The sequence below is a fragment of the Nothobranchius furzeri genome, chromosome 10 (genome assembly GCF_043380555.1).
Source record: "Nothobranchius furzeri strain GRZ-AD chromosome 10, NfurGRZ-RIMD1, whole genome shotgun sequence".
Taxonomy (NCBI): domain Eukaryota; kingdom Metazoa; phylum Chordata; class Actinopteri; order Cyprinodontiformes; family Nothobranchiidae; genus Nothobranchius; species Nothobranchius furzeri.
Genome location: NC_091750.1, coordinates 50,316,679 through 50,893,394, shown reverse-complemented (window position 1 = coordinate 50,893,394; position 576,716 = coordinate 50,316,679). Strand labels below are relative to the sequence as shown.

General features: G+C 40.8%; 4 protein-coding genes across 9 annotated transcripts in view; 3 read left to right on the top strand and 1 right to left on the bottom strand.

The window, feature by feature from the left end:
• pcdh1a (protocadherin 1a) overlaps nt 1-42,738 on the top strand; it is a 139,490-nt gene extending 96,752 nt beyond the window's left edge. Inside the window, exons 4-5 of one of the 2 annotated variants that reach the window (XM_015961122.3) lie at nt 7,491-7,710; nt 41,497-42,738. In XM_015961122.3, the coding sequence (XP_015816608.3) occupies nt 7,491-7,710; nt 41,497-41,867 (591 nt within the window). In that variant the 3' untranslated portion in view covers nt 41,868-42,738. Of the gene's footprint in view, nt 1-7,490; nt 7,711-11,979; nt 32,072-41,496 lie in introns of those variants that run through there. The other variant, XM_070555740.1, reaches the window with a different exon arrangement.
• Nucleotides 42,739-265,147: 222,409 nt separating this feature from the next.
• LOC107386600 (roundabout homolog 2) lies at nt 265,148-393,387 on the top strand. The gene is made up of 27 exons (XM_015961121.3): nt 265,148-265,686; nt 269,722-270,048; nt 341,111-341,268; nt 341,406-341,526; nt 341,634-341,772; nt 344,842-344,978; nt 347,154-347,278; nt 349,152-349,323; nt 354,012-354,217; nt 356,913-356,994; nt 357,107-357,272; nt 357,614-357,780; nt 357,865-357,986; nt 359,245-359,476; nt 369,614-369,738; nt 369,829-370,000; nt 374,371-374,547; nt 377,030-377,056; nt 377,156-377,195; nt 378,591-378,718; nt 379,321-379,590; nt 380,282-380,444; nt 380,603-380,845; nt 381,567-381,772; nt 389,592-389,753; nt 389,879-390,133; nt 391,990-393,387. Coding segments are annotated over exons 1-27 (4,179 nt in total). The 5' UTR covers nt 265,148-265,631; the 3' UTR covers nt 391,992-393,387.
• A 17,732-nt stretch (nt 393,388-411,119) lies between these two features.
• On the bottom strand, nt 411,120-553,696 carry LOC107386599 (roundabout homolog 1). Of its 4 annotated transcripts, none has more exons than XM_054730649.2 (30): nt 553,486-553,694; nt 544,706-544,834; nt 539,788-539,880; nt 502,434-502,760; nt 443,590-443,747; nt 436,043-436,163; nt 433,795-433,933; nt 433,567-433,694; nt 429,623-429,747; nt 429,376-429,547; nt 423,044-423,249; nt 422,878-422,959; nt 422,615-422,777; nt 422,353-422,519; nt 422,095-422,216; nt 420,518-420,752; nt 420,319-420,440; nt 420,065-420,236; nt 419,784-419,975; nt 419,163-419,189; nt 418,523-418,562; nt 418,131-418,285; nt 416,768-417,127; nt 416,573-416,689; nt 416,354-416,489; nt 415,428-415,978; nt 413,859-413,999; nt 413,564-413,776; nt 413,325-413,476; nt 411,120-413,154 (listed from the first exon to the last, which is right to left on the bottom strand). In XM_054730649.2, exons 2-30 carry the CDS (start codon nt 544,788-544,790, stop codon nt 413,140-413,142), a joined length of 4,716 nt encoding a protein of 1,571 aa, XP_054586624.2. In that variant the 5' UTR covers nt 544,791-544,834; nt 553,486-553,694; the 3' UTR covers nt 411,120-413,139. The 4 variants fall into 4 exon arrangements, with proteins under 4 accessions (XP_054586624.2, XP_015816604.3, XP_054586622.2 ...); XM_015961118.3 differs by having other exon boundaries at nt 419,778-419,975; nt 553,486-553,693; XM_054730647.2 differs by having other exon boundaries at nt 416,573-417,127; nt 419,778-419,975; nt 553,486-553,696.
• Nucleotides 553,697-563,167: 9,471 nt separating this feature from the next.
• LOC107386598 (protein phosphatase 1D) lies at nt 563,168-574,858 on the top strand. Of its 2 annotated transcripts, XM_015961116.3 has the most exons (7): nt 563,168-563,814; nt 566,556-566,784; nt 569,188-569,312; nt 569,398-569,579; nt 569,699-569,926; nt 570,173-570,263; nt 574,309-574,497. In XM_015961116.3, exons 1-6 carry the CDS (start codon nt 563,307-563,309, stop codon nt 570,257-570,259), a joined length of 1,359 nt encoding a protein of 452 aa, XP_015816602.3. In that variant the 5' UTR covers nt 563,168-563,306; the 3' UTR covers nt 570,260-570,263; nt 574,309-574,497. The 2 variants fall into 2 exon arrangements, with proteins under 2 accessions (XP_015816602.3, XP_015816601.3); XM_015961115.3 differs by lacking the exon at nt 570,173-570,263 and having other exon boundaries at nt 574,309-574,858.
• The last annotated feature ends 1,858 nt before the right edge of the window (nt 574,859-576,716 follow it).

The following is a 576,716-nucleotide window of genomic DNA, read 5'->3' as shown; positions in this document are numbered from 1 at the left end:
ATGCCTCAGGGAGAAGTTTAAGCAAGAATCCATATTTGGACAACTAAACCCTCCCATTCATACAGTTGGAGCTTAAAAGACGGTGATTTCAACAATATTCAGTCAACAACTTTTACATTTTTTAATGCACAAATGTAATTAGCCAATCACATAACTGCACCTCTATCTATTTAGAGAGCTAAATAATAATGCATCTCCTGTTCAACCCAAAATCAGCATGAGGTAGACTTTAGTTGCATTTTGAATGTTGCAATGTTGGTGCCAGATTGTGAGGATTTCAGAAATTGCTCATCTACTGAGATTTTCACCCACAACCATTCCAAAGGTTTACAGAAAACAGCCTGAAAGGTGAAAGAAAAACACAACAAAACAGAATTTCTTGTGCGGATGGAGTTTGGATGCCAGTGTTCCGAGGAGAATGGCTACACTAGTCCGCAGAACCCCCCACAAGGTGAATAACACAACTGACACTTCAAAAGATCACAAAGGGTGACTAACCTGTCAGCTAAGAACGAGAAACCAATTCATAAATACTCACAAAATCTTGATTGAAGATTAAAAAAAAAACATAATCTGGTCTCATGAGTCTCAATTTTGGCTGCAACAAAGTCAGGTCAGACATTGGTGCAAACGACACAAAAGAATGGATCCATCTTTTCTTGTATCTACTATTTGGGCTGCTAGCGTTGGTATAATGATGTGAGGAATAGTTTACTGACACACTTTGGACTACTTTGTATGAAATGAGCATTGTTCAAACACCAAAGCCGGCCTGAACATTGTTGCTGACCAATTCCCTTTATGATCACAGTATAATGTGATGGCTACCAGGAGGATCATCGAACTTGTTCACCAAACCCCTCAGTGTTGACTGAACCAGAGTTTTTTTTAGGACTAGGTGACAGAATAAATGATACATTTTATAGTTTAATCTCTTAATTTCAAAAACGTTATAGCAGTTCATTTTAACAATATATTCATAAATCTTCCGTGTGCATTATGCAGTTTTTCACCTATTGCAGAACAAACTGCTGTCTCGTGTAGACAGGAACACTCTCAGCTCCAATATCATACAAGGTAAACTGTGAATGAACCATTGTATAAAAGTTTTTCAAATGACATGCATGAGTCATATCGACATTTTTGAGATAAAAAAAATATTCAAAATGATAACAATGTGTTTAGTGACCCCACTCACAAAATCTACTTTTTTTACTATGTATTTTTAAATGATGGCTCTCTCAACGTTGTATTTCATGGCGGAATTCATAAACTTAATTATTCAAAAATAATATTTATCTACGCTTGAGCTGCTGTTTCCATGACTTGAAAAGTGGGTGAAAATGGACAGACGGAGCATCCAGTAGTGGTCAACTCTTGAAGTTATGTAACCTGTTGGCATTATTTCCTGGTGAAAAAAATGTGGAAGTGTTAAAACAAAACTCATATTACCCTGAATGGTTTCACTGAAGATAGATGTGAAACTGGAAAAAAATGCGACACCTTTTTGATGCTATTAAGTCCACATAGATAAAAATCTCCAAGAATGTTTCCATCTCCTTGTAGAACCCATGCCAAAAGGAATTAATGCATTTTTGAAGAAACACGGGTGGTCAAGTACTAAAGAGGTGTGCGCAATAAAGGGGTAACCATGACATTGAAAAAAAAAATCACATGATTTTTTTTTTCTTGGTGGGGTGGGGGTATATTTCCTGTTTATTGTTTCTAGTTTGCACCGTAGTAATAAATCATGGACCACTCTATATAATTTATGTTCCACTGAGCTAACAGGCACACATTTATCCAGCTGAACATGTTCTCTGTGCCTTTGCACCAATCAAAGAGCATGTTTAATGAAAAATGCGGAGGGGGGTGGGGGTGGGGGGCAATATTATATAGCCTCATTTCTTTATTTGTGCACCCTGAATGCAGATAATTGTGAAAAATAAAGCATAAAAGTCACTTTTCGAATGTCTAGAAGATCTGTGGTGTTTGAAAATTTAGTCCACGTTTCTCTTTTCATTTTAGTGAAATCTAAGCTTACTTTTTTACTCAATAGCACGTGCAATTTCTAGACATGGCTAAATGCTAGTATTGTGTGTGTGTGTGTGTGTGTGTGTGTGGAGGGGGGTGCTTTCAGTGCCTCAGAATAATCTTTATTTTACTGAAAATCCAAGAGATTCATCGTTGGTTTGAAAGAAAAAAAAACTTTATGGGAAGATGAACAAGTTTCTGGAAACATCACGAAACTCACTGATGATATAGGTGTGTTGATGGCTCTTACCTAAGCTTTAAAAGCATTTCTTTTCCTTGCTGTTTGCTAGAAAAGTGGTTGAACGGTAAAAAGTGCAGGCTGGTTGTATTGATCGGAGCTGACTAGTATGGCAGTGGCAGGCCTGTTCTGCTGTATCAGTGCTTTCCTGACTTTTACGAGAGGTGCTCAGGGTGGGGGGCAGGGTTGGGGTGAGGAGTGAGGCTGCTATGCGCGTCCACTGGAAGGACTCATCTTTCTGTTGTGGATCGGTGGTGAGTAGCCATTAGTAAACTGATCTTTGGATGAGGAAATTTAATGGTCTCCTAACTGTATTTACAAGCCATTTAATTTGATAAAGGGTGTGATCTTCAATGAGTTACTGCGTGCCGTTCTGCTTCTCCTCAAGCGATCAAATTCAGGAATTCATCAGTATTTTTTATTCCTTCATTTACTTTTTTATCTTTGATCAAATCAAATCAGCCTAAAACAACAGAAGCAGGGTTTAATAACACATTCAAGTACTTGCAAAATAACGCCTGTCCCGAATTGTCTTTTCTGTACTATTTTGTTCATTAGATTAGTTTTATTCTGTCTTAGGATTTTTTAAATTGTAAAAATTTTGTCTCACTTTTTTTTTCAAGCTGGATTAAACATCAAAGCCGAGGAGGAAGAAATATTGAAATATGGTGATAGGAAGGACCTCACTGGGGCTACTGATTAGTGCACCAATCATTGTCATCAGAATTCATTTGGTTGTGACAGATTTAGAAAATGAAACTGCTGTCTGACTAATGAATACAATAACAGCAATAGCAGTTTTTTTTTCTCAAATGCTTGGTTTCAGCAACACCCTATGCTGTTTGATCATGTTTGCATCTGCATTTGTGAATGTTATATTTGCATACATAGCTTATTATGCTGTATATGCTTCATTCATTTATCTTTATTTATTTTTTCTTGTCCTGTCTGGCTGTGAAGCAAACAGAAACAATGTCTGAATGCTGGTGACAAGCCTTACAGATTTTACTCTCAGGTGGAGCATGAAAGCATCTGCTTTTAATGTCATGCCAGAAACTTAAAACTTTATTGTTATTGTTTTTTGAATGCTTTGTAATTTCGAGCGGACACGGAGACAGAGGTGAAAGAGAAAGAAACAGACAAAAGGTGTGTCAAAACAAAAGGGGGTCCTCAAAAATAAAGAATCAATGATGAACAAGAGTCTGCTTCTAGACCTGCAGACACACAATACAACAAGAGCAATCTATCACTATGTCAACCTGATGAAGAAATGTAAAATCAACATTGTTTCATTGAACAATCACACGATAATTAGTCAGTGCATTTAGTGCCAACCACAGCCTTAAGACATGTGTTGAATGCGCCCAAGTCCATAACCATGAGAGCACCATGTGAACACGCGCTTGTATATGTAAGGTTTTTCTTTAGGAGTGTCCAACAGAGAGTGTGTGGGGCAACAGGTCTGCCCCCCAAAGATGTATAGGAGATGGAGGGAGCTCCAAGTCCCAGAGATCCAGGAGCTGCCCCAGAGCTCAGGGACCCCAAGGAGACTGCAACCAGAAAAGCCCCCGCCCCCCTCGAGAGGCGCAGAGGATTGCCCTGGTGGGCCACAACCAGCAGCCAGCAGAGTCCCAGGAGATATCAGCTGCAAGCCCACAGGCCCGCCCGCAGTCTCCCACCCCCGCTGGGGACCCCACAGAGCCCAGGGACCCAGATCCCACCAGAGCCATGAACACTCAGGCAGACCAAGGCACCACACTCCACACCAGGTGTGGCAGGGGGAGGGGAGGCGAAGATGTATAGTATCAAAAGAAGTCCCAGGAGAAGGGAGGAGTCAAAGGCTCCACCTGACATATACAGTCATACACAAACATAGTCACACACTCCCTCCCTCATGCTCACACACACACATACAACCTAAGACTTACAAAAATGCATGCCGAGACACCCACTCATGCTCCCCATACACACTCTATTCACTCTGGTCCCGGTACTGCTGCACATGGGGTACAACCATTACCGGTTCCCAGAGTTTGACCCTTCCTGCTGGGGTGCCGATGAGCAGGCTCCCCCGCCCAACGCTGGGCAAAGCAACCCACCACCCAGAGCCCAACCGGACGGCCAGATCTCCGCCCTAGCCTCCAGCCCCAGGAAGCCAAGCGACAACAGAGGTGTGCTAAGACCCCTAGTCTCCCTCTGCCTGCTCTAATATAGTGTTAGTGCATGTTGATGAGGTGTATTCCATGGCTGTGGTGAGCTGGCAGTGCGGCATCATCTGTCCTACGCCAGCTGATGCCACCACACCACCCCACTTGCACCCACAGCCCTCAGTGTCTAAGTGCAGTTTAAAATTGGAAATGGGCACTGGCACTCGGGATGAGGCTGAAAAATCCCCCTGCCAAATGCTGTTGTATGCGCTCACTCCCAAGGCCCTAAGTGTGTGCTTGTGTGGAATGTTGTTGGTGGAAGTGTTTAAGGTGCAAATAAAATAGGGAGGCAGGTTGCCACAGGAATGTGGAAATGGGGTCTATACCCGCACCCCCTGACTTGTCCAACCCCCAAGGCCCTATGTGCATGATTGTATGATGATGTGAGGGAGCAGGAGGAGAAAAATGTGTTGGGATGTGGAGGAATGACTGGTTGAACTTAAGCCCTCTAGGGAGCCAACTGCCCCACTGGCCCCAATAAGCACATCTGTTGCCAAAATGCCACTCGTGGCATGGAGACCCCAGCCCATCTTGCCAGGGCCCAAAGCAGCAGCATCATAGAGCCTCATGGAGTCCGAGGGCACCAACTCAGCCCCACTTCAGCAGAATATTTACTCCCATCCCTACATTTGCACAACTTCCAGAATATATAAGACATAGGGCATCCAGGTAAGGTTGGGCTCTGCCCCTCCTGGACATCCCCCTCCCCTGTGATGGAACAGTAGAGGAGCCAAGGTCTACCCGAGGCCCCTGAGCCCAGGCCAGGCACTGCCGCATGTTCCTGCCTTCTTCCCAGCAGCATACATGTCAGGACCCGACTCCCAAGGCCTCGCCCAGATCCCCACACGGGGCCTGCCAACCCCAACCCCACAACCCGAGCCCCCAGGCCCCCACCCAGACCCACTCAGGGGCAATGCAGCTGCCAGGCAGCGACCCATGGCCACCACCAAGACTCCCAAGGGGCCCCACTAACAACCGTCAGTAGTCCACCCCCCGAGGCAACGCAAGCACCTCCAGAGGGGGGCAGCAGCCCTCCAGTCCCAGACACCCCCAATGAACCCACCCCCAGGGAATGTCCGGATACCCCAAACTCAGACCCTCACCCCATCACCCACATCATCCTGCAGGACAATATCAATGATCCCCCATCATCACTTCATTATATATATGTATGTTTCATTCATAAAGTCTGGGTCTAGCCAGATGGTAAACTTTAAATAGCTAAATCAAGCACATGGTACTTATGCATTATTTCTAATTAAACAGAAAACCTTTATGTTGTTTCTTGAACATAAATACAGCAAATTAATCTCTAAGTTCAGCAACAGCTGCTTATTGTTATAGACAGAACTATGCAGAAGTCACGAGTCATCCTTCACTGTTCTATACTTGAAGGACACACATTTTCTTCAGTTCAAAGACAAAAGGAAGATACATTTTGTGTTGTTTTTTAGCTATTTCGCATACCAGCAAACACAAAAATGACTATAAACTGGTCAGTTTTGCAATTATTGATCTGCAGTTGGATGTGTTAGTAGTTCAAAGTCCTCCCAGGCACAAAGTCCAAGAGCGGCTAACTGCACACACACTTAAAGAGCAAGTTACCCCCCTTCTAAACTCTTACTCATCGCCTCGTCACGTCACCTGTCGGACCAAGAGGAGGGCAACCCCCCCCCCCCCCCCACCAACACCCACACACCCTCCAGCGCATGTTCTCTGAGTTTCTCTGTTGGAGAAACAAGCCAGTAACAAGTACACGCACCATTCAGCTGGAGAAGTGCCCTGGCAAAGAAACAACAGCACATTTCATAGTCGGAGGAATGCTCTCCACCTCCTTCACCAGAAGAAAGGAAGGTATTTTACAAAGGAGCTGAGCAGCTTTGAGCCAGCCGGAGACGTAGCTGAGTGGCTGTAGTGCAGTGCGATGCAGCCATGTAATATGGTTCCAGATACGTCACAGGGTTGCTCTTAGCCAACAGCATGGCTAATTCAAAGTCAAACTTTGTGCAGACCTTTGCCCTGAAGAGGGCGCTACACTGACAAAGTCAGGCAGAATATTTAAATTTTAATTAAGATCCACTAAATAGCCCATTTAATTACTACACATGTCTACAGCAATAATAAAAACTCATGTGTACAGTTCATCAGCAAAATAAGGTTTATTTGAGGGTGACTTGCTCTTGAAAAAAACTGTTCAAATTAGATATTTGTCTGCTGGCAAAACATGAAATACAGCATGGTTTTGAAAGGAAGCCTTTTGAGCTTCCATGTTGGTCCCTGCTACCTCAATAAACACTCCAAACATGAAAAAAAGCTATCTATCTATATTCTGTCTGTCTTTGGACTTAGCCTGAAATAATGTGTTAGAAACGGCCCTCATTGTGACATCACAATAAGGGAAATTAGCATAGATCCCTTAAAACATTACAAGAAAGTTTGCATCTTTGAAAATCTTTTCTTATTTAAAGCTGTTTAAGGATTAGCGCTGTAATGAGTATACTTGCTTTTCTGGCCTCATGTATACTCAATGTTCTGATCATTTTGTTTTTCTAGTTGTTTTGTTTAGATAAGATGGCACCAATATCCTGTTCAAATGTTGGCTCTTATTTGCTCATCTAGGTCTAATAATTGTAATATGGAACGCTTTGTACTTTAGTTGGAATTTATTCATCCCTCCTGGTGCCGTTTTGCTCATTTTTATTACTGAAATACATAACCTCATTCTCTCTACACATTTCTACCTTATGTAATATTCAGAAAAATAATAGTGCAAAAGACTGTTTAATAATTTAAAAAGTGTTTAATATTTTATATTATTTTCTAACTTGTGGATTGTGAGTTTTATAGAGACCGAGGGATTTGGGCTAATCTTAAATTTCTGCACTTCACGTTGTAACATTTACAACTGAGGACCCATCAGCAACAAAAGAACATGTAATTGGAAAATATAGTTGGGGCCAAAAAGTATTTGTTGATGTTGAAAAAGGTCTTTTGATGTCTGTTTTTTTCAGCCTCCCCATCGCCGAGTGACCTTTTCCACCGCCAACCCAGTGCAGGACCTGCAGGATGCCTCTCAGCACAGCTACTATGACAGCGGCTTGGAGGAATCTGAGACTCCCAGCAGCAAATCATCATCTGGCCCTCGTATCGGACCCCTCACCCTGCCCGAGGACCATTATGAGAGAACCACCCCGGATGGCAGCATCGGTGAAACAGAACACCCAGAGAATGGTATGCTGACAGTCTGGTCTCATTATAACATGTATGAATATGTATCTTAATGTAAATATTTCTAATTGGTTGTGTTAGTGTGTGTGTATGTGTGTGTGTGTGTGTGTGTGTGTGTGTGTGTGTGTGTGTGTGTGTGTGTGTGCGTGCGTGCGTGCATGCGTGCGTGCGCGCGCATGTGTGTGTGTGTGTGAGAGAGATTTGGTTATAGAGACATCCGTTTTCTCCTGTGGTCATTTCAGAATGGAGACATCTTGTCACCTGTGGCGTTGACTTACTGTTCTCATTGACTGTGTGAAATATTATTGGTTTTTAAGCACATTTGTGCTTGTGTGAATGTGTGTGTGTGAGTGTGTGTATGTGTGAGGGGGTGATGTTAGCTGTGCCTCTCTTCCCCTCATCAGTAGGTCCTCTGTCAGACATCCTTAATGACCCTCTCTCACAAGAACGCTAATTAAAAAAGCTCAACTAATGGAGCATTTGCCCTCTAAATAAATCTGAAGCACTAGGTCTGAGCAGACAATACTGTGTTTGCTGCAAGCATTCCTTTTGCCTCTAGGTGATCATGAGTTAAAACAACTGCTTAGATGTGCAGGTCTAAAGGAGGTCCATTTTCCAGGGCCTGCTATGAATAGTTGTCATTTAGTTACTATTTTAAAAGAACACTCTTAAAAATGCCCCCGTTGTTGTAGTCAGGCCTGCCAGACTCGTCCTCTCTCTGTTCTGCATAGAGGAGAAGTCTGAATACTTAAGAGGCAGAGAGCACCATGAGGGGTGGGACTAGCCTGTTCAAAAATAACCAATCAGAAAAAGGTGTAAATGACAACTGTACCGCACAATGCTGTAGTTTTTTAGCTGTAGTCAAATATGGCGTCTGGCGATGGCACAAACATCTTTCTTTAGAAGAAAGGCTTTAGCGCTTCTTCTTTTTGTGGTTTTAAAGATGTGCCCAGGTCATTTAGAACAGAGAAAGGAGCCTCAGCGACTTCTGCTTAAACTAATGCCGTTTATGAGAAACTGAGCGTCGCAGGGTGTGACGTATGCTGCTCAGCACTGATTGGCTCGTTAGCCAGCCCCTTTGCTTCCCATAAGGAAGCACTGGCATGGCTGGCCAGGCGACCAATCCCGTCCTTTTGACTTTATTTCATTGCTGTACAAAATATAATATAAAATCAAACACAAACTCATTTTTCAGCACAGGAAATTATTGAACAATTATATAAACAATAACTATAAAAACATAATGCAGCTGCTCCAAAATGGAATTTTTAAACAATAATCAACTTGAATGTCAGCTATTTATTTATTTAGTTATTTATTTTTCATTGCACTGCACCACCACATGAATTTTGACTCCTACGTTTCTGTACGATAAGAACGTGTAATTGACTAGGCAACGCTGTACCTCAACTTTGCAAGAATAATTTACATTTTCAGACTACTACAATTTTTTTTTGTTGCATTTAGTGTGTGTTGTATTTTTCTTGGGCCACATTAGTGACTGTTCACATAAAAATACCAACTTACATTTCTAGATGACTCTTGCTAAACATTTTTGCTATAAAACAAATTGTGACAGTTCACTACTCAATCCGATAATTATAATGTGAAATGTGTGAAACTGATAGCAATTAACAAACTGATAGCAGTTAACAAGTGTTCAAAGCTAATTAAATTTCATAATACTTAAATGAAGTCTGGCTCAGACATTTTAGGGGACTTATCAGTGGAAATATGGCGACAGCTAACATTTCACCTGTGCAGTGCCAAATTCACTTAGCACGTTTTAAGGAACGTGTTTGGAATCCAAGAGTTTGGATCCATCCTTGCATTTAAACTTGGTGAGTAAATCTGTCATAGCAGGGATGAAATGCTAGCTGACGCCATTGTGTTTCCAGTGGTCCATCCCTAAAATGTCCAGGTGACGCAAATGACAGGTAAAGAACAAACACACTCAAGGGTAACGGTATCTTATTTAAAATGTAAGTCATGAGATTAATAGTTACTGGTAAAAGTTATAGTTACCGTAAAATAATGAGCTACCCCCTACACGGTTAATGACATCAACTTTCCTAATGAGTTGTCATTGGCAAATCTAGTCATCACATATTTTTCTTTATGAATAAATGGTTTTAATTCCATTAACAACTGAAATAGCAACAGTTTTCCGTCACACCACTAATCTATGCTCTGTATTTCAGCAGCATGCTCTAGTCATGTGTCAGCTACATCCAAGCTAGTTTTAAACCTACCATGGCAAATTAAGCAGATCTTGCATTAACCGCCACCTTGAATAAGCCAAACATGTAGAGGAATGCTAGAATTTCAAACTAACAAATAGCACAATGTTGCGTCCATGCTTTTCAAGTTTCTTTAGCTTTCCACCACAATATTCTTTGAATAAAGCATATATTGAGTCACCTTTTTTTTAGCTGATATTATAAAAAGAACAAAAAAACTGCAACAGGCCAGGCATTGGTAGTAAAAAGTATGGACACTGAAGGCAACATTGTGGAGCTGCTGTTTGCATTGAAACGGTATGACTTACAAATGTAATAATAGACCTCCAGGAATGGCATCAGAAAAAGTGACTAGTTAAAGTTGAGTTGTTTCATGCATGACAGGAACTAAATTCTCACTTTTGTAGTGGGAATTTAAAAAAAAATTTGATGCTATGTCCAATCTAATTATTCATTCATCCAACCATATATCCTCTGAAACACTTACTCACCAGTAGGCTTAGTCCACCAATGGGGAGCTGGTATTTAATTCCTGCTGTCATCAGGTGAGGAGCAGGGGACACCCTGGACAGATTGCCAGTCCTTCACAGGGCCACACAGAAACAAACACGTCACACACTCGCTCTCACCATGGTACAGTTTAGTCTTCAGTACTTCACACATGTACGGTCTTTCTTTGTGGGAGGATACTGAAGTACCTGGAAAAAAACATCGAGAATAAATGCAAGCTCCCCACAGAGAGGCTTTAGCTGGGATTCAACCCTTCAACCATCTCTATACCAACTGTGGCATCATGCAGCCCCAATTTAATAATATATAATATTAACAGTTTAGTATCCAGAACACTCAAAGCAGAAATTAGCCCCTTTTTTGGATTATTTTGATTATTTCCTGATCAGTCATAACTAAGAAGCAGCACATGTGAACATAGATGACATTTGCGATGTGTGGAATACCAATGCTAATGTCGTTGCCATTGGAAATGTGCATGGCTAGTCTTACTTTAAAAAGCAACAATGTATTTTGTGATCAACAAAAAAATTCCAAAACACCTAAATCAATATTTTTAGAATAATCAACGAGTCAATTATTCTGATTATTTAGTAATTAATATAAAAAATCATGAACCTATCATATAATTGTGCGTCATAATAACAATTCTGCTCAAACGGCTAAATCGAATATCTGTTTTGTTACATTATGATAAATGATTCAGTTATGACAACGTTAAAAAAAGTCACTTTCGAGGCGTTTGTACATGCAGGTATTTCAGTGCTTCCTAGGAACATCTCACCCTTCTCATTATAACTGTATATCATTAGCTTGTTGCTTTAATGTGGCTGTACCTCTGCAGAATGCAGGGCATCGCCTTTTATGCATAAATTCTACTATTTAAAGGAGCTTCAGAGTTCCTCCTCAGCTAGGGAGCTGACAGAGTGGCAGGTCAACATTGACCCTATTGTTGTTACAGAGTGAATTGGAGGAAAAACAGCGAGTGCAAAGAGATGTCTTTTTTTAAAGGCGAAGAGCTATAAAAGCCTGTTGTAGGATCAAAGGGTAAAATGTGTCACCGTCATGCCATAACAGCACATGACAGCGTTCTATTATTAGCGTAGCTTCTTGCATCGTGATGCATAGTTTGTTGACAGCTGGGTTGGGTCTCATTAGCTAGTTCGTTCATCTCTATTGGAAGCGGTTGTGTCAATTAGTGACACAAAACTTCAGTAAAGGGAGTTTGCAGAGTATGTGGTGTCTCGCAAATATGGCCTCTCCCCTGGCCCTTTCGGGGTCAGAAACAGCCCATTAAATAGATTCATTTATTTCATATACAGGCCTGTTGGTCACCCAGGAACTGGTGGATTGCTATGTTTGTGCTTCGTTGTATTTTTCTTTTTTTTTTGTAGTTCTATGCACACAGGATGTGCAATCTATGCATTTTCTTTCCTGTTTGTTTCTGTTGTTTTGGCTGTTTATTGTGCTATTCCCATCTGTAAAACACAGTTTATTTATTTATTTTTTGTTTGTGAGACAGGGAGCTTTTTGTTGTCAGCAGCGAGAGAGCAAGATTGTGAGTGGAGATGGAGCAGTCAAAGAATGAAGATGTGGCACAAGATGGAGGAGTTTGAAGGGAGTACGAGAGCTTCTCACAAAAAACGGGGACCGAGGGCCTGCGACAAAAAAGCCCACAAGATGAGCACATAGAACAGCGAGGTGCGGAGTTAATGTGCACGACCAGGGATGAGCCTAATTAAAATGTGATTCTCACCTTAGGGAGATAACAGAGTCTGCCTAAAATAAAAAAAAGATTAGACGCGGAAATAAATCAAATGTGATGCAGGGATTCCTCCCCAGCTCCACCTGAATCGTGACATGAAGTCTTTTTTAAGCGTCTGAGTGACAGAGTGACAGCTTGTACCAGCGCAAAGCTTTATTCATTGCAGTAAAGATGACTGACAAGCAAAAAATGGGGAGGTGAGCATGATGTGTCACTCCATTAAAGTTGGATAAAATGCAATATATGAACCCTCGACTGTCAGCGTTTGCATCACTGGCTCCCAGAAACGCCGACATGGATGTGTATTTTGTCATATAAGGAGGATTTTGACACCAGGGAATCTACATTTAGAGATCGCTAGTCTGTTACAGAAAAAATACAATGTGGATTTCCTCTTTTAATAAAATGATATTGTTGCAGTCAGGCCTTTACACTATTCATATGATTAGATCAAATTATTGGTTGCAGATGTTTATTGGACATTTTATTACATGTTTATCCTTTTCTAGAAGACTAAGTGTCGGATGTTGTAGTGCATTTGCTCCCATTTGACGATTGCTGCAGACTGATGTAATACGACCTTGGTTTCCTGGACTGGATAGCTCAGAAGAAAGTGTGTGTGGTGGTCTATAACGGTCTTGCAGCTTCATTGAAGCAGACATCAACATATTCCTTATGGTTCTTGGCTCTGGAAGTAAGAGTATATTCCAACTACAGTAATAAAATCTTTTGATCTATGACATAGATGCTGCCTGATCTGCAGCAATTAATTTCTGAAGTTTCTTTTTTCGTGTGCCTAAGCAGCTGCTCCCTCCTCCCACTTTTCCTAATTCTGATCTTCGGGCTGTTCGAGTGCACTCAATTTCTGCTTCCCCGTGTTTATTTTCCACTTTTATTTCCGTGCTATTTGCATGAAAATAAGTAGATCCGACTCATGCATGCTAGTATCTATGTGTGTACCACTGCATGCGTGTGATTGCATCACAACCAAAATCCCTGAATCAATTTGATTAGAGTGCTATTTTCCTTTAATAGACTCTGATCATAATCAGTGAGCTCTGTAATTCCCTTTAAATTGATTGCTTCACACAGCACACATTGCTTTTTCTATATGTTTGTTTGTTTTGTTTGATTTGTCATGCACAGTGATCACATCAGTTAAAAACACCCACTGGTGTGTGTCTCCTGTGTTTGTCCATCTGCTGCATTTCAGGCGTTTCTAAAGACTGGTACGGATGTTAGTTTGCAGAACTGAACAATATAAGTCATCTTGAATCCTCAAGCCAACCTGATCTGATTTCTCACTTTTTCTTTGTTTTACAAAAGTACATCGAAAACAAAGATTATGTTGCATATCTGCTACTCAAAACAGGTGCAGACGAGTTTGTTTTGGTAACTAGATTTTCATAAGAGTTTCAAAAATATAATTCATACAGAAACAGAAAGTAGTCCTGAGTGCCTGACCCAAAAAAGTCAAAAATTATGCCAAACATTATTTAGCATGGGTTTGGCAAATGATAATATTGCACAAGACTCCCCTTTCGCATCATTTTGTGCAGTGATGTGGGTCTCTACAGCCTCTTTAAACACTCTAGATAAGAAAACATCCTTTCTTTTGTTTTATGTTAGCGTTTGGTTTTAGTAATCATGTGCCCAAAACAAGCCATTTCAAAAAGTCCCTGTTTATGATGTCACAAATGAGGAAAGTATAATAGAACCACCTCTCACAGGCAAAACAGAGATCTTGCTGAAGATGAAGCCCCTCAACTCAGAGGCCCTCCCAAGTATTGAAGTCTCTGAGCTTATAGCAGCCTGAGTGTGGGAGGGGTGGGCGTGGCCAGTTTTAAAGTGACAGAGCCATGAAAAGGCTCATTCTGGAAGGTACTGAAAATGTCGAGAAGAACACTGCTGAAATCACTTTATGTGAGTTATTTTGTGCAAAGAATTTCATGAACATGCTATTTTTATCTTTCACGGAACGAAAAAAAGTTATAAAATGGTCTTATGTGACAATTGTATGTGATTAGTCTGACCACTTATTTGGAATCTTTAAATTGCTTGCTTTATGGGCTAATCACTGAAGTGTTGCTAAACGTGCTGCACGTTTTTGACAGTGTCTAGTTTGTTTTGCTTCTGTCATTCATGTCATTAAAGGAACTTTTCGGACTTTGGAATTTTTATGCTCGCGATTGCCCCCTCAGGCCAAAAGCGTAACGGCAGCTTCAATAGTAGGCTCGTGCACGAGGAGCACATGCTGTACGTGCACACTCCTTAACAAAAATAACAGCTGAGACAGTCCTGTGCGTGTGTGTGGCCACACACGCACACACGGGAAGAACGCAGGTCTTCTGCATGCGAGTCAGACATCTTACAAGGTGAGCTACACACCAGTAACTTTCAATGTATCTGTAACATTTATATCCTTGATGACAGCTGAAACAACGTCAATCCAAACAACGGTTCGGAGCGAAAATGGCTATTTTGTTGCTAATTTGCAGGAAATAGCTAGAAGAAAGTTCTACAGAAAGTAGCTAAGGGTCCTCAGAAATGTAGCTAGGTTCATCACTAGGCGTTAGGAACAGCGACAAAGTGGCAGAGTTGTCACTACCTCTCTCTCTGCTGCTAAAGCTACGGATAGCAAATGCTACGGGCTATGCCTGAGCGTGAACGCGCATGAAGCAGCCTGTTCGACCCGAGCAGCTCTCTTTTTCTGTGATTTTACAGAAAAACAGGCAATCACAGTAAAAATGCCAGGGCTCATTCTACAGGACCAGGGCATTGCAGGAGAATGTATGAAGAAGAAGTGTATTATTTCTATACATGTTTTGGCTGTCAAACTTCCATAATGCCCCTTTAACAGACATATAGTTCAAAATGCCAGAAATATAATTTGAATGTCCTGTTACTTAAAGCCTCTGGCTTACCCTTTCAGAATCACGATGTATCTCCTCTTTTCTTTTCTTTTTTTTGACACAAGTCTGACCATTAATTTGATCATGTCCAGCCGAAGCTCAGCAATTATCACTCTTCCAGAGATCAGTGTTTAGTTGTATTGGCTGTGATATGAGAGCTAGCTCTCATATTGGGAAATTGAAGACAGGTACCAGCATGCACACACACTCATGTTCTCACACACAAACTCAATTGACCACAGATGGAGGAATTTTGATGTGGCCGCTTGCCCAGCATGAGGTCTTCATGTATCTTCCTCTGAGTGGACTCGCTGCCATATGGGCTATTGAGAAGGGTGAGATAAATGGAAAAAATGGCATTTGCATGATAATGAGGTTCTTTAGTAATGCTGTCTGATTTTCCTGCTTCAGATCTCACAGATGATGCTAGTAGCGTTATGTATTTTTTTCCCGTTTGAACTTTCGTCAGGGGTATTCCAGCGCTTTCAATCATTGCCATATCAGCGTCAGAGAGGGTATGACGCTTTTAACCGTTACTGATTAAACATTATGAGATTCCTGTGAACATCTTGTTTGTGTGTACGAAGCATGAGGCATTATTATGACAAATAAATACCTAAAGGAAAACATTATGGAGGCTGAAAGGCAGAATGTCAACCTAATGGGTTGTGTGTTTTTTTTTTCTGAGTGCCAGCTTGGGCCTTTGCCCAGCTGCCAGTGCTGCATGCTGATGCAGAGGTGTGGGTTTCCTCAAACAGAGGTCAGTTTGCCTTGTCAGTGAGCCTTCCTCTTAGTACTTTGGAGTGAAATACATTACGATAGCTTTAACCTGCATGGCGATCTTTGCTACCCAGGGCTGACGGTGCCACCAAGAAAAGCGGACAGGTCATGGGAATGAGTTTTGTGAATGCTTCCCTGGAGGAGGCCCTTTCAAGTAGCCCCCGTTGAATAATTGTCATGAGTAATGTCTTTAATCCCATGCTCATTTCCACCATTATGTCTTGCTCAGTAGTTAGCTGTTGCTGTTTGTCACCAGCTTTAAAAAGTAAATAGGTCAGTGGAAGAGCATAACTGGAGCAGAATTAAACTCTATAACACTGCGTTGATACTATAGGTGCTTGTAAACTACAGCCTTTTAACAAATGACTTCACGGGGAAATGCAGTTGAATCTAGTGGCACTGATGATGTGTCAACATGTCACGGCTTTGAATGTGTCTACATTTCCCTTCGCCCAATTTGAAATCAAAAATGTGCTTTCGCTTGTGTGATCGCCAACAATGAGTCCGAGGCACTCAACCCAAAACTCGGACCGTGAGCACACAGCACTGTGTTTGTGAAACGACAGTAGACAGGCCAAACCTTTGAAAGGGGGCCCAGTGACATGTTATCACATCCCAGGCCATTAGCCACAGCAAAGTATGGAGCTAGCTTATTGTCTTTCAGATTGAACTAAATTATTGTGTGCCACAGATTGCAGCTACATGTGGAATTGAAATGGAACAAGGGTAGAAGTCCCATTATCCCTATAAATCTACCTCCCTTGCTTTTCTTTTCATACAAAAGTGATTTCTCTGCAGTTTCATCACTGGGTCCAGCTGACTTACACCACGGTAACTGATAAAAGGGAGTTTTATTTTTTGTTTCTTTAAATTAATACAGACATTCATACTGACTTAATATTTGCCTTTTTTATAAATCCTGTTTTATTAATAACATATTTGGCTTTGATTCATGTTTAAGACCATTTTTCCTCTCTTTTTCAGTTTTTTTTTAAATCTCGCAAGATTCAACCTCTTTTGCCATAAAATATAAACACAACACCTTTGTTTCTGCTCTGATTTTTCATGACATGGACTTAAAGATCTAAAATTCATTCCAGATACACAATATTACAATATTATTTCTTTGATTGTTCACAAATCAGTCTAAATGTGAGATAGTGAGCACTTCTATTTTGCTGAGATAATCCATTGCACCTCACAGGTGTGCCACATCAAGATGCTGATCCGACATCATGAGTACCTTATACTGCCCACAATAAAAGGCCACCCTGGGATGTGCAGTTTTGTCTCACAGCACAATGCCACAGATGCCACAAGCATTGAGGGAGCGTGCAATTGGCATGCTGACAGCAGGAATGTCAACCAGATCTGTTGCTCGTGCATTGAATGTTCATTTCTCCACCATAAGACGTCTCCTAAGGCGTTACAGAGAATATGACAGTACATCCAACCGGCCTCACAACTGCAGAAGACATGTAACTACACCAGCCCAGGACCTCCACATCCAGCAGATCGTCTGAGAACAGCCACTCAGAAAGCTGCTGAAACAATTGGTTTGCATAAACAAACAATTTCTGCACAAACTGTCAGAAACTGTCTCAGGGAAGCTCAACTGCATGCTCGTCGTCCTCATCGGGGTCTTTACCTGACTCGAGCTCATCGCCGTAACAGACTTGAGTGGGCCAATGCTCACATTCGATGGCATCTGGCACATTGGAGAGGTGTTCTCTTCACGGATGAATCTCGGTTTACATCGTTCAGGGCAGATGGCAGACAGCGTGTGTGGCATCGTGTGGGTGAGCGCTTTGCTGATGTTGATGTTGTGGATCGAGTGGCCATGGTGGTGGTGGGGTTATGGTATGGGAAGGCAGTTGTTAAGAATGAAGAACGCATGTGCATTTTATTGATGGCATTTTGAATGCACAGAGATACAATGATGAGATCCTGAGTCTCATTGTTGTGCTGTACATCCATGAACATCACCTCATGTTTCAGCAAGATAATGCATGGCCCCATGTTGCAAGGATCTGTACACAATTCTTGGAAGCTGAAAATGTCCCAGTTTCTGCATGGCCAGCATACTCACCAGACCTACCCATTGAGCATTAGTGCAACTAATGCCACAGCAAGTCATTTTGTCCAACAATTGTACAAAAAATATCCAAAAAAGAATACACAAACACAGAGACTCAAAATCCCGGAGCAGTTTCCAAGCCAGACTGAGGCTCTACTGAGGCCTTTCCACGGAGCTAGCTCTGTGGTCACGTGGGTCTGAGGCTCATTAATTATACAGAATTTTAGGCTTTTAATACACTTAAACAGAAGAGTGAGAAAAAAATTCACCTACCTTTGAGTTGTCATGAGTGTAAACTACATCATTTTAACAAAAAACATGTTTTGGTACCAGGATGTAAACATGTTTATTTCTCCTGTGAAATTGGTATTTTTAACATGGAGTCAATGAGGATTTGCTCGCTTCTGACACCAGCCCCCAGCGGATGAGGGTGGAACTGCAATTTTTGGTACTTCCGGGTTGAGACCAATTTTAGAGCCGCATTGTGGGGGCTTGGTTCCCACTAATATCCAACAACTTCGCACAGCTATTGAACAGGAGTGGACCAACATTCCACAGGCCATAATTGACAATCTGATAAACTCTATGCGAAGATGTGTTGCACTGCATGAGGAAAATGGTGGTCACACCAGATACTGACCAGTTCTGAGTCCCCAGACCCACAATAAAGCAAAGAAATTCACATTCCAGGGTGGCCTTTTATTGTGGGCAGTATAAGGGACACCTGTGCACTACTCATGATGTCAGATCAGCATCTTGATGTGGCACACCTGTGAGGTGGGATGGATTATCTCAGAAAAGCACTGGTGCTCACTATCACACATTTAGACTGATTTGTGAACGTTTGAGAGAAATGGTAATATTGTTTATCTGGAATGAATTTTAGATCTTTAAGTCCATGTCATGAAAAATTGGAGCAGAAACAAAGGTGTTGTGTTTATATTTTTGTTGAGTGTAATTTTAGCTTAAATATTAATAATGCTCAAGCAGACATCTCAATATTGATTAAAAAAAGGTGACGAGGCAATTTTTTAAGCATGTCCTAGTGACAAATTTCCTGTTATTATCCTTTCTAGAGATTTTTACAAGCTACTTCTGTTTCACCCTAGCGTGAATAACATGGATGAAGACCCTGATAAATGTTGAGAATTATAGGCAGGAGGAAAAGTGCATGCATATAAGCTCACATTAGTTTCCATAAAAAGTGCTTTTAACACCATGCTGCCACTGAACATGTCCGGTTTTAGCACTAAGCCTGTAAAATGAATGAGAGAACCGGAGCCAGTATCCCTAAGCTTTAAATGTGCTCATGTATTACTCTAACAAAAGTGGATGGCTCTCTGTACTTAAAAAAATTGGATGGTACTCTTGTCTAGTTTTGCCATGCCAGTAAATCTTGGCAGCAGGATGCTGAGGCAGCAGGTTCGGAGGTGGTAATGTGTGTATAAATTTGGGCTGGAAAGTACAAGCTCCTTAAGACACATAGAGTAAAATTTCTTTATTAGCCTGGCGCTGCTTGTATCCATGGAAGGTGTTTTTTTTAGCTGATTGTGTAAAGGGAGGTCCAGGGGATCTCGAGTTGAAAGTTGAAGGATAATTATGGAGGCAGAAATAGAACGTAGAGGTAGTGCTTTGTTACTCTCAGAGGGTCTTACCCAGTCTCACCCCAGATGTGATTCGTAGAGCAGGTAGAGCGCTGTGCATCAGGGAAGGGATCCTGGCTGGGGGCCAGTTCCACTTCAACACCAGTTGGTGGGGCTGCTCAGGCCGGCTTCACAGGAAAGCCCTAAGGGTCATCTCTCCATCACCACACAAGTCGCTGAACCTCCCTCTAACTAGTGTTCTGCCCTTCTATGATGGATGGCACTTGAGGGACTGGAATTGTTCGGTTTGGGTCTGACATGCATTTCCTTATTTCCAGTGGGTCTCACAGGAGTAGATCTGCTCTGTCTTCAAGGCTCTCAGACATCTCAGAATTCCCTGCAGTTCAAGGATCTTAACAAATGCTGTGCAGACTAGATCCAGTGAAACTAAAAATGGACTCTGCGCAACAAAATGTAAAGTGGCAGTACGGTTTCCTTTCACTTCTCTTTTTTGTCTTTGTGAAAAAAATCCATTCTTAATTTTAAAGTTTCACGTTAATGTGGTATGCCATGCAGTCAATAGTCTGCTACCTTAAGCTAGATAACAATTACTTGAGTTAATCTTACATTTTTATGATCAAGAATATGCATTTAGGTGACATAGCAGTCATTTTTACTGCTCCATTACAGCAAATGAAAAAATGCATATATACATTTTTCACTTTTTTTCTACAGTTTTTGATCAGTGCCACTTTTAAAGATCACTTCACAAATTCTTGACATTTTTTGGAAGCCTTAAAGCTCTCTGTGAGTCACCCCAAAATAATCCTTGTTCTCAAGCCAAACGTCCCGTAACTCTGACAGAATATTGCATGACAGTGGAGAGCTGGGTTCCATACGGTTCTCTGGGATTAACACACTAATTAGGCAGCACATGTGACTTTATCGCTAAACCTTGTCTGTCTGTGTTCAGTGTAAACTGCAGTCATGCAAATCCTCATGCAATCTATTTTTTAGCAATCAGATGTTCTGTTCTCCTTTCTTTCTTCTTTTTACTTCCCCTTGGGTCCCTCTCCTTCTTATATGCCATGTCCAAAGCTGCAACATTTCTCTCTCTCTGTTTTGTGATGAGCTGTCTACTGAAACATTGTCTAGCCTAGAGATCAGGCAGCTATCATACACATAGCCAACCTCAGGCACTGCAAAAGCAGATAGTGAGAGAAGAAGCCTTTTGAATGAAAATGGCAAAACTTTAAAAAAGACTTTTTTTTCCAATTTCTATTTATTTCATTACTAGGATCCTACTGATGCCTAGCCACTATGCACCTCTGGTCTTTAGCCAATGTGATACTTATCTTGGCACACTGCCAATGACCTGATTTATTAAAGATATGGTTCAGTCCACAATCACTACACGGTACAATTCAATTACTTTTCATGCAAAACATTAAGGCTCACTATATAACAATACAAAGAAGCAAAAATATATTTGATGACATTCACTGAGACTTGTTATTTACTATATCATTCAAATTTGAATTTAGTTAACTCAAAAAACTTTTATAAAACCACATTTTCAACAAACATGCAAAGATATGAAAAAAAATACTTTTAGTAACTCATCACTAAGCTTCCAGCTAATCAGCACGAATGGCAGCAGGAGAGTTCAATTTAACTTAGTTTATGTAAATAATGCAAATTCACAGTCATCACTGGTTTGTTGTGTTAGTGACTACAGCAATCACCATACTAGGCAAGTATGTAGCGACAGTAGAGAGGAAAACCCTCTATAACAGGAAGAAACCTCCAAGGGAACCTGGCTAAGTGTGAGCAACTATCTGCTCACTGGGAGTTTGAGAAGACTGGGCGCACACACAACAGTAGCACCAAAATAAGAGTATAACCAAATGTAACTACACCTTATCATTTTTTCTCTCAACGATTGCCATGTGTACATTTTAGCAAGGAGAACCACATTCTGATGAACATATGGGTTTTAATATTTATCATATTTGTGGAACTAAAAGCTACTAAATTAACACGTTTGCTAATGTTATGCATTGTTACAGCAAGAACAGCAAAATCTGATTTTCTCAAATGAAAGATATGATTATTGCACAAAGGATAATTGCAGCGCTGCTTGCCTTTTATAAATAGATGGACCATTTCAAAAATGGAACATTAAAAGGTCTAGGCATCTAAACTGACCCATACCCAGACAACTGTATGGCACTTGACCCATTTTTCAGTTACACATTAAATATTAATTTGATTATCTCATAATGAAGCTTTTCTTCTTTCCACACATGGCATATGAGATAAAAAATTAATGCTGCCTTTTTAATGTTCCCGTTATCTGCAATATATGGTGTAGAAATGGAAAAGTGTGGACTTTACTTGGCTATGTCTTAAAGCTGCAATAGCAAATTTGGAAAACAAATTAGCTTCTAAACCTAGCCCTAACCAACCTTCTAACACTGCATAGCTATAAATATATTGTGGAGATAAAATAATAATAATAATAATAATAATAATAATAATAATAATAATAATAACAATAACAATAATAATAATCATAATAATAATGTGGTTCTCTTGCACCAATAACATGTTTGCATGAGAACCTCTACCAATAACACAAAACACCTTTAAAGCAGCTAGACAGAGTACTTCTCTTATCCGATTCCACCATCTAGTGGCTGACAAGCATATCACACAAAAAGTCTGTTGATCCATTTTATTAAGATGGCGACTTCACGTTTCTTGTTTATAAATGTACTTCTGTAGCCGACAAACAGAGCTAAAACACGTGGTTTTACAAATTTTATTCTCATGTCATGTTGTGTTTTCATATTCCGTGTTAATCAGAATATAGGACGGCCCTTATTATAAGACATACGTTATGTTATGCTGAGAACATGCAGCCTGGCGCCCTCTGCTGTTATGGAGGTGTAATGACGCCAGACAAATATTAGCATGGGTAAATGCTTAGACCCCAATTACAAGACAACCCAAAATTTTTAAGATGAAAAAAAACCTCATCTTTTATTTGAGCCAATACGGTATTTATATTTTAGAGATTTACTTGTCTGTGAAAAGTTCATCAACTCAGCATCAGCTGAGGTATTCCATAAATTTGAAGCACGTAAGCAGTAGTCTAACGCTATTGGTTAGTTCTGGTCGGCGCTCAGTTTCCTATTGCACGGAGCTCTGCGGGGCAGGGGGCGTATGTAGCAAATAAATAAATAAATAAAATAAAAAGACGCATACCTTACATTATATCACAGTGCATGATAAGACAATCACTTTCACGGATTTCTGAAAAATCATATATGTTTTCTGGAAGGGGAATGCTCCGGAAAGATACTTTAAGACAAACTACCAGAGTCCCAAACAGAAAAATAACATTTGAAGTCACGGACTACGAAAGACTTTTGGACCTAGAAAACTGTGACTGGCGGTTAGCATCATCTTGTGCGCTCTGGCATCGCAGATTCCTGCTTCTAGCAGAAGCATCTGAGGGAAGATACTTGAGGGGAGCTTGTAAAACCTAGCTTGTTCTGTAGAGTTGCTAAAGCAGCTTTAAGTACTTTTACAATTCCCCATTCTCTCTGAGAAAATATCATATGATTTGTGTTTTTGTGCCAACTGATTTTATGTAGGATAATTAGACAAACATCAAAGAACACAACTGTTGACCATACTTCTAATAATAATGACAGCTCAATGCGGCATATCAACCAGAAAATCACTGGCAGCAGGGATCGTGCTGTCCTCAAAAGCTGCCTTGATGAGCACCCCCACAGCCTTGAATGGTTTCTGGTACTTTATAATTCCATGTCAAAGGACTAAAAGTTACAGTTTGTGGTAAAGAATGGCCCACCCAACTATGTTCATGATCTCCTGTGCAGCTTCCTCCTTCTCCCTAATCAAAGCCTTGACAGAAACGCTGGCAGAAGCCAAAGCAGGCGGAGCTGCATAGGAAGAGAAAGATTGCTGCCTGTTCTGTTCCTGCAGCTTTTCAGCCACACAAAAAAAGCCAATTTTCCTATTTCATAATGCTAAAAATTTGAATTGTCCTTTTTGTATTGTTCCGAGCATTGTGGCAACAGAGCTTTCCATCTGACTGCTTGGCTGTGTTGACTTTTCCCGAGAATTGTCAGCCATGCAGCAACTCTCATATCTGCACTAAATGGGCAAACAAAGCCTTTGCCTCTCTGGGGCAGTTATTTAGCTGCAACATGGCCTGCTTACATGGCTCTAAAGATCGGATTTTGGGAGATTATGTTAATATTTGTCCATATTGGGCTTGGAAATTATCTACCTCTTGTGGAAGTATTATCTAAATCTGGAAGTGTTTTACCCCAGTCATCTCTTTTTATCACTTGTGCTGATGCATGTACTTTCTCTGCAAAACATTAAGTACGTAGTACTCCGATATACATCTCACCCTGACAATCTGGTCTCTGAAGAATATGTTACATGACTTATGATAGAAGATATGGGGAACAACCATGGTCATAGACAAGGCTATAAAAGCATAAAAAAAAACGTCACGCTACAAATATGTTCTCTGAACCTTGTGCAGGTTTAGACTAATTAAAAGCTAACATTAGCTCTCAGAAGTTAACTGTGTTTTATGTACCAGACCATGGTGATCAAAGGCAAAATTAGCAGTGAGATTGTGTTCCGATCGAAAAGGGAGGAAGAACAACAAATGAATCATGGAAGACATTCGTTTAGTGAGATCTGTCAGTGAGATATCGAGCATGAAAGTCATGCATATGCATATCCTCTTGGGGAAAATCTCAGGGATTAAATTATTTATTATTTGATTAGTGGAGATGGAAATCACGTCAAAGGAAGAGTCTTTTTTATTGATGAAAATAATATTAATAATACAGTTTAGATGTGATGGAACCGTTAATTTTTTGTATTTTTTTGGTAGCAGCTCAAAGTATATCTTGGAAGATTTGCTCGAAGGAACTAAACAAGTTGAACAGAACAAAGGTTAACAGATTTAAGATGGATGTGCATGTTTTTTTTTCAGCTTTTATAACATAAAACATCTTCTACCCTCTAGCGTGAGGCCATTGAGAGCACCTACTGTGAAAGAGCTACAAAAAGGGTCTGAAAAAGGCAAAACAAGCTTCAAAGGCAAGGACGCAGAAAAAGACATTCAGTCAAGAGGAAGAATGAATATCTGGGTGTTGTAAAAAAAAAGAGACAAGCCTCTTCAAGTGAATGTCAAACAACAATCAAAATAAGTTGGCTCAAAAAAGGCTGTGTTTAATTATGATGACAAATCAGTCTTGAAATTCATAAAGCAAGTATTTCTGGTGTTTGGCGTTTCCCCTCTTATTTATTTAAATTCAATTTAAGACCGTTTCAGCCCTAAAAGTCCTGCATAGATCAAATCAAACCAAATCATAAAAAACTGTTTGTTTTTAAAATATGTTACTAACAAATTTAATATCAGTGATTGTTCTGTTTAGTGTTTTTGAAAAGCAATGTTTATGCAAGATTGGTTTGCTGAAGACCATCTGCATTCTGACAAAAAGCAACACTTCACATCAAAACCGTAGTTTGCCTAATCTACCGAGGAGCGCTGCATGCCAATAGGCAGGTCAGGCAATTGCATTGGGACACCAAAGGGGCCAGCAAACTTCAGAGTCGCGTAGTAAGACACTGAAAAGCTGTCATTTGAAAACACTGTTGGCTGTCTCCATGTTTGTTTTCTCTGTGCCCTAGAATTCTGGCACTTTGTCTAGTTAAATTTCAGTTCTCTGCACTAGATCCCTAGTGGAATCTTCCAGTACTGCATGCAGTGCAGCAGCTACCTATATGTCAACACTACAGGGAGTGCAGAATTATTAGGCAAATGAGTATTTTGTCCACATCATCCTCTTCATGCATGTTGTCTTACTCCAAGCTGTATAGGTTCGAAAGCCTACTACCAGTTAGGTGATGTGCAGCTCTGTAATGAGAAGGGGTGTGGTCTAATGGTCTAATGACATCAACACCCTATATCAGGTGTTCATAATTATTAGGCAACTTCCTTTGCTTTGGCAAAATGGGTCAAAAGAAGGACTTGACAGGCTCAGAAAAGTCAAAAATAGTGAGATATCTTGCAGAGGGATGCAGCAGTCTTAAAACTGCAAAGCTTCTGAAGCGTGATCATCGAACAATCAAACGTTTCACTCAAAATAGTCAACAGGGTCGCAAGAAGCGTGTGGAAAAACCAAGGCGCAAAATAACTGCCCATGAACTGAGAAAAGTCAAGCGTGCAGCTGCCAAGATGCACTTGCCAGCAGTTTGGGCATATTTCAGAGCTGCAACATCACTGGAGTGCCCAAAAGCACAAGGTGTGCAATACTCAGAGACATGGCCAAGGTAAGAAAGGCTGAAAGACGACCGCCACTGAACAAGACACACAAGCTGAAACATCAAGACTGGGCCAAGAAATAGCTCAAGACTGATTTTTCTAAGGTTTTATGGACTGATGAAATGAGAGTGAGTCTTGATGGGCCAGATGGATGGGCCCGTGGCTGGATTGGTAAAGGGCAGAGAGCTCCAGTCCGACTCAGACGCCAGCAAGGTGGAGTACTGGTTTGGGCTGGTATCATCAAAGATGAGGGCCTTTTCGGGTTGAGGATGGAGTCAAGCTCAACTCCCAGTCCTACTGCCAGTTTCTGGAAGACACCTTCTTCAAGCAGTGGTACAGGAAGAAGTCTGCATCCTTCAAGAAAAACATGATTTTCATGCAGGACAATGCTCCATCACACGTGCCCAACTACTCCACAGCGTGGCAGGCAAGAAAGGGTATAAAAGAAGAAAAACTAATGACATGGCCTCCTTGTTCACCTGATCTGAACCCCATTGAGAACCTGTGGTCCATCATCAAATGTGAGATTTACAAGGAGGGAAAACAGTACACCTCTCTGAGCAGTGTCTGGGAGGCTGTGGTTGCTGCTGCACGGAATGTTGATGGTGAACAGATCAAAACACTGACAGAATCCATGGATGGCAGGCTTTTGAGTGTCCTTGCAAAGAAAGGTGGCTATATTGGTCGCTGATGTTTTTTTGTATTGTTTTTGAATGTCAGAAATGTATATTTGGGAATGTGGAGATGTTATATTGGTTTCACTGGTAAAAATAAATAAATGAAATGGGTATATATTTGTTTTGTGTTAAGTTGCCTAATAATTATGCACAGTAATAGTCACCTGCACACACGGATATCCCCCTAAAATAGCTCAAACTAAAAACAAACTAAAAACTACTTCCAAAAACATTCAGCTTTGATATTAATGAGTTGTTTGGGTTCATTAAGAACATGGTTGTTGTTCAATAATAAAATGATTCCTCAAAAATACAACTTGCCTAATAATTCTGCACTCCCTGTAGGTTTAAAAGCAAGTACCGTACTGACCAGAACATAGGACAAGCCTCCTTTCCAAAACTAATCTTCAGGAAAAGACAAATAAATGACTTTTTAAATAAACCATTTTCATTAAAAAAAATTGAGAACAAATACTGTTTTTATACAAACTATAAGAAATTGGCTAACATTTGAAATCAAACGTCAAATGAGGCTTTTATTCAGACATGCTCTGCCTCGCTGTATTCCCTCCCTCTCATGCTGCTGGTGTCCCGGTAAACCATCAGATCGCTACACCTGCCGACTCTTCCCATTGAGGGTCAACATCACTGCCATCCAGTACATCCATGCATGCAATGTTTGACGCCTCTGCTGAATTGACCACAGTCATCTTAGAATTAGCATAACTCTGCCATACTATGTTAACTTGCCCCTCTTTCGGCCCACTCTGCTCCGGACCTATCATCTCCATTTGTTTTCTCCTGTTGAGAACACAGACTGGCACCCTCTGCTGTTACGGGTGTGTAATGACCCCAGACAAATATCAGCATGTGTAAATGCTTAGACCCCGATTATAAGACGATCCCACATTTAAAAATTATTTTGAACGAATAAAACCTCGTCCTATATTCTGGTCAATACGGTATATCCCCAGCCTTAGTGGACACATAAATTGCAACTGAAACAAATGCTGATAGTTAGGGTGAAAACATTTTGGATTTTAATAACTCTTTAAATGATATGTTAAGGCACTGACCCATTCATGCAGAAGCCAGTCTTAGTAAAAATATCAGTTAGGACCTGGAAAATCCAGACTATTTAAGACTTTAAGATGTAAAATATATTCGTTGTGAACTTGTGGAAACTGCTCAGTGATGTACAAATTTACTTTCAACAGGACAAAGAGAATCAAACGAACACGCTAATATGCTGTTCTTGTCTTCCTTATCCTTTGCATTGGACTTGGATGGTAAAAGAGTAGAAAGGAAATCATTCTATATAGCATTCAATTGACTTACAACCCCTCACCAAAAGAATTCAGTCTACATTTCCTTGAGCACTTGTAATTAAATTACACAGATAACTGAATGGGAAATGTGTGGTTTCCTATTTCAGCAGTAAGAGCAATGCAGACAGCGGGTAGCAGAACAGAATTAGCCTAAATTCAATTAGTCAAGCAAGTGTAAATGTAAGATTTTAAAACATTTAGTCAAAAAAGAAGAAAAAAATACATTTGTTAAGCTTCAGTTGCCTTTGCAGTAATTCTTGACCCATTAAGTTTTGAATGTTTGGGTTTAAGTTACAATTTTTAATGACAAAAAAATAAGACACAATTTGTTTTAATTCTCTACAAAAAATTTGGAACACGCATTAAAAAAATTGAGATGCTTAATCTAAGATCACATTTCAGTTCTAACAAGGACCCCTGTTTGATATTACACCTTTACTCCAGCACGGAACAGCTCCCAGTTAAGATTTAAATGAAGCGCATTAATAAAATGCTCGCATTAGCCTGAAGAAAATATGTAAATTTGTAAATGTAGAGTGACTCACTGAGTGACTTACGCTACTGAGGCTCAACGTGTGCATTTAACTCAGTTCCCGAAGCACTTTTGTATTAAATAAAACTGGTTGGAACCTCCAAGGTGCTACAATAAAAAATAAAATATGGGAATTATTTCTTTGCAGTGTTAAACTTTTACAATGCGGTCAAGTCATAACACTCTTGAAAGTGTTACAGCAAAATGTAAATGAGTCCCATTAGTCATCACTCAATGGTGAAATTACATCTCCGCATTTGACCCAACCCCATAGGGAGCGATGAGCCGCAGCAGTGGCCGTGCTCGGGAACTATTTGGTGGTTTAACCCCCCAATCCAACCCCTTAAAGCTGAGTGCCAAGCAGGGAGGCATTGGGTCCCATTTTTAAAGCCTGACCGGGATCTGAACTCCAATCTCCAAGTCCCAGGCTGGACACTCATACAAATGACTTAATTATTTAGAGTCTGTTTCATCTACTACACAAACAAAACTGGTATTGTTTGATTTAAGGAATTGACCTGATCAGGGGACTGGACTTGACTGTGATAATCATAACACTGAATCTTTTATGTCCATAATAAGTAATTTGTTTAGCACCTTATTTGGCTTTGGCAGGTGCTTGCAATCAATATTTTGTTTTGAAGCCTCAGATTGCAATTTCCAGCCAGTAATTGGTCAGCAAGCCAAACATGTAGTCGTGGTCTGAGGCGCAAAGCTGTCCTCCACTCATGCATTTAACAAACACCTTTGCACCAGCAGAGAAACAATTCCATTACTCACAAAAAGACCTATATCATCATTTAGTACGCTGCGTTCTCAGTTCTTCACCAGTGTTTTGAATCTCCTTTTATCTAAAGATGCCTCGTGCACACATCACAGTTTGACGAAGCCTCAGTGTTGGTTGACATATCACACTGCATATCAGCTTCTCAATTGGAATAGCATGATCTGTCAGCAGGTGCTAAGGCTTTGTCAAATGCAGTGATACAAAAGGCAGTCTTCAAATAAAGGAAGTCTAATACAAAATGGTGGATAGCGAGAGATCTGACAGGAGGTGCAGCAGCACCCACCGAAGCAGCTACATTGTCTCTGTTTCCTGATGCGCCTCTCGCTGACATGTCCACTCGTCAGGATTTGTCAGCAAGAGGCGCACCTCCTCAGGAAGCGGAGGATTCAGATCGCGCCAAGTCTGTGAAGGAGACTTTGACACTTCAAACTGATTCTTATCCTGCCATCACCTTCAGCAGAAGGCTTAACGGATAATTGATTAGACAGTGTTTGCGAAAACATTTAACCTTTTGCACCTTAAAAATGCAAAAAGTCTAAGTCGGAAAAAGTGATACGTTCAGTGCTTTCCTTTTTGGGAAACAAATGACACAACACTGTTTTCCTGAAGAAGTTTTCACACAGATAATGTTTAGGAGATAAATATACACCAATTATGCAGATAATGTTGTAAGGATCAGCGGTTCTTTATCATTCTGCACAGGCAACAAACATTCCTACATGTTCTAAATTTGCTAAGGGATGCTAAAGCAGTTTCTAAGGATACAAACACCTCCACTGTTTTTCTGACTTTCCATTAAAATGAACAAGGAAAATGCACATGTCAACACTATGTTTGTGCACTTGTTGCAAGTTTTTTTTTCTGCTGAAAAATGTACCCCTCCGCAGGGGAACCAAAAAAAAAAAAAGCTGTATTTGGTAGCTTCTGCTTACTGTGCTTACTGAGAGTACTTGAATAACAAGATTTGACATGTCACTGCTAAACAAATACAAAACCCTGGTTCCTTGTTGTTTTCCCTTCACCGACAATGACAACAGAATTTAGTTATACCCTGTCAGAGCCACTTCCTGCTAATATCAAGGTAGTTCCTCTTTTTGCACACTGTTTCATGGAACTTCTCAACTCATTTGTTACTTAAAAATCTGCAGGGTGCATCAAATATACCATTTACACCTATCTCACTCTCCATGAACGTGAGTAGCTGTTTTCCTCTGTTAATCCCGCCGTAGGTCTCTCATATTTGTTCGCCATCGATCATAGCGGTGTGGCATGCATGCTGGAAAGCAGCCGGTGGGGAGAGGCAACATTTGCAATCAAACAGAGAGGAGCAGTGTGAAATCTCAGGAAGAGGCAGCTTCCCCCATGCCCGTGGGCAGGGGATCAGACGATGAGAAAGCCTGCCTCAGACACTCAACACCTCCCACTGGCACCCTGATGCAAGCAGCATGCAAACCCACCCCTCACATGTATCTGTCAGCCAGCAGGTTAAGCTCCGTGTGTACCCCGACTCTGCAACCATGGAGTGTGTGTTGTGCCGCTGCAGTCAAGGTGCGTTTAGGATCTTTCTTAAGGTCCAATGTGAGACGCTACTATTGTACTGAAGGTAGAAATAACGTTTTTTGTTGCTTAAAGGAAATCAGATGGACCTGGCCCCCACAAAAGGTGAAAGGAGGTGCAACTTGTTTTTAAGTGAACAAGAACAAGAATGGAGGAAGCATCACTGAGTTACAGGTTTTCAAAAGCAAATCACAAGCTCGCTAAGTACAGTCAGCCCATTTCAGCCACAGAATAATAGTGCTGTGATTAGTCCATCTGTTCTCCGTTTTCTGCCTTGGCTCTCCGTCAATGACATACAAGATTACACCATCTAAAGGGCTTGTTTTACAGTGTAAGCAGATTTATTTCAGGTACAGGTACAGCAAACAAACACGGTTCAGTGAGCATTGCCTTTGGCTGCTCCTTCAACCCCAGTTTGACTCGTTTGCTTCATCATGCTGACCAAAAATTCAAACGATGATCATTCCACATCGGCGTGGGCGTATGTTTTTATTTGCAGAGTGGACAGGGTTTCTTTTTTTGTTTTTTTTTTCTCACTCTAAGCGAGGTACGGATGGCTAATGGCCACAGCAGAATGCAGACACAAAAAAGTATAATTACCAGTATTGATCGATCTGCTGAAAATGGATTTGAGTGTGTCAGAAAGGTCAGTGCAAGCAAATGTAAAAACTTGTGTGCATACAATACGTCCCATCATAACACGCTGTCAGAGCAACACAATAGGGGACTCGTTATTATTAAAAGTTAGGAGAAAAAAAAAACAGCTGAGGTGACACGTGTAAATGAAAATTACATACACTAAATGTTAATGATCATATGCAGCAGTGCGGCAGGTTGCGGCTGAATACAGACTTTGCAGCTGTTAAATTGTCTGTAAAGAACAGCTTGTTTCTCAAAGCTACTTTTAAAATAAAATCAAATGAAATGTGGATAAAATCCTAACCGACAAGGTAATGGCCTACAAAATTGCTGGCACGAGTGCAACTGTGTTCTCTCTCAATGACATGTGATATGTGCTCTGGCACCAGTGAAGGGAAATGACATGACTTTGGCATGCTAGTTGTGTATTTAGCTGTCATGACTGATTTTCTGCCCTTTGATAACGATGAGCAGCATTCAGTGTGTGCACTGTGAATTCTTGTCACTGGTGCACGGCGTCATTTCTCAGAGCATATTTTCTTTTACTTGGCATTTCTTTAAAGAAGTTCATGTTAGCTCCTCTGAAAATGCACTTGACCTAAAGTCAGTTACCAAACTGGCAGGCAACTTGCAGTGATGAGTGTTTATATTAATTTAAAAAAATCTTTTAGATGTTTTATTTATGTATTCACTGCTTTTAAGCATTACATTTGCAATCACATGTGAAATGTATTCTGGTAAATATTTGTATCAGATGTCATCACTGGCATGCTTATTGGGTTTTTTTTCTTTGTAAAGACTAAAATCTCCAAAATTCAGAATTTGATGTTCAAAAAATATAGAAAAATGAACTCAGTCCATTCATTTGTGGGTGCACAGTTGCTCAATTTTTAGCTTATGACCTCACGGTGAAACCTCCTGAAAGCTGTGAAGAAGTTTTAATCAAGTGTGAAATCCAATTTGGGTAGATTCTTGCACGCTTGTGCTTAAAAGAGCACACTACTTATACTGTTCTCCAGATTGTTATGGTAAGGACTAATTCAATCGTTCATGCAGCACCCCCTGGTGGTTGTGCCGTGTGTGTGTTGGGTTGTGGCAGCTTGGCAATAAATGGAGTCGCTACGTTAAGACAGAGCTGGCCCAGTCTCGTTAATGTTGCTGCTATTATAAACCGGAGGGCTACCAAAACATGGTGTCAGAAGTACTCTGGAGGGAAGAACGTCAAGACAACGAAAGCTTTCTCACCGGAGAGAGCACACCTTGCAAGTTGGCATTAACAGCCACCGTAAGAGCTAAGCTAACAAATTAGCAAACACTAACTAGCATCTCACGATTAGCAGCATGGCAGCCGCACCGGCAGCCTTCCGGGTATCACCGCCGCCGAAGTTCGACTTTTCAAAGCCAGAAGAGTGGCCGAAATGGATCTGATGCTTTGAGAAGTCCATTATAGCATCCGGACTCGAGCTACAATCAGACGAAAACCAGGTTAACACTCTGATATATACATTGGGCGATGAAGCTGAAGACGTGATTTCTTCATTGAACCTGAACGAGGAGGAGGCGAGTGAGTACCACACTCTCAAAGATAAACTTGAGGCACACTTCGTAGTCAGAAGAAATGTTATCTTTGAATGTGCAAAGTTCAACCAAAGGCAGCAAGAAACGGTAGGGACTGCAGATGGATTTATTACATCCCTATATGCCTTGGCTGAGCATTGTGGCTACGGGGCGCTGCACAGTGAAATGATAAGGGACAGACTCGTGGTCGGAATAAGAGACAAGAGGCTCTCGGAGCAACTGCAAATGGACGCAGAGCTCACGTTAGAAAAAGCAGTGATACAGATTCGTCAAAGTGAGCTTGTTAAGAAGCAGCAGGACCTTCTTAAAAACAACTTCAAGCAGGAAAATCCTTGTAATGTGGACATCATTAAAGCAAAAGTAAAACACTTCAAACCAAGAAAGACTATGCCACAAAACACAGAGAAGAATGTGAAAAGCCAATGCAACCAATGTGGAAAGACACCCTTTCACAGCAATAACCTGTGCCCAGCCAAAGAGGTACTCTGCAATCAATGTAAAAAGAAAGGTCACTATGCATGAGTGTGCAGGTCTGGGGCAGTGGGAGAAATACGTGCAGCAGGGGTTGACAGTGTAGAAAGAGGTAGCATTTTTGGGAACAGTAGCCTCAGAGAGAACTGAGGATGCGTGAATGACTAAAATAAAAGTTAGCAATGTAGACTGCTGGCTCAAGATTGACGCAGGAGCGGATGTAATTTTCTTGCCTGAAAAGGAGTACAACGCTTTGGCACAAAGATCACAGCTGCAACCCACAGATCTGAAACTGTATGGGGCAGGAATGTCTCCACTAGCTGTTAGAGGAAAATGTACTGCTAACCTGAGCACTCCAAGCAAAACTACAGTACAGCCTGTGTATGTAGTAGCAGATCTGATGGGAGGGTTACTTAGCCGCTCAGCATGTGTAGCACTTGGGTTAGTAGCCAGAGTAGAAGCAGTGTCCCTCACTTCAGTAGAGGCAGTAAAGCAGCAGTTTCCAAAACTATTCAGCGGGTTAGGCCGAATGGAGGGGGAATACAAAATTGAGCTTAAAGCGGACGCTAAGCCATTCACCCTGTCAACCCCCAGAAGGGTCCCGCTTCTTCTGTTGCCCAAAGTCAAAAGAGAGCTCGCTCGTATGGAAGAGTTAGGAGTAATCTCCAGAGTAGAGCAGCCTACTGACTGGTGTGCAGGAATGGTTCCAGTGCCTAAACCAAACAGAGATGAAGTGTGTGTGTGTGCGTGGACTTGACCAAACTGAACAAGTCTGTGAAAAGAGAGAGACACATGTTGCCATCAGTTGAGCACACACTAGGACAGCTGGAGGGTGCAAAGGTGTTTTCAAAACTCAATGCTAACTCAGGGTTCTGGCAAATACTTTTGTCCAAGTAGTCAGCTCTTCTCACAACCTTCATCACACCATTCGGAAGGTACTGTTTCAATAGACTCTGTTTCGGCATATCCTCAGCCCCTGAACATTTTCAAAAACGAATGTCTCAGCTTTTGGAGGGGCTGGACGGAGTTGTCTGCCAGATGGATGACATTCTGGTTTATGCGGACACACAGACCCAGCACGACAAGAGACTGGTCATAGTCCTCGAACGGCTCACAAAAGCAGGGGTGACATTGAAAAGCGAGAAATGTGAGTTTGCAAAGACCTCAATCAAGTTCCTAGGACATATCCTTGACACTACAGGAGTCAAAGCAGACCCAGAAAAAGTGAAAGCGGTCAGCAACATGGAGGCACCCACCGATGTGGGTGGAGTGAGACGATTCCTAGGAATGGTTAATCATCTAGGCAAGTACCTTCCCCACTTAGCAGCCATTGAGAGAACTGCTCAGTACCAAAAACATGTGATGTTGGAGTGAGGCTCAACAAACAGCGTTTGACAACATTAAGGCAGAACTGAGTAAACCACCAAACTTGGCACTCTACAACCCCAAGGCACAAACAACAGTATCAGCTGATGCATCCTCCTATGGACTAGGAGTGGTGCTACTTCAGAAACAAGAGGATGACGCTACCAAGCCAGTGGCCTTCCCTTCAAGAGCATTAACCCCCACAGAACATAGGTATGCTCAAATAGAGAAGGAAGTGTTGGCCATAACCTGGGCATGCGAGCGATTCTCTGATTTTATTATAGGCATTGAGTTCTATGTTGAGACAGATCACAAGCCTTTAGTACCACTTTTGGGCTCCAAGAACTTAGACGAACTGTCACCATGAGTTCAAAGACTGAGAATGAGATTAATGAGATACTCTTTCACCATCTCACATGTCCCAGGCAAACACATAGCAACTGCAGACGTGCTGTCCAGAGCACCAGAAAGGATGGTTTATGACGAGACATTAGGGGCCGACATAGATCTGTATGCACATCAGGTGATTTCAGGCCTTCCTGCGACTGAGAAGAGACTACAGGAAATAAGAGAGCAGCAAGACATAGACGAAACACTAAAACAAATCAAACTCTACTGCAAGAACGGTTGGCCGGACAAACTCAAAATACCAGGTCCGTGTTTCCCATATCACCAGCATGCAGGATACCTGACTGTCGAAAATGATCTTCTCCTTAAAGGTATGCGTATAGTTATTCCAAAGAGATTACAGAAAGATGTTTTGACACGACTGCACACAGGTTACCAGGGCATTGTAAAGTCCAGGGAGCGAGCCAAGCAGTCGGTATGGTGGCCAGGACTGAGCTCTCAACTACAACAGCTGGTAGCAGATTGAGAGACGTGTGCAAAGGTAAGACAGCAACCCAGAGAATCTCTTATGCCAACTGAGGTTCCTACACGGCCGTGGGCGTTAGTTGGTGCTGATCTTTTTGAGTGGATTAACAGCCAGTATTTGGTTGCAGTGGACTATTTCTCATGGTACATAGAAATAGCTAAGCTGTCCTCTACCACATCAGCAGCAGTGATTGACCATTTAAAGTCCATATTCGCATGCCACGGCATACCAATAGAGTTAAGGTCGGATAATGGCCCACAATTCTCCTCAGAACACTTTCAAAAGTTTGCTTCAGAGTGGGGCTTTGCCCACACCACTTCCAGCCCGAGATTCCCTCAGAGCAATGGTGAGGCTGAACGAGCAGTGAGAACGGTAAAGAGCCTTCTACAGAAAGAAGGAGACCCATATCTCGCTCTTATGCCATATTGCGCCACACCACTTGCCAATGGACATAGCCCTGCAGAGCTATTGATGGGGAGGAAACTTCATACCACAGTTCCCATTATTCCATCCTGCCTCAACCCAGGCTGAACAAATATTGCTAAAATGAGAGACAGAGAAGGGAAGGAGAGAGAAAAACAGTGGATATGGTTCAACAACAGACACAGAACACAAGACCTCACTGGACTACACCCAGGAGATCAAGTTTGGATCACAGACATGAAAACAAATGGGACTATATCAGGCAGAGCAGATATGCCACAGTCTTACCTTGTTGAGACCCCAAAGGGGCTCCTACGTCGAAACAGGAGCCATCTCATCATCCTAAAAGGGATCAAGACTGAACCAACTGAACAAGTCCCTGTCCTGCCAGAGAACAGCAGCAGCCCTGTTTCAAAGCAGGTTCAGCAGTCTCTTATACCACCAAGTAACCAGACCACTGAAAGAAGATATCCTACAAGAGAAAGAGACCCACCGAGGTACCTTGAGGACTTTGATTTAGGTAGAAGGTATTTTCGAGCACCTGAGTGACCAGCCCGGGGCAGAATAATCCCCTCACTCAGTTGAAGGACGGGGTTGTCTACCCCCCCCCCCCCCCCCTTCATAGTTAGAATAAGTTCACACAGTTAGAATAGAATAGAATAGAATAGAATAGAATAATCCTTTAATAGTCCCACAAGGGGAAATTTGGTTGTGTCAGCAGCAACATCACACATATACAAACAATGCAGGACACAGAACAGAAGCACAGTTATTACATATTTACATCATGGACAATAGTTACCAGAGCAGAGTACAATACAGTTGTTTATATAAGCGCACACATAATGTGTAAGCATAGCAGGATACTGAAGATGTTAAAATAGTTTTAAAAGTTTAAGATGATTAAAAGAGTGCAGATTGTTTATTTTTTACCCGTTCATTAAAAAGTAGACATGTAGCCTTCAATAAATTATTGCATGTATAAGCTGAGAAAAAGTAATGTGTAAGTTATAATTGTAGAAGTTATTACAGCACTGATGCCGACAACTGTTTTTTTTTGGGAGCAGTTCTGATTGTACAGTCTAACAGCTGCAGGGAGGAAGGACCTTCGGAAACGCTCCTTCATGCATCTAGGATGCAGCAGTCTGTCACTAAAGGAGCTCTGCAGTTCAGCAACATTTACATGCATGGGGTGGGAGACTCTGTCCATCAGAGATGTTATTTTGGCCAGAGACCTTCTGTCTCCCACCACCTGCACTGGGTCTAGGGTGCATCCTAGAACAGAGCTGGCCTTCCTGATGAGTTTATCCAACCTCTTCCTCTCAGCTGCCAATAAACTGCTGCTCCAACATACCACGCTGTAAAAAATGACAGATGCTACCACAGAGTCATAGAAGCTCTTTAAAAGCGCTCCCTGTACCCCAAATGACCTCAGCCGCCTCAGCAGGTAGAGTCTGCTCTGACCCTTCCTATAAAGAGCATCCGTGTTGTGGCTCCAGTCCAGTTTATTATTCAGGTGAACACCCAGGTACCTATAAGAGTCCACTATCTCAATGCCCACTCCCTGGATGTTCACCGGTGTCACTGTGGTGGGTCTGCGTCTCCTGAAATAATAATAGTTATAAGTAAAAGCAACAAATGTTTGTTACAGATTTGAGTTAAGATAACAGCTCTGGAGTACCCAGCTACAAGTTAAATTGCAGTAATTTTAGTATTGACATAAAAGTGGATAATACAGAAACATCATGGTTTATAATGTACTCAGAAGGGGGGTGGGGGGGGGGGGTGGGGGGGTGGGGGTGTTATGGTAAGGACTAATTCAATCGTTCATGCAGCACCCCCTGGTGGTTGTGCCGTGTGTGTGTTGGGTTGTGGCAGCTTCGCAATAAATGGAGTCGCTACGTTAAGACAGAACTGGCACAGTCTCGTTAATGTTGCTGCTATTATAAACCAGAGGGCCACCAAAACACAGATTTCTTCCTATAAACATTCTCAGCAGTGTTGGTCCATTTTTCTGCCACGAAGCATGCAGGCAACACTTGTAGCACAGTTGGAAAAATTATGCATTAGACAGCACACACACACACACACACACACACACACACACACACACACACACACACACACACACAATGCATGGTGGCGCAGTTGTTAGCACTTTTGCCTCGCATTAAGAAGGCTGCAGGTTCGAAACTCGGTGTGGCCTTTGTGCGTGGAGTTGCATGTTCTCCCCATGCATCCGTGGGTTTCCTCTGGGTACACTCCGGTTTCCCCTACAGATCACAACATGCCCTACAAGTTAAAATTGTACGCCGCTTTGGATAAAAGTGTCTGCCAAATAAATAAACACACACACACACACACACACACACACACACACAATGCATGGTGGCGCAGTTGTTAGCACTTTTGCCTCGCATTAAGAAGGCTGCAGGTTCGAAACTCGGCGTGGCCTTTGTGCGTGGAGTTGCATGTTCTCCCCATGCATCCGTGGGTTTCCTCTGGGTACTCTCCGGTTTCCCCTACAGATCACAACATGCCCTACAAGTTAAAAATTGTACGCCACTTTGGATAAAAGTGTCTGCCAAATAAATAAACACACACACACACACACACACACACACACACACACACACACACACGTTTTTCTATCCATATTAGGACTTTGTATTGACTTCCATTCATTTTAGTAACTGCATTTATGCCTAACCCTAACCCTAACCAATGTATTCCATAACCTAGGTTTAGGAAAAACTCAATTCCCATCTTACCTCTAAATCTCACCCCTAAGCCTAAAACAGGGGGTCCAGCATATTAGGAATGGGTTTTAGTCCTAATAAGACCCATCAGTCTTCAGAAGATTAGTGAATATGCCAGTTTATTACTGTCAATCAACAATGTGCTCAGTTTATTTAAATATCTAAGGAAATGTGTCATATACTTAATCAGAAGTGCAACAAATCTTAGCAGCTTATTTCATCAGTAATGGAAATACATATCTGGCTGTTTTGGGGGTTTACAAAATTTTGTTTGCATACACCAAAGGGACATTTATGAGATTTGACTGTTTTTTTTTTGTTTGCTTATTGATTCAGTTTGAAATTAACCCCACTGACACAACAAGTCAATCACTGAAAGTTATTTTTGCCTGCCAGTATACTGTCCGCCATGACATTTCCACTTTTTTGTGTTCCTTTGTCTTTCTCGTAAAAGATCACTCTTAACCCTCTGGAGGCAGGCGTTGCAGATTTGTAACGTTAAAACCTACCTACCTGGTTAATCCACATACATATTTCATGAGCTTTTTTTAAACTCAGAAGTACTCCTGAAGGACTTAGTTGTCCGTCCTTTTATCAAAACATACTTTGAGCCTGAGAGGGTTAAAATTTTGCTGGGAAAAAGCTGGAAAAGGGTGACTAGTTCATGGGTTGAATGGCTAGGGTTTGTCACCCTTATCCTGTCTCTGGTCTTGTATTTCCTGGTGTAAAAGATGCTGTTGGGTTAGGGTTAGATTATCCACCTTTTTGTCATCCTCAAAAATACCAAGGATAAAAGTGTAGATTATTAACTCAATGACACTAGAAAATTAGCTGAATTCCTTAATGAAGCCCAAATAAAGCTGAGCATTACCCAATTGTGAAGTAAATGCAACAAAACGCCTAAACATCTAGCTGTTTAGGATTACAAGAACAATGAGATTAACTGCAACAATAGCTCAGGCTATGCATTCTTTTCCATCCAATTATTACTACTGACATAAACAATGGGACATTTGTATATGGATTACCAGCGAGGAATAAATAGGAACCGCAGAGGACAATGGAATGGAAATAAATATCCTCCATTACGTCCCATTTAATAGCAACGCAGTTCAAAGTCCTAACACAAGCACTGTTTCACTTTGTCTTTGATTGACTGAAGCCTCTGTGAACCAGATGCAATTTCTCCACCTTCAGTGATCTGACATTTTGTGGGCTAATTATCTTGTCAGTGGTCATGAGTACAATACTGATGGTATGTCTCACAGGCTTACCGTCAAGCTGGCAATCTCTCTATTAACTATGAACTCTCGTTACTGCCTCAGATACGTCATCTCTTGTGGTCGCATCATATGGCTGCTCAGACATTGTTCGGCTTAGTGTGCATGTGTGTGTGTGTGTGTGTGTGTGTGTGTGTGTGTGTGTGTGTGTGTGTTGCAAATCTCTCAGCCTCCTTTATACATTCCCTCTCATTCACACTCTGTAATGTAGCCACAAAACAAGACAGAGCATCTATAATGGACACGTTCTGGTGTGTGGACAGCTCACTGGATTTACAGTAATGCATTTATCACAGCAATCAGAACTTTACATGTCAGTAACGTCCCAGACATCTCACTCGTCTCCCTCTCTCCGAGACATCGATCTGGCTGTCCCAGCAAGGGGCTAAAAGGATAAAAAAAAAGATAAATTGAGTAGTATTTCCATTTAATCTGTGCTGTATGTTTAGCTTGTCAACAGGTGCGCAGCTTTGCAAGTCTGTTGGCTGCCAGGTGCACGTTTCTGGTGAACAAATAGATCAGCTCCCTGGTGCTGTATTTGCTTCCAGGAGCTTGTGACACTCTTGAGTGATAGCTGAAGAAAACTCGGAAGGAAACTTGTTTTGGCATTTTTCTTTTTCTCGGCTGTGCAGTAAAATGAGGTCACTGGGTTGTGGACCCATTTATTTAATTAGGCAGAGCTGAATAAAAAAAGGATGATGATCAAGGGCAGGGATCTCATTTTGGCGCTGCCAATCAATAACTCATTCAGCAATGTTTTTTTCTCTCCTCTAAAGGATCCATCTACTCTGTGTTACTCTGCGTGTTGCTGTGTATGTTTTCAATATGTTTTTCTGTTGATACATATTTGATGTACCATTCACAGCATGCAACCCACATCAAATAAGAATTTATTGCTGTTGAACATATTAACGATATGATGATACATTACAAATACACCCGACAAACTGCTGTGGAATACTTCGAAATGACAAAGACACAGCACGTCGTCTCTTGCGTCTACCACACCAGCTTGTGGACTACGCACACAGTAGCACTCATTACACAGTGCATAGCGACAGCTACATAGCAACTGCTGCTGACTGCTTAGCAACAGCTGCAAAGACCTCAAGGAGGGGGGTTTCATGGGGTGCTTCAGATGACACCATTTCTGTTCTCAAATGTCATTTTTTATAACATTCTTTTATTATTATTATTTTTTTTTACTTCTGATGACTATAGTTCTGCCTCCGTCTGAAAGTGCTGTTTTCCTCTCACCTGCCCACAGATATCCGCTCCCTCCCTGATGTGGCAATGACCGGAAACTGTACGACCGAATGCAGCGAACTGGGTCACTCAGATGCCTGCTGGATGCCCGGGCATCCCTCCCCGCTGCGCAAGACCAGGAACCCCCCGAAACTCTCCACCTTCGTGCCTTACCAGGAGAGAGGGAGTCTGGGACGCCTGGCTAATGGAACCGCCAGGCTGGGTGGCGAGGAGCATCGCTCGCGCCTTCCGCCTTCCCGCAGTGCCTACTCCAACAGTGGTCATGATGCCAATCAGGACTGTCCCCTAGAGGAGATGCCCCTGAGTGTTGCCTCAGAGTTCCCACCCACACCCCCCTCTGCCCACACTCCTAAACGAGAAATTTACCTGTGAAGAAGTTAAAAAAACAAACAAACATGATCATCAGATCGGTACACAAAGGAAGAAAAAGTACACCCAGTTCAAATGAAGAAGCAGACTGTCCATGCTCTAAAGCCAACGGCCAGGTCGTCACTAACAATCGACTGTGCCTCATCCAATCACCGGCATGAACACTTGTCATTTCCTACTTAAATAATCAATACATCATCAACCAATTTATGAATGATTCCACAAAGTTAATTGACACACTCACTTGTTTATTTATTCAAAACCTCAAAGTAACAGTCCAGACAGTATACATAAAGGAAATGCAAATGGAGATAGCTACTTCAGTAGGAACTAATTATTGTTGTAGTTAGGCAAGGCCCGTTCTGTGAAGTGATCCCTTGAATTTGAAAGTTGTGATCAGTGCTCTTGTGCCATTATTAGGTCGATTTTAATAGATGGCTAATCAGGCCATATCAGACGACATACACACGTTTGACCAACATTTAAAGGAAATGGTCGTTCTTAATGTACAGAGCTGTAAATACATTTGAATGGAGTGTTTTACATCTACTTTTTGTCTGGCATAAGCTGAGAAGAATGCCTCTGAATTTTAGCATATTTACGCTTTTTCTTTACTGCTGCTGTTCAAACTTGACTGAAACCATCTCCCAGAGAGGGGCTCAGTGTTGTGGAAGGCATTCATCTGCTTTACTCTCTCTCTCTCTCTCTCTCTCTCTCTCTCTCTCTCTCTCTCTCTCTCTCTCTCTCTCTCTCTCTCTCTCTCTCTGTCTCTCTTGCTCTCGCTGTCTCTCTCTCTCTCTCTCTCTCACACACAAACACACACACACACACACACACACACACACACACACACACACACACACACACACACACACACCTTTGACCCCTAATCATAGCAGAATGGCCTTTACCTCCGCTCCCTGTAGAGCTCTGCCACTGGTGGAGAGAGCTGTGTGGCAGCATTTAAACTGACATTATGTTCCACTGACTTGCAGCACTGTGACCTGTCGTTCATCATGAAAACGGTTGACTTGGCCACAGAACCCCAGGGTCATGATGACCAAACGCAGGGTGCTCACCAGACACATTGTTAATTGGCTTTTCACTCCCTGGTTGAGATTTTACCAGCGTAGAAAGTTCCTCTCTGCCGAGACAATCAGATGAGCTCGATGTTTAACTCACGATCCGTCCTGTTCCTTCCCCATCGCAATGCACAAGAACTGATGTAGATCCAATGACTGCCTGAGGGTCTTTTCAAATGAAAGGATACTTGAGTGTTAAGGGGCTCTGGGGAGTTTGAGTACTTATGGTACTGAATATCTTGCTGATGTAAACTGGATAGGTGCTCTAATTCAGATTTTTTCCCCCTTTGTTTTAAAAGTATCACCACTTTGTGCGGTGGTTCACAAACTTTACTGTGTCAGAGATTGTGCTGTTTTTCCACAAGCCAGTGTGGGTGGGGGTTAACTCACATATAACAAAATAATAAGGTGCACAATTTAAAAATGGGTTTCTTTATATTTAATAGTTTCACACAGTAAATTAAATAATTACAGGACATTTTCAAGAGAAAACACCCTGCAGACTAGTTTGGTATAATACAGCATGGAGGTATACCAGGTACTGTAAAGTTCACTCATGTTTTTCAGTGTAGTTGCTGTGGTCTGCAGTAAAAATTAATGCCTTGTGAGTCGATCACTCTATGGAGACAAAAAAAAAAAAGTACCGGCACTCCTGATTTAAGTCCCAGAAGTGAGCCAAGAGCTAGAAGTGAGCCACAGCTGAGTTGAGCTGATGACGGCAGGATTTGAAGTCTAATATCCTGATATTTGGATATCTCACCTCTGATTGACTCACAGCAACACAACCATACCCCTGACTTCATTTGCTCTGCAACGTTGATGTTTTATTTCTACAAATACTACAAACCTGAAAGAGTTCTGCCATATTGTGGAGTTTCTAATGCTAACTGTTAGCTTCTACTAGCTGAGACGCACTCTGCTCCCTCCTGGATGCTAAATCAACACAGTCTGACCCGTCTCAAGTCGAGATGAGTCCACGGATGTTCACTTGACATTATGATGATCTCATATCACTGGATTTCTAATCTGAGCATTTCTCCATCTATCCTCCATCGGCAGCTAATGCAAGAGACAGGAGAAGAAGACCTGCCTGTTAAACTCAGAGTTAAGGATCATATTTAAAAAATAACACGTAAAAACAGTTTCTCAGTGAACTTGGCCTTTAAATTACCCTTCTTAAACATACTTTTGTTTTTACTTTTTATTGGATTTAAGCCGTTCAAAGAACTTTGTTTCTAGTGTAGAACAATGACCGAAACTTTTAGTTCATTGCGTAAAACCTGAAACAACATGGATCAAACTTAAACGTCTCTGCTGCATAATTATTCAAAAAGTAAAAGTTAGAAATTAGAAACCCTTAATGTTGCCTTAATAAAATGCAGTAAACGACAACATCACAACATTTTTAGACACACATCAATACGGTATGCCACTGTATAATTTTAAAATGACTTTAAATAATGAGTAATGCTTTACCCTACTGCATAAAAATGACATATATATTTAAACAAAACATTTTATTCAGTTTATTTGGCCTGAAACCAACTGATCAGTAAAGAAGTACCGGTCCTTTGGCTGGTGGTTGGGGACTACTGTATTAACAAATATGCACATCTCAATTAAGATACTAAATTCACCACAAAGAGAGAGTTAAAAAATAGAACCTAACAAGATTAATTCCAAAAATTAACATTTGAATTGAAACATTTATTTCATTTAACTTATTTTTCCACAGTAAAGTGTTGATTTAAAACAGAGTTCAATGATGAGCTTGAGTCTGACTTTACTGTTAATTAAGTATATTTTCTGAGCATTGAGGACAACATGCTTAATAAGTTATTAGCCCCCTCCCTGGCTATTGAACAGAGAATAAAAATAGGGCACGCCTGGAGGATTCATTTATCTTCACAAAGATTTTCCAAGTAAATTTGAAGGATATGTCTGAAGGACACTATGTATTAGTCGGTAATTGGATGTTAATGATGACTCCACCAGCCAATGTTACAACATCTTAGTGCTAGTGAGTGTCTTTGATTTAAACATCGATTTGATTAGATTTGTAGATACCTTTCACCTCTGCAGAGTATTTCCATAGTGAGATTGTGTTTCTGAGTGAGGGTAGAGGAGCCTGGAACGGACATTTCCTAATTAGGGTGAGTAATGACTTTAGAGCTGGGGCATGTGTGAGCACAACCCTCAGGACAAGGCACCCACCAGATAATGCAAATCCACCCACAGAGGTTCAATCAGTTAAAAGGGGTGTTTTTAATCACTGCTTACCTCATCACGTTGCCATCTCAGAAACACGTTTAGAATGTTTAAAGTCAAAACGTACGGAGATGGTGGGACAAGCTTGACGAACATCTTGCCTTGAGGGGGGAGACAGCACATTATGCCATTTTCAAAGCCATTTAGAAACTGAAATTAAATTCAAACAACAAGCCATGATACACTGTGATTAACCTCCCTCCAACCTCCACCCATCTCTGAGCTGGGGACCGCCGCTTCGTCAGGCGAAAGCAGCGGGCAAGCCCGCTGACCTGGAATTAATGACAAGTGAGAAAGCGAGCTATGAGTGATAAAACAAATGTCACGCAGTCTCCATCGCAACTTTGTCTCTTTAAATGCCTTGACTTGATTCAACTTCAAGGAGTAAATGTTAACCTCAATCCAGCCTACGGGTCACATAGTTAAACCTCAACTGCATTATCTTTCTTTTTTAAGGCCAATTTATAAAAAATCACTAAAACCTTTTAGCAAACAACCCCCAGTTGTTGCATTTTGGATTTCAATGGAATGAAATGAGTTCTCAGTAAAACAGGAGCACGCCCCGGCCAATCCCACCCCCTCTTCTGTCTTGATGAGTGGAACTTTTCTTTCTTTTATTTATTTTTTGTCTCTCTCTCGTCAATATTGATCTTCTACTGCTCACTTCTGAAAAGACAGTCACACGATTTGCCCTCTGTTTTGATCTCAAGCAAAATGAACAGTTTTTTACTTCTCCGTCAAACACAGAGCTGTTCTTAATCAAAGTAAGAGGACATCACGAAGCACCTAAATCCACTCAGAAGTGTGTTGGATAATGTTTAATTTGTACTTAACATTGGTTTAATGTTGAATTCACTGGAGTATCTTTTGCCTCTCTGTGATGTGTATCGTATGGTGTTAATTTCTGTGCACAGATGGACAAATTACCGTAAAGAAATTGGCAAAGGATGTGACTTTTTGGGGGTTGTTTTTGTTTTGTTCATCCTCACTGATCAAAACCTTTCTGCGAACTGGTTGTGTGAAAAAAAGAAAAAAAAAGAATTCTGTTGGTGGTGTAGTGTACATAGATCCTTACAAACCCCCTCATGTCTGCTGTTCAGCAGGCAGTGATTTTAGCATGAATTCCAAAGATGATTGGTAGAAACTGTTTACTCGTTTTAGTTTCATTTGACGTCCCCGCTCCCAAACAGACTGGAATCGACCGAACATTTCATCATTTTTCCACGGTTTGTCTAGAACAAAGACAATTGCCTTGAAAATATGTCTTTGCAAGAGAGAATCTAGTTGTTATCCTAAATGTTGGTATATTTATATAGGATAAAAATGCTTGTGATGCCATGTTTTTGTACAGTTTTATGTACATACAAGTGACGCTTTCTATAAAGTTCTGAGAAAAGCCGATGGCATATAAAAATTGTAACATGTTTTATTGAGATGTGCACATCTTGCCTTGGTTTGATTGACCTTTGCTGAGTCAGTGTGAATGTGGCCGTTCTATGCCTGCACTGTAGTCATTCACCGGCTCCCACCTCCTGAGGACTTACTCAGTTTTTCTGTTTATTGTGAACAGTGGATTGTCTTATCTTTCCAGTTTGTTAAACTCCTGTGTTCTGCTTTGTTCTATTTCCGCATGTTGACAAATTCTCTTGTAATACTGTAAGTCCTCATGAACTTTGTAATAAAATCACTTCAGGGAAAAAAAAAAAGGAATGCTGTCAGTGTTTTCTTTGATTTCTATTATTATTCATCACTTTCAAGTGTTTGCTTGTTACATTTGTAAGAGGTTTTACAGCCTCGGAGCTATGTTGTGTAGAGTGTGTGTTGCTCCAGAGCTAATTAAGAAGAGCAGATATTCTTGTCATGTAGGGACCAGCACCTCATTTCTGATTCAGGACGCCCAAAACAATGAAGCATTTCAGGGCTTGAAGTAAGAGAGCTCCTGGACCTTTGTTCACCATGTTTTCCTTAACGATGAACACAATGTGCCTAAAGTACACAAACCCATCATGATTTTAGTTTAAAAGACAACATTTCAGCGCAGATGAGCTCCGTGCCTTGTAAGCAGGCTTTGCACTCATGAGACACTAATTCTAAGCCATCTATGTGTTTTTGCTTAAAGTCAAAGGGAATTAAATTTGTTGAATGAACAATTATTTGATTCAGAGGGAAAAGGTGGTGTGTTCAATGTGTGGGTATTTACCTTTCAGCCTGATTTACCTGATGTTGCTTGCACATACAGTACAGAATGTAATCATGTGTGAAATACATTAATGTAACATGACTAGTTTAAGGCTTTTTTCATCCAATTATTGAATGCTGAGTATTTCCTCTCCAGTGAACAAGGAACTGTGAAACATGGCATAATGGTTTTAACTCTACATTTGTCATATTTTGTGATATTTTGAGGCATTATCATCTAAAATATTTTGTGTCTCACTGTAATCTTGGCATAACAACGAAGACATGAACCTTAGTTATGTTCATAACTGATGGTCAAATAGGGTATGTTTAGCCTTGTTTTGAGCCAATAAATATGTGGGATTTGTGCTGCAGGATGCCAGCAAAGTAGCAGGGGTGTCCACAATTGTGGCCAATGTTGGCATTAAAATACAATGTCAGAAATGATCAGGAATGGTTTTTACGTGTAAAGAAGTAGAAAAGTTGCCCAGTCTAGTTGGAATTTGTCTGGGTTACCCCAGGGAGAACATGATTCAGCTGCTGTTAAAGACAATTTGATGGTACGTCGGTTGAAAGAGTAAATGAAGTAAGATTTTTAGGGGTCGTCTTGGATTATGAACTTAATTGGAAACCCCATATAAAATATATAAAACAAAAACTGTGTAAAAGTATTGGACTTTTAAATAAACTAAAGAGTATTTTGGAGTCATCAACACTTTTTTTCCACCTCTCCTCCATATCTTATCCTCAAGGCCTTTGTCTGTCTCTGTGTGCTGGGTGCACGGCTGCTTCTGCATTTTTTCTGGGAACTGGAAACTGAAATTCACTAAAACGGATCTCGTCAGTTGGTCTCTCAACGCGATTGATAACATTTTTTCAACGATGAGAACGGGAGAAGGGGCTCCCGGATGCCCCTCCGGGACAGACCCAGTTGGACACATCATGGACTCCTGGAAACAGTGGAACTTGATCTGTCTTTCTCAGCTGTCTGTGGAGGACTCTGAAGACGTTTGGATATCCGTGTTGTTGGTGTCAGGTTTCCTGCTCATTGGCCTTGGAGGCTACCTGGCTTACCGGAAAATTAATGAGCTGTCGAGGAATACTGGCCTGATCCTGGAGCTCAGAGATGGTTTGCACCACGCTGTGAATTCACAGACTCACATAATTGTCGAGATGAATTGTAAGCTTTGGACTTTGGCTGAGATTCATTCACTGGCACTAAAGATGGATGCCTTCAAGGAGAGAGTGGACAAATCAGCACGGATTGGGATAGATTAATGTCCATTATTGGGATTTTGAGAGGTTGAGGACCAACAAACTGTAAGACAGAGAGGAAATTATCTCTGGCTGGCACCAAAAAAATGTCTAATCGGAATCTGGCGTCCTTGAGCCTGCAAGGCTCCAACGAAAACTCCCCCTCAGAAGAAATGTTCCAGGGTCACTGCAACCCTACAACTCTCAATGCTCTCCCCCTTATCCACACTGAGGTGACATGCGCTGCTTATCGTGGCTGCAGGAACTGAATTGGGGATAGTCTCAACCCACCACCCCACCTAGTGGACACTTATGTTGTGTTGTCTGAAGTCTGTTGCATTTCTGTCTGAGGTGTTTTTTGCATAGCAAAACTGCCCTCCCCGTGGAGGGTAGCTCTGAAGTGCCTTTTTTTCCCTCCACGTGAACCAACCTTCATGTAACCCTTTTATCTCTATTAAGGTAGCACGACTCAGGGTTACGAATGACCACAGTCACCAATTCTTGTCATGTGTCTTGCCCATGTATGTCTGATCTCTGAATTGTGTGTACTGGAACTCTAATTTCCCCCTGGGATTAATAAAGTATCTTTGATTTGATTGACTGATATATTATATGATTCATTTATTGTTCCATATTTGACTTATTGTAGAGGTTTGGTCAACACATATAAAACAAACACTAATCCTTTGTTTTTATTACAGAAGAAAACTATGAGAATTATATATAAAGTAGATGCTAGGGAACATACTAAGATTTATTGAATAAGTATATTGATACGTTTTTTGTGATATTGTTTGCAAAGATAAGGAAGCTCCATACTTGGTTTGTATGTAAGGTCATTCTGTAAATTATATTGTATGAGGTAGAAAGGCCTAGGTCATATAAGACTCCCCCCCTTTTTTTCACTTAGGAGACTGTTGATGATTGTATTTTGCATTAATGATGAATGAAACTGCTGCGTGAGACAAATAGATTAACAGTCAACAATTAAAATTAGCTGTATGTATTTTTGTTTTACTTTTCACAATCCCTCAAAATGCTAATTGGCTAACCCCGCTATCAAAATAAAAGCAGAGTAGTTCTGTTTTGATGAAAAATAAACTTTTTTTATTCATTTAACAGCAGAAAATGCTGGTTTAATGTTTAACATTTACTTCACGGTAATGTTCAATATTTTTTACTTCACATTAAGTTAAATATCCTCCCTATGTGTCTGAGAAAGGAGTGGTGTCTGAGACTAATGCCTACTATTACACTTTTTATATATTTATTAAACTTTTTAAAACAGTGTATTTTTTTCAAATCCACAAAAATAAATAAATAAAAAATAATAACAACAACAACAAAACATCAACATATTTTAACATTTCTAAAGCATAAAACACATTCGGGGTATTTTTGGACATTTGATTAATAAGCATCCTGATGTACCTCTTTAATAAATTAATCATTTAACTTTGCCCTATCATGCATATCTGCCATTAAAGTAGGCAGCTAATGAGTGAGTTCAGATGGTATTCTTGCACTTTAACCACTTGCGTTAAGTGTACCAACCTAATATTCACTATTTGGTAGTGAAAACACATTTTTCCACCTGAGTGGATGTTTGAAACAGAACAAAAACCACAATATGCTTTCATAGTTCTCTTAATTAGGAGGTTCAAGAAGATTTTGTAGTTCACAAACAAATTATGTTTAAAAGTAGCTATCATATTTTGTTTTCTATTGAAAGTTTTGCAAATCCCATGTTTAGTATTACAGTAAAACAGTACTTTTTTCCCCCTTATAATTAGTCAGCTGCCCACAAGCTTTTATTCAGATTCACAATCTTTCCAAGATAATACAGCTTTGGCAATGTAGAAGACTGTCTGTTGGGCTGAAGATCCAAAATATAATTTTCTGAGGGGTGGGTAATCATCAATGTTGCATTTTCCAGGTGAAAGAGAGGAGCCATCAGGCTTGTTAAAAAGCACACAGCTCCACAGCCAGCATCTATGAAGGTACGGAGGCTCATTAGTGCACATGGCATCTCTCATCTGTGAAGGCAACATTAATACTGAATGATTTATTCAGGATTTGAAGCAACATGTTCTGTCATCCAGATATCTTCTTTTTCTCTGAGAAGACCTGCTTATTTAGGGTAGAAAATGTCGAACCACCTTCTGCATGTAGGCTACAGCAGCATGGCCCCCATAGTAAGTGGCTGGGTGCAATACTTGCAAGTTGCTCTCCAAACCTGTCAGCCAGTGAAAATATTTGATGCAATATAAAATGAAAAATTACAGCAAAAGCAGTCTCTGAACTCTTGAATAAAAGAAGTCCCAGATCAAACAAAAGTAGTAAGCTTTTAGACTTACAACAATTGGTGTTCTTGTATCGAAAACATTAAAGATAATTTATTTTTCACCACTGCCCTTACATTAAGATCTTTTTTATGCACAACTCTTACTTTTTGTGCAGTCTCAACATGTTCACTTCCGTGGAAACAACAGGCACATTCAGCATTGACCAATCAGTTGGGCACAGGTCCAAAAGCGGAAACTCTCTTTTTCATTTTCTGACAAATTTTCTATCTTGGGTTGTGATCTGCAAGACATTCTGTGTTTGCCTTGTTTCATGAAGGTTACATATTTTTGGGAGCATGGAGCTTCACTGCATTATTAGTTCTTCACACCTACATGCATGCAAATGCCTTGAGAAGTGAGAAACAAAGTGCTTCACACTGCTCGAGGCCAGAGAATACATCTGAGGAGTATGGAGGGGCATAAATAAGTATTGTGAATGTGTTTTTTTTTTTTTTTTTGCTTTCTCTTTGGATAATGTGATTTTTGCAAAAAAATATGTAATCCTGATGTCATTAACAGACACAGCACTGTTCGGAGGCAACAAATTTACAACTCTGATTCACTTGTTACTCTGTTGTCCACCAACCAATTTATACTCACAGTGTATGGTGTCCGGCCATTAGTTGGCTGGATGGCGGGGAAAGTTTGCTTGACTAACTAGCAAGCTGTGCATTTCTGTAACAATTTAGTTGTATCTTGAATTTAAAATATGACTAAAGACAGTGGGGCAGCAAGTCATTTTTACATGCAGCAATCGGTATATTGCAGACTACAGTAAGGCTGAACAAATATCTCTCAATTTTAAATTGCCCTTTGCTTTGTGGACAGACTTTAACCCTTTGATGCATGAATTATGAAATCTTCAACCATGATTTTTTTAACAATTTTTTTTCATACGTCTTTAGGTGTGAATAAAACAAATTTCAAGAAAATGTTTTTTTTTGTAAAATTTTATAATTTACAAAATAATTTATTACAAGTCCACTTCAGTGGGCAGCGTGCATTCTGAGCATAAAATATGTTGGCTTGGCTTACTGAAGTCCAAACGGAGGGGCTCAAATGCAATAAAGTCTTCAACAGCTGTGCTTAATAGCAAAAACAAATAAATAACAATTGTGAGTACCTGTCCACTGTAGTGACCATTATGCATCAAAGGGTTAATAAAAAGCAACATAATGAATAAGCTAATGTCCTCTCATGGTTAGCTGCAGTATATGTTTTAAGTTATCTTCTATCCATGTGAACAAACAGTTGGGGTGTTGTCAAAACAAAAACCTTTTCTGTGGCAGACCTCAGATAATTTCTTTTTCTAGTTGCTGACTACTGTTGATTTTTTTCATTCTTATAAAACTGCTCTGTGTTAAATATATATTTCCCAGAATAAGCTTAGTTGTAACAAATTAGCTTTTAAACCAAAAAATTCAAAAAAAAAATGAAAGTTTGCCAGTTGATATAATATATTTAATCTCATGAAGAGCCAGTGGTTTTGTGATATAATAGATTAATTTACAAATTATATAAGCATGGTGGTGTTTGATTATAGAGCGTGTTACAGCTACTGCCTCTTTGCCCCAGGAGTTCAGGACCATGGTCAGTACCACACAGGCGCCCCACCAAATGTGTGTATCTGCCCTTCCTCTCTCTGTAAGACTACCTGCACAGCTGAGCCCAGTTGTCAGCAGTTAAAAGGGGGAGCTGCCAGAAGGAAAGGGGGGCTCAGATATGTGCTGATGCCCTCAGTCGCACTGTTTCTGTTTTACTGGCTAATATGTTTTAAATGGGAACTAGGCAGTTTTGGCTTGCTGTTAGCACCCCATAGAGTCCATTTGTAGAAGCAAAACTAAAACCTCCTCGCTGTGCTTTTGTCTTTTTATCACAATAATCTAACACGTGAAATGTCTCCCAGTCTTTTTTAGTGTCTACAGGAGTGATTCATCACTAAATTAAACGAATCACTTGTGTTCGTGACCTAAAACATGCAGGAAACGTGCTCGAATCAGACTGCAGCACCAGGTATGTCAGCTACATTTTTCTATGTCCCAAAAGAGCACCCGCCAGGCTGAATTTGCAAGTGAAATATTCTGGCCACAGGGGGCGACAGGGGCTGGGTGGCCTTTCATTAACCCTGTAAAGGATAATTTTAGCAAATACTGACTCAAGAAAATTATTTTAAAATATGAAAAACATTGCAAAGTATCCCTTTAATGGAGGAGCTTGACAAAGCCTCTATATGGGTTATAGCTTTATTGCTTTAATTAAATGTTGAAACAGGAGAGGAACCAGATATGTGTTTGCATCCTCCTGCCACAACGTGTTTTTCCTCAGAGGACCTCGTTCAGGTTTTGGTTAGTCAGCATTCTGTTTAGAATAATAACCAAGAGTCGGCCCTTTTGATAATTTGAAACTGCATGGGCCTTCACAGTTTAACTATTAAAAATGTAGGTTTATTATAGAACAGCCACTAAGCTTACCATCTTCATTCAAATTGTGTTCTCGTGTTAAATTAAGCCTTTTATAATATACATCTTATTTGATTTGACCATCTGGCACACACTGTTTTGTTTTCCTCTTCTTCATCCTTAGATCAGCCAAAATGGTTGTGACAAGTGTATGTTCTTGTCTTGTTGATTAAAGGTAACAATGGAGTTTCTCAGGGATCTATTCTGGGACCTATTTCATTTTAATTAAAAATTTCCCACTGTTACATTTACGGAATACCAAATCTTTGCAGATGACTCCAATCTTTACCATCCAATTTTCTTTTAGCTGTCCAAAGTTATAAAAGGAGTATTTATCATTATGGCCAAATGAGTAGCTATAGGCTTCAATGAAACCAAGATGTGAATTGATGCACACAGGAAAAACACATGCTTGTTACGATTATTTAAATAGAAAAGTATTGGAGAATAATAGTCTATCCATTTGCAACACATCCAAATCTACCCCATCAATCATTCTCTCCAAGTGGCCATGGCTACAGCTTAGGTTCATTTTAAAAAAATCTATTTTAATAACTTGAAATGTTTGTTTAATCTTGAATAATGTATGCAAATCTGATGACAAAGAAAATATGTGGACCCAGAAGTAGACCAAGAAGGCAGGAAACTGCTTATAAACTAAAACTGTTCATTATTTTTCGGTAAAAATTTAATTTGATCTTTTTTTTATTGTGCTTGTGAAGTGCCTTGCATTTTTTACCTTGAAAGCTGCTATACAAAAAGAAAACTTTCTTCTAACTGTTTCATTAATGAGAACAAAAGGTTAATATAACAAAAGAAATAAAAAATAAAAACAATGTACAGCAGAAACTACAAAAGCAAAGAACACCACGGGGAGCCTATCAGTAGGGTACCACAAGGAATGACTGCGAACAAATGTAATACTGTGGAGGGTGATCACTAAGTAAAGGCAGCTGGACTGATTAACTCATGGAAACAGGTGAGTGGGTGGCTGAACAACATGAGGGAACAGAGGGAAACAATGAGGAGATAACACAGGGAATAATAATCAAACCAAAACAGAACACAGAAGACCCATCTACTCTGAAACAAAGAAAAGCATGACCAAGAGTCAAGTAAAACTACAAAACAATACCAAAACGCCACCAATATGACAATTGATGGACCAATTTAAAGAAAAGCAACAACTAGAGCTAGAGAAGCTAAGTCCAATGAGAAAGGGTTGAATCATTTAATATTAAGAAGGCTCTAGAATACACATCAGTGAATGGTTTGGAGTTATGCATTACTTTCTTTGAAGAAAAAGTGGTTGACTTGCCAATGTTTTTTTTTACCACTACCACTTGATTGTGTTTTAAGCTCAGTGCACTGTTGATTTTTTTATTATGATTGTATTTTATTTGTGTGATGTATGCTTTTAATCATTTAGTGAAATGATTATTTAATTCTTTCAAACACCCCCCCCCCCCACCCCCCACCCCACCCCCCACCCCCCGACACACACACACACACACACACACACACCAAAAATGCATTGAATATTGAAGAAGCAACCCACTCTGCATGGCTCTGGCTCTTGTGTACTGATAATATTTCATTGAAAGATTAAGCAGATACCCTTAGACTGCTCATCATCCTTGCTGGCCAACAGGACATGAGGTTTTTTGTTCTCTGGAATTAAAGCCCCCCACCCCATCTCCTTTGTGTAAGCCGCGCGCGCGCGCGCACACACACACACACACACACACACACACACACACACACACACACACACACACACACATTCACAGTTGCAAGTTAACACTGTAGCTGAGCTCGGTGTAGAGCTTTGTCTTATAAAGATTTCAGTGTAGTCAATAATTGTCTTCCTCCCTCTCTTGCATTACCTCAGCCAACACTGTCAGATCTGACACTGGATGTATAATGGTTACGCAAAAATGGCTCATCACATTTAATTGAATTTTGCAGATGTGAGGCATCACTGTTTTCCTCTTAAAATAATTAGATTCCAAACATCCTACATCACATTACAATGAGAACGATGAGTCCACCACTTTAGAAGCTTTGAATAGTTAATGGATTGTAAGAAGGAGCTTCGTTATGTCGCTGTCTTTGAATGAAATTGAACTATTCAGCATCCCCCCCCCCCCTTTTTTTTTTTACTAAAAGGAACCCCAGTTGTTGAGATTTTTTCAGTCCCAAAATGATCAAATGATCTTGTCTGCTTAAAATATGTCTTGTTCAAACCCATTGGGTATTTTCATTGTTACAAAATTCCTAAAGTTTACTGCATATTCTGAAATGTCATGGCCATTTTGATTTGACAAATGAATTCTGGATGAAAGATGAAATAAAATGGCCTGTCAAGAGCTACCCTTTCTGTTATTCTGCAGCCCTTACCGGCCAGGAACAAATATATCGATCCAATGCAACATGTTTCTGGTGCCACTTTTTGTTGTAGTTTCCAGCAGAAAGGTAGCAAAGAAAATAACACAAGCCCTCAAAGATTTTGTTTAGATAACAGAAGGACAAAAACAGCTTTGTCTCATGGCTGTGCTCATGTTTTGTTTTCTCTGATCTATTGGGTAAATTGTCAGTTAGCAGAGATAAAGAGCTTGTTAGAGGACTTTATAAAAGTAGTACCTAACAGCTACTTTTGGCAACTTATTCCATCAGACTATTGACGACATGTTCTCTTTCAAACTTGAAACAAGCAGAATTTAAATAAATGAACATTTAAACATATCAGAAATCTACTAAATGTATCAGAAATCAACCAGCAGGATCTAAAATTTAAGTCATATTAGCTTATAAACAGGAGAGCAACCTTTGCTCTATTTAGAACATGGCCTGTGTTGAGGGTCTGACCTCATGAGGAAATTACTATGCAGTGATTTTCTCCAAAATGACTGTGCTTAAATTGCTTTGAAAAGCAAATAATCATATCAGCGCCAAGAAACTTCATTTCCCATGATGCTTTGCACACAGAAGCATTGTGATGACGTCACCGCCTAATACCAGAAACACAGAGCTTTCCCGCGAACTCAGACTATAAATCATCAGGAAAGACAAAGGAACCTCGTTCTTTTGCCCAGGATACCTGGCGGTAAGGACACGCTTGTCGAACGCTCCGACTCCCTTGAACGCGGAAGCTCTAAGTGCCCAAGTTGAGCCACGCAACCGCTACAAAGCCACTCCAACTCCATCACGACCTGACTGGGAACGAGCGGAGCTCCATCCAGCTCTCAGAGACGCTGTAGGTTGTCAAACTCAGCACAAAAGAAACTTCGTTCTCTTTGTGTCCAGCCCGTGGAGAAACACTCACGGAGAACGCCAAACAACGGAGAAAGCGACAACTCCATCAAACCGACGGACGACGCCAAACTGCGGAGAAACACGGAGAACCGTCAAATCAAAAGAGGGAGGGACGCCTCGCTCTTCTGGTGATCAGAAACTCATCTCTTTCTCTCATTCTTTCCTTCTCCCGTTTCCTCTATAGTCCAGAATAAGCAATAAACCGCGTCTATTGCTTAAAAGTAGCTTCTTGTTTTCCTCTTTCGTTCCCAAACACGTCCGTCGGGTCATTTTGAAAGAATAAACTGCTTATTAATCATTGTTTGGTATCTTTAAATGTTTCCTACTATGGCCAAGTGGTGAAACTAAAAGATATAATTTGTGATTAATCTTTTGTGTTGTTTCATGATCCTTTGAAATGTTTTGAGTGATTTAAGGTTAAGTTACTACTGATTCTAAGTGCCTTGGAAGTTAAAGTGCAAGTTGCCACCCACACTTTAGCCAGACAAAGGGGTCAGCCATCTTGCATACAGACTCCATTTTAGAAACACACACACACATACATACACACAAAACACCTTGAACATTATTTTGAATATACATCCTTTTATTATATCACATGGTTATTAGTCATTTATGCCACTGTTTATTCATTTGACTAATTGTTAATTAAACGTTATAAAATTCAGATTTTCGTCTCCAGTAGCTTTGTTGTGTCGAAGAGAAGTCTCTGCTCTGAGGATTCTACGAACTTCAAGAAAGACTGATAAGAGTTTTGGATTCAATTTTTCCCCGGTTAAAGGGGAATGGTGCCCCGTATATCTAAGAATATCTTAATTAATTAATAAATCAGTAAATATTCCCATATTTACAGAATTTATTGAAGAATCCAAAAGTAAGTTAAAGCGTACGAATTGTTCGCTCCTAATAACCCCAACATTAATTGGTGCAGCCCGTGTGAGCCTTGGATACACAGAGATTTCTATCCGGCACAAACAAACAAATAAATCCAAAGAGCTTGAATTAAAAATAATCAGTTGTTCAGCCTTGAACCAGCAACAGAGTGGTGCTGATTTTGCTGAGCAGGAAGCTGCATCGAACTCTCACCAGTAACTCAGTGCTTCTTTAAAGGTGCAACGTGTAAATTAATTCTGGTTGACTTTTAGGTTAAAATTCAGTTTTTCCTTAAAGGTGCAATGTGTAATTAATTCTGGTTAACCTTTTAGGTTAAAATTCAGTTCTTCATTAAAGGTGCAGTATGTAAGTGATTCTGACTAACCCTTTTAGGCTAAAATTAACTGCTAATTTAGCGACTTTAACTCACAGTGGCTATTATAACTAACTGAAACCTTCACTCAAAGACTGATAACACCCTGTTTGCTAATATTCTGAAAGGAACAATAAGCACATTTAACACTGCAAGTGTTGTAAGACGTTGCTACGGCAACGCACCAGCTTTTGCTAAAATACTGAAAGGAATAGTATTTTAAGCGTCAGTCACGGCATTCCGTGCAATCTTAAAACGCTAAAACCTGTGCGCACAAAGGTTAATTTAGTGTTTTTCTGCTACAAAGCTAGCAGTTGCTGCCCAAAAGGTGCAGCTTTGAGCTATCTGCAGAAGCTCTACTAGGCTATTTTGGTTCGGTTGTTAAAATGGAGCATCAGAGTAGTGAACTGACCAACTCCCAGCAACCAGGTGGCGCTGCGGCCCACAAATGTGAACCTGGCCTACTTTCTGGACAATTTTTGTCCAAACTGGTCGCGGTTGCTCGAGAACCCGACTACCCTTCTAGGGATTTCACTGAAGAACAGCTTGACGCTGTAATTGATCAAATAGAAAACCCGGATGGTACAAAACCAATCCAGGTGTCCTTGGCTAAGTTAGCCTTGATCCTCTATCAGATAGACCTTCAACGTGGTCAGAAGATCATGAACCTCCAGAGTATGCTAGCTGAAAAACAGCGAAATGGAAGGCTGATCGAGGAAGACGACACCCGCACCGATTCTGGGGACGATGGGGAGGGGACCCCGCCCCCCTCTGCTGATGACAACAGACAGTGGGAAGGGGGGAAACACCATGACTCTCTGGACGGACACACGCCGCAGGGGAGAAATGAAGCTTATCTGTCCCAACCTTCGGCCCCGTTCCCTACACACACTATAGGGCATTCAGGACCACCTAGGGGTCGAGGGCAGTTTGTCCTCGAACCCCAGGTTGGACCACCACCCTCATCTTCACGACCTTCTCAATCAGTGAGAAGTCGACCAGCTGAGCGGCACCTCTATTTAGACTGCTCCCCCAGTCCACGAAGGGTGCAAGGTGCCGATTGGGGTTATGCACCCCAACCTGCACCTCAACCATCCACCCATCCTAGCTACTCCGGTATTCGGCATGCCGATAACCAGCTGCATGACAGAGCGTACTACGCAGACGTGCCCCGGGAGGAGGACCTCCCAAGACACCCACGTGACGTGCCAGCAGCCCGCCACAGCATGCCGGACCCCGATTTGGGCCCCAGGAGTCAACATTGGGAGCCCAGAGCACACCAGCGATATCCAGCTCCCTCTGAGACAGACCGTGGGTCAGAGTCAGAGGATGATGCGCCGTACCGTGAGTCAGGGCTCCGTGTAGGTCAAATTGAATCGCTAGCTAAAGACATAGAACGCTTTGATCCTAACACCAATGAATCCAATGTCGACGATTATCTCAGGGAGATAGAACGTTGTCTGCTTGATCTTCCAGCACCCTCTTCAAGGGAAAAGCTCAAGTTAATTTGGAAAACCACATCTAGAACGGTGCACGGTTTCATGGAAACTCTACCACCTGACATTCGAGATCGGTACTCCTCGCTCTGCCGAGCGTTGAGGGATGAATACGCCACGTATGCAGACTCCGCGTCAGCAACAATGGGGGCCTTCTCCATCAAACACGGGAGGAACGAACCCCGCAGAGAGTATTATCGCCGACTCAAAAGTGCTTATTTCCAAGGTCGAAACGGTCCTGGGCTCGAGGAAGACCCTGCCTTCAGATCCCTGTTCATTCACAACCTGCACGAGTGTATTCGCTCCGAAGTCTCAATGTATTGTAGGATGAAAAAACTGACAACTCAGGAGATTAGGAGGTACGCCCAACAGGCTTGGGAAGCCGGCGGAAAGCTCCAAAAGCCTGACACACATCACCGCGTCATGCACCTAGCTCCCGACGCCGAGCCGCATTTGGAGCTCGAAGGCACAGAAGCTCCACCCACTAAACCTAGACCTGCTAAGCCACGAGAGCAGTCCCAATTCCCTCAACAGGGGAAGGGGGGTGCTAATTGGCAGCCGCCTAGGTCTGGACAATCAGACAGGAAGTGGCCCAACCCAAACCAATGGCAGGCAGGGCGGACCAAAGGAAAGTTTAAGGAGCGCCGCCAACAGGTAAGTCCCGAACGTCAGTCCGCAGGTGAGTACTTGACCAAAGCCGACTTCCAGGAAATGTTTCAGCAGTTCCTAGCTAAACAGAAGGAAAAGCTGAGATCTGCAGATGAGACCCCTGCACCAAAGTCTTCTTCTAAGAAGCCAGACCCAGAGCCACCGTCTGCAGGACTAGGCGTGGCTCAACCCCCCAGAGTGGCCAGGACCTACCTGATCAGCTGGGGGAACACTACTGGTAGATCACAGGAGTCTCCTGAAATCTACCCCTCAGAGAAACCTGATACTAAATTTCTGAAGTTCCTTGGTGACTTAACAAACCATGATCATGCTCGCCGTTTGTACTGTAGCACCAACGTAGGTGGATGCATACAGGTTGATGCTCTGCTGGATACCGGCTCAGAAATCACCCTGATGTGCTCCACACTGTTCCATCGCGTGTCTGACACCATGCGGTCGCTCGGGAAACCAGTTCAGGTAGAACCCTGTGACCTGAAAATCACCAGCTACTCCCAGACCCGGGAGTGTATCACTCACCGGGCGTGGCTGGACATCACCTTCCAAGACATGACTCTGGTTCACCCGTTTTATGTCTGCCAGCTAGACACTGAACCACTTCTCATTGGTCAGGACCTGCTTGAACGTCTAGCTCCCCTCATCGACTGCCAGAAGGGTCAACTTTGGGCTCAGGTGGACACACCGAAGCCCTGGAACCCAGATAGCAGCCGACCATCCTCCATTCTTGAAGTCAGCCTAAGTGAGCCGCAAAACCCGTGTTCCAAGGTCATGCCCTTCCCTACGGCTCCCACAGACGATGTCCGCCTGCAAAGGCACAAAACCGCTCCTGGAACCCCTCTCGGCACACATTCATCTTTTCTCTGCTCGCTAAAGAACGTCAGCCTGCAGCCATATGCACCACACATAGTTGGTCGTCTTACCATCAACTGCACCCACATCTCAGATGCTCGCCTTGCTCTTTGGTCAGAAAAGTCAGCCATCAGCCAGCAGACGTTTGAACACCTGCGTCAGAAGGACCCTCTTCTGGTCAGTGTGACACGTAGCCATCGGCTCTTGTCACCTACTTGGCCGCAGAGGCTCCTGAAAGCGCCAGAGGTCTGCTCCCTGACTATCCAGCTTGGAGCAAGACAGCTCACACATACATTCAGCATCATACCACAGCTTGATCCACCTGCACTCATTGGAGCAGATCTGCTGGTTCGACTCGGTGCCCAGCTGGACACTTGCAATCAAGTCCGTTGGGCCCGAGCCACACCATCCTCGGAGCCTTGCTCAGAAGGCCCTGAACACTTGCTGTCTGGACAGACCATTCCACAGGCCTGCCGTGCAGTGGTTGAGGCCAGCACGGTTCTGCCCCCACTGGTCAAAGGAGTCTCTGTTCGTCTGACTCTGATGAAGCATCAGAAGCTGCCAGGCACACAGGCCTTCTTCCAGCCATCACCACACTTCTTGGAGCTCAACTTAGCCGTCTGTGGCACGCCACTCTTGGAGCTGAACAATCGTTCTGCGTACTTGTTGGTCGAAAATCTGACCCAGAGTCCTATCCACATGCCGGCAGGAAAGCCCTTGGGCATGCTGATAGATAGCTCATTCCATGACTTCGAACTTTCAGTCCCCGTGATCGGACAACTTCCGTTGTTCTTGAACGACAGACAGGTTGGTGCAGACACATTCAGTACTTTCCCCTCACAAATGATTACCATCAAGCGGCATGAAGCCCTTCCTGAGGAACCCATTTGCAGTGCAACCTTAGATACTGACGGCGGTCAGTGTCTAACAGTTTTTGCAATAAATACTCAGCCCTCTGAGTCACCGGTTGAAAGCCCGGAACACCAGAGACCCTCCTCCTCTGAACCTTATGCCGGCTTCGAGGCCGAAGTCAGCCAGCAGCTTGACAAAGCAGATGGGCTGGAGTCAGAGGAGCAGAGAGCAGCGCTTAGAAGCCTGTTCTATGAGTTTCAGTCCATCTTATCCAGGGACTCCTTGGACTGTGGACTCACAAACCTGCACACGGTTCGCATTCCAACAAACCCGAATGCCCCTCCTACTTTTGTACGTCAGTACAAGATTCCCCTCGCTGCTTATGAGTCGATCCAGGAGATCCTCGACCAGCTGAAGGAGAAAAACATCATCAGAGAGTGTAACTCCACTTACAACTCTCCCATCTGGCCGGTTCTGAAACCGACTGGGAAATAGCGTCTCACCATAGACTATCGTGCACTGAACAAACAAGTGCCTCTCTCCAGGTGGCCTATGATCCATTTAGATCAGGAGCTAGCCAGAGTCAGAGATGCTCGTTTCTTCTCTACGGTTGACGTAGCCAACGGCTTTTGGACCATGAAGGTTGAGCCGGCGGACCAGTATAAACTGGCTTTCTCCTTTGGAAATCGCCAATATACTTGGAACCGCTGCCCCTTTGGCTACTCTAACTCACCTGCCGAGTTCAACATCTTCCTCCACAAAGCCATGTCAGATGCTGCTTCCAGAGGGAACCTCATATATGTTGATGACATCTTGATGAGGAGTCGAACCTTCGAGGAGCACCTGGCCGAATTCCGTGACGTGCTGCAACAGCTCGCTGACGCCGGAGCTAAATTGGCGATTCTCAAGGGACAGTGGTGTCGAACCAAAGTGGAGTATGTTGGACTGCTGGTGGGCCCTAATGGAGTCGAGCCCCAAGCGGGACGCATTAGGGCCATTCAGGACATCAAAGCCCCAGCTAATCTGACTGAACTCAGGAGCTTCCTCGGAGTCTGCAACTACTCCAGGCAGTTCATTGAGGAGTACGCTGAAATAGCAAGGCCCCTCACTGAGCTGCTTCGGAAATACACACCTTTCGTGTGGGACAGACCCCAAGAACTCTCCTTCCAGTTTCTAAAACAGAAGTTGGCGTCCGCACCCTGTCTGGCTTACCCAGACAAGGATAAAGAGTTCTACATAGAGGCTACTTACTCCTCTCACTGCCTGAGCGCTGCTTTGAAGCAGAAACACAATCAGGACATGAGAGTTGTGGCATACGCCAGCAAGCCTCTGAGCAAGGTGGAACTCCAGTTCTCAGACTGCGAGAGAGCTCTCCTCTTTACAGTCTGGGCCGTCGAACACTTTCGTAGTTACATCGGTGGACAGAAAGTGATCATTGAAACGTGTCATCAGCCTGTCACCTTCCTAAACAGCCAGCGTCTGCGCGAAGGAAGAGTGTCAAACAGCCGCATTGCGACGTGGATGATGGTGCTCCAAGGATACGACATTGAGGTCAAGTATGGTCATAACACCAAGCTAGCACTAGGACAAGGGCTAGCAGGCTGCCAGCACTGTGACTCTGACTCCGTCAGGGGCCCCCTGGACACACCTGCCGCAGTCTACCCAACCGCATCCAATCATCGCTACTTTGATGAGAATGTTTGCCAAGGGCTTCCGAAAGTTTACACTGACGGATGTGCCTACCTTCACGAAGGCCAGCTCCGTGCTGGGGTTGGAGTCGTTTGGGTGGACTGTGACACCAAGCAACCAAATCACTACCGGTTGGGGCAAAAGACTAGTCAGTACGCCGAAATTGCTGCAGTGTTGATAACCCTCCAGCAGGCGGCAGCCTTGAACATCACTCAAATCGTCCTTTGCTCAGATTCAAACTACGCTAGACACAGCTTCATTTCTCACTTCCCCATGTGGAAGGAGAACCACATGAAAAATGCCAGGAACAGAGATGTGAAACACTCGGAGTTATTCCTAGCGTGTGATCTGCTCACCACTGAGAAAGGCATAATGGTCTACTGGAAAAAGGTTAAAGGTCACTCCAGGACCCTAGGTCTGGAGAAAGATGGTAATGACAAAGCGGACCGCCTTGCTAAGCTCGGTGCTGACCAGGGAACCTGTTGGGAATTCAAAGACGAGTGGCTTCCACCCAAGGCCGTTCACGAGGTCTGTGCAATTACATATCGCCATGCTAAACAGGCAGACGAACCTCGGACCGTTGGGGTACCCGTGTTTCTAGGCAGAAAACCACAGGACGTGGACCTAGTCACCATGCAGGAACAAGATCCTGACCTGAAGCTCATCCGCGAGCTTCTCCAAAAAGGCCCGATACCTGAACAACCGTCACCACCTACTGGCGCAAGCCGAGATTTGGTAACCCTGCATCGTCAACTCGCGCACCTGAAACTACAAAACAATTTGTTAGTTTACATGCGTGACGATCACAGCCCGCCGCGCTGGGTTGTTCCACTCGACCAAGGAGGAGTGATGCTTACCTACGCCCACGACACTCCGGTTGGAGGTCACCGTGGAGCAAAAGCTACCCTCGCGTCACTGACAGAAGTAGCATATTGACCGTCGATGTCCAAGGACGTACACAGCTATGTCCAAGGCTGCCTCATCTGTGCCCAGTTTCAACCCTCCCAGCCGCTTGCTAGAGCACCACTGCAACGCAGGGGAATAACCTTCCCTTGGTCCCACCTGCAGATCGACTGGGTTGGACCGGTTCCCAAATCGGCAAGAGGAAACAAATATATGCTAACTGTAACTTGCAGTTTCACAAAGTGGGTGGAGTGCCTTCCAGCGCCAAACGATACAGCCGTCACAACCGCTGTACTGCTGATTAACCACGTTTTCAGTCGATGGGGACTTCCACTCTGCATTGACTCTGACCGGGGAACTCATTTCACATCCAGTGTAATGACGTCCCTGTTTGAACTTCTGGGAGTGGAAGTGAGGTTCCACCTCCCTTATCACCCACAGTCATCTGGACAGGTCGAACGGATGAACCGCACGGTCGTCTCCATGCTCAAAAAGTACGTCTGCTCCACTGGGAAGGACTGGGACGTCAAGCTCCCTCTGGTCCTGATGGCCATACGGTCTACTCCCCAGCAATCCACGGGGGTTACGCCCTTTGAGATGATGACCGGCAGACTGACAACTCTACCACTGCACCTCCTGTATCACCCAGAGGATGTCAGTGTTGCCACTGCCTTTACCGCTCATCAGTATGTGGCAGACTTGAAAACACACCTCAGAGCTATGTTCGCGCACGCTCAGAAGAAACTGGAGACCAGCGTAGAAGGCGCTAAAGCCTACTACGACCAAAAGACCACCAGCCGCGAATACGAGGTGGGTGACAAAGTATTCTACTTTCGGTTCGCCCAACCGGCACGCAAACCTAAGAAGTTCCTGCCCTGCTGGTCAGGACCATTTGAGATCGTGGCAAAACTCTCTCCAGTTGCATACAGGTTAGGCATCACCAAAGCGAGACAGGAGCCTGTCTACAAATGGGTGCATGCAAACCAAATCAAACCCTACGTCAAACCATGCCCGCAGGTACAGAGACCAGACTCCCCGCAGGAGGTAGACGTAGTCTCTACATAGTTCTATGCATGGAAATGGAAGGGGGGGAAGTGCACGTTTAACCCACTAACATGTACTAACCGACAAAGAACCAGCCCCCCCCCCCCCCCCCCCCCCCCCGTCCCTTTCACTAACCAAGAGAAACTCCTCCTAGACCTCTAACAGGATGTACCTACTAAAACCTTACAGGGTACTCTGGTACCTACACTATGCTCTGATTAATGAATCTCTACGTGCAATCAAGACTTTGTCTGAAACCGTACATCAGGATATGGTGTACACACGAGTGGTGAGAGATTTGATGCAGGACCTGCTCAGGGAAGTAAGTTCCACGCTAGACAGCTTGGTTGAAAGTCGTATTTCCCCGTACTTGGTACCACTGGACCTGCTCAAGGTTAGCTTGAAAGCTGCTACCCCTCTACTGTGCACCTTTCACAAATCCACCTAGCTTACAGCCTAGGCAGTGCAATTCCCATTCACGTTGATGCAAAAAAAAAAAAAAAAAAAAAATTAGAACTCGGTTTCCTGTTAAACGTTCCCATAATTGTGACACCTCACATCCATAGGTTTAGGTCGATGCTGAACATTGGTATTTGAAAGGACGGTAGGCATTTCCACTTTGAACTAGAAACCTGGCACTCCATCATCTCCACCTCGAACAGCATGACTGAGATTGAGATCATGGACGCTTCCCAGGGTTATAACTTTGCCTTCGATTTAGAAATTGACCAACAATTACTGATTGAAGGAACCAAATTTGTTAAGTTCACACAAACCCTGCGTGAACTTACTTTGACGCCTATGAATAGATACCCAAGATAAGATGCACTTGCTCACCTACGGTGTGCCTCGTAACCGCATTCGGGGAGACTCCAAGCGTGAATGTACCACACCTGTCTAAAGGGGGTGAGCAACATTTTCTTTGTTATTCTGTAACCCTAAGAGTAGTTCTCATTTTAGTCTACCTCACATATTTATCTGAGTGTTGCCTGCATGTCACATTCTTTATAAGCTACACACTGAATGTATGACCTAAGAATGTATTTTATGAGACCTCTAGGTTGCTATGAATTTTCTTGGATGTTATATGTTTTTTTTTTTTGGGGGGGGGGGGGGGGGGGGGGGGGGTCTGTATTCTTGTTTCTTACTTGGTCACATATTAACTAGTGGTTATGTGCCGGCCCAGCTCAGTCTGTCAATGACTCTGTCTGACGCACCAGCACATTGTAGTACCTCTTAGTTCTATGGTCCTTGTTTTAGCCCAAAGACTGTCCTGACCCACCCTTTGGACAAAAAAGGGGGGAATCTTGGGACCACATAGGTCAATGCGCATTTGCGAACTATGGACCTCGTACATCACCGCGTGCTCCATAAACTGAACTGTATGGCCGGCGGTGAGATGCCTTTGTGTCCCCTCGTGGAATTAACCGCCCACCGACCTTCCTCCTTCTACACTACTACCTCTCACATGGACGACATCATCATTGCGTACCACCTGCGTGAGTGGCTTCTTCTCGTTAATGCGCGTTGTGGACTATCCCGTTTCCTATCCTCTTTGTGCCTGACCAGGATCAAAGACCAAAGGCGCCAGGATCCAAGACAAAGACCAAAGACAAAAGCGTCCAAGGAGACCAACGTCCTAAGGGACAAACCCACCTGTGCTTCCGACAATCAAGTCGACCTACGTTCATGAGGGACAAACCCATCTGTGCTTCCGACGATCGAGCTTTGGGCACGATCCCCGAAACCAAAAGGGGGAATGTTGAGGGTCTGACCTCAAGAGGAAATTACTATGCAGTGATTTTCTCCAAAATGACTGTGCTTAAATTGCTTTGAAAAGCAAATAATCATATCAGCGCAAAGAAACTTCATTTCCCATGATGCTTTGCACACGGAAGCATTGTGATGACGTCACCGCCTTATACCAGAAACACATTCTGTGCATGTGTGGGAGTCACAGAGCTTTCCCGCAAACTCAGACTATAAATCATCAGGAAAGACAAAGGAACCTCGTTCTTTTGCCCAGGATACCTGGCGGTAAGGACACGCTTGTCGAACGCTCCGACTCCCTTGAGCACGCGGAAGCTCTAAGTGCCCAAGTTGAGCCACGCAACCGCTACAAAGCCACTCCAACTCCATCAGGACCTGACTGGGAACGAGCGGAGCTCCATGCAGCTCTCAGAGACGCTGTAAGTTGTCAAACTCAGCACAAAAGAAACTTCGTTCTCTTTGTGTCCAGCCCGTGGAGAAACACTCACGGAGAACGCCAAACAACGGAGAAAGCGACAACTCCATCAAACCGACGGACGACGCCAAACTGCGGAGAAACACGGAGAACCATCAAATCAAAAGAGGGAGGGACGCCTCGCTCTTCTGGTGATCAGAAACTCATCTCTTTCTCTCATTCTTTCCTTCTCCCGTTTCCTCTATAGTCCAGAATAAGCAATAAACCGCGTCTATTGCTTAAAAGTAGCTTCGTGTTTTCCTCTTTCCTTCCCAAAAACGTCCGTCGGGTCATTTTGAAAGAATAAACTGCTTATTAATCATTGTTTGGTATCTTTAAATGTTTCCTACTATGGCCAAGTGGTGAAACTAAAAGATATAATTTGTGATTAATCTTGTGTGTTGTTTCATGATCCTTTGAAATGTTCTGAGTGATTTAAGGTTAAGTTACTACTGATTCTAAGTGCCTTGGAAATTAAAGTGCAAGTTGCCACCCACACTTTAGCCAGACAAAGGGGTCAGCCATCTTGCATACAGACTCCATTTTAGAAACACACACACACATACATACACACAAAACACCTTGAACATTATTTTGAATATACATCCTTTTATTATATCACATGGTTATTAGTCATTTATGCCACTGTTTATTCATTTGACTAATTGTTAATTAAACGTTATAAAATTCAGATTTTCGTCTCCAGTAGCTTTGTTGTGTCGAAGAGAAGTCTCTGCTCCGAGGATTCTACGAACTTCAAGAAAGACTGATAAGAGTTTTGGATTCAATTTTTCCCCGGTTAAAGGGGAATGGTGCCCCGTATATCTAAGAATATCTTAATTAATTAATAAATCAGTAAATATTCCCATATTTACAGAATTTATTGAAGAATCCAAAAGTAAGTTAAAGCTTACGAATTGTTCGCTCCTAATAACCCCAACACCTGATTATGGCAAATGTTAAAAAAACATCATGACTAACTACTATTCTATTCTACCACATATGCCAGGGGTATTCAGTTCCGGGCCTGGAGGGCCAGTTTCCAGCAAATTTTTGTTTTAACACCTGATTTAAATTGGCAGGTCATTAACATGGTTCTGTGCGGGTGATTCAACCACTGAATCAAGTGCGTTGGAGCCGAGAAATCACTAAAACATGCTAGTTACCTGCCCTCCAGGCCCGGAATTAAATAACCCTGACGTATGCCCAAGAGGGCACCACATTCAAAGCCTAGTCTAGGCATGACACTCTCAGGTGACATTAGGATTCCATATCATATCACATTAGCATGGTATTACAATATGGGGAAGTTATACCTAAGCATTGGAGCACTGGGGGCCATTTTTATTTCAAAATCTGGACAACCAAGTTATGGTGGTGTTCTGGGGAAGTTTCTACGCTCTCCTCAGGACTCCAATGCACTTGAACTGTTTTCATGAACCCCCTATGATTTTGCTCCAAACATTTGAGACATAACCAAAATCATTGTGAAGTTTTGATGCTCTTTCTTGAGTTTTTTGAAGCTCTACGTGGCTGAAGACCAAGCCAAGTCCCTGCAAAGACCATTCACATCCTTTTTAATTTTTCATGCCTTGACTGGGTTTTTCTCCAGTGTGCAGGGGACCTAACTACCATGAAACTGTCACCACTGCAAGTCACTGCCTTCCAATTTATTTTCTATGTTCTTGGTTTCAAATTAAACTAACAAGATTATATATATATATCATATCATATATATATATATATATATATGTATATATATATATATATATATATATATATATGTATGTGTGTGTGTGTGTGTGTGTGCACGCGCAAGTTTTTTGCTTCATTATCATACTGTCGATTAATCAATCTGGCTCTAGAAGCTGCCCAAATATTCAGTCATATACACTTTATAAGAAAAATAAAAGTTCAAACGGTCACTTGATCATTAATACAAGCCTACACATGCCCAGGTCTGACGAGGATGTGGTGTTCTTCGATGTGGTTGTTGCACACAATCTCTTGCTCCTGCCAGCCTTATTAGTGGTTCTTAGCACTGGCTGAGGCAGAGGGATGTACATCACTGACAACAATACACATAGGAAGAGTAGGGGGAAAAGGCTGGCTCAAACCACAGATCAAACAGAGCCTTAGAGAGAATTTGAAATCATAGGTGTAATGTCTGTTTTTTCACTCGCAGAGTTGGAGGATTAAAAGGATTCAAGTGAACCATCCAGGACTCAAGATAACTCCCAATGTTCCTGTGTATGAAGGATGGGTCCTGCCACAGCATGGCAGAGCTCCAATCCTCATCTGATGAGTTTGTTTCTTGGATGTCCCGAGACAGCAAAGGTCTCTCACCCTGAAACCTTGATGTCAACAGTAAGCAGTTCTTTTGCCTTAATAGAAAGTACTTTTGGAGGCATTCACCTTGAAAGAAACTTCAAACACCACAACAAATCAGTGCTGATGTAATGGTGTTGTGGATAATTGAGGTTGCTTAACAGATGTTTTTGAACACTTTAAACTGATTACAACTCACAAATCATTTAAAATGGTCCTAAAATGCAGCTTGAGGTGTCTAATGTAGCATGCCAAACAGCCAGTCCATGCTATATGAAAATTAGTAATGTTGTAACGGCCACAGAGAAATGGTTAGTTCTGAGAAAAGCCGGTTTCCCGTGCTAGGACAGGGTTAACCCTAAGCCTTACATTAGCATGTCCAAACCTATTTCAACTTGGGCAATATTGAAAGTTATTGTTTACATCCAGGTAACTGCATCCACACAAGCTGGAGGGCAAGAACCCCATCTTCAGCCATTGTCTACAGCTGTACCTCAGTGATTTAAGCTAACAAAATAAAACCTAGGATTTTAGATATTAGTACTCTGCACACATCTTTGGGCAGATGAACAAATGAAGAAATATCTCAAAGCTAATGGTGTTTAATATAAAGCTTCCAGATCCATTTGAAATGTCTAGCGAGCTGTGTGGATGACAGTCTTTCTCGGAACCAGCCATCTGTCTGTTTCACAGCTAAAGCAACAATGGTGTAACTGGATCTTTTCTACCTTTTGCAGGTTAATTAATCACCATGAAGCTCATTAAAATGTGTGTCCTAGCTGAGTGAGCATAGGGAAACCAGTCTTTACATTGAATGACTTTACTTTTGGGTTGTATTTGGCCATTTATCAGGTCTCCTGGGTCACTTTGAGCCTCAACAAAGTTTCATATGCTAGAGGCTCAAAGAACAATTTCCAGTTGTAACAAAATACCCCATTCTAGGACACATTTAGAACAGGGACACACTGGCATATTCTGGGTACAATGGAAACTTAAGTCTGGTGCATCAAACTTTTATTTAATTAGCATCTAACTCCAAGCAAAAGCAAAGTGGTGAAAGGGATCAGAGATCTTAAAAGCCCCAAACTGTCTTCTTTAGTTTTCTTTGCTAATACAACCTGCATGAGTAACTTCCTTAAGTTTATCAGTTTTGATGCTGTGATCTAACTTTATGTTAATGTTATTGTCACTTTATCTCGGGGGCTGAAAGAAAGCCAATAATATTGACGGGGGTGGGACTGATAACTTCACACTAATTGGCTCAAGAGTATATATTAAGACTTTTTCTTGGTCTCACAAACCTCACTTCAATTGCCACTTAGGCACTGCAGCATATCTGCTCTCTGGTGAATTTCCCCTCAGGGACAGGGGCTACATGTTCTCATTTATTAGTCTACTAGACTCATCCTCGATTTCACGTCATTGTTGTAGTGAAAGATCTTACAGCTGGCATCTTCAGGACCTTTATGCTGCTGGGAGCTTCTCCAGTAACAATCACTGGGCTTCAGCATTGTGGTGTACGCTGCCTTTCTCTCTATCAATTATTAATGCATCTATGTTCTGCTGGAGACAATGTATCTTGACGGATGTGCTGTCTCAGTATTATGGTTATTATCTGCTTTTTGACTCACGGAAAGGGTTTGCTATTTATGAGAGTCACTCAGAAATGGGCATGAGAGATCTGAGACCGTGTTGTAATTGACAACCCTATAAAGATGAAACCAGGGAGATTATACAAAGATGTTGAATGAAATCAATAACTCCATGCATATCTCATGAGCAGCCCAACCTATAATTTTGTTTGACAGATCAAGTTCACTTAATGCTGCATTCATTAGGCTGGCATCAACTGAAGAGCTATTAGCAAATGTTTTAACATTAAAAAATGTAATTATCAGTCTTCAGCCCCTCACTGAACCCTGTATATTAAATCCACTGAGAACCATATTGTCTTTGGAATCCTCATTTATTCATCAGTTGGGAGTTTTTAAATAATATTACCTCTTAGAACAACAATCCTCAACTGGAAATCCCTGGGCCGTATACACAAGATGAGAGCAATTCACCCCTCCTAACACAACATTAATGTATTTGACACAACTTGATACTGGAGTCGGGTTTAACCCAGCTCCAAAAAGTTAGAAGTGGCCGAGCAAATTAGTACCCAGTCAGGGAATTTGCACAAACACAGATTGAAACCATTAAAAAGGCAACTTTACTCCTATGTTTCTAGTGGTTTCTAGAAGGGACGAATGCCTTGAAAGTTATTTTCTGGGGAAAAAGGGTCTGGTGCACCTGTTTGATGATGTAGAAGTCAGCCGCAGGACAAAGTAGCTTCAGAAGATGGGATCTGGAGTCCTATATGGTGATAAAGAATAGAATAGAATAGAATAGAATAGAATAGAATAGAATAGAATTTGTTTGAATGAGCAGGGACTAAGGGAACGGGTTAGTTGGAGTGAGACAAGACAAAAGTCACCTATAAAAAGTTAGATCACAAATGTTACAACCCTGAGATTGCAACTTGGAAATGATTCCAGGTTTATTATTTTATTTTATTTTTATTAAGCTTCATCTCAGAAGAAGCACTGCTAGTTTTGACAGTAAAATCAAACTTTTATTAGAAGATGGCAAAAGCTTGAGTTTTTTTCTCTCTCTTTTTAGATAACGTTTTTAATCAAATTCAGTATAATAACAATATAAAAGCTAGGATAAAAACATATTTTCCTTTGGCCCACTACTTTTCTCTCCAAATTTGGCTTTGTCGTGGCTTGTTTGTTTGCTAATCATCTCCCTGCAGAACTTGACAATTATTTGCACAGGCAAAGTCATGGATCATGCAAGGTCAAAATGTTTCAGTTAGAAGGAAGACTTCCTTTAATCAATAAGGATTTTGAGTCATCCCATAAAGCAAAGTGTTGCTTTATTACATCCAATCAAGGCTGCCAGGCTAAGGCCACTTATTAGCTGCAGTCTGTCCCTTTTTCCTCCCTCCCTTCTGGGCGTGTTGTGTCCTACTTTGAACACATGAACACATGAATGCCTAATATGAACAAAAAGAAAGTAAAGAAACAAAAGTGTAACCAAAGTTGAACCACACCTCAGGTTATGTTCATAAAGTTACACAAACATATTACAAATTAAAACGGTAAAACTATCAAAGAAAAACACATTATCATGCTATTCACAAACACTTTTATCCATTGCACGTGTAAATAACTTTTTTTTTCCAAAAAGAGATGTACACTTGTGCAAAAAGACCTATTATCAGCAGCTGTCAGTCCTCTGCATCAGCTTCAATTGATTTTCAGAAAAACCCTCTGCTGTCGTTGCACAGCGTGATAGTCCGGTTCTTTGGAGATGGTGAAATAGGAGATTTGTACAGAGTGGAAAGGACCTTGAAGAAGGAAGGTTATCACAAGATGTTGCACGCCATGCCATACCCAGTGGAAAGCAAAGTGATTGGGACCAGTTTCATTCTACCAAAAATAATGACCCAGAACACACTTTGACAATGTGAAAGTTACATTAAAACAAAATGCTATTTGTGTTTGATCCTACATGTAGTGCTCATGAAGAGGCTCACAAAGTGTCATTTTGGAATGGAGGGTAGCTGGTTCGGCAGCCTTGGGGTGTCATGTCTGCTATTTGCAGATCATGTGGTTCTGCTGGCATCTTCAAGTCACATGCACTGACAAGGTTTGCAGCCAAGTGTGAATCAACTGGGATGAAAGTCAGCTACTCCAGTTCTGAGGCCATGGTTCTCAGCCAGAAATGGGTGGAGTGCTCCTTCCAGGTTGAGAATGAGGCTTTGCCTCAAGCGGTGGAGTTCAAGTGTTTTGTTCAAGAGAGACATTGGGATGGAGGGACAGATGGGCCGATGGAGGGAGGCTTTGTATGCCATAATGTGGGCATTTCTCTGGTGTGTCATGGTGGAGGAGGAGTAGGGCCAAAAGGCAGAGCTCTCGATTTACTGGTTTGTTTATGTTCCAATATCACTTAGGATCACGTGTTTAATTTTTATGTTTCCAAAGTGGCTAACAAGTGACCTCACTTCAATAGGAAGGAAGCTGGGGTACCTAGAAAAAATTGAACTTGCAAAATAGGCAACAGTGCTACTCATGACGTCATGAAGTCATGACCATTACAACAAGAGCCCACATACAAGCCACTGAAATTAGCTTCCTCTAAGCTAAGGTTGCCTTTCTCAGTATTAAACATCCTAAGGAAGGATTTGTTGAAGATGCAATGTCTGTCTTTGATTGAACAGCCGGAACCAAATTCCTTTTGTTTTTTCACACACTTGGCAAATAAATCTAACCCCTTCTTTCCACCGGAGCCGTCAGCAGCACGTTACTGCAGCAGCACGTCTTGCTCGCGTATGCTGCTGCTTGGCCCTCCCTACGAGACGCGAAGCAGCAGGGAGCAGCTGTCACAAACTGAGCACGAAGTCACACGAGTGACTTCGTCAGTAAACACAACAACAAGCAGGAGAAAACGACAACATGGCTCCAAAAGGTTTGTGTTTTATGTTCTGTCTGTTTTATAATCGCCAATACGGACCTGAAAAACAAAGGAGACCGCTAGCTAGGTGATAACTTCTCACGGGGCCGCACAGTTAGTAACTTTTTTTAAAAGTAAAGCAACCAGAAGGCAGTACGTTCTTTATTCCGAAAATCTCGGAAAGCTTTGCTCTGTTTCCACGTCTGATTTCCTGTCTTTCCTTCCCCAAAATGTCGAACTTGACCCGTTTCAGAGGCGTAGCACATAGAAAATAGAACCGGCGCGTAAGGGCCACGACATGCTGCTCCTGAGACGCGGCCGACTCGCGCTGCTGACAGCTCCAGTGGAAAAGGTTCTGTTGACCACACCGGTTCCTATCAGCAGCTATGACGTGCTGCTGCAGTAACGTGCTGCTGACGGCTCCGGTGGAAAGAAGGGGTAATTCTCGTTCTGAAATGGTGAGAAGCATCATCATTTGGGAGGATCCCAGAGAAGAGATGTTCCTCCTTCTCATCAGTGGGAGTCAGCTGAGTTCAAACATTTCTTCTGATGAATTTATTTTGTAGGTTTTGCAGGCAAATTGCACTTGGAGGGGTCTCTGAAGCAAATCCAAAGTTATATGACCTTGTTTCCCTGGGAAAACCTTAGGATTCCTCAAATATCTTGGGGAATGTTGCCAGGGAGCAAAGTTTCTGACATTCCCTCTGTGACTCGTCCTTGAATAAGGAGTGGAAAATGATTAGCTATAATCTTTCAAACTGCCTTAGGATCCTATTGTCATAATGATAGTTTCAACTAAATGCACATGGCTGTGATCAAGTCGATAGCTTTAAGCCTCCTGTGTTCCTAATAGGGTCCAATGGACCACATGTTTTTTTTTAAGAGTGAGCACCACCTCACCTCTGCCACATGGGTGCCTAGGGATAAACCACCAACCCTGCTCAACCATCCCCTGTCCTGGCTTATGAAGAATCAGCTGAAATGGGAGATGTCCAGCAAGTTTGGAAGTCTGTGTGCTCATTGCGTGTTAATAAATGAACCGCGTTTCAGGTCATTCGCATTAGCGAGCTATTAACGCAGATGCTTTATTGTTGCCCAGACTATTTTACTGAGGACGTTTTTGTGGTCAACAGCAGACTCCTTAAACCCAAACCAGGTCTGTACAAGCGACATTACCTCATCTTCTTTACAAGCGCGTCTCCATCAACACCCTCGAGCTCCAGCTGGAGTGTGAAAACGAGGATCCGTGCTGAGGTAACCCCCGCAATTGATCCGCGTATTTCCAGTAGTACTGACTTGAACACATTTGTCAAATGTTTTGTGTAATAACCAGATTTGTATTTCACTTCCACAAAATGCTAACTTTAGATTAGCTATTATACATAATGGAGACAGTTTGCTTAAAAATTTAAAAGCCACTTCTCATAATTTAGGATGTCATCTTTGAAGTCAGCCCATCCAAATGTCAGCAAACAATGGACAGTTCGTTGGCTAATACTATGCGTAAAGTACATTACATTTAAATTACCTCAAATAAATGTTAAGGTATGGCAAGCAGATCATTGGGCGCCATTCAAACCTTTTTAATGTTTCAATTTCATGAATATTACTTTCTCCTTATGGAGTAAAAAAAAAAAAGCTTATTATGGTACCAGCAGAACTTTTGTTTTGTACCTGCCTTTTGAAATAACATGCTTCTTTAATTTATGAACTAATCAGTGCAACAATGATGTGTGTGTGTTTTCAGAGTCTCATGCTGTTTTTCTTCTTAGAGTTTAGTTTTCTGTCAAACCGTTGAAAAGTGGGGCTGGGGCAGAGAGGGGGTGAAACATTTCAGTGAGAGTGGGGGTGTTACAACACCAACATTCTCCTCAGTTGCATTTCCCATGAGAGATATCTGTCACTACGATAACCAGGAGAAAAGAGAAAAAAGATAGCATGTGTCTTTGTCTAAACCATAAGACAGCAACACTTCAAAGTTCCGTCCCAACAGAGTTACTTTTAAGAAAGGGCACTTCTGTACATCAGAAGTGGTCGACACAAGCCTGAGCTTTTGAGGAAAATAGTTCCTCTGGTGGATTGTAGAGGTGTTGACTCAACAGGTTGGTGTACGGTTGTCATCTCTGTAACAGCTACACAAATGTACCTATTATTTTATACGTATACAGAATGGAGCTGCAGGAAGTGCTGCAGGGAAACACTGCTCTCCTGCATCCTTCTCCTTAAGATGAAACCACTGCTCGGTTACCGCTGCTGTTGCCTTGGAAACCTGGTCACTCTCACTCTTTTACCCGCACTCTTCACCACTTGCTTCATTAAGTGCATTGCTGCTGGCAATTAGAATAAAACCAGCGGCAGGGCTGGCTGTCTCGAAATGCAGTCTCCAATTAAATGCTTTCAAATAGCAATGTTTCTTCAAGCTACACATGTTCTCTACATAATGCACCATACACCTGGGACCTGTATGCTTCTAAAAAGACGGCACTGTGGTTGCTATAACAATAAATGTCCTGAGAAATTTATGCCTTTTATTATGGTGAACAGAAACGTTACAAGGATCAGTGACTATGTGGTTACTAGAAAAACAAAGTTTCAAACCTTGTCGTGTTTTTTCTGCAGGAAAAGAAAAATTAACTGCCAGAATTAACTATTTAAATCCAAATCCGTTCCATCTGAGCTCATGTTTATAAAATCTTTGGGCGATAACAGAAATCTTACTGGGATAAATCACCACTTTCAGCCTCCTCAAACTCTTCACATCATATTTTTGCACCTGATCCCCCCTTCAGCTAAGTAAATGAGCAGGTTATTTCTCCAAAGTAAGCTGAAATGGTCATCATTATGACATTTGCTCTGAATGAAAAGAGCTCTGGAGAGAGTGCACCAGTTATGTTTCATGTAAAATGTAATACATTATTTAATTTTGCCCAGCGGCTGCCCTCACATGTACATAACTAAAAATAGAGAAGAAAACACACCGTTTTCATGAGCAGACACCACAGGCAGTCATTAGCATTATGAGGATCGTTTATAACTTCCCACCTAAACTCAGCTTTTATGAAATCAGTTTTGTGTAACTATAATAAACCAAGAATTTTTTTTTCACTACAGCCACCATCTATTCTCATTTATGCTGCCTCAATGTGTGTGTGTGTTATTCAGGAGTCTTTTCTTCTTTGTACTGTATGACACAAAAGCCTGACAAATACTGGATGCACTACATGTTAAGTAAATAAACATTTGTTTTTCTTCCAATGTTGTTAAAGGACAAAAAATAACAAAAGGCAATTTATTTCTGTCGTAACAACACAAGCTCTTGGTTTCTTTAAATCGTTTAGCTTGTTTAAAATATTTACATTTATAAATTTGGGTACAGCTGCTCAACCAACTCCTATTTTGAACCATGTCCTGTCTGGCTGTAGAGCAATCAGAGATGTCTGAGTGCAGAAAACAAGCCTTACAGTTTTACTCTCACAGGTGGAGCAGTATGACTTCAGCTATAATGCCACGCCTCATACCAAACCTTTATTACATATAATTTTGGTTGTTTTATATTCCAACGGACACAGAGACAGAAATAAAAGAGAAGGGGGAAGAAGAAAGGAAGAGGTGGGGAAAAAAGTTCACAAAAATAAACAATTAAAAAATGTAAAAGAATCCACTTCTAGACCAGCAGAAACAGAGAGAAAAACAAAAAAGAGAACACACAAAATTACCACTGCGCCAACCACATGAGGATGTATAACAGTAACATTTTTTTTGCTGCAAAGCATGTGGTAATAATTCATAGTGCATTTAGTGCCAACCACAGCCTTAGTTTATGTGTCAAACACCCAAGTCCATACTTGTGAGAGCACCATGTGAGCACCTGTGTGTATACACGCACCTGTGTGTAGGGTTTCTCTATTGGAGTGTTAAATAGTGAGTATGAGGGGCCACAGACCTGCCCCCAAAGACTTGCGGTAGATGGACGAGTTCCAAGCCCCACCGTAATTTTGGTAGAAATATTAAAATATTCCTACTCCAACACTAATACTGGAAAAAATGTGAATAATGAGAATATCATGCAAAAGTTAATTTATTTCAGTAATTCTACTTAATATGTGAAACTAATACATAAAATAGACTCATTTATGAACCTTATAAAAACCTTAAATTCAAAATTGCAGACAATTAGAATATTGTGAAAAGGTTCAATATTCTAGGCTCAAAGTGTCACACTCTAATCAGCTAATTAACACAAAACACCTGCAAAGAGTTCCTGAGCCTTTAAATGGTCTTAGTCTAAGTTGAATTACTTAAAATAATGGACTTTGCACAGAGTTTCACATAAAGTCCAACGCTGCCCACTGAATGAACGTTCATTTGGAGAGTTAATAAGCTCATGTGTGTTCTGTCTGCACTGAATGACACAGAAACATGCATACGTAAAGTTCTGAAATCTGAAGATGTCAGCGTGTTTGCACGACACATTGTTTTAACAGGACTATCATTCACTTATAGCTCACTTAGGTCACTCTTACCCGTTCTTTCCACTGCAAGTGAAAGCATCGCAAAACGTCCGTGAAACCTACAACGACGCAATTAGCCACCATTTTAGTGGATGAGTTCCTTTCCACCAGCAGCAAAGTGTAATGTTTTGGACGTGCCCAAGAAGCGAGGGGTACGTCTAATTTTATGCGCTATGCTTCCAAAACACGTCAAACTTTGTGGTTCAGATCACACCAGACAGGAAGTCAAACAGTGTAAAACACATCCAGAAACTTTCAAAATATTACAGGTAAACGTACGTTCTTTCCTGTTAGAATCCTTGTAGCCGATGTAAACAGAACAGAAAACAAACCACAGCCCTTTTTGGAACCATGCAGCTGTCTTTCTCCTTGCTTGTTATTATGTGTGAACTTCTGAAATCACATGTGGTGTTGCCGTTCTCCAGGGTTTTTGTGACCTTATGTGAACAACTGTGGAACACTTTCACTCCCATATATAATTTCATACGTTGGTTGTTTAATTTAAGATGGAAAGAAAATTAAATGAATAGGAGGTAACACTTGGGGGTAGGGACAAATAAGTAAATATTTCTGGCTACTCCTTTTCAAACAAATAATGGAATTATATTTTGTAATGATACATGTGTGAAATGTTTGAAAAAAAATGAACTGAACTGAACTGAATGCAGCAACCACAGCAAAATGAATGTGCCCCAGCTCTGATGACGATCAGACCTATTGTTTGTGAATATCCTATAACTTCTCAAAAACAATTTAACACAGGACTGAATGCTGATTAAAGACGTCCGTTTTGCACTCAGAAGCCACAAGTTAGCAGGTGTGAGCGGGATTTTTTATTTATTTATTTATTTTTGTTTGGACCAGTTTGAGAACGCTTTACTGAGATTAGAGAGACCATCTCACAACTGGATATCCCAGTCGGAGTCTTTTCCCAAGTCACAACATTTTTCCAATTTTCTCTCCTTAAATTCACAACGTTCATCGTGGAGATAAAGGAGAAGTGTTTACAAAGAGATAGGAACTTTTCCTCCCTAATAACAGGATGTCAGTTAACCCCCAGAAACCCAAATTTAGAAAACAACTGCAAAATCTTTTTTTAACCTTTCACATGTTGTTCGAGGAGGCCAGATAAACGAGCCTATTTACACATTTTAACAGCCAATAGTGTTGCAGAACTGAACAATAGGACCTATTAGCAATGCAAATGTGGTTTTAAAAAGAAAAAAAAATGGGGAAGGTTTATTTTTGTAGACTTAAATCTGATGTTGTAATATTACAACCGTGGGTCTCTGGGGATTAAACCAACATAATGCAAGCTACCAGCCATCTCTCAGCGTTATTCCTCTTAGTTGTACATGAGGGCTGTCATCATTAAAGAGGGGGCTTGTGCGGGTCACTGCCAGTGGAGTGAACCTCTCATATCAGGAACCCGTAGATAGCTCCGATAAGACCTGTCGAGTCTGAGATCCCTCCAGATGAAGGCAGGAAGTTAGAATGCTTATTTGCATCCAAGGTGGATGTATGAGATTTGAAGTAGCTCTGAAAAGAGCTGTTTGGCTGTATGAGCTCGCAGCGTCCAGAGAGGCTTTTGACTGGAGGTCAAATTAGTTTGTTTAAAAAAAAAGACGTCTTTCTTGATTTGGCCGCATCGGGAGTCAGCTGGAAACTGAATTAATTGGGAAGTAATTCTTGTTTTAATAAACCACAATGTTATGAGTTTTGGCCAAGTTTGGCAAATCAGAATTTGGCATGTTTCTGAGTATTTGCCAACATCCCTCAGAAAGCCACGCCTGCTTCAGATACGAAAGGTTTTTAACACTTTCTGAATGAGAATCATCAAAATGCTTATGTAATATGAATATTAACTTTAATGAGTATCTTATTGTAATGTGTATGAGTGCAAATGATGATTAACTTGTTAAATCAAACACATACTGATCTGGTGTAGATAAGACCTGGAATGGATCACTGTAAGAGAAATATTCATTTTAAAGCCATCATGGTTAAAGCACAGGTTATTCAAACATTTGATTTATACACATTGTTCTTTCAACACATATGATTATTTGACTTATAAATTGTGAAGCCATAGAGTCTTCGAAGAGGTTTGATCTTTATTTAAGGTGAGGAATCAGCAGTCTGGCTTCAACGCAGAGAGTGCAGGACCTTGGGCGAGAATGTTTATGTCTGCGTTGAGGAACAATAAGTGAGCAATGGGTTGTTTTGGGAGTTCAGATGGTGCTGCCATGAAATGTGTAGGAAAGGTTATGTTGTGTCAACTGGATGGTGAAAAATAGACTCTTTTGTATGTTACAACGTGACAAGAAGCAAGGACGAAGATGGCAGCATGCATCCTAAAAGGTTTTGGCTACAGAGGTTTCACAAATACTGACATACCTTTTTTTACTAGTTAGACAACTGGAAATCTGCACATGCATTTTATTTTGAAAGTTTCTGGGTGGTTTTCATTGCTTTCCTATTTGACTTCCTAGATTATCAAAGCTTCTGAGCTTGACTTGTTCAGGAAGCGTAAGCAATGCACTTCTGGGACAGTTGCAAAGTGTACCACTTTGCAACATGTGGAAATGCACCCATCCACCTTAAGCAAGAGAGACGTTACGTGATGCTTGCACGCCCAGTGGAAATCTCCAGTAAAGCAATGCTGTCTAACAAAAGGGACATAAAAATCCGCTGTTGGTCAAGGCCTTCACTGACCTTGTCATTTTTAAAGCAGAGTTAAATGTTTGATAAATAACAGATCAGAAGGCAAGAAGTTCCTCTTCAAGAAAATTTGGTTAAATAAATGTATTAGTTTATTAGAAATACATAAATTTACAGTTGGCATAATGCTGATAGCTATATTATTATATCACAGTACTTTTGTATTTTTCTGGAGGTGTCTCAGGACTTTGCCCAAATTCTGAGATATTAAGTGAAATTCTCACATTTATTTGGACTAAAAAACTGCAATTTCCAGCGATCATTTGTTTTATTTTAATGGTACAATAAGAATTTGTTATCTCGATTATTGTAGAGTCCCAGCTTCTCTTTTTTTAAATTAGCTTTAAATGTGGTCATTGTAAACAAATACATGGATCTTTAGAAGGTAGTAATTCGCACAGCAGACAAGCGCCACTGCGATCTGAGATGCGCAGAGTTGCCACTGGGGAGAACCAGGTGGAAGGGTTTCCATCCCAGTGCTCCACAAGCCGGCAGCCCGCACAGCAGTCAGGAGCTGCGATCAGACAGAGATGCGCCGAGCTGCGGGGAGGGGAGAACCGTGGGGAAAACATTGGTTTCCATCCAGAGCTCCACAAGCTGGCAGCCCGCACAGCAGACAGGAGCCGCAATCAGACAGAGATGTGCCGAGCTGCGGGGAGGGGAGAACCAGGTGGAAAACATCGGTCTCCCGAGAGCTCCACAAGCCGATGGTCGGAACCCAGCTCCACCAACATGTTATATTCCAACCCATTTTCTAAAGTGCAGCATTATGTTAAATGCACTGGGTTTAACCCTATTACATTTACATTTCATGGTTAAACAGTACATGTTAAAATCTAAGCTCTTTAGTTATATATACTTTATGTATATATATATATATATATATATATATATATATATATATATATACACATAAACAATTAGCAATTCAAAATAGAAGTTTTATTGTACATTGGTACAGACAATGGCTTTGGTGCTGTTTTGTACCCATGTATAAAATAAATAGAAATGCTCACCGTTTACCACTGCACTGGGTCAAATAATGAATTTTAAATTTTTCTTAGTTTATTTTACCTGTTTACAAATCATGTTTACCTTTATTTATTCATAGTTGAAAAAATATGAATTTATGTTGTTTGTTATTTATAACACTGATGTATTTATGTTGTTTGTTATTCATAACACTGATTTATCTTCTGAATTTCATTTGTAGGTAAATCACAGGTAACAGAAAGAAAAAAGGGCTACAAGTCCAGGTATTATTTTGTGTAAAAAAGCTACATTTTAAAGGGATAATTTGCAACTTTTGCAAACGTTTAAATTCTTTTCCTGAGGCAGTATGAGCTAAAATTATCCTTCACAGGGTTTATGTAATGTCACTCAGACACTACCACCCTCTATATCCAGAATATTGCATTTTCAGCTTCAGAGTGATGGTCCAGTCTGTTGGACTATAAAAAAAAAACTGACCTTACATACCTGGTGCTGCAGTCTGCTTCCAGCATATTCCCTGTATGTTTTAAATCATTAACACAGTTGATTTGTTTAACTTGGTAGTGTATCACTCCTGTAGAAACTGAGGAAGGCTGAGATGTGTCACATAAAGGTGTTAAAATAACAAACGCATAGTGAGGAGATTGGAACAAGGAGGTGCTAAAAGCAGGGCAGCAGTAGCTCAGGTGATAGAGTGGGTTGTCCAGTAATCGGAAGGTTGCAGGCTTGAGCCTAGCTCCGGACAGAGAATACAGCTATTGTGCCCTTGGGCAAGCCACTTAACCCTCCCTACCCACAGGTGGTGGTTGGCAGGACAGGTGGTGTCTGTGCTCGTTAGCCTCACCTCTCCGTGTGCCCCAGGGCAGCTGTGACTACATTGTAACTCACCATCATCAGTGTGTGAATAAATTAATGAATGATACACTGTAGTTTCAAGCGCTTTAACTCTGAAAGGAGCTATACAAGTGCGGGTCATCTATCATTTATCATCTAACAGCAAGCCAAAACTGACTAGTGTTCAATATAGTAAGTTGTGTGCATGATGAACTGATTTGTAGTGCTTTATCTTCTCTCTTGTACGCTTAGCGGTTCCATAGTGTGAAAAGACCTAATAGTGTGGAACACTTGTTAATCAATTTGAAGTGGTCTCTAGTAGGAATTAATGTCTTTTTGTTGTACTCTTGGGGGAAAAAGCCTAGAAGCCCCTGTTTCAGCACAGAGAATTCAGCTGGAAGAGAAAGCATCTTCAGAGAGCAGGATTTGGAGTCTCATTTCCTGTTATTTTGGACATCTCGCCTCTGAATGGCTAACAGCAACGCAACTACCACTGACTTGTCAACGTTAACATTTTAACTCCACAAATAACAAAAGCCTGAAGGAGTTTTGCTGTGTGGTGAAGTTGCTAATGCGAATGGTTAGCTTTTACAAGAAGAGACGCTCGCTGCTGTTTCCTGGACGCTAAAACAACAACAGCCTATCTCATTGCGAGTCAAGGTGGGTGAGTCCATGAACAGTGTGATGTAGATCTGTCATGTTTTTCTAATCCTAGAGTTTCACCATCTATTTTCTGTCCGAAGCAAATGCAGGAGAGGTGTAGGAGACTATTTTCATGTTCAGTCTGCATGAAAAACTCAGAGTGACTGATTGTAATCAGAAATAATCACAATAAAAAAAGGTCCAGTGTTCTACATCTTTAAGTAAAAATTAATTAAAAATCAAAAGAATGTCTAAAGTAATCATTGGAAGATCCCCAGAAAATTTGAAGAACTTCTGATCAAAAACACATTAAGAACTTTGCAGTAAAAAAAGAAGAAATTATTTATTTCACATTTTAATATCTGAAGCTGTTTTTCTTAGAACAGTGACTCTGTTGGATTTTCAGTTCCTTCAGTTAACAAAACTGAAAGTTTCACCCTCTGCTTGAGTTTGGAGTGACAATGTGAGTCATGCATACACCATTTATGCTGACTCACTACAAGAGCTCATAAAATTACCTGAGAGTTCTTATCTCCTCAGGTACAGACAGAACCAAACACACCACAGAGTAGCACGTTGCTGCGCTGGTAGGGTGGACAGCAGGACATCAAGAGGCTGTAGTAATGTTTACTCCTTTCAACAGACCTTAGGGTTATTTTTGTTTTGTTTTTTTTCAAGACAAAAAATTTGAAAACTTTTAAACCATGGAGGATGCACGCTTACAAAACCATTGGGGATTCAAGAAGCTTGTCTTGAAACTGCAAACGAGGTCAGGCAGTGCAAATGAGGGCGCTGGCAGCATAACCGCAAGGCCGACAGTGAGGGCAGGTCTGATCAGTGAGAGAAAAGCCAAGGGAGCTGTAAACGAAAGGAGGAAAAAAATTCAAACACATCTGAAAGACTAACAATTGCACAAGTTTTCCTTTTGACATAATACAGCTTTACTTTAGAGAATTGTTCCCTGTGAATTGCTGATTTGTCTTTTAGGAATCTTTTAGTCCTCTGGCAGCTGTGGCTACAATGTAGTTAATCACCATCAGTGTGTGAATGTGTGTGTGAATGGATCAATGATACACTGAAGTGTAAAGTGCTTTGGAGTCCTGACTACAAGTGTGGGTCATTTATCATTGTAATTCCTAAACTGTTTTTTACTAGTGTAACCCAGACCCAGGTGACCTAGAGCAACATGAGTGGTGCTCCTCATGCTTGGACATGCCCCTTAAAAGGTGTGTGCCCCAGCTGATTAACAGCTGCTGCTCCTCAAGTGCTGAGTCAGGGTCTTCCAGCATCTGTGGCTGCTCCAGGTTTGGCGGCTGTGTATTTCCCACTAGAACATTGCTCAATGTTACTGTGAGTTGGCCCATGTTAACCTGGATTGAAGCTGCTCCACACTCCCAGGAAGCAGTGAGTTTTGGTGATAGGCACACCAATTCAACCTTTTGCAGTAATTCCCTGCTACCAGGGTGTGTGTTTGAAATACCTCTACCTCTTGGTCAGGTTCTTTTTCCACCCTCCAACACCTTTTTTTTTCCTACGTTCCAGGACCAATTTCTCCCTCTCCTCCATTTTGTAATTTACATTCTCCTTCATGGGATTTCCCTCAGTTAACCACGTGATGGCGAGCTACCCAAAATTAACCTTCTGATGTGCTGATGCAACAAGACTGTAAAGCTTGTGATAGTCAAACTCAATAGAAACCAGAACTGAGTGGAGTTGGAGAACTGTGAAACCATTATTCAGAGATACTTTCCCTTAGTTTGTTTTTTTTTTGTTTGTTTGTTTCGTGTATTTGCATTGTTGTGGTTGTTGTAAATATATCACTGTTAATTTACTTTATTAGGTAATTTTTATTGTTTAAGATTCTCAATACAATTTATTTGGAACACATTCTTTGTTGTCTATCTCTTTTTATTCACACTGCTCATTGACTCAGTAGGCGAACCTCCTTCTGATACCAATTATTCCATCGATCTATTGCCGTCAGTTGGTTCCTAGCATAATTTCCAAAAGCGTTACACATTCTGAGTTTCACATGAAGGCTGATTGTCTTCTACCTCTATGTCCTGCATTAGCTTCTGATGGAAAATAGACTGGGAAATGATTGGATTAGAAAAGCCACTCAGATCTATGTCACACTGAAAATTAGCATTCGTGGACTCACCCATCTTGGTTCACGAATGAGAAAAGCATCTAGTATTTAGCAGGATAGAGCAGAGCACGTCTTGTCTTGTAGAAGCTAACTGTTAGCATTAGCAGTTCCTCAGCATGGCAGAACTATTTTAGGCTTGTGTTATTTTTAGAGATAAAATCAACATTTCAAAGCAAACCTAGTCAGTAGTAGAGTCATGTTGCTGTTAACCAATCAGGGAGGAGATGTCCAAACATCAGGAAAAAGGACCTGAATCATGCCGTCTTCTGCTCACCTCCGCTCTGGCTAAATTCTACTTCCTGAAACAGGAATGCCAAAGCTTTTTTCCCACATATATCAACTCACACCATGTTAATTTATACTGGAGACCATTGCAAATATTTAGAAACCACTGAACTTGGTATTTTAAAAGGACATTGTGCAAACGTCCTCCTCTTTGCTTCCTTGTCTCTACTAGTGATGTGTCAGTCGCGAACGAACCAGCTCTAAGAGCTGGCTCTTTGAAGTGAACGACAGGAGACGGCTTGTCATTGGGAGCCATCCCCTCTCCTCCCCCATCCCCTCTTGCTTTGGTGAAAGCTCCAGGTGATTGGTCAACATGTGCAACTGCGTGTCCAGACTGTCCACACACAGAGTAGTAGGGGCGGGGAAGAAGGAAGATCAGACTCAGACACAGCAGAGCACATGCGGGTGGATGGAGACGAGAGGGAATGAGGAGGAGGAAAAAGGCGAGCAAGAGGGAGGAGAGTGCGACGAAGACGGTGAGAAAATGTTCTGCGTTCCCCTCATGTGTCCCCTTGTGCTCTGTGTGTCCTTATGCTTCCCCAGCCCACTCCAGGTTCCCCTCATGCGTCCCCTTGTGTTCCCCGGCTCTCTCTAGGCTTCCCTCATGTTTCCTCCTAGTCACTCCCCTGTAGTTCATATTGGTTTGTATTAGTCTCCTTTTGTGTTCATTCCACACTTTATTAGTCTTCCTCACTCCTCTAGTCATTAGTTGTTTATCTTTGCCCTTAGTCTTTAGGTTTAGTTATTTAGTGTTTTATAGATTATGGTTTATCTCCCCCTCTGCTTACTTCTTTCCCCATTTAGTTTAATAATGGCACCTGTCTCCCCTCAAGACCTCACTCCTCACACCTGTCACCTGTTCCTCTGATTGCTTCCCTCTGTGTTTAAAAACCCTGTCTTGTCCCTCAGTATTTGTCGGTCCATTGTCTTAGGTCAGCGTCGTTTTGTCCCTCCCTACTAAGGCCTAGTCCACACATAGCCGTTTTTTTTTAAACGAATATCCGCCCCTCCAAAAACTTGCATCCACACCACCTCGTTTAAAGAAAGAAACTCTGTCCACACGTACCCGGATAAATGTTAAGGACATGCCAGACCTGTAGGCGGCAGTACTTCCCCCGTTCTTAACCTCGTCCTTCGTCTGTGGTCTTCCGCAAGGAGCAGTAATTCCGCTTGCAAAAACAAACAAGCAAAAAGCGCTTGGACAATTGATAAAGCGAGCGCAGCTCTGAAGGCTTCCATGATGCCGGCTAGTGTAAACACAGGTCGCACACGTGATGTCAGCATTTTTTTGTCGCGGAAAGTGACGCTGCGGACCTTAAAACTCCGGTTTTGTCTGTCCACACGCAGACACCCAAAACGGAGAAAACGCAGATCTTCACTTTGGCCGGAGTTTTTAAAAAGATCCGTTTTCGTGTGAAAAAAAATCTGTTTTCGTGTGGATGACAGGCCAAAACGTAGAAAAATATCTACGTTTTGGCAGATCCCCGGCTACGTGTGGACAGGGCCTTGGGCTTTTGTTTTTTTTTTGTTTTTTGTCTGAGTTTAGTTATTAGGGTGTAGTCTCCTCCCCTTTTGGATTTTTGGTTATCATCCTAAATAAAAGATTTTACTTTTTACATCTGCTCCTGCCTCGTGTCGTCTGGTGTCTGCACCTTGGGTCCTAACCTCCTCCCTCTCTCAACGTGAGAGCCGGCAGTCGGAAAGTGGAGATTTCAGTGTTCAGTTATTAAATCCATAAAAATGATAAATATTTGATAGATTGCATTTTTTACATTCGGAAATCATTCTACATATAGTTTTGCATTATTTTGGTTATACATGTACATGCACATGTACATTATACATGTATAATGCAAACCAATAGGAACTACAGGGGAGTGACTAGGAGGAAACATGAGGGAAGCCTAGAGAGAGCCGGGGAACACAAGGAGACACATGTAGAACGCTGGCTCTTTTTGGTGAGCTGAGCCAAAAGAGCCAGCTCTCTAAAAAGAGTCAAAATTCCCATCACTAGTCTCTACTGCCTCTATAAATGCTCCAATTATGTATATTTGCATGTCAGAGTTTTGTTTTATGTATTTTATGCCTATTACAAGCCATTTTAAAAAATCCTTGCTTGTGACATCACAAACAGGGAAAGTAAAATAGAACCACCTCCCATGCAAGAGAGAGCTGCTACTGGAGGAGCAGAGGCTCTACTTTGAGTCCCTCTTGGATACTGGAGCTTCTCAGCTTATAGTTGCCTGAGCAGGGGGAAGGGATGAGTGTGGGCAGCTACATCTTGTTTTAAGAGTCCTGAAACAGCTCATTCTGGAAGGTACTGAAAAGGCCAAGAATAAAACTGATGTAATAGCTTTATGTTTGAGGGATTTAGTGCAAAGGACTTTAGAAACATGTTTTAAAATTGACTATAACACAATATTGATTACAACGCAAGAAAAATATGTCATAACGTGTCTCCTTTAAAGGTGGTATTTAAGCCAGCATAGTAGAAGTGCCTCATTTTCATCTTACACAATGTTCACATCAATACTAATGACTTCAAATTAAGCAGGCAACTTACCCCCATGATACTGATATTAAACTCATGCAAAGAAATGCTAAAATATATATAGGAAATATCATCCAATATTGCTTCACTAGGGATGAAATTCACCTCACCAGTAGCAGGAAATATAGATTACACAAATGTTGTTTGTATTACATCTACATTAGTATTATTATTGTGCCAGAGGCTGCAGATTCTGGTGGTTTATGGCTCTATTTCCCCCATTAAAATGTCATCAGTATTAACAGTGTACTTCACACATAAATCACTCCAAGTTGGAACCATCCTCTGTTTTTAATCTCACGCTTTTCAAGGAAGTACCTTTCACACGTTTCAAATTTGCAGAAAATTCCAACATTAATGAGTTTATTTCTGGTTTTCCCAGCAAGCTGCTCCCATCCTCTCCTTTCACATGCACCTGCTGGCTCAAAGAGTTGGGACTGACAAGTTAATGCAGTTCAGGTGTTGTAATTGAAGTTTGCCACCAGCTGGTTGCGGCGCAGGGCTGGCAGGGTGGAGAGGATAGGAGCTGGCAATTGGGCCGAATAGGTGATGGTGCTTCAGTGCTGCTGGCCTCAACTCACAACAAGGCCCTTGTTTATGGAGAGGCACTTGTGCCCTACAGGCTTCACAGGTGCAAAATGGCTCTAACATTAAAATAAAGGGAAATGAACTAGCACTTCATTGAATATTAATTTGAATCTGAATATACTCTAAAAACCAACTAACCTCTGTTGGAATACTTTACATTAGAAAGAGAACAAAGCCAAAACCTCACAGATTTTTATCGTGCTGAAGCTGTCAAGGCTGACTGGTGGTACCGAATATTCACTAATGCAAACCACCCACATGCTCAAAGGCACGTGGGCATGTAGCAATCAGTACTGGATTTCAATCAGCCACAAATATGGTTCTAAACTCCACTCTCTGCCTTACAGCCATGTATTCCTCACTAACTCTTTGTTCTTCTTAAAAGAATCAATTTAAATCTGACTTTCACATCTGTAAAACTGAAAAACATGATGTGTATGGAGCAAATTCCCAACTCAAAAGCACAGTTCTTAGTAACATCTGCATAATTTGCAATTGGATATAATATATACAGCATACACTTAATTATTGATTTTTCTTCTGAACTTCTAAGTCGATTTCTGTAAAAGTTATCTCTAAAACAACAGTTAAAATGTCAGAAAGACATGCTTCTGGTCTTCTTGGAGTTTCATATAAATAATGTATTTATTTTCTTTAATGTAAACATTTTTCCAAAACCAATGTTGAGCATATCAGTAACACGCCTTATGCAACTGGACTGATGTGGAGTGGGCAGGCATGTCACAGCACATATTATGTATTCTTGCAAACATTTATTTTTTATTATTATATTTTTATTACCCTATTTTTAGTAGCTTCCAGAAGGATACAGTATATGGAAGCAAAGAGAAAAACAAGCATAGTCCAGTAATGCTGCAGAAAAATAAGCTAGGATTTGTACATAAGAGTATGTGCAGCTATTTGGAATTTCTTTCTTTCTCTAAAAACATAAAAATAAAAAAGAATGAAATAAAATCGATCATTGCATGTACACACAGTAACACCTTGGTGCAAACAGGCGAAGGCCGGGACCTTCTCTTGCTACTCTGTAGAAATACAAGTCAATAAACAGCTTCTTGGGTCAGTCGGATGTTTGTCAAGTGCAATTACAGAAAAGACACATCTGAGACAGATGTCATCTAGTTCAAACCAGGTAGGCATTGAAAAAAAATACATAGACTTACATAAAGATGAGCAAAAAGTATGGCAAGAATAAAATGTGCTTATAGAGTGTGGTGCGTCTGTGTGCAAATGCATCCTTGAAAGAAAAGCAGACATCTCATAACCTATAAAATGTTACCCAGAAGCCATCAGTAGAACACAAAAAAGCCTAAAGGCATCACAGTCTGCTTCTGGATGAATTGGCCTATTATATCTTTGCAGGCTGCAGTTTTCAAATGATATTCAGTCTTATTAGAAGGATTTTTCTTTGTTTAAGGAATAAGGCTGTTTTAGACCAAAGGTTAATAGTGGTAATCAAAGATTTCAGGCTTGATATAAAGAGTTCGGATTCGGGCTCAAATTGATTTCTTTCTACCTATTTAAACCCAGAAAAGTCAAGAGGCCAAGACATTTCTGTCTGCTATAATGCATATTGTAGGGATTTCTTCATTTCTTTGTATTAGAGTGTACATTGTCTTAATGAGTCTCTTATAAAGCATATATGTTACTTTTATTTATTTTCTGTCTTACATTTTAAAGCATAATTGCATATGTGAAAATCCTGAGGTTGAAACATTTCATGCAAAGCTCACTTTTTGAACTTTGGGCTGCCATGTGGGTTTCTACTGCCTCTATTAACACTTCAAATGTGGAAAAAAAACTGTTGATTCATGTTATGTCAGTGTTTGGTTTTAGGGATTATGTGCATAAAACAAATCATTTCAAAAACTCCTTATTTGTGATGTCACAAATGGGGAAAGTAGAATAGAAGTACCACTCATGTGCAAGAGAGAGCTCCTGCTAGACAAGCTACTCTACTCTACTTTACTCTACTCTACTCTACTCTACTCTACTCTACTCTAAGCCCCTCCCAGATATTGGAGCTTCTCATCTTATTGCAGCCTGAGTGGGAGAGGGGTGGGCATGGTCGGCTCCAGATTGTTGTCTTAGGAGAGGAGTAAACTTGTTTTTAACCTTGCGTTGGTGCAAGCAACAAGTTGTGTCTTTGTTCACATCCTTCCTGTGGCACAGTTCTGCACTGCATGTAGTACTGGAGGATTCTGCTAGGGGGCATAGTAGAGTACGCAGGCTGGATAGAGAGTCGGGTTTATAGGTTACAACGAAAACAAACGTGGTGTCAATAGAAGAGTTCAGTAACTGGTTCATTTTGAGATAATGGCAGAACAACAAAACTGCAGCGTTTTCATAGATAGTACGAAAGACCTTTAAACCAGAGGCAGACTGACCATGGTGAGTGTGCCTCACTCGTTTTGGAAACTTCACCTACTTATTACTTCTATGTTTAAGTGTTCGGACACGTCACATTAATTTGGGGAAAGCACACAAACTAAATTTCAAATCAACACAAGTTACGCGTGGCAGCCATTTTCAACACAAGTATGCATCAATAAACAGTAAGTACATTCCAGGCCCTACAGTGACAGCCCTTAAACAGCTCATTCTGGAAGGTACTGAAAAGGTCAAGAACAAAACTGCTGAAATCCCTTCATATGGGAGGGATTTAGTGCAAAAAAACTGCATGAACACATTTTATATCGACCATAGCACTATTGTAACTTTCAACAAATTGAAATTTTTAAGAAATCTGTTTTTGTTCCATCAAAGTAAAAATATAAAGATGAACAAACGGTACATAAAGGAAAGCCAAAGGAAATGGGTGAGAGAGGTCAAAGAATTGCTAAACAAATAAAACAAACAACTTATTGTCTCCTTAAATTTGATTTAATAAACCAGTGCTTCTAGATTTCAGCTTGAAACTGCATTGAAACAGGATGTATGTATCACACACATCACATCCATCATTTGCAATAAAGTGGTTCATTTTCATACGCCTAAGGAACCGATCCTGTTTCTTTTTTTTTTCTTTTTTTTTCTTTAACAAAAGGTGTCATTCTCCTATTTTTGTAGCAGTGAAACTACTGTGGATTTTCTAGCTTCTGATTCAGTTTGTCGTCATGCCTGGTGCACCAAATGCAAGAAAAAAAAGGACTTTCCAGGTATTTGACAAAGAAAGCTGTTTCAACATTTGAAGTGTTTCATTATGTTTAACTTAAAAAAGAGAGAAAAAAGTGAGAGGACGCTTGTTAGGGAGTTTTCCCGTAGAATATTAGCTTTACTTCCATTAGTCCTTGTAATGGTTCTTTAAGTGCAGAGTTTGCAGCCCAATCATCTGACACTTAAAACTAATCAGCTGCCTCATACAATCCATCAACCTTTTCCAGAGGCCTTTAGGTGATGGAGTAATTGGCTGTGGTTCACTTTCTTCTGGGAGGGAGATGTTAGTTCCTCTTTGTTCACTGTGTCTTCTTCTATCTCTGGGTGATAACTGAATCTTGTGCAAAAAAACACAGAAACACCCAGTGACATTCCCAAGCTTGTGTGTTGACTTCTCTGCGCAAGTGAGAGCCAACTGTCACCTCGAGCAGATCCAAATAATTGATCGGCTCATTATCCTAACGGCACATTTTCTCAGTTTGAGAATTAATGTTATCTGGTTGCAGTAACGTATTATTTCACCGGGGGGTGCATTGCAGAATTAATTTGTTAGTGCATACCAATTTCATAACTAACAAACTGCTCTGCTGATTTTGTTCTTAATTCACCGACAGCTTCGTGAGTGGCAGTTAAACCACTGCTTGAGATACTATATGAAATAAACTGTAGGTATTTTAGGCTGAGCAAAATATCCTGAGGGTATGCCTGGACATTTTTACCAACATTCATACATTTATTGATGGTATTGTCTGCGCTGAGATGCTCTTTCTGTATGGATCAATGCTAGATACTAAAGAAGCCATTATTTCTCAGAGCATCTCACATAAGAAAAAAATATGTATGTTTTTGGTGTTGAATTAAAACAGGAACATTTTAGTGTGTCGCAAATCTTTAATTGGCCCATCTTCACAACCTCCCTGACTGACTAATCTTAAGGAACAGCTGACCTTCTCCCTTGAAGTGGCAGAACGGTGGAGGAACTGACCCATCTCCTCAGGAACAAAAAGTGTGGACAGGAAATTTACAGAGAACAAGTCTTTTAAGAGGCGGCAGAAAGGGCACTGGCTTGTTGAAGAGAGGGGGATGGGGACTCAGATGGGGGAGGTTAGTGCATGTGTAGCTCACGAATGTCAAACCCTTGGAGCCTTGCCTGTTCACTGCTGGATAATTGGTCATCTATCTACCCTCCTGCGATCACCAGTTTAGTTCCAGCTCCGTGGTTTGGTCATTTATTTCTGGCCTCATTGCTGCTTGTTTGTTTCCAGTTGCGCAGTCAGCTATTTACTTCTGGTTCTCTGATCGGAAATTTATTTCTGGTGCTGCAGTCAGTGGTTTATGACTGGTTTCAGGGATTTTTGCTGTGGATGAGCTCTGCTGTTTGCTGCTGGTCTTTATTAATAGGCTGTAGACTTACTTAATGCAGTGGAAAAGTTGTGTTTTCGTAATAAATGATAGCCGGACAGTGAAAGGGAAGCGAGAAATGCTTGCTGGGGTGATGCATTTGTGTGTGTAAAACCACATTTGTGTGGATCATTCTGCTTTCATGTCAGTAAACAAGTATGTCTGTGTCCTCCCTCGGCAGTGTTAGCTGCTTCCAGCGAGGCACCACTTAAGACAGTGAAGTGTAAGCATTTTTTAAATATATTTTTTCTCCATTTATCCAATTTCTTCTTTATTTATTAATTGTATTTTTGCACTTGGCATGATTTGATTGTAGCTTGAGTGCAGCTTCCTTCTTCAGAATATTGAATGGAGCCCTTAGAGCACAGTAGGATCATGGCTGGATGAGTCAACTCGGTACACACAGAGAGAAAAATAAGTAGCGGCTTACATATTGACTGAAAATTGTGTTGATCTGGAGATCTATGTGAGCAATATCTCTGGGCCCTTTGAGGAGGAATTCTGTCAGGAGCACAGTACATACTGCTGGACTAGTAATGATGCAGGTATCACATTTGCAGCAGATGCTTGTTAAATGAAGTTCCTTCTAATAGAAAAAGGATGGAACAATAAATATTGCTTTTTTGAGTGCATCTTGGTTACGGCAAAAAATCACAAGCACAATTATTTGATACAATTATTCATTCAGTTGTGAAACCCTTTGGTTGAAACACTGGTAATGCTTCAGTGCAGCTCATCAGAATAAGGGAGTTTTCAACCGTGAAATTTTTTCAGTTTCTTTTCATAGTGTGAAGAGAATTAAACCTTCATCTGACATGTTTGATCTAAATTCCACATCAAAATCAGATATGCTCTGCATTGTCTCATGCAGGTGCACAAATGTTGCGGCTTTTCAAAAAAAAAAAAAAAAAGGAATTTCATGGAAGAGCAAAACAAATGTGCTTGACTCACTTCAAGGTGTAATAATAATTAAGAATTTAAAGTGAAATCGTCACTAACAGTCTAATGCCTCCATCCTCAATCATGTTGGAAGGAAGGTTACATTAACAGATTTCCTTCTCGGTCAGCTGGGTGGTTGCCAGGTGTTCTCCTTTTAAATATTCCGCAAAGAGACACAGTCATGGTTCACAATCTGTCCCTGCCTCCTGGTTCCAGAGCCAATCACATGTGAGCCCACAAAGTTGCAAATTCTTCAAAACAATCCCTGCAACAGCATGTGTAATTTGACACCAGCCAGCAAAAAGCAGCAGTCTTGTGGAAATGATGGCTGCCAGTAAAAGGATTTTGGGTAAAGATGGCTAGAGGCTAATTTTGAGCAAACAATGCTAATAGTGAATTTCAAAAGTCAGCTCTAAAAATATTTCACACTACTTTTATCCGTTACATATAACAAAATAACACCTTGATAATACAGTAAAATGTATTTATCTTAAGTATGGACAGTATATCGGCATCACTATCAGTATCGGACGATGTTAGTCATTTTTTAACATATCGGTATTGGTTCGATAAATAAAACTGGGCCCATATTAACAACCCATATTTTTTTTCCATCTTGTCTCCCATTTGTTTGCCTGTTTCAGAGGGTGAGGGGGTGATGTGTAATTGTTTAGTCATGCAAACAGTGAATGTAATCATCTCTGAACCGTAAATGTGTGTGTTGTGTGTCCATAATAACGTAATTTAAGATTTAATAACTTTCATTCTATACAAAATCTGTGGATTGGTTATCAGCCATAACAGCGATCTTAATATTAGATATCGGTATCGGCCCAAAAACTTCATATCGGTGCATCACTATCTACTTATCAACTTACTATGTATGACTCGTCTTTGCTCGTAATTCTTCTTCTGACTCTGATCCTTAACTGGCAACTGGCATGAAACTCAAACGTGAGACTGAATTGGCTGAGAGTGAACTTTGAAGACAGGCTGAGTTATTTTTTGAATAAATCTTTTCAGATAATTATAGGTTATTTATCATTATTAATTTCAAATGGTATCCCATGGGCTCGCCACTTGTGGCTAAAGGGGTCGGGTGCAATGTGTTATGATTGGTGGGCGAAGGTGAGGACCTTGGCGGTCTGATCCTTGGCTACAGAAGCTGGCTCTTGGTACGTGGAATGTCACCTCTCTGGTAGGTAAGGAGCCTGAATTGGTGCGCGAGTTTGAGAATGTGTGACTAGTTATAGTCGGACTCACCTCCATGCATGGCTCTGGCTCCAGAACCAGTTTCCTTGAGAGGGGTTGGACACTCTACCACTCTGGAGTTGTCCCGACTGAGAGGCGCCAAGCAAGGGTAGGCATACTAGTTGCCCCCCATCTTAGTGCCTGTACGTTGGGGTTTACCCCAGTGAGTGAGAGTGTAGCCTCCCTCCGCCTACGTGTGGAGGCATGGATCCTGACTGTTGTTTGTGCTTATGTTTATGTTTATGTATTTAGCAGATGCTTTTGTCCAAAGCGACTTACAAGTGATAATCGGCATGTTGCCCTTGAGGCTAACAACAACAATAACAACAACAACAACAACCAATTTCCAGTCAGTCGTAGGTGGCAGTGAGGGAGCATGATGAATCATGGAGGAGGGAACAAGGAGTGTACAGTAGAGAGGGGGACAGGTGCAGGGAGGGTGCTATTTTAGAAGATGCTCTCTGAAGAGCAGGGTCTTCAGGAGTTTCTTGAAAGTCGAAAAGGAAGCCCCTGTTCTTGTAGTGCTTGGTAGATCATTCCACACGTGTGGAACGATGCGTGAGAAGAGTCTGGATTGTCCTGAGCATGGTGTAGGCACTGCTAGCCGACGATCCTGTGATGACTGGAGTGGCCGGGCCAACTCGTAAGCCTTTGCAAGAGGACTCAAGTAGATGGGAGCCGTACCATCTCGGACTTTGTATGCTAGTGTTAGCAATTTGAATTTGATACGTGCAGCTAGCGGTAGCCAGTGGAGCTCAATGAACGGGGGGTGACGTGTGCTCTTTTTGGCTGATTGAAGACCAGATCACCGCTGCATTCTGTACCATTTGAAGAGGTCTCACAGTACAGGCTAGAAGACCAGTTACAAGGACATTGCAGTAATTGAGGCAGGGGATGACAGTAGATTACACCAGGAGCTGGGTGGTATGTTGTGTTTGGTATGGTCTGATCTTTTGTATGTTATACACCGCAAAGCGGCATGAACGAGCAACAGAGGCAACATGATCTTTAAAGGTCAGGTGTTCATCAATCACAACACCCAGATTCCGAACTGCCTTTGAAGGAGCTAGAGATAGGAAGTCATTTTGGATTGAGATATTGTGCTGTATGGATGGCTTTGCTGGGATGATAAGTAGTTCAGTTTTAGAGAGGTTGAGTTGGAGATGGTGGGATTTCATCCATTTTGATATGTCAGAGAGACAGTTTGATATTCGTGCAGAGACAATGTGGTTGTCCAGTGGAAATGACAGATAGAGCTGGGTGTCGTCTGCATAGCAGTGGTAGGAGAAGCCATGTGATTGAATGATCTCACCCAGTGAGTTGGTGTATATGGCAAAGAGAAGAGGTCCTAGTAAAGAGCCCTGGGGGACTCCGGTGGCAAGATGGTGCACGGTAGAGGATTGTCCAAGCCAAGATTTACTGAATGATCGTCCTGTGAAGTACGACTCAAACCAGGCATGCACTTTCTCTGTGATGCCCAAGCTAGAGAATGTGGACAAAAGGAAGCCATGGTTGAAAGTGTCAAATGCAGCTGATAAGTCAAGCAGGATAAGCACTGAGGATTTGGCAGTTGCTCTAGCTTCTTTTAAGGATTCCGTCACTGCCAACAGAGCAGTTTCAGTCGAGTGGTCCTTTTTGAACCCAGATTGGTAAGGGTCAAGCAGACAGTTTTGTGAGAGGTATTCTGTGATCTGCTTGAAAGCCACCCTTTCAATGATGTTGGAAAGACAAGGGAGGACAGAGATAGGTTGGTAGTTCTCCACATGGGCTGCATGGTGGCACAGTTGTTAGCACTGTTGCCTCACAGCAAGAAGGTTGCAGGATCAAAACTCGGCTGCAGCCTTTCTGCGTGGAGTTGCATGTTCTCCCCATGCATGCGTGCGTTTCCTCCGGGTACTCCGGTTTCCCCTACATATCACAACATGCCCTACAGGTTAAAAGTTGTACTTCGCTTTGGATAAAAGCATCTGCCAAATAAATAAACATAAACATGATTTGGAGGAAGAGATGTTTATTTTATTTTTATTTTTTTAGCAGCTGTTTAACCTGAGCATGCTTGAGAGAGGTAGGAGAGGGGAAAAGAGGAAAATGAAGCCGCAGGGCTTGAGATGGTTGGGCTAGAAGGAGTTTGTGGTAGCGAATGTTCAGGAGTTGCCAGTTGAGTAAACTGTTTGCTTATAGCTGCCACTTTGTCAGTGAAGAATGAGGCAAAGGTGTCAGCTGATGGATTGTTGGTAGGTGGTGGAGAAGGAGGGTTGAGTGGAGTTTTGAATGTCGAAAATAGTTTGAGAGCCAGTAGAGCTGAGAATTTTGTCAGTGTAGAAAGCTTTCTTTGCATCAGTGATGCTGGCAGAGAATGAGGACAGTGATTCATGAATTTTCAATTGATCACCAGGATCTTTTGTTTTGCGCCATTTCCATTCTGCAGCTCTAAGATTGGTGTGCACAGACCGGAGGGTATCATTTAGCCTAGGGTGCGACTGAGAGGATCTAGCAGCTCTGGTGGCTAAAGGGCATAAGTTGTGTGGAGCAGAGTGACTCGGTGGCATCATTCACTTCATTAGCAGAGATGGAAGAGTGGAGGCAACAAGAGAGGAGACGTGGTTGGGTGCCAGATTGCTGAGGTTTCGGCGGAATGAGACCATTGGGGAGGAAGCAGTGGACCTCCCTTGTAGAGTCGTGCTGAAATGGATGAAGTAATGATCGGAAAGATGCAGCGGTGTGACAGAGATTGTGTCTATGGCACAGTTCCTGGTGAAAATGAGGTCAAGAGCTTTTCCAGCTTTGTGAGTTGGAGGACTTTGTACTAGTTTTAGATCAAATGATGACATTGGTGACAGGAAGCCTGATGAGCTGGGATTGTCCAGGTGAATATTCATGTCTCCAAGGACCATTGTGGGACAGTCGTGCTCAGCAATGGAGGAGAGCAGGGTGTCTATTTCATCAAGAAAGTCTCCGAGTTGACCTGGTTGGCAATACATGACAACCAAAAAGAATTATTTCGGTACAGTTACCTGGATGACATGGTATTCAAAGGAGTTGTATTTAGTGATGGGTAGCAACTGACTGTATTTCCATGTGTTGGAAATTAACATGCCCGTTCCACCCCCTCGACCAGATGCACGAGAATTGTGGGAGAAAGTGTGGTTAATTGAGAGAGCAGATGGGGTTAGCATTATCACATGGTTTGATGCAGGTCTCAGTGAGCGCCAGTGCATCGAGTGACAGGTGGTTTGCATATGCGGCAATGAAGTTTGCTTTGTTTACAGCACATTGGCAGTTCCAAAGTCCAATAGACAGGTGGGTATCTTCGGGGGGAGATGGTTTTAGCGAGCGGAGGTTTTGAAGGTTGCAAAAGCTGTTTGCTGTGTGTGACCTTCCTCTGAAGGCAGTGATCACAGGTATAGGATAATGGCACATTTTGCAAGGTGTCGATGGAGCAACGCTTTTGCACCAAACTACAGTTCAGACTACCAACACTTTTTTGGGACCTTGGAGGGGGTGCTGGAGAGCGCTCCAGTGACTCCCTCGTTCTGCTAGAAGACTTTAACACTCACAGGGGCAATGACCGTGAGACTTGGAGAGGTGTGGTGGGGAGGAACAGCCGCCCTGATCTGAATTTGAGCAGTGTGTTGTTACTGGACTTCTGTGCTGGTCTGCTGGGACCTCTGGATCTCTGGGGCTTGGATATCCTCCATTATACCACATGTCTTGGGGGGCAGGTATGTGGCCTCTCATATTCACTATTGGACACTCCTGTAGAGAAACTTTACATACACATGTGATCATATGGTCCTCTCACATGTATGGACTCTGAAGTTTCTGACACATCACCTTGGGCTGTGGTTGGCAATAAATGCACCATGACTTACTTAATACTGTGTGCTTTTCAGCAAACATTGTTACTGTTATTTATCCTAATGTCGTTGTGATATCTTGGTTCTGATGCATTTTTGTGTGTCCCTTCTTTTCTTTCTCTATCTGCACGTGTCAAAGTCGATTCTTGTACATCGTTTATTGTTTATTTTAGTGAACTTCCCCCCACTTCTTCCTTTTCTCTCCCCTCTTTCTCATTAATTTACAGTTTTTGTGTCTGGTTTGGATTGAAACAACCAAAGCACTTCTAAAAAAGTTGTGATATTAGACAGGGCATTCTAGTTGAATCTATAATTCTCCACTTGTGCGAGTAAAACTGTAAGGGTTGTTTTCAGCACCCAGAAATCAATTTTGATTGCTTTACAGTAGAAGAGGACAAAAAAGTGTGTTTTTTTTTACAAAACCATTTGGAAAACAAATTACTTGGCATCACACAAAGCATTTAGGAATCATAATTAAAAATAATGGAGGTGTAATTTTCACAATGCATTATTGGCTCGCTGTGTCACGGTCTGCCTCTATCAGCAGGTGAGGTAACCTGGCAGTCAGCTGTTTGTGTTGCAGGTGGGCGTGGCATGAGCTCTAGCTGATCCTGATTCCGCTAATCAAAGGGCCAGGGGATTTAAGGAGCGGTGTGATACAACTCCAGCGCCGGTTGATACTCTCACCAGGGTAGCTTCTAGCCCAGTACATTACCTGATCTTCCAACAAATTTGTTCTATGAAATCCTGTATGCTCTTCTTTCTAGTATCGCACCTCTCATCCTCTAACCACACCTAGAGTTGTTTAGCTTGTCCCGTCGCTCAGGATCCTCTGGCCTCCACTCTCCATCGCTCTGCCTGCCTGCCTGCCAACCTACACCCTGGACTCACACAACTTTCTCCTGTCCACCTTCTCTACAACCATTGGACCTGCCGCCTCTCCTCCACTGAACTTCACCCAGTCCACCACCACTAAGAACTGGTTTAAGACCGTAAGAACAATAACTTATTATTGACTCGGTCCTCTGGTTCCACCTCGTATTCACGATTGTTTATTCTTTCATTTTAGAGTTCCGTTCCGTTCCAGTTCCTGCGTTTCTGGAGCAGCGCCCTTAGTTTTTCCTTAGCTTCATTTAATAAAATATTTTAGTCTTTTTACTTACCTGGTTTTCACGTGTGGTTCTTCATGTCCTGGGTTAAGCACCTTGCCCACAACATGACACGCTGTAGTCCATCCATTTTTTTCACATGCAATTATTGTCAGAATTTTCAAATGCACATTGGTTTAAGTTAAGCAACAAGTGAACTTTGATAGTAAACATTTGTAACAAACTCCATTATAGCTCTTCAGAGAGATCATCCCAAGTGAGGCAGCCACACTTGGGTCCAGATAATGAAGAGTTTTAAAGTGAATGCTGCAATGTCCCTTTGTCTCTTGGTTGGTAGACTAACCCTTATTTTGACACAGGTCATACAGTATTGTTGCTACAGTCAGATGGACACAGTTTAAAGGTCCTATAATTAACATGTAAAGAGAATAATTAGAAAAGAGCTATCTTTCAATTCTAAAGTCCAGCGAGAGAGAAGAGCCCAAGGGGAAACGCTGGTTTGTTAAGGAGTTGTTTATTCGCCCCAAAATAATGTTTTTTTTTTTCCGGTCCACTACTTTGCTGTTTTACTTTGTTTCACACAAGTAATCAGAACATAATGACTGTTTAGTATTTAAAGACATTTAGACACTTCCCTAGACAAACACTTTTACAAAGTAATGAAGGGAATACATTAAATGTAAAAATGATGTAAAATTAGATATGCTACTAAAAAAAGGATGTATATAAAAATGTTTAACTGTGTATTACTAGCTTAAGTTTATTTATTGATTTAATCCATTTTGTGTCTGACATACTGATTAAGCTTCAGTTAACAGCACTTCTGTTGTCAAGAAACATTTTATTAGTTGTATTTAGAGCTTGTGTTGAGGTATGTGAAATAATATTTTTCTAAATAACAACTTAACAAAATGAACTGCTTCTGAAAAAAAAATGGTTTGCCTGGCAACTGATTCAGGCAGAAAATGTCCTGGAATATGAATTTTTCATCAACATATTACTGATTCAATGACAGTGATTCTGAATGAAACTGAATGCAGCACAAGAACTCCATATCTGTTACAATATTTTAAAAATGCACAGCTGTTTTCCATGTATCTGTCAGCCCACATAATTATATAGTAAATATGTATTTATAAGGTTCATACATAAATATCTTAATTTAATTCTTTGCTATTATTTTTGTATCAACACATACCAATGGAACCTAGAAGTCTTAACAGGAAAACATTTTATTGGATCCAGGATGTATATTTTAGGTATGGTTTATGATTGGTTTTATAAATGTCTCTTATTCATAAATGACAATAATAAAACCAGATTAAAAAAAAGGCTAACGGGCACAACACTTCTTTTTTTTATTTCACCCGTGTGTAATTTAGATTGCTCTGTTAATTTTCCTTGGTCCATTTGTTTTCTTTGGTGTTTTGCCTTGTTTCTCACCTGATGTGTGCTATAATCACCACCACCTGCATTTCATTAGACACACTTTCTGGGTTTCTTTAACTTCTTCATTATCCTGTTCCTGGTTTGTGGTGTGGTGTTGGCAGGTCGAGTGTTTATTGTTTCAGGATCAGTTTAGATTTTACTGAAAGCTGAAAAGTTTTTTCAACACCCTGCATTCAATTATGGAGTGTTTAAAGCATCAAAACTCTAATTTAGGTTTATATGAATTTATCATAAAAACAAAATGTCAACAAGCAGCAGCATGTCAAGACTTGCGTATATAAACAGAAATCAGCAATGAGAAAAAAAAACACTTGAGTGTATTTTGTTAAACTTGGGATAAATGGTAAATGCATTCACACCAAAGGACTGGACTATAGTCTGGCCACGACCCATAGACAGAGCTAAGTCTACGGTTGTCTTTCAAAATGTCTCCACACGCTATTGGACAACAATGTCAAATACTCACTGCTACGAATGTTGGTCAATGTCTGCCATACTCTGTTGAAGTAAACACAAACACACCCTTTTTGTAAATAAAGGATTTAAGTACATCTGCCTGCTCGTGACTGAAAGAAAAGCTCAAATCTATATTGTCCAAACTTGATGCCAAGTTGTTTAAAACCAGCCCATGCCATGTTAATTCTTCCACTCTGTCGCATCATCCCACCAACCAAAACGGTGTGACTGGCAAGGCACAAGATTGTTGGGCCTGCTGAGGCTCCTACAGAGCGTGGCATGCCGACATGCAAAGCAAAATCTTTTTGCTTCAGCTACTGTCTGGAATCCTAGTCTTAACCAAACTTATCGATAGATCGTAAAATATTAAAAACTTGACTACTCAGTTTGTCACTTGCACCAAAGCTTCTGACCACATCACCCCGATTCTCAGCAAACTTCACTGGTTCTAGGTACTACACCAAACCCACTATAAAAAATCTCCTCCTCATATACAAAGCCCATCACCACTAAAACCCTGCTTATATCTATAACCTCTATAACCTTCTCCAGGAATATATAAATCCCCTCCGCACACTTCATTAAACATCTGCTAGACTTCTAACCATCCCCTTATCATGCATCCGTTCCATGGGTGCTCTGGTCATTTTAGTGTGAAACGGATGCGGTTTAAAATCCATGCGGCTTCTGTAAAGACGGAAAATTATTCAGCCCAATCAGAGCACTGATACAAGCTGCGGTGATGAACTGGATGCTGGAAAGGCTGGGAAAACTTTCTGCAAGGTTTCTAAATTTTCCAGATGCTGTATGGGGATTCTTATCAAGTTGAGGAAATTACATGGACCAGACAGGAAGTGAGACATGTGTCAGTGAGGTGCATCCGGTTTACTTCAAAATAAAATCCATTTAGCATCATTCTGGGTTCTTTGTTTTTATGAATGACAGGAAAATCAGTTCAAGGGGCAGCAGTAGCTCAGGAGGTAGAGCAGTGTGTCCAGTAGTTGGAATTTTAAAGTATCAAATAGTAGGATAGATCCCAGCTTCCAGAAAGAGAATGCTGCTGTTGTGTCTTAGGACAAGACACTTTGGATTGCCTTCTGGTAGTGGTCAGAGAGGCCGGTGGCGCCAGTGCTTGGTAGCCTTGCCTCTGTCAGTGGCTACATTGCAGTTTATCACCACCAGGATTTGAATGTTTGTGTGAATGACTGATTGTGTTGTAGTGTCATGTGGATTGGGGTTCTATGACTTTAAAAGGTCATTTACCACTTACTTACCACTTATAGCACGAAGAAATTAGTGTGGGTTTGGTTGTTTTGTTTTGTGTGTTTTGTTGAATAACATGTATTATTTATTTATTTATTTATTTATTTATTTATTTCTTCATGTATTTATTTATTAATATACTACAAAATAATAACAATAAACAAGTGAGTATTTAAACTTGTACTACAGCCGGCCACTGGAGGGCGTTTTGTTTTTGACATGCATGCTACATTCATCTGTCTCTTTAATATACATACAGAAGGATTTGACACTCTACATTAAATAATTCTATAGACTAAGCCTGTAACTTGAATGGTATAATCTTTTTTTTCCCCATAATGAGGTTAAAAAAAGAATGGGCATCACCATATTTGAAGCCAAATTGCCTACTTTATGTTGACATATCTCCTTAGTGTCCTCCCTCTCCCATCTGCTTGCCTCTGCTGATGTCATTGTGAAAATTACCAAAAGGTAAAACGGGTGAGGAAATATTAGCTTGAGTCAAATGAGACCGTTACTCTACAAGGTCATTGAAATTGGCTTTGTCTGGTTTGAAATTAGGTCCCATTGAATCACGAAAATAAATAGGCAGAAAATTCCCTTGCTAATGAAACAGACAAAAGAGCTAATCACTTGTTATCCCTACCGTCAGCTTCAGTGATTTAAGGAAAATATGCCGTCCATCTCCCCCTTCCTGGTTTCTTCTAGTTATAATGAAGTCTCTCATTCTGTCAAGTGATCTCGCTTTCAAAACCGCCTTTTTTTTTGTTTCAAACGTACCTAATTAGACTTCACACCCTCTCACTGTCGATCTAGTCTAATTAAAGGTTTCTCATTCATCCTGTCACAATGTGGGTCTAGTACTCATCAAATAAAGGTCTCACTCACTTTTCCCCCTTTTTGTCTCCATTCCAACTAAATAAACCGCTCCCCTTCATCATCGCAATGCTCACATCTGTTGTGAATTAGAAAACCAGAAATTAGATATTTTCATCTCCATTTCGTTGTCTTTCCTGCTTCTTCAAGATACACTTTAGAACCAGTGAAGTTTTTCTAGCTTGTTTACTTCCTTGCTCAACTTTTTTTTGTAGCTTCTTTCCTTTAGATGTTTAAGATCTCAAAATCTTGTCTGTTTCCTGCATCACCGCTGAATGTTCTGGTTTCCTCTCAGGAGGTCCCTCTTTTGTTGCCCCAGACATATGGGACACAAATCTGTTCAACAAAGAAAGCAGAGGCGCCACATCTTCTTCAAAGTTTCCCCAGATGAAACCTCACCACTACGGAAACAAGGTGAATATGAATATATTTTCTTCCAATAGTGTACACATACATACATACATACATAAACAGACACACACAGACATATATACATACATTTTTGCTCATGTGTTTTCTCATGTTTTTTGTATACTAACAAAAAACTTAGTCAAAAAAGTAATAGTATAGAATAGACTTTATTGATCCCACTACTACTTAACTTGTTACAGTGACACATATACTTGAAAAGGAAGAAGATAACATTGTAACTATCATCCATCCATTCATTTTTGTCCACATGTCAAGTGTTTCTTGACCTTGGATTGCAGGGGCAGTAGCAGAGTAAGCAGTAAGCAGAGAGGCCCAGACTTCCCTCAGCCCAGCCACTTGGCCTGCTCCTCTGGGGCAGCCGAGAAACACAGTCCTGGGTCTTCCTTTAGGCCTCCTGCCGGTTGAACGTTCTTGGAAAACCTCACCAGGGAGGCGTCCAGGAGGCATCCTAACCAGCTGCCTGAGCCACCTCAACTGGCCCCTCTTGATGTGGAGAAGCAGCGGATCTACTCTGAGCCCTTCACGAATGACTGAGCTTCTCACCCTATCTCTAAGGGAGTGTCATGAGCTCCTCCTCTTAACCTCCTCTGCGGGCCTGGCTGGCATTGCACTCCAGTTCCCAGCATCCCTGTCACCGACGCTTCCCGGTGACGTCATCCCGCTGAGCCTATTTAAGGACCGGTCACAGCTGAGCCGGCACTCAGTCATCATCTCACGATAGACGCCAACCTATTCTCAAAACGACTAAGCCTAACCTGCCAACTCTACAGACCATCCGGGAAGAGAACTTCCCACGCTGTAATCAGTCACGACCAAATACCAGTCTCTCCGCGCCTGGGACTCCAAGCCACACTCCAGCTCAGCCGATGGTACCTGACAGGGAGAGCCCAGCCACCCTGCAGAGATATCTCATTTTGACTGCTTGTCAAAGCAGATCTCATTCTTTTGGTCACAACCCAAAGCTCATGACCATTGATGAGGGTAGGTACGTAGATCGACCGGTAAATCAAGAGCTTTGGCTTCCAGTTCAGCTCTTTTCACCACGACAGACCAGTACAATGCCTGCTCACTGCAGACCAGCACCAATCCGCCTGTCGGTCTCCAGCTCCATCTTTTCCTCACTTGTGAACAAGACCCTGAGATACTTAAACTCCTCTACTTGGGGCAGGAACTCCTCCCTGACCCGTAGAAGGCATTCTACCCTTTTCCGACTCAATACCATGGTCTCGGACATAGAAGAGCTGATTCTCATCCTAGCTGCTGAGAATCGCTCCAACAAAAACTGGAGATCAGTCTGTCACATTCTGAAGAAATTAAGCAAATTTTGTGAAAGTTTCAATTCCATTACATTTGACATTCAGACATGAGTTATGTCAGTTATTAATGTTGGGTTTTTCTTTCTTTTATTGTAATTGCATTTAGATTTATACATGTCTAACTCTATAATGTATTCCTATGATGTATGACGTATAGCTAACATTTGTGCATTTGGTTAACATTTGGGAAAATTACAGCACAATACACTATAGGAATGCTGTTATATAGGTGTTTTTAAATCACTGTTGTGTTTTGTTCTCATGTGCCTTTGCAATTGTAAACCTGCCATTTTGCACTCTTTGCGAAAGCACATGTTATGAAATTCAGATGTTTCAAAAAGCCTAAGAAAGCCTTTAAAAGGGCAAAAGTTGTCATAAACAAGACATATTTTAAAGAATAGAGAGAGATTGTGTGAGTCATGCTCTTGTTTTGACACAGCTGATGGAATAATGCATTGTTTTGCTGTTTAGCCTATATAAGCTCACCTATAAGAGTCAGGAGCAGTTGTTATATATAGTGGAAAATAGATGATTTATGTGGGTGTCCTTTATTCCAAGGAAAAGTAAATTGTATCAATTGTAAAAAGATGTTTTTTTTTTCTTTTTTTGTTTTTTTCCATATAATTTGGTGGTTTTTTTGGTGACTTGTACCATTTTGTTTGTTTTAATGTAGGTTTTGTGTTAGATTTAAGTAAACAAGTAAAAATGACTTGTATAAAGGGGTAGGGATATATAAGTTTCCACTTCAGCCTACTCCTTTTCAAACACAGATGGGATGATATGTATTTTTTCTGTTTGTGGTACTTTTTTAAAAATTATGTATGTTTTCTTTGTTTGAAATAAACTAAACTAAACTAAAAAAAATTATACAGTACATTCCACAGAGAACATCACAAGAAGCAGCATCTATGCAATGGACCCACAGCATGCCTGCAAAATGAATCAGCATCAAAAAAGGCAAGAGGGATTCAATAAAACAAGCAGAGGTGGACACAGTAGGTCACCCGTAGCTAGAAAAATTCATGAAGACCATAGTGGTACTGCTACAATGCAACATTTAGACCAAGGATGCAGTATGTAAGCAATGGCAACCACATAGCATCATGAAAATTGTTGGATTTAAGTGGCACTTATGCAACAGCAAAGAAATACAACATGGATTTGCAAATCTAATGAGATGGCAATGAAAGACAAGCCATGGCAGCACCTATTAAACTTAAGTGCAGACAGAACATTGGCACAGCGCAGCATGAGACTGCACGGCATTATGGTTGGGTCAAGACATACGTAAAAGTTGTTCCTGCAGCATAAGTGTGAAGTACATGTGATGGTTTAGAGATGCAGCATTTATGCCACAGAAATAAGGGACATGGACAGTAAATCCATTGAAAGCTGGTATTTTGGGAGATCACATGATTTCTAGAGAATGGGTCTGCAGCCTTTGCAAGTGAAAGTATCTTGTCCAACATCTCTCCTACTAAATGGAAATTTTGAGCTTCAAATTCTTACTGTCAAAATGTTGTTACTTGTAGATCTATTTTTTTTTTTTTGGGGGGGGGGGTATGTGTGTTTTTATTACCTTTTATTATTGTCTTTATTAGGTTTTTAGCATAAACCAATGGTGTTGCTACTCACAATTTTCCTCTTAGGCCTTTTTTTTATGTTGACAAGCATATACTTGTGTAATTACTTATTGACCTTTAAAATTATATTAGCATTTCATCATTTGCTTTCTTTCTATATACAAAAGTTTGTTGCATTGTGACTTGTCATTTAAATTTTAGTTGTTAAAAACTAAGCACGTGTGTCGTGTCTAGAGGATTCAGGTTGCTAAAGATGCTCTGTTTCCAAACCGACAAGCTATTGTCGCTCAGCAAAGAGCAGTTTAACGCATCTGTGAGTTGAAATTTGATGACTTAAAAATGTTAAAGAGCAAGTCACCCCCAAATCAACTTTTATTTGCTGCGAAACTATATAAATGAGTGCTGTAGACACTTGTAGTCAATAATTTGGCACTTTAGTGCATCTTAGTTAAAATTTAAATATGAGATTATGTGATGATGCCATATGTGATGTGCCGATGTCTGGTTTGTAGTCATGCTAATTACAAACTTTTACAAGCTGATAAATCTCTAAGTATGTAACAGGCATGGCCAAAACACCCATCATTACGTTTCATTTAAATTGAAGTACATCATATGTATGATCCGGGGCATAAGGCAAAGCGGGTAAGAAAATAACTCTTTTATTCCCGTTGACTTGTAATAATTTTTTTTGTTCTTCAATTCAGTTCAAAGATACGCTATTAATCCCAAAAGGAAATTAGAGTTTCAGTACACACAATTCTGAGATCAGATTTACATACATATATACATAGACACATGACAAGAATTGGTGACTGTGGTCATTCGCAACCCGAGTCGCACTACCTTAATAGAGATCAGAGGGTTTATATGGGGATTGAGTCGAGTGGAGGAAAAAAATGGCACTTCAGAGTTACCCTCCACAGGGAGGGCAGCTTATGCTATGCAAAAAACACCTCAGACAGAAATGCAACAGACTTCAGACATTACACAACATAAGTGTCCACTAGGTGGGGAGGTAGGGTTGGGGATTCTCCTCACATCAGTGCATGCAGCCACGATGAGCAGCGCCCGTCACCTCCGTCTGGACGGGGGGAGGTCGTTGGGTTTACCGAGCACAGTGACTCCTGGAACGATTCAGCGGCCTTCACCAGTCGCAGTCCCATCCAGGCTGGGATAGGGAGACAGAGTTACCACTGGGATAGGGAGACAAAGTTGTCATGGCGATGGCAGCATTCCACATTTCTTCTGAGGGGGAGTTATTGCTTCAGCCTTACAGGCTCAAGGGCACCAGATTCAGATAAGAACGTTTTGGGGCCAGACAGAGATAATTTCCTCTCTGTCTTAAAGTTCCGTTAGTCCTCAACCCCTCTCAATCCAATAATGGCGTACTTAATCAATCCCAATCCATCCTGATCAGTCAACTCTATCCTTAATCAAATCCACCTTCTGTGCCAGAGTCTGAATCTCAGCCAAAGTTCTAAGCTTATGACTCATCTCGACAATTATATGAGTCTGTGCATTCACAGTGCGGTGTAATCCATCCCTGAGCTCCGGAATTGAGCCAATATTCCTCGACAGCTCATTAATTTTCCGGTAAGCCAGATAACCACCCAGGCCAAAAAGCAGTAAACCTGACACCAACACCACGAATATCCAGACGTCTTCAGAATCCTCTACAGACAGTGGGGAGAGGCAGGTCATGTTTCACTGTTTCCAGGAGTCCATGATATGCCCAACTGGATCTGTCCCCCTTCTCTCGTTCTCATCGTTGAAAAGATTTTGTCAATTGTGTTGAGAGATCAACTGACCAGGTCCATTTTTAATCATTTCCAGTTTCCAGAAAAAATGCAAAAGCGCCGCACACCCAAAGACAGACAAAGAGCCTTGGGATAAGATATGGAAGAGAGGAGGGAAAAAGTGTCTAAACTCTCCAAGAGCTGGAAGAAGAAGGGGACCCATAAGCCGACCGGAAAGGGAGGAGACTTAGGCTCCGTATCGTTATTGGCTAAGAGGTATACTATGATGTTAGCTGGTAACATATGCCACAATGCCGTTTTGTGTGTGTGTGTGTGTGTGTGTGTGAGTGTGTGTGTGTGTGTGTGTGTGTGTGTTTGTGTGTGTGTGTGTGTGTGTGTGTGTGTGTGTGTGCGCGCGTGTGCGTGTGTGTGTGTGTGTGTGTGTGTGTGTGTGTTTATTTGTTAGCTGCTCTGCCCTCTCAGTCTGCCAGGCAACGCCTCCTTGTGGCACATTTTTAAAACAGGAAATGGGAGTGGAGTAAGCCTCTGGTAGGGGGCGACTTCCTCTTTAATGTTTACTGTGCAGTGTGTCACGCAAAGTGCAGTGCTGTTCTTATGTGACTGGTCCAGTACAAATAAATGGGTTCTAGGGTGCAGTGTCAGACCTGCTGTTCTTGAAGTTCACACCCCTATATGCAAGAAAAGAAAAAGATTAAAATATTCAGAGCAATACAAGGAAATTACAGTTCTTGTTCAGAATTCTGTAAATTTTTGGAGTTGCAAGCAAAGAGAAAGCTAACAAACTGTTAGCCAGCTACTGGCTCGCATGTGACTCCTAAAATGTTTTTGTTACATAATATAGCATAAAATTAGAGTGCAAAATCAATGACTATTGTTCAAAATGTGTGTTCAAATGGTGTCTTGAAAAGTGCTATATAAGTTCAATGCATTATTATTATTATTAAAACATGCATTGCCATGTTTATTGATTGCATGGCTTTTAGGATTCAACATGAAACTGCAAAAGGCAACAAAATAAGAGATTTTACATTACAAAACCAAAGACCCATCTCAGTTAACATGAGTTGGTGTCTCATATCCACCGTTTTCTGTCTCTGTTAATGTGTTGCATCTGTAAACCGTGCCTCTCCCCCTCTCACTCCGCGCAGAAAAACAGACACAACCGCACATCATGAACAAAGTAAAAAGAAAACTAATGCATGCTTTAACTTATTACCAAATCAATGTAGCTTCAACAAAAAAAAAAAAAAAAAAAAAAAAAAAAAAAGGGGAGCCTCTGATTCCCAAACAAAAGCTGGATTAGAACGTGTTAGGGCGTTACCTTCTTACAGCCTCATATTTCACTATGCTACTGTAACAAGCTGGTGTGTAAAAGTGAGTTTTTTCCCATAACTACACCACCATTTCTTCAAATCTGAACAACATCAGGCCTATTTGAATGTCTGAAAAATGTTTCCAATTGACAGTTTCTTTCTTATTTCATCCACAAAGTTCATGAATTTGTGGTGAACAAAGTAAAAAAATAAATAAATAATGCATACTTTAACTTACTTTGAAAGGAGAATTCACTTGAGTTTTCCTCATGCTGTGCAGGTGTAAGGGTCATAAGAGGGGAGGTGGGGGGTGTTTTATAGTTACAGGATGTAATGTTAGGCTGAGGCACCTGCTCACACACACCTTACAGCATGGCTGTTTATCTCCTACTGAGCAGCAAGTATTTCAGTAAAGTCATGCAGTCTGTCTGGCTGCCAAGTGACAAATTGAACTTTACATTCTTTCCTGGTGGATTTATTCAGGACTGAAGACTTCCTGCTCACAAATAAGTCTGATTGAGGTTCCCGCTCGTGCGTGTGTATAGGCCATTTCAAAGATAACTTGAAGCGATAGAACTTTCTTAAAACGCTTGTTCTATGGCATGACTGAAGACCAACTGAAGAAATAAAAGAAAGAATGTCAGCTACTGCATTGAAAGTTGAACAGTTTGGTGCACTACTTGCCAAAAACAAAGTGGCAAAAGCTAATCAGTTTTGACAAATCTGAATTTTGTTGATTAAATGTTTTTATTTCTGGAAAAGGCAGACCAGAACCGTGGAGTGTGCTTGGCATAAGTGCAAGCCAGTAATGACTACTCATTATATAGAATTTTAAGCAATCTTAAATTACAAAGTCTGCAGCACTCCACGGATAACACTGATTACTGCAGATTGCTTGGATTTGCAATTTTTGTAGTTTTTGTGTTACACACACACACACACACACGCACACACACACACACACACACACACACACACACACACACACACACACACACACACACACACACACACACACACACACACATTATATATATGCATATCGTAAATCCTCTAATACAGGCCCGGGCCTGTATTTGACTCAAGCTCATCAAGTTCCAGGCCTTTATTGGAAGAAGGGCCAGAATTAGAGGCAGGTCTCAATTTCTATTTGAGCAAAATGAACTAATGGTTCGCTGGATTTTTTGACAATTAAAATTGCGCCCACATTTTCAAAGTTAAACACATTTCTTTTAACAAAGGTAGTTTCTGCTTCAGCCCTCTCCCCCCTCCCCTGCACAGTGGCCGCAAACTCACTGATGCGCCTGCAGCCTCTCGGAGTTCCTGCTGCTCTAAACATTAAAATAATTATTTCATTTTCTGTTCCTCACTTCTGTTTACCTTCAATGGTGTCTGTTTGTTGCAACCACCAGGTACAAAAACTAACTTGTTTTTATTTGACTATTTTTCTGTCCTGCCTGTTTATTATCTTCCTGCATGTCCTCTCAATCCTAAAGAAAAACTGCTACCCTGGTTCATATAAATATTCACCTTATGAGTTACCTTTGAACTGCAGTTCTAAAAGATCTACCGACTGCAAACACAGCAGAGTGCTCGCCGGCCTCATCAGTTAGGTGCGTCACTGAGGACAAAACAGGTGAGGCGCCCTGATCCACAGCAGCGAAACGCATCAGGTACAATTTGTGCCGCACAAATAAAAGAATAAAAGACAGAAAACATAAAAGGAAATGAGCCAACATGAACGATTGCGAGTTAAATCAGTTTGTGAGGTGGTGACACCTGATTTGTTAATGTTACTGTGGCCGTGCTCAGGACGCAGATGTCTGGAGCGCGTCAACAATCAGAGATTTGCATGCGCAAGCTGGTTAATATGAGGTTAGGATGGGGATGAGGGGAAGGTTAAATTGCAAGAGGGTACACGTCAGAATTTGGTTAAATGTCCGTTTTATGGCGGGTGTCAGTACCGACGCTCTGGCACAGCGCATTGCCTCCCGACGCACAGGAGCTTGTCACCTGCTGACAGCAGGCTGTTGTCTTTTCCGAGGACTGTATCTAGCTGGTCATTATCACGTGACAGTGACTAGTCGATGACAGGCATAAAAAGTCACTATAGAGCGGTGAAGTCGACTAGTGACTAGTTCATACAACCCCTATTGCTCCCCAGAGTGTTCTGCAGCATAATCAGCACGTTCTCTTTGAACTTGATATCAAATTGTCGCCTCCTCCGTCTCCACACGGTTAGTTACCCTTGCAGTCTATCACTGGCAAATCAAAAGTGAGACGGATGACACAACCGCCCCCCGAACTTGCTTGTTACCACATTCCACCCGGCCACAATAAAAAGCCGGCCATTGTTCACCTCCGCCGACTCCGACACCGTCCAAAATATGATACCCGGCAGTTAATTAAATAAAGGCTACTGTTAGAGGATTTACGGTATATATGTATATGTTCGCCTGGCCAAGAAAAAAGTCGCCACCTGGATTTAACTAAACAGATAGGTACAAGACTCATATTGGATAATTACTGCATGGTCAATTATCTTTAGCTGCAACATGTTATTTAACCCCAACTGGTGCACTGTGTTGCTTCTCATTTCTTAAACAACCATGTGGAAAGATGTTAGTCTATTTGAGAAGGGTCAGATCATTGGCATGCATCAAGCAGAGAAAACATCTAAGGAGAGGCAGAAACCACTAAAACTAGGTTAAGAACTGTCCAACGCATTATTAAAAACTGGTCTGATGAGTCCAGATGGACCCTGTTCCAGAGTGATGGTCCATTAGAGTAAGAGGAGAGGCAGATGATGTGATGTACCCATCACGCCTAGTGCCTACTGTACAAGCATGTGAGGGCAGTGTTAGGATCTGGGGTTGCTACAGTTGGTCAGGTCTAGGTTCAGCAACAAGATGTGCTCAAGAATGAGGTCAGCTGGTTATCTGAATATATTGAACAACCACGTTATTCTATCTTCCTTGATGGTACGGGCATGTTCCAAAATGACAATGCCAGGATTTCTTGGGTTCAAATAGTGAAAGAGTGGTTCAGGGAGCACGAGGCATCATTTTCACACATGGATTGGCCACCACAGAGTCCAGACCTTAACCCTATTGAGAATATTTGGAATGTGCTGGAGAAGGCTTTGTGTGGCGGTCAGACGCTACTATCATCAGTGCAAGATCTTGGTGAAACATTAATGCAACACTGGATGGAAATAAATATTGTGACATTACAGATGCTTATCGAAACAGTGTCACAGAGAATGCATGCTGTAATGAAAGCTAAATGTGGCCCAACAAAATATTAAAGTGTGTGATTTTTTTTGGTGTTAACTTTTTTTTTTGGCCAGTATCATATTTTACAAATTTATATAGGTATTTAAACAGGCCTGGCAAATCCAGCAGCTTCACTGGTAGGGTCCCCTGGCATTCGCTGGTTGATGTTGAGATAAAATATCTCATACAAATCCTTGGCTGACCCAGAGTCTCCCGCCGGTATATCATGTCTGAAACACATCAACTGGGAGGTGTGCAGATGTCAATCTCACCAAATGCCCAAACAACCTTAGCTAGCTCTTCTCGACATGAAAGAGCAGTGACTCTACTCTGACTCTCTCGCAAATGTGTGATCTGTAAGAGTGAGTCTGACCACGTATCAGAGACAACTTGCAAGCAGTGCAAACAACATTCCCTGATGGAGTATGTCCTACAATACACCGGACCATTTATGTTCTTCCTGCAGGTGGCTGGTCTACAGGTGAGGTCAGGGCTCACAGAAGGCCACATTAGAATAGTCCACTGTTTTCCTCTTAGCCATTTTTGGGTGTTTTTAGCTGTGTTTTGAGTCATTGTCCTGTTGCAAGATCTATGAACTGCAACTGAGACCAAGCTTTCTGACAGTGGCTAGCACATTTCTCTCTAGAATCCCTAAACACCCTAAAAAGTCTTGAGATTTTATTGTACCTTGCACATGTTCAAAACACCCTGTGCCAGATGCAGCAAAGCAGCCCTGTAACGGCATGAAGGTTCTCTGATTTGTGCCAAAGGTCACATTTGCTCAGCTGGGTCAAACAGTACTTTGAATCCACAGATTAAACCTAAGGAGCCACGATGTCTGCTCAAGATCATAACACCAGTATCTGCTGTTCTGTCCCAAGAAGGACACTTCAAGCCACAATGATAATAATTAGATACCGATTAATAAATTCATTGTTTTTTACTGTTTAATATAATCATTACAACATGATCACTTGGTTCATTATAACGGTATCTTAATTACATGAAATGGATTATCATGCTTTGGGTATAACAATGATTAATTATAATGATTATAAAGATGTGTTCAGCAAAGAAGACCTTCACCCTATCCTGCTAACACAGAGGTCAGATAAACAATAACTGCATCACATGTTTTTTGACGCATGAGCAAGCTTTCTTCCAGAGAGAGGGGGAGAGTTTGGTAAAACTAACCATCACAGATTTCACATCCAGTTCTGAACAAGACATCATCCTGAGGAGCCAAGGACGGCCCCTCTGCCTGCTGTTCTGTCACGCCGACAAGAATGGCTAAAGAACAAACGAAACTAATGAACTAACGAAGACTCTACCAGAGTCATTTGATTTCTGAAGTTAAGTTAAATATGAGAACGTTCATCTGCCAAACGCTTCATACAGCCGTGTACCCAGGACATCTCTAGACCGGACCATCGGACACTTGCGTCTACTCTACCAGCCGAAGTGTCCCCTTGAATGAAACCCATCCTCCTGATGTCCGGATCCACAAAGGGCGCCCTGTTTGGGTGAGGTAGAACACGATAGATGACGTTTGATACTGTTTCTCTCAAAATAACTCAGTTATCCCAAAACATCATTTTCACCCAGAACCTTTCATTCCCTCTGAAAGAAACCTTCTGAGAACTTCATTCACACATCCAAAACTCATCATTCTCAAATTAGTTTTCCATCCAACACAGGTTTGCTTTTAAACAAAGTTTAATATCAAAGCTGTTAAAGATTGTCATTAAAATTGCCATCCATGAATTGTCATTTTATAATTGTCGTTTCAAATCCTTAGTTTAAAATTGTTAGTAATAAAATTTCTTCATTTTTAAACTTGTCTCATTATTGAAACGAAACACAGAAAAGGGTTGCATTTCCATTTATCGAATGAAAAGAATCTTACTGAATCTTCTGTTTAATAAATAAACTTTTGCTATTAATTTAAGTATCTTAAATTAATTTTCACCCCATTACAGCCCAGAACATAACAGAGCCTCCTCCATGCTTCACAGTTGTTGTTTTTTTAATTGTATGTATGCTTCATTTTTCTATTTGTCAACATAGAGCTGATGTGCCTTGGTAATAGGTCCATTTTTATTTCACCTGTCCATAGAACATTTTCCCAGAAGCTTTGTGGCTTGTCAACATGTAGTTTGACATACTCTAGTCTGGCTTTTTTATGATTTGTTTTCCTCCTTGGTCATCTCCAATGTGGTCCACTTTGGCTCCAACAACAACAGATGGTGCGATCTGAAACTAATGTTCCTTGAGCTTGAAGTTCACCTTGGATCTCTCTTCTACCTTCTACCTTTCTGGACTCTTTTGTTACTATTGAAATTATCCGTCTCTTTGATTTGTCCAGAGAGGTTGGCTACAGACCTATGTCGATGCTAAAGACCCATGGATCTGAAATTTCTGAATAAAAAAATGTAATTGACGACTTTCGTTGTCAATGGCAGTGAAGGAGTTAATTACTTTTTTTTTTATTATTATTATTACTTATGTCAAATTCAAGTTTTTTCTGTGACCATTGTGGGTTTTCCTGTCTTTGATGGAAGGATACTAAAAAACATATTCACGGCTGTAACTCAGAATCATCAGGGCAGTTAAATTCCTTCTTGTGTCACAATCTCTAATACAGACATTCAGTTATTCATAAACACACGAAACTACAATTTTTCAGCTTTTAAAAAAATAGATGTGTGAAAATGGGCTGCGCAGTGGCACAGTGGTTAGAGCTGTTGTCTTGCAGCAAGAAGGTCCTGGGTTCGCTTCCTGGCCTGGGATCTTTCTGCATGGAGTTTGCATGTTCTCCCTGTGCATGTGTGGGTTCTCTCCGGGTACTCCGGCTTCCTCCCACAGTCCAAAAACATGACTGTTAGGTTGATTGGTCTGTCTAAATTGTTCTTAGGTGTGAGTGTGTGTGATTGTTTGTCCTGTGTGTCTCTGTGTTACCCTGCGATGGACTGGCTCTCTGTCCAGGGTGTACCCCGCGCGATTGCCCATTGACCGCTGGAGATAGACACCAGCCCCCTGCGACCCTACATGGACAAGCAGGTTCAGACAATGGATAGATGGATGGATGTGTAAAATTGCAAAGAATTAAAACTATGTGCTGCCCCACTGATCCAATTGTACACACTAGATCAATAGAGTAACCATGTTTACCCCCAGTTCTGTGGACTTAGTGGTTTACTTTTATCCTTAAATATGATAGATGAAAAAGGTCTATTAGACTTGAGTCTCTTATCTCAAGTCCAAATCATCTCGTGTTTGGATTGTGTCCAAGTCAGCTCATGCATCTTTAGAGAGTCCATGTCAAGTCACAATTTTTAAATGTAAAAGTCCATAGCAAGTCATGAATCAAGCTGGGAGACTTTGGACAAAACATCCAAGTCCGAGGGTAAGTCCCAGTCAAGTCACAGGTCTTCACAGAGTGAGTCCATATTGAGTCATATGTCATCAGACGGCAAATCCAAGTCACGTCAGAGCTTTTTGTTGGAACCTAGGCCCATATTTACCCTGAATGTGTGTTTTATTAGTTGACAATTCAAAATGTATATGTTAATTTAAACTGATCACAGAAGCATAGATTTCCCTGGAAGATTTTTCCTCCATATTTATGACTTTATGGAATGTTGTAACAATCTAATGTTTACATAATCTGACAGGATGACTATATATTTTTCTGGAACGTGGGTTCTGTATTTTATGAATATATATATAAAAAAAACCAAACAAAAAAACATTAAATATTTATGTTTTTTCATGAGGAAAAAAAAATCAAGCCCTGGTTATTGCATTTATTTGTGATCTTGTTTCGAGCCAGTGCTTACACAGATGTTGCATTCGTCTGACCATAAATCAGATTTTGTCACATACATACCACATAACACTCTGCCAGAGGGAACATTTTTCATCAAATGCAAATTATGTCACCTTTCTGTTATTCAAAACATCCCTGTTTATGCCATAGGAAATTATTTCCTATACGCGGTGGGTTAGTGCCATTACTTAAGAAGTTTACAGTTTAGGAGTTTTGAGAGAGAGAAAAAAAAATGTTCGATATAGGTGCCAGGATCACGCTTTACCTCACAATGAGACATTTTTTTCACACTCAAGTAAACCTGTATTTCCCTCTGTACTCATACAGATGGAGGCCATTTTTTTCTTTCTGGCCATCACACTAACAGACACGGAGATTTGACAAGCATGGCAGGTTTCTGCCTCTCAGCCTTGAAATGGAAGGCAAGAAAGCTGCAACTTCTGAAGCCAATTACTTAAGTTTTGCCTGTTTTTTTCTTTTTTTTTTTTGCTATCTTTTCTTGCAAGAAAAGATTGAATGAAAACGTCCCACAACCCTCTTATCATATGGTAATTATGCACCACGGTCTGCATGTTTTTACATGCCAAGTCATCTCCACATCTTTTATTTTCTTCATTTTGCAGCGCATTCTAATCTGCCTTCGTTTTCAGAGGATCCCTCTGAAGAACAGCTCCTTTCTGTGCTGCTCAAATGTGCCAACAGGGAACATTTACTCAGAGATTCTTTTGCAGTGTTTGGGTAAGACTATGGATGCTGGTGACAAATCAAATGCATGTCTGTGGGAGTGTGAGAGGACAGCAATACAGCCAATCATGCAAAGCTGTGCTACCTCTCAGCCAAAATGAGATTCATCTCAGAGGTGAAATGCACTTTTTTCTGTCCAGAAAAAGCAAAAAAACATCTTTCAAAGATGTTAAAACAGACATATAAATTATTGCCAAATATTGTGATGACGATAAAACTCAGGAAAAGGAATATGAAAAAGAGCAGCAAGAGAGGAGACACAAACATAGAACAGACGTCTGACTTGTATTTTCAGTCTTTATTTATAGATTACAGATTTTTACACACAGAGAAAATCATTTGCAGAGTTAGAAAGACTGGAAATGTTTCAGAGCGCAAACTTTCTCCAGAGGACAAATCCTACAACCTACGGCTTTTTGACTTTTGAGGTAAAATGAAACAATTATAATTGCAATAAAATGCAGCATACTAAAAAGTACAACATCATGTGTGTTTTGTGCAAGGATAAAAAATGCACATACTGCACATGATTTAAAAAGCATTCTGATGTTTTCTAGCTTCACAACGACATGTTCTACCTTCAGGTCTGTGGATCTGTCAGAGGGCTGAAGTTAAAATGACCCCTTTCTTGTTTCAGTGTGTTGGCGTGTTGTTGGTGAAGCCAAGAGGGATGCAGTGAAACATTGAAGGAGAAAAGAATATCCATCTGTTTCCTCGTGTTGCAGCAAAAAAATAAATAAATATGTTCACATGTTTTGTTGCATCGGTAGAAATCTAATGTCAGTTTGATCACAGCTGATTTCAAGAAAATTTTAAAGTATAGAATAAAGCATTTTAATTTGCTGAAAATTTAACTATCATCATTAGCTGTATTTCATTAAATTCAAATTTATTTGTGTATGCTCCCTCCTTTAGAAAAAAGTTTAAATAATCTAAACACTGATTTAAATATCATGCAAGGATAAAAACTAATTACAGGTGAAACTCAAAAATAATATGGTGCAAAATGCCGTTTATTTCAGTAATTCAGACTGAGAGAACATTTAAAGACTCTGGAACCCTTTGCAGGTGTTTTGGATTATTTAGCTGAAAATTTGAGACTAATACGGAACTTTTTCACAATATTCTAATTGTCTGAGATTTAGAAATTGGGGGTTTTATAAGCTGTAAGTCATAAACATCACAATTGTAACAAATAAAGGCTTAAAATATATCTGGCTTTGCATATAAATTATAAATGACCCACAGTTGTTAAGCACCTTTCAGAGCTAATGTACTTCAAAGCTCTTTACATCACGGCTGTGAGCTACAATATAGCCACAGCTGGCCTGGGGTTACACTGACAGAAGTGAGGCTCTTTCGATATTCAACAGTATGATAACTACACTGTAAAAAAAGAGTAGTTTTACAGGAAATTGTTGGCAGCTGTGCTTACTAGCGTTTTCCTGTAAAATGTACAGCTGCACAGTAAAAACCTTTACTGCAAAATTGTGTAAAATGATTTACAGTGACTGAAATCACCAAAAAATCTGCTAAGTCTACAAAAAAGTTTCTGTTAATTTTGCATAGCAATGTTGCTTATAAATAGATTCATTCCTGTATTCATTGCATGCATTAGATGATTATTGTGCATCAAATACTGGCAAAATTCAGACTAATATGACAAAAATAATCTATTTAAGTAAGTAAAGCCTAGATGGTGAAACACCATCATACCTGTCAGAACTGCTTACACCTTATGTTCCCACGTGCTTGTTGAGGTCAGCTGATCACCTCTTGCTCTGTATTCCACGGTTGTGCAATAAATGGAAGGGTGAGCGAGCATTTGTCCATGCTGCCCCCCAGCTGTGAAATGCATTGCCCATTACTGTAAGGCAGGCTCCCTCTTTAACAGTTTTTAAATATCACTTGAAAACCAACTTTTATGGATTAGCTTTTAATTTCTGACTCATGGGGTAGTTTCTCAATTTTATTGTCTAAACTGTGCTTTTAGTGTTTTAATCTCTTATTGTGTTTTAAATTGTGATCTTATCTGGGCATTTTTTTAATCCCTATTTTAGTGTTTTTAGTTGCTGTACTTGCCTGTGAAGCACTCTGGTCAGCTCTCATGCTATACATAAAATCGTGCTATACAAGTAATTGTAGCCACTCTCCCCATGAGTGATATTGGTAAGAATTTCCATCTTGCAAGATCATCTTCCACTTTACTTAAAAGTGGGATGTAGTTTAGTTTGGTTAGATCCGCTAACTTGGGAGAGATAATAATTCCCAGGTATGTGATATTCCCTGACTCCAATTGTGTATTAAGCAAATTGACAAATGAGAAATTAATTGGTAGAACTGTGGATTTTAACCTGTTTATAGAGTAATCTGAAACTGGAAAAAGAGTTTATCAGTTCTATTGCTTGGGAGAGAGAGGATTGAGAATTCTGGAGAAAGAGTAAAACATCATCTGCATGAAGACTGATCTTATGTTCTATTTTCTTACACTTTATCCCTTTAATATCTGTTGTTTGCCTAATTGCTGCTGCTAGTGGTTCAATAAAGATAGCAAATAGTGAGGGGGAGAGTGGGCATCCCTGCCTGGTCCCCCTCTGAAGACAGAAGCTAGCTGATATTTGGTCATTCGTCCTGACACGTGCTGTTGGTGAACTGTATAATGTTTGTAGCCAGTTTATGAAGAAGTTCCCAAAAACAAATTTATGTAAAGTTGCAAATAAGAACTTCCAGTTAACTATATAAAAAGCCTTTTCTGCATCTAGAGATAATATACTAGTTTCTATGTTTCTACTGTAAGGGAAATCTATCAAATTAAGTAATCTACGTGAGTTTGTGGATGACTGTCTACCCTTAATGAAACCAGTTTGGTCAGGGTGTATTATGAAGGGGGTTACCTTCTCTAATCTTTTGGCCAGGGCTTTACAAATTATTTTGAGATCAACATTAATAAGAGAAATTGGGCGATAGCTGGTTGGAAATGCTGGGTCTTTGCCTGGTTTTAACAAGAGACTAATATTGGCTGAATTCATGTTTGGCTATAATCTGCCGCTCTCTTCGATTTCCCTCACCATTCTGAAAAATGTTGGAGCCAGAATGATCCAGAATTCTTTGTAGAATTCTACTGGGAACCCGTCTGGACCTGGAGCTTTCCTATTACTCATGGATTTAAGGGCTTCCTGGAGCTCCGCTGATGTTAGTGGCAAGTCCACGACTGTAACTTGGCTGTCTGATAATTTAGGAAGTGTTATCCTGTCAAGGAACTCATTGATCTCATTATCTGATGGGTTTATCTGTGGTGAGTACAACGTTTGGTAAAAGTCTCTGAAGGTGTTGTTTATTCTTTCAGGGTCATTAACTATATTCCCGGTTGAGTCTTTAACAGCAGATATGGTAGTTTTCTCTTTATTTATTTTTATTTGGCTAGCTAAGAATTTACCTGATTTATTACTATGTTCGAAGTTTTCTATTCGTAGTCTTTGTGCTAAAAATTGTGTCTTTTTGTCAATAATTCCATGAAGTTCTAATTTAGCTTTACGTAATTTGCTCATTGACTCTTCTTCTGTGGATGCCTCTAAAGACTTGATGATTTCTTCTAATTCCTGAATACGTTTGTTTTCTGTTTTTTTCCTATGTGATGAGAAAGAGAATATTTTACCTCTCATCACTGCCTTTCCTGCCTCCCAGAGAATAGATGCTGATGTTCCAGGCAGGTCATTATGTTCTAAATATAAAGCCCACTCCTTTTTAAAAAAATTCTATAAAACCTTCGTCTTTAAGCAGTGATGTATTAAACCTCCAGTTTTTGCTTGGTGGGATTGTCTTCTTATTTACCAGAGTTAAAGAAACTGGAGCATGGTCGCTGACAACTATAGGGTATATCTCAGTGTCTGAAATGTCAGCCAACAATGAGCTGCTGACTGGAAAATAATCCAAACCTGAGTGAGAGTGATGGACGTGCGAAAAAAAAGTATACTCTCTACGGTTAGGATGAAGAGATCGCCATGCATCACAAAGCCCATAATCACTCAGGTACTGTTTAACTATATTAGTGGATTGCCAATTGCGCTGAGTCCCAGCAGTACTGAGCCTGTCTGTTAAGGAATTCATCCAAAAATTAAAATCACCTCCAAGTATAAGTGGACAGTCCAAGTGTTCGGAGAGTACAGAGAAAAAATTATGATTGAATGGAGGGTCATCAATATTTGGACAGTATATGCTGACAATACATAAGTGTTGGTTCTGTACATATATTTTTAACATTATAAATCTACCCTCTGGATCAAAGACTGTGTCCAGTACTGTGAAATTGATGTTTTTCTGTATTAAGAACTTTTTTTGTGTCGTTCCTATTCTTTAATAGTTGTACAAAAACTGTCAGACATGAAAACTATTTATTTATTTATTTTTTGCAGAAATATAAAGTCTAGAAGCTATACAAAGTTTAGCACGTGTGTTCTTAAATTAATCCTCAGTAAATATACAGATTGTGGATAAAAGAAGAAGTGTCAGGCCCACAAAGTTTCCACCAGCACATGAGGAGTCTTGCACGATGCCTGGTAGGATTCAGGTGTGAAATTAATTCGAGGTTGTAAAAATGTGTTTGGTAAACAGTGCACACAAATTCAGGCTGCAGGCTTGTTCAAGTCTGACTAATATGCACAGATTGGTACAAGACAAAATCCCAAGTTTTATTATAAGTTCCTGCTGCACATTTATCATAAAATGCTAAATATTTGAAACATCTTTTTATTTTCTTACAGTCTTGCCTTTTAACTAAGTTTAGTTATTTTTTCACAATGCTGCCACATTAAAATCCATGCAAATCTCTTGCCTTCTGGTGGTCGATCTAAGTATATTATGTGGAAAGTGCCATTTTAAAAAAACTCCTGTTGTAATAATACACACTTAGGACATAGCATGTTGTTATATATAGGGACAGCGCATAAATGTTACATTTAAAATAATAATTTTCTAAAAATCACACATTTTCTAAAGTTTGCCACAAAGTTTATTTTTTTACATTACAAAATGTGACATGTTTTGAATTGAATTAATGTAGGTTAATGCTTAATTATTTACAAATGTCTTGATCAGCTCTCAAGTATCAAATTGGTATTTCAGTAAATCATTTTTTATTGGTCGGTATTACCGTCGTTGGCCACAATCCTCTAATTTACATTTTCCATGTTGTAGTAAGTCACTTACTGTATTACTTTCATTACATAATATTCTTTCGCAAGTAGCTGGATTTAATCAACTTCTAATGTGCTTAATTTAAAACAAAATCTCCACCAGATAAGCTGTGGAATTACATCAGTTACGCTTATCTTATCTTCATGCAGGTGGGTGGATAAGTGTGTGTTTATGCCAATCATGTGGTAAAAACAAGGAAGAACACCCAACAGAGCTGCCTTCACAGTTACTGTTTTTATAAACACATTTTAAAATTCTGTGTATAAACATTGTCAGCTCTTTGAATATGCCTTTTAACATCACCAGCTTGTATTTATGGACCCTTGTGTGTAAATTACGCTCTGCAACACAAGTTTAACAAAAAAGAAAGAGTAAAAACACAATTGGAGAAAAGTAGAAAGTATTCACAAGCAGATTTCTGAAATTAACTGGTGATTTTGAGGCATTGGTTGGCAAGAATCAGAGACAAACCCTGGATCTGTTCAGATAAACTGCCTTCCTGCACAGTGATCCTGTACAGAAAGTCACATGCATTGACTATGAAATTATTGTAATTATGGTGTGCAGTTTGTAAGTTGCTGCTGCAAACTAAACCTCAAATATTAATAATAATACAATTACTGGGTTGAGATGCAGCATTAACATATACTCACTCCTAAATAAGCAGTGAGTACATTTACAATTTGGTTACTGAGGGAATAGACTTCCAGTGTCTTATCTGAACTTAATTTTCTTTAGAGAATTGAAAATCTAAGCAAAGACTTTTGTAGCAGTGACAAATGGATTATTTATTTGTACTTATGACCAGGAAGATGTGATATTCTATATAAATATAAAATATTACCTTGCTGGATCTTTGTTGTAAATATCTGAAGATTATAGGGCTTAATCAGAAGATTCTAGGATTTTTGCTTTATTAAGCAATTATACACTTCGTTTTGATTCAGAAAAGAGTCAGGTTTATAAAAGTAAGTGTTATGGAAAAATGTATGTTTATTAATTCTTGATCATGGACTCAACCAACTGGATGTAATATGTACTGCTCTATGCCTCTCTGCACCCTCTCATAGACACACACACACACACACACACACACACACACACACACACACACACACACACACACACACACACACACACACACACACACACACACACACATTCTTGTATTCATACACACACTGACTCTCCCTCTCACACAATGACCTCACTCCTCCTTTCTTATCTTCCTCTCTATAAATAAAGTCTGTGAACAGATGTTCGGGGCATTTGCTTCGGCATCTTGCCACAGTTAAAACTATTTGACTTGTCTGCTCATTGTCTCCTTCTCTCTGCACTATAGAAAATGGGTTATTGATAAGCATATTGATAAAATCCATGACATTATTTGGTCCTTCGAGAGCCGGGGTCCCATCATCTCGCGACGTCAAGAGCCGACGCCGGAGGACTGTCGACAACCAATCTCCTCCAGCGCTGAATTTGCTGGGGGGTCGGTGAGGCCTGGACGTCGTTAGGAGGAATGCAGACCCACAAACTACTCAAGCCCTGAGCGGAGAGAGATTCGGTGAGAGAAGTTTGTTGTTGTTTTTTGTCGCTTTGTCTTGTGGTACTGAGAGAAAATCCTAGGCGACCAGAGATTGAAGTAGTGTCATCCGCCGTGAATAGGATGATTTTGAGATTCCTGCTAATCGCCAGATGCCATTTTTGACCACAGCTAAAAAAAACTACAGCGTCACGGACGTCACCAACAGCGATCCTCGGTTTCTCATAAACAACGAAGACAGCGGCGTAGTTTGCTGCGGCTCTTTCTTCTGTTCTAATTGACTTGCATGTATTTAAAACCACAACAAGTAGAAGTGCTAAAAGCATTTATTCTAAAAGAAAAAATAAAAGATGTTTGCGCTGTTGCCAGACCACTTTTGTTTACTAAAGCTAAAAAAACTACAGCGTTGTGCGGTACAGTCGGCATATCCGTCTTTTTTGTGATTGGTTATTTTTGAGCTGCTTAGTCCCGCTTCTCTGTGCCACTCTGTCTGTGAGTTACCAGACACTTTCCCTGTGCGGAGTTAAACAGAGGAGGGTTCTGGCAAGCCAGGCTAGAAGCAGACAGGGAGGGATTGGTTAGCAGACCTGCCAAAAAGAAGAGGGTCCATGTGTCTCAAGTTTTTGTCCAAATATCAAGAACAGCGGCCATGCTTGCGACCCTCTAAACAACCTCACCAAGCATTTTGCACAATCTTCAATTATGATGTGGACATAAGCCACCTGGGAGCTGCATTTAATTAGTAAATTAGCCCTGGTGATGTGTGCAAATGGGCTTTAAGCCAATTTAATATTACATTCTTGAGAACAGAAACACCTATTGCAATTTACAAAATTAATAATTACCATTAATATAATTGTTTTTTTTTATTAATTTGTATTGAATTAATTTAATGCAAGTAACTTGTATAAGCACACATATTATATGAGGAAACTTTAGAGTTTTACTGTTTAATGTTAAAATACATGATACTTTGGAGTCAGGTAAACTGTAAAAAGGTCTATAAACTTACTAGTCAAAATAAGAATTATGAACAAGTGTGTGTGTGTGTGTGTGTGTGTGTGTGTGTGTGTGTGTGTGTGTGTGTGTGTGTGTGTGTGTGTGTGTGTGTGTGTATAATTTCCCATCCAGTGAATGGGGAGATTACAGCGTGAAAACCAATCGAGTTGCAAAAGTCCACGAAAAAATGCTGCACAAGTGGTACTCAAAACATTTTGACAAGGTTGGCAGGTCTGGATTAACAGTTGAAGAGATAAACAGAAGATGGTCCCTGAATCTATGTTTTAACTGTTTTGTTACAAACCCTGAAGTTGTTTAGGCGTTGTGGTAGAGGGGTAACATAAAAACTGGTGTGGAGAAAAAGGGGAGTGTAAATAAAATGTATTTTTATTAACAAGGGCAAACACAATCACTCAGTCCTTGACTGGAAAATACAAAACGCAAAATATACTCGGATATAACTAACGAAGGCAACGGAGAAAACTCAAAACACCTGAGACAAATGGTCTCAGGGAAGAAAACACAAGAATATCAGTACTAACAAACTAAAGAAAAATGCCAGAACTAACTAAAACAAATCTCGATGGCTATCTCTATTCTAAATATTATTACCACTAACAAAACTTAAAGCGAGCTCTAAAGCAGAAAAACAAACTGAAATTCAAGCACTAGGGCAGACAAAACGGGATCACTACACAAAAATGACTAATAATTACTCGATGGTTACACAAAATGAACGATCTATCTTAACTATCACGCTCATCCAAGTTCTTTACCGAATTTCACCAAATCTAAACCGTATGTCGCAAAGATCAAAACTGAGGAGAGAAAGACAGGGTGTTAAGCTGTGAATCTCTCTACGAGAACTGAAGCTGCAGTCTTTTAAACCATCTGTCCTCATTAGTTAATGGTATGCAGCCGGGACAGCGAAGGTGGGCAGAGGTGGAGGCCAGCCTGATGAAGGACCTGTCCAAGGTCCTGAACAGCATGGAGGGAGCAGGACAGGGCCATTCAAGATGTGGGAGCCCAGGATCCATAACATGTGGTAATCCAGATCATTGTGTATGCACCTGCCCGTTAAAAGGCCAGACTCAATAGATAACAGGAGGGTTCTATTGGGTTGCACCATTCCTAGGCCTCCCTTGCGACCATTTACATCTGTGGTGCTCTCCCATGCAGACAAAGAACATATTTGTCCCGTGTTCATTGATTCTGGAGCCGATACGAACTTCATGGATATAGACTTTGCCAAGTCCATAGGGTTACTTCTATACCCAATTAACCAGTCTCACAAAATACAAGCCATTGAAGGTCATGTTATTCATCATGCCACCCAGCAGACCAAGTGGGGATTTTTCTTTGTGGGGAAAAAGGATGGTTCTTTACGGCCATGCATCGATTATTGGGAACTGAACCACATTGCGGTAAAGAACCAATATCCCCTCCCACTCATCTATTCTGCTCACGAAACTCGACCAATGCAACGCTTATCACATGTTCCGCATCAGAGAAGGAGACAAGTGGACAACAGCTTTCGATACCCCTACAGGCCATTATTAATACCGTGTCATGCCGTTTGGACTCACCACTGCCCCAGCCATGTTCTAGGCCTTGGTTAACGATGTGCTACGAGACATGGTGGAGAGATTTGTGTTTGTCTACCTGGACGATGTCCTTGTGTTTTCCCTCAACCTTGAAACCCACAAGAAACATGTCAGATCTGTCATTCTCCGACTACTACAAAATAACCTATACATCAAAGTTGAGAAATGTGACTTCCACTGTCTTTTCTTGGATTCATTCTGTCCCCCAACCAGATCGCCATGGACCCCGCAAAGGTGGCGGCAGTGATGGACTGGCCTACCCCTGTGGACAAGAAGCAGCTCCAGTGCTTCCTGGGATTCGCAAACTTTTACAGGCGATTCATCCCGGGGCACAGTAGGATTGCGGCCCCTTTCCATGCACTCACATCCTCTAATGTTGGTTTTCTCTGGACTGATCATGCTAATCAATCCTTTCTCAAGCTCAAGCTTCTCTTTATGTCCGCACCCGTCCTCCACTCACCTGACCCTTCTTGCCAGTTCATTGTGGAGGTGGAAGCCTTGGCTGTGGGCGTGGGGGCGGTGCTCCGTCAACCCAGTGATGACGGCAAGGTCCACCTCTGCGCCTTCTTTTCCAAAGTGACTGGGAACTTCTGACAATCAAACTCGCCTGGAGGAGTGGCGGCATTAGCTGGAGGGGTCTGCCACCCCATTACTGGGGCGGACGGACCAAAAGAACCTGGAATACCTCAAAACTGCAAAACGCCTGAACCCTCGCCAAGCCAGGTGGGCCCTATTCTTTAGCCGTTTCTCTTTCATGCTGTCTTACAGGCCCGGCTCAAAGAATACCAAGCCTGATGCCTTATCCAGGAAAATGGAACCCCTTGTCCCTGAATTCCATACATCCCCAGAGACCCCCATCTTGTCTGAGGGGGTCCTATTGGGTGTCTCATGTCTCACCCTGGAGAACAGACTCAGGGAGGCAGGTATCCTCCATCCAGCACCTGTCATGAGCACCTGTGCTGAGCGAACACCTGTTTTGTGTTGAGTTTCTCTGTGTGCAGATGGGTGTGTCCGGAGAGCAGCTGCTGTTGATCTTGTCATCAGTGGTCAGGGGATTTAAGGAGTGTCGGGACAACACATCAGCGCCGGGTGATTACTCAGTATTGGGTAGTTCTCGCCAGAACCTTGCCTGTCTTGTGTTATCTCCTGTTTCCCTCGCTTCAATCGTGTTAATCTGCACTGTTACCTCCGACCTCGTCAGGTACCTTCCATTCATCTGCCAACTTCCACTATCAAGCAAAAGACTCACCGGATCAATCCTGCTCACCAACCCATCACTCGCCCCTGACCGCCTGCTCTCCGTTCCACACCTGCCATCAGTACACCCTGGACTCTGGTGCTCAGCTCCCAGCCATTTCCTCTGCCTCTCACCCGACCAACTCAGCCAGCCTTGACGTGCCCTCCTCTCAAACTCTCCCTAACTACCAGGAAACCATAAGAAAAACTCTCAATACCTTTTTTGCCCATTGTCCTGCAACTACTCACTCTGGTTTTCTACTTCAGAACTTCATCAGAACCTCCCAAATCCCGATCTACATCTGCATCACTCATCAAACTTAAATAAATAATTTTTACTTACCTTCTGCCTGTTGTGTGATTCTGCATGTCGTGGGTCAAAAAAACTTCAACCCAACATGACAGCACCTGCCCAATGTCCTTCCGACCGTCTCTACGTACCGGACAACCTATGTACTGAAGTTCTTGTTTTCTGCCATGACTCATGCCTTTTCTGTTACCCAGGCATTACCAAGACTCTCCAGGTCCTTCGAAACAGGTTTTAGTGGCCCACCATGGTCAAAGATACCAAGGAGTATGTACTGTCCTGCACCAGCTGTGCTCAGGCCAAAGCCTCCCACAGACCTCCGGCAGGCCTGCTCAGACCATTGCCCATCCCCAAGCATCCTTGGTCCCACACCAGCATGGACTTCATCACCGGTCTCTCGCCATCCAACTCATACAAGGTCATAATCACCATTGTTGACAGATTTTCTAAGATGGTCCATCTTGTCCCCCTGAAGAAACTCCTGACCTCCTCCACTATGGCTGACATGCTGGCGTGTGAGGTTTTCCAGCTCCATGGGCTCCCCAGGATATTGTCTCTGACAGGGGGGCCTCAGTTCGTGTACCGATTGTGGAGGTCCTTCTGCACCCATCTGGGCATTCAGGTCAGCCTGTCTTCTGGTTTCCGTCCACAGACCGGACGCCAAACAGAGAGGCTCAATCAGGAGGTGGAAACTAAGCTCTGCTTGTTATGCCAAGACAATGCCACGACCTGGTCAAGAAACCTGCCTTGGGTGGAGCATGTGATTAACTCCCTGCCCTCGACGGCCACACGTGTGTCCCCTTCTTTCGCCATGTTTTCATATCAGCCACCTGTCTTTTCTGTCCAGGAGGTGATTGCCAGCACTCCGTCTGCCCATGCCTCCGCCCTTTGGCGCCACCGTGCCTGGTGGGCTGCAACATGGTGTCTTCTTCAGGCCTCGACCATCTATGCCCGCGCTGCCAACAGACGTTGCAACCCTGCTCCTCCTTATAGGGTGGGTCAGAGGGTTTGGCTTTCCACGGTGGACGTTCCCCTTAGGGTGGACTGCTGGAAGATGGCTCCATGCTTCATTAGCCCCTTCCCCATCGCCAAAGTCTTCAACCCCTGTGGCTGTCCGCCTCCGTCTGCCCCGTGTTCTGCAGATCCACCCGTCCTTCCATGTCTCCAGGATCAAGCCTGTACTGCCCTCTGCCCTTGGGCCCACCTCCAGGCCCCCTCCCCCCACCCGGCTTGTGGCTGGACACCAAGCCTGGTCTGTGGGGCGGGTCCTGCGCTCCCGTCGTCCGGGCAGTGGGCTCCAGTACCTTGTCGAGTGGGAGGGATATGGCCCTGACGAAAGTTCCTGGGTTCCCGCCAGGGCCTTCCTCCGTGGTTCGCTCCTTCCAGGGGTCTCCTCTTGTTGGTCCAGCTGGAGCCGGTCCTTCTGAGGGGTGTACTGTCATGACTCCCAGCTCACAGCACTCCAGCTCCACTCCCTCAGACAAGCCATTAGCACCCTAATCTCCTTCACCTGCTGGACGCAATCACCTCATTCTGCTCACCTGGTTCCACAGCTATATGTTCACCAGCCAGCCACCAGTTCCCTGCCAGATTATTGAGCACTTTTTGCCAGTAGATTCTCCAGCACTCTAAACCCTGCCTGAACCAAAGATCCTGACCTCGCTTCTGAACCTAGACCTATCCACGTGCCTGCTCCCTGACTGGATTATTTCATAGCTTATGATCTTCTTAACTCCTGACCTCAGATCTGCTTCACGGACTCTGCCTCTGGATTAACCCTCCTGCTTTCATCTCGGATTTCCCCAGCGCTTACCCTTGCCTTGTCCCGACCAAGCTTCTGCCTGTCTGGGTAATAACAGTTAAGCCCTGACTCCTGCAAAGATAAATTTGTTAAAATTGCCTTACTGTGTTTGGTGTTTTCATGGGTCTCCAAGTCTGTTCAGCTCTTAACAGAAATATGAAAAATATCAATTAAAATTGTTCTGGGCTAACTTTGTATTTATGTGTGTGAAAGAAAGTGATTCATCACTTATGTTTTGGAGAATTTCCTTTTTCTATGATTCATTTTTATGTGTCTTCATGGGGAAAAAATATGTTTTGAGCAAATTTAAAATAAGAAATCTGAAAAATGTCAAATTACATGAACTGGAGTGGAAATGAGTGAGAAAAAAACAGGCCCCAGAAAGATCATTAAAATAAATAAATTCCAAATCACACAATGGAAGAGATGCCCAGAAGCAACACTAAGCACATATATAATTATTCATATTGGAGTATATGTGGCTGAAATATATATTGCCAAGAACTTACAATGAGTATATGTAAAAAAACGACCAACCTGGACCTGTGGGTGGCTAGAAGTAAATGATAGGAAGATCTAATAGATCTGGAGGACACATAATGTTGCAAGAGGTCAGACAAATATTTAGTAGTTTGCCTTTTCCAAGTCTACTATCGAATTATTTATGAAACAAAAAGCCAGCAATAATTATTTAGTTAAAAGACGAGCTTCTCCTCTCTGAACCAACTCCCATCAAAAAGTGCAGACCTGGCTGACACCTACAATAATTCATTAAGGTAGAACTGAAAATGTGAATCATCTATTTAAGGACTTAGATTTTAATTTAGATAAAAGTTTTAGTTTTAAAATGTATTCCTTTTCTACCAAGCTTTTACCTTTAAAGTTTAAGTGGTTTTAGTGAAAGAAAATGGTTAAAATTTCACTTAAGGTAAGTGTCACTTGTGTAGGAATAAAGTTAGATGCAGCATTGTGTAATAGAGTAACCTAAGGGGAGTGTGAAGATGGCAAACAAAGTGTCCCAAGTGAAGATCCTTGGGGAATTCCACTTATGTGAGGGCTAACAAAGTAGTGATGGGCTTTCGATACAGCAAATGGATCAGGATACCGAGGTCAATTGTTTAAAAAGTTGCTGTAAGCAAAATACCTGAAAATGCTGAGACTCAAGGTAATCACTGGATCCTGAAAGACAGAATTGGTAGAAACAACAACATGAAAAGAAGCTAGTGAGGATAGAGCATGAGAGGTGAACATGAGCATGCGCTGATGGCCGATCACCGGATACACGGCAGCGTTTGAAGCTGATGGCAGCTCGTTAACAAACATCCACAAACAATTAAGACACATTTTCGCCTAATTTATTTACTGACAACGCAAAAAATAATCTGGTAAGTATAACTCACTCAATCTGGAGGTAAGTGAAGAAAATTCAGAAAGTTTGTTAAATTATATTGACGAAGTTTTTGAGTTATTCGTCATGGGTCCGAAGAAATCAGCAGCTGAGGCTGAAGCACCTGCTGGGACCAAGAGGAGCCGTCCTCAGGATTCGCCTGAGGCCTCATCTCCCCATAAGGACATATTAGAATTATTAGATTCTATAGATAAACGGCTTCTGGGATTTGAGGGGCGACTTCATCTGCTCGAGGTTCTTCACCAGGAGTTTCAGAACCTCCGAACATCTCTGGAGTTCAGCCAGGAGCAGGTTGAGCGGCTCGCTGCTGAGAACGCGTCTCTGCGGGAGTCTGTTTCTTCCCTGGAAGAGGGAATGACGCGGATCACCCAGGACAACAAAACTCTAAAGGAGACGGTTTTGGACCTTCAGGCCCGCAGCATGAGGGATAATTTGGTGTTCGCAGGTCTGCCGGAGCAGGCGGGAGGGGCGGAGAACTGCGAGCAAACAATAAAGAACTTTCTCCAGACAGAAATGAAGATTCCAGAAGAAACGATAAAAAACATCACATTTCACCGGGTACATCGCCTTGGAGCTAGACGAGTGGACAGCAGAAGACCTCGTCCCATCGTGGCTAAATTTGAACATTTTAAGCAGAAAGATCTTGTTAAAAGTCACGGAAGAGAGCTCAAAGGAAAAGATTTCAGCGTGAATGATCAGTTCCCGAAGGAAATTCTGGATCGACGCCGGGTCCTCTTTCCGCTGCGTAAAAAGTTTATCCAGGATGGGAAGAGAGCTGTCATCTCGGTGGATAAGCTTTATGTGGACAATAAACTTTACAAGGAGTGAGGAGTGACTGACTGGCTGTATTAGCCCAACATCAGGTCAGACATTTACTATTCTCATCAGGATTCACTGGGTTTGATCACGTCAGGATTAAACAGCTGCTAAATCCGTTTTGTAGATGATAAGATCACCTGTCCATCACCACCTTACACCCATCACCTCTTCTTTTTAGTTCTTTCTTCTTTTTTTAACCTATATCTGTATTTTCCCTTCCTTTTTACCTGCTTCTGTACCTTTACACCTGTATGGCACAACCACACAACTTTCCAACACTGCGTCAGACTCCACACACACACACACACACACGCACACACACGCACACACACACACACGCATACATACACACGCGCGCACACACACACACACACGCACACACACACACATATATATATATAGATATATATTAAATTCACAGCACAATATCATAATTTATGCGTCAAATAATACAACCACAAACACTGTTGGATCTTTATTATTATTATTATTATTATTATTATTATTATTATTATTATTTACTTTTCTGTTATTTATTAACATACTATTTATACATTTATATACTTATTCCATCTTATTCACATGAAGGCGTCATATTTTAGCTACTCACACACACATCTATGGGTGCACTAAGGTTTGTCTCATGGAACGTACATGGGGCTGGCGCTAGAGAGAAGAGATTAAAAATTTTGATCAGTTAAAGAGAGTGCAAGCAGACGTAATATTGTTACAAGAGACTCATAGATCTGCCACATCCGCAGATGAACTTAAAACACCTGAGTTTCCCAGCATGTTCTCTGCCTGCTATAACTCTAGGCAAAGAGGTTTAGCTATTTTAATACACAAAAACAAACATCAATTTCACAGTATTGGACACAGTTTCTGATCCAGAGGGTAGATTTATAATGTTAAAAATATCTGTACAATAACCAATGCTTATGTATCGTCAGCATATACTGTCCAAATATTGATGACCCTCCATTCTTTCATAATTTTTTCTCTGTACTCTCCGAACACTTGGACTGTCCACTTATACTAGGAGGTGATTTTAATTTTTGGATGAATTCCTTAACAGACAGGCTCAGTACAGCTGGGACTCAGCGCAATTGGCAAATCCACTAATATAGTTAAACAGTACATGAGTGATTATGGGCTTTGTGATGCATGGTGATCTCTTCATCCTAACCGTAGAGAGTATACTTTTTTTTCGCACGTCCATCACTCTCACTCACGTTTGGATTATTTTCTAGTCAGCAGCTCATTGTTGGCTGAAATTTCAGACACTGAGATACACCCCATAGTTGTCAGCGACCATGCTCCGGTTTCTTTAACTCTGGTAAATAAAAAGACAATCCCACCAAGCAAAAACTGGAGGTTTAATACATCACTGCTTAAAGACGAAGGTTTTATTGATTTTTTAAAAAAGGAGTGGGCTTTATATTTAGAACATAATGACCTGCCTGGAACATCAGCACCTATTCTTTGGGAGGCAGGAAAGGCAGTGATGAGAGGTAAAATAATCTCTTTCTCATCACATAGGAAAAAAACAGAAAACAAACGTATTCAGGAGTTAGAGGAAATCATCAAGTCTTTAGAGGCATCCACAGAAGAAGATTCAATGAGCAAATTACGTAAAGCTAAATTAGAACTTCATGGAATTATTGACAAAAAGACACAATTTTTAGCACAAAGACTACGAATAGAAAACTTCGAACATAGTAATAAATCAGGTAAATTCTTAGCTAGCCAAATAAAAATAAATAAAGAGAAAACTACCATATCTGCTGTTAAAGACTCAACCGGGAATATAGTTAATGACCCTGAAAGAATAAACAACAATTTCAGAGACTTTTACCAAACGTTGTACTCACCACAGATAAACCCATCAGATCATGAGATCAATGAGTTCCTTGACAGGATAACACTTCCTAAATTATCAGACAGCCAAGTTACAGTCCTGGACTCGCCACTAACATCAGCGGAGCTCCAGGAAGCCCTTAAATCCATGACTAATAGGAAAGCTCCAGGTCCAGACGGGTTCCCAGTAGAATTCTACAAAGAATTCTGGATCATTCTGGCTCCAACATTTTTCAGAATGGTGAGGGAAATCGAAGAGAGCGGCAGATTACAGCCGAACATGAATTCAGCCAATATTAGTCTCTTGTTAAAACCAGACAAAGACCCAGCATTTCCAACCAGCTATCGCCCAATTTCTCTTATTAATGTTGATCTCAAAATAATTTGTAAAGCCCTTGCCAAAAGATTAGAGAAGGTAACCCCCTTCATAATACACCCTGACCAAACTGGTTTCATTAAAGGTAGACAGTCATCCACAAACTCACGTAGATTACTTAATTTGATAGATTTCTCTTACAGTAGAAACATAGAAACTAGTATATTATCTCTAGATGCAGAAAAAGCTTTTGATAGAGTTGACTGGAAGTTCTTATTTGCAACTTTACATAAGTTTGGCTTTGGGAACTTCTTCATAAACTGGCTACAAACATTATACAGTTCACCAACAGCACATGTCAGGACGAACGACCAAATATCAGCTAGCTTCTGTCTTCAGAGGGGGACCAGGCAGGGATGCCCACTCTCCCCCTCACTATTTGATATCTTTATCGATCCACTAGCAGCAGCAATTAGGCAAACAACAGACATTAAAGGGATAAAGTGTAAGAAAATAGAACATAAGATCAGTCTTTATGCAGATGATGTTTTACTCTTTCTCCAGAATTCTCAATCCCCTCTCTCCCAAGCAATAGAACTGATAAACTCTTTTTCAAGTGTTTCAGATTACTCTATAAACAGGTTAAAATCCGCAGTTCTACCAATTAATTTCTCATTTGTCAATTTGCTTAATATACAAATGGAGTCAGGGAATATCACATACCTGGGAATTAATATCTCTCCCAAGTTAGCAGATCTAACCAAACTAAACTACATCCCACTTTTAAGGAAAGTGGAAGATGATCTTGCAAGATGGAAATCCATACCAATATCAATCATGGGGAGAGTTGCTACAATTAAAATGATGGTCTTACCCAGAATAAATTACTTATTCTCGATGATCCCAAACAAGCCACCAGCTGACTGGTTTAAATCTCTGGACTCCTCAATTACTAAATTCCTTTGGCAGGATAAACCTCCATGAATTAGCTTAAAAATGCTTCAGAAGACCATAGACAGAGGAGGACTGGATTTACCCAACTTTTATTATTATTTCTTAGCCAACAGGCTGCAATATATACCAAGATGGTTGCAAGATAACCCATTAGATGAGTCCTGGTTAGATATAGAACAGACACTTTGCAATACGATAGAGCTTTCAGACTTACCATTTATTAGCTCAAGCATAAGAAAACATGAAAGCTTTAAAAGTATTAGTATCAGCACTTCTCTGACAGCATGGTGGGAGCATCTTAAAATGACAGAGTCTTCACTAGTACCATGCAGACGCACACCTATCTGGAACAATCCTGACATTTTGCAAAACAACAAAATGATGAACCTTCCAGACTGGAAAAATAAAGGAATCCTATACCTGGAACACATATATGAAGGATTGGACTTCATCCCATTTAATCAAATAGTCTTCCAATTTGGAATGAATAAGAATAGCTTTTTAGAATATCACCAAATTAAATCTGTAGTCAAACAAAAATTTAAGCTCAATAAAATAGAATTACAAACACCACCAAGGGTATTAGACTATTATGATCTCAAACCCCCCAAACTACTGTCTAAAGTATAAAAGTCACTGTCCAAAATAGACGATAAAATTGCAATCCCTATTGAAAAATGGGAGGTGGATCTATCAGTTAGCTTTGACCAGGGTTTCTGGTCCCAAACTTGTTTAAAAACTTTTAAAATGATCAGACACCCCAATTTACAATTAATTCAGTACAAAATTCTACACAGAGTACACTATACAGGCCATCGGATGTTCAAGATGGGGTTTGTGTCGTCTGACACCTGTACACACTGCACAAACAACATTCCTGACAATTACATTCATGCACTGTGGTCCTGCCCACCTGTCCAGGAATTTTGGGGTAGAGTATGTGAGGATCTGTCAAAATGTCTGAAATGTCATATCCCAACTTCCCCCTCTCTTTGTTTACTGGGACAGCTGCACGATGTCCCGATTGCAACATCTTTGGTTCACGTGGTTCTGACTGCCATGTGCATCGCTAAGAAAACTATCCTCTTGAATTGGAAAAATAGAGAAACTCTCTGCATCAACCAGTATAGAAATCTTTTGTTAGATCAAATTGCACTTGATATAGCCTCTGCTTCCACTTCAGATGAATCTCTCTGGGCTCCTTTGATCGGTTCCATCACATAGCGAGGGTGGGGGGCCATTGATGTTGTCCTGCGGGATGGTGTGGGTGGGGGGGTGTGGGGTCTGAGTTTGGAGTATCCGGATGTTCCCTGGAGGTGGGTTCACTGGGGGTGTCTGGGACTGGGGGGCTGTTGCCCCCCTCTGGAGGTGCTTGGGTTGCCTCGGGGGGTGGACTACTGGCGGTTGTGAGTGGGGTCCCTTGGGAATCTTGGCGGCGGCCATGGGTCACTGCCTGGCGGCTGCAATACCCCTGGGCGGGTCTGGGTGGGGGCCTGGGGGCTCGGGGTTTCGGGGTGGCCGGCCCCGTGTGGGGATCTGGGCGGAGCCTTGGGGGTCGGGTCCTGACATGTATGCTGCAGGGAAGAAGGCAGGAACACTTAGCAGTGCCTGGCCCGGGTTCGGGGGCATCAGGTAGACCTTGGCTCCTCTGCCGTTCCATCACAGGGGAGGGGAAGGTCCAGGACGGGGAGGACCAAACCTTACCTGGATGTCCCATGTCTTAAATATTCTGGAAGTTTTGCAAATGCAGGGGTGGGCATAGATATTCTGCTGGGATGGGGCTGGGGTGGTGCCCTCGGACTCCGTGAGGCTCTGTAATGCTGCTGCTTTGGGCCCTGGCAGGATGGGCTGGGGTCTCCATGCCCTGGGTGGCAGTTTGACAACAGATGTGCCTATTGGGGCCAGTAGGGGAGCTGGCTCCCTGGAGGGCTAAGCCCAACCAGCCATTCCTCCCCATCCCTGCACATTTCTCTCCTCCTGCTCCCTCACATCATCACACAAACATACACATAGGACCTTGGGGGGTGGGCAAGTCAGGGAGTGCGGGTATGGACCCCATTTCCGCATTCCTGTGGCAACCTGCCCCCCAATTTTATTTGCACCTTATACACTTCCACTGACGACATTCCACACAAACACACACTTAGGGCCTTGGGAGTGAGCACATTCAACGGCATTTGGCAGGGGGATATTTCAGCCTCCTCCCGAGTGCCGGTGCCCACTTCCAATTTTAAACCGCACTTAGACACTGATGGCTGAAGGTGTAAGTGGGGTGGTGCAGTGGCATCAGCTGGCATATGCCGGATGATGCCCGCACTGCCCACTCACCACAGCCATGGAATACACCTCATGATCACACAACACTATATTGGAGCAGGTGGAGGGAGACTAGGGGTCTTAGCCACCTCTGTTGTTGCTAGGCTTCCTGGGGCTGAAAGCTAGGAGGGAGATCTGGCCATCTGGTTGGGGTCTGGGGTGGTGGGTTGCTGTGCTCAGCGTTGGGCGGGGGAGCCTGCTCATCAGCACCCCAGCAGAAAGGGTCAAACTCTGGTTACCGGTGATGGTTGTACCCCATGTGCAGCAGTACCGGGACCAGAGTTAATAGGGTGTGTATGGGGAGCATGATTGAGTGTCCGGCGTGCATTTTTGTAAGTCTTGGGTTGTATGTGCCTGTGTGAGCATGAGGGAGGGAGTGTATGACTGTGTTTGTGTATGACTGTATATGTCAGGTGGGGCCTTTGGGTCCTCCCCTCTCCTGGAATTTCTCTTGATGATATAGATCTTTGTCCCCCTTCCCCCTGCCACATCTGGTGTGGGGGCTTGTGCCATGGTCTGCCTGAGTGTTCGTGGCAACCGGGTCTGGGGGTTTAAGATTTTGGCATCTGCCTGATAGATCCCGGTGGCTGCCTGGTGGGGTCTGGGTCCCTGGGCTCTGCTGGGGCCCCGGCGGGGGTGGTCACCCCTGGGTCCCGGGTCGCTGGGTCCCGGGCTCGGCTGGCTAGGGGGTGGGAGGCTGCGGGCGGGCCTGTGGGCTTGCCGCTGATATCTCCAGGAACTCTGCCGGCTGCTGGTTGTGGCCCCCCGGGGCGATCCTCTGTGCCTCTCGAGGGGGGCGGGGGCCTTTCTGGTTGCAGTCTCCTTGGGGTTCCTGCATTCTGGGGCAACGCCTGGATCTCTGGGACTTGGAGCTCCCCCCGTCTCCTGCGCATCTTTGGGGGCGGATCTGTGGTCCCTCACACTCTCTGTTGGACGCTCCTATAGAGAAACCTTAAATAAACAAGCGCGTGTACACACACAGGTGCCCACATGGTGCTATCAAAAGTATGGGCTCGGGCACGTTCAACACATGTCTTAAGACAATGGGGGGCACTTAATGCATTGTGATTTATTATCGTGATTCTTCAGTTAAGCAATGTTGAATTTATATATATATATATATATATATATATATATATATATATATAGTTTTTTTGGTTTTTTTTTTCATCAAGTTGACGCAGTGATAGGTAGATCTTGTTGTATTGTTGTTGTGTCCCTTTTTTGTGTCCTTTTTTTTTGTCTTTTTCTGCAGGTCTAGAAGCAGACTCTTGTTCATTGTTTATTTTTGTGGAACCCCCCCCCCCTCCTCTCTCTCCACCTTTTCTCTTCCTTTCTCTTTCACCTCTGTCTCCGTGTCTGCTCGGAATTACAAAGCATTCAACAACAATAACAATAAAGTTTTAAGTATCAGGCGTGACATTAAAAGCAAACGTTTTGATGCTCCACCTGAGAATAAATCTGCAAGGCTTGTCACCAGCATTCAGACATCAATTCTGCTTGCTTCACAGCCAGACAGGACACGGTAAAAAAAAAAAAAAAAAAAAAAAAAAAAAAAAAAAAGCTAGTGAGGATAAACAGGAGGTCACACCAAATCCAGCCTGAACAGATAAGTTTTGAGCTGGTTTTTAAATGAGACCACTGAGTTCACTGATCTCTGGCTTAGTGGGAGAGTTCCAGAGTCTGGGGCCACAGCAGCAGACCTTTGATCTTTAGCCTGGTGTGATGCACAACCAATAGGCTTTGATCACTGGACATCAGGGGCCTGCTGGGGGTGTAGGGACTGAGACAATTACAAGTGTAAGAACAGTTGGTGTCCTGGTGCAGCCACAACAACCTGGTGCTAAACACCCAGAAGACAGCAGAGGTTGTAGTGGATTTGAGGAAGCACACAGCTCCCCTCCCCCATAACCCTGTCTGACACTCCCATCATGGTGGTGGACTCATAGGTGGTGGACTCATATCACTTACTGTGCACCACCATCACCAAAGACCACAAGTGGCAGCCCACCATCACCTTTGTCATAAAATGGCCCAGCAGAGGATGTACTTCCTGAGGCAGCTGAAGAAATTCAACTTACCAGCACAGTCGAGGAGGCAGTTCTACACTGCTATCATTGAGTTCATCCTCACCTCCTCAATCACAGTGTGGTACGCTGGAGCCACCTTCGGGGACAAGAAGAGGCTACAGTGTGCTATACGCTTTGCTCAGAAAGTCATTAGCTGCAAACTCCCCTCCATACAGGACCTGTACACCTCCAGGCCATTGAGGCGTGCAGGTTGAATAACAGCTGACTCAAGTCACCCTGGACACAGTCTTTTTGACTCGCTCCCATCTGGCAGGAGGCTTAGATCCATTTGGACCAGAACCTCTTGCCACACGAATCGTTTCTTCCCCTCTGCTGTTGGACTCATGAACAACAATCCTAGGGCTTTCCACTCCAGTCACATGACCCGGTGTTGTGTTTGTACTTGAAGTGATCCACTCTTCTTAGTACCTTCATTGTGTATATAATAGCCACTTCTCTAATTATTGCTAATTTATATAAATTATTTTTATCATGAGTATATTGCTTCCTGTATTTGCTTATATCGTACCACAGCAATTTCATAATGTTGTGATTTCTCTGGACAATGCAAAGCAAAAAAAAAAAAATCTTTTCAAGCAGGCTCTACAAATGTTACCGTTATGAGCCCTGTGAGTTGCGGTCCCCATATGAGATCTCCAGTGGCCCACTGGTCCATTTCAGCATGGTTTCCTGCTGCTGAAGATTCAGCACCATGGAGAGCGGCCCTCTAGCAAGAAGCTTCCTCCCCGAATCCCAGCTGGAACCTATTAGGCAGTGATGATCCAGTCTTAAAAACTGGCATTTGCCATCTGTTGGGGAGGACTCAGATTTAGTCTGTTGTCCGCCACTGTTGCTGGATAGCTTTGCCTTAAAAGACTTGATGATACTTTTGGGACTGGGATACTTTTAGCCTTATTTGGGATAAACTGTGAGAGCTTATGGCTTGCTGTTGGTTTTAGTTATGCATGTTTGTGTTAGTACAGCTTGCTGATCTTCACTTTATTGTAGTGATCATTCGTTGAGCATTGCACTGGTTGCCTTTCTCACTGGCTCTAGATATGCTGTGTTTTACAACAACCTCCTTCAGTTATATTCCTTAAATCTTCTGCTATGTTGCTTTATAGTGTTTTATGCACCAACCTCCTTTGTTGGGGGACTCTTTCTGTTAAATACTTTAGTTAAGAAGTGGCCAAGCCCTCCTCCATTAATTCTGGTAGTCCTATCTTATCTGTGGTCCTCCTACCTGGCAGTGGCGTGGCCAGATCTTTTAAAATGGGGTGGCCCAGGTAGTGCACTTATTTGTGCATGGGTGGCACCAGTGGTTATGCTTTTTCTTTTTTACCCCAAGCTTTTGTGGAAAAGTCTATTTAAAGGAAATTCAGTGGGGTGGCCAATAAGATTCCAAGGGTGGCATGTGCTACCGAGGCCACCCCTGGACACGCCCCTGCTTCCTGGACCTCCTAGCTGGGCTGGGGTTGTAACAGTTACTGTGTGATTATCTTAGCTTTTCTAAGTTGTTTACCTGTAAATAGTTACTTCCAGAGACTTCAGCATACTTGATATTTTAGCACAAAAGTGGCACGACATGGACAAAAATCTGCAATGAAGGGCCTTGAGTGTCTATTATTGCTTGTTGCTTTGCATGTTCTTCCATCGGGAAAGAGAAGGAAACTCATCTGTGAGTAATCATGTTGTCTAGTAGCTCCGGTTTGGGCCAACTGAAAACAATAAGTGCAATCAGGGGCTGTGAACAAGCTGCTTCTCCCCTCCCTGAAAACACTCATCAGGTGATGTAGGTGGGCTGTCCTCTCATCTGAAGCAAAGCTTAAAAAGCAACTGCAACTGAAGCTACCCATCACTAAATACAACTCCTTTGAATACCATGCCATCCAGGTAACTGTACCAAAAAAGTATTTTTGGTTGCTATATATCGCCAACCAGGTCAACTCGGAGACTTGTATAACATACAAAAGATCAGCCCATATCTAACACAACATGCCATCCAGCTCCTGGTGCAATCTATTGCCATCTCCCACCTCGATTACTGCAATGCCCTTCTAACTGGTCTTCCAGCCTGTACTGTGAGACCTCTTCAAATGGTCCAGAACGCAGCGGCACATCTGGTCTTCAATCAGCCAAAAAGAGCACACGTCACCCCTCTGTTCATTGAGCTCCACTGGCTACCGCCAGCTGCATGCATCAAATTCTAATTGCTAACACTAGCATACAAAATTTGAGATGGTACGGCTCCCATCTACCTGAATCCCCTTGCAAAGGCTTACATCTCAGCCCGGCCGCTCCGGTCATCACAGGATCGTCGGCTAGCAGTGCCTACACCACGCTCAGGACAATCCAGACTCTTCTCATGCATCGTTCCACAAATGTGGAATGACCTACCAAGCACTACAAGAACAGGGGCTTCCTTTTCGACTTTCAAGAAACTCCTGAAGACCCTGCTCTTCAGAGAGCATCTTCTAAACTAGCACCCTCCCTGCACCCGTCCCCCCTTTCTACTGTCCACTCCTTGTTCCCTCCTCTCTGTGATTCATCATGCTGCCTCACTGCCACCTATGACTGACTGGAAATTATTTGTTGTTGTTGTTGTTATCGCTGTTGTTAGCCTCAAGCGCAACATGCTGATTTTTACTTGTAAGTCACTTTGGACAAAAGGGTCTGCTAAATACATAAACATAAACATAAAAATCAAAAATCATTCTAGGTTTGATCTTGTACTGCTAAACACAGCAGCACTTTGTTTATAATCATTTTCAGTTGCACTTTCTGCTTGTTTGAGTAAATAAATGAAGCTTTAAGAAGCTTTATTTTTGGAATTGATTTATTGTCATTGTCATTAAATTGAAGTTTGAAAGATGACTTGATTATGACTTGAAAATTCAAAGTTAAGGACTTGTACTTAACTTGGACTTCCACATCATTGACTTTGGACTCAACTTGGACTTGGTTATCTTTGACTTGGACTTGACTCGAGACTTGACTGGAAAGACTTGTGACTTACTTGTGACTTGCAAAGCAGTGACTTGGTCACATCTCTTCCATTTACCATTAATTCCTGACTGCCTGTTACCTTTTGTTTTTCTTACAACAGATGTATGAGATGAATCGATTGGAGAAAATTGAGGCTGAACACTCCTCACTATATATAAAGTAAATATGAAGTAAAAAAAAAGTAAAATAAACAAAAATCCATTTGGTAGCACTATCAACATGAAGAAATAACAAACCACAGACACTCAAATAGTCAAACTGATGTAATAAACTTTAACAGTTAGAAGTCCTTTCAAAATACGGTGAACCTCAGAAACTTTGATTCACCTTGTCTACACAGTAAAATTCAATTAGTTATTCAATTGCACTTAAAATAGCAAGTACATGGGAGTAGGTAATTATGTGCTGGAGCTACTAATACTTACATAGTTAAATGCAAGTTACTTTAACTAAACCAAATGGGTACATACTACTTGGAAATCTGCTTACTGAACTTATTTCTTCATTGTATAAGCCGTAGTAAACTGTACCTGCAGGTTTGTACTTGTTTTGTCTTAGTTATAGGAACCTGCATTTAAATGCATTTTATTTTGTACATATTAGTAGGTCCAACACATATTTATCTGTTCCTGTGTATTATTTAAGTGTTCATATAAAGTGATTGGGTAACTGTAAGTTAGAACAAAAAAAAATGATGAATTCAAAGCTCCATTGCAGAGCATGACTAAGGTTTGGCGCTTTAGAAATTTGGAACGTTTACTGAAAATAAGAACACAGATTTTGCCGCAACCTGGGATGACATGATTGATTCAACAAAATAGAAGAAATTCAAACTATTTTCACCACATATTTTAGTTGAAATTGCAGTCAATTCAAACTTAATACTTGCCAACAAATTTCATGTAATACTGATGATTGTAGGGGGGTTGAATATTTTTCCTTGTGGATCAGAGATGATGCGTTTTGAAAAATACTGTAAGTTCTGTGTGTTGATTAATTTAGTTGGCATTTGGTTTAAAATAAATGTATTTTAACCCACACTTTTAAATGCTTTTCTGAATTTAAATGCTCACGTACAAAGTAACATGTCAAGTCAAATAGAATTTCTTTTGTCTTCTTACCACCTCACATGTTTTATGGGTGACTCATGAGCTGTGCTCACCTGCTGTTTGACATCCACTGAACTCACTCTTTTTGATTTTATTCAAGTGACAGAGCTTATTTCTTTCTGTCTGTTTTAGTGCTGACAGATACTGTTACTGTGAATATTCTGAATAATCTTGTCAGACCTGACTCCTACTGGCACAGCAAAAAAAGCATCTTGCTATCTTAGTGTCGCGGCACACGAAGTGCTCTGTCAACTTGATGTTGAGTAAAAAAGAATTTCCGAAGAAAGTGCATGTTTTCAGGCTCGGTGTTTAATAAACCCTGTTTGTGACATTTTCAAACAGACCGGGTATTTGATTACCGACTGACAGCTGGTAACTACTCTGACACTGTCACTAACCTTTTGTCGAACACGCAGACCGAAATCATGCTTTTGACCTTTCCGTCGTTTCACACTTCCTGACAGAGAGGCCTCTACTGTCAATATCGGGTTTGAAATGAATAAATTTGGATCCCTCTTTGCAAAAATCACCTTCTCTCCATCCATTTTTTTTTCTTTACTATCTTCATCACTTCAATGGAACTGCCTGTCTTCCTGTTTTATATTATTCATTTTGCATCTGCTGCCCTTCTGGTTTTGATTCTGCAGAGTTGACTGTGATCACGCGCTCCAAAACAAAAGCAATGAAAATGTAAAAAATAAATAAATAATAAAAAGCGGTGACAGATATAATACATTGTAGTCTGACTACAGACATTTTTTGAAAACGCAAGACACCTGGTCTTGTCTCCCTGTGAGAAGATTGTTGAGCCTCATCACGGAGAACATTTGTCTACATAAATAGAAGCTTCCACACGCACCCGGCGTGCCGGCAGCCTAAAGGCGGAGCTGTGGCATTGTGTCGAAGATGAAAGTGGCAAAGTCTTTTGCCTCAGGAGATTCAAACTTGGCCCGTGCTGGGAAGTTCCACAGTAATTAATTAAACTCTATGTGTCACTACTTTGGAAAACTCTTCTTCAGCTGGCAGATGGATTTGTAAAGCTTTCAAAAGTCTGTTTCCGTACATCAACTTTTGTAAATAACTTCCTAAGTTTGTTTTCTCTCCTGTTGCATTTCTACACTGAAAGAAAAAGTCTGCTGGATTTACATAACTGAATCATGTACATCAGTTGCACAAAATTACATTATGTTTTAGTTCATATATGATCCCAACATGTTAAATACATGTTATTAGAACATGACAGTTTTGTGTTCTTACAAACAAATCAGGTAGACCAGTTCGGTTTGACTTTCTTTTTTTAAAGCTGCATCCACATTCATGGCTGTTATGCTTTTTTGTCCTTCCAGTTCCATATGCGTGGGACACTGAAAAACTTGCATAGAAGGAAAAAAAAAGTATATCAGTGTTCATCTTTAACCTCCATCAGAACAATTTTTTGTTCTGTTGGCCCTGAAGCTGGTAATTTCTGCACACATATTGCAGAATCCAAGCTTCTTGCAGCAAATACACCTTTGTCTTGCTCTGCTTTGTCGCATACTGGCTTCCAATTATAAATCTACCTGTTCAGTTTCTCTGTGTCTTCTATGCTCTGCTCAGGTGACATATATATGGAAGCTGAATCCATATTTAATGGCTTCCCATCGATGCACAGCAAGGCTCAGAGGTTCTGGCACTGGAGGCAAAGAGAGAGGAGAAAGAAAAAAAAATCTTTTTGCTACCAATGCAGACTACTAGGTTCAGTTTTCTGTTGTGGCGTCCAAGAAACACTGTTAGCCATGTTCGCTAATGGGAAACCAATGAGGTTTGGTTGTTTTTGTAGATTTGCTGGACTGTGGGTGTGATGTTTGGGCAGCAGGTCAAACTCCCTCTGGTGCATTTCACGGTTGCTTACCAGCAGCTGCCAAAAGAAAAAGCAAATCTGTGTGCAGCTGCGTCTCCTGGTCAGCAGCGGAGAAACCTGCACTTAGAATTTATGACTGACTGGAGACTGGAGGGTTTGGAAATCGTTATAATTAAAATCCCAATTTAACCGACTATAAAAACAGATTTTAGTGTCACTGGAATAACACTCAACGACACTCAGTACAGTATTTGCAGTAAATTTGTGTGTTAAACTTTATAAAGTGAAACGCTAAATCATATCGAGCCGTCCTTTAAGGATAAAGCTGTCACTCGTGTTCATGTCCTCATTTTGATGTGAGGGAGATACTCAGGAGTGAGTGTGTGTGTGTGTGTGTATGGGGAGTGTTGGCAGAGGACGCTAACGTAGCTAAGCATCCACATCTAATAGTCCTGCAGTGTTGTCTTTGGCTCAGCAGCACTGCAAACATGTTGCTGCAGAAGGGGCTACTTCCACTGTAATGTATTTACTTTCTAATTTGTGCCTCAGTGAGAGACCATATATCCTGTTTAGGGAGTGACACCTCTCCTCCTCCACTTTATGGAGCAGTGCAGGCGTTTGATGGGAGCTGGGGCATGCTGTGCTGATGGATGAGCTTGTCAAAGGAGCCCCACGACACTCTCCTCCCCACAGAACACACAGGACCGGAGAATCTCAATCATATAGAAAGGCATCACTTGAAACACGGTTAATAGCTCACTCATAACACCTGAGAATAATCTTCTTAAGAGTAAATTTCACGTGAGAGGTCTGGTTTATGGTTTGCAGTCAGTTAAGTGTCAGCTTTAATAGAATACATGACTTTTGGGGAGAAAAAAAATAAAATTTATTCTGGCTGACAACTTACTTTTTCAACTGATAAAACAAGGTTTAGATTCATAAACAAGCTGTCATTTTCTTCTTCTCATAAACACTGTTCTGCACCTTCAATAGTTTGCCGATGTACAATTTTGAACACTGGGCCTTTAATGTCAGAGATTCAGCTCGAGACTGAGAGTTTGATTCCCCGAGGCAGAAGTTGGGAATCGCTGACAGGTGTTTCAAAGTGTTGAATTTGTGGTTGTTCAAAAACAAATTCTTGAAACACCTCGGCTTAATACGCCTCTTTGAGTGACATTTGCTGCTATTTTTGTGCCTCTATTTTTTGCTGTCTCTTGCTTCCTTTCTTTAATATAATCTGTGAAATTCCAATCAACAGCATTACTGAGTGCAAAGGGGCCAGACGAAGCAACAGCTAGTAGCATTTCAACCCCTGACCATATTACCTGTTATATTGTGTAACCACTGGTACTGTAAATAGTCAAATACACTCATAATATCAAGCTCCAGTACCTTTGAGAACTGATGCAAGAGTTACTTGCATGACTGCATGTCATCCTGAGGCAACAAAGGTAGAGCGCGATGGTCTGTGCTCCCAGCTGACTGCAGGAGCAAAGGCAATAAGAAATTTTATTACAAAGGCTTTGGCTCATATAGAGTTGTTGAAAATGTGGAATGCAGATGGATCACATACAGTCCAGGCCTGGAAGTGAAGTAAACAATGTATCTTGCTGTGTGTGGGATGGACAAAATGTTTCCTAGTACTATGTGTTTTCAAGTGTTAACGGACAGCAGGGTATTTCCAAGCATAGAGTTTTTTTTTTCTGTTAAGGAAATAAAGCAAATATTTACTTTCAGAAAATGCTATGAGCATAACTATTGACAAATTGCAAACTGAATCCAAACAGAATGAAATCTTGGATTGTAATAAATACACATTGTGGATCATGCAATGTATGTTTTATCCTTTTAATTATTGTTGACATGCAATGAGTCACATTAAATAAACAGAATAGTCATCCTTTTTCTCTTTACTTTGTCTTGTGCTTCAATGGTTTTCTTATTGAGGAATATGATAATGCATATCACCATTTCAAGGCTAAATACTGTGTGTGTGTGTGTGTGTGTGTGCGTGCGTGCGTGCGTGTGTGTGTGTGTGTGTGTGTGTGTGTGTGTGTGTGTGTGTGTGTGTGTGTGTGCACGCACATGAGTTTGTGTGCGCATTTGTGCACATGTGCAAAAGAACTAAACAGACATGTGCTGCATTCTAATGCAGCAGGTTTAACATACAGTAGCACCCTCCTCACAAACCCACAAGGTCTGGACTGTGTGTAGTAATGAGTGTGCTCTTTAGTTCAAAAACTTTTTGAGTGAGCTTCTGTTGTTGGGTTATGAACAATTAATAGCCCACCTGTCATAGATAGCACTTTGAACAACCTTTGAAACTACAAAGATGAACTCCAGCCTGATGAGCTAACAGCTGGTCCAAGAGAGGGCAAGACCAAAGTGGATTGCTGCCATCTTACAACAGCTCTAAAGACAATTTATCAGCCATTATACTTCAGCGAATAGCACAGTGGCGTGGTCGGCAGCACTGTTAGCAAGGCCACTGCCAGAATTCAAACCTGCAACCTGCTTTCTGCTGAGCATGGTTACCATGTTCTCCTGCATGTGGTGTTTTCTTCAGGTACTCCAGCTTCCTCCCACAGACCAAGGCCATGTACAGAAGTAGCCAGGTTTTTTCAAAACCAAATAACCTCCCCCGCCCATCTAGGAAAAAAATGTGGGTCTGCACCACATTGTTTAGACCAAAAAGAAAACCCAGTGCAGTCAAGCATATTCAAAGAAATGCCTAGCTTGTAGGCAGCAGTAGTTCAACAAATTGGCAGCGTCTTCACCGAAAAACATCCCTCTGACATGGAATAGGTGGAGGGTGATAACCTTCCTTAATGACGTTCTTTGTCTGTGGTCTTCTACACACAGTTGTTCTTGTAAAAACAAGTGAGTGTAAATGCAGGTCACACACATGATGTCATGTTGATGTCAGGAGCCCCGCACTGCAGCCTCTTCTGAGCCCCGTGCTGCAGCTTCTTCAGAGTCTCGCGCTGCAGCCTCTTCAGAGTCTCGCGCTGCAGCCTCTTCAGAGTCTCATGCTGCAGCCTCTTCAGAGTCTCGCACTGCAGCCTCTTCGGAGTCTCATGCTGCAGCCTCTTCAGAGTCTCGCGCCTGCTGCAGCAGAGTTCCAGTTTCTTCGTTCCCGAGTTCCAGTGTCCAAGTTCCCGAGCTCCAGAGTCCAAGTTCCCGAGCTCCAGAGTCCAAGTTCCCGAGTTACAGAGTCCAAGTTCCTGAGTTCTAGTGTCCGAGTTCCCAAGTTGTCCAAGTTCCCGAGTTCGAGTTCCAGAGTCCAAGTTCCCGAGTTCCAGAGTCCAAGTTCCCGAGTTCCAGTGTCCATGTTCCCGAGTTCCAGTGTCCAAGTTCCAGAGTTCCAGTGTCCAAGTTCCCGAGTTCCAGTGTCCAAGTTTCTCCCAAGTCTCCAGTGTTTCCCTAGTCTCCAGTGTCTACGTCACGTGTCTCCTGAGTCCCCTGTGTCTTCCGAGTTATGTGGATCTTGTGGGCGTCTGGTATCCGCCCTTAAGGGGGGGGGTGGGGGGGTGGGGGTGGGGGTGGGGGGGGCTACTGTCACAATCTGCTCCTACCTCCCTCTGACTCTTACTTTCTCCTGCCCGTGATTACTTTTTATTAGTCTCACCTGCCCCTTGTTAACCTGCCCATGTGTTCCTGATTGTTTCCCTGTGTATTTATACCTCCCGTCTTGTATGTGTCAGTGTCGGATCATTGTTGTGTTGTGTCTTGCTGTTTCCTGCCGTACCCTGCCATTACATCCATTTTTATGTTATCCGTGCCTACATTCCTGCCTCCTGGTCAGCTCCACCACACATGGTCCGCTGTCACCCACACCACAGCATGACAATCAGAATTGTACTTATTTCTGAAAACCTCTTTTCAATGTTTCTCAGCACATGAAAAGTTCAAAACTCTTGGTATAGTAGTCTGATTTGAAACACTACATTAAATAGAATTTCCTTAAGTTGTTTTAATATATTCCGAGTAGAACACTGGAGAAGAAAAAAATAATTCAGTAAATAAAATAATGCATGTAAAAAGAGGTTTCACATTCAGATTTGTTCTAGTTGGATCCAGACAGGCTAAAATAGAAAGCTTCTGAGGGAAATGTCACTTTCTTTTCATGGGAAGTGGTGCAGCCCTTTATGTCAACTAAAACTCTTGACAGCTGACACTTAAACTGTGAAATATTACATGGTTCTGTCAAACAGCTTATACAAACCTCTTTGTTCCCCAAGTGAACACATGTGTTTGTTCCTCTGCAAATACAAAAAAGGGGCTTTTAGAAAGAGAATAACCATCAATATATTTGTTTTTTTTATCAAAAACTCAGATAAACTCTGAGGACATGATCACAATGCAAATAAAGTGTAATTTAATTATTTGTGAGCTACTCGTACACCTAATCCAATCATTTTATCCGAGTCCTGCTTCTGGTGATGTGCATGAAATCCCACACTTCTGCCAAACAACCCTGCCGTGACTGAAAAACATCTTGTTTCCTCACACACACACACACGTTTACCACCAGTATAGATCAGGTTGCTCTTTGATTCTCGCTTCTATTTTGTGCGTCGAATTTGAACTAAAAATAATTCCAAGATTCAAACAAATAAATACAAACAAAAATAAAATAAAATTTTCAAGTGAACACCATGACACCATCAATGGGCCTGTCAATTTTCGCTGTTTGGAACAACCTGTGATTCTTGATGAGAACCAGATTCGCTGAAAACTGCAGTTTCCAAAGTCGGAATGATTGAGTGGTTTGAAAACTAAAATCAAGGCTTGTCATTCAACAGAATGCTTTGTCATTCCTCTATGATCTAAAAAAAAACATCTAAGGTTAACCAATCTTAGTTCTCTTTTAGCATTCTTGATTGTTGCAGTTTTTGACTTTTGATTTCATTGTTCAAAAAAGTTTAGTGTTTACTCTGTTTTCTAACTCTGTTCAAACAGATGTATTGGTCAGGGATAATTGCAGGATTAGCAACCATATATCTCTGATTTGACTAAACAACCATGCTTAAAAAGCTGAGTAACTGAGTGCATAAAGAAAAGCACCTCAGCTCATGTTCACTTATATCCATTAATGACGAGTTGGTAGAGTCACAGTTATGTTTCAGTTATTTATCCATTTATATTTTGATTTCTGAAAATCATCTCTAGATACCCTGTGTAGGTCAGAGGTGGGAAACCCTGGTTCTTGAGGGCTGATATTCAGCATGTTTTAGTTGTTTCCCTGCTCCAACACTCCTGATTCAGTGGTTGAATAACCTGTTCAGCAGCTCATTAAGCTCTGCATAAGCCGGTAATTACCTGCTGATTAAAATGAAGTGAGTCGAAGCAGTGAAACACCTAAAACCAAGCATATTCTAGGTGACACACACTGGGTTCCTGACCCCAACTTTGGGAACCCCTTCATCCCTTCACACACATGGATGGTGATGAGCTACAATGTAGCTGCAGTTGCCCAAGGGTACCACCGTTCCCTCCTACCACCACCAGCAGGAAAATTGGATTAAGTGTCTTGCCCAAGGACACAATAACAGCATTCTCTCCCGGGAGCCGGGATCGATCCTACAACCCTCCGATTACTGGACAACCTGCTCTACCTCCTGAGCAACCGCTGCCCCAGATTTGCTGCCCCTTATGAAAATCTGTTCATCTAAGTTGGATGTATTTAACCTTAAATCTCATTTAATATAAAAATATGGTTTAATAATTTAATTTGACCAACTGTAAAGTTAAAGCTAGCCCCTTGAATGTGGACAGCAGGTCTAAATAACACTACAGAGCAGGAAGCAAATGCCCTCGAATGAGGATGTGGTAGTTATGTTGGAATATGTAAAGAACATTTATTTATCTGATGATCTAGCCCTAAAATCTGCTCATTGGCACATATTTTGAAGTTAAATATGCTATAATGAGGGTTAGAATTACCTACATTGGAAAAATCCATTATTTGGCTGCATATGCAGGATGGTACAGACAGGACCTTTGGTTTGGACCTTGTTAGGCCAACTGCACCGTCTGGTTGTGCCCGGGACACGGCTCAAGACCATGGGCAATGGGGCATTCTTAGTGGCTGCTCCCTGTCTGTGGAATGCCCCCCCCCAGACCAGCTCAGGGCCCCACAGATGGTAGATACTTTTAAAAAAGTGTTAAAGACCTACCTTTTTACACTACTTTATACCTTACTCTGGCCTATAGCTAAATATGTTATTGGTTTTTTTTTTTGTTTTGTTTTGTTTTGTTTTAACATAAAAATTACAATTTCAGTCTTGTTTTGTTTTGGGTTTTATTTATTTAATTATTTTCATTGGAACAATTTGAGATTTGGTGTCAAATGTATATTGCATTATGAATCAAATTAATTATTAATATTATTATTATTTTGGGCAAGAGGATCCTGAGTTGGCGTGTTTTCCCTGAGCATATGTGTGATTTCTTTAGATGCCTTGGTGTTCTCTTACAAACAAACATGCATGTTTGTTTAACTGGCAAATGAAAGTGGGCCTCTTTGTGAGTGTGAGGATGAATAGTTGTTTGCCTTAATCTGAACCTGTGATTGACTGGTGACTAATCCAGGATTTACCCCACATCTCACTCAGTGACCACTGGAGAACACCACCAACCCTCCGAAGGAATTACTAATCAGCTTCCATTCTTATTATTGTCCAAATGAGGTTTTCAGTTTTCTCCTCACACTCCAGTTTAAGAAGGATTTTGGCCAAAGACATTATGACATTCTAACGCAATCCCATAAATCACCTTATTAAAGTAAATGCATGTTCCAAAATCAGTGAAAGTGATAAAGAGAAATACCTTTTTTGAAAAATAGTCTCAGAGCTTTGATAACATCACAATAACTTAACATCCATTATGAACTGCAGCAGGTTCTACAAGAATTACATCCATTTATCTTTCTCATTTACCAGCAAGTAAAATAAATGGGAGAATAAAATGTGCCCGACAGGCCACCGTAAAATGAAAGTAGCCTAAAACCGAATGAACAAAGGGTTTAAGACATCTGAAGGGTCAGAGTTCATGAATCTCACATTATTAGGGCAGTACATGTTGTTTGGTCTGCTTGAACAGGTTTTGAGGGTGCTCATTATTCTGTTTGAAAGAAAGAAGAGGAATGGTTCACAGCCTGGATGGGATACACATCATTGTGGTATTTGCTCCGGTTCTCCTCTGATCTCTAGAAAAGGAAGGTAATGTTTCGGGTGGATCTACCCGCTGCTTATAGTCCTGGAGATTATTTTTTTAGGATACTTCTCGGAAGACAAGTGTTTGCCAAACAAAACATCAATTTTCATTTTTTTTTTTTTTGTGGTGCTTTGTATGAATGTAATTAATTCAATCTCAAACTTTCAACTCTGAATTGTTTAGTTACAATTAACATCAGCAGTACCTGCTTGTTGTTCCTCCTGATTTTCATATGAAAACATGACAATTCCCAAATCACAACATTTTGAGGAACCAGAGCTTGTTTGTAATTTTCAAGACATCATTTTAAATCCTCAGAAAAAAAACCAAAACTATGCATTCAGCTGTCAGTCTGTTCTTTCTAACGTGATTGATGTTTGCTGCTATTTATTTGCAAAACATGTATGTTGTTATTATGTTGTTTGAACTGATTTAGCATTTTGCTGTATTTCCTATAAAAGGGAAGATGAAACATTTTAAAACTGACATATTTAATAAATCACTCCATAGTCCTTGCTGATGTGTTTATTAATACTACTAAACAATGAAGACCAAGTTTTCTCCTCAGAGGTAGTTTTGCCTTTAATATAACAGCAATTTCACAACATTATAATTACTTCAAATATTCATAAACCTAATGGATTTCAAAACGAAAAAGAAGACGTCAGGAAGACATCTTCAAATTTAAACAGCAGAAATGTGGGGCATTCATTATTGCAGTGCACTGCTGGAATATGACTTTGATGTGCATATGGTGTTCAGCTAGAAAGGGAAAGAAGAAGTGACACAAGGAATGATAAGTACTCTGACAACAGAGCTGAAATCATGTCGAGAGAGCCATCACTTTCCATATTCTCCAATTACACAACTTTCCTACGTGGCCATCATGAATCATAGAACAGATCATGATCCTTTAATGGACACATTGGATCTCAGACATGTTGTGTTTGGTTGCTTCCTGATGCTGTGCTCAGTGGCTCGTGAAAGGATCCAAAAAGATGTTTCACTTTCTGCAAATGTGCTAAAGTGAAGAGAAGCAGATGGAATTATCTCTTGATTGAGGTCACGATTGCAAGAAGAACAATGGTGATGGAAAACTGTCACTGCTAATAAAGCAGAAATATACTGAAGGGTAAGTCATTATTAATAAAGGGTCAGCCGTTAGGGATGTCATTTTATTTATTTCAATTATGCTTTTTGCATAAATTAGTGCATTTATTAGAAACTGCTCCCGCGCCCAATCATGTGCATTCTCAAAGGATGCATCTGCTTATTCTCTGTGCTTGTCATTGGGCCCTTAGCTCTTGAATCAGCTACAAACTGTGCACATGTTCACAGGAATATGATTTTATCTAAATCTATGTATCATCCCTAAAAATTACTTAAAGAGACAATGTGTAGATTTTACTTTTAATCTCTGGAAATGTCCTTTGAAGTGTTGTTGAAAAATAATTAAACTGTCTGCTATTTAGCAACAACTAGCTGACATCTATTAAAATAACATTTAAGATTGTTTTGTAAAATTAAGTAAGATGTTTTGGTTTTAACATTTTACTATTTTTCCTTTTCAAACAGGTCACCTGACCGTTACTTTTATTCCAAATGTACATTTTTACATATTTGTATCATCCTGGCTGTGCCTCCTTCAGGTTATTTGTGCTGTGAACATAGCTGGTGTGGTCTGCCATTTCACTAAACATACAGCATTGTGACAGATGAGACATTGGGCCACCTTGATGCACTGCATTTTTTGATCCTGACACAGTTTGCCTCAAATGAAATATATAAAATAAAAAGGGAAGTCAGAGCCAGTGATTGTTCACAGAAACTTGATTTAAAGTGTGTTTGCACAAATGTTTAAAGAGTGGTGCCCTTCTGCTGTTCCTTTCATCAAGCATTTAAATAGTTAAAGTCAGTTTTCTATGGAAAGGTTATGAGCTAATAATATCTTAGACATCCTTGAACGACCTGTTTACACTATATTTATGAGCTAACATCTAGCCACTGCAGGATCTCTGCTAATAAAAATAAAGTTTGATTGTCCAAAATGTCATGCTAAGAACCTTTACACTGCTATTAATTAACTGTGGATATTTACTTAGGTATCTATAGGGGTTTTGCTGCAGGAATCAGTGTCTAGCATACCTAAATCTTGAATCTATAAGTTACACACAGCTCAGCGATCACCTGAGAGGGTCTGTACGGAATTCCTCAACAAGGAAAAGTATTGTCTGTTGGGAAAGTCGCAAAATATTGAGGTGAACTTCAAATGAACTTTTAACTGCCAGTATTTGTTTTTATAAGGTCACAATTCCAACCCTCCTCCCTTGTCTGGGCTTGGGGCCAACAAAGTGACCCATAGACTCTCTGGCTGAATTTCTTGTATTATTTCCCTTTCTTTTTATTATCAGTGATTTGTTTTAGATGAAGAAAACTTTACAACTTAACATTCACATTCCACCCAGACTGTAAGCCTAGCCAGAATCAGCCAGTGGCTGTCACAATCAATGAGCAAGTCATTTGCATTCTGGGCGTAAAAGGGTCTCTTACTCAAGCTGCAACTGAGACAAAAGAAACTGCTTAGTAAGGACACGGATTAACTGTTAGTCTTTTAGGACTGGAGAGGGGCTTCTGCTTCTTGTCGTGAAAAATAAAAACTAAAAATATTCTCATCAGCTAGAGTCTGGAATATTTTTGATAACAATAAAAAAACTTATTAATATTCAGTAAAAAGAGCAAAAATTGCTAAGTTCGAAACAGCAGAATCCATATAAACATCAGTAAAATAAACTAACAAGTAGTACAGGATGCAGGTAACATTTTGAAAATGATTAATTTTACCTTTGCTTGTATTTTAAAGCACCTTGTGTGACTGTGAGTGACATGGGGGCAATGTGTAAAATGACTCTTCAATACCAACTGCGACAATATAATCAATCCTTATAATCAAGTACTAAAGATATTTACTTCATGTGTAACGACATTTTTTTACTTTTTTTTTCATTTAAAAAATCTTAAACATTAAGTTGAAGTATCTCTTTAAAGGTGCAGCATGAAAGAATATAGTGAGAAAATCCAAACCTACTGTATTCCTAACCCTAACCCAAAAGAGTCTAATGTTTCAGTCATTTTGGAAGGAAGGTTACGCCGGGGACACACCGGCCGCCAAAGCGCCGCATGCCGGCGCTCCAGCCCACGCCGTGTAGCGATCGTTTCGGCGTCAATTCTGGCGGGAAGTCAAACTTAGACATAAGACGCAGGCCGGTAAATTTAACAAAATAAAGCATTTCGAAATACTATTCCGCAATAGTCAAATGTGTTCGTAAACAGACACTGCATAAAAACCACACGAACACACACACACGAACACACACACACACACACATTCACTGTGTGTGTGTGTGTGTGTGTGTGTGTGTGTGTGTGTGTGTGTGTGTGTGTGTGTGTGTGTGTGTGTGTGTGTGTGTGTGTGTGTGTGACCACATGGAGGGGGTGTGGTTTTGGGTGTCTTTCAACCGGAGCAAACAGGACAGAGAGGCAGAAAGTCGTAGGCCAGCTATTAACAACTGGTTCACACCATTGGTTCACACACACACACACACACATGGACAAACACACACACAAACAGCAAGGGGGAGGGGGGTGTCGAGGAAAAGAGCAGAGGAAATGCAGAGAGGAAATGGAGGACACCGAGTGGTTAAAAGAAAAACTACGAGGTGCGCCTCGACCGGAGCGGAGAAACAAGCATCTGGTCTGAACTGAGGAGCAGCGGCCGAATTTCGTGAGAGCTTCGCCTCCCGGCGCTTCGGCGGCCGGTGTGTCCCTGCAGCAGGCTGCAGGGATTGTCAGTTTTTCTCCTTTGAAAACAAAGGAAAGAGGGATGTCACTACTGTTTACAATGAGTGAGTTTAGGGTTGCCATGCCTCCTACGAGCTAATACTGCAGCGCTGACAATTGTGATTTTAAGACAGGGGCAAAAAGCTCCAGAGTTATTTAAAGTGGTTGCAGTAACCAAAATTTACCACAGGATGTCACATTTGCTTCAGCTCTACATAATGCACCTTTAATCAGATACATCTAAAAATCATTGTTGTATTTTTTGACTTATAAAATGTAATTCTAGAGGTTTTGTTGATCTGAATAGTTTCCACCTCTACAATCTTTTTTGCCTTTTTCAATGATGAGAGTTGGTAGAAAAGCACAATTGAGGGAAAGAGCAACAGTATTGTTATTACTATTGGTGACCAGTAGGGCGCTTCCTGCACACAATGTGTAACCCACTTCATTTTACACTTCACTATTTCTGTTATGTAGGATTGGCACAATACCACATGTAATTTGTACCAAGGTTTCTAACCTGTAACTTTTTTGTTTTGTATCATGTAATTCTTGTTTTGGAACACGTAACTTCCATTTTGTAACTTGTAATTTTTGTTTTGTATCACATAACTTTCGTTTTGTAACATAACATTTGATATGTAACATGAAACTGTCATTTTGTCACTTGCAGAAAACAATCAATGTACAAGTTTCAAATCACAACTCTCATAACACACATCTCAGTCTACAGTTACAAAACTCAAGTCTACAAGTACAAAACATTGTATCCTAATTCTAGCTTCCTTCCCAAAGAACCAATGACAGGCTAAGTCTGACCAGCCAATCATGAGTGTTGGATTCCTGTTAAGGACAATTCTTGTTGGAAGCAAGCTAGAATTGGGATAAAATGTTTTGTACTTGTAGACTTGAGTTTTGTAACTGTAAAGTGAGATGTGTGTTTTGAGTTGTGATTTGAAACTTTTACATTGATTTTTTTCCCACAAGTTACGAAAGAAAAGTTTCATGTTACGTACCAAAGTTACATTTTACAAAATGTGAATTACATGCAAAAAAAAAAAAAAAAGTTATGTTACAAAACAAAAGTCACAGTTAAAAACATGTCATAAGTTACTAAATTTGGTACAAGTTAAATGTAATATTGTCCCAATCCTAGTTCCATAGATATGACTTAGCTATGGCCAAACTGCAATATTATTGTCTCTTAAAGAGAAAAAGCAATGTTGTTTTAGATAAACACTGGACTTTCAGAAGACGAAATCACCCATTGCATATTGGAGTTGTACCATACAGCTTTGACTGATATAATAATAATAATAATAATAATAATAATAATAATAATAATAATAATAATAATAATAATAATAATAATAATAATAATAATAATAAACCAATCAGACAAATACCGAATTTGTAGAATTCAGTTATTTGGTTTGAATTTACACCAGTGATGTCCAAGCCTGGTCTCTAGGTTCCCATTCGGCATGTTTTAGAGGTTTGTCAGTTTCAACACATCTGCCTAAGAGGTAAATCAACATTTGGAGCAGGGAAACAACTAAAACAGGCTTGATGGGGCTATCAATGGCCAGGATTGGACACAACCCCTACAATTATTTTTAAGACAACAAAGGGAAACTGTTTTAAAGAAAGATCTCTAAAATAAGTGTAACTGATGAAGAGATATACAAGAACACAACTTAGGTTTCCCTCTTGATTTAGTCTGTTATTGCTTTGGTCTCACACACATATAGCAGCTCCCCCCTGCTGCTAGCCTCTTTTCTTTCAAGAAGACAGATTCAGTTTTTGTTTGTTCACATGAAAGAAATATAGGCCAAGGTTTTCTTTTTTATAAAATTTCCCAAAAAAGTACAGATTCAGAATCAGAAAGGTGTTATTGCCATATGAGTGAGAAATCACAGCATCAGGAAAATTCTGCGGTACTTGGTTTGAGAAAAAGTAAATCATAATGAACAAATAGAATCAAGAAATTAACACAATGAAATGATAATAATATAGGGAGGCAATAACTAGAGAAGCAGCTACTACATACAAATCAGTGTAGGTACTGGTCAGATCAGGTCAATTCAGGTGCAAACACAACACAGGGTCATGTGACTGAAACAAAGCAACTGGAGTGGGCAGTTCTACGATTGACATTCATGAGTATGACCTCAGAGGGGAAGAAACTGTTTTTTGTGGTGAGAGGTTCTGGTCCGAATGCATCTGAGCCTCCTGTCAGATGGGAGCGAGTCAAAGAGACTGTGTCCAGGGTGAGACGGCTCAACTATGATCTGAACTGCACACCTCAATGTCCTGGAGGTATACAGGTCCTGTATAGAGGTGCGTTTGTAGCCAATGACCTTCTCAGCAGAACGCACGACACGCTGCAGCTTCTTCTTGTCTCTCGTGGTAGCTCCAGCATACCACACAGTGATTGAGGAGGTGAGGATGGACTCAATGATTGCGGTGCAGAACTGTCTCATTGACAGTATTGGCACTGTACAACATCTTGTTTCTAATTGATATATCTGTATGAGCCAGGTAGTGCTTTACTTCTCTTTAAAACAATTTAACAAATGTAGCGTTTTTCCAAGCCACATCCTCAACAATAACAAGAATGAAGCTAAGTTTTATTTTCATACAGTCACACTCCACGAGAAAGGCAGTAGATACCACAGGAAGATGAGTCATTGGATAAGATCAAAGGTGAGATTATCCAGTGATCAATGATTTGCTTTGGTGGCCATGCTTCATCCTGCAGCAGCCTGATTGCCACTTAAATGTGAAGGGCCTTTGGTTCCCCTGCCCATCTCATCTAAAACCACCACTGATTCCACTGCTCAGGAATTCATGTCCTAGTTTGTGTGGATTTGCACAACTTGCTCTTGTTCATGTATTCCTGTGTAGAAGCTTTAGTGGAGCCTAGATGCTGGAATCATATTGCTCAGTGCAATGCAGGTTGTTTATCACACTTTGCAGACTGTCTTGCTTGATGCACTGCATTGAACTTACCTTTTATCAAAGTAGGAAAACATAAAATAAGTTGATGCCCTTGCACATTCTTCCTATTTTGCAGTGGAAGACGGGTAATAAAGGCGGTCAGAACGGTTATCAAGTTCCTTCTTTATTTAAGGGATCCTCAAAGCAACATCTTTCATGCAGAGGTGGGTGCAAGTCTTAAAGCATCATGCAGGGCTCAGGGCTCCTCTCAGGGCTAAAAGAGTTCCATGTATTTTCGGATGTATTTATTATTTCCATTTACCATATGACTCCTAAAATTATATTGTAATAAATTTCAGAGGACAGCTTTCATGAGCCAAGCAGCCTTGGGGAAGATGTTCCTCATCACTGTTTTCTGAAACTTTGAGAAACATTTTGCCAGAATGCACAAAATCACTTTGGGGTGGGCTAACACATGTCTATGTAAATGCCACTTAAATGGCTGATCCTAATTCTTTACATGGTTATGAGTTACTGCTACGTGTAATGATGGCATCTACAGAAACATTTGATTGATAGAGACAGAAATGATACCTAAGCTGCATTTTTCAGCATTTCTACGTTACAAACAGTATATGCTTAAACAGCTGACACAAACATATTTTGTACTTTGCAAAAGCAAACCGGTTGATATGTGCTGTAGATCATGAGTGTGAGAACTTGGTATATCTCTAAACCTGAGAGAGTTTTCTTGGTAAACACAATCTTCTTGTCCTGCTCTGATTTTAATCTAGGCTCCCAATTAGTCCATACCTGTGAAAGGAAGTTTAACGATTTTTCCTTTGGAACAAGATAGGTTCTTTAACAGTCTTTACATTTCAGTAGTGCAGATGTTACTGCGGTCTGCTGTACATTTACCAACTATGTTGTTCAGGAGAGTATTGCAGGAGTTGGAGCAAGCCATTTTAAACAATGTGAAGTGAAATTCCAGGGTGTTGTATTGTGCTAATGGGAAATGCTCCAAATCCATGCAATCCCATGGCTCTTACAAGTAATCATGAAACTTTTCAAAAGCTGTAAATGTTACTTTAGGTAAACAACAAATGTTAAAAGAGTGAGGTCCGGGGGGGGGGGGGGGGGGGGGGGGGGGATAAGACTAAAATGAAAAGTAAAAGAAACTTGATATAAATTTCAAGAACAGATTGGGAAATTTTGAAAACATAAAGGAATGCTGTACCATTTTTATAGTCATACAAACAATTGTTCTTCACAAGAGAAGAATACACGAGAAGCTATACCAATTAGAGCTTAATTTAAAAACAATGTCTCGTTATTCAAGAAAGAACAACTCTATTATAATCCAACTTTATCCATCATTATATCATTCATGACCATATGTTAGATTTCTGTATGAATAACTGTAAGCCTATTTTTATAACTGTATGTGAATGTCTGTAAGAACTTATTTTTCCACTTAGTAATTAGAAAGTTTTTTTTCTGAAAGGTTAAGTAACATTTATGTTAAAACTTAAACATTTTGCTGCTCACTTCTGAATTACTGATGATGAACTAATTTGCTGTATTTTTTTTTTCAACCTTTATTTTACCGGGCAAAATGTTTGACAATATGTTTTCATTTACAAACATGACCTGGACAAGAGGTCTTGGAAGGACGTGCAAAAAATAAATAAATAAATAAATAAACAAAAAATAATAATAACAATACATCACCCAAAAACAGAAAAACACATAACAGATCAGATATAATAGGTTTAATTGGCTGTCAGACATTTGTTTGTACAATTTGATATTGAATCTAGTTTTCTTTTAGTTTTATAATAACCTAAGTTGTGTTTTAATTGTATTGGTTTTATGATTTGTTAGTTGTGAGTTTTCATTTTTCTTTGTCAGAAAAAATGCATCTCATTTGGAATGTTTCTTTGCTTTCATTACTTGGCTTTTCCAGTTTCCAGTCAGGTCTTCATAGAGCTCATTCTACTGAAACAGCTCTTCTTAGGGTCTCTAATGACCTTCTGAATCATAGATTCGCTGACACAGGGGACTGTTCTGTTTTGCTGGACCTGACTGCAGCCTTTGACACTCTTGTAGCTACAAACAGGTAAACAAAACTGTTTCTGTGTTTAAAAAAGAACGAAAGCATGGAAGGCTTTGACACTGTTGACCATCACCTGCTACTGGAGAGGCTGAGAGACAGGGCAGGCCTGAACGGCTCTGGAGTGGTTTTCCTCTTATCTGTCTGTGTTCCTTCTCTGTGACCATCTCCAGGTTTTGGTCCTCCACCACCTCCCTCACTGATGGTGTCCACAAGGTTTACTGCTGGGGCCTATACTTTCCTCCTTTATCTGCCCCTTCTCCAGCACATCCTGAGCTCTTTTAAAGGGATCTCACACCATCTTTATGCAAACATACAACTCTACATCTCCTTTAAAGTGCTTTATAATTTAAAGATTTACACATGAAGATAATGCGATAGAAGATTTAATGCAATATACTTTTATTCGGATTCTCATTTTAATTCTCAGTTCAGAAACTGGGTGGGAACTGACCAACACAAGTCTGAAAATGAGGCTTAAATTCATAATTTGCCATCTCATCTGCTGTGCTGCCAGTTTTCCAGCCTCCAAAATGTGAACGTGCAAGGGTCAAGGTGTGAGTAAATTTGCACACATTTTCCTGCGCGTTTTTCTTTAAATCACAAAGTTTGTGTAGAAAGTGACTTAGGCAACTGTCAGACCGTGTTCTGGGCATAGGTAAGCTTAATAAATAAGGCTCCAGATTGTTAGCAGTGTTTTGAAATGCCAATAGTATCAGTCCATGCTGGCAGAATTAAATACAATCACATTTTTTTTCTTATTAAACCAACGTTTAATTGACTGATGATGATAAAACCAAAGAATCCACATGCTAATTTGTTTTGAGCCTACTTTATACATCAGTTTTATTTAGAAAATCTACTTGTTTCTTGTGCAGGAAACCACTCCTCCTGATTTGTACTTGCCATTAAGAGACTGTCAATGCACACATTCTGTTCTGGTTATGAAGAAGAGCACACTGCATTCTGTCCAGTTCTTACTCAAGAGTTACCAGGCCATAACTCATCTCTCCTAAACCCCTCATGCTCGGCATGGTCTGCCAGAAGCCACCAATCTCTTTTTCTCTCTATCATGCAGCAACATAAAGCCAGTATAAAATGCTCTCCATTCTGCATTGCAGTGAGTGTTCAACTGAGTTTGGGCTGTAATTTCTACAAGGAGAGAAAGTACATGGCTAATACCACATTCTGGTGTCCTCTGTTTAAACAGCATAATGTTCGAGGAGCAGAAACTGGACTTTCACTGGACACACAAGCCATGACTGCTCTTTGTACCAAAAGTAACAACACAGGAAAAGGACATGTGAGCATTATAATTAGAAGTGAGCTATACAAAACCAAATGCAGGCTTGTTAAACATCACTACTGAGTGTTCCTGACCTTTAATCTTAATAAACCTGGAAATTATTGTTATTCATTGTTCATGTCAAAGAATAAAAATACCTTCAGGTTTCTCTTTTAGCACTTTTCAGCACAGGCCAAACATAGGCCAAAAAATAAGTTAAAATATTTTCGGAGGAAAAGAACTGCACTTGGCTGGCCTCAGACAAATACATTTTTACAGTGTGAATGTGTGTGCGAATCGGTGGATGCCAGTTTGGTGAAGCACATGGGGGGGTGTAGTTCCCTAAGCCTGCACTACAGGCCCTTTATCATTTATAGACTATTCTATAATAATGTGAATAGTTAATTCTACTTAAGTGCTATAGGTAGTTCTACAAGGTCCTTTGCTTGTACCACACATCTTGGGTAATTTTTCTGTAAGGAAATATTGCTCAAAAGCACAAAATATATTTTTGTAATTTAGTTTTTAAATTAGTTTGCCATATTTAATCCCTGCCATATAAATCCATGTATTGAGTTTGATGTTGACACATATGCCCCAGGAGTATCAATGTAAATAAAAAATGATAAAGTTTGCGGTTTTGACCCGTAAATAACATATACGATTTTTATGACTTCTTTATTTAACCTACGTATCATAAATAAAGCAATGCTTTGTCATAAGTTAATGCCAAATAAGAATGGCACCTGGGATATCTAACAGTCATGCAGTCAGTTTGACATGATTTGGCCTAAATGCAACCTCTCAACTTTCACAGTTGATTAATTTGTTCATTCTAGACTTTACAACTGTGATTCCTTATTATGGACATGTCCTGGGATGACTGCAGCTCTTTGAAAATGATGCTGTGAGAGTGTTGATGAGAATTAGCAGTATACAACATGTTTGTTTTAATTCCAGTTCCTCTTCCTTGGGTTTGGGGTTTAACTTTACTCTCATCTCCTTACTAATGAAGTCCCTAACGACTGAACTCCATGTTATGTCAAATATATCATAATTCTATAACATATCAAGAGAGGCAGTTATCAGACTCTTCACTTGTGGAATGTGTTAACCAGTTTAGGTCAAGGAGACTGGCGCCCTCTGAACTGATATTTTCATTTTGGAATATGTTTAAAGTCAAAACTGATTGAAACTAGATTGTTGATTTGTACATCCTCATGTACATGCTGGTTTTTGGTCAACTCCTTGGTCTCCAGTTTTACTCCCCACTTTATTAGGTAGTTGTAATGAAAGAAGAGCAATTTCTCACTAGGCACTTGTTGCAATTTTCTATGTAAACTTTCAAAATAAAAGTCTTGTGCAGATTTCCAGTTGCTTAACTAGTAAAAAAGTATGTCATTACCTGTGAAACCTCCAAAGCTGAAGTAAACAGAAAATATCTTTTAGAGGTGTTTGTGAGCTGTAAGGTTTGCTAGTTGAGACACTCCGTGCTCTCATTTAAACCTTCAGTCTAATAGCTGTTTAATATCTCTTTTAGATTGACATGTACAGACCAGCAGACACAGGGGATTTTCACAAGTGTTTAATTATTAACTTGTGTTTATCCAGACATCATGACATTAATTAATAACTTTTATAAATGGTTTTATCGTCTGTGGTTGAATTTAATGGTAAACCACTTTTCAATGTTTATTTTGCCCTGTTGCTCATTTTAAATATATTTTTAAACATTTTCAAAATGTTTTTTTTTTCTATTTTTACAATTTGTATATTTTTTGTTTTGGTTTTTGTGAAGCGCCTCGTGATTTTTATCTTGAGAGGAACTATAGAAATTATATTTTCTTCTTCTTCTGTTTTATTTTTCTAACCATTAGTAACTTTTCCTGTTTTCTTAACTTTTCTTTAGTTATTTATGGAACCCAATGGATCCAGTTTATAGAGAGCTTCACAATAATGTCAGGTATCAAGATGTGTTCATCTCCAATGTCATTAGCATAAAATTTAAATACCGTTATAAAGCCCAAATCCACCCCTATCACTGTGAATTGAAACGCATTCACTGATTGACTTTCACTACTCAACATCAGCCTTTTGAATATCTCTTCCTATTAAATTGTAAAGATCTGATAAAAAATGCTCATGGCGTGTTTTAGTCACTTAGACCTCATAAAAAATTTCCCAGAGTGCAATGAAGCGACCAAATGAGGCGAGTGGATGACTTCTTCCCAGCTTGGCCACAGCTTTCACGTTTGACAGCCCATCAACAGGCACATTTACTCAAGGGGGAAACACTAATGGTGTGATTAGGCTGGAGGTGAATCTCAAGGCCTCAGTTCGCAGTTTATGTTTTGGCATCAAAGGGCTATGAAAGCATCGAAGTATCCAACGCGGTGTAATGCTGAGCTTATATATATATATTATGGTCTCTACCTTATTGCGATGACCTGCACTCAATCGAGTCAGCATCAATTAGAGGAGTAATGTCACTGTCACTGTTGTAGTGATCTTCAGTGTTGCCAACTGTTTTTGACTGAAAGTAGCTGAAGTTCCCCCCAAAAGTTGCTAGATGTCGCCAGATGGCGTCACGTGCTAATTTGAATATGACGCAATGACATCATCTGGTTTGCGTGATAATGCCACCATGTTTGCATCATGATGTCACCGGTCTTGTAGAGTAAATCAAATAAAATCTGCGTGATTTTATTTTAAAAATTATTTATTTTTTAATATTTTATTAAAATAAAACCCCATAGAATACAAAACAGCAGCCTTTAAAACACCAAGGAAAGATGGCACAAAAAAAGAAAGGAATATTTCTATTTTGTCGGAAGAGAATGGAACTCTTACACACAAAAATATTAAATTGATAGGAATGTATGTATGATTGAATTAAAATGGATTTTCTCTTGTAGTTTTCAAGTGCCTTGAGATGTATTCTTCTGTTGTGATTCAGTGCTATATATTGACCTAACAGATAATATATATGTTTTTTTATATGTGTTTGGTTTTGTTGTTTTTAGTACTTTTGTGTAAAAAGAAGCAGGCCGTATTTAGTATTCAGAAACGTTACATAAAAACGGCCAATGACCTGAGGTGTTTGTCTTACAGTATTATTCTGTTTTTTTTATAAAAGTTTTAAATGTACTACGTTATTGAACTCATCATAGAGTCCCAATTTTCCTTGAATGCACCACAAGTGGTGTGAGAAGCCATGTGTGAGTGCGACGCTGGTGCCAGCCGAGCTCAGCTGCTGAAATGCGGCAGGATGGCAGAAGGAGTGGTTGCCCTTTATGTAGCTCCGGTAGATATCTCAAATAATGGACTTGTGAAAACCCACAAAAGATTTGATTGGTCAATGGGGTAGCGTGATCATGCTGCACGCACATGCGCAGATCATTTTCTTTCTGATCCTCTGGAAGGAATGACGGTCCTGTCGCTTCAGATGCATCGCTAATCTGCAGGTAAAGTTGGCTACAAAGTTGTAGTCAAAGTAGCTGAGGGGGGTCAGAATTGTCGCCAGATTTGTCGCTAGGTGCTTTTTTAAAAAAAAGTCGTTAAGCGGGTCTGAAAAGTCGTAAGAAATGGCGACAAAGTTGCTAAGTTGGCAACACCGGTGATCTTATGAACAGTGGCCCTAACTTTGAAAAACATGATGCTGCTTTTAAACGTTTTTATGGCTCTGAAATCGGCCACTTAAATTGAAAATAAAGAAACTTCAGCTGCCAAAAATCAAGCTGATATTCGTTCCCAAATAAACCGATATTCATTCTATTAACTCATTCACTGCCATTGACGACAAAAGTCGTCATTTTAAATCCAACTGTTCACTGCAAATGACAAATGACGTCATTTGCATTTTTTGACTGTGTGGGCGTCGGAAGAAGCCCCCGTACCGTGAGAACAAACATCCCTGCTCTGAAGCAGATCTTCATCCACATACATCACACGTCATGTGATCAGGAAGCAGAAAATCCATGTTAGGAGATTGCTTTGGGCCGCTGCTGTAAAAAACTGAGGCGCAAACCGGAAAAGCTTCTGCCGATCACCATTCGAAAACGGATTATGAAAGAACGGATAACACTCCATAACCATTCCAAACTTGAGAAAAAAGATCCATCTGTTTTCTGTTAGTGTTTTTTAAGGTATTAAAATATGCCGTTTTAAAAATGCCCCTTTTGAAGAGTAAACTAGAGTAAACTAAAGAGTAAACTAGCATTGAACCGCCTCTCACCTGAGCAGCTGTGGGTGGAGGAACAGTAGCTCTTCTCTGAGCCTCTCCTATGTATCGGAACTTCTCAGCCACTAGCAACAAGACCAGTGGGCGTGGCCAGCTCCAGCTAGTGTTTTTGAAGTGACAGAGCCCTTAAACAACTCATTCTGGAAGGTACTAAAATTGTGAAGAACAAAACTGCAAAAAGTGCTTAATGGGGTATTTTGTGCAGAGAACCTAAAAAAATGTTTTGAATCAACCATGGAGCTATTTAACACATAACTTAAAAAAAACACATGTCTTATTTAACAATCTAACTAGATAGCTGATGACAGTGGTGTGCAACATGGGGTTCTAGAGCCACACATGACCTCTTTGAAGTGGCTCTTTTTTACACGTTTTATACATTTAAGTGACATGAACCTAGTGTTTTGCAAAAAGTGTGTGGGACTTCCATCACTGATACAAATTAAGATTCTGTGAGTTGTGAGTCTTTGTGGTCTTTTATCCGTTTCGAGGACTGTGCTCTTCTAGGCAAATTTTGTTCCTGTGATCTTTTTGAAGTTCGCATCCCAGAGTGCTCAGATGATCAGTGGCACAACTGAGGCTTAGACTTTCCACAACGTCTCTGTTTCTTCTTTCAGCCCTTAGTATTTCTCAAGCTTCATGTGTTTCATTATCTCAATCTTGTTGTGCTTGGGATTATTAAGTCTGAAACAAACATTTTAAAATAAGAATACCTTTTTTAATGAATACATTTTAAGTGTTTTCAGTAAGCCAAAATAAGTGTTGCTTCAAACCAGTTTGAAGGATCACAAGAATCTCATTGGAAATCAAAAAAATGAAGTCATAAGAGGCGAAATGAGACTTGTACAAAGTGCTGTATGTTCTTTGAAGTCACAATTATGTTAAGTTATCGAGCATTCATTAGTTCTAACCTTAATTTGTCATCAGTTGTAGTACTTCTTTCCAATTAAAATTGTTTCTGGCTCACCCACAAATCCCTCAAATTGGAAGTGCCTCAGGTCGTATCACTGTAAGTTCTGAACATAATTCACAGTCTCAGTGTTCTCCACTGTTGAGTGACAAAAGTGAGTTTTTGGAAGATCTAATGGAGTCTTTCATTCCTTTCCCTTGCTAAGGTAAATCTTTCCTAATATTTTTTAGACATCACTGGTTCCGTGTGGAAAAGGCAGGTAAGTTTCCCACTGTTTGAGAATTCATGATGCAGAGCAAAAGCTGTCGACAGCACTTTCATACAATAACAGCTGTGGAGAAGAGAAGAAATGGATGTAAGGTGCCACACATGCTTTTGTCCATTGTACTTACTTTTCACTCCCCCACAGGGCCTCCACAGTCGCTGGCACCGGCACACAAAATCCTGGCTGGAGACGGAGACTAACTGGAGGAAAGCACTTTGATGGCAATCCAAGTATCCCTTGAGAAGAATCACGTCTTGAATATTGTTTTCTAAAGATCTCTTTTCCAATTGAAGTGTAATACGTGATACCGAGTATAGAAAATAGACTGTGTAAAGACAACATGTCCAACTTAGAGGAAAGCTATCTTGCAGCCATGGTTTGGGTTGAAATCTGCACCGGTGCAAAAAAAAAAAAGCTTTAGTGGCAGAAAAAAAAACTATACATTGGGGAGGCTCACTGACCACAGCATGTTACTACTGGTTGTATATCTGCGCTGAGGTCGACAACACTAGATTGCACTGTTTGCACACTGTAGCACCCAGCTGTTAGCGTAGATACACAACGCCTGTAACCTCTCCCCACAGCTTCTGCTGTAAATAGTAAAGTATTTTTAGTAAACATACCTTGTTAAATCAAAACTACGGATCCTAGTTTATGGAACACTGCCTCAGCAGCGACAGTGGAGTTCCACAGTATTTTAAAGGTGGATGCCTCTCTGCTCTCCAGGCGGTATATTTCTTTGTGAATGCGAGCCATAAAATACAAGTTTAGTCAGCGGTCTTGTAAATTTTGCATAATTGTGTGTGTCACCATTCCAACATCTTGTGCTCAGCAGGGAGTAACTTGGCTCTCTGGCTCTGGTCTTGTTTAGTTTCCATGCTGGTATGCACGATAATGAATGATGTGCTTATATCTATCTATCTATCTATCTATCTATCTATCTATCTATCTATCTATCTATCTATCTATCCATCTATCCATCTATCCATCTATCTATCTATCTATCTATCTATATATATATATATCCTTATGATGTAGTCTAACGGCAGGCACATATTTGTGCAATGAATTACTTCAACTGACTGTGGGAGGAAGAGACAGATAGGAAGTGAGGAAGGGGATAATTGTTTGAGAGCTTGTTATACCATCACTGAGTAATAATTGCTGTAATTAGTGAGAATGTACATCCATCTCCTTCAGATCTTCTCATAGAAAAGAGGGGATACATGTGACAGCAGGGCAAACATTGTTTTGTTTCAAAGATTATTTAGAGTTTCCAATCATATCGGATGTGGGGCAAATCTCGGTATTCAAGCTGTCAGTGATAAGAGTCTCTGGCGATCTATAATGTTTGTCTGCAGTAATTAACTTGAGGTGAAGATTATGAGAGATTTCTTCTCTGGTGTGCACACATTAGACAGAATTCATATCCAGACTTAAGCTCAAACCAGTGAGCTTCGCTTAAATCCTCTGTTTCGGCTGATAAGTCAGCAATCAAAACACCATTAATCCACCCATCTGGCATTTCTTGTTGATACATAGTTTTGTGAGCACTTGTTCTTTTAATGCATTTTAAACCAAACAAATTAATGTCCTATATCTCAGCTTTTAATATTCAAGTGATCATGCAAATGTTTCAAAACATAAATAAAAAAATCGTTAAGAATATTAAAAACATATCCTCACATATGCATGTTAAAGACAGCATTGTCACTTAAAAAAAGTATAAAAGTGGCTGCTAGGAATGACGTTAGGGACGACGGTGATAGAGGAGGTAAAAGTCCATCTCATGAACTGAAGGTTGCATGATCGAGTCTCACTCGGTCTGTTACAATCGTGACAAGTCGCTTAACCCACGTTGCCGGCTTGTGGTGGCCAGAGGGATCAGTGGTGCCAGTGTTCGGCAGCCTCGCTTCTGTCAGTGCCTCCTTCGGGCAGCTGTTGCTAAAATGTAGCTCATCATTACCAGCAAGGTACTGTGTAACTCGATGCAATCTGCTAAGCTTCCTTATAGGAAAATTTTACTAATTGGCATAATTAACTGAACTCAGTTGGAATGTTTACTTTGTGGAGTGCCTTGAGATGACTCGTGATTTGGTGTGTGTGTGTGTGTGTGTGTGTGTGTGTGCGCGCGCGCGCGTGCGTGTGTGTGTGCGCGCGTGTGTGTGTGTGTGTGTGTGACCTTCAGTCACAGAGTGAATGATGGATGTGCTGTGAAGCACTTTGGGGGGTTTTAGAATGCTAGAATAATAATTTAAAAAAAGATTGCTAGAAGGCACTTTGCAAATACTTGCTGGCGCTCAGTTGAACCAGCCTCAAGGTATTGAGTGCCAATTGTGAAAACAAAATACAGCTTCAAAAACATGGTCTCAGTCAGTTGATGTTATGTGTCACGTTTTCAAAAACAGCAGGTTTTTTTTTTTTTTTTTTTTTTTGGTTCTTGTCCCACCTCATTAATAAAAGCCATCTATGTCGAACGGGAAAGACCTACATTAAACAGAAGAAGAAGAAACAATTTTTTGTATAGCTTCTTGCAAGATAAATCTCACAAGGCGCTTCAGTAGAGAAGGTTTCGGGATTCCAAAACAGTGTCATGGTCTGAGGTGAGCTCATCCTCTAATCAGCTTCAGCATTCATTCCAGGTGAGCAGTGTCTGAATGGGACCAGTTGCTGCAGATCCATCATCAGCCACTGCTGGCTTAAAAGGAGGAGGAAGACCACTGACCAACGCCAGTTGATTACTACACACAGATCCTGCGTAACTTCACACCTTCAGCCATACTCCTGGACCTCACTTCAGCCTGCATCTTCCTCCCCTCAGTCCTTTTAGTTGAGCACCATTTAATAAAACCTTTGTTTAATTTTACCTTTGTCTCTTGTGTTGATTCTGCATGTCTTGGGTCAAGCACCTAAACCCCAAAATGACAAACAGTTTCAGTCTAGTTCACATTTTCCTACTTGTAATCAAAAGAACCAGTCCAACACAATAGGGCCTAATGACATAGATGACTCCTTAGGAGGTGGGGAGGAGGGGTATTCAAAGGTAGTTTCAGCATGTTAAGCAACAACAGACAGCTGCACATTATGAGCTTGACTCTCCCCTTTTCCAGTCAGAATTGACAAAGCTCCTCAGATGAGAAACAAAACATTCAGTTTGCTTCATATGAACCCCTTCAGATGTCCCCTCACCCCTGACATACCACAGCAAAGAAAATGGCATTGGCCACCACAGTCTAGTAAAGGAAGAGTGTGCACATCTTTTAAGATTGCAACCTTATTTTAAAATGCAGTCTGTTCTCTTTTTTTCAACATGTATCTGTTCAGACCAGTCCTGCTTGTTGCCCATTCGTACCCTGGGTTGTGTGATGCTGATGACCACATCACATCACATCACTGTTCCCTGGATAGTCATTGGATTTAGAACTGGCTTTATCTTTCCAAAACCCACAACCATTTCTTTGGATGTTGAGCTATTAAGTGGTAAGCAGGGCTTAATTTGAGCTGGATCTTGCCGGAACAAGATCCGGGAACTATCTTATTTTGAAAGGACCATTCGGGCAACTGTGTGCTAGGATCCGACAACTCACATGACAAACATGTGCTGCACGCAGGATTCGAATAACGAGTGAGCTAGGGAGCTCCTGGAAGCCCTCAATACACCCAGGGGGAGCCCAAAACGATCCTGGTTCTACTTATATTACATCATCTATGTGGACTCTCCAGGGATTATTTTGAGCGGAGTGGCGCAGACCTCTGATTTTTGACACGCTCTAGACAGATGCGTTCTGAGCACGGTCACAGTACCATTATCAAAGTGTCTCCACCTCAAAAACAAATTTAGCACGCAATCGTTTCAGTCGGCTCACATCCTTTCATGCTTTCTGTCTTTTATTTGTGCCTGATGCATTTTACTGCTGCGTTGCAGAGCCCATCACCTGTTTCGTCCTCCGGTGAATTCACCTTGGTGCGGTCAGCGCGCACTCCGCTATTTTTGCGGTCGGTAGATCTTTTTGAACTGCAATTCATAGTTAATTGATAAGGTGAAAAAAAATGAAGGCAGGTAGCAGTTGTTCTTTAGGATTGAGAGGGGATGCAGGAAGATAATAAACAGAGACAGGACAGAAAAATAGTCACATAAAAACAAGTTAGTTTTTGTACCTGGTGGTTGCAACAAACAGACACCATTGAAGGTAATCAGAAGTGTTTAACCACTGGTTGGTCAGCTGATGCTGCTGTCAGTCATTGCAGGAATTTGTACGGTGTGGGTAAACAGTTTAAATTTCTCTCCTCTGCCTGAGCTGATGGTGATGTGCGCCGCGCCTCGTGGCAGTGATGCGCCTTTTGCGCAAGATGCGGCCCTTCATGGAGCTTGTGCCAGACTGTGGATGACTGATGTTTGAGGACACACAGGTATCTTTTCAAAAATCTCTGAGATTTCGACAAATGAATACCTGGAAAATTTACCGGTAGGCATTGTACCCAAGGAAAAATTCCGGTATGCTGAAAGGTTATATTTAGAAGTGATGGTGGTACTGGCACTGGTCCAATCCACTGCTCTCAGTCCCTAAAGGATGAGTATGATCATCAGAACCTGATCATCATGATCTGTTCCTGACAGCCGCTGTTTCTCCCTCCCCAACCCACCCCAAGTGTCCAGCATTGCGCTCTGCACGATTACCAGTCCGCCACGGCGCAATTTTAATTACTTGTCCCCCCCATGCGTGTTCCTGCATCTGTTTTGCCTTTAGTGAAATTTGGTTTGACGTCAGTATTTGCGTTCCGGGAATGTTTGATTTACAAATTAAGCACTGGTTGTAAGTAGTTGTTGCAACATCCTTGCATTACCGCTCAAATTTGTCACGTACATAGAAGAACTGTTCCATCAGAATTTCTGAAAGAAGCACATGTTGGACCTGTATTGGAAATAAGATGAATACAGAGTGAACAAAAAAGGAGGAAGAGGCAGTTCCTTGTGTTATGTTGGAACATAAGCTCATTTATCAAGTTGCTGTCACAATGTCTCTTAATTCTTTACAGTTTTCCAAAGCCGTTTTAAAATTGAAAGAAGTTCCCAGTATAATGTAAAAAAGGTCAAGCGGACTAACTTTGGTTTTTGCGGTACCTTGAAATGGTCCTTGGGCAAATTCTAAATAAGCTGTGGACTTGTCATGTCTCATGATAGGTTGATGATAGTTTCACACATACAGAAAACCTCCATAATGTCTTATTGATGCAGTGATTGCGGTGTATCCATGGTGTGTGACTCAAACACACTGGTATTGCTTGATCGCAGAGAATTTGAAGCAGAAACCCTGCCCAGGCGACGACCTCATCATGATGTCACCATTAACTTAGAATGGCGTGATCTTGTTGCCTGTTTTTTCACCCTGACATTATCTGAGAAAGTCATGCCAGGATGAGGCCTAAGGCTAAATGTGATTGTGGGTGTATACATTGGATCATCATGAGAACTTGCAGCTGAAATTTCAAGCACAGTGAGGGTGTGAAAGAGCATCTCAAGGACATTGAAAATAGCAAGAAAAAACAGCAAAGGAATAAAAGCAGAATAAAATTTGACATATTTCAAATAGTATGAAACATCTGGACCCACTTTTACTAATGACCGTAAAATGTCAAGCAACTCTAAATTCTCACTACGACCTAGTACAAGTTGAAGTAATTCAATGCAACATGAAGTTTAATGCAAATCTTAAAACACCACAGAAGCAAGAAAACTAACTGCAAGGACAAAAAAGGCCAGTCCAAAAATGAACATCTTAGAAACAAGCAGCAATACATGACCAATCATTTGTAGCTTAGCAAAGAAAAATGAGCTGAATAGAAACTAAAGACAAATGATCTGAGGTTGAGTCACGCTGTTACACTCCCACTAACTTCCTTAATTTTTTGTACAAGGTTGCCTAAATCTGCTGTTTCATGTTAATTAATCCAAGTTCTGACTTTTCTTCCTGAATGCTGCAGCAGATGTGGTGACTCATCAGGTAATGCAATTTTTCTGTTCTGTTTCAGTGGGATTTTTGTAGGCTGGTATGAGCAGCATTTTAATGGGTCATCTGTTGTCGATCGTTTAATTGGTTTAATCTCCTGTGTGTTCACCAATCCCCTTCTGCGTAACTTGGTTGTAATAAGAGGATGTTTGTGTAATGTTGTTACTGTTTGATCCACCTAAATCAATGTTGCCTTTTGCATCTGCAGCTTAGAGGGCCAGTCACAATGTTGCTCAAAGATGGCAATAGCAATATTTTTTCATTTTAGTTGAAAATTAGATTTTTAATCAGAGGCAGAAATAGATATTGATTTCTACATTATTGAGGAAAAAATAATTAGCTTTAAAGTAACAGCAAATTATTTTTTTAAACGTTAAGCTAGAGCTTTAACATTGATCTCAGTGATTGTTGGGTTTTAAACTTAACCAGTATCATTTGTGACACCACTCTGCAGTCCTCTGCGGGCGAGATACTTTACATATTTGTTTTGTGGAGTGGGTTGGTGTCCTCTTATACCTGCAGTATGGGTGTGTAAGGTTATGAAGTTCATGGTTTTCAACTCCATACAGCTGCCCCCTGTGCACAATAACACCGTGTAGAAAAACCAAGGTCGGGTGTTCCTCAGACTGTTTACATTCCAGGAGAAGAGTCCGAAGGAGAAGAAGAAACTTTACTTAATCAAAGTACTTTATTTGTGATTAAAATTATTAAGCAAAACAGATGTTGATCAACAATAATCAAGCGAATGATCTGTGAAATAAATATGTCATGAATTATGTTTAATGAAAACAGGACTACGGCACAGACATACTGATCCTCATCTCCATAGAAACGCATGAAACATTGTTCCAACCAATCAGAGCTTTCGGCTGCCGCAGGAGAATCTGGTGTTGACTTCAAGTGTCCAATCCACTTTACTACAACTTATCAACAATTCAGAGATATAAAACAAGGCAACGCCATTTTAAGTCAGTTCCATTTTGACTTCAGTTCTATTCACCGTCATCCTAAAGAAAAGCGCAGCCTGGCCAGATGTGTTTTCTTCTTTAAACTAAGAACTGTGAAACGGGATATTTTCGTCGTTTAACAACCAGATGACGTCCTTTCAAAATAAGAGCACCTGCTGACGCCGACGAACGGTACCGGGGTCGACCCTCCAGACGGGCTTTGAAACGTTGTGATCGCTGCACCGACAGCTCCAGCGTACATCCGAGGTCTCCAGACCTGGCATTTCCTGATCTACATGGGAGACCCCCACTGGGTACGTACACGGCAAAATAGCAGCTATTGTCATCACTTTATAAGCCTCGTGATATCTAGTCATAACAAAGACGACCAGATTCAGTGACGTCAGCCTAGAGAATCTGAACCAGACACACACACACACACACGCACCAACTCAACATCCGAATCCATTTTCATTCATCACAGAGTTAGTCCTGGTAGATTGTTTAGAATTTATAATTCAGAAATTAAAGATTCTCAAACGATCCCATCTCTCTCTCTTTTCTTGTCTCAAAGTCAATACAGAGTGTTTAATTAAACTCCCTGATGATAAAAACAGCCTATTCGTCTGTTTATAAAAAGTGAACTACTAACAGTGTATTAAAATACAACTTTAGATAGTTACATCACTTAAATTCCGTTATATATGGCGAGCCTAGCTTGATATCTGCACAGTTTATTACACTTTGTGCCAACTCTGAGACATTTTGGGATTTTTGGTTCAGTGTCTGTGTGTTAGAGAAAAGAAAAAAGCGAGCGCTTCCTCATTCAGCTCTCAGAAAGGGGGGTGCACATTCATCACCCTCCAACAGGAGGCGCTGTTTCATCAAAACACCTTAAGAGCTGACGTGTGCGTACGGCCATTTTGAGGCCTACATCTAAGGGTAAACATTTCTCCTGTTTTATTGCATTGGAACCGTCTGTTTATTGTTTGTCGCGGTGTTTGTGACACTGTGTGCATCCATTTGTGTAATCGGGGACAGAAGACTCCGTCGGAAATTTATTTCCATTCGATGAGCGCAGGATCTGTGCTATTCTTAGTCGGAATTCTCGTTAGCACCTGCCGTAGCTTGACTTGCTCGGTAAACGCTGTCAGCCGAGAACAACCGCAGAGCGATACTGCATCCAGACTGCGTACGCTATTGAGACCCTTTCAATCACGGCGCGAGATGCCCGTTGGTTGATCGAGGCAATTTTGAGACCCTGGTCGCAACAGGGCGTTCGCTAGCATTAGCCGACGAGCTAACTAGCCACTCTCGGTGAGGAGGCTTGGGAACGCGTCCCGCGAAGCTTTATAGCCGTTCCGATGCAGCGGAACTGCGTCCTTTAATCCGCTAAACCTTCCGGTACGGAGTACTTTAAGGTAACGTTAGCGGCGGTTCTGAAACACGCTGCGGTGTTTAGAATCGTGAGATTGCTACGGGGATCAAAGCCGGATGTCGGACGACGCATGCGCGGCGGTCCGCCATCTTAGGTGCCCGACACGTAGCTCGACCCGCCATCTTGGGCAGGTCAAATGACAATGATATTTTTGGCATTATTGAACAATTTTGCCCAAAATATTCATTCACCAGCCAAGCTTCCCTGTAACTAATTCTTTAAAAAACTCTACAGGTAAGGTTGTTTCTAAATAAACATCTAATTAGAAGGCAAAGTCGAAGAGTAAATTAGTAAATAAAACAGGAAAAGACTATTTACTATTTTGGAAAATGGACTCAGAGGTAACGATGCAATTATCATCTCAACTTCAGGCGATGCAAAACACTTTCCTTCCAATGATGACTAACATGATGAACATGATCTGCAATCTTCAGAAAGACATCGAGGGCATCAAACAATTTGTGCGTGATTCTCAGGAGACCCGGTCAGCGACTCTGTGTTTGCCTGAGAAGCCGCAAAATGAGACTGAAATGCTGCAGGTTGATGTTTTCACAGGTTCTGATTCACAGGAAAACAACAACACCTCAAAGGAAAGCGACAACACCTCTCCGGTCGTTCCATCCGTGGCGATGTTAGGCGATGAACCCGCAGATGACGACCGCAGTACCACTACTACCACCGCCATAACTGAGAAAATTTTGCTTGCACCTCTGGTCGTGAGAAAGGGATCTAATAGGCCCGCAGTGGAGGTCACTGTAAATCAGAGACATCGCTGTGTCGCATTATTAGACACAGGAGCAGACATCTCGCTCATCAGCGGAGCTCTTTACAGCAGCATGTGCGAACAAAGGGGGGAGGACATCTCGCCCCCACACTCATTTCGGGCCCAAAGGATTTTGACGAGTTCTATGGCGCTCCCTCGCCCGCGGCTGCGACGACTGAGGTCAACATCTCGATAGGAGGCATGTCCTTTAAACACCTCGTGTACATCAGCGAGGAGATGCCAATGCCCATGCTCTTAGGGTTGGACTGTCTCCAACGCCTTGACGCTAGAATCAGCGGTGCGTCCGGACAACTGTTTGCACGTGTGCGGAAGCCAAAGCCGTACAAACCGAAATAATTTTGGGGGAATGAAACTGTTTTTTTAGCATAACTTCAAAAGATTTGGACATTTTTCAAAGCTATTCATAACCACCATACCTAAGGTCAATTCAAGTGGATATCTTGATTTTCAGCTTGATTCAACAATAGAGGGCACTATAAATAGGAAGAAATTATACTGCTGAACTGGCTAAATGGATCTGCACGAAACTTAGTGGTTGTCATTATTATAGAGTCGTAAGACTACTTTATCAATATGGTAATGATTGATCAAAGTGGGCGTGGTTTATGATCATTTAAAATTTCAAATTTGAAAAATTTCCTAAAAATCATTACTTGCATGTAAGAGGCTAAGATTTTCAGGTTGTTTTAACTGGGTAGGCTGGAGCTTATGTCACGTTCTGGTCAGAGTTGGGATCGATCGTTCAACCTTTTAGAGCCATTCCCATCTGTACCTGGTCGACCCTGCCCAGATAGCTCCAGATGGCCCTAGCTTGGCCCGGGTGATTCCACACATCCTTGCTTAGGTATGCAAGGAATGCAGTCAGAGACATTTTTAGGTTCTAGGTAATCAGCATGATAATGAATGAGAATGAATTGAGCATGCCATAAGCCCATGTGGGTGGATCCTACCCACCAATCAGAAGCTTGCTCTAGTGGAAGGTGTGAATATGCTGTCAGCAGGGGGAGTGTTGGCCCTGGTCAGCCTGAAGCAGACCACCTCAGAAAAAGGGCTGAAAAACAGTCTCGTTGCACCCTAAAAATAGGACGGGACGCCGGCGGGAGAATGTGTCTTTGGGGCGGGGCTGCGTGAGGAGTGGGGAAGTTGAGGGCGGGGGCGGGTGGGCGACTGGCGCTGGTGGCTTAGAACCCGTTCATAACTGCTTGCAGTTCTATTTTTAATCTAATTATTCATGTTATATGTAGCACATTAGTACTGAAGCAAGTTCCTAGTTTGTGAATTGTTTGTTCACTGACAATGGCAATAAACCTATTCTGATTCTGATTCTCTGATTCTAAAAGTTCCTGTGTGACATTTGTGACATGTAGCTGATAGATAAAGTGAAGAAGTTCAGGAGAGTTGGATGTTAAATTTTCCTCACGAGAAAGAAAATTTGTATTAAACAAAGGTCAGTTCCCTCTGTAAAGTCAGAGGTACGGAAGAGGATTAGGGCCAGTCAAAAGAAAAAAAGAAAAGAAACAGAATTCTGACTTTTTCCCCAGAATTCCCTGTCAGAATTCCGAGATTAAAAGTCAGAATTCCGAGACAAAAACTCATAATTTAGAGAAAAAAGTAATACTTGTCATGATTCTCTAGGAGACTCTGGAGCGAACACACCCGGACACAGGAGAAAGTTTAACAGTTTTATTGAAAGTTCAGCGGGTTCTCAGAATGGAGGAGGAACTCTGGACGGGTTCGCCGAGGTGGTTTGGTCTGCGTAGCGAGGAGTGTTTGGAGGGGAGGTGAGGTCCAGTGTGGGAGATTGGCAGGCTGGGGTTGAGATTTTGCTGGAGGCTCGAGGGTGGACAGGCAGGTGGAGAAGAGAAGAATCCAACAGGGCAGGGATGAAAAGGCTGAAGCACCGCAGCCAGGAGGAGCACTGGGTGAAGCAGACACCACGGTTCAGGGAAGACGCTGGGAGATCCTGGGAACTCAGAAGGTCGGGACGGCAAGCTGTGTGGCTTAATCATCTGGCATCTGCTTTCCTCCTCCGGCCAGCTTTAAGTGCTCCACCTTAATTGCCTCTGATCGATGGCACCTGGTGCAGCCTGCCTGTCACACCTGAGGAGAAGAGGTGAGGAACCACACACACACACACACACACACACACACACACAGAACCTCACAGTACACCCCCCTCAACGGACGCCACCTGGCGGCCGACCCCGAGAGGTCGAGGCAACAGACCGCTCAAAATCACGGATGAGGGACGGATCCAGGATAGCAGAACGAGGAACCCAGGAGCGTTCCTCAGGACCATAACCCAGCCAGTCGACCAAGTATTGGCGACCACGTCCCCGAGGTCGGACGTCCAGGATCCGGGACACAGAGAAGGCGGGATGGCCATCAACAACCCGGGCGGGCGGAGGGGGACCGGCAGGAGGGAACAGGGGGCTAGAGGATACTGGTCTGATCTGGGAAACATGAAAAACTGGGTGAACACGAAGGTGGCTAGGGAGTCTCAGACGGACAGCTGAAGGACTGATGATAGCAGCAATAGGGAAAGGGCCAGGAAACCGGGGAGACAATTTCCTGGGAGCGCCCTTGAGCGGGAAATGCTGGGATGACAGCCAGACCTCCTGACCAACGGAGTATGCAGGGGCTGAAATGCGACGCCGGTCAGCATACCTCTTGTTTTGGGCTGAGGTTCGCTGCAGGGCGGACCGAGTATGGTTCCAAACTCGTTTGCAGGCCATCATGTGAGAACGGACTGAGGGAGTGATGGAATCGGGGAAGGTGCCAGGAAGGAGAGGTGGTTGATACCCGAGTGAGGCCTCAAATGGAGATAGACCTGAGGCGGCAGAGACGTGAGTATTGTGAGAGTACTCAACCCAAGGAAGGTGGAGGCTCCATGATGTAGGGTTATCGGCACAGAGGCAACGGAGGGTGTCCTCAACTTCCTGGTTGAGCCTCTCACATTGGCCGTTCGTCTGGGGATGAAAGCCAGAAGACAAACAGGGTTCAGCCCCAATGGAGCGACAGAAATCCTTCCACACTTTGGCGATGAATTGGGGTCCGCGGTCTGAAAGGATCTCAGATGGGATGCCATGTAGTCTGACCACGTGGAGAAACAAAAGTCGAGCGGTAGCAGCAGCTGAGGGTAGTTTGGACAGCGGGACCAGGTGACATGCCTTAGAAAAACGATCCACTATAGTGAGGACGACTGACTTGCCTTTGGAGATGGGGAGACCTGTTACAAAATCCAACGTGATGTGGGACCAGGGTCGGGCTGGAACTGGAAGAGACTGCAGGAGCCCAGCAGGTGGACGGTGAGAGTTCTTATTGCGAATGCAAGTAGTGCAGGCAGTAACATAGCTCATGACATCCTTATTCAGGCCAGGCCACCAGAAGTAACGGCGAACTAAGGCTATGGTACGACTCACCCCTGGGTGGCAGGAGAACCTGGAGCAGTGCGACCACCGGATGACCTGGGACTGGACACTTGTGGGGACATAGAGTCGGTTAGGGGGACCCCCACCCGGGTCTGGTTCCGTCTCCTGAGCCTTGTGGATCTGCCTCTCAATGTCCCAGGTGAGGCTGCCCACCAAACATGTGGCCGGTAAGATGGGTTCTGGGGCTTCAGAGGGATCGTCGGGCGAGAACTGGCGTGAAAGAGCGTCTGGCTTGACATTTCGTGTGCCTGGCCTGTAGGTGATAACAAAATTAAAACGAGAAAAGAACAGTGACCAACGAAACTGCCTGGGATTTAGACGCTTGGCCGATTGTAGATACGACAAGTTTTTATGGTCCGTCCAAACAATAACTGGTAACTCGGTACCCTCGAGCCAATGTCTCCACTCCTCAAAGGAAAGCTTAATGGCCAGCAGCTCTCGATCCCCTATGTCGTATCGGCCTTCAGTGGGGGTGAAACGCCTTGAGTAGAAGGCACAGGGGTGGAGTTTCTGATCAGCAGATGATCTTTGAGAAAGGACCGCCCCCACACCAGTGTTTGAGGCATCCACCTCCAGAATGAACTGGGCCTTGCTGTCGGGGGTAACTAGAATGGGAGCCTCAACAAATCTCTGCTTAAGGGATAGAAAAGCCTGGTCTGCATCTTTGGTCCAACGGAAAATCTGCTTAGTGGAGGTGAGAGCAGTTAATGGGGCTGCCAGAATGCTGAAATTACGAATGAACCGCCTATAAAAATTAGCAAACCCCAAAAATCGCTGCAGTTGTTTTCTTGACTCTGGAATGGGCCAATCCTTGACTGCCTTGATCTTTTCCGGATCTGTCTTCACCTGCCCACCCCCGAGGACGTAACCAAGGAAAGTTATGGAACGGGTGTGAAACTCACATTTCTCAGCTTTAACAAAGAGGTTGTTTTCCAGGAGGCGTTGTAGGACTCGGCGGACGTGGACCTGGTGGTCTGAGAATGATTTAGAGAAGATTAGAATGTCGTCCAGATAGACAAAAAAAAAGACATTCAAAAAATCCCGGAGTACATCATTTATCAGATTTTGGAATATTGCTGGGGCGTTGCAAAGGCCGAAGGGCATGACCAGATACTCAAAATGTCCAATGTGTGTTTTAAATGCTGTTTTCCACTCATCTCCTTCCTTGATCCGGAGCAAATGATAAGCGTTCCTGAGATCAAGCTTGGTGAAAAATAGAGCTTCCTGGACAGGCTCAAACGCAGAAGCAATTAAAGGGAGGGAGTACCTGTTCTTTATGGTGATGTTGTTCAGGGCACGATAGTCAATGCAGGGCCTCAGGGTTCCATCTTTTTTCCCCACGAAGAAAAAGCCTGCTCCCATGGGGGAAGTGGAGTGTCGGATGATGCCTGCTTTTAATGAATCGTTAATGTATTCCTCCATAGTCTCACGTTCTTGTTTTGAGAGGCTGAACAGACGACCGGAGGGAAGAGGGGCCCCTGGGAGAAGGTCTATGGAACAGTCATAGGGTCGATGAGACGGAAGGGAGAGGGCACGCTCCTTACTAAAAACCCTGTGAAGATCATGGTATTCTGTGGGGACGTTAGTGAGATCAGTGGGCTCCGAATGTTCTGGGACGGAGGAAACCTGACTGGGAACGGCAGAATGGAGGCATTCGCGAATGCAGGTAGGGCTCCAAGATTCCACACGGGCCTGGGACCAATTGATGGAGGGGTTGTGCTGGGACAACCAGGGGTAACCTAAAACTATAGGTGAATCATTGACTGGGAAAACTAAAAATGTAATTTTTTCACAGTGATTACCAGAAACCACTAGGTTAACCGTTTCAGTCTGATGGGTGATGGTAGTAAGAGAACAACCATCTAATGCAGAAACCTGCACCGGATGATCGAGCTCTAGGATGGGAATGCAATGTTGTAGAACAAAACCAGCACTAATTAAATTTTGCTCTGACCCAGAATCTATGAGGGCGCTAGTTTGGACCTGAAGACTATTAATTTGGATGGTGGCGGAAAGCGTGAGGCGAAGATTTCTTTTGTTGAGGTCACCCGTCAGTACCCCCACTTTTACTGACGAGTGAACCCTTTTGGGCGGAGCTGGCAGGCTGCAATAAAATGATCAGGGGAACCGCAATATAGGCAACAACGAGCTTCCATACGGCGCTGCCTCTCCGCCGGAGAAAGCCGAGCACGGCCGATCTGCATGGGCTCAGGGGAAGGCAAATTTGGCTGTGCGCTGGAGACAGGGGGCGGAGCCGAAAACCCGAGAGGAGACGGCGGTGTAGTTAGTTCAACCCGACGCGGAGCAGGGAATCGGGGACCCGGACCCCTAAGTTTTGCTCGCTCTCTAAGACGGTTGTCGATCCTTATAGCGAGATTGATTAATTCATCCAAGGTGTCGGGCTCGTCTCTGCTGGCCAACTCGTCTTTCAGATTCTCATTAAGCGCATGTTGAAACGCCCCTTTCAGCGCGGGACTGTTCCAACCTGATTCCGCAGCCAAAATGCGGAAATCGACTGTCATCTCAGCTACTGATCTATTACCCTGTCTTAGATTCCATAATCTCTTGGTGGCTTGTTCCTCGCTAACTTTTGGGCAGAAAGTCTGCTTAAACTGTTCGAGAAAATAGTCAAATGAGTGATCTGAAAGACTGTCGGAGCCAAGGGTAGCCTGGGCCCAAAGCAGAGCTTTGTCATTAAGGAGGGAGATGACATATGAAATTTTACTCTCATCTGTCTGAAAAGAGTGGGGACTGCGGTCAAAAGCTAAGTAACATTGCAACAGAAAGCCTTTTGCCTTACCTAACTTGCCAGAGAACGGATTAGGAGTCGGAGAAACCGCATCACGGAAACCGGACGATGCTGAAGGATCACGGCGGACCGGGACTGGTGCCGACAATTGTGGATCAGGTGAGGGGAGCCTAGAACTCAGATCATGAAAGAGTTTAGTGAGATGATTGATTCCTTGGAGTAAAGTATCCTGTTGCTGAGACATATTCTGGAGAGCCGTTTCGTGTCGGCCCAACAGGATGCCTTGTTCGGACAGAGCAGTGCGCAGGTGTGCCGCAGAGTCTGAATGGCCAGATGATTCTGTCATGATTCTCTAGGAGACTCTGGAGCGAACACACTCGGACACAGGAGAAAGTTTAACAGTTTTATTGAAAGTTCAGCGGGTTCTCAGAATGGAGGAGGAACTCTGGACGGGTTCGCCGAGGTGGTTTGGTCTGCGTAGCGAGGAGTGTTTGGAGGGGAGGTGAGGTCCAGTGTGGGAGTGTGGCAGGCTGGGGTTGAGATTTTGCTGGAGGCTCGAGGGTGGACAGGCAGGTGGAGAAGAGAAGAATCCAACAGGGCAGGGATGAAAAGGCTGAAGCACCGCAGCCAGGAGGATCACTGGGTGAAGCAGACACCACGGTTCAGGGAAGACGCTGGGAGATCCTGGGAACTCAGAAGGTCGGGACGGCAAGCTGTGTGGCTTAATCATCTGGCATCTGCTTTCCTCCTCCGGCCAGCTTTAAGTGCTCCACCTTAATTGCCTCTGATCGATGGCACCTGGTGCAGCCTGCCTGTCACACCTGAGGAGAAGAGGTGAGGAACCACACACACACACACACACACACACACACACACACACACACACACACACACACACACACACACACAGAACCTCACAATACTTCTTTTTCTTTTCTTTTCTTTTCTTTTCTTTTCTTTTCTTTTCTTGTCAGTGGCTCTAATCCTCTTTGGTACAGAGTAATTTTGTTTAATTTGTTTTCTTCGCCCTATTCAAACTTTGCACATAACTTGTTTAACATCCATTTTGCTTTGGTTTCATATCTTATTAATTATATCTGAAGACATTGTCGAGTACAGTAGAACCAGCTGTTATGAATCTATAAAAAGCAATCAGACGGGTGATTAGATTTATGAGAATAATGGTGTTTTTAATTAGCAGCTTAAAAGGTTTCCTCTATAGGAGCATGTGTAATTGTTTGTTGAAGTGGCCTGTAAACCCCAAAGAGACATTGTATGCTATATTGTGATATAAATAACTTGGATGTGTCAAAAAGCCCTGGCCATTACAATAACTGGACTGGCTTTAGAAACATGCACTCATTGCGGGAATACCGTAATGATGCCGGCCTTGCTTGAAAAAGACAACAAAAAAGTGTTTGGATTTAAGTATGGAAAGCCAAGTCCTTCATGATTAGACATTAGCAGCTTTTGAGAACAATTGTAAGTTCTGTGCACCACTTTCCAGTTAATCCATTATACATCCATCAACCACCTTACAGAGACTGCCTCTTGTGTTGGCTGAGCACTGTCCAAGCCAGCGGAAGGGTTTGACTGTAGAAGCTCGTGTTATTAACAGAATTAACTCCAGCCAGGAGCACAGCTCTGGGAGAACACACCAATTCCATTATCTCAGCTGGACGGAGGCCATTCTCTCTCTGCCACGCTGCAGCCTGAGTACTCCAAGCATGGAGCCCACCAAACCAATCGCACAGAGACACAACATGCACTGACTCTAAAATGCACTCTATTAAAGCCTTTCTGCTTGAAATATTCATCTAGGTAGGAAGCAAATTTAAATAAAAAAAAAGAAAAGAAATAAAAAATATGCATTTTATCCCTTTTTTCCCCACAACTAGAGAACTAAATTGAACCCCGAAATGTTTGATGCATGTTAGTTTACATCAAAACTCTGTCAGTTTTTATTATTATTATTATTATTATTATTATTATTATTATTATTATTGTGCTGAACAAATAAGAAAAAAAAAGGCAACAGCTTTTAAATCATCAAATCTCATAAAACGTGAAACTTTTGTGATAAAAATGTGATGGAATTAAGATATAATGCTGTAGGCCATCTTTGGAATGTCTAATCTGGTAATTCAAAATAAATGTAATGAGGATTTATGTTGGCAATTTTCAGAGGGTATCACTCGAGAGAAAAAAAAGAGGGAAATAACAGTGAAAACCAAAAACCACGACCATAACAATGGGAAGTGGTACTGTAGTATGGTAATAATGATGTCAAACAGAAGTTATGTCTTTAAAATATTCATAAGAAAGCATAATATCTTCAGAATACATGTTTGCAATATGTGTGGCAAATTCAAAAGAAAAAAAAATGCTTCACTATTTCCTGTTTAATGCACAAGCAATCCCATAATATTGGTCAGTGAGCTGCTATCTAATTCAACAGAACTGTATTTTACTCCAGAATATGTAAAGAAAGACGTACTCTGGATATATCAATCAATCAATCAATCAAAGCTTTATTTATAAAGCGCCTTCTGCAACCCTGTCAGGAAGCCCAAAGCGCTGAACATGGTACAGTTGTAAGTAATTATACTGAATAAATCAACAATAAAAGAAATTCAAATTACAAAATACAAATTACAAAATACAAAATGGAAATTACAAGATAGATGAAACATTCCGGTAAAATACAAATGTGTGAAACACAATTGGATTGAGTGGATGGATTGAGTGTACCAATGAAAACTGTGGAATGGATTCAACATAATAGAGGGCCATAATCAAGCATGTTCTGGAAACGCCAAGCGGAGGAGGTGTGTTTTTAGGTGATTCTTAAAGACTGGCAGAGAAGGGGACAGCCTAACTGAGGGTGGCAACTGGTTCCAGAGTAACGGTGCTAGGACTGAGAAAGCCCGGTCCCCACGGGTACGACACCTAGACCGAGGGACAGCGAGCAGGCCTTGGTCAGAGGAGCGCAGAGCGCGTGATGGGGAATGTTTGTTCAGGAGTGTGGCCAGATAGGGGGGAGCACCACCCTGGAAGAAATGATAAACAAAGACGAGTATTTTGAATTGTGAGCGATAGGAAATCGGAAGCCAGTGCAGGGAGGCCAGAACTGGACTGATGTGGTCCCATTTCCTGGTCCCAGTCAGGAACCTGGCAGCGCTGTTCTGCACAACCTGTAGGCGACGCAGTGTTGACTGACACAACCCTGCATATAGAGAGTTGCAGTAGTCAAGCCGAGAAATTACAAAGGCATGCAGTACCCGCTCCAGGTGGGCTCTCGACAGCATATGCTTGATTTTAGCAAGGTGTCTCAGGTGAAAGAAACTGGACCGGATCACAGAATTGATGTGTGCATCAAATTTAAGTCCTACATCAAGTTTCACCCCCAAACTGGTAACAACCTGTTTTGAGTATGGAGAAAGAGGGCCAAGATCAGCATAACGTCATATGGGCTGCACGATGGCGTAGTTGTTAGCACTGTTGCCTCGCAGCACGAAGGTTACAGGTTTGAAACTCGGCTGCGGCCTTTCTGCATGGAGTTGCATGTTCTTCCCATGCATGCGTGGGTTTCCTCCGGGTACTCCGGTTTAACCCACAGATCACAACATGCCCTATAGGTTATAATGGTAAGTCGCTTTGGATGAAAGCGTCTGCCAAATAAATAACTATAAACATAAAAATAGTCATAATAGCTAAAATACTAACGTTCTGGTGGTTGTTCCATTTTCAAAATGTTGTCACAATAGCCATCAGAAATGGCCCATTTGTTTATAAATGAGTGGTTGAAGAACATCCTTTTTTAATGTTTGTATGTTTAAATTTTGAGGATCATATTGTGAAAAATTGTGTTTGTTAGAATTTGCAACATTTTGTAATTCACAGTGAAAAGACATTTGATTATTCTGGATACTGCTTCAAACTGATTGCAGTATTATAGCACAAGGTAATTCCTGATATTATAATTGAATGCTGTGATTTTTAAAAGTTGTGTTGTTTAAGTAGACTGAATAAAAAATAAATGTTTAAAAACTAAGCAAAGTACTTTTTGAGTTGCATGTTTCTGTAAATTGTAGTAAATAAAAACCTAACTGAAGCAGTGAATGCATTCGTTTTATTAATAGATACCAAATATCTTGCTGGCACCAGCTCCTTCATTAAAAAACACACAAACTCATGCTTCCGCTCTGTATGTGTTCTTACAAAACTGAGACATTCTACCCCAAATTACCCCTAATGATTGTAAAAGAGGCTGTGAGATCCTGTGAACTGTTATGTGAGGAAAAAGTTACAATAACAGCAGATGTACATGCAACCATGATGTATGTTAACTTATGTGTTTTATTTTTAGAGTTGATATTATAAACTGCAGACACATTTAACTTGTGCTTCTGATTCTGATGCCAAATTGTTAGTTCCTTCTTATGTCATTTACTAATTTCAACAACTCCTGTTTCACCCATGTATGTTTTATCGCAGCGTTTGCATGGCATTCCATTTCTGACTTCACATTTTTTGCTCTGAATATATCTTGTTAGAAATTGAATAGAAATGGATCAAATAATTGATTGAGATAAGGAGAATTGGACAAAGGACCATTCATGGGACATGATCATCAAGGGGGAAGGCACAGGCAGTAGAAGGCGGTACTGTCCTCTGCTGCCCGGAGATAAACTGAAGTGACGCCAACAACATCGGTGTTTGCTCTGACGAAGGCAGCAGTGGACGCCAAAACACGTCAGTAAAAACAAGCTCGGAGTACATATAGTCCACTGGTCTTGAAACGTGCTTTAGGAACAGTGACCCCTACTTCATTGGAAGTATCAACAAAGCAAAACAGTTTACTTGCGACTTTTGCTGCAGTCCAGTACACACCGGGAAAATCTCAGCCACGGAGCAGCTTTTCTGTTGTGCCTCTCTCTGGACTCTCAAGATCACAAAATTCCCTGAGTCTAGCCATCCGCCAAAAGGAAACCACGTTTGATATCGCTCTTTGATGCCATTTATGATGTTGTTCCTCTCCACTGCCAGGAATAAAGCGTTGAAAACCACACCGCTGCGCTTCTGGAATGATGCAGGTAGTAAATACTGACGTAATCTACATTGATATGAACGTGCAATGCAGCAATAGTCTTTTATTTTGAAAATTACCAGAAATTTTACACTACAACCGTGTGTGATTTCCTGTCTAGCCCAATGTTAACCGTGGAAATTATCGTGTCTCAGAAGTGGCTTGCGGCAAAAAAAAAAAAAAAGCCCCGATCCTATCTTTAGCGGTGTACACGCCTGAAAATCCCATCTTTCAGTTATTTTTAAAACACAGAAAAGGTTTATTTACCTGCAACGTTTCGTTTGCGGCTGCAAACATCATCAGGCTGACGCCGATGGTGGTGTCACTTCCTTCATTTATCCGCGGGCAGCAGAGGACGTTGTCGCCCTCTGCTGCCACTTCTCCCCTCTCCTATGATGCAGTCCCATGTGCGATCCAACGAGTAAACTCCATCGTCCCTGTTCATGGTCCCACGTCCACGTCTCCTTATCTCTATGGCTTCTTTTATCCATCTTTTTTATTTCTGTTGTTCGGTGTTTATGATCCTTGTGTTGTCCCAGTCCATTTTATGGTTTTCTCTTATGCAATGATCGGTTACGGCTGACTTCTTTATTGTGCTTTCTGCTTCTTGTTTTGCTGCTCTTGTGTGTTTTCGACTTGCCTCTTTCTCGCACTCCTTTCTATGTTCTATTGTTCGTGTGTTGAGTTGGCGTCCAGTTTCTCCTATGTATGTTTTATTGCAGAGTTTGTTTAACTTCTTCATGTGTCTTTCTTTTACTTTTATGAACTTGTTTTCCTGTTTTTCTGGACCAAGACAGCACAGAACATAATGGAAAGAGCACAGAGAACACTACTCAAAGAAAGGAAATGAAACGTCACAATCAAACAGAAGCAAGTGGAAAACGAACTGGAAAGACACCTGGACTTAAAAAAGAAATTATAAACTCGATGAGTAAACAGAGGAACTAATGAAAGGACACATGATGCAACAACAGGAAAAAGAGTTCATAAAAGTAAAAGAAAGACACATTAATAAGTTAAACAACTCATCAACAAGAAAAAGAGAAAAGAAATACAAGACAACTCCACACAAAGCTCATGGGTATGTAACCTTTCACAATACGAACTAACAGAAGCAGAAGAAAGCATATTAAAAAAAGGTTTAAACTTTGCAGTAACAGCAAAGAAAACACCATATAATGAATTTATCATAGCAACAGAACTAGCACGTCAACAGATCACAGATGAGGGAAAGAAAGCAGAACTTAGAAATAACGTTGTTGGGATATTTTAAAAAAAACAGCCAAATTCAACACAGCAATATTACAAAAGAAGGACAATCAGCCACAAAAGCATTATCCAAAAATGAACATAATTATTCTACCGACAGACAAAGGAAGAACCACAGTAGTAATGGACAAAGAAAAATATAAGCAGCAGATGAAACAGATGTTAGAGGACCAAAATACATACAACATATTTAAAAAAGACCCAACAGAAAGCATTAAGAAAACTATGAAAAAAATACTGAAGCCACTACAAGAAAATGGCAAAATAACAGAAAACAATGTGCAAACACTGGATCCCTACAGCAAACATAACACCATGAGTCTATGGAACACCAAAAATACACAAACAAAACACTCCACTTAGACCAACAGTAGACAGCATAGGTACACCAACACACAGCATGGCAAGAGAAATCAGCGACATCATCAGCCCGTTATTAGGTAACACAGATCAACATTGCAAACATAGCATAGAACTGGCAAAAGAACTAAAAATATTACAATAGAAGATAACGACATACTCATCTCACATGATGTCACTTCCCTGTTCACAAAAGCACCAACCCAATAAACCATAGACATAGTAGTTATCAGAATCAGACAGGACAAGACTTTACACAAAAGAACAAACCTCACAGCAGATGACATAGCACAACTGATAGGACTGGTAGCAAACTCCACTTACTTCACATATGACAACACAATATACAAACAACTGGAAGGCTTCACCATGGGTAACCCATTATCAGCCACCTTGTGCGAGTTTTTCATGGAAGACCTAGAACAAAAAGCCATAGCCACTGCCCTCCCAAACTGCTAAATAAAACTATGGAAACACTACGTAGATGACATACTGGAAATCATACCAAAAGGACAAACAGAAACACTAACACAACACTTAAATAACATTGACGACACAGGCAGCATAAAATTCACTTATGAGTCAGAAACAGAAGGCAGCATAGCATTTATGGACATGAAAATCACCAGGCAGACCGACGGGACCCTAAACATAAACACATACAGGAAACCAACACACACAGACCAATATTTATTAGGGACATCAGAACACCCTATGTCAGTAATCAGAACATTATATCACAGAGCAAACATAATAACAGAAGAAAGAGACCATAAACAAGAGGACAAACATATACAACATGCTTTAAAGACCTGCGGATACCCGACATGGGCAATAAACAAAGGAAAACAACAAACAACAACAGAAAGAAAAAAATAACCAAAGCAAAGAACCAGAAACCCAGAACCTACCATACATCAGAGGCATAAAAGAAAAAATAAGAGCAACAATGAAAAACCACAACATAAACACACCAACAAAACCATACACAACTGTTAGAAACAGACTAGTACACCCAAAAGACAAGATACCAGCTGGACTTAAATGTGATGGTGTTTACAAAATCCCATGCAAACTCTGCAATAAAACATACATAGGAGAAACCGGACGCCAACTCAACACACGACCAACAGACCATTGAAAGGAGTGCGAGAAAGAGGCAAGTCGAAAACACACAAGAGCAGCAAAAGAAGATGTACAAAGCACAATAAAGAAGTCAGCCGTAAAAGATCATTGCATAAGAGAACACCATGTAATGGACTGGGACAACACAAGGATCTTAAACACCGAACAACAAAAATACAAAAGATGGATAAAAGAAGATATCGAGATAAGGAGATGTGGATGTGAGACCATGAACAGGGACGATGGAGTTTACTCGTTGGATCGCACATGGGACTGCATCATCGGAGAGGGGAGAGCGAGCAGCAGAGGACGTTCGGGCAGCAGAGAACGACAACGTCCTCTGATGCCCGCGGATAAACGAAGGAAGTGACGCCACCATCGGCATCAGCCTGATGATATTTGCAGCTGCAAACGAAACGTTGAAGGTAAATAAACCTTTTCCGTGTTTTAAAAAGAACTGAAAGATGGAGTTTGAAACTAAACACAGCAAGAACACACCAAAGACGTCTGAAAATGTTCGCATTGCGTCTGGTTTACATCACCTCAATAGACTATAATGGATTCTAATTTGAAGCTGTGATGTTTCGCTGCCGTTTCATGCCGCCGTTGAGGTGAGGAGGAGCTGAGAGCACGAGGAGGGTGGTAGCGGTGCAGCAACACACTCAGATAGGAGGGGGCTTGGCCATTTAAAGACTTGAAAGCCAAAAGGAGAATTTATAAAGGAATCCTAAAATCTAAAAGTGTTCAGATGAAGGCAACTGAACTTTGGTTTCTTGAATTCAAGAAAGTCCAGTAGCTTTCATGTGAACCCATTTGGAAAACCATGACTGGATGGCTAGGAACCTTCAACAGCGTGTTAATGAGCAACCACTTAAAAGATTTGAGAATCGGTATGTGGTGTCTTCTATTGGCTCCAGTCAAGAACCATGCCACTGCCTTCTGAACCAGCTGACGTCAGGACAAAGCAGCTTTGCTAATGCCATAAAGGCAGGAGCTGGAGTAGTCAAGTCGAGATGTAATGAAGGCATGGACCACAGATTCTAGATGAGTTACTCAGGATAGGCTTTGGTTTGGAAATCTGCCTAAGGTGGTAAAAACAGGATTTAACTGTGAGCATCCATCTTTAAGTGTTCATTTAGACTCCGAGGTTGAGGTCACATGAGGAGAGAGGAGGTGGGTGGTGGGCTGCTCTAACATTTTCAAGACTGAAAAGAATCGTTCAGAAGGAAAGTTTTCAGCCAGCCACTCTGATCTTACCAAGGCAATCGAGCAGAGGTTTACAGGAAGTTTATCTAAACTTTGGTCATTGAAGAGGTACCTAAATGATGATAATTGTTCCCAACCTTTTACAGAAACTCGTTATTATGTAGCTTGAGTATAAGATCAAAATGTTTGCTCTAAAGAAAACTGGGATGAACAAAGTCTAATGGGTTAAATGGTACCCAAGAGACTCCATGTTGCTAAAAGTTATACGTCTGAGTAGGTAATTATCAGCAAGGAACAAATAATTATACTGCTGCTGTTTTCATACTTTATATGTTAAACTGGCAGTACAAGAATCCTGTTTTCTGCAAAAACTCTCAGATGACTCTTCTGCTTTGGGATGTGTCAGCAGTGGACACGAAGAAAGAGGAATTGTTGTTTTGTAGAAAAATGTGGGAACAAAAAGAAGATGATGTGACTTTTAGAAGAACTAGAAATAAGCCAGCCACCATTTCCATCCTATGAGGAAACATAAAGCCAAAGGGATGCCTTTTTTCTTCTCATATTTTTATTTTTTTATAAACAGATTGGACACATAATGCTACAGAGAAGTGGTTTTCACTGCATACGGAAGTCTAGTTTTTTTGTGCAGCAAGATGTTAAAATAGCTTCACTTAGTGTTTGAGGAGTGCAATTTTCTTTGCCGCCATTTTTGGGGCTGCAACATCAGAGCCGGTGACTCAAAGAAGCTCCAGAAACTCCTCAAAAAGAAGAAAAAAGGCTGCGAGGCTTGTGCTGGGAACTGCTCTGGAGAAGGGGAAAGAGAATTACTTACAGGGTTTTCCAGTGTGTCTTATACTAAAATAAGCATACAAAGGAACGCGCTTTAGCATTTTTGACATATCTTCTACCTAAAAAAAAGAATAATGAATAATATAGATTATTAAAAAGAAATACAGTAAAATTAGTCAAATCATTTTTTTTCTATTTTCACTCAAATTTCCACGTACCACTGCCCCGACTGCCAAGTATTCCTTAGATTCTTATACACTAGTTCACATAATTAGGTTTTTAAGTTCAAACTTGAATAAACAGCAACATTTTCAGTTTATTTTCAAACAGTTTATTAGTCACAACTCCCACACTAGCTGATATGAGTAAACACAAGAAGCCTAAACCACGTGATTGCCATTTAACAAAGGCTCTATTTTTATTTGCATATTTGTATTTTCTGCCATCTGATCAGAAAAGTTCATGTCACAAAGCAACATTTGACAACGTTGTCAAAGCATGAATATTTCTGTGACATTGCCCCTGGCGGTGTCTGTTGAGGATGCTTTATAGTTTGTTATTCTGTAATGTATGATTATGAGGGAATGAAAATATCACATTTACAAGTACATGACTCTGGTAAAACAAGAAAGTTTATGGACTAAGTTTGAGTGTTTCACCTACAGAAAGGTACCAGATTAAAAAAGAAGAAACTGTGAATGACTATGTGTGAGTAAAAATGTTCCACCTTAACGTACTGCATGGTACAGTTATGGTCCAGTCATCTTCTGCAGCCTGTAGGAGTCAGAAAACAGGTGAGTCAGCTGTACTAGAACAGGGGTGGGCAATCCTGGACCTAAAAGGCCGCTATCCAGCAGGTTTTAATAGTTTACTTACCTGAAACTTGGATGAATTACATGTTCAGCAGCTCATCAGGCTCTGCAGCGGCCTGTTAATCACCAGCAGATTCAAACCAGGTGTGTTTACGCAGAACACAACAAAAACCTGCTGGATAATGGCCCTCCAGGACAAGGATTGTAGCCTTGTGAACTAGACCAAATTCTTGCTTTACAATATATAGTCTGGCTTGCCAGGCTACCAGGATTGCCCACTCCTGTCAACAATCAGTTGACAAGTGAGATTTTATGCAGGGTTCATTTGGGGGTCAACAAGGGGGAGAGCACAAGTCCAAAAGTCCAAATTTAAATCTTTAAAGCACACATTTTTTAGGACCTTGGGAGTGAGCACATTCAACGGCATTTGGCAAGGGGGTCTTTCAGGACCAGAGTGAATTGGGTGTGTATGGGGAGCATGAGTGGGTGTCTAGCGTTCATTTTTGTAAGTTTTAGGTTGTATGTGTGTATGTGAGCATGAGGGAGGGAGTGTGTGACTGTGTTTGTGCATGACTGTATATGACAGGTGGGGCATTTGACTCCTCCCCTCTCCTGGGACTTCTTTTGTTGCTATACATCTTTGCCTCCCCTCCCCCCGCCACACTAGGTGTGGAGTGTGGTGCCTTGGTCTGCCTGAGTGTTCACAGCTCCCGGGTCAGGGGGTTTAAGATTTTTGGCGTCGGCCTGATTAATCCCCTGGTGGCTGCCTGGTGGGATCTGGGTCCCTGAGCTCTGTTGGGTCCCCTTTGGGGCTGGTCGCCTCTGAGTCCTGGGTCGCTGGGTTCCGGGCTCGGCCGGCTTGGGGGTGGGAGGCTGCGGGCGGGCCTGTGGGCTTGCCGCTGATATCCCCCGGGACTCTGCCGGCTGCTGGTTGTGGCCCCCTGGGGCGATCCTCTGTGCCTCTCGAGGAAGGGGCAGGGGCTTTTCTGGTTGCAGTCTCCCTGGGGTCCCTGTGCTCTGGGGCAGCTCCTGGATCTCTGAGACTTGGAGCTCCTTCCATCTCTAAAGCTGGGCGGACACTGTGCAACTTTTTCACTCGTAGCACTCAGCTTCAGCTCAAACTGTACGACTTCCTCGCAGGGCAGATCTCACGAGTCGTGTGCTCACACTGTATGACCCAATTCCTGAATGCGACCTGACTGCTCACACTGTACGTCTGGTAGCAACACGTCGGACCTAAAAATATGCTAAAAATAACAGTTGTTACACAACACGTCAGACTTTTTTGTCTTGCCTCTTGTCCTTCCGGAGTGCTGCAGGGGGACACACAGGGATTTATGGGGGTTGGATGAGGAAAACAAAATAAAGAAAGTAAATCTGTGTTTTGTGATCAGTTTAATTTGACATGAACACGACAAACACGCTTTCTTGACAATCTTTGTGGGTAAAAAAATACGTGTAGAAATAAAAACAAACAACATGTGTTATTAGGGAAATGGCGGGCGAGCGGTGTTGATGCATGATTGCGCATGCGCCGTGAGCGGTTCTGATACTTTTTGGGTCACAGCTGCTCGCAGCGCCGCTTCAACAGTGCGATACCCTCACGAGGGACGAGCAAAATATCAAACATGCCAGAAGTCCGTGCGAGCTCACGATTGCTGATCGGTAGCTAGTCACGTGGTGTTAATCGCCTGTCGTAACCCCCTGTATACTACACGACGCTCAGCGCAAAACTCGCGCAGATCTTGTAGATTCTCGCACGAGTGGAAAATCGGCTCAAAAAAGTGAAAAAGTCGCACAGTGTACGCCCGGCTTTAGGCATCTTTGGGGGGCAGATCTGTGGCCCCTCACACTCTCTATTGGACGCTCCTATAGAGAAACCTTACATATAGAAGCGCGTGTACGCACACAGGTGCTCACATGGTGCTCTCATATGTATGGACTTGGGCACGTTCAACTCATGTCTTAAGGCTGTGGTTGGCACTTAATACACTGTGATTTATTATCGTGATTGTTGTTGATTTTATATTTTCTCATCAGGTTGACACAGTGATAGTTTTTTCCTGTTGTATTGTTGTGTGTTGTTTTTCTTTTTTCTCCTTCTGCAGGTCTAGAAGCAGACTCTTGTTCATCATTGATTGTTTATTTTTGTGGAAGCCCTCCACCCCCTTCCATTTGTCTCGTCCTTTCTCTTTCACCTCTGTCTCCGTGTCTGGTCGGAATTACAAGCATTCAAAAAAACAATAACAATAAAGTTTTAAGTTTCAGGCGTGAGTGACATTAAAAGCAGAAGCTTTGATGCTCCACCTGAGAGTAAATCTGTAAGGCTTCTCACCAGCATTCAGACATTAATTCTGTTTTCTTCACAACCAGACAGGGCATGGTAATAAATAAATAAATAAATAAATAAATAAATAAATAAATAAGGCTGCTGTCTATGACAGGAGTGAATGATTTGTGAGTTGACTTCTAAAGGAAGACAAAGCTCTGGCCCTCCTGTTTTTGGGGTAGAAGTTTGTTGATGGGAGGCACAACAGAATCAGAATCAGAAGGGTTTTATTGCTGTATCTGTGAGAAATCACAACATTAGGTCATTGCTGCAGTACTTGGTGCAAAAGGAAAGATAAAAATAAGAGATAAGTAAATATTGGAAATAATAAAACAATCAGGACTAAATAATAATATAAAGTGGCAATTTTATAATGATTACATTCTTACTTCCTATATTTGCTTATTTGCTCTCTTATTTTTATGTTTATTTGTGCACCAATAAAACCCATCTGATTATGAGTGAGTCTTACCCAGTAATATGTATATATATATATATATATATATATATATATATATAAATTTTTTATTATTATTATATTAAAAATAAAAAAGCTACTTTAAAATAGAATAAAGCCAACAAACATAAAATTCCATGCAAAATCTATTAATGAAAAGGAGAAGACAGAAGAATACATTTTATGAAGATCTACCTCTCTTTACAAAATTGAAAACATCATCAGATTTATTCAAGTAAATACAACATGCAGACATCTCACCTCTAATTGGCTAACAGAAACCCGAGTCTTCCACTGCCTTCATTTGCTTTTCTTTCTTAGGTAAAAAATGCAACAAAAATGCTTTTAATCATTCACCACCAGCTGTTTCCTGATCAGAAAAGCCCTTGGCTGCCAGCGTTTTTACAGTTTCATAAGAGTCACAGAATGTTGTGCGCTTGGATGATGTCAGTGCCAAAACTACCAAAACAAAGATTAGGATCACCTCTTACATCAGGAAGAATCTCCGCGTTTTGTGCGTTATCCGTTCTTTTATAATCCGTTGTCGAATTGTGATCGGCAGAAGCTTTTCTGGTTTGCTCCTCACTTTTTCTTACAGCAGCGGCCCAAAACAATCTCCTAACACATGGATTTTCTGCTTCCTGGTTGCGTGACGTGTGATGTACACGGATGAAGATCGGCTTAAAGCTTGGTTTATGCTTGACGCATTCACTTTCCGCTTGGTGATGTGGCTCGCGGATGGAACGCGCTTCACAACTTGCAGCGTTTATGGTCCATGCGGCTTGTCTCTGCGGTGAGACAATATTCTCCCAAACTGTAGGGGGCAGCATGGAGCTCTAGGCATGCATCCAACACAAAACCGTAGTAGAAGTAAAAATTACTGTTGTTTACAAAATGGCATTCCAGCATTTTTTAACAGCATCCTCATCTTTTCCGACAGTGCGAGCTATTTCTCTCCAAGAATTAACATGTTGATCACGGTGATCTTTGACAGCTGAATCATACAAATGTCTGTATTTACGAACCTCTGCCATACTAGTTCTTGCCAGTCCGCCATGTTTTTCCACGTCCGACTGTCCGCGTGGTTTGGAAATTTCCTAGGTGAGCGGTGCGGAAAGTTTGGGCCATGCGGAGGCGCAGTGGAGGGGCGTGGTTGTTAAAGTGATGCAACTTTTCCGCGCGGAGCCGTGCGGACCTCGCGGACGCGTCAAACATAAACCAACCTTTAGAGCTGGGCTGTTTGTTCTCATGGTGCGGGGGCTCGTTCCTACGCCCACGCAGTAAAAAAATGCCAATGACTTGAGTCGTCAATGGCAGTGAACTGTTGGATTTAAAATGACGACTTTTGTCATCAATGGCAGTGAATGAGTTAATGATGAACTAAAAAATTAACTAGTTAGTTTTAAAATGATTGAACTGAACTTTGAACTAGTTCATTTTTAAAAGGAACTTCCCCAACACTGCTGACAACACTGGCAGGGGCATTTTGGGACCAAAGGGCAGACCGGTAAGGACTGTGTAAGCTCACCAGGAGCTGAGTCATGCTTGCTCTGTAGGAAATAATTATTCATGTGTCAGACAGGTTTTTCAAGGTTCCATATATTGCAGTTGATCGATAAAAGAATTTGGCAGTGAAAGCTGGTTAACTGATGCCACTACTGTAGTAATTTCTCTAAATACACAGTCACATGATGAACATGTTAATAATGTTAACGGAAAACGTTCCCATTCAATATGTAAAAAAACGATGCTCAACTGAAATGACTTGACATTGTAGCAAAATTGTCCTGTTTTAATAAATGACAATAATTCTAATAAACACACTTGTTCTTTTTTATGCTGGTTAAACTACAATTTCAGAGCTTTCTTCTAATCTCTGGAGTCTATCTGATTGTTCAGTGTCAATAAACACAGGCCAAATACCTCAACCCCACCCTTTGTGTCCTTGGTTTGGGCAAGACACTTAACCCACCATGCCTGCTGGTGGTCAGAGGAACCGGTGGCGTCAAAGTTCGGCAGGCCTCGCCTCTGTCAGTGCAGCTGTGGCTTCATCGTAGCTCATCCCCACCATCGTGTAAATGTGTGTGAATGGGTGAATGACTGATTTTGTTGTGAAGCACCTCGGGGGGCTGTAGAACCCTAAGAAAGTGCTCTATAAATTCAGGCCATTTACCTTTCCTGTCCACATTCATTAGAGTCTCCATAAGTGCTGTACTATAAACAGATGAGTTGAATGACATATATGTGAATACTTTTGGAGTCTATGGTATTCTGTTTGGAGCTGCTGTGAATCAGTTCTCTGCTTCTCTTGTATTCTTTTTCACTTGAACTTGTGCAGGTGTTCCTCTGATCCCAAAGTGTTGACTCTGCACTCAAACTCAATCTATGCTTTGCGCTGATGCCAGAAGACAGCAGGCCAAACACATTTTTTACACACCTCTGCCTCATTTAGGAGAAACTCCAACTCAAAGTCCTTCAAGATCCACCTCATTCCTATGTAGAGACATAATTTGATTGTACAGAGACAGGACACATTTGCATATATTTACATATTTAAATGGAAGTGTCGGGGGGGGGGGGGTCGGTATTTTCCCATGTGGAGTCAGTTATACATTGATTGACATGCATGAAGTAAATGTGCTTTGATTCATCTGGATCACACCCTGATTTGTTTGTACACATGCCACTTTCTTACTTTGACCTCATATTTTAGTAGGAAAGCCATGCCAGTCTTTGCACATGATTTCCTCGTGATTTCAACTTAACAAACGTGCATGCTTGTAAGCTGCACTCACCCTTGTATCAAGAAAACAAGTAAAATAAAAATGTTTTTGGAGGAAATTGTGTTTTATTTCTGGAATGAGAAATATTTGCAGAATTAATGCAATTTTAGCACTCGTGGTGCTAAAAAAGATACATTATTTTTTGTTTGATCAAAACCATTTTATTGATGTAGATGGTAAATGTTGTGCTTTTAAGCTTAATATATTACCTTTACTTATGACCAATAAGCTGTGATACTCTATATAAATATAGAATATCAACCTGCTTGGTCTTTGGATGTTTCATCAGAAGATTCTAGGATTCTTGGCTTTTTCAGGGATCAAACACACTTTGTCTCAATTCAGACAAAGTCAGGTTTATAAAAGATAAGAAATTAAAAACAAGACAAGTTTACCAAGGCTACTGTGATGGATTAATCTAAGAGGATGTGATGTTATGTATGATGATTTAATGGTGTGTTTATCAGAACCTTGTATGTAGAAAAAAAGAGTTCTGGGTGTGAAAAGGAATTTGGTTTGCATAAAACCATGAAGTTGGTTCTTATCAAAACGGCATCAGACACAATCTGGCTGTGTTTTACGTACTCCTGAGGAGACTCCCTTTCGGATCCGAGATGTCGGGGGGGTCGGGTGACCCCAAGGTCCCGAGGTTCGTAGAAAAGACCGCAGTGCGACCAGGTTGGTCCAGGGTCGTCTCCCGGATCACAACAGATAGTTGAAATCGTTTGCGTCTAGGGCAGCTGTTTCTGAATAGCTGAAGGAACCGTTTTGCTGTGTCAGCTGTAGGCAGCTTTTAGCAGGGTTTTTGACAGGTTGTCAAAAATGCTCTGGGTTAAAGAGGGTTCGCTCCGGATGGCCTGTCCGTAGCTTTCTCTAGAACTGACTCACCGTTTAGTGAGCTCTGTTTTAATATTCTTATATTATGATTTCTTGGCCAACCAGGATGTGCCATGTTAAGGGGTGTTAACAAGCAAACCTCAGAATGTCACACCTCTTTCAAATACAGGATGTTCTGATTTGTGGTTGAGAAAATATCTATTTGGCATGACGTTTAACTTAACTTTATTTTTTCTCTAATGAACCTTGTCTCTGAGTGTAGATAATAATTCACTTGTTAAATCTAAAATTACTGATCATAATATCAAAATGTTTCATTTCAACCACAGTAATTTAAGCACAGATTAATCAAAATATTTTATTAGTATCCATAAAACATTAGTTCTTCCATTTCACGATTGATTAACTCATATGATCTGAAAATAGTCACTTTATTCACTTTATTCAGAGAGTGAGCAATCCTGCGGTGTTATCAAAAGAAGGCTTTGTTTGGGAACGCAGGCTGACATCATGTTCCTCCTGAAATGTCAACAAGGTTTGATTCAGCCCTAAATTTGAAGTGCAAATTAACACAGTTGTGTGGTCCTGCTTTTGCCATTTGCAACGCCTAGCAAGTATCAAACCCCTGTTGTCTAGAGCACCTAAAGTCTGCTAGATTATGTCTTTGTCCTGTCCAGACTTGACTACTGTAATGCCTTGTATGTGGGTCTGAGTTTGGGTGCGGTTGCACGCATCAAGATTGTTCAGAACTCAGCTGTTAGGTTGTTAACAGGCACTAGACGCCAGGAACATATCACTCCGGTGTGTCAGACTGGCCGGCTGGATACAGGGATTTGAGCTGAAGCGAGAGTGTCTTTACAGACTCTTAAGTCTGGCTCGCGGTTTGATCTAGGAATCCCGAGCGTCCGAGCATCAATGAAGTGACATGGAGATGCTGGGTTTTCCAGAGGAAAGTAAAAACGCTTACTGTGAGTAGACAGTTCGTCGGATGGATAGGTTGATTGGATCTGAAGAAACGATGACTGAGTGGTGAGCTGGAGAGGTGACTTCCGTATATAGTCGCGGTTAGTGACGTGGGTGTGACGTGGAGGGAATGCCCGTGAGGAGCATGCTGGGAGTTGCGGTCCAGAGTGGAGACCTGCTAGCTGGAAGAGGCTGGTTTGAGGACTTGAGCTCTGACACGGTGCTGGAGGAACTGTATTAGCTTCCAGTGCATTATCGAGCAACATTTAAAATCCTCTTACTTGTAAATAGGGCTTGTCAAGGCACTGCTCCATCATATCTTTCATCGCCACTGCATAGGCATGTCCCGTCTAGCTGTCTCCGCTCGGCTGAGCAGGAGTTGTTGGTGGAGACTTGCTCTATGTGCAGATCAAAGGAGGACTGTGCATTTGCAGTCCTGGCTTGAAAGCTCTGTAATGATTTGCCTTTGACTGTTAGGCATGCACCATCTCTTCTGGTTTTTAAGTTCTGCCTGAAGATCCATTATTATGTTCAGACATTTACAATTTTAAGGATTGCAGCACTGCACTGACTTGAATTGTTTTTCTTGTTCTATGCTTTTTTATTGGATTTTCAATTTTTATTGTTTTTTCATTGTTACCTATTGTTATGTTCAGCACCTTGTGCTTCTGCTAAAGTTGTGAAAGGTGCTTTATAAATAAAGAAATGTAATAGCGGAATGAATAGGCGGTGCCATATCACTCCTGTCCTGGATGATTTACACTGGCTTCCTGTAGCTCTACATGTACAGTTCAAAGTTCTTATTTTTGCATACAAAGCTGTCAATAACACGCTCCCCTCTACCTGTCTGAACTGCTCACCCACTGTTGATTTCATTAAATGTTTTTTATTAGTCTGTTTTAGTCTGTGTTCTTTGATTGTGAGGGCTCTTTTCAGCATTAGATTTACTGTTTTGTGTCTGCTTTTACATTGCTCTCTTTTGTGTTTAACCCTCCCACTGTCTTTATGGGTGACCCCGCAAGGAAAGTTGACCATTGAGCAGGATTGATGGTTTATCCCTTGAGGTCCACATGGCAGGAGTGAGCACCACCTCACCCCTGCCATGTGGACCTCAAGGGATAAACCATCAATCCTGCTCAATGGTCAACTTTCCTCGCGGGGTCACACCCATTAGGACAGTAAGCACATTGGTCAGCCGACATGCTGTTTTAAAAAGTACTTTGCAAATAAATATTGTGTGGTATGCTATGGTAAAATGATTAGAATAGGTTAGAATATTATATATTCAACAATCTCCCTCAGTGTCATCTTCTTCCTCTTCATCATCAACTGTGATGGTGAGATTGGCTGGCACAACAACTGTCCCGTTATCTTAGTTTAAAACTGCAAAATCTATTTAATATTGTAACTGTTATTATTACTGTTACCATGAATATGTTTAAAAACAATAGATTTTACCTAAAAATATGCATAATTTATTTTACTCGTTCATGGCGCATGATTAAATACGGCAGCTTTGATTTTCATGCTATGATTTCACCTTCATTGAATTTAACATTTACAACACAGATATTCTTAATTAGCAATAGTAGTCAACCTCGTAATGTGAGAGTTTCATAAACCTAGCATTGTTAGTTTAAGAAATCTGAACATGAACTTGAGAGGAGATGGAGCAGTTCTCTGATTCTGCAGACATACCGGCATTTGGCACGTCATAGCCCCGCCCTGATTGGTGGAACAGTGCCTGTGACTTGCTTGATCCCTGATGATTGCTTGGCTGAAATACCTTTATTCCAAGAGTCCATGAAAAGGCACACTGACATAATTTATTATGTGAGTGGAGGTGTCTAAATATAGACATTGTCTCTTTAAAGGGTTAAGATAGTGATTAGGTTCTGGGTTGAGTTCATCAATTTGAGTCCCAGGTTTAAATTTTTATTAATAATAACAATAATAATATTAACAACAACAACAACAATGATAGTAAACCTTTCACATGAAAAATTAAGACAAAATAAGCCAAAAATGTCTAAACAAAAATATGAAAATGATAAAAAACACTATAGTTGCATAACAGAAAATTAAAACATTACAAAAATAACAATTAAAGTTATAAAAATATATTGTAAATAAATAATTAAAAGAGAACTCTTTAGGAATCCTTTTAAGGTAAATGAGCTCAAATGTTTCTAAATGTACTTCAAAATCAAAAAGCAAACATTGTGTCTTTGTTCTCGTGTAAACTACTAGCTTTCTTTTGTAAATACTATTCATGTCCAGGTGCATTTTTCTAATTCATAACCTAATCTGACTTATTACTTTTGCTCCGGGCTGTTGTTAAAACATGATCAGATAGAATCTGAAGGAATGATAGAGCCTGCAGGCGAGGCAGGAAGAAAGGAGAAATGTAAGAAAATCAGGTGAGAAATCTGAAACTGCAGCATAATAAAGCAACATCATGTGCAGCATGCCATTAGCATTTTAGGACTGTTTTACACAAATGTGCCTCCTGGCCAGGGGCTCAATGAAGGAAATTTGTGTTGTCTCCCCCAATATTTATAATTTACACAAAACCAGCTATCCCCTTTGGTTTACAGAAACACAGGATAAAGCTCAGTGTAATGATAATAGAGGGTAAATTGCGTTAAGTAAATTGCTTGAAAAGCTAATTATATTATTACCACTACTTGTGACCAATAGCTGTGATACTCTATATAAATAGAATGTCACCTTGCCTGGTCTTTATTTGTTTTAGTCAGAAGATTCTAAAATTATTTTAATTATTAAGGGATCGTACACACCACTTTGATTCAAGAAACTGTCAGGTTTATAAACAAAGTACGAATTTGTTTTACAAACACTTAAGACTTGACAAATGGTTTACACTATTATTTACTGTGAGTGGATGCTAACTAAGATGGTGTCTGGAACCTATGTGTGAATATTGTATTCAGAATCTCTGTTCTCAGAGCTGAGTTCTGGATGGAAATAACTTGGTTTGCAAATAAACTATAAAGATGTTATTATCAGAACCACATTCAGGCGCTATCTCGCTGTGTCTACTTTACCCAGATTAAGAGACCCTCTTGGTGGATCTGAAAGTGAGAGGTCAGATGACCGCTGGCACAGGAGGGCTGTAGACGACCGAGGTGCCAGTTCTTTCAGTCCGGAGATGTCTCTCGGGTCACGACAGATGGATGAAACCGAGCGTCTTAAAAATAACTGAAGGAGTTTGGAATCAGCTTTGTTCTGCAGGAAAACTATCTTGTTGTTCAGCTTCGCAGGTGCGATAAAGGTTTTGATGATGTGTCAAAATCCTTCTGGTTAGAGAGGTGCTAAAGATGGCCGGTCTGAAGCTCGCTCTAGAACTGACTACCCAAAGCCATCTGGTTTTAAACAATTGGTATTATGGTTTGGCCAGCCAATCAGGAGATGACAAGTTTGAGAGATGTTACCAAGCATCGCAGAGACACACCCTCTGTGATGGAGACTCCGAATGCTGGCAAAAGGTTAACTTATGTGTCATGCGTTAACTTAACTTTACTTGTGAGTGCAAATGTTCTGACCTCGTCAAGTAAACATACTAAAACAATCATTGACCACAGATTAATGAAACATTTCATTATTCATAATTAGCAATAATAAAGTTCATTCAATGATTATTTTTAATTATAAAATCTTCTTTTCTTCTTCATCTGGGAGTAAAGGAGTTTACTTTAAATAATTCCTCTGTGATGGACCTTGGAGGAGAAAATGTTTATTGTTTATCATTTTGTATCTCTTCAGTCCAGCTGGTGTGAGGAATTAGGCTTTGATTAAAGGGACTACATGCAGACTTCGAGTCTCCTGTGAGGGGAACAGATTGTAGGATGTGTCATAGCCAGGGTAAGTTGACCTGGCTGTGCATTTGACCTGTGGGATCTCAAAATCAGGCAATTTCATGACGTTACATCAGCTTCACTGTGGCTCTGTGGTTTGCTCACAATATCAAGTAATAGGACACAAATGTATTGCCATTTGCTTGACACATAACAATTGTTTTTTTGTTTTTTTTTTCGAGTCTGAGAGGAAAATAGGCACGCTGGAGCATTCTGTGGAAAAAAAGAAAAAGTATAGGTTTCAAGGCACAAAAACAACGAAATTACATCTTTTTTTTTCTTTTTGCAAACATCAAAGGGAGAAGCAGGCATGCGAGCTAGTCAACAAGACAAGAGAACAGCTAAGACTGCACACTGTGAACTGCATTGCTATTTAATGCTGCACACTACTTTGTCATTTTCTGAAGCGTACATGGGTAATTCAGCAAGTCTAAGATCAAAACATTACAATAAATTGGCAGAGAATAATATTGAGCTTGTTATAGATATTCTTGGAGAAGCAGAGAGAAAAAAAGGAAGGGAGGAAGGACACGACGAAGAAAATACACTCTGTGACCATGCGGCTCACATTGCTAAACAAAGCATGCTGTTCGTGTTGAAACAATGATTTGTGTAATGCTCTTGGAACTTTTTTTTTTCTAAATGGCAGAAAATGTTGTTACTGATGGCAAAAAAGTGAACTATTTTACCATGGTCTAATTTAACTAAGCAAACAGGTATGAGCCTCCTGTTGGGTAATTACTGCATGGGTGATTATCTTTCAGCTGCAACAAGTTATTTAAACCCAACTGGTGCAATGAGTTCTTCTCGTTTCTTAAACCATGTGGAAAGACACATCTGGTGTTTGTGGAAAAAATGTTAGTCTGTTTGAGAAGGGTCAGATCATTGGCATGCATCAAGCAGAGAAAACATCTGAGGAGATGCAGAAACAACTAAAATTGGGTTGTCCAACATATTATTAAAAACTGGTCTGATGAGTCCAGATGGACCCTGTTCCAGAGTGATGATGCATCAGGGTAAGAAGAGAGGCAGATGAAGTGATGCACCCATCATGCAGAGGACCATTTGTTGCAGTGTGAGTATTGGGACAGAGACATTGTGTCTTCATTTCACCCTCAATGCCTGCTGGTGGTGATTGAAGAGACTAGCGGTGCCAGCCTTCAGCAGCTTAGTTTCTGTCAACTGCGGCTACATTGTAGTTCATCACCACCAGTGTGCGAATGAGTGTAAAACACTTTGGAGCCCTCTGGCTTAGGAGAGCTCTACACGAATGTGAAAGTTTTATATTATATACTGTAACTTCCATTGCATTAGAAGGCATACCTCTTCTTGTACACAGTTATAAAGAGGGAAAAAGCTCTCAACACTATGCTAGTTCTTTCATGAATGACACACCAACAAAAGCACAAAGTTCCTAGGGATTCATCTAAAATTTCAGGGCATTGTTTCAAATAGATTTTTCAGGTATGTGGTCTCTCATTTTTAGGGTCCAAATCAATAGTCTCATTAAAATACCCCTTCCAATTTGTCTCCATTGACTCTAAGAACTGCAGCTCATAATAAACTCCAACAAACCGGCACTACTCTGTCATCTAACAAAAACTACCTTTTTGTTTTAATTCAGTTTTTAAGTTATTCCTTCTGTAAGGACACACTTCCATGCTCTCATATGTTTCACCTTAAGAATGGAGGCTTGCTTTGCACAGTTTGTAGTCTGTATCTTTGAGCTATACACGCTTTATAAATGAGCCCATGGAGATCCATGTCTATGATCTGTGATGTCACATTGATGTACAGCCTGAAGCTGTTCTTCTATTTCAATGGATGTAAAACTGAGTGGATTTCCTTATCGTTATTTATCCGGTGAAAATCGGATGAGCACACATGATAGCTACTATTCTTTGGTGACTGTACATGATTCCCATGGATATCTGTTCCCAGTGTAGCATGGTTCTATCGATCAGCCAACCTCTGCACTTGCACAGCTGCTTTATTTTGAAGGCTAAATTTGTAATTCTGATGCTGGAAAAACTATTGACCCAAAGCAAACCCTAGAAATGTAAATGTATGTCCTATTGATTAACAAGCCTTTAATGCAGGAGTAGAACTGTGTCTAAATCATTGTTGCCTGATGGTGGATATGGATAGTCGGTAACAATAATATGAAAAAAAAAAAAGCTGTTTTCATTTAGAATACCATAGCTCAACACTGACCTTCCAAGCCTGTGCTTGGTATTATCTTTCTGATTTCTGTCTTAGCCAGTGAACTTACTTCTAAACACAAAAACAGTGCTTTTTGTGTCACTGTTTCCTTTTTTTGTCCATTTCCAAATAAATAATACATCAGCATGTCATTGCATATTGGGGCCAAAAGAAATGCTTTTTTTAATCATATTTGGCTTTGCAAGAAAGAAAAATACTGAGCCTTCACTAATGCTGAAGACATGCAGCAAAAAGTATTCAGCTTTAAACTAACATAACCTCCTGGATAAAGCATAATCAAATTACTGACATGGCACTATAGTGAGGATATTTTTCTTACACATTGAAAATCCAATGATTATTACCTGATTTACACTACCTAATAAAAGCTTTGGACAAAAAAAATCCATGGAAGAAAAGAAAAATATGCAAGCTAAATGTCAAAGAATGATTTCTGCTCTCATCTAAACCAAAAGGTTAAAGGCTTTTCATCCATGGGTAAAAAAGCTCTCCCCATGCATTTATTTATACTCTGGCTGTTATGGCTTTTTCAAGTGTCCCTACAGGGCTGTCTGCACTTGCAGCACCTCTCGACTCTGACGCACTTCCCCTGGTGGGGCTTGACTGCACTGTTGAGCATGTAACGCTCGTCTCAGAGCACTCTTTCTTCTGCCTGGGGAATGACACCCTCAGAAAACACCTACATGGAAATGCAATTAAAAGCTTCTTTCTCTGAATAGCATGGCCCGTTTTAAGGGACAGTGGCAGGAAATGTAGTGCAGGAGCAACATGGTCTGGGATGGACGGAGAATAAGCAGCGGAGGGTGGGGGGGTGGGGGTGGGCAATGGTGGGGAGGGGCAAGCCATCTGCATTCTCCAACTAAAACACTCATCTTACAGCCATCATTTCAGCACTCAACCTTAATTTAAATGTTTATATTTCATGAAATGCACTGACAAGCACAGAAGCACTTTCTAAAATCTGAACCAAACTCAGCCAATATGAGAGGATGCCCCATCTGCTCATCTGACTATAGGATGTTTTATTCCATTAAACACACTTTAAATAAAATCAATGGCTACTTTTAAGAGTGGAAGGCATGGTGGTATGTTTAAATTTAACACATTTTGAAAATGTATTGAACTCTGCAATGGCCAATTTGGAACACACACTAAACTTTTTTCCATGCCTCTTAACAACGTTCTAACATAGTATCACTATACGTATGTTGTGGAGAAACAAAAACAAAGTGGTTCTCTCGCATTTGTCTAAAAACATTCACCAATAACACTTTTTGGATAAAAAAGCAACCATTGGACCATTCGGTTGTCGGTTTCACCGAAATACCCCACTTCCCTGGGTCCTCCATTTTATTACGCATTTGCATATTTCATAGCTCAATAATATCAGAGAAGGAGAAACAGCTGGCTGCTACCACTTCAAGTTTAGGACAAACTACCAGAGTTCCAAAAAGAAAAACACCATTTGAAGTCACAGAAAACAAAAGAAGTTTGGACCTAGAAATTGGGTCTGGCGTTTAGCGCTATCTCGTTTCTCTGGCAGTGTGGGTTTCCAGTTTCGGCAGGACTGTCTCGGGGAAGATACCCGAGGGGACGGGTGAGATGTTCTATGACTGTGCATTCATATTGGAGCTTGTTCTGTTGATTTACTATAGCAGCTTTAAATCTGCTAATTACAAATGAGCTTTTTTTAAACGGTTTTACTTTTCAGAGAAGGCCTTTGGAAAGAAGAATATTAGTGCTAAATATATAATTATATGATTTCTGCTAAGGATTAGTCTTTTAGGAATTCTTGGAACAGTGTGCAGTGTATGCTACAGATACAGTGGGATGCCTGTTAATCATCATTATTTTCCTGTATAAATCGTTAGTTGTTAAGATAAAAAATTCAGTTAACTATATAAAAGACATGCACAGTGATATTTGAAGAGTGACAACAATTTTATAGGATTCACAGAAAATTTGCAATAACTGTTAAAACAAAAAATAGACAGGTGCACCACAAAAAGAAAATAACTCAATATTTAGTAGATCCTCCTTTTGCAGAAATAACAGCCTCTAAACTCTTTCTATGGCTTATATTGATAATCTGGATTCTGGTTGAAGGTATTTTGGACCATTCTTCTTTACAAAACATCTCTAGTTCATTCAGGTTTGATGGTTTCTGAGCTTGGACAGCTCTCTTTAACTCACACCAAAGATTTTCAATAATATTCAGGTCTGGGGACTGAGCTGGCCATTCCAGAACATTCAACTTGTTCCTCTGCGTGGATGCCTTAGTAGATTGTGAGCATTGTTTAGGGTCGTTGTCTTGATGAAAGATCCAGCCCTGGTGCAGCTTCAGCTTTGTCACTGATTCCTGGACATTGATATCCAGAATTGGTTGACATTGAGTGAAATCCATGCATCTTTCAACTTTAACAAGATTCCTAGTCCGTGCACTGGCCACACAGCCCCACAGCATGATGGAACCCCCACCATGTTTTACTGTAGGTAGCAGGTGTTTTTCTTGGAATGCTGTCTTGTTTTTCCTCCATTCATAGCACCCCTTGTTACGCCCAAATAACCCAACTTTAGTTTTATCAGTCCACTTTGTTCCACAATGAAGCTGGTTTGTCCAAATGTGCTTTAGGATAACTGAAGCAGCTCTGATTGGGCTGTGGGTGGAGAAAAGACTTCCTCTGCATCACTCTCACACACAGCATCTCCTTGTGTAAAGTGCACCCAATAGTTAAATGATGCACAAGGACTCCATCTGCAGCAAGATGATGTTGTAGGTCTTTGGAGCTGGTCTGTGGGTTGACTCTGTTCTCACCATTCTTCACTTCTGTTTATCCGAGAGTATTCTTGTTCTGCCACTTTAAGCCTTAAGTTGAACTGTGCCTGTGGCCTTTCACTTCCTCAACATGTTCCTAACTGTGAAAGCAGACAGCTGAAATCTCTGAGACAGCTTTCATCTGAAATTGTTTTGAGACCCCCATGAGGAGGGAAATGTACAATTGGCCCCCTTAAATATTCTTTCTCATAATTGGATTCACCTGTGAATGGAGGTCAAGGGTCACTGAGCTTACCAAACCAATTCTGAGTTCCAATAATTAGCTCTAAAGGTTTTGGAATCAATAAAATGAGTATCCAAATGTATGCAACAGCCTCATTTTATTTAAACAATTATTGCACACTTTCTGTAAAGCCAATGAAATTTGTTTTACTTATCACTATATCACTTTGTGTGTCTCCTACATGATATTTTTAACTGATTTTTTTATCTTAACATCCAACGATTTATAAAGGAAATGAAGCTTAACAAGGCGGACAAAACTTTCACTTGCCACTGTATCAAAGAGCGTTCATTGTTCCATCAAAAAAGTAGAACCTGACAGTCTGCATAACATTACTCTTAACTTTTCAGAACCTGAGCAATCAAAAAACTTAATGCATGTTGCTCTGTTACTGTTCTGAGCAAAAACAATGGTTTGCTTGGTTCCCATCATTTTACGTGCCTCTCATGTAGCACTCCCACATTTGTCACGCACTGGCACAAAGAATGCAACAAAGAAACATCTCAAAGAGTGAGTATATAGAAAGTACAGCAAACACAAATTAAGATTGCTGTGTGGGAATCAGTATCATCGATCCAGACACTGGAAGGGTGCAAGAGCGATCTCAAGTGCATGGTTTTATAACTAGGGAGGCTCAGAAAAACAAGATCGAAGAATGGCACCTCTGATCCCAGACAGTTTTGTTAAGAATAAAGAATGAACCCTTGATTCTTTCTTTTTTAGATGCAAAAAAAAAAAAAGAAAGAAAAAATGGAAAAAAGAAAACAACGGCTGTGAATAGAAGATTGACCAGGTCAACTTACCCTGGCGATGACACATCTTACTGTATTTTCCCCTGACAGGAGTCGGAGAGTCTGCACGTAGCCCTTTAATCAGAGCCTACTTCCTCACACCAGCTGGAATGCAGCCCTGACAGAGATAACAATAAAATAAACAATAACAGCCTGTCCTCCAAGGTCCATCACAGAGGAACTTTTTAAAATAAACTCCTTTATTCCCAGAAGAAAAGAAGATTTTATAATTAAAAACTATCATTGAATGAACTTTATTATTGCTAATTATAAATAATGAAATGTTTCATTAATCTGTGCTCAATGATTGTCTTAGTATGTTTACTTGATGAGGTCATAACATTTGCACTCACAAGTAAAGTTAAGTTAAATATGCATGACACATACATTAACCTTTTGCCTAGATTCTGAGTCTCCATCTCAGAGGGTGTGTCTCTGCGATACTAGGTAACATCCAAACGTGCCAACTTCTGGTTGCGTCGGCTCTGAAGGTGTTTGCAGCCGCAAACAAAACCGTCAGCAAGGTAAAGAAAATTCTTATCTGTGTTTAAAAAAGAACCAAAAATGTAATATATGTAAAAGCCCAAATTTGTAATGGTTTGTGTTTTTTTTTTGTTTGTTTGTTATGTGGTTTGATTGTGTTTCGTTTTTCTGTGACATTACTTAGGCTTGCTGCAAATAACCATCATAGTTTTGTGCATATGTTTTTAGAAATAGAAATTTAAACACTTCAGCTGTAAACAAAAGTATCTTACCAAACCTCTAGTGTGCCCTATGAATGAGTGCAATTTGGATCCAGTCGGTTTATCGTCTTGTGTAAAACTGAGTCTCAACAGCACAAGATCTAAACAATGTCAGGTTCCAAAAAGGTCTAAAGTTTGGAAGCAGAGCTAGCTGAAAATGTTGGTCTGAAAGCTTTATTGGATCTTTTTGATACCACAAACAAGCAGGAAATCTCTGAAAAGGATGCACATAAGATGCTAAAGCTGTTAAATATCAGATAAATTGTCTGTGTGCATTGATAACTGAATAAATGTCTAAAGAAACATTTAGAGAAAACTCTGAGCCATCATTGTTCGCTGTGCCGGTTTGTGTTCTGCGCTTGCTTTATGGATCCATCTGCATAGATTTTCTTCCTTTTGAAGCACACTTAATTTTGCAGATCAATTGAATAAATAAATAAAAACATTTAAATTAAAATGAAAATCATGCATGAAACACTTGCGTATGGCATAAGCGTTTTATATAATACTTTTTCTCTTTCAAATAAAAGTCTCAAGTCTTTTCACTCATATTTATTGCTAACAAACGTTTCTAATACTTTTAATAAGTCAGAATAATTGACTGTAGAGAAATTAGTTGACAGACAAACCAATGGAAAATTGGTTTTTAACTCATTGGGTGTTTCTCAATGTCAAGGTGCCTTCTTGCGAGGCCAGGCACCTTACTTACAAGGACACTGTCCTTCCTTGGTCAAAGAAAATAGTTAAATGGAACATAGTTGCATCACGTGACCGTGGCTTCCACAGCGGTCACGTAACGTCACGGGACACAGGAGATAATGTTATATTTTATACGTATTAGTTTCAATATGAATGTATAATGAGGCTTTTACCTTTTAAATTGTGTATATGTTTATTAAATAAAAAAATATAAGTGAGTTACTACCAGCTAGCCATCGAAGCTGCAACTAATAAGCAACTAAACAACCATAGATAACTTCTTTGGATCTAAAAAACTTTAAAATTAGTTTTACTTTTTAATTTGAAAATTGTCCCCGAAGTAGCTGCCGGCTTCTGATCCGCCGTCCTTATGAAAATACCGCAGTGTATTCTGAGTAATTTTTGACCAAGGCTAGGCTACAAGACACCTCCTGTGTATCCTTGCTCAGCTAGCTAAATGGCTAACAAACGGAGGACACACGCCTCGGCAGGACATGAACATTGGAACACGTCTTGGCAACTCCTGATGACATATTTCCTAGGCAACCGGGGCGGGGCCAATACATCAAGTCAAGGTTCCTTGACATCGACAAACACCCATTAACTGCCAGCCGTTTCCTGATCAGAAAAGCCCTATGCTGTCAGCTTTTTTCAGCATTTTCACAGTGTTTTTTTTTAAGAGTCACAGAACGTTGCATGCTAGGATGATGTCAACGCCAAAACTGCCAAAACAAAGAGTAAACTCACCTTACATCAGGAAGAATCCGCGTGTTTCGAGCATTATTCATTCTTCCATAATCCGTTGTTGAATTGTGATCGGCAGAAGCTTTTCCGGTTCGCGCTTAACCTTTTTTTACAGCAGCGGCCCAAAACGATCTCCTAACACATGGATTTTCTGCTTCCTGTTCACGTGATGTATGCGGATGAAGATCAGCTTTAGAGCTGGGATGTTTGCTGTCATGGTGCGGGGGCTCGTTCCGACACCCACACAGAAAAAAATAGCCAGGGGACTCATTTATCAAGCTTGTTTACACACAAAACAGGGTCGGAAAACTGCGTAAGAAACTTTCCACGCAAACTCTGGGATTTATTAAAGAAAACTTAGCGGAAAAATGTGTGCAACTTTTAGTTGACTAAGGACCTTATACTCACATTTTGGACATGGAGAGCACCTGCGGTGCTGCTGCTGAGAAGGTTAAAATTTTGAAATCCTGCAGCATTATCACTTGTACTGCTTCGTTTTCACACAGAACAAGACCCCCCCCCCCCCCCCCCCCCCACACACACACACACACACACGTGCGCGCGCACACACACACACACACACAAAGCCTGAAGCACAGAATACAGAATGCAGAAAATCAGCAGGGGGACAGACTGAGACAGAATGTCATGCGCCTGTGAAAGTGTGTCCTGTCACTGTGACCCGATTGATCATGCACCCTGGCTACTTGGACAAGGGAGGTCTCTGTTTGGCTGACTGGTTAGCGCCCGTGACTTTCACCTGGGAGTCCATCACAGATCTCTCTGAAGAACTCAGCATTGATGTATTCAGCAACGCTGTGCCACTCCGTGGATTTTCTCTTATTTGTTTTGCAAAAGCACTTCCTTTCATTTCTCCACCTCACCCACAGGTATCTCAACTTCTTCTTGTTAAATAGTGCTTCCTTGATCTGTGGTCATGATTGAAATGCTGCAACAAGTCGGCTTATGTATAGGCATGAGATCCACAAGGCACTTTACATTGACTATTTATGGCAGTAAGTGGGCGTGGTGAGGGCAGGTTGTGACTAAAATGCACCTGAGAAACATTCTCGTTAATCTCCGATTTATGAAGCGGAGATTGCGTGCACCTGTACGTACTCCATGTTTGATAGATCACAAACCTACTTGGCGTAAGTACTTTTTTTGTTTTGTTGAGCTTTACGGTTTTAGTAAGGATTCTACGCAATGTTTGAAAAATAAGACCCCAGGTCCTTAGTCAACTTAAATTTGCACACATTTTTCCGCTACATTTTCTTTTATGAATCTCAAAGTTTGCGTGGAAAGTTGCTTACGCAGTTTTCTGACCCATTTTTGTTCGTAAGCAAGCTTGATGAATGAGGCCCCAGTTCACTATCTTCTAATCAGCTCACCTGTTTACTTTCCAACAATCACCCCTCCCTGCACACATACTCCCTAGGTTGTTCAGTGCATTGTAAGATTTTACTGGTGTCTAACTGCATCATGCTGTCCCAACCCATTGTTCATCTTTTTGGTTTTTATCAGGTTCTGCCTATCAGTCTACATCTTTTAAAACAACCCAGGATGCAGTATTGTTTTCTGAGCAGAACTTTGTAAAAACCATGTGCATTGTTAATCCCATTCTGTGTGGATGGTCATAATGTTGTGGCTGATATGTGCAAAAAGCCGATTTGTACTACGTGAGATTTGGATGCAGCATTGTAAAAATAAAATCTGTGATTTCGACAGCTGTTAATTTTTTGAGGGAAATTACTTTTGGATCAGGACCCAACATGATGTGCCGTACCGGCATTTTAACGAGGTTAAGAAATTGTTGCTGTAGCAACAGCTGGGTCATTTATTAAGTGTTACCTACTTCGATAAACAAAAGAGCTGGAATGTGCATGTAGCCATCTGTGTTTTTATGAAATCATGTTTTGCTTGTTGAATAAAAGAGCAGGAAAGGAAAACTGATTTTCCACGGACGGTGTGAGTGCTCCTAATGAAAAGGGTAATTATCAAGAAATGACATTAAATTTGCTTTTAGATGGGAGCCTGAGAAGCCAAGAAGAAAGCTTTGATTGTTTAGATTTTATTATGGTTCTGTCACTGCATTAACAACTCCATAAAAAAACATAAGAGTGAAAGTCTATGTATATTTTTTTTCTTATTTACCAAATACCTCATAGTCCCTTCAGCATGGTGTGTTAATCCACCCATATGTTGTCTTTATCTCATGGAAAGTATAAATAAATGTGACCATATTTGCATTTTGTAGCTTGAAGCCTTTAAAAACTTAATGATGACTTTAAAAAGATGACAAATATGCTTAAGTGAGGAACACTGAAAAAACATTAAAAAATCTTATTTCTTAATGCAATTACTCACTCTGAGTTTTCATGCGGGCTAAACATGAAAATAGTCTCCTACATCATTGTCTCCTACACCTATATCTCCTGCATTAATTTCTGACAGATAATAGACAGTGAAGCTCTAGGATTTGAACAGATTTCCGTCACACTGTAACTTATCATTAATGGACTCAACCATCTTGACTCACGACGGGGAAGGCTGTTGTTTTAGTGACCTGGAAACAGCAGAGAATGTCCTGCTAGCAGAAGCTAACTGTTAGCATCAGCTTCTTCACCTCATGGCATATGTCCTTCAGGCTTGTGTTATTTGTGGAGATAAAACATCAATGCTGGAGTCAGTGGTAGAGTTGTGTTGCTGTTATCCAATCATGTGTGAGGTGTCCAAATAACATGAAATAAGACTCCAAAACCTGCTGTCTGAAGCTCAGCTGTGATGTGGCTCAATTCTTGTTCCTGGAAATGTTGCGTCTGTGTTTTTTTTCCTGTCTAAGTATGACTTACAAGACATTCATTCCTACCAGAGACCACTGCAAATGCTTGATTAAATGAGTCTGCCAAGCCTCTAAAGAGCAGGATAACTGAGAAACCATGTTTACTTGAGGTTGATCAGCCATTCTGAGTTTTACATGCAGCCTGAACTTGAAAACATCTACCCCTATTTTTTGCATGATCCCAAATAGAAAATAGACGGGGAAACACTTAGATTGAAAAAAAAAAAACCCTCAAAGTTACCATTCATGAACCCACCCATTCTGGTTCATGAAGGGAAAGCTGTTGTTCAGAGTCCGGTTCCAGGAGAGTGAGGAGAACGTCTCAGCTAGTAGAAGCTAACCATTAGCATTACCCACTCCAGCACACGGCAGAACGGCTTGTGTTAGCTGTGAAGATAAATCATCAACATTGAAGAGCGAATGAGAGCAGTGGAAGAATTGTATCGCCGTTTGCCTTTCATACAGGAAATGTCTGAATATCATGAATATTGATGAGTAAGACTTCAAATCCTGCTCCCCTTTCCTCCGCCTAATCTCTATTTCCTGAAACAGGTGCAGCAGAGCTTTTATTATACAGATAACTCACAAGGCATTCATTTATTCAAGGAAAAAGAACCATATTTAAAAAAAAGGGAGTGAATGAGAGCTTTGAAGAGCTACACATTCAGAAATTGTGAGGGATTTTTACCTTAAAAGATTGGTGACTTGTCTCGTATTTGGCTGCAAGTGTATACAATTTGCATAAATCCTATTTTTTCTCCATCAAAAATAGTGATTCCTTTAATTTTGATTGTATTTACCCTCTTGTTGCAAGTATTCCTCTGTACAATATGCTTTAAAGCTGAGTTCAAATACCCTCAAATGGAAATTACCATGAGCCTCTCTAATTGCTTAACATGGTAATTGGACTGAGGAAAAGGCCCCCAGAGTTTCATTTAAGAATCTCAGATCCTGAATTCAAAAGTAAGAGAGAGAAAAGCGATAGAGAGAAAAGAGAGGGAGAGTGAAAAAATGGGTTTTCTGTCGCCAAAAGACATCTGGATGGCCTTGCCCTGAAAGCATATTCATAATTAATGTGTAGAGTCTGGTGGAAGGTGGCTTTTTTGATTGAAAGGTCTTTCTGCATTACCTAAACTAAATATGAAAAGAGACTGTAAATTTAGCATGCAGAGATATGGCATTTAAATTAGAGCACGCGGCATGCCTCATTAAAATTAAAATACAGAGTGTAGATATAATTTGACTGTGCAGGCCTTGTCACTAAATGTAAGGGACTAAAAGCCCATAGTACACGATCATAAAACTTCATTACAAAAATCAGGATTCTCAAGTACAACCATCCATCTCACACCGTGGCATGAAGGCGGTTCGAGCTCAATGGACAATAAATAAACGAAGTTGGCCAGTGAAATTGTGCGTTTAAGAACTGGGAACACATTTAGTTGTTGAACTTCTGCCCTTATGGGTTCACTACAGCCTTACTGTGATTGTTTAGCTCAGCTGGATGTTTTAAAGTTAGGAAACTTTCTTGCCAATTTTCGTTGAATGCCGATCTTTATCTGCCATTTAAAACTGAGTTTCAACCTTTAGAAAAACGTTCACTTTTGGGCCAATTTTAGCTTGATTCTGGCCAAGATGCTTTTCCTATCCAACACAAGCTCACTGGGGGCTCACACAGCTGCCTCTGCTCCCGGCTGATGTAAAGGCAGCATGAAAAGATTTCAGGTCCAGTTTTTTTATGAACTTGAGGATAACTTATGCTCCTGAATAGTGTGGTATCATGCAACAGTTTTCCTCTATTCTGTTTGATTCACAGTCAGAAAGAGATGCTGTGCAGATTTAACTCTTTGCAGAACAGAGTTCTGCTTTCTTCATATCTCATCGCTGCGGCTGAATGATGGCTGACGAGCGAGCTGTAGAGGGAATACGTGCATATTTCGGAGCCCAACGTCCAGCCTGTCCACCCACCCCGATACTGAATGCAGAACATTTTAACACTTCTCTTTATTTCATTGTTGGTAACTGAGATATTTGGAAAAACTGGCAGTCCATCTGTCCCATTGACTCAAACAGTTTCCTGATGATGGAATCAACTGGACCAACACAGTAATTATGAGGTTTTCAGGAAGTTAGATTAAATGCATACGTTTATGTTATAAATTAAAAAGGAGAAATAATGACATTGAAAAGGAGACTGAGTTTTTATTTTTATTTTTTTTTCGTCAAGACTGATATTACAATTTGGTATAGTGAAGGAGCTAAACAAAAAAAATGCAATCTCCCTGGGAAAAACAAAAAAACAAAACAAAAACCAACAAACAAACTGGGACACAGTTGTTTTCATTGATCAAGCATCTATGACCAAACACATTGAGCTCGAACATTTGTATCTATTGAAGTTAAAGTTTTAACATCAATACATGAGGTTAAACCACAATGAAAACAAAAGTTAGGCTACTTATGATACTTTTTTTCCACATTTAGCTGCATCTTACAAATGGAGAATAAGTCTTCCTACTTCTTTCGTCTCAACCACATGTTGTGACAGAAAAACGAGAAAAAGAAGCATATGTCGTCTTGAAGACAATGTCGTTTTCAACCCATCATTGCTGCACACCTTCTAGATGTGTTTGCAAGAACGGAACAAAACACCTAAAAGGGAGAAGATAAAAAGACACATCCAGAAAAAGCAGAATCGTCTTGTATTTATATTGTTGCTAGAAAGAACAGCAACATTTATATTTATTCATTTAGCACACACTTTCATCCCAAGCAACTAAACTAGAGTGCTTGTTTTTGACCTGTGGGGAAAAAAGCATGCACGCATAGGAAGAACATGCCATCTGCATGCAAACAGACCACAACTGGTGTTTGAACCTGCAACTTCTTTGTGATTCAGTAACATCGCTACAACCAGCTTCACCATGCTGCCCACTCAAAAAGTAGTAAAACTCCCTGCCTGTTTCTAAAAGGTGTTAGACTGAAATGTCGAAATTAGTATATGAATGAAAGTTGAAATGATCCATGATTTCTGAATATAAATTTCACTTATTCAAAATGCAAAATTAAGATTTAGTTGCAAAATCTTAAGGACTAAACGTCAAACATCAGCTCAAATCGCTAGTCTTTGATTCATTAATTTAATTCACTTTTCTTTGCTTTAAAGTGAGAGGAAGGATTGAAGGAACGGATCAGTGTGTTTTATCTGAATAAGGAAATTCTCACAGCTTCCCTCATAAAGGTCATATAGTGGCTGGCTGCCATCATTATATTTCTGAAGCGTGATGAATGTCCTGAATGACTATGTTACAGGAAGGCATGGCAACTAATGGAGACAAGCTCTTTCCATTACGATGCCATCTGTTCTACAGAGCGGCTCCGCTCGCAGCTGCACCCATGAACATCTAGAAAAGCAGATTATTCTTGCAGATATTGCAACATAAATAAACATTAATGGGTTATTCTGCAACAAAATACCATAAATATCTTAGAGCTTTTAATCAGGGATTCTGTCTTTTGTATCCTTTCCTGTAAAATAAATGAAAGCAATAAACGGAGGCTGTTGATTTTGGTCAGAGGGATCCACCGTGAAGCCATCCTTCTACATGAAACATTTATTTCTCCTAATTCTCCTTGCAAAACCTTTGAGTGGTAATAACACGTTTCTTTCCGCTTGGTCGTGCCAGACGAGCGACAGGAAGACTGTAGGCCATAATTATCCTGTTTGTTCAGAGGCCCACTGCTTTTTATTATTTAAATCTCCTAGGGCTGTGAAAGTGCTGGGAGGCGATTCTTTCTCCAATTTTTTTCGCCATGCTGTGTTAGTCAGTGTTAATGCCGCTCTGTAATTTTTTGATGCTCTGTTTGCACAGTGTTCATCAGGAATGTGAAAGACGCCTCAAACAAGAAAGAGAGGGAAAAAGCAGAAGTGGCATGTTAAAGTAAACAAATAGCTTGAACAAATTGCTTTTCACAGACATAAGAACTCATGATAAAAGACATCAAATACCTCTATTATTATGGGTAATCAAGTTTTTACACTGGTTGCACAAGGAATTGATTGCTTTCAACAGTGCGAGAACTAACCTTACAAAAGTTGCTGTAATTTCCTTCTGTCCTTCAGGCAGGCTGAGAAATTGTCCTTCAGCAACATTTATTTATTTATTTTATATTTTACCAATCTTCCAATATGACAGTTCATAAGTTGGCCGCGTATCATGTAACAACCTGTATATTTGAAGAATTCCTTTCCAAAAACAAAAAGCTCATTTAAAAAACATTTATTTATTTATTCATTCATTTTATTTTTATTTATTTCATTTTACCTCAAGTAAATAATCAATAAAGTACACATTGGTAATTGTGACAGAAAATTGCTTTAATCTGCTTTTGCAAATTAACTTTTCATTTTTTTTCTATTCAGTTCTGCAGGAGACCGTCTCTTTTGCGTTTTGTTCACATCAACAAAGTACAAGGCATTGCTTATTCCTTAATAGTTATGGTGGTTAATATTAAAGGTCCGATTCCCACAAAAATAATACAATGTTCAAAAAGAATTTATGAGAAAAATTAGATCTAAATTTTGACACAAATATTTGTGTGATTAAAGACCACTTAAATCAAAGCTAAAATGTAAATTTCTTTGTTCAGACTAATGGGGAAAAAATTAGATCTGCACACAATTCTATCACCAATTGCCAATTTCAGTTTGTGTGAGAGTTTGAGCAGTTTCCACAGTCTAAAAACCTGAGGAATTACTACCTCTGCATAAATAATCAACATTGTTCAGCTAAAAGAAAATCGTCACAGTTTGTATATTTAATTTCCAAAAAGACAATTGTCTAAAAGGATACTGAGAAAGAGGACTCAAATATTCTCCCCTTGTTGGAAGGGTAATTGTTGGAGGGAAATTGATTGCTGTAGTAGCTTAGAATAATAATAATGATCAAGTCGTCAAAGAGTTATTGTATATTACAATGGCTGTTGGCAAGAAGGATCTCCAGTAGCGGTCAGTGTTGCAGCGAAACTGAAGAAGCCTCTGACCGAAGACACTCTTCCGTTGTTGGACAGTTTTATGAAGAGAATGGTCAGGGTTGTCCATAATTTTGATTCTCTGGAGAATCCGTCTTTGCATTATCTCCTCCACTGGTTCCACAGTCATCCCAAGAACAGAACCAGCCGTTTTTATTGGGCTGTTGTGTCTTTTCAGGGCCCTGCTTCTGATGTTACTACCCCAACAGACGATGGCTGAAGAGATTACACTCTCAACAACAGACATGTAGAAGATGTGCAGCATCTTGCTACAGACTTTGAACGACCTAAGCACCCTCAAGAAGGGCAGTCTGCTGTGTCCCTTCTTATAAACGGCTTCGCTGTTCTTTCTCCAGTCCAGTCTGTTGCCCAGGTGAACTCCAATGTATTTGTATTCCATAACCACCTCCACTTCTTCTCCCATGATGGAATCAGTGTTTGACTCCACCCTGTTTCTTCTAAAGTCTAAAACCATCTCCTTTATTCACGTTCAAGGTCAGATGATTGTTTCCACACCATGCCACAAAGCGCTCCACCAGCTCTCTGTACTCAGCTTCCCATCCATCTCTGATATACCCAACAACTGCAGAGTCATCTGAGTATTTCTGTAGATGACAGGTCTCTGATTTGTACTGGAAGTCTGAGGTGTACAGGGTGAAAAGGAATGGTGAGAGTACAGTCCCCTGTGGTGCTCCAATGTTACTGATCACCTGGTTTAATGTGCAGTTCTTCAGCCTCACAAACTGTGGTCTGTTTGTCAGGTAGTCTGTAATCCAGGCGATAGTTGAGGCCCCCACCTGTGTCTTCTGGAGTTCCTGGCAAAGAACATCAGGCTGAATTGTGTTAAATGCACTGGAGAAATCAAAGAACATGACCCTCACAGTGCTGCTTGCTTTGTCCAGATGACAGTGAGTTGGTTGAAGCAGCTTGATGATGGCATCTTCAACTCCAACTCCATGGCGATAAGCACACTGCAGCAGGTCCTGATATGTTCTCCAGCGTCTTCCTGTATGCCTACTTGCTGTCTCTGATCTTGATCTTCAGTTGCTTCTGTATACTCAATAATTCCCTGTCTCCCTCCTTGAAGGCTATTTTTTCTCATTTAGCAGATTCTTCAGTTCACTTGTGATCCAGGGTTTGTTATTGGCGAAGCATCTCACTGTTCTTGTGGGTATGATGTTGTCCACACAGAAGTGTATATAGTCAGTGACACATCCAGTCATGGTATTGGTGTCCTCTTCATATCCTTGGCAGAGAGTCATCCAATCTGTGGTGTCAAAACAACCCTGCAGGGCTTCTTCAGTGTCCTGTGACCATTTTCTCACAGTTCTCCTTGTCACAGGTTGCCTCTGATTAAGTGGTTTGTCTTCTGAGTTTTCTCTGGTGGAGCAGCTGACAAACTGATGAAATGTTTGAAGTGTAGCAGAGAGCGAGGCATGATTAAAATCACCAGATATAGCCACAAATGCATTGGGTTGCTGCATCACATGCACTTTCAGCAATGGCTGAAGGTGGAATATAAACAGTTGCCAAGAGAACACAGGTGAACTCTCTTGGCAAATAATATAGGCGACAACTTACTGCCAAGAGTTCAACATCTGGGCTGCAGAGATGACATTTCACTGAAACATGACCTGGGTGGCACCATCTGTTGTTGACAAGCACTGCCACTCCACCTCCTTTTCTTTTCCCGCTCCTCTTCAGATCTCTGTCTGCTTGTACAGTCAGGAATCCTGGCAGAGAGACGCTGGAAGTATTATTGAAATGAATTGAATTGAATTGAATTGAATTGAATTGAATTGAACTGAATTGAATTTAATTGGACTGAAATCATTCACTCAAATTGATTTTAAAACCCGGACATCACAAGATCTCTCATATACTTTATAAGGTTTTGCCACATAAACATCCAGCTTACATTCCATCATTTCATTCATAGTCTGTTATCTTGTACAACCATCATTTCATTCATAATTTGTCACGTGTAATCATTAGTTTAGAAAGATAGAAATAACTTCATTTTTATAAGCTATATCCTTGACTCTGTCCGAATTAATATAAAGTGTGTTCCCCGAATAGTCCAAAGAACTACCCTAACCCTAAACCTAACTCATATCCTCACCATCCCAAATGCCGACCTGTTCCTAACCCTAACCTGAACAAAAAAGTAATTTACACCATACCCCTAAACGTAACTAATAAGGTTTAAAAAATAAGTGAGAACCACAAAATTGTCCTCACTCTGTTGGTTAAAACCTCATGATGGTCCTCAGTAGGTAGTAAGTTCAAGAACACACACACACACACACACACACACACACACACACACACACACACACACACACACACACACACACACACACACACACACACACACTTTTTTCATCACTAGAAAAACTGGAGCACCTGGAAGAAACCCTAAGCATGACTGCGGAGAACATGCTAGCTCTAAGCAAAAAGTCTGCAACTGGGATTCAAACCTGAGACCTCACTTCTGTGTAACAGTGTTATTAATTTTGCCACAGTAAAGAGTGACACAACTCTTAACAGTTGGTTTTGATTAAGAAACCTTCTTTGACAGATTATGTCTAAAAAATGACATAATACACACTCATTATTTGCATTCTCTTTATTTCTATCAAATGCTGAATTTTAAGGGAATTTAAAGTATTTTTCTTGTGTCCTCTTGGGAGGACGTTTAGAATAAATGTGCATTTTTTCCCCAAAAATATAATGAAATTATAATTAAAATAACAACTTATTTTAATAAAAATAATGATAACTTGTTGCTATTAAATTAACAAACTGTGAGTAACTTGTAATGACTGACTCTTTTGGCTTGTAATATTCTTTGTAGAAAATGTCTTTTCTGAATTTCCTCTTTATCTCATTCCTCCAAATTCCACAAAATGTATTTAGATATGAAAGTATGCACAGGCAACCAAGCCAGCTGCACTAATACAAAACAAAGAAGCTTGGATTGTTGCACAAACAGAGAAAGAGTGACTTTGTTTTTAGGAAAGATACAAGTATTAACCAAAAATCATTACAAAGACTCTGCTTGGCTGGAGAACAAACACATTTGAATTTTAAAAGTTAATAGGCAAAAGCATCTAGCTGCTTGATATTGTGGTGATGAACGTGCTTGGCTCATGCTATTTTCTGCCTCTTTATAGTTCTAATATTTCCACTTTTCCATAGTTTGGTAATTAGCAAGTGAAAGGGGTGTCCTAATAAGCTCACACCATTTTTGCTGACAAGTCATGCTTATGTTATTTTGACTACAATAATCCATTACGCCACACACAACAGAATATTAGCAATAATTGGATTTTTAATACATAAAAACATTTGTGAATACAAACTTTGAGACTATTTTAAACCAAAATGCCTTGAACATCTAATACTTCCCAATTTTGAGTTCCATTTTGCTGGCATCTTTCACAGTTGAGTCAAGACGATCTCCTGGCAGTTGTTTTACTTTTCAAGGAGAAGAGTGGAATAATTTGGGGGGGGGGGGGGGGGGGGGGGGGGGGCTTGCCAACTCCTGCAGCTGAGTATGAAACATATTCAGACTGTAATATCCCCAAATGGGAAGTGCTCCCTGAAAAATACTTCTCCAAAAAGTGGTTGCAGGTATTCATGCAGTTTTTGAACATCATTTAATAACTTTTGCCCAAATATTAAATATGAATTTGCTTAAATAGTTGTTTTCTTTTAAAATTTGTCTAAAATTTTGAAACAAATGTGTTGCACATACTCTACTGCATTTGTTTATAACAGTATTACAGGCATAACATTCAAATCGAGGGCTTGTGTTGTGTTTACTTATAATTACATATACTTTTTCTTTTCAAAAGCAATAATGAAAAAAACATTTCAAGTTTTCCTACAGCGAAACCTTGTTCTACTCAGTTCAAGGGAGAAGGTCCGGAAGCTTCATTTGACAGGACCTTGCAGGAGAAGAACCATGTTTGTCTTTCATGATAACCATGCAAACTTCTATAACTTGGTTGTTTTACACTTGGATGGTAGAATATGAAAGTTCCTAAAGTTCTAGCTGGCTCCTCCATCTCACAGCTTCTGTCAGTCATAAGACTGACTCAAAAGAATATGTCTGTCTGATACGTTCTTGCTGTGTCTGATTTCTAATTCCATTGTTGGTTCTTTTTTAAAACGCAGAAAAGGTTTCTTTTTCCCTTGCTTGCTGACAGTTTCGTTTGCGGTTGCAATCTTCCTCAGAGCTGACGCTGATGGTGGCGTCACTTCCTACTCCGTTTATCCGCAGGCAGCAGAGGACATTGTCGCTCTCTGCTGCCCGCTCTCCCCTCTCCGATGATGCAATCCCATTGTTACAACCCCTCAGGTGGAAGAAAATGAGGGGAGATGCAACACGACAACCACAATGAAGTGACAAGACACAATCAACCTTTCAAGGTATAAATCAGATTTTATTACAAAAACATTGCTGGGTGGGGGGTGGGGGGGTGGGGGGAGGGGGGGGGGGGGGTTTGAGAGGGACAGCTAGGTAGTGCCAAATCAAAGAAACCAGCAAAACAAAACCAGGCCTAGCTTTCTAGCAATCTTCAGCAACCAAAACTTAACCCTTTAAGCGCCAAAGTCGCAGAATTGGGAGAAGCAGCAATGTTGGATTTAATAAGCCACAGCAGCAGAAATATGCCCTCATGCAGTTAATACATTACACTGCGGGGTGGCAGACACCTGTAACTTCAATCCAAGCAGCATTTCTGGGTGTGTTACTATTCAAACTTTTGGAGTATTTAGAGCTTGAACCCCGCCCACCAGTTGCAGAGTCGCGGAGGTTGTCAGAGCCAGTGAGAGCGAGCGGGTGGTTGAGGAAAAAAACAATGCCGAGAGGAATGTTCAGTGCTGATGAAGCTCGTCGTCTAGTACTGGCAGATTTGGATTCGGAGGAAGAATATTTCCTTTCCGAGGATGATCTGCAGTCTTCTAGCGAGACGGAAAGCATGGATTCAGCGCGCAGCAACAGGGAGTCTGTCAGCGATCATACAGTTACACAAGCACCCCATCCAGCCCTTACCTTGTGCGATGTTCCGTATCTCCGTGTCCGTGGTCGGGGAAAGAGACGTGGTGGGGGGGGGGGGGGGGGGGGGGGTCATGCAGCTCGTACCGGGTCTGATCCTTCACTCCACCGTGCCGGGGGGGTGGGGGGTGGGGAGGGGTGGCGATGATCGGGCCAGTGAAAACTCCGCTGGTGATTGATTCAGCCCCGGGGGTGTAATCCACGCGAATTGCAGTAGGAGGGGGAGGAACCACGGGAAAAAAATCACGGCTAGCAGGGGGGTGGCCCAACACAGCCTCAGTGGCAATAATAATGATGATGGCTGGGTTAGTTTGGGGGAAGAGGAACAGTATTCCAACTGGATCAGGCATTTTGATGAGCCAGTTGGATACTGTGGAGACAGGGATCTGTCAAATTCAGAACACATTGATTTTCTGTCAGTTTTTTTGGATGAGGAATTCTGGACCCTCATCACAACTGAAACTAACTGATATGCTCACCAGTATTTAGAGAGGGGGGAACTGAAATCGAGCTCCAGATATATTGACTGGTACGATGTAACTGTCCCAGAAATGAAAGTGTTCATTGCCATTCAGTTCTGCATGGGGCTTGTGGAAAAGCCTGAGATATATTATAAACAAAATAAACCAAAGAAGGGATGAGTGAAATGTTTTCATGACGCTGAAGCACCAAAAACAGTGTTCTTGATTGATATGCGGCAAACATAACAAAATGCCAAGAAAGTAATAAATATAAATATACATACATAGTTATATGTGTCTACATAGGAATATATATATATATATATATATATATATATATATATATATATATATATATATATATATATATATATATCATAAACAATAACAACACTAAGAAACTAAGACAAAAATATAAAAATGAAAAAATCTGCAAATGTGATGCAATCCAATATGGCTGCCATCAGAAGACGTCACAATATGCAAAATATGTGAGTGAATTTGTTCCTATCACAAAATGGGGCTCATACTGAAGATTTTTCTAACTTACAATATTCCTCTATCTCTAACCAGATTGAAGCTACAAGCTCTTTAAATAGTGATATAAAAAAATTTTATTTTGCTGAAAAAACTATGGCGCCTTAAGGGTTAACTAAAACTCTAGCTGTCTTGTCTAACAAAAATGGGGGTTAAAACCATACAAGGGTGGCACCACCCTGTCTTCCTAGTGTTTATAACAGAAACTACTAAGTGTTGAAACTGTACAGGGTACCCCAAATTTACCTGGTCCACCAACAATCCTCACCACAAACCTTCAAACCAAAGACAGGCTCCAGCTGCAACACAGGTGAGTCAATCAGCAACAGGTACCAGGGAGAGAGAGCCACAGTGCTTGCAGCCAGCCTTTAAACTGACTCATCGGCTTCTGATTGGTCCAGCAGAGACCTTCGGGGATCAGCTCCCACCCCTTGTGCACTGGCTTCAATGTCCAGTTTAAACTGGCGGTGAAAATCAGGTGCAGCCAGAACTGGAAAACAAGAATGCAAACCTTTGAGGTTTTTGAAGGCATGTTGGCAGTCCTCGGACCAAACAAATGGGCGAGCGGGGCTGGTCAAGAAAATTAGGGGAGCTGCCACCGTCGAGAAGTTTTTAAAGAATCGACGACAAAATCTAGCTATTCCCAGGAAACAGCGGGGCTCTCTCCTGCTGGAAGGAACTGGGAAGTGAGTGATGCATCGGACCTTTGCATCCAAAGGACACACCTTCCCTCCGCCAACTTGTTGACCAAGATAGAGAATGGTGCCTTTTCCAAACTCACATTTGGACAGGTTAAGTGACAATGATGCAGTTGAGAGGCACTGAAAAACCTCCTGTAGGGACACAATATGGGCAGCCCAATCATCAGAATACACCACAATATCATCGAGATAGGCCCTACAGTTTGGTACGTTACCCAGTACTTTGCTTACCAATCTTTGAAATGTATCTGGTGCATTACAAAGACCAAAAGGCATCACCGTGTACTGGAGAAAACTATCAGGTGTTACAAATGCAGAACTCTCAGACACCCTCTTGGTTAAGGGAACCTGCCAGTAACCTTTTAGCATATCAAGTTTTGTAACGTGCCTTGCTGGACCTACTTTATCAATGCAGTCATCTATGAGGGGCAAAGGATGATCAGTCACGGTCACAGCATTCACTTTACGGTAGTCTGTACAAAACCGGTGGCTTTCATCTGGTTTCAGTTCCAGCAAACACGATGAGCTCCATGGGCTACAGCTAGAAAAAGCATAGCCATGTTCTACAAGATACTCTACTTCACTCCTCAATGTTACTCTTTTTGTTGGGTTTACACGGTAGGCATTTTGTTTTATGGGTGTTGGACTTTTAAGAATGATGCCGTGAGATAGAACCGTTGTTTGAGTAGGACCATCTCCATACAGACACTGGAAATCCAAAAGGAGCTTCTGAACATCCTGCACCTGTGTACAAAACAAATGAGAAAGGTAATGGGACAGGTAAGACAATATTTCACTATTGCTAAGTCTTGCAATCCGAGCTAGGGGCTTCCTTGCACCAGACAGACTCTTCATGGCTCTTATCAGCAGAGATTTTCGCCATACAGGCCACAGGGGATCTTGTTATGGTTTGACTACCCCCCTCAGTTCTTGAGTGATAGGGATTCACATTTATAAGACAGAGCCGGGTTTTGCGGCGGTGGTCGGGGGTCTGGATAACATAGTTTGTTTCGTGCATGGGCTGCATCATGGGAGAGGAGAGAGCGGGCAGCAGAAAGTGACGATGTCCTCTGCTGCCCGCGGATAAACGGAGAAGGAAGCGACGCCACCATCAGCGTCAGCTCTGAGGAAGTTTGCAGCCACGAACGAAACTGTAAGCAAGCGAGGTAAAAAGAAACCTTTTCTGTGTTTTAAAAAAGAACTAAAAATGGAATGTCTCTCTGATTTTGTTACAATGTTAAAAATCTACTCCTCTTCTCTCCAGTTTTTTTCTGTCTTTTTATCTTTTTATCTACTGCTTCCTCAGCTTTTATGTGCAAATTGACCCATTTCACCCCTATTTCATCCATCTATTTTGCTTTTTTATATCAATCCTTTTTCCACTCCACCTAAACTTTTCCTAATTGACCCATTTTTTTTACTATTCTACCCATATTTTTTTGCAGTTCCACCCATCAAATAACCATTTCACAAATCTTTTATTTTCTTCCTTTCCCACCAAATATTTTATCTATTCCTATTTGAAATTTAAATGTTCAACATATCCTGTTAATACTTACCAATATATGAAAAAACTTGAAAAATGGCAGAAATTCTGCTAATTTCTCAATTATTTAAAATTGGTAAACCTTATTTATTTCCATTGGTTCGGGATATTTCAACAGGTTTTATTCAACAATCAAAATAGTTCAATTCAGAGCTTTAGTCGCTCTGCTTGACAGGATTTATTTTGCTTACTAAGCTACTATTTTCATCTGTCACTGCTTTAAATGTTTTCTGTGGCTCAAATTTCAAATCTTCCATACAAATCTGATCATTTTGACAGTTTAGCTCAGTTTTAGCTTCACTTCAGGGGCAGGTTTAGCTATTTCTTTGAGCAATCAGCATTCAGACTTCCTTCCTGCAGGAATTGCATTTTTCAGGCAACAATTTAAAGTCTATTCTGCTAATTTTCCCAAGAGAGTTTTAACAGGTTTCAAAAACAGTCACTATACACTTACTTTGAAATTTCTTTAAGGTAACATTTGAATTATTTTCAGTTTTAAAGAACTTTTAGGAACCTTTTGGAGAAACACAAACAAATCAGAACCATGTAAATCGTGTGTTTCTAATTTCACCATTTAAATATTTCCAACAAAAATCCACTCAAACACTATAAGAAACATTTGAACATGTTCTATAATTATTTTACAATAATCACAGGAAAACATATATTTTTTTCCTTTCTGATGACTTTTATTTCAAATCTGATATTGGATAGATGAGTAAAAGCTTATTCAAGAGAATTATATGCAATAATGCAATAATTAAAAGAGGACAGGTGATATTTATACATGCCTGAATAACACAGTTGCATGACTTATGGCGCTTGGAACTAGACTCCAGCAGAGCTGTACTGCACCCTCTGTTAACTCAGCTGTGGGCTAGTAAGGGGCTGCAACATAAAACGAGCTGGTGTTAAGCACTTCCTGTCATTTCAAATCATGTGTGTCCTCCTTAGGCATGGAGAGCAGTTTTAGCCCTCTCTGGACAACACTTTGTTTAAGATTTTAAACAAACTGATTTCAGCATTCATTCATCCACTTAAAATAATTAATCCTTTGTTGACCCTCACTATTCTGTTATCTTTTTTTCCCATCAGCTTCTCATAAAGTTTAGATTTATTATTGAGTCAGCTTCCTCAAGGTTCTATTTTCAACACAAGTTTTAAAATATTTTTTCAATTATGGTCTTTTTTTAAATGGAATGTCCTAACAATATATTTTGTTACTTTAATATTATTGTATACGTTTAGGTTTTGGGTAGTGCTGCAGCTGCACTGTTATGAAGTCACAAATAAACAAAATAATAGCAAAATGACACCCAACATACACTGTAAAAAACTGAATCAAGAAAATCAACCAGACAAAAAAAATTTAAATAAAAAAAAAAAAGAATAAACTTCAAAGAAATCTGTCCTCCTGTCTTTTGGACTGTTTTCTTCAGCTCTATGAAACTGCCCCCCAAAACACAACTGCAGTAAAATTTATAAACCTTAAAAGCCATTTGACAGCCTGCCATGAACAAGTGTTTCCTGTTTGCCTGCATTATATGGCAACACCTAGAAATATTAAACAAGTTATTTTCAACAACTATGATAATGGTTATTATGTACATACATTTAAGCATTGAGCATTCAGATTTATCATCCTCAGCAGCACCTTTAACCCATCTTGATCAGGATGGTGCTCGAAGTGCACAAATCCTTAAAATGCTATTTTTTTCAGTGACATTCTCATTTTACCTTTCAGAGACAAAGTTCAAGGTGATAAATTGTATTTTTCATACTTTTCATATTTTCATGACAGTTTTTTTAACTACCTATGATGATAGAATTAGAAATTAATTATTTCGATGCAGATGAGCTAATAGATGATGCAACATGGACTGATGGCAAAGTGTATTTCTAACTCTAATCAACAATTAAATAATTAAGAACACTTCACTACCAATAATTTTAACAAAGCATTGTAACTCTGAAAGGAATATTTCACCCCATATCTATTGTACTAATACAAATTTTTCCTGTAAAACAAAGTATTGCTCTCTATGATTCATAAACTAATGTCTACATATACCAGAATAGTCTCCCATTTGTTTAAAATGAAACTGCAACTGACTAATTGATCTCCGGATGTATAGTTTGTAAGTTGTTCATAACTTTTGCTGAGAAAACCACTCATACATAGGTACAATGCAGTTTTGCTTGCTTTTAGCACCACCTAGTGTCTGTTATTAATAATCGGTGGTCAAAACAAAAATGAAACTTATCTCCTCACTGTGCGTTCATCTTTTTTACACCTTAATCCACTGCTGAAATGTCTCCTCATCATTCGTTAGTTTCTAGAGGAGTGGTTTATCTCTAAATCAAACAAATCAGCTATGTTCCTGATCTAAAACATGCAGGAAACGTGTTGGAAGGACACTGCAGTGCCAGGTATGTAGGCTCATGAGTCCACAGGTGGCAGCTGGTTTTCTAAAGTTGCAAATGCGTTATTCTGGCCACCGAGGGTGGTAGGGGCCTGAGTGACATTTCATTAACCCTGTGAACCAGGGGTATTCAATTCTGGTCCTGGAGGGCTAGTGACCAGCACGTTTTAGTGGGTTCTCTGTTCACCCCCAACACACGTGATTCAGTGGTTGAATCACCAGTGCAGCAGCTCATCAGCTCCAGAAGCTCTTATCCTAAGTGCATTTTTTGGCACAGACAGGTGTATTTTTGTGAATAATTTTGGCGATGTTACTGCAATTTATCTTTTTTTGGGGGGGGGGGGGATAAATGTGCATTTTTGGAGGAAATACCAAAAATAATTAAAAAAAGGTTCCCCTACTCTATTTAATGTAACTCTGAAATAATTTTGTTGCGTTACCGCTCTTAGTGCATTTTTTTTTTGCGCAATTTAAATATTTTTTTTTCTAGTAAGCCTAAATATTAGCATATATGTAATTCTGTCTGTGTTCCCAGAGCAGTTGCAGACTCAATTTTGAGTTTTTTTTTATGTTTTCCACTACATTGCTCATTTCCCTATGTATACCGGGAAATAACTAGCCCTGCATTGAAAAAAAAATATATTTAAATAGTTTATGACCATTTATGACACTCCATTGTGTTGAAAATTTGCCCAAAAACTAATCATCTGGACATAACACTCAAAAATGTTTTTTTTTTTAATTGTTTACAATGCTGGTTATGATCATGCGCCTGACAATAAAGGGAGAAATTACAGGTTACATCTCAGGAACACAGAAATGTTTTACTATATTTTGTGAGGACGAAAGCCAAGGACAAAATTCATATTTAAAAAAATTGGGAGTTATGAAACATTATACAAGGAAGTATTGTGTCTGCATTTATTTCCGCACCAAAGTTAAAATTGTGACTTATTTTAGAAAACATGAAATACACAAAGACTATAAAGGGAGCAAGAAAATATTTTTATGCCTATTTGTGACACTCCAACGCTGTGGAGTTATCTGAACATAAAACACAAAAAATTAATAGGTTTAATTTTTAAATTTTATTTTATTTTTTTTTACTTTTTTTCACAATTCTGGTATTGATCATAAACCAGGCAATAAAGGGGTTAAATCTCAGGAACACACACATGTTTTATTATATTTTGTTAGGGCTGTAGCCAAGGATGAAACTCAAGAACTTGGGACATATGACATATTATATAATATTTCTATAGGAAGTTTTGTATGTGCATTTTTTTTGTGCTCAAACACCAGAAACGTTAGAAAATTAAAAGGTAATACCTGCCAATTGAAATTGAGGGCGTTAAAACGGAGTTGAAGCAATCTTCTTCTACAGCAAAATTAGTGCAAACAGAGTGTGTAATAGGCACCACTTTTTCCTGCACTGCAGTAGGCTATGAGGCCAAATCCCCTGGGTGGAAAACACCAAAAAAATTCAAGAAGCGTAATCCAAAAGCCAGCTTGATCCTGGGAGAGGAGCTGGACAATCTACATGCAATAGAGGAAGAGGAGTATATTACAAAAAGGGGGGAGAGTGAAAATCCCCTATCATGGAGTTCTCTCAATCATTGCTTGGGGTTAGCTGGAGGATGATGTACATCCTATAGTGACTCAGAGGTTCCTACCCTCCTGTGGCTGACTTGTCTTTCCATATTTAAGTTGTAATTTTTATAATTTCTACAATCTATATGTTTTGTTTCTAACTCTAATAAAGGTATCAAAATGTCTTTCAGTTTCCATGGAGACCACTTTATAAATCAAACTCAATATTACCTTTAAACAGTTGTTAAACATCAATATAAAAAAACGTGTAAAAATGGCATCTGATACAACAGCAAGAGCCTGATTTTAAGCAAGACACTAACTTACAGTCTGACATTAAAATATAAGACCTAAGGAGAACACTGTCCTTTGGTAAATGCTGAGAAGGCACAATGGCATCTTTTTCCTTCCAACTCTGGGTATTTACAGCAGGCTGAGTAACCGAGTTTGGGATTTATTGGCAGTTGTGATATGAGCAAACACAAAGGCATGAAAATGTCACAGTTTGTCAAATGGCGTGTGACTTAGAAACAAAGCAGTGTTTACAAAGCTGGTTTAGGCTTGACAGTATGCACGTTGCATGACCACTGCTAATTTCTGCTCATGAATTTATTAAAACTAAACTATGTTAGTTTCTTCTTCTCTTTTAGATTACAAAGGCTTTGGACACTTAGTGCTTCAGTAGGTAAAAAGTGTCAGCAACAGCATCCCTTCACTAAAGCAGTGGTTCTCAAACTTTTCAGGGAAAGCTACACATAAAAATTATTGACTTATGGCCCCAATTATTGCTGCTAAAAATAAACATGATAAATAATGTTGATTGTGATTTTTAAATATTTTGTGACAATACTTTTATTTTATTTATTTTTTTATTGGAAACTGTACCCACTATAACCTTGGGGCTTCCAGTCCATACTCTGCGCAGATGCTCCTGCACACTATGCCAGACACTTGGCTGTGGTGTCCCATGTATCCTGCCAGCATCTTACATCCTGCAGTTATGTGGTGGATTGTCTCAGGGGTGTCTTTGTATAGCCTACACCTTGGGTCTTGCTTGGTGTTCCTGTGCCCTGATGAGTGCCTCTGTGTTGTCCTTCAGACCAGCTCTTTCTAGTCATTGCTATTTCTTGATATCAGCCACTTCAGTAGTCTGTTGGTGGTACATCCCATGTAGGGGTTTCCAGCACCTCCTCCCCTGTTCGCCATTGTCTGAGACAGTCACTGAGCTTTTTGGGACCTTATCCTTGATGTTCTGATGGATCTTGGATGTTTCATCCAGGACAGTGGCTCTCGCACTAACTAGTCCTCAGCGACCTTTACTATGGCTAGTGGTAACTCTCCATGCATGGCTAGGATCCTCTATGTCTTAACATCTGTGGTCTGACAGCTACATCCTGCCAGTAATCATATACTGCATATATATATATATATATGGAGCTATTTACCGGGTCACCGGAACCCCCACGGAGGTTCATCCTCCACCGGAGTCGATCCCACATCAACACAAGTTCGCGGGAAAACAGCTGAGGCTCCCCGAACCCAAAACATCTCTCCGCGTTGACCCCTGGGCCATTCAAACAGGCACGAGCGCGACTAAAATGGAGCATGTTTATATTTTAATGAACCAACTTTTGTTTCTGCTTTGCACCTTATTTGCAAACATTAACATCATCCACACGGCAAACAGAAATTAAAAACAATCTAATCATGACTACAAAAGGAAGAGGTCATGACTTACTTTCCAACAAACTGCTTAAAAACTTTCATTTAACAAATAGTCTCGCATTGCTGTTCTAAATGTGCTGGCACATTTCTTAATGTGCTTGTTGTGATCCAATATAGTTAATGACTCTCGCTGAGTGGGTTGAGTTGAGGGACCAGCTGTGCAAATCTTCACTTTTAATAGCCGATTCTCCAAGATTACTGTTTGCTTACTTTAGACTATATCATTGCTTTTTCCGTGTGAAGTAAATATTCAACACAGGGAACAGGTTCATATCGGATCTTGGATGGAACACAGAGCTGGCGTGTCAAATTAACAACTGAAGGGCGATGTCTCCTTCTGCGATGTGACAGCTACCAACACTGAAAATGCAGCAATGGTGGATCTTATTAGGTTGGACGCCAATTGGCAACATTTGGCTCCCGCTATAAAAGGACTGCCAAACAGCATCTTTCAAAGAGCAGTGAGTCAACAGATAAAGAAGCCCAAATCATCTGACACCAAGCAGAGGGAGAACGGGACCACCTGTGGTGCTTTCATGAAAGGTTTATGTTTTTATATAATCCACCTCTATGCATGGCAAATGCTTTTATTTTTTTCAGGAGGAGAAATACTTATAGAAAATACTGATAATATCAAAACATCTTAAAGTCAGTTTTGCAGGAATTATCTCATCCTTGCCTAAATCAGAGCTGAATTATTCCACATTTTTAATATTTAAAATGGCCATATTCTTATTATAGTGGCTTGCTTCTTCCTTCCTATTGAAAATCAACATACTTTTCATGTTTCTTGGTAAAGGAAAGCTTGTATTATAATGAATAAAGAATATCTAAGGTGATGCATTAAACAGTGTAAACCAGCAGATGGCAGCATAACTCATTCATTGAACACATCTGAATTCACCCTTCCTGTAGCTGGTTTTGATGGGGATTATCATCAGGATTAGTTATAATTTTAACAGCTATTACGTTATCTTAATCCAGTGGGCTAATATTCTCAATAAGGGATGTTATTTATTTTCTTCTAGCTTTCTTGTCAAAGCATGTTCCCTTGAATGTTTGCATTTTAGTTTATTTAAAACATTTGATCTTGTGTTTCATTTACTATACTACAGCTAAAACTGTGTACATAAAAAATACTTTTCCCCTGAAAACATCCCTATAGTGCTTCAACTTAAAGGACTGGAATCAGCTGGTTTTAATTAGTTTATGCAGGTGGTAATGGGCAGAATCAGGGCTGCAAAAACAATGGGTTCTGATGTGTGGTCACACCTTAACATAAATATTTGTCTGTTCACCACTTGATGGCAGTGTAGCTGTGGTCATCTGAACTTGATTAGCTCGGAAACGCAAACAGTGTGTGTTTTCAAACATGCAGGGCTGCTTACATGTGAAGCTATCAGTAAAAACAGAAGACACAATTTATTATACGGCTTTCAAAAATATTATAATCCCACAATCATCCTTGTGTAGAAGTAATGCACCGCAGTAGGAGGGCAAAAAGAGTCTGATGGCATCACTGAAGGTATCTGCTGTCTATGATTCATTAACGTGAACATTTATTTATTTTTTAAATGGTAAAATCATCAACAAAAGGAGATTATCTCAGTAATAGTTATATCACATTGCTGTGGAAAAGAAAAGCCCATAAGTAAGCTATTAATGTGAATGTTGTAATGGTCTAATTCCATTGCAAAAGCATCATTATCACTTTAGAAGAGCCTCCACGTACATTAGTATACCCTTATATAAACTGGGATTATTTCTGAGGGGCAGGAAGTCCAACTGACAGCTCTGTTTAAAATGACAAACAGCATCCTGTGATGAAGCCACCATCCACGTTATTAAACACAGGGAAGCCTGCTGGCCAAGTTTTAATGTTAAACACAGCACTGCTTCACTGTGCACTGGGCTAAGATGAATATTCTATTATGGATGTTAACCTCAGCGCTGCATAAAATGACCAGCTTCCTGCCTTTATTTGTACATTGCTTTGGCAAGGATAATTAGATGAATGTATGCCCTGATTTTGTTGTTCTGGGCCAACATGGCCTCCAGTCTGCTGTAAGATGACAGTAATAATGTAATATATTTGTATGTAACCAAAATAACTTTGACATCCCTGAGAGGCAGGTCTTTAACGCCTAATGACCCACATTGTCCAAACACATCATAAACATGGATGTGTATGTAACCCACTTCAGAGTATATACACGTATAGACCTAGGTTCATAGGAGCTGTGAGTATGCAATAAGCCAGAGACACATGTATAGTTTGTAGTACAACTTTAGTAGTAACCTGTAACAACAATTTTAAAGTACAAAACCTAAGGGCCCAAAAACTATTGATACAAAAGTAAGAATTTCCTCTTCAGTTTCAGTTCAAGGTTCGATCCAGTTTGGTTCAATGAGAGTTCGATCAGGGAGATGAATCCAGAGTTGGCTGTGTGTGAGTGTCTCAGTAAAAGACACAACCCTACCACTGAATCTGTTGAATGACTTTGGTGACTTTCAGTGTTCATTGAACTCGAAGTTCAGCTGGGAGGCTCGCCATGGACTGGGATCACTGGTATCACTGGTCTGCCTCGTGGGTAACCAGGAGCAAAGGTTCATTCCCCCGTGCATCCAGAAGGAAGGCACAACAAAAAACTTGACCTGTATAAAGAGCAGGTTGATCGCAAAAATTATCCTGCTGAATATCTAATTAGATTAAATCTGAGTGTCGTACAACATTAAATATATCCTTTCAAATAAACTGTACAGTTACAGGTTGTAACCATAAACATTTGTAAAAAAGGTACAGGATCATATCAAAATATACCATTTTAACTTGCATCGATTACAAAGAATTGAAAAAGTAATTTCAGATTTACTCACATATTCATATTAGATATATGAATTTTATGTAACATGAGTAGCATATTTCCCACATGAATTATGTATTTACATAGGATTTAGATATTTTTAATTAAATAAAATTAACATAAATCACTGCTCACTGCTTTTTACCTATTTGACCTTTTACTTCCCTTATGAAATAAAGATTTACCCTTTCATCAAATACTTAGATAATAAGGCCTTTCACTGTGCAAACCTTCCACGATGAGCTTATTTTTGCCATAAAATATAATTGAGAGGTAGTTTCTTCCTCAAATAATCAGAATAAATGCATTTTAGAATGTTACAATCATGAAAGTAAACATAAAAGGTCCTAAATACTATTTATTGGAGCTAGCGTGGTCACCACATGGCTCTTCCCACATACACACACACACGTGGAACATGCGAGAACTAGCTTACCAAGACAAAGTTTTCTACAGAAGAAACCAGGACAGAAAGCGCTTCTTCGACCGCTTTCCAACTCTAAAAAGGATTTTTAATCATTTACATCACTACTAGGCTGTGTGTTAACTTCTAGCACCAGATATTCACATGTTCATACCTTTTCCTCATGAACACTGGAGTTACTCTCCCTCCTAGTGATGTGTCGGTCGTGAACGAACCGGCTCTAAGAGCCGGCTCTTTGAAGTGAACGGCGGGAGCTGGCTCGTCATTGGGAGCCGTCCCCTCCCCCTCCCCTCTTGCTTTGGTGAATGCTACAGACTGTCCACACACAGAGCAGTAGGGGCGGGGAAGAGGGAGGATAAGACTCAGACACACAGCAGAGCACATGTGGGTGGAAGGAGACGAGAGGGAATGAGGAGGAGGAAAAAAGGCGAGCGAGAGAGAGAAGAGTACGACGAAGACGGTGAGAAAAGGAGCTCCAGCAGTCGGAAAGTGGAGATTTCTTAAAGTGTTCAGTTATTAAATCCATAGAAATGATAAATATTTGATATATTGCATTTTTTTACATTAGTAAATCATTTTAAATGATAACTGACCTGCACTTGAATAGCACCTCTCAGAGTAAGGACTCCAAAGCGCTTTACACGTGTATCATTCATCCATTCACACACACATTCACACACATTTTACATATAGTTTTGCATTATTTTGGTTATAAATGTACTCTACACAACAGAAAATCTGACGAGCCACTTGGGAGCCGAAAGAGCCGGCTCTTTTTGGTGAGCTGAGCCAAAAGAACTGGCTCTCTAAAAAGAGCCGTAATTCCCATCACTACTCCCTCCGTCTCACACGGTGCTTTTAAAGATGTTAAGCTATCTTGCTAAACCAGCAGATACAACTTCCAGTCTGGTTCTTTTCAAAATAAAGTTCCAGTTTTTAAAAATAAAAACATAACTTATACTTCCAAATTGAAAAGAAATAATAATCATACTATGAAAATAAATAAATATTAACCATTTTTTTTCCAGGCAGGTTACATGTAGAAAGATAGTTTCTTTTTTATATCTTCATTACATGCTAACCCAGATATTTCAGGCCTCTTTTGTTATAACTGTGATGATTATGGCTTGCAGCTTAAAAAACTGCTAATTCAAAATATATTGTGAAAAAGTTAAATATTCTAGACTCAAAGTGTCTCTGGTGCTTTTGTGAAAGTTGTCTGCAAATAAACTTCTATCTAACTCTGTGTGTCATTTTGGGTTAGAGCACCACAGCCGTCATTCAGCTGGGAATGAGGTGAGGCTGTGCAAGGTGTGTCAGAGAGATACAGCCCAGTGAAAAGCCCAGAGCGTAGTGTGTATTAAGGTTAATTTGAACTGATTAGATTAAGCAGTGGGACGGTGGCTGTGGGGAGCGAGAGTGTTATGTTTGTGTCCTGCTGCGAGGGTGGTGGTGGTGGGGGGTTGTGTGCTTCATATTTTGCTCCTGTAAATGGGAGAGTTCCAGCTGAGGGACATGACTGTGTTAGCACACATCCACCAGCTTGTCACGCTTGATGAGGGAGTCAAATTGGCAGCGTCTGTGCTGAAAGCAATAAATAGGAACACACACATTTTAGTTTTTAAATTTAGGTATACTCATGTTGACTTCTCTTTAACGCTCAATGTTTGTTCACTGTTGCTCTAATAAATTATAATAAAATATATATTATTTTGTTATAACAATTTCTTTAGAAATCTTGTGTTTAGATTTTTTTATTGGAAGTCCAATTAAGCTCAAATATATTATCAACAAAAAAAAATGTGAATCTTGCATCAAAACAAGTTCACACCACGATATCACTGCCATCATGCCTTTAGATAAGGTTATCTAGCTTGAAATCATTTCAATACCTTTCTCTGTTAAATATTTGCTTGTATTTTTTGTGATCTCATTTGCTACTGTAGAGTAACCCCACTGGTTAGCATCACATACTGGAAGCATCAGCACGGCAGCTAAACGGCAGCCTGGCCTGCCAGACCAACACATTCTCACACCCAAAGAGTCAAATAATGACGCGTATGACCAAGCGCCAAAGTATGACGATTAGGGTGCCCCATCGCGTCGGGGAATGGACGCGCAGGGACACGCAGGGACACACAGGGACACGTGTCACCGGGGGCGTCAGTATCTGATGCCTGCGGTGGCATGGACATTATTCCTTGAACCTCTAGCAATTTAACCTTCCCCTTACCCCCATCCTAACCTTAACTCAGTCATTTCCAATTAAGCTTTGCATGTGCAACCTAGTTAAGGTTAGAATGGGGGTGAGGGGAAGGTTAAGTAGTTCACAAGACGGTCAAATGTCCGTCTCACCGTGGGCGTCGGATACTGACACTCTGGCACAGCTCGTCCCTGCGCGCCCTCTCCTGATGCGCTGGGGCGCCCTAATCGTCATATTTTGATGCTCTGGGTGTGAGAATGTGTTGGTCAAACTCTTCCTCTGTTTAATTCTGGACAGACAAAGAGTCTGATAACTCTCCCATGCAAATAACCCCACCCCCTGAGAATTCTGACTGAGCCAATCAGCACTGAGGAGAGTACGTCAAAGGCAGAGAGGCACATGAGAGGCGGGAATAACCAGCTAAAAAATATGCAGTCAGAAAAATGCGAAAATGCAGACTGTATCGCGCAACGCGGCCGTCTTTTAGCTATAGTCAAAAATGGCACCTGGCGATGGCGTAAGCATCTTTCTTTAAAAGAAAGGCTTTTAGCAGTTATTTTTGTGGTGGTTTTAAAGATGTGTCCAAGAGTAAAGTGCTGCGGCAAACTCCACCTCAAACACCTTCTTCATTGTTTATGAGAAACTGAGCATTGCGATGTGTGACATATGGCTAGTTTTTTTTGTTGTAGTCATTTCTAATTCTGTAAACTTAAGCTTTTCAAAGAACTATCTACAGCTGGGAAGTTATTAACTAGCAAGATCACCAGAGAACCTTACCTGAAAAAAAAATTTAGTCCTTTGATAGAGAATATTACTCCTGATGCACATCTCTACGTCAGTGGACACAACTCTTTAGATTCTCTATTGTTGAGGGTCTGACCTCATGAGGAAATTACTATGCAGTGATTTTCTCCAAAATGACTGTGCTTAAATTGCTCTGAAAAGCAAATAATCACATCAGCACCAAGAAACTTCATTTCCCATGATGCTTTGCACACGGAAGCATTGTGATGACGTCACCGCCTAATACCAGAAACACATTCTGTGCATGTGCGGGAGTCACTGAGCTTTCCCGCGAACTCAGACTATAAATCATCAGGAAAGACAAAGGAACCTCGTTCCTTTGCCCAGGATACCTGGCGGTAAGGACACGCTTGTCCAACGCTCCGACTCCCTTGAGCACGCGGAAGCTCTAAGTGCCCAAGTTGAGCCACGGGACCGCTGGAAGGCTAAGCTGCAAGCCCATCAGGTCTGTCTAACCGCTCGCTGCCTAGCTGCTGAAGGGAAGACCACAGAACCGGGTTGGGGAAATCCGCAACTCCGTCAAACTCACGGAGAACGCCAAAACAGCGGAGAAAGCCATCAAACCGACGGACGACGCCAAACTGCGGAGAAACACGGAGAACCGTCAAATCAAAAGAGGGAGGGACGCCTCGCTCTTCTGGTGATCAGAAACTCATCTCTTTCTCTCATTCTTTCCTTCTCCCGTTTCCTCTATAGTCCAGAATAAGCAATAAAACCGCGTCTATTGCTTAAAAGTAGCTTCGTGTTTTCCTCTTTCGTTCCCAAACATGTCTGTCGGGTCATTTTGAAAGAATAAACTGCTTATTAATCATTGTTTGGTATCTTAATGTTTCCTACTATGGCCAAGTGGTTAAACTAAAAGATATTAATTCGTGATTAATCTTTGGTGAAGCTTCATGATCATTTTGAAGTTTTTTGAGTGATTTTAAGGTTAAGTTACTACTGATTCTAAGTGCTTTGGAAGTTAAAGTGCAAGTTGCCACCCACACTTTAGCCAGACAAAGGGGTCAGCCATCTTGTATTCAAGACTCCATTTTGAATCCATACACACGCACACACACACTACTCCTTTGTGAGAACTATGGACCCCATTCATACATCCTCCATCACACGCAAACACATCCATCTTCAATTATATCACATGGTTATTATTCATTTATGCCACTGTTTATTCATTTGACAAATTGTTAATTAAACGTTATAAAATTCAGATTTTTGCCTCCCGTAGCTTTGTTGTGTCGAAGAGAAGTCTCTGCTCCAAGGATTATACGAACTTCAAGAAAGACTGATAAGGTTTTGGGTTCATTTCCCTTTCTAATTAAAGGGTGGTGCCCCGAAGATATCTAAGAATATCTTAATTAATTAATAACTCAGTAAATATTCCCATATTTACAGAATTTATTGAAGAATCCAAAAGTAAGTTGAAGCTTACTAATTATTCGCTCCTAATAACCCCAACACTATGAATCTGAACCGACTCAAAGAACAAAAGTTGGCTTTGTTTAAGGATGCATGCACACAAATCATGGCCAAATGTGAAAGATCTCAACAATGGGTCTGTTGTTGGTTTTCATGCATGAGCATCACCAACCCTCCCAGTAATTGAATTAAGGGTAAAAGTTATTCATGAAAAATTTTTTATCAGAAAATGGGAATAATAGAAAATCTTGTTCTATATCCAACAAGAGGTAGGATATTTACCACTTTCTATTTAAAACCCTTATTTTAATGAAACTTGGGAAATCGGGCTGCAGTAATATATGGAAATAGGTTTAGGAGTGCATGAAGCTAAACGAAAGCATTACACGGAATATGCATTGGATAGTTTTAATATTCTATATAGGATTCACATCCTGGAAATGACATAATGAGCCACCGACTAAACCCACTTAAAACAGAGTATAGAATATTAGCTCACCACTTCATGTCACACGCCTTCACGCCCTCAGTTCAACATGGTTCCCGTTGCTATGATGGACTTTTTCCCTCCAAGTAGACATCTTATCTGCAAGTACGTTTCAAAATGTGTGTTAGTCTGAGCTTTTCACATACATATCACCTTGGGAAAATTAAATCTCATGAAAACGTGTCTCGCTGTGGATGGTACACTTTCATTACATCAGCCAGAAATGAAAGCATCTGTGTCTCCTTTCCAATTAAGCTTCCTTTTACTACATATTAGAAGCTCATCTTAAGCTGCAGGCAGCCAAGGATGCATTTCAGCGGAGTAGGATTTCCTTTCATTCTCGCTGGCGTGCTGCATATGTTAAGAAATCACTAAGCCTCTGAAGATTTTAGTTTTTGGAGTAAAAATAAAAAATCTCCAGCCAAATTTATGCGCTCAATCTGTAAGCTCCTTTGCGCCTCTTACAGCTTAGCTTTCTTTTATGAGTATTGGCTGTAGTGTACATTCAGTACCTCTCTTTGTGTCAGCCATTTATTTACCTTTGATGCAGCTCTGTGCAGGAAATGCAAGCTGCAGCTTCGCGTCAGTGAGTTGCATGTTAAGTCGGGACTATAAACACTATGAATACGATTAATTAGATACGACTGATCGCTTGTGCAACATTCTTCAAATTCAGCTTTCAGTCTCAAAGTTCAAGACTTAGGATAATTTCTTTTTATTATGTGCAATAACCGAAGAGTTTTCTTTCCATTAGAATATGTCACCTTTGGAGGGGATGTTGCAGTGATGAAGAATGTCTGCATCTCTAGGGTCATGGAATATTTTATGGAAGTGAAAGTGCATCTTCCTTTTCCCTGAAAAATCTAAGAATAGGCTGATATTCATGATAGATGTTCAGTGAGCAGCACCTCTTCTGGGAATAACTGCAAATAAGTTGGATATATTTCTTTTGAATCTGTCCATGCTTGAGCCCATCTATTGTCTTTCTCCTGTCTGGCACCAGAAACAACAACAGTATGTAGCTGGTTTGCTCTAACACTGATGATTTCTGTCATTTATCTAATTATTTATATATTTTTTAGAAAACTGAATAAAATACAAAATAACTGTGCCTAAACATTTTCACCAGATGTATTAACAACACATTCTACAGACTACTTTGTAATAAAACAGACTGATTAAAAGAGATGCCCATGTTATTTTACCTGCAATGCATTCCTAACTAGGCTTATTGATTATTCCTGTAAAAGGTGTTTATCACAATCTATAAGTAAAGGGCTGTCAGTTGTAGTCCTGAAAAACATAATAATCAAAGCAGCAAGAAAAAGGTTCGCAGAGGTTGAACAGAGTGTGCTTTGAATTTGACGGTTTAGCTGCAAATCTGAGCTCCTCACACTCTTCAGCAGCAAACAGTCTTTGGTTACACTCCATAAAAGAAAGAAAACAAACAAACAAGTAAACACAGTCACATGCTGGAGGAAAATTTGATTGTGTTTGAATGCAGAGAGAAAAAAATGTCGATATTGCCCACAAATCTTCAAAATGAGTACAGCTGTGCTGCAATTTCTTTGATTACCTTCAGTAATCCTCTGAGATGCACAATCCTGGCACGGTGGCGGCAGAAATGTTTCTCAAATTCCCTCCGACAACAGCTATGAGGAAATAATTTCATTTCATTGTAAAATGTTGAATGTTTCACTGTAAAAATAATAATTAAACTTCTTTAAAACTGAAACCTAACAGTGTTTTATTGGGTACTGCTGAAACAAAGGTCTTGTCTATTGTACTGGCTGTAGCTCATCAGGACTGTTGAATATTTTAGACACAGTAGGTTGAACAAATCGAGGCATCGTCTAGTCTGGTGTTAGTGATAAGTGAAAAACTTTCTGTATGCTAATAGTTTTTTTGGAAATAACTAACCTCTACAACCCTGCAACCATAGTCAATAGTAGCTGCTTTACACAGTTCAGTTTTAAACCAACATTTCCAATCACATCATATGTCTACCTCAATAGTGCATAAAAGTATAAATGTCAACATTATTCTATACTGATTATTGGATCCCTAAAAACCTTCCTCTTATTATTTGTCACCAACGAAGTTTGGGCTGCATAAAAATAAGCAATACTGATAAAATTCAAGACTTGTCCTGATTAGCATAGAGATCTAGACGGACAGTAGCAGAAGCAAAATTATTTTTCTCTGCATGTTGGTCTAGCCACACTCCATTGGAACCTACACAGCCCTGACCAGCCCGGTGTTGTCCCAATTACTGTCATGCCACCACTCCAGCCAGGCCCGGTTTCCCCAGCAACCACAACCAGCTCATCATCTACCTGATTCAAACCACCTGTCTCACATTAACTCATCAGCTCCACCTGCAACCACCTCTATATAACATCAGGAGAAACACCAAGCCAGTGCCAGATTTTTGAAAGCATTTGTTAGTAGATTATCCAGCATTCTAAAACCCTGCCTAAACCTCAAGTTCCTGACCTTGTTTCTGAACCTCGACCTTGCCACCTGCCTGCTCCCTGACTGGATTATCTCACAGTTTCTGATCTTCTGGACTCCTGACCTTGGATTTGTTACATGGACTCTGCCTCTGGATTTCCCCTCCTGACCAAGCCTTCTGCTACTGCCCTTCCTACAGACTGGTAACACTCCCCTGTGTGTTCTCAAATAAAAACTTTAAAGCGTCTTACTGTGTCTGGTGCTTTCACGGGTCCTCCAGCCCTGGTTGTTACAGAAAAATCTGGCCACCATGGACCCAGCACCGACACAGGAATGGCAGCTCGGTGTGGAACGCTCCATTTCTGGTCTGGAAGACAAAGTAAACGAACTCCTGGATCTGCTCCGAACCGGTGACTCATCTCGTCATGTGACCGACGTCCCGATGGCTTCCGCATCCCCGGTCCAGTTCCGGGTCTCCCCTGTCCACGAACCTCGTCTTGTTCCACCGGAAGTTTTTAAAGGTGAGCCCAAACAATGCCGCCCCTTCCTCACCCAATGCGAGATTCACTTTGAACTACAGCCTTCATCATTTCCAACCGAACGCTCTCGCGTGGCTTATGTGATCTCGTTATTGTCGGACCAAGCCAAGGTTTGGGGCACCGCTGAATGGGCTAAGGACTCTCCTATCTGTTTTAATTACCGTGCTTTCTCGAATGAACTCATTCGGATTTTTAACCCTGTTTTACCAAGTAGGGAGGCCACCCGAGGATTATTGATTTTGGAACAAGGAACCCGGAGGGTTAACGACTATATCATCGACTTCCATGCTGTGGCTGCAGGGAGCGACTGGAATGAGGCAGCCCTCATGGACATGTTCTATCAGGGTCTCTCGGACCGGATCAAGGATGAATTGGCAACTCGAGAGTTTCCTAGAAGCCTGGAGGACCTCGAGAATCTCGCCACCCGCATCGACCTCCGACTGTTGGAGAGGCGGAGAGACAGGTCCAGGAGACCCATGCCACCTGTCAGTCCCCGCTCTGCGCCCATAGGTCCGGCAACTTCACCTGGAAACGCAACTGTGAGTAACTACAACACACCACAGTCCTCCCATGATGAACCCATGCAAATCGGGAAGACCAAGCTCACAGAAAAAGAGAGATCTAGACGTCGGTTACTCAACCTGTGTTTTTATTGTGGGGGCTCAGATCACAGCGTACGTAACTGCACGTTAAAAGGGCATGCTCAATAGAGAAGGGGAGGGCTCTATTGGGTCGTTTGGTTCCAAAACCCCCCGTACGACCTTTTGCCTCTGCTACGTTTTTTTATGCCAAACAGGAGCACAGCTGTCCTGTGTTTATTGACTCTGGAGCTGACACAAACTTTATGGACATTTCTTTTGCTGAGTCTATTGGCCTGCCCCTGCACCCCATCGCCCGGACTCAAGAAGTGCAGGCTATTGATGGACACATCATTTACCAAGCCACCCATGAAACTGACCCAATCACCATGAGGCTTGGGGGGAACCATGTCGAAACCCTAAATTTCCTGGCCATCCCCTCTCCTAACATCTCTGTCATCTTGGGAATCACCTGGTTGCGCACTCACAATCCACAGCTGGATTGGCGTAAGGGGGAGATTTTGGGATGGTCTGACCAGTGTATGTCCCAATGTTTGACTAATGCCTCTCCTAGTCTCCTACGTACACCTGACTCATCGGAAACCTACCCGGACCTCTCAAAAGTCCCTATTGAGTACCATAACCTCAAGGAGGCTTTTAACAAGCATCGTGCTACCAGGTTACCTCCTCATCGCCTCTATGATTGTGCCATTGATTTATTGCCTGGAACTTCACCCCCTAGAGGGCGTCTGTTTTCCCTTTCTCTTACAGAGCAAGAAGCCATGAGGAAATACATCCACGAGTCCCTACAATCAGGAATCATCCGCCCCTCCTCTTCTCCGGCTGGTGCTGGATTTTTCTTCGTGGGGAAGAAGGATGGTTCTTTACGACCCTGTATCGACTACAGAGGACTTAACAACATTACGGTAAAGAACCGCTATCCTCTCCCTCTTATCAACTCTGCTTTCGACTCCCTTCGAGGTTCCCAGGTTTTTACCAAGCTTGATTTGCGCAACGCTTACCATCTGGTGCGCATTCGAGAAGGGGATGAGTGGAAGACTGCTTTTAACACCCCAAATGGACATTATGAATACCTGGTCATGCCCTTTGGCCTCACCAACGCCCCTGCTGTTTTCCAGGCCCTCGTCAATGATGTTTTACGTGATATGGTGGGGAGGTTTGTGTTTGTTTACCTAGATGATGTCCTTGTGTTCTCTCCCGATCTGGACACCCACAGAAGACACGTCAGAGCAGTCATTCTCAGGTTGCTGCAAAACAACCTCTTTATAAAAGCAGAAAAATGTGAGTTTCACAAGGCCTCCATGTCATTCCTGGGATTCATACTCTCCCCCAATCAGATCTCCATGGACCCCACCAAGGTGACCGCTGTGGTTGACTGGCCCCCTCCGACAGACAGAAAGCAGCTCCAACGCTTCCTGGGGTTTGCTAATTTCTACCGGCGGTTCATCAAAGGTTACAGCAGGATCGCTGCACCTCTCCATGCCCTCACCTCTAACAAGGTCAGTTATGTGTGGACTGATTATGCTAACCGGGCATTTCTCAAACTCAAAGAACTGTTTACAACCGCTCCAGTTCTCCACTCCCCGGATCCTGCACGCCAGTTCATTGTAGAGGTGGATGCCTCAGCTGTTGGTGTAGGTGCCGTTTTGAGCCAGCGCAGCTCTGATAACAAGGTTCACCCATGTGCTTTCTTTTCTAAGACCCTATCTCCAGCTGAACGAAACTACGACGTGGGTGACCGGGAACTGTTGGCGGTTAAGCTCGCCCTGGAGGAGTGGAGGCATTGGCTTGAGGGGGCTATCACACCTTTTCTGGTCTGGACTGACCATAAAAACCTGGAGTATCTACAGACAGCCAAGCGTCTCAACCCCCGTCAAGCCAGGTGGGCCTTGTTTTTTAGCCGTTTCAACTTCCACTTGTCTTACAGACCTGGCACCAAGAATACCAAGCCAGATGCTCTATCTCGGATCATGGAACACCAGGTACCTGAACCCAACGCCTCCACGGACTCTACAGTCCTCCCCAAGGGGGTCCTGCTGGGCATCTCCCGCCTAGCTCTGGAGAACAAACTCAAGGAGACAGAACATCTCTACCCAGCACCTCCTCAGTGCCCGCCTGGTCGGATCTACGTTCCTGACCACCTACGGACAGAGGTATTGTTATTCTGTCACAGTTCTCGCCTTTTTTGTCACCCAGGCATTACCAGGACTATAAACGTGGTCAGAAGCAGATTCTGGTGGCCGGCGTTGGCCAAGGACTCCCGGGAGTTTGTCAGGGCCTGCCCCGACTGTGCCAAAGCAAAGGCCTCTCGTAGACCCCCTGCCGGTCTTCTACGACCTTTGCCCGTCCCACACCGGCCCTGGTCTCATCTGAGCATGGATTTCGTCACAGGCTTACCTCCATCTAACTCCTTTAGAGTTATCCTCACAGTCGTGGACCGTTTTTCCAAGATGGTCCATCTGGTCCCCCTCAAGAAACTCCCCACCGCATCTGACATGGCTGATATCTTGGCACGTGAGGTCTTCCGCCTCCATGGTCTTCCACAAGACATCGTCTCGGACAGAGGACCCCAGTTCGTGTCCAGGTTCTGGAAAGCTTTTTGTGCCCGGTTGGGGATTCAGGTGAGCCTCTCCTCTGGGTTTCATCCACAGACCGACGGACAGACGGAGAGACACAACCAAGAAATGGAAACCAAGCTACGCCTCTTGTGCCAGGACGACGCCACAACCTGGTCCCAGAACCTGCCTTGGGTGGAACACGCTATGAACTCTCTACCCACTACTGCGACAGGTGTGTCTCCCTTTTTCACTGTTTTTGGTTATCAACCCCCTGTGTTTTCCATTCAAGAGACCCTGGCCCACGTCCCCTCTGCCTATGCCGCCGCCCTCAGATGTCGCCGTGCCTGGTGGTCCGCTAGGCGCCGTCTCCTCCAAGCCTCTGCAGTATATGCCCGCTCGGCCAACAGGCGGCGCATTCCGGCTCCCGCATATAGGGTGGGTCAGAAGGTCTGGCTGTCGACGGCCGATATCCCGCTCAGGGTGGACTGCAGGAAGTTGGCTCCCCGTTTCATTGGTCCCTTCCCCATTTCCAAGGTCATCAACCCTGCTGCTGTTCGCCTCCGCCTTCCCAGGGCCCTTAGGGTCCACCCCTCTTTCCATGTGTCAAAGGTGAAACCTGTGGTGTACTCGTCTCTCGTGCCCTCCTCCGGGCCCCCTCCGCCCGCCCGGCTCCTTCCTGGTGGTCCGGTCTGGGCTGTGCGGCGGGTCCTCCGTTCCCGGCGCCGGGGCCGTGGGCTTCAATACCTGGTGGACTGGGCTGGTTTTGGTCCTGAGGAGCGGTCCTGGGTTCCCGCTCGCCGCTTCGTCGACCTCTCTCTCCTCCGGGACTCCCGCCGCTCCCGTCCTGGCCGGCCGGGTGGGCCGTCCGGTGCCGGCCCTTGTGGGGGGGATTCTGTCATGCCACCACTCCAGCCAGGCCCGGTTTCCCCAGCAACCACAACCAGCTCATCATCTACCTGATTCAAACCACCTGTCTCACATTAACTCATCAGCTCCACCTGCAACCACCTCTATATAACATCAGGAGAAACACCAAGCCAGTGCCAGATTTTTGAAAGCATTTGTTAGTAGATTATCCAGCATTCTAAAACCCTGCCTAAACCTCAAGTTCCTGACCTTGTTTCTGAACCTCGACCTTGCCACCTGCCTGCTCCCTGACTGGATTATCTCACAGTTTCTGATCTTCTGGACTCCTGACCTTGGATTTGTTACATGGACTCTGCCTCTGGATTTCCCCTCCTGACCAAGCCTTCTGCTACTGCCCTTCCTACAGACTGGTAACACTCCCCTGTGTGTTCTCAAATAAAAACTTTAAAGCGTCTTACTGTGTCTGGTGCTTTCACGGGTCCTCCAGCCCTGGTTGTTACAATTACTGTGCTTTTGTCAGTTTGGTGGGCAGGACATTACTGCAACTCAGCAAAACTAAGATGGGAACAGCTTGTTTGAAATGGCTTTTGGCATCAACTTTAGACTATTTAGACTTGGGCTTTTGTTTCAGTCAAGAGTAGATAGAGTTACTAGAGTCCATTAATTATAAAAAAGGACGTCTTTGCATCTTCTTCAGCAGAGTGTGGTGGACTGCCCCATTGACGGACATCCATGGGAATAAGTAGGTCATGTTGTTCTTTGTCCAATAGCAAGCAGAGACAGTGTGAAAGACAAGCGCAAATGAGCTTTGTCTACAGATCGTGGACAGACTAAATATCCACATGGCTTGCCAGGCTATGTCTTGATCCCAGCTAGAGCAAATCTTGAACCCATCCATCCATTTTCTTTCGCTTATCCGGAGTCGGGTCATGGGGGCAGCAGCTTAAGTCGAGAGGCCCAGCCACTTGGGCCAGCTTTTCCAGGGGAAAGGTGTTCCCTGACCAGGTGAGATTTCTTGGACCATTCATTTAAATTTAGTGTTGGTCTTTATTTAAACTTTCATATGATGGTCCATTTAACATTTGCACTAATGCTAAATATTTTACATGTAAGTGACACAGCCAACATTAGTAAGGTGCAACATTCTAGTGAAATAGAATTTTAGAAATGCTATGGGACAATGCATTTATTGTTCATACATTGCTACAGAAGACATCAACAGAGCTAAAATGTGTTTTCACTTGAGCTGTGTTGATAAATGACATCACAACATGATTGTAGTGATGATGGTAGTTTTTAAGATTAAAATAGGCAAACACCGTAGAATCTAAAACATACATTTCTGACACAGTTTGTGTCCGAGGTTTTGCCTTTAAAGTCCAACAACTTCAGGACAACATTTATATCCACTGAATAATCAATGTGTCAAAACATTTATCTATTAAAATATGCACTAATTTTGGTTTTTCGTTTATTTTTTAACAGGAATGGAAATGATTGCATAGATAATCTCATGCCTAAAGCATGTAATGAAACTGAAGATGGTAAATCTCAGATTTTACAAGCAAAATAAATGAAGCATTTAGGAAAGATTGCAGATACGGTTATGCATGACTGCTAAGCTGGGAAAGTGTTTTTTTTTCTTAGTCATTAATACCTGATTGTTGATGTTAGGATTAAAAATGTCATTAGTGAGAAATAATATGAAACACCTTTTGGTTATTCAAATGAAAACAACGTGGTTCACAATAAATTGGACTGAAAACTCAACAAAGTTGGCTTCTCACTGGCACTAAGTGGAACTTCATTCCAGTCTTCAGACATGGTTTGTGACTTTGGGAAGGTTGAAATTCCATTCAAATTTCCAACAAGGTGTCGATTTGTTTTCATATTTCAAGATATAGTTACCTGTAAGGCAAGGATCACTCCCAGGAAAGTGTACCGAGTTAGAAAACAATTATTTATGTCACCTAGAACATTCAGAATGAAGCAACTTTCACTCACAATTTACTGATACTAAGACTCTAAACCAGAAATTCTAATGAGGACATTAACTCATTCACTGCCAGCCATTTCCTGATCAGTAAAGCCCTTCGCTGCCAGCGTTTCTCAGCATGTTTACTGTTTGGGATAGATTAATTATGCCATTATTGGATCTAGAGGGGTTGAAGACCAACAGAACTCTAAGGCAGAGAGGAAATTATATCTGTCTGTAGCCAAAACAGTTTATATCTGAATCTGGTGCCCTTGAAGCCTGTGAGGCTGTGAAAATTCCCCCCTCAGAAAAAATGTGGAATTCTGCCGTCACTATGGAAATCCTATCTCCCTATCCCAGCCTGGGCAGGACTGTGACCGGTGAGGGCCGTGGAACCATAACTAGGAGTCAATGTGCCCTCTAACCCATTATCTCCCTCCCCTGTCCAAACAGAGGTGATGAGCGCTGCTCCATGCGGCTGCATGCACTGAAGTGAGGAGAGTCTGAACCCTACCTCCCCACCTAGTGGACAGTTATATTGTGTAATGTCTGAAGTCTGTGTGCATTTCTGTCTGAGGTGTTTTTTTGCATAGCAAAGCTACCCTCTCTGTCGAGGGTAACTCTGAAGTGCCTTTTTTCCCTCCCCCTGACTCTATCCCCATATAAACCCTCTTGATATATTAGGTAGCGCGACTTGGGTTGCGAATGGCCACAGTCACCAATTCTTGTCATGTGTCTATGTATGTATGTATGTATGTATGTATGTATGTATGTCTGATCTCAGAATTGTGTGTACTGAAACTCTAATTTCCCTCTGGTATGAATAAAGTATTTTTGAATTTGAATTGAATTAAATTTGAATTTTGAATTCCTGCTAGACACCACTGCAAATGTATTGTTTGAACAGCTGAACCACACATTTAACATTATGACTTTATAAACTATTCTGAATGGGTAAAATAATATAATTTCTGTCATACTTTGGAAGTCATTGTTACACTAAAAAATGTCATGCATTTTATTTCTGTATCATTTAAAAAGTTGGATAACACAGGAAGTAGCTGAGAATAAAAGGCTAGGGACTGCTGTCATTTATCACCACTTTGTAGTGTGAAAGGGAAAGAGTGCTTAGTGATAACACACCTGCTGGCTTGACCTGGTAGTGAAACTACATGGTCACAAAATGAACTTCATGCTAGCAAATCCATGAAGTGCAAACCAGTGTTGCTTTACTCTGCATTTTTGTGTTGGAAAATTTTTCATGATTTTTCAGGCAGCAACTGAAACTGGCCGTAGGAGACTAAACAAATTTTCACTTGATTATTTTTTTTTCCAAATCCTTTGCAATGGCTCAGATCTCTGTGTGTAGTGTTTTAGTCTTAAGAGTACCAGCTGTCTTCATAAATATGAAGAGCCTATTGCTAGCACACACAACTGTTGTTCAAAACATCAAAATTTAGCCCAGCATGCCAGAACCTGGAAATTAGTTTGATTGCAGGGTGCACATTTTGTCCCCTGCTTTCACTCTGACAAGAGTAATCACTAGTGCATCATTGTAAGATGTTTGTATTGAAGGACAGAAGAAGGGATATGTTCACGCCTCAGGGTAAAAGTAAATGTCTTCACTTTAAAAAACTTTACAAAAACAGCGAAAAAGTGATAAGTGATTTATATTATGCAGTACTTGGTAGGTATGCTTATACTGAACACTTGCTGACAGTCTTCGGACAAAATTAACTAAATAAGCTGCATGTTATCATGAGCTGAGACCAATTTGTTTCCAAGTTTATTCTCACTCACCATCTTTGCCAGCAGCAACAGGCTCTTTTTCTGCATTCACCGTTTGGTGACAACCCCAGTCTTATGTTTATAAAACTATTTTGCCATTACTGGAAATTGACAGAATGTTGTGTTGAAACAGATTTCCTTCTTAGCTGGCTGGGTGTTTTCCAGTTTTTCACCTTTTAAAAAAGCCAAAGAGGGACATAGTTAGTGTTTACAATATGTGAGCCAGCAGGGTTGACAAACACTGCTTTACCAGCATTTGTAATTCCACACTGGCTAGAAAAACGCACCAGAGCTGTCTGAAGAACTGAAGCCCGTTATGGGAGTGACCCAGAAGTTATTTCTTATTAAACTTCTTATAAAATTCATAGTTAGCATTTAGCAATGCTAACTATGAATTAGAAAAAAAATGTCAGCTCTAAAATATCTCAAGATGCTTTTAGATTACCCAACAAGTTGATATCATAGCAAAATGTATTTATCTACTTGTAAGAGGCTAACTTGAATATACCAGAGGAGGGTGCGGTTCCCTCACGCACCCACTAGTTTTATAGCTAAGATGTTTGTCCTAGCAAGACACCATAGCTAAGAGGGGTTCTGTGGCCGCACAAGCCGCCATATTCCTCAGTTTGTGTATTCTGCCTGTAAGGTAAGCAGCTTGCTGTATGGTCAGGACGCCGCTGTCGTCTACAGTGCCACCATTGCGCCTCAAAAACATAAAGAGAGCCGAGGATGACTAGGGGCAGACACAGAGAAGCTTGAAGAATACCTCGTGAAAAAAACTCTAAAAATATGAACGTTTAATTCCCCCGTGACTGGAGGAGTGAAAAGCTGCGCAGCAAGCATTTTATTTGTGGACGGAAATGACAGGAAACGTGGGTTTAGAGGTCGCGTGTGCATGAAGAGGTGGAGGAGAATGGGAGACAAATTTGTCTGTGTTAAAATGTCTCTTATGTACAAAAAAACACAATATAAACACGCTATCTTGAACCGGATACATGACAGGATACCACAGAACAGCGCTACGCCCTCTACTGTCCTGGCGGGGAATTGCTTTGCAACGCTCCCCAGGAGATGGAGAAGTATGAGATTAAAACATTTCCATCCATGCATGCGTGTCTCTCCCTTTTGAGGCTGACGGAGAACTGTAAATCCAGCTTGATACTCGCAGAGATCAAGCCTTTCCCCCAAAATTGTGGAATGACCTTCCACTGGAAATTAGATGTGCAACTTCACTTGGGGCTTTTAAAGCCAAACTGAAAGTGCATTACAATCTCACAACACCCCATTGGGCTGTTCTCACATGTTTTCACTGATTGTGTCAACTGGCCTTCCTTTGTTTATGTGCCTGGTTCTAGTTCTATCTGAATGCAGTGTTTCGCTGTATTAAGATTTTATCTAGGATTGTATTGTACTGGGACTCAACATAAACATGTCATACTTTTAAATTTTTATTATGATGTACCACTTTCTATTTTGATGCTTGTTGTTTTACATTGTTGTGTTCAGTGCTTTGGGCTGCCTTGACTGGCAGCGGGAAGGTGCTCTCCAAATAAATGATTGAATAAAATCCAGAACCAGGATTGGGAAACAAACCCTAAAGTTAACCAGCAGCAAGTGAAGCTGAAGGAGAAGCAGAGTGGCTTGGGTGTATGATGAGTTGGTTAGAACGTCACAATATTGCAACATTCTGGAAGGACTGGGTGATTCTTAGTGAACTCCCAAGTCATTATAATTCATGAACAAAAAAACTGTGTTTAAACAAAAGCCATAATTCAAACATGTCCGTTGCAGTCTACGGCTTCAACAGAGAGGAATCCTCCAGTTTCCTGTTTCTGCTTCATCCTTCTGGAAAGAAAACACGTTTGTTCAACCAATCGATATCTAAATTATTCTATAGTTTCCCACTGTTACATACAAATTTGAAATCACCACTACTGACACAATTTTCTTTCACATCCTGTTTGACCTGGAGAACTGATGCAGTTTTAGAAATATCTAACTAGATTAAGAGGTGAGTGCCACGTAGCTCTCTCATCCATGACAACCCGTCTGAAACACAGAAAGAGGCCATTTCTATGGAAATGCAATGTTTACACGCATGGTAGCAGTCTATTATCTGCAATTTTGAAAACGTTATGTGCACATTGCTTCCTGGGGTTTCTACCTCGTATTGCTCTTAGCATTTTTTCCCCATGCTTTCCTGTTTTTCTTGTCCGTGTACTCGTGCAGAGGAAAGACAAATGGTGTTAATGCTTTTGTGCCTGATTAAGCACAAACCCTTCCTCTCCTCTTCCACGTATGCAGTAGAGATGTCTCACTGGTGCTCCCCAAAAATCACTTCTTCTTTCCGAGGCTGAGTTGGGCCCTTTTCACCTTGAAAGCATTTCAATGGACTTGGAAGGATTGGGCTCTTTTCTCTCCACTCTTGCAAGGTATGTCAGGAGTTCAATAGTGTTTTTTGGAGCGTGAAGCTACAGAGAAAGTGATGTTTACATCGCAAAAGACTGAGGTGATATTAAAGCGTTGACAGCACTCATCTCCAAGAAAAATAAATGAAAAAAGTTTGTCACAATGAGAAAAATAAAAGCTTGAGATGTTCAGGTCTGATGTGTACACTCATTTAAACATGCCCCAGGAGGTTTGGTTCACATTTAAAGAACAGCTTTCATCCACACAAATACTCAGGAGAACCCAATTGGTTGAGATAATTTTTCCCATGAGACTTTTTTTGTGTGTGTGTGTCCACAACCAACCCTGTACAACATTTAAATAAAATAGAAAAACACAGAAAAGAAATGTTCATTTTAATGAGCTATCAAAAGTTGAAAATATCAATAAAGAATTGGACAGTTTATATATTTTGTGTATGATTGGTTTCCTCCTGAATATAAGTTGTCATGCTGTATAGACTTCTGCCTGAAGGAAATAGGGTGAACGGGAGTCTTGAGATACGAGGCTGCCGAGGGTCAATTTTGTTGCAAATCTAACCACTCAGTGTCTTCTTCTCATCCTCTGGACATGTTACATTTTAGCAATTGTGCAAACTGTCAGAGTCCAGTGTTCTCTACCATCCACCAGTAACTATTTTGTTGTTTAAGAATAAGTACTTTTATGTACAGTTACATGCATCTTATGGGAAAACTCAGAACTACAATGATTGATCACTATTATTACAATGTTATGAACCAAAACCAAATATTTGTGAGTACTTGCATTATGATAAACTAATTCAAGCAACTAAAGCCTGAATACTCCATACTCTCATATATATCGTATACTATATAACGTGTATATAAATCCACACTGTTTTCACTAAGCTGCTAGCGATTTGATAACATAGACATCCAGTCCGTACCAAAGCGACACAATTTTTAATTCATTTAATGATCCAATTAAAACCAGTGTGTATATGTTCCATTTGTGCTAATTAAATGCTCTATAAACTACACACTGGTGTGTAAACCAAACATGTAAATCTGACTCCCGTGGAGACCAGCTATAACAAAGGCCTTTGCCTTTTTTGATTTTTCTTATGATCCAAAAATAAACCTGAAAAAGTGAAAGAAGTTTAACACAAACCAGAAAAAAAATTGTTTTTATTGTAAACATTAAACAATCAGAAAATCAACCTTGTTTAAAAAGAGAAATAAATGTAAAAATAGATTACACCAGCTGCTACTGATTTGTGATTTTCCTTTATTTAGGAAGAGCAGTGGTTTGCACAGCTATGACCTCATCACGTCCACAAAATCCACATGTCCACGTGCAGACAAATCCCATCTAAAAGACTAAACACACAAAAAGAGACTCACAAGGTGAGTAAATGGACACCTTGTCACAGCTTATGAATTCTAAGATGCTTGGCCCCTTAATTCAAGGCTCTGCCACTGGGTTGAGCATCCCAAGATTTTGGACAGCGGTTTGGCACTTGCATACGCAGTTGGACTCAGTGGTCAGGACACATGTCTACTCTCCTCTCAGTTAAGCCAGCCATGCCTGGTGTTGAACACACTGTCACACACACACACACACCATCTGTTACCGCCAGCTCTCCTGGCTTGAACAAACATGGCTACGCGTAGGTAATGGTGCAGACAAAAATGGTGACCTTGACACTGTCTCCTGTGTGTGACCATGGCGAGATTGATGAGAGGCAGTAATCCTTTGATTTTGTTTGGTGTGACACGGACACCGCAATCCCTCGGAGCCTGGAAACCTGTCTATGAGTCGGTTGTTCTTAGCCTTTCTTGTCTTATTGAACTTTCAAGCTAAAAACATAATTACCAAAATTGGCTGTTTCAACAGTAAAACTTGGCAAAAAGTGACAAAAAAATTAGCATGAATGAAAATCGCTTTAGAATGCTGGACTTAATCATATCGTCCTCTTTTCCCTGCAGATGTATTTATTTATTTGTGACTTTCAAAGAATTTTCAAAAACATTTCTAATGACCATTTGTAATTCTAGCATTATTCAGTCATAAGAATAATAACAGTGACATATTCAGAATGTGCTGGTGACTGCCCCCCAAGACCCTTACTGAAAGAAGTTGTTTATTTCTAGTTTTGGTACCTAAACATGGATTAGCTGTATTGTGTTATTTTTTTTCTTCCAAAACATATTTCAGAAAAATTCTGAACATTTCTTCTGTTGTGAAACCTGTACCATATAACCTCTGCTACGTCTGTATGAAGCCATCTACTGCCTTAATGGGTCCAGTCGGTTATTATTATTCTGAGAAATCCATTTATTACCTTTTTCTTGCACATTTGACAGGATTTGAAATTGAATGATGTCAAATTCAGTGCAATACTAGAATAAAGTAATTGGCATTAAAATTATGCTGCAATTCCTAAGGGAAGGAATTTTTTTGTCCAGATCTCCTTTAAAGAAGTCTTCGTAGCTACATTATTTATTTCTAAAAGATGATTTATTTTAAAGGTTTTGGACAACGAATATACTTTGATGTTGGATAGTCTCACAGAACATTGGAAGGAACAAAGTTTAATTATGAACCTGACAGATGAGACAATAGGTGATCTGTCATTTTCCACATTTTTGCTGACAACTATTTTGTATATATATATATATATATACGATGATCATGGAAGGAAAACGCATACATGCCGAGAACACCGTCTGTGCAGAGTATGGACTGGAAGCTCCAGGGTCAAAGTGGGAAACACCTAGCCTAGTGAACTAGACCAAGTTCTTGCTTTGCAAAGTTTGGTCTAGGAACGCTCCACTGGAACCTCTGCAGCCCCTAACAGCATTCTGGCTGGCCAATCACAGCTCTCGAGAGGGGTTTCAAACACATAAAGAGCTATGATTGGTCCATAATGGTGGGCCAATCATAGTGCACTATCTGCTTAGTGAACAAATCACAGAGCTTTATCCGCTTTGTGGGCCAATCAGGGCACTCTATATGCCTGGTGGGTGGGATGATGCAACAGAGTGAAACAAGATGGTGACAGATGGCGTTTGAAACGGCTTTTACATAACTTTTGGACTATTAGAACTTGGGCTACATTAGAATCAGGAGCAGATAGATGTATTTAAGTGCTTTTTTATAGAAAAAATGATGTGTTTTCTCCTTCTTCAACTGTGGACCACCTCATTTACCGATGGCTGTTGCGGTGTGTATGTCACATTCATTGTCCAGTAGCATGCGGAGATCATTTGAAAGACTATGGTAGAACCCGCCCCACAACCGAGAGCCGTCAATGGAGCGTTGCCAGATTTATTTAGTCTGGCTTGCCAGGCTAGGAAACACCCCCTAAGCTAATTGAAATTGAGAGAGCCAAGATCCTGTGGGACTTCTAGATTCAGACCAACAAAATGGTGATGGTGAACCAACCAGACATTGTAATGGTGGACAAACAACAGAGGATAGCTGTTGTAGTTGATGCGGCAAAACCAAGTGATGGCAATATCAGGAAAAAGGAACATGAGAAATTAGAGTACCGGGCTTCAAAGAAGAACTTGAGAAAAGCCTGGAGAGTGAAGACAAGGTGCCCATGGTTATTGGGACACTCGGAGCAGTAACCCCCCAAATTGGAGGAGTGGCTAAAGCAGATCCCATATAACATCAAACATTTCAGTCCAGATAAGTGCAGATCTAGGAACAGCTAAGATACTGCAGAACCCGTAACCCTCTGGAGGCAGGCGTTGCAAATTTGCAACGTTAAAACCTACCTACCTGGTTACTCAACCTACATATTTCATGAGCATTTTTTAACTCAGAAGAACCCCTGAAGGACTAGTTGTTCGTCCCATTATCAAAACTTATTTTGAGACTGAGAGGGTTAAGGTCCCAGGCCTCTGGTAGAGGACCTGAGCTTGGGATGATGAGATCACCCGCAAAGGGAGAGATGGGAATAATCTCCCATGATATGTTTAGCTCTTAAATAAATAAATAAAATAATTAAATAAATAAATAAAATATTAGTGTGTAAAAATATAAAGCGGCAGTTTTTTAAATGAAAAATAGTGGTATACATTTCAGAAATCAAAGTTTGTGAAAGTGAATTTCATGCATCCCTCCCCCATAAAGAAATTTTAGGTGTTTCAGGAGAGTTTTAGGGCACTGTCAAGCTGGCCATGCCCACCCATCCCCCAGTTCAGGCTGCTATAAGTTGAAAGAGTCTGATATCCGGGAGGGACTTTGATTAGAGCTACTGCTCCTCCAGCTGCAGCTCTCTCATGTTTGTGAAAGGTGGTTCTTTTCTACTTTCCCCATTTGTGACATCACAAAAGGTTTGAAAACGGTTAATTTTACGCACATGATATTTTAAACCAAACACCGAAAGAAAGGGATTGACTTTTTTCACATTTGGATTGTTTCTAGAGGTGGCAGAGACCCTCATGCAGCATACATTGAGCAAAAGTTTAATTTTATTTAATATAAGGTAACACACCTCAACATATCTGTAGGCCAGCATCCATTTAAAGCTTTTCCTATTCAGACGAAACTTATGGGGCCAGAAAAGGTCAATAAAATGTTTCCATCAACCAGTCTTGAAATCTTGAATTTACTCTGTCAGATACACAAGATTCATCCAAATCACGTGCCTGCTCACTTTGCTCATTTAGTCATTTTACTCATTATCTGCAATTATTATTCGATCTGCTGCTGTCAGTGCAGCGCCAAAAATGGTTTAATTGAACCCGTTGGATCAATAGCACCTGCTATCTGGCTCTCATCTCAGTGTGGGGCTCTGTATTTATAATGCCATTGACTATTGAGCAGAATTGGCTCTGAAGCAGGATACGCACCTGAGACAGGGGGAGGAGTGAAGAGTCATTTCTTTACAGCTTTCTGTTTTTATTTGCGTTTTCAGCCATAAGCATAAAACATATGGTAGCAAAAACAAAGGGGTTTAAGTAAATTGCTTTAGTCTATGCCTTGATGATGTCTAGGGAAATTAGATGTTTCAGCCCTTTGAGGAACACATGGAGGACCATTTGTGTTGGTTTTCTAAATGTGTAAAATCAGATTAACGTAAAGGAAAACAAAGCTGATTAAAATAAGAAAATAAAAACAGCAGCCAAATGATTCCACCCCATTTCCCATTATTCAGACTGCCACTCGGATTTAGTGCGGAGATCTGGTGTGTGTGTGTGTGTGTGTGTGTGTGTGTGTGTGTGTGTGTGTGTGTGTGTGTGTGTGTGTGTGTGTGTGTGTGTCATAAACCGGTGGGGTTAGTTTCTCCCAGGGCAGCGGAGTGGATAGGAGGGGCTGCGCTGCGCTGCACCGTGCAGCCACTCACCTCTGACTGAATCCCATTTCCACCTTTCATCCTCCAGCTTGTCCCGCGCCAGGATGGATCCGAGTGGGTGCGCTCGGACCCGGTGAGGTGTCAAGAGGAATGCGGTGGGACGGCGTAGCGCGGTCTGGGCGTCGGTGATGTTTGATGTGGTGACTGTGGAAACTGCCAACTCGTCGGAGAGTCGACAGCTCACTGGTGCGCTCTTGGAGAGGAGGAACGAACGTGTGGATGGGAGCGATTCCCCTGCAAAAACCGCTCCTTTGGCTGTTTTGGTCCAACGCGTTGAGGCGATAATTGTTTACGAGGGAATCGGGACTGATTGATCAACTGATTGCTTCATTCTGACTGTGGACGATTCATGCGCTGATAGCACATACGAGGCCAATATGCCACAATGGGTCCTCTACTCTTTTTATCTCTCTGTGGACTTCTGCACACCCGCACCGACGGTAAGTTCATAACTGCATTATATTCTCTATTACATTTGTCAAACGGCTCGCCCAATAGATGAACCAATAGATTGCGACGGGCATGCTTCCCATTTCCTCAGAAATATTTGATTCTAATGGTTTAGTTCTCTGAGTTGTTGTGATGTAGATTGCTGTAGGCCAACTCTATAATGGCTCCTTTAGACATAAGTTGCTCATTTATTAATGAGGGTTGCTCCAACATGTCTGGTGAAAATTAAATCATATGACATTTGAACAAATTAAAGGTGTTCTCGGCAGCAACATCACTAAAATGCAACTTTTAAAACGTGTTTCTTTACTATTGTGTGGAAGAAAAATACTTTAGTCCATATAAATGCATGGCTGTGATTCTGTTGATGCTCATTGATGTGCACCTCATACATATGATCCTGACTCATCATTTTGAAACTTTTCTCTCTATCGGGATCTAGTAAAGATATAGTCGAATTTTAACATTTCTAAGCACACTGGTTTTTTTTTACACACATTTTGTTTTATTTCAACTCCACAACAAATGTTCAGCTCACATTGTTGCTAGTTGTTACTTTTATTTTTAAAATAAAGTAAAAAACCAAGTTATTTTTTGTTTTGTTTTTCTGATGTAATGGAGTGCTGACTGATTTGGAAGGTTGATGCATCTTGGTTTGGATTGTTGTTTAGCTTTGTTTCTTGTGTTTTTATCCCAAGGTTGTTCATTTAAGGGTTAAAACAATGGCAATTACTCACGGTTATAGCATGTGTATCTTTATAATCCATAACCAGTCAGATTTTTTATGAAGCATTTGCTAGAAGTAAGTTATCCTCCTCTGATTGACTGCATTGGCCAAAGGGAACATAAACTCTGATGTGTTAGAAGGAATAATGAGGGGAGCAGTGAGCACATTCATGTTTCTGAAACTGTGCACTCCTTTACTGTGTGTACTTGCTATCAGTCTCAAGTTATAATTTGTCTTTGGAAAATGGTTTTGTACTTTGACATTTCAGCCTTGCAGTGCACAGACAATGCTTGAATGGCAAGTGCCCTTTGCTTGACAGCCGAATTAATCTTTCAGTTAGAAACTCAAACTGAGTTCTGAGGTTCAATGCTAGGACGATGACACCTTAAATTGATTTTATCTGTGCAAACCTCACTTATAAGGCCTAAACAGTCCACTTTCTCCTGTAAGGTCTTGGTTTTCTGCTTCAGCACCACGGATAGTTCCCCACAAACAAGCTTGCAACAGAGGTCTTCTGCATGCATACTTCTTTATTTGATGAGTATTTTGCCAAATCACCATTGTACGTGGATTCACAAAACACCAGCAAATTAAAGCATTATTCAGCCACATATATTTTAAGGAGTTAAATGTCTGGTCTGTGTTCATTTGCATTCAGGGTCACTAGGGCACAAAGAATATGAATTGTACAGAAAGCAGACAAATTCCCTAAACGGTTTGCCAGTCCATCACTGGGCTAAAAGAGTGACAGGACCTCACAGAACTCCAACAACCGCTGCCCCGATGTGCCACCCACATCCTGAACGAGCTCATTTAAATTCTGTCGTCTGACTGCTCCGTTCCGAGAAGCCCCCAGTGCAGACAACCAATTAGACGGAGTTAGCATTCTGTAAACTCTGTGTTTGTTTGTGTTTTTTTTATGGATTCACACAAATGAGCAAGATACACAGATTTAAAAGCCTCTTTGAAACACAATGTATCACCACGATTCAGTTAATGGAACACTTTTTGTCAACAAACCTCTTAACATTACAGACGTCACATCAATTTCCATCCACATTTGTGTGTTTATTTCTGTTCCTCTGCAGCTGTGTGTTTATTAGCCGTCCGCCAAGCTTGAGCCACCATGCAACAGTACTTCTGTATTCCTAGTTCATTTTTATTGTATTTAATAAAATGCAACTTGAGCAGCTCAGACATCACACTCTCGGTTGTGTGCATGCACACAACACAAGACAATGACCTTTTAACACAGATTTTCTAATGTGCTTCTGCACCATGAAGCAGAAGAGTTGGGATGCAGACATCAGTAACAAAAATGGTCTCTACATTCTTGTCTAATTTGGAAAGAAGCATTTAGGATTCTTTTTGCTTAGCAATAAAAATAACTAAACGTGCATGATGTTACAAGACACGAGTAAACTTTGGTTATCACAGATGTCACAGCGAGAAACTTGATACAGCCTCTGAGACAACATGTTAGATGATATCAGCGCCTGATGGAACGTGCTAATGAAAAAAAGCTAATGAGACGTAATAACTTTCCAGCTCCTGCCTTTGAAAGCAAATACCTGAGTGGAGTAATGCAGCCACTTTCAAGCAGGGACTCCAAAACAAATCACGTTTCCTTTCAGTGGCTGTAATGAAGTCATCTTCAGTTTTATTCTAACAATCAAATTCACAAATTTGGATAGAATTAACTTTTTGTCTAATAGATGGCTTCGACAGATGAGAGTAATTAACTGTATTTGCTTCATGTGCATAAAGGTACACCTTCAAGTGGAAAAGTTGTGGTTATGAAATATATTTTGTAGTTTTTTTCTGTTCAGCTCATCACTTTCTAAACGAATATAAATTTAGTTTTCAGCATTTGTTTTATTTTCACTTTATGCCCTTTATAAAATTGAGGCTCGGGCAATAAAAACTTGGTTAGGTAAAAGCAATGTTAAGTAAAAAACGAATGTTAAGGGAGACGAACCCCCTCACTGCAAATACACTTAACACACAAATAAATAAATTGTATCCTCTTCACAATTCTTAATTTAGATTTTTACTAAGACAATGCTAATTATTACAGATCAAAGGTATCAGCATTCTTAATTTGAAGGAAAAAAATGCAAACATCTGCATTATGATAGTATTTAAATGTAATGTGTCTTGTCCATCTCAACAAGCAGAAAGCACCCTTATATGAAGCAGAACTATGGTTTATACAGATAAAGTTGTAATTTCTAATTGTGCAGCCACGTCAAGTAAAATTATGGTGACAAAAATGTTGGCTTACCTCCAGTCCACACCAGGAGCATCTACAGCGCATTACGACAGTCTTGGCTTCAACTGGAAGCCATCACAGTGTGTGGTGTGGTTCACACCGACTACAGAGCGGAACAGTTCAGACGTGTCCAAGAAGTGTCGCGTCTTGTTGCTAAAGTTAGGACTGGGTTCTATTTTTCCTGCAACATGCTTCAAACATGTGCCGAGCTCTGTAGTTAACATTGGGCTGGACAGGAGATCACACACAGCATTGGTGTATAGTTTCAAAACAAAATAAATTGCAGAGTTACGATTCCTTAACTGAATAAACATTGCATATTTACTCGTGATCGAATGGCTTATTATCTCCATGAATTTGTTGAGGAAAGCAAAAATGTGTTTTTCAGGATGATCGAGGCTTTTATTCTGGCAGTAAAGAATTACAACGTTATACATAACACCACACTTCTGCTTTACAAAGACAACACCAACAGCGAGAAGATATTGACCAAAAAAATCAACGAATGCTGAGTTTAGTATAGTCATAACATAAAAATAAGTTATTTTAAAGCACACAGCATCATTTTCCCATGATTTTGTGAGTCCAACTACACGTACTGTGGTGAGGCACTGCATCCGTGTTGCAAGCAAACCGGGCCGCTGCTGCAACACGCCTCAGTTTGGATTCGGGGTTATTCAGGTTTCCTTATTTTGACAACTGTCATGCTGAAAGATGCATCCAGTCTGAAAAAAAAAAGCATTGTGGTAGTTCAGTAACTACTTTGCACATAAACGCCATCTAGTGATGATGTCATCTGCAAGTTACAACCAGGTCCTGGTGGAAAAAACAAACAAAAACAACCACCCAAAACCACTTGTTAGATAATTACAACAAAGCCTTTCAGCTGGTTAAACATCAATTCTTGCTTTATATTAGACTGTTTCATTTCTCCAGTGTCTATCATCATAAATAGAATGACACTCACTTTGTCAGGATTTACAGTAAAAATGGGTTAGACATTTTTTTTTCCTTTTTTTCCTTTAGGGTCCCGTCTTCGCCAGGAAGATTTCCCCCCTCGCATTCTTGAGCACCCTTCTGACCTTGTTGTGTCCAAAGGAGAACCAGCCACGCTCAACTGCAAAGCCGAAGGCCGTCCAACACCCACAGTGGAATGGTACAAAGACGGGGAGCGTGTTGAGACGGATCGGGAGAACCCTCGCTCCCACCGAATGCTTCTCCCCAGCGGGTCCCTCTTCTTCCTGCGTATTGTGCACGGGCGTCGCAGCAGGCCAGATGATGGCATCTATGTGTGCATCGCACGAAACTATCTGGGAGAGGCAGTAAGTCGGAATGCATCTCTGGAAGTTGCACGTAAGTCTGACTTTGAATCCTGTTCTTTGTGTCACAATGGTCATGGTCAATAAAATCTCAGTGCTGCATGATGGAAAAACGGCTCCACATGATGTGTCAAGGTCAGTCACCTTTCTTAGGGTGTACGAAAATGTGCAAATGCTGAATTTGAAAAAATGGTATGGTTCATGTTTAATCAGGTGTAACATTTTGGGGCATTTGTGCTACAGCATCCATAAACAATGTCATCTGTCATGATATGCACGGCTTCACCTTTCAGCTGAACCCAAAAGAGTGCATACGGGTGTGTTGTATGCTCAGCACGTTTGCGCATATGTGTGCGAATATGTTTTGCAGACTGCTGGTGAGACCTGTTTGGATGACCTGCTTGAGTAATGTATGGACAGAGCCGTGAACTGCTCCGGGGAGGATTAAGGAAGGGGGCAGGATTTTAACCCAGCTAACTCCTTTTCACACTGTTTTGGTTTGGAAAGATGCAGCCAGCTCCCAGCCAGATCTCTCCCTGTGTGGGAGAGAGGCGCTCTGGGCTATTCACATTTCCATTATGTGCTAAACTGAGCTGATTTCTTGCCATGAACAAGATGCACACACGCTCGGACGCACACACTGATATACATGCATGCACACACGCTTAAAACACACACTTTTGTTTTCTGCTTTCACAGACAGGGAATTCAATGCAAACTGCCTTTTGTGGATTGCTTTTGAGTTTAAAGAATATCAGCGTATTTGTGCTTATTACAAAGATATTAAAAAGCAAAAAGGTTTGATCGATTGTGGTTTATTATAAAATTACTTTTGCGTAAAAGCGAGTTCTCAGGTTCAGAATTATGGTCTAAATGTTGCTGTTTTGGTGTATTTTTGATCCACTCTGGATCCGTGGTTCACTTTATGGGGAAATCGTGAGCTCAGAAGAAAAACAAAGCATAGATAAAAACTGAGAACTTAATAGAAGATTAATCTGCAAAATTATCAAAGATCTCAGTTTTTTTTAGTCCTTTATTTCAGCTACAGAAATGATTAGTTACCTTGGAAATACCAATCTTCATGCAGATCCCTGAAACAGGAGTGTGTGTCAGAGCCCAGGCTTGCACAAGAAGCTTTTTGGTGTATGAAGCAGAACCAGATTACCATTTTGTAGAGAAGTTACCATAAGAGAAGTATCCCTTTCTCACTGTAATCTAAATCTATGCTCCGCTGCATGTCACATTTACATTGCACATCTTGAGCTGCAGAGTTGTTTGAAACTTGTGAATAATTCTCTCGTAAAGAAACCAGAGACCCAAAACTGTCGTTATGGTGTCAGGAGAGTAATGCTATGGCTGCTTCACTGATTCCCTTCATTGAAAGGAGACCGACTTTATGAACACAATGACTGTGCCAGAGTAATTTCGTGGGGATTTTCTGGCTTTTTTTAAGTACCATAAAGCTCATTTGCAGCTTTTAGTTCACTTTTTCCACAAGAAAATATTTCTCGTTAGTGCAAAAGTTTGATTATCATCTATAAATACAGTTTTCTGTTATTTAAACATGTGTATGGACTCTGTATCTTTACTACACATGAAGAAAATGATCCAACTTGCTGATTTAATAGTGAAAAATCAAACGTGCATTAGTTAAATCTAGACATGAAGCTTTGATGTTTGCCCCATAGGCAGCTCTAATGTTTTTTGTAATGGTGAAATGATGTGAGTCTTAGATGATTTATGATGCAGCATTCAGAATCCCTGCAGGCGTCTTCACGAACCAATGGCATGCATTTGGCTAAATGTGTATAGAACCGTCGTGGTGAGTGAGGAAATTGTGAAGGATCAATGATGGCTCAGGGAAATCACATCACACTAGGTCTGTGTTCTTTATCTGCTTTACGAACCATGCAGTACCTTATAAGTGCTCCTATTTCAAGGCGGTGATTGTCACATAATAAAGCCAAAAACTGAGACCTTTTCCTGTTTTAAAAATCTGAAGTCTTAGCTACCACTAAAACATTTATTTATGTCCTCAAAAAATTTTAATAGGTTGATTTTTCTGCAGCTTTTCCAATTCCAAAGCTGGATGACCCATTCAGCTGCTAGACTTCTCTGTCTGCAGAATATTATGTTTACAGGGAAGGAAAGTCATATGAGTCCTCCAGGGGCTGCAGGTTCTTGCCAGTATTCCTGCAGCCAAAGTTGTCATGCAAAGCTCCGGGTGAGAGCAAGTGGGTAGATAAAAGTGCTTGTGGGGATGATTCTGACAATGAGCATGGATTGAAATGGTCATTTTTTGTCAGGAGTCCGCACACAACGACACATTTCCTAATGGGTTGTAGCAATGGATCTTAACCAGTGGTTCAGAAAATGTAGCTAACCAGAGGGGCGCTGCTCCCTCGGGTACATTTCTGCTATGCAAGACCAATTTTAGTGGCTTGTCAAGCGTTTTATTTATTTATTTTTTTATTTTTTGCCAGCTTCAGACTGACTGAAATTTGATGCGGCATTATTCATTCCATCTGATAGAAAACACTTCAGCTGTTTAAGATGGCAACAGAGCTTAAAATATGCTAATTATTCAGACGTGCCAGGCAATTCTACAGCTGGCAGGTTGGCAAAACAAATAACAAACCTCACAACATTTGTTTGTTTTTAATGAAGTACAGAAACACTTAGTTCTGCTCATTTGCTAGTGAGGCCTAAACGACAACAGCCGTCGACAACAACAGTAACAGCAACAACTGCATTAATAATAATAATAATAATAATAATAATAATAATAATAATAATAATAATAATAATAATGGTATTAAGATATTACATGCTAGTTTGATGTATCGCACCATATGTTTACACTCATTAGCCTCTATTACAATAAGTCCATGTTACAAGGTCCTGGGTTGGACTCCTCTCTGCCTTCAAAAATTCCTGTTAGTTTTAGAATGAGCAAAGGTGCTGTTAACATTGCTCGGGTATTTTGGTCAGTATTGACAGGAGAGCATCACATATCTGCTGTAAATGTGTTGACTGCACATCTGATGCACATCTCCGCTTCTGCTACACTCTAAAGGTACTGGATTTGGACTGACACTTCTGACACCAACAAGGCAGTTTTGTCCAAATATTTACTACATTTTGGGTTATTTCCCCTTTTTTCAGATTATATTAGAGATTAGAGAGATTTATTTTCATTGTCACAAAAACAATGAAATTATGTTTGGAGCAACAACACTGCACAGTATAATATAATCATTTAGCACGTTATGACATCAGTGCACCTAAGTAACAGTGGCAGAGAGTGACACAGTGCAACAATGCAACAACCAGTTCAGAGCTATTGTTACAGTGGAAAAGGTTTTTGTCCATGGGAGGGGGCCAGAGAGGGGTAGTGGGGTGTAGCGGCCAACAGTCCAACTATTCAAACCAAACCATCCTCTGTAGACTTATTTTCAAGAAGAGGGCCAAAGTAGTAGTTTAAATGTATTGCAGGCCCCAAATTTTGATTTTATTTGTTTAAAAAAATGCAAAGATAATTTATGTTCATTTTATTCATTTGTACACATCAGCATTAGCCTGGCAAAGCCATCCTATGTATAAGAATATATAGTGTGCCAAAGGTCCATTGACGGCTCTTCTTCATGGGAAGGGATCCACAGCTGTCTTTTAAACTGCCTCCGTATGCTCCTGGACAACAAACAATGTGACATACTTACCTCCAAGGATGTCAGTCAGCAGGGCAGTCTGCCATACTCCATCAAAGAAGATGCAAATGCATGCTTTTTTCTAAATAAACTTAAGTACTTCTATCTGCTCTTGACTCAAAGAAAAGTCCAAGTCAAAATTGTGAAAAGTGGACGCCAAAGCCGTTTCAAACAGTATTGTCATCGTTGTATCAGTAACATCCCGCCCACCAAAAGAGCGTTGTGACTGGCCCACAAAACCAAAAGAGTGCTGTGACTGGACCGCTACGGAGCAGTCACCATTTTTGTTTTGCTCGGTTACACTGACATCCCGTCCAGCTGGCTGATAATGTGACATGATTGGCCCACCAAACCAATAGAATGCTGTGATTGAACCATCACGGATGTCAGTCAATGGAGCAGTCCATTACATCATAGAGGAACTACATAAAAAAAAACAGTTCATAGTTTTTATTATTATTATTTTTTTATTAAACGCGCTGTGATTAGCCAGCCACAACACTGACCGGCGCTGCAGAGGTTCCAATGGAACGTTGCTAGATTGCTAAATTCAAGGCTATCTCGACATAGGCTCAAAACAAAATATATGAGCTTAAAGATGTTCAAAAGTGTCAGTTTGTGTCAACAGCTTATAGGAGAGACAAAATTAATCATTTTTTAAATTCAAGTGGGGGCACAACACCAACAACACCCAGATCCTCTGTCTTCGTCATACCGATGCTCAGGTTGAACATAGACATGTTGTCTTCCCACATCTAGAAGCCTAAATGCACTGAGTTGCTGCCATGCTGTTTGTACTAAACAATTGATTGGCATACCTAATAATGTGACTAGTGAGTGTAAATCCACACCTCTTTCCCGTATTACCAACCAAAGATTAGTTAGTCCTTTTTGCTTCACTTTACTTTTTGTGCCTAATCACCTTCCCTCAGGTTTACCTCATGGGTACAACGTCCACAGGGACATCGCATAAACATACCTTTATCCCATCTCTATGGTTATTTAATCTGTATTAAATCTTTCAGTGCACAGGTTTTTTCCCCTCTAGAATTGTGGATTTGCAAGCCAAGTGAATTACATTGAACCCAGAGCTTGCATTAGCTGAAAAATTATTGTATTAACCCTTTTATAACCTTGTTTTTTCTGGCTGGAATTAAATAAGAAAAAGGACACAGAAAAGAACAAGATTTGATCCTCAGGCCAACAGGTGTGTGTGTGTGTGTGTGTGTGTGTTTGGGTGGGGGGGGGGGGGGTGTATAATATTGGTTTGATCGACATCATAAGGCTTAGATCTGAAGTATTTTCACCCCTGTTGAAATTGGATTTCCTGAGCAGTCTTGTGTGCATATTTGACACAACATGATAACATCAGCCATTTCACAAAAAGACAAGGTCATGTCTGTTTATTATTCCAAGGTCTTGTATTGTACCTTGATAAACAGAACTCATTGTGTTTGTGGTTGTGTTGCAGCATGTCATTTTCACTCTCATCCTAGCATCTAATTTTGATAATCAGCAGTCACATGCTGTCAGCGTGCATGCAGCCTTGTGGCAGTTGATCATGTCTTCACGTCAGCGAAGTTAGATGCCACTCCTTCGGAGCATCCTCCCCATTCAATCCCTCCAGGCCACCGACTGACTGGCACGAATCCTCAGAGTGAGTGGATGGCGATGGAGTTTGCACGGCTTCCTTAAAGTATCAGGAGCAGCATAAAAGAAATAAACTGATGTGATGAAAGGAGTTGTGGGCGGAGAGGCCTATTCAATGGTGTTCATTAATACAAAACTCAACAAGATCAGCCCCCATCTAGTTGACTGTGCCAAAAGAATTAGAATTATAGTCACTCAGCCAGAATATCAGCAATCAGTGTCCCGCTGGGGCGTGTTAGTGCACTATGGGACTGATTAAACACAATGAACAAATGTAGAAGTTGATGAGTAGAGCTAATTTTTGTTTTTTAACTATTGCTTTTATTTTACATGTGTAAATCAAATGAGTTGACAGTTATTTCTAACTCTACGTAAGTGTGACATTCTCATCCATTAGTGTGACACTAAAAAGGAAGGCTGGCTGCAAACATGAAACACTGTTGTTAAATCAGCAACAATAGACGTGCATGGGCCTAGTACTGATGTCATACCTTGTGGGTATTTAGCTGTAAAATTAGCATATGTGAGAAGGGAGGTGTCTGAATTGTTTTTCATAGTGAAATGTTTAAGCTCTTATCTCTCAGGGATTTTGTATTGGTGGAGACACAATATTGCTAAAAAATAGAATAAAACTTGAGTTTATTCATAACTTGGTTCCTACTGTACCTTTTAAACACACTCCTTGTGTGGTGGAGTCCAAAGGGCAGTGATGAAACAGCAAATTCCAACATTTTTGTTAATGTTCTTGTTGAAATTTAAAATTTTATTGTGTTACTGTGTTTGGCTGTTGAGACATGCCGATTTTTTCTTTAGTCATTGCTCTTTGCACATTTTTATTTCTCCTTGTCCATGTGTCTGTGTCCGTGGAGGCATCAAAGATTCCTTTAAGCCCGGTTCACACAGCAGGATAATCATAGAGATTTTTGACCCTCTCCTCCTCTTCTGGCAATCTTAAAGATGCGCCAGGTCAGCTCCAAAGATAATCTTATCAGATAGTCTTAACTTGTGTGGTGTGTTAGAAGTGCTCTGGTCTATTTGGGGGACGTCGGGAGGGGTCTGATCATAAATCCGGACTTTAAAACATGTTGGATTGGCTTGGATGGATTATTTGAGACAAGCAAATGTGCTTTCTGTTTAATGTGACTTTTAGCCAATCGGAAAGTGAGGTGATGGCAGTGTGCTGCTGGCTCTTCTTCTGCCATGTTAGTTTACTTTAAAGTCATGTTTTGTTTTGTGAGAATTCCTGTCTGAGGAGGAGGTGTCCATGAGTGAAAGTGGTTTGTGTGTGGTATGTCGTTTTTGCCAAGCTGGTGCATACCACACCTGGTGAGACCAAAACTGGTACATATGTGATTTTTTTTTCTCCCCACATGTGTGGTCTCACATGTTTTGAATCTTTTGGTATAGATAGAATTACTAGTCTATCCATGAATTTCATTTTGATTGAAATTCAACAGTTAGACACTACAATTTTAAAGTATTCCTACTAAATTCCTAGTGGGTCTATTGTTTTTCCACATTTAACAAAGTTTCATAAGCTGTAACTGTACTTTTTGGATTTTATGTGAAAGAAATTAATAAATAAAACTTAGCCTAGCCAGAAAAACTAAAACATCCCCGTTGAATCCTCTGCCATGGGGGCACTAATGGAATAGTGCTCTAAAGTGGACAATGATTGGTTTCCTTTTGGATTAATAATTAAAGTCCACTACCTTTTACTTTTAAGGTTTTACATTTCAAAGTATAAAAAGCAATCTGATCGTTACCTGTTTAAAACACGAGTTAGACTCAGTCTCAGTTGGACAGCAACAAATGGTATATTTCAGTTGTTGCTGATTTAGTTTTAACTGAAAATGCAGACGCTGCATGGAGAAAGTCATTATTCAGTAGATTGTAGAACCAGCTAAAAGCATGTGGCTTTTCAATTCTGTCTTGTATGCACTTTGCAGTCAAATTGAAGTCTAGACCTTTTCTTTGATATTTTGGTCCATTTTTCCCCCTCAATGTGTGAGTTTGTTGGGTATCAATAGTTAGGTCGAAACTCCAGTTATCAAATTGTCTCATATTTGACAAAATAATAATTTGCTATTAAAAAAAAATCATAGTTCACTTTGTGACTTTTGGCTGTAAAAGCAAGCCCAGTTCATCATCCCTCCACCACCGTGGCGTCAGCTGGTGTGAGATATTTGAGCTTATTTGCTGATTTTAGTTCCTTTTTTAGGACATTTAGTGCCTTTTGTTTGGTAGGAGGCTGAATATGTATCAATGTAGCTATGCCATGAGAATGGATTATTCATTTACCTTTTATTTATTTTATATCATTAGTAAAATATATCCTTTCCTTTAATCCTTATATATGATAAACATGTTTTTCTGATTAGCCAAAGTTGATGACCATATCTTCTAAAATTGCTAAGCTTGCTTGAATGTTTTTTTAGGCCGTAAACACATAAATAAAAAGATAGTGCAGAGGCATGAGTAACCTATGTTGTGTTTGATTGCACTAGTTCAATAAGTTTAAATATGCAAGATTTGAAAATACTTTCTTAAATCAATAAAACACTACAACTTATGGATTAATTGTGTTACATGTATGTAATAATCCAAATACATTTGAGCTAAATGTATTTTATTCAATTACGGCTCATAAAGAATGTAATCTGTATTTGACCTCTACTTGTGAGAACACTTTGCTCTGAGCCGTCGGGCAGTAAGAAATATGCAGTGAAACAAAATGAGCAGAATTTCTGTCTCCAGGCATGAAATGATCTTGTTTCACAAAATACATTACAAGACTTCCAGATCAGCGGAGTTCAGTTTCACCATGTTGGACAAATGTTAGAAATTTTAAAGGGAAAGGAAGAAAAATAACCTATATTTTCACCTTGTGTTGCTCAGTTTGAACAAAAATGGCTAACTGTTTTTTCTAATCAAGTTATTGAGTACAAAAGGAAACTAGTTTCCCAACTCACCTCTGTTTTCAACATCTCGTTGCAACATGGCAGTATGTAATGAGCCATCATGTGCAAACATGCAAAACAAAACTATTTACAGCAGCCATTAAAAGGAAGGAAATAAGCAACCAGCTAAACAGAAACAGCCCACAAGATGAGCCAGAAGGGTTCACTAATGTGTCCCTGAGCTCGACATGTTTCTAGCTTTAGGTGCTTAAACACAACCGGCACCATTCTCAGTTTCTGTGGTTGGCGGTGCAGTTAGGAGGGCTAGCCGCTGAACTTATGCAATTAGACAGCTGAGAAAAATAACCGAAACACCCCACAGCTTTTATCTGCACAAAGTTGAACTTTTTCCAACTCAAGTAGCTTTTAGCTGTTTTTCAGATTTGCACAAAGTACATCAAATATGAATGAAGCAAAAAGCTTCATACTTATTGAATTAAGTAATGGGAATGTATGTAAAATGCATTCTGGAAACTTAGTATTTCCTGTTTAGGGTCAAGAGAGGCCATGATGCTTTTTAATGCGACTTGTAGTCATTTTTCACGTGTTCGCTTGTAATAGCCAAACTAACTGGACTCAAAGTCACTGTTTTCTTGTGATACAGCTTTAGAAGTTTATTGAAGCACATTTGATTATCATTTTCCAACCCATGTCATCATTTGAAGCTATTTCCCTAATTAAAATGGGAATGTTGATGAAATAATGGATTCCCTCCATTTAAGGCAGTCACATTTTGTAGGAGTCCACAGAGAGGTGGCCAGGGCAGGCAAGCAGAACTAATTTCTAATTCCTTTTTGCTGAAGACAGTAAGATAAGGGGCTAGCATCTGGTGCTAACTGGACCATGCTTGCTCCTTGGAGGTCTGTACATCATGAGGTTGGGTATATTAGCTAAGGGCTAGCATCTGGTGTTAATTGGACCATGCAAACACCTTTAAGAGCGTTTGTGCACTTTCTTACAGTTGGTTGGAAGAAACATATGTCTGGCGTGAAGAAGCTCCTCTACTCCATTTGCTGTCTAAATCTTGTTGTTAGAGTTGTTTTTTAAAAGCAGCTGTTTGCTTTTTGAACATGCTCTTGGTTTGTTTTAAAAAATAAAGTGTAAAAATAGATTTAGTTAAATGGTCGTTTGGTAGTGTTTATGGCTCTTGTTTCATTATTACATACTTCAATGCTCCCTAATACATGTATTTAAAGGATCAGGCATAAAAGAATAAGGACATAAACACAGTGCCCAAAACTTTGGTTCAATTTGAAATTATTAGACTATGAACGGATGAAATTTGCATTCAAATATTGACAGAAACACACAGGAAGTCTTGACCCAAACATCCTCTATCCATTAAACGTCAGCTGTATGTTGACTAGGAATTACCATAACAATAACAGTTTCCCCAGAGGAGGAGGGGGAAACATCATTAGATGAAAGATTTCCAGGAGTGGTGGTTGACCATAAAGGATTCCAATAACCAATGACCATTATTTTGAAATGAATGCAGCTGACATATAAAGCTCTAGCCATGATCTATAGTAAGAGCAACCTAAAAAGAAGGTTCCTTTGTGAAAAAATGTAATGATTTTAAAGCATTTGACCAATCAAAATCAATCAGGCAGGAGTTCATATTAAATTTGCCTTGCATCGTAATATTATGTCAATTTAAATGTGGTCTAAAGGTAAAGTAAATTGTTTTGTCTTGTTTGATTAATGTTACAGAGGAGTTGGTGATTTATTTAATGTTTCCAAGTCTGCTTTCTTGGCCAGTTACACATAAATCTGATGTTGGGCAGATCTAGAATCAGCTTTTCAGTAACTTGTGAAACAAACTGAAAAGTTTGAAGACAACAACATGCCAGCTAAAATAAGGCTATAAATTATAAAAATGTTGGTGGCAAAGTAGGTATTTTATTTGCAGATGACAAGCTAGCTTGTTTAAATGCACCTTTAAATTAGCACTGCATGCTACTAATGCAAATGATTACGCACTGCAGAAAAATCAAATAATGAGTCAAGAAAAACATTTTCTTAGTTTAAGAATGATTTTGCTTTTGCATTAAACTGCTTGTTTTAACTGTTGTACTGGATTGGAGTTAGAATTAGGGTTAGGGTTAGCAATATTTAAATACCACATTTGGTGTGGATGTGTTGCCTTGGTCTGAGTGTTCACGGCTCCCGGGTCCGGGGGTTTAAGATTTTGGCATCCTTCTGGTTGACCCCGGTGGCTGCCTGGAAGGATCTGAGTCCCTGGGCTCTGTTGGGTCCCCGGCGGGGCTGGTCGCCCCTGGGTCCTGGGTTGCTGGGTTCCGGGCTAGGTCGGCTTGGGGGTGGGAGGCTGCGGGCGGGCCTGTGGGCTTGCTGCTGATGTCTTCCGGGACGGGCTGGTTGTGGCCCCCCGGGGCAATCCTCTGCGCCTCTCGAGAGGGGGCTGGGGCCTTTCTGGTTATAGTTTCTCTGGGGTCCCTGCGCTCTGGGACAGCTCCTGGATCTCTGGGGCTTTGGGCTCCCTTCATCTCCTACACATCTTTGGGGAGCAGATCTGTGGCCCCTCACACTCTCCATTGGACTCTCCTATAGAGAAACCTTATATATACAAGCACATGTACACACACAGGTGCTCACATGGTGCTTTCATAAGTAAGGACTTGGGCATGTTCAACACATGTCTTAAGGTTGTGGTTGGCACTTAATGCACTGTGATTTATTATCATGTGACTGTTCAGCAAAACAATGTCGATGTTATATTTCCTCATTAGGTTGAAGCAGTGATAGCTTGGTCTTGTGGTATTGTATTTTTTTTGTATGTTTGTTTGTTTCTCCCTTTCGTCAGGTCTAGAAGCATATGCTTGTCCATCATTATTGTTTATTTTGGTGGAACACCCCCCACCCCAAAAAAATTATTAAATAAACACATTTAAATACAGGGTGTTTAGGTTTGTTGGTCTGTCACATTATTAAATGTGCATTAAAAGAGAATTATTTAGTCGATTTTGGTGGGCTTCATTGAACAGCGATGGTATGATGGTCATAAATAAACTTGTGCCTTGGCATGATTTAAAAGTGAGCTGTGATTAAATAACAAAAATGAAACACTAATTTGTATTCTCCCTGATTAGAGTAATGGGTTATTTGGTCATTGTTGTGTATGAAACAAATTATCATCTGGTAGATTTCCCCTGGTTTACAATATGTGCATGTAATTGAAACTTGGTTAATGAGTTTCATTGCCCAGGGTCCCTCAAGGGTCCTAATCCTGCTTAAGTGATGTTGACAATATAGTGTTATTCTTGTTTTCCAATCTAACAGAACTGAATAATCTTATGCAAATTGGAATTGATTAGTTTTCAAATTTCTAAAAAAAACAAATTATGCTCTAAAGAAAAAGATTAAGTTCCAAAAGTCCATGTATTTGTTATTCAACTAAAAAGGTGAAATTAAAATATAGATTCATTACATGCAAAGCCAACTTTTTCAAGCCTTGATTGGTTATACTTGTGATGATCAGGGCTTACAGTTCATGAAAACCCCACATTTAAAATCTCAGACAATCAGAATTGTGGAAAAGGTTCAAATTTCTAGACTCAGTGTCACTATCTAATCGGCCAATGAATCCAAAACGCCTGCAAAGGGTTCCTGAGCCTTTAGATGGTCTCTCAGTCTAAGTTGAATTATTGAAAAAAACGGACTTTTTCACAGTGATTAGTGTTTTACTTGTTTTTGTTTACATAGCTATTTCCTAATATTCTTGCACTACTTTAACCCAAAGTTTGACAACTTGGATGACATACATGGCTACATTTACTTTTCCTCTTAGTATTGTTCAAGATTCAGTCAACAGAAGTGACAGCAACAGTCAGTTTAGGAAAGTGTGCAGAAAAGTTTCAGAAAAAAAGGTCACATTGGTTCAGGCTGTTCCCCTTCACCCATCACATCATATGGCTGAGGAGAAGTTTTGGAAAAACAACAACAAAAAATACTCTTATCTAGCAAAGATGTTCTGCTCACAGATAGAAAAATGTTCAAAGACATTGTAAAGAAAGTTGTAGCTGCCAGGTAAAGATTTACCATCCAGAAAGGAAAATACCTCGACTGTCAAAGTTGATTTAAACGTTCAAGCTGCTCTTGCCAAAGAGAAATAACACCATGTGCTGCCTTTGCATTCAGCTAATTCTACTGAACAATATGCACTTGTCATTTTGGATTCATTTTCATACATTCATAAAATGATGTTTTGAATTGAATTTGGTGAGAACTGTGTCACTAAATCCATTTGCAGCATGACTAATTGATTCTTCACAAGCACCGTCTACTTTTCAGGGTAGTTTATTGGATGCCATGCAGAGTACAATATTGTGTATAATTTAAAGCAGTCATGTTCCAACATTTTAATTTGAAATATGGTTTTACATCTAGTTTTAGATGAGTTGGCACTGGCATAATCTACTCCATTAGTAAACGTGGAATGAAGCCCTCACACTTCCTCACAGATAGAGCTGTATCTCATTGCTGCAGTCTAAGCTGGTGTTGGGTGTTGCGGTGTGTTTTTGCAAGACTACATTTAGCTATAATTCTTTTCTGTGTTAAGCATTATCGTGATAATGGACTAAAGGAATAATGTTAGAAAAGAAGATCAATTTCACAACATTTAAACTCACCCCTTCTCATTGGTTCACCACAATGTAGGCATGAATGTCTTGACTCATGCTTGATTGCATGTGTATTTTTACGTGACAAAACCATCCATCCATCCATTTTCATTCGCTTATCCGGGGTCTGGTTGTGGGGGCAGCAGAGAGGCCCAGACTTCCCTCTCCCCTGCTACTTGGGTCAGCTTCCTAATCCTAAGGTGTTCCCTGGCCAGCTGAGAAACATAGTCCCTCCAGCATGTCCAGGGTCTTCCTTAAGACTGCTCCCAGTTGTACATGCACGGAAGGCATCCTAACCAGAGTCACCTCAACTGGCTTCTCTCAATGTAGAGGAGCAGCGGATCTACTCCAAGCCCCTCCTAGATGATGGAGTGTCTCACCCTATCTCCAAAGGAGAGCCCAGACACCCTGCAAAGTAAACTAATGTCAGCCACTCATATCTACATTCTTTTGGTCACTACCCAAAGTTAATGACCATTGATGAGGGCTGGAACGTAGATAGACAAGTAAATCGAGAGCTTCGCCTTTCAGCTCAGCTCTCTCTTCACCACGACCGACCAGTGCAATGCCCGCATTTCTGTAGACACAGCACCAATCTGCCTATCAATATCACGCTCCATCGTTCCTTCACTTGTGAAAAGACCCCGAGATACCTAAAGTCCTCCACTTGAAAAAAATGATGGTAAGTGTTCATGAGACAAAAAAGAAGAACACCTGAGACTATAACTCAAGTTATTAAGATTTTAACATCTGTATGGTGAGTATTCTCTCTTTTGTTTGTTCTTTGTCTACATGGAGGGAAGTGACTGGGGAAGATCCTCCACCTGCAAGAGCGGCTTTGTAGTTAGTTTATTATTCATGTGGTCTACTCCACAAACCACCCAATCTAGGCCAAATCGCTGCTGTAACCCCCAAGTGTCTCATCCAATACATTCGTATATTCATTCACTCCACTCCATCCCATCTCAGGAATCATTGACCACTCCATCCCACCTATCTCCTGATTCATAAGAACTGAAAAGCATCAGACCCAGAGCAGAATACGAGTCATCAGACTTCACTGGTGCACACCTGAGTGAGTAAAAGGACAGAGAGCGTCCAAAAGCCTGATTAATTCATGAAATCCCTTGAACTTCCAAACCTGTGCACTCAAGCATCTTTTTCTCTGAATCCGTTTTACCTGGGATAGGTTATTTAATAAATAACTACTCAACACAAGACAGAGCAGTGCGATGGGTCCGGTCACTGCCTGTTACAACAGTGTGTTCATTCATTTTACACAGTTGTAAAGGGTGTAATTGTAGCATGGCTGTAGACAACATTCATTTCTCTCTGACAGAGCAGTGTTTTTGTCAAGCAGCAATCTCTACTGTTGCATAGGCCACTGGATACATCAGAAGGTTGATTCAGGGGCAGGAAGCAGGAGATCTAGCAGGAGTCTAGATAGCAGTAGTGCATTGTCCTTTTCACTTTCTGGCAATTTTCCATTTGTTTAGAATTAATACTGTGATTCTGCCTTTTTTACTTTTATTCACTGTCTCCATGGAAAGAGTCTTGGATGTGAATGGGTGACAACGGAAGAGGAGTTAACTGCCAGCCCCATAACCGAAGGGCTGCAAATTCGAGCCCAACTCAGTCCATGTCAGCCATTGTGTCCTTGGGCTAGACACTTCACTGACCGTGCCTGCTGGTGCTGGTCGGAGGGGCTGGTGGTACCTGTGTTCGGCAGCCATGCCCCTGTCAGTGTGCCCCAAGGCATTGTGACTCATCACCACCAGCATCACTACAACATGTGCCTGAGTGAATGACTGTGTTGTGTAGCACATTTCAAACACAGAGGCAATTCAGTGCGCTTCCCAGGACCAAGAAAAGCAAAATCAACATGACAGCAAAAATAAAATACACAAATGTATTATTTATTTCAGACTAAAGAATCAGATAAAAGGCAAAGTTAAATTGTGAGCAGTTACAGTGCAGACGGTGCAACATAAGAAACGCTCAATTCAGAAGCTAACGCATTCATGAAAGATTAAAAATGTATTCTCAATGTTTAGATTTAAATGACCTTGGGGGTTTTAGGAGTCTAGAAGGTCTCTGTGTACAATTGATTACAATTTAGAGTCTATCATAGATTGTCACAGCTCATCAACCATCGCAATAGGAGATATTGCTAGACCTCATTTATTTAATAGATATTGAAATACATTTATATGTGTTATTAGTTGAGTCGTTCCACAGAAAGTCTGATATCACAGGTGATTTTGCAAGATTATCAAAGTTTGGAACTCTGATGTGAAAGGCAGTAGGATTTATGAATTTCACTCTCATTTTTAATGTGTAATTTTGAATTTAGTTTCATGTCAGTAGAATTAATCCAGCAGTTTATATCTTATGGATTACCTTGCTTAAAGCATTTTCAAACATCCATGTCAGCTATAATATCCTACTTCTAAAAAAACAAAGAAGGGACTGGGAATACATCATTTGAGCCACAGAAACCACCAGGGATTTGCATCCCTCTTTTGGAAACTTTACCAACATAAGGTTATTTAGCGACTTGTGATTTTTATTTTGAGAGGCGCTATATAAAAGATTTTTTTTCTTTTTCTTCTTCTTCTATGCTGTGTAATTGCACTATTTTCAACACAAAACCATAATTACAGATCCGATCAGCAGTTATTTTCCTCTTGGCGTAGAATAAATCTGGATATTCCACCAGGAATTGGGTTTACATTCAGGAATTGAGTTAAATTTGCATCAATGATCAAAAGTAATCAATAAAAAAAATATTCCAAGCTGGTGTCAACATCCAAGCCACAGGACTGTCTGTTAGAACGGGAGGGAAACCGTGAAGAAACAAGTTGTTAAAAAGCAAATTTGTTTTTGTGAAAAAATGTTGCTGCCTTGGTTCATGGGGTAGCTTGGCCTCATGCTCCAGTGATTATTGTGCATTAGCCCATTGCTGCAGATGTTGTCCACATGGGATGGAGACTGAGGAGTGACCAAAAGGGCTCGGCTTCGAGAGAACGGACTGGATGTTCCAGAACAGATGTTTCCAGCCTTTGTGCATTTGTCATTTGAGCTTTAAGCTGGTCATTGAAGGGCATTCGAGTATACTGAGGGCAAAGAGAGGTGGAACGGGGACCCCAGCTGTCAGCAGTCTTGGGAAGACCCCGCCACAACCTACTCCCCCTACGGCAAATTCTACTCCCACTTTCAAGGGCCTTACAGTCAAATCCATATAAGTCCTCAAATCAAAATCCAGAGAATTTGTAATTGACTGAGAATTAGGGCACATGGTGTATTGTTGAACCTGCAGAGATTATGCATTATGCTTAAATCTTTGGAGATTGTGCAACGCTGGGATATTAGGCCTCCATTTTCCCTGATTGCCTCTTGGTATTATTTCCATGCCTGTGCTATGGCAGCTTTTCCATTCATTCCATACCTTTTTCTCCTTCCTTAATATTTTAGCTCATTCTCTTCTTAGTTTACTGTCAGTCCCCTCCTGCTTCCACTCTTCTCTCCATTTACTCCCCCCCATCCCCAGCCCTACCCGTCCTTCTCCCTCTCCGTCTCCTCCTCAGAGCCTCTAGCTGTCTCCCCACAAGTGATGTTCTCCTGGCCAGATGATGCATGCATATCTCTTGTGTCTTCCTGATGCTAACTCTCGTCGACATTTGCACGGCATTGTGGGATTCTGCTCTAGGTCATATTTCATGTAATGATGAAAATGATGATGGTGATGAGGATTCAGAGAGTGATGAGTGTGTATGTGTGTGTGTGTGTGTGTGTGTGTGTGTGTGTGTGTGTCCGTGCAACTCTATTTTCAGCTGTTGCCTTATCTTCAATATCAATCAGCACAATTTGATGAGATGGTAGATAATGGGGTTGTCACAGAAAGTTTCCCTGGGTTTACAAGTTTTGGTTGACTTTTCATCTCCTTTTAATAGATGTTCATCATATCTTGTGAACACCAGCCCATCTCCCATTTGAAGAACTGGATTTTATTGTATTATTTGGTTCTAATTAAATACTGCAACACTTTCTACACTGCTTCCTGCTCGTATTAGAGGGTAGATGTTTGTGCTATTTGTTTGTATTTTGCACTGTGTTTACCTGAACTCCTTGTTCCATTGAAGAGACGCAATATGAAAATTGTCCCTAATAGGACAGCATTTTCCTGGCAAGTGCAATAACAAGGGGAAATGTGTTCTAAGCAAAAAAACAGAGCGAGAAGTGAACCAGCAGCATAAACACATTCAGGGAATAGAGGAAAGGTGGGGAAGGGAGGTATCGTTATCGGATGAGCGAGGGCCATGGCAGAGTTTTGGCCCTCCTGGAGCGTCTTGTGTGTGCATGCGTGTGTGTGCTCATTATATGTGTGTGTATGTGTCTCTCAGTGCTGGTTGTGTGCACATTTTAGGGACTTACCACTGTCCAAAGCTGTGTCAGTGGATATAGCATCTATGGAAGAGAGATTTCTCCCCAGTCTCTGCTACACACTAATTAATCTTCTTAAACCTGCTGGGCCTGTCTCCAGGAATCTTACACATCAGAGAAGGCAGCTCTGAATCCAGCCAGGATTTTCTCCATGAAAGCTGTTGGAAAATCACTTCAGCCTTGCAGCTGACAGCTTTCTGTCAGGATCTGCCGAAAAGCACCGCAGAATGGAGACAAATACAGTCTTCTCCTGTGACGGAGGCTGGGTGGGGGAAGGTTAAAACAAGAGTCATGAAATCCCTAAAAGAGTTGCATTGTGGGTCTAAATTGTTAAACACTAACCATGAGTGTTTGTCGTCATCAGAGTTCTTTATCCTACAGATGACAACAATATCACACACAATACATGTCTAAAACCGCTGTGGCAAATGTCTCTTGGGTTCAGCTTACTCGCCTAACATCAACTTATTTTGTCAAATAATGAGATTTTATAGACGTAGCACTTTTTGCTTCCCAGTGCAGAACCCGTCCTCTGAATATCAAGTAAGAGCTGAAGATGAGGTTTCAAGGTTTTGGTTGCACTTAAGAAGATTACAGTGTAATGATTGGAGAAGGGGGACCCAGCGCTGCAGGAAAAATGAAATGTCTTACAGGTTTATTGCAACATGCTACAACATCTACTGTATAACAATTGGGCTGATACTGTGGCATGTGGGTACTCATGAGATTTCATAAATTAAACTAATATTATGCAGATTTTGTGGATTAAAACGATAACAGAGCACCGCAAAATGTTCAAGTCTGTGAGAAAAATCCTGTAATACTTCACAAACAGTTGTTCTTTTACGATGTGTTATTCATCTTGAGGAAACTAGAAAACATTGAATTCACTTTTAGTCAACAACCCACTAGGAATGCTCCGATCCAATCACGTAACTGGAAATCGGGCAAGATCACGTGTTTTTGAAAGGATCGGAATTGGGAGAAATAAATCAGATTTAACATTTTAAAACAACAAACATTACTTTTAAAATGAATCCTGAGATAGAGATTTTCTAATTGAAATAAAATGGCTTAGTTTTAATTTCAATAAGTCCCTCTACATTATAAATATTTATTTCTTGAACGTAAACAAAGCAGTGATGTCACACACTTTGCGGCAGGCAAAGACTCAGATACCAAGTGCCGTTGTTAGCAAGCCTGCTAACACAGAGCTAACGTGTATCCTCAGGAGAGCTAAAATATCTGCGTATTGGTGGTATTTTAAACCGGACATCAAAGGCAGAGCTGTGTGTGCATAATGAGCATTCAACATGCTGGAAAGGAAACCACTCCATGATTCGCTGCCTTCAAACAAGCTACTTTCACTGTTGGCTTTTCCCTTCAGGCATCAACAAAGCAAATCACTGGTCTCATTAATCCCCAGTTTACCTCTAACAGTCACAGTTCACAGTGGTCAGACAAAAACGTGGAGAAAGTTACACTAATAAACAAAGAGATATTGCCAACAGACTGCAAAACATCAGGGTTTCTAGTGTCGGAGCCGCGCGCTGGAGCTACAGGTGTTATGCAGAGAAAAGTTACCCTGCCTGCCGAAGGCTCCGCCTGCCTGCTCCGTCCGTGAACACATGTTGTTTACAACTGCATATTGAGGGAGTAAATAACCTGAAATAAGCGCAACACTGCAACTTGAATTATATTCACAATATAAACAAGTTTTTAATTGGTTAATTTGTAAATAAATGAAAGTGAAACTTAAATGACAATTTGGATGTGTTTTCTTCGTATTTTAATGCTTTCCTGATTTTTACCCCCTTTTTTCTTATTTTAATGTTTTGCTAAAAAAATTCTTCTAATTTTAATGCTTTTCTGATAAGTATCGGATCGGAACTCGGTGTCGGTAGATACTCAAAATCAAATGACTTGGAATTGGGTCAGGAGCAAAAAAACGTGATCGGAACATCCCTACAATTCACAAATACTGATATTATTAATTACACGTTGCTAGTAATGGCCTGGACCTTTTGTTTTCAGAGCTGTTCCTGGTCTGTGATCCAGTCCCACAGCTGACTGTGTCCTGGTTCTTTTCTTTCCTGGGGAGGGTCGTCGGTCACATTTCAATGTACAGTAATCTTATAACTCAACACAGTACTTTAATAAAGTATGAGACATTGGTTCATTTTAACTCAAATTATATAGAAAATGCAAATAAACTACAAAAACAGGCCAGGATTCTCTGGATCATCTCCAGAAAGTAACTCGAGCTTCTACTAACATATCCACTTGGATGAAAACCAGGAATCCATGTATGTTAACATATGGCTGTGCCATGCCCCATTCCATTTAAAATATATGAAATCATCGGACCATCCCACCTGAAAAATGATGGGGCACAAGACTTGGTTCAAAATGAGAAGGAGCTGGGAACGGGAGTCTGACATAGTGATTGTGTGGTGAACGAAAAAGTCTCATGTGAACAGCGTTGGTTTCATTCTGCTAGCCGGTAACCCAATTAACACTTGTGCCAAATTAGTTTTCAACATCTCTTATGATGTGATGCAGTAAAAAGTAGGATAATAAAAAGACAGCAGATGCATCTGCCACACTGATTAAAGTTTGAAACAGCATGCTTCAGCTTGAATAACCAGTATCAAAGCCAGACATTTAAGTGCTTCTTCTTTTGGTGCTTGTGAAATGAAGATTGTTCCCCATGTTTGGCAACAAGCTAATGATGGGCAGCAACAATGAAGGCAACAGACACTGGCCTTTCTGGAGTCTTAATTAAATTGTTAAAAGCTGCAAAATAATAATAAAATAAATAATAATAATAAAAAGATTATCAAGGTAAAACATTTTTTGTTTTTTGGCTGAGTGACAATATTATGTTGGACTAGAAGAAAACTAAATGGTAACAATGCAGACTACAGTTGGAAGTGAGCCATTAGACATGTTATGTAAAATACGGAGGGGGAAATTGACAATATTTTAGGTAAACATTATAACATGACATTTTTTTCTCCATGATATGGATTTCATGTCATCATAATCACTGCCATAGTGTACATGCTCATGATGAGTAAATAATGTTGCAAGCTGGACTCGCTGTTGAGTTTCTTGAATCAACTTCATATTTCCTTACTTAATCCTTATTTAATTTTAAGAGTATTTTTTGTTTAACACAGAATAAACATGCAAACATATTATTACTGAATAAACTCTCCGCTTCATATCTTCGTTTTCAACGCTATGAAGAGTTCTGGTTGAATATCTTTGGAATATTTGTCTATGTTACTAATTGTGTTTACTTGACCGCACTGGTCACGAATATACTTTCAATTAATTTATTTCTTTTTACTGAAAGTGACTTTTTATTGTTTTTATTTTTGTTTCTCCACATGTTCCTCTCAGTCTTTTTCACTAATGCAGTGATTGTCTTTATAGCATGTCTGTGATGGGGTTTGGGATGGGTGGGGTGGGTCTGAGCATTGTGAGCCAGTGTGTGTGTGTGTGTGTGTGTGTGTGTGTGTGTGTGTGTGTGTGTGTGTGTGTGTGTGTGTGTGTTGTAATGCTGTCTATTATTATTTGATATGCTGTCTTATACATTGCTGTATTGATGTAGTAGAGGACCCCCTTAAAAACGAGATGTTACATCTCAAAGGGTTAATCCTCCCTATAAATATATGTTAATAAATAAATAAATAATCCATCCATCCATCCATTTTCATCCGCTTATCCGGAGTCGGTTCACGGGGCAGTAGCCTAAGTCGAGAGGCCCAGACTTCCCTCTCCCCAGCCACTTGGGCCAGCTCCTCCGGTGGAATCCCAAGGCGTTCCCTGGCCAGGTGAGAGATATATTCCCTCCAATGTGTCTTGGGTCTACCTTTAGGCCTCCTCCTAGTTATACATGCCCAGAAAACCTCACCAGGGAGGCATCTGGGAGGCATCCTGACCAGATGCCTGAGCCACCTCAACTGGCTCTTCTCGATGTGGAGGAGCAGCGAATCTACTCCTAGCCCCTCCCGGATGACCGAGCTTATCACCGTATCTCCAAGGTAGCCCAGATACCCTGCGGAGAAAACTCATTTCGGCTGCTTGTATCCGCAATCTCGTTCTTTCGGTCACTGCCCAAAGCTCATGACCATAGGTGAGGGTAGAAACATAGATCGACTGGTAAATCGAGAGCTTCGCCTTCTGACACAGTTCTCTCTTCACCACAACAGACCGGTACAACGCCCGCATCACTGCAGATGCAGCACCGATCCACCTATCGATCTCCCACTCCAGTTTTCCCTCACTCGTGAACAAGACCCTGTGATACTTAAACTCCTCCACAATAAATAAATAATATAATATGAAAATGTGAACTCTAAGAATGGAAATGTTTCAATAGTCAAACTAGCACTAGAGCTACATAAATGTTAATTGCATACTTCTGACATTAACCAACAAAGCATTCATGGAAAAATAAACTACTTATGATCCATTCAAATGAGAGCTTTAAAGTTCTGTCTTTTACAGCCAAGGATTTTTCTTTTCTTTCTTCCTGCTCTCTTTAAAATGAAAGAGCAATTAACACCGTAACTGCTCCTCCATTAACATCTTCAGTTAAGTGCGACTGTCGACTCTCATTATTCCTGCAGCCTGTCTAACTGCAAGCATTGGATAGTAATGCTTATTCTCTAAATCTGTGTTTTCCCCATGAAAAAAATCAACAAGTTCCCAAAAAAGTTGCATGGAACTTTTGAAAACTGTGAATAGATGTTATAAATTAGACTCATTAAACCCAAAAAGCTAAATAAGTGTGCATTTTAACATAAGTGAGATTCTATAGCACTATGGCACAAAAATAAAAATCATTATTTTAAGGAGATAGTGGCCTCTGTCACATAATTTTCTGAAGTGTTAGCGAAGAAGAAAAGTCCAAGCGAGGATTTTAGGAGTCACCCCGAAGGTGCTAACAACCCATTAAGTAGTGTATTAGCTTTATAGCTTTTTATACCGGTACACCATTTCCAGGAACTAGCAGTGAACAACATCACAGCTGAGCTTCCTTCAGCACTATTTCAGGTCTCATTTCCTGATATTTGGACACCTCCCTCACATTGGATCACATCAACTCAACTCTACCACTCTACTTTACAACGTTGATGTTTGATCTTCACAAATAACATAAGCCCGGAAGAGTTCCGCCATGTGGTGAAGTTGCTAATGCTAAGGGTTAGCTTAAACTAGTCGGGACGATCTCTGCTGTTCCCTGGATGTTAAAAAAAACAGCCTTCCCTGTTGTGAGTCAAGATTGTTGAGTCAATGAACGTTCAGTGACAGTGTGCTGTAGATCTGTCAGGCTTTTTAAATCCTAGAGTTTACAGGGCTGCCAACTTTTGAACATGTCAAAGAGTGAGACGCGGTCACGGGGTTGGGAGCGGACGATTTGTCAACCGTGCAGAGCGGCGGGGGGGGGGGGGGGGGGGGAATTAATATTGACTTTATTTATTTATTTCTACTCTGTACGGAAGAGGATTAGAGCCACTGACAAGGACAAAAAACAAAAAAAGAAAAGAAAGAGAGAGAATTCTGACTTTTAACCTCAGAATTCTGACAGGGAATTCTGGGGAAAAAAGTCCGAATTCACTTTCTTTTCTTCTTGTTTATCTTTTCAGTGGCCCTAATCCTCTTCTGTACCTCTGACTTTACAGAGGGAACTGACCTTTGTTTAATACAAATTTTCTTTTCATGAGGAAAATTTAACATTCAACTCTCCTGAACATCTTCACATTATCTATCTATCTATCTATCTATCTATCTATCTATCTATCTATCTATCTATCTATCTATCTATCTATCTATCTATCTATCTATCTATCTATCTATCTATCTATCTATCTATCTATCTATCTATCTATCTATCTATCTATCTATCTATCTATCTATCATCTATCTATCTATCATCTATCTATTTATTTATCTATCTATCTATCTATCTATCTATCTATCTATCTATCTATCTATCTATCTATCTATCTATCTATCTATCTATCTATCTATCTATCTATCTATCTATCTATCTATCATCTATCTATCTATCTATCTATCTATCTATCTATCTATCTATCTATCTATCTATCTATCTATCTATCTATCTATCTATCTATCTATCATCTATCTATCTATCTATCTATCTATCTATCTATCTATCTATCTGTCTGTCTGTCTGTCTGTCTGTCTGTCTGTCTGTCTGTCTGTCTGTCTGTCTGTCTGTCTGTCTGTCTGTCTGTCTGTCTGTCTGTCTGTCTGTCTGTAGTAAAGAGTTACAGTAACTTCTAATTATAATGAATCTAAATGATTTCAATTCCACCTAGGGGTGGGCAATATCACGTCATTCATAATATTACGTTATTATTTCCTGCTAAGAAAAACAATCTATCATGTTAAGCTAACTTAATGATGTAGTTAAATCCACTAAACATGATTATGTGCATGTGGGTCATCAGCATGAAGTTATTGAAGTTATCAAAGCAAACATGGCTGGAATCAGTTTTACTGTAATCTGTGTCTCTAAGTGTGTGTGCTGCTGTAATGAGTGAATGTCCCCACTGTGGGACTAATAAAATGTACTCTATTCTATTCTATGATTTTATATCAGCCAGTAGGAAAAAAAAGTTTGAGGAATTTTGGCCTTTCCAAACTTCCGTACCAGTAACCTGGTCATCAACCTGTGGCTGATGAGTGAAAACAAAAGAGAAACATTCGAGACTGAAACTCCGTCAACACGGCTGCATTTCTAAATAAAGCATGTCATTATGGCAGCGCGCGCAGCCGCAGCTCCCAGTTCTGGAAAACCGGGCATGCCCGTCCCATCAACAGCAGGTGGAGCTCATCGCTCCGCCCATCTCACAACCAGAGCAGAAAAACGCACACCTGTTTGGATTATACAGATGGGATTATGTGTGAAATAACACCAGTTAAATTATTACTTACGTGTTGTTTGTGTGTATGTTGTTCAGTAGCTAATGCTATCATTAATATCATCTGTTTTTTTTCATAAGCCCTACACACTGTGTATGATGCGCGTTTGGGGAGTGCAGGCGCTGGTTTAGCGTGAGATATTGGAGGTGTGGCATGAGAGCGTGTGGAGAGGGTCAAATGCGAGTGTCTCACGCTCAGTGCGTGAGAGTTGGCAGCTAGGAATTTCACCATCTATTTTCTATCAGAAGCTAATGCAGGAGATAGCATGATGGCATGAAAAACCCAGTGACCGATTATAAACAGAAATAATAATTAAAAATAGGTTTTCAGTGTCCCACCTTTTAAGTGAGTTGTTATTTGTAGCTGAAATTCTTATTTTTAACTGTGATTGAGTTTCCTCAGAAATAGGAGGGGTGATGGTGCCACAAGAGTTAAATGATCGCCCCGTCATCAGAAGGTTGCAGGTTCAAGCCTCGCTCGGTCTGTCATTGTCATTGTGTCCTTGAGCAAGAAGCTTAACCCCCCTTGCCTGCTGGTGGTGGTGGGAGGGACCAGTGGCACCTGTGTGCGGCAGACTCGCCTTTGTCAGTGTGTCCCAGAGCAGCTGTGGCTACCGTGTTGCTCATCACCACCAGGGTGTGAATGTGTTCGTGAATGGGTGAATCACTGATTGAGTTGTAAAGTGCCTTGGGGTTTCCAGGTCTCTAGAAGGTGCTATATCAAATACAGGCTATTTACCATTAATTTGTTTGCTAGATGTTTCATGGAACGGTTTATAGCTAAATGGTTATATGAGCATTCTGGAGGTTTATGAGAGCTGGGCTAGATCTTAAGGACATCCAATAATCATTGTTGTCTGGTCCTATCGCTATACAGGCATGTAGTTGCAACCAGTTACTGCCCAGATGACTTTAGATACCTAAACAGAGTTTCTCCTTTAGGGACACTAGGCAATGCCTCACGGGAGTGGAAAGCTATGTCATTCCCGGGGAACTCGATGTACAACCACTGATGCTCCCCCATCACATGGAGTCAGCTGAGGTGGTTCCGGCATCTGATTAGGATGACTCCTCAGTCACCTCCCAGTGGAGGTTTTCCTAGCACATCCCATTGGGAGGAGACCCCTGGAGCAGACTCCAGAACTTGCTGGAGGGATTAAATATCCTCTTTGGCCTGGGAACACATCAGGATCCCACAGGAGCAAGCACAGGATGTCATTGGGGAGAGGGTTATCTGGACTTCCCTACCAGACCTGTTGCCCCATGACCCCATGACCTGACCACAGATAAACTGATTCCACATTGATAAATGGATGACTCATCCAGCTGCTTCACAGAGGGGAGCAGTCATGCCCAGAAAGCTGCGCGAAATGTGGAAAAGAAGACAGTCAAAGCAAAAATAAGGACTATAAATGTCCACTAGTGATGGAATCTGGACACAAAATACAAAATGATACAGCTGAATAAAATAACTTGTTATAAATTGTTAAAGATTAACTTTATAATCAAGCAAAACATGTTAATTGTTTAGGGGAATGTTTAAAGGCACCTTTATTACCCCTAATATAATATAAAGTTGTTGCTTGTGACTCACGTTCTGCCCCGAGCAACAGTTTTTCAATCGGATTGTGAAACACAATGAACCGTTTTCTGATTAAATACACTCCGAAGCACTGAACATACACTGTAAAACAAAAAGCCACTGCATGGTTTTTAAAAAGCAAAGGTGTTTTTCTAAATCTGGGTTCAAGTTGTTGTTAGTGCACCAGCTTTTTACCAAACTACCCATTTTCCCAGTCAGATTTGTTCATTTTACTTCCCAACATCTGTCATGACCCAGCACTGGAACACGTCTGTGTCTGTGCACTCATCCACACCAAATGTTTCACACTATCAAACAGGAGCAGATTTTTCTAGTCTGTTTTGCATTTTTTATTGAATCATTTCACATTTTCTTTAAACATTTAACAATGAAATTTCATATTTTGTGATTAATTATAGTTGAGCCCCATCTAATGGGGCCAAACTGTGTAAATATTTAGTTCTCTTCTTATAATAGATTTATTTCCAATCTTGCAAAAACTCATGCTGACATAGAAAAGCTATAAAAAACCAGGATGACTCATTAAAGCAGATTTTTTGTGTCAGAAGTGATGCAGTTTATGCTTTTGCACATTCAACTTGGCCTGCAATGTTAGAAATGTCTAGGTGGACTTCATACGAGGATTCATCACTGCAACCTTTAAATTAATAATTTGCCAATTTTGTTGTGTTTCTGTGTTAAAGTTATTAAAGGAAAATACTCATTATTAATGAATATAGCTTTTTAATGTAGCTCTTTCTAGGGGAAAAGTCTTTAACATCCAGCAGGATTGAAAAGACTGGCAGGAGCGCCGGCGCTCCCATTTGCATGTGTTCGAATGCTTGCAGAACTGAAACCATATAAGATAGAACAAAAATGTGTTTTGCATATTAAACCGGAGGCGTTACACCTAAATCTCACACACTGAACACGTTCCAGAGCGCTGCGTATTTCCGCTAATGAGTTTCCAAAAATCAACAAAAATGTGCAAATCAGAAAAGCGTTTTCAGTCAGACACAGACGCTGTGTCATTCTGATCTGCAGCTCACAGGGCTTCACACGCTGGAATAAACGTCAACACGTTGTCAACGTGAACTGTCACATGATTATCACTCACCCAATCACCTGCTTTGATGTCATTTTCCCGCAAATTGTAGTTCTTTGCAGTCCCAGTCTTTGGGCTTTTTCTTGTGCTTTATCGCAATAATACATTTAGACAAACACATCCTACACACATCACACACCCACTACAAACATTTTGATTACTCATGGACTCGCCAAATGGTACATGCTTCCTCCTCGAAGCGGTTGACGCCATTTCAACGCTGGATGATGTTTAGGTTTCAGTTTCTGTTTCCTCACGAATATATTCCTGAAATAGTCTTTATTATTGTTATTATTATTAGTGAGAGAAAAGGAAAACTAAATACTACTGAAAAATTTGCTCCACTTATTCAGCATTATTATATAACACTCCTGATGATTATTATTATTTATGTTTTTGTCACAGTTTATATAAATGAGTGTATCTCAGAAACTAATTTATGGAAGCACTTCAAATAAATGTGTTGTTGTTTGAAATGATTGTGTGCAACTTTTTTTCATTGACAATTTTGAGGGATACAAGTGTGGCATTAAAAAAAAAACAATTGTCTATTTTAAAATGGATAATTGCATTTTTTAGTAAAATAGTTAGTTGCTGTGAATATTTTACATTTATATTATTGAAATTTAGAATGTAAGAGTTGTATTGACGTACAGAAAGTTGAAGTACTCCAAAAAATGGCAGCACAGCATGTAAAAATGTAAATATAAGTTCTGGCGAACTTGTTCTATGGCAGGTCTTAAAGGTTTAAAATGGCTCCAACCACCAAAAGTTAGAGTGGTTTTATTTTATTGTAAAAACATTCATCCTGCCGTCAATTTTGCATTGCAGCAAAAGCTAAAGGAAGCACTTCCTGTTCATCGAGGAGTCAAATGTCCTAAATTTTTTATAACATTAATCATTTTATGTGAAACTGATAAATTGTGATAAAAACTGTGGTACCTTTTATGAGTTTGAACATGGGCGTAGTCGGCTTTGGTTTGGCATTCACACTAGCCGTTAGCTTGTCAATCTGTTCAGCCTGAAAGAGATCATCCAGATCTATTTTATATATGTTTCAGTGGGAAAAGAGAAAGGAAATTAAATGTCTTATTAGTTTTAAATAGCTTTTTGAACAACTTGAGTTTGGAAGAAGAGAGATGTGTTCCAACCTGGTTCCTGGGATAATAATTGTTGTTATTGGAGCTTGTTGCAAAAGTCTCTCTCTGTTTTAAATCATCTCTATCTGCACATTTCATACAACCTTTGTTTCATAAACAGTAACATAATGATATATACATCACATTGCAGGGTTATTTACAGCAGAAATTGCAGCACTTCCACCCGGAACCCAATAATCCTGCCAGAATAATAAGGAAATGTGACATTTCTGATAACGTAAAGGTTATAAATTACCATCTCCATAAACTGCTCTAAGGTTTTTGAGACTGGAATAGTTTTAAGACACTTTATTCGGCCCCATTACAACTTTTGTTACCTTATCTGTCAGAACTAATCTCCATTTCCCCACACAAGGTTGTTCAAAAAGCTATCGACAATGCATAAGAAATCCGTTTTTCATGACACGTCTCAAGAATCTAACTTCAAAAGAAATAATGCCTAACTTTAAACTCTTTTCCTAAAGCTATGTTGCTGTTCTTCATCAATAACCTGATGTTTCTCTGCACACACCACATGCATTCACACAAACACACTAACAGCTAGTAAACTGACAGGCATTCATTTAAATGATGTGTTAATTGGGCTTTGGGTAAATACTTAAGTAGAACAATTCCAAAACCACACTTCTCCTTCTGTGTTAGCTCAATTAATCCCTGATTGGATCTAATTACTTGTGCATTTTTTTTCTCAAATAATTGTGGATATAAAGTAATCTGAGCGTGCTTAGCTGCATCTCTTTCACTCTTTCATGCAGCTCTCCTGCCAAACAAACCAAATATTTGATGACAGTGAGTCTAATTGCTTCTCTTCCATCTCCCTCAAACCCTGCCTTGATTAAGGAGCACAGACAGGTGCAAACCCTGCTGAAGAGCGTGGAGGTTAGATTTACAACACATCATGGATTATACATTGATAAAGTCGTTCTGAGTCACTAAATCACCATGCACGAGTCCGATAGCCACACTTCCTGTTCTGCAGCCATTAGGACACTCTGGTCCGACTTCACCAAAGGCTGTTAGAAGCTGTTGAGCAGGCTGCAAAAAGCTGTGAGCTAATGAAGAGAATGCATCTTTTAAACTCCACAGCACCACATTTAGCAGCACTTAATTAATCTTAATGCATTCTGAAACAAGCCAGCCAAACAAATATCGTAGCCATAAATTATGTTTCTGTGTTGAGCGCCACGTTTTACCACTAAGCGCTCTCCAGGGGAAGCTTTAACTCTCGACAAATGAACCCATATATGTGTGGCATGCAAATAGCCCCATCTTGAATTTTGAATTTTGTTCATCACCAATTAATTTTTATTTTTCAAACAGTTTTTTTTTAACTCTTTGATCCATTTATGCTGATAATACAGAAACCTGGTGAACATGCCACCATGTTTTTTGTTATTTGAAGGAATGTCATTTTAAACTTAGTTCTGAACAGTTAGTGCTACTTTCATGGGGTATGCATATTGTGTGTGTGTGTGTGTGTGTGTGTGTGTGTGTGTGTGTGTGTGTGTGTGTGTGTGTGTGTGTGTGGGTGTGTGTGTGTGTGTGTGTGTGTGTGTGTGTGTGTGTGTGTTGTTCTTATCACCTCCCCACACACCTGCTTCCCAAGCTTCCCTTCTCTCCTTATGCCTCCTCTTCAAAGCCACATCCAGTTGCTTCTTACCCGCTCGCATGCCTCCCCCCTCCCCCACATAGCTGGTTTTGGCTTGCCACCGCTACCTCTGTGCGTCTGTTGTCCAGGCAGTCAGACCTGTCTGATATTTACTTCCAGATGCTGCAAGGTTTCAAAAGCCTATTAAGGATTAGGAGTTATGACAACAGCTAAACACACTAAATGTTGAGTTGCTGAAACAGAAATGAGAAACAGGATTTTTTTAAACTGTGTGAATTAGATACTTACCATTTAGTATTTGGCCATCTTTTGCTGTCGTTGTATATTTGAGCATTTGTTTTCCTTTTGTCTTCATGTTAGGTTTCCCCAAGACAACACTTCATAGCAGTCATAATTGGGCTAATTCTTAATTAACTCTGCTAGAAGAGGGTACGTCTTTGGATTTCTAATTAACTGATGCCAGGGTTTGAGTTTATTAGAAAAAAAAAAAAAAATAAATAAAATAAAACATTCTCAATTGCTTTTTGTCCCTTGAGGCTGGAATTTTAGGAGCAATCTTTGTTGTCTCATCAAGCATCTTGAGCTCAGTTGTTGTATCTAGGTCCCACCACTTCCCTGATTGGTTTTGATAATAGTGTGTGCTTTAAATGTTCTCCTCTTCTTCTTTGATGTGCATCTAACATTTAGTTGGACAAAAGTTGCAATTTTCCAGTGACCTCAACAATGCAAACCTCATTTGTGCATGAAATGTTGACTGTTCTACCTGCAGCCAGAGATGTTTTTTTGCCCACATCTGCCACACACACACACACACTAATATATACACACATACGCATACATATACACACACATGCTCATTCAGTGTACTGTCTGCCCTAGAGAGCTGCAGCATTAATAACTGTAAGTGGATAATGCTCCAGCTCGAATTCCGATCAGGGTTTAATAAGAGCACAATTCAGTCAGCCACTGGCAGCAGGAGGCTCTTTGTAAGTGTGTGTGTGTGTGTGTGTGTGTGTGTGTGTGTGTGTGTGTGTGTGTGTGTGTGTGTGTGTGTGTGTGTGTGTGTGTGTGTGTGTGTGTGTGTGTGTGCGCCCTCGCATCAGGTATAAATGTACTACAGCTGGTGCATCCAAATGTTTCAGCGGTCATTTTCTGACCTTTAGCCTCACTGTAATACAAATGTAAGTAACTAAACAGCTAAATATCACGTGGCTTCATTGCTACAATGGTCAGATGGTGGTCAATAAAAATTTACAAGCAATTTCATGAAATAGATGCCATGAGTTAATAATGCAATCAAATTTGTGTGTACGCACCTGCACTCTTTATAATTACAGTCTGGACGTTCAGTCTGTTTCCCAGGCTTGTTCTGATGTGCAACAGTGGATTACAGCCACTCAAGAGGAATACTTGAGATTAACATTACAACACTGAGAAATAAGTAAAACTGCTATTTCTGGAATACAGTCGAAAAGTCGAGATTAAATGTAAAATGTTGAAGAAAAACATGAGGGAAGATTATAATAACGAAAATGAACCCCGTTGTGGTCCTGACTCCAATTGTATTCATTGATTTAATTATTTATTTTTTCCATTTTAGCCAAAGGCTAAAGTACAACTACAATCAGTTTTCTTAGCTAGGTTTGAGGCATGGTGGGGCTTTTTCAGTCTTTCTCATTAAAAGTCGCATACATGCATGTAATCCAAAGTAGTCAGCAAACACGTGTCCTTCTATATTAAGTATATTTGAAGTTATGTTGATTTACACACTTTGTTGAAGTATCCTTTGTGTTTGCACTGATGCTGGTTTTAAGTTCTCTTTAAACAGATTCTTATCATTTCTGCCGTTAACCCCTTTTCTAAAATTCTAACATTTTTTTCTTGAAATAGTTCAACTTCATCCACTTTTCCAAGAGTGGATCGAGGAGGTAACAGATCCAGAAGGAAAATTCCTTTCCATGCCACACTCTCTTGTCATGTTCTGTGTCCCTTTGTTCCCCAGCCCCTCCAGTTCCCACTCCAGGTTCTTCTTTTGTGTTTCATAGCGCCCTCATGTGTCCTTTGTCTGCGTCTCATTTATGTGTCTCTTTCTGTTCCTCATTTGTCCCCTGGTCTTCAGCCTTCCAAATATATCTCTCAGGTCCTGTGTTCCTTTAGTCTTCTCCAGTCACCCCTCTGCAGCCAGTCATCCCTCTGCAGTGTTTATAGTTTCAGTTTTTCATTTTATTAGTCTCTTTTATATGTTTTGTCCCACCAGTCTTTGTAGTTCTCCTTCCCTTTAGAATATTAGTTATGTGGTTGCTTTTCTTGTTTTTAGGTTTTTTCTTAGGTCATGTGAGTTCCCTCCCTGATTAAGTATTGCTTTCACCTGGTCCTCTCCCCACACACCTGCAGCTCATCTGCCTCCCATCATGTCCCAGTTTATTTAAGCCCTGTCTTGTCTCAGTGTCTTGTCGGCCCATTGTTGTTTGTTTAGTGTTGTTTTGGTGCTCTGTGTGAGCTTCCTGTCCCGTCCCCAGTGTGTGCTCTAAGTGGGCTTTGGTTCTCATGTTCTGGATTTTTGGATTTTGGCTCCCTGCCTTTTTTTATTTATTATTTATTAATTCTGTTTATCCTACAATAAAATGATTTTTTCTTCATATCCACTCCTGCCTCATGTCATCCTGGGTTCTGCATTTTGGGTTCTAACATCCCTCCAAAACGTGACTTCTCTAGCTTATTCTGGATCATTCCAAGATCGTCTAGCAAATCCTGGGAGTTAAACTGTCTTCATGAATAAAGAGAAGTCCAATTGCCAAGAGTGACTATATATAGTAATATTATATATATACATATATATATATATATATATATATATATATATATATATATATATATATATATAATAAAGTATATTTAATTTGTGACAGTGGCAGAGGAGTGCCTGCCCTGTAGCTGGAGGGTTGTAGGTTTGAGTTCCATCTGTTACAGGGGTTATGTCCTTGGGCAAGAAACTTAACCCACCTTGCCTGCTGGTGATGGTTGAAGGGATTGGAGTTGCCACTGTTTGGTATTCCACTGATCCCCCAGGGCAGCTGTGGCTAAACTATAGCTCATCCCCACCAGCGTGTGAATGTGTGTGCATTGATTGATCATGTTATAAAGTGCCTTGGGGGGTTGTAGAACTCTAGAAAGTGCTATATCAAATACAGTCTATTTACCAGTTGCCTTTTACCTCACTGGGTCTAACTCAGAGTGTTGCTACTGGTAGCTAACGATGATGCGCCAAAACCGGGGTCATACAGCTACGTTTGTCTGCGCTTGTCAAAAATCGTACTGCAGCGTTCTGCACTATCTGCAGACGATTTAGGACTGAAGCTGGAGTCCTGATCCATAGTGTGTTAGTATAGTCCAGTCGTGAGGTAATAAAAGCATCCATCACAGTCTCCAAATGTGACCTTTGCAAAATTGGCTTAAGATGAGCTAGGCGCCGAAGTTGAAAGAACCACTTCCTCACAACAGCATTGATCTGAGGGACCATTATTAACCCAGCATCCAGTTTCACACCGAGGCTTGAGACAAACCCTTTTAGGTCCATACCTGGAATGGCTGGAATCACAGAGGTGCTAGACAGATTTTTAGGGTCAAAAAGAATGGCCTCAGTAAGTTGACTGCTAGCCACCTCTTTACATCAGAGAGACAGTCTATATCTGACAGTCTTTAGCGTAGAAATGGTGGCCTATGCCATACCTATTGAAAATCTGTCCCAAAGGAAGAAGATAGATGGTGAACAGAAGGGGCCCCAGGACAGAACCCTGTGGCACCCCCCAGGTCAACGGAAGGCAGAGAGAAGAGCAGTCACCAATCTGCAAACAAATGGAAGCTAATGCCATTTAATCAGGGTTGGTTTTTATATGCTGAAAAGTTTTCACTGAAGAGTAAGTTCAGTTTGGATAAAAGTAGGACATCATTCTCTATGTAGAGTTTTCCACAGTCAGTTATCAAAATACTAATAGACACTAAAAACATTTACTGTATAACATTGTTACACAGAACCAGAAAAGTAAAGAAACATCACTTAGAAACACTTAAGAAATATTTTTTCTTTATATTCTGTAATATCCAAAAAGCTAAAGAACATTACGACAGTATTATTCATGGAGAGAAGCTGAGTTTTACTGCGAGTCAGACCCATTAAATGTAGTATCTGTTTGTTGCCATTAGCTCCAAATGCTCAGAGAGAAAATCTGACTTTGACATCTAATCCTCTTACTCGGAGTAGACTAATGCACTCAGAGTATATGTTGCTTTACATCTGATGGGCAAATCCATTTTTTAAATGCGTATACATCGAACAGTATCAATAGGAGGCCCTATCAATGAGAATGTCCTTTAACTTCTTCTTGTATGCTCCCTCCCGCCGCTCGACCAGATGGCCTCCCTCTAACCGAGCATCGACACCAGATGTGCAGTTCTCGTGTCGGCTCGGGGACCAGCTGGGCTGAGTGTGCCAGTGGTTCTGTTAATGAAAATGGCTCTGCTGAGTGTGTGTGTGTGTGCCTGTTGTTTACTGTGGTTCAGTGGTATGTGACAGTTTGGGAACCCTCAGTGGGTGAGGATGGGGGTGGGTTCAAAGGAAACCACAGCCAGTTGTGCTGCAGCGTAACTCAGCCATGCAGTGATCAGCAGCACGCCCACCAAGTTTAGGAAAAAATAAATAAAAAAAAAACATTGCTCATCTTCGATAAAATCACTCTGCACATCCTGCTGTTGTCTTAGTCCATGGAGGATTTCCCCTCACGCATGATTTAATGTTCTTTGCTCATTTTTTAGAAGAAACAAAGCCAGTAGTTTAAACCATCTATGTCCAAGCTAGGTAAGCGCTAACTGCTTGCAGTGCAATATATTCATTTGCATGAATTATTGCTCTAATTTTGATCCTTCACAGATATGATTGTGGGTGCAAAGTAACACCGTAATAAAGGTTTTATTCCGATAAAACCTCCAGCCTCGGCTAATGAAGTTGTTATAACACGCCATTCTCTGTCATTTCTGAGTTTGCTCAGAAGCTGTTCATTACTACACAACACTCAGCTGATCAATTAAATGATAAAGACACAACAAAATACTGTTTGCTTCGCTATAATTCTGACGACTCCCATCGTCCGAGGACAAATCAGCTAATTGAAATTGTTGCAGTGAAAAAAGTCTCTTTTTTTCTAAAAGGTAACTCAGACACCAACGTCTACCTTACTGTGATGGCCTTGTTATCTGTGCTTATTATGGTGAGCTCCTATCTCAGGATAACAGTAGTTGGAGGAGAATTGTTTAGTAATATCACCAAATGGCTTAAAAGGTAGGCAAAAATCATTGAGATGATCCTTGCGTTTAAAAGTGAGTTTTAGGCTGCTGAAGTTCTTTAAGAGAAAGCAGTTTACTCACTGTATATGCTGTTGTAATTTTAGCTGTAGCTGAACCAGAGATGCTGCAGGAATATGAGAAATGTTACATTACAATAGGGCCCAGGATAGGACTCCAGATATTCTGCTGTACCTTATTAAGCTGCAGCCTAGCGTAAATAAAATGCTCAGAGGACTTTTACTGATGAATTCCTGCAGCTTCCCAAAAGCACACACACACACACACACACACACACACACACACACACACACACACACACACACACATATATATATATATATATATATATATATATATATATATATATATATATATATATTGTAACGTGAGGAAATATGGGTTTTCTGTCACAATGGTGGTGCTGGGTCAAAGCTGGGTCGCTGAGAACTTTCACCCACAGATTAAGACCTGAACGCCAGCGAGTCTGGGAGGAAACCATAACATCAGCCACCTGCAGTCTACCAGAAGATGTGTTTCCATGAGTTGTACCGAGACCAAGTCAAAACATAAAGTTTAAACTTCTGTTTCTTGATTTTAATGTTAAAGTAACCATTATCATTTTGCTCATTATAAATGTGTTTAATCAAATGAATGGTTCTTATGCTTTGGGGTAATTATAATGGCTTAATGAATCCATAATTAGATAGTGTTGAGGATGTTTGTTGCTGACCTTCACACACAAACATTCACACACACCCACACACATCTTCCCACAGTAAACTCCAGACACATTTGACGACGCACACGTTTGCTTTGAGAAGAGAAAGGTTTTTGGTAAGTTTCAGTCTTATGATTCCAGTTCGTACTTGACAACGAAAGAGAGAGGACCTGAAGGGGGGACAGAGCCTGTTGGCTCGTCCCCCCTCCCCCCCCTTTTCTCACGCTGTTCCTGCCAAGCCAGGCAGAATAGCCGAATCGCAACTCCTAACGCAGACTCATTACCGAGTCTTTTGATTTCTGAGTGAATTAACTTAAGAAAGCGCGTCGACAAAACGCTTTACCATCAACGTGTACCGAGGGCAACTCTGGACCGGTTCAGTTCGACACCTACGTCTTCCCTGTCAGCCGTTGAGTGTCATCTGGATGAACCACAACATCCTCCACGGCCTGGATCCGAAAGAGGGTCCACAAGAGTTCGGTGAGACAGAACACGGTTTTTAGCGTTTGGATGCACCTTTTCCAACTAAACCTAAGTTTATTCAAACCATCACTTTTCACTCAGACACCTGTTTCTTCCTGAAGCAAAATCAGATGCACACACGCATCCATCTCACCTCATCTCACCACACTTTGCACCCACACGCATCCATAATCACATCATATCACTATCACAACTCACAACATTCTCAATCTTCATAAATTCACCAGAAGGTCTATTTGAGCAAGAACAGCATATCAACTGTTAAAGATTGTCCCACGAGTTGCCAATGTTGATTGTTATTTCCTGTTTGTCAATTTCAAAATCATTAGTTTAATTTGAAGAATTAAAACTTTTAATTGTCAAACTGGTTTTCTCATTGAACTGAAACACAGACACTCAGATATTATCGTCAGTTTATCGATGAAAACAACCTTTGAGTCTTCTTAATTAATACGTAGCATGGTTCCTCTTTCATAAAGAGCATAAAACCAAAACGCTACAATATATATATATATATATATATATATATATATATATATATATATATATATATATATATATATATATATATATATTGTTTTCATCACACAAACGTAAATCCTTTGTGATGACAGTTGGTGAAAACATTTTGATAAAACGAAATTATTTTTAATAGTGTCAAGTAGGGGTAGACCAATTTATTCGGTCAGCAGATACAGTAGGCTGATATGCCTCCTTAGTAAAGCCAATTTAAAGTAAGTAAGTAAATTTTATTTATATAGCACTTATCACAGACATGGAATCACAAAGTGATTCACATAGATAGAAACAAAATAAAACAGTCATAAAATCGAAATGCTCTCAAAACAGAATTAGAGTAACAAAGTCAGGCACATCACCGGGCAGCCCGGAGCTGTTGTAGAATTTAAATGTATATTTACTTTCCTCAATAACATCTGCATATTAAATGTTCTAAAAAAATATTTTCAACTTCAGTTGGTTAAATCCAGTTTTCAGAAACAGATCCAGCTTCAAAAATTGGTGTATCAACTGATGTGATTAATGACATTTTAGCATCCAAATAAGGTAGATATCGGCCGTTAAAATCTGCCCAAAATATAGGCAGCGCAAATTGGCCATCGACTGGCCATATCCTTTACATATCGGTATCAGTGTCTGTAATAGAAAAAGACAGTACTGATCAACCTCTAGTGTAATTTACTTTATAATTATGGAAGACATACAGTCTCACCAGAATGACTTTTTTAGAAACTGAATTTATGACAGTGAATTTTTATTCAGTGAAATTTTGTATTTTAACTTTTTCAACCTAAAACAGAATAGCAAAAAAAAAATTAATCTGTAAAAATTCAATAGGAGAATTTTATGTTAAAAAACTCTACAGAACTGCAACGTAAAAATGTCAACATTTGAAAATCAACAGCAAAAATGCAACAACTGAGGTGACCTCCTAGTGAGCCAAGCCAAAGCAATTGTCACTCGATCGAGTCGACGCCTCATTGGTGTTATGTGATCAAAGAAGCATGGTTTGATTGGCTAAAAGCTACTTGGCTCAATCGAGTGATGATTACTTTGAACTGGTAACTAAGTTTTAAGGATGGAAATTTTGCTGGCATAATTTTAAAATTTTAAATTCTAAATTTTCACTGAATAAACATTTTACATCACTAATGTCATTTCTAAAAAAAAAAAGTCACATTCAGGTAAGACTGTTTTTCTACCATACATAATCTTTAAATCCTAAAAATTTAACTGCTTTCTTTGTCAGACATGGAGCTCTATAGGTAGTAATATTAAGTCACTTACAAGCACCACTTTAAGCGCCAGCTCCAAAAGCTTGTTTTCCCAAAAACAGAAGCCCAGAAGCAGTGACATTGTATCTTTTCAAACAGACCACCTATTACAAAAGCTGATGCAAACAGTTATTAACATCAGGAATTATTAAAGCTTAACACTTCTATGTTTAGGTCATTGTCTAATATATGAAGAAGGTGCTATACTGGCAAAAACCATTTCAGGCTGATAAAATTTGATTCAGAGACATAATTTTTTTAATAACAGTATAAGTGTAGGTTTGATAAAATAATGACTGTGAGTACTAATGATGAACTTACATAGATGCAAAGTTCACATTTGTTTCACACTTTTCAAGATTTTACACCCTAAATCTCAAATATAAAGAACGTCTGATTAAGGGAGGATTACAGTTTTGTTGTTTTTTTTTTTTTGATTAGTCAGATGAAATGTCAGCAATCTGATCTGTTCTAGCCTCATCATAAAACAATTTATTTTGACCTGCAGATTCACCCCTCCCTCCCAATTTTAAATAAATCCTTTGCTTAAGAGGATCGCAGAGCTCTGAAATGTGATGTTGGGACTCAGGATAATATATGTTTGGTTCAGCTTATTCTTTCTCTTTTGGCTTTTCTCTTCAGGGGTCACCACAGCAAATCATCTGTCTCCATTTAGTTCTATCGTCTGCATCCTCTACCCTCCCACTAACTAATTCCATGTCCTCTTTCACCATATCCATAAATCCTTTTGATCTTCCTCTCAGCCTCCTACCTGGTGGCACCAACCTCAGCAACTTTCTACCTATGTATTATTGTCTCTCCTCTGGACTTGTTCAAACCATCAACATCTTGAGCTCTGCAACCTCCAGTTCTGCCTCCTGTCATTTCCTCGTAGACACCATCTCTAAACCATACAGTATGGTTGGTCTCACCATCGCCTTCTACACCTTTACTTTCATTCTATAACACATCACACCTGACACTTGTATTTATGCATACGACTGTTTAAAATGTTTAAAGTAAACTTGCTTTGATTTGATGTTGTTTGTTCACTAAAATTTACATGATGAGTTCGGTCACTGCAATATACGACTAACCAGAAGTCACACTTAACTTGGTCACTCCGTTCCTGGTTTAGAGTTCTTTAGAGCGGTGAACAGGTGAGCGGACCTTCGGGACGTCCCTCTGTCAAACCAAGAAGGGCAGGACTGCAGATTCACGTCTGTAGCAGCAAATCTGCGGGTCTGCAGCCGTAGACTATTCATCACGTCTTCCTCGTTCTTCATGGGCTGTGATGTGCTTGGTTGAAAATCTCCACCTCTTTTGCTGTCAATCAGCTTTAAGGTACTTGAATTCATCTACCTTCTTTACTTCTACTCCCTGTAACATCACCAGTCAACTTGTGCTCCTGTCATTTTCACACATGGATTATGTGTTACTGCAGCTAATCTTCATTCCTCTCTTTCCCAGTGTCCATCTTCACCTCTCTAGCTTTTCCTCTACCTGCACCCTGCACTCACGCAAATCACAAAATCATCTGCAAACGTCATGATCTTTGGAGACTGCTGTCTAACATAGTTTTAGGTCATGTCATTTCAATTATTTGATTGAGCACCAGAATGTTTTACAGTGAATGGGGAATATATTACTCAGTATATATGTCCATGTATCTTTGCAACCCATTGTGTTAATGATTGCACTTGCAACTTCAGAGTGCCGGTCCAGTCTGCTTGTCTAAGCGTAGTAGAGTTGAAATGTCTGGTGCTGCAGTCTGCTTCCGGCGTGATTCCTGCATGTTTTAGATCATCAAAACAGCTGATTTGTTTTTTTTAGTGATGAACAGCTCCTGTAGAATCAACACATTCTCACACCCTAAGCGTCGGAAACAAACGCTTGGTCAGCCACCCTCCACGTTAGACCCCAGACGCCAAAAGTGCCCTTTTTCGTTACTTATGTGCGAAAAGGGGTTTTTCCCTTTTGTAACTGCAGATCCCAATGCAGCGTAAAACTGACGTGATTAGATATCCGCTGATGCGGCACAGAACCAGCTCATTTAACCGCACCTAAACCTTAACGTTTCACTATTTATAACCTTCCCCTCTCCCTCATCCTAACCTTAACCCTCATTTAACTGATGCGGCACCGAACCAGCTCGTTTAACCGCACCTAAACCTTAAATGCGGCACCGAACCAGCTCATTTAACCGATGCGGCACCGAACCACCTCGTTTAACCGCACCTAAACCTTAACGTTTCGCTATTTATAACCTTCCCCTCTCCCTCATCCTAACCTTAACCCTCTTGCTACCTAAAACGTTACTCTCACTGTGGTCAAGCGTTTGTTTCCCGTGCATTCTGACTCTGACAGTCAGAGTCTGACTGTGATTTTTCGTATTTGCCGCCCAAGGGGAACGTTAGAACATACCATCTGGCGAGGGGGAGGTTACACATACCCCCTACTTTTAACCTCCACCTTGGTAGTTGAAACCTCCCCCTCGCGTTGGCTCGGTCCAAACTCAACCAATCACGAGGTGGCTCCCGCTGTTCACTTCACAGAGCCGGCTTTTAGAGCGATCGACACATCACCAACGTGTTCGCTGGCAAGATGGTTAAGGTTAGGATAGGGGTGAGGGGAAGGTTAAATAAGAGGATAAGGTTAAATAAGAGGACAAGGTTAAGGTGAGGTACAATGAGCTTGTTTGGTGCCCTGGCTGCGGACATCCCATCACGTCAGTGTAACGCTGTATTGGGATGCAACGGTAGCGGACATCCCATCGCTTCAGTTTTACGCTGCATTGGGATCTGCAGTCAAATAAGGGAAAAACCCCTTTTCGCACATAAGTAACGAAAAAGGGCACTTTTGGCGTCAGGGGTCTGATGTGGAGGGTGGCTGACCAAGCGTTTGTTTTTGATGCGCTGGGAGTGAGAACGTGTTGGTAGAATTTAATGAAAGCTGGGGAGAAATTTCATCAGTTAGATTAAGGTGGTAAAAAGTCAAACGTACAGCAAGGAGATAAGTTCCACATTTGGTTTCACTAACTGACATTAGCAAGACAAAACTGCAGAGTATCCCTTTAAAAGTGTATTTTATTTAGAGTGTCAGTCCTTTAAAGGTTGATAGTCCTATGGGCCGATTGAACACATTCACACCAATAGCCAGCTGTGGGTTTCTGAGTCTTCTAACCTGCGTGGTTTTGGACTGAAGGGGAAACAAGGTAAACCCAGAGGAGTCAGAAACAGTGAAAACATGCTAACACACTTCATCACTCATCTTCTTGCTGCTTGGTAATGATGTACACGACCTCTGCTTGTGCTGCTGCAAAGAATGTTAGCATTTTCTCCTAATACTCATAAAACTTTCCATCGAATGTGACTTAATTAACAAAAGAAGTGGAAACAAATAACTGTAGAGCCTTATATTCAAAACATTGACAGCAAAAGAATGGTGATTTAACTCTGTTCCCACTGAGCTGCAGCCATGAGGATTAAACTGTGCTTGCTCACATTACTGCCTCCAGGAAGGGTGAAGTGCTATAATGCAAACGTCATTACCTTAACACTAAAGTTGCTTAGATTACAATGAAAAGGGTTTTGTTTATGTTTGATTCAATACAAACAAATGACTTCATTTTAACTTGAACCCCACTTTATTTAAGTAGTTTCCATGTTATGTAAACTCTGACTTTTACTGTTTTCTAGCATTCAAAATGAAGCAGAACCCAGGAAGGCTTCATAATGTAAGCCAAGTCATAATTTGCTGGCTGCTCCAGTGGGTGTGTTGCTCCACTGTGTCTCATCAATTACATTCCCTGAGAGAAAACACCCGGCTGTATTTTTATTTTTTTTTTCGGATGCCGGGTTAATGGGGCTGCTCTGAAACGTCTCTGCCACCGAGTAATTGAAGCAACTTAACAATCATAAGTGCAGCTTTTGCAGTGCCAGGAACTTAAGCAGAAAACAACTTTATTAGAAAAAGGCAAATGTTTTCCCTTCCTTCCTCCCTTCCTTCCTTCCTTCCTTCCTTCCTTCCTTCCTTCCTTCCTTCCTTCCTTCCTTCCTTCCTTCCTTCCTTCTTTCCTTCCTTCCTTCCTTCCTTCCTTCCTTCCTTCCTTCCTCAACTGACTTGAGTTTTATAGATTAAAGTGCAGAAATAAACAAGCCTCGCCCCCCTGCTGACCATGATAGCAGGACATTGTGAATAAAAAAACAGCTTTATTCCATTCTTGTCCTTTTTGACATGCCCATCAAAGCATGTGGAATCTTACCATAGATAGGAAAACAAATCTGTTAAAGACATGAGATTCAGTGAAAGTGTTTCTTCTTTTTAAAATAAATGATTTGAAGTCATGCAACTATCCAGTTTGTTCTTTCAGTTTTGATTTTGGTTTCAAAAGGTTAGAAAATGATGTTATCACCTTCCAGTTTGCAAACATGCTCCTTCACTTTAATCGTTATCATTTGCTTTTTTTCTGTTGTTGAGGGTCTGCCCTCATGAGGAAATTACTATGCAGTAATTTCTCCAAAAGACTGTGTCATCTGCAATCTGAAAAGCAGATATTAAAAGTCAGCGCCAGCTACAACTTCATTTCCCATGAATCCTTGAGCCGGAAGCAATGTGATGACATCACCGCCGAACCCCGGAACACGTTCTGCGCATGTGCGGGAGCCACACACAGTTTCCCCGCTGGACGCTGAAAGCTATAAATCTCCGCGAAAAACGAAACGTATCATTTTTTTGTCCAGTTTAACTGGCGGTGAAGGACGCTTGTTGCTACGGCTCTGGACTCAGGCACAAGGCCTGGCTGGAAAGCAGCGGAAAACCTTGAAATCAACGGAGAACGCCGATTGAAACAGTGGGGGATGCCTCCTGTTCGGGTTCGATCAGAGAAGAGTTTTTTTTTTCCTTTTGTTTTCCTCTATTAAACGTCTTCTTCCGTTTGTCCTATAGTAAGAATAAGCAGTCACACCGCGCAAATTGCTTCAAAATATCAACGGCTTTCCTATCTTCCGTACCAAAAACGCCATCGGAACAACTGAAGTAAGGTCTGTTTGTTTTAACTGTTTTATACCTGGATTGTTGTCTGTCAACTGTGGCCAGGCTGGACAGGCTTTTTAGATATTAAATTTGATTGATTTGTTGTTTTCCTGGAACTGGGAAACAATTCAAAGTGTTGTGGTTAAGTTTCACTGTGATTTCAAAGTGTTTGGCAAAGTTTAAGGTGAAAGCTCCTGCACATTGGTTCTCAGTGTGGTGGGGAGAGAGAGAGGAAAAAAAAGTCACAGCTCACACATACCTTCAGCATTACATCACTGCTGAAAGCACACACACACACACACACACACACACACACACACACACACACACACACACACACACACACACACACACACACATTGGGTCAGAATATTTTACGGTATCATTTCATTGTTTCATTGTTTATTTGTTTGATAAAATAAGTTGGTTGATATTGATTGGCTAAACGCTTCAGAAGGAGCTGAAGTGATTATTAGTTAATAAATGTTATTCAATTAAGTTTTGTCTTCAAGTGGATTTGTTTGTGATATAAAATTCAACTGCAGCTCGTTAAGATTCACGGAACGTTCAGACAGAATTGATAAGAGGTTTGGATTCATTTCCCCTGTTAGAAGGGGTGGTGCCCCGTGGATATCTCCGGATATCCTAATTAATTAATAAATCGGTAAATATTTCCATATTTCCGAATTTATTGAAGAATCCAAAAAGTAAGTAAAAGCTTACAAATTATTTGTTGACCTATAACCCCAACACCGTTATGTCCAGAAGATGTGTTTTTTGGGTTTGGAAAAGGCATTCCTCCGGGGGTCCTGTGGGGGGTACTTTGGTTGTATGGGGTACCAGGCCCTCTGATACGGGCTGTTAGGTCCCTATAGGATGCATTAGCAGCAGTAAGTCGGGCTTGTTTCCATTGAGAGTTGGACTCTACCAAGGCTGCCCTTTGTGACAGACTCTGTTCATAACTTTTATGGACAGGATTTTTAGGCGTTAGACTCCAAAGGGTTTTACAGTACAGTGCATCATTCACCCATTAACACACATTCACACACTGGTGGTGATGAGCTACAATGAAGCCACAGCTGCTTTAGGACACACTGACAGAGGCAAGGCTTCCAACCACAGATGCCACCGGTCCATCCGACCACCACCAGCAGGCAAGGAGGGTCAAGTTTCTTGCCCAAAGATACAAAAGCAGCATTGTCTGTCCAGAGGCAGAATTTAACCTTCAATTTTCCAATTACTGGACAACCCACTCTACCTCCTGAGTTACTGCTGTCCATGTTGAAAGGGTCTGTTTTGGTGACCTAAGGATCAGGTTTGCAGATGGTGTGGTCCTGTTGGCTCCATCAGAACATGATCTCTGGATTCTGCTAGAGCGGTTCAAAGCCGAGTGTGAAAAGGCTGGAATGAGAATCAGCTCTACGTTGCGTGTACATGCTGCAGCTCAGCACTCTGCAAGGCAGATCTTTGTAACTTGTATTCTTTTTGTTAATTTGCTAGTGACTGCAACATAGATCAACAGATGATGCCATCTCTACCACCCTCCACACTGTTCTGACACACCTGGAGCAACCAGGTACATATGCAAGACTACAGCTCTGCATCAACAACATCCCCCAGCAGACTATTCCACAAGATGTCTGACCTTGACTTCGAGCACAGCATCTGGCTCTGGATACAAAACTGTCTAACACAACAAGTTAGGGCCCCACCATTCCTCCTCTCTGTCCCTCAGCACAGGAGCCCCACAAGGCTGCGTGCTAAGTCCTTTCCTGCACTCCCTGTACACACTTGACTGTAAGCCCACTCACAACACCAACACTATCATTAGGTTTGCTGATGACACTACCATGATGGGCCTAATCAGACAGGGAAATGTGTCATGGTACAGGGAAGAAGTGCAGCAGTTTTGTGGACTGGTGAACAGTTAACAACCTCACCCTGAACACCTACAAATCCAAAGAAAGCACTAGTCACTCACAGTAAATGGAGAGCAGGTGGAGAAGGTGTCACAGTTCAAGTTCCTGGGCACAAACAGATCAGAGGAACTCACATGGACATACAACAGCCAATGTCTTATAAAGAAGGCACAACAATGGCTGTACTTCCTGAAGGCTCTTAAGAAGATCAGCCTGCCACAAAAACTGCTGGTGTGGTTTTATCACTGCTCCGTAGAAAGTGTCCTGACCAACAGCATCCTGGTGTGGTACAGCAGCAGCTCTGCAGCTGACAGGAAGGTCTTGCAGAGAGGGATCATAACTGCAGAGAAAATAACACGCACACGCAGGTGTGTGTGTGTGAGAGAGAGAGAGAGAGAGAGAGAGAGAGAGAGAGAGAGAGAGAGAGAGAGAGAGAGAGAGAGAGAGAGAGAGAGAGAGAGAGAGAGAGAGAGAGAGAGAGAGAGAGAGAGAGAGAGAGAGAGATCTAGTTTAGCCTTGTTACTTTATTTTACTCATATATTACTACATCCTTACATACGCTGTCTTTATGGAGTGCAAAGACAATTTTGGTGAACACATATGCAATGACAATGTATTATCTTGAATCTTGAATTTCTAAATCTAAGACCATGACCTTGAATCACCAAAGAGTTAGCCTTTTCCAGGTCACGGACGAGGTCCTGCCTCAAGTGAAGGAGTTTAAATATTGTGGGGTCTTGTTCACAAGTGAGGGAAAGATGAAACGACAGATTGATATGTGAACTGGTGTTGTGTCTGCAGTCTATGATATTAATAGAAGTATTTAATGAAGGGATACATTTGGACAGAATAAAAGAAGTCCATTCAATGAAATGTCAGAATAAAGACTTGTAGAACATAATTCTTAGACAATTAAAAATGGAAGGAAACCTATGAACACATATCATAATACTCAGTGTGAAGGGGTGATTGATATTTTAGTTGTGTTTCTGGTTCACTTTAATCTAAAAAACCACTCAGCTGAAGAAGAGAAGTGCGTTTAATGTGCTTCCCCAGCTAGATGAATAATCAGCATTTCAGTATTGACCAGAAAAATCCTGATTATCATTTTTTCTCCATAATCAAGCAGCCCTAAAATGATTTGAACAAATTAATTTTCATGATATTTTTAATTGAATTTTAGCTTCAGGTTAATCAGTGGTTCACAGTTACATGCTAGCGCTGGTTCAATCCCAGCATGATTAGTCTACGTTGGACAAACGCAAGTCTTGAATAAATACTTCAGTGTCACAAACAATGATTTGAATTTCAGCAGCAACATGAAAAAGAAAAGGCTGACAACAGGCTCTGCTTTGTTTGAACAGTCTGTTTATATGCTGTGGGGGCACTGTTTGATTTTTTTTGTCCAGAGGAGACAGGATTGTCAGTTTCCTTCCGCCTTCTACCTAGAGATTATGGCCTGGCATCTATGTGCATGCTTCCATCTGTCAGTCATTCATTGCATGTCTTACACTTATGACCTTTCTACTTACTGATACGTGACACAGATGCCGTCTCGTCTATCCCTTCCTCTTTTTTTTTCCTCATCCAGCCACACAAAACTGGGTTTGGCACACGGCGGCGTACGCAGATCAGACGGAGAAGTCGACTGGCTCCAGTCTGTCGGCAGCAGAGAAGTGCGGCGCTTCCTACCACAGCATCGGCCTCTCACAGCAGTCATTTTCACTGTGATTTAAGGGGTTATTACTATGCCTGAAGGAAGAGTTCCTTCACTGAGTTGTGTGCTGTGTAGCATCAGAGGGAGCACTCAGGGATGAATGATAGATTGTCCGTTAGAAGTCTGATCGACAGATTTCGAAGGCATCCACAAATGTGAGTTGATAAAACCAGATCAAACATGGGACTATAAAATCAAATGGGTGAGAACATCTGAGCTAACTCATATGTAGCCATATGTTTACTCGCTATATCCATCAGGCCTAAAGGGACTTTCTCACAAGTTACACTACAGCAGTATAGTTGTTTAGTTGTATTTAAATTGATCTTTGATCATTTTGCAAAAGGCATGAGAACTATGCATGGTGACTTTTTTTTTAACTAGAGTGATTTCAAAGTTAATGATACATCCTTCATCACAGGAATTTACACAATTTTTTACCATCTAGTTATTTTTTAATCACTATTACACCTTTAAATGTGACTAAAAGAGGAAGGATTGCAGACTTTTCAGTGTTTTGATGTGACGTTGCAGTAGGACCACCAATATTTACTCCAAATGCTGCTGATGCGCCACAAAAGCTGCTCTGTTAGGAGCTCCAGGACGCAGACTCACAGCTTATCACGTCTAAAAGTGAGCGTCTGTCTCCTGCCTTTAGCCCAGTTGGCAGTCTGGTGGCTGTTGCTCATCTGTCCCCGAGCCAAAGTGAGCACATCACCGATCTGGACCAGGATTAAAGGACCTAATACTAACAGCTGTGCTGAGATTAGCCATGTCAGTATTTACAGTTATTTTGTCATGCAGCACGCCACACACTCTGCTCAAATAATCAACAGCCTTCATTTTTTTTATTTCCCAGTTTGAGCTCAGACCTCAAAGTGGGGCCGCTTCTAAAAAGAACTGTGTGCAGTTTTTGAGTTGATAAAGAGATAGATAAAGAAATGGAGGGGGCGTAGCTTAATAGGCTGACTTGAAGGAGAAGGATGGATGGGACTTGCACAGAGGTATGCAGATGAGCAGAGCTGGCTGAAGATTTGGAAGCAGCCATCTCCTTTGTTTCCCCAAATGTGAATTATGAATGTGAGAGGGGAAACATAACAAAGGAAGACTGGGGAAAGATGAAGAGAAATGTGGTTAACTTGACATAAATGTATGCAGCATACAGATGTGTTGATTTATTGAGAAGTTTTATTTTATCTTTGTGTGTTTATGAGAAGGATTTGCACACATTCTGTGTCTAGTTGTGTTGGTAGGTACACCCTGTGTAAGATGTGTTTTTTCTCAAGGGTACCAACTCCTCTCCCCATCATTATTAGCCACTAATAATGATGGGTAGCTGTAGCTTCAGAAGTTGGGGTGTGATTGTAAGCACAAGTCACAGTTCAATATGAACACTGATTTTGGTTTAGAAATTTGATAAAATTGGAGAAAGAAGGAAATGTTAAATGCTTCTTTTATTGTTGTATTTTCTTTTCTAAGAAAAAAAGCTTTTAAAAAATCCCCTGTTCTATGTTCAATAATGTTTAGTCTTGGACCCAAGTTTTGGTTTGGTGTGCCTTTTCAACTAGATTTCTGGACAAGTAGAACATCATGAATATATTTTGAAACAATTTCTGATTTTAAAAGTAAAACCATTTAAATTAATCATTGAAAATGCAATATAAAAAGAATAAATCAATGCCAGATATCAGTGAATAATAACATGTCTAATTAAAAAGAGTAACATTTTACAGTGGAGGAAGCTCACATCCTTATATGAGGGTAATGGGTCTCAGGAAGTGAACACTATTCTTATGACCCTTTTTGCTTTCCGTATAACCACCTCTCATAGTGGTCACTGCCACAAATTACTGGAACTGTTAAACATCTCAATTGTAATTTGAAAGTAAAAGGTAGGTTTCCACTCTCCTGTGTGCCATCTGAAGTATCCTTTTTTAGTTTTGCTTTGGCATAAAAAGCTTCAGATCCGTGATTCTCAAAGTTGGGGTCACAACTCCACTGTGGGCCATGAGGAACTGCACAGGGGTTCTGGAGAAAATTTACAGAAATCAAAATAAATTAGAAAAAAATATTTGTTGTAGATATTTCTTGAATAATTGCTACACAAACTAAACTAAACTGTCATAAATAGAGGTGGTTTTCTTTTTATCCTGAATCATTTTGCTTTTTAAAGGCATGGTTCACTCATTTAATCAAAACATTTGCAGTCTCCAGTAGGAATTAATGCCTTGCAGGTTGTTCTCGAGCAGGAAAAATGTGCCAGTGCACCATTTCCTGGAACTAGCAGTGAGCCACTTCACAGTTGAGCTTCAGACGGCATGATTTGGAGTCTTATTTCCTGATATTTGGACGTCTCGCCTCCTATTGGATTACAGTAATGTGACTCTGCCACTGTCTTCCAACGTAGATGTTGTGTCTTTACAAAAAAAACCAAGCCTGGAGAAACTTCTGCCGTGAAGTGAAGTTGCTAATGCTATCAGTGAGCTTTTAATAGTCAGGATGTTCGCTGCTGTTTCCTGGACGCTAAAACAACAACAACCTTCCCCATCGTGAGTCAAGATGGATGAGTCCATGAATGTGAAGTGACAGTGTGAAGTAGATCTGTCAGGCTTTACAAATCCTAGTTTCACCATCTATTTTCTATCAGAAGCTAAAGCAGGAGATAGGTGTAGGAGACTATTTTCATGTTTAGTCTGCATGAAAAACTCTGAGTGACCATTTATAATCAGAAATAATCATTAAAATGGGTTTTCAGTGAAGAACACCTTTAACATGTTTGGTCTCGATAATTTATTACTATTTTGTGGGTCTGAAGCTGCAAAGTTTTAGAACCACTGCTGTAGATAATTATTTAGAAAACGGGCATTTATTAAAATATGCACCACTTTCTACCTTATTAACCTGGCAAACAGGATCATTATCTGGTTACCTGTACCTGTCCTCACTTTCACCGTTACACTCCTACTACAATATATGGTGACGAAGGACTAAGCCAGACCCTGATAAGGTATTGGTTGTAGCTGGTCAGCCAGAAGCCTGTGCTCTTTTCCAGTGTGTGATTAACAGGTTTTGGGTGAATAATCGCCTTAAGTGCTTACTGGAGCATCAACGTTGGTTGCAATGGAAGTGGGAGGAGCTTCAACTTGGCATTTATTAAACCTGGACCATTTGTTGTTAAATGTGACACTTACATTTATTTATGCTTATTTATTTGGCAGACACTTTCATCCAAAGTGACATACAATTATTAGCCTGTAGGGCATGTTGTGATCTGTAGGGGGAAACCGGAGTACCTGGAGGAAACCCACACCTGCATGGTGAGAACATGCAACTCCACGCAGAGAGACCACAGCCGAGTTTCGAACCGGCAACATTCTTGCTGCGAGGCAACAGTGCTAACAACTGTGCCACCATGCAGCCCTTTTGCATTTGACTTTTAAACATTTGACTCCTTGCAATTGGCCTATCTACCAGGTGACATTCTGACTTAAAACAACAGAAAAAGGAGAGGCTACAAACCTCTAAAAATAAAAACAAATTTTTACTCGTATATTAAATATTTCTATTTGTGTTCAAAATGTGTTTCTGACACCATAGATTAATTTTTAATGGGTGCTTCAAAGAAAATTGAAAAATGGGCTGATATTGTGGTTTCATATGAATACACAGCACATTCTCACACCCAAGGCGTCAAAATATGACGCGTGTGACCAAGCCTCAATATATGACGATTCGGGACGCCCCAGCGCGTCAGGAGACGACCATCAGGAACACGCTGGATCACGTGGCTCCGCTGACGTCACTGTTTGATGTGCGCGGTCACACGGATATTATTCGACTATTTAACCTTCCCCTCAAACCAATCCAAACCTTAAGGTCCATAAACTGTGACCTTAAGGTTAGGATTGGGGTGAGGGGAAGGTTAAGTAGTTCACAAGTAGTTCTGATGTCCGTCTCACTACCGGCGTCGGATACTGACACTCTGGGACGCTGCGTCAGCTGTTTGTCCCTGATCGTCATCTCACTGCTCACTTAAATGATGCCATTGGACCACTTTTTATTATCACTGGACCACTTTCCGAATGTCAGAGAACCCCAAAGTGACAAATGCCTCGGGTCTGCAGTGACCAGAATCTCATACAGTATTTGTGTCTTATTGATGGGTTTTTTATAATTTCCTTGTCAACGAACTCTTTGTTAACGTCACTGGACTTTTATGTGATAACCATCTCAGGACTACAGATGGAAATTAGCCATAGACTATAATCTGACGTGTTTACATTCATGCTATACCTACATGTATGTTCATTAACATGCACTGTCCCAAATAAAATATTCATTCATTCATTCAAGGCTTTTATTTAGAGCCACAGTGAATGTATTGAAAAAGGAACTTGGTCTTTAACACAAAGCAGAAGATTTACTGTGGAACAACATCAAAATATTGATTTGCTATAACAAAATATTAGTACTTTTTTTGCATGTTTTTAACTGGATTTATAAAAAATACCTGCACAAAAATAAATAGTATGGTCTCAGCTAGCATTAGCTTTATGCTCAGTTTACACTTCCTCCTGAAAAATGAGGAGAGAAGAAGAAGAGGAAGAAAGTGTAATTTCTATAGCACCTCAAGATAAAAATTACAAGGCGCTTCAAGGTTTATTACAGGCTTTGCAGCTGTTTATTTAAAACTAAATTAAAACAGTGATGCCTGTCTAGGTGATGCCCTAAGTAAAAGGACAAAAACAATCCCATACTGTTGTTATATATATATATATATATATATATATATATATATATATATATATATATATATATATATATATATATATATATATATGAGAGAGAGAGAAAGAGAGAGAGAGAGAGAGAGACAGAGAGAGAGAGAGAGAGAGAGAGAGAGAGAGAGAGAGAGAGAGAGAGAGATAGATTATAGATAGATAGATAGATAGATAGATAGATAGATAGATAGATAGATAGATAGATAGATAGATAGATAGATAGATAGATAGATAAAAACTTTATTAATCCCTCGGGTGAGTTCCTTCGGGAAATTCAGTTTCCAAAAAAAGCAGCGCAACACCGACAGAGGTTACAGAACGTCAGAAAATATTATATAATAATAAAAATATAAATAAATATAAAAATACAATTGAATTGCACCTTCCAGATATCAACGTCCTTAGCACCGTTGACCATTAAACCAATTTAACTGTTTAACAAAGGTACTTGCATTGAGGTATTGCACAGTGAAGTGAAGAGTCACTACAGCTTCGGTGTCCCCCCCTCCTTTGTCCTCCTGTTTCTCCTCCCTCTCCCCTCCAGAGAGGAGTTATACAGTCTGATGGCGTGTGGGACAAAGGAGTTTTTAAGTCTGTTAGTTCTCATCTTGGGGAGAAGCAGCCTTTCACTGATAGATAGATAGATAGATAGATAGATAGATAGATAGATAGATAGATAGATAGATAGATGGATAGATGGATAGATAGATAGATAGATAGATAGATAGATAGATAGATAGATAGATAGATAGATAGATAGATAGATAGATAGATAGATAGATAGATAGATGGATAGATATAGGGGCAGCAGTAGCTCAGGAGGTAGAGCGGGTTGCCCCATCATGGGTCATGGACCTGATTCCAGCTCCTGCCAGGGGTATTCTGCTGTTGTGTCCTTGGGTGAGACACTTCACCCAACTTGCCTGTGTTGGTGGTGGTCAGAGGGGTCGACCGCGCCAAATGGCAGCCTCACCTCTGTCAGACTGTCCCAGGGCGACTGTGGCTACAAAGTAGCTTACCATCACTAGCAGTGTGTGAATGTGAGAGTGCATGAAAGCGTCTTTGAGTGTCCTAAAAAGCGCTATATAAGTTTGATGTGTTGTTGTTATGTGTGTGTGTGTGTGTGTGTGTGTGTGTGTAAGACTATCAGACATCTTGATCGAATCTCACAGCTTGATTTGTACATTTAAATTGGTATAGAGATAAGGCACACCTTTACTAAAAAACAGTTAACACAAAAACATTTCATGCATGAATTGTTTGTAGGTTTGTGGTGGTCAGAGGCAGACATGTGAGGTGACACATAGCTTCAATTCCAGGTCACGTGAACCTAACCTGTTACCTCAATATTTGATCTTTGAGTACAGTTTCCCATTCAAAGATCAAAGGTCACAATGCTGGAATCAAAGCATAAAATGCCCGTCATGTGTTAGCAGTAAATGTGTTATCATAACATTACCATAGTAATTAGTTTTCCTTTGTGCTGAATGCCAGCGGTGGGGGGTGGGGAGTGTGGGGGGGTCCTGCTTCATGGCTTGAGGCATTTATTCAGATCTATGCACACGTATCTATACGGTATCCAAACATGCACATATTGTGGCCCGTCTGCGTGGGCCCACATGAGGATAGAACCAGGGAAACACTGCTGAGCAACTGTCTCTGTTAGCTACCATGAGATGTTTGATGGTACAGATGTATGAATGATCACATCACTTTATTAGCTTAATTTACAGTGAATCAAAGAAATTGAATTTGGCAAAGAAAAACCCAACAAGTATTTTTCAAGAAAAAAAAAGTGGTGCAAGGGAAAAAAATAGCATTAATCTTTAAAGAAAACCAGCGACGTGATGATTACAGCACTCGCAACTGTAAAACACAGCTGCATGCACGATTTCTGTCAGGAAAGAGGAGAGCCTGTAAGAAATCTCTGTCCCTCGGTGACTGCTGCTTCTGTGAAGCAAGGCGGATAAAATGCAAGATTCTGATCCCTGACTCATTTTCCAGCTCATGTTGTGTATCTCCACAATATTGCTGTAAGGGTCTACGATATCCACGGGCTTGGAGAGAAACAGAATGTTATCGACCTTTTCTATATTTCGCTTTCATCTGTTTTTTTCCACCCCCTGCTCTGCTTACGCCTCATATTCCTCCAATAACTGCAGACGCAGTTTCAAGGTTTATGAACATGGGGCATGTGTGCCTCGCAGCCACATTGTTTTCAATGTTTTCTTTAGTACTCAAATTCATGAACTCTAAATACAAATTCATGAACTAAATCTGGATTGTGCACTGAAAAAGACACTTGGACAAAGAGTCTGGCGAGGAGTACATGGATGAATGTGAGAGATACAGGAATGTGTTCTAGAGAATAAACGGATGGAGACGGGGGTTATTAATTATAGATGTGGAGATGTGGTCTGGGGGAGCGCCGTTACAGTAACTAGAGGCAAAGCAAAGAAAGGGATGAACGACGTGTGTTAAAAGAGGGGGGGAGGGTTCCTCCATCTTCAATTTACATCACGACAAGAGAATGGTGGTTAATTAAACATGACTACGGTGGAGTGTTTAACTCTTGGTGGTGGTTGACTGGCTTCTAACTCAAAGGCCAAAGCATGCATAACTAATTTGGTGCGGTTATACGGGGAAGTGTAAATTCACATTCAGACATACAATAAAAGGAGAGGTTTGGTATGAGCTTGTGGTGGAAATTTTTACACATTTAAAGTGAAAATGTGTATTTTACCAATGATCTCAGGAAACACCTATTGTGTATTTTACCAATGATCTCTGGAAACTTCTATTGTGTATTTTACCAATGATCTCTGGAAACATCTATTGAAATGTTGAAAATGAATAAATGCTGTCTAGTTCTTGAAAAATATGGGCGGCTCTGTAAAGTATAACCATAAAAAGAATCTAAATTACATAGGGCGCGGGTCTAGGATCTTTGGGGGACGCCATATTAGACATGTTTCCTTCTGGTTGGCTCGGGGTCCTTTACCTGCCAATGACGTCACACTAGATGGTTGGCTGGACGTACGACTTATGGAAGTTACAGTGGTGTGAAAAACTATTTGCCCCCTTCCTGAGTTCTTATTCTTTTGCATGTTTGTCACACAAAAGGTTTCTGATCGTCAAACACATTTAACAATCAGTCAAATATAACACAAGTAAACACAAAATGCAGTTTTGAAATTATGTTTTTTATTATTCAGGGAGAGAACAAAATCCAAACCTACATTGCCCCGTGTGAAAAAGTAATTGCCCCCTGAACCCAATAACTGGTTGGGCCTCCCTTAGCGGCAATAACTGCAATCAAGCATTTGCGATAACTTGCTACGCGTCATTTACAGCGCTCTGGAGGATTTTTGGCCCTCTCATCTTTGCAGAATTGTTGTAATTCAGCTTTATTTGAAGGTTTTCTAGCATGAACCACCTTTTTAAGGTCATGCCATAGCATCTCGATAGGATTCAGGTCAGGACTTTGACTAGGCCATTCCAAAGTCTTCATTTAGTTGTTCTTCAGCCATTCAGAGGTGGATTTGCTGGTGTGTTTTGGGTCATTGTCCTGCTGCAGCACCCAAGATCGCGTCAGCTTTAGTTGATGAACAGATGGCCGGACATTCTCCTTCAGGATGTTTTGGTAGACAGTAGAATTCATGGTTCCATTTATCACAGCAAGCCTTCCAGTTCCTGAAGCAGCAAAACAACCCCAGACCATCACTCTACCACCACCATATTTTACTGGTGGTATGATGTTCTTTGTCTGAAATGCTGTGTTACTTCTACGTCAGATGTAACGGGACATTTGCCTTCCAAAAAGTTCAACTTTTGTATCATCAGTCCACAAGGTATTTTCCCAAAAGTATTGGCAATCATTGAGATGTTTCTTAGCAAAATTGAGACAAGACCTAATGTTCTTTGTGCTTAACAGTGGTTTACATCTTGGACATCTGCCATGCAGGCCATTTTTGCCCAGTCTCTTCCTTATGATGGAGTCGTGAACACTGACCTTAATTGTGGCAAATGAGGCCTGCAGTTCTTTAGAAATTGTCCTGGGGTCTTTTGTGACCTCTCGGATGAGTTGCCTCTGCGCTCTTGGGGTAATTTTGGTCGGTCGCCCACTTATGGGAAGGTTCATCATTGTTCCATGTTGTTGCCATTTGTGGATAATGGCTCTCACTGTGGTTCACTGGAGTCCCAAAGCGTTAGAAACGGCTTTATAACCTTTACCAGACTAATTCATCTCAATTACTTTTGTTCTCATTTGTTCTTGAATTTCTTTGGATCTTGGCATGATGTCTAGCTTTTTTGGTGCTTTTGGTCTACTTCTTTGTGTCAGGCAGCTCATATGTAAGTGATTTCTTGATTGAAACAGGTGTGGCAGTAATCAGGCTTGGGGTGGCTACAGAAATTGAAGTCAGGTGTGAAACACCACAGTTGGTTTACTTTTTTAACAAGGGGGGCACACTTTCCCTCTACAGGTAACATTTGCCGTAATGCTTTTTTAAACTAGCAACAGTCACAGTGATAAAACTACCCTGAAATGTATCTAAGTACAACCATGTCACCCGGAAACTACACACTGCCACTTTAAGTTGAGTTGCAATAAAAAGAATGTAGAAAAATAACATTTGCCTGTGCAAGCAGAAGAACACTAGTAGAACTCAAACTCAGCTTAATTTTTGCATTGCCGACGGCGTGCTAACATTTGGACGAGCGTCTATTTCCAGCCTCAATACTAACTGTAATTGGTTTTGACATTAATGATGCCAAAAAGCAAAGCAGAATTAGGTTTAGTTGCTGTCTGTTGATAATTTTTGAGAGATTTTTGTTGTTTTACAGCTTCTAACCTGACGGATCTCCAGATTAAGATGAACGTTCATCATAATAGGTGTTAATTATGTCCGATGCATTGGTAAATAGATAAAAAAAAGGGGGGTAGGCTTTACTCAGATTCATGCCTGTGATCAGAAATGCGAACTGGAGCTGACAACATTATTCGTTTCAACCACAACTGTGAGATTTCAGTTCATTTTGATCCAACATTCTCTCATACCCAGAAACCATCTACCACACAGATGAATGCCAAACGTAATGTCTCTATTTCTACATGCAGGGTAGCATATTATTTATATAAAAGCGTTGCTTGATTTACTCATGTTGAGTCCTGCTGTTGAGGAGGCAGAAATATAAAAGGTAATGCACGTCTGTGCTGGGCTCCTAGCCTCGGGGGACATTGTGTAAACGCTCCTCATTTCCCTGCTGATCGTAGTCCTCACTGATTGCTGATGACTTTTTTAGGGCACAGACATGTTAAGTTGTTTATTCCTGCAAAAATAAAAAAAGAAAGAAATAATCCCCAGCGTAAATAGCCCTCTTCAATGTGGATTTCACCCCCCTTTCCTTCCACCTCGTGCATGATTGTGTGTCGGCATTTCTGTCTCTGTTTCTGTCTTCTGAACAGCGTTGATGTGTTTGCGGTCATCAGCAAACTTCGCCATATAGGAACCAGGCAGCTGTTTTATGTTTGTTTGCCTCTGAGTGTGTGTGTGTGTGTGTGTGTGTTTTCTGCTTGTGACAGATATGGGACATCCTTGACAGCTGTTGAGAAAGTGACACACCCCTACAGGCGATGTTTTTCAAAAAGAATCTTGCACAAACTCCAAACAGCAACTTAGCAGACCACTGTCAGGAGGAATCTGACCCAGGAGCACTGACTATACATTACTAAAGTAGCTGTCTCTGCTCATAACATCTGACATAACGCTCAAACGCAGCACATGCACAGAGATGAAGTTTATATTCATCACAGGTTCTCATGGTTTAAGTGCAAGCTTTATCTGCATGCAGCGCCTCGCGTTGTCATTGAATCTGTGACTCCCAAATGGAACTGCAGCCATCTGTTAGTCACAAAAACCCACAAGGTGCTTGCTTCTTCATCTTCCCTCTGTACTCATTAACAATTTCCTTTTGCCTCTCGCTTCTACCACAACAGTTTACTTTGAGTTTGTTCAGCTTGGATTTATAAATCCCCTTAGAGGATTGGTAGCTGTCTTCCTCACACAGATCAGAAGGCACAATTCAGTGTGTGCACTACTGAATAAGCAGAATGTTGTCTGAGATGATTTTATTTTTTTGTCACTCATCAACATCTGTTCGTCACACCTTGTTCATTTACAGCCTTCCATAACAAGCAAACGAGTGTCTCTCTTTTTGGAGTAATTGGTGTCCTAAACAGAATTAATTACAGTAACAAACAGGTCAAATGTTACTTAGAAAACACATTATTTCTCTCAAATTTGTGAAACAAGCTAATTGCTCACATGTTAATGACTACAGATCATGAATTGCTGTTAATGTAATGTATTAAATCACCCTTTTAAAGCTGCAATGGCAACTTAGAAAAAAAATTAGCTTCAAACGTTTTTTTCATGCCTTTTAACATTCTAATATGACTATAAATATATTGTGGAGTTAAAAAAATTAAAAGGGTTCTTGCGTTTGTCTATAAACTTCCGCTAGTAACACGTTTCTGACCCAAAGCAACTACTGGACCATCAGATAATCGGTCAAAATTAACTGTTGCACTTCCCTGGATCCTCCATTTATTACACACTTGTGTATTTAGCTACAGAACACCACTGGTGTGAGAGGTTCTCCGCTCAATAATATCAGAGGAGGAGAAACAGCCGGCTGCTACCACTTCATCTTAAGAACCAGAGCCCCAAAAAGAAAAACACCATTTGAAGACACAGATAACAAAAGACGTTTGGACCTAGAAAATGACGACAGGTGTTTGGCGCTCTTTAGTTCCCTCTGGCAATGTGGGATTTTTTAAATTGTTTTTACCATTTTCAGTTTGTACATACATTTGTTTTCTGACTTGTGATGTTTAAATGTAAATACAAGCATCATAGAGACAGTTAAACACTCATGCATGAACAATCAATGTTATGTTTGATAAATATGTTGGGGACAAACAAATATTCAAACTGATGATGCCTATAATTAACCCTTTGATGCATAATGGTCACTACAGTGGACAGGTACTCAAAATTGTTATTTATTTGTTTTTGCTATTAAGCACAGCTGTTGAAGACTTTATTGCATTTGAGCTCCTCCATTTTGACTTCAATAAGCCAAGCCAACCTATTCATGCTCAGAATGCAAGAATGCATGCTGTCCACCAAGGTGGACATGTTATAAATTATTTGTAAATTATAAAATTTAACAAAAAAAAATTGTTGAAATTTGTTTCATTCACACCTAAGATGAATGGAAAAAATTGTTAAAAAAAATCAGGGTTGAAGATTTCATAATTCATGCATCAAAGGGTTAAGATATTTGAGTGTGCAAAAACTGGAAGTTGCTTTTGGATTAAAATAAGAGTGGTATTTTGGGATTGCTTTATTTATTTTATTCCCTTAAATCAACTTTAATCCATAGATATTTCTACCTATTAATATTTTGCAATGCAACAGAATAATCATGTTCAGGTGAACTCTGGCAATGACCACATTTACCACTTCGGGTGTCTGACAACATGATCTAATTACAGAAGCCCATTGTAACAACAGTCCCTTGCACATGTAAACGTCTAGTGCATATTCAAACAAGCAACTGGTTGCATTTACAATTTCTGTCACAAGCCTTTAAGGTAGGTATGCAGGTAGGTAGGTAGGTAGCATGTTCACTTTCAGCAAATAATCAAACCAGACATATGTTTGCTAACATTATTTGGAGCACTGTCTCTGTAATTTTGAGCACAATCTGATGAAAAAAGAAATCCTGATTGAACTCTGCACATATTTGGGTTATGCATGTTCTTTCTTGCAGACAGAGTTGACACCAGGGATGAAAAATATAACAAAGACCACTGTGTTGTATCCGTGCGCCATGCAGTAGCGATGCTTTGTCATGATGTAGTCCCAAGTCTGAATCGGCTCCTAGAAATACTTCATGTTACTTACTTTTCGTTTGCAGTCGACACGATTATTGAGCTCACAAGGAATAATTGGTACCATTATTGAGTAATTTTAATTACTTTTGCACACTCCTGCTATTCACTTCCATTGTTTATGCTAAACTAAAGCAGATGGACTGATGCCACACCAGGAGAATTACTGCGCTGGTTACAAAATGCTTTTTTCCTCACTCATCCAACTCTGGGGAATGCAGAAACAGACTAAACGTTGAATCAACATTGAAAACTTTCCTGTATTCATCAGCCTTTGAATGACTGTTCTTACGCTGCACCTCCTGCACTGTCACTGCTCACCCTTTAACTTTGTCTTTTTTAAACTCTTAAATGGGAGGTTAATTTGTGTGTATCTTAATTGTGTTGTCACATTGATTATAATGTTCTTGCTATACTTGCTAATGAAAAGCTAATTAAATTGCCTCTGTGAATGAAATGTGCTACATAAATAAAGCTACCTTGATTTAATCTGGTTTAACTGCAAATATCTCCAACATTGTTGGTGTATTGTCTCACTGAATCATTAGGATTTACTGAAATCATTTTCTAAATAAGAAATCTGGTTTATTGAGCTAATTCTCGAGTGATTTGTGACTAAACCAACAGAATCTGCAACAAGGACTCCAGAGAAAATGTTAAGATATTCACATGCTAATAAAACGCATGGTGAAACTGCAGGGGAACGTCACAACAGTGTCACTTTGTGTGTGTGTGTACGTTTTAGGCAAAATTAAAATTTTGACCTGAATATGTTAACAACAGAGTGGGGAATCTGAGAAATCTATGTTAATGTTTATCCTGTAGCTGTTTGTAGCAAATGTCAGGGAGTCTATCCAACTGCTTACACTTTCCTAAACTAAAATATCAACATCAAGAAGAAGAGAAGAGACGCTGTGGTGAAGTTTATCTAAATGTGTGATGATCTACAGAATAAATGTCCAAAAAGGCCACTAAAACAGCCAAAAGGCTTGATTTGTTTCAGTCACTAGCAGGCCAGGAGATTAATGTATAGGACATAAAAGTTAGAAATGAATCACCAGGGCAGGCTGCTGCTGGGGGAGCGGGAGAGTGTGTTTAAACATAATTGCTTTTAAAGGAGGTGAAAACATAAAAGTTTCGCAGAAAAGTAAAGAAAATGTACTGATGTAAAATATACATAAAATCTATTTAGTTTAATTCAAAGAAGAATTACAGTAGGTTCATCACTAAGTCTTAGTTTTACTTGTGGAGTCAATCGATCTTGATTAAGAATTTTTTAAAACTAAGTTTTTAATTTTTATTTATATGAATATTTGTCTGTGGTGTAAATGACAGATAGCCATCAACACTACTGGAATACTTCAGAGTTAGCAGCCTTTTACTAACATGTAGTTTCAGTTTGAGGATCATGTTATTTGATTATGTTCATATTTAGCGTTTTGATGCAGTACTTGTCCCCTATAAGTTATTTTAGATGCTTATATCTTTGTCTTGCAGCGTTTATGTGGAGAACATGCCTTTATTTCATCAGCACTGTAGACTATATCAGATCTCCTGAGATGGGTTTCTGTAGAAATTTTATAAACCAGTAATATTTAACCATAACGAAGAAACAAAGATTGGTTCTTCTGATCAAACTGATGACATTATAGCTAAGCCGGTATCCGGCACAAGTAGTTTCTCTGCAAAAACACTAGAATGTCAGTGGTTAAATCACCAGTGCAGCAGCTCATCAGGCTCTGCAGAAGCCTGCTAATCACCTGCTGATTGAAATCAGGTGTGTTGAGGTTAAAACTAAAACCTGCTCCAAGACCAGGATTGAGAACCACTGAGCTAAGCTTGCTATTTATCCTTACGTTGCAAAATGACATTTATTAGACATTTACAGATAATGTTAGGTTATTTGTTGGTTCTGGAAGTAGCTATCAAAGAGGTGAACCCTGAACATTTAGAGTATGGTGCAAATATGGTTCAAAGTGTATTCATTTATTTTGGTGATTTAACTCAAAAGGTGAAACTAATATATGAGATAGACTTATTGCATGCAAAGCCAGACATTTCAAATTTTTATTTGTTATAATTGTGATGATTGTGGCTTATAGCTTATGAAAAGTCCCAAATTCAAAACCTCAATTAGAATGACATGAAACCAATAAAACAAGAATTCAGAAAAAAGTTTACTAATATATAGCATTGTTTTAAGATGTAAAACATCTAGTTTTGGACTGTTAATAGGTAAAGGTTAATTAACAAATCAGGTAAATATTAATCCTTTAAACCATTACAACTCTGAGCTACTCATAAAATAGTACTTACTGCCATTTGATTGCAGCATGCAGTAAATGTGTGTAATCTTAATGGACATATGAAAGATTAAAGAAGGTGAAATGATGCATTTCCTGGTAAATACCTTTTGTCTGCAGAGCTAAAATACATTTTAAAGCATCATCTGCTGCACAGTGACAAATCGGCAGCTTCACATCCTTGTATTTTCTACCAACTGGAGATGATTTTCTGCTTTTCAGTCACCCAGGGAGGTAGGCAAGATGAACAACATGTTTCTCCATCTCAAGTGGGATCTGTATGCGTTTGATGTGATGGCGAAGAGATGAAAAGAAATTCAGCTGCAGAGAGCTGTTGAAGAGAGTCTCAGGAAATCAGAAGGGCAAGATGGAAGTATGAAAAATTCCTCACAATCATCCCTCGCCTGTTAATCGTAGAATGACTTTCTGTATAGTTATTTGTATTTGCATACTTCCACCTTGTCACATATTTTTACCACCTATTGTTCCATGAAATGAAGCCCATTTAAGAATCACTCTGCTTCTGATTTGATAAATGGAACCAGCAAATGGGTGAGAGCGCCGAATGCCTTGTTTGAATAATTGAGCAGTACTCAATCAAACGGCATTAGGCAGTGGTGGCAGCCACGCCGTCTAAAATAATTACCACCAGACAACAGAATCCACATTAATGCTGCCTCCGCGGGGGTTCCTCATTTGAGAACAACAGATTAGAACACCAGCACTTCCACCCTGTGTCACACATGCCATCCTTTATACCACCCACAGATGACTGTGTGGACGTCTCAGAAAACGGAGGAAAAGGGAAAGGGGGAACACCCACCGCAGTGTTGAGGGTGTAGCATCACTTGCATTAATGCATACTGTCAGGGCTGAATAAATCACAGGCACAGCAGCAAGAGTGCCAATGTGTTTGACCGCACTTCCTCAGCCTTTCAGCCTGACAGCAGTTCATTAAGAAGACACTGTGTGTAATAAGTTATTCACTTCCAATTTATAAAGACATAATGTAGTGTGCAGTCTGTTACAGCCAAAATTATTGATAAAGAAATGCGCTCACTGCCCACTTCGTTAGGGGCGTTTTGCTGGTGCCAGGTTTACTCCCTCAGTTCTCATCTATGAAGAGAGTCATGTTCCACCGCACACTGAACCCACCTGAGCCGGGCATACGCTGTGCGAATTTTGGACCATTTTGAGCCGATTTCCCTCTTTTGTGAGAATCTTTTAAATGGGGCAGAATTTTGTGTACATTGTGGAGTATAGGGGATTACAAGAGGCGATTAATACCTCTCAACCAGCTCCTGATCAGCAGTCGAGCAGTTGTACGAACATCAAACACGTTTGATATATTGCCCATCCTCTACTGTGACTCAAATGTACCAGAACCACTATGTGTCAATATAGCTGCCCAGGTATTTTTGTATCGACACACGTCGTTTATTTTTATTTTTATACTTTGCTCCACTCACATTTACAAGGGTTGTCAACAAAGTGTGTTTGATATGTTTATGTCAAACAAAACAGATCCCAAAACTTCTTATATCTCCCTTCCCTAACCCCTATAAACCCCTGCATGTCCTACTACAGCAAGCCCAAAGGACAACAGGCATCGATAACAATGTTTGTATTTGTTCATTTTTGCAACAAACATTCAAAATTAAAAAAAGTTGAAAAGAAGAGACATCAATAACAATACAAGTCTGGGGTTTCAGACTCCGAAGTCCTACGTGTTGTGTTAAAACTACTATTTTTAGCGTAGTTTAGCACAGATGTGTTGAAACTACTATTTTAGCGTAGTTGAGCACTGACGTGTTACAACTACTATTTTTAGCGTAGTTTAGCACTGATGTGTTAAAACTACTATTGTAGCGTAGTTGAGTACTGACGTGTTACAACTACTATTTTTAGCATAGTTTAGCACAGATGTGTTAAAACTACTATTTTAGCGTGGTTGAGCACTGATGTGTTAAAACTACAATTTTTGCGTAGTTTAGCACTGACATGTTAAAACTACTATTTTTAGCGTAGTTGAGCAATGACGTGTAAAAACTACTATTTTAGTGTAATTGAGCACTGACAAGTTAAAACTACTATTTTCACCGGAGTTTAGCACTGACATATTAAAACTACAATTTTTAACGTAGTTTAGCACTGACTTATTAAAACTACAATTTTTAATGTAGTTTAGCACTGATGTGTTAAAACTACAATTTTTAACGTAGTTTAGCACTGACGTATTAAAACTACAATTTTTAATGTAGTTTAGCACTGATGCGTTAAAACTAGAATTTGTAACAGAGTTTAGCACTGATGTGTTAAAACTTCTATTTTTAGCGTAGTTTAGCACTGACGTGTTGCTACCACAGTTACAGTGTGAGAACATGACTTGTGAGCTCTCTTCTGCAAACAAGTTGTACAGTTTGAGGTGGAGCTGAATGCTATGAGGGACTGAGAAGGCCGCACATTGTACGCCGGTGAAGTACTGAGCTGGGCTGAGTTCTGGTGGCTTTTGAGGCCTTTAAAGTCCAGTGAATTTGTCGTCTTGTTCTAGAAACTGGTTAGAGATTAACTGAGTTTTGTGAGGAGGAGCATTATCTATCTGGAAGTAGCATCAGTAGATGGGTTCACTGTGGTCATAAAGGGATGGACATGGTCAGCAACAATAATGTGTTAGGCTGTGGTGTTTAAGCCAAGCTAAGTTGGTACTAAAGTCGCATTTACACTATGGTCAGCCCGGTGTGTGGTGGGTGGGTCGTTGGCATTGTCCATGTGGAGCTGACTGCGTTTTTACTTCCCTACTGTTTGTTTCATGTTGGGCTGGCCATACACACCCATCTATGGATTGATTGGCTGGCTGAATATATGTCACTCTACACCTTCTTACTAGTAGGAGCCTCTGATTGGCGTGGGTAGAGTCAGCCAGCTGCAGCCTTACGGATGTGTAATTCATTAACAATCTGAATGCAGTGGAGTAAACACCCACCTGGGCAGAGCTTCAGCAGCAGCAAGAGGACTGACTGCTATGAGCGCTCTTGGATAGTAGTGGAGCCCATGGCAGCACCGCTGCTTAGTGAGAAGTGTAGGAAGCTGTGTGATTCAAGTTAGAGCCACCAACAGCAACACTACTCACATTCATTTCTCCGCTCCACCTTAGCAGAGCCCACCCATGAACTCGCCCACATCCTGAGAAGGCTGTGTAAACACGACCCATCTGTGCGGGGTGAACTGTCCCCATCTGACCGGGGCCGAGCTGACCAACGTGTAAATGAGCCATGAGAGATCTAAAGTGAGCCAAGAATATCTCCTCCACACCATTAACATCACCAGCAGTAGCTTGAACCTTTGATACAAGGCAGGATGGATCCATGCTTTCATGTTGTTGACACCAAATTCTGATCCTTGTAATGTCCACAAATGGTCAGTTTTCACCTACAGATTGACCTATAGGTCATCGGTCATCTTTAGAACTAATTCCATCCTATGAGGTGGATTTTATATTCTATCTGCCAACAAGCCACAAGATCCTGCACTGCTTGTTGACATCTCCGAATCATAACATTAACATCATGTTCCTTCCGAGGTCCCTCACAGAGCACCCTTTTATCCAAGACTCCTTGCTTCACAGAAGAAAGAAGATTTAAAATTAAATTTGAACTTCTAAAACTTATAAGCTAGATAATCATTAAATAAACGTTTGTTTGTTGCTACTTACAATAATTATAATATAATGAAATTCTTGGTAATATTCCTCAAACTTGTCAACCTCTGGTTGGCTACACAATCATAACATGAGAAAATTAAAACCAGATTACTCGGGTTTTCCCTCAGTTCTAGAGAAAGCTTCAGACCGGCCACCTGAAGCAGCACCTCTTTAACCACCAAAGCTTTTGACACGTCATCAAAACCTTTTTGCACCTGCGAAGCTGATGAAGCAAACAGTTCCTGCAGAACAAGCTGATATTGTTTAGACTCCTTAAGAGTCCACCAGAACGCGCAGGTCCATCCATCTGTCGTGACCCGAAACATCTCTGGACTGAAGGGTCGGTGCCACGGTATTCTACAGCCCTCCGGTGCCAGAGGTCATCCGACCTCTCTGACCTTCGAATCCACCAAGGGGTCTCGGAAAACGGGAGAAGTAGACATGACAGATTGCTTTTGATAATAATCAACTTCATAGCTTAATGCAAACCAAATTATTTTACATCCAGAACTCAGCTTTCCTAGATACGGAAGTTCTGACTAACATCACATTCACACATAGGTTCATACATCACATTTAGTTCCATCCATCACAGTAAATGCTTAGTTAACTTATCATGTTTTAATTGTTGGTAAAATAAATTCTTACTTTTATAAACCTGACTGTTTTCTGAATCAAAGCGAAGTGTGTACAATCCCCTAATTAATAAAGAATCCTAGAATCTTCTGATAAACACAGTAAGACCAAGCAGGGTTGATATTCTATATTTAGATAGAGTATCACACCTTATTGGTCATAAGTAGAGGAATATATATATTGAGCTCTTAAAGCACTCAATTTACCAAACCCTACACCCTGTCATTGGAATGTTGCTTTTGAAATTGTATTCTTTGGAGTAGTAAATGTTTTCCAACCACCAATAGTCCAGTGTTAATGAGCTTGTGTGATTTGTAGCCTCAGTTTCCCATTTTTAGCTGAGAAGAGTGACACCCAGCGGAATAATTTGCTACTGGAGTCCATCTGCTTCATTGTTCAAAATGCAGTGGTTCAGACTAGAGAATGTATTCTGCAGTGGTTACTTCTGTTGCTTTTCTATTATTGTCAGACTATTCTTCTCTGATCTCTGACCTCAACAAGACATTTTTTGTCTACATGGTACTAACAACCATGCAAATACAGACTCACCCAAATCCCCTTTTTTCCATTCTAAATGTCTAAAAGCACTGGATTGCTGCCACGTGATTGGCTATTTTTGTCAAAAAGTATGTACTGGCATGCCTTATGTCATGTAAATAACTAATTTAGATAAACACATCAAAATGAAGGCTTTAAGTTACAAATATTGATGTAAATGCAGCTGGACACGTTACATTTTACACAATAAAACCTTTTCAACTATCAATTTTGTTTGAGGCACGATTGGTTTTCTCTTTTTCTAACTTTTCTGTCGTTTGGTTTGCAGTTTTCAAGCTTCTCCTGTTTACGCCTGAGTTTTTACATTCCCCTGAGACAAGAAGCATTGTCAACACAGGGACAGGATTTCAGCTGTGTGCCTGGATGAGTGTAGTGGTGCCTGCATGGAATGGGTCACTAAGCGTATAGTACAACATGACAGCCAAGCAGGCATATGTCGGTGCCAAAGTGTAGTGTCTGCAACTAAGACTCATTTACTGCAGAAAGTGATTGACAGCTGGGCCAAAGGGCCACTGGCTGCATCCTGATTTCTCTTTTTTTTCCACCAGAGGTGTCCTCTGGGACTTTGGAATCCACGCTACAGTATATCAACAGAACATCTTATGGCGCTAATGAGGATGGTTCTCATGCTGCTCTGAGTTTAACAAACTATCATTTGCAGTGGGGTGTAATTATCCTCACTAGATTTATTTATTTATTTATTTTTGTTATTTTGCCCCACGTGGAATCAGAAGTGACAGTTTGTGGGTAGTTTTTTGCTCACCAGAGATAGCTGTTGAAAAGGGAAAAAGAAAACTTTTTTTATGTTGCCATGATTGCTGTCATACACTGCACTTTATTATTTAAATTGGGCCTGAAGCAAGACGTTTCACAAAGACAACATGTCACAAGCTATTAATGCAAAGAGGTTACATCTCATTGCAGGCTCCAAATTACAATCTCTATTTTTAAACGTAAACCCAGTGATGGCTTAAGGTGCAGTCAGTCCTGCAGCCATTTAAAGCAGCAGCTTTTGAACTGATATTTGTTTAACAGTTGTGACAGAATTAGGAAGCTTTGAAGTGTTTAGCTTTTATTTCCGCAGTGATACATCCACTGAAAGTGCATTCTTATGGCTTTTGTTTGACAGCATTTGATTCTTGGTTTCTTTGAACGCTGAAGATGAAGCATAGATACGGTGGATGTAGAAAATGTTGACAAGAGAATGGGAAATGGAATTTTAATGAACTTGAGAGTGGTTAGATGTAAGGTAAAGAAAGGAACTTTGTCATTTTTTATCCAATATTTTTCACATAGAAGGCTTGGCTTTAGGATATTTTCCGGGATTATGAAGCTGGCATATTTCCAGCTGCAACATTGGCTCTCTAATAAAGACTCGTGAAGGTCTCTTTTTTCCAATCAGACACTGCATCTGTGCAGGAACATGGCTCTGAATGTCGTTGCTGTCCGTGAGATATTTTGAAATGTTTTTGCTCCAAAACGAGACCTTGCACCAGTCCTCTTGCCATTTCATAAGGCTTGATAATAAAGGCATGTTTGATCCGGTAAATCTCCCAGGTCTCTGGTACTCTGTCTTCAGAATGGCAAGCACTGTGATATGACTTATTTTCGTGGTCATGGCTGATGCCTTTGCTGCTGCTAAGCACAAGCACATTTTCTGTTTTCTTCACTCAAGGTTTAGAAATAACATTGTTGTCTCAATAATTTTTATCCTATTAAAAAATAATCAGATCATTGAGAAATTCACCATACATTCACTCTCTCCTCACTGCAGGTTTTATTTTCCAAATGTTGTATTAAATCCCACCGAGCAGCCTCTCATACCGCAGGGATAGTACTGACATATTGTAAGATATTAAAACGTCGACTTAGTGTGTGGCTCAGCTCATAAATGTTTCCACTGACCACAAGCCGCTTACGTTTACCAAAGCAGAGATTACATGCAAGACTCTTTACTTGTGCTTGTCACATGAACATCCAACCTTATTCTTAACCATAACTTATTTTTATGAGCCTCAGTGGTAGTGGCAGACATGTTATAGGTGTTGACATTGTATTGCTCGGTTTTCTACTTATTCTAATAGGGTAGGAATCTAAATGTCTCAATGGAAATTCTTTAAATTTGACTCTGATAGTAGGTTTTTGTCAAAGGTAAACATACTGAAGAAAATGTCTAAGACCAACAAGTATATGACTTAGGACAGCATTATTTTGGAAGACATATGGAAATCCTTGCCAAAAAATAAGAAACTACCCAGTTGTTTTAATCAGTTCAATTCAGACATTCCTAACATCTTCTCAGGCTGCACAGTGGAACAGTGGTTGGTGCTGTTGCCTTACAACAAGAAGGTCCTGGGTTTGAATCCCAGCTTGGGGTCTCTCTGCAAGAAGCTTGCATGTTCTCCCTGTGTATGTGTGGGTCCACTTCAGCATCCTCCCTCACTCCAAAAACATGCCTGTCAAGTTTATTCGGCTCTCTACATTGTCTGTGTGTGTGTGTGCGTGTGTGTGTGTGTGTGTGTGTGGTTGTATATCCTGTGTGCCCCTGTGTTTCCCTGCGATGGACTGGCAACCTGTCCAGGGAGTACCCCGCCTGTTTGCCTGTTGACTGCTGGTGATAGGCACCAGCCCCCCCAGCGACCCTGCGTGGACAAGTGGGTTCAGATAGTGGATGCATGGATGAATAATATCTTCTCAAAGATGTGTTATCTTTCTTTCCATTATTAAGTCCTACCTAATTTCCCTTTAGTAAGTGGCTGATTGGCCTGCATTTATGTGGATTGCGCCCAGAATATCTTCATTTATCCTAATGATGACTTCACACTCCAAGAAATCGCAAAACATCACATGCAAGCTAGGGAACATAACAACACAACAGCAGATGAGTTTGATGCAACCACCAAAACTGATGAGTGGCCACTACCAAGTCTGAACTGCAACCTAGTGGACTATTGTGCATGGAAGGCCCTAAAAAAAGGTCTATTGTGGTCAAACAGGAAAGTTCACACAGGAGAAACGGATGTATAAGAAAATCAAGGTGAACTGGTAAAACAATTCTCCCAGTGATAAGTTGAACTGGGTCATAGAGTAAACATTAATAATCTGTTAGGAAAATGAAACTTAAATGATTGAATCACAGAGCAGGATGACATGGGTGTGTTTGGAGGACTTGAGCAGAAGCTGAGCACAGGTATTCTGAACCACCTGTAAATGGTTCAGGGAGGTTTTGCTAAGACAAATGGAAAACAGTAGTCCCAGCATGAAGAGACAAAGGTGTGGATAACAATCTCAGGTTCAGAATGAGACTCAGCTTAGCAATGTTCCTGAGATGGAAGAAGGAAGAGCGAACAAGCAAACTGACATGAGAATCCAGAGTGAGAGCTGGGTCAAAGGTCACACCTAGATTCCTGACAGAGGGTTTAGTGAGAGAAGCAAGCTGACCAGAATAATCTCCGACTTTGGGAACTGGCTTGTCTTGTGTACAGATGAGGAGTCTTCTCAGTCTAGGCAGATGTGCAACATCTGAAGCTTAGACATCCCAAAGGAATTGAAGGAGATGCACAGTTGGATCTGAATATGTAGATGGCGGTAGACTTCTTTAAATCAGCTCAGGTTTCATGAGGGAAAATGCAGATAGAGGAAAGAAACCCACAACAGGACTGTAGTTTAGACTTAACTATAATTTATAATTACGAAGGTCATCTTCCAGTTGGAGGTTTGGGGTTTTATTGCCAATTCCTGCAGAATGTCAGTGTCCTTGACCAAGCCCTGGTACCCCCACTCCTAAGTTTATTTGTGTATCAGTGAGGATATAAATACTAGAGTGTAGAGGCGAAAACATAAAATGGAAAGCATTGCACATGTGAAAAGGCTGAATGACAAGCACTATACAAGTCTTTGCAGAAAGACTATATCAGATGATCTTACTAGTTTCTGAAGTCTGTGTTGCTTTCAAAGCTTCACTTTAGTCCAATGCTCATCGGAAAGGTTTTGAAAGCTGAACTCTTAGCCCTGCACAGGTTTGCATTTTGCTACTGCTATCTTCTTGGATTAAAGAGCTCGTACAAACGCCCTCAGAGGGGCAATCATATTACTAAAGAGGAGAAAAATGCTGAGCGATTTGTGAAGCAATCTACTTGACAAAATTATCTCTTGACTCCTAAATTAGAAAAGGCTGACATACGGGAGATAGCAGTGACAGCTCAGTCTAAAAGTGACTTTCTGACTCCCGCAAAATAACAGCTGAACGGCAATGAAAATTGTAATTAATCATCTGAATGAGCCAACTTTACCGTTATGGTAACAGCTCCCGCTGTCTGTTTTTGTCTCCTAGTGTTACGGGATGACTTCCGACAGAACCCACAGGATGTGGTGGTGGCAGTCGGAGAGACTGCCAACTTCGAGTGTCAGCCTCCACGTGGGCATCCTGAACCCACCACCTTCTGGAGGAAAGATAAAACTCGTCTTGACCTCAAGGATGACAGGATCACGGTGGGTTAATCCGCACGAGGGATGTCAGCTTTTTTTTTTTCACTCTGAATCACATCTCCAACTTTCCATTTAACTCAATCTGCCAGTGTGTAACAGACACTTGGTTGGGGTTGTTGTATTTGTGATTTCTTCTTCAGGTACGTGGCGGAAAACTCACCATCTCGAATACAAAAAAGGGTGATTCAGGGATTTATGTGTGTGTGGCTTCCAACATGGTCGGAGAGAGAGAAAGCGATAAAGCTCAGCTCTCAGTATTCGGTAAGGGTTTTTTTCATACATTCCATACCTGCTTCAAAATCTGGTACTTTTGATTTTATGCCACAAATATTTACAGTTTCACATACTTGTACTTTGTGCACATTTAGAAAGACCAACATTTGTGCAGCGTCCTGTGAACCAGGTGGCTCTAGTTGATGAGAGTGTTGAGTTCAGGTGTCAGGTTCAGGGTGACCCACCACCTGCGCTTCGTTGGAAAAAGGAGGATGCAGATATTCCTCGTGGCAGGTGAATACTGGGAATACATGTTTGACGGCTTTGTTGATGCATTCTGGTTTGTTTGTGTGCCTTTGCAGATAAAACACACAAACACACATATATACAGTATATATAAGTATACATGTATGTTTATATATATATATATATATATATATATATATATATATATACATCCATCCATCCATCCATTTTCCGAACCCGCTTGTCCACGAAGGGTTGCGGGGGGACTATCTCCAGGGCAACACAGAGACACACAGGACAAACAATCACACACACACACTCATACCTACAGACAATTTGGACAGACCGATCAACCTAACATTCATGTTTTTGGACTGTGGGAGGAAGCCGGAGTACCCGGAGAGAACCCACGCATGCACAGGGAGAACATGCAAACTCCACGCAGAAAGATCCCGGGCTGGGAAGCGAACCCAGGACCTTCTCGCTGCAAGGCAACAGCTCTAACCACTGCGCCACTGTGCAGCATTTATATATACATATATAAACATATATACACACGCTGGAGAAGACCAGTCTGCATATGCCTGGAATGAGCTGTGCATGAGTATACTTGTATAATGAAAACCTACATGTTACACCCACCCCCCACATCATGATGCAACCCAATGCAAGAGTCCAATTAAGTGACAGAAGAAAATACCTCTGAATTCAATTAAAGTCCTGGCATCTACTCTGGACATTATTAGATTCAGGTCTTCAGTGAACATATTCCATTGGATTGCTTTAGATTAAATGCACTGATCATCAATAACATTATGACCTCACACCTTTAGTAGCTGTAAGCCTTTTTGACTATGAGAACTGGATAAGGGCTGGACTGGGCTGTATTGGCCTTCCATAAGAGGTCCCTTTCACTGGGGGAGGTGTGGATATTAGATCAAGCACTGGCCATGGTCAAAAGCATTACTTCCACCATAGAAGTATTGGGAAATTTCTTGGAGGAGGGAAGGTGACAGGAAAATCACGATGGCTCAGTCCTGCAAGCTATTGTGTCTCCATACAAAATCGACCCTATCAGGACTTTGCTAGGAAGTCAGCAAATCGTAACGGTTTCAGAAGTGAGTGATGCCACTTAGCACTAAAAGGCAACCATGGACATTGATAACATTAAAAGTTTTGTTCTATCAATATGCCATTAAGAGGACGGGGATGGCGGCTGCATGATGTAAAAAGTAGCATTCGATGACTAGAACTATTGTTTTACGGCACTCTGTAGGAGACCATAAAACGTCTGAAATTGCGAGCGTTATGGATGAATTTCAGCAACATTTTCTGGCTTTGGGTGTTTAGAAACAGCATATTTGAATCAGCTTAAATGCTGCTTATTTTATTTTTCTTCTATTATGCTTCACCAGCAACAACCTCCAATTTTACGAATACCAGCTGTTTCGCGACCTCTACTTATATCATTTCCTACTGAGTTACAACCAATCAGCATGAGCTAACCACAAGTCCTGATTGGTTGTTAGTTTTAGGTAGATGGAAAAATGTTGTTTATTAGACCAGGCACCTTCTGGTTCTAATTGGGATGTGTGTGCCTATTGGACACTCACCAGCCTGTAAGACCATGCTACCAATAAATAAAAACTACAAACGTGTGCATTTTGACACTGTTACAACAGATGTAGCACTAATATAAGTAGCTGAAACTAAACAAGATGTTGCATGCCAAAGTTGAAATACAACATGTTCTTGTTTCAGTGTAAAGGTTTCTGATCACTTATAATACCTGGTCATGTGTCTGCTTGAGGTCTGATTCCTGATGGCAAATTCTGGCCTAGATTTAGCAAATATGTTGTCATCTAAAGTTGCTAAAATTCTAATTTTAACCCAGATTTGTTTCCATGCTACCAACACATTAACTTAAAGTTTCCACAAGAAGTAAAAAAAAAAAAGTTCTACTGTTAGATGATCACTGTTCACTTCTCTTGTCAGTGGTCATAATGTTCTGTCTGATTGGTGTATAGTAACTCCCCACCTCATTGTCTGGCACCCAGCCTACCTTTTGTAGTGCCCTATACTTCAGTACCCCCATGACCCTAGAAATATGTCCTACTTTTAGACCTACCTTGCCTCACTTCCCTCCTTTCGTCTCTTTCATTCTTTTCCAAAACCCACCGGCCTCTTGGGATGCCTGTATCTGGGTCAGAGATGTGCTGTGAATGAAGCCCTCACCAGACTCTGGACAGAGCCCCCTTCCCATCGATATTCTGCCCCCACCCTCTGGAGCATCTCTTTTGAATGTGACTTTTTCTCACCCCTCGTGCCATTTCTCTGCCTCACTTGTCTTCCATCTTTGAATCAGTATGGCTGGCTAGACAATTTCACAAGATCTTTCATGCCAAAGGGACCCTGGAGAGGGAGACCCAACTACTAGCTTCTCAAATCTCTCCCTCTGTAGACCCTCTGAGGCGCTTATCTAAACACTGCTAGCTGAGATGCTTCTCTCGCTCTAACTGCCGTGCTGTTGCCTTACAACTGCATGGAACATCTCTATGAATTAGTCATGTCTTTCTGCTTGGCTCATTCATCAAATGGAGTTTGTCAGACTGTGCCACTCCCTGACTCAAGACTGTTCATCTATCTCTCCCTCAAACTCCCTCTTTTTTTCTTGTTCTTCTCCTCCACACACACACACACACACACACACACACACACACACACACACACACACACACACACACACACACACACACACACACACACACACAAACACACACACACAGCTTCCCCTACAGTGTGGGCTGTGCATCTTTATGAATATTGAAAAAGTGGAACAATCAGGACTTTAGCTGAAAGCACCTTTCATATTTCCATGCCTTCATCTCAGTTTAATTGCTCCTTTTCAAACCACTGCAGCGAATGTCTCTGAATGTCTGCTGTCATTTTATCAAAAATGGTGGGTGCTTCTTTCAAGCTTCTATCTGAAACATCAAAATTTACTCACAAGTCATGCGATTTCTGTGTTTTGTGTGCTTAATTTGCATCAATAAGCATATTACTAAGCATTAAATGATACTTGCATTTTTTTAAATCAGCCCACATATCTATTGACAGGTATGACATCAGATATGATAGAGAGGACTTCTTGCTAAGGATAAAGAAAGCCTCGGTCAGTGATCAGGGAACCTTTTTGTGCGTGGCAGAAAACCGAGTGGGCAAAGCCGAAGCCTCTGCCTACCTGACTATCAGAGGTAGGTAACTGTGTGTAGTCTCATGTGTGGTGAAGCTCATAACCTGTTCCTGATATATTTATCTTTTTTTTTTGTTACTCCCAAAGCGGGCCACAAGACAATCAGCCTTTATTGTCTACTGTATAAATGTTATTGTCCCCTGTTGAAATACTGGCTTCATTCGTTCTGTCATATAGAAGGCTGATGTAGCTGATTGCTTCCAAATTCCCACCAAGACTCCAGATATGAGCAATTTAGCTAGCTTTAAGTAAACATCAGGGCTTGTGCTAAGGTTGGGCTCAATCTCTTTTCAACCCACTGACTCATTTACACATTATTAATGTAAAGTTCCTATTACAATAAAAATGGTGATATGTGGAATTAAAATGTAGATATTGTGTTATCTGTATGTAAGCAACATATGGATGGTTTTAATTAATGTTTCAGAAATGTTTTTTTCTAACATGTGGAACTGATTAATTCACCAATTCAAAATGACCACCATACAACTGACATGAGTAAACATAAAAATAGCTATAACTCACAATGAAGTAGATTTGTTGAACATTACCTAAAGTGTCCTTTGTGCTAAAATGGTGTTTTATATTTACTATTAAATGTTGGTGTCTACTATGATAAGTCATCCTATACATGTAAATAAATATTCTGGCCGTGACCCATAGACAGAGCGTGGGGTGGAATCTAAGCTAGTCTTTCAAACTGTCTTTACATGCAGTTGGCCAGTGCTAGTACCAATCAGATTTGACATATGAAAAACAACAGTCCAACATACACTGTTGAAGAAGTAGAATATGAAGAAGTACCAGCTCCACTATCCTGCTCTGGCGTAGCTCTGCTGTAATGGCGCTAAGCCCACCCACTGTCTCTGTACAAACAAACAGTTGTGATTGGCCCAGCCTAAACGTAGACAAGCCAATGGTAGACCTGCTGATGCTACAATGTAGTGAGGCTAGACCAGCCTGCAGATCTTATGTTACTGCTACGTTTTACTTCCTTTAAGCTAATACCTCAACATCCACTATACAAATTGTATTAAAACTTTAAGCTAACAGATCATGAGTGATCTTGCTTTTTCATTTTAGATTTCCTGTAACATTTTCACAAGTTAATCCAAATATGTGATTTTTCAACATATAAGGACTTTAGTTTAAAACGTTAGCATGTAAGGCTGTGGGTGATTTGGACTCCTTCATTGAAAGCAAGACCTTTAATTAACCATATCAAACATAACGAAGCTAACTTACAAGTGTCAAGTTGCAGACCAGTTATGTTGAAAAGTTTTGAGCAAACGTGTATTGCATCATCCTACATGGTATACATCACAGATCGCATGCACTGACATTTCATGCTGTTTTATACTAGTTATGTTTTTATGAGCTGATGTTGATTTGCTTTTTAAGTATTTAGAAACCATTCTTGCTTATGAATTATTTATCTGTTTGACTGACAAACAGATCTACCAACCATGTAATGTGGTATTTTTTTTCAGAATAAGTAACATTTTTTAAATTCCCATCCAATAATGAGATGAGGATTTAGGGGCCCATGCCTTCACCCTCTTTGGTGACTGAGCATTACCCTCCTTGTCCCTGAACTTCATGGATGGAAACCCAACTCCATTTCATTCATTTCTGATTTCCATTTCTTTTTTTTTCTTCCGTCCTTCTGTTCTGCTCCTCTGCTTTCCTTTTCTCTGTGTGTTGTGTGTCAATGTCACCCTCCACCATTGTTGTCACAGCTCGCCCTGTTGGTAAGTAAGAGGTGATCCCATTGTGCATGCCTTCTTCTTTTACTTTTTTCCTATCACACACATGTTAAGTATGCATGCGCTGTTGTGGCATTCCACCAGCACAGCCACCTTACTTAGGACATGCACATCCAGATTGTTTCTACCAATAGCTGACAAACCATAGGTTTAAACTCCAATCCTCTCATGGGGTTCTTCTTATGATTGATGTGTCAGTATAATTTATTCTGATTTGACAACAGTTGGATTAAATGGCAAGAAGAAATGGAAAGTAATACATCAAAAAGAAAACACCCAGAGCATGAATCCCCTAAACTTGCTGCTTGACATTCAGAACAAGCATTTGTATCTAGTTTAACAGAAACTCTCAGAATCCTCTTCAACTGTGTTACGACCATCTAATGATTTGTTTCCTCTTTGTAACTCAGAGGCACCTCAGTTTGTGGTGCAACCTCGGGACCAGATTGTGGCTCAAGGACGAACAGCAACCTTTCCCTGTGAGACAAAAGGCAAACCTCAGCCCACGGTATTCTGGCAACGAGAGGGTAGCAAGGTGAGGGTACCTGTTTTGACAAAACCATGCTTGTGCACATCGGTTGAGATAAACAGTTTCTCCTATTGGTCCAGTCTTAATTTTGTTGAATGAGTTTCTGCACAGAGCTAGACTAGAACTGAGTGTTCAAAGAAATGCAGAAAAAGATCAAACTAGTTCACATCAGAGTGTGGTTCTGTTCCACATAAAGTGGTAATTTATTATCAATCTGCACCCATCTGACAAGCCAATTCACTTAGTAAGAGACAATGTCATGTGCTGCATTAGCATCATTAGACTTAATGAAAGCAGGCTAATGTCCTTTCCTGTCCGTCAGAGTGTCTGCCTGGGGTGCAAGAGAGCGCCGTGCTGATGCCTAAATTTTTATGACTTTAAGTGCAGGTTATCACAGCAGATTTAACTTACTGGTGGTAAAGAGCCATGCAGGCTGAGCAGCACAGAGACACCGGCCCACATTTCAGAATGAAATGCACATAACTGTGAAGTGAAGAAATAACTACTAAAATCATGCCTTTCACAATCTCACAAGAATTCCATCTGTCAGTGACAACATTTTAAAAATTTAGACAATCTGAAATGTAGCTGTTCATTCCCACATATTTATGTAAGCAAACATTAGAGAGGTGAATGAGAATGGTTTGTTTAGCCTTTTTCAAAAAACCACTTTGTCACAAAGGGGAGGCAGCATCAGGGTGTGGGGGTGGTCCACTCTCTCGATGCGCTGTCACAGACATCCTTTTAGCCTAGATGTACCTTGTTTTTTATCCCAACTGAAGCCATTCTATTTTTTTTGCAAGCCGCAAAGGTGGCCGTCCTTCACAGTCTCCATGAACCCTCTTACAATCTGTTCTTCAGCTCTAAAGACCCGAAACTCTGAGATCTCTGCATTGCTCCAGTTTGCCACCTCAGCTGATACTGTTTAAAAATAAATAATGGACTCCCCTTGTTTACTTGAATTTTGAATATTTTTGCCAGCTGGGGATTGGCAGACATTCCACACATCATCATGAGATCGCCCTCTGTTGCTCACAGGTGTGATCTTCATTCAAACGTCCGGCGTTGCAGTAATACTGCTAATAATCCTTGGCAGCATGAATAGCGTAACATTCTCGCCTTGCCATGCCACCACAGTGCTTTCAAAAGACACACTCTGGCAGCAGTATTACCCTGATGTGCCGCCATAGTGTATTTTTTAAAACCAGCTTTTGTTAGCTTGACAGATTCCCTGAGGGAAGTGCTCACTAATTTTAGCACAAAATATCTAGATTAAAACAACTTAAGAGCATACAGATGAAATGAACAGCTTTTTTTCAAAAGACGTCTATGATTCTCACAATTAAAATGAAAGCAAATAAAAATTATTAAATGAAATAAGAACAAAAGAGTAAGATGATAGACTAAGCTGGTCCAGGAACACAATGTGGAGGTTGAAGTTAAAACAACATGACTGTCTCCCCCTGGTGGCTGGCTGCAGAACGGGTTTTAAGCTCCATACAAAGGTGCAAACCCTTGTTGTTTACCTTTCTCTTGTATTTTCAAATATTCATTTTTTTTTTACGTTTTTAGTTGTAATTATTTAAAAGTTACAAATATAAAGATTCTGAGCAGGGTAGTGTGTGTGTGACGTTCAGCCCAACAGACTGGATGCTCAAACCCTGGTTCAAAAGTATAACATAGCAGCACATTTCAATGGCATTACTTAAAAAAGGGCAAGGCACATGGCCTTGAATACTTAAATTCTCGAATTTGGAAGTACTTAACAACTGAATATTTATTTAAAAATTATAATAATAAATGAAACATAATAAAGTACAAGAATAAAACTAGCATATATCTCCTGTCTTACATTTCTCCTCAATGTAACTTCCTGTAGGATCTCCTGTTTCCCAACCAGCCAGCACAGGGTGATGATCGAGTGTCAGTGTCTGTGAATGGGGAGCTGACCATTTTATCTGCACAACGCTCAGACGCTGGCTATTACATCTGCCAGGCCCTGACTGTGGCAGGAAGCATCATGGCCAAGGCCCAGCTGGAGGTAGCAGACGGTGAGGCAACATGCAAAAATAACAAATACACACCATTCTCATTTATAGGGATACAAAAGGTCTACTCAGGGAATATAATGAGACAAATCCTGCTTTCTGTGAAGTAAAATCAAGAGAGTATCATTTTTAGGTTAAAATATTCTAGTAATCTCAATTTAACTGTGGATTTTTCATCAATGCTGTATGCATTTCATGGGATTTTTTTCATGATGCCTCCACCACAACAGACAGTAAATGGCAGTAGCTGCCCACACTTACAGTTTTCCAACTGAGATCTGAACATTCTAAAAGCCCGTCACCCACAGTCATTTTTTAGTTTTACCACCCTGTGACAGGATATGTAAAAGACAGGAGCTGTCTAAAATAAAACTGTCTACTTTATGGAGATACATTTTGCACTGTTCTTTTTTAAAGAAAAGCTTAAATGTCTGCATTAAGTGCTCAGTGGATACTGTTTATGTCCCTCTTTCCATTTGTTTCTTGGCTTTTTCTCCCGCACATTATTAAATTAACATCTGTTGACGTGTTTTTAGGAGAGGAAATGACTCCTGTTCTGTCACTTGAAGGAGATCGATCAATAACAAAATGTTAGGTGGAGAATGAATGGAGAAGGGAGAAATGCCTCTGACAGATGGGTGTAAACAAAGATGGATGGAGAGTTGGCTTGATGCCCAGAGGGAGTTTTTGAAGCTTGTACAGAGTATTTTCTAGTATTATTTGAGATTGCATGATTGGCACATATAGTGGCGCACAAGAGAGGGTTTTCCCAGTGGATGAAAAGTTTTCAGAGTTTTTGGAAATGATTCACTTTCTAGAGTGTGGTCTATGTGTGTTAGGGTAGGGTGGGCTAGGTTACGGTAGGTTATTCAAAATGCATTGAAATCTGCTTAGGAAAACCACCTGACTGAAAACTGTTGTAATTTTTTTACTGTCATTTGAAGACCCTGTGCTCAGGGTTGTCTATTCTGTACATTTTATGAAGCACCCTCTATTTTACAGCCAGCTCTAGAGGCTCCGGAGCAGTGCCTAGAACAGAGCCAGCCATCTTTATCAGCTTGTTCAACTTAGCTTGCAATCACTGGCACTGATGCTGTGATACCAACAGACAACTTAAGACTCACAGAAGCTATGTAACACTTACTTTAAGACTTTGACAATGTCTGATGTTGGGACAACCGGTCTATAGTTGTAAGAAACTGATCCATGAGGTTTCTTGTGCACTGGAATGTGGCAGGACATCCTCCACAAGACTGGAACATTCTCGCGGGTCAGGTTGGAGACGTGCTGTGTTATTGCACATGGATGATACACTCAGACATCAAGGACTCTGGGATTGACATCATCTGAACTTGCAATCTTGTTCTGGATTAGTGTCTCAAACCGCCTCTACATTTGAGACAGACGAGAAAGAAGGGAGGTGAAAAGAGCACCAGAATATCCAAAGGAAACATTTGGGGATTCTTGTTGAAGGTGGAAGACAAAACTGTTGAAATCTGTAGTCTGACTAGAATTTTATGGTTCAAGTAAAAGTGGGTGGTTCTGTATGCAGTGTTGAGAAAGTTCCGTTCATACATTTTAAAATGAACTAGTTCAGTTCATAGTTTTAATTAAATAGTTTTGCACATATTCACAGCTCCAAAATGAACTACTTCTTGGTTCTTTATGATTATTTTTTTAGTACGCTGCAGCGAGCTATTTTTCTCAGAATACTGGCATTTTCCAATTGTTGCCACCCATTTTGTCCACTCTCGTACCCAGCTGCAGCTTTTACCCCTACAGCCGGACTGAATTTGTAACCACAGCTAATCAGGCCCGGTTAGGATTTTAGCTTTAGATAACATCGGATTTAGAGCTTTTCTCTATTCCATTACTTTTCTCAATGGCATGAGGAAAAACTTGCGGTTTCAATGGCTTTTCAATCAGTCTGAGGGAGGAACCAAGCTGATGTAGGAAAACAAATATGTGCCTCAAAGTGCAAAACATTAAAACATTAATTATTTTTTTAAAAGAAACTTAATAGAATTTAGATCATGAAGTAGAACAAACTTAAATTACTATGTTTAAAAAACTAAATAAATACATGGCTGGTGTGACTCTATGACTAGTGTTTCCAGATTTGATGCTTCCCCCATATTAATGGTATGTTCCATTTGTGGTCAATACTTGGAAATTCCACTAGAACACACCCCAAAGTCAAAGAAAGTTTTTTTTTTCTAACTCTACATTAAGGTTTAAGATAGCAGTTCTTCAAAACAACAACAGCTGCCTTGGTGGAAGTGGGTTTATTTTACAAAACAAACTTGTACGAGTACATCCAAAACCAAGTATTTGTTTTTCTTCAGAATTAAATGGAACACACCATGATGTGTGTTCCCTGAAAACAGTCCATGTTGCATGTATGTGCAGAATCATGGGCACCTCCAGAAAATTTTGATAAGGGTGACCAGACGGGCCCAAAACATTTTTGGGGTAGCACACCAAATTGGTCCTTGTGGTAACTCTGGGAGAGTTTAGCCTGTGATGATGTATTGTATTGCTCCTTTATTCGTTTTGATTTTAAAAACAGCATGTATCCAAAACATGTAACTGACATTTTACAAACACAAACTTTTCAGAAAAATACATTTCAAATTTTATTTTAATTTATTTTAAAACAAAAGTGACTTGTTACAAAATGAGAATTAGATGCTACAAAATGAAAGTTACAGTTACAAAACATGTTACAAGTTACAAAGCTTGGTACAAGTTACATATAATATTATCCCAATCCTAGTTCCATAAGTAAGCATGTAGCAACAGAGAGGAAAACTCCCTTAAACAGGAAGAAACCTCCACCTGAACTGGGCTCTGGATGAACAGCTATCTGCCATGAGCAACTGGGGGTTTGAGAAGACACCCTTTATTCAGGCATCAGGTTGAGCAGCTTCAAAATCCAGGCAATAATGCTGAAAATCAGCTTTTTCACTGACACCATAGAGACACTGTGCAAAGACCTAGTTTGGAAGTCCTACAGACGTGGTCTGGACGGACAGACTCAACATAGACATGATCTGTGCGTCCATGCGACGCTGACTGTTTGCAGGGTCATGAGCTGCCCTTTTCACACTGTTGCTACATTGTAATAGTAGACACTTAATTAATGACTTTAGGTCACAATTTTAGTTTCCAATGTCTTTAACATGCTGCTGATCGAAAAACAAACTGGTTTGAATCCAAAGATGCACCTATTCCTCTGAGCTATCCTCCATTTTTCAGTATACTCCACAGGGCTCCCGGTACTTCAACGAGATGTTTGCAATTCATGCTGTTTTCAAATTGTGATCTGCAATGCATGCTTAAAAAAACTTGCATTAGATTTGTTCTGATGGGTTTTTTTTCTACATGAAACTGTGTCACCGTTAGATTTTGTTGCATCTGCAGTGAACCAAGCCGGCCACTGTGGCTACCCACTTTTTTGATGTAAGCTGAAAATCTTTCAAAGCCACATTTGAAGCCTGTGGGGGGAAAGTACTTGATACTTTTTAAACTTCAAACCATCTGACTGATTTGTGCAGTCTCCACTGATGCTCTGACGTAACAGTGGAGCCACTACTGGACTAAAAAAGTAGCTTTGCATCATTGGGAACATTTTATTAATGGTATGGTTTATAAAGCTGGAACAAAATCTATTTCTTGCAGAGGTTTTTCAATATTAAGACCTAGAATCCTATGTTTTTGTTTACTCCACATTCACCTGGGATAGCTTGCAGTAGATGTGATGCATTTCCAAGCTTTTTCCCAAAGAAAAGCTGGATGGAAACTCAGTAATTGAATGTAGAACACTTTCACATAACTCAACACAGAGAAGACCTTAATATTTCTCCCAAGATGCAAATGATTAATCTATGTGGTTTTGCTTACATTGCACTCTGCCACATCCATACCTGTGGTTGAGATGCTTCTTTTTTCTTATTGTGCAGAGGGAGGTGTAATGGAGGATAAGATGGGAGGAGGCATCTGCTGCACACACTTGTGTGAATGGAGACACACCTGATAACAGTGGGGAGCAGCAGTGAAGGAAATTGGAAGCGAGGAGTAGTTACAGGGCATAGAGCGGTTCAACACTAGAAATTACTGTTTCTGAGTGCAGAGGCTGTTTCCTGGATGACAAAACAAGCCCCCCCCCCCCCCCCCACCCACCCAATAGAACTGTTTTGTTGTGCAGCTTCACATTCTAATTCAGAGTGTAGCTGGGTCTTGTTTGTTGGTAGGAAGGAGAGTGCTCTTGCTAGCGTCGTAGGTGCAGCAGTAAGTCACATGAGAATGAGGGAAGACAGGCATATGTGTGAGAGGTGTTGTACAGAAGCTAGGGTTATTAGCACCGCGGGTAAAGCATTGTTAATCCTCACCTAGTAATTAAAGCTCAAAGGTGTGATGCAGTGCCACAAGTTCACCGCCTCAGTGTGGAAATGGGTTCACAAAACAGTCACTTCCTCTCACAACAGATCCATCAGACGTGCAACAGCTAATGTAATTATTGCTGCTGCAAATTAACACCTTGTGATAAGGTCGGCTACCTCTCTGCCAACTCTGAAAACTAGTTGGGAAACAGAGAGTTGTTGTTCCATCCCGTTTCCTTGAAATCAAAATGATAGTGTTTCTGGAGAGTGTTCAGATAATCACACCTAATTCTTTTGGTTTATTCTCAGCCTCGAAGGATCGCCCGCCGCCCATCATCCGACAGGGCCCGTCTAATCAAACCCAGGCACTTGGAGGTGTGTCTGTGCTCCGGTGTCAGGCGTCAGGAGATCCAGAACCCACAGTCACTTGGAGAAAGAATGGAGCAAATCTGCTGGGAAAAGATGCACGTTTTTCATTGCTGGAGCATGGCAGCCTTCAGATCCAGAATACCAGGGTAGCAAAGCACGCGCGCACACACACACACACACACACACACACACACACACACACACACACACTGAAGTTCCAGTTTTTGTATCAAACTGAGTCAATCACTGTAGTCAACCACTTTCACAGACATCCATCAGGCATTTTATTAACAGTTCTAAATTGTCATAACATTCCCTGGTGTTACGGACGTCAGTGGTGACAAATGACCAAAAAGTATCACAATCTTTCTGACTCTGGGTAAAACTGTCTCCTAACAAGGACCTGGCTGAGGAATAAGGTGTTTAAACCAGCCTCCATCCAGTTGGTCAAGCCTGAAGTGGCAGGCATAATTAGAGAAAACAAGTTTCTCTCAAAATGTGTTCTGTCGGGCCTGTAACATGATGCACCAGATGGTTTGGTACACACAGAGCGATCTCTGGAGTCCTCTGTAGAAACCATCTGGAAAAAGACACTTTCAAAAAATGCTTAACATGTGATTAGATGAAGCATCTGGTGATCACTGTCTATCATAAGTGAACTTCTGCCTGTCAGTGCAACAGCAATGCTACAAAGCCAGTACTGTTGATGGTTGCAGTGGAAAAAAAAACTGTAAACGCAGCAATTTGTGCCAATCTTTGTGTTTTTGCTCCAACTTGACGTCTTAGAGGAAAAGCCAAAGAGTGTCTCATATGTCCAATCCAATTGCAAACAGGCCTTGAATAATATCTATTTAAAGAGCAAGTTCACTGAGAAAATATATTTTTGTTATTTTAGAAAATGATCAGTCATTCTGAAGTTTATCATGCAGGCTTAAACTGAAACTATGCTTCTACACCTATTTCCTGCCATTAGCTTTTGATAGAATATAGATATAAAACTCCCTGTAAAGCCTGACGTCACACTGTCACTTAAAGAGCAAGTCACCCCCAAATAAACTTTTTTTTGCTGATAAACTAAATAAACGAGTGTCTAATCGTGCTGCAGACACGTGTTGTCAATAATTTGGCACTTCAGTGCATCTTAGTTAAAATTTAAATATTCAGCCTAAAACTGTCAGTGTTGTGCCGTTGTCAGGTAAAAACTCTGCACTGTATTTTAATTTAAATCTGCCACCACTATTGGCTAAGAAGTATGCTATGATGTAAACTGGTACATTATGATGTCACAATGCTGTCGTGAGCCTGAATGTGTGTGTATTTGTTAGCGGCTCCGCCCCCTTGGTCTGCCAGGCAACAGCATGTGTTGCATTTTTCAAACATGAAGTGGGAGTGGAGTTAGACTCTGATAGGGGTTGACTTGCTCTTTAACATTCACGTACTCAACCATCTTGACTCATGACTTTATTTAAGTGCCCAGGAACCAGCAAAGAACATCTGGGCTAGTTAAAGCTATCCGTTAGCATTAGCAACTCCACAACATGGCAGATCTCGTTATGCGTGTGCGTGTGTCATTTGTGGAGATAAAACATCAACATTACAGAGAAAGCAGAGTCAGTAGTAGTCGTGTTGTTTTTAGCCAATCCAATGTCTAAACATTAGGAAACTACTTTCTCCTCTAGCCGACTTCTACATCCTCAAACAGGCACACCAGAGGATTGTTTTTTTTCCTTCAGAGAATAACTTACAAGGTATTCATTCTCATAGAGACTACTTCAAATGTATTTAAAATACGAGTAAAGCTGACATTTGAAACACATCTTCATGCTGTTTTCATTTAAACTCATTTCACTTTTTCTTTTTTGGTAAAAATTCTAAATTCCAACTCTGATACACGAAAGCAAAAATCCTGATTTTTTTCTCCTTTACTTGTGCATCAGATCTTGTTTTGCACACTAAAGAATAAAGGCGGATTTGTTCTTGTGTCGGGTGATGTCAGCCGAGTGTAATTCAAAAGGACAAGAGCAGTCAGTTTGCTTTTAAAAGATGAATAGCAGGTATTGATTTTTATAAGTCGTTAAACGTTGCTTTTTGGGCTGAATCTCTGAGGCGGCAGATAGACTCAAGGACTCGAGAACAGGAACCAGTGAGAGGGGCCTGAAGCAGAGGTGGTTTTTGTATAATGGAGCATCTGTGATACACAGTGTCTTGTCACAGTGTCAAAGTGCCCTTCTTATGTCACTCCTTTGCGTTCTCCTGAGAGATAACTTAGCTGTCGGTGGCTCTTAAAGCATCGCTAGCATAAAACACGTTGTCATATCTTCTATTTCCTGCATCAGCACTGGTGATGGTAATGCTGATGGCTCTGGGAATGGCGTATGACTGTTATTGGAGAAAATCAATTAAGAAAATTAATGTAAGCTTTTAATGGGATCTCTCTCTCTTCTTTTCGTTTCATTGCCTGACGTTAAAGCTTCCTCTCATCCACTCTGCAGCTTTCTTTGTGCCAAATGCCGGCCAGTGGAGGTTAATGCATTTTCACTGTAGTACTAGCTGTGAACCACCTTCAAACGCCGAGAATGACGCAAGAGCTTGTAGAAACCATCAGGGATTACGGATACAAAGACTGTCGCACTTAGACGAACACGGCAACGGAGCGCAACCTGAAAGCAGTGTTATGTGTGATACGGATCTTCAGGAAATATTTATATGGGAGCTTAATAGGCACAACATCGTTTAACTCTGGTTTTTATCGCTGATTTTATCTTTGCATTTTGGAATTAGTCTGTCACGTAGCATGTTAAACACAAGCTTAATGACAACACCGTGTTCTCCCTTCTTCAGCTGTCTGATTCGGGGTTGTACACCTGTGTAGCCACCAGCTCCAGTGGAGAAACATCTTGGAGTGCCTACCTGGATGTCAGAGGTGGAAATAATTCAAATAAACCACCAACAGTTAAACAGAATAATAAAAGCATAGCATTGCCTGATTTAGTTTGCTTGTGAGAGTTTAAATGTGTTTTCTCTTGGTTCCTCAGACTCTACTGACCTTGTGGACTTCATGTCTCACAACTCAAGCACCCTCCCGGGGCCACCCGCCAAGCCAGAGGTCACCGACGTTACCAAGAGCAGCATCTCGTTGTCATGGGAACAGGGGCCAGAGGGGGGCTCCCCAGTGTCCTCATATGTCATCGAAGCTTTTGGGTATGTCTGTGACCTATGGCCACAAGCAGCATTTAGTGACCCAAACTTTCCTGGCAGTAATAGACGTGCACGTCTCTGTGGAGAATTCAAGCAAGCCTGCGTGGTCTCAAGCAAAAAACTCACTGGAATTTATTTTGAAAAAGTAAAAAATGCTTGGCATTAGCATTTTAAAAGTGTTAATATTTAGAATTTCATTGACAGAAGTTTTTATTATTTGACCTTTTTTTTTAGATTTTGTAGCTCTGAAAGCTTTTCTTTTCTGATTTCTGAAAACAGAGGTTAATCAGTTATGAAAGTGTGTTTTTTTATGTCTGATCAGATTTTTTTATGTATTTTTGTAGTCAGTCAGTGAGTAACAGCTGGCAGACAGTTGCTGACCATGTGAAGACCACCGAGTATACGGTCAAGGATCTGCGACCCAACACGGTTTACTTGTTCATCCTAAGAGCAGTCAATGCTCAGGGCCTGGGTGATCCAAGCATGATGTCTGAGCCAGTTCGCACACAAGGTGTTGTAATTCATTCAAAATGCAAAAGATCAGTAGTGGAAATGATCTCTAATGTAAGCTTAATGGCAACTTCTTCTCCCTCAGACATTAGTCCCACAGTCCAAGGAGTAGATCATCGACGTGTGCAGAAGGAGCTGGGGGATGTTGTGGTCAACATGCACAACCCTGTGGTCCTTAGCTCCACCTCAGTGCAGGTCACATGGACGGTGAGTGCTCACAATGTTTATTTTCCTATAAACTAATCCCAAAAAAAATTGTATATATATACTAAATGGTTTCATTCTTGGCATAATGCAATGTTTTGGATTAGCTGACACAAACACACACACACACACACACACACACACACACACACACACACACACACACACACACACACACACACACACACACACACACACACACGCACACACACACACACACGATTAGCATAACAAGATGGAGTCATGGTTTGAACACCTGCTGTTGCATTTATTTAGATTGGTTTGAGTTTATGCAGGAATCAACACTGATGTTTTCTGTTCTGGACACATAAATCATCATTAGGTGTGTGTGCTACTAAAGGACACTTTTTTGCAGTCAGAGCTTTTTCCAGGAATTCTGTTTTATTGTTTTGGCTAGGTACCTCTAGCATCTGCTGCTCTGGATCAGTAGTATAGCTAGGATTGGGTTGGATTTTTCCTCTTTCTTATAAAGCTTGAATCTGCAATAATTTAGCATTTAGTCCAACATGGGAAAACATGTTTGCAATAAATCTGAACTAATAAATTCACATTTCGTCTTTGTCTATTAGTAAATGACTTACTACCTGCTTGTGTCTTTGTTTAAACGGCATTTTGCTTTAAGATGTTGTCTTAAAAAGACAGAGAAACAGAATCTACTGATATAAAAGTGGGGTAAAAAAGCAAAATGACTAAATATATCCAACCTAACATGCGTGGACTGGTCCAGGAAGGAATGAAGGAAGGAAGGAAGGAAGGAAGGAAGGAAGGAAGGAAGGAAGGAAGGAAGAAAGAAAGAAAGAAAGAAAGAAAGAAAGAAAGAAAGAAAGAAAGAAAGAAAGAAAGACAGAAAGAAAGAAAGAAAGAAGCCACTGCGGATAATTTCTAAAAGCTTTTTTCCTGTTTCTGCTCCTGTGAACAATTAATTTCTATAACTGAGTTTCCACAATCTTCCCATCAAAAGCCACAAATAAAAACTAAAGGAAGAAATGAGCATTTAGATTTGATATTTAGAGGCCAAACCAAACTGTGGTACTTAGGAACAGCACATGATGACAACAAAACACCTCACCTTCTCTCTTACATGATGTTTTCTCTCCAGCTAATTTAATTGTGAGTCTAACTAAGCATGCTTTTTTGCTAATCAGGAACACAATGTTGATCCAAAGCAGTTTACTCACACAGATGTTCATCACCTCCCTCTTCGTCATCCTCATCCTCGTGCCTTCTCTCCTCCTTGCAGGTGGAGAACCCATCTCAGTTCATTCAAGGCTACCGTGTTCTGTACCGGCAGACTTCGGGGCTGCCGTCCCCGGGGCCCTGGCAGCTCCAGGATGTGAGGATTGCCTTGGAGAGAGACGTGACTCTCTCCGGTCTGAAAAAAGGCATCGTCTATGAGATTAAAGTACGGCCATATTTTAACGAGTTTCAGGGTGCAGACAGTGAATCCATGACAGCTCGCACCATGGAGGAAGGTAAGCACTATTTGGTCTTTGTAATAATAATCCCTTTTTTGTATTTATTTATGAAAATAATGTGGAGGAAAGTCATTAGTGCATTAGCAGATGTCCCTGTGTTGTATTTCCTCCTACTTTTATATTTAGTTGATACTAGAAAGGATTTCATGGTGTGATATAATGGATAATGGCATTTCAAGTACTCCCACCCCCCTCCACACACACACACGCACACACACACACTTGCTGCGGCACTGCAATATCCCCTGTGTGTGACTGAAAACAGGTCTCCTAGATGGCACAGTGGGGTTCTATGACAACTCCAGGCCTCTGAGGGATGGGAGGTAGAGACGGAGGGCAGAAATTGTCTCATGTGACTTCAGTTTGTTTCTCGTTCTCCACTGAGCTTTGCACCCCGTTGTCATTTTCTCGATCAGACCTGCATTATCTGACGCCCCACCATGCTAACGTTTTAACCAATGAGCTTTATGTGTGGGAACACGGCTCAGTGTCCTCATGGTCTTCCTGTTGTGTGTGTGTCATTGATGCCAGCTACCAAGTCTTCTTGTTTGAGGATCTAATGTAATCTTTCATTAACAGCAAAAAGCAGTTACCATCATTATTGGACAAGGCAAGGCAGCTTTATGTATATAGCGCATTTAAGGCATTTCAGTGTGCTATCCAGGAGCAAGAACAGCAAAATTGTGACAGCATAACTAAAGTACACACATAAATTAGGATCAAATTAAATACACAAATCAAATTCAGATTTAGGAATTACATGAAAGACTAAATTAAAGGATGAGCAGCTACAGTGCATAAGGTGCAGCATAAGAAACATTTGTTCATAGGCTGATGAATACATGAACATTTTCAATTTTGATTGAAAAGTTGCCAGAGTTTGGGCACATTTGAGGTCAAAAGGAAGTCCGTTCCATCTGTGGGCAGCAGCTAAAAGCAGCTTCACCCTGTTTGGCTCTGACCCGAGGTCCTACCAGCGGACTGTTTCCTAAGGACCTCAGAGCCCTGCTGGGCGTATATACCTGATGGAGATCTGACATGTATTCTAGCCCCATGCCATTAAGTGATTTTTAAACTAGCAGAAGCACTTTGAAATTGTTTCTGTAGTTTACTGGTAAACAGTGTAGAGATTTAAGAAAAGGAGCGATGTGCTCGGTTATCTTGGTTCTTGTTAAGACTCTAGCAGTGACATTCAGAACAAGCTGCAGTTGCTTCACAGCTATTTTAGGAAGACCTGTCAAAAGACCGTTGCAATAGTCCAGCCTGCAGGAGACGAACGCATGAATGAGTTTCTCCAGATCTTGTTTGGTAATGAGACCTCTAAGTCTTGTTATCTGATGATAAAATGCTGATCTAGTTATAGCCTTAATGTGACCAGTGAAGCTCAGGTCTGAATCAATTATGACACCAAGAATCCTAACCTGGGTGTTTTTCTTTATGCCTCTGGAGCCAAGTTGAGCAATAACCTCCATCCTATCTTTCTTATTTCCAAAGAGAGTAATTTCAGTCTTGTCTTTGTTTAACTAAAGGAAGTTTGATTGCGTCTAGTCATTAACTTGTTTCAAGCACTTTCAGAGTGAGTCTAGGGGACCACAGTGACTAGTTCAATTCAATTCAATTTCATTTCAAGTTTATTTATATAGCGCCAAATCACAACAAGAGTCGTCTCAAGGCACTTCACTTTGTAAACATTCTAATACAGGTCAGTTCATTAAGCCAATCAGTAAAAAGTTTCCTATATAAGGAACCCAGCAAATTGCATCTAGTCACTGACAAATGTCAGTGTCTTTACAGCAATCCTCATGCCAAGCAAGCATTTAGCGACAGTGGAGAAGAAAACTCCCTTTTAACAGGAACAAACCTCCAGAGGATCCTGGCTCAGTATAAGCAGCCATCCACCACGACCCACTGGGGATCGAGAAGACAGAGTAGACACACGCACACACTAACACCAACCCACCCGCACACAAACACACACACATCCACACACACAACATACCAATTAATGTTTCTATGGTTACATTGTGATTTCTTAGTAAATATTCTAATTGGTGAGAGATAATCTTTATTGTATTTATCCTAGTGAATCACTAATTAAATGGGTAAACTAGTAGTAGCACATTCAATTTCAGAGAAAGTAATTTGTTATTATCAGGAGAGGAAGAATGTTTAAGTGGTTAGCAGCAGTGTTCAAGCCGAGTTGTTAGTTTTACTTTGGTTGTATTGTACAGGGACAGCACAAAGATAATGTTACATGTAAGCGCAATGCAGCCGTTGTTTTGGACAGAAGTTTGCTAGCCTGAGGCTAATTTACAAACCAAGTCCTTGGTTGGACTTTTGGACTCAATCAAATAATAGCATTTATAATAATTATCACCACACGCGCGCACACACACACACACCCAATCAATGTAAATAAATTAGTTTAGCTGATAAGAAAAATCAGTGTTCACAAGTTTGTTTTTATTTCAGCCATTTATTTCACTTGGGAGTTAAAGTTGTAAAATGTGTTAACAGCTTTATTGCTGATGGTAGATTGTTCCAGATCTGAGGCCCTCTAAATGAGAATGACAATTGACCAAAAGATGTTTTGTATTTCTGAGGTTTGCAGTCTCCATTGGCTACTCCTCTGGGTGTAGCTCCTGTGCTGCTGGCTTTTACAATCAGTCGGCTCACCAGCTCGGAGACAAGGCCGTTTAGATATTTGAAAGTCAGTTTTATAACAGAGAAGTTTATAAAGTTATTGAAACTTAAGAGATTTTACTTCTCCTGTATTTTGCAGTGGTGCCACTCATTGGTTTTTGGTCCAGGACTTGGGCTTGTTTGTACAGACATATGACAGGTTTTAAAGCAGACTGGGTAGCTTGGCTCCAAACATTTACACAGTAGAAGAAGTGGGAGGGAAAGATGGCATGAAAGTATAGCTGGGCAGCTTTTGCAGGTAAATATGGCCTTATTAGATGGAAGCAGTTGAGGTTGGTCCTAATGGTTCTGGACACTTTTCTGATGTGGGACTCAAATTTAAAATGCAAATCCAAAACAACACCCAGATATTTTAACTCATCCACTTGTTGAATTTCTTTCTGGTCAATGAACACAGTGAAGTTATCAGAAATCTTGCGTTTGATCATTAAGCACATGGAGACAATGCTGCTATAGTACAGGGACAAAATGTTATCCTAGAACCAGCGAGACACTCACACCATCTGTTCATTCAGTAACTTTGCAGCCTTTTGGGGAATCTTTGCGGTTACATAGATTATGGGATCATCAGCATACATTTGACACTGGACACTTTTACACTGTTACACTAGAGTTAAGCCGATCTGGGTGTCATCTGTATAACTTCAATTGGCAATGCTGAAATTGTATATGACCTCACCCAGTGGGAGCATGTAGAGATTAAAGAGCAGTGATTCAAGAATCGAACCTTGGGGGACCCCACAAGTCATGGTGATCTGCTTTGATTTGTGATCCCCAACTTAAACAAGATAACTCCTGTCTGTGAGGTATGATTCAAACCAACTATGGACTGTGCCTGACAGTCCCACCCAGTTTATGAGCCGATCATAAAGGATGCTGTGGTCCACAGTATCAAAAGCTGCACTGAGATCGAGCAACATCAGGACATATGTGTTGCCGTGAGGGAGCCGTGTTTATTCTGGCAGAAAGTCCAACCAAAAGAGTGGCAGGCTGGTAAATTGAACAAAACCAAGAAACTTTTCTAAATAAAACACCTCGATTGATAAATGTGATTTTTGTGTTTCTAAACAGATTAGAGAGATGAAAATGAACACACACACACACACACACACACCTGCAGAGAACCATAGCATTTCCATATTTTAAATGCAGTTTTCTGCCTCACGAGTCACTGAGGTGAATATCTAACCGATTTGATATTTTTCCCCTCACTGGGGGTAAAAATTCATCATGTGCGCACTATGAGAGCTGCTGGCTAAGCTGAAATATTCTAATGGCCAAGTGTGTTAGTATTAGTCTGGTATTTTAAAGTCACCAGCATTGATCTCTTCTCGTGCTGGCTAAGTATCAGTTCTAGTCGGACTCACGGCATTCGTAACACCCAAATCTAGGAAGAAGTTTTTACACAAACTACTATTTAAGTACCCCCCCCAAAAAAAAAAAAGTTTATCACTGTTCCTTTGTGTGAGCATTGTTTCTTTTGAGGGGCTGACATAGGGTTCACTGTATTCACCCGACTAAAACTGTCTAGAAAATGACTATATGGGACAAAGTTGTGAGACAATCACTGATGTGGATAAAAAAGCATTTGCCCAGGTTATCTGTGTATGATGATGAAAGCATCACAGTTTGGTTTTCCTCCCAGTAAAAGAACAATGAGCTCAGGTAAGACAGAGGAATATCCACTGGTGAAGAAAGGGAAGCTAGCATCACTGGAGCCCAATTAAAATGACCACACTGGTGGTTTTCATCATCTTGGATGCATGCTGTATATACTCCTAAGAATGTGGCTTCATGGTGCTGAAACCATTGGCTTGATGTACCTGGATGCAAATATGTACAACACTGCAGAAGTAATAATATGAATAATAAGAGAATCTGTTACTCTTCAAAGATGTATTAAAAACAGGTTCTCCTTTTATGAAACCCAAATGAAGTGTGTCTCAGGCTAACAGATAAAAATGATCTCTCTCCTACTGTGCAAAAGGGAAAAATACATCAGGACTAATGATCTTTGCAGCTCTTCAGTGGTGAGAGGGAGAATCAGGAGGGTTTTCTCACTGTCAAGTTTGTTTGTAGAAAATGATTCCTAATTTACAACAACTTTCTTTTTTGTACCTCAAATTATATGTTTCCCACTCCAGGATCATTATAGCAGGATATTAGACAACATGCATGCATTTTCTTTAATTACACAGCTGTGAGTGAATCTGAAATGTTCCCTGTAGCAGAGTAGCACATCAGTCTGAAGAACAAAACCGACTCTTTTGGCATTTGCTACTTTTATGACCATTTCAAGTTATGTTGTTGTCATACCTTAGTATTGTAGCCATATTGTTGTCCGGAGGCATTTTCCCATACATACAGAGAACAGCACTTAATGCTTCCTGTCTTCTAACGCAGATCTGTGAGCGATGGTAAACCTCCATCTGTGTGCTTGAAGCATAATCACAGAAATGACATCCAGAAGGAAAAAACGGGAGTTTATAAAATGACGGCTCATTCTCAAATTACAATATTTTAACCTCAAATTCATTTTTGTTTGTAAAGACAGTTTGTAAAGTGTGATGATTAAGAACATGTGTGTTGTCATAATTTATATTTTTTGTATTTTTAGTTGTTTGAACAATTCCACAGAGAACCATCACAATACAGCACAGATAAATCTAATTTGATTTAAATGAAAACAGGTTATCAGTAAAAGTGTTTTTTTTTACATGTTTGCATGTCAGTATTCCAACAAAGCACCCATTAGGGAGTTTCCAGCTGGTCTGAGGCTTTTTGTGTGTGTGTGTGTGTGTGTGTGTGTGTGTGTGTGTGTGTGTGTGTGTGTGTGTGTGTGTGTGTGTGTGTGTGTGTGTTTTTTTACATGTATTTGAATAGTTTTCCCCAAAAATTTTTTACCTCTTACTGTTTAGAGAAAATCAAGATAATGTTTTTATAGATTTATAATACTTTATTTATTTTTTATTTACCTTTTCCTTAGTTTTTTTTAATTATTATTATTTACACGCACTTGAATTCACACAGACTAATACTACTAATAAACTTATTTACCAAGTAATGTTTATGTGGCTACTTTGTGATTTCTTAGTAAATGTTCTATTTAATAAGAGATAAACTTTATTGTCTTTATCTTAGTGAATCTATAATAATTCTTCAGGTGAACTAGTGGTTGCACCTTCCATGTCAAAGAGAGTAAAATGTTATCAGGAGAGGGAGAATGTTATGTGGTTAGCAGCAGTGTGCCAGCTGTTGGCCCCCTCCATGAGGCTACTACAGCTCAGCAGAACACCATCGTAGCTTCTCCTGAGGAGAAAAACACTTAGAGTAAAAATAAAGTTAACAGCTGAAATAGCAGAAAATAATGCAATTAAGAAATTAATTGTTGAAGAATGTAGAAGAGTGTGGAAGGTGGTCAGTGTATCCTCCAGTAGTCTAAGCCTATAGCAGCATAACTACAGAGATAACTCTGGATAACCTAGCCTTTTAGATGGAGGCATGCTGGAGGCAGGGCAAGGAAGAGCCGTCTTTACTGACTGTACGCTCCACCTCCCTCTACTCCCCCACTCACCCAGATCTGGGCTAACATCAGATTTTAACCATAGGCTCTATCAAATAAAATGTTTTAAGCCTAGTCTTAAAAGTAGACAAGGTGTCTGCCTCACGGACTAAAGCTGGGAGCTGGTTCCACAAGAGAGGAGCCTGATGGTTAAAAGATCTGTCTCCCATCCTGTGTTGAGGTATTCTAGGAACCACCAGTAAACCTGCAGTCTGAGAGCGTGCTCTGTTAGGAACATACGGTACATCAAATCACTGATGTATGATGGACCTTGATTATTAAGAGCTTTATATGTGTGAGCAGTTTAACATTATTTTCTCCCGCTTATGTTTATTTTATTTTTTTCAAATATTGCCATTCCCTTTTGTTTTCCTCACCCTGCACTGCTTTTATATTATCTGTCTTTTGTCTTTCTGCCTCTCCCCTCTTTAACTTGCTGTCTGAGGTATTTTGCACTATAATTTCGATACATTTGACTACACAACAGGGGGAGATTCTCAGACTCCTGTTACATAGTTAATCTGCTCTGATGCATGCCACTCAAATCTACTGTATCTGCCTAAACTGGCAGAACGAAGACCTCATTTATAAAGAGATTTTATGCACACAACAGGGTCTATAAATTGTGTAAGTCATTTCCTTTGCAAACTTTGTGATATTTAAAGACAAATCTGACTGGAAATGTGAGCACCTTTAAGCAAACAGATACTGACATAAGCATGTTTTGAAGATGGCAACTGAATTTAGACCGCATTTTCAGAATTAAAGACCACCCGGGTGCATACAACACCATCAGCCCCCACCCCCATCTCTTCATAGAGAAACAAAATGAGAAACTGAATAAAACTTTGTTGTGTCCCAGAGTGATATCACACTACATTTATGTGTATGTCTTCAAATTACTTATTGGTGCATCTGACAGGTGACAGTTCATGCAAATTAAACTATAACCTAAAACACGGCACAGCGGTGAACCGATGCACCTACAGCTCTCTCAAGTAAGACAATAAAACACCTTTACGTGCTTCTATGTCACTCATAAGCATCTTCATTTTAGTGCCAGTGAAACTGCATTTCTTAGACTTTTCCATTGCCATGGTTACCTGACAAACATGTATTGTAGAGGATTGGCTATATATCTATTAAATGACCAATTTGATGTGATATTCCATATTAATATGAAATATCAATCTGATTGGTCTTTGAATATTTAATCAGAAGACTTTAGTTTCTTTGACTTATTCAGGGAACATGCACACTTCACATTAATTCAGACAGAGTCAAGAACATAGTTATAAAAATGATTTTAATTATATTTTCCTAAACTAAATGATTGTACATGACAAAGTTTGAATGCGATGATGGTTGTACGGATAACAGATGATGAAATGAATTATGGAATGTGAGCTAGATGTTTTAGCAAAACCTGCCTTAAGTATCTGAGAAAGCTTGTGGTGTCTGGGTTGTAAAATCAATGAGGCTGGATGGTTTGATAAGATAGAGATTTGTTTATAAAGCCATCCAACACAATTTTTGCTGGTCTAGCACCCTTATGTAAAGATCCCCAAGTGATCCAGGGGGTCAGGAGGTTGAAATGGACACTGTTGATAGCGTGGACCTCTGGTACTGGAGCTCGTACGCAGCTCAGATTATGACCCATCTAGTCTGGATTATCTTCAGGTGACGGCAGGAATGTTGTGTCTGAAATCACTTGCAAACGCTGCAGAGAGGCTTTGACCTTGAGGTCAAAAGATAGAATGGTTCCAGGTGCTTACTCACCAGGCGGCCAAACCAGGATGCAAAGGGAGAAGTACTAGGAACAAACACTTTGGGATTTAACAAGAGGTGATTAAATCAACATATAAAGTTGTGAAGTCATTTATGATTCAAGGAAGATGAACTTTATTCAGAGTGAGGAAGTCTCGTCTTCTGCATGAGACCTTGAGCAAAGATATGATGGCGTCCTTGTTCTGTAACAAGGTCTTGTGCAGTGCTTTCTTGTTTGGAGGCCAGACAGATGGGGTGTGTGTTTCTTCAAATTAAAAAGTTAATTTCTGGTCATTTTGATGAAAACTTGGCCTTTGGTTATGTTACAAATGCCACCAATTATACAGCGTATTTATATGCAGAGTGCTCATAAGGTGCTTAGCATCGACCATCTATAGCAGAAAGTGGGTGTGTATGAGATGGGATGTGATCCAAAAACACCTGACCACATGTCTAGTATGTGTGTGTAGAAAGCAGGAATTGCATGCAAATATATGGACACAGTGTTTTATAGGTCAAAAAAAATACTTTGCATACGTTTTTTTAATTAATGTAGTTATTTTCTGAGCTTAAGTAGAGTTTTAGTAAAGAGTCTATGCAAAGTTTTATAAATGAGGCCCTGTTGGAATTTACTTGTGCAATGAAGAAACATTCTTTCATATATGGCCACCAGTTTTTTGTTATACAAGAAGAAGATGCAGTCTAACACTATTTTGTTGGTATAGTTTTCAAAATAAAAGGTCACAATATATGACTTTCACAATCTTCATTCTAATCAAAGTTCTTCTTCTATTCCTTTTCCCATTGGAAACATCCTGATACACTTTTTGTTCGCTGTCTAAATGAATATTTTTTTCTTATAAATGTTAACGTTCATGTTTAATTTGTCACCCAACTGTAATTTATAGAAGGAATGTAAAAGCTAATGTTGTTTTCTTCCTGTGATAGAACATTTCATTTTGCCTTGCTTACCGTAGAACTGTCCCAATGAATGGAAAAGGAGATTTGTGAGGGCCCGTCTGACAGTAATGGTCTCAGAAAGTCAATATTGTCCAAATGGTTGAATGTATAAGTGATGATTTGGGGATTGCTGTAGAAAATAGATGACACCTAGAATGGCTGATTTAATTATAGTGTATTACAAGGCTGTCACATATTCTGCAGGCATGCTTCACAGATTTTGGAGCCTCTCTTTTAAGCACTAGTTAAAGGATTCAGGAAGATTTTTGTTTCTCAATCCCAACAAAAAATGATCTGTTGTTTCACTAGACTTTACCAAGCCAGATGCTAAGGTATTCCAAGCATTTGTACTTTAATAATAAAACAAGACATATTTACATGCCTTGCCATTGCCTTTGTGTGACGCTCCAGCCCATTTGCAGAACCAAGTCCACCTGTTTATTTTAACCCAAACTGTACCTGCTTTGAGTTTCCTGCCTTGCATGCTACATAGGATATACTGCAGTAAGCATTATTATTTTATGGCCTCTTGATCAGGGTCAGAGTAGCTCTGTCATCCACTCAGTCAGAACACAATGTTAGTGTTAATGGGAGTTATGTGAAACTACTCTACATGGCAGATGTGATTAGTTTAGCTGACGTTTATCCATTCCTGCCTGCATTCTCTTTAATGTTACCCAGCTAACTTATTAACAAGAGTCTGATTTTGGCACCCTAAGGCCTCATATTTGTGGCAACAAACCATCTCAATTTTACTTTTGGCACAGGAAGTTGCACTCATATCTAAACTTGCTGATCTGCTTGGAATGGTTGTGATTTTTGCTTATATAAAAGCACAGTTTGGATCTCAGATGTTTGGCCTGTGTAACTCAAGATGCCATTAAGTTATTGGAATCTTTTCTGCAGTGAGATGAAGTTCTTTAAATTCCGTCTGTGGTGGTAGAATGTGTTGATAATACCTTGTTTCAAGGCTCTGTTGTATGAATACAAAATGAAGTTGTGTAAGAGACAAATCCCATTTTATAGAGACGGGAAAATGCTCCTTCCTTGTTTGTTTTAATGAAATGCTAAGTCATTTAAATCTTTTTTTCTGTGTATGCCCTGTTTAAAATCTCCTTTGCCCTCTCTATCCTCCCCATTAGCGCCCAGTGCACCTCCGCAGCAAGTGACAGTGTTGACAGTGGGAAGTCAAAACAGCACATCCATCAGCGTGTCGTGGGACCCCCCTCCCTCCGACCAACAGAACGGCATCATCCAGGAGTACAAGGTAGGCTCAGCCTCCTCCCCTTCCAGACTAGATTTCACTCATGTATAAAACAACACTCTGAATGGTCTCTGCTGCGTTTGTCTTTGTCAGATCTGGTGTTTGGCCAACGACACCCGCTTTCACGTCAACAAGTCGGTGGACGCAACCATCCGTTCAGTTGTCGTCCGGGGTCTGCAGACCGGAGTGCAGTACCACGTGGAGGTGGCTGCCAGCACCAGTGTAGGCGTGGGGGTGAAGAGTAAACCCCAGCTCATCATCCTGGGTAATCCTACTGCACTCCAAACCTTAGAGGGGTCAAATGGAATGACCCTGTAATGGGGTACCAAGGTCTCTATAGCAAGTCAGGGGTCTGGAAAAATGATTTAGCAATTTATCGCACCAGAAGAAAGAAGATTGCGCTTTACAACGCAGACGGCTGTCGAGAACTCAATAGTGATTCATTAAGTGTAGTGTCTGGCAACACTGTGCCAAGTACTGTTAGCCGTATCAATAATCCCCTTCACTATGTGGCAGCTGGTGCTAACGTACAAGGCAATGTTTTTGTAGGAGCTTATCAACCCATCGCATCTTATAAAAAAGCCAAAAGATTCTCTGTATATAAGCCCAGAATCAATATGGCAGCCCGGCCCAGATGCTCTTCATCTGTGACTTTTGACTGATATATAATAACACCCTTAACACACAGAAAAGGGGAAAGGAGGCCTGCGGACAGAAGCTTAATGATGGGGGGCGGTGGTGGTGTTGACAGAGAATAAAAGGGGGCATGGGGGTGGGGCCGTTCCTGCTGGAGACTGTGAATCTAATTTCACAGCACAGTAGCCGCAACAGAAAATCAAACTCTGTCGGAGCTGCTCTGTCAATCTCATGTCTTGCAGCTCAAGTTGATAAGTGCACTGCTGAATTGATTAAGTCTATATTGGATGCACTGATGCTGTTTATTTATTTTTTATTTTCACTTTCTGTTTTTTTCTCTCTCTCTTGTTGGCTTCTCCTGCTGTCAGTGTGTTTTGATGTTTAAAGAGCTGTGAGCTAGGGCTGTGTGTCATATCAGATGGACCACGAAAACTCAGAAATTATAACATTATGTAAAGAAAAATGTGTCATATTAGGAAATAATTGAAGTGACACCACAAAATATTAAAAAACAACAATACATCCATTAAGTGACCATGCATGGCCTGTAGCAATAGATCATGGTAAATAAAAGCTGCATAGTAATTGTTTTCACTAAAACAGAACTGTGTGGTCTTGAGGTTTTACATTGGCCCCTCGTTTATCGCAGGGGTTACATTGTAAAAATAACCAGCAAAAGGCGAAATCCGCAAAGTAGCCAGCTTTATTTTTTACATTTATTATAGATGTTTTAGGCTGTAAAACCATTCACTTCACACTTCATACACTTTCCTCAGAAAGGCATTCACATTTTCACTTTTTTTCTCTCTTCTTTAAATACTCTTAATGCTCTAATCATGATGCAGAACACACACACACACACACACACACACACACACAAACACACACACACACACAAACACACACACACACACACACACACACACACACACACACACACACACACACACACACACACAGGTTTAAAACTGCCTGAATGTTAGTCCTCACAAAAACACAGCTAGAAAACCAAACGCTGATTATCTTACGGCCGCAGCAGCACCACAAAAATAATTAAACAACCACATGCACCACTCTGTGCAATCGGACCAGGTCCAGCATCCACCCCTCTCCTGCCTCTGCTTGCTGTTACTACTGCAACTTAAAACCAGGAGAGACCCAGAATGTGTACTCACCAAGCAGACTTTTCAGATGGTCACATTTAAGGCTTTTACTGCTACCCACGGACATTTTGTCATTTTAGACATAAATTGTTCAACTATTACCGGCATTATCAGGGCAGCAGTAGCTCAGGAAGAGGCAGAGTGAGTTGTCCAGTAATCAGAAGGTTGTAGGTTCAATCCTGGCTCCCACCAGAGAATGTTGTTGTTGTGTCCTTGGACAAGACACTTAACCCGACTTGCCTACTAGTGGTGGTCGGAGAGACTGGTGGTGCCTGTGTTCGGCAGCCTCACTTCCGTCAGTGCGACACAAGGCAGCTGTAGCTACATTGTAACCCATCATCATCAGTGTCTGAATGTGTGAGTGAATGGGTGGATGACTGATTGTGTTGTGAAGCACCTTGGGGGTTGTAGAACCCTGTGAAGGTGCTTTACAAATAAAGGCCATTTACCACATATGGTTAAAGCTAGCTTGTTTAAACTGATTGATTTTCTGATAGGATTTTTGTTCATTTCAATTTGCGTCATCGCCTTTCATTTATCAAAGAAAAAAATCTGTGAAGCCGCGAAGGGTAAACCACGTTATAGCGAGCGACTACGGTATAGCTGTATTGTAACATAATAATAGAATTATGAGGCTTTATCGTCCACCCTAAGATTCATGTTGTTTTGATTTTTTTCATAAGTATAAAGACCACCTTAGCTTTTATAAAGTTGTGGAGCAAATCTGGGAAATAAAACATGGCTGCAGCAGAAATGTCTCTCCTCAGGCAGTGAGTCATGAAAGTTCACCAGCACAGAACATCTCAGTCTTTTCAGAACCGTAAATATTTTCTGGCCCCGGCCCAAAGAAAGAGCTCGGTCGTGGGGCAAGATCTACGGTTGTCTTTCAAACTATCTCTGCTTGTTATTGGACAGTGCTAAGACCATTCAGAGGGAGAAACACTGTGACATATTCATTGCTACAGATGTCAGTCAATGGGGTAGTCCACCGTACACCATTGAAGAAGTACCCCTATCTGCTCATGTCTCAAAGAAGAGGCCAGGTCTAAATAGCCCAAAGTTGATGCCAAAGCCATTTTTAAATCAGTGTTGTTCTCTGTGCAGACACCATCCTTGTAGTTTTGTATATATATATTTTTTTGTGGCAAATCTGGTGCTAAGCCCGCCCAAGTGTAACAGTCACTGGAGTGCTCGGTTCATATTAGATAGCACCACTAGAGGGCAGATTTTCCATTTTTATGATTTAACACGCACAGTCGCTCAGTCTCTACTCACACTGCGGACTGCAGGAAAGTGCACTTGGAGAAAGTGTGCTGTAAGGCTTTGATTGCGTAGTACACAAGTGTGCAAATAATTGCGGAATTGAGACAGGGAACATTGTAGAATTGATCGCAATGCATGCCGGGATGCTGGTTGCTGTGATACTTTTTTTCAAAAACCTTTATTAACAACTTTTAAACAAACAGCCAGCTACTTGAAATGAATTTATATTTATTGCTGCTTTGTCTAAAAGTTTTAGAGCATCAACTAATCATCCTAAAATGAACTAATTTCATTAGAAAATACATATTTTCAGAAAAGGAACTTGAGCCTTTTCTCCTGCAGCAATGACTTGTGGGTAATACCCTGAACCGAGGCCCGCATTGCTGCGGACTAGGGTGAAGTGCAGATTAAGGGTGCAATGTAGGCGTGGTCAACATCCTCACTTGAGAATCGGGGCAACCTACACACTCGCACTCCTGGCTGGGAATGCGCAATTGCAGGGCACAAGGGTGCAAGTGCGAGTATTGTGATGGGGCCAGTGAATACACTTGTGCTGTTGCTGCTAGCTGACTGACTCCTGATGCCATGGCGTAGACCTATATATTTCTATTTATTTTCATGAGTAAAATGACAATACACGGTTACTTCCTAGGAGACTCTGTCTTAGAAAGGCTGCTGTGACTTTTCTACTAATAAAAGAAAATGTAGAATCTTCCTGCGGAGTGTTTTTGCTGACTCGAGCATGCAAGCTAATTACCCCCAGCTAGCTTTCGTACATGACATAACATCTCTAAAAATATAGAGTGCTGTGATTGGACAGACCGTAAGTTCTTTGGGCCAGTGGAAGATCTGCTGAGGCTCCAATGGAGTGTGGCTAGACCGACCTGCAAGACAAAATCTTTTGCTAGTGCTGCGGTTTGTCTATATATTTCTAAGCTATGTAATCTGCTCAATTTGGTGAAAATGTGTCCCTAAATCTCATTTTCATATTTTCAGATGTCCCTTTTACCAAAGTGTACATTTATCCATTAGATGTACCACTTGACCTTTAGTAGGGTCACAAGGAGCTGGTACCTAACTTTAGCTGTCACTAGGCAAGAGGCGGAGGACAGGTTGTCTGTCCATCACAGGGACACACACCCAGCCACACACTCACACACACCAAGAGATAATTTGGAGTCTCCAGTCAACCAAGCATGCATGCTATTGGTCTGTGGGAGGAAAAGGGAGTCCCTGGAGAAAACTAACATATGCATGGGGAGTTTATGGAAGCGCAGCACAAAGGGTGCAGCCGTGATTCAAACCTGCAACCGTCTTGCTGCAAGGCAGCTGTGCAACCAAGCAGTCTACAATATTTTAAATATTCCTAATTAGAATTCTTGTCTAGATCAATCTAGATTTCTTTACAAGACTTTTATAGTTTCATCAGATGCATGTTTATGATGACAAATCTCTTGTGTTTTTCTATTTGCACAACTGAATTCCAGTCTTTTCATTCATATATGTATTTTCACGTACATTTTCACATACATTTTGATATATCTGACTTTTGATATATCTGTGGTCCCTCCAGGTGGAGAGCTGAAGGATGTGATGACAGGATCGGATGGAAACAGCAGCATCTCAGATGTGGTGAAGCAGCCAGCTTTTATTGCTGGTTTGGGAGGAGCCTGTTGGATTGTCCTCATGGGCTTTAGTACTTGGCTCTACTGGAGGAGAAAAAAAAGGAAGGGACTCAGCAATTATGCAGGTAAAATGATTAGAAGAAAGATCCATATGGTTCTAAACCAGCAGATCTCTTGCACCCCCAGCCAAAGCTGTCGTCGTCACATATGTGACTCCATTCATGGTGCCTAAAATGCAGAACAAAGGTAAAATGTATTCAGCACAGATGGAAATAGGCTCTATTTACTTTAATTCACTGTGCAGCGATGTGCGTCAGCTGTGCTGAGTTCCATCAGCAGCACACCTCAACACTCTAATACATTCATACGAGATAAGTAATTTAACATCGCCTTCCATTATCAGACCATGGCTGGTGATGTTTGCCCATTAACATGAGCTTCATCTAGGTTTTGATATAGAATATTCACCGGCATGCCGCGAGTCAACCCTGTAGCTGTTTGCATTTATTGTGGCGGCAACAGACATCCTAGTAATTTGATGAGAGTGAGAGCTCAACCTCCTTCTTTAAATGGGATTTATAAGCTCTTTTTTAATAACAAGGGAACATCCAGAACATATGTTGGATTCCTTCATTTCAACTTGTTTTATACTTTAACATTACTTTGAAACATTGAGTTCATCAAATATAATATTCTATTTCTAAGTCTTATTCTAAGCTTGATTTTGCTTGTGAATAGAAGCGTTAAGAATTTTGGAGGAACTAATAAAACTTCCTTTGGACTTTACCATTCAGAAATATTTGATGAAAGTTTCTGTACACATGTAGTTGGGTATCCCACAAATCGAACGTATAAAAGTTAAGACAAAGTTAAGATATGCAGCACCAAAAGCGATTCTTTAATAAACTATTACCAGGTGTGGAATGGCCTCTTTTGAATTGTCAGCATTTGCTTGGGTTAGGGTTAAATATAAATAAATAAGGACGTAAACAACCAGGGTTTTAGGTTTTATAACATCACTGCCCAGAACACAAATATGTTGACCTGTGTTTACACTCGCTTGTATGTTTTTACGAGCTCAATTACTAATACACCACCTAGTTATTCCACGTCCAAGGAATGTTTTCTGGCTAAGACGGCAATAATTTGGTGGATATACTGCCACCTACAGGCTTGGGATACCTATAAGCATGCTTCACAAGCACTGGATTTATGATTTTTTTTTTACTGAAACCAAGGCTGTGTGGTCCGGGGGGGAGGGGGGGGGGGATTCAGTTTCACAGCAATCCTCGGATATGTGTGTACATGGCGTCAGTCAGTGAGGGCTGGTAGATGAACATGTAGGGGGTTGGAACTGCCTGGTCAACCAATTGGTGGAGCATTGTCTTTATTTTTTTGATCTGTCCTGACCTGGAAGTAGAAGCAGACAGAATGGTTGATCTGGGTGCCATAACATACTAGAGCAGTTTATTCTACAGCAAAAGGGATGCGGGATATTCCTCTTGTTGCGCCATAGTCTTTATTATGTTTCTGGCATGTTAGACCGCTTATGTACCGGAGTGGACAGGCAAGGGGAAAAGAGAAGTACAACACAAACAGGGAAAGAGAGGGGAGATAGGAGGGACAACAGTAAACAGCAAATAGACAACAGACAACAAATACACAGGCAGGACAAAACAGAGGGGTCATCATAAAAATAATCTACAAGAATAAATAGAAACTGTTAAATGTTTTTATATATATTTGTAGTAATATGTACTTTTGTGTATGTGTGTGCATGCATGCGTTCGAGTGCCTATATCTTATAGAATATGTTCATGTGTGTGTGTGTGTGTGTGTGTGTGTGTGTGTGTGTGTGTGTGTGTGTGTGTGTGTGTGTGTGTGTGTGAGTGTGTGTGTGTGTGTGTGTGTGTGTGTTTGTATGGTTACCTATGTGTGCTGGTCTAAGCTGTATTTGTGTAAATCACTTTGTGTTTGTGGGTGTCTGTGCATAGATTTGTCACCAAGGGTGTTGTTTTTGTTTTTTCATTTTAATGTTGTTAATTTTAATGTGTATGTGATGAGGAAGGGGCTGCCCCACAACAGCCCAGGTATCGTGGAGCATATCCCTAGTCTCTACATCTCATTGAAGCATTAAATGAACTTAACAAGAAAAAAAAAACATTAAACCAAAATTTTCAAAAGAATGTGGGAGATGTTTGAAGAAAAGGTATAGATTTATTACACCGGCTATAATTACCTTATTATTATTAAAATACTTGTATTCCTATTATTCATTTACACTATACTGAAGCCCTTATTACCCCAAATCAAAAAATGCAAAAGGGGATTTTTTTTCATAGTTTTTTTTTTCTTAGTGAGGAAGTAAAAGGGTTAAATGTCTACTGCAGCCAACCTCTAGGGGCTGCTCTTGTTGTTCAGCTTCACCTTCCTTCATGTAACTCTGAGTGTAGTTACACTTATTATCAACAGATCAGACAAACGTCCCAAGGAAAATGAACACCTAATGGAAAAAGCACTAGAGCACAACTTCTGTTTTAAATGCAAACATCTGATTCATGACTTAATATCATTGCTTTCTTTTGTTGTTTTTTTTTTCAAACACAGTTCAGTCATTCACCTTCACTCGAGCAGGTATGTTTCCATAATCTAACTTAATGGCATTTCATACCAATTAATGATCATTATCAGACTGTAGATGAATTATTTCTCACTCCTCTTTTTCTCTTATAGTCACATTCCAAAGGGACAGAGGCCTGATCCGAAACGGAAGGTGAGAATTTAACTTAAAAAACAAAAAAACAAAAAAACAAGAGGCCTTGCAGCCAAAGCGTTCCCGCTAACATTTCAGCCTCACTTTGGCACCAGCCCCATTGTCAAACCCCTAAATGAAGAGTTCTCTCACGGTGAATGGAATTTGCATATCCGTTTTTCCCTGCTTATTCACACCGTATCAGTGTATGATTTTGCAACGGTGTTCATTTGATGAAACCATTAATCACTCCTTTGAAGTGAGTGCTAGCAATTAATCCAGGTGGGCAGCTGTTTTATTCACGGGCTCGCCCTCTCAGTTCGTCAGAGGTTGCTGGCAGAGTGAGAGGTTGCAGGAGAAGAGGAGAGGTGATGAATGTGCCGGTGTAAAGAAGCTCTGAGCACCGAGAGCGAACAGCCTTGGGTCGGACCTTCACACTCCACTCTTCTCCCGTGGGAATGTTTTTCCTTCTAAAAACGCCCTAAATGAAACCCTCCTTTGTATTCACTAAAAGCATTTTCTCTGTGTTTTCTTTTAATTGTATCACACAAAGAATTCCAATAAGTAAAACCTTTAGCACAACCATTTCTCCACGTTCCTTCAGTGTTGGTGAAACATCTGCTGATGCTGTTTCCATCTGCGCCTAACGGCATTGCTCAAAACAAAAGTAATATAAAGATAATAGTCATTTGAACACCCTGTAACCATTGCTTTATCGTTGGCTTTTAGCTAATGAAATTCTCACGACAGCTGTGCATTAAACATGTGAACAGAGCTTTTTTACTGGACGTGTACGCAGTAAAAGGCCCCACCGTTTTTACAGCAGACAATCTCAAAAGGCTGATAATTGTCATCCTCCTCTCGCTGAATTGCTGCCCACAACTTCCCTAACTTTGAGTCAAAGCATGCATTCATGACTGTTCATGTAATTCATAAAGAGAGAGAGAGAGAGGAAAAAATGACATGCTTGCTTTTCTAAACCGCCTAATGGGCTTTTGCTGGCTCTGTTGCCATGGTGACAGCACTCCAGTGTAGTTGATCTGCTACAGGCTGTCCATGATTCTCAATTTAAAATGTAAATTTCTGTTGTGCTAAGGCTCTAAAGTGGATTTAGTGTGTGTTTAGACCAGCCTTGTTTCTTGGGGTGGGGTGGTAGGTTTGGAGGAGGAGGAGGGGAGAAGGATGGTGGTGGTGGAGGTGGGGCTCTGATTTATAGACTTGCCATTTTATGTCTCTCCGTTGTTTATTGTTGCCCGTGTGCCGGGCTGCTCCACAGGCGAGAATATGCTGAATGAGATTTCGCATCAATTTGTTGTTGATGCAGCAGGAAGAAAATGAGCAGTATCGTTACGGGGGGAGGCTGAGTATTTAACAATGTCACTTCTTCCCCGTCTCCCGCCCTCTCACCCTCCCCAGCCGTCCAGGACTGTTGAAGGCGGGTGATCCGGGCCTACCCTGGTTGGCTGATTCCTGGCCTTCCACGAGCCTCCCAGCTAATGGAGGCTTGGGGAGTCCAAATGACGACAACAGCTTTGGCCGAGGAGGTATGAAACACCACCAGAAAGGGGTAAACAGAAACACGGGTTTAGCAGTGCCTTGCTGGACGGTTTTGACATTCACCCCTTGGGGAACATGGTGACAGCACACATCACAGAAGCACAAGCACCCAAATTAAAAACAGCCTCCTGACGGTTATATTGGACTAATTGCATTGGACAAGCTTGATATTTAGCTTAAATTTGTGCTATTTCAATTTATTTGTCTCCATATTTTGCCGCCATTGTGCATTTTACAAGGTTGTATGAGAATAACAGTCCACACTTATGAGCTTAGTTTGTCTTTAATGTTATGTTTGAGGATAAGCTGCAGGCTTTTAATGTGACAGACAGTAGAGCCGAAGGTTAGTGCTGTGAATATCCCCTCTCTTGAACACTCCACCAGGCTCCCACAGAGTGCTGCATGCTAATTACAGTTGTTGATAATCACTTTCGTTTATATCAACTTCATTTTGGACCCGTAGTTAACTAATGTAGAGTGCCAGAGCAGCGGGGAATGTTAATGACCTTAAAGATCGTTAACTTCACCTCAACTTATCTCCCCATGATGCCTTTACTCACTTTTTTTCTCCAACCTACTTTTGTCTCAGATGTTTTGCCGTCTGCAGCGGTGGAGAAAACGGGCACCATGCTGTCTGATGGGGCCATCTACAGCAGTATTGACTTCATGGGGAAAGGAGGCTACAGTAGCCCAGCTCGGGGTCAGCCCACCCCCTACGCCACAACTCAGATCCTCCAGTCCAACAGCTTCCACGAGCTGGCTGTGGACAGACCAGACCCTCGTTGGAAGGCTTCACTACAGGCCCAACAGGAAATGGCAAACATGGGCTACTCCCTAACAGATAGACGTCCTGGTGGTGGTATGTTTTATTCTGTTTGCACGGTCAATTCTGCATCTTTAAAGTACCTTACAGTTTGTTTTTGAACCACTTTTTTCCCACTTAGTGAAACAACCTAAAGCTAAACTTGTGGAAAATGAAAAAGAAAGGAGTTTATTTACATATTCACCAGCATGGACCCTTAGGACAATGTTCTTAATTACTCTTTTATCTTCACAGTTCTACCCTGAGAGCTTATCTAGCCCAGAAATGTCATGCAATTGTGACACATTCCTTTGGCTTAATTTGATTATTAATGGCAGAAAATCCCTCAGTGTTTTGAGTTTTTTTATGTAGCACATATACATTTTGCAAAGTCTAGGAGGCAGATCAGCCTGCACTTCTGTAGTCACGCACAATAAGCTGCGTGCTCAGCTAAATGTCAGGCTTACCAGAAGATAAGAGAAGGAGGCTGTACAGAGGCATCTTAAAATGCTTTGCCTGAGGTTTTAATGCTTCTTTAAGAAATGTCAACATTTAGAAAATGTTGTGGTATGCTGTTGGCACACAAAATCAAGGAAGTGATGAACTTTGTTTGGTAGACTTGGTTGAAAATTAAAGGTAGCTTCAAATAGTGAATGGATAGCTTTCAAAGCGAGCTGTGAGTGATTTTTTATGGTGTACAACTGTGTTGGTAACTGTACTATAAATATTTGTCTGTATCCACCCTTAGGAGCAAAAGTTGCTAAGAAAAAAAAGATCAAGGGTGGAACAAAGAGCTCTAAATCAAATGGGACTTGTTGGGCCAACGTGCCCCTGCCTCCACCACCCATGAACCCTCTCCCTGGAACTGAGGTTGACCTTGACTGTTATCCTCAGGAAAACCATAAAGGAAGGTACGATACACTCAAGTTCCATCAATCTTTGTTCTCGGAAGCACAAACACTCACAAAACCAAAGTATTACTAGCTTCTAGAATATCCTCACTTGTGTTATGATGTGCCTTTTCTTCAAGTTTTAAAAATGTCCTTTTTCTACCTGCACGTGGAAACAGTTGGGCCCCGTCCATGTCCGTCCAGACCTACTGCCACCAGAACTTGGACAGTGAGGTAGAAGAGGAGAGAGGTCCCACTCCACCCCTGAGAGGAAGATCCTCCTCACCAGCAGCTGCTCCCTTCAACCAGCCTGCATCCTCCTCCCTCAGCTCTGCCCACCATGAAGAAATGCAATCCATTTTGCAGGCCCACTTAGACGAACTCACCAGAGCTTACCAATATGAAGTGGCCAAGCAGGCGTGGTGAGGATCTTTAATAGCTCCATTTTGCTCTATTTTAAGTGCATCTTCTGTATCTTCTTCTGGTTATTAAAAACATCTTTAAACTCTTAGGAGGCACTGCAATTTCCTTAAAATGTGTTTGCTCTGCACAGTTGCATAGATACCAGTAATTTTATTCATTTTATTCCTCTGATATTTTGGGTTTTGAATGGCAGACCAAACCTGCAGTCCATACATTCCACAAGCGATAAAACCATCTCTCCATTGATTGCACCTCCGATGGGGCACTGGAGAACTTGATAAGTCCAGTGCCGACACAAGTCGGAGGGTAATGACTGGGTTTAGTCTTACACGCTGTTCTGACAACAGTAAATAGAGTTGGTAATTATGCATGCATCTTCTCTATGGTGGGATGCCAGCCATCGTCGAGGACAGCTGTGCGGGAGATAACAGGCATGTTGCTGACAGCCCCTGCCCATCCAGATATCCTTTATCCAGTCCAATTACAACTCCATTGTGTTAGCACAACATACACCAGCACCGAGAAAGCAATCAGCGAAAATCACTGCAGGCATTCACTCGCTTCGCACATTGCATCTTTGAGCTTGTGAATATCCACTGATTCAGCATTCTAATGTTTATTTTTGTAGGTAATTTTTTCCTGCTCATTATTTGACTTTTATGGATGGTTAAAAATGTTACTTTGTTCATTAATACATACTGTTTACCCACATTTAATTAGGCACATGAAGAGCAGTCCAAATGTGTCCAGCACGCCGATGGACTTTATGTCTAGTACGTTGGGCTCTGATTTGGGAGCCAGTCTCCTTTCTGAAGAAGAGGAGGATGAGGACGATGAGGAAGATGGAAGATATGCTGTGGTGTCAAAGAACTTGTGTGGCTTTGAATACACTCCTAGTCACAGTGTGGACAGCCTTGACAACTCAGGTGTGTTTTCTGGTTAATTCAAATAATGACTGACTGAATGATTGAAAGAATAAAGTTAAAGTATAAAGTTTGCATCGTTGCTATTTGGGTCAAAATGTGAAAATAAGTTAATCACTTAATAGCCATGTTTGTATATTCAAGTATCCCCGGTTTTCCACTGAATGTGAAAGCAGCCAGTCGTAGCTGCATTTTACTCAAAAGCTCCATTTTAACTGAGCGAGATTCAGAAATGGGTGAAACGTGTGAGAGAGCGTTCCACACCGCAGATCGCGCAAAGTCACAAAATCAAAGAGGAATTGCGACATTGTTTGATTTCGGAAGTTACATGCAAGAAGAAAGATGGCCGCATATTCTAACAAAATGTGTGACTTATTTTATGTTTTGTTTACCTTGGCTATGAGGGTTTAAAGAGGAAATGACTGCAAGTGACTTTTATTTTGAAAGATGTCTTACATGGCTTTCTTGTTTGACTTCTTATGTGCCCCTATCTAACCTGCAAAATTTGATGTATTTTGCACATAAAAATAAACTAGAAACATAATTATAGTGTCCTTTTGCTTCTGGGATGCGTCCACTGCAACAGCGGCTAATTGAAGTGTAGTATATTTAGTGGCTGTTTTGCTGCACTTTCACTTCCGGTGGAGGGAAGGGGTTAGTCAATCAGTTGTGATCACCTACTAGAATTCAATTCAATTCAGTTCAAAAATTCTTTATTAATCCCAGAGCGAAATTGATTGCTGTAGTAGCTCAGAATAATAATAATAACAATCAAGTCGTCAAAGAGTTACTGTATATATCAATGGCTGTTGGCAGGAAGGATCTCCAGTAGTGGTCAGTGTTGCAGCGAAACTGAAGAAGCCTCTGACTGAAGACACTCTTCTGTTGTCGGACAGCCTTGTGAAGAGAATGCTCAGGGTTGTCCATAATTTTCTTGATTCTCTGGAGAATCCTCCTTTGCCTTATCTCCTCCAGTGGTTCCACAGTCGTCCCCAGAACAGAACCAGCCTTTTTAATTAGGCTGTTGAGCCTTTCAGGTCCCTGCTTCTGAAGCTACTACCCCAACAGACGATAGCTGAAGAGATTACACTCTCAACAACAGACTTGTATAAAATCTGCAGCATCTTGCTACAGACAATGAAGGACCTAAGCGTCCTCAAGTGCAGTCTGCTGTGTCCCTTCTTGTAAACGGCTTCACTGTTCTTTCTCCAGTCCAGTCTGTTGTCCAGGTGAACGCCAAGGTATTTGTTTTCCTCAACCACCCCCACTTCTTCTCCCATGACGCGAACAGTGTTTGACTCCACCCTATTTCTTCTGAAGTCTAAAATCATCTCATTTGTTTTGTTCACATTCAAGGTCAAATGATTGTTCCCACACCATGCCACAAAGCGCTCCACCAGCTCTCCGTACTCAGCTTCCTGTCCATCTCTGATACACCCAACAACTGCAGAGTCATCTGAGTATTTCTGTAGATGACAGGTCTCTGATTTGTACTGGAAGTCTGAAGTGCACAGGGTGAAAAGAAATGGTGAGAGTACAGTCCCCGTGGTGCTCCAATATTACTGATCGCCTGGTTTGATGTGCAGTTCTTCAGCCTCACAAACTGTGGTCTGTTTGTCAGGTAGTATTTAATCCAGGCGATCGTTGAGTCACCCACCTGTGTCTTCTGGAGTTTCTTGCAAAGTACATCAGGCTGAATTGTGTTAAATGCACTGGATAAATCAAAGAACATGACCCTCACGATGCTGCCTGCTTTGTCCAGATGACAGTGGGTGGGTTGAAGCAGCTGGATGATGGCAACTTCAACTCCAACTCCATGGTGATAAGCAAACTGCAGCGGGTCCTGATATGTTCTAGTGTGCTTATTCAGGTGGACCAGCAGGAGTCTCTCCAGGACCTTCATGATGTGGGATGTCAGGGCAACCATTCTGTAGTCGTCATTGACTGATGGGCGAGTTTTCTTTGGAACTGGAATAAGGCAGGATGTCTTCCACAGGACTGAAACCTTCTCTTGGCCAGGCTGAGGTTGAAGAGGTGCTGCAGAATCCCACAGAGCTGGTCTGCACAGGCCTTCAGTACTCTGGGGCACACACCATCTGGGCCTGCAGCCTTGTTCCTGTTCAGTCTCTCCAGCTGCCTCTTCACCTGACTTCTAGAGACAAATAGGTGGGAGGGGGAGGTAAATGGGGCAGCAGCATCTCCTGACTTGGTTGAAGACATATTTATAGAACCAGAAGAGTCCATGACTGCGTTAGAGGACAACAGAGCTGGCATGTGACAGGAAAATGTTGGATCAGAGGAGGATGGGATGTCTGATTGGCTGGGGACATGCGAGGAGGATCCTGGGTTTGTTCCTGAACTGAACCTATTGAAGAACTTGTTCAGTTCAATGGCTGTGTCCAGGCTGCCATCTGTACAATCCTTCCTCTGCTTGAAACATGTGCTCTTCTTCATCCCTGACCAGACACCTCTGATATTGTTCCTCTGTAGTTTGTTCTCCAGCTTCTTCTTATATGCCTACTTGCTGTCTCTGATCTTGATCTTCAGTTGCTTCTGTATACTCCTCAATAATTCCCTGTCTCCCTCATTGAAGGCACTTTTCTTCTCATTTAGCAGATTCTTCAGTTCACTTGTGATCCAGGGTTTGTTATTAGCGAAGCATCTCACTGTTCTGGTGGGTATGATGTTGTCCACACAGAAGTTTATATAGTCAGTGACACATCCAGTCATGGCATTGATGTCCTCTTCATATCCTTGGCAGAGAGTCATCCAATTGGTGGTCTCAAAACAACCCTGCAGGGCTTCTTCAGTGTCCTGTGACCATTTTCTCACAGTTCTTCTTGTCACAGGTTGCCTCTGAACAAGTGGTTTGTATTCTGAGCAGAGAAAAACAAGATTGTGATCTGATTGTCCCAGAGATGGTCTTGTTTTGGACATGTATACATTCTTAACATTTGCATAACACAAATCCAATGTCTTGTTTTCTCTGGTGGAGCAGCTGACAAACTGTTGAAATGTTGGAAGTGTAGCAGAGAACCAGGCATGATTAAAATCACCAGATATAGCCACACATGCATTGGGGTGCTGGGTTTGTAGCTTAGTGACAATGGAACTGATGACATCACATGCATTTTCAGCAATGGCTGAAGGTGAAATATAAACTGTTGCCAAGACAATACTGGTGAACTCTCTTGGCAAATAATATGGAGGACAACTTACTGCCAAGAGTTCAACATCTGGGCAGCAGAGATGACATTTCACTGAAACATGACATGGATGGCACCATCTTTTGTTGACAAGCACTGCCACTCCACTTCCTTCTCTTTTCCCGCTCTTCTTCAGATCTCTGTCAGCTTGTACAGTCAGGAATCCTGACAGAGAGACGTTGGAATCGGGATATGGTCCTGCAGCCACGTCTCAGTGAAACACATAACACTGCACTGCTGATACGCTGGGTGAGTCCTTGAAAGGGCTTGGAGTTCATCCATCTTGTTGGCCAATGATCTCACATTGCCCACTATGATCGATGGAAGAGATGGTTTGAATTTTCTCTTTCTCTGTCTCCGTTTTGCTCCCGCTTTGCATCCATGCTTCTTGTGTTTTAGCTCATTTGGGATTTCTGGCTTCAGTTGGGGTATTATTTCAGCCTTTCCCATGTCAATCAGCTGCTCCCAATTTTAAACCAGCTTGTTGCCATGGTTACACATCAGAACAAATGCTCAAAATGTGAAAAAGAGAAAAACTAGCTGTAAAAATCCTCTAAGCTTCACAGCACCAGAAACAGAAAAGTAAAAGGTCAAAAAAAAATACAGTTTTTCTTAGGACGCAAGGCATGATATTGCACTTCCATAGCGTTTCCAGTAAACAGACCACTTCTGTTTCCCTCCCGCCATGTTTTTGACTTGTCTTGAGCGTCTTCACAGGCGGAAAGATGTCACGGGAAAGTTGTACACATGCGCAGTGGGCATTATTTTACCCCAACAATCCAATTGGTTGTGTACATGGATGTAAATCGGAATGTTGATCAGACAAAACCGCTTCTCTCAATTGGAAGGAAATTTAATTCCGATAGAGCTGCATTGGATCAGAACATTCCAACTGACATGTTTACTTGAAGAATTTTTGATCCGATAAGGCGTTCATTCTGATTATTTATGCCCATGTAAACATAGTTAGTAAGGGTTCAAATCCATCTGATGGTTCATGATTTTGTTCTAACAGACAGAGTTGACACCAACAGTTTACAGGTACAGTTCAAGCAAAGATCTTGTCCGATGTGTTGGCAACAACTCTCAGCTCCAGTGACACCAAATGTTAGCTCAACATCCAAAACTGATGATGGACAATTAGTTGGGGGTACCTTCTTAAATTAGATTTACTCCAAAAGTTAGATATGGATGCTCATAGAGTGGGAACTTTATGTGAGTCTCTTTAAAATACTTCCAGCATTTTAATTTTTTTTTTTTTACCAACAATCTAAGTTGACTCCAACAGTTAACGGCATTTTTTTTAAACAAGAACCATTCACAGATAGGTGTTGGGGATGCTTTTCAACTAAGTCACCAAATGTTAGCTTAGTATATTTGAAAATTGACAGTTTTTACCATTTCTTTAATTGCAATTATCAGTTAGTTGTGGTGGCCATCTTGAATTGGGTTTAATTCATAGTTGAAGTACTTTCATTGAATATACAGTGAAAACTAACCTGAAATTCTTTCGTCTCGTCTTCTTCCGCCTGTCCGGGTCGCGGGGGATTTTCATTAAAATCCATGGGATTTGATGACAGGTAGGATCCTATGGTAAACTGTGAAACAAGGACCATACTAAATAATGTAATTCATGGAGTATTTGTTGGGAATGACTCTTTGCTGTTATCATATCTACTTTTAGCTCACTGTATGTAAAATAACTAAGCTGTAGACAGGGTTGTGTTTGCTAATGTTGACTAGCTGTTGCAGCTATCTTGAATAGGGCTCACTTCAAAAGTTGATTAGTTCATCCAATTAACACACACACACACACACACACACACACACACACACACACACACACACACACACACACACACACACACACACACACACACAAAATGTTCCCACAATGTGAAAATGTCTACACAGTGGTTAAAGTTAAATTTTGTCCACTTAGACCTATAAAATGCATATTAAAACATATGCGTATACACAGACAAGCACACACACACACAAACACAAACACACACACACACACAAGGAAACTCCTAGGCAGAAGAGACAAGTAGCATTTCCTCTGAAACCATACTTGATGGTGTTTTTATAAATTCATGAACATTCCGATATACTTATTTGAACTTTCCTGCTTTAGACACAAAGTGTTCCTTTCCAAAATAATTTTTGGCCATCTAATTAAATTTAGATGCATTCACTCTTTGACACAAGCCATATCATTATATTTTAAGATTTGACACATTTATAAATAGATTTCTGTCTAAAAGCTGTTCTAAAGAGCTAAGGAACGGGAAGGCTTCTCCCACCGGGACCACACTGTACCATTTTTAAACCCCAGTGTTTGATAAGTTACACTTGACAGGTGCATTGAGAATATGTGGTTGTTAGTACATTTAATAAGCCACGGCATAGCAAACCTATAAATATTTACAAGCATTAGCAATGCAAACATGATATTAGTACATATTTAACTGTCACACTGCTGGAAGTGAAAACAGAAGTATGTTGAGGCAAACTGAAAAAACGTTTTCAGTCCTTAGGGGTGGCATGGTGCAGAAATATTATTATAATCTCATCCATTCATCAGGCAAGTTTTTAAAAACAGGATTTCATATCACACTTGTACACTTCTGCAACGGCAAAAGATTTATTTTATTTTTTTTAATCAAAGTAACCAGTAAAACTCTTTATGCAGTGCCGTGTGATGGAGTTTAATCCTGAGGGATTAAATGTGTGAAAAGGTTGTCGTCGTCATCGTCGTCTTCCTCTGCTTATCCGGGTCCGGGTCGCTGGGGCAGCATCCCAACTAGGGAGCTCCAGACCGTCCTCTCCCCGGCCACCACCACCAGCTCCTCCGGCAGGACTCCAAGGCGTTCCCGGACCAGATTGGAGATGTGACCTCTCCAACGGGTCCTTGGTCGACCCGGCGACCTCCTGCCAGCAGGACATGACCGAAACACCTCCCCAGGGAGGCATCCAGGAGGCAGCCTGACCAGATGCCCAAACCACCTCAACTGACTCCTTTCGATCCGGAGGAGCAGCGGTGCTACTCCGAGTCCCTCCCGAGCTCCTCACCCTATCTCTAAGGCTGAGCCCGGCCACCCTACGGAGGAAACTCATTTCAGCTGCTTGTATCCGCAATCTTGTTCTTTCGGTCATTACCCAAAGCTCATGACCATAGGTGAGAATTGGGACGTAGATCGCCGGTAAATCGAGAGCCTGGCTTTCTGGCTCAACTCCCTCTTCATCACGACAGATCGGCTCAGCGTCCGCATCACTGCAGATGCTGAACCAATCTGCCTGTCGATCTCCCGATCCCTCCTACCCTCACTCGTGAACAAGACCCCAAGATACTTAAACTCCACCACTTGAGGTAGGACCTCTCTCCCGACCCGGAGTTGGCAAGCCACCCTTTTTCGGTCGAGAATCATAGTCTCAGATTTGGAGGTGCTGATCCTCATCCCAGCCACTTCACACTTGGCCGCGAACCTACCCAGCAAAAGCTGAAGGTCAGAGCTGGATGAAGCTAGAAGGACCACATCATCTGCAAAAAGCAGAGATGAGATTCTCCTGCCACCAAACTCGACACATTCCACACCACGGCTGCACCTAGAAATTCTGTCCATAAAGGTAATGAACAGAACTGGTGACAAAGGGCAGCCCTGGCGGAGTCCAACCTTCACCGGGAACAGGTCCGACTTACTACCGGCTATGCGGACCAAATTCACGCTCCTCTGGTAAAGGGACTGAATGGCCCTTAACAGAAAGCCACCCACCCCATACTCCTGGAGCGTCCCCCACAGGGTGCCCCTCGGGGCACGGTCATAAGCCTTCTCCAAATCCACAAAACACACGTGGATTGGTTGGGCAAACTCCCATGTGAAAAGGTCTTTATAATATATATATATATATATATATATATATATATATATACATATATATATATATATATATATATATATATATATATATATATATATATAATACATTATTGTATTTTTATATTCTTAGCATTGAATCATTTCATAACTGGCACAACTTGTTTCTTAGATTGTTTTGGTGTAGATTTTGGCTAAAAATAAAAAAAGGTGAAGGACTTTGGTTAACCTTTCATTTTAAAGGGACACTAGGCAGTTTTTACTTGCTGTTAGCACCCCCTAGTGTTACGCTAGTGAAAGCAAAACGGAAACTCATGTCCTCACTGTGCGTTCATTTTTTTAACACCTTGATCTAATTGCTGAAATGTCTCCTCAGCCTTCATTAGTGTCTACAGGAGTGATTCATCACTAACCCTAACCCTAAACAAATCAGCTGTGTTCATTAGCTAAAAGAAGCATGAGACATGAAAGCAGACTGCAGGGCCAGGCATGTCAGCTCCACTTTTATTATGTCGAACTGTGACCAGACCGGCACTGTGAAGTTGCAAGAGCAGTATTGTGGCCACGGAAAGGGATGGTGGGCTGAGTGACATCTCATTAACCCTGTAAAGGGTCATATTAGCACAAAGAAAATGATTTAAAATATGAAAATGTTACATAGTGTGACTTTAAAGGAGTTTTAACTTTGGCCTTTGCTGTTTATGAGCAAAGGGATCATTAATAACAATTTTTTTTAAGGCAAAGACTTCCACCCCGGTCTCTCAGACAGCTTTGGTACAGCAGACCAAGGCCCACGTGGTACACACAGCCTTGGACACAAGAGGGCACCTCTCACTGGCCACAGCTCTCAGACAGAGAAGGTTGGAACTCTTCCCAGACGAAGAGATACCAAAACAGAGTGTAAGTGGATGCTATCAGACACCATTTATCAAATGTTGTTTAGCCTTAAAAGCAAATTCAGGTTAGCAGGGCCAGCTTGGTTGTATGATGTGCTATCTCTTTACAAATTCTCATCCACACAACAGCCCAGACACCAGTCACGAAGACTCTCCATGGCATGGGTTCGCACGTCAACAGCTCATGGGCAGCTGCAGCCTCAAACACCTCAGAGGAGTGCATGGTAACCGTGTCAACACTAGAGAGACAACATATGGCTTCCTGGAGTGGCACGGCATCATCGGGCAGGGCCACCCTCAGTAGGGGCTCCCACAAGAGACCTGGCACAGATCTCTCCCACAACGGCCATCTTTCCACTAATGGCACAGACAACAGAGAGTACTGTAAGTAGGAAAACCTATGAATATGTGCACAAAACACAGGAAAGCAGCAGGTGCATCATAGGAAGTTGTAGCTAAATTATGTTTAAAGTTTTTTTTATTGTTTATTTTTTTATGACAAGAAAATATAGAAAAGCTTGATATTCTCACAGCATAGAATTGCTAATGTTTGCATGAATTTACTTTTGGGTTAATGCATACCCATGCATGCCGCAAGTATGATAACGTCTTCATTTAGTCTGTAATTCATTTAGTAATTTTGTACCTTTTCCATCAGAGCATTGACAGATGAGAGGTGAGGGGTGCTTTTTGTATACAAAAACAAGTAGACAAAGCTCTTGATTTACCCATCAATCTACGTTCCAACCCTCACTTATGGTCATGAGCTTTGGGTAGTGACAAAAAGAATGAAATCACAGATACAAGTGGCCCTTCTAGAGTGACTGGGCTCTTCTTTAGAGATAGGGTGAGAACCTCAGACATGTGTGAGGGGCTTGGAGTAGACCCGCTGCACCTCCACATCTGGTTATTATGCCTCCTGGACGCCTTCCTGGTGAGGTGCACGTCCAACCGGGAGGAGACCCAAAAGAAGACCCAGGACAGAATGGAGGGACTTGTCTCTCATCTGCCCAGGGAATGCCTTAGGATTCCCCCAGAGGAGCTGGCCCAAGTGGCCGGGGAGAGGGAAGTCTGGGCCTCCCTGTTCAGGCAACTGCCCCTGTGACCCAACTCCAGATAAGTGGAAGAAGATGGATGGATGGTTATTGATGATTTAGTGGTGACTTAAACGGGAGAGTGAGGTTTGATGGGTGAGGTCCAAGTTTGACCTTAACTTTTTCTAAGCTAAAATAACTTATTCACAAAGGCCAATAAGGAAGGCCAGGAGCTGCTGAGAGATGGTATGGTTTCCATTATTATGGGCTCGACACATGGGAGGCGACATCGCCTCTCCTCCATTCATTTTCAATGAGACATGTGCGACAAAGCGATAATCGCGGGTCTCCCTCATACCAAGCGAAACGTGAAAAACGTGCATGTGTGTAATTTTGCACTCGTGCACGTGTCGTGCACAGGCGACCCAGTGACGCAATCCCAGAAAGTTGAAACATTTTCAACTTTTCATCGCTGTCGCTCGGACGAGGACCAATCAATGAAGGTTTCATTCACTGACCAATGAGCGGACAGGATGCTCCGTACATCTCCGAGCAAACATGGAGGAGAAGTTGATAATTATTATGTTTTATATAGTAAAATCAGAAGTAAGATTTCACATAACTCTAGCAGCACCTTGTGAAACATCATATCTACCACTTTATTAACTCTGAACCACTTAAATAACCTTAATTCCCTCCAACCTGACACAGCCAGGCAAAACAACGGAAGTTTAGATTTCGCCATGGAACAGAACGTGTAGACGGCTTTGCCGCTGGCCGCTACCGCGGATCGCCTCCCGTGTGTCAGGTAATAAAAGCGACGGCGACAAATTTCACTGATCGCGGTCGTTTGTCGCCTCCCGTGTGTCGAGTCCATTACACCGCTAGGAGAAAGTCATTCATCCTGTAAAAGAATACTGTTTCCAAAAAGTTTTTTTCCTTGCATATTTTAACCCAAAAAGAAGTTTTTTGGGTTTATGGTGTGCATGGAGAAAAATAAATAAATAAATAAATATATATATATTGTGAGTGATGGAACGTTCAGTATTTTAATTGTATCAGATATTTTAAAAGAGAAATAACATTGTGTATATGTGGAATGGTCTTTTAATAAGACAATTCTAACGTTTGAAGAAAAGAGACATTTCTTGTATTTACTGAGTATCTAATCGTGTTTTTATTCTTCCTTCTTGCCTTCTTTTCCAGAGTCTACATGAAACTTCAGTCACTGCAGTGGCGGTCTCTCCCTGGACACCTTTGCTATGAAAGCGCTCACAGATTTTCTCTTTGCACGAAGGATGTTTGGAAGATGGAAAGGACTGAGACAGGAGGAAGAGGCGAAAGCGTGCGAAATGAAAAGCTGAGCTGTAAATGTCATGTACAGACAGACACCTCCCTCACAGTGTTATTTTCATCCCCTTCTCTGAAAAGAGTAAACAATATGTTATATGTCCGCTTCTGTTTTCTGTCACATGGTGTACAGTGGTTCACACAGTGGAGACGTGAAGAAAAACACAAAACGAAAATGACTTGTTGAAAAAGGACTTGCATAATTTGTAAATATATTTTTTATTGTCCTTCTTTTGCTTTGCTATGCAAGCCAAACCCAACGTTGTCTTTTTTGTGATTTATTACTGTGAATCTTCTTTTTATTTTGCATTAATGCTCAAACTGTTGGCTTATTTTAATGAAGCTACTGTATCGTTGTATTTTGCACAGAGCGTTTTCATGAAAATAAGCACAAACTCATTGCCAGCTAAGCTGAGGAGTGAAATCATAAAGGCAAGGAGGGGGCACCTGCATTAAGGCGAACAGAATCAGAGAATATATCGTTGTCTGTGCTGTAATTGCTTTTGGGAAATGCTGAGTGTTACAAGGAGGGAACAAATGCTAATAGACAGTTGGAACTAATATGCCAAAAATAACTGATGGTGTGTTATATTTATTGCAGAGGGTCCTGTTATACATTACAGTAACAACGGCTGGAAATGCATTAGCGTTGATATCCAATGCAACACTTCAAAACAATAGCTTCTTCTCTGCCGTTACAACACAGAAACTCCTAATAAATAATATATCTTCTTTCTTTTCCTGTTAGATCACGTGAAATGAGGATGTGCAATATTCAGAAGACAATATGACAGTAAAGGGATATGAGGAAGTAAAAGTGACTTGGTGGTCCGTGCATTATGCTGTTGGGGCGGAGACAGGTGCAATAAAGTGACCTATATTCACCTGCAGACAAAAACAATGCAATATTTAACACGGCCACATGTGATGTTGAACATATATGCTTTTCTAATTCCCTCCAAGACTGACAGATGGCTGTGATTTTACACTCTCTTCAAAACTATTTAAAAGGCTTTATTGGCATAGAAAGTTCAAAGATCTTTTGTAAAGTTTTAAAAATGCAGCTGATCAGCAGTGAGATTCAGAATGAAATGCCTTCATACCTGTTTGAATGCTTCTGTTCTGATTGTTTTTCTTGATCATGATCTGTACATGACAGATTGGTTTTTGCCCTCAGGAATACACAGCCACATACAGTAGGTGCATTTTTTTCAATACATTGATGCAAAATAAAATGTGTATGTGAAAATGAAACTGGTTTCTCCAAATGATGTCTGAAATCTGAGTCCATGTAGGACTGATGAATCATTCTGATTTTCAATTGTGCTTTAGTTTACAAATTGAAAATGATCCACATAAACTGAAGGATTTACTATCAGTCCTGTTAGTTTTATTTGTTTATAGGAAATATTTCATTCTGGAACATTCTAGAGATGTCCGATATTATAGGTCTACAGATATTATTGGCGGATGTTGGCTTTAGATTTAATATCGGTATCATTTTTTACTCCTTTAGTGGCCCAACTTTTACATACCATACACATATTTTACTTCAAATGGTCAAAGAGTTTAGTGTTTTAGATATTTTAGTTTTACATTGACCTAACTTATGAGTTATTAGGAATTTGCCCTGTATAGAGGATCTGCTTTCATTATAGCAGCTATGTGTTGCTAGCAGCTTGCAAACAACTAAAACAAGCACAAAAATCTTCACCCAAGGCTTGCTTTTCTTAAATAAAAATCTTTACAAATGTTTTATCTCCATAACTACAATTTACAGAAACAGAAAATTATATTACTGGCTAATACACACATCTTATCGTCGTGCTTAGCAATTAGCCTTGCAAAGCATGTTACGCTCACGCTGCTTAAATTTTATCAACTAATTAACTTCAAGACACACCCAAACATTAATTTTTAAAGCTTGAACTTGCTTGGTAGGATATGTTAGGAACCTTTTCTTTTTCTTTTTTTTTCTTTTTTTTTTTTTCTTTTTTTTTGTTTTATTAGGGGGAACCCTGCATAAATCTGTATTAGTTTATATCGGTATCAGAGTTAGACAAAATCAGATATTGGATATTGGTCAAAAAAATAAGACAATATCAAGCATCCCTAGAATATTCCTTTTTTTTTTTTTTTTGGTTTTAGCCTGATTTAATTCATCTTGGACTTCGATAAACTCTGATATTTCAGCTGCATTTCCAAGATGTCTGACATTAGGAAAGGGCAAGCATTAGGTTTGATTCAGCACATGCAGGCATAACTGCAAATTTGAAACTTGGTGCAAGATAGAAAAAAAGAAAATCTGCAGAGTTTCAGATTCAACCGTATTCCATCATCATTATCGCTGCAACACACTGCTCCATGTTGCATAAAGATAGTTTTAATAATGCTTGCAGCTCTGGGCTGGACTGCCTCAGGTTGATGGAGGTGGCTTTAGGTGCATTGTGGGACAGACTTGTACGCTGCTATGGATGTACAGGGATTTCAGGACAGTCAGCAGATAATGTACATCTGGGCTCAAAGTGCAATTTAGCATTTAAACTTTCTATCCAGCTTCTTGGCTTTCCAGAAGTCCCTAAACGACAACGCAACATCATAGAGTTGGTGCTATAGAGTTTAAGTTGAGTTTCTCCAATTACAGAGGCCGACCTCTCCGTAGTTTGGTCACCAAATGTTACATCAACCCCTAATTTGTGCTGCTTGTAGAACACGTGTGAATTTAACGGAAGAACATAAACAAACAGTCAAGCCCACAGAGCCCAATTACAGCAGCCTGCATGCATTTATATTGGTGCACGTGTTTTATACTGGTCTGCAAATGATGTGTTTACTCTCAGGGTTGCTGTGGTTGTGGACCAGTTTACTGGAGAAAAAAATGATTGCTGAGATACTTTTTAATTCTTTAGGGAGAGATTGGGCCTTTGACTGTTCAACTTTATTAGATGTTGCTGCAAACCTTTTAAAATACTCTTAATGAAAGTGCTTTCCCTTGTTTTTTTCTCTACAAAAGGCACATGTGAATGTCAATAAAGCATTCCACTTTATTTTGGGAAGCAAATAATGGATTGAAAACATTAATTTGTGAATAGATATGGAATTACCTCCACTAAACTATATAAATGGGACATTTATATTGTTCAATTTTATATAGCATTTCTATTAGTTTAGTTTATTTCAAACAAAGAAAACATACATAATTTAAAAAAAAAATACCACAAACAGAAAAAATACATATCATCCCTTCTTCTGTGTTTGAAAAGGAGTAGGCTGAAGTGGAAACTTATATATCCCTACCCCTTTATACAAGTTATTTTTACTTGTTTACTAAATCTAACACAAAACCTACATTAAAACAAACAAAATGGTACAAGTCACCAAAAACCCCCAAATTATATTTAAAAAAAAAAACAAAAAAGAAAAAAAAAACATATTTTTACAATTGATACAATTTACTTTTCCTTGGAATAAAGGACACCCACATAAATCATCTATTTTCCACTATACTGTATACTTGTTCAGAATATGTTTTTTATAATTCATTTTAAACACATTTATATTTGTACTTACTTTGATTTCTTCTTCTAAATTGTTCCATAATTTAACCCCTATTATTGTGATACACATCTATTTCAAAAATAGAAAACAAAAAAACATAACAAGCTATTTTCCTAAAACTTTCCATTTACGATTCAGTGATTGTGTTTCTAATGAATCTTGTTTTTGTCTGTTATACATAAACAAAACAACTGCTAATATTAAAATGAGGTCAAAAATCACCAGTTAGATAATAAAACCTTCAAGTATTGGGAAAAAACACAATATATTTGCATTTATATTCAATTACAGTAAAACCTGTTTTTTTCCTAAGTAATCATGTGGTTAAAAATATTCTGTATCATATTAGATAGCGTTTAACAAATTGGTAGAATTATTTGTAAAACAAAAGCTAAATTATGATGCCTAACATGTAAAACATGAGCATTCTAACCAGTCTGTTACAAAAACAACTCAAAGGGCCTTGGATGTAATAAACAAATTTTTATTTTTTTCATTTATTTTTTTTTATCATCAAGGCTATTTTGTTCTTCCTTGATTGAAATATTACAAATAGACAAAATCAGGATTCATCTGACTCAAACAGTGAAGCAGCAGCTCAGGGAGTTTGAAACAAGACTTGGTTTTCACTTGTGGATTAGAAACCACAGAGACCAGATCTGTGCTGGTGATTATTTCTCCCAGTGACTCAACTCTCTAGTGGTTTAGAAAAGATCTAGATGGAAATAAATGATGTAACAAGGTTGTCATAACAATGAATCATGAATTAGGTTGTATATACGTGTGACAATCAGAGAGTTGGTGCAAATTAAATATTAGTTGGGTCGAGTTTAATTTCCAGCAGCAAAACTGGATGGAAATAAAGTTGTTAATGTGGTTTGGAGGCTTGGAATCCCAGTCTTAATGTAAAATTCATGCTGCATTTTTAAAGCAGGAACACCTGGGAGCAGATGGGCTGAGAGCAAGAGTGCTGCTCTGTTGCTAACCCTGACCTTTAACCTATGCTTGAATTATAAAAAAAGACAGTTTCACCTTTGAGAATTAAGGTCTGCTTGTATTTAATACATATTCACAATAAATTATAAAATATATGTATTCAAGTGGGTCAAAGAAATACTTACAAATATTAATGAGAAACCGCTTATTAGCTACAGTGGTGTGAAAGACCATTTGCCCCCATCCTGATTTTTTATTCTTTTGCATGTTTGTCACACAAAATGTTTCTGATCAAACACATTTAACCATTAGTCAAAGATAACACAAGTAAACACAAAATGCAGTTTTGAAATGATGTTTTTTATTATTCAGGGAGAGAACAAAATCAAAACCTACATTGCCCTGTGTGAAAAAGTAATTGCCCCCTGAACCTAATAACTGGTTGCACCTCCCTTAGCAGCAATGACTGCAATCAAGCATTTGCGATAACTTGCTACGAGTCTTTTACAGCACTCTGGAGGAATTTTGGCTCACTCATATTTGCAGAATTGTTGTAATTCAGCTTTATTTAAGGGGTCTCTAAGAACCGCCTTTTTAAGGTCATGCCATAGCTTCTCGATAGGATTCAGGTCAGGACTTTGACTAGAACATTCCAAAGTCTTCATTTTGTTGTTCTTCAGCCATTCAGAGGTGGATTTGCTGGTGTGTTTTGGGTCATTGTCCTGCTGCAGCACCCAAGATCGCTTCAGCTTTAGTTGACGAACAGATGGCCGACATTCTCCTTCAGGATGTTTTGGTAGACAGTAGAATTCATGGTTCCATTTATCACAGCAAGCCTTCCAGTTCCTGAAGCAGCAAAACAACCCCAGACCATCACACTACCACCACCATATTTTACTGTTGGTATGATGCTCTTTGTCTGAAATGCTGTGTTACTTCTACGTCAGATGTAACGGGACATTTGCCTTCCAAAAAGGTTGACTTTTGTATCATCAGTCCACAAGGTATTTTCCCAAAAGTCTTGGCAATCATTGAGATGTTTTTTTAGCAAAATTGAGATAAGACCTAATGTTCTTTGTGCTTAACAGTGGTTTACATCTTGGACATCTGCCATGCAGGCCATTTTTGCCCAGTCTCTTTCTTATGGTGGAGTCGTGAACACTGACCTTAATTGTGGCGAATGAGGCCTGCAGTTCTTTAGAAGTTGTCCTGGGGTCTTTTGTGACCTCTCTGATGAGTTGTCTCTGCGCTCTTGGGGTAATTTTGGTCGGCCGCCAAATCATGTGAAGGTTCACCACTGTTCCATGTTGTTGCCATTTGTGGATAATGCCTCTCACTGTGGTTCACTGGAGTCCCAAAGCGTTAGAAATGGCTTTATAACCTTTACCAGACTGATAGATCTCAATTACTTTTGTTCTCATTTGTTCTTGAATTTCTTTAGATCTTGGCATGATGTCTAGCTTTTGTGGTGCTTTTGGTCTACTTCTCTGTGTCAGGCAGCTCATATTTAAGTGATTTCTTGATTGAAACAGGTGTGGCAGTAATCAGGCTTGGGGGCGGCTACAGAAATTGAACTTAGGTGTGAAACACCATAGTTGGGTTATTTCTTAACAAGGGGGGCAATTACTTTTTCACACAGGGCAATTTAGGTTTGGATTTTGTTCTCTCCCTAAATAATAAAAACCGTCATTTCAAAACTGCATTTTGTGTTTACTTGTGTTTTCTTTGACTAATGGTTAAATGTGTTTGATGATCAGAAACATTTTGTGTGACAAACATGCAAAATAATAAGAAATCAGGAAGGGTGCAAATAGATTTTCACACCACTGTAATTTATTGAAGAAAAAAAGGAGAAAAGGCCTCTTGGACCTAACAAGTTGTTAACACTTTAAGTTATTCCTTTAAAAGTGGGTTTCAGTGATTCTGTAGGTAGAAACTCTACCAAGTTCACCATGGACAGCACTCTTCGGCCCTCTGCTGACCAGAAACTACACGTAATGGTTTTGCGGGATGAGTTTGTGCACAAGGGGGAGCTCCTACCTGCTTTACAGCTATTAGCTGTTCTGCTAATAGCTGATTTAAAGGCTAGCACTTAGCTTTTTCAGTTCACTGACCGGCAATTAAAAACACAATAAGAAGTGTGGAGAAGAATGTTGTTTCTTTTGTTGGCATCATGACGGAGCCTGGAAGTAAAAGTTAAAAAGTAATGTTTTTGGAGGTGAAGCAAAGAGCTAAAACCAGGGAGAACATAGGCTCTTTCTACACTAGTTTGAGGGAGCTAAGAGAGGCTACAACATCATGGACTGCTGGTGACCTGGCGTTGTGGCTACTGGACTTGTAAGTAATAATATATGTTGTCCAACAGGCTGACTTTTTTTAGCATCAGTTGGCTCGTGTTAGTGTTAGCTTGTTTTTAGCATTAGCTACGGCAGGCTGTGGCAGAGTTGTTTACAACAGCTGTAATTCCACTTTCAACCAATAGGACGGAGAAGCTGAAAACTGTCTTACTTTAAACATTAACTAAATAAATATAATAAAAACATATCACTAAATAAGCTTTAAAGAGCAAGTCACCCACAAATCAACTTTTTTTGCTGATACACTATATAAATGAGTGTCTAATTGTGCTGCAGTCAATAATTTTGCACTTAACTTTGCATTTTAGTTAAAATTGAAATATGCTGCCTAAAACTTTCAGTATTGTGTCCTCTTCAGGTAAATCCTCTGAATTACATTTTAATTTAAATTTGCCATCGCAGAGGAACCCTATGATGTCAGCGTGTACCATATGATGTCACAATGACGCTGTGAGCCTGTATGTGTATGTATTTGTTAGCAGCTCCGCCCTCTCGGTCTGCAAGCAACACCTCCTTGTGGTGCATTTTTTCAGACTGGAAATGGGAGTGGAGTTAAACTCTGGTAGAGGGTGGCTTGATCTTTAAGTGTCGTGCAGAAAATGAAATATACATTATGTATAAAAAATAAACTTTAGCATTTTACAATGGACCTAACCAAATAATTTTCAGTATTCCACACATAAAACGTACAATATTATAGTAAAATAAGTAAATTTATTTTGTGGTGTCACCCGAGTGCTTTGTATTGGCAAGAACTGTCAGAATAATAGACATCAACATAAATGAATATATTGCAAACATCCACTATATATTTTGAAATAGGATTATCATTAAAACCACCAAACAACAATATTAAATAATACATACATACATTAGGGTGAATTTTCAGAAACAATGTATGCAGCAGCCAGACTTTCCACTGATTACCCACTGGGCTAGATTACTACATTAACATAATAAAGGGAGCTATTCATTCCCTTCTTTCTTTATTCACTCCCTTCTTTTAGATCCCTGTTTAGCATGAGCAGCCACATTAGCTGAAATTTTCCCAACATGTGGTGGACAACCTTTTCACTATGATTATGTGCAACCCTGATTCAAAGGGCTGATGTGTGACTCCTGACATTTGGCTAATTACAACATGCAAACAGCGTGGTGGTCTACATGTACCCCACCTGAAAGCACGTGCAATGCTTTGTTGGCGCTAATACCCTGAGGCTAAACTAAAAGGCCAGAGGGGGCTTGTGGCCTTTAGCTCCCTCAGTGACCAATTTGTTTTCATCATGTCGACCCTTGATGGTTAATCTGGTTGTTTTTACGTTATCATTTTGCAACAGAGAGGATAAAGCCTCACCTGAAGGTATCTGATAGAGGGATTTTTGAGTACAGATTTAGGTTTAAGCCTAAATTCTCATATTGAGTCATCCCTAAAGAGTAATCTATTTTCTTTTGCAGTTTGGGATGTTTCAATTGAAAAGCTTCACTAAAGCCTTCAGAAAATAAACGCAGGACTATAAAATAAAAGAAAAAACAGTCAATTTGGGTTTATTTAGAAATTTTAAGGATAATTTATGTCTTATCTTCAGTAAATAGTTCTTTAGTTGATCTCAGTTTGCAGAGACAGATTTGCTCTGACTTAATCTGAGATAACTCGAGCTTTCCACTGGTTCCATAAGTGGTATGTAACACAATAAAGACTTTATTCCCACAAGCTTAGCAGTCTCTTCCAACCAAAAGCATTTCAAACAAGAATGAGTAGCGAAAGCATCCCACGCAACTGGTCCTGCGAGGTCACAAAATCACATGAGAATTACAAGATCACACGTGATTTTGGCAGTTCACACAATAAGAAGCAAGGTTTATTTTCTATTGTTTTTACCTCACTCATGGAGGTGTCACTGGTAATGACATGTACGTTTTGTTTTACTAGTAAAGCAACCGGAAATCTTCCTGTGTCTTTTATTTTGAAAGTCCCTAGATGTGTCACACTGCCTCTTTGTTTGACTTCCTGTCTGGATCTGAACTGCTGAGCTTGATGTGCTCTGGAAACATACACAAAGTGTATATTTAGATTGGTGACGCAGATCTTCTTCTGCGATGCATCCACAACGTAGCAGTTTGTGATAGATGGAAACATACCAGTTGACTATAAAAGCATTTAGCAGCTGCGGGTTCCGCTCTGTAGACATTTTAATGCTTATGCACCAAGAGGTAAGCACGGGTAATATTCTGATCTAAAAACGTTCACAGTGCTGTAAAATTGGCATTACAATGTTATCCATCAGTTATGCTTTTCTGCTAATGTGGTACTTGGTTGCAAGAACAGCAGCTTGTACAGAAAACTTCGGACCTGCCTCTTCCCAGCTACTTCCTCCAGCTCACCCAGAAGGATTCAGTTGGGACACATGGTTTCTTCAGTAACACCTTGGCATGCCCTGAGGTCTCCTTCCATTTGGACATGTCTGAAACCCCTCCCACAAAGGACATTCAGACCTCTCAAAGTAGAGTAGCAGCAAGTCTCCCCGGAGCTCCTTCCAAATACCTAAACCCCTTGTGCTATCCCAAATGGGGAGTTTTTCCATTCTGCTGAAAAAAGCACTTAGCTCATTGTATCAGTCTTTTCCTACAGCTGATGAGCAAATGTGAGGATTGGAGCATAGTTGCCCTTTGGCTGAGATATCTTCACTTAGCTGGATAAGACAGCTTCCACATCACAGCAGATGCTTCCCTCCTCCAACTCCCTAATTGTGAACAAGACCTTGGGATACTTGCACAGTGGCTTGTTCCCAACCTGGAGCTGGAAATCTAATCTTGAGCAATTGAGGACCAAGACTTGGCATCAACCTCCCATAGTGGTTGAGGAGTTTGATCCATGTTATTCACATATAATTCAATGTTTTTTTAAAGCAGGAAATCAACAGCAGCCCTTCAGTTTTGGACTTTGAAATATTCTGTTGGAATTTCACAAATGTAACTGATGGAATCACTGGGAAATAGAAATCTGTAAAGGTTAATCAAATAATGTTCACATAAACCACTTCAAAACTTTTAGGGCTTAATTTAGACTAGCTGTTAGCTCGTCAATCCAATCACAACTAATCCCTATTTGTTTTTGTTTTTTCAAACCGGCATTGTGTGATCTGCAACAGGTAGGGTATTTGTTAAACCCTCTTAAAAAATTTAAGAATGAAAAAATAAATAAAACTATTCAGTTTTTCCTGGCAAGCCTCTCAGAGAAACATCTGAGAGCATGTGGTTTTATTTCCTGCTTATAATGGTTCTATCATCCCTAAAAATACAAATAGGTGCAGCTACCCACTTTCTGCAAAACTTTTTTCTTTCTCTGTTACTTTTTTTTGGCAAAATATTCTAGTAGAGGATTTGAAATTAAATCATTTCCCCTCCATCTACTTTGTGACAGCCCCTTTATTCGCACTGTATTCGAAAAATGTCCTTCTTTATAATGTTTTTAAGTCAGTCTCAGTGTGACAGAGTTCCCCGATGCCAGATGAAGCCACTCTGTATTTGCCTTTAGTACAACTCACTTTTCTCGTCTCATCTGCTACAGCGAGCCTTCTCTTGGCATCGTGGAGTTTTATGCCCCGATCAGTTCACAGTCAACATTGATGGTGACAGACAGTGATACAGCTCCACAAACAAACTTAAATTTACCACTGCTGCTGAAAGCTTCATTATCTCTGACACCTCCTAATTCCACCAACTGCCTGTTGAAAGAGAAAGTAATCTTTCTCAAACACAACTGTAATAAATCTGAAATCATAAACTTGCTCACTCCTCACATGCATCCCCATCCACTCATGACTCCTCTCTCAGTCCTGTGGTCCTCAACCCAGGCAGCTTTTATCACTAAGGATGCCTCTGAGAGCTGAGACACACTTGCTATCTCAGACACCACCTGCTTATTGTTTCACTCTGCAAGGCTAATCAATCTTTTCATTGCCTCAAGACTTCTTCGATGCAACACTGCTTTCATCGTTTCCCAAGTCAACCCCTTTACGTTGAAGCTGTTGTGGAAAGGATTGCTTGTTCCTGTTTATCTGCAAAACCTGAGTTGTTTATGGCCTCCATTTGGACCTTGTCTCCAGACGTGTGGCTAAACTGAGTACAATGTCAAACTGAAAGCAGTATTAACATTTTTTAATGATCTTTGTGTTTTGATATGAAGAGGGACTTGGTCAGAGGAGCCACTTTTATTCACAACACAACACTCAGACACGCCGCCCTTTTAGATGCGTCCGCTCATAAAGACTTGTTCAGAGTTAACAGCCATCAATTTCTCTTTCTCTGTCAGACTCTGTGCAATTTTTCCACATTTGCCCTCGCTGTCGAGGCAGCCTCTTTGTCAACAGATTGCAGAGAATCTGCTGGATAAACACGGCAAAATTGGAAATAAAACTTGGCAGCTCACGCACACACACAGCATCTCAGAAACTAAGGCAAACACTTAAATAACCCACTGTAGACATTTGTCCTTGAAAAGAGGGGGAAAAAAAGAAGAAATCTAAAAACGACAGGGGGGAAGGAGCCATTCAAGCTTCTGAGAAAACGTTTCCCTGGGTAGAAAATTATCCCACACACAAAAGAAATCTTACCCCGAGTTCAGATTGGTTGCACAAATGACTTAAATGTGTCACGTTGTTAAACTTCATTTTGTACGTTCTAGTTGTTATTATTTAAGACAATTAGAAAAAAATACTTTGTGGAGTCAAAACATGAGCACGGGATTGGACAAACTGGTCAAATCTTTCAAGCTTGAAATGATAAATGGACAAACTGTCAGAACTATCGACAGGTGTACAAGAGAGCGAGTATTTGTGCACTAATAGAATCCACACAATAATATCTGGTTTTATTGAAACATTTATGTCTCTCTTCTGTTAAACCTCAAACATTCTAAATGCATTTATAGGAGCAATATGAAGCAATAATGATGTCCTGTGGTCAAATTTGGTCACTGCAGCCCATTTCTATACACACAAGGTGACTTTTGACTGAGTTTCTGAGAGTTTCATGGCTGTTGCTAGTTATGGCACCAGAAGATTCTAGAAGACAAGTGAAGACTAGGCATACACAGTAAGTTGATAACTAGACAATTACATTGTCAGATCTGGTGTTAGCACTCTTGGGTGTTTTGCGGTTGGGAGCTCTTACTACATTTCTAATGGTAGTATTCCTCCGGCATTAAAAGTGTGGTTGTTTTCTGTCTTACTATTAGCTTGGTTGCTGTTCTGAACGACTCATTAAAGGAAGTTAAACACCACCACTGACTCGTTATTCGCTTCACACGTACATTTCACAGTATTTTCAAGTTGCTGGTAACTGAAAAAGTAACAAGATTTTTTTGAGTCAACTGTTTGTTTCTAATTTACTGTTAGCATTGTTAGCTCAGCGTTAGCCTCTAGCCTGCTCCACCTGATATTAGAGTAAAACAAAAAGAAGCCGTGGAGCTCTTAAGGGTACAAGTAATAACTTCTGGGTCACTCCTGTTTAATGGCTAGGGTTATTTAAACAGCTCAAGGCACTTACAAATGCAGCATTGACTAGTCTGCGCAGACTCTGCAACCTACTGGGCTCACAGATTGTAAAAGGTAACTATCTCCATCTTTAGTTGTTGTTTTTTTTGAAAGAAGAAAAACTGATAACCCCCCAAGCCAGCTGAGAGTGAAATTTGTTTCAATATAAACTTCCTTCCATCATTATTAAGACATTGGGCTGTTTTGTGATTATTTCGCTGTATAATTTTTACATATTGCTCCTTTAAGCATTACCACTACCAGCATCCACATTTGAGAAGTTATTTTATCAGAACATTTTTTTTTCCATTCCAACTTATAGCCCAGGTTTCTAAAAAGCAATTATGTTGAAGGATATATCCAATGTTTTGGCCTTTGAACTTACTAACTTGAAGCACTAGTTATTTGTTCAGGTTTTTCACTACATGTTTTTTTTCCCTTCAGCCTCCAATTTGAGCGAAATAACCTGTATGATTTCAATGTCATAACAAACAGTTTCTTCAGTTTCTGTAAATGCCAAAATTGGGCAGTTCACCAATTGTTCTCACAGAAAATTTCAAAAAAGAAGTCTGAAACCGATTCTGGATGATTCTTCATAGAAAAAGGCTTCAGCCTAAATAGTATCTTCTCACTACAAGCTCCTTTCACAAAAGAAAAGCAAGGATTTCATGCTCTAACCTGATTGGCTCAGAGGAATAGAAAGAAAATTTTGATGTGGATTGATTTTGGCTAACTCAGAGCAAATGGAAAACGGAAAACAAAAGTTAAAGAAAGAGAAATGAAGCAAAAAGTAAACATACAAATATGAAACATCAATCCATTTTCTACTTGCCTTTTCATGCAGAGTTGCAGGGGGCTGGTGCCTATCTACAGCAGTCTTCTGGCAAACGGGTGGGGTACACCCTGGACAGGTTGCCACTTACTAGTCCATCCAACACAAAGACACACAGGACAAACATCAATGCACGCACACACTCACACTTAAGGACAGTTTCAGAGAGACCAATCAACTTTACAGCCATGTTTTTGGACTATGGAAGGAAGCGGATTAAACCCACACATGCTCATGGAGAACATGCAAGCTCCTTGCAGAAAGACTACAGGTAGGGATGCTGTTATGGAAAAATTTATGTTTATTAAGTCTTGATCATTGACTCAATCAACTGAATGTAAATGTATTGCTCTATGCCTCTTTGATCATGCTCACTCATTCAGACACATCCACACAAGCCACTCACACACACACAAACACACATCCTTCACTTCCTACACACACCCACACAATCTCTCTCTCTACTTCTCAGTCCCCCTCTCTATAAATTATTTCTGCGACCGGATGTTCTGGGCATTTGCCTCAGGTATCTTGCCACAGTTATAACAGTTTGACTTGTTGTCCATTGTCTCCTTCTCTCTTCACTACAGGAAATGGGTTATTGATTAACATATTGATGAAATCCATGACATTATTTGGTCCTTCGAAAGCTGGGGCCCCAACATCTCGCGGCGCCCGGAGCTGTCGCCGGAAAACTGTCGACAACCTAGATCTCCTCTAGCGCTGTGCTTTAGCTGGGGGTCGGTGTGAGGGTCTTGATGTCATTGGGAGGGATGTGGATCCATGAACTACTCACGTCTGAGTGGAGAGGTTCGGTGAGACAAGTTTGTTGTTTGTTGTTGTTGTTGTTTTGTGGTACCAAGAGAAACCCAAGGTGACTAGGGGTTGAATTGGTTTTTGAATTGAAAATATAAACGCAAAGCAGATTCCTGGAATGCTGTTTTGGTGAGAGCAGAGAGAAAGATAAACAGATTCTGGAGATGCTGTATTGGCTCGGGTTTTTGAGCATTTTTGCCTAAATATAAACGCAACCCTGGTGTGAGGAAGTTATAAACATGAAATGAACGTTAATTGAATGGACCGGTGCGATAGCTGAGAGGTTAAATTGGTTTTTGGGCGTTTGACCTGAAATATAAACGCAACTTTGATTTGGCCTGGCCTTTGGGTGGTTTTGCCTTGAATAAAATGCAACTCTAGTTATCTTGTTGTTGTTTGTTGTCTTAGATGTTGTCTGCTTGAATTGTTGTTTGGATAAATGAGAGAGTGTATGGAAAGCTTTGCACGTGTGGTATTTATGTATGGGGGAAATAAGAACACACAAAATACCTTTTTTATTTTTGAGTAAATATGGATGACAATGTAGATCCAGGAAATGTGGAACTGGTCTGAAAATTATCAGAGGGTTGATGCAAAATGTGATTTTGATAACCGCTGATGTGTCACAAATGTATTATGCTCACGAGGATGCACAGAGCGGTGAAGAGAAAAAGGGTTGAAAATGTGAAACAGAAAGGAGGCAAGGCCTGCCTAAAAAAACAATCAAAACAGACACAGCTGTGCTCTGTTGAGCCACCAAGGTCAATTGAGGCCTGAGGCCACTTAACTAAGGCTACTTAACTAGAACATAATGATAAAAAGTTAACTCCTTGTTGCAAAATGGTCACTACAGTGGACAGTTTCTAAAAACTGTAATTTACTTTTTTTTTTTTGCAATTAAGCACAGCTGTTGTGTACTTTATTGCATTTGAGACCCTCTGTGTGGACTTCAGTAAGTCCAGTCAACATATTTCATGTTCAGAATGCACGCTGTCCACTGAGGTGAACATGTAATAAATTATTTACATATTATTAGATGTTAGAAATAATATTTGTTGAAATTTGTTTCATTCACGCCCAAAGATGAATGATAATAAAAGTTAAGAAATCATGGTTGAAGATTTCATGATTTGTGCATCAAAAGGTTAGACACGACCCAAATATTTATTTTCTGGTATCTGGTGGTTAAAATTATTTGAACTATAAACTGTGTCACTTTTAGTGGCTGAAAGGCAAAGGGTTTTAGTGGAATCCCTCAGTTTGAGACATTGACTGTTTATCAGTACTAGGTAGTAGAAAGGGAGCCCAAATAATAGCTAAGTATGTAGGTTTTTAGTTGCAACCCTTGGGCTGGGAAATTGACAGTGTGATTTAACACTAATTCCAGACCAACAAAACTATGACATTACAAAACTAGTGGCTATTGTCGAATTGCATTTTATCTCCTTAATTTGTTGTTTCTTTTCTTTCTTTTTTTAAATCTTTGTTTCTGATGCTTAAAACCAAGACAAGGGAGTTCAGCAGATGACAATCGCACCCGGATGAACATAAACTGGTGGGCAGTACCTGTTGAATCCAAAAACTGCATTTTGATCACTCTAAAATATCGTTTGTCATCAATTGAATCTTTCTGGCGCCTGTCCAATGTAGGAACTTGTTCAGATCTCCGATTAGCGGGCTTTGTGATCAGAACAAGGGGAGAAATTGTCTGGAAGTAAAATTAAATGAGACAGCAGATTAAAGCTGCTGTAGAGAATTTACATTTAAAAAGTTTAAATTGGGTTAATTCTTCATGTATTCACAGCCTGGGAACTTTTAAATGTGTTGACACAGAATTTCACGTTCCTCTGTGTCTGGATTAAACGGTAAGGTTGTATCAGAAAAACGTACATATTATAACAGACCTTAGTCTCAAGTAAGACAATATTCTATCGGCCAAGAGGCTGAAGCGGAAATCAGAAAGGTTTTGGGAAATAACTGAATGAAAATATAAAACAAAAAAAGTTAATGCTTTAAATTAAAAACCGAGTTTGCACACTTGAGATTAAGTGTGAAGCAGTTGGACAGTTGATTTGAGGTTTTCTGTCGTCTTTGGAATGTAAACTTCAACATCGGCTCATGCTTTCAGAGCCAATAGAGATAAGAGTAGAGATAAATCGGCTCGGCCAACCTTGCTCAATTTAGAATTGGGAGGACTGATTCTTCAATACTATCACTAACCCAATATCATTAAAGATTACACAATATCTTCACTATCAATTGTAGATGGATGGATTTTTAAGTTACTATAGGGTGTTCTTCTTTTACTTATGTTATGACATTAGACATCTTGAAGGCCAAGACGACCACTTGAGCCATGGGTCAAGCCCATTTATAACCTTGAAACTTTCCTGAAAATATGAGTCTCCTAAACAAATGTCCCTGTTTATGACTGAAGTTACCTAGAACTTTATTTAGTGTCCATGACATCAGTAGCAATAATTTATGATCAGAATCTAGTTCTTTACTAATTATGAACAGTACAGAAGTTATGTACATACCTCTACCTTGTGTTAGCCAATCTATATCGTTTATTAATGAACTGTTTCTGTACTTAAATATTGAACTTCGTCTGTGTAGGTTAGTGAATATGTTCTGTTATTTTTGGTAAATCTTTACCTTGTCCCTTCTTTGGACCTAATCAGATCCACTTTCTTATCACCTTCTTAATTCAACAAGGACAGAGCAGCAACTCATTAGACCTTGACTTCATCATTGTTTTGTTATTGCTAGACAAGTATTATAAGATGACACTTGCCCTAAATGACCCTTAGATTTGATCATGGCCCATGTCCCCTGTGTGTGTGGTTTCCCCATCTCCCACTGTTTATTCCTGTGTGTTTCTCTGTCTTCAGTGTTTTCCTCAGTTTAAATTGTGTTTCTGTTTATTATTAACTCATTCACTGCCATTGACAACTAAAGTCGTCATTTTAGATCCAACCGTTCACTGCCAATGACGACTAAAGTCGTCATTTGCATTTTTTTACTGTTTGAGCATTGGAACCAGCCCCCTGCGCTGAGAGAACAAGCATCTCAGCCCTGACGCCGATCTTCATCCTCATACGTCACAGATCACATGATCAGGAAGCAACACATCCATGTGTTAGGAGATCGTTTTGGGCCGTTCCTGTAAACAAAAGTGAGGCGCGAACCGGAAAAGCATCTGCCGATCACAATTCAACAACGGATTATGAAAGAACGGATAACGCTCGAAACACGCGGCTTCTTCCTGATGTAAGAGGTGAGTCTGCGCTTTGTTTTGGTTGTTTTGGCATCGACATCATGCTAGCGCGCAACGTTCTGTGACTCTTAAAAAACAGTAAAAACAGTGAGAAACGCTGGCAGCGAAGGCCGTTAGTGATCAGGAAACGGCTGGCAGTGAATCAGTTAAATGTATTTATCTTCCAGCCCCTGTAGTTGTTTTAGTTGTCAGCAATATTTACGAGTTTTCCTTTAAGCTCCTCCCCTTGTCTCAGAGTCTCAGGTAGAAGTCTCACCTGTCAGCAATCAGTAATCAGCTATCAGTGTCTTGCCTTTCCCTTCACATCCCAGTTGAACCTGGTTTAGGTCACATCGCTTTTCATGTCAGACAGTTATTTACTGTTTGTGCATTTCTGTACCTTTGCTCTGACGTTTCTTATTAAAACTTTTAAGTTTAACTTGCTCCTTCTGGGGTTATCCCATTTGGGTCCTTGTATTTTCACGTTTGGTCATTTCCTTCTTCATATGTCTTCCATGTGATACATGAATCATCTCTTTTCTGATGTTCTTATCATATTTATATGTGATCCTGTGACCTACCAGAAAGGTCAGTGACTCGCCTAAGGTGTTTAAATCTCTAACTTCTCAAACTGAAGTGAGTTATTTCACATTTTTATTATCAAATGAACATGTTGACTGCTGTTCTCCTTTTAGTTATCAGCACATTTCTGAAAAAAGTGGATCATTCAATAAGATGCTTCTCTGCAACTGCAGCTTTCTCTGCAACTGCAGCTTTCTCATTTGGCTCCCGAACCACCGTATGAAGTAAATGGAAAGGATGGCTCCTGGATCTCTAGTGATCTTCAAAATGGCTTACAGCAGCATGTCTTCTGGAGGATAATCATATGTTTATCCAGCACAGATGGAACATAAAAATTGCATGCAGAAGGCTTTTTGTTGTAGGTTGCAAATTAAGGCACCTGAGGTGCAATACGGAAATGCTGGCTTTGCACGGTTTTCTGATCACCATGTGAGGTCAATAGAATGTAAAGGTGCTCTTCCTCTTCCTTTCATCCCAGTGCAACACATTTTTATTGTTATGGAGGAATAAAAAAAAAGATAACAATTCTAATTGATGCAGTTTTTTTGAGAAATTAGTGCAGAATGCTCAACTTTAGGTGTGGAAACTCCATCCAGGGCTTATGAAACAGCAGGTGATGAGCAGCGTTTTGATTTATGGTTTGAAGGGGTCAGAACGGGACACATTCAGGTTCTGATCATTCCTGAGTTTGGGTCTTCTGGGGAAACAGTTTAAAATGTCACAGCACCAACTGTGCACGGTGCACTGCAGTGTGGAGCAGGTAAAGGTGAAACTTGCCAATACATCAAAACATCTTCTGTGATATAAAACATATATACACTCTAAATACTTTAAGACTAAGAATCACTTCCTGTGTGAAGATATAGATGTTGATTTTTAGTTATACACACTAAAATGTTTACTTTATCATTAGTTTGATCTCCAGAGCTTGAGGCTCCTTTTATTGGGCTTTAACAAGTGAAGCGCATTAACATCATATTTTATCAACTGGAATCTGATAAGATTTGACATAACATCCTCTCATTTGTCAGTTCTTCTGTTTGTGTCACAGTTGCACAAAGGGTAAGGTTTACTGGACCAACAGACCTTTATAGAAGCAAAGGGAAGCATCCTTAAAAATCTAAGGGTTTTATTATAAATACAAGAAAACTCAATTCAAGTCAAGTTTGTTTATGCCAGTTCTCAACAAGTCATGTCAAAGAGATTTTCAAAAAGCAACAATGCAACTCAAGTTGGGGCTACATTCAGATTTTCTAGACTTTCCAGTCCATCACATTAAACTGGAAGCCCATTACATGTCACATTCACACCCCCAAACTGCTAAATTAAACTTGCTCGCAGCAGCTTTTTCAAAATAATTCCTCCATAGCTGTTTGACTAAATTTGAAATTCTATGAAACAAATTATTTAAATAATTTAAATAATGTTCAAAATGTCTTTCTGAAATGTTTGTGTTTCTCAAATTGGAAGTAAATATATTAGTTTGCATATTGTCTACAGGTGGTTCAGAATGCCTGTGCTCGGCTTCGGACCAAGTCCTCCAAACACACCCACATCACCCCGCTTCTCCTCCAGCTTCACTGGCTGCCAGTCAACTTTAGGGTTCATTTCAAGATTCTGGTTCTGGTCTATAGGGCCTTACATGGACAAGCACCATCATATATTGGTGATCTTCTCAGTCCCTACACCCCCAGCAGGTCCCTGAGTTCCAGTGATCAAGTCTACTGGTTGTGCAGCACTGGGCTAAAGACCAAAGGTGACAGATCATTTGCTGCTGTGACCCCAGACTCTGGAACTCGTTCCCCCTGAGCCTGAGATCAGTGGACTCAGTGGTCTCCTTCAAAAAGCAGCTGAAAACTCGCCTGTTCAAGTTGGCTTTGGTGTGACCTTCATCACCCTCTCCTTGTTCTGCTCTCCCTACCTATTCCTCTTTCCTATTCACTCTCTCTCTTTCTTTACATTTTTGATCATAATTGTCTAATTTTTTTGCTCATTTTAAATATATTTTTAATCCTTTTCTAAATTATTTTTTATCATTTTACATTTTTTGTTTTTGTGAAGTGCCTCACGATTTTTATCTTGAGAGGAAGTGTGGGTGAAGTAAGACTCCACCCATGGTATGCCTTAACCTTTAATTTAGTAATGACAGCATTTTTAAATAATAGCTTTATTGAAGAATACAGTGGTTTTTGCGGGCATCCTCAGTTTAAATAAAGGCATTTTTGGATTGTAATGTGAGCAAATTTCCATGTAATTTCTTAATTTATTGTGTAGCCCTACTCCACAAGATGTGGCCAAAGTCAAGGTAACACAGGAGTAGATAAAACATATCCAGCAAAGAGAAACAATAAAATGGAACCAGTCCATGTTCAAACTTTTCTTCATCCTAAACGGAAGGCAAAGCAGTGAAGATGTTGAGGCAAACCTCCTTTGTTCAATTCTGCATGCAATTCTCTCAGTACACACACAACAGATAGTTCAAATATGTATAAAAGCAGCTCAAAAGTTCACAACTGAATACACAATCACAATGAATTATCCTTTTCTCATCCTGACATAAAGTGATAAAATGAACAACGACTGATTTCCCTCCAGACTAAAAATCATTTAACACTGACTTAGAATAAAATTAAGTGATTGTGCTTTTATAACCCAAGTAGAACAAATAATACAGAGACAAGATGTACATCACTTAGAAAACATTGACACTGCAATATATAAAATCTGAAGCACTTCTGTGGCAGTAAACAATTTACAGGATGGCTGGTAATGACTGTAGACCAGTTACGGGACAACAGACAAATATACAAACCGCATCAAGCAGTCACCTTGTGTAGACACTCATCAGCCATCAACTGTGCATTCTTTGTACATTTTTCATATTTTTTTTGATTACCCAGCAGTTCAGAGACCTGGAGACTGGTCATCAACAAAAGCTAACAATAAACATGTCCACAGACTTTAGAAATGAGAGCATATTTTTCTCTTTTTTTTTGTCATTTTGTTTGTTTTTTTTCCAACATCAAATGATAAATTCAAAGTAGAAAAGTTTGTGCATGTGCAGTATTTCTCCATGTTGTAAAAGTCCTTTGAGACAACTGCAGGATCTTCTTTTAGTGCTCATGATGCTTCTTAGCTCTTCAGCATCTGTGAAGATAAAACAGTATATGAACATAACTGATAATAGACTGTGATAACATGAATATTTTAAACACTTTCTTATATTTACTTTCCATGTGACACTAATACAATAATCTATCACATGAAATAAAAAGATGACAAACTAATTGAAGGTTCTAAACCTATTTTTAGTTTACCTGGTCCTCCTGTCCTGTAGGGGGCACCTGTTCACACTGTTTAGTTCTGGAGCTTCCACATGACTGAAAACCAGATGAATTTGAAGCTGACTCCCTCTGATTATGACCCGATTGGAATGAGGGACGACTGTACAAAAGTATGTCCCTGAAATCTGAAGGAGTTAAACATTACGGCACGAGCAACAAGCTGACGGAACGTGAAATCACTCACTTATTGCAGAAATAATCTCCCGAGTTACCTGAGTGCTGTCGATGTTTGTTGCTTCCTTTCCCTCCTTGTGGCACTTTGTGCATCTCTTGATTCTCTCTTTGCTCTTCTCTGACCTTGTGAGGCCCAGCACTGCCTCGTCTGCCCCGGGCCTGCCCGGAGCCCATCCGAGGCAGAGTAGCCCCCCTCACTTTGTAATCGCAGTGGGACAACTGACTGGAAAAACTTAGAGGCATACACGAGTCTGTGGACAAAGCAAAGCAAACATCGTTTTCTGTTCATCCCGTTAAAGCACATGGATCAGCCTTCTTCGTGTGTACCGTTACCATCACTGAAGAGATCTTTGGATTGGCAGTCCTGTTGACCAGACTGGTTGGGTTTATGTCTCCTGGGCCTTTTATGTGTTATAGCAGGACTCATGTTGCTGTCTGTTGACATGGGGCTGCTGGCTCGCTGCTGCTGCCGGCCTGAAGTCATCACACACAAAAAACATTTAGAATACTTATCCGATGACCTGACAACTCGGTACAAACACGTAAACAGAGGGGTTAAAGTTTTGCTGGGTTGCTGAGAAGTCTGTTCAGAAAAATGGCATTTACATCCTTCAGAACTTTTAAAACTGCCCTATTGCCAAACTTTATAGTGTTCCATGCAAATATTGTGCTTCAAAGCATTGATTTAGCATTAAACAGGGTTAGTTTTAGAATGGCAAACATTCTTTTTCTTCCTGATTGATTTGACCCTGGATCCAGCTGAGGTACAGTACAGCTGTTTATGCATTTAAATAACAATGTAGCACAAACCTGATTGTGATTTGAAGATTGACAACATAATAGTTGCATAAATTAGTAAGAAAATGTGGATACTGTAGCTATATTGTCTTGCGTTAGGGTCAGTGTCCTACCTGTTTTGGGGTTTTAAGCAAATTAAAATCCCACAAATGTTTGTTTATAGCATCACAACTTTGTGACTTCGTCAGGAGCTTCTATTTATTTGAAATAAAACAAACAAACAAAAAAAAAACGCTGTTTACTATATTATAAAATGCTTGCTGAATTTGTGGTGTTGGAGCTTTTAGGTCAGTTATGCCTAAACCCCCCCCCCCCCCCCAAACCATTCAGTCGGACCATCCAGTTAGAACGTTACAGGAGGACCACTACATAACTGTTATTTTACTGTTTCACTCATCTCTCTGAACTTTTTCAAACGGCACCACCACCACAGACTGGCCCTCCAACTAATTGGAATTTTTTTATGTGGCCCTCGGCCAGGTGAATTTGAGTAGCCCTGTTCTAAGTGACCCTCACTTTGCCGTTCTTTCTCCTAACCTGCACAAAGACAAGCATCAGTGGGTGTGTGAGGCCAAAAACGTGCTGACTTGGTGACTTGCAGAGTGCACATTTAGCAGCATGAATAAAAGCAGATGAAGTTTTGTGAAACAAGTTATCAGAAGAGGGTCAATATGTGTTTTACAACCTTGTCAATGTGTCTGCATACAAAGCATTCAAGTTGTGGACCAACACCCGCTAGGGAGGAACGTGACATACGATGCTAACATGAAGGATAAGATGGCAGCTATATGAACATTTTTGTGGTTAGCCATTGGCTCATGGATGTATATGATTTCTCCAAGCTGATGCGTTTCTAGAAAAACACTGATACAGAAACACACTTAACAATCTCACTTTAATGATAGCCATTTAGGTTATATTGAAAAAAGTGTAAATGTCAAATAGGAAAACAGGTTATTTTTCACATTTTCAATTCCTACCTAAACATTTACCAAAAGGTTTCTAAAAAATAACTGTCCAACAAGCAGGGAGAAACTCCAAGAGAATCAAGTCAATTAATTAGACAATGTATTAAAGTAATTATGACATAAACTTCCATCTCACCTGCCTCCTCTGGGTACCTGCACATGCGCAGCCCCACAATATCCCGTGAAGATGCAGCTGCCTGACTAAAATCACCATCTGTGAAGAAAGAACCCTCGGAGGTGCTGACGATGCTGGACCTGCCTGACGAGATGTTGTCCTCTGATGCAGAGCCCCAGCTGTTAACCATGGACCCAGTGACTGATCTGTCCAGGTCCCCGGTGCTTGAGGCTGGGGTTTGCTCAAGCTCCCGGAGGAGCTGTTTGTGCGAAGAGGCGTGATGTGATGGCTGGAGTTTTTTGTGCTTCTGCGATTGGCTGTAGACGTTTTCCACCTGCTCTGCATCTGTTTCCTCCTCCTCCTCATTGTCTTCTTGCCCATCCATGTCCAGGCAGAGGGGTATGGAGCTGTAGGTGTGATTGAGGTGCTCGACTCCATCGTCCAGACCGTTGCTTAGGTCTTCCTGTGGCGATGTGGTAAGGAGGTAACTACGGGATATTTTAGCTGGAGACAATGCTGCTCCTCTAACTGGTGGGGTGGGGCCGCCTCCTGTTCTCTCCTCTAAATCAAAGCTGATGAAAAAAATGGTGTTGAAAATGGAAGGAAAAGAGTTCCCCAAAAAATGACACTTTTTATGTTCTCCATTGATTACTAACTAGCTTCTTAGCGACACGTTTAAAGATTTTTGGTTGTGACACTAAGACCTTGTTTTGACAGGAAGTAGTTTGAAACCGTAGAAATCCAATAAGCCACACATGCCTAAAATACTCCATGTCCTCATTCTCAGCAAGTAAGCTGCAAAACATCCATATATGTTACAGCTGAGGCTAAACATGACACATTTATTTAAAGGACTGGAGATCAGTTTGACCCAATTAGCATTTCTAAGCATTTTTATTAGTGTTTTTATTTGAATGTCTGCTGCATGTTTCTTCATGCGTCTTTACCTTCCATCCATAGGTAGACTATACTCATCACAGTCCAGGGCATTAGCATGAGGCACAGACACAGCTTCCCCCCAGGTCACAGCATTATGTTTAGGGATCTTTAGGCCCCGGACTCCTTTCTTCTGATTTTGACTGCCTGAGAAATGAAAAGCAAACATCGAGGTGAGCACAGACTGACTGCTCGCCTCATTAATATTAAGAAGCAGCTGAAGGTCTCACCTGAGGTGCTGTTGCTGCCTCTGTCTGAGCTGTGGTGCGAGCCTCCGGTGCTGTGGTCGCGGTTCTGGTTGTACATTACGTTTTTCAGGTGGGACATTCCCTCGCATCCTTGCAGATCTGAAAAACAAAAGCTAGGCTGAAGCATCTGTCTTGATATGGAAACCCGGTAAAGCACATGAGATGTTTGCTGCATACCTTTACTGTTATGCTCAGCTGCGCTGTGCTGCATCTGCGCTGCCATCTCTTTGGGTATTGGAGGCAGATTTGGCAGCTGTTTCCAGCAGGGTATATCCAGAGGCTCTGCTATGGAGCCACCAGCGACTGCCTTGTTTTTAATGTTGGCCTGGATGAGCTGCGTAGTGGCGTATGGAATGGGCTCGTATGTGGCTGATGAATCCCCTCCAGGACCGGTGTAGCAAAAGTTGGAGTTGTTAAAGGTTTTAATCTCACCAATCTGGTTGGAGAGGTTCACATCGCTGTATATGGGTGTTTCAGAACCAAGCTGCCCCCCTTGCTTGCTGTCTGGGTGGCTTCCATAGTTGGCTATGCAGTCAGCTGAGCAGATGAAAGGAAGCAACAACACAGGAAGTCATTCATCGTCATCATTTCTACTTGTTGTTTGACGATTACTAGTGGCACTGTTATATGTCCTCCTTTAAACACACACACACACACACACACACACACACACACACACACACACACACACACACACACACACACACACACACACACACACACACACACACACACACACACACACACACACACACAAATTGTCAGGATCATAATTAAAACCAACTAGGTTGAAAAGCTGACCCCCCACTAAAATTATCAGCCTTGGTAGCAACTACTGAATTTATGCATTTGTGATGACTAATAATGACTTTTCTAACCACTGTGGAAGAATTTGGCCCATTCTCCTTCACAGGATTGATTTTATTCAGCCACGCTGGACATTTTGAGGTCAAAGGTCAGAAGTTCTCCTTCAGGATTTTCCTGAAGGGTGAAACCATTAATTAAAGCAAGTCACCATCCAGGTCCTGTAGCAGCAAAGAAGCCCCAGACCATCACACTGCCACCATCATGTCTGACTGTTGGTTTTTCTCCAGATGCAACAAGAACACACCTCTCACAAATGGTCTCATCAGTCTCAAGAATATTTGTTAGAATTCTTACATTTATGTTCTTGTTAGTCTGCAGAAGTTCTAGCCTTGGAACTCTATGAAGCCATTACCCGCCCCTGTCTCTTTCTTAATGTTGAGGCCTTTGACCTTAACGTGAACCAAGTGTGGCCTGCACCACTTTAGATGCAATTCTTCCTTCATTCCTAAACTACAGGACAAGGCATGGTGGTTTTGAGATATTTTAGCCTACTTCATGCAGCAATGTTTTATTGAAGTGTTGCTGCTTATTCTACAGGTCTGGTAGTAATCACTCCTGTGTGTAGGTAGTGAAACTGAGCCCAGCTTTCCAAATAAAGCGGTTACTTTAATTTAAGAAAGATTTCGTTCACAGGGCTATCAGAAGTTAACCTAAGGGAGTATTACGCACTAACCCGGTCGGCTGTATGTTGTCATGTTGCTGTCACTGGTGCCGTTGCCATTGTTGCAGCAGTTGATGCTGCAGTCTTTATGATTGGTGCATGCATTCGGCCAATTATCCGGCAACCACAGCTGGTTTAGTGGTTCACTCATGCCGAGAGGGACAGGCCTGCAACAAGGAGCAACACAATGGTGTCAATCATCAATCAATCAATCAATCAATCAATCAATCAATCAGTTAGTCAATCATCCCTGTCATCTTCATCCACCAGTAATAAGTGAACATGCAGCAGATGCACACAGGACTTCAACAACAGAGAGACATCTCCCCCTAGTGTTCTCATACCATAACTGGAATATTCCTGTTAGTCTTTATTTAACAAAAAGGGACAAAAATATCAGTCACCTGCCAGCGCTGCACACAGATTCTCCTCTTTGATATGCCACTGAAAAGACAAAGATAAAAAAAGGTGCAACCTTGATGAGCTGATAGAAAAAGAGTGCCAATGGAGGAGGAAGTTATCAAAGGCACGTAAGAAGTTTGAATAGACGTCTTAAAAAGAAAAATACTTCAATGCATGCTTCCTTCCACATAGCATCACGTCTGCCTGCTTTCATTTGCATGAAGAACACAGGTAATTACTTTCATATTCAGAAAAATAAAAAAATTGGCAGTGCCATCCACCAGTGAATGTATATATTTTCCTTATTAAATAAAATATTTTAATGTGCTGATCACATGGTTTTGATATACAATACATCTGTTTATCTACATGCATTTTTTAATAGAAATTCTGGATGAATGTAACTTTTCTGACAAATCCTTCATTTCTTGTCCCATCATGTGTACAAATCCCATCAAATTCGATTCATTGGATGTTTTCTGATTTTCGGATGGTTTGAAAACCAGTACCGGTACATTTACAGCACATGTTTAAAAACTTACTTCACCATGCTCTCATTTTCATAACAAAACATTCATTTTAACATGTATTTTCTGCACAATATTCAGCATAAATATTACTGAAAAGCCACAATATACATACCTGTGGGCGTGAAAGTGAACGATGGGACTTAAGAGATTAAAGGAGAGAGAAAAAACACAAACACTAGTAAAAATGTGATCAACTGTTAAAAAACCAAGTTTTAATCATTGATCCTCTGCTGAATGATAATCCTGATATATAATTTGTTGTGTAGATGCATTTTAAAAAGGATTCCTTATGTACAGCTTTGATTTAAGTGTCAAGCTGAAGGTTAATGAAGGCGACAGGTGACCTGACAGACTGGGGTAAAAATATTGTGGATGTGGCAGGTTGACAGGTCTGTGCCTCCATGTGAGGAAATGACACTCTACAAATAAGTGATTAAAGGTCAGCCTTTGAACGTCTACATGGCCTCAAATGCAAATGTGTTGCTGAAGTCTTGTGTCAGAGGATGATTGGAGCAGCGAATTTTTCACCCTTTGATGTGATCTGCTTATCAGCCTCTGAAAATAGACTTTAATATAACAGGAATGGTGTCTGCTTCAGTGGGGTGGCAGCATGTCATGGTTTGATTCATCCTAAAATCCCACCTGAGTTTGTGTTCACTCTATAGGTAGAGGCTGTTTAGTTTACATGTCTGCATGTATAGGTCCTAAACAGTGATGAGAGACACACCCTTACGGATGCCGGTGTATGTGCTGCTGAGACCACCCCTCTTCTTGCGGTGACGGTAGAGCCACACACTGAAAATCATGAGAATCAGCCAGCAGGTGGAGCCAATGCCAGCGATAAAAGCAGGCTGCTTCACCACATCTGAGATGTGTGTTAAAGTGTCTCTGCTGTCTCTGATGTCCACCATCTGCCCCGTGGAGTCTGATCAGCGAGGACAGAAAAGACGCAGGCTGATCAAACTTTGCTCTGAAACTTTAAATAATAATAAGGATTCAGGACTGAGCTAGTACCTAACTGAAAGAAAGCAACATCACTCTTGACTCCTGGTCCAGCACCATTGCTGGCTGCGACTTCTACACTGTAGCGAATTCCTGGAGCCAGACTGGGAATGAGCACAGAAAAGGTGGAACCATCTACTGACTGGTTTACGTGGTAGCGGCTCTCGTTGCCCAGACACCAGACCTGTCAGAACACAGAAAAACAGATTCAGCAAAAAAGTCTGATCAAATTATAAATCCCAAATAAAGCTGAGCTCTTTTTGCACCTTGTACTCCTGAATGATCCCGTCTTCCTGCTCTTCCGGAGGTGGTTTCCAGGACACGAGAATAGCCGTCCCATTAGCATCACTCTTTGTAATCGTGACGGCCTGAGGGGCTCTTCTAGGGGCTGAGATGGTGAGGGAGAAAGTTACAAACATGTGGGGGGAAAGTCACTGTGTTGTTCCAAAAAATAAGATATGTCACCTTCTTCCAACGTCCTGACCACCTTCACCTCGCTATCAGCTCCCTGGAACTCATCGAAGAAAGGCCGGACTTTGAACTCATAGATGGATCCTCTCTTCAGCTGACTGATTATCACCCCATCCTCCGGAGGAGCACGTACCTCCAGGGCACCCCACTGCACCTCTGGCTGGCCATGCTCTGCAGACACCCTGTAAAGCACCTTGTAGCCTTGGATATAGGGTGACTGCTGCTCAACCTATGGAGATGCAACAAATGATACATCATCACCTGCCACAGGTCACAGGGTCAGAGATTTTACATGATTTCCTCACATGAAATTGCACTTTCCTCAGAAGAAATTCCTCCATGTCAACCACAATTGGAGGTCATTAATAGTTTCCACTCAGCATGGTTTGGTTTAAAAAGCCAAGCCAGAATAAGACTAAGCACTTTCCATTTAAACCACACTAATCTGGCAAAAGCAAATTTCTGTGGAGACACTAGCATAGAAAAATGCTGCTTGCAGAATGGTATGTGTTTGTAACAAACTGAATTATATTAGTCCAATAAATCCAGTTGCTGCTACTAAAGATAAATTCTCTGACAACTTACAAGCAGAGAGAGAACATGCAAAAGTAGTTTCAGCCAAAATACAGTTTTAACTATTTCGATCACTGACATTCTGAAACTTAGCTGAAGTCAACGGTCATATTTTTTTATAAATTTGCAGTGGTCTCCAGTAGGAATGTGTAACGTAAATACAATCATCTGATTAAACATTCAAAGATCATTCAGATCAATATTTCACATTTATATGAAATTATCACATCTTATTGATCATTTTAATAAATTTGTAGTCAATCATCGTCAGTACATATGAAAGCTTTGTAAATCCTGCCCTGGGGGGAAAAAAAGACTGGATTTGGAGTCTTATTTCCTGATACTTGGATATCTTGCCTCTGATTGGATAACATCAATAAGACTCTGCCACTAACTGTGTTTGCTTTGAAATGTTCATGTTTTATCTCCACAAATAACACAAGCCTGAAGGAGTTCTGCCATGTGGTGGAGTTGCTAATGCTAACGGTTAGCTTCTACTAGTCGAGACGTTCTCTGCTGTTTCCTGGATGTTAAACCAACTACAGCCTTCCCTGTCGTGAGTCAAGATGGGTGAGTCCATCAATGTTGACAGTGCTACGTAGATCATTCAGGCTTTTCACATCCTAGAGTTTCACCATCTATTTTCTATCAGAAGCTAATGCAAGAGACAGGCGTAGAAACTATTTTTAATGTTCAGCCTGCATGAAGAACGCAGAGTGACTGATTATAATCAGAAATAAGCATTTAAAATTATTTTTTAAATGTTTTTCAACAGAAGTTGTCAAAATCAGACTTTGCTTGGATGTTAGGAGAAAAACTGTGTGATTAATGTTAAACGTATAAATGTGTTTCAAGGCCTAATGGTTGACTTTTAATTGCTTTATTTAGGTAAAGATGCAAGTACCGTCAACTCTGAAAATTTACCATATTTGTCCTGACTTTGGTCACCCTAAATATGGCACAGCAGTAAACGAGTACAGAATATTCTGTCCCCTTACCTTCCACTTTAGCCTTACAGCTGAGGACGACAGGACAGTTGGTGTGTACAGGTGGATCAGGACATCCCCCAGCTCTCTCTGGATGTGACGATGGTCGACACCCTGCATGGTGGAGGTGCTGTCTATGTACATAAATGAAAGGAAAGTATTAGAGTTATCCTCAGCTATCTGTCTCAATAAAACCAGTATGCAGCTTCTTTGCAGTTTATTTTAAAGATGTCAGAGTAGTGAAGTAGAAAAAGATTAATTGACACTGACCCTGCGTTCTGACTGAGTCAGAGATTGGACTGGGATCGCTGAGGCCGTGAGCGTTCACGGCCCTGACCATGAAGAGGTAGACAGCTCCAGGCTTCAGGTTTGTCAGAACAAAGGTCTCCGCTTTCACATGCTCTGCTACTGTCACCCATCTGTTTCCTAAAGTGTAACTACAGAAGTAGACGAGAGAACGACAACACATGACCACAGGGAATTATTTACAAAAATGAAATGATTCTGGATTCTACGTGAACATGTAACTAACCTGAAGGCCTCAATTAAGAAAGCCACTGCTGGTGCATTGGTGCTGGATTTCCATGACAGCACGACGGATGTCCGGCTGATGTTGGAAACTTCTGGTTTAGATGGAGCACCAGGAATCAGGGCGGCGTCTTTAGGATGACTTGGTTGTACAGCAACCCCAAATTCTACAAATGAGAAACCCACAATTTGAATAAAAAATAAAACCTTCTGGATTTATTAGTAGGTGCTGGTTACTCTTGCTGTGCTTCTAGACGAGTAACCCACCTTCTACTTGCAAATATGCAGTCCAGGAAGCTTCTCCACTTGGACTGGAAGCCACACATGTGTAGAAACCTGAATCACCAAGCTGAGGAGAGAAGATGAAGCGGCACACATTGGTGGGATGGTTTGGTTCTGTTTAAACCAACTGATGAGCTACTTCTGTCCTTACTTTAGCATAGTGGATCTTTAGGGATCCAGTTTCTGTTAGAGACACTCGTGAATCCACAGGAGACACCATCATACCGTCCTTCTTCCAGTGGACTGTAGGAGGTGGAGTACCAGCCGTTTGGCAGCCCAGATTTACTGTGCTGTCTACAGAAACCGTCTGATTAACTGGGCCCTGTCTAACAACAGGAGGGAGGTGGTCGGACCCAGCTATAAGAAAAACAAAAGTTTAGAGTTTGACCTTAGTTTATTTTCATTTCGTACACATCACAAAACACTTTTTTTCTATTGTGATCATAACTGACATTAAAGTATGATACGACTTTAAAAGGTGATGTCAACTGGTCATTATGAGCATGATTCACTAAAAAAGCTGCAGGCCAATAACTCTGAGGACCAAAGATTACACACATATACGCATCAATGATCTGATTTTTCCATATGTTCCTAACAGCACACCTCAATTTCAGACTTCAGGTTTTCTGGTGGTTTCTAGAATATCCCCAAATATGTTGGGAGGCAGATCTTTTAGTCATCAGGCTCCTCTCCTGTGGTACCAACCCTCAGCTTTAGTCTGTGAGGTAGACACTTTGCCAACTTTTAAGACTAGGCTTAAACCTCATTTTTATTTCAAGGGCTTTTGGTTCAATTCTGTGGTGTTAGCCCAGCTGTGAAGGTATGGCAGTAGAGGGAGGTGGAGTGTACACCAAGGAATACAGTTGGTAAAGATGGTTTTCCTGGCCCTGCCTCCTACATGCCTCCTCCTAAAAGGCTAGGTTGACCTGAGTTATTTCTGTAGTTGTGCTGCTATAGGCTTAGAATGCTTGAGGACAGATTAACCACTTTCCGCATTCTTTACTTCATTCTACAAATACTCTCTAACTGTATTATTTCATGTTATTTAAACTGTTTATTTTTTCTCTAAGTGTTTTTTGTTTGCAGAGAAGCTACACCAGGTCTGGCGGTCTGCTGAGCTGTGACATCTTCCTAGAGGGGGCCATCGGCAGGCACACTTCTGTCAACCGCTGAACATTACTTTCTTCATCATTAAAAGTATTACTACTAGTTCTGTGTGTGTGTGTGTGTGTGTGTGTGTGTGTGTGTGTGTGTGTGTGTGTGTGTGTGTGTGTGTGTGTGTGTGTGTGTGTGTGTGTGTGTGTGTGTGTGTGTGTGTGTGTGTGTGTGTGTGTGTGTGTGTGTGTGTGTGTGCGTGTGTTTGTGTGTGCGTGTGATCTGTCTTCTCAAACTCCCAGTGAGTTGTGGTGGATGTCTGCTCATACTGAGCCATGTTCTGCTGGAGGTTACTTTCTGTTAAAGAGGAATTTTCCTCCACTGTAACTTCATGCTTCCTTATTACGGGGATTGCTGTAAAGTCACTGAAACAACAAATCAGTGACTTAATGCAGTCTGCTGGGTTTGGTTTGAAAACTTTTAACTTTAGTCTTTTCAAATGACGACCTGAACTCATTGCACTGATAATTAGGTTAAATTAGAATGTTTGTTTTGTAAAGTGCATTAGGATGACTTGTTGAGAATCAATGCTATATATAAATAAACTGAATTGTTTTGAAATTAATTGAATAACAGAGAATATGTAGTTATTGAACAAATTAACAAAGAAGAAATTGTTACAGTCCAAGGCTGAGTTGCAATGGGTGTTGGAAAAGTCTCATTAAGAAATCTGTGTCTACTACATATTATCTACAGCGACTAAATTAATTTTAACTGTGATGAAGACACATAACTTGTCAAAATGTTAGTTTTTGTTATTTGCACCATTAATATAGTTATACTCATTTGAGTGCTCCAGTTCTCATGCTTCTCAAAATTAATTTTAAGTTTTTGACATTCTGGTCAACCGTTTGACTTCTATGAAAAATGAAAAAGTGGCATGTTTACAAAAAAGGTTGAATAATTTTTTCTCTTATTACCCATAAGAGGGGAAAACGTTAGGGGGAAAATGTTTTTATTGCAGGATTTTGGATTAGTCATCATGATAAAATTGTTTCACGGAGGTAAAAAGGAAATAAAAGACTTTTGGGTGATTGAAATGTCCATCTCTCAGCTTCTTACAAGTGTTTATTATTACACCGTGGAAATGTATATATGACATGTTAACATCATTGAGTATTGATGATTAATAATGACAACAACAACAATAACAACAACAACAACAACAATAATAATAATAATAATAACAATAATAATAATAACAACAACAACAACAACAACAATAATAATAATAATAATAATAATAATAATAATAATAATAATAATAATAGAAGTATTGCTAGTTACCTATTTTTATTTGACAAATGGTGGTAAAATTGCATGCAAAGAGTAAAGATGGTGCTACTTTTAATCATTAAAATTGACTTATTCTGTTTCCTTTCTCTGTGCTTCTTTGCCTCTAATTTTGTACAAAACCCAAAGATAATCATGACAGTCAAAACGATAGCAACACATTACGAATATAAAGTGGATGCTTCAAAAGAAGTTAAAGTTAAACCCAAAAAAGGGATAAAAGTAAAAGATGAAAAATGAGAAAATAAAAATAAAGTGGCAAAAAGCGATGAGATGTGGAAGATATTGAGAGGAAAATGGGTAAAGCAGGAGAACAATGGGCTTAGGTGGGAGCGCAGACAGTGGTGAGAAAAAAATAGAAATCAACTTTTCCCCTCCAGCGGAGGGCAACTAATCATTCATTGGGTAGAAAGTACTGCTGGAGACGGATCCAATCATGACGGCAAAGCCCAACTAATAACAGTTCCACTTAGATAACAGAGCTCTCTCTCTTTTCCTCTCTCTCTCTCACACACACACGCACATTTTAAAACCCAATGGGTAGGGGTGATGTTTTAGACAGATAAATAAATAAGAAATGCCCCTAAAAAGTGATGGAGACATGCTTTGAAAAGTGCCAGAGGTAATGTGAACCAGCCATTACCATAAAAATGCACCACTCCAACTGGGGATGAAAGGAGTGTGGTGGGATGGAGAGAGTTTGGGCGAGAGAGGAGAGAAACAAGAGTTGAAGCACAGATCTGTGCAGACCACTAGAAAAATAGAAATCCCAAGTGAAGGCTCAGTGTGTGTGTGTGAACGGCTGCCAGTCTTGGACTCAGTAGTGTGCAGATGCTTTACTATCTATTAAAACCTGAAGCCAATTATCTCCATTAAAATAATGTATGTACATTCCCCGTGTAACATGTATTCATGTTCACACAGGTGTGTAATTACTGGAGAGAGCCTCCGAGCGCAGTTAGATTGCTTTTCTGAAACCATTAACACAGATATTTCATCATGTCGGATTTGGATTAGAACCCCCCTCAGAGCCCTTTCCAGAGAACCAGAGAGTGACATTAAACAGTCTTCATCCAAAAACATCTGTACTACAACAGGACAAAGACTGCTGTGTTCATGCTGACTCCATTAAATTAATATCATGTATTGTGTTCATGAAACGTTGCAACATTAAAACACGACCGATTGTCTCAGTGGGTTGAAGCTTCTCCTGCAAAGCCCTTTCCAGGTGCAGTCTGCTTGATTTTGTCTGACAAAATTAGCATTAAATCATTTGTGTGGGAGCATTTTTGGGTTGAAACAAAATCAATTTGAGTCATTTTAGTTTGTCCATCCTCACTTTTGTGATCTTCATCTTGAGAGGCTCAATATAAAAGATTTCTTTCTTTCTTTCTTTCTTTCTTTCTTTCTTTCTTTCTTTCTTTCTTTGTGAATTCAATGCGACGTATCAACTGTTGAGATTAAAGTTTTCTAACATTCTCTGGACAGGAATCGCCTAGGATGCGCTGCATCTGTCACGTTTTGTAGGAGGTTTGGACCAAAGATGCAGAAACCCAGGAAGGCACAGAGAGTGAGATGTTGCAAAAATCAATAATCCTTTATTTGAAGGGGAGTTGAGGCAAAATCCAAAAGACTCAAAATCCAAGGGAGCCAACTCAGGATCACAAAAACTCTTAATAAAAAAGACTTGTAATGTTCTCTAGTCTAGTTTAACTGAATGCCTTTTGAGTCGATCTCTGTGGGATGAATGCTATGTTGCTAGCGAGAGAGGTGGGGGGCTGAACATGACAGAATTTGGAGTTTTATTTCCTGATATTCGGACATCTCACCTCTGATTGGCTAACAGCAATGCGACTCTTCCACTGGCTCCATTTTCTCTGCAACGTTGATGTTTTATTTTCACAAATAGCACAAGCCTGAAGGAGCTCTGCCATCTGGTGCAGTTGCTAATGCAGTTAGCTTTTACAAGCTGAGATGTGCTGTTCTCTGTCCTGGATGCTAAACAACAGCCTTCCCAGTCACAATGGGTGAGTCCATGACAACTTATTTTCTGTGTGACTTAGATTTGATTGGCTTTTATAGACTGAATGGTTCCTGTTCATTTTTGAATGGTGACTAATGCAACAAATAGGAGAAGGCCGCTTTCATGTTTAGTCTACATGTTAAACTCAGAGTGATTGATCATATGTTTAAAAAAATAATAAACTAAATTCAAGTGGTTTCTAAGTGAACTTGTTTTTTTTTTATCCTAAAGGTTTTTCTTCAGTGAATGCCTGCACATTTTTGACATTCTTTTGTAGATGCAACTAAATTGTCTGATACTCAAGATAAATTGTTTCCTGACACGCCTGCCCTCTTTTTGTGAAAGACAAAAATGACGTCTGGCAACGGCACAAACATCTTTCTTTAGAAGAAAGGCTTTTAGCGCATCTACTTGTTGTTTTCAAGACATTCAAGTCATTTAAACAGAGCAAAGAGCTGCAGCGAACTCCGCTTCAGTCGCCATGTTTATGGCAATCTCACCGTTATGGTGTGTGACGTACGCTACTCAGTGCTGATTGGCTTGGTTAGAATTCTCAGGGGGTGGGGTTATTTGAATAGGAGAGTTCCCAGACCTGTTTCTTGTCTTTATCTGTTTCGTAAAACTTTTGCTCAACAGCAGGTTGCATGGACATATTTTTAATGTGTGCTTTAAATGGAAGGGAAGTAGCCTGGCCTGCCAGACTCCTCCTCTGTTTAATTCTGCAGAGAGAAAGGGTCTGGGAACTCTTCTATTCAAATAACCCCACCCCATGAGATTTCTAACTGAGTCAATCAACACTGAGTAGCGTACGTCACACACCATAATGGCGAGTTTGTCATAAACATGGCGAATGAAGTGGAGTTCGCTGCGGCTCTTTACTCTGTTATAAATGACTTGAATGTCGTTAAAACAACAAGTAGAAGCGCTAAAAGCCTTTTTTCTAAAGAAAGATGTTTGCGCCGTTGCCAGACGTCATTTCTGTCTACAGCTAAAAAACTACAGCGTCGCGCGGTACAGTCGGCATTTCAGTCGTTTCTCTGATTGGTTATTTTTGAGCTGCCAAGTCCTGCCCCTCATGTGCCTCTGCCTGTGAGTTACCAGACTCTTTCTTTGAGTAGGATTAAACAGAGGACGAGTCTGACAGGCCCGATGGGCAGGCCAGGCTGGAAGGAAATTGCATCACTTGAGCTTTTCAATAGAATCACAAAATGAAGCTCAAAAGCACTTTTGGAATAAGTTTATGTTTATTTATTTGGCAGACGATTTTATCCAAAGCAACGTACAATTTTTAACCTATAGGACATTTTGGGATCTGTGGGGGAAACCAGAGTACCCAGAGGAAACCCACGCACGCATGGGGTAAACATGCAACTCCACGCAGAAAGGCCGCAGCCGAGTTTCAAACCTGCAACCTTCTTGCTGTGAAACAACAGTGCTAACAACTGTGCCACCATTTAGCCAGCTTTGTGACTATGAAAATGTGCAAAACCCTGATTTGCACGTGTACAGTATGAGCAATTCCTTTGTGAGTTTAGGTTCTTGAATCTAAAAGGTTTTGTTAAAAGTTTTATACAGAAAACATTCAAATTTTATGTGTTTTTAGTGTTTGGGCACTTTTTAGACAATCGTGTTCATGAACCAAGCATCAGACACATATCTATTGACACGAACTGCTCTACCCAGACTTCAGATTAACCCTCTCAGGCTCAAAATAAGTTTAGATAAAAGGACGAACAACTAAGTCCTTCAGGGGTACTTCTGAGTTAAAAAATGCTCATGAAACACGTATGTTGGGTAACCAGGTAGGTAGGTTTTAACTGTTGTAAATCTGCAACGCCTGCCTCCAGAGGGTTACGGTGGTAAAAGTGCCTCATAATTTCAAAATATCCATAATTAACAAGAAAATATGCAGAAAACATGTCTGTTCAATCAAAAGACAAAACAAAACTAGAAATGTGATGAACAAATATCACCTCATCTGCCATGCATTGTTTATTCCCTTTACTCACCATCTGTAACTTCCAGCAGGGCTTTGGTAATCACACTGCCAGCTATGTTGAGAGCCTGGCAGATGTAGAAGCCAGCATCAGAACGCTGGACATCAGTAATGGTCAAACTGCCCATCTGAGAGACAGACAGACGACTGAAGGGCTGAGGTGGCTGGTAGGAGAACAGGAGACTCTGGAAACAATGCACATTTCCAGTTAGAAACCTGCTAATTATATTTATTTAAACCAAGCACTTATTTTCTCTCACCTCACTGCCTTCCCTCTGCCAGAAAATAGCAGGCTGTGGGTTGCCAGTGGCTTCACACTGGAAGGTGACTGTCCTGCCCACTGACACCACCTGGTTCCTGGGGCGCACGATAAAAGCAGGGGGCACTGCAGAAGAAGAGAAGCTCACATTAATTAGCAGTCAGACACGTTTGTCGGTCTCAACTATAGAACATCCCAGAAAGAGATCAAAGCAGTCCAGGTTTTTACCTTTGTAAATAAAAAATCAGCTCACAGTCATTTATCAATACATAACATGCATTACATACTACAGCGGTGGATGGGATTAGACAGGACAGACAGAGGACTTCCTGTTGCTGCACGATGATGGATGAGACAAGGATGACAACTTACCAGTATGGACTACAAGAGAAAGAACACACAGAGAGAAGTGGGATGAGTAAAATAAACTGATATGAAACTTCAAAAAAAAAATTATTAAAAAAAACACAGGAACATGCTTTAATAAGTAAACACAAAGAAACTAGTTTTAAAGGACGGACACTACGGTCCTTCTTCTATTGATTTACATTTTTTGAGCTGCATGTGTTCTTTGTTCTTGATTTTTTTCCACATGTGCAGCTGTTTAACGGCTTATTTGTCCAGTTGTTTTCATTCTTTGAGCAGCCTTTACACATCCGTTTCGTTTTGGGGTTTTGCTGTCATGCAGCCATTTGCTTCTGCTGGTGGCTTTTGAGTTTTGCATTTGTTTACCTGACTGATGTTTATGGGAAGACAATCTCAGACTGTATATTTCTCTTTCTGCTTATTTCAACAACCATTTCGTTAATTGCAAATTACACCCCCGATGAAGAAAGAAGGTGAATTTCTTAGTCAATAGCTTAAGCAAGGTTCTTAACCTGCAATTCAAAGTATTTCTGTATAATTCAGACTGGACAGTAAACATAAAATATTTATTTTCTCCAAAGCTGTGGACCTCAAAGAAGATTGTGGCCTTCAGTAAAAGATTTAACAACAAGAAAGGTTTGTTAACCTTGATGGGTGCAAAAGGACACAATGATTAAAGTCACAGAGTCCTTAGACTTGTTTCCACTATCGGAACTTTCGGGCCATTTTTCTGGAATGTCACGGTATATGCGTGTTTCTGTTTCACCGGGTCGGCCGAAAGGGAACATTTTCTAGACCATTCCAGGGATCATCTGTGTTCCTTAACTGGAGTATGTACTTGGAAATGGCCAAGTAGAGTCACTGGGTGGGATTTAGTGGGAAGTGATATTTGCAGATGTTGCCAAAATAACCAGCATTTGTTAAAGAATAAAACCTTTAATGTTAATAATGTTCGTGGACGCCTAGTGGCGCTGATTAGTAATGTCACCCACTGACCAGTGATGGCGATTTGCTGACATCTTTATAAAGTCCTGAAAGGACCAAATTTCAATGGAGACCAAGAAGCAAACTACGCCTGGTAAAAGTGACGCCAACGTGGAAGTGACAATAACTGCAGTCTCCCCCCTCATCCACTAGGGGCTAGCTTGATGCCCACGTTAAAAATACCAACTTCACATCTGAAATAAACATGTTTACAGTCTCAAAAACCATTTTAGGTATAACAGGTCAGGTTTACCATCATGACAACATTTTTTTTTGGGGGGGGGATTTTTTTTTCTATCTCATCCATTTAGATGTAAATAAAACTTGAAAGTATGAATGACTAGGGTAGTGTACTTTTGATTGACAGGTACCCAATGAGGCATTGGCACTAGCACTACCGGCTTTCTCCAAGGAAGGCCTCAGCTTCACATTAAAAGTGTTACAGCCTAGAAGGAGGAGGAAAGAAGAGTCACTCAACTGTAGCTTTCTGGCTAAAAGCAACAGCCAACCTCAGTTAGCTTGTAGCTACTTTGGCTCAGAGTTTGAGAGGTGTCAATCATCTACCCCCACCCTCACAGCTCCACTCTCAGCTCCATTTTTGTGTATTCTGGGAGTGATGACACACGGCCAAGGTGGCGGTGGTGGGAGCTGCCCACTGGGCTTCAATTCAGCTTTTCAGGTGATACGGAAGAGGGTTGTCCATCTTATATACCAACACATTCTCACACCCAAAGCATCTAAAACTGATGAAGGGTGACCAAGCATTTTTTTTTCCGACACGTTGGGGCTCCCATCGTGTCGGGAGGCAACGCACTGTGCCAGAGTGTCTCTTTCCGATGCTCGCGGTAAAATGTAGATTTTAGCAAATTGTGACCTTTATCATCTTGCAATTTAACCTTCTCCTCACCTCCATCCTAACTTTAACCCACTTGCGCATGCAAAAACTTTTTTCTTCCTTTCTTTTGTTCCTCTCAAACATGGTTAATGGGAAATTTAGAACAAGAAACTGGGTTAAGGTTAGGATGGGGGTGAGGCGAAGGTTACTTTGCCAGAGATTAGAGGTTAAATGTCAGTGAAATCTCCGTTTTACAGCGGGCGTTGGAAAGAGACGCTCTGGCACAGCGTGTCGCCTCCCAACGCATTGGGGCTCCCAGTGCGTCAGAAAGAAATGCTCGGTCACCCTTCATCAGTTTTAGACGCTTTGGGTGTGAGAATGTGTTGTATCATTGATGGAGACACCATGGTTGGCAGGACCAAACCAACGTATCTCCTGGTCACTTTTCTCCCTCTCAGGAACTTCCTGGATAGTGGAAACACGGCTATTGTTGCTTAATGATGACTGTGATAAGAAAAAGGGGAAAAGAAGGAACATTTTATCCAAAGGAGATCAAATAAACTGCTGGTTCTTTAAATAAAATAAGCTGCATATATCAATCAAATGAAGAAAAAAACTCCACCTATTTGAATTAGCACATGATTGGTTTTGAGTGAGTTTATTTTATTTGTTGGAAATCACGTGCATTGTTCTGAGTTATAGCTTAAAAAATGACTAATCTAGCACCCCACCCCCCACCCCCGACTTCCAGTGGCACACATGCCCGATGATTTACGATTGTGTTTATAATCAATCTGAAAGCTTCTAATGAATATTTAACATATTATAATCAAGATCATGTTTACAATAGAATGTTGAGTGGAGCAATAAGCTGTTTGCTGGAACAAATAAGAAAATTGAAAACTAATGTGGATTCGGAGGAACTGCTCAACTAATTTACAACAAGCAAACTTTATGAAAAATATCGTCCTACAGGCATCAGAATCAGATGGATATTAAAATCCTACATAAAGGTCTAGGAGTAGTTTTCACTCTATTGATTTTAATTTGATTTAAAACAGCAAGCCCATTTATTTTCATTTAATTGCGAGTTGGTCATATATTTTTGTACCTCTATTCCTGACTACAATACTGTCCCCACTCTACTGGAATATGGTTGCTCCTCTCCATTTCTCTGCTAAAAAATTAGCTGCGGTTTCCCTTGAAGCCCTTTTTTCTTTAGTCTGCGGAGGCAAAGGAAGACAATGTAATTGGAACCATGCACCTTCCCAGCAAGCCACCACAGCTACCTTATCTTTAATTAAGTCCTACTGGCCTCAGTATATTTCTCCCACTGCGTCGCAGCAATGAGTTTAATTGAACCGGTCTGTATGTGCAACTTTGAGCTGCCTTGCCTCTTATTTTTACCTTCACACATCTTAGGATGTCACAGAGATGGGAAAACTTTTCTTCATTTATTTATTTATTTGCAGATCCATATTAACATTTTCTAGTTGGGAAAGCAACATAAACTCCTGCAATAGTACACTGCTCATTATTAAGATAGACTATTTGAGGTGGATGTTGTATTTTTGTAATTGGAGATGGCATAAAAACAAGAGATGACTGTTTTTTTCTCTTCTGTCTTAAAAAGCAGCAACCAGAGTCACAGCAGCATTAAAAAGCATAATTGTGCCTGTTGTCATTTAGGAACTGTCATATACTGTCCCTAAAAACTTAAATCTGTGCTGTACCAGTGAAGGAGCGTGAGCTATACTGACCGTGCACAGTGAGCGTGGCAGATGCTTCGGACTTCCCAACCATGTTCTCCACCACACACGTGTACGAGCCCTCATCTGATGAGGAAACCTGGCGAACAATCAAAGTGTGGTCCTCAAGGATTTCAAATCTGAGGGGCAAGATGCACAAAAGAACTCGGGAGATAAAAATAAATAAATCTGAAACACCTTGTTTGCATTGTTTCACTGCAGAGGGCCTGTGTCAACTACCTGCCCTTTGGTAGGTCAGAATCATCTTTCCTCCAGCGGACAGTGGGGACAGGGTCTCCTTGAACCACGCAGTGAAACTCCACACTCTCGTCTGCCAGCAACACCACACTGCTGGGACGCTTCACGAAGGTTGGTCGTTCTGGAGGGCAGCGCAACAGGAGAGACAAAAATATATGTAGAGTCACCAGACTCATCATCAACCCAGCAGTGGGAACTGAAAGTGTGAGAAAGCATCCAAATCTGTTTTAGGCAAGTGTGAAGCAACTTGGAGTGAAGGAAAATGTGGTTTAGGTTAAGATAATAAAGCACCATGAATAATACTGAACTTTGTGTAGATATTAGGCTTTGTTCTGAAACCAGTGGTAATTTTTTAGTGTTCTTTTAAACAACATTTGCATTTTCTTCCCATGAAAACATGGAATCTCCCCCCCCCCCCCCCCATCATACAGATTTAAAATGGCAGCACCACATGTTGGTCTTGGTTGTGCTTGGACTGCTCATCTGTGTTTGAACTCCTCCTCTTCCACTTGTCCTGGTCTGGGTTGGAAGGGCAGCAATCCTAGTTAGGAAGTCCAGACTTTCCTCTCTCCAGGTGCTTCCGCCTGCTCCTCTGGTGTGTATTTGACAAAAGCATTGCCACCAAGAGCGCAAGGTCCCCAGTTCACCACGAGATTGCCTCAGACAAGAAAGCACCTATAAGGCCCCTCAAACTACTCTTCCATGAAAAGATGGCGGTTCATGGAGGAGTTTGTCAGTTCTATTGATCATAAACTAGTTTTATGTGAACAGAAAAGCTATGAAGTGACACTTTTGGAATGGTTAAGTAATAAATTATAACTTTTACACAGAAACACACTTCAAAATAGCTAATATATTCTTCAATGTTTTGATCAAATGAAGATAGAAAACAAAATCCATCAAAAGCAGAGTAACAACTCTAAATCTAATATTAGGTGGAGACAAAGTTCAATAATTAACCGCCAAATTAATACTTAACTTCCTGAGACCCAAAATTGTTTTTGGGTGTGATGTAAAATAACATTTTATGAAAATATTGACTAATTTCCTAAAAACAAAAAAGCAATAAAAAGTCAAATGTTTGAACTTGAATTCAAGATCAAGTTTCTCTAAATAATAAAACAAAGGTCTAAGTTGAACAGAATAAAATATTATAGTGCAAGAAGCCCATGTCCTCGTATGTGGATGCAGGGACTCAGGAGGATCCATTACTGTTGATCCAAGCTAGAGTTCAGTCCATTTGTGAATTTGAATTGGAATAAAGAGATTGTTTCTGCTGTGCCTTAAACCAGCAGTGAGACATGTAGAAAATACTCAAACTGAAAGGAAAAATACTCACTAAATTTACCAATGCTAGGTGGCTCCCTATGATTCAGAATTCTGATTTGCATTCTTATTTGGAGATTAATTCCTCCAGCACCAGGATAATGAAGCCCAAATTATCCCAAAGGCTCTGCAGACCTCGAAGGCCAGAGAACAAGGACTGCTGACTATCGCAGGCCTTCATCCTCAGAGACATGAGCTCTGATCATAGAGGTGAGATTTTACCAAAAAAATAAATAAATAAAATAAATAACTACTTTTTGTCATTAATGTACAATTTGACCAGACCCAGCAACACAAAAATAATAAAAAAAAAAATATTTTTCATTTCACAGGAGTTACCTCTTACTTTTGCTGAAATGATTTATTGAGTTTTGTCTTTCACCAACTGCTTACCAGAACCTTGACAGCCTCCAAAGTGAATGTGCTTACTGGGTTTAAACAAAGGAGATTAAAAGCCATTTCAGAGAAAACGATGCACATTTGCAATCCAAACCGGGGTCATCGATCTAACCATGCGGTGTTGATAAGAGCCCCATTATGATGGAAAGTGTTAATAAAACAAGTGGTGGATAGGACCGAGAGTGGAGGGTGCATTTAGGCATTAGAGCGTGTAGAGTGTCAGAAGCTCCGCTCCATGGGGAGCTCTTGTACTGAAAGGCTGTGACACTAGATACGGCAGCAGTCCACGTTTGGTGCTTGTTTTGTGGGAAACCTCTTCAGAGCTACCAGACTGAACAGGAAGTGCTGCATGGCCTACATAATTAACAGGGTTTCATTATATGCCAAGGACAACTGTTTAATACAGACCAAAAAAAAATAAAATAAAATAAAAAATATGAGCTGAGAAAGAAATTAGACCAAGCAGAGCAGTTACTCACAATGTAATGCAATTACAAAGTATTACCTAGCACGGTGAGCTCAGCCGTCTCGCTCTCCCTCTCTCCCACCATGTTTGTGGCCACACAGATGTATTTTCCTGCATCATTCTTCCTGGCGTTGGTGATCATAAGCTTGCCGCTACGGATCTAAAGAGAGAAAAAAAAAGAATGTGTGCACAGTTGTATTTGCACAGGGTCCTGATGTTTGCAGAGTGTGTGAGCTACTGATTGATTACAGCATATTCACAATGGGCATATTAATCCCACTGCAAATTCAATTTGCCACAAATTAAAATTCTCACAGCTATTTACTCTCAGGTGTGATGGCACCTGCATATAAACTAATCCTCCTTTTGAAATTTAGCATATTTTCATGCACTTGATGGCGATGCTGCATATGAAGCTACATCTAAAATTTTGTGCTGCTTTTCAAGCTGCACAGAAGGTCACATATTATAAAATTACATAATTCATATCTAGTGCTGCACAAAAACCCTGGGAACAAAGGTGCAGCCTCTTTGTAGAGATGTTCCTCAGATGTTCTGTCAGCCTGCTTTGCCTTTCCCAAACTTTTCACCTTCTCCACATACACACCAACACAAGGCATACCCACGCACATAACAAAGAGGCTGAAGGCGTGCACTCCTGCATGCTGTCTTCTCGGTCCTCCACACTCCCACAGACTGTAAATGTTTTTATGGTGCTTTGAACTAGATCTTCTGCACTGATAGTCGGTGACTACTCAGTGTTAGAGGTGATCCCGGTATAACACTGAGTAGATGCGCTTCTGCAGATGGGATAGCTCGCTGATCCAAAGACCTAACCAAACCTCTCTTTGCATTCACAGATCCAAAACCTTCTCCCGGGCTTTGGCTTCAATTAAACTTTCGGGCCAGTTATTATGCTTCAGGATTTCTTCTTTCCCCACCCACACTCAGCTTTAGAATCAGAGTGTTCGCGTGCGCCTGCTAGAAACACACACAGCACAAAGCAGCGCGGCCATTTCTGTGCAGAAGTCACAGGGTCAAGGTTGCCTGCAGTGCTATGTTCATAAAGCAGGCACTGTGCAAGATGGCACCTGGCTCGCTGGGTACTCTAAAACCACCACCCAGTAGATGGAATAACCATTAAATTGCTGCTGCAGGGATGAAACCAGCAGCCTCTCCTTTATTAGTCAGACTCCTTCAGGCTAACCTTTCACCACAAAAAGCTCAGGCTGTCCAGCAAATAAATAACTTTGAAGAGAGGAGCTAAATGCAGTTGACGTTCCCAATCTGCTGCAAACGATGTGGTTTTAAGAGGAAAATTGAACGAATCATTGTGTGACTGGTCCTTACGTGTGATTTATAAAGCAAAATGCCTGTTTCTAGTAATCACAAGGAGGAGCATATTTTCTGTAGAGTCAGCAGCAACTACTCTAAAATACATGTCTGATCTCATTCCTGTAAAGACACCCAATAGGGCTCTGAGATCTCTTGGAAAAAATCAGCTGGTAGAACCACGGGTCAAATCAAAACATGGTGAAGATGCATTTAGTTACTATGCTGCTCACATAAGGAATCAGCTTCCCCATGACCTCAGATCTGCCCCAACCGTAGTGTTGTTTAAAACAAAACTAAAAACCCTAATGTACTCATCAGCCTTTAACCTTCTCAGGCTCAAAATAAGTTTTGATAAAAGGACGAACAACTAAGTACTTCAGGGGTACTTCTGAGCTAAAAAATGCTCATGAAATACAAATGTGGAGTAACCAGGTAGGTAGGGTTTAACATTGCAAATCTGCAACACCTGCCTCCAGAGGGTTAAATGAATTGTTTCTTATCATGTGTCGTCTCCACTGTAATCTGCGCTGTAACTTGTCTTCTACTTTAGCTCTAAACTGTAATTCCATTTGTATGTATTTTAATTTATGTTTTTATGTTGTTTTCATATCACGTCCTGATAATTGTAAAGCACATTGAATTGCCTCTGTGTTTGAAATGTGCTCTATAAAAAAAGCTGCCTTGCCTTGCCTCTAACCATTTACTGAACTAGAGTTAGATGTTTAGACTCTGATTAAAACCAATATATACATCTATATATATATATATATATATATATATATATATATATATATATATATATATATATATATATATATATATATTCACACACACACACACACACACACACACACACACACATATATATATATATATATATATATATATATATATATATATATATATATATATATATATATATATATACATATATTCCACTTTTATTTCATTCAAAAAACTAAACAAAGCAATAAGAAAACAAGTATACCTATGCACCATACTATTTTAGAATGACAATTTTACATACATACATATACATATTTACATAAATATGATTACTTGCATGCCTAATGGGCCACTTTTATTCATTAATGTGTTTTGAATTACATACAGAGAATTCTTATTATTAATAATTACTTTTATACAATGTGTTTTTTAATTATAATTTTTATTATATATATATATATATATATATATATATATATATATATATATATATATATTGTTACGGCTACCAGTCTGGCCAGTAGGATCCAGGAGCCAGGATCACCCAGCCCCGGTGATTAGCCGGACACCGCCCCTCCTCCTCCTCTCTCAGGGCTACTGAGGAGCACAGCTGAGCCGAATCTTGCTGATTACCAACACCTGTATAAAAAGGCTGTGCCTTCAGCAGTGTGGGAGCTAGCAGTGCAGGGGTTCTGCTGTCCTCCCAGTCTCGTTTTGTTTAACCCCTCTCGTTGTGATGAGTTTTCAACTTTGGTAGTTTTAACTCTTAGTGATGAGTTTTAGGATGATCCAGTGGGATCTTGTGATGGTTGTGTTAAAGGTTAACTTTGTTTGTTGAAATTTTATTGACTTCGGTTTTTTAACACCTTCATTTCGGTAAAACTTTTACAGTAAGTTTTAACCAGGTGTTTTAATGTTGATAATTAGTCTTGTAATGTTAACCTTTTTGAGAGTTTTGTTCGTTTTTTGCAATATCTTCATAATGCGTGCCATCTGTTTGCTCATTTTTAGAACCTTTTATTACAAATAAAACCATTTTAAACTCCACTGTTATATTTCTTATGTTACCCCCTCCTTTGCATTTTAACATCTCCTGTTGGGGACGTAACATATATATATATATATATATATATATATATATATATATATATATATATATATATATATCGTCTGGCCACAACCCATAGACAGAGTCCAGTCATGGGGTGTAATATAGTTTTCTTTCAAACTTCCTCCACAGGTAATTGGACATTGCTAGGACCAATCAGACCAACTAATAATGTGACTAATTCATTGCTAAAGAAATCAGTCAACGGTGCAGTTCACCATCCACTGTGAAAGGATGAGAAGCAAAGACATCCTTTTTCCCAAAAGAAGACTTAAAGCTGTAATAGCAAATCTGCAAAAAAAAAATGATGGCTCACACAAACATGCTCAGGAAACTCTCACCCCTCCCGTTGGCTCCCATCCGTTAGCCACGTCCACCTGATTCCAAAACCCACGTTGCCTCAGTAAAAGAGAGAGCACTAAACACCGGTCACCATTTTCCAGGTCCAAACATCTTTGAAGTCTTCAAATTGTGTTTTCCTTTTTGGGACTCTGGTAGTTTGTTCTAAAGTTGAAGTGGTAGCAGCTGGCTGTTTCTCCATCTCTGATATCCTTGAGCAAAGAATCTCTCACACCAGTGGTGTCCTGTTGCTAAATGCTCAAGTGCGCTATGATGGAGGACCCAGGGAAAACCGGAAGTGCATTGGTTCAATGAGACCGACAACCGGATGGTTGGCTTGGGACCAAGCCCAGTTATTAGCTGAAGTTTTTAGACGAATTCCAGAGAACCACTTCATTTTTTTTTTCTTTTTATAAATCTCTGTACATTCATATCTATACTATGCTAGAATCATTTTAAGAGGCATGAAAAAACTTGTTTTGAAGATTAAGTCATTCAAAGTTGATACCAAAGTTGTTTCAAACGAACATAAGATGTTATTGGAAACATGTTGTAAGCTTCTCGTGAGATTATTCTTGAGGCAAATTAGTGTATAAATAATGTCCCAATAATTTCACAATTTTACCTCAGTTTATTCACAGCTCTGTCGCTAACCTCTTTCAAGATGGATTTATGTTTCTTGTGTTTTCTGACTCACAGAAACAAAATTGAGAAGCTATGGAAAAGCATTAAAGACCGTTTCTAGAAGCCTGCAACGACTCTGGAACATGTTTACATGGAAGCAACAACATGAGAACTCTGTGGACCCTTTAGAAACTCTCTCACAGAGACCATCTGTAGTTTGTCAACAAAAGACGTAGCCCTCTGAGACTGACCGTAAACAACAGATACAATAATTATGCTTCTGGAGTTAAATTTCACAGATAAATTAAACAGTTTCATTAAAATCTGTAGCTCACACTTCATAATTAATAGTTAATAACCATAATTACTATAAGGAAAGCACAAAAACCAATGGAAGTAGCAGTGAAATGGCTTGCTGTGCTCTCCTTTGGTTTTTGCACAGTTAGGAAAGTCTTTAAGAGAACGCTGCCGACAAAGGCCCATTTCCAAACAGCAAAGATGATTAGGGAGGACAGGGACAGGCACATGGAAAGTACAAAGCAAAAGGCAGCCTTTGTATTCCCCTCAGTGGAGTCCCCCCAGCCCCCCATAGCTCTGATCTGTTCCTCTCTTTAAATCAGAGCGAGCTGCTCTGTCCATCACAGTCCCCTAGAGAGCCTCTACCTGTCACTCCACACTAACGTGAGCTTTGAATCCTGTCCTGTTTGTCCCCACGAGCACACACACGTTCATATAAACAAATCACACACTCAGACACTAAAGGGGAAAGCTAAGTTGCTCATACTTGCTGTTGTTCTTCAGGTAAATGAAAGAGAGGCCCGCTCCTGCTTGCCTATGCTTTTCAGACACGTAATTGATTTCATGTAAAGAAAAACTGCTGTTCTGTGTGCATCTTGACAGCTTCATATTAGGATTAATGCCCCTCTGCAGCTCATATGATCAAAGTGGGTTTATTATTAAGTATATTAAAGCAAAATCAAATTGAATCGCTTTCGGAAGCACAATTTATTAGAATTAGGCTGAAAAAGAGAGGATTTTTAAAGTTTTCTCTAGAATAAAATGGCAAGCATGTCTCTGTACCATTATCCTGTAGACCAAGCTAGTTAAATCATCGTCTTACTCTGCTTGTGTGTTAAAGCAGGCCAGCTTGATTTTGTATGTTTTGGCCTCATGCTTTATGAAGAAGGCTGTGCAGTGTGCAGTGGTTAGAGCTGTTGCCTTGCAGCAAGAAGGTCCTGGGTTCGCTTCACAGCCTGGGATCTTTCTGCATGGAGTTTGCATGTTCTCCCTGTGCATGCGTGGGTTCTCTCCGGGTACTCCGGCTTCCTCCCACAGTCCAAAAACATGTGTTAGATAAATTTGTCTGTCTAAATTGTCCGCAGGTGGGTGTGTGTGTGATTGTTTGTCCTGTGTGTCTCGGTGTTTCCCTGCGATGGACTGGCTCTCTGTCCAGGGTGTACCCCGCCTGATTGCCCATTGACCGCTGGAGATAGGCACCATCCGCTAACTCTCGCCACCAATTTGTGTTTAAGGAAGTTAAGTGTTGCCAGTGAATAACAGAAAATGAAAATATGTTTTGCAACCTTTTTAATGTTTGCTGCAGGGAAATAAATCAGAACTATGAGAACACTGGGTCTGCACAGGGAGAGAAGGGGGGTGCATTATGAAGCAAGGTAACAACGTAAAATAGTGAGACAAAAGCTACCAGGTTTTTACTTTTTGGTGAAATTTGCATTGGACTCGCAAGATCAAAGGATCCCATGAGACTTAAAAGGTCATGGTTTGTTTATGCCATCCGCCATTAAACCAAAAAGAAGTTTATCACGTTTGATATTTGATGTCATTTATGAAATTGTTCCTCTCCCCCGCCATGAGTAAAGTAATGAAAAACACACTGTGGCACTTCTCGAGCGATGCTGGGAGTAAAACCGCCTTTAGCTCACTTGTATTGACATAATCTACATAGATACAAAATGACATCACTGCAATCGTCTTTTATTTTGAAAATTACCAGAGGTTTGACACTGAAACCATTTGTGATTTCCTGTCTAGCCCTATGTTAACTGTGAAAATGGTTGTGTCCCATAAGCGGCTCATGGCAAAAATAGAACCCAATCCTATCTTTAGCAGTGTACCGCTTCTAGAATGTGCTGCATCACAGCTGGTTCAAATCACCCCATAGACCATAATGGATTTTATTTGAAGCAATGACGTGCCACTACCGTTCTGCACCACTGATGCTATCATTGTGCAGTGGTGATAAAATGCTTGGTGTTGGTGAAACATCCTGGTGTTCAAGTAGCAGGGTGCAGATTCCTCTGGAAAGTGAAATCTTTACTTGATTTAGAGTCAAATAAATTCTGGAATTTCTACTCTTGTGCAAGGGTAAATTCTTAGAAACAGTGTTAAGTTTAATTCTGCTAGCATTGACTTAATACAGCCATATTTGCTGTGTACACGCTGAGAAGTTACGGTATCTGGGAGGGACTCAAAGTAGAGGCGCTGCTTCTCAAACTGCAGCCGTCTAATGTACGTGAAAGATAGTTGTATAGGGAGCCTAAGCCTCCTCCCTTTCCGGTTGGCTCAATGGTCCCCAGAAGAACAAAAACATGAATGCGAGTCAACGGGGCCAAAAGAGCTATTTTCTAATCCGCATTGCCTCAGGCCCTGGATCACACACATGTTGTAAAGCAATTTAAATGAAAAGTGATGATGTGTGTTTTGACCATGCCAGTCACGTACTTTGAGATTTATCAGCTTGTAAAAGTTTGTGATTAGCATGACTACACACCAGACACTGATATGTTGCATATGTGACATCACCACATAATCTCATCTCCCCTAGCATAGCTGCTACTTACTAAATGGCCTGATTTATGGTGTTTCTTTCCTCCTGAAGGAAGGTTTTAAAGTTTGCTGAACTTACTGCTCTTTTCCCTCAGTTTTCCTCTGTGTCTTGTTTGATTACTTCCCTTTGGGTGATGCACATTTGTAGTCCTGGACACATGTGAAATCCATGGCACATAGCAAATGGATTAGAAAATAGCTCTTTTAACCCCATTAACTTGCATTACATGTTTTCATTCTTCCGGAGACGCGTGGTCCAGAAGTTGATGAGCGTGATTTAGGCTCCCTATAATAAGTTTCTGAATTGTGACATCACAAACAGGGAGTTTTGGAAACGGCATGTTTTAGGCACATAATTCCTAAAACCAAACACCGACAGAAAACAGATGGACACCATCCATCAATCCTTCTAGGATTAGGAATGGACTTATTAATCAACAAATATATGTATATATTAATAAACTAGTGGGAAGTTTACTCTAAATCCTTAAAATATGAAGTTTCACACATAATGTCTTGCTTTTGTTTTTAAAAAGTGTGAAAAAAATCATTGTCAGAGTTCTTTAGAGTGATGTGTGATCTTTCAAGGTAAAATGAATGTTTTTACCGTTATGCGTTCATCTCTATCATCCAGGTTGGATCCATCTCTCCTCCAGGAGATGGAGGGTTCAGGGTGTCCACGGGGGGGTTGGCACTCCAGCACTGCGGGTTCCCCAACTGCAACCATAACATCGATGGGATTCTGCCTGAAGTCATCGCGTAAAACTGGAAAATACACAAACAGGAAGCACCATTAACAAGATAGAGTTTAATGATGTTGGAAGAGGAATCTATAAAAGTAAAAATTGCAACTTGTTGTATTTATGCAAGAGAATACGTTTGTAAGGTGGGATTAATATGCTGGGGTTTCTTGTGGAATTATCCTCAAATAAAAACAGGGACCACTGACTTGATGCTGAAGACTCATGGCTCTCAAAAGGACACAAAGACGAAAGAGTCCACAGCAGCAAAGCCCATCAGAATTGTAGGATCAGATAAATCTAACAGCAGGAGGTAAAATAAATCTGCCACAGCATCTTTCCTCCATAAGTAGCCCGTTTGCTGATGAAGCAGCCAGAAGCTGAACTGGAGACCAAAGAAATTCACATCCAATCCAAAAGGGTGTTATTTCCGGTGGTTAAACTAAAGCCTGAACTGTGATGCGTCAAACTCCAAACCTCTCAAGCAGCACAAGGTCACAGCTTCAAAATTTATCACTCTGGCCATCATTTGCATAATTACAACGGGAAATAGAACGAAGCTGAGACGCACAAAGACAGATGGGGATCAACGTAAAGTTAACAACTTTCCATTCAATGTGTGAGAAGATTCCTGCCTGCGGTGAGGTGAGCAACTTGTGCGAAAGCAGACGCTCGTGCATGAGTGACTGCTGTTGAGCATTTCCCAGTGTTAAATTACAGGGGTGGGCTTAGAACCCAAACAGGCAGAGGGAGTCGCGCCAATACATAACAGCAGAACTTGGTGGACTCAAGTTGGGGTGAAAAGACAGGAAACAATGAAGGGAAAAACATAATGACTCCCAGATGGTGGTGACCCTTCCACCTCTGGCAACAGATTTCTATATACCACCAAGCTGGGAGGCCCGGGACGGCTGATGAACGGTGTGTAAGAACAAATTGGAATGACCTTCTAATTGGAACTGTTTCTGCTCTTGCAAGTCACTTAGCTGTACTCTGATGCTCTGAACACATTTGCGACTGGCTGTCTGCGTTTGACTGAAAAGCTGATGAGAAACAGCTGTCTGACGACACCCCCCCCCCCCCTCCTTTCACCACTGCCAACACCGCCGTGTCACATGATAAAAGGCCTTCCTCGTGGGACATAAAAACATGGTTGAGGTTACCTCCGACAGGAAAAAACCAAGGCCATCACATTGTGTACTGTGTGTGTGTGTGTGTGTGTGTGTGTGTGTGTGTGTGTGTGTGTGTGTGTGTGTGTGTGTGTGTGTGTGTGTGTGTGTGTGTGTGTGTGTGTGTGTGTGTGTGTGTGTGTGTGTGCGCGTGTGTGTGTGTTCACTGATTGACTGATATCATCTTATAATTCCAAAAGCAATCAGGTTACACATCTGCTTTTACTATTGTGTGAGGTCCAAATGTTTCTCTGGGATTTGAAAGCCAGGATTATTTTCTCAAACACGTTTGGCAGAAACTTAAATTTAAGACAAGGTAAGATGATGTCAGATTAAAAGCAGTGGAACCTAGGGAATATTAAAAGGGAATGTTATTTTGGAAGTCAAACTGAATAGCAAACATGCAAATCTCACGTTAACACAGATAAACTAAACATGTTTGGAAAACTGATTTTAAAGAGACAGCATGTCGTTTTTAGCATAAATCTCTAGAAATATCCATCAGAATGTTGTTGAAAATGAATTAAATGATACCCAGTTGTTGAAAAATATTGGTTGCTTTGTGACATAACCATAAAAATTGGGTTAAGAATACATGGGAGCTGGTCTCTAGGCGATGCCGTATTAGATGCTATGTTTCCTTCTACAGGAGGACAAAACGTGTTTACTGATTTGTAACAAACAGTTACAAAACTTTCACAAAAATAAACAATCAAGTATGAACAAGAGTCTGCTTCTATACCTGCAGAAGGAGAAAAAAGAAGACACACAGCAATACAACAGGAGCAAACAATTACTGTGTCAATCTGATGAGGAAATATAAAATCAACATTGTTTTGCTGAACAATCACGATAATAAATCACAGTGCATTAAGTGCCAACCACAGCCTTAAGACATGTGTTGAACGTGCCCAAGTCCATAGTTATGAGAGCACCATGTGAGCACCTGTGTGCGTGCCCACGCTTGCATATGTAAGGTTTCTCTATAGGAGTGTCCAATAGAGAGTGTGAGGGGCCACAGATCTGCCCCCCATAGATGTGTAGGAGATGGAAGGAGCTGCCCCAGAGTGCAGGGACCCCAGGGAGACTGCGACCGGAAATGCTCCTGCCCCCCTCGAGAGGCGCAGAGGATTGCCCCGGAGGGCCACAACCAGCAGCCGGCAGAGTCCCCGGGAGATATCAGCTGCAAGCCCACAGGCCCGCCCGCAGCCTCCCACCCCCTAGCTGGCTGAGCCCGGAACCCAACGACCCGTGACCCAGGGGTGACCAGCCCTGCCGGGGCCCCAACAGAGCCCAGGGACTTGGATCCCACCAGGCAGCCACCGGGATTTATCAGGCAGACTGCAAAAATCTTAAACCCCCCTGACCCGGGAGCCGCAAACACTCAGGCAGACCAAAGGCACCAAAAATACTGATTGCTTGCAATGATTTAGGCATGTACTGTGCCAGGAAAAATAAATTCAGTCACATAATGGTAATACGATGGAGTAAATATTGGAATTATTTTGTTTCAACCAATTTAAAATGAGTCTGTATAGAAGACTTATTCATGTTTATGTTTAACCTGATGCAGACCTCAGTTTGGGAAAATCTAGTTTTACCTATCAGGACTAATGAACTAGGGGGTACTATTGAGACAAGTGGACTGTTGCCATATTAAAGCAATTCCAAACTTTTAAATTATCCTTAAAAATATACACTGACTTCAATGTCAACATTAATGTCAAGATCTGAGCACAGTGAACACCTAAACACATTGGATTTCTTAAATAGCAGCAATGCACTTTGGTTTTGGTTGTGGTCAATCTAGCTGTTAGCTCATCAATCCTGTAGGGTGTAAATTCTTTGTTCTAACAGAGATAAGTAGTAAACATCTATAATATTTGCATAAATTTTTTCTGATATTTCCTTCCTGGAAGAGAAGATTCTGACATCATGACTTTACCGTTTACCAGTTTAGCCAAGAAACCATGCTAAAGCTGACTACAGTAACACAGAGACTGTGCAGCTGGCGGTAAGACGTTTCCTGTTTCCTGTTTTCAGTGTTGCACTACGTGTAGCTGTTTGGTGTTTGGGGCTCGCTAAAACTGATTTAATTTCTCTGTACTAGGATATCTCTGAGTTATTGTAGCACATGGGCATGCTAAAACACACATTTTCTGTTGTTCCACCTAGCTTTTAGGGAACCATTTGAGTTTGCACGCAGTTTATTTGGTGTTGAACAGTTTGCTCGTCCAGTTAGCTTAGCCTCAGCACGGCTATGGCTACTTCTGTCTCTGCTTCTCCATCTCCTATCTCTTGCTCTCTGTGTCAGATGTTTAGTTACTCCTCTGCCTCCTTTAGCGATAATGGTACGTGTAATAAATGTATCACTTTTGTAGCTTTGAAGGCGAGGGTGTCGGAATTGAAGTCCCGGCTCCGCGCTGTTGAAAAACCCGTAAACAGCCGTAGCTACTTAGCTAGTGCGGGGCTAACTAGCTCAGAACCACCCCGTAGCGATCCTCCAGCAGAACCCGAGCAGCCGGGACCTCAGGCCGGCTGGGTGACGGTACGCAGGAAGCATAGAACCCAGCCTGTGGGCCACCACCAACCCGTCCACGTTTCTAATAGATTTTCCCGCTCAGTGGCGCACCCACTGACAAGCCGACTCTGATCATTGGCAGCTCCATAGTCCGAAACGTGGCATTAGGGGCTCCAGCAACCATAGTTAAATGTTTACCTGGGGCCAGAGCGGGCGACATTAAATCTTATCTGAAACTGCTGGCTAAGGATAAGCATAAATACAGTAAGATTGTTATTCACGCTGGCGGTAACGACACCCGGTTACGCCAATCAGAGGTCACTAAAATTAATGTTGCTTCGGTGAGCAAGTTTGCCAAAACAATGTCGGACTCCGTAATTTTCTCTGGCCCCTTACCCGATCGGACCAGTGACAACATGTTTAGCCGCATGCTGTCCTTCAACCGCTGGTTGTCTAGGTGGTGTCCTGAAAACAACGTGGGCTACATTGACAATTGGAAAACTTTTTGGGGAAAACCTAGTCTGATGCGGAGAGACGGCATCCATCCCTCTTTAGATGAAGCAGCTCTTCTTTCTAGGAACATGGTCAGTTTTATTAATGGCATTTTATTTAGTCCTCCATGACAACCCAGGGTCCAGACCAGGAAGCAGAGTCGTAGTCTAACCCACCCCTCTGCAGCCACTACCCCATAGAGACAGTGTCCTGCCCACAGCCAAAATCACACAGATTAAATATCAGGCTTAATAAAGCAAATCATGGAAATCTCATAAATATTAGAACAAATTCAACTGAGCAGAAAACTAGAAAAATTTAATGTGGGTTGTTGATCCATTTTTTCTAAGACTTTGTTAGTTAATGACTTGATTTGTGGTAATCAGATCTCTTTGCTCTCTCTCACAGAATCCTGGCTGCAGCAAGAGGACTATGTTAGCTTAAATGAGTCGACTCCTTCAAATTATTTAAATCATCATATTGCTCGAAGTACAGGGTGAGGAGGAGGAGTAGCAACCATTTTTCATTTGGATTTATTAATCCATCCCTTACCAATTAATAGCTACAGTTCGTTCGAAAATCTTATTCTTAGTTTTCCTAATCCAGATTGCAAAACTGTAAAACCACTCTTGTTTGTAGTTTTGTATCGTCCACCAGGCCCTTACTCTGAGTTTTTGAATCAGATATCTGATTTTTTATCTGATTTGGTGCTAAATACTGATAAGGTCACTGTAGTGGGGGATTTTAATATTGTGTGGACATTGAAAATGATAGCCTCAATGTAGCCTTTTAGTAATATCTTAGACTCAATTGGTTTTACTCAAAGAATACATAGCTCCACCCACTCCTGCCATCATACATTAGATCTTGTGCTGACTTATGACTTATGGTGTGAGGAAATAATGATCTTTCCACATAATCCAGTCCTCTCTGACCACTTTCTGATAACCTTGGAGTTTTTTATAACTGAGTTCTCGAGACATGAAAGTAAATTTCACTGTAGTCGGTCTCTACCTGACAACGCAGTTGCGTCTTTTAAATCAACTGTTCCATCTTTACTGTCCTCAGCGTCTCAGAGGCATGTAGCAGAGGGCAATATTTTCAGGTCTAGCCTCTCACAAATTGATGCCTTAGTTCATCTTAATTCCTCTTTACGTGTGGCATTAGATGATGTTACCCCTTTAAAAAAGAAGGTAATTAGGGACAGGAAGTTGGCTCCCTGGTTTAATTCTCATTTACGAGCCTTAAAACAAAACTCTAGGAAGTTGGAGAGAGCATGGCGCTCTGCGCACCATGAGGAGGCCTACCTATCCTGGAAAAATAGTCTTGTGCTTTATACAAACAAGCTTCAACAAACTAGAACTGCTTATTTTTCAGCATTAATTGAGGAGAATAAGCATAATCCTAAATTTCTTTTCAGTACAGTTGCTAAACTTGCACAGAATCATAGCTCTGAGCCATCTATTCCCTTAGCCCTCAGCAGCAATGACTTAATGGGATTTTTTACAAGTAAAATTAATTATATTAGAAACAAAATCTTTAGCATCCTCCCTAATGCGATTTCTTCTTCCTCAGTAAGTGAGGCAGCATCAGAGGTGACTGTAGAACCTCATCTGTGCTTGAACCGTTTTGATCCAGTTGAGCTTTCAGATTTATCAAAAACATTAACTTCATCTAAACCTTCAACTTGCATTTTGGATCCAATCCCAACCAAATTATTTAAAGAAGCATTTCTTTTGGTTACTGCCCCCATTCTAGATATAATCAATCTATCCTTAGTAAATGGATATGTGCCACAGGATTTTAAGGTTGCTTTAATCAAACCTTCACTTAAGAAGCCTTCTCTGGATCCAGATGACCCAATGAATTATAGACCAATATCTAACCTTCCATTTTTATCCAATGTCCTGGAGAAAATAGTGGCCATCCAAGTATGTGAGCATTTAAACACTAATGCTCTGTTTGAGGAGTTTCAGTCTGGTTTTAGAGAGTATCACAGCACTGAAACTGCATTAGTGAGAGTTACAAATGACATTCTCATGGCTTCAGATAAGAATCTTGTGTCTGTTCTAGTCTTGTTAGATCTCAGTGCTGTCTTTGACACAGTTCATCACAATGTTCTTTTAGAAAGACTTGAACATGTTGTAGGGATCAAAGGATCAGCGCTAGGCTGGTTTAAATCCTACCTGTCTGACAGATTTCATTTTGTAAATGTACTTGACAAATCGTCTTCATACTCCAGGGTTACTTGTGGAGTACCACAGGGTTCAGTGCTTGGACCAATTCTTTTTACTATGTATATGCTCCCAATTGGTAAAATCACTAGACAGCATGGGATAAACTTCCACTGTTATGCTGACGATACTCAGTTATATTTATCCATTAACCCTGATGAACCTAATCGGTTGGGTAGATTACAGGCTTGTCTTGAGGACGTAAAAAATTGGATGACTCTAAACTTTTTGCTTTTAAATCAAGACAAGACGGAAGTTCTAATCTTTGGACCAGAAATCCAGAAAAGGAAATTGCTTAGTCAATCACCTGACCTGAATGGCATTACATTAATCTCCGAGAACAAAGTAAGGAACCTTGGTGTTATCTTTGACTAGGACATGTCATTCAAATCCCAGGTTAAACAGGTTTACAGGATTTCCTTTTTCCACCTTCGGAATATTGCTAAGATTAGAAGCATCCTTTCCAGGAGTGATGCTGAAAAACTAGTTCATGCATTTATTACATCAAGACTGGATTACTGTAATTCATTACTCTCAGGAAGTCCTCAGAATGTAGTTAAAAGTCTTCAGCTTGTCCAAAATGCTGCAGCTAGAGTTCTGATGAGAATTAAAAAGAGAGATCATATCTCTCCTGTCTTAGCTTCCCTACAATGGCTACCTGTTAAATTCAGAATAGATTTTAAGATCCTTCTTCTCACATATAAAGCTCTTAATAATCAAGCTCCATCATACATCAGTGATCTAATTGTTCCATACGTTCCTAACCGAGCACTTCACTCTCAGACTGCAGGTTTACTTGTGGTTCCCAGAATATCTAAAATTAGGATGGGAGGCAGATCTTTTAGTTATCAGGCTCCTCTCCTGTGGAACCAGCTCCCAGCTTTAGTCCGTGAGGCAGACACCTTGTCTACTTTTAAGACTAGGCTTAAAACATTTTTATTTGATAGGGCCTATGGTTAAAATCTAATGTTAGCCTAAATCTGGACAAGTGGGGGAGTAGAGGGAGGTGGAGTGTACAGTCGGTAAAGACGGCTCTCCCTTGCCCTGCCTCCAACATGCCTCCATCGAAATAGGATAGATTATCCAGAGTTATCTCTGTAGTTATACTGCTATAGGCTTAGACTGCTGGAGGATAAACTGACCACTTTTCACACTCTATTACTTTCTTCTACAATCTGTTCTTTAACTGTATTATTTTCTGCAATTTCAGCTGTTAACTTTATTTTCTCTCTAAGTGTTTTTCTCCCCAGAAGAAGCTACAATGATGTTCTGCTGAGCTGTGGTGGCCTCATGGAGGGGGCTATTGTCTAGCACACTGCTGCTAACCACTTAAGCCGGGCGTACACTGTGCGACTTTTTCACTCGCAGCACTCAGCTTCAGCTCAAACTGTACGACTTCCTCGCAGAGCAGATCTCACGAGTCATGTGCTCAAAATGCACGACCCAGTTCTCGCATGCGACCTGACTGCTCACACTGCACGTCTGGTAGCAACACGTCGGCCCTAAAAATAAGCTAAAAATAGCAGTTTTTACTCAATACGTCAGACTTTTTTGTCTTGCATGTTGTCCTTCGGGAGTGCTGCAGGAGGACACACAGGGTTTTATGGGGGCTGGATGAGTAAAACGAAATAAAGAAAGTAAATCTGTGTTTTGTGATCAGTTTAATTTGACATGAACACGACAAACACGCTTTCTTGACAATCTTTGTGAGTAAAAAACGTGTAGAAACAAAAACGAACAATGTGTGTTATTAGGGAAATAGCGAGCGGCGTTGATGCAGGATTGCGCATGTGCCGTGAGCGGTTCTGATACTTTTTAGGTCGCAGCTGCTCGCAGCGCCGCATCAACAGTGCGATACCCTCACGAGGGACGAGCGAAATTTTAAACACTCCAGAAGTCCGTGCGGCCTCACGACTGCTGATCGGCAGCTGGTCACGTGGTGTTAATCACCTCTCGTAACCCCCTGTACACTACACGACCCCTCGGCGCAAAACTCGCCCCAATGTCGTGGATTCTCGCACGACTGGCGGCTCAAAAAAGTGAAAAAGTCGCACAGTGTACGCCCGGCTTTAAACATTCTCCCTCTCCTGATAATAACTTTTTGCTTTTCTTGACGTTGGATGTGCTACTGCTAATTTATCAGTATAATTATAGATCCACTAGGATAAATACAATAAAGTTTATCTCTCACCAAATAGAATATTTACTAAGAAATCACAATATAACTACAAACACATTACTTTGCCTTGTGTGTGTGTGTGTGTGCGCGCGCGCGTGCGTGTGTGTGTGTGTGTGTGTGTGTGTGCGTGTGTGCGCCTGCTCTGTCTTCTCGATCCCCAGTGAGTCGTGGAGGATGGCTGCTTATACTGAGCCAGGATTCTCTGGAGGTTTCTTCCTGTTAAAAGGGAGTTTTCCTCTCCACTGTCGCTTTATGCTTGCTTAGTATGAGGATTGCTGTAAAGTCACTGACACTAGTCAGTGACTTGATGCAATTTGTTGGGTTCCTTATATAGGAAACATTATTTCTGATTGGCTTAATGAACTGACCTGAATTGGAATGTTTATTATGTGAAGTGCCTTGAGACGACTCTTGTCGTGATTTGGCACCATATAAATAAAATTGAATTGAATTGAATTGACATAGTCATGGAATAAATGCGAGCGCATCATAGCTTCAAAACTAATAGTAAAAATGAAAGGAAATCAGGTAAATGGACATGAAAATGTAAATATGATCACAAAACTGTAATTTTAGTTGTCCTTCTACCACTGTATTTTTTATTAAAACATTTTAAGACTTTTTAATGGCCATACATGTTAACTATTAAAGCAAGGATTCACTTATTAATATAAAATCTGTAACAAATCCCACCTACCCAATGTGTCCTTATTGAGCAAATAAAAACTAAATTAAAGCATGAACTTTATTTCCTTTAATCTAATTTAGAAAGAAAGGAAATAATCTTCTATATAGCACCTCTCAGATAAAAATCAAGAGGCGCTTCACAAACAAACTACAAAAAATACAATTAAAGTGTAAAAAAGATTTAAAAAAAGGATTAAATATGTACCCTTTTCTTATCTCCTGCATGCTTTAATGATTCGCACATAACTTCTATATTGTGATTCTCCAATCTTGCTTGTTTATTTCCAACTTGAACACATGAATTGCACATATTTCTAAAGGCTGGCTCTGGTTTGCTTCACATCCACCTCTACAGCTTTCCAAAGCTGATCCAACTTGCCTGTTTAGGTGATGCTTTGCACCTCTCGCTGTCTCCTTCTCTCCCTCCAGACGAAAATCTTACAAACCACTTCAAAGCATCCGCCCCTGGCTTCACCAGTCTGGACCTGACAGTGTCTGACTTGCTGTCAGTCCTCTGGAGCTTGAGCCACAGCTTGAAAGGTCTGCAGCAGCCAAGCTCCAATAATCCTCTTTGCAGTGTCCAACTGGACCCAAAAGGAGTACAATCATACCCCACAGATAGGACTATGGTGGAGCAAACGCAGATTCCCTATCATATCACATCACTGTAAAACACTGGTGGAGAATAATCTCCCTCTTTGTTCATAAAAGTGGAAAATGGTTTTAAGCTTTTGACTTAACATCAAACCTCCCACTTTAGTTACTTCAATTAGATTCAAAGTCAGAACCTTAAGCCTCATTCACACCAAATGATGAACGGATGCATCCATATGGATTCTACTGTACATACAACAAAATTCTCGAGTCTACTCTGAAAATCGGTTTGGTGAAGACATACATTGCATCACCCAGACCAGAAGTGACACTTGTGTCAGCAATGTGCATTTGATATATTTCAAAATAAAACCTGTGTCGCAATATTTTTTCCGGCAGCAATAACAGTTCACAATGTTTTTACAGGTATGTATTAAAACGTTTCATCGAATTTCTAATCATTTAGTGCTCTTGTAGGAACGGATTTCTGGAGACGTTGAGCTCACGAACCGCAGACCATATGAATGGCAGTCCAGTCAGAAGCTACGTGCGAGTGGGTCAGTGACTGGTGTGTTGTAAAACACCTTGCGGGGTTGTAGGACTGTAGAAGGTGCTATATAAATACAAGTCATTCTCTATTTTGCATACTTTGACCAAATAGGGAGTCTAAGTCACACCCTTCTACTTCCGGATCATGGGTTCCCAAGAATAAGAGAAAATGAACGCAAGTCAATGGGGATAGAAAAGTCATTTTCTACTCCTGTTTGTTATGTGTCATGGATATGATGTCCGTGAATTTTAAAGACACATTTTGATGCCAAGAAAGAGATTATTTTCAAACAAGGCCAAAATATTTTTTTAGGTTTTGTGTTAAAAGATGTAAAGAACTACAAAAGTGTCTCACCATATTTACGTCATTGCAAGCTTCGAATCTGCCTCCCAGGTAAACAGGAGCATTAAACATGGAGAAAACCTAAGCAAACAATCTAGCCATGTGATAGCTAGCTGAGGGGAAAGAGATTCTACTGTGACATCATATATGTATTTATTTATTTATTTATTTAACTTATGTTTTTCAGGAGGATAAACTGCTTGAGATGTAACATCTCGTTTTCGAGCAGGTCCTCCTACAACACAACCAATAACAAATAAAGTGGCAGAGTTAGAAAGTTATAACAGACTTTAACAAAAAAAAAGAAGGAAAGTAAATAATAGTAAAATTAACGATATGTATAAATATATATATATGCACACGTAAATATAAACACATAAGCATGGATACATAGATACCCACACATGTACATACGTACATACATACCTATATACAAAATTAAATTAAATAAAAACTGCTGTGAGGCACTCAAAGAGAAATAAGGGCAAGAAATTACATTGTAAATAAACCTAAAGTGAAGTAATATCCCAATTGAATACAAAGTTTGGCAACGAAATACAGCAAGTTAGCCAGTGAATGCACAAAATCATTATAGTAAAGATTAAACAAAGCAACTACAGCTTGGCTTTACATAAGCATAAACAGTGCGGGAAAATTGACGAATTGTTGAGATGGATCTTAATTCAGTGGGTAATTTATTCCAGTCCTGAGGAGCTTTAACACAAAAGGCGAGTCTTCCCACCTCCTTTTTAAAACGAGGAACAACAAATGATGGAAGAGTAGTTAAGCGGGTGGAATACAAGGAATCAATGGGAACCAAAAGTGTTTTTAGATAAAGTGGGAAATCAAAATAAATGCACTTAAACATAAATATCAACCAATGAAATTGTCGTCTAGCTTTTAAAGGAAGCCAACCAAGAAGATCATACATATAACAATGATGAGTGTTAAATGAACACCGCAAAATGAAACGACACAAACTGTTATAGACGACATCAAGGGACTGCAGGCTAGAAACTGTTGAGTTTTGGTATAAAATATCAGAATAATCAATGATCGGCAGCAGAAGCTGAGTGACGATGCGCTTTCGTACAATAGGTTCAAAGCAATTTATTGAGATATAAAGGATACGTAAACACCGTGTGACCTTAAGACATGTTGTGTGAATGTGAAATTTAAAAGACAGCTCTGGCTCCAGCCAAACTCCTAAATATTTCATTTTAACAGACAGTTGAACCGGGGAGGAATCCAAAAAATAAAGATTAAGAGTCCTGTCACTGTCAGATAGATTACTACATCTATGAAACAGCATGGAGTAAGTCTTAGATTTATTTAAAAGAAGTTTGTTCTGAGCTAGCCAGAGCTGCACTTCATCAAAATTAGGCTGAATAGCTTCTTGTAATTCGGATTTACTCGACTTAGAACAGTATAAGACTGTGTCATCTGCATATAACTGAACAGAACAGGATCTGCAGCACCGTGGCAAATCATTAATAAAAATTGAAAATAATAATGGCCCAAGTGAAGAGCCTTGGGGAACACCTCTAATGACTCCTCGCGTGTTTGATTCAGAACCATTAAAGGAAACAAATTGAGAGCGATGATGAAGAAAAGAATTAAACCACAGTAGAGACGGCCTTGACAGACCAAAAGCATATCATTTATCTAAAAGTAGATAGTGATTGACGAGGTCAAAGGCTTTTGTTAAATCAAGAAAAATCGCACCACCAAAGAAATTATTGTCAAAACCAGAATAGATTTCATTAGAAAATTTGAGCAGCGCAGTAGTTGTCGAAAAGTTTTTTCTGAACCCCGATTGGTACTGTGATAGTAGGTTGTTGTCCTCTAAGTAGTTAGATAGTTGGATAAAAACCAGTTTTTCAAATACTTTAACAACTGTATTAATTATAGCAATGGGTCTATAGTTATTAGGTTCAGATGTATCATTTCCTTTATGCAGTGGTATTATTTTAGTACATTTCCAAGCTTTTGGAACAGAACATGAGTTAATTGAGTGATTAAAAAGAATAGATAATGGTAAGGCTAGAACATCAGCAGCTATCCTAACAAAGCGACTCTCTATGCCATCTGGACCTGCAGTATTCCCACTAGAGAGAGACAGTATAACTTTACGCACTTCCTCCGAACGAATTTCAGAAAAAGAAAATCCACTGGAGCAACAGTGAGGCAGGGTGTAAGACCCATGATGTTCTGCAGAGGCAGGGAGAAATATATGAAACGTCTTTTCACTGCTGAAACAGTCTCGATATGCTGATGTCTCGGCAAAGTCCTAAAAGGGCCAATTTTGTATGAAGACGCTAAGGCTGAGAAGACCAAGCCATCGTATTTTCCAGTCATCGACCACCATGCCAGAAGTTTTCTGGAACTTCTACAGAAGAAACATGGCTAATGTTGATATTCATGTCATACTGAGAGGAAAAAAATCTGAAAGCTTGTCTTTTCTTGTCAATTTTATTTATTTATTTTTTTTTTTTTTGCTGTAAAATGTTTCTAAAGCAGCATTCTGAACACAAAGCAGGACTTCTATTTAAAAATTTTACAGACACGATCAAACCTCTTCAAATAGAAACCAGAATTGAAATGAAAACCTGAACAGAGAAACAATTGTATCTTTGTATTCCAGGGTCAAAAGAGAGACAAACCATGCACAGACAATCTGTCCATAAGGGAAACTTTTAACTGTGAGACAAACTGCAAAAGCTCATGCATGAGAACATACAAACTCCACATAGCAAAATCTTTCTGGGATTCAAACCGAAGACCATTTTGCAGAGAATTGACATTTTTAACCACTACACCACTGTGCTTCTATTTTAGAAACACCTGCTGTGATTATAAAATACTAACTTTTGTCGCCACACACAAGTTAAAGCTGCTTTCCGGAGTTCTCCACTTTCAGAAATGATGTATGATTTTTCAGAAATCCGTAAAAGTGATTGTCTCATCAAGTACGTGATTAAATGTAAGCAATACATCCTTTTTTTTTTTTTTTTGCTTAGCACGCCCACTGCCCGGCAGAGCTCCATGCAACAGGAAACTGAGCACCGACCAGACCTAACCAACAGCGTTAGACTATCGCTTATTTTCTTCAAATTTAAGGAATACCTCGGTTGATGCAGAGTTGATGAACTTTTCACAGACAGGTAAGTCTCTAAAATATAAATAATAATAATAATGCATTGAACTTATATAGCGCTTTTCTACACACCCAAAGACGCTTTCATACACTCTCACAGTCACACACTGCTAGTGATGGTAAGCTACTTGTAGCCACAGCCGCCCTGGGGAGGTCTGACAGAGGCGAGGCTGCCATTTGGCGCCGTCGGCCGCTCTGACCACCACTAACACAGGCAAGTTGGGTGAAGTGTCTTGCCCAAGGCCAAAACCGCAGGATACTCCTGGCGGGAGCTGGAATCGATCCCATGACCCTCCGATCATGAGGCAACCCACTCTACCACCTGAGCTACTGCTGCCCCAATAAATATACAAAAACACAACATGACATGAGAATAATACTCGTAAAACAGCGTATTTTAGCTCCGTTTGTTGGCTAAGAAGCACATTTATAAACAGAAACATGAAGTTGTGTTCTTAAACAAACAGAAGAACTGAGTTTTTGTGTGATATGCTTGTCAGCCACTAGATGGTGCCATCATATAAGAGAAATTCTCTGGAAAGAAGCTTTAATGTGTCAAAGCTACATTTAATCTATAAATTCTGCACATATCTGTCCCCAAATGAACGTTTTATTCAGTCTGGCAGTCAAGCCTCAACAATAACCGTTGAACGCCAACCTCACCATGGATGAAGGGTGGGGTCTGGGCTCCAAAAAGCTGTAGGAGATGTCAAAGCAGTCTAGCCCAGTAGCCACTCCTCCCTCACATGTGCACACAGGAAAGGAAAGCTGTTTTTGGATATCCTATTCAGAATATTTTTGTAGCTAGAAAAAATAAAATAACTGATTTCCACCTATTAGGTATGATGCTTGCAAAACAATTTACTAAAACATTAACACACTAGTGTACAATTTAAGTTCACTCATTTTTTCTCAGTACATTTGCAGTGGTCTCTGGTATAAATGAACGCCTTGAAGAGACAAACTCTTAGGGGGAAACGCTCTGGCGCTCCTGTTTCAGGTAATCAAAATTAGCCAGATGAATGAGGAGCTTCAGACAGCAGTTTGATTTCCTGATATTGGGACATCTGACCTCTGACTGGCTAACAGTAATGCAACTCATGACTTCTGACTGTTTCCTTTCCAGTTTTATCTCCACAGATAACACAAGTCTGAAGATGGTATGCCATGTTATGAAGTATGCTGACAGTTAGCTTTTACAAGTGATGACATACTCTGCTCTCCCCTAGAAGCAAAACAGCCTTCCCTATCGTGAGCCAAGATGGGTGAGTCCATAAATGCTAATTTACAGTGTGACGTATATCTGCCAGACTTTTTCTGATCCGAATGTTTCCCCGTCTTCTATTGGTGGCTAATGCAGGAAGTTGGGACTGAAGACTATTTTCACATTCTCACACCCGAAGTGGCTAAAACTGACAATGGGTGACCAAGTGGTTGTTTCCAACGTGTCGGGAGGCGTCGCACATTGCCAGAGCGTCGGTTTCCAAAGCCTGCAGGAAAACGCACATTTCACCAACATTTAACCCCTAACCTCTTGCTATTTAACCTTCCCCTCTCCCCCCATTCTAACCTTAACCCAGTTTCTCATTCTAAACTTCTCGTTAACCGTGTTTGAGACGGACAATTTACCGTATTGACTCGAATATAAGACAATGATTTTTCCATTGAAAATAATTTTAAAATGTGGGGTTATCTAATAATAGCGGTCTAACCTTTACACACTCGTAACAGCAGAGGGCGCCAGGCTGTATGTTCTCAACAAGAGAAAAGAAAATGGAGACGAGAGGTCCGGAGCAGAGTGGACCGAAAGTGGGGCAAGTTAAAAAGCTATAAGGCAGAGTTATACAAGTTTTAAGATGACGGTGGTCAATTCAACAGAGGCTTCAAACATTACATGCATGGATGCATTGGATGGCAGTGAGGATGGAGTTCTGGGAAGAGTCGGCAGGTGTAGTGATCTGATGGTACACCCCGCAGCAGCGTGAGTGAGAATGAGAGTGAGTGAGTATGGCAGAGGGCGTCTGAATTAAAGCCTCATTTAACTTTTGAGTTCACATGTCACCAAAGTTATACTTTTCATTAAAATTGTATTTTTGCTCAGTATTTGTTCTCAAATTATCAATAAAAATAGTTTATTTAAAACGTTTTTTTGTTGTTGTTGTAACGTGAGGAAATATGGGTTTTCTGTCACAATGGTGGTGTTGGACTCAGCTGGGTCAAAGCTGGGTCATTGAGAACTTTCACCCACAGATTAAGACCTGAACGCCAGCGAGTCTGGGAGGAAACCATAACATCTGCCACCTGCGGTACCAGAAGAAGGAGTTCTCATGGACAAGTAGTCATAACAAGTCAAAACATAAAGTTTAAACTTCCTTTTCTTGTTTTGAATGTTAAAAGTTTAATCATCAATTTGCTCATTATAAATGTGTTTTAATCAAATGAATGACTATTATGCTTTTGGGTAATTATAAGAGATTTAATGAATCCATAATTAGATAATGTTGAGAGTGTTTGTTGCTGACCTTCACACACACTCAAGCACACACACCCACACACATCTGCTCACAGTAAACTCCAAAACACATTTGCTGACGCACACGTTTGCTTTGAGAGGAGAAAGGTTTTTGGTAAGTTTCAGTCTTATGATGGCAGTTCGTGCTAGACAACGAAAGAGAGAGGACGTGTGAACAACCGCTGGAAGGGGGGAGCCGGCTGGCTCGTTTCGTCCCCCCCCCCCCCCCCTCTCTCTCTCACGCTGTTCCTGCCAAGCCAGGCAGAATAGCTGAATCGCGACTTCTAACGCAGACTCATTACCGAGTCTTTTGATTTCTGAGTGAATTAACTTAAGAAAGCGCATTGACAAAACGCTTTACCATCAACGTGTACCGAGGGCAACTCTGGACCGGTTCGCGGCGCATCTTTGTCTTCTTTGCCAGCCAAGGTGCCCTGGATGAAACATCATCCTAAGGTGACGTCCCGGGTCCAACAGAGGGTCCGATTTTCGGTGAGGCAAAACACGACAGATAGCGTTTTGATGCATCTTTTCCAACTAAACCTAAGTTTATTCAAACCATCACTTTTCACTCAGACACCTGTTTCTTCCTGAAGCAAAATCAGATGCACACACGCATCCATCTCACCTCATATCACTCTCAATCTTCATTCACCGACAGAAGGTCTATTTGAGCAAGAACAGCATATCAACTGTTAAAGATTGTCCTACAAGTTGCCAATGTTGATTGTTATTTCCTGTTTGTCAGTTTCAAAATCATTAGTTTAATTTGAAGAATTAAAACTTTTAATTGTCAAACTGGTTTCCTCATTGAACTGAAACACAGACACTCAGATATTATCGTCAGTTTATCGATGAAAACAACCTTTGAGTCTTCTTAACAATATAACTGAGTAAAGACAGTTTCTCCTTACAATATAACTGAGCCAGTCAATATTTTCTTTACAAATATGGCTGAGCCAGCCAAATTTCTTTACAATATGGCGAGCCAGCCAGTTTCTCTCGCCAATATGGCGAGCGTATCCAGACTTCTATATCTGCGATATATCTGATTTCAATCATCTAAAAGCTGATTTTTCACAATTTTAGCCCGAACGGGCCCGCATTAGTCGGGTGCCGCCGGTCGGGCACGGTGGGGACTAGTGGCAGCGGTTCGGTGCCAGCTACTCGGGGTTGGAAGTGGTTCTGGTCTGCACTTCATGACGTGAATTCATGCAACATGCTGTTTACAGTCATAGCGCTTTTTCTTTGCCTTTATTTCTTCCAGGGGGTCAAAAACCCACCATCAATATCAAGGTTTGAAATAAACAACACTTTCTCTGCTACTTTTAAGCTGAATAATTCACTTGAGCCTATGGTTAACCTCTCTGACAAACAGGTTGTGCTTAACCCTTTGGTTCCTGATGCTTCTTCTCTGTCATCCATGTTAAAGGCAGACAATCTCTCCAGCATGGGTGTGAAATCTTCAGGCTGTGATCCACCGCTTCAGTCAGGGGTCTGCTTTACTCGTCAGTCCGCCTCATGCACAAACCGGCTTGTTTATCGGGGCGTGATGGAAACGTCAGCCGCCGTGAAACACTTGTGGTCTCCGGACGGAGCTACCTTCCCATTTGCAGGGTTTGTGCCCGGACATCTTGACCTTTATGTGAATGACCTTGTCACTTTTCAGTTTGTGACCTCTGCTAATATGGTGGCCAATTCTTTTCTCCTTTCACAGGGGTGTGACTCTGTCTCTGGCCTCTGTGTTCTGTTTCCTGTGATTTCTCTTTCAGGTGACCACGACGGTGCAGTAAAACCTGCGGTTTCCAGCAGTCCTGTGGTCAGTGGCGATGTTGAAGGAGGCTCGGTGGTTGCTGCGATCACCTCTCTCACGGGCACGGGATGGCCACCCAGCCCGCGAGCAGTAGGTGCGTGCAGTGATGCTCTGCTCGGGGCCCCGCCTGACAAAGGGGGGGTGCTGAGTGGCACTGAGTTTTCCGTTGCGGACTTCAACCGGTTCGGGGGAACGCCTCCTCCGAGCGGGCGGGTCATTGCAGGAATCGACACTGACCTTCCACCAATTCAGCTGACAACATTGACCTCCGACCCGGGGTTAGGTGCTGCACCTTCTACGGGGCGGAGTTCTAGTCAGTCTGTAACTACTCTGGTTAAACCGGGTTTTTCTGATTCTGTGTGGGAACCTCCATCATTCTTGGGAATAAAGTATTCTTGGCTTCAGTTTTCAGGGCAGAACATGTTCCTTTCGGTAGTGTCATGTCTGTATCTGTTTCTAAACATGGCTAGGTTTGCTTTGACACCCGTGACACAACCATCCTTGGATCACTCCTTTTCAGAACCTCAAAGTCCAACACCTCCAGGTCTTTGGACATCTGAACACCTACTCTTTCAGCACGATTCAGGTGACAATGTGCATCTTCTTGGTAATAGGGCTTTTAAGAGCTTAAGAACTGTTCTTTGTTATGCTTCTCCTGTCTCACAGACACGACATAAGTTTGAGAAACAAAAGGGGGGTGGGGAGCCTCCTCCTGCTTTGCGAGCATCATTTTCGCATTTCCAGTTCATTACTATTTCTGATCACAACCAAGTCGCCTCCGTAAAGCTGCAACCCAACTTTGAGCAGGTAAAATCAGGTTCTGATCTAACAGCTAAACCATCAGCTTCGCTCCAGTTCCGGACGGAACCCTCAGGTAAATTCAAACAAGTTTCCCTGTGGGTTCGTAACACAAGATACAAACTGCTTGATAACCAAATCGCTTATGAGCCTGCTCCCACAGATACATCCAAACTCGTGTCTCTGTGGGTCCGCAACACCAGATTCAAAACGCTTACTGATCAACTCTATTCTGACCGGATTATTTTCCACTAATTGGGGGACAGTTACAAATTCTCTCATTTGTGGGATGAATTTTTAACAAATGTGATATCCTTTGCATTTTTTATTTCAGGTTGCCTGCCTCCAGCCAGGGTCCTGTTACTAACTCACATTTTTAGGGATTACTAACCTACTGATTTACATTTTTAGAATTGATTTACATCTCTATCTTTTTATTAGTGCTTTGTGTAGCATGATTATATTTGATTACAAATTTAATTTTATTTTGTTACTATTTCCCTTAAAGGGCCACAAGCCAATTTGCCCTTCATTTTCATGATTATTTCTTTTATATATATGCCTTTATCAATGCAGCCTGCTGAGTTTCACATATCAGTTAGGATTTACTTTCTTTTATTTGTGTTTTCTCTGCATCACATTTTTACATGACATGTAGAACAGGGTGCAGAACATTTCTTCTTTAGATAATTCACAAAAGGCATCCACATTTTCCCAGAGGCACCCATAGATAGGTTTTGATTGATTTCTTTGATTTGCATCAAATGCTATCTATCGTGTGGGCTGTCTCACTTTGTCTCCTTCTCCGAGCTCTTATGGACTACATCCCATCAGAGGGGTCGTCTTCACCATCCTTCAGCTGGTTTCCTGTCGCATGGGGCTTCGGTCGTGGTTCGAGATGGGTCGAGGTCTGCGCTGGACTTCGCCTGGACTACGCCCGAGGAATACATCACCTGCCCAGCTCCGTGTGACACACGAGCTGCTTATCCTTTGAATACCTTTACATTATTGCTGATGAAATTAACTACTATTGGCATAGCTCTGCTTTAAAGATTTCCTAAGTGGATTCCTTTACAATGATTGCAACAGTTTTGGCCTTAATCATCTGATCAGGATATACTCCCTTCTACACGAGACCTGTGGAGGCGCTTCATCGTTCCTGACTTCATCTGGGATGTCTACCTTCACGAGTACATCACGTTATTGAGGTTGTGACGTCAGGTGGCCTCTGCTTGACCACCATGTCGTCACAAAAGGGGGGATCTGTAACGTGAGGAAATATGGGTTTTCTGTCACAATGGTGGTGTTGGACTCAGCTGGGTCAAAGCTGGGTCATTGAGAACTTTCACCCACAGATTAAGACCTGAACGCCAGCAAGTCTGGGAGGAAACCATAACATCTACCACCTGCGGTACCAGAAGAAGGAGTTCTCATGGACAAGTAGTCATAACAAGTCAAAACATAAAGTTTAAACTTCCTTTTCTTGTTTTGAATGTTAAAAGTTTAATCATCAATTTGCTCATTATAAATGTGTTTTAATCAAATGAATGACTATTATGCTTTTGGGTAATTATAAGAGATTTAATGAATCCATAATTAGATAATGTTGAGAGTGTTTGATGCTGACCTTCACACACACTCAAGCACACACACCCACACACATCTGCTCACAGTAAACTCCAAAACACATTTGCTGACGCACACGTTTGCTTTGAGAGGAGAAAGGTTTTTGGTAAGTTTCAGTCTTATGATGGCAGTTCATGCTAGACAACGAAAGAGAGAGGACGTGTGAACAACCGCTGGAAGGGGGGAGCCGGCTGGCTCGTTTCGTCCCCCCCCCCCCCCCCTCTCTCTCTCTCACGCTGTTCCTGCCAAGCCATGCAGAATAGCTGAATCGCGACTTCTAACGCAGACTCATTACCGAGTCTTTTGATTTCTGAGTGAATTAACTTAAGAAAGTGCATCGACAAAACACTTTACCATCAACGTGTACCGAGGGCAACTCTGGACCGGTTCGCGGTGCATCTTTGTCTTCTTTGCCAGCCAAGGTGCCCTGGATGAAACATCATCCTAAGGTGACGTCCCGGGTCCAACAGAGGGTCTGATTTTCGGTGAGGCAAAACACGACAGATAGCGTTTTGATGCATCTTTTCCAACTAAACCTAAGTTTATTCAAACCATCACTTTTCACTCAGACACCTGTTTCTTCCTGAAGCAAAATCAGATGCACACACGCATCCATCTCACCTCATATCACTCTCAATCTTCATTCACAGACAGAAGGTCTATATGAGCAAGAACAGCATATCAACTGTTAAAGATTGTCCTACAAGTTGCCAATGTTGATTGTTATTTCCTGTTTGTCAATTTCAAAATCATTAGTTTAATTTGAAGAATTAAAACTTTTAATTGTCAAACTGGTTTCCTCATTGAACTGAAACACAGACACTCAAATATTATCGTCAGTTTATCGATGAAAACAACCTTTGAGTCTTCTTAACAATATAACTGAGTAAAGACAGTTTCTCCTTACAATATAACTGAGCCAGTCAATATTTTCTTTACAAATATGGCTGAGCCCGCCAAATTTCTTTACATTGTTTTTTTGTCCTTTCCTACAGATTAGTCTTGGAAAGAGGGGTCGTCTTATAATCAGGATCGTCCTCTATTCGGGTCAATACGGTAACTAGAAACAAAGTTTTGCATGCGTAAGAGGGTTAAGGTTAGGATGGGGGTGAGGGGAAGATTAAATAGCAAGAGGGTAAAGGTCACAATTTGGTGAAACCTCCATTTTACAGCAGGCGTCGCAAAGCGACACTGGCACAACGAGTCACCTCCCGATCCGTTGGGGCTCCCAACGTGTCGGAAAAAAAAACGCTTCATCACTCATCTTCAGTTTTAGCCGCTTCGGGTGTGAGAATATGTTGCCAGCCCACGTTAAACAGACTCTCAGTGAACTTACTCTTTAAAGTTGTTGGTCTTTTTAATTTTTTTCCCTCCCTTCAACTTTGTCAAAAACAACTTAATCTTCACATGTTGCTAATGTTGTTATCTGTAACATGAGTAAAGTATGTTATTTCTATATGCAATGCACCTTTTACATGCACACAGTTATAAATAATTAAACATAACTGCAAGAAAAAATGACCTACCATGAGTCTGAAATCTTTCCTGTTTTGTGTTTTTATATCTTGGGTGGATAACCCACAAAAACATCGCACAAGTTAAGAATAAAGACTAGAAACACACTAGCTTCTATTGCAGTCCAGACCAGTTATTGCTTTTCAAGTAAAAAGCAGTCTTAATTGACTAAAATATCAAAGGGCGCTATCTGTCAATCCCAGCAGATATGAAAACCTTGACTTTTCTCACAATCCATCTCCTGACCTCTCCCTACCCCCAAACACTGTGCATCTATCCACCGCAACCCCCCCCCCCTCCTCCTCCTCCTGCTGCTTCAACAGAATGGTATTCTGCAGAGACAGAAAGCTGCAGGAGAAACAACGGCCTCACAGAAAAGCCAATATGTGCAGCTCATATATAATAGGTGGTCAGACACAGAGAAGAAAGAAGCAGATACAAACAAAACCCAGCAAACCCAGGAGGTCCGGTGGGCTCTCTGCTTCCTTGTAACCACCTACCAAAGCCGACAACAGACTATAAGCTGCAACCAAGCAAATCCAATGAAAAAAAAGAAAAGTGAAGGCCCTGCATACACAAATTAGAACACACAAATGAGCTCAAGCTCATAACCATGCCATGTGAGATTTATAAAATCCACACCGCGTTCAGAAGACAGTGCACTCAGCTTATAAACGAAACAAAAATCCCCCTCCTGTCCTCCCTGAGCTACCCTATTTGAATTTCATTTTCCTCAAATAAATCATTACTCAAAGAAGTCCCAGGGCAAACAGACTTTTCTGCATGCAGGGCCATAAATCTATCTTATGCTTGGTGAGCCAATTAACTCAACACAGCGGCTCACTTAAAGCTTCTAGTTAGAATATTTGTTGTGTCTTTTAACTCTTAACTTCTTTCTTGTCAAATAAAAATAACTCTAGTCTAGATTGACCTGAAGCTTTCAGAAGGATTTGATGTTGTTCTGGATTTATTTCACTTATGCACATGTTGCCACTTTTTATAGACGGTCTTTGTCAGTTTGAATGAGGACTTAGTGGACATGTGGACTGGAGATCCACTGCAATTTGACAGGGAGTTTAATGTTCCCTGTGAGCGTACGGATGGATGCACTGGTTCAGCAGTTTACTGGAAGTTGTGACATCCTAATCCTGTTGATGTGCGTTGCAGAACGTATCACTTGTGAGAGGCAGACACAAAAACCAGCTAAAAGGATTGTATAACCTTTGTTTTAATCCCCCTCTCCTCTCTCATCATATCCATTTGGAAGAGGGAAACTGTTGCTGGGAAAAGGAGAGTCGATACAAGAAGACGGGCGGTCAAGAACCAGATTAGGAGAATTAGTGAGGTGGCAAAGGGGGTCGGGTTAAACAGAGGCTAAACAGCTCTTATAGCATAAGGAAAATAGCCAGTTAGAGTAGAATGCACTTCCATTACTTCTAAACATATTTAGCCCATTATGCAGAAATATAATAAAAAAACTGAGTGTTTGTACTGAAATCCTTACAATATATTTGTTTTCCTCTTGAACTCTAGAGCAGGAAACAGCAGTCAACCTTGATTGGTAGTTGGAGCCAACTATGATGAGATAAAACTGAGTGCTGGGGAATCGTATAACTCAGTAGGATTGGGTGTAATACAGTAATAACATATACCATATTACCGATTTGATCCCCTCCAGGTACAAATCAAGTGGAAGTTCTGTTACATTTCTGCATGACGAATACACTTCCTGTTAGGGGTGGGAACTGAACCGGTTCCCACTGTTTCAATTCCTAGGAATCGTTTGCCGTTTTTGCAACTGATTCCCACAAATTGCACTGACTGGACAAATGATCAAGTCCAGTCGGCGTAAATGGTGTCATCACGTATGTTGCATAGATTATGCAAGCTTCATTGTGTAGCTTATGCATTTATTCAGCAGGAAACATGGCGCCTAAGTGACACGAACACTCTAAATTTTGGTTAAACTTTACAAGAGAGGATGACAACAGGACAACTTGAAATACTCGCAAAGTAGATATTTCATCAAGGAGAGAAAACAATACAAATATGTAAAAGCATTTGCGCACAAAATGTTTGATAACTTAAAGTGAATGTCGTGTTTTTGACGAGCTCTGGACTAGTGAATTTCAACGCAGCATTTTGCACATCCTCTCCTGTTAACACTACAGGTAACTAATCAGTTAGTGTCGTTTATACACTTATATACACACCTCCACACTAGCACACTCCAACGACTAAAGTCTGATCTGTGGTGAGATTTCGCCCATTTTGCAAAAGCTACAGCAACAATGTACCGCAGAAGATGATTCTACCTTCACAAGCAGCATACAAGAGAATGTCTGGGAAGACCTTTCCAAATGATACCAGGTACAATTAATTTTTTATCATTAATAAACTGAAAGTTATACTGAAGGAGACCATGTGCAAATAATTTTTGCAACCTTCGGAATTGATGAGGGAATTGGATGGACAAACAGAATCGACAATAAGATTGATATTGATACAAACGTATGAATTGCCACCCCTACTTCCTCCAAACTCTTTTGCTGCAGCTACTGACTTTCTCCATAGTGACACCCACTGTCTAGGATGGACACTACATGAAGCAAATTGCATTAAAGTGAAGACTGAAACTATATCACTTTGATTGCAGTGCATGTTGCTTAAGCTTGGTTTACACTTCTTTGTCAATTCAGTGGCAGAGACACACAATGTCATGATGTATCGACGTAAGGGCATGCAGGAGTCTTGTGGACCAGAGACATGACTCCAATGGTGGCCCGCTATGCCCTCTATTGTCATGGTGGGGAATGGCAGAATCACAGCTGACTGTATAATAATAATAATTTACTTTATTTGAGGTATTGCTGGATTATATGCCATTGAGCACATGGGAATCATGACTAAAAACAACGGAGGTGTATTTTTTTACATGCACCACCAGTGTGTTTTACCATCAATCTGCCATAACCACCAGAAAACACACGTGAATTTTCACCATCAGAAGGTGTTTGAGTCTATGTTTTTTAGTAGGCAAAACAAAATGACAAAATGCTTGAAAAGTAGAAAATTTTTTTATTTATTTATTTTACAAAGTTGAGATTATTTGGAGAAAAAAAATCTATATTGGAATACTATTTCAAAAAATTGCAGAACATTACATTTAAAAAAAAATAACCATTAGGTGACAAATTGATTCTTAGTTACTGTACCATAAATACTTTTGTTCAGTCAGTTTTTTATCTTCTGTTTAAATTACTTTGTTTCATATTTGACAAATTACTTCTTGTCACTTTCACCTTAAATGAAAGAAACAAGGTGCAAAATACAACAAGTACAATTGCATGCAGTAATAACACAGCATCACCAGCCTTTCAAGGTGACGTCATGTTCCCTGGAACAATTTCACAAAGGCTTTACGAGCATTTGAAGTTAAATATTGCTCACCTCTAAGATCTGATGCAAAAAACACAATTAATGAGAGTTTTAAGTTTAAGACTTAACCTGTTTCTCTACAGATCTGAGAGACTACAAACTTCAATATTCACTTAATAAAACTCAAACATAACCAAACAATTCAAAAATATTTTGTAAATCATCACTACTACTTTTGATTTTTTTTCAGCACTGCTTCACAATCCTGCAATGATCACTTCCTAAATGGGTTATTATGGTCAAAGTTGACCTGAAGAAGGTTGGAGGAAATCAAAAGAAAATAATGATGTGTACTTGTTAAACACGGTGCCCTATTTCAGATTATTTTCCAGTGACAACCAAATTATTTATTTCCTAGGAAAGGTTGTTCCAACTTCATAATAATTATGTTACACTATGTCCTGAAGCGGTCACTGAATACACACAATCAATTCAATTATCCAACAAGCAAATCACTTTTAAGTATATTTTAAAACAAATTCACCCAAGGTTATTATTATTTTTTAATTAAGTCCAGCTTTTATTAAGCAAAGTAAATGAAGAGAGAGTAAAGCAGACCCAAAATGCTGGCTTGGTTTATCTAATAAGTGCAAATGCATTCAGGGAAGTGCTTCCTTCCTCAAGGCATGCAATAATTGTGGAAAGCATATTCTCTGAGACGTGTTATAGAACTAAAATCCCTGAAAGGTATCCAGTGCCTTTAAATTGTCTACACAGTCTTTAATTTCCAACAACAGATTGCTTCTTTAAGTTTAGGACAAATTGCTGCCTTGTGGGACTGAATCTAAATGAAGAAAGTATTTGTGTGGGTGGGTGGTGTCTGCTTCCTCCAACTGTTCATTTCTAGAAGCTTTTAGTCTGATCTTATGAATCAATGTTTATTATTTTGGTGTATATCTTAACATAAATGTAAAATACTTTAAAAAAATCTCTTTTAATGACCAGAATCACCATTGCAAACCACTTTTTCCCCCATTCTAATAATCTTATCTTTGGTTGGATGATAAAAGGAGCCAGAAGAGCAGGTAAATGGCTGACACTAATGAGCTATAGGCACAGGGAGATGTACGATGGGGTGTTGATGGCAGCATGTTGGAAATGCAGTGGTACAACCACTGCAGCGTTGAACTCAAAGCACTATGACCTATATAGAGAGATCTATCCTAACAACACCTCTCCCCTGGGATGTGACCTTCTGCCAGGAGATTGCCTTCAATCTGGTCCCCTGGCACATGAGCATTGCTTTATTACCTCTATAGCTTGTTCCAGCTGTAAAGCAATTACAACCAGTGTGTATGCTGAATCAACAATAAGGATATAGGCTGGTTTATTATTTAAATCAGATAAAATCTTTGAGAAATTCATTAAAACACCAAAATTCTTCAGATTTCAGTAACAGTTTCCCACTTGACTTGGATGCGTTTACACGTGCATCTAATTCAATCTAGGTTGATCTAAAGAACTCAACTGGGAGGCTTAATTCTTTCATCTACAGCTCTTCTTAGGTGCTGCTGGACCTGACTGCAGCCTTTGACACCGTTGACCATATCCTGCTAGGCTGAGAGACGGGGTAGGCTTTCAGCAACTGCTCTGGAGAGGTTCTCCTCTATTCTGTCTGAAGTTTCGGCCCTCCATCACTTCCCTCACCCATGGTGTCCCGCAAGGTTCTGTGCTGGACCCTTTACTTTTCCTCCTCTCTTTGCTTCCTCTTCAGCACATCCTGAGCTCTTTTAACCCTCAGACTTCATTAGGGACATTTTTGTCTATTTTGGCAGTTTTTTGCTTTTCTTTTGGATGTAATTTCACCTTTTTTTGCATGCATATGGTACAAAATTTTGTTGCATAACCACTTTCTGGACAAATTTTGAAATTCAATTTGGAATTTTGAAGATAGACAACATTATGAAACAAAAAAATAAAATACTATACACTTGAGTCTTTAGCGGCTGGAGCTACAGACACGAGCAACATCAGACTATGAAGGGCAATAGTTTGGTTTTCTGATGCACATGTAAACACACTGAGCGTGAATGGGAAACCAGTAGAAAACCAAAACAAGTCATTTTCTTCTGAATAATTAAGAGAACCGGAGGCAGTAAACACACGATCCTTTAACTTGGGGGGGGGGGGGGGGGGGGCAAAAGTCCTTCCCATGAAAGCAGAAAAACCACACACTCTGCCCTTTAACCCTCTCATTAGTGTAATCCTGCATGAGAAGAGTAAATCGTCATGAATAAATCCACTCAGAAGCCGGTGAATGAAAAAGACTTTCACTTTCAGAGGCTCACATTACCATTTCAATAAGTGCGCCGCAAAATGTTGCCAGTGTTTGACAGAGTAATAGGGAACATTAACAAGTAGATAAAACATGGTTAGTTGAGGGAGGTGTAAGCCACTGCTTGTCATTTTTCTTTTTCCAGATGGACATTTGTAGATTTTTCCACTAATCAGGCTAATGAATCCCTCTGAAGGAGAGAGCTTCTGAGAAAGGCTTTGTCTGACGAAACAAAAGAACTGGAAAGCAGACGGTAGTCGGACCTTGAGACAAATGTATTGCGATTTTGGCCCAGGGAAACCATTGTATGAGACGGATGACCTCGGCAGTTGTGTTTGGAAAGATTTCCTTGGGCTAGACTGAGTTTTAAATAAGCACCTTTGATGAACTGTACACAAGGCGGAAAGAGGGGTAAACTTCAGGGTACGCGCAATTACACGCTGCAGACAGAGCATAAATCTGGCACTTAGTGGGTCGAGTGAGGACCCGCCCTAATTCATACCTGGAAAAATACAAGCAAACATGTACATGAGATATAATAAAGTGCAAAACCCAAGAGGGATGCTACAAGCAAAGAATGCAACTAGAGAGGAGGAGACGGATGAGGAAGAGTTGGTTGTGGGGAGGGCAACAGTGTAACAAAGGGAAAAGTGAGCAAGACAAAGACGTACATACTGTAGAGGAGCATGGGAGCGGAGATGCAGACACAAAGAAACAAAGAGCTCCAGTGAACGCAACGCTGCATCAGAATCGCTTTAAGGTGAGGCCAGCGCAGAAATCAGCAGAAAGCAGAGTTACGAGCTTAAAAGAAGAAAACACTTATAGTTCTGCATCTTAATGTACCCCGAGGTGCCAGAGTGTTTCCCTTGTCATCAATCTGAGAGACAACTCTGGGCCCAGGAGAGGAGGAGTTGCAGTAAATGTTCTCTGGTTTGGGATAGAGGAAAAGAAAAAACCAGGAAAGACACCAGAGTCGAGGGCTGCTGCCTTCCACACACATGCATGAGAAAATGGCATTGTACTCTTAGACATATTGTGATGGTTTCTATAGATTTAGCTGCGAGATACACAACACAACAATCACTTTCATTCAAGCAGAGAACATTACTTTTTGTGATGGGAAATGTGCTGACAGTGCAGGAGCAGATAGCTGAATCTCTCGCCAGTAAAAAAAAGGATATGTGAAGAGATAAATGCAAAATGTTCTCAAGGCGTTTAGAGCAATATGTCAGATTTTCAAAGCAGATAAAAAGGTGTTCGCTGCATCAGTGCATCCGTAATGGCTCAAAAGCGATTTCATCACCTTTATTTTTCTCAAAGAAGGCATTAATGAGCCTTCTTACATTTGTTCAATTTGCGCTCATAAAGTCAAAAAGAGATTTTTTTTAATTTATAAAGTGATCAAACGAAATGTCGAATTAATCCACAACAGTGGCGCTGATAATTCACATTATGAGAAAGCCTTGGAGCAGCACTTCCAACCTCTTGAACTTATGCAGAAGCAAAGAAACACTGATTTAAGGAAGCAACGAGAACAGAACTCTGCTGGAGTGAAGAGCTTGTTTAGTTTGGACCAAGTCTCACCAGAAAGAAGAGAATGGGGAAAGGAACAAATGAGGGGTGAAAGAGCGAACTTTAATGATCCCTCTGGGGAACTGAAGCCATCCCTGCAGCCCAGGGACCAGCACGACGAGGAAAGTATTAATGCACGTTTTTGGATGATATAAGAAGTCAATGCAAGATAAACATACCAGTTAAGTGCATTAGTCAACACGTCTAATTGGATGAAAATGTAAGACAGGCAAGGAGGCAAAAGAATAAAAGGTATGGAGAACACGTCCGCGGTGAGATAAAAATATCCAAAATTGCAGATGACACATCGTGAAGGCTGAAGAGGAAGAAGAGAGGAGAAACAGATTGAGTCAAGGAGGAGGGAGACCTTGAAGGTTGGGGTGAAACAGCCTCCAGCCCCCTTAATTGGTAAGAAACAGACTCTCTTAGTAAAAACTTGTCACCAGATAGAGTGTGGCTCATTTTTATTCTTCTACATTACACTCCAGTTATCTAGGAGTTGTACGTCTCTTGGAGCTCTTCCCTCTCCTTCCTCTTCACTTGTCACCAGCCCCAGCTGCCTGCCCTCCATCCTCTCTTGTGTCTGTCTGTTGCCGGGACAACAAACTAAACACCATCTCGTCATTTCCAAACATAACAACTCTTCTCTAAGTAGCTGCAACCCCTCTATTTGAGGACCTACTCCCTTCCATCCTGCTATTTGGATTTTTTTTTCTTTCATTGCTGGCCTGCATTCCTCCCCTTACTCCTGCTATTTGGATGTCTCCCTAATTATCTCTAACGGAGGACAAGGTAGCCCGTCCCATCCCCCCACACCTCTACTGCTCTGCTACCGAGAGACCCTGATGAATAATTTCACATTTCTAGCTTTCTCTGTCTCTCATCCTTAAATTGATTATTGCATTGAAAACACAGCTATAAGAGCAACTCGCTGGGCAATTTGTCTTCCTGGTGATCATAGTTCATGCACCGGTATGGGGGTAGGCAGAAGCAGAGCTTAAAATGATATGCAAAGGATGAAAAAAATACGATTGTAGGAAAAAATGGATATTGGACGGATGCCTTGCACATCTTGCCTCTGATAGCTCATTCCGTTTGATGTTTCGGTCAGGGGCACAATCGGGGGGAAAAAGTGAACATTTGCATGTGATAATGTTCACAGAAATGTGAGAGAAGCACATCCCTGAGAAGCATCTATAATTACATAAAGCACTTTTGGAAAACGCAGTCCCTGGTTCCATCCCACCCCCCTGCTTTTTCCTGTGAATTCCTAACATAAATACCACTGCAGCGCGAGCCATAAACATTCATCTGTTGGTGTTTGAGTCCATGTAAATAGGACTGACTGCTGCGCGATGCTGTAGCCCCCAGGTGTTTCCAGTCTGGGACTCTCCTGTTGGCTGGCATGCACGACTCAAATGATGACAGGGAAGGAGAGCATTGCCGTGACTGTGTAGACACCTTGGCTTTTCATTAGTTTTAGGTTCTCTGTGAATAAGCTCTGATGAAATACACACACCCAGTCTGACTCGGTCATGGCTGTTGACTCAACTGTCTTGATAGGAGCTAATTATCTGGCTACATCAACAACGCGTGTCATTGCACAATTCTTGCAGAAGCAAGTACATGCAACAGAATGTTCAAGACCTCAAACCTTTCCTATTTTCTCCCAAGTTCCACCGTGCAAGTTAGATTCTGCACGGCTGCAAAAGGAAGTTGAATCAGCCCCCAACCCTTTCTCCTCTCATCTCTGTCTTCTCCTGCACAAGCCCTACACCCTCATCACTTTTCATAACCCCTTGTGTGTTCCTGTCTTCCAACTTCAATCTCTGCTTACTCTCATCTCCTTTGTTTCCTTCAAGCCATGTGCCATCTCTCAGGGCTTTGCTCCTCCCCATCTTCTTCTCCTCTCCTTTTTCAAACCTGCTATAAAGTCTTACACCAAGGCTAGATTTATTTTCACTGCCTTCTTTTTTCCTGTTTTAGGTCTGAGTGTTTCTCTTTTACTCCACCAGTAATGCTGTGCATTCTCCACCCCCATATCCAAACCCCAAACTCCTTTGCCCCCTCCCCTCCCCCAAGCCCTCCTAATGGATCCCATGTCAGCAGAATACCAGAGTAAACCACACAACTGCACTGCAGCTTTATGCCTGCCTCTACCTTAACGTGTCCCTGTTCCATGTATAAAAAGAGGCAAAAATATACTCAAAGGATTATTTATTGGCTAAGGAGGGAACGTGAAATCACCGTGATCCACCATATGATACAACCATTCACCATTAAGAGAGGTAAAATGTATTGGGTTTCTTTTTCTTAGTGTTTTATAAAATGCTGAAGTGTTACTTTCTTTTGTCTGAGATTATTAAACATGATAATTACCCAGGTTCTATGTGTTACGGGGAAACTGCTGCTGCTACTTTTGGTAGACTCAGCACTTACTAAGTGAATGAGATGGGTTTTTTTTCTTTATTTTGTGCAATGACTTTTATCCTTAAGGAAATCACAAGAAAAATGTGCTTCGTGAACAGTCTTGTCTCCTATAGGAGGAATGGACTAATGTGTTTAGTTAGATGCAGAATACCATACACACCACCACAACACCCACAAATACACACATTAATGGTTCATTTCGGCATCCTTCCGTATACGTGCATACCAGGGACTGGTATACAGCTTCCATGGCTCTGCATATTTAGAACAGGCACCAGACGGCATGATTAAAACCAGTTAGTGTGTGAAGTCACCCACACATTTTGTGAAGATTCTGACCACCCAACAATTAGCATAGTGTGTGACTTGGTAGTATTTCAGGACATCTGATCCCAGGTACTGGACATTGGACCACGCTCCATTGTAGCCTCAGCAGACCTATCATTGGCCTGAGCAGTGTCACGTGCTGCTCCCCAGCCCTGGTTGTTGCTCTTTTCTCACCTTGTTAGTGTTTAATTAATCACACCTGCCTCATGTTAACCTCATCACCTGTTCCCAGTGCATTTAAACCCTGTCAGTCCTGAGTTTGGTGTTGGTTTATTTGTTATCCTTGTCTGCTGTCATACCCTGTCAATTTTTCTCTGTTCCTGTTGTTCCTGCACTCCCAAGTCCTGACAATAAATGGATTCATGCATTTTGCTGCCTCCCAGAGTTTCACCCACCTGCATATGGGTCCACTACCAAGACTCACCATGACAAGCAATTTTGTGTCTTGCCAATCACAGAGTTTCATTAGTTTGGTGGGTGGGGAGGGGTGGCAGCTGTGGCTACATCGTAGCTCATCCCCACCAGTGTGTGAATGTGTGTGTGAATGGGTGAATGACCGATTGTGTTGTAAAGAGCCTTGGGGGGGTTCCAGGACTCTAGAAGGCGCTATATCAAATACAGGCCATTTATTACTGCAGCTGGGCAAAAAACAAAGATGGCCGCAACTCATTTTGAGTGGCTTTGGCTTCAAATTTAGGGTGTTTCTCAATGTCAAGGCGCCTGGCCTCGCAAGGCGATGTTTTGCAAGGCCAGGCACCTTGTTTACGAGGACACTGCCCTTCCTTGGTCAAAGAAAATGGTTAAATGGAACAGACTTGTATCACGTGACCATGGCTTCCGCGGCGGTCATGTAACGTCACATGACACTGGAGATAATGTTATATTTTATACGTATAAGTTTCAATATAAATGTATAATGAGACTTTTACTTTTTAAATTGTGTATATATTTGTTAAATTAAATATGTAAGTGAGTTACTACCTGCTAGCCACCGAAGCTGCAACCACTAGCATCTAACAACCATAGATAACTTCTTTGGATCTAAAAAAACATTTCAGATATCAGTTTGATGGCTACAATTAGTTCGCTTACATTTAAACTTGAAATTTGCTCCCCAAGTAGCTGCCGACTCCTGATCCGCCGTCCTTTTGAAAATACTGCGGTGTATTCTGGGAAATTTTTGACCAAGGCCAGGCTACAAGACACCTCCCATGTATCCTTGCTCAGCTAGCTAAACGGCTAACAAATGGAGAACACACGCCTCGGTGGAACATGAACATTGGAACATGCCTTGGTGGCTCCTGATGACGTATCTCCTAGGCAACCAGGGCTTGGCCAAGACATCAAGGCGAGGTTCCTTGGCATTGAGAAACACCCACAGACTATTTAGACTTGGGCTTTTTTTTTTTAGTCAAGAGCAGATAGAGGTACTGAAGTTCTTTATTTAGAAAAATTATGTGTTTGGGTCTTCTTTAGTGCTGCCACAATAAGTCAATTCGTCACAATGATGTCGACAAACAAAATAGCCGACTGTAAACTTAATAGTCGATGTTGTTTATTCTAATCTTGCCTTCAGCCGTTGCCTTCAGCTCGAGGAACATGCACAGTAGTGGCCATCCAGATCCACATTCGAATCAGGATCACCAGAGAGAGATGACATCATGGCAAGTCAGCAACGTAGCTCAAACGTTTGGGAGCATTTTACAAAGACAAAAGAGAAGCAAGTAGAGTGCAAAATCTACAAAGTGAAACTCTCCTTTCACAGGAGCACATCAGCGATGCACAAGCCCTTAAAAGGAAGCATTTCATGGCGGAGAACAAAGAGCCTCCTCTGTGAGCTGATTACCTCTTGTTAGCTGCTAACATCAACAGAGTTACTTTTATTCACAGGTGTAGCAACAACAGTCTTGACTGATCCATGGTGGTGTTTTTCCAATGCTGTGGAGGAACACATGAACCACATCTCTGGCATCAAGCTGTGGAGGAATCACATGGTATGACTTTAGGTCACCTATCATAGTGATCTGGGACACAGTGATGACACAGCGTTGTCTCCCATCAAAAAGCCTCCCGAAGACAATATTCTAGATTAGCCTTCAAAAAAACAAAATGTCCATCCACATTGGGCATGTGTCAACAGACTGCCTATGTCATATTTAGGTCCACACAGAGCTAGCTTGGTTCACTTTGTATCTAATGAACACACATGAGATTAGCTAGGACATCAACTCAGACTCAGCATTAATCTGTAAGGTGTTGGGCCACATCTTTCTGTCATGGAACAAAGCACCCATACCGCCAACTCCGTTATCTATTTGATCTGATTTAGTTTTTTCTGACCTAATCTTTATAATAACCTTTCAATATGTGCAGTTTCATCTCATTCCCATTACTCAACAGGTGCTAGATTTATTTAGCCATTTTGCTAAATGTTGTTGGTGAATGCATCTATAAAATATTAAGATTTGATCACAGATTAAGGCAAAAAAAAAGGTTGGTGCATGTTCAATAATAAATAGAACTACTCCCCTACAAGTTAGAAACAAAGCCAATTGAAAGAAACAGAATAAAAAAAATATTTATGCATTTGTACAATATTTCCATGTGAGTAAACCTAATTCTTTAGAGACAATTACAAGACAGAAACTTTTCACACTCTGCCACTTCATTATTAATTTATCAATGTAACATGCTGTAGCTTTCACAAAACCTTTGATAAAATGAAAGAATACGTGTTGAGAGGTATGGAGAGATAAAAAGGTGCAAACAATTTCTACTTGAACATCAAACATCTCTTTTGATCCTGCGAATGCTTCTTCTTCACAGTGGGACATCCAACCCTTAAATTCTTTATTACGGAAGCAACATCAGCCAGAGATGGGTCTTCTGAGAAGGTGTGAGTGCAAACAGCAAGGATTCAGACGGTGCTATGATTCTTTGCTTTGCTCTCTCCTTTGGCGGAGAACAGACACAGTAGTAGTTCTAGCAGCACATGCAGAGAGCGCTCACGGGGACATGTGTGATAGACGACTCGATAAGGAACTGACAGGGACAAACTGTCACATCTCTGCTGGGCTCGGCACTCCACAGGTACACAACCACACAGCCAAGTCTGGACAGTGACAAATGGACCCAATTTCCATTTATTTATCTGTGTGCTGTGTGAACTACAGAACACATGCTGACCTGCCCCCTATAAATCTTTATCCTGTTAACACAACACCAATAAACCAACACATTAGCCCCCCCACGGAGCGGGGACTAATCAAGTGTACCATCGCACAATGAGCAAACAGCATAAACATATTTGCTGTGAAATTACTGGCAGAATACACATCAGAGGAATGGTTTTAAAAACCCATGTGGACAAGCACCCGTACTTGTGAACATTTGCATACATGCTGAGTGCAAAGCAACATTTCCAATCAAACAAGTCTGGGGAGCAAAATGGGAAGGGGTGCACTCAGGGGATAAATCCGGGGACAAAACCCCCTCAATCGTAACACAGTAATGGCTTTCCACTGTGCCGATGGTGTGGGGATGGAAAAAGCTTTTGGGAGCGATGGGGTCACGTGGAGGGAAGGCACACATTTGACTGTTAAGATTCGATAAGGCCTGGAAATTGCTGAGTGAGGCACCCACTTCTACAGAGAGACGACAAGCTTGCCAGTCTGCCCCAGTGACTCCAGCTCAACAAAGAGGCTTCACATGACACGATGACCCGTCTGCTATTAACTGTGCTGATAAAGCTAGCATCCAACACATACATTCACAATAAAAGCAGCCGATCTGTCTAGCTCTCCCCTAGAATAAACTTGTTTTTTGTTTTCTCTATGAATTCTTAAAACTCACTTTGTAAAACCAAAACGACAGCTTTTTTTTCTATATATACCCCAAGGAAAACCTCTCCCTGCTGGTTTTGTCACATTACCAGACAAAACACCAACAGATTTCTTTGCTCGGTGCCAAGCAGTCAGTGGTGTGAATGGTTGAGCTGCTGGATTTAATTAGTGCTGCGCCCATATGGATTAGCAGACAGACAGGCTCACACGCAAGCAGCAAGGATGTCGCATTCCCACCTGATCAACTCTCAACATTGCCCTCGGTGGCATCCAAACACAGAGGCACACATGAATGCACACCAGAGGGAAACAAAGATGAGAGGTGTGGAGGGGGTGGGTGGCTAAGCAGATTTTAAATCTTGGCATTTCTTTACTGTAAATTTAATTGGTTTTAGCAATAGTGCAAAGAAAACGTCAGGGTTGGCTTGCTGCAACGCGTGCAGCAGAGACAGCTGCTCTGATGGGAGCGGGGGGGTGCGAGGGGGCAAAATGAACATACTGCTAAATAGATTATTTTTAAAAACCCAGCCAGGTTGATAAACAGCATCCTGTCATCCTGGCAACTCCAGGATGCAGATGGATGGAGGAGCTTGCAAACACTTGTTCCACTTGGTCAAACTCACTTCCACTGAAACGTTCACGTGCAAAAAGTGTTTGCCTGGTAGCTACAGGGTGTTATCAGAAATGTCTTCATGCATTTCACAGATTTATACTTTTATCAAATACTTTTTTTTTTGTTTTCGGTGTGATTCTGAAAGCCCCATTTAGAAACGTACACAGTCAGTCCACAAATGTCTCTCACTAGTTATCACACACTGTCAAAAGGTAATACCAGATGGAAGTAGCACACATTAGCAACATTGGCTTTAATGCAGGGGTCTTTTAACTGTGATAGCAGCGGAGGGTCGTTCGTGATGTCTACTAAAAATGCACAAAATCTTGCAACAATATAATGAGCATTATTTCTTTTTCAAAGTTTAAGCAAAATAGAAATAATGCCATTACTTCTCAGCATATGAAGGTTTTTATTAAACTCTAGCATGAAATGGCATTCCTTCACAGCCTGGCAAGCATCCTATCTATGTGAATATATAGTCTGGCCATGAGCCATAGAGAAAGCTCAGTCGTGGGGTGGAATCTACAAATGTCGTTCAAAATGTCTCCGCATGCCATCGGACAGTGAACAACATGGCAAACTCACCACTACGGATGTCAGTCAATGGCAGTCTGCCTTACACCGTCAGAGAAGATACAAATACATCCTTTTTCTAAATACAGAACTTAAGTACCTCTATCTGCTCTTGACTCAAAGAGAAGTCCAAGTTTACATATGTCAAAGTTGTCATTACAAACAGGCCAACACCATCTTCATTATTCTGCTCGGCTACATCATCCCGCCCACCAGATTGATAGAGCGCTGTGACTGGCGAGGCCTGAGACTGCCTGGCCTGCAGAGGCTCCTATGGAGCGTGGCTAGACCAACCATACCGAGCAAAAACATTTTACTTCAGCTACTGTCTCTCAAGATTTCTAGGCTAATTCCTCGCCCTCTGTTCAAATACGACCACTTCACAGCATAAAGTTCATCTGTAGCTGAAACTTGTTTAACACATCTTTTGAAAAGACTAAGACTATGTTCGTTTAGGTAAACATCAGGGCAGATTTCAGCTACAAATAAAAACTCCATTATTATTATTACAAGAACAAAGCAGTTAAAAGTCTTGACAGGTATAATAGATCACTCAAACAAATGAGGCTCTAGTGGCATTTTCCAAATGCTTTCCCCTACCAAGAAGTCAATCTGTCATTCCACACCAACAGGAATCATGCACTGCTCCTGGAATTAGTTTCCCTGATAGATCTGTTGCCTCAATAGGCCAATGCCATTTCCTGATTTCAGTCCAACAATGCCCTTAATGCATAATGGAGTCTTCAATGATGCATTGCAGACTTGAGATTGGAGCTGCAGCTGGGTAAAAGAGGTTGCTTTTTCTTCACTTTTACCATGACCCTTTAAATTGGAATGTACTATTTAGTTCCAGCTGTGCAAATAGTGAACAGTTTAAAGTTATGTGTCTTATGTCATGTGATCTTACTTATGTCTACAGTATATTGGCTAAGAATAATCAGCAAATAGAGAGGTGTAATAATAACTTAAATGTAACAGCGGTTTACATCTTAGTCTCGCATCACAAAGACGAATAAGAAAGTGAGCAGTTAGGTAAAGAGGGACAGCCTTCTCTATGAAGGCATGTTTTGGATTGTGGAAGCAAATTGTCGGATGTCCTTCACAGTTTAAGGAGACAAAGATTCTTTTAAGCCACCGTCGGCTGTTGAGGGAACAAAACGACGGCTAGAAGAAAGAGTCTAGGTTGAGTCGAGGTCACATCGATGATGCGTTGGTACCACACACAAACACAAAAAAACTGCAGAGTGTCACATCCTAACAAGGTTTTTAATAGCTGGCTTCCATTTTCCCAATCGCCAGTTAGTTTCACATGGCGGCATGTGTTCATAATAATTGGTTTGTAGGTGGACGCACAGTTATCTGCTCGCTGCTTGATATAAATATGCAACTGCTTGGGGGTTTGAATGAGATTTGGGAGGGGCGTGGGACATACCATGTAGTTATTTACAATGTAAGGAACAGTGAGCTTTACAGGGACTAAAGCCCTTCATTTGACCCAGCAAGGATCTGTTCTCAACATAAGCCATGTTTAATAATGAAACGGCTAACATGCTAAGGTTGGTACTGTTGGTGAGTTTTTCTCACAAATCAAACGGGGGATGGAGGATGCGTTTAAACATGGCAAGACCGTCTATACCCTAAACAATGTGCAGCACATGCCCACTGCGTGTTCATGAGAGTGTGAAGCTTCCTCCACTTCTGCCTCCTAAAACCAATTTAAAACCCACTTTTTGGAGTGCTGTGTTGTTTGTCTTCACTATACATTCTCAGGAAGGAGATATTGATTATCTTTTATAGCAACAGTGCTTGCTTGGATTCTCAATTCCTGCAGCTATAATCTAGTATTAGTCTAAAGCAGAAAAAGATACCCCCACTAATCAGCTTTAATTAGCAATGATCAAAACGTAACACACATGTGTGGACGTGTTAACTTTTAATAAGTCTGCTGCAACATGAGCAGCCAGAATGAATGCTGCCTAAAAGCAATTTTTAAACCACAGTTTATGAAGCGAAGCATCTCACAAGGAGTCTGTTGAACCGCCTAGACCACCAGCCTAATCATATCTGGATCCATTTCACCTTCGTCTCCATCTGCTTTGTAGCTGTTCTTTCGTTGTCCATCCAGCTGTGTGGGGTTTTGTATTTGTTTGTTTGTTTGTTCTTCAGAAATTCATGACCATCAAAGATTGCTGCATATGGTTTATCCATGAGAGGAAATAATCAATGCACCTCCCATGTTTCATGATTACACGAGTACCTCAAGAACTGGAATAATTACAGCTATTTAATAGAAATAATAGTCAAATGCTTTCCATTCCTGAGTTTAAACATGCTTATAAAATCCTAAATAATCAGTCGTTTGGCAGTAAATGATGCCAAGTATCAATGATTTACATTGGACTGGAGGAGCCTAGAATTTTGTTTTTGTAACTCCACTAGAAAACTTTGGAATTTGGATTTCTGAGTAAGCATGACAGAATCTAAGGTTCCGTTGTTTTGATCAGTCTTAACTGGCTTTAAATACAGGTTGCCGATGTGAGGCATTTAGATTTAAAAGGAATTAACTCTAACCCTAACAGGTGGGGGGTTAGGGTTTGCTCTTTTCACATGGCTTTACTTTGAACAGGTCATTTTAACCATAATTTTGTTTAGCCACATGCTATGCTGCTTTGCTAGTTCCTGCTAGGAACTATTTGTGAATCCATTTCACAAATTGATTAAAATATTTTCAGAAATGATAAAAACAAAACAAAAAAAAACTTCAGCTAAACCAGTTTAACTCAAGTCCAGTATGACAAACCCACACCTCCTGAAGGGATACAATTCAGTTAGCTCAAAGTAGTAAAGTGTGTGATCTGTGGAGTCAAAGGGCAAATAAAAGAGATGAGGTTTTTATAAATATATGCAAGTTACCCGTGGATATCGTCTTTCTTTCCCTCTTCCCATATTTCCCCCACTGCATACTGCCTCCATCCCCCACGGCAGTGGGAGGTGGGCAACAGTATCCGCTCTATTACAGAACCTCTAGAGATATCTGCCTTCTCAGCATGCAGCAGAGCTACATACGCTAACACATACACACTCATAGTGCACAAAAACACAGGATACCTCCAATCAATGCCAGCAGAGCAGCAGCAGTTCAGCAGATACTGAGGGTGCAGGCTGGTTGATTTGTGTTGAACAACAAAATTCAAAGAAAAGAAAACCTAGAAACGTGCAAACAAAAATGCTGCTTTTTAGAAATACCAAGGCTGCAACAAGAACACGCAGCAATGCTTATTTATAAGTGGAACGTTGTGTGAGAGAGAAAAAAAGAATATGACAGCAAGAATATAAGACATCAGACTGACAGCACTCCTACATCACACCCGCTGTCTCGGCACACTCTCTTAAAAATACCTCAAGGAAAAACTGACAAGATGTGCAGATGTCCAATGGCTATTAGTGCAAAAACTTCCTCATCTGTCAGTGAAAAGGAACCAGTTAGTGAGCCAGCTGTCAATTAAACAACCCCTCATCCTGGGAAGCTTTTTACTCTCAAAGTATAAAAAAAAAAAGTGCACGTGTGTGCCTGGTTGTACTCCATTTATTTTCTCTTGACATTTTGATGGGAGACCTTTAGCGAGACATTTCTCGTGACATATACGATGAGCATGTACAATATTTGGGAAAAGCCCGTGAGGAAAAGGCAGCTCTTCTCAAATGGAAGTGTGTGAATATTGTTGGAGGAACTCTTCTTGTTTCAAATGAAAACATGAGCAAGGATTTGGAAGATTTCAGTGATTAAGCCTGTGTTTTTATACTAGAAATAACAAAAATAGGTCATCTTTGTTGAGCTTTCAGGTGAAAAACAGCAATACGTAGTACCACCTAGATCCTCATAAAATGATGAGCCAAGCCTGTTCTTAACCAAATCATCTTGAAGGCTACTGGGATAAAATATGAGATCAGAGCCTGGAAAAGATCTGCATCTGAGTGTGTTTGTATCAGTCTGTGGGAAAAACAAGCTGACAACTAAGTCAATAAGCTACCAAATTAAAATCAGACTGAGTTGAACACATCTAGAGAATAAACAGCTCATAAAATATTAAATACCGTGGATAAAAGCAAGTACTACCAAGCCCAGTCAATTATTAGACTCAGACATGAAACTATACAATAAATGCATGAGCTAAGTTAAATCAAATTGTATAAATGTCCTCATTTTAGAAACTTTTCGTTGGGTTTTTGGTTATATTCAGAAGAAAATCATAGTGGTGAGGTTTTGTATGCATTAGTATAAAGCACACATCTCATTCCTCTTCAAAGACATAGCTCTAGGACATAGAGGTGCCATCAAGCTTCCAGCCTATAAAGGCACGTGTTACTCATGTCAGGTTTTTGTAAAAATGCTATGACCTCCTGCTGTTATTTTATGTTGTAAGAACAGAACATCTTTCACTAAATGTGCATTTTGCTTCCATTCAGCCACGAAGACAAAGATCTTCAACTATTAACGTTTTCCCATAGATGTGGTTGTTTTGGCTTCCTTTAACACTGACAGTACCTGTGAATCAAAACACTATGGAGGAATGAGCTGTAGGTGTTTGATAGGTAATTTTAATCTATGTTCTCTAAGTTAATTTAGCATTATTCACTATTATGTTGCGTATTTTTAATTTATACTATTGTTCTTATAATACCTTAAACTTATATTACCTTAAAGGAAGTCAGAACACCCACACAGAGGGATTAGATTCTTAATTTAGTAAATTGTAACAAACCTTAAACAGACAACAAGCTCTGCAAAGTGTAAACTCTGCAGAGGGTGAGAGAATCAGACCATACAACAAGGAAGCCATTTTCCTCTCACAAAGGAGCCCGAGCTCATGGAGGGGGTTTTATTGAATCCAAAATGTTCACACCCACAAATTCCACAATCACAAGAGAAGTTTCTAGATTTGAGCTAATTTTCCTACCTGACCAGTTTGCTTTTAACTAATGGAAAACACTCTGGCCTTAGAATGCACAGGACAAAGGAAAACTTCAGATACTGGATCAAAATGCCTAAAGCAGAAAGGAGTTTCCTAAAACACCCAAACGTAAAAACAAGTAAGGTCAGGTTTTTCCCCAACACATTTAACAAAAGATTTCACAACAAAGATGAATAAATAAAAATACCTAACAGTGTTCATTTACTCTGTACATGTGTGGGTTTGTAGTACAAATGAACAAGGAAAGAAGAAATATTTCATTAGGATCATGCACATCTTTCATTTTGACATAAAGACCAAGAAGTGTGCATTGCCGTTGTTCCTAGAAAACACAAGACATCATATTAAACACAAAACACAGTTTCGATGGCCTAATACAAATTTTTCAGGATTGATTGTTAAGAATTGCCGGTAGATTGCTGGAATGCAAATGAACTGGATCTCCTCGTGCTTTGCATAACTAATATTACATATCTGGGTGTTGAGGAGATGGAGATTTATGTCCCTAATAGTAGCAGGTATATTATCTGGTTTTAATGTGTGTGTGTGTGTGTGTGTGTGTGTGTGTGTGTGTGTGTGTGTGTGTGTGTGTGTGTGTGTGTGTGTGTGTGTGTGTGTGTGTGTGTGTGTGTGTGTGTGTGTGAACATTTATAAGTGTGTAAATGAATAAGGAGTCCCAGTGCTAAGGGCGATATCACTCTGAAGATCCTTTTAATTATCTCTAGTCCCTCTTCAGCATCTCTCTCTGTTTTCCTCTGCGTCTCAGGTTTATCCTCCTCCTTAGCTCCTTGTGTCTCGTCTTCTGTTGTCTCGATGTCTCAAACAATGTTTTTGCAATAACTCAAAGTAAAACAGTAAAAGATAATTTTCTGAGTAAATGCAAGACGTTTTCAAAAGATCGATATTTTTGTGTCAGACATTAAAGACTTAAATATTTTTAAATTAATGAAAATACGCTGCTGAGCCAAAAATAATAAGTTGCTACCTGGATTTTATGTGACAAATAGGTAGGAGCCTTCTATTGGATAATTACTGCAGCTGTCAACAAGGTATTTACCCCCAACTGGTGCAATGAGTTGCTACTTATTTCTTAAACAAACGTGGAAAGATGTTAGTCTGTTTGAGAAGGGTCAGATTATTGGCATGCATCAAGCAAAGAAAACATCTGATTGCAGAAATGACTAAAACTGGGTTAAGAACTGTCCAACGCATTGTTAAAAACTGGTCTGATGAGTCCAGATGGACCCTGTTCCAGAGTTATGGGTGCGTCAGGGTAAGAAGAGAGCCATCAGTGCAAGATCTTGGTGAAAAATTAATGCAACACTGGAAGAAAACAAATCTTAGGACATTGCAGAAGCTTATCGAAACAATGTCACAGCAAATGCATGTCGTAGTCCAAGCTAAAGGCGGGCTAACACAATATTAGAGTGTGTGACTTTTTCTTTAGGTGGCAAATTTTTTCTTGGCCAAGCAGTGTAATTTAAACACGTTTTAATTTTCTGTAGGTTTGTTCAGCTGTCTTCTAGAACAACCTCAGCTGACACTATTTGACAAGGAGGAACAGCCGCTCTTCTTTGAGCCCATTTCTCAGCCACCCTTTCAGGACCAGTTTACCAGATCTCCACCTTTGTGGGGTTGTAAGGCAGGTTTATAGAACCAAGTCAAATCCATCTGTGCCAACACCACAGAAAACATGTTTTTAAAGGTCTCACTATTTTTTTTTCAATTATCAGCTGCAGATTCTTGTATTAATAAATGTGTTGTGGGTCATTTTCTGTGGATAAAAAGCTCTTATGCTCCTTTTTCAGAGGATAGAGGTTTGTCAGAGTAATAGAGGGCAGGGAGGGGGCTAGATTATGGGTCTTTCTCATTAATGTTAATAATGTATGCAAATGTATAACCTCAGATTGGCAAACTAAACTCTAACTCTAATTGCAAAGTTGATGTGTTGTCTTTACAAACAACACAAGCATGAAGGTGTTCTGCCATTTAATTAAGTTGTTATTGCTAATGGTTAGCGTCTACTAGCCAAGATGGGCTCTGCTCTCTCCTGGACACCGGATCTACAACAGCCTTCCACAGTCGCCAAGGTGGGCGTTACCATGAAGGCTAACTTTCTCTGTGGCCTAGCTGACTTTTTCTGATCCGGTTGTTTTACCTTTGTGCAGTCAGTGTAGGGGATAGGGGTTCAAGAAAACGTTGATGTTTAGCAGACCTTTGCAACTCTATTCAATCGTAATTGAAAAAGAAACAAGTGTTACACGAGACCTTTCAGATAAATGCTAGAAGAAATTGAGTAGTGGTTATTTGGTGTATAGAGAATGAATATGCAGTTACTGCAAACATATTGCCTGTCTGTTTAATTGATGTTTGTTTTTAATTATAAGCGGATAAGTAACATTTGTCTGATGCTCAACAGTTTGTGCAATCTACAAAAAAGTAATTCAGTCTAAACTAAACTGTAAAAATAAAGACACCATGGTTGTCCCACTTAAGTGTCTCTGTGTTGGTCCTGTGATGGTCTGTTTAACTATGATTAACCAGGATGTACCATGCTTCATAGCCATGAATACTGAGATAGGTACCATTACCTTTAAAATAAATATATTTTTATTAAATCAAAAGTAACAATTCAATATGATGCATGCAAGAATAACTGTGCAATCCTCTGCTCATGCATGTTTAGATGCACCTATAATAATGTAGGACTGAGTTCGCGGAAGTGGAAACTTGCAGGATTTTTGTTTGCATGCAGCTGAGTTTGACAATTTTATAACAGGAAGCACATCATCGGTCATTAAAGCTTCTCGTTAGGAACTTCAACAATGGTAGCTCCTTCGTAAGCCTGTCTGCACGTTCAAAAGTATTCCCATGGGAGAGGGAGGGAGTGGTGCTCCAGTAGGAAGGAGAGGACAGAAGTGGAGGAATAAGGGATGCAGAACTGACAGCCAAGTAGGAACAGGAACGCTTGTAGTGTCTTGGAATTGTTTGTCTCATTATTCTGCTTTCTGCTGAGAAACGACCCTCTTTTTTGTCCTTTATTTTGCTGAATGTTATAAATTACCACATCTGCAGTCTATTAAAAATATCCTAGAATCTTTGGCTGTGGTGGGAGAACAGCACAAACTCTCCACCCGATGAATATTCCACATCTCTGCTGCTGCACCACCAATTATTCTCAACTATCTTCTTTTGTTTAGCGTAATTTCAGTTAAACACTGTTTTTACAGGACTACAGTATTCCAAATCTTAAATTAGCTGCCTCATTTACATATGTTGTTTTAAATGCAAAAAGTCCTAAAATATTCATGCTGATTTAAACGTTTGCTTTACTGTTTGTCGTCGATGCAAAAGAGAAAAACAGTCATTACTTTGATATAGTAGTTTACTTGAGCAAATGTGAAACAATGTGAAAAAGTAGTTTGTGTGAAGTCAATTCCCTCAAACCTGTTTGAAAAGTAATAAACGGTCAATCCTAAAGTTGTCCAGTGCTTGGAGTAAATGATGCATGCTTGGTAGCAAAAAAATAAATTAATTTAAAAAAATGCAGCCAAATCCAGTAGATTGCATAAGAATTCTGATTAGTTTAATGATAGTCTAAAAAGTTGGCATTTTAATCACAAACAATCATCGAACCACAATTACACAGCGCACCATCTGGAAGAGCGTTCATTTTTCATTTCCATGCCTAGAAGCAACTGTCAGACTTTGTACTCTGATTTTTTCTCTTCTTTCTTTAACTTCTGCTGTGTGATTTGATGCAGCAAAGATAAAAGCGTGGCAAAAAGTGCTGGAAAATGAAAACCGGCAAATGGACGAGAAGGAAAAAAAAACGACACAACCTTTGACCCTGGAGGAGGTTAGCTTTAACCCGGAGCACGGATGAGGCTGGCGGCTGCTATTCACTGTGACATTATGGAGTGACAGATAGAGGATGGATAGCTTCAATATCACAGCAAATGTAAAACCATTCCTCGTATCTCAGTGACAGCAGGATTACTGAGCTGCTATAAGCTCTTAATTCATCCACACTGACAAAGTCAAAAACAAGATTGATCTTCTTTTCTCTGGTTTATTGCAAGTTGATAAGCTTCTCCTTATTAATAGATGTGAGTTATTAGAAAAAGCTCTGAGCTCTGAGCATCAGAGTTGTGTCATGGTCTGCGTCTTTTCCCATGTGTCTCCTAATGTTTCTCCAACCCTCTCTAGATTCCCTTTTGTATTCTCTTAGCGCCCTCATGTGTCCTTTGTCTGCATCTCTGTTATGTGTCTTAAGTTGTAGCCCTTTAAAATCATTCCTCCCAGGTCCTGTGTCATCCAGTCATCCTCAGCCCCTCTAGCTGTAGCTCCAGCCTCATGTTCCCCAGCTCAGTATATGTGTGTGTGAGTTTATGTGTGTGTCAGTATGTGTGTGTGTGTTTGTTTGTCCTGCCCAGTCAGGTCTGGTGTTCTGCTCTGCTCCTCTCCTCATTAGTGCTTTCACCTGTGCCAGTTCCCCACACACCTGCTCCTCGTCTCCTATCACTCCAGCCCCAGTGTATAAAGCCTCTCCTTGTCTCATTGTTCTTGTCGGACCATTGTGTATTTGTCAGTGTTTGTTTGTGCTCTGTTTGAGCTTTTGGTCTCCAGGTTTTTGGTGCTCTAAGAGAGCTATGGGTGTCCTGTTCTCCAGGACTTTTGGACTTTTGGTCCGCTGCCATTTTGGATTTATTTTTTTGTTCTTCCTAAAATAAAGAATTTTTACTTTTACTAACTTCTGCCTCGAGTCATCCTGGGTAATCTGCATATTTGGGTCCTAAACATCCCCAACGTGACAAGTTGATCACTTTTATCCTCTGGGAAGTTTCGTCTTGCTGCGTTAGGAATCAGCAAAAGAGTGCAGGAAAAGAGTGTGGCATCACGATAAACTGATGCAACAAGCATCGGGGTTATGTTGGAAAAAGATTCACATTCAGATTTGTCACTAGTCAAAGGATGCGAGGAGCTGCAAGCAGCACAAAAAGTTGAAAAGGAAATGGAATGGGGGATATGTGACAGTTGCAATGGGATGATTCAAAGAATATCTCCTTGGCAACAATCAGAGCTGAATACATTTCAACAAAATGGTACCTGGTGTGATTTGGAAGGGGGGAGGAGAAGATTTGGAGACACACCTCAGCATATGAGAAGAGACCCACAGCATATGCTTAATGTCACTCAGATGGTAGCAGCTGGAGGCACACTGCCTAAATTATTCTTATTTAACAGAGTTTTGTTGATTTAGGTTCCTCCTGTGATTCAGTTTGTGGTTCAGTTTTGTCCTGGTTCACACCGATATTTTTATATGAAACCAGCGACTGCATGGTGAAAGTAATGAGTCCACACTCTGATTTGGTAGCTTACAGCTAAAACAACTGCATTTCTTACATTTCTGAACACTTGTCATCTGATAAGGTTTATTTAAAATAGAAAGTATTAAAATCTAAAATGAGCTTCCTCAAATACTGAAGCCTGAAAAACCTGAAACACTTCATTTAAAGTTCTTTGGTTTATTGAACTTTTACAGTGCTAAAATCTTTAACCGTTTGTAGCACTGTGAACTTTTTTAAATAACTTTTTTGGAGCTCGACTGCTGTCTGTTTTTACCTGCCGTCTACTTCCACCTGCATCATGCCTCTCACCCGCAGCCCTGGGTGTGTCAGGCTGTGTGAGGCTGAGCCTGAAAGTTCTAGAGCTGGAGAAGAGGATGTCCACGCTCCACCAAATCCAGGACCATGAGCACACACACACACACACACACACACACACACACACACACACACACACACACACACACACACACACACACACACACACACTTTTCTTAATTTCTTTAGAACCAACCAATGATGAATGCATTTTCACTTACATGACCCTGATATAAATGCTTAAATGTTTATCATCTAATCTATTTGGACCTTTTCTAACCTCAACCCCATCCTTACACCTCATTTCCCCACCAAACAGGTTCCTGAAGAGTAAAGCACAAGCACATTGATAACTCATTACCTGCTAGCTCATTATCAGTCATGCAGTTAGATTCAGCAGATTTTATGAATATGCTTACTACTGCACATCTTACAAGGAAACCATATTTGTTATGGTAAATAATATACGTGAGATTTTGATGTTTGTTACAGAATAGCACATAAAACTGTCTGTAAAGGTACATTCATCCTAAATAAACCAACAGATGTCTTGGCTCAGTAGCAAATATTTGACAGAAAACACGGCAGATCTGCAATAAGGACAAACTTTTATTTCCTGATCATTTTGCTGCACATCCCAGATCCATGTGTTTTGTGTCAGGATCTCCGGAGTACATGCCCTCGCCTCTTCCCTCACTGCGCTGCTGCAAGCCAAACAAACTCTTCTCCTCCGTTCTGACACTCTGCCACAAATCAACCTCTTAGAAATACCGAGCCAAGGGGAATATGGTGACTAAAATTGTTTAGACAATGCTTGCAGTGCACTCGCCTCAGTCTCCAGACTGTAAACACAAACCAGCTGTCCCCGAAGTGTGATACTGATTCGTTGACTGATCTAACCATGGGCCAAGTGGGGGAGGATGAGGCGCAGAAAGCAGGATGAGGAACAAGAGGTTGCACAGCCTTCATGGACTGTCACAGCCAACTGGAAATAACTACTTCTACTGATTTAGATCCTGGTGGCTGTAAATGAAGAGCATTTAAAATGTGTCAGTGCTTTTCTATCAATCCTTGTCCGCATGGAGAGAAATGACAGCTGTCTTAGATATACTACACCTCTTACCAAAGCTCTTTGTGTTTATCCTAGGCAACTGCAGATATGGTGCTGTCAGCTGACAGCCATTTCAAGTAAGGAGCCATTATTTAATGGTTAAGGGAAGGCAGAGAAGGTATCTGACCTCTGAGGATCCACATCTGTCTAAGCTGCTTCGTACGTCGCCTGTACTCACAGGTTTTCAGCATTATTATTATAATAAAAGGAAATTGGATGGGGAAACTGACCAGAGGTCTCACTCCGTGCTGCCAATCTCTGAGGCTGGTGCAGCTACACACATCTCACAGTCGACTTCACAGATTGTGGAGTCGCAATGCAGACGTTTATCATGCTAATGCATTCATGTAATTAACCACCGCAAGTACACACCGCAACACAGAGTTTCTCTTTTAGACAATATGTATACACTTCACACACTAAAACAAGTCCTACAACAAGAATATTAATAATATATTTAAACTATCCAAAGAACAAAAAATCAAAGTGGTGTGAAAAAATATATGATGCACAAAGATAAATGTGTTGGGGAAAAATGTGAAAACTGAAACTAATTTCAAGAGACTTTGCAACAACATGAGTGAAATATGGCATCTGAAGCAAAAACAGCACTAAAAAGCATCCTGCTGGAATTGCAGCATCCATTGGTTTCAGTCAAAAATGGAACATATGTCAATGGTTAAAAGCATATTTGTTGTTGTAATTTTTGCAATTAAAGGTAAATGAGCACATTTACTGCACATCAGATTCTACATTTAGTTTTTACTTCGCTAATAAATATATGTTATTAGCAGACATTTTGTTCAGATTTTTCTGTATATATTAATTAGGTTAGGCCCAGTTCACAAAGCAGAATCAACATGCAGATTTTTGGCCTACATCTCCCATTTTGACAAAGTTAAGGCTGTGACATCATAAAAGCCCTAAAGATAATCTTATCAGATTATCCTAACGTGTGTGGTATGTTTTTGGCACTCTTGTTTGCTCAAAAGGATGTCAAGGCCACTCTAACCATAAATCTGTTTTCAAATGTGTTGGATTACCTTGGTCCGATTTTTAAAAATAAACGAACGTGCTCCCTGTTGAATGTGATGTGTAGCCAAACAGAAAGCAAGGCAATGGAAGTGCAAGCAAGTGCTGCTCCTTTTCCACCATGTTTGTTTACTTCATAATTAAGTTTGATCTTGTGAGTTTTACTGTCTGACGGGTAATATGTGTGTGTTTAATCAGTTGTGTAGGTTTTGTGGCTTTTTATTTTTTTTGACATTGTACTAGTTTCACTGCCTTAGTTTTGGTCAAATTACACTTTTAGTTCAATCAATGTTTTCAACAATTTAGTAATTCCTGGTTAGCTTTCTTTACTAATCATTGTACTGCCATTAGTCACCAGCCATTCTTAGTTTACTAAGTCTTATTGAAATTCTGTTAATTTCTAATATCAGTACTGCTTTTGTTTTGATCACGTAAATACCGCATAGCCTTTCTACCTACTCAAGGTTACAGTGCAGTAGATTTGTTTTTACCTTTTTTTGCTGACAACTTTTGGCTAACGCTGTAGCCTCAGAGCACTGCGATGCAGGTGATGTTAATTTCTTCTCTGTTTATCTGCGGGTAGTAGAGGATGATGTCGCCTTCTACCGCCCGCGGCCTCCTTGCCGATGACATGATCCCATGAGTGATCCAATGTGCAGATAAGCGGAGAAGGAAGTAACGCCCCCTACATCGGCAGCGCTCTGAGGAAAGCCACAGCATCACTAGACTACATCGTGTGACAATGTGTGACTAGTATTTATGGTGCATTCCTTTTATATTTGGTATCAAATCAAATCAGAAAATTTAAATTCACTTTATTTGTCCATTAGGAACTTTGTATGCAGGTACAATGTCAGCACAGCCCAAAAAATCAATATCAAAACGCACACACACACACACACACACACGCACACCACCGTTCTCAGACACATTCAACTCCTTGGCCATAGTTAGAAATATCTGCTTGGTTATTACAGTAACAGGATGCTTCACACATATAACAGTTGGCAGCTTTTAAAACAGGTTAGAGTGCTGCCAACACTCCCATCTTATACCGTAGCAGACTGAAGGAAAGAAAAGGACTTTTCATCAAATAGAGTGCTATTTTAAGAATAATAATTTCATTTAACACTTGTTCTTTGATTATTTCAGTCTCACCCAAACTTTTCAAGCCTATATGGTGTAGGCTACACATAGTTAAAATGACTGAATGTTAGCTGGTCATTCACAGCACATGCTGCAATAAGATCAGCTATTTCACAATTTCCTTTCACAAATGGAATTCCTCAGGGATTACCTTTGGGGCATTTTTCCTTTCATCAACACATTTTTAGCAGTAAACGTTCTCAAGGTTTCACTGTTTTCTGATTAGAATCAGCTGCATTTATCATTTCGAGCTAACTGCGACATGATGAGTTCACCACATAGGTGTCTTTAGTATAAAACAGGACTCTAACCCTAACCCCTCTAATGCTTACCCTAGTACAGATTTAACTTTGTTCAACCTAAACTGTTCTGTCAATAATGTAACTTGTTTTAACCAATTAACCTGCATTACTGTCATGTTCTGTGTCCCTATTTTTTGTCTTCACCACTGATCCCTGGTAACCACATTTGTCATTAATCACCATTCATTTCACCTGTTCCACCTCCTGGATTTAATTCCCTCCCTGTTTGACCTTCTCTCTAACTTTAGTTTGCGCTCCCTGTGTCACCTTAGTTATTTCCAGCGATCCTTGTGTTCAGCTTTTTTACCTTTTACAGTTTATTTATTTATTTATTTATTTTTCACCTGTCTACTTCTGGAAGTTTGGTTACCTGCACTTGGGTCCTCCACCTCCCTGCTCCCTGACAGTTATAAACCCTTCGCTAGAGTTGGTTTTGTTGTATTGAAGCATGCACTGACCTCTAAAAAAGTTTTCTGACACATTTAATAATGTTTTAAAAAGCCGCTGCTCTACACAGTCTTTATCAGGTTATTCATTTAAAAGCTGTGCCTTATCTTGCATTTTAACCTACATTTTCCCACATGCAAAGAACAAAATAGTCACTGCTTTGTCTATCATAAGTCAATTTATAGAAAAAATACATGAAAACAAAACATTAAAATTATTGCCACCCTCCATTTAGTTTTCTTTTCCTTTTAGCTAAAATGAATTTATCTGAAATCATTTTCAAGCTTTGCTCTTAGATTCTTTACTGACCTTCACCAAACAACAACTTGTGGAGAACTCAGGTGTTTTTAAACATAGACCATAAGAAGCAAACACGTCCCACCTTTATAACCTCTCAGCACTGGCTGCCAGTATCTTTTAGATTTGCTTTTGAAGTTTCATTATTGATTTTGTGGCTCTCCGTGGTCTCCAACCTTCTTATTTATCTAATCTTGGCAGTACGTGAACCAACTAATCAACTGCCATCACTGAGAGGAGAGGGAGTTTAGTTTATTGTGAAGAAAGACACTCGACCTCTTTCAGAAGTTTATAAACATATCGGGAAGTTTTTCCTGGGATTTATTGACTTGATCTAAAATTTTGCTGATTTTTTAGAAAAATATTCAACTACTTTAGAAGACTGGAAGAAAATGTTTTATCTGAGTCTGTTTTGATAGAAGCACTGATGATGTTGGTGAAAAACGTCTCTAAACACCAATGATACAATGGATTGCATTCCCTTGAAGGATCTACAAGCAGAAAGATGTGAGGGACTATTTTTTGTCCTTGTTTAATTCAGTTGTGTGATGAACAGTGTGACCATATGGTTGTCTGCCCCATGGCTCATTACTTCATCACTGCTGTGTTGTGGCTCAACCTTCAACCTCACCATGAGCCTCTCCTTCCTCCAGCAAATGGCAATGTCCAATTAGTTTAAGAGTAACATTTATTCCTTTCTCTTACTGGACCTAAAAACTGTGCTGCTATCCAATAACCTTTAGAGTACACAGGCTGTGACTTTGCCTTCACCTCAATAAAGCTCCCCGTGATTGAATCAAGTGGCTGAGGTCAATAGGACATGTGTTCATTTCCCAGGGTCCTCCACTGTCCCTGCAGGTGGAAAAAATATGCTGAGTGTCTTCAGTGACATTTATTGGATGAGAACTAAATTATATCTCTCTTTTCCTGTTTTCTCATTTCATCTCTTTCACTCTTCGCAATGGCTTCGCCACTGAGTGTGTGTGTGTGTGTGTGTGTGTGTGTGTGTGTGTGTGTGTGTGTGTGTGTGTGTGTGTGTGTGTATGCGCACGCTGTGTATGCTTACACAGTATCTCCACCCCGTGGTCACGCTTTGGGAACCAACACATACTACATCTGTCACTGTCTCCACAGTGTCACCTCGATTCTCTGCCAACAAGTTTTCCTTCAGCGCCCTGATGGACAGACGCTTCATCCTCTCTGTCTCCTGTCCCCGTCCGTCTCTGTCGTGATTTTCCTGCTCACTTTGCTTTATATCTGTCAGCTTTTAGCTCCGTCTTTTGTCGGTCGCCGACTCGCTTTTCATCATCTCACCTTTGCCTCCATTATATCAAAGAAAAAGTCACAAAGAAGAATTATTCTGGAATTGCATCGATGCTTCTTCTTTAAGCACTACATTTTCCACTCTGATTTCCACATTTATTTTTCTCCACAGGTGATCAAATGACTAATTCTCTGAGGGATTACTGTCAGTGTGCCGTGTCTCTCCTCTCCTGGATAACTGACACAATCAGCTCATCATGGCATTTAAAGTGACAAGTAATTTGGGACTGGCAATCAAGTAAATTCATTGGGACGTGTCAGTGACTATTTTTGGAAACACGATTAATATTTTGAAAATGTATTTAAAACCTAAGGTCAATAGGTCTAAACAAGTAATTAGGTTATTTGAATATTCTGACTTACCAAGCTATTATCATATAACACTGTTTTAATAAGAAAATATGTGAGAAATATTATTAAGTACAAAGTTAATTAATCTGTTGTTATTAAACATTTTAAACAATCTGTTATTTTGTGTTCAATGCAGTGTTTCCTAGCTAGTGGGGTGCACCATGGGGTGCACCACCCCATGGGGTTGCAAAGGGTTGTCATGGGGTGCACCATAAGCAGGGGATCCAATCATTTATAGTATATTTTTTTCATGCTGGAATGCTAAACCACACCCAGTCACTAGGCAGCAGCAGTGCTCATATGAATCCAAATGCTACCTGTATAAAGAGCAAGTCACCCCCTACCAGAGTCGAACTCCACTCCCACTTTCCATTTTTTAAATGCAACAAATGCCTTTACCTGGCAGACCAAGAGGGTAGAGCTGACATCATGTGGCACCAGCTAACGTCATAGGGTACCTCTTAGCCAATATTGATGGAAGATTTAAAGAAAAATGCAGTGCAGAGTTTTTACCTGAAGATGGCGCAACACTGACCATTTTAGGCAGAATCCAAAGGGGTTAAATGAAGGATTACCATGACCTGGATGACTGAGAACCTTCAGCAGGGTTTTAGGCTGAATGTTTGAATGTTAACTAAGATGCATTAAAATGCCAAATTATTGAAAAGGCATTTGGGCACAAAATATGCGATAACTTAAAGTTAATGACGTGTTTCGACCTGCTCCAGACTAGTGAATTTCAACGCAGCAGCAGTGGTGACGTTCTCACGTCCTCTCCTGTTTATCCTGCAGGAATCTAAACAACTAACACTTCCTATCATGTTAGCTTCATTTACCTTATCTTTACACCTCCACACTAGCAGACTCCAGCAGCTAAAGTCTGACCTGTGGTGAGATTTTTCCCGCTCTACAAAAGCTACAGAAACACTGCACCGACCAGGAAGATGACTCTGCCTTCACAGGGAGCACAAAGGAGAACATTTGGAAAGATCTTTCCAACCGATACAGGTACAACTGATTATTCATCACAAATAAACAAACAGTTATAATGCAGGAAGCCGTGTGCAATTAGTTTTTTGTCACCTATTGAACTACTCTGGAATTGATAAGGAATTGGATCGATAGACTGAACCGACAATGCCCTTGAGATTGATAAAAACTTATCAATTCCCACCCCTAATTAAAACGTTTGCATAACTGCTCAGTTAATCTTGTTTTACCTAATGATTGTTTCAATTCTCTGTTTGAGCGTCATTGCACAGAATATCTAATAGTTTTGAGTTGAGACCAACATCATTGCACCCTGACTGACTCCACATGCATGGGCCACATGTCAAGGAGGATGGTTTAAAATCCAGAGGTGTGACATTGTGGCGCAACACATTCTCACTCCCAACTCGTTAAAAACAAACGCTTGGTCAGCCACCCTCCGCGTCAGACCCCTGACGCCAAAAGTTCCCTTTAACGTCACTTTTGTGCGAAAAGTTTTTTTTTCCCCTTTTCTGACTGCAGATCCCAGTGCAGCGTAAAACTGACGCGATAGGATGCCAGCTAATGTAGCACCGAACCTGCTCATTTAACCGCACCTAAACCTTAACATTTTACTATTTATAACCTTCCCCTCATCCTCATCCTAACCTTAACCCTCTTGCTACCTAAAACGTTACTCTCACTGTGATCAAGCGTTTGTTTCCCATGCTTTCTGACTGCAAATTTTTGCATTTGCCGCCCAAGGGGAACGTTAGAACATACCACCTGGCAAGGGGGAGGTTACAAATACCCTCTACTTTTAACCTCCACCGTGGTAGTTGAAACCTCCCCCTCGCGTTGCCTCGGTCCAAACCCGACCAATGGCAAGGTGGCTCCCGCCGTTCACTTCATAGAGCCGGCTTTTAGAGTGACCGACATATCACTAATGTGTTCGCTAGCAAGATGGTTAAGGTTAGGATGGGGGTGAGGGGAAGGTTAAATAACAAGAGGATAAGGTTAGGGTGAGGTACAATGAGCTTGTTTGGTCCCCTGGTTGCAGACATCCCATTGCGTCAGTTTTACACTGCATTGGGATCTGCAGTCAGAAAAGGGAAAGACCCCTTTTTGCCCATACTGTAAGTGATGAAAAAGGGCACTTTTGGTGTCAGGGGTCTGACGCGGAGGGTGGCTGACCAAGCGTTTGTTTTTGACGCGCTTGGAGTAAGAATGTGTTGTTTGGCATCATCAAGTCATCTCCATGCCATGTTTTTGTTCTGCTCAGCAATTAAACCAGGTGATTTCAATTAGCACATCGAATTAACCTGGTTCAGTTGTTGAGCAGAAGAAAAACATGACACGGAGATGACTTGTTGATGCCACAATGTCACACCTCTGTTAAAACCATACCCTAATAAATCAAGTTAGTAAATTTGGTATGTCAGTTCTCCGTAAGTCAAATAACCTGAAAAAATCCACAGAAATGTTCACACAATAGACAAAAGAGTTGATCCATCCAGCACATTTTTATGTCTCCCCAGCTTCTCAGTTCCATTCACCTGAGCAGCTCTTGCCAAAGGCGGTTCTGTTTTACCATCTAGCCCCAGGGTGACCCATGAATCTGTGTGACCTCTGAAGGATGAAGTAAGGAAGCATAATTCATCCAGGCAGCTTCAACAAGTCTCCGTGTCCCACCCTCGACCTTAAAACCTGCCAGTTAATTTTGTGAACTACAAGTAATAAACTCTTCCCCGAGAGGCTTTAGTTGCAATGAAAAATTTAGAAAACAAATTAGCTTAAAACATTTATCGAAAGCCTCTTAAAAATGCTCTAACATTGTATAGCTATAAATATATTGTGGAGTTAAAAATTGAATAAAATGGTTCTTTTGCATTTGTCTAAAAACCACCACCAATAAGACGTTTTTGACCGAAACAACTATTGGACTATCCAAATGTCGGTCTCACCGAACCGCCACACTTCTCTGGGTCCTCCATTCAGTACACACTGTCGTATTTTCCAGAGGTGTGACCAAGTCATTGCTTTGCAAGTCACAAGTGTCACAAGTCTTTCCAGTCAAGTCTCGAGTCAAGTCCAAGTCAAAGACAACCAAGTCCAAGTCGAGTCCTAAGTCAATGATGTGAAAGTCCAAGTCCTTAACTTTGAATTTTCAAGTCATAATCAAGTCATCTGTCCAACTTCAATTTAATGACAATGATAATAAATAATTATCGGCATGTAGTCGGCATGATTATTGAGCTCACTAGGAATACTTGGTGTCATCATTGAGTAATTTTAATCACTTTTGCACACAAATGCTAGTTCCTGCTACTCACTTCCATACTTTTTGCTAAGCTAAAGCAGGCGGACTGCTGCCAGACCAGGAGAATTACTGCGCTGTTACAAAATGCTTTTTACTCACTTATCTAACTCTGGGAAATACAGAAAAGGACTAAATGTAACTTAAGAGCGGAACATCCCCTTAATCCTGGTCAGTCAGTCAGTGCCTTCTTTATGTGTGGTATTGTGCAGACTCAGCTCATTGCGTTTGGTTTTTTAAAACAATGACTCCACCTGCAATTACACACCATCTGCGCTTATTTTTAATGACTTTATTTTTAGTTGCATTTACTGACATGTAGTGCCTTTCCCATCTGTTATGTCTCCTTCTATCACCAGTGGCTTACAGACATGCACGTGTGTTAAGGCAGCATGCAAACTGACTGATTTGTATGCTAGACAAAGGCTATTAAACTGCCAACACCTTCCCCTGTACAAGATAACAAATCTGCAAGACGGTCAGCACAGTAAGCTTTTGAGTAAACCTCAGGAATGACGTGTGCATGCCAGGTGGCAGAGAGGAGGAAGTTGGTTTGGTCACAACAGGATTCAAATAGGCAGTCCCACTCAGAATCTGGGTTATATGTGTTCAAAGCTTTCTACTATTTCTGTCTTCTTACTCTTCAGCAATTCCCTCAACCATGACTACTATGAACTCTCCTTTTCCTTCTCTTCTCCCTTGTTCAACAACCAAGCCCTCTTCCATTGACCATGGAGTTTTATGAATGTTGCTAGGTCAGTAAGAGGCTTAGACACCAGGTAACGTTTGCATGAGATGAGGACAAGAACAGAACCAAAGCAACGTTGTAATATGTGGGATTGGCCGACAGTACTTTAGACAATACACTCATGCACTTTAGCAATGTGCTAGCGCAAAAACAGGGATTCCCAAAAGAATCAAGCAAGGTGTGACTCATTGGGGGGGTGGGGGGGTGGGGTGGGGGGGGGGCACTATGTCTGCTCATAATCTTATATTCACTGCAGCTCTCAAAACCTGCGGCCCGGTGACTTCACCTCTCTGTTATGACCGTGCAGTGTGCACACCACTATTTTTGAGGCCCGTGGATCTGTTTGTTCTGCTTAGATCAACAGTAACTCATGAGGTAAAAAAAGTATGAAAGCCAGGAAGCAGTTTTTCTGGAGGACTGAAACGAGATGCAGGAAGATAAGGACAGACAGGATGGGAAAATAGTCAAATAAAAACAAGAAATCCAAACAAAATGCATCAAGAGGAAAGGGTAGGTAGATTTATCCCATTATGCTTATTTATAAGCATGTAATATTTAGAAATTTGATACAATTCAGATCAGCTTCAGACCTAAACCCCACACTCAGGGCCGTTTCAAGGCATTTGGGGGCCCAAGGCAAAGTAGACTTGGAGGCAAAGGGGTCCTCAAGGAAAAAAGTTCAGAACCACTGCCTTTGGTGTACTGTGTGCAGGGTAGTATTAGACAGTTACCAACAAGAAAACACCATCAAAAATAACAGCACTTACTAGCTACTTCCAGGGATGCGTTGTGACTGATCGCCTGGCCCAAATAATTTCGGGCCACGCAGACATAGCTGCCATCATCCGGCTTGCTCCGTCGTCCATGGATGATGCGCAGGAAGAAGAGGGATCCACTGGGGAGCAGCATACGATGAGAGCGGGGGTTGTCGCGGTCTGTTTCAACTCGTTCTCCATCTTTGTACCATTCCACCGTCGGCACTGGACGGCCCTCAGCCTTACAGTTGAGAGTGGCCGGCTCCCCTTTGGAGACGATGAGGTCTGAAGGATGCTCCACAATGCGGGGAGGGAAGTCTTCCTGACGGAGACGGGACCCTGGAAGGGAATATAGTGCACAGATGAAGCATCTGCTTTCAAATTGACTAAATAAGCAGTGCGCCTACTGCACTTGTCAAGGGTATACAAAACATGTCACAACACACAGCCACACTGACATTTATCAGATTTTCTTTCTTGATAACAAAACGATAATTATTAGGGGGACACTCGATGTTGTTAATGTGCATGTACCCTGAATTTCCAACAAATCCTTTTGATAATCTCACACAGTCCTGCTTTTAAATAAAAAATCTTTTTGGGCTCTGTCAACTGCTAAATGAATCAGCACTGATGTGTGAAATCCTCAAAAGTCAATAAATATCTAACATTTTGGGGTAAAAAAATCGAGACAGGAATGAATTTAGGTTTCATCTTATAGCTACGCCAACAGAACGATGTTTGTATTTCAAATTTAGCAGAACTGAAACAGCATATTTAAAGTTCTGCTCACTGTAGATAACCAAAGAACTAAAAATAAAATGCTTTCCATACTGTTAGATTTTTTTATACCACCAAATGTTCTGTAGATGTCCATCTTTGTGGTGATCAAGAGCAACTCTCTTTTGTAAGATGACATCATTTATAATACAGCATCACTAGAAGAAACCACAGCAGAAAGACAGAAATGACTCAATACTGCCAACCACACAAACACTAACAACCACAAAAGCACCTCTAATCCCTGATCCACTGCTGTGATGTCAATCAATCTGTTTTTCTCAAAAACAGCAGAAGAAAGAGGCCTGCTGAGGCTGGAGACGAGAAAAAAATGTCCCTAATGGGTTCCAGGTACACAACTCCAATGCCCCTTTACATCTCACATCCCATTCATCTTTCTAACCCACTACCAAAAGCATACAACTGCACACGTAACACACCATGCCACTTCCATTCCTGTCCACACACATAAAACATGACTTGATTTATGTGTTATTCTCTTCTATTTTCTGAATCTAAGAAGAAATCTGAGAAACAGCCTCGTGTTTCAAAGTCAGAGGACTCCAAAGAATAAATCAGCCTTTTAGAGCATATTTTAAGAGATTTTAAACTTAGTGATGGTGACAGAAAAAGGTTGTGTCTGCAAGTGATAGACGAGTAATGCCAAAAGGGGGGTTGTAAGATAATTATACATGTTTAAATATGTAGGAAGAACCAATACTTTTATGTTTGAAACACAGTTTGTGCTGCCCTGTCCCTGAATTACAAATGGAGCTGCTTTAGATTTTAAAGTCTTGCATGTTGAATTGAGAACATTTTTTGCATGATGCACATTTTGCCTAATTTTAAACACAAAAACACATGACTATGCAAAAAGTGACGTGAGCTAGTTAAATTCCTAACTTGTTATTAAAGAAGATTAATGCCTGTGTGGTTTTTAGGAGGGATGGAAAGAAAATAACACCACTTAAAGCGGAGGTTCACTGAGAAACGTTTGTTACTTGTTCATCCTGAAGTATGATTGGTCACTCAGAGTTTCACATGCATGCTGAACAAAGGGATATTCTTCAAGTTTCACTGCCTGTTTTAGCTGCCAAAAGAAAATTGATGAGGAAAGGCTTGAGTCAGGAAAAGCTCCACAGTTCTGCGTCACACTGTAAAATTACACTTGTGGACTCATCCACCTTGGCTCGAAACTGCGAAAGAGCTCCAGAACAAGTGGAACATTTTCAGGCTCGTGTAATTTGTGGCAATAACACATCAATGTGGCATTTTTTCCCCAAGAAAGAAAGGTTAATGAAGGCAGTGAAAAAGTTGCTGTTAGCCAATCAGAGGCAAGATGTCCGCATGTCATGAATATAAATGAGAAAGACTCCAAATCTCCTACTCCTCAGACAAGTTTCTACTTTTGGAAACAGGAGCACCAGAGCTTTTTTTTCACAGACAACGACTCACAGTGCATTTATTCACACTAGACCACAGTAGATGTATTAGAAAAACAAGTGTGTGATTCCTTTAACTCTTTGTTGTCCTCACTGTCATGTTTCTTTATGAGAACAGTTCAGATCTTTTGAAGTGAGTTTCTAAAAGAATAAAATATTGTTTTGTCAGTTTAACATTACATGGTTATTGGAGAAGAAGTATTACAAAGATTCAACCAGTGATGTGCTAAAGATAGCTAGTACCATGCTAATTTCTCCAAAAGCAAAAAATGTCAATACAAATAATTGTGTAATGCTGCATAAATATTCATAAATATCATGTCTATGGACCTAAAACGTATTGAGGTGTCACAGATCCACTTTAATCTCAGCACCATTCTGATTAACCAATGGCTTGTCAACCCAGTCAGGCCTCATCTGTTTCTTCAAACTGAGGCTGTTCAGAATCTATCCATTGACTTTTCCGTGAAACCAACTTTAAAAGATGTGAATTATCGCTGTAAGTGGCATGCAAAAGAATGCCAACCTAAAGGTATAACGGAGGATCTTTTTATTTTGGCTGAATCATCTGAACTGTTGGTTCGCATAACCGTCAGTCACTCAGGAGAACCATTCACGCAAGGCCGTCGTCATACGTGCTCGTTGCTGGGTAGCTTTCACTTCCTGCACATGCGCAAAGTGAAGGTTGGGCTCCCAACTGACGCCTCTGTCGCCAGTTTTCTGCTGGACAGGTAAGCTAAAGTTCGGTATGCTATTTGGAGAAATTCATTTCAGATTACTACTAAGTGCTTCGTCGCCGGCCGCTACTTGTAAACAGAGCGTGCATGAGGATAACTGGGCACCCTCTCACAGGCGCAGTTTTTTTTTTTTTCAAAATGTGGAGAGGGCGGTTCTTTCCTGAAAATCAGAAACATCCTCTGCCATACCTTTAATAAAAGAGAAAAACAAGTCCTTGTTGGTCACGCTGCATGTGTTTATCTGTTTTACTACTGTGAGAACACATTTGTGTTCTTATGGGGGTGCTGCACACAGGAGCTTACACAGCTTTCAGCAGGCCTGGCTCTAATGCGCCAACGGTCTTGTAAAGCAGATAACCACGGCCGTGCAGGAGGGTGATGGGGTCCTACATTCCCTTTGCAACCAATAAATCCCACACAGACAAGTGTTTACCCACCCTGATAATTCAATTCAATTCAAATATACGTTATTAATCCCAGAGGGAAATTAGAGTTTCAGTACACACAATTCTGAGATTAGACATACATACATAGGCATTGACACATGACAAGAATTGGTGACTGTGGTCATTCACAACCCGAGTCGCGCTACCTTAATAGAGATCAGAGGGTTTACATGAGGATTGGGTCAGGTGGAGGAAAAAAAGGCACTTCAGAGTTACCCTCCACAGGGAGGGCAGCTTTGCTATGCAAAAAACACCCCAGACAGAAATGCAACAGACTTCAGACATCACACAACATTAGTGTCCACTAGGTGGGGAGGTAGAGAGCAGAGTTTGTCACCTCCGTTTGGACAGGGGAGGGAGGTAATTGGGTTAGAAAGCACAGTGACTCCTGGAAACAGTTCCACGACCTTCACTGGTCGCAGTCCCGCCCAGGCTGGGATACGGAGACAGAGTTGCCATGGCGACGGCAGCATTCCACATTTCTTCTGAGGGGGAGTAATCACTTCAGCCTCACAGGCTCAAGGGCACCAGATTCAGATAAGAACTTGTTTTGGGGTCAGACAGAGATAATTTCCTCTCTGCCTTAAATTTCTGTTGATCTCCAACCCCTCTCGATCCAATAATGGCATAAATTAATCTGTTCCCAACCGTGCTGTCCCGTCAACTCTCTTTGATCAAATCCACCTTCTGTGCCAGAGTCTGAATCTCAGCCAAAGTTCAAAGCTTATGACTCATCTCGACAATTATATGAGTTTGTGCGTTCACAGCGTGGTGTAATCCATCCCTGAGCTCCGGGATTGAGCCAATATTCCTCGAAAGCTTATTAATTTTCCGGTAACCCAGGTAACCACTCAGGCCAAACAGCAATAAACCTGACACCAACACCACGAATATCCAGACGTCTTCAAAATCCTCTACAGACAGTTGAGAGGGGCAGATCAAGTTCCACTGTTTCCAGGAGTCCATGATATGCCCAACTGGATCTGTCCCAGAGGGGCACCCGGGAGCCCCTTATCCCGTTGTCATCGTTGAAAAAATTTTGTCAATCGCGTTGAGAGACCAACTGACTAGGTCCATTTTTAATAATTTCCAGTTCCCAGAAAAAATGCAGAAGCGCCGTCCACCCAAAGACAGACAAAGAGCCTTGGGATAAGATTGGGAGTAGAGAAGGAAAAAAGCGTCTGTACTCTCCAAGAGCCGGAAGAAGCCGGGCTCACACCTTACACATAGTGAAAAGGGTTTGTAGTGTGGTGCGTTTTATGTCCTTTCATGTATCTGTTTTCTCTATGACTTCTGGAAGCTCATAAAAGAAAATGTGATACAGATTACAACTTTCTACCTTAGATTATCAAGTAAGAACACACATGGTCTATGCAGAGACTTATCATGAAAACAGGAAAATATGCTATTTTAAATCCAACAGTTACATTTTAAATGAACAGATGTTTGTGTAGTTGATGAAGTCTCCCCTTCAATCTCTTTGCAACAGCATAAATATGATCTCATTTTTAAAAATCAATTACTACATTTTCCTTTTCTATTGATTGCTGGTGATTAAGTTAGAATTGGTCTGTCAGAGTTAGAGGTTCTTCACGGAGAAACCAGTTTTTACTTATTATTTATGAAAATGATCCGTCATTGTGAGTTTTATATGCAGGCTGAACTTAAAAAAAGTCTGTCTCCTGCATTAGCTTCTGATAGAAAATAGAAGGTGAAACTCCAGGATTTGAAAACCCTGACAGATCTACATCACACTGTCACTTAACATATTTGGACCAACCCATCTTGACTCACGACGGGGAAAGCTGTTGTTGTTTTAGTATCCAGGAAATAGCAAAGAATGTCTTGGCTAGTAGAAGTTATTTATTAGCATTAGCAAGTCCGCAACAAGACAGAACTCCTTCAGGCTTGCTTTATTTGTGGAGATAAACCAAACAGAGTCAGTGGTAGAGTCACGTTGCTGTTATCCAATCCAAAGCGAGATGTCCAAATATCAGGAAATAAGACTCCAAATCCTGCTGTCTGAATCTAGTTTCTCCTCTGGCTGATTTCTCTGTGCTGAAACAGGTGCACCGGAGCCCCCCCCCCCCCCCCCCCCCCCCCCCCCCCCCCCGGCTAACATACAAGGGATTCATTAGACCACCATTGACCGCTGCAAATGTATTTCAATTATCAGTGAAGGACCTCTTTAAGAAAATCTGTGGATCATTAATACGCCTATCAAATTTCAGATAAATACAGTGAAATATGCTAGTCAAAGATTAATTTAGCTTCTTTGGGAAACTTTTAGTTGTTTTTTTTACCTTCAAATGTCCTCATTTTACTAAAGAATGTGGGTGGAAAATATAAGAAAAAGGAAACCTTTCGTTTGGACTGGATGCATTTGGACTTCCATTACACTGCAGCCACAGCCAATGTGAGCATCACACTTTTAGTCCAAAATATACAAAACAAGTGTAGCTAGATGGAATTTGTGTGAAATATTCAAACTTGGGTGCCATGAATACCTGCCAAAATGTTTAAAACTGACAACCAGAAAGAAAAACACATCTTACTGCAGCTCTGTTCCCTATGTATTTTTCATTGTGAGAAAAAGGGTTTGTTGAAACATCTCCCTTGAAGATTTTCTGAGATTTTTGTGTTTGTTCATTTGGTTGGTTGGAGTTTTTTTAAATGTTATTTTTTTAATCACCTTTATTTTGCTCTTATGAAGCACCTCCCGATTTTTATATTGAGAGACGCTATATAAAATATGTTTTTTCTTCTTCTAAAATGGTGAAGGTAAAGTAAAAAGGTCTCTTTTTGACCATAACGCCTTTAATTTAGAACCTCCACATGGACAAACTGTTATTGCTAACACCAATTAATAATTAACTAAAGTGTATTCATAGAGGGAAGAAAATGGTTGCACTTTGCATTCATGGACCCTAAAAAGGAGTTTTAGGTTTCAGATGAACTGGTCATGTTCAACATTAGCCAAAACGATTATGCATCTGATTTGAATGGATACATCTAGTTTCCTGCACAAAATAAATACAAATATGATTCAGTATCACATCCTAGAATAGAGCTACTTGCTATGATCAAATAATTAAACCTGTGTACCCTGGAGATGTAAACACTAATTTAGAACAGAATGCAGGTAAATTAGAAATATAAAACACATTGGTCTACACCAGATTAAATAAAGAACAATCAATACCACCCTTGAAGCTGCGGGCAAGAAATGGTTAATAATTAATATAAATACTGTTTTACACGCAGTCTAGCCCACTAAATTGGTGTGAGAACAATACAAGCAAGGCAGTCAGTGTGGCCTTTGGTCCCTGCGTGCAGCACACATGCTGCTTTCCTTGTTCTTAATTGTGTTGGGCTGATGCCTAAGGGTCGGCGCAACTCCCAAAGCAGCCTGGCATTACTGAGAGGCAATATCAGTCCGCCACAAGTGCCCCCCCAAAAGACCAGGCCTTATCTGCAAAGAGCCAGCAGCCAGCAGAAAATCAGCATGCAAAAACATGCACACAGGTGCACAATGAGGTAGATGCATCTAAACCTACGGTCATTTACTGCACCTTTACATGTGTTTGCCCTTTTTTCCAGTCAGTCATTACTGAAGTAGTTCTGTATTGTTGCCCAAACTATGCAGTCTTTCTGATAACGCTGTTTATTAGTCTGTTTAGTTTACCCATAATGGGTTTCTCTTTGGAAAATCAAATAAAACGTGCAGGAGAAAAGAGTCCAAAGCCATGGAAGGTTAGAATAATGAGCTTTAATGTAAATAAGGAAAAAACTGTTAGTGGGAACAAACACATTCACTATAATTAATTAAATGCCAAATGATTTTATTTAGATGTACAGCTTACACTGATTTTCCTCTATCAAGTCTTCCAAAGATTTATGGTTTACTGAAGAAGACAGAAGTGCTTCATTTAAATTGTAATAAAAAATAAATAAATTGAACAAAAAAGGTGGAAAAATCTGCAACATTTTAGCACAGAATTCACTATGGACCTCACCTTTTAGTGAGCCAAAAGCAGGTTAGATAATGTTTGCATCAGAAAATACAGCAATAAGAAAATCACTGAAAAATCACATATGAAATCAAAAATGTGACGTTTTCAGTAAAAGTGCAGAACTGTGATATAAAGAGTGTCATTAATCATAACCGGAGGCAGGTCAAACTGTCCTTTGCTCGGATAAATCTTAGATATGTTGAAGGCAGGTGACTCAGTGTTCCTAATAGGAATAACACTGTTTTAAAATATGTCTCAATTTTGACATTTTTAGGTGTATGTGTAAAATTTTGAAATAATTATAATGTCTTGGTAGAATAACCTCGGTTTGGATGAATACATCATACATCCTACAGGACTGATAAGCTAATGGCTAGTCCAGGGACAGCATCATGTAGTTTTATGTCATGTCATGTTGACTTTAAATGTACGGGTATTTTCAAGATAGATTTTCACATGAGATTTTCTGGGTATTCTAACACATTCTCACTCCCAGCATGTCAAAAACAAACTCTTGGTCAGCCACCCTCCGCGTCAAACCCAGCAAGTGTGGGTGGACTGCAGTAGAAAAGAAGATGATAGTGAAGGTGTAGGAGAAAGTTTTAACTCAACAATTCATGATCCAGCATAATAAAACACTGCAAGTGCCATTTATCTCCTTGTTGACGGTGATGTACCAGACCACTTCTGTGTCATTTATTCTACATCATTATGTCCTTTGAGTGTATATAAAAATGGTACGTTATCCGTGTTCTAATTCGAGATCGCCTTAATCCAGTTAGCTTGATTTCTGGATGACACACAGCTGACAGAGTTTAAAACATCCCAGATTCGTTGATGCAACTCTTCAAGAATGTGCATAATAGTCTCTGTGGTTTGTGCAAACAACTAACAAAAAAGATGTTTGGGACATTTGTTGCAGACATAATGGCACCCTTTGATGCTGTCACAATTAGCTTGCTTGGTGACTCAGAATACCAAAGTTGCAGCGGTGAATCTCCACCTGCTGTACTCATTGAAAATGTGTCAGTGCCATTTCTGAGGAGCAAGAGCCAGAAACAGCCAAGAAAGGTATACAAATTTGGAAACGGGCTCAAGCGTGTGCAATAAATGGAACCACTCAGTCTTATTAAGGCAAACCCTTAAAGTTAAAACACTGAAAGTCATTTAGCTTTGGCTTTTTCGTAACCCATGGGCTAGAGATCGTTGATCAAAGTCCAAACTTTAGTCCAAACTTTTAATGGTAAGAAAGAGATTTCCAGTAGCTCTGAAGTTCATGGCTTTGCTCTGGTGAGTCAGATTACACCACATCGGAACAGACAGCTATCCGTGGTCGACAGCGAGAGAAGAAAATAAAACGAAGGATTTGGAGGCTGGAATGGCATTAAAGAGACAGCAGGAAAAAGTTACACAGAGACGCTAATGACCACTGCTACATCAAAAAGCATTGCTGGAGGGGGGGAGGGTTAATCATTGGAAATAAAATGGCCATTTTTAATTAGAACTTTCAATTAAAAAGGGATTAGAAAATAAACAATTTCTGTATCTTCAATGTCCACCTCAGTTTCACAAACAATGCTTAATTTACCTGCACCTCCTGTTGGAAATAAAACTATATCCTGCCAGCAACTCCGTCCAACAGCCGTCCACCTAAAAGCTGCTCCACAGAGCCAGACGAGGCAGCTCTTATGCTATACGACAGTTCTATCACAGCATTTTATGCAGTAGCATATTCTGCAGTTGGCATCACAGCTGCATGGTTTATTTTGTGTACTATGTTCCATATCAATACTCCTTGATTTTATTATACATAACATGATGTGACATTTAAATATGTGATTGTTTTAACTATGTGAAGCACATTGGGCTACCGTTTTGTGTATGAAATGGGCTTTATAATAAACTTGACTTGACTTAAACCAAGAAAAATGTCCCAATTGACAGTTAACTATACATTATTATATCTCTCTTGTCTTTATTTGATCCTTCATTAGTTTTTCTGATCTTTAAGCAGCAGCATCCTGGTAATGGGTTAATACTCTAAATATATACACGTATTCTTTTCTAAAGTAAAACATAAAAATAAAGAATAAATACCAGACATTCTTTCTCAAGCTGTATACGCTGCAATTAAGTGTTGAACACAGTCATTCACCCAAGAACATGTAGGAAGGAATGTGTGTGTGTGTGTGTGTGTGTGTGTGTGTGTGTGTGTGTGTGTGTGTGTGTGTGTGTGTGTGTGTGTGTGTGTGTGTGTTCCAAAACAAGGTGTCTAAAACCACACACTTTGCTTTATATTCTTTGACTTTAAACTGATTTTGTACATGTGGTTTCACTCCTGAGTTCTGAATAACTCAGGAGTGGAAGTGGTGTTTCTTTTCCCTGACGCCCTTCCAACAACACAATGCAGCACAGTGAGGCAGTCTTCAGGGAGGCGAGTCAAGGTCATGGACATGATAACACCTCCCTGCTGCAGCACCCAGATGTTCAGGGCTAGATATGAGCTGAGTGAAAAATGTAAGCACACCACCACAGATCACCAATTGATTTTACGTAATGCTAAATTTACTCACGGGGATTTTCCATAATAATATTTTGATTATAATTATTGTAAATAATGTTTAGTGATTAAATGTCAGATTTAAAATTTTAAGTGAATTTATTCCTTATCTATTGATCTATTGTTCAAATGGAATTACTTTAAATATCCTGTATGTGTGGTTTTGGCAATACTTAACTGTATTTATTTTATTGTTTAGTTGGAGGTGTGTGATGGGTGTTGGGAGGGGGGGTTGCATTTTGTGTTGCCATCTGTTAAATGGTCACTGGAAAGCTAACAAGCAATTAAATCTCCAGGGTATACTCGAACCAGAACATTGCTGGTGCTCGATAAACATCTGAGCCAAGTAGGTCACAGTGACACTTTAACAGGAGAGCAAATCCATCAGGCTGTCTGCTACACACAGGGAGGGCCAAACATATTGGACCTTTCACCAAATACTCCTGGAGAATGAAGGAATCTATGCATATGATTCAGAGTCAGTTCTCTGACGTTTTATTCAATTGTAGAGACAAAAAAACAGCTTGAACCGCTTTTTCCCAATCAACTTTTTCCTTATGAATCCACAGTCACCCTTCTCCTGAGATGGGCGTCCTCTGTATCCGTTTTCCGACTTTACAACTATTCCTCGAGTAAAGGGACTGAATGTGATGAGAGACACCTGAGAGCAGCGCTGCCCTGTAAAAGGCCAGTAGCCAATTTCACAAGCTTATTTTCACTCCATTAAATGTTCAGTGAAAAGTAAAGTGGCTGTATAGGCCATTGATTATCACTCAGGCAGAGCTGGAGAGAGAGAAACTTCTCATGGAATAACTGAAATTTGCACAGAGGTGCTTTGTTATTTTTAAAAGAAAATAAATGCAAAGGGTTACTCCAGTGTGTATTGATCTGTAACTGGTAAAGTTAGGAGTTAGACATTTTATTCACAGTTTTAAAAGCATTATTACATGAGACTTTTTATATAGCCAAAGAAAACAGGATTAAACAGAACTAAGAGTACTTGGAGATTTAACCTTCAGTACACAATGTCCCCTTTGAGGCTAATAAACTGTAGCTATGTTACTTTAGACATTTGTTTTTGATAAAGTAAGTAAATGGATAATTTTTTATTATGTTAAAGCTTTATGCTGTTTCATGATTTGTCTGCATGACCTACATTTACTACATTTGTGCCACTGCAGCTACAGTCCAGATGTGAGCTAAATCAAACTACTAGGAAAGAGAATTTGCCCTGAGCACCAGCTGATGACCCAAAAAAATCAAAGCCCACTAAAGAGAAATATTCCCCATGTCCTGTAAAGATGTTTTTTGCCCATTTGAAGTGTGTTAATCTGTAAAAGTTTTAAATAAAGGCAAGGCAGATTTATTTGCACATTGCACATTTCGTATACAGATGAAATTCAATGTGCGAGGATAGCATCAACATTAAAATTACGTGACAGCACAATTAAAATACTCAAATATATTTAGATTGAAAATAAATACACAAATTAATTTCAGATTTAAGAATCAGAAAAAAGACGACGTTAAAGCGTGAGCAGTTACAGTGCAGAAGGTGCTGTATAAGAAACATAGGCTGATGAATACAAGAAAGTTTCATTTTAATTTAAAAGTTTGAGTTGGGGGACATTTGAGGTCATAAGGAAGCTGATTCCAGCTGTGTGCCGCATAGTAGCTAAAAGCAGCTTCCCTCTGGTTCTCTTTCTTAACATTCGTTTCGATGTCTCACTATGGGATACGCCCCTCCGCGGATTCCTCAGAAGCACTTATCTCAATACGCCAATCCTGATTGGCCAGTGACCGTGACGTACGCGTCCCCCTGCTACTATAAGTAGCAAGCGTCCCAACGTACGCACTATTCAATCACCTCTTCTCGCTTCGGTGGTCGCTTATCTCTGAGGTAAGTTAGCTCAACTGTTCACAGACGGAGCCTTCTAATATTCTCTCCGTCGCCGAACGTTAACTTACCGTCCTTCTGTCCTGACCTTCACCATAGGCTCGGGGCATAACGAGCAGCTTCACACTCCAGTGCATCTGTTCGTTCTATGCTAACACACCAGTTAGCCAACATGGAAGCCGCTCCTCCCACCAGAGGAGTCGACGGTGCAGGAGCTCGCCTCTGTACCTGTGGGAACAAAATCTCAAGCAAAGACCCGCACAGGGTCTGCTCGAGCTGCCTCGGGCTGGAACACGCCCAGCTGGCATTGGAAGTCCCCGGGTCATGTGAGAGCTGCGCTTGCTTCACCCTGAAGAGCCTTCGCCGGCGGCTAGCGCGCCAAGCTAGCCTGTCGGGGAAGGACCCTTGCCTGCCGGCCCCTGGGCCACCGCCTGGGGACGCCAGCGAACATGTCCTCCCGGAGCCGGAACCGTGTGCCGAACTCAGCTGGGGCTCACAGCTCGAACTGGCCGGTCCGAGCCACCCCGCCGAGGATGTGTTGGAGTTGGACTACGGAGACGACGAGGACACCTCGGAACTCCTCATTTCAGAGGAGGACGAGGAGGACGACGTCTTTCTCCCCATCGCTCAGGCCTCCATGCCTAGCTTTCCGTCCTCTCCCAGGGATGGAGCGGTTTCTCCGGCCGCCCACCTGGACATGCAGTCAGTCTGCCGACGCGCTGTGACCAGGCTCAACATCCCTTGGCCCACCGTGGTCACTGAGGCTGTCAGATCCCGCTACGAGGGAAAGAAGCTGCCTCAGGCCACGAGGGCGGCAAAGCCCCTCCTCCCCGCCTTCCCGGAGCTACTCCAAGAAGTGGGGTCCTCCTGGGACAAACACCCGTTCAGCTCCAGGTCTCCTGTCCAAGGAGCCTCCTCGCTGGACTTCGAAGGGATGGAGACGGCTGGCATGCTTCGCATGCCGCCGATGGAACCGCTGGTTGCAGCCCACCTGCACCCACGGCTCTCGGCGACTTCCTCCAGGCCTCCCGCTCTCCCTGCGAAGGCGGACCGCTTCCAGTCGGCGCTGAACGAGAGAGCGTACAAGGCTGCCGCCATCTCGGTCCGAGCTTTGAATGTCTCCTCCATGCTCTCGGCGTACCAAGCTGAGCTCTGTGAGGACATGAATACGAAGCCGGACCCGGAGGTGCGGGAGGAAATCACCGTACTGACCGACATCTGCCTGCGTGTGCAGCGCTGCGCGGTCCATGCTACGGCTAAAGCTATGGGCATGATGGTGCTTCAAGAACGTGCACGATGGCTGAACCTCACCAACCTCTCTGAGAGAGAGAAGGAGGACATTTTGGACATGCCAATCGTGCCTGAAGGCATTTTCGGCTCTGCCCTGGCATCAATGCAGCAACGGTGTGCGGCTAAAAAGAAAGAGGATGAAGCCCTTCATCTCTGCCTTCCCCGTAAACCCTCACCGGCGCTGCCGGCTCGGCCGAACCTGCCTCAGGCAGCTGCCCGAGCCCAGCCTCAGTTCCGGATCCCAAAGCGCCCGAAGCCTCAAGCTGTCCAACCAGCTCCTTCGGGCTCAGAGCCTCGACCAGTTTGGCCTCAGGGATCCGGCAACCAAGCTGCTCCGCCACCGGGACAATCCACCAGACACGGCGGTCAGCAGGTGAGGAGGAAGAAGTGGGCAGCCTGTCGGAGTTCTTCCCTCCCGACGCTGCAGCTGGCGGTTCCCCGTTCGCCAGCTCCTCCTGTTGGATGTTGCCATGGTGCTTTCTCCCCCCCCTCACGGAACCCCTCCGGCAGAGTTCCCGAGCGGTCCAGGGTGGGGCCAGGACGTGCAGCCGGCGGTGCCGGCTCAAAGCACACGTCACAAGCACTCACATTGTTTTTCACAAACATGTCACGCTCAAGGAGCATTAAAAGGTTCGCTGTCGCATCCAGACAAGATGTCAAGGGCGCAGCAAAAATCAATATAAATGTCACCCATGAGCGGTTCCAGGCGGGGGCGGCGCCACGGGTCGTCCCCGTAAGCCTGGGCCGTCAAAGCACAAAGCCCCCGCGCATGCGCAGTGGCTGCCACGAGCACCGCTGCCCCACAACCTCTGGAGGGAGCTGGTGCTCCGTGTGTCACGGCTGTGTCACCGCTCTCCACTCACAGGGAGGAATGGACAGCGGTTTCTGCTTCACGTTGGGTGCTGAGAACAATTTCGAGGGGTTACAGGCTCCAATTCGCTTCTGTTCCTCCTCGATTCTCCGGCGTAGTGTTCTCCCACGCCCAGGGGTCGTCAGCTCACATCCTTCAGGGAGAAATCTCCTCCCTGCTGGAGAAGGGAGCGATATGCATTGTGCCTCCCGATCGGTCTCAGAGCGGTTTCTACTCCAGGTACTTCCTGGTCCCGAAGCGGGGAGGGACCGGGATTCGCCCGATCCTGGATCTGAGGGCCCTGAACCGATGCCTCAGAAAGTACAGATTCAAAATGCTCACGCTCTCATCCCTTTTGCGTCTGATTCACCAGAGCAACTGGCTCACCTCAATCGACCTGAGGGACGCATACTTTCATGTTCCCGTGTACCCTCCACACAGGACATTTCTGAGGTTTGCCTTTCAGGGAGTGTGTTACGAATACACCGTGCTCCCATTCGGCCTCTCGCTGAGCCCGAGGGTGTTTGTCAGGTGTACGGAGGCGGCGATCGCCCCTCTGAGAGGGAGGGGCATTCGGCTGGCCACGTATTTAGACGACTGGCTCCTGCTGGCACGGTCCAGAGAGGAGACAGCGTCAAACACGCTGGTTGTGATCCCTCCCTTGTGTGGTCTGGGTTTCAGAATAAACTGGCAGAAAAGCGCTTTGCTCCCCTCCCAGAAAATAACCTTTCTAGGTCTGAATCTGGACTCAGGGGCGTTCACGGCCCGTCTCTCGGCACCGCGCGTGAACGCGCTCTCGTTCTGCCTGGCGCGCTTCCGCCTACACAGTTCGGTGCGGTTTGCGTTATGCCTCAGGCTTTTGGGTCTCATGGCGTCGGCTATTTCAGTGGTACCACTCGGCCGTCTACACATGAGAGATTCTCAACGCTGGGTGGCTTCTCTGGGTCTCTCTCCAGTACGCCACAGAGCGCGCAGGGTGACGGTCTCTGCAGCGTGCGTCACGGCGCTCCGCTGTTGGCGTCACCCCTCCCTCTTGGCACAGGGGGTGCCTTTGGGGTTTGTTCTCGTGAGGAGAGTGGTCACGACAGATGCGAGCCTGTCAGGTTGGGGGGGGCTCCTGGAGGGTCGCTCTGTCAGGGGTGTGTGGAGCAGAGAGCTCTGGGGGACACACATAAATTATCTGGAACTCCTCACGGTCTTTCTAGCCCTGAGGCGCTTCCTGCCTTTTCTCTCCGGCCATCATGTCCTAGTGAGAACAGACAACACCTTGGCTGTGGCTTATATAAACCACCAGGGGGGGCTGCGCTCCGTGCGGTTACACACGCTGGCACGCAGACTGATCCTATGGTGCAGCAGGCATCTCCTCTCAATCAGAGCCACCCATGTCCCGGGTGTTCTGAATCGGGGGGCGTATCTGTTGTCCAGAGGGACACCCCTGTACGGGGATTGGAGCCTGCATCTAGCAGTGTTGGAACAGATTTGGATCCGGTTCGGCACAGCCGTAGTGGATCTTTTTGCCTCCAAGGAGAATGCTCACTGTCCTCTGCGCGACCGAGACGCTCCACTCGGCGTGGACGCGCTGGCGCACGACTGGCCACGGGGACTGCTTTACGCTTTTCCCCCAGTGGCCCTGATACCACCCACCTTGCTGAGGGTACGAACCCAGCTCCACACTCTCATTCTGGTGGCCCCATACTGGCCAGCTATGCATTGGGTGGCGGACATTTTCCAGCTCCTGGAGGGCCAACCTTGGAAACTTCCGCTTCGCAGGGACCTGGTGTCCCAAGCGGGAGGCTCGATCTTCCACCTTCATCCAGAACGGCTGGCCCTGTGGGCCTGGCCCCTGAGGGGTGCGGGCTAGTGTCAGCAGAGCTGCCCCAGGCGGTCATTCGAACCATTCAGAATGCTAGGGCCCCCTCCACTAGGTCCCTATATGACTGTAAATGGAGGGTGTTTGAAGCCTGGTGTCAGGGCAGGGAGGTCTCACCCTTCCAATGCCCGGTGAACGTCATTCTGTCTTTCCTGCAAGACTTGTTGGATGGGAAGAAGGCTTTCTCCACCATTAAAGTGTACCTAGCAGCCATTTCCTCCCGACACTTGGGTTTTGGGAAGAAACTGGCAGGTCAACACCCCCTGGTGTGTAGCTTCATGAGGGGCGCGCGCAGGCTTCTCCCTGTGTCTCGACCCCTGGTGCCCTCATGGGATCTGTCCTTGGTGCTGTCGGCCCTCTCCGGGCCTCCATTTGAACCTATGGACGGCCTGGACCTTAAAATCCTGTCTCTTAAGGTGGTGCTACTCCTGGCTTTGGTATCTGCAAAGCGAGTTAGTGACTTACAGGCTCTCTCTGTGCACCCATCCTGCACCCAGTTTGCACCCGGTGACATGAAGGTGTCCCTGAAGCCCAACCCTGCCTTTGTGCCTAAGGTGGTGGGCTCCTTTTCTCCTATTATCCTCACAGCTTTCTACCCGCCACCCTTCTCCTCTCCTGAGGAGGAGCGGTGGCACAAGCTGTGTCCGATTCGCGCGCTCAAGGAGTATGTGAATCGGACGGAGAACCTTCGCAGGGGGGACCAGCTTTTTGTGTCATGGGGTGGGCCTCGTAAGGGGAAACCCGTCACAAAGCAGAGGCTTTCCCACTGGATTGTGGAGGCTATTTCTATGGCTTACTCCTGTCAGGGCATTCAGGCTCCTGTTGGGCTCAGGGCCCATTCTACTAGGGGCCTGTCTGCTTCTTGGGCCCTTTTTCGGGGGCTGTCAATCCAGGAGATTTGTGCTGCAGCAAGTTGGGCTTCTCCACTTGCATTTGCACGCTTCTATAAGCTTGATGTTTCGGTCCCTGCAATGACTCACACGATTCTGAGTGTGGGGTCTTTGGCGGGCCAAGACGTATCCCTGTAGGTTGGTGATCGCTGGATAAGCTGTCTGGCAATACGGGAGTCTCCATATCCCATAGTGAGACATCGAAACGAATGTTAAGAAAGAGAACTTTAGGTTACTGTCGTAACCCCGGTTCTCTGAGTAACATGAGTGAGATGTCTCACCAGACAACCCTTCTTGCTGGGCGAAGCGAGAAGAGGTGTTTATCTTGAATAGTGCGTACGTTGGGACGCTTGCTACTTATAGTAGCAGGGGGACGCGTACGTCACGGTCACTGGCCAATCAGGATTGGCGTATTGAGATAAGTGCTTCTGAGGAATCCGCGGAGGGGCGTATCCCATAGTGAGACATCTCACTCATGTTACTCAGAGAACCGGGGTTACGACAGTAACCTAAAGTTTTGACCCAGAGTTCTACCAGCTGACCGTTTCATGAGGATCTCAGAGCCCTGCTGGGCATTAATACCGGAAGGAGATCCAACATGTATTCTGGCCCCATGCCATTGAGTGATTTATAAACTAGTAGAAGCACTTTGAAATCTATTCTGTAGTTTACTGGTAACCAGTAACCATTTTAGACAGCTTCCCGAAGGTCCTCTGTTTAGAGAAATATATTTTACAGTCTTCGGATCTGATAAGCTAATGGCAAATATGAGGACAGCCAAAGCTAAACGTGTCCTATTTACACAAACTCTAATCTGTGAAATTACAGCTCAGATTATATGGTCACTTACACAGAATTTTGCGTTAATTTAAAATCACCAACAACAAAATTTAGTCTTTTCGGGTCATTTAGGGGTCAAGTCTGGCAGGAACTTCATTTTTTCTTGAAATAAACTTGTAATGGAAAATTGATAGGATTATTAGGTTTTAAAATTAAAGTAATCCGTGCTAGATTTCGACCAGTTGGTAAAAATAATTTTCTTAGCTTGTCAATATGTACAAAGCAGACTGCTGCCATCTTAATCTCGAGAAGTTCCATGCACAAAACAAATTTACTTTTATTTTTAAAATTTGGGAAATTGTTCATTTTTAATTATTTAAATTAAATACAAAGTATGATATAAAGATTTATTTCTATTTCAAACCTTTTTGAAAAGCGAGGTTCACAGAGAAATATGGAATACTTGCTTTGGTCACTCTGAGTTTAACCTGCAAGTTGAATGTGAAAATAAACAATCTGAAATCAAATAGACAGTGAATAAATAGGGGCCTCATTTCTAAAGTTTACTTATGCACCAAACGGGGTGCAAACACTGCATAAGTGACTTTCCACGCAAACTTTATGATTCATAAAGAAAAACTTAATGGAAAAAACACGCAACTTTAACCCTCTCAGGCTCAAAATAGGTTCTGATAAAAGGATGAACATCCAAGTCCTTCAGGGGTACTTCTGAGTTAAAAATGCTCATGAAATACGTATGTGTAACCAGGTAGGTAGGTCTTAACGTTGGAAATCTGCAACGCCTGCCTCCAGAGGGTTAAGCAAGCATTAATTGTGTGACATGCAACAGCACGTCCTGTGATAATCAAACTATAAATTAATATAACAGCCGCAGTTTGTGATCAAAAGCTAAAAATGTTTTTAATAATTTGTTTTTATGTGTAATTAAAATTAATAACACTCACCGAAGTTGCTGATTATTTATAGACAAATGATGATCAGCTTCTCTGAAAAAGTCTGCATTTGTAGCTGTAAATTTGAAGGTCCTAAAGCTACATGTGAGAGTAAAAAAACATATCTACATCACTAAAGTAAGTTGGTCTTGTGACGTTTTTAGAAACCATGGCTCAATCCTGACTGGGGCAAACTATAAACCCTAAATAAATGTGTGTGAGTAATTTTTTTCAGAATGGAACTCATTCTCAGTTGAACACAAGTTATGGAAGTGCTTGTCTTTTCCAGTAATCTTGGTTTGTGTCAGAGGCACCGTACCCTCTCATCTGCCTCATTGCAAGGACCAGCCTCTCCCAGGGGCGGCCTCCGCCCAAGCTCAGGCCAGGGATCCTTTGCCCCCCCAACCCCCCCCCCCCCCCCCACCCCACCCACCCCCAAAGCCCCGCCCCTGCAGTAGAGTACTCAGACCGGGTACAACCAAAACAAACATGGAAACAATAGGAGAGCTCAGTGACTGGTTAATTTTGAGATCACAGCATAAAAAAAGACTGCAGCGGTATCGTAGATGGTATAAAAGACCTTTAAACCAGAGGTGGGGTGACCATGATGAGTGTGTCACGCTTGTTTTGTCAACTCCACCAACTGGTTACTCGTATATTGCAGCGTTTGAATGTGTTGTGTTAATTTTGGGGGTCGTGCACAAACAACGCTTCAAATCAACGTAAGTTATGTGAGGTAGCCATTTTAAACATACGTACGCATCATTATATTCTGGTCCTTAGAGCTTGGATCTAGTTATCAGCTGCTTAACACAGCCTGGTTGGTCTTTGGTTCAGAATATGAACTACCAATCATTTGTCTATTTGGAGGTTTAGCTGTGACATTTTTTAGAAAATGTTTTGCCAAAATTGTGGAGGTAATTTTTTTTTATATTGTCTTTTGTGTGTGTGTGTGTGTGTGTGTGTGTGTGTGTGTGTGTGTGTGTGTGTGTGTGTGTGCGTGTGTGTGTGTGTGTGTGTGTGTGTGTGTGTGTGTGTGTGTGTGTGTGTGTGTTTCTAGTCTTTAAGTATATATACTGTATATGCTCCATCTTTAGACTCTAAACATTGTTTAATTATTATGATTCTGTTTTGTGAGGAAATGATTTTTGCCAAAGAATTATCTACAAAATGGCTTCATAAATACAAAAAAAAAAGAAAACAAATGCTTGCATTTTCCAAATGTTTTTCTTTGTTCACACAAGGCAGATGACAAAAAGCGTCCACGTCTTTTGCAGAAGACATTATCACCATGGTGAGTTCTGCACAGAGCACTCATCTTCCACATGCTCTCTGGCCAGCTAATGAGCCTTACTGTCAAAACGCTAAAGATGCTTTGAGAGCTTGCATTCCAATGTCAAACTCTGCCTAATGAAGGTAATGTTATATGACCCACTCTCTGTAATCACAAGGTCAGAGTCCTCAGGGCATGGTGCTTCTCACCGGCCTTTGTTCAACCTGTTCACATCACTGACTGAAGGTCTGCAGGGGTGTGACAAGCCAAGAGAAAAAGAAAAAAGAAGCCTGTTGGAGTTCATTTCAATACTGAATTTCAAGTAAATGACATAAAACAACATAAATATGCAAACACAAGCATGGCACCTTATACTCACACAATCAGGTACCATGCACAAGTCACCTAATACTAGGCTAACCTGACAGGAGGCATGTTCTAACTCATTCTGCAAAGCATGTTTGTCAGATTTATTTTCTGGCCTTTTAGAGTGTGAAAAACATTTTTGAAGGACTGTCTAAAACCATGTCACACTCAAGCTTTTAGCTACCAGAAGCATCAATATTACTGCACAAGCACTCTGTCCTTATTGCAGATTCATCCTTTATTTCTACTCCACTCCACGGCATTTCAACCATCTATTGTTAGATGTGCTAATTAAAGCAATTTATGCATGTTTTGCCTCTTCTGTGGGAGATGCTCTGGTGGGAAACAGTTCTTTATGCAGCCTTCAAATAAAGTGCTTTGAACCTCGTCAGTGATGACAGGAGACAAATGAAGGAGAAAGATGAGACGGATCGAGGAAATGGCAAAGGGATAATGTGCACTAGTGATGTGTGCTCTCGCAACTCTCAGGCATTCTTTGTTGTTATTTTAGCTAATCTCAGGTTTAACGGTCAGAGCAAACCTAATTGATATGTGTGAGGGTGCATCTATTTTCCAGAGTCGCCTGAGCATGAACACAAAAAGACTGATTGAGATCTATCAGGAGGTATATTGATTCAATTGATCATTAACCGCCTGAGTGGAAAGGAGATTATTCACTGTGGCGAGCTCAAGATGCATCCCTCAGGTCACATGACTGCCACCTTTACTAACATCTTTTCAAAATAGTAATTCACTTATACTCTCAGACGTAAATCTGTCAAGAGCAACTTAAAAAGGATTCTGACACTTCAGTTACTGAAGGTTTTGCAGCCGGTGGAAAGCAACTGCAGCGCCTTGCTCCAAAGCATCGACATTAAAGTCTGCAGCCGCCTTGATCTCACGAGATTATCGTTGCCTACGTATGCATGACGTCAGAGCAAGTCGGCGTCAAGTCGGACACAAATCTAACCGGCAAGCACTGCGCGCCAATCACCGGTGATCGAATCTGCGCAGAACTGGCTCATCTCGAACACGGCTTATGAATGAGTCCACTTCCATGGCTGAAAAGAAAACTCCTCAAAGGAATCATCACAGGATGCTTTGTTAGCATGACACAGGACTGATGATTGGGCTCACTTTTTCTTTTCACGTTTTTATTAATTCCTTTTCCAAAGGCCCTAAATGATCAGAAAGGAGATGCATCAACGTAAAAGTCTTTATGCCAGTTCCTAACAGTCCAAACCCTGGACCTAGGGCTGCTCATTTAATCGATATTTAATCCCAATTACAATCTGAGTTTTGAACAATTATAAAATTATAATTATATAATTAACAATTATAAAAACAAAACAAGCTGATTATTTGCTTCTCCCTCTTGCGCTGTTCCGAGTTGCAAATCTAGAGCTCCTCCCACAGTGTTGCCAACTTGGCGACTTTGTCGCTACTTCCAACGGTTCAGACCCCCTTCTTGACTTTTTACATCTTCAAAGTACTTAGCGAACACCCCAGAAACATTTCTGGTAACCCTTAGCTACTTTTTGGATAACTGTCGTCGACATTTCCTGCAGGTTAGCAAAACACTCCGCCTGCGCTCCGGACCGCCCTACAGGACATTACAAAAGGGAATGATGTAGTGATGTCGGCCACAAAAGAAATGGCTCTCAGAACCGGCTCCCTCTTGGATTAACTGGAGTGAGTGACACACACTACCTGCAGGCTGCTGAGCCGCTAAAAATGGCTAAATGTACGCGTGCAGCTTGCCCCTGATTGCTGTGAGACTGGGTTGGGGGTGGGGGGTTGCAGTGCACCTCTGATCACTGCGGTTGGGACAGTTATTACATTAACTGATGAGACCTGTAAATAAATAGTTTATAAATAAGGTAGAAATAGAAAAAAACAAGTTCTGCACACTGATAAATAATAATTAAGCTCTCTGAGACTGAGGACATGTTGATAGTGCACTCTCCTACAGCACCTTGACAGGACTAAATAAATGTTCTGCAAAATTTTGTGAACATCACTAAACATATATGTGTATATGTTTTTTTATTTCTGTTATAAATGCTACTGTATAATTCTTGCTGTCAGTATTTGCTAGATATTGGTATTCAGGTCTGTACTGGTTAGGCTTAAATCAGTTAAGGTCTATAGCCTTCGGGTCATAAACTATGAGCAAGTATATTGGTCTTTTTATACTAGGAATCAGGAGTTATTTTTGTGATTATGTTGTTTCTTTCTTTTTATTTATTTTTGTCCTGATTCTGCCCTGAGCAATTTTATGACCGAATAAATAAACAAATAAAATCAACAGTAATTGAAAATTTGTCTTAAATAATTGAAATAAGTCACAATAATTACGATTATAATTTTTGCCATAATCGAGCAGCCCTAGCTGGACCTTCTGTTAAAATACCAGTCTGTACCTAATGTTATTTGTTTTCTTTTATTGGGAAAAGGTGGCTGCTTTGCTGCCCTTCTTCATATCAAGGCACCCCTGAGCTTTGTTCTGATGGTGCCCCAGTTCAAAAGGGGCATCAACAGGAGACGGTCTTGTTGGACTTTCTTGGATGACCTAAAGCCTACTACACAAATGAGGTAGTGTTTATATTAGCAAAGTACTTTAGGATTTGTGTGAAGAAGCTGATCACTTTCTGCAACATATGACCAAACTGTTATCATAGAAACTGAAGCAGTGAACTTTCTGACAATTCAAAACTGTGTGACTCTCAAAAGCTTTGGCCACAGCTGTTTAAAACCTCAAGACTGTGGAGAGCAGCTTTATTTACATAAGCACTTATGCCAAGTGCCTTAGCAAACAGACTTATGGCTGGACACTGACCTCAGAGCAGGAAACAAAGGTGAAAGGTGTACTAACTACCAAGAGTAAACCACAAACCCATTAGAATGTCTGTAAAAACTCCTCTGTCCAGATGAGTTATCACTTTACTGTTTGGATAAGATTGTTCCATGGATGAAATGAAAGCCATACCTGAACTAGTTTAAATAACTTAAATTTGAACAAAGAAGCTCAACTGCGATGAGTTTAAATGAAATAGTAGAAATAAAAGGAGTGTCCTCCAGGCAAAGAAACAGGCAAGCAGACAGAAATTGATCCCCCTGCAAATAAAGACTTGGGTGTGCAAATGTAGCAAAGACTTTGTATGTGCGTGCGTGTGTGTGCATACGAGTGGGTGTGTGTGTGTGTGTGTGTGTGTGTGTCTTTGTGAGGATGTGATGACCTGTGAACTCCAGGCCCACAGGCACTTGTCAAAGCTCCCAGTAACTTAATTCTCCCTAGGTTAGCAACCACACTCGCAGCTCCAGAGGAAACCAGTGAGTAAACAAGGGAAGCAATCATGAATCAAGGCTTTCAGCAGCCGAACCGAAAAACACTCATTAAAAAAACAGGCTTACACTAACACCATTACATATGCATTCATGCACATTCAGGCAGAACCAAACAATCCCTGCAACATCTGCAGGGGTTTGTGAGGACGGGATGCTTTCTTTGTTATTCTGCTCCAACTGTTCCTGGTGGGTGATATTCTCATAAGCAAAGATGTGTGCCATACAATGTTCATCTGGCGTGACCTAATTTTTACTGACTTTACTGATGCTTGGAATTGCAATTAAAAGACTGTTTAGGTTGGAAATGTTTGTTTGATATAAGTTTCGAAATGTAAGATACTGAGTTCATGTCTGAAAAGCAATGAAACACCTAAAGTTTTTGGACAATTCGAAGCTGGAGGATCAGCACCTTGCACGTTATATTCGACGCCCGATTAAAGTATCCACAATACGAAAAATGTGTGGAGATGCTTCAGAGACAAGCAGGTGGCCAGAAGCTTATTATCGGCACTATTTCCACAGGGAAACAAAAAAGAATTTTGACAAATTTGTCAAACAACAAAAGAAACTGGTGTGCAAAGATGTTCTGTCAGCCAAGTCCTCATTTGTGGTGGGATCCGGCTCATCACTATCACCGTCACCCAGACCACAGGGAGCCTTGTTAGCTTAGAGCTGTGGCACAACAGCCCAGCCTCTCCCAATCAAGTCATTGTAAGGTCCGGCACTCTGCAGCGTTTTCAGTCCCAACCATTGGTCACCAAACCAACATGAGTGAGTACACGGGAGCCCTGACCTGTGCACACCCGACGTGCCAGATGTCTCAGTTAAAACGTTTCCTGTGGGATCGCTGCGTACGCCAGTGATGGAATTAAGCTGAGTTGTTCCGCTGGGCTCTCAGCTGCTTCTCCACTGATAACGCACGGATGAAACGGGGAAATAAGCCTCAGAGGAGCTCGGCTACTTAATGCTAATGTAATGAGATTAAGTGTTAGCTTCACTAGAGCAATAAGTACAATGTTATTTGATACGGGATGCAGATTTATTAGAGGACATACATACGTATAATGTTCCGCTCGTGTAGCTAGTTTGGAGGCTTTTCACAGACTAAACAAATAAAATATACTGATTTATTTTCATTAATTCACAGAAAGATGAAAATTCTGAATGTTAAGCAAACCTTCTGCCAAAGAATAAAATTTTCTTGGATCTTGTGAATCAATTTTAGCTTTGGTGATGTAATAAACTCTACTACTGTGGTATTAGGGCTGCACATCATTTTGCAATAACATCATGCAACAACTCAGGCAGTTAAATTTAAAGTCTTGTGAATTTAAGCTCTACAGCTCAATAGTTCTTGGCACATCTGGCAGGCTTCCACGGCCCTAGATGCCCACACCCAGTTTCTGATAGTGATGCTAAAGCAGAATGAGTGTTTTGAGAACATTGTGATGACAAAGATATGTGTGGATAACTAATATTATCATTTTAATATTAATACTGTAATCGTGTTTTTCTAATATTGGCCACACAGACACTTTAATAAATGTAATTTTGACACTAGCTGTTACTTTAAATAGTGATATTTTAGAATGCAAAATTGTTTCCTGATGCAACGTTTTTTAAATTTAGTTTCAACAGAATAAAGTTTCAGGTTTTCTTTTAAAGAAGAGATGTTACAGCATACACTATACAAAATGAATGTTGAATTTACTTAACCAAGTTATATTATGGAAGGAAAACAGTCTTACTAGAATATGACTTTTTTAGACTTTGAATTTATGGCATTGAATCTTTATTCTGTGAAATTATATTTTTGACTTTTGTTTACTAAATTATGACAGCCACATTTTCATCCATAATAATTTCACTTCAGAAATTCATCTTTGCTAAGGGCAATTCACTCCATGTACCAGAACAGCGTGAGTTTGGTCCGCAAAACCGGCAGTAAGTCAGACCTGTTCCCAGTGAGGGTTGGACTCCTGCCCGGTCCTGTTCATAATCTTTATGGACAGGATTTCCAGGTGCAGTCGTCGTGTGGAGGGTGTTGAGTTATGTGGCAACAGAATCTCGTCTCTCTTTTAAGCAGATGAAGTGGTCCTCCTAGCTTCATCGAGCTCGGACCTTCAGCTCTTGCTGCGGAGGTTCGCAGCCGATTGTGAAGCGGCTGGGATGAAGATCAGCACAAATCTAAGACCATGGTTCTCGACCGGAAAAGGGTGGTTTGCCAACCCTGGGTCTGGAGAGAGATCATGCCTCAAGTGGAGGAGTTTAAGTAAGTTCACGAGTGAGGGAAGGTGGGAATGGGAGATTGACGAGCGGATTGGGGCAGCGTCTGCAGTGATGCAGACGCTGAACCGATCTATCGTGGTGAAGAGGGAGCTGAGCCTGAAAGCAAGGTCTACTTCCCAATCCTCACCTATGTCATGAGCTTTGGGTGATGACTGAAAGAATGAGATCAAGGATACAAGCTGCCGAAATGAGTTTCCTACACATGGTGGCCGGGCTCAGCCTTAGGACTAGGGTAAGGAACCCGACATCCAGGAGGGGCTCGGAGTTGAGCCAGTTGAGGTGTCAGAGGAATCTGGTCAGGATGCCTCCTGGACACCTCCCTCGGGAGGTGTTTTGGGCATTTCCTGCTGGCAGGATAGCCCCGGGTCAACCCAGGACTACCTGGAGAAAATACATCTCTAGGTTGGCCAGGAAACCCCTGAGTGTCCCAGCTGAAGAGCTGGCGGACTTGGGTGGGGAAAGGATTGCCTGGAAGGCCCTACTTGGGATGCTGCCTCCGCGACCCAGACCCCGGAGAAGCGGAGGAAGGTGAGGTGAGGAAATTCATCTTCAAAAATTCCACAACACATTTTCCACAAAATTCATCAGCAAAAATTTGTCGTCATCGTAGTCGTCTTCCTCCGCTTATTCGGGTTCAGGTCGCGGGGGCAGCATCCCAACTAGGGAGCTCCAGACTGTCCTCTCCCCGGCCACCTCCACCAGCTCCTCCGGCAGGACCCCAAGGCAATTCCGGACCAGATTGGAGATGTAACCTCTCCAACGTGTCCTGGGTCAACCTGAGGGTCTCCTGCCGGCAGGACATTCCTGAAACACCTCCCCAGGGAGGCGTCCAGAAGGCATCCTGACCAGATGCCCAAACCACCTCAACTGACTCCTTTCGATCTGGAGGAGCAGCAGTTCTACTCCGAGTCCCTCCTGAATGTCCGAGCTCCTCACCCTATGTCTGAGGCTGAGCCCGGCCACCCTACAGAGGAAACTCATTTCGCCCGCTTGTATCCGCGATCTTGTTCTTTCGGTTATTACCCAAAGCTCATGACCATAGGTGAGGACTACGGCTGCGCCTAGAAATTCTGTCCATAAAGGTAATGAACAGAACCGGTGACAAAGGGCAGCCCTGGTGGAGTCCAACCCTCGCTGGGAACAGTTCTGACTTACTATCGGCTATGCGGACCAAACTCACGCTCCTCTGGTAAAGGGACTGAATGGCACTTGACAGAAAGCCACCCACCCCATACACCCACCCTGGAGCATCCCCCACAGGGTGTCCCTGGGGACACGGTCATAAGCCTTCTCCAAATCCACAAAACACATGTGGATTGGTTGGGCAAACTCCCATGCACCCTCCATCACCCTTGCAAGGCTATAGAGCTGGTCCACAGTTCCTCGGCCAAGACGAAAACCACATTGCTCCTCCTCAATCTGAGATTCAACTATCGATCAGACCCTCCTCTCCAGTACCTTGGAGTAGACCTTTCCAGGGAGGCTGAGGAGTGTGATCCCCCTATAGTTGGAACACACCCTCAGGTCACCCTTCTTAAAGATGGGGACCACCACCCCGGTCTGCCACTCCACAGGAACTGCCCCGATGACCACGCAATGTTGCAGACGTGTCAACCACGACAGCCCTACAACATCCATAGCCTTGAGATGCCTAGGATGACTCTCATCCGCACCCGGGGCTCCGCTGCTGTGTAGTTGTTTGACTACCTGAGCAACTTCTGCCCCCGAGATTGGACAGTCCATCCCCAGGTCTCCCGGCTCTAGTTCCTCCTCGGAATGCGCGTAGGTGGGATTAGGGAGCTCCTCAAAGTATCCCTTCCACCGTCCGACTATAGCCCCAGTTGACGTCAGCAGCTCCCCATCCCCACTGTAAACAGTGTGAGCGAGTTGCTGCCTTCATCTCCTGAGGCGCCAGATAGTTTGCCAGAACCTCTTTGGAGCCGATCGATAGTCTTTCTCTATGGCCTCACCAAACTGCTCCCACTCGGCAACTGCCACTGCTGCACCCCCACTTGGCTATCTGGTACCTGTCTGCTGCCTCCGGAGACCCACAGACCAGCCACGCCCCGTAGGCCTCCTTCTTCAGCCTGACGGCTCACCGAACCTCTGGTGTCCACCAGCGGGAACGGGGGTTGCCACCACGACTAGCACCGGCCACCTTGCGACCACAGCTTGCAACATCCGCCTCAACAATCGCAGAGTGGAACAAGGCCCACTCGGAGTCAATGTCCCCCACTGATCTCAGGACGTGGTCAAAGTTCTGCCAGAGGTGGGAGTTGAAGACCGTCTTGACAGGTTCTTCTGCCAGGCGTTCCCAGCAGACCCTCACTATGCGTTTTGGTCTGCCAGGTCTATGCGGCATCTTCCCTGCCATCTGATCCAATTCTTGTCCAGGGACTGGACCGCCAAGGCTCCCGCCTCGGTCTACCACCCAATCCACACTGCACCAGACCCTTCATATTCCTCCTGCGGGTGGTGGGTCCACAGATGGGTGAGCCCATGTATCCGGTTTGGGCTGGGCCCAGCCGTGCCCCATGGGCGAAAGCCCGGCCACAGGCTCCAACCCCAGGCCTGGCTCCAGGGTGGGACCCTGGTAACCCTCTGGGCCGGGTACTCCGACTCCTTATGGTTTTTGTCCATGTCGGGGCACTTTTATGCTAAAATACCAAAATATGCTCAAGTCATCATCAAGTCAGCAGATGCAAGTCGATTCAAGTCGCAAGTCATTGGCATTCAACTCCGAGTCAAGTCGTAAGTCTTTATAGATTTTATCAAGTCAAGTCAGAAGTCATTAAAATAATGACTCAAATCTGACTCGAGTCCGAGTCATGTGACTCGAATCCACACCTCTGCATATAGCGCATACAGGCTAAAGAAAATGATTTAAAATTATGACAAAGTTGCATAGTATCATTAATTTGTAGTGATTTCATTTTTAAATAAAGGTCTACAAGCAGCTATTTCCAGAAATCAACTAAAATATCAAATTGCGAAGTTTGCGTGCGGTACACGTTTTCTCTGGTGCAATTCCTACATTGTTTTCTCTGTAGAGACACCTACTGTACATGAGGAGAAGTGCAGCCGTACAAACAGCAACAAAGGTTTTCTTCATTATTTGTGATTATGAATATGAATATTCCACAAAAATTAAAATTTCCATTTAAAAATTATTTAATTAATTCAGTTTATTCCTGAGTTACTGACAACTAATTAAATATCCTTTGTGCAAAAGGAGATGCACATGGTTGTGTTCATAAGTAAACTTTTTATCATGTTGCAATTAAGACCACTGCTGTACAACATCATCTTTCTGCTGAGGATCTTCAGTGCATAAAACTTGCAATTTTCCTTTTCTCAGCCTGTTTCCCACTGCTGTAATTTTCCCAGCTGTCTTTGCGTAGCTGAACAGGAATGGTGCCAGAAGGAAATGTGAAGTACTATTAAAACATCCAAAAAGAGATTTCCTGTACTTGGCATATACGAGATAAAATCATCCAGTCCTGTTCTGAAGTTTAGTTGCATATATTTATTCTGAACGAATGAATGAATGAATGAATGAATGAATGAATGAATGAATGAATGAATGAATGACCGGCTTCCTAGAGCAGAAACTGCCAATCCAAACACCTGAAGTTCGTGTTGAATCAGTCCGGGAGTGAGATGTAACATAGCCTGCTTTGTTCCACGTGTTTTAAGTTTCAACAACTCCTCAAGACTGACAGGCGGTCAGATTTTAAAAGGATGACTCAGTTTCAGCAGCCATGGGTCAGGGGTCACATGTAAAATCTCAGACAAAAGAAGCAGCTCATACCTGAACAAATCCACAGCAGAGTCAGCAGAAGGTAAATTCCTGTGAAACAGAAAGGCATCTCTCCTTTTTGTTAAAAAAGTAAAAGCTCCAGTCTGGAGGCGCTGAGTGTGTTTCATTCAAGAGTCTGGAATTCTGGAGATCCGGATAGAGAAGAGTTCTCCTGAACTCTGAAAGTCACACTAATACAACTGTCTGGAAGTGCTCCTCGGAGGGTGAATAAATATCTGAAGCAAAGTTAAGATCAGTCGCGGGCATCGTTGCGGGTAACGCCACAAGTAAAATCCACTCATGGGGTTCCTCCTCTCTCCAGTCCATGCGCTGCGCTCTGTCTCTCTCTCTCCCTCTCCTCGATTACATGCAGACTTCTTCTTTTCTTTTTTTAAATATTGTGATATATTTTAATCTCCCGGTGAAAGGAACGGGAGCGTACAGCTGCGCTCACTTAGGAGGTTTAAATGATCCGTGTCAGCCCCGGTTTGGTTGGGCTGGATGCTGGTTGGATAAGGCGCCGTGCGTCTGTGCGCGCGGAGGGTTCGGGTTTTTCTCCCGACTCAGAGGCTTTTCTGTTGTCCTGAGGAGATTCCTGTGGGCCAGGCACCATTTAACCACACCAGGATACTCTGACACCGCGCGGCTTTGCTTTAAAGCTCGTCGCCTATTTGAAATGCAGTCGAAATGTGGAAGGAAAACGTTAAAATATCTATTTTCATTTCACCAGTCTGTTATGGCAAAGTTCCACGAGCTTCCTCAGCCACGAGGCAAGGGTTCAAGATTGTATTATTAGCATTCATCATTTTCTTAAAGGCTGTTTAAAAAGTAAGCCTTTAAAACGCATAGTTATTAAATATTTCAAAACACGCCTTTCTGCTGAATGTGAGTGTAATATGACCTTGATAAATGATTCATTCTGTTCGTCTCCCTGTCAAAGGTACGTGCGCTGGATAGGAAAAAGGCTCTGGTACCACATCAAAAAATGCCGAATCCTTAATGAGCCAGAAAAATGATCCACACCAGAGACCTCTGGTTCCTCGCCCTGAGAGAAAAACACAACAACTTTCACCCTTAAAAGAAATAAAAATGCACAGATGTTCAGTTACAACTACAATCAGATTTATTCTAATTATTCTCTAGAATTAAACGAAACATAAGCTGGCACACGTTCCATCTACAAACTCAGCAGAGTCCTCCAGACTGGTGAACCTCAAAAATGTCTGTTGTCTGGGCAGGTTAGCGCGCTCTCTGCTGGCTGTAAGGTGTAAGCGCAGCAAACAGAAGAGGATCGTGATTTATTTTACTTTTTCAGCAGAAAAACTCCTTTAATGAAAAGTATTGCATCTTTGAATTTAATTCCAGAATTTACAAAAACAATATATTGTTAATGTTAAATGTTTTTTTTGCCCCAATTCTGCCAAAATCGTCCTCATTAGAACATATAAATATGCCAGCTGTCATTATAAGCTTCATTTTTTCAATAAAATGAAATTTATTTAAAAGTATTGGACAAGTTTAAATAAAATCTAAGAAGCTCCTGGATTTTGCTTTTTTTTGGGGGGGGGGGGGGATCAGACAAACATCCATCCATATACCCGCTTATCCACGCAGGGTCGTGGAGGTTGCCTATTTCCAACACTCTCTGGGTCAACAGGGGAATTGCCAGTCCATCACAGAGCAACACAGAGAAACAACCAAGCACACACTCACACCTGAGGACATTTTAGAGAGGCCAATCGACCTGATGGTCATGTTTTTGGACTGTTGGAGGAAGCCAGAGTACCCAGGGAGAACCCACAGGTGCACAGGGAGAACATGTAGAAGGGCCAGAGGCAGAGATTCAAACCCAGGACCGTATTGCTGTAAGTGAACAGTGCTAACCACTGTGCAGCCCACCAGACAAACACAACCTTCACATTCTACAGCAAAATTACCTGGAACATCATCTAAATCGCTGAAGGGCTCAGGTTTACGTTGGGAAGTAAGACTCAAACCGAGTTACCACAAAAAGTTATTAGGCATTGGGATTAAAAATCGACCGATGTGGGTTTTCCTATTGCCGATATCAATGTTGATACGTAGAGGTCATGGATAGCCAATGGCTGATGCACTGCCGATTTTTTTAAAGAGCAAGTCACCCCCTACCAGAGTCCAACTCCACTCCCATTTCCTGTTTGAAAAATGCACCACAAGGAGGGGTTGCCTGTCAGACTAAAAGGGTGGAGCCGCTAACAAATACACACACACACACACACACACACACACACACACACACACACAGGCTCACAGCGGCATTGTTACATTATATGGTACCAGTTACTGTCACAGTGTACCTCTTAGCCAACAGGGATGGGAGTTTTAAACTCAAGTATAGTGCAGAGTTTTTACCTGAAGATGGTGCAACACTGACCGTTTTAGGCAGAATATTAAAATTTTAACTAAGATGGACTAAAGTGTCAAAGTATTTACATGAGTCTACAGCAGGATTAGAAGCTCATTTATATAGTTTATCAACAAAACAGTTTATTTGGTGGTGACTTGCTCTTTAATTAAACCAATTTGAGTCCAAATTTAGTTTACTGCACCGTAATAAAATCAAACATTTAACCAAGGTCAATCAAAAAAATCAAGAAACCAGCCAAGTATTAAATATAAATAAAAATAAATGTCAGTAGACAATACTGTTTTAGAGTATTTATTAATTAGATTATTTTCAGGAATGTAAAGCTCCACTAAAGACGTATATTGGCTGGTGCGATTACAACAAAGAAGACAAATATCGGCCGAACATATTCATTTGTCTCTATAGGGATCAATTATTTTTCCACATAGGGCTAGGTTTGTTTGGACAGTATTTTTTATCTAAATCTTAATTTAAAACAAAATACATGTAGCCTATAAAGAGACAAATAAACTGGTTTCGCCATTCCTTTAAAGGTGTGGTTGACTGAAAAACCATTTTTTTAATGATTATCATAATCAGTCGCTCTAACTTTTTTATGCGGGCTGAACATCAAAAAAGTCTGTTTCCTGCATTAGCTTCTGATAGAAAATAGAAGGTGAAACTCTAGGATTTGAAAAGCCTGACAGATCTACATCACGCTGTCTCTTAATATATTTGGACTCACCCATCTTGACTTACGACGGCGAAAGCTGTTGTTGCTTTAGCGTCCAGGAAACAGCAAAGAATGTTTCGACTAGTAGAAGTTAACTATTAGCAGTACCGGGACCGGAGTGGGTGTCTAGTGTTCATTTTTGTAAGTCTTAGGTTGTATGTGTATGTGTGAGCATGAGGGAGGGAGTGTGTGGCTGTGTCTGTATATGGCTGTATATGTCAGTTGGGGTCTTGGACTCCTCCCCTCTCCTGGGACTTCTTGTGCTACTACACATCTTCGCCTACCCTCCCACTGCCACATTTGGTGTGGAGTGTGGTGCCTTGGTGTGCCTGAGTGTTCGTGGCTCCTGGGTCAGGGGGTTTAAGATTTTTGGCGTCTGGTTGATCCCGGTGGCTGCCTGGTGGGATCTGAGTCCCTGGGCTTTGTTGGGTCCCTGAGTCCTGGGTCGCTGGGTTCCGGGCTCAGTTGGCTTGGGGGTGAGAGGCTGTGGGCTTGCCACTGATATCTCCCAGGACTGGTTGTGGCCTCCTGGGGAAATCCTCTGTGCCTCTCAAGGGGGGCAGATCTGTGGCCCCTCACACTCTCTATTGGATGCTCCTATAGAGAAACCTTACATAAACAAGTGCGTGTACACACACAGGTGCTCACATGGTGCTCTCATAAGCATGGACTTGGGCACGTTCAACCCATGTCTTAAGGCTGTGGTTGGCACTAAATGCACTGTGATTTATTATCGTGATTGTTCAGTAAAACAATGTTGATTTTATATTTCCTCATCAGATTGACGCAGTGATAGCTTGCTCTAGTTGTATTGCTGTGTGTTTTCTTTTTTCTCCTTCTGCAGGTATAGAAGCAGACTCTTGTTCATAATTGATTGTTTATTTTTGTGGATTCTGTCTCTTTAAAATCAGTTTTCCAAACTTGTTTAGTTTATCTGTGTTAACGTGAGATTTGCATGTTTGCTATTCAGTTTGACTTCCAAAATAACATTCCCTTTTAATATTCCCAAGGTTCCACTGCTTTTAATCTGACATCATCTTACCTTGTCTTAAATTTAAGTTTCTGCCAAACGTGTTTGAGAAAATAATCCTGGCTTTCAAATCCCAGAGAAACATTTGGACCTCACCATGAGCCTTTATAAAACACGCACTCCCCATTTCACTCAAAAGCACCTCTGCATCTTTCCTTTTATCCCGTTTCCCTCCAGCTTCTGTTCATCACATTTCAAGCAGCACAAAAGCAGAGGACTCTCTGAGCTGCTGTGCCATATTAGTTGCTGTTTGCTCCATTTTGATTCTTTGCTATAGCTCTTCCATGCCTACAGGGCCATTACTTGTTCCTTTTTTTGTCATTTTTTCCAACCAAATATTATCCACACTGTGGCTCACTGGCATCCCAGTTGGTTGCAAGAATGACATTGTATTGTAGTGCCGTAGAGGACAATTAAGTCTTGCTTTTTGCAACAGCATAATTGGTCCCATTTATGGGAATAAGCTGCTTTCTGTCACAGTAGGGTCTGCACACAAACAAAAGGACATGGGTCCATGTGTGGAGCCCCATTTTTTGGTGTTTTTGTTTTACTTTGGTTCATAACAGGAGAATTATAAACAATCGAATGTATAATTTATGAATCTGTATGTATTTTCCACAGTCCAAAACATCTTTAACATTAGATTATCCAAGAACAGATGGTGTTTAAAAAAAGATGTACACAAAGATATGCACATCTTCATGGCAACAAAGCAAATAAGATGGCAAGGATTGTAAGGAGCCCATGCCAAGGACTGGGAGCTAATATTGTTTTATTTGTTTATTTCATTCCAGATAAGCTTTCCAGCTGGGTACCATCCAGGAAATATATCCAAATAAAAAAAATAAAAAAAAAAACAAAGCCAAACATTTACAACAACAAAAAAAAAGAAAAATGGATGATTTGGAATTTCGTCAGAGCAACAAACTTGGCCTCAGTTAGTCTTTTATTAGTCAGTCATTGCTTACTGTTCTGCCCATAAAAATACAAACCGATTTAAACAAAATGCTGAAATAATCCCTTTATACCTGGCAGGATGTTAGGAGGGAATATTGTTTGAACTGTGTATATAATAGATGAAATTCTCCATGTCATGATTCTATAGACAGCTTCCTGGCTGCCACTTTTCTTATTTGTGTACTTGTCGCATTCTCTTGCATATGTTTGCAGGATCAGCCAGAGCACTGCAGAAAAATGCAAGACAATGGCTGCTTCCACAGAGACGCTGATGAGATACTGAAGGTTTCTGCTTTTCTCAGTTTCCACACCAGCATCAATCTGATTGTCCAACCAGCCTGTAAGACCTGGAAATGTTTTCAAAGTGCACAAATCCACTGTCATCTTGTTCCATTGTAGGAAACAGAGCAATAAGTCTGGTTAAGTAAGGAAACAATAGCTCAAATAGGGACAACATGTAGAGCCTTGACACAGCATCAGAAGACCAACCAGCCAGCATGCAAAGGTGGGGCCCATATGGACTGTGGGGCAACAGTATGGATTCCCACAGGTTTTGTCCACGGTTTCCATGGTGACCCCACAGGGGGTTGCACATATAGATCTTAATAGGCCTTAAATGGGTTTTCAGAGGGACACAGATGGTTTGAAGATCTGATTTACTAATCTTGGTTTTAAATGTGGGCAAACATCTGTGGAAAATGCAGATGAAACCAGTTAAGACCCATACTCAGAGTATGATGGGGAGGACATGACAATCCAAGTCTATTTTGCCTTGGCCCCCAAAATGCCTTGAAATGGCCCTGAGTGTATAGGGCCGAGTCGTGAAGGTGATCTGAAGTTAATACAGTTAACAGGTGTAGTGGGGTAATTCTACCTTCCTTTTCCTTCTCAAGCACCTTGTTTTGTTTTCTGGATTTTCCTTGAACCATTTTCCTGTCCTGTCTGTCTCATCTTTCTGTATCTCCTCTCCATCATCCAGAAAAAAAATGCTTCCTTGCTTTCTTGCTTTTTACCTCATGAGCTACTTTTGAACTAAGCGGATCAAAGGGATCTACTAAATGCAAAAAAGGTGGAGTGCGTACTGCGCGCCTGCACCAGTGAGGTGACGTCACCGGAGCATATGAGCTCCGCTGACGCAGAGCACGTCGGGCATGAATTAAAGACAGAAAGTACCAGAGAATATGAGCAGAAATGAACGATCTTGTGTTAATAATTTACTTTTGGTGGTGCCACTTTGAGAATGTTACTGTGGCCATGCGCTCGATGCAGCTGCGTGGAGCCCGAGAACAATCAGCGCTTGAAAAAGTCCCGCTATGCTGAAAGTTCATGTAAATAACATAATATAGGTTGAAACTGGATCTCATTTTTGGCTCTCCCTAAGTTGAGGGCTTCTAGGGTTCGTTTCTACCCTTTCAGTGGAGCCGGGCTCCCCTTAGCTCCCCCGTAATTTGAACCATATACTCCATAAGGGGCCCACCTATGCATGTTGCCTGGAAGTGTCACAGGATCATCAGAACTGGACCACAATAGATGTCCATCCCTTCATCACCACAGTAGACCCATCTTCTGATGTTTACCTCCAGCAGGATAAAGCACCATGTCACACAGCTCAGATCATCTCAAACTGGTTTCTTGAACATAAACATGAGTTGACTGGACTCCAACGGCCTCCACAGTTTTCAGATGTGAATCCAGTCTAGAACCTTTGGGATGTGGTGGAACTAAAGATTCTTATCATGAATGTAACTGTGTGATGCTGAGGATTTCTAACACATTGTTCAATCTAAACTTCAAACAAAAATGCAGTTATGAAGTCCAAAGGAAGTTGTTCCAAATAAGGTGACAAAAGAGTGTATAGATATTTCATTTTTCTGGTGGGTTTAGCACAAAAAGTTCACTAAATTGACAGGAGAGCAGTTCCACGTCTGTTCCACCTCAGTACATCCCATGTCAGAGTCCTTAGTGTACCATGTCAGAGTAAAAAGGTGGAAAAAGGGATTGAATGGTGTGGCTTTGGACACAGCACTTTCAGTCAGCAGCAGCTGAACTGGCATTATGTAGTGTTAGAGGCTTTGTCAGCAAAATGAAACAAAGGACTCATCTAGGGTTCAACACTGTATCCTTCAGAAGACAAACACAGAGTCAGCACAGCCTGCAGCACATTCATGCAGACAGCCGGCTTTGTCCAGGTTTAATTCAAACCTCCCTTTAAGACAACAGTGAGGATTGTAGAATGAATGTTAGGTTCAACAAAACAGAGAAAATCAACAGCAGACAGGAAACTGCAAACACTCAATGGCTGCTTTTTGACAATTTGTCTCTTTGAAGCTGAATCTTTAAGCAGATGGACCAAAGCTGAAATCACACACCGCTGTCCAATAAAGACTGTTTAATACACACAGCTGTAGTGGAGCATCTACGGTCTGGTCTGATGATGTTGGGTTTGTTTTGCATCATCAGGATGAAACATGAATCTTATTTTCCCTTGCATCGTTATTACAAGCTGCAGATTGAAATGTAATAAGTCGTTTTCTAATTTTGAATTTGTGTAACTGTGATCTTCTCAGATCATATTAGAGGGATATATTCAGCACATTAGCAAAGCTGTTCAAACAGCTAACACTGAGTCCTAAAACAGCTGATTAACCAGACAATTTACTAGAAATGTTCACGTTACCTTTGTACCCAACGTTGTTGCTTTGATCAAGTCCTGTTTCTGAAGCAGGTGTTTGAGTGATGACCTCACGAGTTCCTCTGTGCTTCCCTGCATCTGTTTGTAGGAAAACAACAGAAGTCTGGTTAAAATAGAGAAAGTTTTCTAGCTGGTCTGCATCTGATGTAACTTAGGAAAACATCAAAATGTCTGCTATTTCATTTACATAATAAACACACAAACCTGTGTGCAATTCTTCAGCTTTCATAATTTTCTACACATTACTACATTTATTCATTTGATGACTTGTGAGGTTCAAGGAAAGAAACGTTTCTGCTGATCCCTCCATACTACTTTGGAAAATAATGTATAGAATCATATAAAAAAGGACAGAACGTGTGTCAATATATTAATAACATTTAAAAAAATAAATTATTCAGACAGGTTGGTCATGAATTAACAACCACTGATATCTGTTTAGTGGCATGATTTTTTATTTTAAAATGTCACCACTAGATGGTGCCATCGCTTTACCATGACATATTTATTAAAAAGATCATAAAACATGTTATTTACTTATTTATTTAATTGTTATAGTTATAAAAACTATAGTTATAGTTACAAATTCACTGTTCCTGGTTGACTAATCTCAAACATAAAAAACAACTTCAAAAAATAACATTAATTCAAATTTTAAAAATGCAAATATTACAAAATCCCTTTTGTAATATTATGTTGAAAAATAATGATGAAAGCAATTTTTGCCTCATCTTTATTACTTACATTGTTAATTCACTTACATTGTTTATGCTAAGCTAAAGTAAACAGAATACTGCCAATCTCTTAATCCCTTTGACTGCCTGCTCAACCATTTGGTGTAGCATATTTTGAGAAACCATATTTAATGGGCAGGAGTATTGAGCCATCTCTACCACTTGGTTGAGTTATGTTGTACTAAAAAAATCAGCTAGATGGCACAGTGTCAGGAAATTGCAGGTGTCATCCACCATGCTCCCACCAGGAAATCAGAAACAAAAACAAACAAAACAAAAAAAAAAACACTCTGGGCACATGGACTGTTTTTGAAAAAAATTGTAAAGGTAAGTACATTTTTCCACAGTAAAATCATGTCATAGTCTTTGCAGAACGTAATTATGTCATTTGATACCAGAAAATAACTGTAATAAATTCAGAATACATTTTCTAAAACATGCTCAACCAAACGGTTATCAGTTAATGGTAAGGTTAGCAACACTAAGCTAATGTTTAGAAATTTTGTTGTGACATGTTAAATTGACTATTTTCCATGAAATAAAATGATTTAATGATCCATACATTTAAGTATTGTGTTTTAATTTTTTTTACAGGACTAAGTAAAAAAAAGATTTACTTTGTCAGTGTTTTCAAAATATTGTTTTAAACGATAGGTAAAAAAATAAAACCATTGCAGTTATTTGAATTTTACAAAACCATCTATAACACCTACAATTTCCTTTTCTTTTACATTTAATAGATGCAAATCCTTTTATGGAACAAGGCAACACACTTCTCTGGCCCTTGTGCCTGAAAAATCTCAGGACTCTGATAGTGAACTGAGTGATGATGACCCTATAGAGGATCCAGATGTTCAACCCAATTTTGCAGATAATAGTGATGAAAGCTATTTTGATGTTTCCATGGAAGAAGATGCTCCTTCAACAAGCAGATCAACACAGTTGTCTCGTAAAAAGAGCAAAAAAAGGAAACGCATCCTAAAAACTGTTCCCTTGGAAGAAGCAGATCCATTATACCCATCTTCCTTCTCAGTCCCCAAAAAAGATGCAAGAAGAATCTGGAAGCATGAAGACACTGAAGAATTGCAAGTTCTAGAAGCAAGTTTTGAGCCCCCTAAGGCTTTACAATCCCCATTCCAGTACTTCAAAATGCTCTTCACTGATGAAATGATTGATCATATTGCTTATCATACCAATCTGTATTCTGCTCAAGAGTTGGGAGACACAATCAAGACTAGCCCTAAGGAAATTGAAGATTTTCTGTCAATCCTCCTATTTATGAGTGTTTTCAACTTTCCACCGCTAGAAGATTACTGGCACCATGAGTTAAGTTTCAGCGTGATAGCCGATATTATGTCAAAGAAGAGATTCCAGCTGTTGCGCCAGTTCATTCATTTCAACGATAATCAGCAGTGTAATGACAGTGGAGACCGATTTAACAAAATCAGACCTCTCTTTTATATGCTTCGTGATCAATGCCTCCAGATACCATCAACATATAAGCACAGCGTGGATGAGGTCATGGTAGCCTATAAAGGCACAAGGGCTGGCAATCTCCGTCAGTATATTGGCAACAAGCCACACAAGTGGGGCTTTAAATTGTTTTGCCGAGCCAGTTCATCTGTCATCATTCATGACCTGCTGCTTTATCAGGGAGCTTCCACATTCTTCAACACTACCCTCAGTGAAGAGGAGCAGATGTTACCTTTGGGAGCCAAAGTGGTGACAACACTTTGTAAAACCGTAACACAGCCAAGGCTTTCTGTTGTGTTTTGTAACAACTATTTTACCAGTTTTAAACTGGTGGAGTACCTGGACACCTCGTTGGGTGTCAAATGCATTGGCACTGTTCGACCAAATCGCACAGGCGGAGCCACTTTGATGACAGACAAAGAGCTGACAAAGAAAGGGCGTGGAGCTTTTGACTATAAAGCTGCTGAAGGGGTGATCGCAGTAAAATGGTTTGACAACAAATGTGTGAATCTGCTGAGTAACGCCGTTGGGGTCATGCCATTATCAACTGTCAAACGCTGGAGCAAAGAGTCCAAGGCAAAGATTTCCATCCCATGCCCATCTCTTATCCATGCCTACAACGAGCATATGGGAGGGATTGATCTCTCTGACATGCTGGTACACCTGTACAAGACCCCAGCCAAGTCTACAAGATGGTACCTACCACTCTTTGGGTACGTGCTTCATCTGTGCATTACAAATTCCTGGCTGGTCTACAAATGGGAGTGTGGACAACTGAATCAGAAACCAATCTCCTTGAAAAGATTCCGCCTTGCAGTTGCCCAATCCAGCATTCAAAGTTATCCGACCATCATACAGCTCTCCACTATGGCAAGCCAAATGAGCATTTATTCTGATATCAGGATATCAGCCAGCATTGTCATGAACATGTAAGCCATTTCTGTCCACTAGTTAACTAGTTAGACATGTTTGTGTCAACTAGTTAAATAGTGACAGCCTAAATGTCAACTAGTTAACTAGTAAGGCCTAAATTCTCTCTAGTTAACTAGTTAAAATGTGTCATATCTTACTAGTTAACTAGTATTGCTCAGTGTGTTCACTAGTTAACTAGTGGACAGATCAATGTCCACTAGTTAACTAGTTAAAACACATTTAGTTTTTACTAGTCAACTAGTAAGGTACAAAAACTTGTACTAGCTGACTACTGAATGTAAAAATCCCACTTGTTAACTTTGCCCAATTTGGCCAGCCGCTTGAGCATTAATTCTGATATCTTGTCAACAGGTCAACTAGTTAACTAGTGAAGCCAAAATATGTTCACTAGTTAACTAGTGCACATTTATGTCTACCACAAGTTAACTAGTGTGCACATTTTGACCCTCACTAGTTAACTAGTGAGACAAATACCTTCAACTAGCTGACTGGTATGCATTTCTGCTTTTACTAGTTAACTAGTGAGCAGTTTTTGTGTCAACTAGTTAACTACTGAAGCCTAAATGTGTTCACTAGTTAACTAGTGCGCATTTCTGCTGCCACTAGTTAACTAGTGGGCACATTTTCACCCTCGATATTTAACTAGTTGACACAAACATGCCTAACTAGTTAACTAGTGGACAGAAATGGCTTACATGTTCATGACAATTCTGGCTGATATCCTGATATCAGAATAAATGCTCATTTGGCTTGCCATACTCCACCCCCATCAAAGAAACGCCACATCACAAGACCCTCACAACCACAACCAGATGTGCGATACGACAGCTGTGGGCATTGGCCACTTCACTGTGACAAGCGAGGCCGATGCAGTTATTGTCCAAAGGGTGTGTCAATATGGAAATGCCAGAAATGCAATGTTTTTCTGTGCTTGGATGCAAATCAGGAATGCTTTGCAGTATACCACCAGAGGTTCTAATGATCAGGAGGTATTGGTGCAGTTGCATCATATAAGAGCAATGAAAAGAACCAGAAAAAATTCAGTGTGTTCTCTAATTTCCAGTGCAAAGTGGAAATGGTGAATAGGATACTTCCAGAATTTTATGGAAAATAAAAAATGTTTATGCTGTTTCAACACTACAATGAAAGGTCAGAAGTAAACTTGTATGTTCTGAGCATCTTTTACAGTATTTGTATAAAATGTTTCTGATCATTAGTTGTGTATTTATTTTATTTTTATTTTTTTACACTTTGTTAAAATAACATCCAAAGTTGAAATGGAATCTAACTGTTTGGTGTCTTACTACCAAAATAAAGTGGGTAAAAATTTTGAGTAGTTATTTTTATTTCAAAAAGAGTATAATGCTGACTTTTTTCCCTAGTTGTTATGTCTATTTTACTTTATTTACTTTTACCGTAGAGACACATCTCAACCAATTGGTAGAGGGTAGTAATTTAAAAACTATGAAGTGTGTATAAAAAAATATTGATTGTGATCATTATTCACTAGAAGGAATAGAAAATACAAACAAATAATTTTTTCATTAGGTTTTTCTTGGTGGGGCAGTCTTAATGATAGTTGGATGTGGTGGCCATCTGAAAGTTTCACTAACATCTTCACAGTGGTTCATGGACTCACACACACACACACACACACACACACACACACACACACACACACACACACACACACACACACAATGATTTAATTAAGTAAAAAGGGATTTTTGTTTTCTGACCCTTTCTTTCTTTTTCACTCTCACCTGATGGGAAGTCCATCCCTTCACTCAGCTCCAGCTGGATGGTGAAAAGCAGGCTGGTGAGAGAGAACAGTTGAACTGCCAGCATAATCTTAAAAGACCCAATTAGTCTCCAGGAAACCCCTCATAAACCTGAAAAAGAGTCAAAATTCATATTGTTGTCATTGTCAATGCTTTAATCCTCAAATACCCCATGAAAATGAATTGAATAATATGAATATCAAGGATTATTGTTGATTTTTCTTAGTTGAGGAACTTTTTTCACCTTCTAAAATTAAATATTGAAAAAAAGGAGGAAAAGAACCACCAGAAAGAGCTTTGTTCATGTACCCATGCTGGCAAACATCTACACGCCTGTTTTAGTGTGAAATTCATCTTTAGAGGAAAGAAGCGGACAGATGGACATTCCTCTGAAAGCCACCCAACAGCCAAGCTCTGTGTTTGTTTGATTTGTGATCCACTCAAGACTTTGTGAGGAATTTTGGGATTCTTTCTTCTGTCAATTCCATTTAAAGTGCTTACGTGAATAAAACCGGTTCTTTATTTAGACAAACGGTCCACGAGTGCTTCATCAATATTCCATGCGCTCACAGACTCAAACATGCTCACGTTTACCTGCTACAGCCCCCATCATAATCTCCTGCTTGTACAAAAAGGCAACACATCTCGCAAACACAACATGAAACACACCCTCGCTCTCAAGTGGCGATGGTGATGAGACACAATGACAGTTCCAGGCAGGAAAAAAAACAGGAAGTCACTTCTAGTGATCAGCCATCTGTGGTAGAAACAGCTTTGCAGCTCATCCAATCTGTCTGATGGGGATCCAGATTCATGGCACTCTTGGCACCCTGTGGTTGCCGCCTCCATGCAACACTTTAAATGCTCAGAGAAAATCACAGCTTCAGTCAGCTCTTTAAAAATGCCAAAGCTCAAAAAAAAAAAAAGCCATACAACGGACAAAGTGATGAAACAACATATTTATTTCCTATAAGTGTTTGAAAGGGTCCAGTTTTAGTCATTTAGCACTTTTACATTCAAATTGATTGTTCTAATTAATGCCTTCCTTTTGATTCTGAAACTGTTAGTAAATATTCACATAGCATTAACGCTGTTGCTATGCAAACAAGAATGCCACTTTTCCAGAAGAGACTGTTTTCCACTCCGGTTCGCGTTTGTGCTGGAGATGGAATTTTGCACCAAAAACTAGTAAAGGAAACATAATAGTTGATGGTTGTTTAATTTTGGGGTTTAAATTCTTAATGCTAAATACACTATTTAATCATCAAAGATGTAAGAGCACATTAAAAACAGCAGTTCGTATTTAGAATGATTACAAACAAAAATTATGCTTTTTCTGGCACCAGATGTCATGAAATTAACAGCTTGCTAAATCAACTCCAGATAATTAAAAATAATCAGACCATTAATGGATCCATTACAACCTAAGGCACACTAATATGTCATTTAAAGTGTTTTAAAGGTGGTGCAGCAAAGGGTTAGCAAAGTGTTAGCCAGTTAATTGCCTTGTTTACTTTTGATCTTTTAGATTCTACGTTGCTTGCCTCATCTTAGTACTTTGAATGACATTTTTTTTAAATGTTAAAATTAAAATTAAAAATGTTGTCACAGCTCCAGTTATGGGATCTTTTTCTTTGTTGAAAGCATCGAGGATCTTGTTAGATTTTGCTTTCCTACGCTGGCAAAAATCTCCCAAAACAAATGAACTTTTGTCGAGGCAAAAATTTACCAATACAAAGAAGTGGAATTAAACGTTTATGTTTACCTTTGTGAGCAACGACAACAACTAAATAACACTGCATAACTAACAGAATCATAAACAATTCCACAAGTCTTTGCCTTACTTTTGAAGTAATGTCTAATGGAAGATTTTAACTGCTACTAGCTGCTAACAATCAAGAAAATAATAAGGATGTTGAGGCCAGAAATAACCAAACTGCCCTCTAATGGTGGATTGCAATATTGGTTTTAAGCTCCGCCCCCTCCATGTAAAACTAAAAACAGTTTGGCTGATTAATCTAATTAGGGAGCCTTTCTTCTTTCCACTGGATATGAAAACACTGCAAAATGGCTGCAAAACATACAACTCTGTAATTAGTCGCAGTTTTTGTGGACGACTTTCTTCCCACCACCAGCAAAGTGAAACGTTTTGGAGACGTCCCAGAAGCTAAAGGACACTATTATGTATATAATGACATATTATATATGTGTTAAGTTGATTTTTAGGTGCTACGCTTCCAAAACACATGAAACTTTGCAGTTTAGACCTGGCCAGGAAAGAAAGAAACTTTCAAAATAAGTCACGTGCAGTTTGTCATTTCCTGTGAAATCTCTGAAGCCAATGTAAACAAATCAGAAAATAAACCACTGATCTTTTAGAATACATGCATCTGTCTTTCGTTTTGCTTGTTATTGTGTGGACTTCTGAAATTCTCCTGTGATTTTGTAACCTCACAGGATCAGCTGGGTGAAATGCTTTCCCTCCCGTTTGGAAGGATGAAACGTCTCTATTACGTTACACACCGCTCCCACATGCAGTGGAAAGCCAGGTTAAGTCTTGTTCCCTTCCGGTCAGCTCATGGGTCCATGAAAAGAAAACATATATATATAAAGTGAACAGGGCTATAAAAGTTATTTTCTGGTATGCCTTACACCCTAAATCACACGTATGTTTTACTTCAAAATAAAAGATAAATAATCATGTGTTTTTGACTATGTCTGTCAAGTAGTTTAAGATTTATTTGTTTTTGAAAATAAGTAATCAAAAGCACCGCAGAGTCTCTGATAAAATAAAATGTGGTGTGCTGCAAGGCTCGATTCTAGGACCAAAATTATTCACGCTTTATCTGAATGACATATTTTCCGTATCAACTTGGTAAAACTTTATCATATTTGCAGATGATACAAACGTTCTTTGTACAGGGAAAGACATGAATGAATAATTGCAAGTGGTAGAAAAAAATGGGTTTAATTAAAAAGTGGTTTGATTATAATAAGTTATCATTAAATGAAAACAAAACAAAATGTGTGATATTTTCAGGAAACAGTTAATGATGATGCTAAATTACACTTTCAAGTTTCTAAATCTATTGCATTACTCTACAAAACTAGGGAAGTACTAAACAAAAAGCCTTTGTTTTTGATTTACTCTTATTTAGTTTTTCTTTATTTGTCATACTATGCTGAGATTTGGGGAAACGAGGAGAAAATGTGCATGATCTCTATTTAAACTACAAAAAAGGCCATTAAAATTATTAACAAAGTGGAATACCTTATAACCAACAGCATTTTTTTTACAAAATAAAAGTTTAATATTAAGTAACATTGTAAAAGATAAAATCTCAAATAATATAAAAGATTTTTTTCAACCTTAGAGACAACTGATATAATCTTAGACATGTATTTACTTTTGAATGTGCAAGAACTAATGCTAACTAAAGAAGTGTTTCTGTTATTGGTGTGAAATTGTGGAATGAGTTAAATGATGATTTGAAGAAATGTACTTCTTTACCAAAATTTAAAGCATATGTGTTTGGTGTCAAGTACTTTTATGAAAAGGATGTGTAATATATTAAAGATTTATTTATTTTTTAAGCACAAACATACCTATTGTAGATGGAAAATGGGGTAGGCTGAAATAAGCATTGCTTCTGCCTATTACTTTTTTAGTTGTAATTCATGATGTTGTCATGATGTATCTGTGTTGCTTGTAACTCTTTTCTGTTAACGTTTCAACCAAAATATCAATTAATCAATCAATCAATTCAAGATACATTATGTAAAAATGAAGTAAGAATGTCATCCTGTGGTCAAATTTGGTTACTGCAGGGCATTTTTATCTAAGCCAAAAGTCACTTTCTCACTACCATTCAACGTGTTTCATGGCCAGTTATGAATCAGTGCCAGAAGATTCTAGATGACAAAGACGAGTCATACACAGTAAGTTCATATGTAGATTAATTCATTGTCAAATCTGGTGTTACTACTCTTGGGTGTTTTACGGTAGGAAGCACTTACTACAATTATTAGGAAAATAATTACGTGAAATTAGAGGAAGTGGTTGTTTATCTTGCTGTTATAGTTCTGAACGACTCATGAAAGGAAGTACATAAAACACCACATATGACTCATCATTCACTTCACAGTTGGATCGCTGAGAAGCCTCAAGACACACGGGTACCCTACTCTGCACTGACGTTGGATGCTATATTATTAATTTGATAACTTGTTGAACCTCATTCTGCCTGATTTACTTTATAAACCCAGACATCACATTTTTCTAAGACACTTAATTAGGCTTTTAATAACATCTATGATCATGTTTCATCAGAGTTTATTTATTGTCTCAGCTGATATTACCTTAAATCACCATTTATAATCATTTGTCCTGCCTCATCATTAGTAGCAGAAATATAGTAATAAATAGATTTTTATAAACTACATTTATTCCTCCATCCATCCATCCATCCATCCATCCATTTTCATCCGCTAATCCGGAGTCGGGTCGCGGGGGCAGTAGCCTATGTCGAGAGGCCCAGACTTCCCTCTGCCCAGCCACTTGGGCCAGCTCTTCCGGGGAAATCCTAAGGCGTTGCCTGGCCAGGTGAGAGACTCCACCGTGTCCTGGGTCTACCTTTAGGTCTCCTCCTATTTGGACATGCCCGGAAAACCTCACCAGGGAGGAGTCCAGGAGGCATCCTGACCAGATGCCCAAGCCACCTCAACTGGCTCCTCTTGATGTGGAGGAGCAGTGAATCTACTCTGAGCCCCTCCCGGATGGCCGAGCTTCTCACCCTATCTCTAAGGGAGAGCCCAGCCACTCTGCAGAGAAAACTCATTTTGGCCGCTTGTATCCGCGATCTCGTTCTTTTGGTCACTACCCAAAGCTCATGACCATAAGTGAGGGTAGGAACGTAGATCGACTGGTAAATCGAGAGCTTCGCCTTCTGACTCAGCTCTCTCTTCACCACGACAGACCGGTACAACGCCTGCATCACTGCAGTTGCAGCACCAATCCGCCTATCGATCTCACGCTCCAGTTTTCCCTCACTCGTGAACAAGACCCCGAGATACTTAAACTCCTCCACTTGGGGCAGGACCTCATCCCTGACCCGGAGAAGGCATTCTACCTTTTTCCGAATCAAGACCATGGTCTCAGATTTAGAGGAGCTGATTCTCATCCTAGCTGCTTCCCTCTCGGCCGCAAACCGCTCCAGCGAAAGCTGAAGATCACATTCTGTAGAAGCCAACAGGACCACATCATCTGCAAAAAGCAGAGACCTGATCCTCAGGCCACCAAAACTGATGCCCTCAACACCTTGTCTGCATCTAGAAATCCTGTCCGTAAAGGTTATGAACAGAATCGGTGACAAAGGGCAGCCTTGGCGGAGTCCAACTCTCACTGGGAACAAGCCCGACTTACTGCCGGCAATGCGGACAAAGCTCTGACGCCGGTTATTCCTCTGTCAAATTATTATAAAGTGTTGGTTCTCTGGCACCTATTTGTATCATCAATCGAATATTAAAGGTTCAATAACCATGATAATCCATATTTTATGCAGTATTTCATTTTATTGAACACTTTTATATTTTATTGACAATTTAATTAAAGTAACCACTTGCAAAACGTTACATGTGTATATTTCACTGTAATATTGAGTTGCTAATAATTGAAAAAGTAGGAGGAGTTTTCTTTAAAGCTGACCATTTGCTCCTAATTCATTGTTAGCGTTGTTAGCTCTGCATTAGCTACTAGCCTTCTTTACTTGATATTAGAATAAAGCCAAAAGATGCCGTGGCTTCATAGGGGTTAAAGAAATTACTTCTGGGTCGCTCCTGTTTACTGGCCTTGCTTCTTTAAACAACTTGATTTATTTAAAGGAGAAAAACTGACAATGATTGCCACATTAGATTGTTTTGTGATCATTAGAACGTGTAGAATTCATACACATTGCTCTTTTAAACAGCTAAAATGTTAAACTGTGAGGGCTAAATATAAAAAGAGGAAACAAGTTTTTTTAAGTGCAAAAACACTACTGGATTTTAATTTAACAGAGTCCAAAGTTTGTCATAGTTAAAAGCTTGAATAACCTGCAACCAGAAGAGTTCAGAGTACAATTGTCCTTGATGAACAAGCTTGGTAATCTTGTTCTCTTAGTGAGCTAAAACAACTACATACATAGCATCATGCAGTTTAGTGCCAACAAACACATAAAGTGTTGTCCATTGGAGCATGAGCTGTCATTGCATCCTTAAAGTCAGCGTGGGCTTGACATATTTGTATTAAATACAAACTATCATGTTGTGATTCATACACAAGTTCAGAAAACCCAGTAAATATGCTGATGTTTCAAAAGCTATGAGCCGGAAACAATATATTCCACATTAATATTACACTCAATATGAAAATCTTTCATTTCATTGAGATTTGCTTATATAAAAGCATCACTGACACGTGGAGCCTGAATGATTGCATTCTTCACAACACTGAATATTTAAATGTGGGTGGTAATCGTGAAATTGAATTGTTCAGTTTTATCTGGCATGTCTCTTTGAGAGGACAGAATGGTACAAACTGGGAGCAGAAAGAAATGAAATCTAATCATAACTTAATTTTAAGCACAGCTAGAGGAAAATAACAGTATTTGTCATTCAGAAAACGTGCAGAAGGACATACGTGATATGCTAAAATCTGCAGCAGCAAAAGGCTCTTGAAAATGATTTCACTGCTGAAAATGTAGTTTAGATCTAGCATAAACAGACAGTGAATTATACATTTTGTCTTGGTTTAGAAAGACTGTTATAAAAAATATGTTTGTACTGAGTATTTATTTGTAACAAACTGCACCTAATCACAGCATAGCTGACCTAAAAAGCCCAAATATCTAAAATTATCAGTTTAATCTCTCTCCTGCAAGCAGTGAGATGAAGCAGCTGATGTCCTCCTGGAAACTCTGACCGCTGGGGAATAATCGCAGCTTACCATCGAACACATTGTCAATAAGACACAGCAGACAGATCGCATACTGTAGAGAGCACTGGACCGTGAACAAAATCAGCCTCCGCCAGCCTCCCCCCACTTAACACACTCCCAGCTTTCCACCTTCCTAAATGTAATCCCACACACTTATAGACAGACGTGTGCAATATGCCACAAAGTAGCGCACATCAAAACGGCATCAGAGACATTACACGTGTCTGTTTATGCACCACTTCTTGCAGAAAGGGATAGATTTCTGATTGCACCTGCAGCATTTACAGAGATATAAAATTTAAGTGTACTTTTTAATTTACTGAAAAGAGATGCAAACGTATTTTTATTCATGCTGAACTCTTGAGCCTAACTTTAGTGGTTCTGAGTATATCTGTGCACGTCTGTGATTATTTATGAGCAGGTCTGTGGTACGACAGCGCCAGGGGTTGCTATGAGTTAGCAGGGGGGCACAGCCAGGAAGCATGATTCACTGACACTTCTGGAGTTTAAATCAAGCCCACAGTGGGAGGCATGTGAAGGAATAGACCCATGCTATCAAGACAGACAGGCGCACATTTTTGATGTACACAAACCCCGCAAACCCCATCTGCATATATTACTGTCAGCCAGGTAAAGTCATACATCACATGCTTGTACATTATAACTACACTCGTCTTCTTCTCATGGAGCGACTGAGGAGATCTGAGGGGTTTTTATCAACATCTGACAGATACCACTGACATATGGCTGTGTCTTTTGAGGAAATGGATGAGGAGACAAACACAGATTTTCATCAGCACCACTGTAATGCATTAAGGGAGCTATCGGAGCAGGACAAAGGATATTAAAAGTGTGAGAGGAAATGTCAGTAGCTCTGTCAGAGGTTCGTTGTGACAAGATATAGTCTGCTGACGAGGCAGATAAACGACGAGACGGTCACATGTATCGGATGGGAAGGCTGTAGTGACCTGTGACCCCAGAGGAATAAAAACAGCTGCATAGGCTGAAAATAGTCTGAATAAAAGCAGTTATGACTACTGAGTCCCAAATCTATGTGGTATGGTGAGAAAAGTAATCAAAAGTATAGAAAATGCTGAAACAATTTAAATGAATGAAAATGAAATTATTTAAAAAGTTATTGTTTTTATTGTTTATCTTTAAACCTGAATGACAGTTTTGTTTTATTCAGTTAAAGCCTCTAAAATTAGACCAATAGTTTTTTTTCCACTACATAAAATTAGACATTTAAACCCTTTGATAACAATACAAACAAATGTTGTTCAAAGTTACACATCTCCAGTTATAGAACTGAATTTTAAATGATCATAATTTCATGGCTGTTGAAATGTACAGGGTAATATGCTGGTTTAATTTTTTGATATACTCAGTAATGTATAGAAAACACTATTCAAACACATTTATGTGGTTTTGAAACAGTTTGATATAAAAACATTGGAAAAAAGTGAAAAGCTGTGATTTATACTTTTTTATTTAAAAAATAGATGATCACTTCTGCAATCTGACAGAGGACCAAGTGTTTCTCCAGTTAAAGTAAATGCATAAAAATAAGAAATCTCTTAGCAAGATGTGCAAAATCTTTAGTTGAAATAATAACTTTTGACCTCACAAAACCCCTAACCCTCACTATGGGTGGTTTCTGGACCTGTTCCGATAAAACCAGTGGAAAGGTTGTTACTCTTACTGCAGCCAGTTTGCCAAAACTGTATGTTCCTAATGAAAATTGCAAATCACGTTTGACTATCTGAAGGTGCACAACTTTAAAACTTACCCCTGCGGGCTACTCCTCCAGCATCAACGTTCCATTATCACTGAAGGAAGAAACACAATCCCCGAAAAATCTGCCACAGTGTGATTTTTTGAAGCATCCAAGTATCCAACAATGACAGCAGGAAGAGAGAAGGGAAAAAAGAATAATAGACCTGTAGCAAGAAGGGCGGTAACGGGGTGGGGAGGGAGGGGTGTGGGGGGGTCAAAAGAAAGAGACAATGCTGGAGGAAGAGCCTAAATAATCCATCTGTGATCCAGGAGGCGCTATCAGATAGGGGAGCATACAAATCACAAACCTTCCTCTGCAGCAAGAGAGGTCCAATATCCTCAGGGTCCTAAGGCTACACTCAGACAATGCTCTCCTAAACTCGTCACACACTCATTAGGATCAGAAACTAAAGTGAAATGCAACTGATTTTCTTAGACTTCAAGATTTTTTTGTTTATTGCAAAAAATACAAATGTGCATATCCCCCCCCCCCACCCCCCACCCCCCACCCCCCAGCCATTTTGAACATTACAGAGTGTTGACTCAAAATGTAACCACAATGATGAAATACAATAAATCCGGAACAGCGTTTGTTGAAATTCGGCACACATGGCGTCTCTCGTATATTTTGGAAGGTTCTTTTAATAAACCATCAGAGCCAGAGCTACCTGCAGCCATGCACAGAGACCTGCACCGTGTTGTTGCAATATGAAGAAACATTCTTTCATTGTGGTTTGCAATCAGAAAAGTATCCCACAGGGACCGCATTCACCTGCAGCAGAGCCCCTCTCTTTCTCTCACTCTGAAATTAAACCGGAATGGTTTTCATCCGTTTATGTTTTCATGTTCAGCCATTTCCTGCACAGCAGTGAGGCTTGAACAGTTGTTTTTGTGGCAAGTCTTTGGTTAGAATTATTTATGTACATTTGTGCACACATCATATTGATACTTTACCCAATAATTGATTTTTGTTATTCTTAATTGAAAATGGTGTCTTCAGTGATTGATGAACGCATCATCTTCCAGCTAATGATGTGTGTAACAATCAGAGAATTGATCCAGAATGATGCTCAGCTGCTATTCATTCGGCTTGGTGAGTTATTAGCTGTTCAATATGATGGGATCAGTGTGTTACACCATACAGGATAGAGCGATTCAATTGACTTCAAACAAAAAAGTACAAGAAATGAAGCATTTTTTAAAAATGTATGCTTGGATATATCCATCTCTGAGTTTCAAATGTTTCTTTTAATAAGACTTAAGGTGGACCCGGGGGTTTAATTGGTTTGGCTTTTGCACATTCTTACCTGAAACAAAAGTCAAGAGTGTGTGAAGAAGAGTGTTGCAGTGCGTGACACAAAAGCATTTTTCCTTTCAGCAGCATCCTTATTGACGGCACTCTTATCGAGGTTCTTCATCTAACTCAGCAGTCCAGTTTTGAATTAACCTCAAGTCAATATCATGGTCATCGATCATGCTGGCAGGAGCAGACTTGTGAGTGTGACATTGGACAGATAATCATCTGAAGAGGAAGCTCTGGCAACAGTGTTGCTTCACTGATTACGACTGATCCACTTGTGGTTTAAATCTAAGGTGAGACAAACAAAATACAGAGTGTGTGACGACCAACAATCAGAACAAAAATATGTGATGAACTGGATTTGGAAGATGCTGGTACATTTTAACTGTCCGCTGAAGCTTATTCTGCTTTTCACTATTGATGTGTAATAAACAGTTTATTAAATCTCCTATATTTGTAACGATAACTACCATGAGAACAAGTGCATGATAACAATGAAAGTTTTTTTGCTTGTTTCTTATCAAAATATCTTGTAAAACACTGGATAAATTTGAATAAATCTCTCAAAAAGTAATCATTGGATTTACATGAACAACCACTTTACTTAAGGAGTCAGTCCAGTTCAACATAGCCATGGCTAATCTTAACCAATCTGGCAATGCTAAAACGTTTCTAACTCGATCAAGTCCACACCTATTGAGCTAAACCTTGGTGAGCAGGTAGCTGAAAGACATCTTCAACACATATTTTGAGCACAAACAGTTGGCTTTAGATATTTGTGTCAAACATTGCCATCAAGTGTTGGCACCAACTCTGTCTTTTAGCAAAAACACTAAGAAGGTAGAAGAATTCCCTCAGTCTAGGTGGTCTGTTTCTAAATGACCTCCTAAAGCACTTCAAGGCATTTCACTAAACCTATCTGAAGGTAATCAGATAGGTTAAAGGATAAAGCTTTGATTGATTGATTGATTGATTGATTGATTGATTGATTGATTGATTGATTGATTGATTGATTGATTGATTGATTAATCATTGAAGATACATCAACAACTGATTACCTTCTGAAGTCAAACCAATTCAATATGGCGGCCCTCAGCTACTCATAAACAGTCTTAGCCAACACAATAAAATAGATATTTCTAATTTAGTTTAACAGCTATTTAGTAAATGTTTGTGTGGTGGTGTTTGGGCTGGGACACATTTTTAATGTTGTTTTATGTTCTTTGTTTGCCATGCTGGGCAAATATATTAACCTGGCAAGCCATATGAAAATACACGGTCTGGCCATGACCCATTGAAGGACCCCAGTCATGGGGCAGAGTCTAGTGCTAGGACTGATGAAAGCAATGAAGAATGTGACGTATTCATCACTTTGACAATCAGTCAGTGGGGCAGTTTACCATACTCCATCAAAGAAGAAAAAGAAAAAGAAAATATGTCAGTTTTAGGTGGGAAAAAATGACTCTATCTGCTCATGGCTCAAAGAAAATCCCAAGTATAAGTCATCCATAGTTGATACCAAGGCCGTTTTGAATGAGCGCCGTTCCTGAGCCAAGACCATCTTTGTAGATGTAAAGCCCACCCAACAAACGTAGAGCACTGTGACTGCCAAGACACAAAGCTTGGCAGGCCAGTGGTAGGCCTGCTGAGTCTACAACGGAGAGTGGCTCAACCAACCTGCAGAGCAAGAATATTTTTGGTCCTGCTACGGTTTGTCTACATTTCTAGGTTGCAAATACATGGGTGTGCCTCATAAACGTGTTTCTTTTTTTGTTCTTGTTTGTTGTATTATTTTCACTTTAGCAAACACAATTATGGCCATATTCCAGTAAATTCTACAAGGAAATGGTTTGTTAGTATCTGAGAGTCATCCGTAACACGTATCCAACTCCAAGCGCTGAAAGATTGTGCAAAACTATATTGCATGAAAATGTCCATTCTGATATTTTGAAGAATTAATGAAAAAATAAATAAAAAAAGACACAATGTAACAAGTGGGTTTCTTCAAGGATTGTGGCCTCTAACTTGTACTTGTAACCTTTGTCACACAACAGTAATCCTTCCCCTCAACAATGTGAAAACAAATTTCCTGACACAGATTTCTCTCTCACCCACAAACACAATCAAATGGAAAATAACTGTAATTAGCTTATATATAAATAGACATAAAAGTACCTGTGTTTATATTGGACTCCATTCATATGGTAATTCTTCCAGGCTTTTTCCTTTCTCTTGGTTTGGGCTGACTGACACTATTGCAGTTGTGCCGTCTGGAAGCTAAACAAAGCTATTTTTTGGACGGACCATTATACACGAGCTGCGTGGGGGGATTCTGTGAGAATGCAATCCAGGTGTCACTGCCCCCTGATAATCTCTCTCGTCTTCAGGAATTCATTTTCTCTGCAGCTTCACTTGAAAATGACATTCTGACACCATTTACATGGAAATCACTTTGGGTTTCTCCTCTGCACTAGTGGTCCGTGTGCAGACAGGACCTTTCTAAGGGCAGAATTATAAATAGACATAAAGAAATTGGAAAGAAAGAAAGACAGAAAGAGGAGTGAGTGGATACTAAAACAGGCTAAAGTCAAGGGCAGCGTTTTGGGTATTAAGGGATAAAGTAGCAACGGAGACGCTGAATGAAAGCATAATGTGGGAAATTCCTTTTTTCTCCTTTTTAATGTGAGTGCCCTCTCCCCTTCTCTAAGTCACATTGTCTTCATCACACATACACACAAACGCAATCACCAAAGAAAAAAGAGATGTAAAGATTTTCCCTCAAAGAAGAAGAGAAATCCCCCAGCTAAGCTCAGAGCTGAGTGGGAGTTAAAGGGAATGCATATGATGTATAATGTATGGTTCCAGGATTTACTTAGCTTGCAACGAAAAATCTATGAATACCGAAGTGGCTCGTTCTCGTTAAGATCAATCGTTTCTCTGTGGTGGTCATGAAACTTCTGATGTGAAAACGTGTGTGAACTTTCACAAAGATTCGTTTCATGAGAAAAAAAATACACAAAAAAAGTTTATTTTGGTGAAAATAAGAAAGAAAACAGAAAAATGCTATTGAATATTTAGCTCTGCCTGTGCTCAAAAAACACTGAAAGCATGCAAACGGTCACCTGAGACCGCAAACACACTGGGTTTACACACATGCAATCAAAATGTGATCAATGCAATATGATATCTTTTTTCATCCCAGAAGAAACTACAATGATATTCTGCTGACCTGTGGTCGCCTCATGGAGGGGGCCATCGGCTTGAACACTGTTGCTCACCATTTAAACATTCTCCCTCCCCTGATAATGACATTTTACCTTCTTTGACATTGAATGTGCTACTACTGGTTTACCCGTTTAATTATAGATTCACTAGGATAAATACAATAAAGGTTATATTTCACCAAATAGAATATTTACTAAGAAATCACAATGTAACCATAGACACACTACTTGGTGTATATGTTTTGTGTGTGTGTGTGTGTGTGTGTGTGTGTGTGTGTGTGTGTGTGTGTGTGTGTGTGTGTGTGTGTGTGTGTGTGTGTGTGTGTGTGTGTGTGTGTGTGTGCTCTGTCTTCTCGATCTCCAGTGAGTCGTGGAGGATGGCTGCTTATACTGAGCCAGGATCCTCTGGAGGTTTCTTCCTGTTAAAAGGGAGTTTTCCTCTCCACTGTCGCTTTATGCTTGCTTAGTATGAGGATTGCTGTAAAGTCACTGACACTAGTCAGTGACTCTATGCAATTTGCTGGGTTCCTTATATAGAAAACTTTCACTGACTGGCTTAATGAACTGACCTGTATTGGAATGTTTACTGTGTGAAGCGCCTTGAGACGACTTGTCCTAATTTGGCGCTATATAAATAAACTTGAATTGAATTGAATTGAATATAAAATGAATGTCATGCTCCTTTTTTAATGAATGTTGCATGTTATGTTTTTGGTTAATTTTTGTCTAAATGGAAGTAAAAACGGGAGGAATGCCTCCAAGTCCAGTTTGTGTGACTGGATTAACACTGCCTCCACCTGGCTTTATTGTTGCACTACTTGATCATGAGCTGAGGAGACACACAGGTTTCTCTACTTCAGATATTGTGTTTTCATTCTAATGGAAAGGGAAATTCCATCTGCACAATCAAACACTGTTAAGTAAAGTAAAAGCATGAGTTTGTTGTTTAGTGAGTGAATCCAGACTTGGTTCTAAATTATTGTGTTGTAAATAATATTGAGCAAATGTGCAAAAAATGTATTAAGCACAAAAAAATACAATGAGAAGTTGTATGGCAAATATTTCATAACACAAGCACATGTTTCATTGAGAAATAAGTTGATTAAATGAGCAAGAGCATGTTGGAACAGGCAGACTGGTGATGTCCTAATCTTGGATTGGATGGGCCTTTCAGACAGAATTTTGACTCAACTTGCTAAACTGGTTGGTATAATCCATTTTACACTGCACACTTGACACCTGATTCAACTTTTCATTTGTATAAAAAAATCACTTGATAGCTTATGCCAATTTAATGTTGCAATGCAATGCCATCAGATGAAGTGTTGCAATGCTACAAACTCAGTCTGAGACCGCTTCAGGAGATTTTGAGCATGCCTCTATGATTTCTGTGCGTCTATGTTTTCATTCAACCATTTGTATACCTTTACTTTGAGCACTGATGAAGAGTTATTTGATTTGGTATATAGCTGCTGCCAGTTATTCATTCCATGTGTCATTATATGGTAAAAATCAGGCAACATAAAAGAAACAACCTAATAGAAACCAGTATTGGTTCTGCATTCCTCTTAAGAGGACCTGGAGACGGAAGCCTTGTCTGCACTGCACAAAATTTTCCTCTTCGTTTCTTTTTTTATTCATTCATGAAAATATCTACATTCACACTATGCTGAAAAAAACAAATGAAATACCCCGACCACACTACTAAATGGTAATATGTGATTTGGGCAAAAATACTGATGAAAATATGAAAAATTAAAAAGCTAATTTCTAAAACAAACAAACAAATTGTTCAGACAACATAGATGTGTTTCTTGTTATAAAGGCTGATGTGAAAGCCACAGGTTGAAACAGAACAGATGCTTTTATTTGGATGTCAAAGTAAAAGAGTGGCTGCAGTGAGTGCAGTGTTTTATGAGGAGCTGAGGGAGGTGTTTGTTTCTTTATTTACACATGATTGTGTTCAGAATCCTCGGCTATAAAAACAAGATGTACCATGATTATTATATAGCTTATAGTATATGAATATATATAGTCTGCCATGACCTATAGACAGAACTCAGTCATGATTCTTTGCACCCTTTCAACGAGTCAAATTTTTGGTAATGTGAGACTCACTTACTTTGCAATAAAACATGATTCTGATTTTGAAGCACATCTTTTTTCTAAATAAAGAACTCAAGTACCTCTCCAGGGGTGGACTGGCCATCTGTCATTGCCCAAGTTGGGCTGGTCCAGTATACACCCCTGACACACACACACACACACACACACACACACACACACAAATGGCTGGCATCATGGAGAGTTGTCCTGGAGTCCCGCTCAATATCAAAATCATTTTTCTTCTGCTATGATCTGTAGATTTCTAGGCTAGGATCATTAAAACTGCTATAGAAAAATTGGGGAGAAAGATAGCTTAAAACAAATTGTTCATGCCTCTTAACAATATTCTTACATCTGTAAATATATTTTGGAGATTAAAAAAATGAAAATAATGAAGGGGTTCTCTCGCATTTGTCTAAAAACCTCCACCAATAACACATTTCGGACTCAAAGCAACCATTGGACCATCCGATTGTTGGTCTCACCAAAGCCACCGCACCTACACACGTTAAAAATTTTTATTTTAAGACAGGAGAAACTAAGGGCTCACTTAAGTCCAGCGGTAGAGAATCAGGAAGCGGCATCTAAAGGGAAAACAGAGGTGAGTTCGGGAGTTGTAGTTCTTGGGGAATTGTTTGTAGTCGGGACTTACGATGCGGAAACGGAGCAGGAAAATGGAGGGGGAGTGAGCCGGGGTGATATCCAAGTGCGGTTGCGGTCCAAGTGGATGGATGTATGGAGGATTTGGTTGAGGAGGCGGATAACCTTCCAGAGAATGCGGAATTCCAAGGATGCAGAAACCTGAGGTAAGTACCAAAATTCACATGAGGGAGTCATCAAAATTTCCGAGCACAAAAAAATCTTAATCAAAGTCTTAGCGAATTTCGAAGGGCAAGTGACTACCAGTTAGTAGCAATCATCCGGCGTTGTAGTATGGTCACCCTCCTCCTTATAAAGCCGGCCCGCAGATGAGGAACAGCTGTTGTCCCCTCTCCTGCAGTCAGAGCTCAGAGGTTGTGAATGAAGTGACGAGTACTCACCCCGGCTCATGACAACCCATATTTTAATCAGGTGATAGAAAAACAGTCATCCAACTACAGGCCAATCTCTCTATTGTCTCAGTTCTCCAAAATAACAGAGAAAATATTTGTAAGCAGATTGGATGATTTCATTGAAAAAAATAATCTACTAAGTGAGAACCAGTATGGATTCAGAGCAAAAAGATCAATGGCAATGGCAACAATTAGCATGATAGAGGAAATAGCTAAAGCGACTGATAAATTCAATCAATTTTGCTCAATATATTTCATTTCTTATTATCATGATTATTATTTTCATTTCACTCTCATAATACTATAGGAATTTATTTAGATCGTAAGAAAGCGTTTGATACAATAGATCACAATATCCTGCTAACCAAATTAAATAAATATGGCGTAAGAGGAACAGCACATAACTGGTTAAAAAGCTACTTAACAGGAAGACAACAATTCACAGAAATCCAAAATGTAAAATCACCAACAAAACAAGTGTACTGTGGTGTACCTCAAGGTTCAGTGTTAGGAACCAAGTTATTCACACTTTACATAAATGACATCAATAAAGTAACCAATAAATTGAACTACATTCTCCTTGCAGATGATACCAATATGTATGTCACAGTTAAAGACATAGAACAACTATTGAATATGATTGGAAGTGAACTAAAATACTAAAGACCTGGTTTGACAGTAACAAATTATCATTAAATCTAAATAAAACTAAATACATTATATTTGGAAAACAAAAACAAAACAATCTTCCTAAATTAATAATAAATGGGGTAGAAATAGAAAGAGTAAGTGAAATTAAATTCTTGGGTGTCACATTACAGCAAAGGCTGAGCTGGAAGCCGCACATAGAAAATGTTAAAACTAAGATGTCTAAAATTATTGAGTGTTAAATAAATCAAAACACATTCTAAATGGAAAATCATGATTACTCTTATACCAATCATTAGTACTTCCTCATATGATGTACTGTCTGGAGGTCTGGGTTATAAACCTCACATATAACCCATAGTTTTATTACAGAAAAGAGCAATAAGAGTAAGTACCAACTCTGATTACCATGCACCAACACACCCCCTGTTTATAAAACTAAAAATACTTAAATTTACAGATCTGGTCAAACTACAAACAGCACAAATACTCTATAAAGTACAAAATAAAACGTTTCCGGATTTTATTCAGAAGCTATTCCAGGTCAAAGAAACTCAGTATGAACTAAGGAGGAAGGACAATTTGTCAGAGAGAAAGTAAGAACAAATGTTAGAAGTCAGAGTTGCACAACAGTAGGAGTCAAATTATGGAATAACTTGGACACTGGAATCAGGGCATGTAAAACTCTTAAATCTTTTTAAAAAAAATGTACGTCAAGAAGATGATGTCATACTACCATAATGACCATATGTGAGCTAGTGTATCTGATAGATGTGAATGAAAATGTAATGTTCTTGCACAAGTTATAGTATTTAAATCACTGTTTTGATCATTATCATGCATTGACTTAAGTTTACTGGTAGTTTTGTATAGTTCTGTCTTTAGTTCTGGGTATTTTGCCTCTGGCTGAATTATGGTTGTTGTTGCTCAATATATTTCAATTATTATTATCATAATTATTATTTTTAGCTCACTGTCATTTTTATTATTACATTACTTTTATCTTATTATTGTCATTTCTTTTTTGTTTTTGAGAAGTAATGTGATTGAGTAAACGGGGTAGGCATAAAAAGCTAGGCTTCAGCCTACACCTTTTTGGTTACTATAATTGAGATTCTGTATTACTGTGTTCTTTCTTTTTCCTTTTAAATTACCAAAATAAATAAATAAATACATACATACATAAAATAAAATATATTAGGGGAAAAGCTTAGAAACTGATCAAAAAATATTTTTTATAATATTTAAGTATAAAAAATTACAGATAAAATCCACATTCCAAGTTATCGTGGGTGGAAGCAGCAGCGTCTATTGATAGGTGGGCAGATGTGACGTAATCACGTACAGTGGGACGTCTCGGATCAGGATAAACAAAAAGGAAGGAAGCCTTCGGCGACACTATCGCGGCAAAATTGGATTTAAATTTTTAGCTTCCAATCTATAGTTAGCAGCTTTGAGCACTTTTATTTGTTACCTAGATAGTCACAGGCAGGCGTTAACAATCATGGACGACGCGTTACTGTTTCGTATGAGCGCCTTTTCCGACCAAGGAGGGAGAAAATACATGGAGGATGTTATCGAGATAAGAATCGAATACGAGCCGACGGCGTCAACAGACGAAGATTATCTAAAGTCTCAGGGACAAGTAGGGCACGGGAAGGCGGAAACCAGTCCCACCAAACGAACAATAACAGAGCAACATATCAAATCCGCTCCAGCCACCGCAGCGTGGGTCGAGACTTTATCAGATGGAGACATTTGCAGCATCAGTACCCCAGAAGAGGAGTCGAGCTCCGCAGACGCAGAGGACGGTGTTGACACTCGGAAATCGGTGGCGTTTTTCGCTGTGTTTGATGGTCACGGCGGTCGTGAGGCGGCACATTTCGCTAGTGAGCATCTGTGGGATCTGCTGAAGAGACAGCGGGGCTTCTGGTCTAAGGATCACAGCGAGGTGTGTGCTGCTCTACGAAAAGGCTTCATCGCTTGTCACCACGCAATGTGGAAGGAGCTACGTAAGTCATCAAAACAGGCTATTTACGTCTCCTCCTCCTCCTCCTCCAGAGCATCTGCACAGATGTCACATCTAGCTGCTGGTTGTGGTTTAACAACAGCACACGTTTGGTTTTCCAGAAACTAAAGAACTCCTACATGAGTCACAGCTGTTTATTCCTCAACCCCTGGATTATTATCTCTTGGAAATTATTCACATTTTTGCTTTGATCTTTTATTTTGCATAATCTGTAGGACATTTAAATGTTATGAACTTCTGCAGATATTAGAAGCAGGATTTTTAATGTCGTTTGCCTGAGATTTGGTTGCAGGCCAATGTGTTGTGTGTAGGGCTCTAAAGATGTGTCAAAGACGATATGTAAAGCCTGATGGAAGGGCTTGCGTTGTCTTGTGCATTACGTTTATTATTGTGCAACAGTTTAATGTTTTTATTCTAAAGAAAGTAAAATCTTCACATAACAACCACATAGCAACTATGAAGGGAGTGTTTGATAATGAAAAAGCAATATGGTCGTACTCTTGATTATTTTGCTCCATTTGGTAATTAGGATTAGGAATAACAAGCTCCAGTTGAGATACGCTACCCAGAGTTCACATTTTAAGAAAGACTCTGGATAACCATTTACCTGAGAAAATGGCATGGTTAATGGGGCTGAAAGATAACTTTTTTTCATGCAGAAGTTGCAAACTTTAATCCGATTAACACTTTTCTTGAAATCAAGGTTCAGCATGGAGCGTGGTAAAGTTAAAGTCCCATTAGGTATCATCACACGCTGGTAAAATTACTTCCCTGTGGGGGAGCAGCTGTGGCAGCGCTCAGGAACTATTTGGTGGTTTAACCCTCTAATTCAACCCCTTCAAGCGGGGAGGCACTGGGTCCTGTTTTTTTTTTTTATCTTTGGTGCCACCAGATCAGGATTTGAACCCTAATCTCTCAGTCCATTACCATTAGGCCACTGAGAAGGTAAAGATGGCAGCTTTGATGATTGTGTTGTCTGAAATTACAGTTTCAATCAAAAAACGATTGATTGTACAGCATTACTGGATCATTTTTAGGGAACAGAACTCTATGGAAACAAATTTGCTGGACTTCATACTACAGAGAATCAGAATCAACTTGACTGTCAATGCCCCAGTGTCCTGAAGTGTCGAAATTTGTCTCTGCAGTACAGCCTGACCACGAGATCAGCCGTCAAGGGCCAGAGAATCAGAGTCAGAAGGCTTTTATTACCATACTAGTGAGAATCACAACATTAGGATATTGCTGTGGTACTTGGTGAGAGAAAAGATAAATGAGGAGCAAAAGTTAGAATTACGAAATAGACCCAATGAAGTGATGATAATATAGGGAGGGAGGCAATAATTAGAGGATGTGGGGTCAAAATTAAAAAATAAGATGGCCAAAATATGAGGGCAGTGTGTTGTGCCCTCATTCTGTCACCTTTATACTTGCTGTGTTGTTTATGACTAGGGCAGCAGCTATCAAATATTTTTGTAATCGAGTACTCTATCGAATCTTTTTTCGATTAATCGAGTACTCTAATAAATGACCCTTTTGTGTTTGTAAACCATTATATCAAATAGCATGTTATAAAATATGAAAGACCTCTTAAAATGAGCAAGCAATTGTCAGTTATTCTTCAAGTTTTATTCAAAATTAGTTTTCAAAACTTCAGCACTTCAACTTTACTTCACAGTAAACAAACACCTGTGCAAAAAATAAGTGTACAACCTGAGCCGATTTTCCCCTCGTGTGAGAATCTACTAGCCCGGCAAGCCGGTAGCGCTGCGAGCGGCTGCGGCCCAAACAGCACCAGAACCGCTCACGGCTCTTCCGCAAACATGGCTCGCCCACTATTTGCCTATTAACACACGTTCATTTTAATTTCTACACTTTTTTTCTCACGCTAACAAGGATTGTCGAGAAAGCATGTTTGCCGTGGTTATGTCAAATTATACTGATCACAAAACATTTATTTACTTTTTTTCGTTTTCCTCATAAATACCCGTGTCCTCCTGCAGCAATCCCGAGGGACAATGGACATCAATAACAACACAATAAAAAGTCTGATGTGTTGTGTAAAAACTGCTATTTTTAGCACATTTTAAGACCGACGTGTTGCTACCAGACGTATGGTGTGAGCTGAAACTGAGTGCTACAAACGAAAAAGTTGCACAGTGTCTGCAGAATATATAGAAATACAGGCAAAAATGCATTATTTTGTAGAGGCTCTGAGTCCGCTTGCAGAAGTGACATCTACAGGTGCTGCAGCATGGAGGATGTGGTGTTGTAGTAGGCTAAATCCATTTTACAGTATTTACACTGGACTACGTTTTCTGCCTCACGACATGAAAAATGGTCCCACACCTTTGACATTTTCTGTCTTTTTCGCACTCCACTGGGGTCTACGTTGTCCGCCATGGCTTAAGAGAAAGTTAAGTTGCATTCGCTACTCTCGTGTGCAATGTGTCGAATCCTCGAGGCAGACAGTTTGACTCTAGGCTTTTTTGTACTCGAATTATTCGAGTTACTCGAGGAATCGTTTCAGCCCTATTTATGACACCACCACCTGATGCATCTGAGTTTGCTTTAATTCTGATTGTTTGGAGCTGAAACAGAAAAATACAATATTGACTTATTTCTTAGCCCTACTAAACGACCCTTTTAAAAACGTCTACGTGAAATCTGAAATGGGCGATCTATGACTGCAGCCATCTGCTTTTGTTTGCTTCTCTTTTACAGCGGAGTGGCCAAAGACCATCACTGGCCTTCCCAGTACATCCGGCACCACAGCCAGTGTTGTAGTAATCCGTGGAGTTCACATGTATGTTGCACATGTTGGGGATTCAGCGGTAGTGGTTGGAGTGAAGGAAAATGAATCTGATATCACGCTGCAGGCGCTTGAAATCACGCAGGACCATAAACCTGAGCTTCCCCAAGAGAAAGAGCGGATTGAGCGACTAGGAGGCAGGTGAGTGGTTAACACAACTTCAGAGGTTTTTTTTTTTTTTTGTGAAGTGTTTATTTAAGGTCAAAATATTTGTCAAATTACTGAAACGTGTTCCCGTCAGTGCAAGGACAAAAATAATGGGGCGATATCTCATAATAATGAGAAAGTTTCTTGTTATTATGTGATTTAATCTTGCTTTAACACAAATGTTTTCGTAATAACGTGTTCAGTGCGAAACGCCATAACAGCAAAGTGGCGATATGTTGTGGCATTCTACTCCAAATGATTAAGGCGGTTATTCCAGTTCTTGTCCTGATGAAAAGAGGGAAAACCACTGAAACAACAGGTGCAAAACTAGACAAATTACACTCAGTAGCTCAATACACCGGTTCAACACACACCCAATTGCCAAGGCAACAGACTGACAGCTTTTTATGCTGAGTGAACATGTGTAATGTAATATTGGGTAATACTGTTTATATAAATCATTTTATTAAATGCCTGTATCAAAGGGCCTGGTACCCCATACTCCCAGAGTACCCCCCACAGGCCCCCCCTGAGGGACATGGTTGGACGCCTTCTTCAAATCCACAAAACACATGTAGATTGGTTGGGCGGACTCCCTCGCACCCTCCATGACCCTCTTAAGGGTATAGAACTGGTCCAGTGTTCCACAGCCAGAACGAAAACCACATTGTTCCTCCTGAATCTGAGTTTTGACAATCCACCTGACCCTCCTCTCCAGAACCCCTGAATAGACCTTACCAGGGAGGCTCAGGAGTGTGATCCCCTTGTAGTTGAAACACACTCTGTGGTTTGATACTTGCTGTTGGTTCCTGTATGACCGGTGTCAGAGCTTGGTCTGGCAGTAATGGAGAAACAGCCGGCTGTTACCACTTCAACTTTAGGACAAACTACCAGAGTTCCAAAAAGAAAAACACCATCTGAAGTCTTGGATAACAAAAAATGTTTGGACCTAGACAAACGACAACTGGTGTTTTGTGCCATCTCGTTTCCTTTGGCAGCATGGGTTTGTTTTATTTCACCTTTTTGTTTATTGTACATTAAAGGTCGACTAGGAGACATTTTTCTTGCTCTTTAAGCAAGCTAGTATTTAAATAAACGCACGTCTCGGCCCGGCCGCTCCGGTCATCACAGGATCGTCGGCTAGCAGTGTCTACATCACACTCAGGACAATCCAGACTCTTCTCATGCATCGTTCCACAAATGTGGAATGACCTTCCAAGCACTACCAGAACTGCGGCTTCCTTTTCAATTTTCAAGAAACTCCTGAAGACCCTGTTCTTCAGAGAACATCTTCTTAACTAGCACCTTGCCTGCACCTGTCCCCCCTCTCTACTGTCCACTCATTGTTCCCTACTCTCCATGACTGATGTCAATGTTGTTGTTACCCTCAAGGGCAACATGCCGATTATCACTTGTAAGTCGCTTTGGACAAAAGCGTCTGCTAAATACATAAACATAAACACAATCCAAATTTACCGGTCGACATTCCAACGCTCACCTATGGTCATGAGCTTTGGGTAGTGACCGAAAGAACGAGATCACGGATACAAGCATCTGAAATGAGTTTTCTCTGCAGGGTGGCTGGGCTCATCCTTAGAGATAGGGTGGGAAGCTCGGTCATCCGGGAGGGGCTCTGAGTAGACCCGCTGCTCGTCCACGTCAAGAGGAGCCAGTTGAGGTGGCTTGGGCATCTGGTCAGGATGCCTCCAGGACGCCTCCCTGGTGAGGTTTTCTGGGCACGTCCAACCGGGAGAAGACCTAAAGGTAGACCCAGGACACGGTGGAGGGACTATATCTCTCGGCTGGCCAGGGAACGCCTTGGGATTCCCCCAAAGGAGCTGGCCCATATGGGGAGAGGGAAGTCTGAGCCTCTCGGCTTAGGCTACTGCCCCCGCGACCCAACTCCAGATAAGTGGCACTAGCCACTGCAAGATTATGAAGCCTAAGAGGTTTCAAAGTGTTTAAATATGAAAAAGCACAAATTGGAAGTCAAATTTTACTTTGAAAGCTACACTTCTGCAAGAAGGTGGACGTACCGCAAATTTGCGTGGGCAGGAAATCAACGCAGAAGCTGGTTTCTCTGTTGTTTTCAAAGTGGAGGACAGCTCAACTTAAGTTTGGAGAAATATGCTTTTCGGACAAATTACAGGTTATTCTAAAGGCATAAAGGGGCTCCATCTGAATCCATCTTTTAAATATATTAAGTTTTTATTGGAAATGTACTCGTGAGGATGAGTTTTTGTGCCTTGGAATAATGAGAAAGTATTGCAAGATGCTGCTCCTTTATGTTTTTCCTTGCTTTGACAGCAATGCATTTCTTTAGCCAAATAAGATAAATTCTGTTCTATAGTTTTCCAGTTCGTCCTCCCAGCATTGCTTGGTATTTTATTGTTGTAGTGTCATGAAGAAATCCGGAGTGAACCGCGTTGTATGGAAAAGGCCCAGATTGACACACAACGGCCCCGTGAGGAGGAGCACAGTCATAGACCAGATCCCGTTCCTGGCGGTAGCTCGATCACTTGGTAAAGGCTACATCCGGTTATTTTCCAAACCATGGATCCATATCAGATGCAAAATGATGACTCCTCATTTCTTCTCTCTGGACAGGCGATCTGTGGAGCTATGATTTCTACAGTGGGGAGTTTGTGGTCTCACCAGAACCTGACACCACAGTGATTACCCTTGACCCCAAACGGCATCGTTATATCATTCTCGGGAGCGATGGATTGTGGAATATGATGCCACCCAAAAATGCTGTTAATATGTGTCACAGCCACGATAAAATGGTGGTAAGTAATAGAGAAACTAATGTCGTGCTTATTAAAAAAGCAGCATTGGATAGGAAGGAATTTATAGCTAAAGAGATTATTTTAAACAGATTATTTTTCTTCTTTTTGAATTTCCAAAGGGACCAAAGGGAATGTCTTGTGCCCGGAGGCTGGGGTGCACAGCTCTCCTGTTTTGGAAAGAACGCATGCTCCGGGCAGACAATACGACAGTCATCGTCTTGGCCCTGCAGGAACGCGGAGGCCCACCCATCCCGATGCATCGAGATGAGATTGTTGTTGACATGGCTACGGGAATTGATCAAATTCCATACCCAGGAACTCCTTATAACACATGTGAAATCCAAAAGGTCAGGGTCATCGCTGTTATCTTTCATCCCATTGGACTGCTAATTATTTTATGTTTGTTTGTCCTTTACTGTTTCTTTTTATTGTCTTTTGTACATTTCAGTCCATTTTTATTATTTAAATTAACTCCACCATGTAAAGTACGATCGTTTATTGACGCCACAAGCTGTTGATCAAAGGTCACAGCAGCCATTCAGATGAGGGGATAACTGGTTCACCAAATCACTCTTTGTTTTCGGGGCCAACAGGCGGAGCATGAGGATGGCATGTTTTATGAAGAGGATGAGATGGTATATGGAGAAGAACATGAGGAATGGACATACCTGGAGTGGTAGCGAGGTGAATGAAAATGTGTCAAATGATCCGTAAAACCAGCAGTCTTTGGCTGTTGGCTCAAAGCTGGTTTTTGTTGGATTTAATTTCAAAAGCTCTTTAGTTTTGCCCATTAATAACAATAATATTAATAACAAAATTAAACACTTTAATGGTTCTCTGCATTTGGTCAGTCTGATCTCATTGGAACCATTGGTGTTACCTTTCAATATCTAAAATCTAATTCTGCTAAAATATTCTAAAATAACCCCAAAAAGAAATTGTACATTAATTAACAAAACATTTAAACTGACATATTTATGTTTTTGTTTATATCTAATATTTTAATTTGGATGGTAATGGCATTTAAAACAATAATATTTTCTATTTTAAATAACACTTATAGTTTAGGAACAAAATAAACGTGATGCTGTAGTTTTCCTAAGTGCTGTCACAGTAAATGAGTCTGATCATTATTAATATAGATTTTCTGCTACAGTAAACATTCTTAATCAGTTTTATCACCTTCTTGGTAAATTAAGAAATTTCTCTTGAAAAATATGTTTTCTTGAATTCTTTGAATTCAGTTTTTTTTTCTGTTTTCTTTCCAAATTTTTTTAAACCTGCAAAACCTAAATAATATCTAAACCCCATTTTTTAAAACCCAACAATATATTGTTTGATTAATATGGCTTTATAATAATCAGTTTTTATTTTAAAGTGTAACAATATAACTATATAAATAAAATTGGCCCTTACTCCCGTCCTTCAGACATGGATAGGAGTGGATTTGGCTGGTTTTTGATGAAAGTATTGATCCTGATGCTTTAAGGCCACAAGGAGTTAAACACATTCTTATCAATTAAACATTCTAGTTTTATTTGGTGGATTGATAAAGTAGTTCAATAAAATAGTATCCAAAAATGTAATGACATTTATACTGTACTTTAAATTTCTAACAAAAATATTGTGTGAAACTGTTGTTAAATTATCTTTGTTTGTTTAAATTATTTAAATGTGTTCTATTTGATTCATAAAAAAGTTCTTTGTTGTTTTCGTGACTTAGTCATTTGTTGGGAGTTCAGCTGGACAGCTGTCAGCTCTAATATGCAGTTAACTGGCTGAAGTTTGACAGGCGAGATCACTTTGTGGTGATTCTTTCCTGAACTGGTTTCACTTTATTTAATTTTAAGCAGAGCATCTTGTCCTTCTCATGCATCTCTTTACTAGGGTTGGGCATCGAGCATCGCCTGGAACCGGGACTAATCCCCTTCCTTCATGCTCCCAGCTAGAGTTACAGAATCTGATGGTCTCAAAAAATGGTATAACACGGGACACAACGTATACCGTCAAACATAAAAACCTAACTTTAACATTAATTTTTGATTCGCTGTTGGCACAACCCCCCCCCCCCCCCCCCCCCCCCCCCCCCAATAATTCCTAATGTAACACACCTACTTATTTGTATAACTAAGTAAGGGAGAGTAGTAGCTTAGTAGAGCACGATTGTCCAGTAATCTGAAGGTTGCAGGTTCAATTTCTTGGGCAAGACACTTAACCTGCCTTGCCTTCTGGTGGTAGTCAGAGGGACAGGGGCGCCAGTGTTCGGCAGGCCTCGCCCCAGGGCAGCTGTGGCTACATTGCAGCTCATCCCCACCAGTGTGTGAATGTGTGTGAATGAGTGGATGACTGATTGTGTTGTGAAGTACCTTGGGGGGGTGTAGAACACTAAGAAGGCGCTATATAAATACAGGCCATTTACCATTAAGTATGCAAGCTAATGTAGTGTGGTGTTTTAACATTTATGGATGATTTTAGTTATTTTTAACTTCAAAAATCGGCTCAGTGCCACTGACAATCTGGCAAAAACCTTACCAGACGTCGTCATATCATGACTGCTTCAGCAGTGAGTAATGTCACTGATCAGCACCAAAAAGCATCCACAGTAACATTTTTTATTCCCTTCGGCAGACCAGGAGAGTTGCTGTGTGGTGTAAAATGTGGCATTCACAGGGTATCCGCGGGTCCTTAAAAAGTCTTAAATTAGCTTTTCCAAATTTAAGGCCTTAAAAATCCTTAAAATGACAAATAATCCTTAAATACAGTTTCCAAAGGTCTTAAATTACCAAAGACCCAATAAACAAGAATTTTTTATTTCAATTTTCATGAATTTCTAGTTAGTGTTCAGCATTTTTTGTGTATGATATTGGCATAAGCGGAACCGTACACATTCAGTTGGTTGTGAAAGGGGGCTTTTTTAGATGAGCACATTAGCTGGTTAAGCTAGTGGGAGATTGCGCCATGGGGACGTGCAACTTTTATGGTAACTGGATGGCTAATCCCACATTCGCAATAGCTGGAAATTATAGTTAAAAAAAAGTAGCTTAAATTTGGTCAAATTGGCCTTAAAAGGGTCTTAAAAAGTCTTAAATGTGGCTCCCTTAAACCTGCAGATACCCTGCATTCAATGACCAGAAGAAGCGCTCTCTGCAACAACAAAGCCCTGTGAATTATATTGTTTGTAAGGGGGGGGGGGGGCAAACAACGTTTGCTGATGTAATTTTCTACCGAGTTACAACTGCGTGAGTTAACCAAAAGGTCCGCTCTGTTATTCTACTGGGCCATTTTGTGTACCCCTGTTCAGGTACTCCAAAAGTTCCTGAAAACGGCCCGGTGAAGTAGCGATACGCACGTGTTGGGAAGTTTCTGTAAAATTACCCTGAAGTTCCGGTAGTGGAAACACACCTAAGAATAGTCATAAGTGGGGAAATTCACTTGCTACAGCTGCACAAACAGAGAATAATTTGAAGAAAATTAATACCAACAGAACATGTATATACACACAGGCAGTAAGCAGTTCCTGGAACCTTCAACCACTAAAAACAACAAATAAAAAGAAAACTTTTGTTTCCAGAACTATGCAGCATAAAGGACACAGGCATACTAATGTATATCTGGTATTACACAAGTATTGAACACATATTGCATTGATGTTATTGTGTACCGGGATAATGCCAGTACCACTTAACCCTCCCACTGTCTTTATGGGTGTGACTCCGCGAGGAAAGTTGACCACTGAGCAGGATTGATAGTTTATTCCTTGAGGTCCATGTGGCAGGGGTGAGGAGTGAGCACCACCTCACCCCTGCCACATGGACCCAAGGGATAAACCATCAACTCTGCTCAATGGTCAACCCATTAAAGACAGTGGGAGGGTTAAACTGAGGAGTTATACACTCTTACTCGAGAGGGGATGAATGACCTTCTGTTTTCCGTCTTTACATGCAATAGGATGCATTCTGGTTGCCTGCTGTAGAAGGTAGTTCTGCACACCCAAAGACACAGAGGGAAGAAACTGTGCAACATTAGAATCACTGCGTTTTCATATCAAGCAAAACCAGTTGAAGTGGGCGTGAAGGTCTTCAATATCTCACAGACCGAGCTCGTTCCCCTAACAACGTCCAGGCTAGTTTGCTCCATTCAGCACCAATTCTGCTGAAGTATAAATGTTTTGAGATGCCTGCTGTGACTTGAACTGGAGCAAATGTAAATGGTTGTAAAATATTTGCAAACCATTACATTTCTAAGTACTAAGAACTCAGCAAATTTGCAGTAATTTTGTATTGCTTGGTTCCAAGCAATGCAAGACAAAGTGCACAGAATGAACGTACAGAAGTTGTGTTGTAATTTTTTTTAATGAGTTTGTATTTATTTTTATATCTGAATGCTTCTTTTAATATTAGAACCAGGAAAAAGGTGGATAGTTTTGAGACTTTCTCCATCCTGACCTCATCCTACAATCAGGGTTTAGAATTTATTTACATTTACTTATCTAAAAGTAACTTAATTTATAATGAGATATATGATGTTGACATTTTAAAGTGTAAATGTTGAATATATTTTAGATTTTTTTTAAGTCATTCCATCAATGCATCTCATTTTAGTTACAAACAGTTCATTTTTGGACGTTTTTCTTCATTTTGACCATAAACCTGCGCTACATTAAATGTGGGTTTACGCTACTTCAGTGATTCTGATGAACCTAATGCTACCTTTTTGATCTGCCTGTTAGCCGAGCGACCTGCTGGATGCTTCCTTCCCACTCAGAGAACCCCCCACAACCCTGGAGCAGGCGTTCGGGCTGTACGAAGCAGCGTTCTGTACCACCACGCAGCTCTTACCCGATGCCGAGCCAACGCTACACCCCTCGGGCAGTTCCGCGAATGTTTTCGAAAAACAGGACCCGACTACCCAGATGGACTCTGCTGCTGCTGCTCGTCTCGTCAAAAGATCCCACTGCTCTTTACACACACACCCCAAACTCAAAGGTCCATATCACAGAATTGGCCGAACCCCTAATAAAGGTTTCTCCCAGAATACGCTTCACGCCACAACGGGTAACGGACACGGTCAAAACACAGAAGCCAACTCCTCTGAGGAAGATAGCATCTTGCCTCAGCACCACAGCTCTGCCTTGCGTGTGTGCTGAAGACCCCCTTCTTCCCTCGTTGACACTAAGTCTGCATCGTGTTAGCCTCGCTCGCCCACCAGGCGTGCCACAGGCCCCTTCCTAGATGTCTACTTTTATACAAAGTCTTTGTTGATGTAAATATGTGAGATATGAGTACTTTAAGTGTTCTCTTGTACGGATTTGCTTTCTTTTTACTGCTTATCCTTTAAATTTTAGTGTTGACATTTTTTTTATTGCTTGATCTATTTTCCTACTTTTAGGTTTTTATGGTTTATCTAAAGGCGAGTTTTGAGATGTGACAGAATCGGGCCATGTCATCTTCCACATTTTATTCAGAGTGAACTATTTGTTGCTGTAATTTAACAGTAAAATCGTGCTAAAGATTCTTCAGCACCTTCAAATCCATCATGACCTCCTTTTGTCACATTTATGGGTATCAATCTGGATGAGTTTTTAGTTCTGCGGCTTCATATTTCATCTCCAGCGCCATTTAGGTCACGCAGCTGCTGAATTTCAGTCATGTTTTATTAGTTTTTGTCCTGCCTTTATGCATCAGCCTTTTGGACCATTTTTCTCAACATAAATCAAATTAAAAAAAAAAAAACGTGACATGTTACTGACCATCTAATGATCGTACATTTTTCAGTGTTTTTATATTGTTCCATTCCAAGCAACTTCATGTATTTCCTTTTGCATCTGGATTAAGATTAAGTTGCTTTGGTATGTTCTTACTGTGTCTAGTTCTAATTCCATTTTTGGTTCTTTTTAAAACACAGCTCTGACATCATTTAGATCAGCTATGTCAACATGCTGACTTTACAGGGTTAGGCTTTAAAAACCAGGTTATCTTTAGCACACTACTGATGTCTGAATGCAAAGAGCAGGATAAGTACTGGGCTGTATACCTCCTGTACTTTGTAGTACTTATTTGAGTACTGCTGCAGCCTGTGATTTCACCACTCTGGTTTCTGAGGACATAAAGCAATTTCAGCTGGAAAAGGAGATATTTTATTTGACATGTACAAAAGCTACACACACACACACGGAGCAGAGCAATAGCTCTGAGGATATTTTGCAGTTGGCAAACGAAACTGTCAGCAAGGTGAAGAGAAACCTTTCCTGTGTTTTAAAAAGAACCAAAAATGGAATTAAAATTAAGTTCTTATGCTTTTCTGGAACCATGGATGTTTTCAGTAATCATGGGAATAAACAGATGTTATGGGTGTTTATAAGCTAAATTCACTTCCTGTTTTCAGTGCACTACAATAGCATGACTTCCTTTGTTGTTGTTGTAGGTGTTTCTTTACTTGCAAGAGAGCAAAGCACAGGTGTGTTAGCAAGGGCTGCGTTCCACTCCTGCAGCTATGCATTGTGATTGTTCTGGAGAAAGTTGAATGCATTTAGAGGAAATGGCACTTAATCACGTGAAAAATTGAAAAGTAACTTGGTTATTTCAACAGAGCATTTTATTTTTTTATCTGTTTACATTAAAAAGTCATGGTTGCCTTAGCACAAACTACTTTTTTAATATATTTGCTGCTCAAAAGCAACAGCAGCCGTTCATCGTCACTCATCACACACACATTACTTTGTCTTTGAACCAGTTTAACCGCAGCACAAGTGAACCTGCTACAACAGTAACTCGATATGCAACTAGACTCTGTACAGTTAGTATGCAAATATATGTGGGTTTTTCAGGAGTCCGGCATGCTCACATCTCTGTATTTTGTGACTTGTCCACAGGTTAATGAATGTTTACGAGCATGTGATGTGTTTTTGACAATGACGATATTTTTGTCTGACTTTATATCCACTGTGGCCAATTTTCATTGTTTACTATATAAATGACAAGGTGATATATATATATATATATATATATATATATATATATATATATATAATGTGTGTGTTGTAATAAAGTTCTCATTTTCCAAACAATGCTGTCTGTTTGAATTGATACTTTAGCTTATTATTTTAAACATTTGCTGCGCTGTAAAGGGAAATGGATC

Excerpts from the sequence above, each read along its gene's own strand:
- LOC107386600 (XM_015961121.3), top strand. The coding sequence starts at position 265,632 with ATGGGTCCTCTACTCTTTTTATCTCTCTGTGGACTTCTGCACACCCGC. Across the intron at positions 359,477-369,613 it reads AGCTCGCACCATGGAGGAAG|CGCCCAGTGCACCTCCGCAG; the intron begins GTAAGCACTATT and ends CCTCCCCATTAG. Across the intron at positions 377,057-377,155 it reads ATTCACCTTCACTCGAGCAG|TCACATTCCAAAGGGACAGA; the intron begins GTATGTTTCCAT and ends TTTCTCTTATAG.
- LOC107386599 (XM_054730647.2), bottom strand. The coding sequence starts at position 544,790 with ATGCTGGCAGTTCAACTGTTCTCTCTCACCAGCCTGCTTTTCACCATC. Across the intron at positions 420,753-422,094 it reads CTGTAAGGCTAAAGTGGAAG|GTTGAGCAGCAGTCACCCTA; the intron begins GTAAGGGGACAG and ends GCATCTCCATAG. Across the intron at positions 417,128-418,130 it reads GACAACATACAGCCGACCGG|CTGACTGCATAGCCAACTAT; the intron begins GTTAGTGCGTAA and ends TCATCTGCTCAG.
- LOC107386598 (XM_015961115.3), top strand. The coding sequence starts at position 563,307 with ATGGACGACGCGTTACTGTTTCGTATGAGCGCCTTTTCCGACCAAGGA. Across the intron at positions 563,815-566,555 it reads CGCAATGTGGAAGGAGCTAC|CGGAGTGGCCAAAGACCATC; the intron begins GTAAGTCATCAA and ends TCTCTTTTACAG. Across the intron at positions 566,785-569,187 it reads ATTGAGCGACTAGGAGGCAG|TGTCATGAAGAAATCCGGAG; the intron begins GTGAGTGGTTAA and ends TTATTGTTGTAG.